The sequence below is a fragment of the Castor canadensis genome, chromosome X, assembly GCF_047511655.1.
Source record: "Castor canadensis chromosome X, mCasCan1.hap1v2, whole genome shotgun sequence".
In the NCBI taxonomy this organism is placed as follows: Eukaryota; Metazoa; Chordata; class Mammalia; order Rodentia; family Castoridae; genus Castor; species Castor canadensis.
In genome coordinates, this window is record NC_133405.1 from 104657483 (window position 1) to 105234198 (window position 576716).

General features: G+C 40.1%; 5 protein-coding genes, 2 long non-coding RNA genes, 1 other non-coding gene and 1 pseudogene across 30 annotated transcripts; 5 read left to right on the forward strand and 4 right to left on the reverse strand.

Moving 5' to 3' along the window:
- The first annotated feature begins 17358 nt into the window (after positions 1-17358).
- On the forward strand, positions 17359-380739 carry Cask (calcium/calmodulin dependent serine protein kinase). Of its 17 annotated transcripts, none has more exons than XM_074063735.1 (27): positions 17359-17629; positions 118460-118590; positions 178853-178958; positions 222757-222834; positions 227916-227988; positions 271746-271848; positions 278098-278273; positions 282408-282530; positions 287926-288009; positions 297419-297518; positions 300762-300779; positions 309232-309353; positions 326518-326595; positions 328964-329044; positions 332822-333010; positions 341007-341085; positions 344934-345019; positions 346488-346556; positions 349142-349210; positions 350618-350653; positions 352288-352484; positions 357856-357971; positions 365183-365248; positions 365360-365440; positions 368114-368316; positions 375246-375329; positions 379357-380739. In XM_074063735.1, the coding sequence occupies exons 1-27, from the start codon at positions 17571-17573 to the stop codon at positions 379531-379533; spliced, it is 2784 nt and encodes a 927-aa protein (XP_073919836.1). In that variant the 5' UTR covers positions 17359-17570; the 3' UTR covers positions 379534-380739. The 17 variants fall into 17 exon arrangements, with proteins under 17 accessions (XP_073919836.1, XP_073919835.1, XP_073919838.1 ...); XM_074063734.1 differs by having other exon boundaries at positions 17360-17629; positions 365168-365248; XM_074063737.1 differs by having other exon boundaries at positions 17360-17629; positions 118460-118572; positions 365168-365248.
- Positions 131784-131902, forward strand: LOC141420106 (5S ribosomal RNA; annotated as a pseudogene).
- On the reverse strand, positions 235121-241156 carry Gpr82 (G protein-coupled receptor 82). 3 transcript variants are annotated; one of them, XM_074063754.1, is made up of 4 exons: positions 240839-241156; positions 239753-239881; positions 237760-237830; positions 235121-237624 (listed from the first exon to the last, which is right to left on the reverse strand). In XM_074063754.1, exon 4 carries the CDS (start codon positions 237588-237590, stop codon positions 236586-236588), a length of 1005 nt encoding a protein of 334 aa, XP_073919855.1. In that variant the 5' UTR covers positions 237591-237624; positions 237760-237830; positions 239753-239881; positions 240839-241156; the 3' UTR covers positions 235121-236585. The 3 variants fall into 3 exon arrangements, with proteins under 3 accessions (XP_073919855.1, XP_020016838.1, XP_073919856.1); XM_020161249.2 differs by lacking the exon at positions 240839-241156 and having other exon boundaries at positions 239753-240101; XM_074063755.1 differs by lacking the exons at positions 239753-239881; positions 240839-241156 and having other exon boundaries at positions 237760-238848.
- On the reverse strand, positions 256745-265145 carry Gpr34 (G protein-coupled receptor 34). Of its 4 annotated transcripts, none has more exons than XM_074063753.1 (4): positions 264908-265145; positions 264230-264320; positions 262414-262515; positions 256745-258495 (listed from the first exon to the last, which is right to left on the reverse strand). In XM_074063753.1, the coding sequence occupies exon 4, from the start codon at positions 258402-258404 to the stop codon at positions 257280-257282; it is 1125 nt and encodes a 374-aa protein (XP_073919854.1). In that variant the 5' UTR covers positions 258405-258495; positions 262414-262515; positions 264230-264320; positions 264908-265145; the 3' UTR covers positions 256745-257279. The 4 variants fall into 4 exon arrangements, with proteins under 4 accessions (XP_073919854.1, XP_073919853.1, XP_020016837.1 ...); XM_074063752.1 differs by having other exon boundaries at positions 262414-262562; XM_020161248.2 differs by lacking the exon at positions 262414-262515 and having other exon boundaries at positions 264908-265144.
- Positions 340147-340255, forward strand: LOC141420101 (U6 spliceosomal RNA). Its single transcript, XR_012444795.1, has one exon. It is a non-coding gene; the product is annotated as a U6 spliceosomal RNA (small nuclear RNA).
- A 23238-nt stretch (positions 380740-403977) lies between the features above and the next one.
- On the reverse strand, positions 403978-496154 carry Nyx (nyctalopin). Its single transcript, XM_074062279.1, has 3 exons — positions 496031-496154; positions 412829-412846; positions 403978-407125 (listed from the first exon to the last, which is right to left on the reverse strand). Exons 1-3 carry the CDS (start codon positions 496152-496154, stop codon positions 405684-405686), a joined length of 1584 nt encoding a protein of 527 aa, XP_073918380.1. The 3' UTR covers positions 403978-405683.
- A 14700-nt stretch (positions 496155-510854) lies between these two features.
- Positions 510855-524498, reverse strand: Ddx3x (DEAD-box helicase 3 X-linked). 2 transcript variants are annotated; one of them, XM_074063715.1, is made up of 17 exons: positions 524365-524498; positions 521515-521572; positions 520262-520309; positions 518492-518624; positions 517500-517658; positions 517320-517419; positions 516866-517001; positions 516642-516727; positions 516280-516378; positions 516008-516168; positions 515540-515684; positions 515312-515456; positions 514931-515112; positions 514717-514834; positions 514390-514543; positions 513698-513834; positions 510855-513501 (listed from the first exon to the last, which is right to left on the reverse strand). In XM_074063715.1, the coding sequence occupies exons 1-17, from the start codon at positions 524407-524409 to the stop codon at positions 513422-513424; spliced, it is 1986 nt and encodes a 661-aa protein (XP_073919816.1). In that variant the 5' UTR covers positions 524410-524498; the 3' UTR covers positions 510855-513421. The 2 variants fall into 2 exon arrangements, with proteins under 2 accessions (XP_073919816.1, XP_020027428.1); XM_020171839.2 differs by having other exon boundaries at positions 513698-513837.
- On the forward strand, positions 524429-548417 carry LOC141419850 (uncharacterized). Its single transcript, XR_012444556.1, has 3 exons — positions 524429-524560; positions 528906-528991; positions 547992-548417. It is a non-coding gene; the product is annotated as an uncharacterized lncRNA (long non-coding RNA).
- A 22491-nt stretch (positions 548418-570908) lies between these two features.
- Positions 570909-573468, forward strand: LOC141419861 (uncharacterized). The gene is made up of 3 exons (XR_012444569.1): positions 570909-571134; positions 571922-571987; positions 573244-573468. It is a non-coding gene; the product is annotated as an uncharacterized lncRNA (long non-coding RNA).
- Positions 573469-576716: the final 3248 nt, after the last annotated feature.

Consider the following 576716-nt stretch of genomic DNA (forward strand, 5'->3'; position numbering starts at 1 on the left):
CTCTCTGGGTTGGGACTTCGAAGAATTTACTTATTTTCTTTCACAGCAGAATGAAATAAGCTACCCCAAGTCATTTAAACACAGGACCAGGAAGAAACTTCAGTAGTTTTGAGGGCTCGTACTATAACTACTAACTCAAGATCAGAACTCAAGTTGTTTGTCAGCGGAGTGCAGGCTTGGTGGGGGGGTGTGTGATTGGGAGACACTGAAGTTGAGTCTGTCATTGAAGGGTGAGCCCAGTATGAAACATCTATCTCTGGCAAAGGATCTAGGTAACTGACTAAATGTTTCACATTTAAAAATGAACTTCCCTATCAGGTAGACACAGTCAAAGTAGTAATTATTGTCAAAAGTGTACAAGGAAGAAGACACCAAAAAATGACAAAAGTGATTACAAACACATGTGAAGTTTGTTTCTCACCACTGAAATTTGCAAAAACAAGTTCTGACTCTCAGAGTTTGTCTAATGCCATGCAAAGGCCATGGTAGTCAGGTGTGGCAATAAATACAACCTGGTCTGACTCAATGGGCAGACGACCTATGCAGTCACATAAGACCCTTCAGTTAGAAAGGGGTTATACTTTATTTAATGCTTGCTCTGCTGCTGCAGTGTTGAAATGTTTAATAATTTTTGAACAAGGGATCCACGTTTTCATTTTACACTAGGACCCACAAATTATGTAGTCAATCCTGATTTCAAACAATTGCTGAAATCATGAAGCTGGTTTGTTTTCTGGGTCTAGGCAAAATTTGTTAGTTATTATCATGGAATTTTAAAACCTGGAAACAGGAAACATTTTCCTTTTTTATCTTGTGTTTGTGTTTAACTAGAAAACTACATGTTCACTGTAGAACACTTGATAACTACCTAAAGTATAATAAAATCACCCAAAAATACTCCTTTTCACACTCCTGTAATCTTGCAAAGATATTCCTAATAATGTCTTTGATTAATATCTTTGATTATGCCTTTAATATTTACAATGTTAGTAGAGAAGTGTTTCTTGTATTAGCCTCCAAAACTGAGGGGATATGGCAAGGGTACAGAGGAGTCAGTGAGATTGATAAAAATGTTATTTTATTTTAAGAGGTGAGAAATGATTAGGGTGTTAAGAACTGGAAGCTGAGATGTGTTTTCTCCACACAGCTCCAAGCAGTTAGTGAAAACTTATAGCTCAGTGTCAGAGGGAATGGACATAATAGCAGTGGCTTGTTCCCCATTACATTTCCAAATCTAGCACTATACACAGAAAATAATTGTTCAACTGCCACTGAACAATTGGAGGAAGATTTTGATATATGGAGAGGCAGTAGCAGAATAACTAGATGATGGAAAAAAATAGGGTGAATTTGAGAAAGACAAGGTATGCTTGGAGTAGACAAATAGGAATGAAGCTGTGGGAGGCCCGAGTAATCGCCCTCCAAAAGATGTTTACACCCAGGACCTAATTCCAGGAACCGTGGAATATGCTGCCACACATGGCAAAGGGGGCTTTGCAGATGGGACGAAGTGAAAGATCTTGAGATGAGAGATAATTCCAGTGACCTAGGTAGACCAAATGTAATTACAAGGGTCTTTATAAGAGGGAGAGAAGAGGGTCACAGCCATAGAAGGCAACCAGCACTGTGATGATAGCGGGACAGTGAGAATCAGAGATGGAGGGAGAGGAAGATGCTATGCTGATGGCTTTGAACATGGAAGATGGGGCCACGAGTCAAGAACGCAAGTGGCCTATAGAAGCTAGAAAGGCAAGGGAACAGGGACATACGTTGTCCCCTTACAGCCTCCAGAAAGTCCCCCTCCAGAACTTCTGACCTCCAGAACTGTGAGAGAAAAAAATGTTGTTTTAACACAGTTAACGTCTAGTAATTTGTGACAGCAGCAATAGGAAACCATTACAAAAGTTAAAGATTAACTCAAGGAAATGGGAAATAACTCTGGAAAGATCCAAGTTTTCAAGTAAATGAACATTTTTTAAATTCATAGTATAACAACAAGCTAGTCTTATAATCCCCACGGAAATGAGGCATAGACTGTAATGTCACATCATTAGGTGATTTCCTTTGTGAAGAAGATTGAGACATCTCCATCGGGAGGAACTGAAACACCAAAGTTTTCTTTGCTACTCTCGTATGGTTTAGATGCTGCCCAGCTAAAAGCCAAACACTTATAAATTACACAGATCACAATTGACCTTTCCAAAGATTGGCTTGTATTTTCCCGGGATTAGAATGAGTTTAGGAGCAAAGTCCAGAGATGCCATCAGGGAACATAGGTTAGAAAAACAGGTAGGATCATTGGAGAAAGTCTGCCTAGAGTTTGAATCTGGGGTTAATTGACTGATTTCCCTATTTAGATACTCAGCGGCAGACTTATGGATGGAGAAGGCAGGCAAACTCAGATGAGAGAGGGAAAGTTACAGTGGAATTCCCCAATATTGTTCTTCCGTCGCTGTTCTCATCCTTCTGCTGTTGGAATCTTGCTGCTTTTGAAAAATCACAAATCCTGTAAATGATAACAAACACAAATGTTATTATTCTCAGCTAATAGTCCATAGCATCTAGTCATAAAAATAAAGACTACTACTGTAATATCTTTTATCTATATGTAATACTTTTAATGATCACCCATCCTACTAATTTAACCTCCTAACTACATTTTGAATTTGTTCATTGCCCTTCATATCTTACCTGTGTCAGTGAAGGTACCAACAGGAAACTTGCAATACATTAAAATTAGAAGTACAAGAGGAAGGGTTATTTACAATGGGATGAGTGCAGAGAAATCACACTGAGTAGAAAATATAGAAACCTTTAGTAATAAGAGCAAAGCTGTCACTACCCTCAGGCCTGCAGGGACCAGGCAAGGGAGAGCAGTTACTGGAACCTGGAAAGACAGTCATGTGGGACAGGGATGTGGCTCAGTGGCATAGTCTAGCATGCTTGAGGCCCTGGGCTCCATCCATAGCACTGCAAAAAAAATAGAGTTATGTGCAGACACACTTACGTATAAGATTCTGTTGAAGGACACAGCCTGTTAGAGGCAACCCAAGAGGAAAGGGAGGGTGGGGAATGGAATAAATGATCTGGTCTCATTCTCCTTCAAATTCTAGTCTTCTACAAGGGCTTCTCCTTGGACAAACTCAACCAGAAGCCAGAGGGCATAGGATCCCATTCTATAATCCTTACAGTTTGGTTCCTCAGGGCACAGGGCAGGATGGAGCAGGATGAGGAAGGTGGAGAGGAAAGAAGGAAGGGCAAATGGAGCAATCCAACACACCACCCCCTACAATAGGTCCTCATCTTTCTACCACATGGAAGCTTAAATGATTTCTCACCATTCACTCTTGCTCCTCTCTGATATGTTTTGCAAACATCAGGTGATCTTTTCAATATGCAGATCTGATTACCATAAATCCCTACTTAAAACTCATCAATGGCTTCCCAGAAGGATCCAAATTTTTACTATGCCTCTAATCTCATTTAAAGATATCCCCACACACTCCCTTTGCTCAGACCTCCACAAGTCTTCTTTCAGTTTCTAGAACAGTCTTGTGCCTCCCAGTGCCAATCATAATCCCCCAAAACACAATCCCAAATATTGAAATCCCAGAAGTTCAAAATTCTTAATGTGTAAATCCTGAAAAATAATAACACTTAAAAGTTAAAATTCCAAATGTTGAAAATCCTAGAAGCCAAAATCCCAAAGAAAGAGGCTATGAAAGAAAAATAAAAAGAGAAACTGTGGGGGAGGGGTTGGCCATGCAATACACCAATCATGAAAATTTTAGTTCAAAAATGCATAATTTGTTTGCATTGGTATTCTTTCTAGTTGATGAAATTCCAGGAGCTTTTAATGAAATAAAGCCACATTTGCTTGAAGAAGCCAGTGAAGTTACTGACTGGTTCTGAAATAATTATGTGCATGGTAGGATAAGAAGACACTTTTGGAATGGTGTTGCTATTTGATCAATAGTATTATTTTTGCCAAGTTTGTGGCCTATGTATGAGTGCCTGCAGGATGGATTTCCATATGCCTTAAACAACGTAGAAGCATGGCATGGAGGATGAGAAAATTTAAGAGGGAATGCTCATGTGTATGCTGAATTGTAGAAGAATTTCAAAAATAGCAATGCCAGGTAGAAAATGAATGTGAAGCCAGGAGCAGTGGCTCATGCTTATAAACCCTGTACTCAGATAGAGAATGGGAGGATCACGGTTCCAGGCCAACCCCAGGACAAAAAGTTCGCAAGACTGTATCTCAATTAATAAAAGCTGGGCTTGGTGGCTCATGCCTGTCATCTCAGCTGTGCGGGCAGCATAAATAGGAGGATCCTGGTCCAGGCCAACCTGCACAAAAATGGTGAGACCCTACTCAAAAAAAACCTGAAGCAAAAATGGGTGTGTCTCAGGTGGTAGAGCACCTGCCTGCCAAGTGCAAAACCCTGAGTTCAAACCCCGGTGTCATAAAAAAGAGAAAGAATATGAATGTAATCTCCAAGGAAAGGCATTCCCTAAAAGAGGAAAACAGCTATTCATTGTGATGCAAGACTTAAGAATATAATTAATGATTTTGTATGGATTTCAGATTTTAGGGATTTTAGATTATGTGCAATTGCACATAATACAGCCCTGCAATATACATTTTTAGTATGTCAAATTTTCTTTTAGTTGTATTCTGGGAGAGGGGATCTGTTTCTCTTTTCAATTTTGTCCCTACTATTTTAAATTGACTGTCAGCATTCTTATTACTAGTGTTACTATTATAATTATTTTGAGACAGTCCAAAAACTGGCCTGTAATTCTCAATCCTCCTGCCTCAGCCTCCTGAGTGCTGAGGTCACAAGCATGTACCACCTTGCCTAACGTCATTATTTGTAATAATTTCCTTTACCATATATTTCATTTTCATATCAGTTCCAATTCTGGAGGTACAAGCTATGTAGAGACTTTTAGAGCATTTTAATTATTTTTATGTACTTGTTATAATGTAACTCCTCAAAGACCATTATCAGAGCTATGTCATTGTGTGTAGCAGTGTGCATTTATGTAAAAATGTTGAAACTTCCTCAATAAATGATGAGATGTCCTTTTTGTATATCCGTACTTGGGAAAGATAAACTTCCTCAAGCTCTTGCCTCCTTGGGTCACTGCATATGCAATGGTCACCTATTACGCGTGTGTGCTCATGTGTGCGTATATATGTGTGTGTGCGTGCGTGTGCATGTTGCTGGGGAGGAGGCCAGGGTCTTGAACATGCTAGGCAAGAGCTCTACCATTGAACTACATCCTTAGCCCCATCACAGCTTTTGAAATGATCTTGTCAAAAGACTTAGGCTGTCCATCACGGTGCTTCATATGACTGTAGTTATAAAGCTAGGTGTGTTCAATTATCAACCATAGCAATGTGTGTTTATGCATTTCACTTTTTGGCCTATTTATATATGAATATGGTTTGTCTGTTCATAGCTATTACACCTGTACAACTGTTGTTTGTATACCTAAGTGTTTATGCTTACCAAAATATGTATGGTATTATTTCCTATATTAATGTCTAAAGTAGCCTATGATGTGTTCTGTCATGTTCTATGTTTCTCAAATAGATGCCCTTTTAACAATGTAAATAAATGTCTTTTAAATAATTTTTAAAATATTTTTTTCCAGAATTATATTTTTGGGATTTTAGGTTTTAGGAATTTTGATCTTTCAGGATTTCAACATCAGGAATCATGTCGTTCTGGATTTTTTTCAGGATTACGACCCAAATCACTGTTTTCCAACCACGGGGCTTTGTTTGTGCTATTTCTCCTGACTGGACTTCCCAACCTCCAGCCCAGCCCTTGGCCTAGTCCATGGTTCCTCAGGAGAAGCCTTATCTTCCACTGTCCTAAGTGCTGAGATTACGGGGTTCATATTCCTTCTATCACAACTCCAGTCTAGGGGATCCTAGTCTAAGTTCCCATCTTACAGACAATGGTGTCACCCCTAAGAGTACTTATCTTAGTTTGTAATTCTGTGTCCATTGAGTGTGATCCTCTGTTTTGCTACCCAAGGTGCCCATTTGCTGAGCTCTGTGACAGGCACTGAAAGAATGAAAGACTAATAATATTAGCAAATTACCTTAAAATTGACTTTAATTTTTTAATTGAAGCAGGAACTAAACTGGATGTGAGGAAGAAAATTAGCTTTAAAGCCCAGTTATATAGAAATCGGCTAAAGAAAGCAGTTTTTTCTTTGCAGAATTCTGTTCAGTCTCTTCATTTCTGAGAGTCTCATTCTCCTGTAACCATGTTATCCAGCACAGCTGCAGTGCCAGGTCTCCAAGTGGAGGCAAAGCTTCCACAAGTGTCTGGTAAGAGACAATAAAATGGCCTTGATGTTTGAGACAGAAATGATGACTTCAGTGGGTGATGCGCCTCGCTTCCTCCTCAGCATTCATCCTACCTCCCGGGTCACGGCAGGATAGGAATTCATGACTCAGGACATTTCTAGACTAGCTGTAGTGCTTTTTCCTCTCAGTGAAAAGTCTGATGTTAAAAAGACCATAGTACTAGGGAGTGTAATTATTTGTGTGTATGTTGATATGGAATGACTTAATGGTGGCTTTTATGACTTCTGATATCCTCTCATAGAGGTCTCTGAATTCTAAACAGTCAAATTGATAGGTTTTGTCACAAACCAAATATTAATTTAGTTGCCTTAATTGATCTATTCATAAGGCGATGGACATCTTTTCATTTGGTTTGAGAGTCTTCATTTATAATTATCAGTCTATGTGGTATTTTATGGGCTAAATCTAGTCAAAGGCTATACCTTGTTTCCTGAAAATAGTCATTCCAGATTCTCAGGGATTCTAGCATTCTTTATAATGTCTGTTATTTTGCTTTCAGAAAAAGTCATTGTAGAGCTGGGCATGGTGACACACACCTGCAATTCCAGCACTCGGGAGGCTGAGGGCAGGAAGATCAAGGTCATTCTGGGGTCCAGAACAAGATGGAAGGAAGGAAGGATGAGGGGAGGGAGGGGAGAGAGAGAGGGAAAGAAAGAGAGAAGTATTATAGAGAATATATCTCACAGGCAAGGGGGAAAGACAGTTTGCCCTGGTTTTTCTTCTTATTAAAAAGCATCACATTAGGTAGAGAAGCACATTATTGAAATACCCAGAGTCCTTTGCCAGCCATTTTTGTATTCTCAAGTTCAGGCCCTAAAGAATTTCTGGAGACTTAGTTTCATTCTGGGAAGGAAACTGTAATGTGCTTGTGTACTCATGAGCTATGTCTCTCCCTCCACATGAACTTATAGCAGAATGGCAGAGCTGCATCCCTTCACTTGACCAAAGTTCCCTCCCTGTTTGGTCCCACTTAAGCCAGGAGCACTTCTACCCATCCCCAAGTCCATTCTTGCTACTGGGTGCCCCATCCTATGGTGGCTGCCTGGACTTCTCTTTGGCCTAAAGTCCTCACAACAGCATCAACCTTTGATCTGCTTGACCATTCCATGCAGGTGACTTTCTTTAATGTCATAGTAGCTTCTTCACTCTGAAGTACCTCAGCAGCTGTAGCATGTCATAATCCCCACACAGCTCCCATGATGTCCCCTGGAAAAACTGCTCTCCAGCTCACATCCACCAGAGATCTTATTTAGGATAAGCAGTCAGTGATTTAACTGGAACTCTGAGATACAACCAAGGGCTTTGTCTCAACGAGTTTTGTCCTCCATTATCATTCTGCCCTGCAAACAGCCTTTTCTGGGGGATGGTTCTGGGGTTGAACTCAGGGCCTCAAGCTTGCAAGGCTTAGGTGTCCTACCAACTTGAGTCACTCTGCCAGCCCATTTTGCATTGGTTATTTTTGAGATAGGGTCATTCTTTATGCCCAAGCCAGCTTGGACCATGATCCTCCTATTTATGCTTCTCCTAAAAACTAGGATGACAGGGGCACACCACCACATCCAGATTGGTTGAGATGGAGTCTCTCTAACTTTTTGCCTGGGCTGGCCTGGAACCATGATCTTCCCAATCTCTACCTCCCAAGTAGCAAAGATCACAGGTGTGAGCCATCATGTCCGACTACTGTGACTAATTTTGCTATGAGTACAGCTATCTCTTGGAGATTATTGTGCTTTCAATTCTTTTAGATATACACCCAGGTGGTATTGCCGGATCACATGGCAATTCTATTTTTAATTGTTTGACAAATCCATCACACTGCTCTTCATAGCAACTACACTGTTTTAGTCTTAAGCCACCATGCCCTTTATTTGGTTGTGTCTTTTGATGCACAGAAGTTTTCATTTTTGATGTAGTCCAGTTTATCTACTTTTACTTTTGTTGTCTGTGGTTTTGGTGTCATAGCCAAGAAATCATTGCCAACTCCAATGTCATGAAGCTTTTCTTCTGTGTTCTTCTACACATTTTAAACTTTTAGGTCATACATTTAGGTGTTTGATTCATTTTGAGTTAATTTTTTTAAATATAGGTTAAGGTAAGAATACAAGATCATTCTTTTGCTTGTGGATATCCAGTTTTCCCAACACAATTTGTTGAAATTTCTGTCCTTCCCCCATTGAATGGTCTTGGTCCTCTAGTTGAAATAATTATACATTTATTTTTGTGATTTTTTTTAGGGGGGTCATAATGGAGTTTGAACTCAGGGCTTTATGTTTGATAGGCTCCACCACTTGAACCATGCTATAGTCCTTTTTGCTTTAGGTTATTTTGTTTTTAGATAGGGTCTTGCTATTTGACCACTGCCCTCATGATCCTTACATACATAGCTGGGATGACAGACATGCCACCACATCCACTTACTGGTTGAGATGGGATCTTCCTAACTTCAAACCAAAATCCTCTTCACCTTCACCCCTCCAGAAGCTGGGATTACAGGCATGAGCCACTACACCCAGCTATTTTTGTAATTATTTGATTTATGTCTTCCTCCCTCACTCACCTATAAACTCCAAGAAGGCAAGAATCAGGTTGATTTAACTCACTCCTGTACCTTCAGTATCTACTACATAATAAAAACTCAATGAAGTTTTATTGAATAAGCAAGTAAGTGCTTGGAAAAACACAGTTCAGTGCCTGGCACTAAATAAAACTTCAATATTTAGGAACTGTTGTTGTCAACCCATTGTACCCTTGGCATAGGGAATATTTTGCTTAATCTGAAAAGACAGACCTCCTACTGCCTTAGAGAGAGCCAATGGCAGAGTATGCATTGATTCAGGCTTTGAGACAGAGAGGATTTGGTCCCATATTGGGCCTATCTCTTTTTAATTGTAAATTCCTTAAGCACACAACTCCACCACTCTCCAAGTGTCAGTTTCCTCATCTGTAAAAAGAAAGCACTAATATCTATTTCATAAGGTTCTTATGTGGATTGAATGAAGTATGTGTACTGTCTTTGCATAGTGCCTGGCATTTACAATAAGCCCTCAGTAAATGGTTCTTCTGGTATTTCTTTACAGATCATTACAATTGCTGTCGTTTCCCCTTAGTTTGTTTTTGCTATTGTCTTTTAAAATGTTACTTTCTTAGCTATTGTCTCCATTTGCAAGACAATTTAAAAGATATAACAAAGGTAAATAAGCTTGAATGGGAAATATTTGATTAGGACACTTAAAGCAAAATATCACTTGAATTCCTATCAGACTTAGGAATTACCACAGTCTGTGTATTTTTGATCTTGACCTAAATGAAAAACATCTTATTAGTGCAGATCCTGACATTATAGATCACCTTTGTGAGAATAAAGATTTTTCAGGAAAAGAGCTTCCATTTCAAATCAAAAGGCATTATTTGATGAAAAAGTATGATAAGAAGGAATACCTCCTCTGGAAGAGCTTTGCAGAAAAGACCTCCCCCACCAAAACAAATCTGCTTCAGCCCAGCCACATGGAGGGTAAATGATTAAACTTTCCAGTGACAATAGGCTTGTATTTCATATAGGTGACTTATTAATCACTTGACCTTTTCCACAGTGGGCTTAGCATAGTAAATTATACTCCTTTCTGTAGAGGCTTGGATGACTTACGTGACTCTCTGCAACTCTCTGGGCTTGATATAAGTCACACATTAAACATTGAACATGCTGCAGCTCATCCTGTGTTTTGACTATGTGGTATGACAGTCCCACTGCAGACTAGAAAGAAAGCACCAGGAAATACAGACAAAAGAAACAAGGCAGGGGATTTAATACCCCATGTTTACCCATGGAAATCTCTCCTAGTTCAGCACAAGGAAAAAATTCCAGCACTGGGTAAATTTGATTTTCCACCAAAAAAAGAAGAATTTTTAATGAGTAAAAATAAATCCAATGGCTTTTTTTTGCTTGTCCCTGCTCTCTTTGCTACCTCTTCAGCCCTGATGTTGTTTGACTGTCCTCTCCTTTGTGAAAATGTTGATCCTTTTCTCAGGCATCCCCCCCGCCCCCGCCCCAAGAATTTAGCCCTAACTGTTTCTGTAAGTTACTCATTCTCTTCCTAACTATGAATGATTCTCTAATTCAAGAAATGTATGAAGAACTGAGAGTGTAGCTCAGTGGTGCAGCACTCATTCATGAGGCCCTGGGTTCCACCACCAGAACCTTAAAATAAGTAAATAAATAACACACACACATACACACACACACATATACACACACTGCTCTTCAACTTACTTATAGAGTGATGACCCTACAAGCCCATCATAAATTGAAAATATCCTAAATCAAAATGCATTTAATATACCTCTATTCCACATCTCAACCTAGCCACTCAACACTGGAGACCATTGATTGTTTCCCCCATGATCGCAGGGCTGGGAGCTGTGGTCCCCACCACCCAGCATCACCAAAGAGGATCATATGGCAAACAGCTATCCCAGGAAAAGATACAAATTCAACTTTCCAAATACAATTTCTGCTGAATGCATATCTCTGTTGCACCTTGATAAAGTTGAAAAATTCTAAATTGAACCACAGTAAACCAGGGACTATCAGTAGTCATTTATTTATTTAACAAATACAAAGTACCTACTATGCTCCAGACACCTTCTAGGTGTTAGGGGTGAAGGGTAAAGGTTGTTAACAAAATCAGTAAAGGAGAATTCCAGGAAGTAATGAGAGCTATGACTCATTCATTCAATGTGCAGCAAAACCTTCTGAATGCTTACTACACACCCAGAGCTATTCTAGATGCTGAGAATTCTCCTTCATGGACACGAATTGGGCCTCCCCGCAGTCAGCAGGACAAGACAAGCAGTTGGGGGCAGAAGCCCAACATCTAAGTATGTGTTGATGGAACAGTGGATTGGGGTGGAGACTGAGGAAATGGGAAAGAAAGGGGAAATCCAAGTGAAATTTTGAAAGACAAATTGACAGGATGTAGTCACTCGCTGAACTATAGAACAAGGCACAGTGCTACAATACAGCCAATGGTAGTGTGTGTGTGACTTGGAGAACAGGGAGACTTCCTACCGTTTGTTTTGTCCTTCTCCTGCTAAAAATGATTTCTCTTGATTATCCTTTCTGTCTTCTTTCTATCTCTATTCTCACCTGCAGCTTAAGGGTGGGCCTTGATTGGGTTAAGTTATTCAGAGGCTCATTCCATGGCTACAGTGATTGGTTCAAGAATAGTCACATGCTCCAATGTCAGGCCAATGAGAGTGAATCTTAGAACATGGGCAGAGCCTGCTAAATAAGATTCCTTTCTCTTGTCCTGGATGTATGAGGTGAAGTCAGAAACAGTGGCAGTTGGATGCTACCTCAAGAGGAGAATCTGGAGCTATGGGGCTATGTTGTGACATCTCAGGATGAAGAAAATATAACAGAATGCATAATGATGAGAGTGGGAGGCAGTGGATCATCAGTGAATGGATCACCCTCACACCAACTTACATCTCAACTTTTCAATTATGTGAGGCAATAGAGTCTCAGTATTTTGAAAGCAAATTTGAGTTTTCCATTACTTGTAACTAAAAGGATTCTGACTAATGAAATTCTCACCAGCATGCAGCACAATGTTGAGTTTTCAGAAGGCCATTTCAGCACTTGTTATCTTAAGTGGCTCAGTGAATGGATATCTTTTGGTTAATTCTTCAACTATAACATGTTCAGTATATACTGACACTGTGCTGTTTCCAAAAGGCAATATTGTTTCCAATGCCAAAAAAAAAAAAGATTCCAGTGTCTTGCTCATTGATATTAAAGGAAGAAGGCAAAGGCAAAGTGAATCCTTAGGCAGAGGTTTACAGGACTGGAGTCAGAAGAAATTGAGGAGGAAACATATTTGTATTCACGTCCTCGACTGATCCTGGGAGTATTCTTGTATATTTTTCTTTTTTTGGCAGCACTGGGATTTGTACTTGCTATGCTTTCAGTCCTTTTTGCTTCAGTTTTTTTTTTTCAGATATAAGGTCTTACGGTTTCACCCTAGGCCAGCCTCAGACTGTGATCCTCCTACCTACACCTGCCATGTAGGTGGGATGACAGGTGCATCCAGCTTATTTGTTGAGATAGGGTCCCACTAACTTGTTGCCCAGCCTGGCCTCAACCATGATCCTCCTGATTTCTGCCTTCCAAGCAGATTACAGGCTTGAGCCACTGCACCCAGCCTGTGTATTTCTTATGGCTTCTCCACTCAAATGGTGATGTCAGCCTTCGCTTTTGGTTTTCCAGAGAGCTGCTCAGTGGCCAGTGTTAGGGCAGAGGTTCTTAATTTTTAAGTGTACAAGACTCACTTGGAGAGCTTATAAATACAGATCCCTGTGACATACTGTAGAAGATTCAGGTTCAGTAAGTCTTGGGTAAGACCCAGAAGTCCACATTTTTAAATTTTTTCATCAACTTCTGGGTGACTTGGATGCAGTTGTCTAAGGTTTAGTTCTCTCAAATCCGATCTCCACAAGGCATTCATGAGCAAGTGATTTATTAAGGAACTGTACCCAGGATAAACCTGCTAGGGGAAGAGACAGGAAGGAAGGGAAGAGGACAGAGTCAAGCAAGTGTGTGATTTTAGGCAGAGTTCTGCAAAAGGCAGCTTCGGCTTGATCCCACAAGGGAGCTCTGGAGTGTAAGGAGTTGTCCTCTCATCCCTAGTCAAGGGAACTGGACTTTCACATTCCTGCACTATCAGTCGTTGGCTAATAGGTAACAGCCAGATGGGGGAGACCTAAACTCCCAGGCATTTCCAGGTTGCAAAATGATTCCAGCAACTTCTGGAAAGTCCTCTGAAGTCATAGGCATGGACTTTGGAAGCAAAAATATGCTGAGGCTAGGGTGGGGCACACAGAAATGGTCAAAGGGATCAGAGGGGATTTGAATGGAGTACCGACAGCTCTGCTAAAATCATTCAAAGCATTTTATATTTGCAACGGGAGTATCTGCATTTTTTTAAGTAACAGGGAAAGAGGACCGTGTGCATCAAGTACAAAGGGAAGAGTCACTTAAAAATAAAATTCTATTCATCATGGGGCTTGGGAGACCCGATCTTACATATAAGACTCTAGTGCCACTGAAATTGGCAGTCTTTCAGTGGGAACACTCTAACATGTGTTTGACATCTTACTATCTGGCCCCTGCCTGTTTCTTCTAACCTCCCCTGGCCTCTTCTTCCTGCATTCCGTGATCCAGTCATGACCTAGGTCTTCCAAAAGAAGCTTAGAGAGGGCAGGGACCAAGCCTGCCTTATTTGTAACCTATAGCCCCAGAAGCTAGTATAGAAGTTCATTGAATGAATATATAACAAAGAACTTGAAACAAGGTATTGCAGCATAAGAATAATATATGTAGCTTTTTCTGGGGAGATGAATAGTTTCTTTGAGTTTAGAATGCTATTCATACCATGAAGCAATAACTTTACTCCAGTTCTTAATTTTATTCATTCATAATAATTTACATGCTTAAAAATCATACCTACATAATGAGGCTGAACTCAAAATTGTCAAAATTAGCCCCATACCCTACTGACCTCTGTGTGACCATTGTGCTAATATTTCTCTAGAGTGTGTTTCCCTCTTCTCTCTGTGTCATGCCAAAATTATGTGGGAGCCCAGCAACCTGAGAGTGTTTAATGCAAATGGAAGGAAGTTCAACACTCAAAGTTATCAAAGATTTGCATTGACATCTGAGAACCAAATCTGTGTGGCACCAACTTCATACCTGAGGGATTTTAGATGTTTCTGAATTGCGCTAAATCCTATCAGTTAAACACAGAAGTATAGCTATATTATGATCAAAATAATTGGTAATTTTTCCAGCATTAGAAATACTGCTGATTGGTTACTGAAGCCCATTCTCCACCTACTTCTCTCTTGTCCACCTCCAAAAAGCGGGCAGGAAAAGTCAAATAGCCATGCCCCCAGCTCTCTTTGCAAGCAAGAGTTGGTGTGTGATTTTGGCCTGGACAAGTGAGATGGGAAAAAGATATTTTCTTTCCCTAATAAGAGATGAGACAGGGAAACAAAAATCTTACTTGCCCTCAATGCCTTCCTGCTTTCTGTCTTTGATTTTTGAAATGGCAGCAGCCATCTTCTGATGATGAGGATACAGTGCTGAAGATGAGAGGCCAACTATCAAGAATGGCCTGATGACAGACAGGTCACTGGTGACACTGTGGAGTACCTGATCCAATGTCAGTAATTACCTATCTCCAGACTCCTTGCTACATGAGAAAGACACCATCCCCATTTGCTTAAACCATTGTTGATTGAATATTCAGTTACTAACAAAACTGAACACAGTTATAACAGATGCACCTTTGTTTTGGTTTTGTAGAAACCAAAACAGAACTAAATTATTGACAACAGCCATTTCTAATTGAGGAAGAGTATTGAATTTTTGGAAGAAACCTAGAAAAAATTAACTTCATTTAAAGGATTTGGTTATTTTAGCCCTAGAAGCAGAGAGGAGTTACTTGCCATCATCTATGGTACAAGTTCTGAGAGATGTGTATTGCAGAGTACCTGCTCTGTGGCTAAATAGAGCCACACTAGGAGCTGGGAAATCTAAGTTCAGATTGGGGTGGGAGAAGTCCTGAATTTTATGCTGATTGGAAGACTTTGAACTGTTCAAGGACTGACCAAGTTATGCCAAGAGCTGACTAAGGTGGACCAATCACGATGGCCAGGGACTGCACTGAAATCAGGGTTCACCTCTCCAACTTAGATGGGTATAATCTGTCAAACCCAGAACTGCTATACAATAGTTGGGGGGAGAGGATGGCTCTTGGGAGAGCAACTATATATCTATCCTGGGAGTTGGGCTAGCTGACTCCTAAGGCTCCTTCCAGATCTAAACCAGTTGTGATTCCATGAGCAGAAAGCATACTATCTTTGCAGTTGCCTTGTCACCTCCAAGTTCTCCTCTACTTTACTTTGTAATTGTCCTTTTCTACTTCTGAGCATAGATCCCCATGAAAGATAACCCCCCAAGTAAAGTAGACAAGCCCTGACATAGCTCAGACTTGCGCTGGAGAAAGGAAGTGAAGCTGACAAGGTGACTTGTGAGGGTTGCTGTGTACTTCTGGGCAGAGTGAAGTGATGTCTTTTTCATTAGGTGAGAGGGAGACATACCACTTTGGGGTGAGTGACTTGGAACTGTTGGACCCTCAAAGAAGGTGATGTTTCTTAGGCTCTGAAGCCCCCTTCACAAACCTTCTTGTGCAATTATATCTTCCTCCAATTTGCATAAAAAGAGGTTTTAGTACCCAAATCTTATTATGCTGCTGCTGCTGCTGGGGGTAGTGCCCAAATCTTTAAGAGGCAAATCTCTCAGCTTCTTGAGGGAGTGGTCAAGGGTTTGCACGAAACGTTTCTGGTGCAAAGAGACTGAGTTTCTACCCTGCCCCCTCCACTTTGGTTAATACTTTTTTTTTTTAATTACCGCACTGAGAATTTTATCGGATGGTTTCTGGAAGCCGACTTATGAACTAGTTAGACACTTCGGCTGTATGGAGGAACAAAGAGTTTTTTATTGGTCTTCAACTGGGGCATATACCTGTCTGATGGCGTTGGCTCATTCTGCACATGCTCAGTTGAACAGAAATATTCTATCGAATGCAACCTAGCACAGCGACAACACCCACAACCTCACTCCCTGGCCGACCCTCTGCATCCACTCCCTCTAGTCGCATTTTTACTCTGGCAAGTTGAACATTTATAGGGAGCAGAGAGAGCAAAGTAGGTGCTGGGGGCTTGGGGACAATATATAACGGGGCTGCCTTCCTCACCTGGCTCTAATCTAGTGAGGATAGAAACTGCACAGATATTTGCTGAGTTTGGGGCAGAACGCGGGAGAAGCTGCCTGTAGGTTACTGTTTGTTGTTGCATACCTTCCTAGACAGTTTTTGTTTGGTCCTTTTCTTGGACCACCTCACTCCCCGAGCCCTCATCTTCACGAAAGAATGACAGGGTGGCACTAAAAACATCCGCTGCCAAGCACGGTCTTGAGTGACAAACTCTCTCCACCTCTTCTCTCGCTTTCCCATTCATTAGCACTCGTTCCCTGCCTTTTTTTTCCCTCGCAAAAACCGGGAAGGGCTTGTTGCGATTACGAAAGAAGGGGGAGAGCGGCCAGAGTTCTGAGCATCTCGTCGAAGAATGTGTGTGCAGCCGTGGAGCTTTTGTCCCCGGCTCCTTTTACAGCTTAGTCGCGGCTGGGCGAAAAGGCGACGACCCCGGCCAGCCCTGCCTCAGCAGCCGCAGCCCGCGCGTCCCACTTGCCAACCCTCCGCGCCCTATAGATTCCCGTCGCCCGCCCGCTCACCGTGACGTGGCCGGCTCCGCGCGCATGCGCTGCTCGGCCCAATTCCCCGCCCCTTTCCGTGGGCCACCGCCTCCCTACGGGCTGGAGTGGGCGGGGCCTGTGGATCTGGCAGCCGTGCGGGCCTTAGGGGGAGGAGGGCGTGTATGCGCGAGGCGGGTGCGCGGGGCTCCTGAGCCGGTCTGCTGCTGAGGCAGAGGGGAGGAGCTGAAGGCGGTGGCCGTGGCTCCCGCCCTCACCGAACGCTTGTCCAACGAAGCCCCCTCCCACTCTCAGGCGGGCGGCGGCTGCGGGAGGAGGAGAAGGAGGAGGGAGCGTCTCTGCCGCCGCCTCCTGGTCCCCAGCGCCGATCCGCCGCCGCCGCCACCTCCCTCCGCGGCGATCCTCCCTCCATGGTCCTGCCGCGGCCCCCCCTGTAGCCCGAGCTGCCCTGAGCCGCGCCGGAGCCGGCCACGGGCAGAGGGAGCGGTCGCGGCCTCGCGGCCCGCGCGGGCTGAAGAGCTGAGAGCGCGGCCCCGCGCGGTCCCCGAGGGTCCGCACGCCTGGCAGCGCGGCCGGAGCAGCGCGAGGAGCAGCGGGCGGGCGGGCGGCGCCGGGCCCGGGCCGCCTTCTCTCCCACGCCCCGGTCCCGCCGCCCGCGCCGGGGCGGTCGCCCGCGGAGGAAGGCGCTGCAGTCTCCGGGCCTCGCGGCCCCACTCGAACGTCCTCAGCACCGAGGGCTCGCGGGTCCTGAGGGGAGGAGGCGAGCCCGGAGCTGGGCACTGAGCTCTTGGGCGCCCCCACCCCCGTTTTCGGAGCCCTCCACGCTGCGGCCGCTGTCCCCTCCGGACCATGGCCGACGACGACGTGCTGTTCGAGGATGTGTACGAGCTGTGCGAGGTGATCGGCAAGTGAGTCTCCACGCGAGGGAGCGGGAGTGTGGGAAAATGCATTTCAGTGATGCCTGGGTCCTCCCGCACCCGCTCCCGGCCTGCCCCCAGTCCTCCCTCCTTCCCCTCTGCCTCCCTTGTCCTCTTCACCCTGGAGTATTTATAGACGTGTACCTGGATCTCCTGCCAGGAGGGGTCTGGGGGTTTTCAGCAATTCATTGAGACCAACGAGCCGAGGTCTGCCACCCCATAAGGCGTAGGGCCGGCTGCCTGCATTTTATCTGACGGTTGTACAGGGACGTGGCAGAACCGATTTTATAGTTGCTTCCTGGGAACAGTTGGGGTTATTGTTACCTTGCGTATACCATAGACCTTTAACGAAAAGAGCAGCTTGCATTTCGTTTGCTTGTGTGGAGAGAAAGAGAGAGCGCGTCCAGTGGTTTTAATTGTGGGGTGTGTGTCTATTGTGCAGGATATTAGACAGATGTCTTTGTGTTCACCCCATGCCGGGATCAGAGGGGAGTCATTTAAGACGGGGTGCTTCCAGTTTCAGCAAATTCCTCACCTGGTGTAGACGAACGTGGAAAGAGTTGGGGGCACCCGAATTTTTAATGCCTCGTTATGCAATGACTGTTCAATCAGTGCTGGAGGCTCCCTGCCACTGGTGTCGGGATGGTGGTTAGCTTGGTAGAGCCGTCTGCTTTGAGTCACCGGGCTAGTCTAGAATGTAGAACTGACAGTCCAAATGCCCATCCTTTCATCTGTGTTGTATAATTACGCTAGGGAAAAGCAGGGAATCAGATTAATCACAATGCTGATTGAGAATTAAATCTGCAGTTCCTCATCTAATTGTCCGTTCCCTAAATCTGTTTTGAATAGTTTCCTTTTCATTCTTGTCAAACAATATTCCAAGTGCACAATCCTGCTAATTTGCTTGTGAGGGAAATGCTGGCAATCTGAAGTTGATTTCCCAGCTCAGCGTGTATTCTGTGGCTTTAAAAGTTGAGATAAGATTTAAGAGCAAATTTTGCTTATTTAATAGGGCTTGCCAGATAGCTACCGTTGGGATATTTTACCTCTTTTTGGAAGCGGTGCTTTATTGTCTATTTTAAGAGCCGCAGTTGGGAAATGAAACCAAGACCTTAAAGCAGTTGTGGCTCTATGTTTTTTAAGTTATTCTGCAGTACTCAATTTCAATTTGTTTGAGTGCTGATAACTCGTTTTTTTCTTCCACATTAAGGTATTACAGTGTTACCTCACAGGGTGAAATTGTGGGTAGAGCTTGCTACACACTTTACTCAGATCCAGTTGCTACAAGGACATGTTACTCCTTGCCCCTATTGTTCAATGACCAGCCTGTCTGTTAGAAGGAGGATATCCAAATGTGTCTGGTAAAGTCGTTGTGGAAGTGCCCTAGAGCAGGGCTATCCAAAAGATAGATAATGAGAGCCACATATGTAATTTAAAATGTTCTAACAGCCACATTACAAAGATTTAAAGCAAATGGGTGCGATTGATTTTAATAAGGTATTTTAGTTAACCCAGTAGATCCAAACTATTACCATTCCAGTGTGTAATCAACATAAAAATTATTGAGCTATTGTACATCCTTTCATAATAAATCTTTGAAATCCAATGTGTACTTTACACTAAACAGCACATCTCAAATCTGACGCTAAGCTAAATTTTCTCCAGAAATCTCGATCTGTATTTAGGTTTCATAAAATGTGCTGCGCAAAAGTAGATTCACATCCCCAAGTTGTTCCAAACATATCTGAAAGTTTTCTAATAATGGAATTGAGTATTTCTACATTTAAATTTTGATTAAGTAAAATTAAATAAAATCCAAACTTCAGGTGCACTGGCCACATTTTTATTTCAAGTGCTCAATAGCCACATGTGAAAGGCGCAGTTCTACAGAGAAAAATATATCACAAACCAATTTGGTTTCATCATTGTTATGAGCACCCAGCGAAAGGTAAACTAGGTGTTTCCCAAAAGCCTCGAAATGGCTGTATGTGTGAGGGAGTGATGTTTGTTGCATCTCAGTTATAGCTAATGTAAATGAGCCAGCAAAGTCATAATTGGAAAATGTGAGATTAAAATGTTAATTATATTGTGATGATGGAAAATACCCATTATTGAATCAATTTTGCTAACCAGGTCTGATTCCTTAAGGTCTGGAAGGGATCTTGAAAGTGGTCAGCATCATGTTAACACAGTGTCCTGCTGACTTAAAATTGATAGAATATTTTCAGGAAACTGCTGATAGAATTAAATTCATCTCTTCTGTTTCACAGCTGTCTGGGGGAGAGAGCAAGCTAATTTTGAGATATGTGTTCTGTGGCTACCTTCACTACTGTGAACTGTGAAATCTCATTCATATCCTACAAAATCTGACTTGGTCAGTGCCATTTGTAAAATGCCATTTTGTGAAATAATGAATACAAGATAGCTTCGAGTTAAAGAATGATAGCGTTCCTCACCCTGTGTAAAGGTTGAAGGTTTCTCCGGTAAATTGTCTCAGTGTGTATTGATCCTGAAATTGAAATTCATTTGAGATTTTCTTGCAGGGACCTTGACAGCATACATTTAACTTAGAATTTGTTCAATTATGGATTTAGACAGAAAGGCCTTGAAGATGTTCACTTGTACTGAAAACCTTTTTGTTGATTTCTATCCAGGTTCTATGGAATTTCAGTTTTCTTTTATATCATATTAGTCTCACAAATTGTTTTTCACCTCCAGATCTTAATAGATTTAAATTTTCACTAAGGTGCTTTAAAATACATTTCACTTTTCAAGACTAATTCCCCACCCACTCACTCCCCTGCCTACCTATCCACCTACTCACTCATCCACTGTGTACTAGGTATTACTTGGTGGTGGAAAGGAAAGTTTCAGTTTGATTTAAACCCTTTAGTGTGTGCTTTCGTTGGTTGAGAAGGACAATTTGAGGCAAGGGGGCTTTAAAGAAGATCATTATTTAGAATATATTTCCTTTTTAGTGGCTGTAGCCTTTACCCTTTGTTAAAGATAGCTTTGAGAGAATCGTGTATCTGATTCATTATGAAGACTGGGAGGGTGCCATTTCCTTTTTAAACTCTTTTCCCTGTGTTTTTTTTTCTTTTTTTTTTGTGACAGTCTTGCAGAAACTCTTGAATGCCTATTGTTTGCATACATTTTTTCATGTAACATCTTTCAAGTTCCTGAAACAATTCTCCAGTATGGAACCTTATTTTAATCCCCAAACTTCTTATCTTAGCAAATGCAGTAGTTACTGGAAAGAAAATGTATTGTGCAAATACAGATGAATGACCAGTTTTTATGTCATGACCATTTAGTGTAGACTTTACAAATTTATAATCTTTTAGGTAAAAGTACAGTAAGTAATATTATATGAAGGAAATTTTAAGACAATTCATCCAAATTAAAACAGAAAAATGCCAACTTTCTGGTACAGCAGTTTCGGTGAAAGAGAATAACAAAGTGCATACCATTTGTAGCTTGTGTAGGCTGAATATTTGCCCTGGGATTTAGGATATTTGGTAACCTGTAACTTGTGACTTTTCGTGAGCTGATAGAACATAGACTAAAATTGAAATGATGCAGATGACTCCTGCTCAAGGATGACGTGCAAGTTTGTGAGGTGTGCTGTATTTGCTTATACCTCAAGAGCACTTATATTTAATTACAGTTACTTACGGATCTCTTTACCCACTTAACAGGGAGCTCCTTGAGGTCAGGGAACAGATCTCACCCATCTTCCTCCATAACTTACCAACCTACCTGCAACGTAACAGTCACTCATTAGCTATGGAATGAATTGAGTAGTTTTAATAAAATCTCACCAAAAGGCAAAAAGCATATTATCAACCTTAGAGCAATTATTGTCCCAAAAGACTGCATGAGTTTAAAGTAGTAGTTCTCTACCTGGCTGCCATTAGAATGACCAGGGGAGCTTTTCAAAAAGATCAATGCTAGAGCCCTGTGTCAGAGCAATGAGACCAGAATCTCTGGGAGAGGTCATGTCACTGGTGTTTTTTTAAGCTAAATGATTCTTATGTACAGCTATGATTGAGAGTCATTGGTTTAAAATTCAGATGATGTATGTAATATTTTCTGACTGTCTTTCAGAGGATTACAGGTTTTATAAAGAAGAATAAACATTTTTTGGAAGGTATTTAACCCACCCGACCAAAACATGGATTTTTTTTTTTTACCTTCTATGCACTTGTGTTTCAGAGTCTCATTTTGTAAGAATTTAGTTTCAGTCTGTGTTTGGCTTTGATTTCTTGGGTCTTTTAAGATTCACATTGATTTATGGCACTTATTTAATGCTAACATGGTGATTGTCTGATGTTTGGAACAACACAGAACAAGGATTGCTTCAATAACAGTTGATGGCTTTCTACTCTAATGGCTTAACTTAATATTAAGAAATTTATCAGTTTAGTATGGATTGTGTTTGCACATACACTCTATTAAATCCCATACAATAATGCTATTTGCCAGAGGATCCAGTTAAATGCAACCTGTTTGTAAATGCTGGATTAATCATATGTGAAATATATAATTCACATAGGAAAAACTGCAGCTTCATTAATTTGTGCTAATAACTATGGCTTTCACATGTGTTGAGCGGCTTAGTGACTTGAGTTTCTAGTACCATAGGGTTACATGATGCTAAAGAATCTTTCCTGGAAATTTTAACTAGACATTGTAGATAAACTAGTTTTTTAGGATTTTTTTTTTGGTGGAACTGAGGTTTGAATTCAATGCTTTGCACTTGCAAAGCAGGTGCACTACCACTTGAGCAACACTTCCGACCCTAAACTAGTTTTAATGTTAGACAAATGTCAAGTGTGAGCCTGAATGAACTGAGAGTTTTCCAGAAATGAGGATTTTTCCATAAGTGTGTGATCACAGTGACAGCCATGTAGTAAGGTAAACAAAACATAATCACCAGCTAAATTGCTGGGAACTCAGAGAATCCAAGCCATGGGGGTTCAGCTGGACTTCCACAGAGGAAAAACCTGTTAAACACAGGATGTGGGTTCCTACAGATGGCAGGCCTCATTGGGAGTAGGAAAGCACTGTTGATTCCTGATGCTAGTTTGATTCCTGGGCCCTTAGTGGGAGGCTGGACTATTTGTTGCTTTTCTGCATGAGTATCTCTTTATGTTGATTTTTTACAGATGTCTTTAGACGGTGTCATGTACAAATTGTTTTCCCACATACTTCCTGTGTGCTCCCTTAACTTCCATAACTGTGACATGCTTGTATACACTTTGACATGAGATTGTTTAAAAATAAATATTTTATACCTTAGTGGCTACAATATAGAAGGAATTGACTTATCTTTCTAATTTTAGGCATTTTGCATGTATTGTCTCATTTAATTATACCCATTTTACAGAGAAAACAGATCAAGAGGAGGTGGTGAGTCATTTGCCCAAGATCTCATGTAATTAAAATTGGTTTTAAAAGTCTTCATTTCATCCTTCATTCTCCTACTAGTTCAAGTTATGAAAATACTGCATTGAATTTCTTAAATAAGACTCGTCCTCATTTTCAAAGTTTTTTTTTACTGCAAATTTTGACTGTTCAACTTTCTAGTTACATTTCTTACCTCTTCAGTAGAGGTATTTCTTTTTGCCTTTTTCTTTAATGAAATATCAGCATTTGTCACCAAACTAACTGATAAATCTATGTATTCTTTAGCAGTGGAAATGTAGGCTCTTGGTCATCTGTCCCAAATATAATTGGTTTTGGAACTTTCTTTATCTCGTTTACTCTTTTAAGTTTTTCCTTCCAATTCCTCTGCCCCAACAGACAAAACAGAATAATTACTCCTAAAGTGCCAAGCTAGAAGTAATGAGGTCTTCAGAAATAGGCCTTATTGGGGGGTAGAGTGTAATGGTTCCTATGTTCTGTGAACACTGAAATTGGGCTGGATATGGTGGCCATACCTATAATCCCAGTTACTGAGGATGTGGATATTGGGAGGATCACTGATTCAAGGCCAGTCCAAGCAAAGTTAGTGAGATCCCATAACAGTTACCAAAGAGGAATGCAGTCTAGGAGGATGGTGGTCCAGGCAGCCTGGGCATAAACGTGAGCTCCTATTCGAAAAATAGCTAAAGCAAAAAAGGGCTGGGGGCGTGACACAAGTGGTGGAGTGCCTGCCTACCAAACACAAACAACACTGAAATTGTTCTATGACTCTGAAAACCATGTGCTGAACTACAGCTGCTGAGTCAGAGGGTCTCAGCTGTCCACCAGCACTGCCTTCCTAAATAATCAAGAGACTGAGTTACTGCTGTAGAGCAGGTACCTGAGCCCAGCCACCAACGGGGTGGGGTGTGCTGCTCTCGCATTTTTTAATTTATTTTTTAGTTGCAACTGACAGTACGGATTCTGGAACCACCAAATATGGCTCTGGATTTATGCTACTGGGTTCAAGATGCTTCTTTCTTTCTCTCCTGGAGCCACTGTGTTACTATTAATTGTAGAGCTCGTCAGTATAAGGAAAGTCTCTCTGACTTCCTATACTGGGAAGATTGCATTTCTGAAGTTGTGTTGACTTGAAGTTAATGTATATTTTCAATTTTGAGATTTAATATACTTTGCCACTTTATTAGTTTTCATAAAATTATAAATTGATACACATTGTAAATTTTTAAATATAAATGGTACTATAAAGGTAAATAGTGAGTCCCTCTCCATTCTCCCATTGTGTCCCCATTCTTCAGAGGTTACCATTGTTCAATTTCTTTTACATCTTTCTGAAAGTTATTTGTTTAAAAAATAAATGGGATCATATTTGCATACTATATTGAAATATTCATTTTCCATTAAAAATAGTGTATCTGATAATTTTTCCATAGCCATTAATATATCTATCTCTATCTTTTTTTTCCAGTACTGGGGCTTGAACTCAGGGCCTACGCCTTGAGTCACTCCTCTAGCCCTTTTTTGTGATGAGTTTTTTCGAGATAGGGTCTCTTGAACTATTTGCCCGGGCTGGCTTTGAACCACAATCCTCCTGATCTCTGCCTCCTGAGTAGCTAGGATTACAGGTGTGAGCCACCAGTGCCCAGCTATCTTAATTTTTTTGTGGTGCTGGGGATCAAACTCAGGGCCTTGCACTCTACCTGTGAGCTACATCCCCAGTCCTTACACTTTTTCTTTTTTTGGTGATACTGGGGATTGAACTCAGGCTTGCACTCTTGCTAAGCAGGTGCTGTACTGCTTGTACCATGCCCCCAGCCCTCTTCGTTTTGGTTATTTTTTGAGATAGGGTCTTGCTTTGTGCCCGGACTGGCCTGGACTTGGAATCCTCCAGTTTATATTTCCTGTGTAGCTGGGATGTCAGGTGTGCACCAAGTTTCTATCTCTAACTCTTTGACTGCTACCCAGTCTTCCATGGTATGAATTGGTACTTTGTCTTTGGATTGAGTGCAAGCCATTTCTAATTGGACAGTGCTGGAAATGTCAGTGCTGTGATTTTGATGAGAGGTGTAGAATGACAGTGATGATTTGGGAGTCATCTATGTGGAAGTGAAACTATTAGGGAGTGGTTTCTTAGGGGTTGACTGAACTAAAGGATTGTGGTTTAAAGTATAAATCAGAAGAATCAGAATAGCAGGGCAGCAGGGAAGTTCCACTGCTTGAGGACCAAGAAAAGGCATGACTGTAACACAGTATCAAAATTAATATAATGTTTAATATTAAATTTGTGGTATATCTGAAAAGCTAGGTTTAGGTTTTATTTCTGTGGATTTTGGTAATTTTATGCTACCTCTCTGTAAATTTGTCTCAAAACCACCATATTTAGGGCAAAGAAAGAAATAGATATCTTTTTCACTGTAATTATGTTTTTCAGATTCTGATGGCTGGCTTTTAGGTAAAATCATTTGGTTTTCCTAAAATTAGGTCATTTTCATTCCAAGCATGTACATGACTGTCAATTAAATGGAAGCCTTTCATGAAGTGACAAGGTAAATTTTTGATACTTTAAATTTACCTGAAGTTCTTGGTACTTGTTGCATCATTGTTGTTTTTTTAAATTCTTCCATGATAGGGAACTTAATTCTTTCTTGCAGCAAGGATTTTTGTCCAGGTTAGATGAGGCTAGTCCTTTCTTCCCCTTTCTCATCCCTCTTTCCCCACCTTCTCCCTCTGAATAAATTTGTTCATTGGCTTTTTTTTTAGTTATTCACATCCATTCACAATAGAAAATGATTACTTTATTGCACTTAAGCAAATTTTTTTGTATCTAAGTATACATTCTTTCACTTCAGCTTCTTGTGTTCTATTGCTGGGCTGTTGCACATTCTTTTTTCCCCTCAATCTTTTTGATTTTTTAAAACACATTTTTGCTTTATAACAATTGTGACTATTTGAATCATTTATAGGTGAAAATGGTGATTCTCTCTCTCTCTCTCTCTCTCTCTCTCTCTCTCTCTCTCTCTCTCTTTCATTTAATGATATCCAAACTAAGCTGTGTTGAGTCTGTATTTCCAACTTTTGACCTTGATTTTAGAGTATATGGTATATTTAAATCTAGGGTGAAAGTATTACCTTTGGACCATGTGCAGATTTTAATGTTGATTAAACAAAATAGTGATGTTATTAATTCACTTACAGAGGTCTCCAGCATATTGCCATTATATCACTGCTATTTTATATACTCTAATTTGTGTTTTTAGGAAACATAGATTTTTAACCTTTCTGCTTACCCTTGGTATGCAATTTCCTCAGAACATATGGATCACCATTGCTTCATGGCTTGTAAGGCAGCCCCCAAAGATCTGATGTGGTAACCTTTCACAGTGTGGCCATTTTCTTCACATTTATAGAAGGAATGATAGTTAGATGCTTCACAAGCCATTTTCATGAATTAGTGATTGTAAAGTGCAGCATATGTGGTTTTTTATTTGTAGAATGTCTCTGAGATACTCAAATTACTTTTGGCATTATGTACATAAGTTTCAACAGTTTGCAAATGTGCACTTTCTCATTGCTAAGCACAGGCTCTATTACACAAATAATATGAAGTGAGCATTCTACCATGTGTGTAAAATTGTTAGTGATGCTAACATTTCATTTATTCATTCATTTCTGGCTGTGAGTCCCTGGGTAAATGAGTTAACTTCTCCAAGTATCTCTTTCTTTTTCTGAAAAATGAGGGTGATAATATATACCTTATAGGGTTGCTGTGAGGATTGAATAATATGATCTATGGAAAATTTGTTACTGTTTTAATTGCCATTATCATTATTCACCATCCCTTGAGTTCTCTGGTCTCAAAGAGCTCTCTGTCATTGGGAGAAGATGACAGATAGTTAAATCTAGACTGAATATAACTAGTCCTTTAGTACTGATAAAGGCAAGGATCACAACCGACAGGCACACACTTATCCTCTGTTGTAGCTCAGTCTCCTATACATAGTAAGTACTGCTGGTAGTTGCTGAATGAGTGTGTTAAGTGAGAAATCTGGAGACTGTGTGACCCCCTAGGAAGCTGGGGAGGTCTTTATAGAGGAGCTGAGGCTTGAATGATTTGTCAGTCTTCTCCTTGGGTAACTCATTTAATCTTTTTAGGCCTGTTTCCTCATTTATAAAGACTAGAGGAATGCAAGTAGGAGAAATGAAAGAAATCTTAAGGGTGTTTAAAAATGTATTTAAGAGCACTTTCTATTTTTTTACAGGAACTGTTATTGCTTCTGATGTACATAAGATAGTATTCTTGAGTTTACAGATTTTCGTAATTTATTAATCTGTTCTAGATTATAATTTTGCAGTGTGTGAGAAACTTTGAAGGTTATGTTAAAAGAAGGGATTTTGTATCCTTTTGCCTTTGCATTTGGACATTTGATAGGTTAGCTGTTCGTAATGTGGAATTTCAGGGCTGAGAAAAGGAAAATCCCAGAATATGTATTTATAATACAGCCATATACAGGATTTATGAATTTTATAGTGTTCTTTTATGCAACTTCCCCACATCTTAATGACAGCAATTTCTATATCTTAACTGTGAGCAAAATGAGGTGGAAGAACCCTAAAATCATAGTCTCTGAAAAGATTAGGCACTGACTCTAAACTACCTAAATCCACAGAACAGCATTTCATATACTACATCATATTATGTTGTCAGGTATAAGAGTGATACTATTAGAAGTGAGTGGTCTGTTTAGACCACTTCTATGGAAAACTTCATAGGTTAGCTTCAGAGCACAATAACAGACATATTTCCCTATGATAATCCTTGGCCAGTATTGTTTTGCATTACTTAGGTGCCTTGGTTTGAGTCAAAAGCAGAATTGTCAGACTTTAACTATATAAGCATCTCTACCCGTCTTCTTAGGCATAATATCTTCTTAACTGGATTTTTGTCTCAGTAGTATGATGCGACATTAAATTTGAGATTGTCTTTTTAACAAATAACTTTAATTTGGTCACTTGTAAAATAATTAGATACTTGTAAAGCAAACAGGAGGCTGTTTTTTACTGAGGACTTCCTTTAACCGTAATTCATATAAATTTGAAAAAATTATTACCGGAATATTCAGATCACAAGTTAAAATGAGAATGTAATCATCTCACATTATAATCAACATATATAATATTTTAAAAGCATGCTAAGATGAACGTAGACTATGCTATTTTTAAAAAAAAAATTGTTTCTCTTTTGTGGATGTGAAAGTGATCTGTGTAAATACCTATTCAAATGAAAACACTTTCATTATCATCATTGCAGAAAAAGCCTGGAAATCTGAGAGGGAGCATTTGAGGCTTGCCGCTCTACTTTTTGGATTATCTACATTAATATTTCTCCCCTTGCGAGTGTTTCTATTATACTACTGGATCGCACTTCCATAATTTATAACCTGTTTGCCCTAGTGGTTTAGCAGGTTTTAACTTGACATCTGATAAAAATTCAGGATTGTTGGTTAGACTTGTCTGGGTGGCTTCAAAATTAGGCTCACACATATAAATATGGACTTGAAGTTTTTATTAAAATGATATTTTTCCCATGAAGACACATTCAAAGACATAGTCCTAAAAAGATAGGTATAAGTTGAATTTAAAAAATGTAATTTAGAACTTACCAGGAGAAATAAATATTTTAGGGAAACTTTTTAACAATTCATGTAACATCACCATTTGGTTTGTTTTCCTCAGTTTCTTCATCCTGTAAAAGAAGGGTAGTAATGGCTGTATTATTAACTTCATGGGATTCTTATGAACATAAAATGACACAATTCCTAAAAAGGTCTTAAACTTCTTATATATTATTATGTCAATTTTATTAAAATGAAGTGTTTCTAATTAAAAATAGGCTCCATTGAAGTTTCTTTTATTTTGCAAGAATCATTTGCCTTTGTCTTTAAAAATGATTTTGTTTTCTTCCCTGATTTATAGATATTAATACTTCTCAACTTTTTAGAGGACTTAGAACATGTTAGGTGAAAATGTTGAATAAGAAGATGAAGGCGAATTGTGTTTATTTCATTGATGAGGCAATAATAACTTTCCACAGAAGTCAAAGCAAAGGGAAAAAATCCCAACTAATGTGTTTCTCCCTATTTCTCTTATATAATTTTCATTGGGCCTTGAAGTTTGGAACTTACTGCAAGTGACAAATGTTTGTGGCCAATCAGATGCGAACTTAGATGTAGAATGTTCAACATCTTGTTTAGCCTGGAAAGTCTAAATCAATAGTTCTCAAATGGTGTGTCACATCTTTACTAACAGCAGCATCTGGGGACTTGTTAGAAATGCAGACTCCATGGCCCCGCCTTGACCCTACAGATCAGGAGCTCTGGGGATGCGTCTCAGCTATCTCTGTTCTAACAAGCCCTCTAAGGAAATTCTGGGGCACACTTAAGTTTGAGAACCATCCACTTAGAACTCTAAATCTGGGATCAGTAAACTCCATAGGCTAAATCTGCCCACTCCCTGATTATCTGTGGATGAGTAGTTGAGTAGCTTTGACAAAGACTGTATTACCCACAAAGCCTCAACTATTTATTATTTGGCCCTTTAAACAAAAAGCTCACCAATCCCTCCTTGAGATTCAGCCTTGGTATTTTCTTGTCTATGATACTGAACTGTGAGTAGCTAAAATCATTAGGTAAACACCTGTCTGCTTTTACACTTGACCTGCATATTTCTACAAACCTGTGTCTCTCTCTCTAATATCAAATTATTAACTCAGTGACTAGAGACTTGTGAATGAAAATAATATACTACTGTGCCCTTTCCTTTCCTGCTTGGTGATAGTGGTAGCCTACTTAACAATTTTGTGACCTTTTCTCACCGATTCTGTGCTAGTATGTTCTCTTTTTTCTGTGCTCTAGTATAATCTAGCTTAACCATAGTCTTCATTTTTCCCAACTCATACTGCCTTTTTTACTTCCTCATGAGAAAGCCCACTTTGTGACTGTCAAACTTAGGAATTCATGTGAGCTGGTCGATGTACTAGAAGCCATTGAAATAGTGCCAGCCACCTGGAATGCTGTTATCCTTGTCTTGGAGTGCTGTGGTCACTTGGACTTCACCAGGATTTTCTAAGCACATGGATTAAGTATTGTGGATGGTCTTAGAATGTTTACTGGGGAAGTTATCGCCAGTCCTCCCACGTCCAACCAAGGATGACTGTTTCCATCTGTGGGAATGCCATGTTGCACTCTTGATTTTTCTTTGTATTTGCTCTCAGGTATTAATGTGATTGGTGGCCAGCTGCTAAAATCTGAGAATTGAATTTTACCATTGTTCTTATTGATGCACTTAGAATCTTTCCCTCTACCCACACCACTGAAGGAAGCATAATATCTTTTGAAAGAAAGGCCTTCTCATAGCTCCATTGGCTCTCCTAGCAAACTTTAGGAAAAAGTGTTGTTTTTGTACTTGTGACTTCATGGTTGCATTTTTTTCCCTTCTCAACTAGTGTTTTAAGTTAGGATACATGACTTGGCCAAATGATACTAAGCTTTATTGCTGGTGAGTTTATTTGGTCCATGATTTTTTTTTTCTGTAAGTCTGGGTTGAATACTTTGGAAGGAGGTGCTGGGTAAGACACAGAAAATAGTCAATGAGTTTGAGACTAGAAATGATTGAATTAGCCCTCTTCATTTAGGCTTTCCCAATCAACTTAATTCATACCTTTTACTCTGCTTACTCATCCCAGATGTGAGGTAAAATGAGATAGGGTCAGGCAAAGGCCAGCCTACAAAGTGTGGTTACTCAGGTCTATTGCCAAAAAGCAACCTATCTATCAGTAAATTTGAACTTTACTGTTTTCTGCAATGTAGTGTTGGAAATACAGTATTTTTAAAAATTAAATTGTTATTTATAGCAGTGAATAAAATGTGAACTCTTTTTAAAAACAGCAGTGTTATTGTCCCAGCCAGCACCATTGCCACCCACACGAATCATCTGAACAACCTCATCATTTCTGTTTTATCTACCTGAAATAGGGGTCAGGGGTGGGTGACGGCAAAAACTTGGGAAATTACACCACACTTTAGACAAGAGAAATGCTCAGGTGATCCTTGTTGTGTTGTCTTCCCCTCGTGTGCAGAGGAGTCTGGGCCAGTCCACAGAATTGAAGGTAAGCTTTAATAATTTTCCCTTCCTTGGCAGCTGGCTGTGCTTGGGAGCCGGGTGCTACTTCCAGAGTAACAACTGCTGTAGACTAGTTCTGCCAAATGTGTGAATTTTGAGCCATTTTAAAGGATATAATGCTCAGATTCAAAATTTCTAAATAGGCAGAGAGTCTCATTTAAGGATACTCATGCTGCAGTGTCAGATAAGATTTATTATGAAATAGACACTGCACCAAGTTCTCCATGTGATGTAACTTTATTAGTGCTTATGTACTTTTAAAACCATGTATTTCTTTAATATATATTTTGATCTTCATTAGGTTGGGATTGTTGACTGTCATAGTTATTGCTGTATGTCTACCACCAAGAATAGTATTTGGTAAATACTAGATGTTCAGTATATAGTGGTTGAACCAATTCAAAGAAGGAGAGAAAGTGACTCAAACGCATTAGAAAAGATAAAATTCTGACTGGGAATGCACAAAGTCAGGGGTGTGTTTTTCTTTTAGTGATAATAATCTACTTCAAAACCATCTAATTCTCATAATGTCCTTTTGAGATAGGTTAGTAGACATAGAATTGTACAGCAGATACTGAATATAATGATAGAATCCTAAACAATACTTAGTTTCCCTAGTTGAGATCTGTAAGATCATTGCTATAATTAAACCAAATGAAGAAAAGAAGTTTCTAAGGTTGAAGTGGAATGGAGAATACCACAGTAAGTAAAATTACTAAAAAGTGGTTTACTTGATCTTCTAGTAAAATCGAGTCAGTAGAATCTACCTCATAGGTTTGCTGTGATAATGAGTTGGTGACAATGAAACACAGTCCATGGAGCCTTGCAAGTATTCAATAAGCAGGAGTAGTTTTCATCAGCAATAGTAATTTTTGAGAACTTCCTAAGTACTAGGCTCCATGCCAGCACATCCTCCAGATGTTATACGGATTCCCCTTTCTTCTCTCCTTGCTGAATCACTGGGGCATCTGAGATGAGTCATGAGACTCAGCTTGACATTTAGTCACCTAGCCAGTCTCACCTGACATTAAGCAAAGGCAGGTAATATGGTAACATTAGCTGGATGTAGCTATTTCGGGTTATTAACATTACAAATGGCCAAGAAACACATGAAAAGGTGTATAATATCATATCATTACAGAAATGCAAATCAAAACCACAGTAATATACCACTTTACGTATAATAGGGATGGTTCAAATAAGAAAGATGAACAATGAAAAGTGTTGGCAAGATTATAAAGAAGTTGGATCTCTCATATGGTGCTGGTGAGAATACAGAATGGTATAACCACTATAGGAAATCTGCTAGCAGTCCCTCAAAAAGTTAAATGTAGTTTCCATCTGACCCAGCAATTCCAATTTTAAGTATATATCCAAGGGAAGAATTCCTCAGTAGAATTCCAGCAGCTCAGCAGCTAAGAGAAAGAATGGACAAATGGGACTACATAAAATTAAAAAGCTTCTGCACAACAAAAGACATGGTCTCTAAACTGAAGAGACCACCCACAGAGTGGGAGAAAATATTCTCTGGCTATACATCAGATAGAGGACTGATAACCAGAATATACAGGGAACTCAAAAAACTAAACTCTCCCCAAATCAATAAACCAATAAAGAAGTGGGCAACTGAACTAAACAGAACTTTTTCAAAGGAAGAAACTCAAATAGCCAAAAAACACATGAAAAAATGCTCACCATCCCTGGCCATAAAGGAAATGCAAATCTAAACCACACTAAGATTCCACCTCACTGCTCTTAGAATAGCTATCATCAAATACACCACCAAGAACAAATGTTGGTGTGGATGGGGGGGGGGGAGGAACCCTCATACCCTGCTGGTGGGAATGTAAGCTAGTACAACCACTTTGGAAAACAATATGGAGGCTTCTTAAAAAACTAAACATAGATCTGCCATGTGATCCAGCAATCCCACTTCTAAGGATATACCCAAAGGAATGCAACTCAGGTCATTCCAAAGGCACCCACACACCCATGTTTATTGCGGCACTATTCACAATAGCCAAGTTATGGAAACAGCCAAGATGCCCCACTACTGACGAATGGATTAAGAAAATGTGGTATTTATACACAATGGAATGTTACTCAGTCACAAAGAAGAATGAAATTTTGTCATTCGCAAGTAAATGGATGGAACTGGAGAACATCATCTTAAGTGAAGTTAACCGGCTCAGAAGGCCAAAAATTGTATGTTCTCCCTCATATGTGAATTACACACCTAAAACAAATGCAGAAATATTATTGGACATGGGTCACACGCTAAGGGGAGAACATGTACAGGAGGAATAGGGAAAGGGAAGGAAACCTAAAACCTGAAAGTGTTTGTAGAGGAGCTAATAAAGTAATCTTAAACTGACAGAGGCCACTATGGGAAGGTGACTAGGAAGTAGTGAAGAGGTCTGGCAGGGATGAACTAATTCGGGTTGTAATACACATGTGCATGGAAGCAATGCTAGGAATCTCTCTGTATAGCTATCTTTATCTCATACTAGCAAAAATGCTATGTCTTATTATATCTTATGTTTTCTCTTCAACAAAATTGGAGAAAAGGGCAGAGCAGGTTCTGCCTGGAAGCGAGGGGGTGGGGGAGAGGGAAGGGGTGGGAGAAAGGGGAGGGGGGATGGAGAGAAATGGCCCAAAGAATGTATACACATATGAATAAATGAATAAACAATTTTTTAAAACTATATATCCATGGGAATTATAAACTTATATTTACATAAAACTTATACATGAATATTCATAGCAGCATTATTCATAATGGCCAAAAAGTGTTAACAACCCCAACGTCCATTAACAGAGGAATAGATAAACAAAATGTTGTTGTTACATGCAATGGAATATCATTCAGCTACAAAAGGAATGAAGTATGGTGTAGTATGGATGCATTCTTCAACGTGGATTAACTTCAAAGACATTATGCTAAAGGGTGATTGCTTAAGGACCACTGAGTGGAGAGGTGGGGAAAGGAGACTGTAATGGGGTGAATATGATCCAAGTACATTATGTACATATGCTTGCATATATATATATATATATACATATATATATATGAAAATAGCATAATGAAACACTGAAAAGTGTTAAAAGAGGAATAAAGAGGATGAATTTGGTCAAAGTACATTATGTACATTTTGTAGCTATCACAGTGAAACCCTTTTGTACAATTAATTTACACTAGTAAAAAATAAAAGGGGAAAATGTTATGATAACTGAGAAAAGCCAGGCACAAAAGACTACATATTGTGTGATTCAGATTTATATGAAATGACCAAGATAAGTAAGTCTGTTGAGGCAGAAATTAGATTAAAGTTGGGGGCGGGGGGCAGAGAGGATGAAGAGTGACTGCTAATGGGTATGGGGGTTTCTTTTTCTGGTTATGAAAATCTTCTGGAGTTAGATAGTGCTTGCTGATTGATCAAGACACAATCAAGGCACAATTATGAATATACTAAAAATCACTGAATTGTGTACTTTAAAAGAGTAAACTTTGTGGTATATGAATTTATATCTCAATAAAAGAAGATTTGACCTGCTTTCAGTCCATTTAAAGTGTATTCCTTGCCTAATAAACTTAGCTGTTACTTTCACTATGAAAAAAAAGATGTTATTTTTAAAAATTCGGTTCCTTAGCCACACTACCACATATCAGCTGCTCAGTAGCTATATGTTACTACACAGTGGGCAGCACAGATCTATAACATTTTCATCATCACTCATCTATCAAAGTTCTATTAGGCAACATTAATCTAGAACTGACATTCATAATCTGGAACCAAAAAGAAAGGAAAAGCAAGGCTACAGTCTTGAAAATCACAGAGAGGAGGGAAGTCAGATTATGCTTGGAGAATTGTTACTTTGGAGTAGTTTCTGATAGTTCCATTAAAAGACCTCACACCCCCCCAACCTGGTAGGTACTATTATGCTCACATTTTATAAATGAACTAATTGAGACGTTCATAAGTTTTAAGAGATTTTTATATAGCTAGTGAGGGCAGAGCCAAGTCTCTGATCTAGGATGTGTTACTCCAGTGGCATTTAACCTCTGGGTTACATTGCTTCTCTCTGCTTTATGGTTTTTGATTTTCTTGCCATCTTTACTCTCACTTTGTTGTTAGCCATTAGAACTATTTACAGCATTCTAAATGCACAGTTCTTTTTGTGCCATAGCAGATGCTAGTCCTCCTTCCTCTTGCAAACTCTACATGTGCATGTGCACATGTTTACTGGCTTCACTTGCCTCAAAGCACAATACAAGTATCTTCCTTCATGAAGCTGTCCTATACCATTAGTAGTCCCTTTTTTTCTATTTTCCTTTACACTTAATGTCTAAATATTCTCAAGGCTGAAAGGTATTTTTCCATTAAGGAAGCAGTTATGTCAGGCAGTTTGGGGGACTACTGTCTCACCTGGTTGAGGTTGCATAGTGTCCTAAGATACAAGCAAGGGTGCTGACCAGATTCTTGTTTGTGACATAGTGACATACTGAGCCCTGTTCATAGTTACCATGTTGGTGACTCTAACAAGGAAATGATCTTTTGGTCTAGGGCCTTGGCTTTAATTGATAAGTCACCTCCTTTCCACTCACAGGCATCTTCAGCCCCTACCCTTACTGCTATAATACTTAACTAAACTTTGCTTTTTTTCCTCTTTTATTCATTTATTTTATTTATTTTTATTTTATTGTTATTGTTTTATTATTCATATGTGCATACAAGGCTTGGTTCATTTCTCCCCCCTGCCCCCACCCCCTCCCTTACCACCCACTCTACCCTCTTTTATTTTTGTGTTTAGAGTCTTTCAGCTTGGTGAAATACTTCCATGTTTTCATATTTTCTGTTCATAAAACAATTTTTGTCCATGAAACTCTTAATGAGAAAAAAGAAACCTGATTGAGTTCTGAAGCTCTTTTGGTTTTATCCCATTCTGAGGTCATGTTCTAACTTTATGCTAAAATCTGTTTACTCTGACTTTTCTAGAGCTTATACCCTAGTAGCTTCTGGAGAAGTGTTTACTGGGAAGTAAAACTTAAAACTATATAGGAGGCTGAATGATGGTCTCCCAAAGATGTCCATGTTCTAATTCCTGAAACCAGTGAATATGTTACCATACATGGTAAAAAAAAAAAAAAAAGATTGTTGCATATGTGATTAAATTAAGGATTTTGAGATGGGGAGATTACCAGAAGTATTTAGATGTGCCCAATTTAATCACAAGGATACTTATGAGAGGGAGGCAGGAGAATCAAAAGTCATTAAAATGAGACATGACAGTGGAACTAACCAGAGGTTGGAGTGATAAACTTTGAAAATGGAGGAAGGGTGCCACAAGCCAAGGAATATAGGCAGCCTCTAAAAACTAGAAAAGGCAAAGAAATGGACTTTTCCCCTGTAGCAACCAGAAGGAATGCAGCCAATACCTTGATTTTAGACTTTTGGCCTGCATAACTATAAAAGAATAAGTTTGCCTTGTTTAAACCCACTAAGTTTATGTCATTTTTTCAGTAGCAATAGAAAACTGTAGATAGGTACACATGTGTAAAAATGTCTTTATTATGCCCTTTGATTTGATGACAGTTTATGTGACATAATACAGTTATTATGTCTCTAGGCCAGCCCCTATGGCTCTATGTTCCATTGGACCCAGGACCCAGGCCCAACTTCCATGGATTCAGGCTCTAGACTTACCCTAGCCTTCATGCCCATTCTGGTGAATCCAGAAACTAGAGCTTCTCTTTTGGATACAGGCTCTGTACCCACCCCAGTGGACTTAGGCTCAAGGGCTGACACAGAAGACCCAAAAGCTCCCAACAAGCCCCATAGACCCAAGTTCCAGGCCCACCCTCATGATCTCAGGCACCAGGACCTCCCCCATGGAGGTGCCAGGCTCATCCTAGCTCCAGGCTATCCCCTTAGATTCAGGCACAAGGTCCAACCCTAACTGATTCACATGGACCCAGGATTCATTCTGGCCCCATGAATGCAGGCTCGGTGGACAGGCCTACCCCAGTAGACTTCAGTACCTGGTTGATCATGGTAGATACAGGCACTAGGCCAGTCAATCTGAAAACTCCATCAGCAAGCCCACCCATAGATCCTTCCAGATGGCCCTCCCCAAATTTCTGGACAAGCTGACTGGAATGTAACTTTCCCTGCTGAAGTCACTAAAGACTGCAAGAAGTGACTACTTTGTCAGATGTGCAGATACCAATACAGTACACAATGAATAATCAGAACACAATACCACCAAGAGAACAAAATGAAGCAGCAGTGACCAATCATAAAGAAATAGAGATCTATGAACTGCCTGATAAATAATTCAAAATAACAATTTTAAAGAATTTTGGTGGGTTCTCATTCTAGAGACAACCTGCTTTAAGTCTTTTGAAAGTGCATTCCTATCCTAATAAACTTTTCTATTACTTTCAGTAAAAATTTTTTATGAACTGTAAGAGAGTACAGATGGAAAACTAAAGAAAATCAGAGAAACAATATATGAACAAAATGAGAAGTTCAACAAAGTAACAAAACCATTTAAAAGAATCAAACAGAAATTCTGGAGCTAAAGAACACAGGGACTGAACTGAAAAATTCCATAGAAAGTTTCAACAGCTGACTTAGGTAGAAGGAAGAATTAGCGAACTTGAAGATGGGTCATTTGAAATCACCCATTCACTACTTGGACAAGAAATTAGTGAAACCTTATCTCAAAAACAAGCCAGGCATGGTAGTACACACCTATAATCTCAGATCCTTGGAGGTGGAGGTAGGAAGATCACAGTTCAAGGCCAGCCCGGGGAAAGTTAGTGCAAGACCCTATCTGTAAAACAATCTAAAAGCAAAACGACTGCGTGTATGGCTCAATTGGTAGAGCCCTTGCCTACCAAAAGTGTGAGTCCCTGAATTTGATCCCCAGTACCACAAAAACAAAAAAAGAAGGAAAGAAAAATTATCCATTCAGAGGAACAAAAAGAAAAAAGAATGAAAATGAGCAGCCAGTCAGACATATGAGGACATCATCAAGTGAACTAATATATGCAATATGAGATTTTTCAGAAGGAGCAGAGAAAGAGGAAGAAAATCTTTCAAAGAGATGACAAAACTTCCCAAATCTGAAGAAGCAAATGAACATCCAAATCCATGAAGTCCAAAGAACCCTAAAGGGATTAAAGAGGTCTTCACCAATATACATTATAATCAGTATTTCAGAGGTCAAAGAGAATTTTGAAAGCAAAAGAAAAAAGCAGCTCATTATCTATAAGGGAAACCTTATAAGATTATCAGCAGATTTCTCAGCAGAAACCTTGCAGGCCAGGAAAGAGTGGGATGATATATTCAAAGTGCTGAAAGAAAAAACTTCAACCATGAACACTGTGCTTAGAAAAACTGTCATTCAGAAATGAAGGGGAGGTAGATTTTCCTGTAGCCATTCATTACCACTAGACCTGCCTTCTATGAAATGCTACAGGGAGTTCTTCAAGTTGAAACTAATAGCATAAAAACATATGTAAGTATAAAACTCAGCTGGGCACTGGTGGCTCAAGCCTGTAATCCTAGCTACTTAGGAGGCAGAGATCAGGAGGATCATGGTTCGAAGCTGGCCCAGGCAAATAGTTCATGAGACCTATCTCAAAAATACCTAACACAAAAAGGGCTGGTGGAGTGGCTCAAGGTGTAGGCCCTGAGTTTAGGCCCCAATACAAAAAAAAAAAAACAAAAAAAAAACAACTCTCTGTAAAGGTAAGAATATAGTCAAATTCCTAATTCTCTCATACTGTAATGATAGTGCAAAAATTACTTTAATTTTAGTATAAAAGTTAAAAGACTAGTGGTAAAGTAATGATAGTTGTGATAATTTGTTAATATATGGTATATAAACAATGTAAATTGTAACATCAGTAACAAAATATGGGAGAGAAGTTAAAGTATACAGTTTTGTATGTGATTAAATTTAAGTTATCTGCTTTAAATAGACTATCATGGTTAAAAGATGGCTTATCTAAGCCTCATAGGAACCACAAAGAAAAAAACCTGTGGTAGATACTCAAAAGATAAACAAGGGGAATGAAAGCATACTGCTACAACAAATCATCAAATCACATTGGAAGACAGCAAGAGAAGACCAATAAAACAAAGGAACTACAAAACATGATGTGATGAGTGTAGTGATACCTTACCTATCAATAGTTACTTTAAGTGTAAGTGGATTAAATTTTCTAATCAAAAGACAGAAGCTGAGTGGATTAAAAAAAAAACCAAGGTGCTCTCTACATGAGACTCATTTTGAAAGCAGAGGAATGGATGGATGATGATAGTACATGCAAATGGTAACAGACAGCAGGAGTGGCTGTATTTATGTCAGACAAAACAGAGCATTGGTCAAAAACTGTCAAAAGAGAAAAAAGGTTATTATACAATGATAAAAGGGTCAACAAAAGATGGTAAAACAATTTTAAGTATATATGCAGCCCAACATCAGGATATCTAAGTATATAAGGCAAATATTAATAGACATGAAGGGAGAACTAGTACAATAGTAGCAGATTTTGGTACCCTACTTTCAATGGTGGGCAAATCATCTAGACAGAAAATCAATAAGGAAACAACAGACTTGAATAACACTATAGTCCAAACGGATCTAATAGTCATCTATAGAACATTCCACCCAGTAGCAGAATTTTCTCAAGTTCATTTCAAGTATGTATGTACAATTCTCTGGAATAGGTCATATGTTAGGTCACAAAGCACGTCTTAACAAATTTAAGATGATCGAAATCATGTCAAGTATCTTTTCTAACCTAATGAGAATAATTGGAATGTTCACAAATATGTGCAAATTAAGCAACACATTCCTGAACAATCAAGAGAGAAGTTAAGGGATCTTGAGACAAATGAAAATGTAAATACTTATGAGATGTACTAAAACTAATTTTTTTTGTACTGAGGCTTTAACTCAGGGCCTCGTTCTTGCTAGGCAGGTGCTTTACCACTTGAACCACATCCTAAGCCCCCCCCCCCAAATAGTTGTAAGAGGGACGTTTATGGTGACAAACACCTACATCAAGAAAAAAAGAAAGACCTCAAATAAATAACCTGATTTTGTACCTTGATGAAGTAGAACTAAGCCAAAAACCAGCAAAAGGAATTAGTAAAGGTCAAAGCAGAAATTAATGAAATAGAAACTAGAAACACAGTAGAAAGGGCCAACAAAACTAAGTTTTTTTAAAAGGTAAAATCTGGCAAACATTTAGCAAGATGAAGAAAGGAAGAGATGACTCAAAATTGACAATAACATTTTTAATTTGACATTACAACTGATGAATGACATTATAACTGGTAACAGATAAATACAAAGGATCATAAGAAACTATTATGAGCAACAAATATAGCAACAAGTTGGAGAACCTAGATGAAATGAATAAATTCCTAGAAAATATACCTTATCATGAAGAAATAGAAAATCTGAACAAAACAATGAGTAAAGAAATTGAATCAGTTATCAGAAACCTCCCAAAAAGAAAAGTCAAGACTGATGATTTCACTGGTGAGTCTACCAAACATTTAAAGAAGAATTAATGTCAATTCTTTCCAAACTCTTCCAAAAGAGCAGAAGAGGAGGGAACACTTCCAAATTTATGACACCAGCATTACACAGATACCAATGCTGGGCAAGAGCACAAAAAAAAATTATAAGTCAATATCCCTGATGAACATAGATGCAATAAACTTGAACAAAATATTAGCAAACCATATTCAATATGTCAAATTCATGCATCAACCTCAAATGAGTCACAGAAAAACTGGCTTTCCAAAACAAAGATGTTATTCAGGAAGGATAGGGGATTGCAGTGCAGGATAATGGGTGGGATCATGGGCATAACTGAGGAGGCAAAAAAAACAAAAAAAAAAGGTTTTTAAAGCAACATGAGGAAAGTTACATAAGTTGTTTTAAAACGTTTTCCTTGACTATAAGAATCAGTAATAAGGGGAGTTGTCAGTCTAAGGTTGAGCAGGTAATTACTGGGTTAGCATTTTTATAGAAGTATTTTTGTGCAAGGTTGGAGTTTTGGCAGTACTATTTGTGATAGTTCTTGTTATGAGGTAGATATGTTGAGGACCTCCTCTTTATGGCCTCCTGCATTTGACATAAGTGATTCCATTTTGATTCTGACAACTTTTACACTTGGTACAACAAATGTGATAGCTGAAGGGAATCTTCTCTATGGTTGGTTTTTTCTTGACCTCAGAGCACATTCAAATCTTACTGTGTGACATGGACACAGTAAATTTACCTCTCTGGTCTTCTGGTTTTTCAGTGAAAAAATAGGGAAGTTGGATCCAATGATCTCTAAAGTCCTCTTGAACTCTAAAATTAGTGATTCTGATTTTAAATGTCTAATTCAATAAATGATATTACCATCTCCCTTCAATACCTATTGAAATTCACTTTAAAACCTATTATCATACTTCATTTACTTAGTAATAAATTTTTAATACCACGAATGGGGGGAAAAGGATCATACATCATGGTCAAATAGGATTTATCCCTGGAATGCAAGGATGGTTAACCATATGCAGATAAAAGGTGTGATACATCATATTAACAAAATGAAGTACAAAAGCCATATGATCATCTCAATAGATGCAGAAAAAGCATTTGACAAAATTCAGCATACTTTCATGGTAAAAGCTCTGAACCAGTTAGGTATAAATGGAATGTACCTAAACACAATAAAGGCCATATATGACAGTCTCATGCCTGATACCATACTGAAAAACTGAAAACTTTAAAGTGAGAAAGAAGTCAGGCATAGCTACTCTTGCCATTTCTATTCAATGTAGTACTGGAAGTCCTAGCCAGAGCAATTATGAAAAAGAAATAAAAGACATCCAAAATCACAAAGGAAGAAGTAAAACTTTCTCTTTGCAGATGATATGATCTTATATGAAGAAAACCCTTAAAAGACTCCATCAAAAAAAACCTGCAAAAACTAATAAGCAAATTCAGTAAAGTGGCAAGATACAGAATCAACCTAAATAAGTGGTGATGTAGCTTAGTAGCAGAGCATAAGGCAAGTTCCAACCTCAGCATTGCAAAAATCAATCTTCAAAATTTAATAGCTTTTTAGTTTTTATTTATTTAGTTAGTTTAATTAGTATGTATGTGTATATGTGTATGTGTGTGGTGCTGTGGATCAAACCCAGGACTATTTTTTTTTGGTGGGACTGGGGTTTGAACTCAGGACTTCTCACTTGCAAAGCAGGTGCTCTCCTGCTCAAGCCACACCTCCAGTCCATTTTGCTCTGGTTATTTTGGAGGGGGAGGGGGTCTCTCAAACTATTTGCCCTGGCTGGCCTTGAACTGCAATCCTCCTGGCCTCAGCCTCCCAAGTAGCTAGGATTATAGGCACGAACCACCAGAGCCCAGCATTTGTTTATTCTCTTTGAGACAGGATCTAGCTATGTGCTCAGACAGACCTGGAACTTAGCCCAGGATGGCCTCAAACTTATGATCTTTTTGGCTCCATCTTCCTAGGATTACAGACATGTATGGTGTTTTTTCCCTGGCATTGAGGATTGAACTCAGAGCCTCCCACATGTTAAAGTACTCTACCACTTGAGCTATGCCTCCTGGCCCTAATCATTAACAATGAACTTTCCAAATCAAGAAAACAGTCCAATTTGTAATACTATCAAAAATGTATAATTCATTTCTAATATGTTTTTGTTCTCTGCTTTTATAAAGCTTTATAATTTTGTTTCTTGAGTTAAATTATATATCATGTCCTCAGAGTGAAAGAGAGGGAAAAGAATTTTTATTTTCACATTTTCCCTATATTATCTGTTCCTATGATTTTCGTTTTAGTTTTGATACCTGTCTTTCATGTTAGAGCTATTCCTTGAGCATCTTTAGCTGTTGGGCTTGTTGAGTAATGGGCCTTACTGTGGTGTGATGGGCAGGGAGGGAAGGTGTACGTGGGGGGATCCTGGGCATTTATGTATGACTTCCTATTTGTACTTTTTTCTTAGCCAGTTTTTCTAGATAGAAATTCATGAATCTTTTGTAGGAGGGAGTCTGGCAGTAATAAGCTCACATCTAGTATTCAGAGCCCAGTCTGGAAAAGGTTGGGTCTTCCATTGCTGGCTGCACATACTCATACTTACTCCTGTTTTCTGTAAAGCATCCTTTTCTGTTCTTAGTTATGGCTGATATTCTGAGTTGATTCATCTTCTCTAGAGTAACATGCCCTCTGTGTATAGAGAGGAGACAGTTGCCGGATGTTCTGATTAAGGAGAAAGAATCTCAGAGTCTTACTTCTGTTTTAAAGGATTTTTTTTTACCACCTCCCCACTTTAAAAAAAAATTCTGCTTTCCTTCAAATGTGCCCAAAAGATTCAGTTACTGAGCTTTTATCTTCTGCTTTTGCAGGGCCTCCAGGGATGAACTAGCTTTCTTGCTTCAGTTTAGATTTCCTCACTCCAGGAATTTGGCAGAAAGGATACAGCAAAGTTAATTCCTTCTTTTTCAAATGCTTTTCATTTTAAGTTTTGTGGCTCTCTCTCCTTTGGTGTCATAATCTTCCCTGCTCTCTTGATCTTGTTGGTTTATATCATTTCTAATTCTCCACTTTCATTGTTTGTAGGGGGTATTAAGTAAATACTTATGTTCAGTGGGATATATTTAAACAAAAATCCTTGACACCTTCTTTTCCTTGAACTTCTATTTCTTGAACTCTGCTTTGACCATTAAAATATGAGCTTCTCAAAGGCAGGAAGCAGGGTATCTCCAGCACTTATATAATGTCTGTAGTGTGGTAGGATTATTAAATAAATAAATATATTTTTATTTTCAATGGTAGATTTCTTTGAGTTGAAAATTATTTCAAATAAAATTTTGGGAAACTCTCCTTTTACTTGATTCCTCTTATTCTTTATCCAAATACATCTCATGCAGGGAAAGAATGGGTAGGTTTTTCTTGGTTTACTCATTAGGGAAATATTTGGCTTTCAGGTTTTCAAATTAATATTCACAATAAGAGTAACTTGGGTATGTTTCTAGCACTAAGTTGCTGAAGGTCTACAGAAGTATTTTCATACCTTCTCCATACTATGTCTGCCTTTCTCCTAATGGTCCCTAATGGTCCTGGTATATATACTGATCTGCCTACTGGTATAAGGCTTGGAGAGGTAGCATAGAGAGTGGGTAGGATATACCATTTCCTGTTGCTGCTTAGAAATAAGATCTAAAGGAAAATCAATGTACTGTACATAAGTTAGGTAACCCATATACCATTGGAAATTCCACTGAAAGAAAGTACTAATATAAGCTTTGTCATTTCCTTGCTTTTAGTGCTAGGTACTTTCTGGTTATTTCTGCTTCAGTTTATTTACCTGGGAAGTATTTAATCCCAGCACCATTATTCTCACCACCACCCCCCGCCCCAACTTTGCCTGTCTGCTGTAGGTTTCTTACTCTGTAAAGCTCTTTACTGAATTCTGAACTACTTTGAACTTAGAATTGTGCTAGGTCTGCTTTCACATCCCTTCCTTATCCCCCACCCCTGACCTTCACTAATTTCCTCTTGTTTTTCTAATATGTTTGTCCAGCTATCCATTCATTTATTCAGCAAATACTTACTGAGTAGCTCTTTGCCATGGTTTACTTATCTTCTCTCACAGTGTTAGATATTTGGATACTCTTTTATTGCATTCTCTCTCTTCTGTGAGCTCCATGAGGGTCTGGACCACATTTTTATTACTGCTCTACCCAGTGGTGGCATATGCTAGACTCTAGGTCACTGTTTATTGAAAGAATAAGTGAACAAATGGCTGATTTTTTGTAACTATGAAGAACAAAAATTAGTAATTATGGGCTGGGGGTGTAGCTGAGCATGTATGAGGCCCTGTGTTTGATCCCCAGCACTGAAGAAGGAAGAGAAGAATTGATAATTTCACCATATACTATCATTTTTTTCCTATATTATTTTATAGGCTTTCTTTGTGTTTTTTAGACTGAATACCTTCATTGACCTCACTTCAAGCTTGCTGATTTTTTTTAACAATCACCTTAAATTTGCTGTTGAGTCCTTTGAGTGAACTTTTCATTTTGTTACATTTTTCAACTCCACAATTTCTACATGGTTCTGTTTTTAAAATTCTGTCCCCTTATTGCTATTCTTTATTTGATAAAATATTGTCACCACACTTTTCTTTAATTCTTTAAATATAGTTTCTTTTAGTTGTTCGAATATATTTGTAGTAGCCAATTTAAAGTCTTTACTAAACTCCAAAAGCTGGGCCCCCTCAGGGACACTTTCTATTGGTTGCTTTTTTTCTTTAGTATGGGCCATCCTTTCTCATTTTTTACATGTTTTGTATTTTTGTTGATAACTGGACATTTTAGGTAATATATTGTAACAGTTCTGGATTCTGATCCCCCCAGAGGTGGTTATTTTTGCCTTTGGTTTTTATATTGTTTCTTTAGTGATTTGCCTGGACTGATTATGCAGTGTGCCTTCCTACAGTGTGTGGCTACTGAAGTCTCTTCTGGGGATTTTTGTTTTGTCGTAATGCTTGTTTTTATTTTTAAGCCTGGCTTCCTAGGGATTTCCCCTGGGCCAGCGTAATTTAGTGGCTAGCTGATGATTGGTCAGTTTTCCTTAACCACTTTGGCCAGTATTTTGCTATGGAGAATATGTGTGTGGATTGGGGCATACATTCAAAGTTCAGACAGTTTAAACTCTACCTTGGCTTTCACTTTTGATTTGTGCATGGCCTCACAGCCAGGAGCAGTAGGTAACTGGGACCCTCTCAGTCTTTCTTGGATGGTCACTCAGCCTTGCACATGTGCACAGTCTTCCAGAACTCCTCAAATTAATCAGAGCTTTAAGCTCCCTATGGCTGCCTCATTTTCCAGATCTCCCATTTACAAGTTTGGCTGATGTCTTGTTTGCCTCAAGGAGTAGTGCAGGCTTAAGCAGCTGTGATGTTTGATTGTTTGCTAATGATTGCTATTGTTTTCAAAATGCCCCTGACCTTGGGGCTTTCCCATGAGGTTCTAAATCAGGTCAGGTACCTTCAGGGCAGATGTCTGCAAAGCTCAAGACCACAGAATTGTGGGGTGTGTGCGCATGTGTGTGTGTGTGTGTGTGTGTGTGTGTGTGTGTGTGTGTGAGTTTAAGAAGCCCCAAGTTAAAATACCACAGCACCTGCTTGCCTTTCATTAGGTAGGGGGGCCTCACTGCCATTTTAGAAGTTTTGCTCCACCCCTTTAGGTTTTCAGTGTCTTTTTATAGCCTTTTATAACTTTTATAATTTCATAACTTTTCATTTTTCCTCATGTCCTTGATAACTCATTATTAATTTCTGATAGCTGTGGTCATCTCATTATTTGAAGGTCTCATAATTTACTTGATAATTCTACTGTTATTGTCCTTTGGGTAATTACTTTTATAATTTGTCTGACTCTAAACTCAGTGAGGTCTGTGACTGTTTTGTTTACTACTTTCTCCTCAGTGCCTGACACAATAATTTTTGCTAAATTAGGTTTATTTCCCCAATTTTTAAAATATTATAAGTAACACTTTCAGAGGTATATCTTTCTGCCATAGTTTTTACTAAATTTCAGATTATTTCCTAAGAATGAAGTTCCAGTCATTTTAAGCGAAGTTAACCAGGTTCAGAAGGCCAAAGACTGCATGTTTTCACTCATATGTGGACACAGATGCAAGCAATATTATGAAAAAAAGGTCAGGTCACACTAAGGGGAGGTCTGGGAGTGGGGGGGCCAGGTGGAGAAGAAAGTTAAGGTGAATATGGTTATGTACTTCCTATATAAGAATGAATATAGAATTTTTAAACCTCATGAAATCACTATAAGAAGGGGACTAAGGTAGAAAGAAGAAAAGTGGGATAAACCAATCTGGGCTATAATACATATATACATTGAAATGTTGCAAGGAAACTCCCTGTATAACTACCTTAAACAAACAAAAATGTCATTTTTTTCTTTTACAAAATCAGAGAACAGGAGGGCAGAACAAGTCCTGTTTGAGGAGTTGGTAGCAGTGGCAAGGAGGAGAAGGTGGGGAAAGGGTATGGGAGGGTGAATGTAGTGCAAGTACTGTGTGCAAATGTGTGGAAATGGAAAATGAGACTGTTAGGGTACAAGGCCGGCCACCTTCTGAGAGGACAAAGGACACTCGAGACAAAGGAAGTCACAAGGCGAGGTTTATTTTCTAGCTAGCTAGGGTCCGAGCATCCAAGTGATGCAGCAGGTTTCAACAAGGACCCTGAAAGCAAAGTTTAAGCAGGTCTTATACTCTTTAAAGCATTAATTGTCGTCACATAGGAATTCCTCATGCCCCTGGGGTCAGATTTTCCTGATCTTGCCCACATCCTGGTGGTGGGGTAAGATTATTTATTGGGAACTGGGGAAACACCAGAGGTTTACTTATCAGGTTACAAGGATTGCGTTCTCCCATAAATTAGGGACTACTAGTGGAATAGAAACCTAAGGTTTAGATAAGAATGGCAGGGGAGTCCTGTTATGGAAAGTTTATTTACAAGTGGAGACAAAGAAAGGCAGGAATGGGTGCTTATCTCTGCATGGTTCCTTTCATCTCAGTCCCAAACTTTTGCATGGCTCTAATGGGCAATTCCTCACAGCTCTGTCCGAGGTTACAGCTTTTAATTGACAGTTTACCATGTTTTCAACCCTGTTTCAAGGCTATCTTCCTCTTCACAAGGTTACCCAAGGGTCATGCCAGTTATAGCTGATTTTTAGGCTAGGTGGGCTGCAAGTTAATGTACCCCAACACTCCCCCCTTTAGATGTTCATAATGAGGAATCATGCTCATTTGGATGATATGCATAAACATTTTCAGGGCTAGGTAGCCCTTCATATTGCTGTCTCAGGACCATGAGTTGGACTGTACTAACTCGATCTTTTACAAAGGTCACTAAATTATTCAGAATGCATGGACTGGAACTTAGGATAAGCAGCAGTATAACCAAGGGACCCACCAGGGTGGAGACCAAGGTAGTAAACCAGGGGGACCTGTTGAACCAAGCTTCGAACCAACCTTCTTGGGCTTCTCTTTCCCACTTCCTTTTTGCCAGTCCTTCCCTCACTTTAGACATAGACTCCCTAACTACTCCCAAATGATCAGTATAGAAACAACATTCCTCCCCTAAGGCGGCACATATTCCCCCTGCTGAAGGAACAATAAGTCTAGCCCCCGTCTGTTCTGAAGTACTACCTCAGATAGGGAGGTAAGGGATTTTTCTAGGTGACTAATGGAGGCTTCTATTCTCTCTATGTCCTCGTCTATGGCCACGCGCAGCGAGGATATCCCGCTATGTTGAGTAGCCAGGGAAGCTATGCCGGTTCCTGCTCCAGCCACTCCTAGGCTAAGTAGGGTAGCAATGGTTAATGCAGAAATAGGCTGTCTCTTTTTTCTTTCACCTGTTCCTGTATTCCATTGTGAATATAGGCTCTCCTCAAATGATAGATGATGCAGGGCAGCACAGTCACTAGGACACAGAATTCCTTGTAGCCATTAAAGACATTAGTCAATAGGCAAGGGGTGAGCCCAGACCGTGAGCATATCCACCATCCATTGTCTTTTGGAATTACCCACTTAATACCATTGCCCCAGGTGGGGTTGATATCTACAACAGCACATAGGTCCTGTTTTCCCGCCAGCACCTTCCCTAAGCAGGTTCCTTGGCTGCTCACTTGTTGCATGGTCAGACCTCTCTTACGGTTTCCACAGGAACATTGAGTGGGGTTTTCACTAGTCGAAACATTGTAGGTGGCATTTAGTCCTATTGCTTCATAGAATGGGGGCCTCACATCATAGCACAGCCAGCAGGCGGTAGTCATATTAGGGCTGGTGTGGTTCAATGTTAGGAATGCGGCATTTACCAAATTCCAAAGGGGGTCCGTGGACCCGGTCGTGGGGCTGGGCCTTCCCAGGGAAGTGCCAGTTCCTAGCGGTCCTGGAGTTGTAATACTAGCATTTGTGTGAGGCCGGGAAGGGACTGGGGTTGTGTGAGGTCAGGGAGGCGGCTCCACATAGGGCAGCTTAAGTACTTTATTGGGGCCTATCGCCCGCGTAGGGGCTGGTTGCTGTGTGAACCGGATGATAAATAGGGCTCCCTGGTCTTGGGCCCCGAGCCTCATTGGGTCATAGCTGCGAATTCCCCAGATGAGGCCTGATAATCCATCGAGTGTCAGCTGTACCTTTTTCTGTAAATTTGATTTTTACAAGATCACAGCGGGGCCTCCAGCGGCTTCTTTGTTCTGTTATACAGCCCTTAGACACGGTAATTAGGTCTGTTTTTTCAGGGGGTGGCCACTAGATGTTGCCAGTGGACACACAGGACCAGGAAGCGCAAAAATAATTCGATGCCCTCCTCGCCCTGTTTACTATTACTTTTACCTTTTAGGTGTCCTGGACAGATGTAAAAGTTATCCTTCAGAATCCCCGCACGGGCCACCAGTTTTGTCAGATCAAAAGTTAAATCGGGGAACCAGACGTTGGGAGAGGTCACCTTGGAGGTCTGAGTGAGAATCTCCCCTGTGGATGTATCTATGACCACCCAGGTGAGGTGGTAGGGCTGGTGGGGATTAGGGTTCTGGGCAGGTCCCACCCAGCATAGACACAGAAGGCTTAGAATATACAGGAGGAATTTTATCATCTTGCTGGCTAATGGACCCTGGGGTCTGCCCTGGTCCGGAGGTCACTGCAGGGGGGCGTTGAGAGTCGTGTGGAGAGTTGCTCTGTACGTCTCCTGGGCCGGATGAGCTTCAGTTTTAACAGATTATTGGGGTGTCACCATGCATGTCCCAGTCGGGTCTGTTTAAGGGAAAACACTCATCAATCAGGTTTGGCAGGGTAGTGGGTCGTCTGTTGTCGCCGGGGACATTCTTTCTGGCTTCAGTGAGAATCCGCTCCCATTCCTCGGTGGTGAATGAGTCTTAAGGAGCTGCTGACAGTCATCCCATATAGGACTGTGAGTATGTAAAATGGACTCGAACAGATCGGTCAGGCCTCTAGGATCCTCAGAAAAAGGAGGATTCTGGGCTTTCCAGTTGTACAGGTCACTACTTGAAAAGGGCCAATACTGATAGACGCGTCCCCCATCGGGACCAGCACTGCCCAGAGCCCGCACCGGGAGGATAGGGGGCCCAGTGGAAGTGGAGGAGGGCTCCTCCTGAATTTCTTCTCGCTGCCTACGGAGCCTGAGTCCCCTCGCCGGTCAGGAGACCGGGGTGGGGGGTGCAGATGGGGAGGCTGATGAATGGGGAGGTTTGGGGGGGCAGCCGCCTGTGGCTGGAGCGGCGCAGCAGCGGCATATGGCGGGGGGCTTGCCTCAAAATCTAAGTCTATCAAGGATGGATGGGAAGTTGGTTCTTCCTGCAGAATAGGCTTCTTAGGGGAATTAACAGGAGTGGGGGCGTTCCCTAACACGGCCAGTATCGTGGGCTGGTCTGTAGGTGCCTCATGGATAAACCGGCCGCAGCCAGGAAGGGGGGTCCTCTACTAAAATCTGCCACATAAGGATGTAGGGATATTGATCAGGGTGGCCATGAAGACCAGGTTTATTAATGACATCGTGGACCTTCTTAGTCGTGTCCAAGGAGAAGGTACCCTGAGGAGGCCAGCCTACATTAAAAGTTGGCCATTCCACTGAGCAAAGGGCATCAAACTTACCTTTCTTAATTTCCATGCCATAATTGTGTCCCTTAGCACGGATTTCAGAAGAGTGACTCAGAAGAAGGGTCTTAGGAGTTACCTGGGCCTGTCCCATGATGATCAGAAGAGATGGACAGAGGAGACAACAAAGAACAAAAGAGACAATTCCAGCAGACAGACAAATTCGCACAGGACTCTCCAACATACACAAGTACCAGCCGGTCAACCAGACCACTCTCACAGGCGCACTTCCATTGACACCAGGTTCAGGATCCTTACCCAAAGACCGCCCAAACGGCATCCACTGAGGACGTCGGCGTGGCTCCTGACTGTCGGGGACGTTTCCCACGACTTCCAATAGTGAGGCCTCCAGGGCTGTAACCCTTTCCTTCCACTCAACAAGAATTCTCAACCAAATTCAGACAGGGACCCCAGGTCCCTCCAAACGGAGGTGGCCAATCCTCCTTCCGCAGTCTTTCCCAATTAAACCTCGGTATCGGAGGCCGTTTGTTCCTCTCAGGGAGGGGCCGATCTCGCTGGGGCCTCCAGATGTTAGGGTCCGAGGCTGGCCACCTTCTGAGAGGAAAAAGGACATTCGAGACAAAGTAAGTCACAAGGCAAGGTTTATTTCTAGCTAGCTAGGGTCCGAGTATCCGCCTGACGCAGCAGGTTTCAACAAGGACCCTGAATGCAAAGCTTAAGCAGGTCTTATACTCTTTAAAGCACCAATCGTCGCCACATAGGAATTCCTCATGCCCCTGGGGTCACATTTTCCTGACATTGCCCACATCCTGGTGGTGGGGTAAGATTATTTATTGGGAACTGGGGAAACACCAGAGGTTTACTTATCAGGTTACAAGGAATGCATTCTCCCATAAATTAGGGGCTAGTAGTGGAATATAAACCTAAGGTTTAGATAAGAACAGCGGGGGAGTCCTGCTTTGGAAAGTTTATTTACAAGTGGAGACAAAGAAAGGCAGGAATGGGTGCTTATCTCTGCATGGTGCCTTTCATCTCGGTCCCGAACTTTTGCATGGCTCTAATGGGCAATTCCTCACAGCTCTGTCCGAGGTTACAGCTTTTAGTTGACAGTTTACCATGTTTTACAACCCTGTTTCAAGGCTATCTTCCTCTTCACAAGGTTACCCAAGGGTCATGCCAGTTATAGCTTATTTTTAGGCTAGGTGGGCTGCAAGTTAAAGTACCACAACAAGACCTGTTAAAACTATTCCAGGAATGGGGTCTGGGATAAAGAAGAATGATGGAGGGGGTGAAGTCAACTATGATACATTTGATATATTGTTAAGAACTTTTGTAAGTGCCACATGCACCCCTAGCACACACACACAAAAAAAAGAATGAAGTTCCAAAAACAGAATTGCTTGGTCAGATAATTTTTTTTGGCAGTACTGGGATTTGAACTCATGGGCATGCACTTGGTAGGCAGGTGCTCTACCATTTGAGCCAGGTGCCCAGCCCTGCTTGGTCAAATGATACAGACATTTCTAAACCTTTTGGTACAGAGTGCCAAGAGTGATTTCTAGAGAAGTTCAACCAAAATATTTTAGTGGCATAAGGTATCCCTGTCCCTTGTATTGTGTATTCAGCAACATCAAATGTGCTAGTTGCTTAAATTTTGTTGACCTGATAGGCAAAAAGCCCTGTTATCTCATTCAGCTGTTTTGTGTCCTTGTTTCAAAATATTCATTTTCCTCATGTCCAGTTTTTGTATTTCTTCTATAAATTAGCCATCTCCTCCCCCCCCTCCATTTTCCTCTTAGTTGCCTAGGGTTTTTCTTTCTAATTTATGTAAACTTCATGTATCAAAGATAGTAATCTTATCATTGTCTTTCATATATTTTTAAATTTTGATCCTAATGAGTTTGGATATGCACAAACTAAAAACCGTACAACTGAAACCTCTTTTTTTTGGGGGGGGTGTGATTGACTATCATAGCTCGTTTGTTAAAGAGAGAGAGGTATTCAAAAAAAAGTCTGCATGTTTTTCACCATCATTTTAACTTAACCTTCAAAATATTCATTATGTTACCAATCCTTTGCCATTGGATTTTCTGTTTCTTTGAGTCTGACTGGTTAGAAATCTTCTATGTATGTCTCTTATTAGTTGTACTGGGGTTTGAACTCAGGGCCTTGTGCTTGCTGGCAGGTGCTCTACCACTTGAGCCAAGTCCCCAGCCCTATATGTATGTCTTTTATACATCTCATCCAGAATGTGTCATCAATGACTTCCAGTTTGAATTTCATTAAGTTAATATTAATTTCTACTTTTAGAATGACATTATTTTGTGCATATTTCCTATCTTAAATATGGTTGCAGCCTTCACAACTTCTAACTTAAAATCAATAAATCTTTTCAAAACTATGTTTAAAATTTTAAATTGACACATATTTGTGGGTTACCATATAATATTCCAATATATGTATACAGTATGTAATGATCAGATCAGAATAATTGGTATAACCATCAGTTTCAAACATTTGTCATTTCTTTGTGTTGGGAGCATTCAAGATCCTGTCTACTCGTTATTTTGAAATATATAATTAATTTTTGTTAATCACGTTAACCACTCTCATTCCACCCACTTACTCCCTTTCTGCTGCCCTTTCCAGCTTCTAGTAACCACTATTTTTTAGTTTCTACACATAAGTAAGAATCTGCACTATTTGTCTTTCTGTGTCTGACTGATTTCTCTTAATGTCTTCCTGTTCCAAGTTTTGATTTCTTTAAAATAGCATAATACTGAGCTGTAATCCAAGTGCAGAATCCTTTCAGGTGTTTTACAGCACCCCTCCCCCTGCCAATCTTTTACTGTTTTGTCACCTGCATTTAATACAGATCTCTTTTATCTGGTTTTACAGTTCCTCTCTTTTTGTGTTCACATTTGATTGGTTTAACATATATATGTATATTGTATATAATTAAGAATCATGCTAACACCTACACAACTAGCATAAAGAGAAACATCTGGGAATATGTAACTCTTGGTAAGTAGGCAATTTAATTTGTGGGGTCCGTGGACAGGTGTACTCCCCAGTAACCAGTCAGCATTGAGCAGTCAGCATGCTGTGGGCATCGTTAAGTTTCAGTCTGTAAAATTTATTAAGTGAAGGTTGATGAAAAGAACTTTCCCATAGTCAGAACCTGTCAGTCCTTTCCTTTGTTATTTCTGTGATTATTTTGATGCTTAGAAAATCCTTGTCTTCCTGGGTGTCATGTGAAAAATCATATACATTTTTCTCCTTTTGTTTTCATTTCTTATTAACTCATTCATCTGAAATTTGTTTTTTGGAGTGAAGTAAGGATGTAAAGATCTATCTAAATAGATTTTCCCATCTTCAAATAATGTGCCAGTTTTTTCCCCCAGTATATCACATGCTTTCTTCAAAGTGCAGTTTTTCTAGTTCTCAACAATTAGAACAGTGGTTGAATGGGCCTGGGTCTTGGGAGTGGAAAGTCACTCCCACTCCTTGGAGTTAGGGCAGGTAGAGCACAGAGTGGAATTTTACACACACACACATACAGAGAGTATGGAGAAAAAAGGAAACTGGGTAAGAACAGAGCTAGTAAGAAGTGGGTATTTCCTAAGGAACCCTTTATAGAACCCAGGCCCTTTCCCAAATAGATATTTGAAGGGGCAGCTGGACTCTATTTGGGTAATAGTAGATAAAGTAGTTTATTAAGCAGTTTAATAAACAATGTTGTTTATTGATAAAGGATATAACAACAAGGAAGGAAGAAAGCAAGCAAAGTTCTACAGAACTGTCAAACTTGAAAGTATGATTTGCTCCCATCAGTTTTACCAGTTTCTGCTGGGAAATTCATGATCATTTATCAAGTTCTTTGAATAATGGCAAGCTTTTCTCTGGAATAAATTGACTTCTCTCAGTGTAATTATTACTTTTTTCCTGAGCCAAAGTATTAGATCAATTAGTAAAACTTTGAAAGCCTTTGAATTGCTGTGAATGGCTTCCAAGGATGAAAATATGGGATTAGTATTAAGAAGCTACTGTGAAGCAAGTGTCGCTATCAGAAAATTTTTTTATTACACAGTGATGTTTTTGTGGGTTTTAAGTTTTTAAATGTTTTATCTTTAAATGTCTAGTGTATAAACTCTATGTTCAAAATATTGTTTGGTGTTTATAGGTTCTGCTTAGTGTTCCTATTTATACTACTATTTATAGTATAAGTAACTTTAGAGTGACTCATCCAGTTTGCATCAAAACATACAAACAACCAACATAAGAGATTTGTTTTTGCTGGAGGGTCTTAGTCTCTTCAAGTTGTTTTTTCCCTTGCTCTGGCAAGCAATAATGCCAAGCTTTTTTTCTCTTTCCCAGTTTTAGGTTATTTGAGGTTCTTTCTAGGAAGCATAGATAGAGCACATGGAGCCAGTATCCACCGAAGTTTTTCAGACCATCTGGAGCTACCTATGGCTGCTCTGTAGTCTAAAACTTAACGTGGCTTTCTGATCTATTGGCAAATGGCTATACTGGAATCCTTATGTCAGGGTTTTCATTTATTTGATTTTTTCATTCTAGAATAGATGAGAAAATGAAATGGAGACAGAAAACACTGAAGGTTGTTACATTTTCTGTGAATTCAAGAAGTATTGGCTCTTTTCAGAAAAACACATGTATAGACATTACTGAAAGCAATTGTGGGTTTTGTTATTGTTGTTTTTAAGACTCACGTTTCTTTACTTAGAATAAGCAGAGGAAAAAGGTATTTGTGATGAATTGCTGATGGTTGTAGTAGATCCGATTTTGGTTAGCGCCTTCAGAGATGTCGCTTAAAGTAATTTGAAAGGTATCACTGCTTTGTATAGGTTTTGAAAAGAATGTTGTTAAGCCTTTAATTTTTGCCAAACCTACTGTGATAATGCTGATACATTAAAATTAAAAGTCTTATGATTTACTTATGAGTAAAATGGCCCTGATCTCAACTATTCCCTTCTATTCATACACACTATATTGCTTATTGCCCCTATTTTTATTGAATCCAAGGTGATTTCACAACTTGATGTGTTAACATTTCACTGTGTCCACAATCTTTAAATGCATTTATCTTGGAAATGTTGAGATATATGATACCCAGTTTTATTTGCTTAAGTATTAGATAAAGACTTCAGAAATATTCAGTATTTGGGGGTTTGGTTAAGAATTTGACATTTATATGTATGTATAAGTGTATATGTATAAATAAATATGTATATATATGGAGAGAGACTCAGCTAGCCTAGGGGAAAGATAAATGCCTTCTGGTCAGAAGCCAGGTAGGAAACCTATGGGAACCTGGTTTGGGATGTACCTGTCATAAAGAATTTTCCCTCTGATTTCTATTCCATGCTGCTGATCTTGAAGATCATGCAGTATTTCATTTTCACATTTTGATGCAACTTTTACTTCTTGGCCATTTTACTCAGAAGTTGTTACTTCCAGTTACTGTTTATTAGGTAGCTGTGAGTGCATAAATTTGTACAGGAGAATATGAAATATATTTAAACCTTTTTTATGTTTGTTTGACTCTAAATCAGTCCAGATGGTCGCCATTGTGGATAGTAATAGCAAAGAAGAAAGCTGTTAATATCATAGCTTCTAGCATATGTCTTCTGCTTGTAAGTGTATAAGCCTGGAGTCAAAGGTACACTATAACATGTCTATTGTGCAGAGTGGCTTTTTAGAAAGTTGCTAAAGCTTTTCCATCCAAATCAGCCAAGTAGGAGGGTAGATTAGACAACAGGCTATATCTGGTGCTTTTATCTCTGGCAGGTAGCTCTGTTTTTGACAGAAGCTTTGAACTTCTTTCAAAAGAAGACTTTCACTTGAAATTTGCTAACTCTGCAGGTCTGACCTAATTTTTTTTCATTAAAAAAACCTAAGGTTCTTTAGCATCTAGGCATGTTTGTTTACAGTACCTGTAGAGTGATCAGTTGTGCTGTCTGCATATATGCCTTCTATATTCTGTTGTTGGAATCTGTTTTATATTGATATATTCAGTGGACAAGGTATTCCAGAAAAAATCATCTAAGCGTGCTTGACCTTACAGACATCTTTGTAATTTGTTCTTCATTGCTACTGAAAGGAAGATAAAAATCTTCCTTAGGTTAAATTTCTAGACTTTCCAAGTGGTTCTAGTATGTTGAAAAGGGCATTGAAGTAAGCTTTGGAAAACGTTAATGGGGGCTGGGGGTTTCAGTTGCAGAATACGCTACAGAAGATACTGGGTTCCATCTCCTAGCACTGCAAAAAAAAAAGTTAATTTCAGTTGGAAATATGCATAGTAGCACCTATTTTATTTTATTTTTATTATATGTTTATTCACATGTGCATACATTGTTTGGGTCATTTCTCCCTCCTGCCCCCACCCCCACCCTCTCCCCACCTCCCCCCTCCCTTCCAGGCAGAACCTGTTCTGCCCTTTTCTCCAGTTCCGTTGAAGAGTAGAGATAAGTAATAATAAGAAAGACATAGCATTTTTGCCAGTTCAGATAAGGACAGCTATACAGAGAGATTCCTAGCATTGCACTCATGTACAAATGTGTTGCAACCCAGGTTGAGTCATCTCTAACTGATCTTTACACTAGTTCCTGATCCCCTTCTCGTGTTGACGTCTATCACTTTAAGGTTTCTGTATTAATTCCTCTGGAGTGGGGACATCAAATGCTTTCATGTTTTGGGTTTTCTACCTATTCCTATACCTCCTGTATATGTTCTCCCCTTGTCATGTACCCCAAGTCCTACAACATTGCTGTATTTGCCCTAGATCTAAAGTCCGCATATGAGGGAGAACATACGATTTTTGGTCTTCTGAGTCTGGACAACCTCACTCAGAATGATGTTCTCCAGTTCCATCCATTTACTTGCAAATGATAAGATTTCATTTTTCTTCATGGCTGAGTAAAATTCCATTGTGTATAAATACCACATTTTCTTGATCCATTCGTCAGTAGTGTGGCATCTTGGTTGTTTCCATAACTTGGCTATTGTAAATAGTGCTGCAATAAGCATGGGTGTGCAGGTGCCTTTGGAATAACCTGTGTCACATTCCTTTGGGTGTATCCCCAGGAGTGGGATTGCAGGATCATATGGCAGATCTATGTTTAGATTTTTAAGAAGCTTCCAAATTTTTTTCCAGAGTGGTTGCACCAGCTTGCATTCCCACCAGCAAGCAGTATACTAGGGTTCCTTTTTCCCCACATCTTCGCCAACACATGTTGTTGTTGGTGTTTTTGATAATGGCTATTCTAACAGGGGTGAGGTGGAATCTTGGTGTGGTTTTGATTTGTATTTCCTTTATGGCTAGAGATGATGAGCATTTTTTCATGTGTTTTTTGGCCATCTGAATTTCTTCTTTTGAGAAAATTCTATTTAGTTCAGTTGCCCATTTCTTAAATGGTTCATTGATTTGGGGAGAGTTTAGTTTCTTAAGTTCCCTGTATATTCTGGTTATCAGTCCTTTGTCTGATGTATAATTGGCAAATGTTTTCTCCCACTCTGTGGGTGGTCTCTTTAGTTTAGAGACCATTTCTTTTGTTGTGCAGAAGCATTTTAATTTTATGAAGTCCCATTTTGTCCATTCTTTCTCTTAGTTGCTGGGCTTCTAGGGTTCTATTGAGGAAGTCCTTGCCTGTACCTATTAGTCCAAGAGTGTTTTCTGCTCCTTCCTGTACTAACTTCAGAGTTTTGGGTCTGACATTAAGGCCCTTGATCCATTTTGAGTTGATACTAGTGTAGCACCCTACACTGATCTAGTTTTACTTTCTGCAGATGGATAACCACTTTTCCCAGCAGCATTTGTTGAAGAGACTTTCTTTTCTCCATTGTATATTTTTGGCCCCTTTTTCAAAAATAAGGTGGATATAGTTGTATGGATTCAGATCCAGGTCCTGTATACTGTTCCACTGGTCTTCATGTCTGTTTTTGTGCCAGTACCATGCTGTTTTTATTGCTATTGCTTTGTAATATAGTTTGAAGCCGGGTATTGTGATACCTGCAGCATTGCTCTTTTTGCTGAGTATTGCCTTGGCTATTCGCGGTCTCTTGTGTTTCCAAATGAACTTTAGGGTAGATTTTTCAATCTCTGTGATGAAAATCATTGGGAATTGCATTAAATATGTAGATTGCTTTGGGTAGTATAGCCACTTTTACTATGTTGATTCTTCCAATCCATGAGCATGGGAGATCTTTCCATCTTCTGTGGTCTTTCTTGATCTCTTTCTTCAGGGGTTTGTAATTCTCCTTGTAGAGGTCATTCACATGTTTTGTTAAGTTTATTCCTAGGTATTTGATTTTTTTGAGACTATTGAAAATGGAATTGTTTCCATGTATTCCTTCTCAATTTGCTCATTGTTGGTGTATAGAAAAGCTAATGATATTTGTAAGTTGATTTTTTATACTACCACCTTGCTATACCTGTTTATGGTGTCTAAGAGTTTGTGAGAACAGTTTTTTGGGTCTTTAAGGTATAGGATCCTATGGTCTGCATAGGGATATTTTGACAGTTTCTTTACCTATTTGTTTTCTTTTTATTTCTTTTTCTTGCCTAATTGCTCTGGCTAGAAATTCCAGTACTAGGTTGAATAAGAGTAGGGATAGTGGGCACCTTTGTCTCGTTCCTGATTTTAGGGGGAATGGTTTCAGTTTTTCACCATTAATTATGATGTTGGCTGTAGGTTTGTCATAGATAGCCTTTACAATGTTGAGGTACATTCCTTCTATTCCTAGTTTTCTTAGAGCTTTTATCATGAAGTGGTGTTGGATCTTGTCAGAAGCTTTTTCTGCATCTATTGAGATGACCAAGTGGTTTTTTCTTTGCATCTATTAATGTGCTGTATTACATTTATAGATTTGCATATGTGGAACCACCCCTGCATCCCTGGGATGAAGTGAACTTGGTTGTGGTGTATGATCTTTCTGATGTGTTGTTGGATTCGGTTTGCCATTATTTTATTGAGGATTTTTGCATCAATATTTGTTAAGGAAATTGGCCTATAGTTCTCCTTTTTGGAGGTGTCTTTGTATGATTTTGGAATGAGAGTAATATGGGCTTCATAAAACGAGTTAGGCAGTGTTCCTTTGCTTTCTATTTCATGAAACAGTTTAAGGAGGGTTGGTACTAGTTCTTCTTTAAACATCTGATAGAATTCAGCAGTGAATCCCTCAAGTCCTGGGCTTTTCTTTTTTGGGAGACTCTTAATTGCTGCTTCAATTTCATTTTGTGTTATAGATCTATTCAGGTGATTAATGTCCTCTTGGTTCAGTTTTGGATGGTTGTAAGTATCTAGAAATCTGTCCATTTCTTCAAAATTTTCAAATTTATTAGAGTATAGGCTCTCAAAGTAGTCTCTGATGATTTCCTGGATATCCATGGTGTTTGTTGTTATCTCCCCTTTTGCATTTCTTATTTTACTGATTTGGGTTTTTTCTCTCCTCATTTTAGTCAGGTTTGCCAGGGGTCTGTCAATCTTGTTTATTTTTTCAAAGAAGCAGCTTTTTGTTTTGTTGATTCTTTGTATGTTTTTTTTTGTTTCCGTTTCATTAATTTCAGCCCTCATTTTTATTATTTCTGTCATTCTGCTTGTTTTGGGTTTTGCTTGTTCTTGTTTTTCTAGGAGTTTGAGATGTAGTATTAGGTCATTGATTTGAGATCTTTCTGTCCTTTTAATATATGCACTCATGGCTGTAAACTTTCCTCTTAGGACTGCCTTTGCTGTGTCCCACAGGTTCTGGTAGGTCATGTTTTCATTTTCACTAACTTCCAGAAATCTTTTAATTTCCTCTTTTATTTCATCAATGACCCATTGATCAATGAGCAATGTGTTGTTCAGCTTCCAATTGTTTGCATGTTTTTTATTGTTGTTTTTGTTGTTGATTTCTAGTTTTAATGCATTGTGGTCAGATAGAATGCATGGGATTATTTCTATTTTTTTATATTTGCTGAGGCTTGCTTTGTGCCTTAAGATGTGACCAATTTTGGAGAAGGTTCCATGAGCTGCCTAAGAAGAATGTATATTGTGCAGAAGTCAGATGAAATATTCTGTACACGTCAGCTATGTCCATTTGTCTATGGTGTGATTTAGTTCTAGAGTTTGTTTATTGATTTTTTGTTTGGATGATCTAGTGGTGATAGGGGAGCATTAAGGTCTCCTCCTATCACTGTGTTGGAGTTTATATATGTTTTTAGGTCCTTCAGAGTATGTTGGATGAAATTGGGTGTGTTGACGTTGGGTGCATATAGGTTGATAATTGTTATTTCCTTTTGGTGTGTTTCCCTTTTTTTAGTATGGAGTGTCCTTCTTTGTCTTGTTTGATCAATGTAAGTTTGACGTCTACTTTATCCGAGATAAGTATTGCTACCCCTGACTGTTTACAGGGGCCATTGGCTTGGTAGATCTTCTTCCAGCGTTTCACTCTCAGCCGGTGCTTGTTTCTGTCGATGAAGTGGGTCTCCTTTATACAACAGATTGTTGGATCTTCCTTTTTAATACAGTTTGGAGTCAGTGAGTTCTTGATTTGGGAATTAGGTCCATTAATGTTTAGTGTTAATTTTGATAGGTATGTGGTGATCCCTGTCATTTAGTTGTATTTGTTGTTTAAGGGTTTGATTGTGTGTAGCTGAATCATTGTTACTCTCTACTTTCTTGCCTTTTCTTCTCCTGTGGTTTGGTATTGCCTGCCCCTTCATGGTTTTGTTTGCTTTCACTTTCTGTGTGCAGAATTCCTTGGAGAATCTTTTGTAGTGGTGGCTTGGTGGTCATATATTGTTTTAATTTCTGCTTGTCATAGAAGACTTTTATTGCTCCATCTATTTTGAATGATAGTTTTGCTGGGTAGAGTATCCAAGGGTTGAAGTTATTTTCATTCAGTGCCTGGAAGATCTCACTCCATGCTCTTCTTGCTTTGAAGGTTTCCATGGCAAAATGTGCTGTGATTTTAATGGGTTTACCTTTGTACGTTATTTATTTTTTCTCTCTTACAGCCTTCAATATTCTTTCTCTAGTCTCTGTGCTTATTGTTTTAATAATAATATGTTGTGGGGTAGTTCTATTTTGGTCTGGTCTGTTAGGTGTTCTAGAAGCTTCCTGTACCTGGATGGGCATAGTTGTCTCTAGATTTGGGAAATTTTCTGTTATTATTTTGTTGAATATATTACGCATTTCTTTTATTTGCACCTCTTCTCCTTCTTCAATGCCCATGATTCTCAGGTTTGGTCTTTTAATGGAGTCAGTGAGTTCTTGCATATTCCTTTCACAGGTCTTGAGTTGTTTGACTAATAGCTCTTTGGTTTTTCCTTTAATTTCCATTTCATCTTCAAGTTCTGAGACTCTGTCTTCTGTCTGTTCTATTTTGCTGGAATGGCCTTCCATTTTGTTTTATATTTTTGTTTCATTCTTTTTTCTGAGGTTTTTCATGTTGTGAGTCACTTCCTGTTTAATGTTGTCAATTTTTGTCCTTAATTCATTTATCTCTCTATGGTATTTTCTGTTTCATTTTGGTTTTTGTTTAGGGCTCCTTTGATTTCATATATTTGTTTTTGTGTTTTCTCATATTCTTTATTTTTGTCCTCTTGGAATTTCTTGAGTGCCACTTGTACATTTTGGTTGACCATATCTAGTAACATCTCCATGAAATTCTCAGTGATTACTTGCCAGATTTCTTCTTTCAGGTTGTTCTTGTGGGCTTTCTTGGGTTCTTTGGCATAGTTTATCTTTGTTTTGTTGGAGTCTGGAACTGGGTATCTGTTTTCTTTATTTCCCTCTGAATCCTGTACTAATTTATTTTGGGGGGGTGGGTGGAGAATGGTTTCCATCCCTTTTTCGTCTTCCCATATTTCCACTTGGTACCATTTCTGGCCCTGGACTATGTGTAATTTAGTGTTAGCTGAGTTACAATAGTGAAACTACCAAAATCAAGGAAGAAGGAGAATACAGAGAAAGAAAGAGAAGTAGAAGGAAAAAAAAGAAAAAAAGAGAGTACCAAGGAAAACAGCAGGGAGAGATGGTGGACCGATCAAAGAGCAAACCAGACAGCCAAATGTTTAAAGGAAGGCAAACAAAAGGAAAAAAACCCCACCAGTTCAGGAACAGTGGAATTTCAGTCTTAGTAGTTCTCCTGTTACTCCTTTAGCATCTAGACCTGTCTGTGTCTCCTAGGCAGGTTTGGAGCCCTCCTGTGGCAGGTGGTAGGTGGGTGGGGTCCCTTGGGCTTGTGGGTGGAGCCCTGTTGTTGAGGTGATCTAGCAGGCCTTTGGAGCATGGGCTTGGCGTGCCTGAATGGTGCGGGCCAGCGGAGTGGACATCGTGCATGCCTGTGGTTTGCAGGACTGGCAGGCCTGAGGGGCGTGGCCCAGCGGAGATGAGTCCTGGCAGAAAACGTTTGTGCCTGTGGATCGCCGGCCTTGCAGGCCTGAGGGGCACGGCCCAGAGGAGATTGTGAATGTCTGTGGATCACAGGCTTGGCAGGCCTGTGCGGGCCTGGCAGAGTGGAGATTGTGCATGCCTGTGGATCACTGGCTTGGTAGGCCTTAGGGGCACAGTCTGGGGGAGATCATGCAAGTCTGAGGGGTGGGAGTTTGAGGGAGATCCGGCAAGCCTGTGGAGCGGGGCCCTGGTGGGGCTGAGGAGCGGGCCAGAGGATCGGAGATCCCACGTCCTGCAGAGCAGTGGCTCTGCAGGCCTATGGGGCAGGGCTTGGCATGCAGCACCAGCTGTTTTTTAGTAAATCGTGGTGTGGAGGAGCCTTCCACCAGCTAGGGGTTAAGAGTGCTGATGTTTCAGTTCTCCCTGGTGCTTTACCTCAATGAAGTGTATCTCCAGCATCTCAGCAAAGTCCCTGGCTCACAGAGCTCACGCAGTCTGTGGCTGTATCCCAGTTGCCATCTTGGATCTCCACACCTATTTTAAAGACCACTGAGGTGTTAGTTGAATACATTTTAAAATACTACCAAATCTTCTCCAAGCACCAAAAATTCAATTACATTTTAATCATGGATTGCTTCACTGCTCTCCTTGAGGTTGGAGGTCCTTTGTTACATACTCTATTGTAGTGGCAACAGATTGTTGTGTTTGGTAGGTAATGAAATATTTGTTAGTGTTATTTTTGCCTGGTGAAGCCAAGCAGTAGAGACAATTAGAATATACCTTTGATCTTTCTGTGTTCTCTCCACCCTAGTCCATTACTATTTGTTTTAAAATCAGAACCATGAACTCTTAGTAGAGTGCTACACAGCACAGCATAGCCATGTTGTTGAAATGAATTTAAGACCTAAGGAGATGGGGTATTCCTAGAAGATAGCAAATTGTTATTCTAGTTGTGAAGAATAAATTGCACTTTACAGATTTTTCATAATTTATGTGTTCATAGTAATTTAAGTTTCAAAGTTTTTCACATTCATTTTGTATATGATCTTCACATCAACTGAGATGAGTTGGTTTACCTTTTTTTCTATCTCATAGGTCAAGAAACAAGTTGGTTTTTTAAAAGAAAATATGATCCAAAGTTGTAGAATTAAATTATGTGATTAGTTATGAGTCACTTAATGTGTGTAAAAATCTTAACATATTTTCTCCATTGGAATGTCTAAAATTTGTCTTCAAATCCTAGAGTTCTAGAGCTGAGAGAAACCAAACTTGATACAAATGGGAAATAGTTTCTATTTTGGGTGCCAGGTCAGTATCAATTATAGCTGTCTTAACTTGGAATTGAGACCAATTGGAGAGCATATTTCCAATTTGCTGGCAGAGTGTTCTGATTGATTAACCTTGCCTGAAATGGACATGTGATGACTACCTATGAATGACAAACATGTAGCAGTCTAAGTAAGTCTGATGTACTTTTTTAAAGAACCTAATGGAACTTTTTACAGATTCTGTTTTGTCTAAGGTATATTTGGAATTAATATGGTTACTATTTCAGTAAATTACAGGATTCTGTATGTATCAGTTAGGAAACAAATTTTTCTATGTGGAACAGAAAACCCAAATAATAGTGGCCTAAATACATTTGAGTTCATTTTTCTAGCAAAAGGAGAATTCCAAAGTTCATTACAAGGCTAGTAGTATGCCTCCAAGATATCATTAAGGACCTAAGCACCATGTAGCCTTCTTCCCAACCATCCATATGATTACAAAATAGTTCTCAAGGCTCTAGTCATCCCATTTATGTTTCAGGCAGGTTGGAAGATAGGAAGAGCAAAATGGTGCCTGTCAGATGAGTAAGTCCTCTTTAGAGAGTTTTCCTATAATCCATATCCAATGAAGTCTGTTTTTATCTCATTGGCCAGCAATATCATCCTGACTACCTCTACCTATGGCAGAACTGGGGAATGTATTTTTACTTGAGCACATTGAACCCCAACATTGGGCTTCTGATAGCCAGAAAAAAGTAGAGAATGAATATTGGGTGGACAATTAACAATCTTTGCCATAGTACACCCCTTTAACTATCTAATTCTTATTCAGCCATCTTTCTATACAGAGAACATGCCTGCTCATCTCTTAATGTTGTCTAGTTATCCTGTTAAGACCTTAAGCTCTTGGTGATGGGACTTCCTCTCCATTAGGTCTAGGTATGGCTTCTTGTGGTCTGGTGTCCCACAAACTGTCCCTTCCTCCATAATTCCATAGGTAGAAAAAATGGGATAGCTGTAATAAAGGTCTCTACCCAAAAAAGGGGAGAGTGGAAAATGTAGTAGTTACCAAATCCTAACTGGGCAAGAAAATCAGACTCCCCACCCAAGCTTCTTGGATGACCTGTATGACAGCTCATGGTTCTGTTCTCTAGGGGGGGTTATTTTGCCTAGGAAGTGAATTTGTGAAGGCAGCCCCAGAATCCTTGAAGAGCTCTGTGTTCAGTGAGAAATTACAGTGAAAACTGCTGCCTCTGATTGGGAAGCTTAAACACAATGGGGCTAATTGAATCCTGTGGTGGCCGTGACAGTTGTGCTTGATTGCCAAAGGCAGGGTAGATTTGGTTACTGAAGTAGTCAGCTGCTTCAAAGCAGCAATCGGAGGGTCTGAGGAATACAGGGGCTCCCTGACTTCTGAAGAGTCTTTATTGTCCTTCCTTCTCCATGACCTCATCTGAAGCACTGGGTGTAAGACATGCTTTCTCAGGGGGACTGCACAGCTTCACAGCCAATATCCTATAGATGAGAAGAATTGAGGCCATGAATTATTTTAGAAATTTAATAGTTGCTGGCTGTTGCAGGGTACTCTTGGAGTTTCTATAGCCATATTATTCTCTCAAAAACCTATAGGACTGTATGTTTTTGTTTTAAGTAAGCTCCATGGGGGAGAACCTACATCTAGAAATTTCCAGGCTTTCTTATCCTGAAAGTTTTTCTTGCTGGCTTCTGCGCTCTGCACTTTTCTTTTAGATTTAAATTAATAGTCAGTTGCCTTGAGGTAGGCAACACCCTTAATCTGATTTTTGGTAGCTGGTTTTTATACTAGTCTTGAAGATAATTCTTAAAACAGCTTTGGGCTGTGGTCTCACTCTGAGTTACTGCTTATAATCACCTCAGTTTGAGGGTACAGAGACTGTGGATATTTGTAGCCCTTCCAAACTTGAAATTACGGCTACTCTCAGTCAATTTATATGGAAGGCTGCAGGCACAGAATAACTCACTTTAGTGTGATTTGGTCTCTTGTGGGACTGGGATTAAAAGCTGCAAGAGGAAACTATCAAAGGTCCACATCCTGAAAATTTCCTACACTTCTATAAACTAGACTCATTTGACATATGATATTGTCAAATGGTGTGCCCCTACCTGACAAGAGTAACTAACTTTAAGATTCCCTATAAATTGGGAGAAATTAGTACTCGGGGAGTGATTTTTCCCAAGGACAGAAACATTTGGAAGAGATAAGGAATAGGTAGACATAATTGCCAAGAAGGGAGTTAATCACTGAAAGATAAATAGTGAAGAAAAACTGGGCCAAGTCATGTCTGTGTGGTCCTGTTAAGGAGGAATAGATGCTATGCCTGCCATTTTCTTACTTCAGACACCAGGTGATACATTTTACTCAGTCTTAGCTCCTGTCTGCAGTGAGAGGAGGAGGTGTGGTTAAGAGCAAAGCAAACCCACCGCCAGTAATTTGTATGTTCTCCATTAGAGCCTATCATCTAATCATTTTGTCCTTTAAATGAAAAGTGAATTCTTTTGTGGCTGCTCTCTCTAGTACTTACATGTTCTTAAATTTACCTTTATGGAAATATGCTCAATGAATTTTAGTACTTAAACTTCATAAGCTCTTCCTTTTGGTAGTGTCCTAGTCCAAGTTCTGAAAGATAAGTTCTAATCAGGAGTCTTTCATGCTATTTGACTTCGGATATTATAGTGCTGTAACTTTCCTACTTTGCTATTTTTTCACTGATTAGATTTCTTCAAGGTATTCCCTTAAAAAAAAAAAGCCCTTGGCTGTGCACAGTGGCTCATGTAATCCTAACTACTTAGGAGGCAGGTATCAGGAGGATCAGGGTTATAAGGCCAGTCCAGGCAAACAGTTTGCAAGACCCCATCTCAACCAGTAAAAGTTAAGTTTAGTGGCATGTGCCTGTCATCCCAGCTATGTAGGAAGTATAAATAGGAGGATCATGATCCAGGCTGGCCTGGGCATAAGCAAGACCCTATTCTAAAAATAATTAAAGCAAAAAGAGCTGGGGGGCATTACTCAAATGGTAGAGTGCCTGTCTAGGAAGTGTAAGGCCCTGAGTTCAAACCCCATTGCCACCAGGAAAAAAGAAGCTCTAAAAAATAATGTGTTAAAGAAACGAATAAATAGTTCCAGGCCTTTATTAGAATCCCATTTTCTCAGTTTCACAACCTATGAGATATGAAGGGAAAAATCATTAAACAGTATACATTTGACCACCAGTTGTCAGCGATTATATCAGCAATTGGGGCTAAATAATAGTAAATTATAGTTGTTTATTTGAGACCTTATTAAATACCAGGCACAATGGTAAACATTTTACATATGTTCCTTTAATCCTCACAACAATCACAAAAGGTAGAGGTATTATCTAGTGTTAGTCTGCTCCATCATTATAACAAATAGTTGAGATAATGAACTTATAAAGAGAAAAGGTTTGTTTTGGCTCCATTTTGGAGATTTTACTCAATGATCAAATATCCCTATTGCTTTGAGCCTGTGGCTAGGCAGCACATCATGGCAGGAGCACAAAGAAGAGCTAAATCTCTCATCTTATGACTGGGAAGAATAGAGAGAAAAGAGAAGGGGAAAGGGTTCCACTGTTCCCTTCTAGGTCATACCCCCAATAACCTGAAGACCTTCATTGGTCCGACCTCTTAAAGGTTCCACAACCCTTCAATACTGCAGCTCTGGGAAAACAAGCCTTTAACATGTGGAACTTTGGGGAATATTTAAGATCCAGGGTAAAACATCCTTACTTTATTGATATATGTAAACTGAAGCTAAGAGAGGTGTAAGCCACTTCCCCATAGTTACTGAGATCTTGAGTGGTAAAGCTGGGAGTCTAAGGAAGTTTGATTCAAAAGTCTGAACTGCTCAACTACCTTCTATAATTGTGTATGGTCCTTGCCATTTTGGATACTTAATTTAATAGAGGAAGTAAGCATAGGAATAATTAATTGAATTATTTTACATTCTTCGTTTTACCATAGTCGTGATTATTTTGTAATGTCTATAAGTCACATATGCAGAATAGCTTTGCCATACTTAGAATAGCATTTTTCTGATAGCAAACCAAGATGGTACATTAATTAACCCAGAATGGCATGGGATTTTGGGGGAATATTCATTTAACAAAATTTATTGAGCAGTTACTATGTTCTGGGCTCTTCTGAGCCCTGGAATTAACAGCTGTGAGCAAGATAGGAGCTTCCTTTTCTGTCATGGAATTTGCAATCTAGAGAGGGAGGCAGATGCGACGTTAATTCTAAAAACAATTGTTTAAAATTCAGTGGTGGTGATGGCTGTGGAGGGAAGCCATGGGGTGCAATTGCAGGATATTAAGAGCGAACTGAACCTTAATGGAGTGATCCACTTTCTGAGTAGAATTATCTTTCAAATTCCCCAACGCAATACTTTATCAGTGAGTTTTGAGACTCTTGATTCATTGTTCTTTCTACTAATGTACTGTAGACCTGTGCTTTGTGAGTGTCAAGGGGGAAGAAAGAGCTTAACTTGGTCTGAGAGGAATGAAGAACAATTCTTAGATACTTGAGCTAAGTCTTGAAGGATTAGTAGAGAGGAATTGGATAAGAGGAAGTGTGTTAGACTGAGAAAACAGTTTGTACAAAGTTTATACAGAGGCATTGGGGAAAACAAGAACCTAATCTTTTTTTTTTTTTTATTCATATGTGCATACAAGGCTTGGTTCATTTCTCCCCCCTGCCCCCACCCCCTCCCTTACCACCCACTCTGCCCCCTCCCTCTCCCCCCCCTCAATACCCAGCAGAAACTATTTTGCCCTTATCTCTAATTTTGTTGTAGAGAGAGTATAAGCAATAATAGGAAGGAACAAGTGTTTTTGCTGGTTGAGATAAGGATAGCTATACAGGGCATTGACTCACATTGATTTCCTGTGCGTGGGTGTTAGCTTCTAGGTTAATTCTTTTTGATCTAACCTTTTCTCTAGTTCCTGGTCCCCTTTTCCTATTGGCCTTAGTTGCTTTAAGGTATCTGCTTTAGTTTCTCTGCATTAAGGGCAACAAATGCTAGCTAGTTTTTTAGGTGTCTTACCTATTCTCACCCCTCCCTTGTGTGCTCTCGCTTTTATCATGTGCTCATAGTCCAATCCCCTTGTTGTGTTTGCCCTTGATCTAATGTCCACATATGAGGGAGAACATACGATTTTTGGTCTTTTGGGCCAGGCTAACCTCACTCAGAATGATGTTCTCCAATTCCATCCATTTACCAGCGAATGATAACATTTCGTTCTTCTTCATGGCTGCATAAAATTCCATTGTGTATAGATACCACATTTTCTTAATCCATTCGTCAGTGGTGGGGCATCTTGGCTGTTTCCATAACTTGGCTATTGTGAATAGTGCCGCAATAGACACGGATGTGCAGGTGCCTCTGGAGTAACAGTCTTTTGGGTGTATCCCCAAGAGTGGTATTGCTGGATCAAATGGTAGATCGATGTCCAGCTTTTTAAGTAGCCTCCAAATTTTTTTCCAGAGTGGTTGTACTAGTCTACATTCCCACCAACAGTGTAAGAGGGTTCCTTTTTCCCCCGCATCTCGCCAACACCTGTTGTTGGTGGTGTTGCTGATGATGGCTATTCTAACAGGGGTGAGGTGGAATCTTAGTGTGGTTTTAATTTGCATTTCCTTTATTGCTAGAGATGGTGAGCATTTTTTCATGTGTTTTCTGGCCATTTGAATTTCTTCTTTTGAGAAAGTTCTGTTTAGTTCACATGCCCATTTCTTTATTGGTTCATTAGTTTTGGGAGAATTTAGTTTTTTAAGTTCCCTGTATATTCTGGTTATCAGTCCTTTGTCTGATGTATAATTGGCAAATATTTTCTCCCACTCTGTGGGTGTTCTCTTCAGTTTAGAGACCATTTCTTTTGATGAACAGAAGCTTTTTAGTTTTATGAGGTCCCATTTATCTATGCTATCTCTTAGTTGCTGTGCTGCTGGGGTTTCATTGAGAAAGTTCTTACCTATACCTACTAACTCCAGAGTATTTCCTACTCTTTCTTGTATCAACTTAAGAGTTTGGGGTCTGATATTAAGATCCTTGATCCATTTTGAGTTAATCTTGGTATACGGTGATATACATGGATCTAGTTTCAGTTTTTTGCAGACTGCTAACCAGTTTTCCCAGCAGTTTTTGTTGAAGAGGCTGCTATTTCTCCATCGTATATTTTTAGCTCCTTTATCAAAGATAAGTTGCTCATAGTTGTGTGGCTTCATATCTGGGTCCTCTATTCTGTTCCACTGGTCTTCATGTCTGTTTTTGTGCCAGTACCATGCTGTTTTTATTGTTATTGCTTTGTAATATAGTTTGAAGTCAGGTATTGTGATACCTCCTGCATTGTTCTTTTGACTGAGTATTGCCTTGGCTATTCGTGGCCTCTTGTGTTTCCATATAAATTTCACAGTAGATTTTTCAATCTCTTTAATGAATGTCATTGGAATTTTGATGGGAATTGCATTAAACATGTAGATTACTTTTGGGAGTATCGACATTTTTACTATGTTGATTCTACCAATCCATGAGCATGGGAGATCTCTCCACTTTCTATAGTCTTCCTCAATCTCTTTCTTCAGAAGTGTATAGTTTTCCTTGTAGAGGTCTTTCACATCTTTTGTTAGGTTTACACCTAGGTATTTGATTTTTTTTGAGGCTATTGTAAATGGAATTGTTTTCATACATTCTTTTTCCGTTTGCTCATTGTTAGTGTATAGAAATGCTAATGATTTTTCTATGTTGATTTTATATCCTGCTACCTTGCTATAGCTATTGATGATGTCTAGAAGCTTCTGAGTAGAGTTTTTTGGGTCTTTAAGGTATAGGATCATGTCGTCTGCAAATAGGGATATTTTCACAGTTTCTTTACCTATTTGTATTCCTTTTATTCCTTCTTCTTGCCTAATTGCTCTGGCTAGGAATTCCAGTACTATGTTGAATAGGAGTGGAGATAGTGGGCATCCTTGTCTGGTTCCTGATTTTAGAGGGAATGGTTTTAATTTTTCTCCATTAAGTATAATGCTGGCTGTAGGTTTGTCATATATAGCTTTTATAATGTTGAGGAACTTTCCTTCTATTCCTAGTTTTCTTAGAGCTTTTATCATGAAATGATGTTGGATCTTATCAAAGGCTTTTTCTGCATCTATTGAGATGATCAAGTGGTTTTTGTCTTTGCTTCTATTAATGTGGTTTATTACGTTTATTGATTTTCGTATGTTGAACCACCCCTGCATCCCTGGGATGAGGCCTACCTGGTCGTGGTGAATAATCTTTTTGATGTGTTGCTGAATTCGATTTGCCATTATTTTGTTGAGGGTTTTTGCATCAATGTTCATTAAGGAGATTGGCCTATAGTTCTCCTTTTTGGAGGTGTCTTTGCCTGGTTTTGGGATAAGTGTAATACTGGCTTCATAAAATGTGTTTGGCAGTTTTCCTTCCCTTTCTATTTCATGGAACAGTTTAAGGAGGGTTGGTATCAGTTCTTCTTTAAAGGTCTGATAGAATTCAGCAGAGAATCCATCAGGTCCTGGACTTTTCTTTTTGGGGAGACTCTTGATTGCTGCTTCAATTTCATTTTGTGTTATAGGTCTATTCAGGTAATTTCCTCTTGGTTCAGTTTTGGATGATCATATGTATCTAGAAATCTGTCCATTTCTTTTAGATTTTCAAATTTATTTGAATATAGGTTCTCAAAGTAGTCTCTGATGATTTCCTGGACTTCCATGGTGTTTGTTGTTATCTCCCCTTTTGCATTCCTAATTCTACTAATTTGGGTTTTTTCTCTCCTCATTTTAGTCAGGTTTGCCAGGGGTCTATCGATCTTGTTTATTTTTTCAAAGAACCAACTTTTTGTTTCATTAATTCTTTGTATGGTTTTTTTGGTTTCTATTTCGTTGATTTCAGCTCTTATTTTTATTATTTCTCTCCTTCTATTTGTTTTGGGATTTGCTTGTTCTTGTTTTTCTAGGAGTTTGAGATGTATAATTAGGTCATTGATTTGGGATCTTTCAATCTTTTTAATATATGCACTCATGGCTATAAACTTTCCTCTCAAGACTGCCTTAGCTGTGTTCCATAGGAAGAACCTAATCTTTTGAAGATAATTGTGATTAGTATAGCTGAATGTGGTATGGGTCTTGGTGGTATTGAAAGATGAGACTGGAAAAATAAGCAGAAGGTGTGAAATATTTCATGTAATCAAATCTGGTTTCCACAGTTATCTTTAAACCTCTCCCTATCATTTCAGAGGATCTATGAAATGTGGAATTTTCTTTTTTTCCCATATTCTGTTAATATTTTTTAAAGAAAGTTATAAAGATTGACTATAAACAGTTTGGATATGAGATATAGTTAAAATTGTATATGATAGAGTTATTACAAGGTTTGCAATCAGACTTCCAAAGTAAGACTATTAACTAGCGAAATGCATTTGGGTCTTCCAGCTAACCTGAGGGTTGGGTGTTGTGGGAATTTGCAGTTTTTCACATCTGTGGAATCAACCAACCATGCATTAAGAATATTTGAAAAAAATCAAGTCTGTACTGAAATTGTACAGAAATTTTTCTTGAGAATGGTTTTAATTGTCCCCATCATGTACACCACCTCTTTCCCCTGACTGGGGATGGAACTCAGAGTCTACCATGCTAGGTAAGCACTCTATACTGAGCAGCATCCCAATCCCAAAGAATCAGCAAATTTTTTTCCAGTGCTGAGGATTGAACCTAGGGCCTCAAGTATGCTGGGCATGCACTCTACCACTGATCTACATCACCAATCCCTGAAAGGAAACCATTTTAACCATGGTATATAATATATATTCCAGGCATATTCTGATGATAAGGCAGAATATTTTGTTAATGATCAAAGGAGAAATAAGAGATTGAGTAGGAGGAAATTTTTAACAGATAAAGCAACATAGGCAGTTTGATGTAGAGCACTGAGAACTTCCTAGGAGTCACTGTGGCCTGCATCAGGGCTCACCTCTACCACTGACCTTAGGCAAGTCATTTTGGAATCTGAATCTCTATTTTACTCTTTTGGACTTTCTGTCTTCTACCAGCACATGCAGAAGAGCATGTAAATCATATATAGCTTGATGAGCTTTTACAAACTGAACACCGTCTTGTAAAGAACACCCAAAGTGAAGAAATTAGAACATTACCAGAAGCCCTCTTTGTGCTTCCTTTACCGCCCTCTTTGTGCTTCCTTTACCGCCATCATTTTATCTTTAAAATATGAATAATGTCTTCTTCACTTTTTAGGAGTACTGAGAAGTGACAGATAAAAAAATAGTGTCTTGCTTTCTCTCAGATAGTATTGCGGAAGTGAAATAAGATGGTTTTAGCATTATGAAGAAGTAGTGACGGTTTCCAGAGTGTGTAGGGCATAGAGCTTACTTGCAAGCATTCTTAATAAACCTAGTAAATTGGAGGTTACTGAGGAAGTAACTTTGAAGTTGAGGAAGTAACTTTGAAAACCACAAAACAAAGGATGAAACAGTTGTCTACAACTAATCAAATAGATGTGTGAGCATAGTACATGATGCCATATTATGTTATAAGGTGTCATTCTTGGGATTCAGTAGAACAATGTATATATTTTTACATGTTCAACAAATGTGAAACCATTCTCATTATTTAAGGATGCCCAAAAAATGGTAGCTCCTTGAAACAAAAACAAGTTGCATATTGAATATGGCCACATATATTTCTTTTGGTATATCAAGAGGTTTGATGTTAAGTCTCTTTATATTAATCCAAATGCTAATGGATACTTTATCCCAGGAAATCCTCTTTCATGTTCTTAATTCTATTAGTTGAATTTTTTTTATTATTGTTGTGCTGGATGGGGGTACATTGGAGAATTTTTTTTTCTTTGTAAGATTCTTTTTTTTTCCTTTTATTATTCATATGTGCATACAAGGCTTGGGTCATTTCTCCCCCCTGCCCCCACCCCCTCCCTTACCACCCACTCTGCCCCCTCCCTCTCCCCCCCACCCCCTCAATACCCAGCAGGAACAAGGGTTTTTGCTGGTTGAGATAAGGATAGCTATACAGGGCATTGACTCACATTGATTTCCTGTGTGTGTGTGTTACCTTCTAGGTTAATTCTTTCTGATCTAACCTTTTCTCTAGTTCCTGGTCCCCTTTTCCTATTGGCCTCAGTTGCTTTTAAGGTATCTGCTTTAGTTTCTCTGCGTTAAGGGCAACAAATGCTAGCTAGTTTTTTAGGTGTCTTACCTATCCTCACCCCTTACTTGTGTGCTCTTGCTTTTATCATGTGCTCATAGTCCAATCCCCTTGTTGTATTTGCCCTTGATCTAATGTCCACATATGAGGGAGAACATACGATTTTTGGTCTTTTGGGCCAGGCTAACAAAAGTTCTTAACAATGTATCAAATATATCATACTTGAATTCACCCCGTCTACAGACAGCTCTCTTTTCTTGCTGAGTGGTCATAAATGAAATTACATACTTTTATAGCACTTTTAGAAAAAGAGTTTCAAATATTTTTAGTGTGATAGTAGATTCATGCTTGCCATTTCTAACACATAACCCTAGCTCTAGTCATCACAATATTAATTGTGAATTTTTCAATCCAGTCCTATTTGCTCCTCTGTTCCCCATCTTTCCTTCTATAGCATCTTATTAGATCCCTGTATGATTTCTTCTGACATTTATCTATAAATGAAAGAAAATGAGCTATGATTTTTAATATCTGTAAGGCAAGTTCATTTTATTTGGATTTTTTTCTTTAATATTTAGAATTATCTTTGCTGAGCTCAGAAGCCTATTAAATCTTTCAATTATTTATTGAGCTACTTGGGAAGTCCTTAACATAGGCAGTACAACTTTAAAGAATAAACAAGTAGGGCAGCTATATTTATAATAAACATTTATATATTATAGAATATTTCCATATTTTAAAATGGAATTTGAAAAAAATGTAATTGGATGAAAAAACAAATATTATTTGACTAATAGTTTCACAGACATGTCTTGGGCATTTGAATTATTCTCATTTGGCTCCATGTAGTCATTGATTTCAGTCTATGTTCTGTTGGGGATGTCCAGTTGGTGGGTCTCATCCATAGCCAGGAGCAGAATCGAGGAGGACTGATTTGGCCAAGCATCTATAATAATGGGTGCTTTGGACCCAGATTTACCTCATCCTTCATTTGTTAGGTGATTCTCTGTTCCTTCAGAAACTGGATTGTTTTCGACATCATCTTTTGGGTAAAATTTAGTTAGCATTGATAGATCATCTGAGAGGGAAGTGTAGGAGAGTGTGTACAAGACTAAAAGTGTTTTGTTTTGGTTTGGCTTTTTTTCCATATCAAGGAGAAGCCTCATCAGTGGTAAGAAGGTAGAATCTTAGGTTTGTGATTGCAGAGAGTATCTTAAATGAGTGCAAAATCAGATAATTTAAATAAAAGCCCATTCAGGAAAAGAGCCTATCTTAATCTCTCTGAAGTACTTGAGTTTTTATTTAGCTGTGTCGGCAGAAAGGAAAGATTACCAGGTGCTCACATGGGCCCAAGTCTTTCTCAGGCCATGGAGGCGGTATTCCTAAAACAAGTCTTTTGTTCAGTAGAAAGGAATTTTTAAAAACTTGTTCCCACCATATACTCTATAACTGATAAAAGTTTGGAAACGTTTATAACTCACATCCATGGTTTGCCATTTCAGTTAGTACAAATGGAGGGAACATTTCAAATTACGTGGGGTGTATGTAATTACATTTTATATCAAATCCTCCAAATTCAGTGCCTGTCAGAAGTTAACAAAATGCTGTTCTGATTGTTTAGCGTAGGCTCAGCCAACTCTGCTGCCTTCAGATTAGCAGGAAACCTACATAATCTCTTCAGGTTGCCACCAAATCTATATAATCACTTCAACAGAAAGACTGTTCCTAAAACCATAGGGGAGAGTGTCAATCTTGGCTTTTGGAGTAGGAGTAGCATGTGTTTAGCCTGCCTCTAATATGTCACAATCTTGTTCTTTGAGAATTCTTTGAATTCATGTAATGAACACATTCCATATCAGAACCCTGTTTTGCTTTTTATATTCAAATGACCTTAAACTCTTCCAAATCAAAATGCTTTGTCAGAAATTATACTTTTACTTTGAAGGGTCTATTAATCTTTGTATGTGTAATACATTTTCCTTCTTTAAAAATCAAATGTGTAGTTAGTTGGTAGCTATGCTTTTTGTTGACCCTTTAATTTGATACGTTCTTAGTCTTGAATGTGATAGGGATAAAAAGATTATAAATATGAGTAACCAATTTCAAAACATCATATATACCATAGATATATATAGTTTTTGCCACTAGAATAAAATTAAGTTAAAAAAACAGTAAATGCTGCAGAACTCCCAGGACACCTCATATTCCAGTCTCCAACAAAGAATAATTTTGATAATGGTTTTAGAATTGCCAAGGTACTGGGCTTTCAAAAAGCAATTTGACAGTATAAAAATTACATGAAAATTCAAACTTGAACTGTGATATTTATTCATCAGTATATCAACAAGATCAGAGAGTGCTGATTTTTTCTAAGATGATGACATTATTAAAGCATTTTAGAGATTAGAATCCATCTAGAGATTGGGATGAATTCCATTTTATCAAATAAAATCACTGTAACCAGTTCTGGCAATGATCCTAAAATAAAAAGCAGCAGGTATGGCTGTGACACATTTATAGGGACCATTGGTGCTGAGTTTTCCTAAAACCCTGAAATTTCACATGAATTTATGAAATTTTCATTCCTTTTTTCTTTTTCTTTTTTTTTTCTCATATTCATATGTATGTACATTGTTTGGGTCATTTCTCCCACTTGGCCCTCATCTCCTCCCTCTTCCCCTCCCTGTTCCCCCCACCCCCTTCGCTTCCAGGCAGAACCTGTTCTGCCCTTTTCTCCAATTTTGTTGAAGAGAAGACATAAGCAATAATAAGAAAGACAGAGCGTTTTTGCTAGTTGAGATAAGGATAGCTATACAGAGAGATTCCTAGCATTGCTTCCATGCACAGGTGTATTACAACCCGAATTGATTCATCTCTACCTGACCTTTTCACTACTTCCCAGTCACCTTTCCATATTGACCTCTGTCACTTTAAGGACATCAAACACTTTCAACTTTTGGGTTTCCTACCTATCCCCATTCCTCCCTAATGTGCTCTCCCATTAGTGTGTGACCCAAGTCCAACAACATTACTGCCTTTGCCCTAGATGTAAAGTCCAAATATGAGGGAGAACATACGGTTTTTGGTCTTCTGAGCCTGGCTAACCTTGCTCAGGATGATGTTCCATCCATTTACTTGCAAATGATAAGATTTCGTTCTTCATGGCTGCATAAAATTCCATTGTGTATAGATACCACATTTTCTTAATCCATTCGTCAGTAGTGGGGCATCTTGGTTGTTTCCATAACTTGGCTATTGTGAACAGTGCTGCAATAAACATGGGTGTGCAAGTGCCTCTGGAGTAACCTGTGTCACAGTCTTTTGGGTATATCCCCAAGAGTGGTATTGCTGGATCATATGGCAGATCTATGTTTAGTTTTTAAAGAAGCCTCCACATTTTTTTTTTCCAGAGTGGTTGCACCAGCTTGCATTCCCACCAGCAGTGTACTAGGGTTTCCTTGTCAACACATGTTGTTGGTGGTGTTTTTGATGATGGCTGTTCTAACAGGTGAGGTACAATCATAGTGTGGTTTTGATTTGTATTTCCTTTATGGCTAGAGATGGTGAGCATTTTTTCATGTGTTTTTTGGCCATTTGAATTTCTTCTTTTGAGAAAGTTCTATTTAGTTCAGTTGCCCATTTCTTAAATGGTTCATTGATTTTGGGAGAGTTTAGTTTTTTGAGCTCCCTGTATATTCTGGTTATCAGTCCTTTGTCTGATCTATAATTGGCAAATGTTTTCTCCCAATCTGTATGTGGTCTCTTCAGTTTAGAGACCATTTCTTTTGTTGTGCAGAAGCTTTTTTAATTATATGAAGTCCCATTTGTCCATCCTTTCTCTTAGTTGCTGAGCTGCTGGGGTTCTATTGAGGAAGTCCTTGCCTATACCTATTGCTTCCAGCGTATTCCCTGCTCTTTCCTGTACTAACTTAAGAGTTTCGGGTGTGATATTAAGGTCCTTGATCCATTTTGAGTTAATACTAGTACAGGGTGGTAAACATGGATCTAGTTTCAGTTTTTTGCAGGCAGATAACCACTGTTCCCAGCAACATTGGTTGAAGAGGCTGTCTTTTCTCCATCGAATGTTTTTGGCGCCTTTGTCAAAAACTAGGTGGGCATAGCTGTGAGGATTCATATCTGGGTCCTGTATTCTGTTCCACTGGTCTTCATGTCTGTTTTTGTGCCAGTACCATGCTGTTTTTATTGCTATTGCTTTGTAACATAGTTTGAAGCCGGGTATTGTGATACCTCCAGCATTGCTCTTTTTGCTGAGTGTTGGCTTGGCTGTTTGCAGTCTCTTGTGTTTCCAAATGAACTTTAGGGTAGATTTTTCAATCTCTGTGATGAATGTCATTGGGATTTTGATGAGAAGTGCATTAAACATTTAGATTGCTTTTGGTAGTATAGCCATTTTTACTATGTTGATTCTACCAATCCATGAGCATGGGAGATCTTTCCACCTTCTGTAGTCTTCCTGGATCTCTTTCTTCAGGGGTTTGTAGTTCTCCTTGTAGAGATCATTCACATCCTTGGTTAAGTGTACTCCTAGGTATTTGATATTTTTTGAGGCTATTGTAAATGAAATTGTTTCCATATATTCTTTCTCAATTTGTTCGTTGTTGGTGTATAGAAAAACTAATGATATTTGTAAGTTGATTTTGTATCCTGCCATCTTGCTATACCTGTTTATGGCGTCTAAGAGTTTTTGGGCAGAGTTTTTTGGGTCTTTAAGGTATAGGATCAGATCGTCTGCAAATAGGGATATTTTGACAGTTTCTTTACCTATTTGTATTCCTTTTATTCCTTCTTCTTGCCTAATTGCTCTGGCTAGGAATTCCAAGACTATGTTGAATAGAAGTGGGGATAGTGAGCACCCTTCTCTCGTTCCTGATTTTAGGCAAAATGGCTTCAGTTTTTCTCCATTAAGTATGATGTTGGCTGTAGGTTTGTCATAGATAGCCTTTACAATGTTGAGGTACATTCCTTCTATTCCTAGTTTTCTTAGTGCTTTTATCATGAAGTGGTGTTGAATCTTATCAGAGGCTTTTTCTGCCTCTATTGAGATGATCAAGTAGTTTTTGTCTTTGCTTCTATTGATGAGCTATATTAAATTTATAGATTTGCATATGTTGACCCACCCCTGCATCCTGGGATGAAGCAAACTTGGTTGTGGTGAATGATCTTTCTGATATGTTGTTGGTTTCGGTTTGCCATTATTTTGTTGAGTATTTTTGCATCGATGTTCATTAAAGAGATTTGCCTATAGTTTTCCTTTTTGGAGGTGTCTTTGTCTGGTTTTGGGATAAGTGTAATACTGGCTTCATAAAATGAGTTAGGCAGTGTTCCTTCCCTTTCTATTTCATGGAAAGTTTAAGGAGATTTGGTATTAGTTCTTCTTTAAAGGTCTGATAGAATTCAGTTGAGTATCCGTTAGGTCCTGTACTTTTCTTTTTTGAGAGACTCTTTATTGCTGCTTCAATTTCATTTTGTGTTATAGCTCTATTCAGGTGATTTATATCCTGTTGGTTCAATTATGGGTGGTCATAAGTATCTAGAAATTTGTCCATTTCTTCAAGATTTTCAAATTTACTGGAATATATGTTCTCAAAGTAGTCTCTGATGATTTCCTGGATTTCCATGGTGTTTGTTATTATCTCCCCTTTTGCATTTCTGATTTTACTGATTTGGGTTTTTTCTCTCCTCATTTTAGTCAGGTTTGCCAGGGGTCTGTCAATCTTGTTTATTTTTTCAAAGAACCAGCTTTTTGTTTTGTTGATTCTTTGTATGTTTTTTTGTTTCCATTTCATTAATTTCAGCCCTCATTTTTATTATTTCTCTCATTCTGCTTGTTTTGGGTTTTCTTGTTCTTGTTTTTCTAGGAATTTGAAGTGTAGTATTAGGTCATTGATTTGAGATCTTTCTGTCCTTTTAATATATGCACTCATGGCTGTAAACTTTCCTCTTAGGACTGCCTTTGCTGTGTCCCATAGGTTTCAGTAGGTTGTGTTTTCATTTTCATTATCTTCCAGGAACCTTTCAATTTCCTCTTTTATTTCATCAGTGACCCATTGATCATTGAGCAATGTGTTGTTCAGCTTCCAATTGTTTGCATGGTTTTTTACTGCTGTTTATTTCTAGTTTTAATGCATTGTGGTCAGACAGAATGCATGGAATTATTTCTGTTGTCTTCTATTTGCTGAGGCTTGCTTTGTGCCTTAAGATATGATCGATTTTGGAGAAGGTTCCTTGGGCTGCTGAGAAGAATGTATATTGTGCGGAAGTTGGATGAAATATTCTGTAGACATCAGCTAGGTCCATTTGATCTATGGTGTGATTTAGTTCTAGAATTTCTTTGTTGATTTTTTGTTTGGATGACCTATCAGTTGGTGATAGGGGTTATTAACGTCTCCCACTACCACTGTGTTGTAGTCTGTATATGCTTTTAGGTCCTTCCGAGTACGTTTGATGAAATTGGGTACATATAGGTTGATAACTGTTATTTCCTTTTGGTGTATTACCCCTTTTATTAATATGGAGTGTCCTTCTTTATCTTGTTTGATCAATATAAGTTTGAAGTCTACTTTGTCTGAGATAAGTATTGCTACTCCTGCCTGTTTTCGGTGACCATTGGCTTGGTAAATCTTCTTTCAGCCTTTCAAGCTAAGCCAGTGCTTGTTTCTGTCAATGAGATGGGTCTCCTTTATACAACAGATTGTTGGATCTTCCTCTTTAATCCAGTTTGCCAGATGGTGTCTTTTGATGGGGGAATTAATTCCATTAACATTCAGTGTTAGTGTTGATAGGTATGAGGTGATTTCTGTCATTTAGTTGTCTTTGTTTAAGGGTTTGATTGTGTGCAGCTGAATCAATGTTACTCTGTACTTTCTTGACTTTTCTTCTCCTGTGGTTTGGTATTGCCTGCTGTTTCATGGTTTTGTTTGCTTTCACTTTCTGTGTGCAGAATTCCTTGAAGAATCTTTTGTAGTGGTGGCTTGGTGGTCATATATTGTTTTAGTTTCTGCTTATCATGGAAGACTTTTATTGCTCCAGCTATTTTAAATGATAGTTTTGCTGGGTAGAGTATCCTAGGGTTGAAGTTGTTTTCATTCAGTGCCCGGAATACCTCACTCCATGCCCTTCTTGCTTTTAACATTTTGGTTGAGAAATCTGCTGTGATTTTGATGGGTTTACCTTTGTATGTTATTTGTTTTTTCTCTCTTACAGCCTTCTATATTCTTTCTCTATTCTCTGTGCTGTTGTTTTAATGATAATATGTCATGGGGTAATTGTATTTTGGTCAAGTCTGTTTGGTGTCCTGGAGGCTTCCTGTACCTGAATGGGCCTAGCTTTCTCTAGGTTTGTGAAATTTTCTGTTATTATTTTGTTGAATATATTACGAATCCCTTTTACTTGCACCTCTTCTCCTTCTTCAATGCCCATGATTCTCAGCTTTTGTCTTTTGATGGAGTCGGTGAGTTCTTGCATATTCCTTTCACAGGTCTTGAATTGTTTGACTAATAGCTCTTTAGTTTTTCCTTTAATTTCCATTTTATCTTCAAGTTCTGAGATTCTGTCTTCTGCTTGTTCTAGTTTGTTGGAGTGGCCTTCCATTGTGTTTTGTATATCTGTTTTATTTTTTTTTCTGAGATTTTTCATATCATGGGTCAATTCCTCTTTAATATTGTCAATTTTTGTCTTTAATTACTTTATTTCTCTATTTATAGTGTTCTCAGTTTCACTTTGGTGTTTGTTTAGGGCTCCTATGAGTTCATTTATTTGTTTCTGTGTCATCTCGTATTCTTTATTTTTGGTGTCTTGAAATTTCTTGAGTGCCTCTTGTACGTTTTGGTTAACCATGTCTGTTAACATCTTCATGAAATTCTTAGTGATTACTTGCAGAATTTCTTCTTTGAAGATGTTCTTGTGCACATCGTTGGGTTCCTTGGTGTCATTTATTTTTGTTTTATAGGAGTCCGGAACTGGGTATCTGTTTTCTTCATTTTCCTCCAAATCCTGTATTAAGTTATTTTTGGGGGGAGAATGGTTTCCATTCCTTTTTTGTCTTCCCATCACTCCACTTGGTACTATGCAACTATGTTCTTGATGGGCTAGTTCGTGGTTTCAGTTGCCTGTTTTCTTTCCCTTGGTGTAATTTTGTTTTGTGGCTGTACTGGGTTTGTAGCTAAGTGTGTGTGTATGTTATTTCTGTCCCTGGTCTGGTTGTAATTTAGTGTTTGCTAATTCACAATAGTAAAACTAAGAACAACAACAACAAAAAACCCAAAGAAACCAACGTGGAGAGATGAACAAACAAAAAAGAAACAGAACAAACAAACAAACAAAAAACCAAAATATTCCAGGTTCAGGAACAATAGAATTTCAGTCTTAGTTTGAGTTCTGATGTTGCTCCTCTAGCATCCAATCCTCGTGTTGGTATTTAAGCAGAAGCTCTGTCATAGTCTCGCCAGGTGGTTGGGTAGTGTTTTTTTTTTCTGCCTTTCAGAGGCAGCTTCTTGGTCAGCTCCCCTCTCAGTGAGGTGTGGCAGTTTGAGTTTGTATATTGTCCTCAGGTTCCAGAGAACAGCTCTGTAGCCCACCAGCCATCCTTCTTTGGTGTTGGGTTTTTGCTGTGTACTGGGGGTTGTTTCTTTGCCTTGCCCCCTTTCTTTGGGGCAAGGCCAGAGATCCTTCAGCCACCTTCCTGCTGTCAGTGTGTTATGATGGTTTGCTGATTGTTTTTCAATTTTTCAGTGTGGTTTGACTTTGGATGTTGTTCACTGGCTCAGGAGATGAGCTTTGTGGACCACTACCTGCCCTGTGTCAGGCAGTGGCTTATCCCCATCCGCTGTTGGCCCTTCTGCCTTTCCAGCCTTTGTTTACTGAAAGTTCCTGCAGAGATCAGTTCCTTGCTCCTCACCCCTTCTCTGGTGCATTTTAGGCAACTCCATCCCTCTGCTGCGTGTTCCTTTTCAGTTTCTTATTTGTTGTTCAGGTTTTTTTTGCAGGGTTGGGGGTCAGTCTGTCCAGGGGGCCATGCTGGTTTATCCCAGGGTTGGCTGGGGGAATACCAAGTGACACTTGGTGCTCACCTGTTGGTCTGCCAGATGTCTCCCAAGCAGGTTTGGAGCCCGTGACTGGCGGCGCAGCAGCCCTCCTGCTTTCTCAGTGTAACATGGTGTGGAGAAGCTTTGTACGGGCTGGGGGTTTAAGGTGTTGAAGTTTTGATTCTTCTTGCTGCTTTATTTCTGCCAAGTGTGGCTCCAGCATCTCAGTGAAGTTTTGGAGTCTTGGAGCTCATGCTTTCTGCTTCTGCGCCCTAGTCGCCATCCTCAGCCAATGGGAGAGATCATTCATGAGGGCACCAAGCAGGGAAAAAAGAAAGTCCTCTTTTCTTGACTTCCTGTATGGAATTGCTTGTGCAAATCTATGAAGGATTTCAGGATTCACATATCCATGGTATATGGTCCACCTGCAGGCTTCCAAAGAGCGACACCTGCTGCACAACAAGTTCATGGTGGTCCTAGGGGACTCAATCCAGCAGGCTGTGTACAAGGACTCAGTGCTCCTGCTGCAGAGTTACTGCCTGCTGTCCCCCAGGCAGCTGAAGTGCAAGGTCCAGCTGAGCTTCAAGTGCAATGTGCTGCTGGAAGGTGGCAGGTGGGGCCACATGCACAATGGCACCCACTACCGGGAGGTGCGTCAGTTCTTCTCAGGCCACCACCTGGTGCGCTTCTACTTCCTCACGTGCGCCTACTCGCAGTACACCCACAAGGTCCTGGAGGAGCTGTGGTCTTTATTTTTATTATCGTTGTACTGGGAGTACACCGTGTCATTTACCAAAGTTCTTACAATATATCATAATTGAAATCACCCCCTCTGTCATTCTCCTTTATCCCCCTCTACTCCCACTCCTGGAATAGATTCAACAAGTCTCATTTTTCCATTTTCATGCATGAGTATATAATATTCCCACCATATTCAACCTCCTACACCCTCTCCTTATATCCTTCCCTCTCCCACTGGTACCAACTCCCCAGACAGGATCTGTTTTACCTTCCTGTTCTCTGTTTCTGGAAAAAGACATTTTTGTTTGTATAAGATAGCTATACAGGGAGTTTCATTATGACTTTTCCATGTCTATATGTATTATAACCTGAATTGGTTTATCCCTCTGTTTTTCTCCTTTCTACTTTAATTAACTTCTTATGGTGATTTCATCAGGTTTAAAAATTCCATATCCATTCTTGTATAGAATATATATCTATATTCAATTCAAGATATCAATAAATATCAACCATGTTCACCTTCTTAACTTCCTTCTTTTGCCCTCCCTCTCTTGTATGCAACCTCCCCTTAGCGTGACCTGTTTTTCATAATATTGCTTGTATTTGTATTGGATCTATATTCCATATCTGAGAGAAAACATGCAATGTTTGGCCTTTGAACCTGTCTAACTTCACTTAAGATGATGTTCTCCAGTTCCATCTATTTACCTGCAAATGACAAAATTTCATTCTTCTTTATGGCTGAGTAAAATTCCATTTTGTATAAATACCACATTTTCTTAATCTATTCATCAATTGTGGGGCATCTTGGCTGTTTCCATGCATTTAGCATTCTTGAGCCATGTGGATATTTAGAAGGAAAAGAAATGGAGAATAGTATGAAATGGATGATGACTGTTGTACTGTGAGTTTCAGCATTTGGATCCCAGCTCTGTCCATAGTGTTTTGTGTGCTCATGTGTCTAAGCATGTGTGTGCAGGCATGTTTTTGAGATGTGTAGTAGATGGTGATGTTCTCTTGCCTTTTGTCTTTATCTACAAAATGAGGAACTGGGTTAAGTGATATCTTGGGATGATCCCTATAACTGACCTTGTTTTATTCTAGATGTGTCTCACTTTAACAAAGCCATGTACAGAAGCTAGAATTTTTAGATAACGTATTAGCAGTTTGCTATGAAAAAATATTTCACTGTATAAAAGTTACTTTAGGTTCCTTTTCAAGCCAAGTTTTTTCAGTTCTGCCTTCAAATTCATTCATTTGTAAATTCTATATAAAAAGTTTTGGAAAATGTAACATGATTCTTAGGAGGTTTTTTGCCATTATGTTGTGTGATTAATTTGATTAGTGCTATTAATGTGTATAATTTAGTCAATATAATTACATTTACAGTGTTGTACAGCCATCACCACTATGTCTGGATATTATGGGAAGAAGGAGGAACTCATGGTATAGAAAGGGTAAATGAATTCTTAACATAGTTGTAATATTTTAGATGTGGATTAAATAAATCCTTTGGCTGAAGTTCTAGTGAATCTGATTGGCCAGAATTCAAATCAGCAAGTACCTTACTTAATTGGTGCCTTTGTTACACACAGGTGTTCCACTTCCACAGGACCCTCCAGGTAGTATTTCAAGCAATGGAAGGTGGAGATGTGTCTTTTTGATGGTCTAAGATTCCTACTATAGGGTTCTTCCTTGCCCATAATAATCTGTTTGACATTGGGGCTGAAATATGGTAACTTTTATCAGGAGTGGAACCTTTCCTCCACTGTGGAAATGCTGTCATCTCATGAGTATTCTCCCCTTGCTCCTGATAGCTTAAATCTTTAGGTAAAAGAAGTTACTCATCCCTTCAAAAACAGATTGGAAAGCAATCTAATTCCCCTAATTAGTGAGACCCTATCTCACTTTAGATTATTTTTCAGATTAGGGTTGCACTTTTTGCCCAGGGCTGGTCTCAGATAATGCTCCTTCTACCTATGTCTTTCATATAGCTGGAATTACAGGTATGAAGCACAATACCTGACTTGTTGGTTGAGATGGGGTCTTGCTAACTTTTTGCCTGGGCTGACCTCAAATCATGATCCTCCTGATTTCCATCTCCCAAACAGCTGGGATTACAGGCATGAGTTACCACACCTGGCACTGATAATTTTGTTATTCATTTTGCTCTAGATGGAAGACTATGGTGAAAGCAACATGTGAATGGGTAATCCTTTTATGCCTCTGATAGGTTGACCCATGGAAGCTTTTGACTATTTGAATGTAAATATAAATATTTTAACCAGAATTAAAGCAATATTAAAATTTTTGTTGAAAACGTACTTCTCAGCCCAAATTATTCCACTAAGCCAACTTAATTCCTTGATCAATTTAGTATATCACACAGCTAAACAATTTATAAATTTTTGTACTTTCATATTTATTTTTTCTGAAAGAATATTGACTGAGATTAAAACAAGGTTTTATTAAAATATTAAATTTTTATTTATTATAGTTACTACTACTGCAAGTTTTCCTTTGGACTGGAATAGCAGTACATTATTTCTCTTTATCAATATACACTAATATAGCAACCAATATAGCTTTTGAAAGCATTATTACATCTGCCTGGTTATTATGCTTCATTTAAAATGCATTCTTGCTTCCCTTGCAGTCATCTTTACCAATCTTTCTCCACCTTGATATTGTTAACACACTGTGCTCAAACATCTCATTAATGTAGAGCCAGAGAACATAAGTATGGGTAGATGGTGGTGCAGGCTGGGCCAGATGTCCCTGTAGTAATGCTTCTGATGACTAGGATGGCAGCATGACTGAGTCTTAGAGCACACTCCTCTGTTCTGTATGAGGAGTTAAAGGTGGGAAAAGAAAGGCCAAAATGGTTTTGCAAATGCTCTAAAGAAACTGAGTCATGAAAAGAAGCTGCAGTAGGAAAAGAAGGCCACAATATTTAGTTGGGTGGTTAGAAGACCTAGTGAAACCTATGGGAGAACCAAAAGGGATTACCATGGCACTTTTCAAATATTCATTGTCTCTGATGAGCTCCACTCTAGACAAAGATATAAATATAGAATTTCACTTTTTAAGGAATGCATTATTGAAACTATTCTCTTGTTAAGCAATGACTTCTTGGTTTAGAGGAAGAACCTCTCCCAAGTTTTAGATAAAGCAATAAAGACAGATTTGCTCTAATAGCTTTAGCATTAGTGCTGTAGTTGATAGTTTAATTTTATTTAATGTTTTATTAACATTGAGAAACATTAAGCATTGTATATTCAAATCAAGTACTAGTCCAAATCAGTAAGCATCTGTTACTATTCATACTTGTGTCTTTTCTGTGAAAAGTAATATTGTGGCAAGGCTGAGTGTCTTGAGCAGTGATTGAAATTGTAGCCTTTGCTAATTCAGCTAATCACATCATCTTGTTTCTGGTCACTATAATACAATTTATTTACTAAAGTTAAGGTGTAAGCTGAGTGATCTCCTTCAAAAAGAATGATTAGTCTTGCTCAATAGTGTATTACCTGTAGACAGGAGTTTTAACATAATGTGATTGCCTTAGCTGGTATTGACCTCCATTTTATCTGTCCAAGAAATTAAAGCAGGGCTGGAGGCATAGCTCAAGTGATAGAGTGCCTGCCTAGTAAACACTGAGTTCAAAACCTCAGTATTACCAAAAAGAAAGACAAAATAAAGAAAGAGAGGGGAGAGGGAGGGAGGAAGGAAAGGAAGAAAGAGAGAAAGAAAAGAAAAGAAATGAAATGAAAGCTGCAGCTGTATAGTGCTTTGGTTGGTTTGTATTACAGAGCAGCTAAGTATTTGTGGGAAAGTAGGTATAAAACAAGCTCAAAAATCCAGTCTGCTGTATGGAAGTAACACACTACATTCTCATTAAGGGCATTAACTCTTGCATCTGTGCACTGTGGAAGTCTGAGAATTTTTACAAGTAGAATGGTAATGGCCTTTTTGATGTGTTTCCTTGAAAGAATTGTGGACCATCATTTTTTAAGTTGATAAACTCGGTTAGTTAGTGCTTTCAGTGTTTTTATGAATAATATTACAGCCAAAATAAAATAGGTCTGTGAGGTAGAACTCATTTCTTCTCCTGTGTTATAGCTGGCTCTGTGAAAGATGTTTGAGGAAACCCTAATTGCCTACAGCCCTGCATTGAATTGCACAACAAATGTACTGCTTTAAACTCTTGGTTCTTAGCATGTTTTTTTTCACCTTTTACTTCAGTATTAGCCTTTTGTTTGAAGCACTTAATGGTAAGTGGTATAAATGTGTCTTTCTAGGAGACATGATTGGATTCTCACTTTTTTCCCAAAGGGAAAATGCAAGGTGAGCATTAACTTTGCATTTCCTTCTCAGGTTGTTCCTTGAATGGAATTAGGGTTGGGTCAAGATCAAAAATACTCATTTTGGTGGAGGAGGTAAATTCAAGTATGATATATTTGATATATTGTAAGAACTTTTGTAAATGCCACAATGTACCCCCACCCAGCACAGCAAGAAAAAATACTCATTTCTTTTTGCTAAAATGTAGTAGTAGAATGACTAAATATTTTCGATAAAAAGCTTTTCTGAAAGTTTTTATTTCAGGCAGTATTCAAATGGCATCATTTTAGTTCTCTTGATTGTTATGACTTCTGAAAAACACTTTCTGTAAGCTTTTCATTTGTTTAATTCTTAACCATGAAGTGGTTGATCATGTATGAGGGCACAGGAAGAAATAAGGAATGAGCTCATGGCTTCAGCTAATGTATTAAACACCTTGTGTTAGTCAATTTTCTGTCACTATGATGAAATAAATACTTGAGTTTAGTTAACTTATAATGAGAAAGGGTGTGTTTTGGCCCACACTTTTGAAGGTTCCAGAACAAGGTTGAGCAGACCGGTGGCTTTCAGCCACTGGTGGGCTTGCCAGATGACAATGTCAGAGAGTGTATGGCAGAACAAACTGCAAAAGAAAATGAGGAAAAGGCCAGTCCCTCGAAGAACATGATCTAAAGACTTCCCACCAGGCCTGACCTCCTAAAGTTTCCACTAACTTCCAATAGTGCTACCCTGGTGCGCAAGCCTTTAACACATAGACTTTTGGAGGACACCTTTCCAACCATAACACATCTTAAACAGGATTAGTTATAGATGAGTTCTGTGAGGTGATTTAAGCTGTCAAGGTCATCCAAAACAAGATAAGTGTGAGAAAGTGTCACAGCCAAGAGGAGTCTAAGGAGACATGGTGATTAAATATAATGTGGTATCCTAGATGGGATCTTGAAATACAGAAAAGACGTTTCAGTAAAAACTAAGAATAAGAATAGACTAGGTTTGATACTGATTTATCAGTATTGGTGCATTAATTGTAACAAATGTACCATTTTAATGGAAGATGTTAATAATGGAGGAACCAAGTACAGGATATTTGAGAATTCTCTGTACTATCTTTATAATTTTTCTGAAAATCTAAAATTATTCTGAAAATAGTTTATTTTCCAAAAAATGAGTGATCTGACTGTGGGTGATCTCTTGGTGATAAGGTGAGAAAAGTGTTTAAGAAGATGAGGAGGAGCACAGATCAGGTGTGCTGTGAGATCTAGACTGGTAATCCTGGTAACACAATATCAAGTCTTGGACAAGTACAATTCAGTTTTCTAAGTAAAATTGATTCACTTGTAGCAGAACTGAAGAGGTAGGAAAGTCAGCCACTTAGCATTATTTGAAATCTTTACTCTGAATGTATTATGAGATTGAAATCAACACTTGTTGAGAATATCTAAGTAAGGGGTAGGTGGGCAACTGATTTCTGTAAAGGGCCAGACAGTAAATATTTTATTCTTTGTAGCCCATACAGTTTTTTTTTAACAACCACTCAACTCTGCTATTGCAGCAAAAAAGCATAGACAATGCATGAATGAATAAGTGTGACTGTATTCCAATAAAATCATATTTGCTGAAAGAGGTATTGGGCTGGATTTAACCTGTAGCCTATAGTCTGCAGACCCTGATCTAAGAACTCATACTGTCTAGCTTCATTAGGTATACCATAACTTTTTAAAGAATTCATAAAGGTATGCCATCTGAACAAGACAGAATAATACTGCCTTGCCTTTGTTTTCCAAAAGAGAAGAAATGGCAGCAATGGAGGAATAGATGTACATATTGTCATTGTGCCTTTGGAAACCCCAAGATTTATGTATCTGAATTTAGGGAAGTTCATTAACTATATTTTTTTAAGGTTTAGTCTGATTATGGTCTTTTTGTTTGTTCTTAGCTAATTTTGCAGTGATACAATATTCAAAATCCTTTAGAGAAACCCTGTATCATTCTCTTTCTGGCCAAATTTCTAACCAAGGATTAAAGTAATATTCTCCCAAGTGAGTGACAGGTATTATAGTAGGCTGTGTTTTTAGGGGGTATCCTAACTAAGCATTGATTTAAGTAGTAGTAAATTGAAAAAATTCTGTACAGTCTTCTTTTGGTCTTTGTCACTAGTTTAATACATTTGAGAAAGTCTAATCTTGTATTTATACACCTTTAGCAGTGAACATAGCCTCTGTTTTAGGTTTTGTTTTTTTAAGTGAGAAGAACTCCCAAGTTCATAACACTTGGAAGACAATAGTACCTATCTAGAATTTTGTAGTGCTGTTGTTTTGGTTCTATTTATTTTTAAGGTTACCTTCTATTTATGGGAAGTGATAGTGTTTTCTGTTAATGGAAATGGTATCATTTAAAAACATTAATTCACTTAAATAAAGAGGGTCAATTTAACAAATATTTCCTGAAGGAAGAGACTGTGGGAGTGGTTTGATTTATGAGATTCTTCATTGCTGGCTTGAACATGGAAGGGGCTGTGTGGCAGTCATTGCAGGATGGCTCTGGGGACTGAGAACAACCCCTGGCTAATAGCCAGAAGGGAAATGAGCCTTCAGTCCTACAGCTACCAACCACCTGAATGAGCTTGGAAGTGAATTCTTCACCAGAATCTCTGTCACCTTGATTCAGTCTTATAAAGTCTAAGGAAAGAACCTAGCTTACCCACCTGGACTTCTGACCTGCAGAAACTATGAAATAATAAACTCAAGTTGTTTTAAGTTGCTAAAATTTATTGAAATTTATTGCACAGCAATAAAAAAAAACTAATGCAACCTATAGGCTTCATTCTTAATGGTCTTCAAACTGTTAGAGACCATGCCCTCCTCTCCCAACACCACTATCTGCTCCCAAAACAAAGATTGTTCACTAGTAGTAGTGTAGTTGTGGATCTTCAGGGTTCTTCTGGAAAGGTGACAGGGAGATCTCATTTCTCTTCATGTAGTATGGCTGCCTTGATAGAATAAAACATTGCATAGGAATTTCCTGAAACCACCTTGCCTGGAGAAGTTATTCCGACTTTCATGTTAGCTATACTTTAGGGTTTTGTTATGTGGGGGGAATTACCCAAGATATGATATAAGTAACAGAATCATAAGCATAACATTTCAGCTTAGAGAAAGGGAATGGGACAGAAAAACACATTATTGCCTATAAATTAAGAAAAGCTAGTATTTCTTGAACATGCTTAGGATGATAAAATCAAAGGAAGAACCATTAGAAACCAAAGCAAGGGAGGATGAAGAATGAATAAGTGACAGATGGTGTAGCTGTCGAAAATGACAGCAGTGGCTTTCCACTCTAGTCTGTAAACCCAATTCTGTATGTACTTTGTTGGTAGCTAGTCCTTTACCACAAATTCTCAACTGTGAATCCTCAGCCAGCCAAATGCTTGTTGGGTGTCTTTAATGGGTCTGACAGCATCTACTGACCATTTTTGTAATCCGTATCCTCAATTCACCTTTCCTTGTTCTTGGCAATAGGGGTTGGCACCAGATGTAGCTTGGATGGTAGTAAACAAACAGACCTTACAGCCAGGCAGATTTTGTTTTTAAAAATCCTAGCTCTGTAATATATTATTACCTGTGGGACATTGTGTACCATTTTAAAGTTAACTGAGTCTTTACCATCTGTAAAATAGGAATAATAATATCTTTCTTCCAGAACTGTTGAGAAAATTGCATGAGACCTTTAGTAAAACACTTGGTAGAATGCCTGGCAAAGAGTAGATATCCAAAAATGGTAGCACTGCTGCTTTTGTCATCCTCAGGGCAAGTCCAGAATGTTTAGAAGCCTTCAATGGGGAGGAGGTGACAAATATGGGAAGGATACAATATATTGAAACTGCTGGTCACTGCAAAGGTTGCAGAGCTGTGGCTGGAGGTTGTGTGACTTGAAGTCAGCTCTAGACCACTTTATTTGTGAGGCCTCTCCTGACTGACTACCCTATTTAATACTAAAGTTTGTCTTAAACCTACCTTAGTATTTCCAAGCCCCTATAAGTAGTCTACTTTTTCCCCTACATGTTCATCCACTTTTATTACACTTTATAGTTTATTATACTTATTGTTTGTATATTTCTTCTTGATCTTAGCACATGGTAGCAATGTATTTGAGTTTAAATCTCTTTTTTTCCTGCCTATTTTGTTTCAATTTTTATTTTCTCTCCTGGTGTGATTTTTTTTTTATCACTCCATTTCCTCCCCTACTTAGTGTGGAACTTCAGACACTGTGTTTTACTGTTTTAATGATTACTCTTAAAGTAATAGCATATACTATGTACTTATCAAAGTAATATTAATCAGTCTCATTACCCTTACCTCAGCCAATGCAAGGATACTGGAACATAAAACTATTCCTTCCTGACTTACTAGTTTATCATACATTTTAATTCTTTCTGTATTTCAGTCCCCCACAAGACATTATTGTTGTTTTTACATGGTAAATTTCTATATAGAGTCACACACATATTTATATTTTGTTTCGTTCTTTAGTAAGGCAGAAAGTCAGAGATGTAACAGAGTCTCCTTTAGAAATTCATTGAGTGTGGGTCTGCTATAACAAACTCTTTATCAGTGTGTCTGTCATCTTTATTTTGCTTTCATCATTCAATATTTTCCCTGGGTACAGAATTGTTTGAATGATAATTTATTTCAGCTTATCAAGTACATCATTATTCCATTGTCTTTGAATTTCTATTGTCAGATGTCATACTGTCACTTTTTTGAAGATAGTTAATTTTTACCTCTGGTTATAAAATTTTTCTCTTTGTTTTTATTTTTCTGTGATATATCTAGGTATAGATTTCTTTTTACTAATCCTTCTGTAATTCACTGGGAATCCCAAATTCTGTGGATAATATGTCTGATGAAAATTCTGTGAAAACATTCTATGAAAAATTCTCAGCCATTTCCTCAGATATTGTCCTAACTCACTCTCTTCTCCTGTTGGAGTCCCAATTAACATATAAATATAACATAACAACATGTCTTCTCATTATTTCATTTAAGTCTTTTACCCTGTCTTCTATGATTTTTCTATATTTCTATTTTTTTCCGTGGTACATTCTAGATTATTTCTTCTGACCTATATTCCTCTTCAATAATTCTTTCTTCAGCTCTCAGTTGCTCTGAAACATATCCATTGACTTTTAAATTTTTACTGTTGTGCTTTTGTTTCAGTATTTTATACTTCAGTCTTTTTTATCTCTTATTCTGATTCTTGCTTATGCTAAGATGACAGTATCTATTCTCAAGAGAAGATTTGTCTGCCAGTTTTGGGGGGTTGAGGACTCATGGCTGAAATTGCCCAAATCCAACTTAACATTTGAGATTCTGTGGACTACCAGGTAAAAGGGAGCCAGGTTCCCGAGTCCCTGTCAGGCCAGACTTACTTTTGGTTACCTCTATCCTGGTCTTTTAGGATAAACCAGAAGAAAGTGGGGATTTTTTTTATCAGGTGTGCTGCAGGTCTTCTTTTCACTCACTATTCATCTGAAGCCCTACATGGTAGGGTAGAGAATTGCCCACTGGGCAAAAGTAGCTTTGTGTGGTTGAACTTTCCACTGTGGGTTCCATTTTTTGCCGAGTTCTTAACTGGCAAAGTTTAGGTATCTTATAAGATATTTGATATTTTCAAAAAATGTGTGGGGAGAGGAGTATCCAGGTTTTATTTTGTTCTTCAGTAGGAAGGTTGATCCAAGTTAACTATGTCACTATTTTCAAAAGCAGAACACTCCCCAGTTCTTTCTTGATTCTTAGTGTTGATAGTGAAGTGGTAGGTAGGGACCTTTGTAACATGGAGATGTGGTGTTTTTTAGGAGAGAAGTAGTGAAGATGTACTAACAGATCACCCCAAGAATTCTCCTCTTGTGCACATGTGCCAGGCACATCCCTATAAGCCTATTATCTTCTGTCTTCTTCAGAATCCTCTGAATTATCTGTCTGAATTATCTGTCATCTCCAGTTCACAGTCTAAATTAAGTGGGCCCTGCAAGACTGAATAACTGAGCTCATATCAATTAGTAGTTGGTACATTAGTAATGGGCACATCCAGGATTCAGTCCCAGGTCTTTTGAATTCTCAAGTCCTTCCTCCACAATGGCCTTGATTCAAAGAGGAAAAAGTTAAGTTTATCAAGGGTTAAAGTCTCTTCTCTCAAGGAGAGACTTTTTCATAGTCAAAGGATGTTTGCAGCTGGAGTGTTTGTAGTTCCAGGTTGCCTAAGCATGCCAAAAGGAAGTTGTAAGTGCATTGTGAAATGTTAATGTCAAGGATTTTTGGGTAGTAGAATAATTTTTTCCTTTAAAAAGTTCAATGATCACTCAAGGGAACTGCCTGAAAAAAAATCACATATTATAGCATTTTGCTCTTTTTTATGGTCTCATATTTTGTATCTCTGCTGGATATTCTTCATGCTTCATTCTCTTTTCTCTCCTACTTGTTGATATAAAATAAAGGATTTGGCTAAAGGGTAGGACATAATAATTGCATATGTGTTGATTTTTAATTAATAAATGATCATCAACTAAAATGTTTCTGATGTTTTAGCTCATCCTGTGTCCATTTACTGATTTAAGCTTATACTCAACATTAATTAGGAACCATGAAGTTTTCTTTGCTTTCTAAGTGATCATGTGGATAATATAGTTTATTTCCAGTTCGTTATATCTTTTGGCAGTAAAAATAGGATCGAGGCTCATATCTAATCTTGTCAAATCATACAAACTGAAATTTTTTTAGCAAACCTTTGAAACATAAATAAACAAAAAGATTGAATTAGCTCTGAGCTAATTATTGTCACAGCTGCTTTTATAAACCTTTAGGTTGAAAAAGTTTTCTGCATTTTAGGAGCAATGTTTGGTTCTCCACCACTACAAAGTACTATTTTGGAAAATACCTCAAGTTTACAAGGCCTGTCTTAAATCACTAATGTATGTGAGCACAGATGTTAGTATATATTAAAAGTTTAAAATGATGCTTTTTGAGTTTTGATTAATGGTCACTAGGATTTTGAATTAGCAACCAATATCTCCAGTAAATTTATTTTTGAAGAAGTATTTTAAATTGTTTAACATGCTATATGAGTTCTAACTTTTGTTTACTTTTCAGTAATTGGCCTTGGCAAATTAAAATTTTTATTTCTACTAGGTAAGAAATCTCCCCCCAAATAGCTATAATCTTAGATTAACTGAAATATAACTATACCACTTATCTTCAAGATGGCACCCATGTGTATACATCTTAAAATGGAATTATTTATCCATTTGTCCAAACAAAATTTACTGAGTCTCTACTAGCCTGGTATCAGACATAGGTCTACATGCTAGTAGTGCAAAAAAGGTAAGGGAAAATTCCTTCCCTCAAAGAACTAGTTTAGTCAACTTAGTCAACTGGTATGTCCTTTATTAAGAGCTGATCTTCAGTGCTGGATAACGTTATTTATATAGAATACTGTACTCCTTACCTTTCTCACTATGTGTGTAGTATGTATGATCCAAATAATGAGTTTGTTAATGAAAAACACCATTTCTCAACAGTGTGCCATGAGCAAAATTTGCTAAATAGACTGTATGTGCCATCTTAGATCTCCTTTGTTAACTCAGGAAGGGGGTGTGTGTGTGTGTATGTGTGTGTAAGCAGCCCCTAGTCTAGAATGCTTTGGTTAGTGTAGTGTTCCCTAAACCTCAAAACATTGATAAACATCAGTTACCTGTTTGAGACCCTAAAATTCTGAATCAGAACTCATGGAAAACTAGATTATGGACCTGATCAGTTTAATGGGTACTGTTCTTAACTGTTGGCCATTAAATAAAACTGTAGCTTGTCCCCTAATTTTGAATTCAATGGCCTCCTAATGCTAGCCAGAATGAAATAGGTTGAAAGTGCACAGACTTCTGTTTCCAGAAGAAAATAGCATAGACTCATTTTCCCCTGCCCCTCCCCTATAAATGCAACTAAAAGCCTTGAAACTTAACTAACAATAAAAGCATTCTAAAGTTTGGAATGAAGAAGGTGGAACAGTTAGAAACCTCAGCATTTGCATTTGATTGCAAGAGGGCAAACTCATCAGTTTTCTTTTTGCCTCCCATTTACTCTTGGACAGAGTACCAGAGAAGCCTACAACCCAAAATCATCAGTAGGCATAGAAAACAAAAAACTAAAATCTTGCTTTCTCTGGCAAAAGAACTGGGAAAGGGAAGCCAAACAGAGACGTAGTTGGAAATGCTGGCCCCTGTTCCTCCATACTGCCCTCCCTTGTGGGCAGCCTGATCCGCCTATAGGAGCAGAAATGCCCCTTGTCCTCCCAGCCCTTGCTCCACAGCTGGGACCCCTGCAGGTAGTTTGTTGGGCCCCAGACCCAGCAGACCTGGCTATTTCAACTTCTGTGCCCCAATCTGGGTCTCTATGGTTGGATCTGCCAATGGCAAAACCTAGGCTATATCCACCTCTGCTCTCTATTGGCCCCAGCAAGGGGTCTGTTCTGTAGATTGCAGTTATGTGTTCCCTTTTCTTCTACCCAATGGCTTAAGGAGACCCAGGCCAGAGCTTCTGAGCCCTCGCCCTTAAAGTTGCCCAGTGATAGACAGATAGCAAGTGACCATGGGGGAGATACCTTTTGTCCCTACAGATGACAAGTGGGGGCCCCAACAGCACCCAAAGATTCTAAATACCTTTGTGAGAGCTCAGAAAACTAAAGACCACAAAAGTAGTCTAGACCTCCACACTAAATCTAAACAGGGGGACTGCCTGCTCAAATAGAGGGTCCTAGGATCCAGAGTCTCTGAACAATGACCACAATATCCAGGATACAATTTAAAACACACACACACACACACACACACACACACACACACACACGTTATACCAAGCACCAGGAAAACCACAGTTTGAATAAGAAAAGACATTCAACTGACTTCAATTCCAGGTTGAATCAGATATTGAAATTATCTGATGAGGATTTTAATTCAGCTATCATAAAATTCCAACAATCAGCTGCAAGTTTTCCTAGAACAAATGAACAGATAGATCTCAGCAAAGTAGAGCCAAGAGTGTTTCCTAATGTATTTGGATTGGAATGTCAAAGAAAGGAATCAAGAATGGTGCCATAGTTTTTGGCTAGCTACTGGAAGGGAATAAGGAGTTGCCTTGAACTTCAATAAGGAAAAGGGTGATTGGAAAACTCAGGAGTTTCTTTCAGATGTTTTAAGGTGGCCCTTTCTTTCTTCTTGTTCCTTAGTGCTCTGTTGTGTGGCTTATTTATTAACAGGAAGACATAAACACTGAAAGGTTGGTCCATCCTTAGGACTGGTTACAAGTGAGCATTACTAACTTGCATATACTCTTTGCAACATGGAGGGACTTGGGTTTCTTATATAACTTAAATTCCCCAAGTACTTAGGTATTTTATTTTACTATCTTGCTTAAGCAGTCACATCTACTATACTCATTTTCAGACTTTTTTCCCAAAACAATTATTTCCAGGTCATCTACTTTACTTCTTTAGACCTAGAAACTGATTACTACAATTATGATTCAAAACCTATTTTCTGCTGCCCTGCGCTGAACTGGGTAATTGAGTGAAAATGGTTATTTCCTTGCCATGCTCTGCCATTGTGTTAAGTGTTTTTTGGTTAAAAGACCAGAGGTTGCATTATTGCTCACTGAATATGCTTATATTAACAATTGTAAAAGAAAGTAAATTACTTTTGGAAGTATTAGTGAATAGATATTTAAATTGCATAGTTAAATCTCTTCCATCCTTTACTAAGCAAACATTTGGATTCCCCCCCCATAAGTTATTTAATCAGCAATTTATATGCTATGTTTAGGTTGGAGAATGTTTGTTGCAGAAAAATTTTGTTTGAGATCTGAATGGTTTGTAGCCACTAAAACTTCATAATTCATAATTGTATTGTTATTATAAATATTAAGACTCATATCATTATGTCTAAAGCATTTTCTGGGAAACACTAATGATTAGTAGGTGCTACATGGGTGATAGGAATGGAGTAGGGCAATAGAGGGGTGCTTGTTTCTTAACCAGAAGAATGAATATGGGAGGCTTGGCGTAGGTTTTTTTCATGGCATTTCCCAAGCTTACTTGATAGAGAAAATTTTATTTTTTAAGGACTCCACAAGATGCCAGTTTGGAAAACCCCAATTTAGAGTATTAGGTAATTAAATTTTTATTTCTGGATTACAATATAAATATTGTATAACCCTGATGCAACTAAAATGAGTAATAGAGAGGAGCTCTATCTTCAAGATTTTTCACTAACTTATTTGATTTAAATTAGATACTTTTATTTAGAAGTAGATTTAACTAGATATGGAGATCCTTAAAACATGGAAGACATTAAAAGCATTCCATGGAAGCATCACTGAGAGAAAATCTGTTCATAAAGATGACTCCTGAGCCCCAGTATTAATACCCCCACCCTCAGATGCAGAGTTGAAATAGTGGCTTCCAACAACGCTATTAGAGAATAATGTAGCATTTGAAGAACAGTCTGTGTTAGTGGCATATTAACAGAACACATCCCTTTAAAGATATGATTTACAATGTAATTTCAAACTCCCAGACTTCCTTAATTACTAGTTTCAGTTTATAAAGATTGGTTTATGCACAGAGAATTTGACAATTGTAATAATGCTAGTACTAGTTATAGGTAATTTCATTCATGAGCACTAGTAGAAAAGGAGGAACAAAAAGAAGGGAAAAGGTCAAGAGTAAGTTACAAAAATGTTCTTTATCGTTAAATATTTCCATTAGGCCAGTTTCTGATATGTAGGCTCAATGGAAATAGAAAATATTAGCAAAATGAGAATGTGCCATTCTTTGTTATTTTTGTATTAATTATGCAGAGGTTTCATTATAATATTTCCACATATGCATATACTATACTTTAATCACATTCACCCCCTCTGTTATTCTTATCCCCAACCCCCCTTTTTAAACAATATTCATGGGTTTCATTATTCCCTTGCGTACATATAATGTACTTCAATCATATTCACAACACCACCACCATCTCATTTCCCCCTCCTCCTCCCATTGGTCCCACCTCCTGAAATTTTACATTCATGTCATTTTTTAAAGTCTAGAGTCCAGACATAAGAGAAACATGATATTTGCCTTTCTAAGCCTGACTAACTTCTCTTAACATGGTGATCTCTAGATCCATCCATTTTCTTACAAATGACATAATTTCATTCTTCTTTTTTACTCTTTCAATTTCATTTTTATGGTAGAATAATACTACATTGTGTATCTATACCACATTTTGTTTATATATTCATTAGTTGATGGGCACCTAGGCTGATTCCATAGCATTGCTACTGAGACTAGTTCTGCTATAAACATGGGTGTGCAGGTGTCTCCATTGTGTGCTGACTTACATTCCTTTGGATATATGCCCAGGAGTGGTATAATAAGATCATATGGTAGTTCTGTTCTTAGTTTTTGAGGAATCTCCATACTGATTTCCGTAGTGGTTATACTAATTTACATTCCACCAACAGTATAAAATGGTTCCTCTGCCCCCTCTCCTGTATCCTTGTCAACATTTATTGTTGTGTTATTGATGATAGCTATTCTGGCTGGGGGGAGATGGAATCTCAGTGTCTTTTTGATTTGCATTTCCTTTATGGCTAAGGATGTTGAACATTTCTTCATGTTTTTTTCAAGAACTGTCTGTACAATTCATTTACTTATTTATTGATTGGATTACTTGATCTGTGGGTGCTTGATTTTTGGAGCTCTATGTTTTTCTGGATATAAATCCCTTGCCTGATGAATAGCTGGCAAAGTTTTTCTCCTATTCTGTATACCATTTCTTTGCTCTGGTAGATGATTCCTTTGCTGTGTAGAAGCTTTTTAATTTGTCCATTCTTGCTCTTATTTCCTGAGCTATTGGAGACCTATTCAGAAAGTTGTTGCCTATGTCTATAATCTTCAAGTGATTTCCTTCTGTTTTCCTACAGTAGTTTCAGGTTTTAAAGTCTTTTATACATTTTGAGTTGATTTTTATACAAGGTGAGATAAAGGGATCCAGTTTTAGTCTTCTCTATGTGGATATCCAGTTTCCTAGCACCATTTGTTGAAGAGGCTGTTTTTTCTCCAATGTATTTTTCTTAGCACCTTTGTGAAAAGTCAGATGGTTGTATAACTATGTGGTCTTATTTCCAGATGTTCTATTCCATTGGTCTACATGTCTGGTTTTATATCAGTACCATTCTGGTTTTTTTACTCTGGCTCAGTAATGTAATTTGAAGTCAGGTATTGAGATACCTCCAGCATTACTCGTTTCACTCAGGATTGCTTTGGCAATTCAGGGTCTTTTATGCTTTCATATGAACTTTAGGGTTGATTTTTCTTCTGTGAAGAATAACATTGGAATTTTGATGAGAATTTCATTGAATCTGTAGACTTATTTTGGTAGTACAATCATTTTCAAAATATTAATGCTGATCCATTAACATGGGAAGTCTTTCCATCTTCTAGTGTCTTCTTCAGTTTCTTTCTTCAATATTTTATAGTTTTCATTGTACAGGTCTTTTACCTCCTTAGTTAGGTTTATTCCTAGATATTTTATTTTTAAGGCTATTTTGAATGATACTGTTTTCCTGATTTCTTCCTCAACTTGTTTATATTGGTATATACAGAAGGTACTGCTTTTTGTATGTTGATTTTGTATTCTGCTACTTTGCCACAAGTGTTTATCAAATCTAAGTGGGGTTTTATGGTAGATTCTTTAGGGTTTTTTAAGTGTAGGAGCTTGTCATCTGCAAAAGGGAATAATCTGAGAACTTCCTTTCCTGTTTATGTCTCTTTTATTTCTTTTTCTTGTCTTACTGCTCTGTCTAGGAATTCAAGCACTATGTGGAATAAGAATTGAGAGAGTGAACACTCATGTCTTGTTCCTGATTTCAGACGAAATGCTTTCAGCACTGAATCCTTCTGGTCCTGGACTCTTCTTTGTTGGGAGACTATTCATTGCTACTTTAATCCCATTGTGCATTATAGATCTGTTTAAGTAGTTTATATTCTCTTTGTTCAATTTTGGTAAGTCATGTGCATCTCGCAGTTTGTCTACTTCTTCCAAATTTTCCAGTACAGTGGAATGTGATCCTCTGAATTTCAAAAGTATTTTTTTGTGATATCTGCCTTTTCTAATTTTTATTTATTTGAGTCTTCTCTCTCTTTTGGTAAGTTTAACAAAAGTTTGTCAATCTTATTTATCTTTTCAAAGAACCAACTCTTTGTTTCATTGACTCTTTGTATCATTCTTTTTAGTTTCCATTTCATTGATTTCTGTCCTGATCTTTATTATTTTTTCTGTTTACTGATTTTGGGTTTGACTTGTTCTTGAGGTGCATTAATAGGTTGTTTATTTTAGAGCTGTCTTTTTTTTTTCAGCAGTACTGGGGTTGGAACTGAGGGCCTCATGCTTGTTGAGCATGTATGTTCTCTAGAGTATGTACTCTAACTTGATCCATACCTTCAGCCTTTTTATTTTAGTATTTTTCAGGTAGGGACATGGTTTTTCCCAGGGTTGGGCTTGGAGAACCGTCCTTCTACCTTCACCTCCTGTATAACTGGGATTATAGGCATACACCACTTGTTCTTGAGATAGGGTCTTGGTTTTTTGGGTTTTGTTGTTGTTGTGTTGGGTTTTGGCCTGGGCTGTCCTTGAACTGTGATGCTCCTATCTCTGCCTCCCAAGTGACTGGGTGTGAGCCACCATGCATTAATGTACACATTCATAGCTATAAACTTTCCTGTTAGCACTTCCTTTATTGGATCTCAAAGGTTCTGATAAGTTGTGTTTTCATTTTCATTTGATTCTAGGAATGTTCTGATTGCATCCTTCTTTCTTTCTTTGATGACCCACTGATCATTTAAAAGTGTATTATTTAACCACTCTTGGGGATATACCCAAAAGACTGTGACACAGGTTACTCCAGAGGCACCTGCACACACATGTTTATTGCAGCACTATTCACAATAGCCAAGTTATGGAAACAGCCAAGATGCCCCACTACTGACGAATGGATCAAGAAAATGTGGTATCTATACGCAATGGAATTTTATGCAGCCATGAAGAAGAACGAAATGTTATCATTCGCTGGTAAATGGATGGAATTGGAGAACATCATTCTGAGTGAGGTTAGCCTGGCCCAAAAGACCAAAAATAGTATGTTCTCCCTCATATGCAGACATTAGATCAAGGGCAAACACAACAAGGGGATTGGACTTTGAGTACATGATAAAAGCGAGAGCACACAAGGGAGGGGTGAGGATAGGTAAGACACCTAAAAAATTAGCTGGCATTTGTTGCCCTTAACGCAGAGAAACTAAAGCAGATACCTTAAAAGCAACTGAGGCCAATAGGAAAAGGGGACCAGGAATGAGAGAAAAGGTTAGATCAAAAAGAATTAACCTAGAAGGTAACACACATGCACAGGAAATTAATGTGAGTCAACTCCCTGTATAGCTATCCTTATCTCAACTAGCAAAAACCCTTGTTCCTTCCTATTATTGCTTATACTCTCTCTTCAACAAAATTAGAGATAAGGGCAAAATAGTTTCTACTGGGTATTGAAGGGGTGGGGGGGAGAGGGAGGGGGTGGAGTGGGTGGTAAGGGAGGGGGTGGGGGCAGGGGGGAGAAATGACCCAAGCATTGTATGCACATATGAATAATAAAACAATTTTAAAAAGTGTATTATTCAGCCTCTCTGTAGTTTCTTTTGCTGTTGATTCCTAGTTTTATTCCATTGTGGTCTGATATAATACAGGAATTTATTTCAATTTTTTGGTATTTGTTATACTTGCTTTACACCCTAAAATATGATCTATTTTGGAGAAAGTTCCATGGGCTGCTGAGAAGAATGTGTTTTCTATAGCTATTGGGTAGAATTTTCTGGAGGTGTCTATTAAATCCATTTGGTCTATAGGGTCATTTAATACTGAGGTTTCTTTCTTGATTTTTGGGGGGGCCTGGATGACTTACAATTGGTGAGAGATGGGTATTAAAATCACTCAGTGTTTTTGTTTTGGGGTTTATTCCATTAATGTTTGTTTTATGAAATTAGGTGTGCAAACATTTCATGCATATATGTTTACAATTGTTGCATCCTCTTGATAGATTGTTCCCTTTCTCAATATGGAGTGACCTTCTTTGTCTCTTCTGACTAATTTTGGTTTGAGTTCTGCTTTGTCAGGTATGCATATAGCTACTCCTGCTCACTCTTAGGCTTCATTAACTTGGAATGTCTTTTTTCATTCATTCATTTTAAGCCTGTGTTTGTCTATCCTACTGAGGTGTGTTTCTTGTAGGCAACAAATGGTCAGGTTTTGTATTTTTAATCCAATCTTCTAGTCTTGATTAGGAAATTGAAACCATTGACATTCACAGTTATTATTGAAGCATATGTAGTTATTTCTGTCATTTTGTTGTTTTTGTAACATTTGATTCTTTCCTAATATTCATTTGCTTATCTACTCATCTAGTGGGATTTATTCTTTACTGTATTTTTGTGGTTGTGTTTCTCTTCCTCTTTTGTGTGTAGGATTCATTTAAGTATCTTCTAGAGTATTGGGTCAACCATCATGAATTGCTTTAGTTTTTGCTTATCATGGAATTTTTCTTCTTTGGCAGTACTGGGGTTTGAACTCAGGGCCTCCTTCTGACTAAGAAGGCACTCTACCACTTGAGACACTCCGCCAGCCTTAATGGAATGTTTCCATTTCTCCTTCAATTATGAAGGTAGCTCTGCTGGGTACAGTAATCTAGGTTGGCAGTTATTTTATTTTAGGGTTTGAAAAACATCATTTCATGCTCTCCTTGCTTTTAGAGTTTTTGTTGAGAAATCTGCTGTTATTTTGAGTGGTTTGCCTTTAGATGTAACTTGGTGCTTTTCTCTTGCAAGTTTCAATGTTCTTTCCTTGTTTTATATATTCTGTGTTTTAATTATAATATGCCTTGGAGAGGTACTTTTCTGATCTTGTCTGTTTGGTGTCCTAAAAGCTTCCTGTACCTTGGTGAGCATTTCTTTCTCAAAATTTGGGAAATTCTCTTTTATTATGTTATTGAATGTTTTCTGTACCTTTAGTTTTTATCCTCCTTTTTCTGTGCCCATGATTCATAGGTTTTGTCTTTTGATGGTGTCCCAGAGGTTTTGTATGTTCCAGTTATACTTTCTTATTTTTTCCTATCATTCTCTAAGTGTTCTAATTTACCTACATTTTCTTCAAGTCCTGATTCTGTCTTCAACTTGATCCAGTCTATTGATGAAGCTTTCAACTAAGTTTTTTTATTTGACTTATTGAGCTTTTCATTTCCAAAATTTCAATTTGATTTTTTCAGGATTTCTGTATTTTTATTAAATTCCTCTTTCATATCTTGCATTGTCTTTCTTATTTCATTAATCTGTTTATTTATATTCTCTTGGAATTCATTCAAGCATTTGTTTGTGTCCTTTTAATTTTGTTGATCATTCTTGCAATTCTTCTTTTGAATTTTTGTCTGAGATTTCATCTACTTCACTATCTTTGGAGTGTGAATTATTGACTTAGAATTATTGACATTTGGAAGAGGCATGTTGCCTTGTTTACTTTTTTATATTTCCTGCATTTCTGCATTGGAATTTACACATCTGAGACCAAGTTGTTGGTTGGAGGTTTTAACCACCTGCAGTGTTTCAGTTGAAATAGTTTTCATGTTCAGGCAGGATTGTGTAGAGGCAGGGTTCTGGTGCAGTTTCTCACCACTGGAATAAGGGTATGGCTCAGTAGGCAATCATTTGCCCACATAGTTAGGGCACCAGGCCTGATCCCTTGCAACACTCAGAAGAAAACTAACTGGAGTGTCTTATAATTCCTAGTGTACAGGTTGGTGCTATACGTGGGCTGAGGGTGGGGTCAGTAAAGGCTCTACTTCTGGGCTGCTTTCACTTTAGAAGCTTCCCTTCTCTGTGTACTGAGAGCCATTGATGGGGCCAGAGCTTTGTAGCCTGTAGACCTAGAAAGTTCCCATTTGCTCCACAGGCTCTGAAATTTGTGTCCCCAGGGGCAGCAAGCATCTGAGTGCATTCAGGGTTTCCCTAGAATGCATCAGTGAGGGAGGGAGGAAACTGCATTGAATTCTGAATTAGAAGGTAGAACTGAGGACCTTAGGCACTCAGTCTGCCAATTTCTGTGTTTTCTGACCCTGCTCAGCAATTAGCCACCCTGTGGGGGAAAAACTGAGGAAATCATGTGGTCCACTGGACTTGGGCTCACAGCTCTCAGTCCTGCCTGATAACAATCCCCACATAGCTGGGAGGCAGATGTCAAGCACTCTACCATTCTCAGGTTCAGAGGTCTGTTTTCACAGTGATCCTCAGGCAATGGAGCTCTCTCCTTGCCAGAGAGGGCAAGACCACTGATCACTATGCCCATCCCTGCCTTATCTCCCCCAGCCCTGTTTATATTTTTCAGTGAATCCACATCATACCCTGCTCCTCACCATGTCTCTTTTGTGGTCATTTCCCACCCAAACACTGTGGTAGAATATCCCCAGGTTCCCTGAACAATGGTTGTTCTTGTTTTCAGGTCCTCAAAGTAGCTCACCCTCAGACAATAAGCCTCTCAAGATGGCACCTGGCTGTAGCACTCCAAGACATAGGAAGTGACAAAATGTCTTCTCCAATGTTAGCTTGCCATGCAGGAATAGTCACTGTCATACCAAGTCTCTGTACTTGCAGGAAGTGTGACCTTACCCCACCTGTAAGTCTGCCAGCCTGTTGCCAGGGCTGCCTGGCATACCTTGTGGTTGTCTTTGGCTTCCCACCCCTAGAGAACTGAAGTTGGACCTGCAAAGTGTTTCCTACTTTTCTTTGTCACCTTTTTGTTTCTCTATGCTTTACAGCTGCCCTGTCCCTCTTTCATGATTCATCATGCTCTTCTCTCTCTTTTTTCAGAATATAGTTGTTATGCTGACTCTTTTCATTCACAGAGTCAAGCAGAGGAAGCTTCTGATCCACCATCTTGCCTCTCCTCTGCCACTCTCACTTTAAAAGTAAAGATGATACTTTTCATGGTCCAACCTGTGATAGTGTCTAGGAAAGATCCGGCTAGGCGTTTGGTCTTTATGCCTGTTTTTGTGCAAGAAACATGAGCTCTAAGTGCTTATCCTTAGTCCTTGTTCATTTCTTACTGGGCTTTGTATAGTCTTTCTAAAATTCCCTTGGGGAGAAGTTTAGAGATATGTTCATGGTTTCTGAGGCTTCATCCTCTGTACTCCCAGGGGTTCTCATTTGCAACAATGGCTTCAGTTACTTTCTGTTTCCTCATGCTTCCTAGACATAATAGAAAATAAGAACTTAGATTTTAGGGTTCCATATGTCTAGGCTCCAGTCCATAACCTATCTTAGCCTCTGTTTCCTCATCTATAAAATGATAACATTATATTAACTATGATAATAAAAATTGAGAGAATCTTTGAAAAGTTCTTAGCTTGCTTGGCACATGGTATGTCATAAATAGTAGTTGTTGATGTCTTCATGATCATATACATATTGACACTAGCTCCTTCCTTAACCTTTATACTCCTTTCTTTCTGCCCTCTATAAATCTCTGCCTAGATATTTATGGAAATCAAAACTTTCCAAATACACCATGTGTATCCTTTCTTTCTCAGACTTCTACCAGTTCTTTCTCCTATAGTTACTCTCTCATTTAGTAGTATTCATTATTTATTCAGTAACTGTTGCCAGAAATCTGTCAGTACTCTGTTAACTCACCTCCAGTCACCCCCTACTAATCATTTGCTATGTTGTCTTGTTAATTTATTTACTAGACTGTCTCTCAGTTATCCTTACTATATTGGTTCAGATCTTCATCACTTCTTGGCTCAAGTCTTCATCACCTCTTGCTTAGACTAATGTAGTAACTACCTCACTGCCCCCCTTCTCCAACCCATCCTTCACTCAATCGTAGTGATCTTTGGCACCCATCTCCTTTTCCAGCCATTTCACACTCTCCAGTTTTTCATGCCAGCTGTATCAAATAGCTTAGAGTACTCAGCATGCACTGCGTTTAAACTTGGCTCTAGTCTATTGCTCATGCTATTGCCTATCTTGGAATCTTCCCCTTTCTCTCATTTGCCTGAAAAACGCCTATTCATCATTCCAAGACCTTCCAGATGTCCCTCTCTCATAAAGGCCTTCTATGACCACCTTCCTATTCACAGATAATAAGATTGTAGTATTACACTATTTCAGTTCTTAGTTCTATAACATTACCAATAGTAGTGTGCCAGATTGAGAGTTCCTTGAGGACAAGAATTGCTTTATTAATTTTTTTATTTGTATGTTCTTTTTATATTTTGTCTTATTTCCTTTGGGGAAATGGAGGAAACACATAAGATGTGTAAATATCCAATGAAGTTTTTAAATGTCTGTGCTTCAATATCTATTTGTGAAAGTTCTTTATATATTTAACTAAGAGGACCTGAACGTGCAACTAGTCAGAGTTCTTACTTTGTGATGTCCTTATCTTACGGTCCTTCATGATGTTTTCTTGCTTGTTTCTTTCTACCTTTATCTACTCTCCTTCCTATTTAAGAAGTCCCTCTATATTGGCTCTAACCCAGCTCTTCAAACACATACACACACACACACACACACACACACACACACACTCTCTCTCTCTCTCTCAAATTCACTTTTCTAGAACCTTTGCTTTGAGCCAAGATTGCTGTGTATGATCTGCAGTCCTCTCACAAAGGTAGTAAATGATGCATATGTAGACTCAGATCAGAAGATGATATATGACATGAAATCTAAAGCAAAGACTGCTAAACCTTTCACTGAACTATTATGGTTGACAGAAGTAATAATTATGCCAGTGTAAGTACTGTGTTAGTAAATGCTAGTTCTTAACTCTCTGAACTACTCAGCTTTGACAGGTGAACCTGATTTGTTCTGTTAGATTATTAGAGATCCATTGCTAACTTTTTCAAATAAGCCTCCCTCTTCTATTTTCAATGCACGATCTGAATTGTGCTGAGCTTAATCCCTTTGTCAAGACTTTAATGTTAACATGTAGGCAGCAGTTCCTATAACTTTGATTTTAATAATTTTCTACTTCATGTGTGTTTCTTTAGCTATGAATAAGCATACATTTTTCTTTTGGTTTAGTCACTGTGCCTAAAGCAACCCAGCATGATATGTGCATGTAAGTGTATGTGTTGGATGTGGGTACCAGATGCATTACAAATAAAAAAGTGTCAGGACAGCTTCTCTGTCTCCCTACCACTAGTACAAAACAAAGAAGGGATTTTATTGATGAAATGATACGCATAAGTGCTCCTTTAATGGCAGTTACCAATTAAATGGCATTGAAATAAGAGGGAAAAGATCATTGTTGTCTTTATTAGGTATCTTTTCTATAAATTCATATAGTTTTATAGTATAATTTTCAAGATTTTATTATTACTATTGATGTTATCATTTATTATTCTTATACTTCAACTTTCTATCCTTTTTACTCACCCACCAAAAATGTCCCTCTATTCTGAACATCAAAACTATACGGAAAGTAGTATGAAGGTTAAGAACTATCTAGAGATAGTAGAGAACTATCTAGAAGCACTGATTTTCCACAGTTTTATAAATGTTAAGTTGTGTGATGTGATAAGTTTATCAGTGACTTAATCATTTGCAGTTTGTCATTTTTCTTACATCATTCACCAAATATTTATTAGGAGTAAGTAGCTAGTGCATATGAGATTCTCCATAAATATTTGAAAGACTGACTGCATATTTATAATATGTAGTATTGTGTTGGTTCCACATCCACATCTGTTCCACATCCATTGGTTCCACATCCATGGATTCAAACAATCACAGATCAGAAATATTCAGAAAAAGTTCATCTGTCTTGAATATGTACAGACTTATCTACTTGTCATCATTTCCCAAACAATATACTATAACAACTATTTATACAGAATTTACATTGTATTAAGTGTTATAAACTATCTAGAGATGATTTAAAGTATACAAGAAGATGTGAGTAGGTTATATGCAAATATGTTACCATCTTAGAGAAGGGACTCAGCATCTGTGGAATTTGGTATCCATGGGGAGTCCTAGAACAATTCCTTACAGATACCAAGGAATGACTGTATATTACATAATATACACAAATGTATATATATATGTGTGTGTGTGTGTATATCTATGTATACATACTGACACACACAGTTGATTCTTCTTTTTTATGGAAGTTATGTTCTCTAAAGTTACCAAAACACTGAAAGAGCAAATACTGAACCATTCTTTCTAGGGAAATTGCAGGGTTAAGTTCTTTCCAGCCTGTGGTCACATTTTCATTAGTCAGTCAATATACAACCTTGTTTTTATGTGCGTTTCTCTTTAAAGACACTATTATATATTTGTATGCATACATATATGTATTTGATTAATATTGAACCCATGACCAACAATTCTATATCTCATGCCTGAATGAAGCTCATCTAACACACATATTTTCTCCATTAGGCACATCACAGCTTTCTTGTGCTTAGGGGCACTAGACGGAGCTTCAGCAGTGTGTTTGGGATAATCTTAAACAGAGAAATCACAAACCAAAAGCACAAAATGGGGGAAAATAGACTTCACAAAGATCATTTGTTTATAGTGTGATAGCTGGAAAAAGAAGGCAGAATATCACCTTGTCCAACCTCAGATATCAACATGAACATCAGGGTGTCTCAAATTTTTCTCACTATATGCTTATCCATAAATAACTGTAAAAGTGCCATGAGTATCAGTTTTAAGGTTATAGGCAAATTTTAGTAAGTAGGCAAATTCACAAATGTGGAATTTATGAGTAGTAATACACACAGTTTATCAGCTAGCTCTGTATGTGTTGTGTGAGTGTGTAAACTTTTTTCCTTTTTTAGGTTTTTATTATAATTTTTATTAGGATACATTTGTTATGCAGGGGGAGATTCATAATGACAAAATTTTTTTCTTGGCCTTCACTTTTCTTACCATTTTCTTTTTAAAATTATTTGTTTTTCTTGTTAATAATTTTCCTACATATCTTGGGTACACTGCACAATTCATTATAAATATAACAAAGCTTCCAGGCCTGAGATATGGAAAGTTTATCCCATTTATTAAAGATTTCCTGAGACGTGATATATTTTTGTCAGTAAACCTCTCGGGGTGAAAATTTTATATCACATGTGCAATTCCAAAGTTTATTTGTGGCAACTTAAAGTGTTCTAAATTTATTTCAATGAGATAAAAATTATAATTAAACAGTCCATATTTGCCATCGTGTTTGAGATGCAAATGTTCTTTTTCTTTATGTATATCAATAATTTATTTGTACAGGTACATAAAAAAATAAGGCCTCCCTTGATTAGCAATATTTTAGGAACTTATGCTTAACCATTAAAATATTTTGAAACTTGGAATTATATATATTGGAGGAGTTTGCAATGTATGTGTACATAAAGAATAATAATAAAACGAACAACCATGAACCTATTGTTCAGGTTACAAAATGGAATGTTACTAGTGCCTTCAAACACCCTTCCCCTCTCCCCCATGCATCTTCCCATCACAACCTCTTCCCTGCTTGAACCACTATCTTGGCTTTTATAGTAATCATTCCTTTTGGTTTTTTTCATAGTTTCATACCCCATGTATATATACCTTAACAATATATTGTTTAGTCTTTAAAAACTAAGTCACAAGCACAAACTTATCTGTATAATGAAAGGACAATATTATTGCCATTGTATGAGGACTTTCAGGAGAAGAAAAGTAGAACAGAATCCCTTGCTCATGGTCTGGCTTTGCATGCCCTGCCTGAGACTGTTCAGGAGCTAATTCTGGGAAATCAGTTGGCAAGGTCACTAGTAAATCCCAGGATTTGGGGCTCTTCCCAGACAGGAAAGACTTTGGAGCTATAGTGCAGAGTAGACCAGGTCCACAAGAATGTGGTCATGGGCACGGGCCACTCTGCATTTCCTCTCTTTAGTTCCCCGGCACCTGCCCCAGCTTTCAGGAACAGGTCAAAGCAGAACACAGCAGTGGAGTGAAACGAAGAGTCCTTTGCTGGTTCAGACATCTGCTGGTCCTATCAGCACATGGTCAGGAAAAGCTAAACAGAAGAATCTGGATCCAACTCTCACCTGGCCATTCTGTTTTCACATTAAAAAGGTGATCAGAAGTAGTTGGAATCTTTACTGGCTGTCAGTCTGGACTGATTGCACTCTGTGTTTGATACACGGCTGTCAGTCTGAGATTCCCTTCTTCTGTCTTCTGTATTGGAGCTCCTATTCACTGTCCTTTGACATCCTTTTTATTGCTCCATTCTTAGCAATATATCCAGCAGTAACTTCTTCAGAAAGTATTCATGGCAAGTATTCTGTTCACCTTTCTCATGTCTGAGAATGTCTTTATGGTTATTGACAGTCTCATTGGCTATAGAATTAAAGGTTAGAGATCATTTTCTGTCATGAGTGTGAAAGTGTTTATTGTGTTCTTGTTTTCTAAGTGTTGCCACTGAGATTTAAGCCCATTCAGCTTCCTGAGCTATTGTATATGAACTGTATCATTTTTCCTCACTGTACATTCTTGCCCTGACTTCTAAAAATCTTGTTTGCAATGGTGTGTGTATGGACATAGATTTTTGTATTTTGCTGAGTACTTGGCAGGTCTTTTTAAACTGGACTACTCATAATTTTAAGTTCTGGGAGTTTTCTTGAAATTATTCTTTTAAGTTCATTCCCTCCATTTTCATTGTTATTTTTGCTCTACTTTCTGGGAGATTTACTCAACATTATCTGCCAACCTTCCTATTGAGTTTTAGATTTCTTTGTGTGTTTTTTTTAAGAGTTCTTTTGTTTTCTGAAAGTTCTATTTGTGTTTCATAGTTGTAAAGCCTTTCTGCTAATTTGCAGTATTTTTCTTGTATAGTCTCTTTCCTCTAGGTTGTGCTTTCTGTTTGCTTTGGCCCCTGTTTTACAAATTAGAGGCTCCTCTCTAGACATCTCAGGAGCCTTGGTTGTCGATTCATGATTAAGAATAAAGCAGTGGTTCCAATTGGGGGCACTTTTGTCTCCCAGGGGACATTTGTCATCATCTGGAGATATTTTTTATTGTCAAAACTAGGGAATTTGTTACTGGTCTCCAGTGGGTACAGTGCATATTATATTCCCACACAAGAAAAAATTATCCAACTCAAAATGTTAATAGTGACAAAGTTGGAGGTCCATAGAAGACGCACTGAGAGCTGATTGGGAGAGCTTTAAAGGTACCAGTGGAATTTGTTGATTGTGGGTTTCACTGGAACAATTTGGGGAGCCTCATGTCATTATCTTTAGAGCTTTCTTGCTGTGCTGGGCACATATCCAATAGCAGCCTTTTCATCTCCTGCCTGAAGGGTAAAGATCTGACCTCTAGCATTCTGTCTATTAGGGGGAAAGGGACTGCGGCTGTCCACATCCCTTGAGTATGCAACCACATACAGCCCTTGCTTTCCATATAGTATCCGGTTCCTCAACAGCCTTGTCTCTCTAGTTTTGAGACCATGTTGCCCTTACTAAAGAATGAACCTGTTAAGTTGAAGAAGGAGCAGTTCCTAATAATGTGGAGCACAGGAGAGATCTAACTGCTTCTCTAACAAATTTCATTCAAATTTGGTTGTTTTAACCCCAGCCTCTCTTTACTTATAGTTCTAGAGTTATCTGGTACAACCAGTTCATAAGCTTTTTAAAGAATTTTTAGTGTGAATGGGTTTGGTTCCAAGTGGTTTTCCTTACTTTCTCTGTGCAGGTCAGCTTTCTCAAGACTGCTGAGACAATTACAATCACTTGGGAGATCTACTGTCTTGCCTTCCAAATTTGATTATTTCTGTTGTCTTTTCTCTTATTGTTCTAGTCTTTTTTTAAAACCCCTTTGATATTTCAGTCAGGTTTGGGGGAGGGAAATAAATTACATACACTGACTATGCTCAATTTATCTGATTATTCCAGAAACTAACATACTAGCAGAATTTCATTTAATGCTAGTCTCTTTTTTATATATATTTACCTTTAATATCAGAATGGTCTATTACCTAGACTTAACCTTTCTTGTTTTTGTGGGGTTTCAACTCAGAGCCTAGCATTTCTTTTTTTTAAATTAGGATCTATTATTTATTGTACAGGGGGGATTCATTGTGACAATTCCAAATAGGCTTATATTGTACACTGGTTAGATCATCCCCACCGTCTCTCCCCCCAACCCCTTCCTCTTCCCACTTAAAACAATTGCAAAAGGTTTCTTTGTTCTATTTCATATAAGTATATGAAGTTCATCTACCATATACCCTCGCCTTAATCTCCTTTATTCGCCCCCCAATAAGTACCCCTCCACACACACTGTACCAATTTTACAGTCCTGTCTTTCGTTAATATTTAAGGGGTTTCTCAATGTGCCCCTGCTGTGAGTCTACTTAACTTTGGTCCATTCAACCCCTTCCATTGCTCTTCCTTAGCCTTTTACCTCCCATCCCCCATTTTACAATAGTTTTCAGTAACATCCTTATATCCTCTACCTTCACAGATGTTATATTTTATAATATTGTTGATGCTCTATCACTCTCTTTTCCTTTCCCTCCTCACCCAAGTTCCATGGAGTAGTTTCTACTATTGCAAACATGTTCTACAAATGGTTTGCATATGATCATGCTTGTTTTTGTGTATATGTTTATCTTTGGGATCCATCTTCCACATATGAGAGAAAACATGTGGCCTTTGTCTTTCTGAGCCTGGCTTACTTCACTTAACATGATGTCCTCTGATTGCATCCATTTACTTTCCAACTACATGTCATTATTCCTCATGGCTGAGTAATATTCCATTGTGTATATATACCATCAGTTGTAGGGCATCTGGGTTGTTTCCATAGCTTGGCTATTGTGAATAGTGCTGTGATGAACATCAGTGTACAGGTAGGTGTCTCTATTGCATCCTGACTTAACGTTCCTTTGGGTAGATGCCCAGGAGCAGTATAACTGGATCATATGGCAGTTCTTTCTTTAGTTTTTTTGAGGAATCTCCATACTGCTTCCATAATTGTTGTACTAATTTGCATTCCCACCAACAGTGTATAAGGGTTCCCGTTAGGCTGCATCCTCACCAGCATTTTTTGTTGTTATTACTCTTGAATATGGCCATTCTAACTGCAGTGAGATGAAATCTTAGTGTTGTTTTGATTTGCATCTCTTTTATAACCAGGGATGTTGAACACTTCTTCATGTGTTTACTGGCCATTTGTACCTCTTCCTTTCAGAATTTCCTCTTTAATTCATGTGCAAGGCCTAGCATTTCTAGGCAGATTGTCAGCCACTTGAGCCATGCCTCCACCCCTAAATTATTAATATTTATTTCAACTTGTTATTGTTCTGATAAATGAAAACTAGAGATTATTCTGTGTCTACGTAGAACCACAGTTGTATTCTTTTCAAAACTTTAGGGGATGTCATGGCAATATTCACTTGTGTTCTAGTTTAATTGACCTTTTACTTGAAAATGTAGACTTCTGTAAGCATCCATCTGCCTCAAGTAGACCCTTATGTTACAATCCCAATCAATATTCAATATTTGTAGGGAGTTGAATATTTGAGTATTTATATGTATATATGTATATACCTGTATATATACAGACATATATATGTCTGTATATATATATATATATATAGACACATATACAGTCAAATCTGAAATGCCATTAATTGTCATTCTATTTTGATCAATACCCTGATCCTAATTGGTGGAAATGTGATGATGGCTTACAAATTATCTTTATCAATATTTCTCCTATATAAATACTCATGAATTGACTTTACTATACATTTAAAAAATAAGGATAACATTTTAAGCAGCAAAAAAGTACAGGATAGACTAAAACTTGGGTCTCCTGAATTTTTACTGTTTCCTAAACTGTCATCCAAATATAATTAATAAGTGTAATATAGTAGATGTGTTACCCACACTTTATCATTCCTTCCTTCTTAATTAGGAGACCAAGCAAAATGTAAATTTTATCACTTTCTTCTGAGTTTCAAGTTACACATTAACTCACACATACAAACAAACTCAAAGTATATTTAGATGTCTTTTTAGAGTATTAAAGTTGGTTCACCTTTCTCAGCCCCTGGATGTCATTAAGGGATATACCCTTAAAGTGTTTTACTTGTGACTTGTCTTCAGGCCCTGAAGTTCATATACTCATTTTCTTTGTCTCATATACAATTAGCTTAAAGAATTGGGGATTTAATTTGATTTCTGTTCACAGATTTTAAAAAGTTTCTGTGTTTTGATGTCTTACTGTTCCCTTTCTCTTCTTTTTCTCTAGTTCTCTTAATTTTCCTCTTGCAAAAAGGGTGGGAGAAGCTATGCTTTCTTCCTCACCTTTGTTAAAGCAGGAAAAAGGAAAGAATTGACTCAATTGACTGAACAAATCCTATATACAGATCTCAGAATATTTCCAAAATGATGTAGTTATTTGAAGCACACTACACAAATGTATATATAGAGTCCCAAGGGTTTATGTGTGGACAAAAACCAATTACGTTAAGCATTTCCTGAAATTGCTTGCTATTGTCAGGAGAAATAATCACAAGTAAGACATCCAGGTTGAGAATGAAAACATTTGTGGGAGTCCTGCCTCACTTTGTTGTATTGTCACAGAGGAAAATCTTTGAAAGGTTTTGAGTGATTATTGAAAAGGTCTTCTTTCTATAGCATTCCGAAAGTTACATTATTACCCTTTCTTTTTCCTTGCAGGTTAGCTTTGTTAGGTTGTTTGAAGAGAAAGATTTGAAGCTGCGGTGTAATTGATGTCCTCATGATGGCATTCATGTGGTCTTGGAGAAATGTTTAAGTCTAGTTTAGATTAAATTCATTTGCTTGCCCTCTAATTGAAAAAAGAAAGAGAAACTTTTTTTGGCAGTACTAGGGTTTGAACTTGGGGCTTTGCACTTACTTGCAAGGCTGGTGCTCTACTTTGAGCCACACCTCCAGTCTGAGAAAGAGAAATTTTTAAGGCAAACAATATCACAAGTGTCTCAGTAATGAATGAAGGATTTTTTGCCTATATGCTAATTAAACATGCACATCCAGGGGTACTGTTTGTACTGTAAAACCCAGCAAGGGTGTTATTTTGTCTATTCTCCCCCCAGCATGTGAAAAATATACACATGTATACTTCTGTATTTAATGATATAAACCATACTTCAAATAAGTTTCTATACTATTTTGCTATTGCCCACAAATCTATTTTTGGATGATCTTGAGTTCCTGTGTGTGTGTGTGTATGTGTGTGTGTGTGTGTGTGTGTGTGTGTGTGTGTGTGTGTGTGTTGCCTGGTTCCAGACATTGGCATTTTAAGTCATCTCAGCTGATTTAACAATGTACCAGGTATTAATACTCACCAATATAGATTGAGGGCATGAGTAGGGAGTTAAACAGCTAGAGTAGTGAGTATATTGGTAGAAATTCCTTCCTTTCTTCTTAGGCAGGCCTTTCTCTTTATAAACTGCCTATTCAAGTCTTTTGTCCATATTTTATTGGTGTTTGTTCTGTTCTTTATTTAGGAATTACATACTTCGATTCTTGATTAGATGTGTATATTTAAAGTACTTCCTCTGGGACTAAGCAGGGACATAATATCGTATTTTCATTTAGGATTTTAAAAATTATCTTGGGCTGGAGGTGTGGCTCAAGTAGTGGAGCACCTGCCTAGCAAGCACGAAACCCTGATTTCAAATCCCAGTATCACCAAAAAAAAAAAATTATCTTGAAGTCCAGCATGGTGGCTTATAATCCCAGCTATTCAGGAAGTAGAGATTGAGGGATCACCATTTGACATGGGGAAGATTACAACTTGAGGCCAGTCCAGGCAAAAAAAATAGTGAAACCCCATCTCAATCAATAAGCTGGGTGCGGTGGTACATGCCAGTGATCCCAGCTACGTGGAATGCCATAGGTAGGAGGATCATGGTCTGAAGCCAGCCCTGGAGAAAACTAGAAGAGCCTACCTGAAAAACAGCTAAAAGGGTAAAGAAGAGCTGGGGGCATGGCTCAAGTGGAAGGCCCTAGTATCAAAACAATTTTATCTTAAATTGCGCATTTAATTATTTGGCTTCCATTTTTATAGTTTAACAATATTTTTAAATGATGGATTACCTTATGAAATACAGAAAAATATGTTCAAAATTACATAACAAATTTTATTTTGAAAATTATTCCATCAAGAGACTAAAATAGAATGGCTTAGTGATTATTTGGTATGGCTATGGTTGATAATGAAACACAGTAAGATGTTGATGGGAAAGAGGAATTTAAGAAAATAAATGAATTAAATTTGACTTTTTGTTTTTTTAGGGGTCCCTTCAGTGTTGTACGACGATGTATCAACAGAGAAACTGGGCAACAATTTGCTGTAAAAATTGTTGATGTAGCCAAGTTCACTTCAAGTCCAGGGTTAAGTACAGAAGGTAAGAGATGGATTTCAAGTAAGTTATTTGATGTCTGGCTTTATTCCATCTCCCAAATCCATTTATCAACCTACTCTCATCTGGGGGTTGGGAAGCAGAGGGTGTGGTGTAGTGGGAAGTGGGTGGAGACAGTGTAGACTCTATTCTAGTTTCTCAGAATTCTAAAAGATAGCATTTGGAATATAGAGTAATTTATAGACTTAGAAGGTTATCTGGAATTTTTATGGGCCTATGTTTTTTGACTAGGGAGAAAGTGAAATGTGGACATAGGGTGGGCTTGGATGGAAAGGGAGGGAAAATAATTGCAAAGGTGATAATTACAGATTCAGAAAATACTAAGATAAGGCCCTCCAAGTATATCATTTACTACCTACAATTATTTGCTAGTAGAACTAGAAGACTCATATTTGATTCACATTTGGCTTAAATCACACTTAGTATAGTGTATGTGTGAAGTACTATTAGGACTTGCAGGACTTAAATTTTTCTTTTAAGACATTAATATGGACAATCCTATTTGTATGTGTAAGTGTTCATAAACAGTATGTAAGCATTTTAAAGTTTTTTAGTTTTACTTGATAACAACGATTCATTCTTCAGATGGCATAACTGATTATTATATTAACTTTTCTAATTAGCCTATCTTTGAACTTTAGATTTTTCCACAAGTCCTTTTTTAGTCTTTTCCTTTTTAATCCCAAGAACAATGCAGTCAAGAGTTTTGATTGGAAAATCTAAGGCAGAATAATCTATGTTTCATCCAGTTGGGAAGTAGAAGCTCACATACTGAGAGCTCCACGTTTATCCATTCCTATAGATCTTTTCTTTGTGGTCATTACTTCTAGATACTTTTGTAACCCTTTGAATTATCACTACCATCCATATAATGTTTATGGAAGATTCTTACTAGTTACTACTCACAAAGAATCACTATTTTTAGTGCTTTGATCTTTAAAACGTTATGGTAAAATTTGGAGATTTTATATTTTATGATATCATTATCTGGAATTGGCTACTAACTGCTTTTGACTATAAATAATTTTAGAAATTTATCAGAATTTAAAATTTACTTTTTAGCAGGCTTTACGACTAAACTGTTTCCTTAAATGTTTTTGTTTTGTTTCGTAGTGCTAGATATCGAACCCAGGGCCTCCAGCATGTTAGGCAATTGCTGTTTCCTTCAACTTTTAACTGCTTTTGAGTTTAATATACTCTATTTGATTTTTCTGTACCTCAGCTGTCTAATAAAGAAAACCTTCCAAAGTATCGAAATAATTTTTGTGTAAACCTGACTCGTTAAACAAATAGATGTTTTAAAACTTTATTTCTTTTAAATGTTCTGGTACTATTAGATAAACGTTGTAAGATTACAATTTAAAATCACAAGTGTTAAATCAATTATGCAATTACATATATTAAATTGAAGCATATAATCCTAATTCTCTTAAGCATTGTTACAAATAATTAAAATAAATATTCATAGTTTACTTCTTAAGCCTAATTTATTAATATCAGAGATTTGACTTATCTCATTATTATACCTAATGCACTTCTCTCTGGGCTACAGACAGTTTTTAGGGAGATAGTTGCTTTCTCATTTGACAGATTTCTTCAGCTGGCTCACTGAAGCTAGAGATGCAGAATGTGAGACTGAATCTCTGTTTATTATTACTTAGGGAGTCAAACTCCAAACTTAAAAAAGAGGAGAGGACTTGGTATACAATCCATGTCCCTAGGTTTAACTCCTGTCTTTACTTAATATAATACATGGGAGCCTATCACTGAAGTTGTAGCTTACTCCTTCGTTGCTTTGGCAATGTGAGTGACTTCAAGCCCTGTCCTGAAGACAGGCCAGGCCATTCCATTGATCCTTTTTGCTCTTAAGCCTCTTTGATGGAATCCTGAACTCTTTTTATAACTGTTCTATATGGTAGGATCATGTCTGCAGATTTTAAGGGATATCCAGGTGGATTCTTCATTATTACCCATAATTTTCTATGGGTTTTGTTAGAGTTAAATGGTATTGAAGTCAAAATAGGCAATTGGCCCTTTATATTTATGGGACAACACTTTAGTTTTCCAATCTTCTTCAGCACAGTGATTTGTTTATATAAGTTAACCAAGAAACAGAATCAAAATTTCATCTCCACTCAGTTTTTTGGGGTGGAATTCCCTTACTCTCTATTACTCAAGTTCACACTAGCTTACTTTACTCTGACTTGGACATACCTTATTGTAATATGTATAATGCATATAATAAATAGCAAGATATTATGTAAAACCTCATTGACTATTGTCCCCATCCTGACTCCACACTCACCTTCTTTCAACTCTTTTCTAGTCACTACAGGTGAAAAATCCCTCTGCTCTTCCAGTGCATTTAAAAATTATTAGGGTCCAAAAATGACTTTATTCATGACAAAACATAGAAGAGATACTGTATTGAGAAGAAACAAAGTTTGAAATGAAATATAATAAAAATAAAAAGGAATCCAAAAATTCATATAAGAATTCTAGAAATAAAGCCAGGCACCGGTTGCTCACACCTGTAATCCTGGCTACTTGGGAGGGTGAGATCAGGAGGATCGTGGTTCCATAATTCTCCTCCAGGCCAGCCTAGGCAAAAAATAAAAAAGGCCAGCCTAGGCAAAAAAAGTTTGTAAGATGGAAAAAACCTGGGCATGGTGGTACATGCCTGTCATCTCAGTGATGGCAAGAAGCATAAATAACCAGTACATAAAGGAGTGAAGGTGTGTCTTAAGTGGTAGAGCATCTACCTAGCAAGCATGAAGCCCTGAGTTCAAACCACAGTACCACAAAAAAAATGATTATCTAGAAATATCTGTTTTCCATTTACATTCTCTTCTAACTAAACCAGCCTCTTAAACAATTTTTAAAAATCAATTTTATTCTTTATTCTTTCCTTTTCTATCTTACATATTTTGTTTTTGACTTTGTAGTTCCTTTTATCTTTGTCATTGCCTCACTATTTTTCCTTTTTCTTACTGCATTTTTATTCAAATATATTACGAGTTAAATAGATTTCATAAAGGCTAACCTAGGGAGGGGTAAAAGAGAATGGTGGAGGGGGTGAACTCAAGTGTGATATATTTGATACATTATAAGAACCTTTGTAAATGCCACAGTGTACCCACACCCAGCACAACATTAAAGGAAAAAAATAAAAGAAGATGGATAAATTGAAAAAAAGAAAAATATGTAATAAATTGTTGGGTTTTTTTTTTTTTTTTTGCAGTGCTAAAGATTGAACTCAGGGCTCTGTGCTTGAACCATGTCCCCAGTAAATTCTATGTAAATATTTACAAATTAACTTTTGAAATAAAATATTTTTATTAGTTGGGATCACCTATACATGTTTTAATATTTCAAATTCTCACTGCCCCACTAAAGATGAGATATTATAATTATTTAAAGAAATATTATTTATTTTTGTCATAAAAATCATAATTTTTGTTCAATAGGGGTTTTTAACTTACAAGCTGCATATATCTAATAATTCCTTGAGGTCTGGCGGAGTGGCTTAAGAGTGCCTGCCTAGTAAGCATGAGGTCCTGAGTTCAAGCCACTAAAAAACCAATAATCCCTTGAGATTGTAATCAGATTTGTGTGTATATGTTCATTCTCCTAGAAAGAGAATCCATAGTTTTTATTGGATTCCTAAAGAGGCATACTTTTCTTAAGTGTTTAGAATTTCTTCTTTGAGTTGGGCACCAGTGGCTCACACCTGTAATCCTAGCTACTCAGGAGGCAGAGATCAGGAAGATCATGGTTTGAAGCCAGCCCCGGGCAAATAGTTCATGAGACCCTATCTCAAAAATACCCACCACAAAAATGGGCTAGTGAAGTGGTTCAAGGTGTAGGCCCTGAGTTCAAACCCCAGTACTGCATTTAAAATAAAGAAATTCTTCTTTGACATGATTTTCTATGAAAAAGTAAAATTGATACTCATGAGCATGAGATGAATAAGAAATTTCTATTAAATGAAAGCTGAGTGAATTTGTATTAAGATATTACTTCTGATTGAAAGGTATTTCCATAAATCTATATAGAGATATATAAAACTTCCATTAATGAAATCCCTAGATTATTATCTTGAGTTTTTAATTAATACACTTTTTATCTCTTACTCTGCTGAGCCAGTAATTAAGTTAGACTATTTTATAGGTATCAAAATTAATACAGGCAAATAAGGAAATCAAAAGAAGGTAAGAATTTGGATAGAATTTGAAACTGAGTTGTCAAAGTCCTGAGTTCTTGATAGGACTCAGTGCTTTTTGGCTTGATTATTAAAGTTCAAAAATGTCAGTTTATATTTTGGAATATTCTAAGTTGTCTTCTACAGAAAGTATGAGTTCCAGTTTAGTTAGTCTCCAAAAATATCACATTCTAAAAGATCCAGGGTAGTGGGTAATATCAATCAGATTGAAGGAGAAAGGTCTTCAGACAATTCTCACCTCCATAAGAGGAATGAATGAACCCTGCAAATGTCACAATCAACTCAGGAAGATTTTTTTTCAGTGATAGGGATGAAACTTAGGGCCGCACACATGCTAAGCAAGCTCTTTACCACTGAGCCACACCTCCAGTCTCCACACACCCTTTTCTTTTTGAGACATCTCTGCATTTTGCCCAGGCTTTTGGAACTCATAATCTTCCTGCCTCAGCCTTCTTAGTACCTGGGATTATAGGTACATGCTACTGTACCCAGCAACCCAGGCCTTATTCAAGAAAAAAATGGGCAATTCTTGAAACAGTGAGCTTCATAGCATTAAAACTTGCTCCATTCCCATCCCCCTCTCTCTAGCTTCTTGGTAACTTGAAAACAAACAGTTAACAGTCATAATGAAAACCAGCAACCTGGCAGCCACTGAAAGAGAACAGTAGTGGAACTCCTTTAAAACTTCATTCCCAAAATATTATATTTTTTACTTGTCTGGTATTTTCCTAGAAGACCCCATTTGTCTTTATTTGACCTGACTCAGAGATCACCCAGTGCCAAAAACCTTTACTCAAGTGGCAAGAAACCTTTACTTTTAGAGGCAATTAACTTAAATGCTGCCAGAGCACTGTTAAGAGTTGGGGCAAACAAAAAGCTAACCAGAAACTTAAAAGAAGCTGAACAATGACATGTCCATAGAGGCTTTGCAAAATCTGCAACATATTCTTAGTAATCAAGAAAGCCATGAATATGTGTAAGGTTGTGCACATGCTCAGAAAAGATCTGAGGCTTTAGACACACCCCTACCTGACTTTGAGGCTATGCAAGCAGAAATTGAATTAGTTAAGGCAGGGATGTCAAATCTCTGACTTTGAGTTTTGAACGTGTGCCCCCGCCACCGCAAGCACAAAACACTTAAGCACTAAACAAACCAGAGACTTCAGTGGCCACACACAATAAAGTATACAGATTTATTTTTAATTTTTTGTGCCCCCCGCCCACATCACTAAACATAAAGAATAAGAGCAACAATAAACCCTGGAGGGTGGAAAATTCTGATGTTTACAGTTGACACTTTATACTTAACATATCCAATTTTCACTAGTGGAGTGGCCCAAGTGATAAGAGTGCCTGCCTAGCAAGCGTGAAGTCCTGAGTTCAAACCCTAGTCACATCAAAAGAAAAAAGAATTCAGGTTTCTATGAAAAGTTATAAGGCATGCATACAAAGAAACTAGAAAATATGACTCATGCACAGGAGGGGAAAGCAATCAATAAAATTGTCCCTGAGGAAACCCAGATTTGAGACTTACTTTGTAAAAACAGTTTAAATTAGCTACTTTTTAATATTTTAAAGAAATAAAGGAAACCATCTATTAAAAGCTAAAGGAAAGTATGAGAAAAATATTCTGCCAAAAAATGCCAATAATGAGATAGAAACTGCAAAAATTAAAAAGAGAGGGAACAAAATTAAAATTCTGGAGTTGAAAAGTACAAAATGAAAAATTCACAAGAGCGTCTCAGCAGCAGATCTGAACAGGCAAAAGGATTAAACATTAACACCAGATTTTTTATTAGAAACCATAAATACTAGAAGGCAGTGGGATAATGTTCAAAGAACTGATAGAAAAAGATTGTCTACCAAGAAACCTTTTCCATTCTTCAAAAATGAAGGCTAAAAAGATATTCTCAGATGAACAAAATAGAGAAAAGTCTGTCACTAGCTAATCTGCCCTATAAGAAATACTAAAAGTAGTGCTTTAGGCTCAAGAGTAAATACTTGATAGTAACTTGAAACTATATGAAAAAATAAAAATTAATCTTAAAGGAAATGACATATGTAAGCATAAAAGCAGTATACATATATATATGTGTATATATATATATATTGTTTCTGAGTATAATTATGTTTTTGATTGTAACTCTTTTTCTCCTAACTGCTTTTGAAGACGACTGTATAAAACAATTACAAATCTGTGTTGGTAGGCATACTTGTATAAAGTAAGTAAGATATTAATTGTAATCCCCAAGTCAGCCAATAAGAAATAACTCAATAAATATAGTAAAAGAAATGATAGAAGAAATGACAAGGTAATTGAAATGATACTCTAGACAATGTGCCTTAACATAAAATAAGGCACTGATACAGAACATATAGAAAAATTGCAAATATAAATTCTACCTTGTCAATAATAATATTAATTATAAGTGAATTAAACACTCCAATTACAAGGCAGAACTTTGAGAAATGAATGAAAAGAATGACCCAATTATACACTATCTGTAAGATCCACAGCTTAGATTCAAAACACATTTAAGTGAATAGAAAAAGATATACTATACAAACAGTAACTGAAAGAGATCTGACAGGCCTATATTAATATCAGATAGAATAAACTTCAAAACAGAAATTTTTATTGGAGATAAAGAGACATTTTATGATAAAGAGGGTTAATCCCTTAGAAGATATAGAGTGATTATATACATAAATGGACCTAACAACAAAGTCTTAAAGTACATGAAATAAAAACACACATAATGGAAGGAAGAGACAATTCAGCAGTGATAGTTGAAGACTTCAGTACTTGACTTTCAGTAATTATTTCAACAACTAGACAGAAGATAACAAAGGGGAGGAAGACTTCAAAAACACTTTTAAATACCAGGCATGATGGTTTATGTCTCTAATCCTAGCTACTTAGGAGGCAGAGATCAAGAGGATTGTGGTGAAGGCTGGCTTGGGCAACTAGTTTGTGAGACCTCATCTCAAGCTGAACATGATTGGACACACCTGTCATCTCAGCTATGCAGGAAACATAAATAGAAGGATTGGGGTCCAGGCCTACCCAGGCATAAATGTGAGACCCTATTTGAAAAATATCTAAAGCAAAAAGGACTGAGGGCATGGCTTAAGTGGTAGAGCACCTGCCTAGCAAGTGCAAGGTCCTCAGTTCAAACCCAAGTACCACCAAAGGGGGAAAACCCTACTTTAAACCAACTAGACCTAATAGACATCTGTGTAGTCTTTCAAGCGAAAGACTACACATTCTTCTCAAGTGTGCATAGGACATTATCTAGGATAAATAGTGTGTTAGTCCATCAAATATGTCTCAGTCAATTTAAAAGGATTGAAATCATGCAGGGTGTCTTCTTTGACCACAATGAAGTGAAGCTAGACATCAGTAACAGAAGAAAAACTGGGAAATTCACTCCAAATAGTCAATGAGTCAAAAAATCACAAGGAAAATTTTAAAATACTTTCAGATGAATAAAAACAAAAGCACAACCACATACCAAAAGCACATACCCAGATTAATGAGATTTAGCAAAAATGTTGATTAGAGGGAAATTTATTATTGCAAATTTCTATATTGAAAAATAAGAAAGAGCTCGTCAATAATATAAACTTCTACTTTAAGAAACTAGACTAAATCCAGACATAAAGATGGAAATAATAAAGATTATAGAAGAAATAAATAAGAGTACAAAAAGCAATGAAGAAAATCATCAAAACCCAAGGTTGTTTTTTTCAAATGATCAAGAAAAAATTGCCAGGCATGGTGACTCATGCCTTTAATCCCAGCACTCAGGATGCTGAGGTAGGAGGATTGTGAATTCGAGGCCAGCCTGAGCTATAGTAAGATGCTGTTGTCAAAAATTTTTAAAAAAGAATAACTTTTATCTAGACTGACCAATGATAAGAGACAAAACAAATTTTAAATTTCAGGAATTAAAGTTGATATTAGTAAAATAAAAATTATTATAGTAGAATACCATGAATAATTGTATGTCAACAAATCAAATGGCCTAGGTGAAATGGACTAATTTCTAGAAAGAGGCAAACTATCAGGACTGACTCAGAAAGAAATAGAATATCTGAATAGACCTATATCAAGAAAAGAGTTGACTGTATAAGTGAAAATTTCCCATAAAGAAATTTAGAATGGGTATGAGATTTCTTTTTAAATGATTAAATGTTCAAAATTTGTTGTCTTTTGGTGGTAATGGGTGTTCAACTCAGGACCTTGTACTTGCCACACAGGCCCTGTATCACTTGAGCCACATCCACAGCCCAAATGTTCAAAGTTTGAATGTGGTAGTAGTTACATGATCATGAATATGCTAAAATCCATTAAATTGTATGCTTTGTGGGAAAATCTTATGATAATTCTATCTCAAAGAATTTTTTAAAGTATTATAAGCCATGAGTAAGTGGAATTTATATAACAAATTCAGTGGTTCAACAATTTAAAAATCAATAGGAGCTAAGGGATGTAGAGTGTAGAGCACTTACTTAGCATGTATAAGACCCTAGGTTCAATCCCCAGCACCCCTACCCCCAGAAAAGTCTATCTAAAACACCTTATTAATCTAAAAAATGAGTAACAGTTAAATGATCATTTCAGTTGACACAAAAATTCATTTAACAAAATTAAACATCCATTCATAATAAAGCACTCAATAAACTGAATAGAAGGCAACTTCTACTTTTTTAAGGAATTGAAGTAAAACTAATGGCTAACTTTATAACTAATGTTTTATGACAATGTTTTTTCTTCAAAGATCAGGAATAAGACAAGGATGTCTGTTCTTGGCACTTTGCACTGCAAATTTTAGCCAGGGCAGTTATATAACAAATAGAAATAAAAAGCATCCAAATTGGAAAGGAAGAAGTTAAACTCACTGTTTATAGAGAACATCATTATGTATGGGGAAAAATCCTAAGAAATCTACAAAATACTATTAGGTGTAATGAGTAAGCTTAGCAAGGTTGCAGCATACAAGATCAGTATACAAAAATTGGCTCTATTTCCATACACTAGCAATGAAAAAATGTGACAATGAAATTAAGGAAACCATACCATAGCATCAGAGAGAGCAAAATACTTGGGAATGTGTGTAAGCAAGGAAGTATAAGACTTTTTAAACTGGAAGCAGCAATATTTTATGTATTATTGAGAAAAATTAAGGAAGTCCTAAGTAAATAGTAAGATCTCACATGTTCATTGAACAGAAAACTTAATATTATTGACATGCTAATAATAAAATTCACATGGAAAGTGAGGGTCCCTGAATTGCCACAACAATCCTGGATAAAAGGAAGGAATAAAGCTGGAGGACTCACATTTCCCAATTTCAGAATTTGCTCCAAAGCTACATTAATGCAAATAATGTACTACTGGCATGAGGAGAGACATATAGATTAATGAAACTGAATTAAGAGTCTAGTAATAGACCCATACATTTGTTTTCTTAAGACACAGGCTCTCCAGTGGGCACTAGTGGCTCACATCTATAATACTAGCTACTTGGGAAGCTGAGATTAGGAGGGTTGCAATTCAAAGCCAGCCTGAGCAAATAGTTCGAGAGACCCCATCTTGAAAATAACCAGAGAAAAATGGACTGGAGGTGTGGCTCAAGTGGTAGAGCACCTGCTTTGCAGGCATAAAGCCCTGCGTTCAAACCCCCATCCCACCAAAAATAAAAAAGACAGGGTCTTTCTATGCTGTCCAGCTGACCAGGCTGGTCTCAAACTCCTGAGTTTCAGCAGTACTCCTATCTCTGCCTCCTGAGTGGCTCCTTCTGAGTGGAACTATGCCATGTGCCACCATGCCCAGCAAATCCATACATTTGAAATCAAATTATTTTCAGTGGTGGTGCCAGGACAATTCAAAGGATAAAGAATAGTTTCTTCAAAACAGTGGCACTGGGACAACTGAATGTTGTCGTGCAAAAACATGAAGGTACCTGACATCATGTACAAAATTACAAAATTAACAAAGCAGATCAAAGATCCAAATATATGAGTTTAAACTATGAAGCTAGGTAGAAAACATTGGCATAAATCCTCATGACCTTTGATTTGAGCACTGGTTTCATAGATATGAAACCTAAAGCACAAGCAACACAATTAAAAATTGAGCTTCATCAAAATTAAAAGAAAGCATTTTTTCTAAAAAGGACACTATCAAGAAAGTAAAAAAGGTAAGTCACAGAGTTAGGGAACTTATTTATAAGTCATATATATGGTAAGATTCTAGTACCCCAAATATACAAATAACTCTCAAAAGTCAGCAATAAATAGATAACCCAGTTAGAAATGATAATGGATTTGAATAGATGTTTCTTCAAAGAATACTTATGAATGGTCAATAAACACATAAGAGATGTTCAGCATCATTGGTCTTCAGGAAAATGGAAATCTGAACCATAGTGAGGTTCTACTCCACATCCACTATGATGTCTATACTGAAAAAAACAAACGTGTTGGCAAGGATATGGAGAATTTAGAACTTTCATTCATTGATGTTGGGAATATAAAATGGTGTAGCTGCTGTGGAAAATTTGGCAGTTCCTCAAAAGATGAACTTACAGTCCCCTGTGATCTAGCAATTCCATTCCTATGTTTATATAGAAAAGTAAAAGATCAAGTACATTTCCAAACAATTGAAAATATACATTCACACAAAAACCGATAACATGAATTTTCATAGCAGCATTATTTATAGCAAATTGTAGAAACAAAGCAAATATCCATCAACTGCTGAATGGATAAACAAAATGGACTGTTACATACAATGGAATAAGGAATAAAAAGGAATGAAAGTGTGCAAGCCTAGATCAACATTTGCAAATCAGTTAATCTAGGCAAAAGAAGAAAAATCACTTGATGATATCAATAGATACAGAAAAGGCATTTGACAAAGATCTAACATCCATTCATGATTTAAAAAAAAAAAAAGCTTTCTGCTAAGAATAGAGGGCAACTGCCTTAACTTGATAAAGAACATCTGTTTAAAAAAAAAAAGTTCTTGCAAGCTAACATTGTATTTAATAGTGAAAGACTAGATGTGTTCCCCCTAAAATTGGGACTAAAGTAAGGATGTTCTGACTTACCATCCCTATCCAATATCCTATTGGAAGTTCTAGCTAATGCAGTAAGACAGGATAACTCAAGAAAAAACTGTATATACTGACAAGGAAGAAATAAAACTATCTGTTCTTAGATGACATGATTGTGGATGCAGAAAATCCTGGAGAAATCAAGAACAACAAAATCAAACAAAGAACTCCTAGAACTTAGAAGGGACCATAGCAAAGTTGCAGGATATAAGGTTCATGCACAAAAGTCTATTGCTTTGCTATATATCAGCAATGAATAGTTGGAATTTGAAATTAAAAATACAAAACTCATTGTGTTAACACCAAAAATTGAAATATTTGTGTATAAACTTAACAAAATGTGTATAAGATATGCGCAAAAAAAAACTTTAAAACTATCATGACAGAATTTTTAAATATCTAAATAAATATATATTTCATGTTGTTAAGGGTCAGTTCTTCATAACTCAACTAGAGATCCATTGCATTCCAAATTATAATTCCAGCCAGTTACTTTTTGGTTATTGAAAAACTGATTCTTAAGTTTATATAGAAAAGTAAAAGATCCAGAATAGCTACCATATTATTCCAGGAGAAGAACAAAGTTGCAGGATGATAATATAACTTCAATACTGAACTTAAAAGCTACAGTAATCGGGGTGAGGGTGTACCAAAATGGCAGGGCACTTACCTAGCAAGTGCAGGGACCTGTGTTCCATCCCCAGCACCACAAAAATCGCTATAGTAATCATGACAGTGTGGTATTGGTAAAAGAATAAACAAATAGACGAAGGGAATATAGTAGAATGCCCAGAAACAGATCCATGCAAATATAGCCATCCGATCTCTGATCTTTGACAGAATAGCGAAGGCAGTCCAGTGGAGAGGAGTCTTTAACAAATGGTGCTGAACAACTGAACATCCATAAGAAAAACTATGAATCAAGACATAGACCTTACATCTTTCTGAAAAGTTTACTCCTAATGCTTTCTCCCTAAGAATGAGAATAAAGCAAGGTTATCCACACTCCCCATTCTTAATTTAACATATTGCTTGAAGCCATCATAGTAAGGCAGGAAAAATTAATATAAGCATACAGGAGGAAAGGAAGGTAACATGGCAGTCTAGGTACAAAATCCCAAAGAATATACATACACACCATCACCCACACACACCTTCTTAAAACTAGTGAGTTCATCAAGGATATGAGATGAACATACCAAAATTATATATCTATATCTGAGCAAGAAACTAGGAACAACGGTTAAAAACTGAAAACCATTTGTAATTGCCTAAAATAAAATGAAATGCTTAGATATATATCCCACAAAACATACAAACCTGATATGGTGAAAACTGCAACATTCTGATGAAAGAAAGCAGAGATCTAAATGGGAGATATACTTTGTTCATGTATTGACCACTCAACATAGTAATGGTAGCATTTCTCCTTAAATTTATTTGTAAGTTTGACTCGGTTTCAATTAAAATCCCAGGAAAGCTTTTTGTGAATTTAAGACTGTTTCACTTAAAATGTTTTTAAAAAGGAAAAAACCAAAAATAGCTAAAATGACTTTGAAAAACAATAATGTGAAAGGAATCATTCTATCCCCATTTTATCATAGCTATAGCTGTGGGGAGTAATACAGCATAGTACTGGTAGAGGAGTAGACACATAGATTAATAGAAATTAGATTTCTTAGAAGTAGTCCCACACAAGTACAACCAACATTAGTTGGTTTTGACAATAGTTCAAACTCAATTCAATAAAGAAATGATGCTTTTAAACAAATGGCAGTAGAGCAATTGGACATCCATAGGCCAAAAATAAACCTCAACCTGAATTGCATATCCTATATAAAAATAAACTCATCTATAGCCATACCACCCTGAACGTGCCTAATCTCACCTGATCTTGGAAGCCAGGCAGTGTCAGGCCTAATTAGTACTTGGATGGGAGACCATCTGAGACTACTGGGTGCTGTAGGCTTAATACATAAATAAATAAACTCAAAATAGATCACAGATTCAAATATAAAACATAAAACTACATAGCTTTTAAAATAAAATATACCAGAAAATCATTGAAATCTAGAGCTAAGTAAAGAATTGTTAGACATGACACCAAATGCACAATTCATTCCCTAAAAAAACAATTCAGTTAGCAAGCAAAAGACATGAACATTGGCCCATAAAGTATTACACCAAGTTCTATTCAAACACACCAAAATATATTCAATATTACTATCCATTAGAGAATTCAAAAATCACAATGAGGTAGCATTACATACTTACTAGTAGAGCTGCAATTTAAAAAGTAATGTTAATATCATCTACTGCAAGGATGCAGAGAAAATGGCTCTTTTATACATTGCTGGTGGGAATATAAGATGGAAAACAGTTTGGAAAATACATGTTTAACATACTAAATATACACTTGTCATATAACCCAGCAATTGTATTCAAGGGAAATGTACATCCTAGAGAAATGAAAACTTGGGTTCACACTAAGACCTATAATCAGGTTTTCATGACAGCTCTATTCATTGTAGGTAAGATTTGGAAAGCACTAAAATATTCTACAGTGGGTTAGTAATTAAATTTTGATGCACCCATCCCATGAAATACTACTCAGCAGTAAAAAAGAAAAATCTGTTGATGGATGCAACAGCTTGGATGAATCTCAAGGGATTATGCTATATTAATAAAACCTATCTAAATGTCACGTACTATGTGCTTTCCTTTATGTAAGTTTCAAAGTGATAAAATTATAAAACTAGAGAACAGGTTAGTGATTGTGAGGTGTGAGTTACTGCAGAGTTGGGGTAAGAATCATAAAGAATTGTGTAGGGGATATTTGTAAACAGTTCTGATTTCTATTTTGGTGGTAGCTATAAGAATTTATAAGTGTTGGACTGGTGGAATGGCTTAAGTGGGAGAGCACCTGTGTAACAAGCATGAGGCCCTGAGTTCAAACCCCAATCTCACCAAAAGAGAAAAACAGAATTCATACATGTTGAAAAAATTGAATCGCCATATATGTAACACACGTGTGTGTACACCTGAGAAATTTAAACAAGGTCTATCAGTTTTACCAATGTCAATTTCCTGGGTAAGATGCTACCATGGAGTGGAAGAACTGGGTTAAGAGTACACAAAACCTGTTTGTGTTATTTTTTGCAAATATCTATCAATATACAATTATTTTAAAATTTAAAATTCTTTGAAAGTTTTCTTGTGATTTGTATTCTCTTCCATAAAAGAGATAATTAGGCCACAAATATTTGGGAGTGTTGAAAACACATTTTAGCTGAAAGTTTTGGTTTCCAAATGATCCAAATTGTTCTGTATGGGCAAACCCTGATTGATGTAATTGATAACATCATCAAATACTGTCACTTGTTTTCTCTGGGAAACATGAATATTTAGTAGATTTAATTTGCACTAGGAATTTATATTCAGTTTGTGGAATAATTGCTGGTCTAGCTAATAAATCTGTATCTCCTCCTTTTTCATGCAGAAAGCATGCCAAAACCTTTTAATTGCAGTTGCATGTTCTTAGTGTCATCATTTCTTCCACTATGACTTCTAATTGACATAGTTATCCAGCAGATTTCAAGACATTAAGGTTTATACTTTTGTTTAACTTTGTCATAAAAATACCATGGAGTGTGATTCCTGAACAATTTGTTCATGTAGTATTAGGTCCTGATCACAGATTTAATATGTTGAATTATAATTTATAAATTCAATATTTAAATGAAAAGGCCCATTCTTTCAAACATTAATGATTCATCTTTTATGTGCTACATCATATGCATGTAAAGACAATTTCATTTTATTATTAAGTTATCAAATAATCATGTTTGAGCGTTGGTGTTATTAATCATAGATTCTTAAGGATCATGAAATCCTTAAATTATGCTTAAAATATTTTTTTGAAATCTTATTCCTTAATAGTGGTTCTATGGGGAAAACAGAAAAGATTTTGTATTAAATGGAATATTTGAGCAAAACTGCTGGAGACCAGCTTCCAGCTAGTTGTATAATTTTCAACAAAACACCTACTTTTCACAGCAGTTTCTGATCATAGTTCTCATTCAGTCACTGCATGGGTCACTGAGTTGTAGATTCCTAAAGGGGACTTTCCCATAGTTTTTTTTTTTTTTTTTTCAAAAGCAAATACTCCTTATAAGACAGTCATGTATTTCTGTATTTCATGTGTTTTAGATGTTAAATTACGAGTGCTCTTTTAACAGACTGCCTTGATGGTACATCTTTGACTGTTTTTCCTAATAGCTTGTGTGTGTATGTGTGTGTACCTATCTGTTACCTGTCTTTTAAGGCTAGAGAGTTCACTTTAAAGCAAATACATCTGTTTTTAATTATTAAATTTGTAGTTTTGTACAAGCATTTCTGGATAACTATTTAAAATAAGATACAAATTTTGCAAATAAGAATTTTTAATTGTCTAACTAATCAAATCTTGCAGTTCTGCAAGAAATCACTGAGATACCTCAAAACCTGAGGCAATTTAAGGTGACTTCTTAAGATCAACCGTGTGAGAAAAGAAAGCTGATTTCTTTCAGATATTTTTCTTTTTGCCTTTTAGAAAATGCAGAGAAGGCTTAGTCCAGATTTTCTGCTTCTGAAAGTATATGACTATTTGTTAACAAAAATGACACATACACTTGTACAATATAATTCTATGTGTAAATAAACATGACTTGATAATACATTTAATATGTTGGCCATATTTATAATGTCATTCTATAATCCCTAATAAATGTCTCTTAATCTAGTTTTCCCATCTCATATGACTTAGGTATGTGGATGAAGACATTGTCATGTCTCTCAAAGCTCTTTGGCTTATATATTCAGTTTCATCTTAATATAACATTCAGGAAATACAACCGCATGAAAAATGTAAAACCAGAGACTGTTCACTTTATTCTGAAATGAAATAGCTTCCTGCCCCCCCCCCAGTATATGTGGATTTTGCTTCTTTTTTCTTTTTTGTTTCCTTTTTCTCCTCATGCTCCACCCCTCCCCCCCTCCACCCAAGGTACTAAGGGTTGAGCTCAGGGTCTCAGCTTGCTAGGCAAGGGCTCTATTGTTTCTTTTTTCAATCTCTATCCTTCTGGTCTCTTTTCCCATATAAATAGCTACCTATTTTCTTTCAAAACTTTGTTTCTTTAGCTTTTACATTATGTGATTTACAGATTTCCTCAGAAAGCCATAGAGATAGAAAACAGATGATGAAAGAGATTTTGGTTTGTTGGGTTGATAGGTTGCATAAACCCTGATAGATAGATTACAAGAAATAGAAAACTCAATCTATACACTAGCTGCAAGAAGAATTTTGTGGTATAATTGCTAATTACAATACTTAAGTCTGAAGAAGTTGAGGGAAAGTTCTTCAATGTCTTGGATGTTTGAGCTGCCTTTATGAACAGGCTTTTGTAATAACTTAAGAAATATCTTTTGTTATTATATCAAATTTTTTAAAAAATTCCAACGTAGTAAGTTGAGAGTTCATTCAAAAGGCATATTGAATGAGGGAGATAAGGACTATTGCAGTAGGAAGTAAAGGCCTATTTTAATAGAACACTGTGACCATAAGATCTCTGAACATCTCAGCAAAAAAAAGCAGGGGAGTGTGTTGTATGGGAAGGAAAAGCAAGGCTACAAAGAACCTGGTGTGAGGAAGTGGGCAGAATTGGGGGAAGGATAGAGACTTAACCCAAGTTTGGTTAGCAGGTATTTTGTTACAGTTGATCAGTATGGACAAGCAGTTCAGCTAATCATTTATGAGGCAAAGAATGGAAATTTGGAGAGTCTATGTTTAGCTCATCATAGATAAGCAAAGGGGCATCCATGAGTCTTATCTAAGTCATAAGAAGAAGGTGTTTATAGTAAGCCTGTTTTTCAGAACACAAAGGATAAGAGGATTTCTTAACCTTTGCTGTTTTCCAGGATCAGAGGGCTTAGATAAAATTCAACAAATGTTCATCTATAAGGAATTTAAAGATCATTTATATTCACTATGTAGTTTTTATATTCCTGTTTTATACAGGAATACTACAGGGCCTGGTTTTCTTTGGCAAGGAGTAGTTTTTAATGTCAACAAAATTTTATATGTACAGGTCAGCCTTCCTTATCCATGGGTTCTATGTCAGTAGACTCAACCAACCACAGATTGAAAATATTCTGGAAAAAATACACATCTGTACTGAACAAGTAAAGACTTTTTTTCCTTGTCATTATTCCTTAAACAATATAGTTTGACAACAATTTTCATTATATTAGGCATGATAAGTAATCTACAAATGACTTAAATTGCTGCATACCTTTTAACAAGGGCACATGCTCAGTAATAGGAAGGGGAGACAAACATAAGCAATCTATTCCCTTGAAAGTTAAAACATCTTTGGGATAGTATGAGTTGTAGATTTAAAATGGTAACTTATATTACCAGTCAATAAATAGAAGTTGGAATTCAGTTGATGGTTAAACAAAAAAGATTTCAAGATTTCACCCATCCACAATCTTAGCTGTGTATGTTGTAATATGTATAAAAACCTCTAGGATGCCAAACACAGGGACAGTTTCAAAGTTGACTTCAGTGTTGAGAAAGTGAATGACTTTGTTAACATTGTGAAAGACTAGGTAACATACTTTTTCAATTCAAATTGATTCTTGATTACTTTCAATAAAATTCATGGAAAACCTTATCAACTTCCTTGCTGATGGATCATTAAACTGAATTTTTATGAAGTCATTATATAATTCATGGTGTATAACTTGAAGAGATTGCTCTAACAAAGCTCCAACCATTCTCATCCACTTGTTTAAAAAATAAGAATAGGTTTAAATCTACAGTGAAGAGACAACCTACAGAATGAGAGTAAATATTTGCCACCTATTCATCTAACAAAGGATTAACATCAAGTTATACGTAAGGTACTCAAAAAGCTTAACAACAAAAACAATTCATTTTTAAAGTGGGCAAATAAAGGGCTGGGGATGTGGTTTCGGGGTAGAGTGCTTGCCTAGCATGTACAAGGCCCTGGTTCCATCCCCAGAACTACACATTTTTTTAAAATTCTGTACAATTAGCTGGTGCTACACACCTGTAATCCCAGCACTCATGAGGGTAAGGCAGGAGGATTATGAGTTTGAAGCTAGCCTGGGCTACAGAGCAAGATGCTATCTCAAAAAACAAACAAAAAAGTGGGTAGATAATCTGAATAGATATTTTTCAAAAGAAGAACTACAAATGCCCAACAAATATGTGAAAAATGTTCAATATCATTAGCCATCAGGGAAATACAAATCAAAACTATAATGAGTTATCGTCTCACCCCAGGTAGAATGGCTATTATTTAAAATAATATTGGCAAAGATGTGGAGAAAAAAGAATTCTTGCAGACTGTTGATGGGCATGTAGATTAGTACAGCCATTATCGAAAATAGTATGGAATTCCTCAAAAAATGTATCTACTATATAATCCAGCTATCGCTATTCTATGGATATATCCAAAGGAAATGAAGTCAGCATATGAAAGAAATGCCTGCATGCCTGTGTTTATTGCAGCACTAGTCACAATAGGTAAGATATGGAACCAGCGTAGGTGCCTATCAACAGGTATATGGATAAAGAAAACGTATTGTATGTGCACAATGGAATGTTACTTACTATAAATAAGAACAAAAATCCTGTCATTTGCAGCCAGCTGAAAATGACACATGCTACAATGTGGATGAACCTTGAAAACATATTCAGTGAAAGAAACCAGACATAAAGGGTCTTATATTGTATGATTCCATTAATGTCCAAAATAGGCAAATCCATAGAAATAGAAAGTAGATTAGAAGTTGCCAGAGGCTAGGAAGGAGGAAATAGTGGATCTCTACAAAAAGGAAAAGGGTTAAATTATTATGTTATTGAAATATGTTAAGTGAAATAAGCCAAACACAGTAAGACAAGTACTACATGTTCTTTTCCATTTGTGGAAGCTAATAAAAGTCAACCTGAAAGTAGAATAGTGATTACTAAGGGTTGGGAAGGGTGAGATGGGGGGTGAAAGGGGTAAAGTGAGGCTTGATTTGATTTGTGTATACTGTATTCATGTGTTGAAATATCATACTGAACACCCTTAATATGTACAATGTATATGTGTTAATTTACAATAAAGTATTAAAAATTGGCTTATTGAGCTATAAGTCACACACCATAAAACCCACTCCTTTAAATTACATAGTTTGGTAATTTTCAGTGTACAGTATTTAGATTTGTGTAACTCTTTTACCTCTGAACATTTCATTACACCCCCCAAACAAACCCTTTTCCTTTTTGTAGAGATCCACTATTTTCCCCCTCCCTAGCCTCTGGCAACTTCTAATCTACTTTCTGTTTCTATGGCTTTACCTATTTTGGACATTAATGGACTCATACAGTATAAGACCCTTTGTGTCTGGTTTCTTTCACTTAACATGTTTTCAAGGTTCGTCCACAGCATGTGTCAGTACTTCCATCCCTTTAATGGCTGAATAATATACCATTGTGTGGATATACCACATTTATGTATCTTTTGGGTTTGATCAATTTTCAGCTGCATTACAATGCTGCCGTGAATATTCATGTAGTCAGTCCTCATTTGTACATTCTATATTTATGAATTCATCTATTCACTAATATTTGTAACTCCCAAACTAATACATGTGGTACTTTTGTAATCACAGATATGCAAAGCAGTGAAATTTTTGAATTGTTCAACACACAGTTTCCCAACTGAAGTCAAATGAGGCACCCTTCTTCCTTGTTGTTTTGGCTCTCATTCTATAAATGAGTGCCCTTTTAAGGTCCATTTAGTGCCAAATCTCTCCATTTTTTGTGCTTTTTGCTGTCAATTTTGGTGCTTAAAAGTAGCCCCCAAGTGTAGTGTCCAAATGCTGGTCTAGCATTTCTAAGTTCAAAAAAACTGGATGAGCTTTACAAAGGAAATAAATAAATATATATATATATTTATTATATATATAATAATATATATAATAAATATATATACTATTATATATTATAATATATAATAAATAATATATATTTATTATATATAATAAATATATATATAATTAGATATACTTCACTCAGACATGAGTTTTTCATATATTATTATTATTATTCATGTAACTGTTGGCAAGAGTTCAGTTAATGAATCAACAATATATGAAATGAGGTGTCTTTGTACAAACACACATAAAATAAAGTTATATATTAATCAGATGACAAATTGTGGTGACCAGAGATTCTGTTTTTCTTCTAAGGAGCAGTGTTTGAGATGACTTCATAGAACATAACTGCCACGAATAATGACAATCAATGGTACAGGATTTCACATGGACTTGCATTTTTAGTAGTAGCTCTGTTAGGCTATATGGTAATATCTGTTTGTTTTGTGAACAAGGTTTCTCAGTGTTGCATCCATGAAGATGACAAAAGGAATAAAATTCATATTGCACCATGTCTTATTCTACCAAGTACGAGCAAATGAGACCTTTTTTGGGCAGGTGTGGGAATTGCCCTGGCTTAGATGCCCATGACACATAGGAATCATTATCTTTTGTGACATCTCCATAGCAGAGCTTCCAAGAGCCCCTAGAGAAATATGCCCAATTACAAGAAATCACTGCATTTGGAGAAGTCCAAAGCTGTTTATTTACAATTTTCTGAGAATGGATTCCCTTCTTTGTTCATTGTACCAGCTTTCACCATCTATCTCACTTTCCTATTGCCCAGTTCCTTCATGGCCATTTTATGAGATTGAATCTAGAGGGTTTAAGCATTATGTGGGAAGATGTTGATCATATAAGTGGGTTAAGACAAAGTATTTTTTTTAAATGATACTTCTCTATGAACTACTGCTTTGTAATATCTCAACTGTTACCTCTCTAGTGGCATGAATAATTGACAATATAACTAAAAGATTTTAGTAATATGCATCAAAAAGAGCAGTATCTATAAACAGAAGCAGTCATGTGCTTTAATTTGCACATCTGTACCCAAATGAATAAGCATCTTTTCCTTTTTAAGAGCTGCCATATATTGATCATCCACTATTTTTAATGTCAGGCATGTTGCTGGATAATGTTTATATATGTCATCTCATTTATCTCCTGGGAAAGCCTACAAAAATGTCTTACAACATTTTGCAGTTTAGGATTAGAGAAGTTGAAGAACTTTTCAATTGATACACAGAAAGTGGTGGAGCCAGGTGAATTCAAATTGGTGTGTGTTTTGGACTCTGAAGCCCATATTTTCCTGCACATTTCAGACTACTAGTCCTCACCCTTTTCACTTTAGTGCTCAGCTACTCTTGGCTTCATGCATTCCACAGAGGAAGGGATTTTTACAGCTTTACCTGACCATTTAAAACTGCCTAGCACAAAGTAGGTATTCAGTAAATATTTACTGAATAAATGAGGAGATGGCATGTAAGTTTTGTGAATTTACTGAGGATTCTAGGGGTGATGCAATAAAGGAGCAGGGTGATAACTGATGAACAAAAGAAGGTTTTTACTTCCTGGTGAAAATTATATCTGTAAAAGGTAAACAGGTTGTATTATACTTTCATGGTCAGGACACCAAAGCTGAGCTATGAAAACTCATGGTTCTGATACTGTGTTTAATAACCCCTTCTTACCTGGGTAGCACTCTAGTTTGTTAAAGCTACTTTGTTGCACAAGCTTGTTCTGCTGCTTGCTATAGTGAGTTCATATAATTAGTTATGGTAATGAATGGTGACAGAAGAAAAGTGTAGGTATCCTCTAAGTAAATTCTGTGGAGATCTCAGAGGTTGATCAGGAATGGACAAAAGACTTGAAAGAGATTTTAGAAAACATTTATCCAAATGATCAATAAATGGTGCACAGCTTCTTTAGTCATCAGAGATACACAGGTTAAAACAACAACTTGATACCACTGATTTAAATGACAATGGCAGACAATTCCCAGTGTCGGTAAGGATGTAGAGTCACCAGAACTCTACTGCTAATGGAAGCACAAATTAGTTCAACCACTTTGGTAAACTGACATACTTTATGACGTAGCATTTCTATTCCTAGGTATATACATGACAAAAATGCCTTCATGTATGTCCACCAAAAACTGTACAAGAATGCTTTTAGCATAAGTCTTCATAATTAGAAACAACCCAGAATAACATAATAATTTATACTGTGTCCACACAGTAGAGCACTAAAAAGCAAGAGAATGGATGAACCTTTGTTATACACAGAACAGATGAATCTCACAAGCATTATCATAAGTAAAAGAAGCTAAGCATAAAAGACTACCTACCCTGTGTCTACATTTATTTGAAGTACAATAATAGTATGACTAGACGATAATTTTGTGGTCAAACTGGTGGTTACCTCTGGGGGGAGATAGTGACTGGGAGGGGGCCCAAGAGGGGATACTGAGCTGCAGTTGTATTTCTTGATCTGAGTACTGGTTACATGAGTGAGTTCACTGAAAATTCATCAAGCTGTACTCTGATTTCTATACAAGGAATAAGTATAGGTTTTCGTTGTCCTAAGGGAAAGAGTAGAACAGTTTTATTTTGTTAGCTCACAAAGTAAAGATCTATATAGACTGTTAAGATATTTACATTTTCTACAAATGGGTCTGTCTGATAGTTCACAAAAGCATCTACTCAGTCTTGTGGGAGGAAGGCTCATTAGATAACTATTCTACACAGAATGCTAAGTACTAGGGTAAGTACAAATAGAATAAAACATAGATGCCTTTAGATCTAATAATCCAGGCAAAATATCATCTCTGTCAATAGTAAGTATTAAGAAAGAAGAACCACTTGAAACACTGGTGAATCTGATTTGTTATCCTTACTGGATACTTAGAAAATAATGACAAAAAGCATTTGGTTCAAAATAAGGTAAAATGTATCTAAAATTATGACATAAGAGGTGCCATTTCTGAAATGTTTAGGAAAGAATTACCCTGGTGTATTTGAACTGGTGTTGCATTAACTGTGCTATTTGCCTTTATCTTGGCTTGCTTAAATTTCCTCCCCATCAATATGGTAAATTTTATCTACCTTGTTTACTCTTCAGAGATAACTTTCTGGAGATTTAAGACTACTATTTGAGGAATGATTGCCAAATTACTCATTTTTCAGTGTAAACTCAGGAAGCAATGTTGGCTTTCTAAGAAGCTTCACCAATTTGTCTCTATGTGTGATTATTTTTTAACACTTTTAATATGTGAAGGAAAATGTTACTAAGTGTCTCTTGTATCTTTACCTTTTGCTCATTCCATTTTTTTTACTGAGCTTTGGAAAGTAAGCTTTTATTTTTTTTTAAGAGTCATTTTCTCCCCTGATATTTGAGAATCTCTCTTCTACAAGCCTAAGTAAACGGTAGTGCTATCCTGTTGAGTTCTTATTAAATTCAAGGAAAGTTTGAGGTTGTTAACTACTCAGTGGATTATAGCTAAGGGCGTTAGTTTTTCTTACAGATTCATCAATGTGGGAAAAGCTTGGGAAGCGCTGGAGTGAGACATGCCAGACATTCCAAATTTGTCTGTATGACGTGACCTTAAGTTCTACAAACCTCAGCTTTCCATGTTATCAGATGAGAATAATTCTGTCCTCACAGAGTAGGCACAAAGTTTAAGGGTGATGATATCTGTGAAGTACCTCAGTTTAGTGTGTAACGCAACATAGGTGACCTGTGATTTCTCTGCTCTGTGTCCATGATCAGCTTCTGTTAATTCTGGAATTATCATAATTTTGGCCACCTCTATCCCATTTGTATTTGTTTATTTTAATTATTTTGTTTTCCTCTTGTTAAAAGTAAAGCTACTGGAGAGTACTTTTTCTAGGCTATGACAGGAGTCAATTGCTCCTTCTAATACTGTTAAAAAAAACAAATTTCAAAAAAATTTAAGTAAAAAGCTTAAACATGATCATGGGAATTATTGTTTTCATTCAGACTTTCTGCCACCAGGGTAAGGTGGCTGATTTAAAAAAAATTCCACTTATGCGTCTGACATGTTTATTAAAGATAGCTCATTTGGGGACTATGGGCCTTCCATGGTCAGAATACCTGTGTCCCTCCCTAAATTCCTAAGTTAAATTCTAGTCACCAAGGGGATGGTATTAGTAGGTGGGGCCCTTTGGTAGGTGATCAGGTCATGAGGGCAAAACCTCATGAATAGGATTAGTGTCCTTATTAAAGAGGCCCCAGACTCAGTTTCCTCACCTATCAAATGAAGATGATGCAAGCAGGTGATTGTGAGGAATAACTAGCATAATACTTATCATCTATAAGGTAGTGACACTAATAAAAACAAGGACATATGGCTCACTTAATGCCAACTGCTATACTAAATATAAAAGGGGCCTTTTTATATTTATCATTATCTCCTTAGTCCTCACAACTCAATGAGGCAATATTTATTTTGCCCAGGTTACAGAAGAGGAACTGACTCTCAAAAAAAGGAAGTGACTTGCCCAGCTGGTATATAATAGGGCCAGAATTGGAGCCCACTTAATGTTACTTTTAAAATCTGCTCTTAATTGTTATGGTATCAATACAAATCGAAGCTATGAAAACTATTTTTATAAAGAAATTCATTCTCTTAAAAAAAACTAAAGGCTTAAAATAAACATGCCCTTGTGTGACACAATTAGTACAAACCCACTTTTCCAGTGTACCACACTGCTAGGAGAGCTTCATTTATAAAGCTACTTTAGGTTTTGACACAGAATAAGGTACAGCATGATGCTAAGTGTACATTTGCTTCTGAAAGGGCTATGGACTAATACTCTACAAGAGTACATCTTAAGGCTCTCTCTCTCTTAGTTTAGTTATTGTTCCCCATAGTCCACTCCCTTCTCCCATGTAGTTTTCTGGCCAGAACACGCATGTGGTTTCTGTACAAAATTGTGTTGCATACTGCAAGGAAAGCCCATCATATTGTTTTCCAAAGCATTCTTTTCAAGCAACTAACCAAAAATCTGTTCTACTTAAAAAATTAAAAGCTACCAGGCATGGTGGCTCAATCCTATAATCCTAGCTAATTGGAAGGCAAAGATTGGGAGGATCACAGTTTGAGGTCAGCCCAGGCAAAAAGTTTGCAAGACTCCCATCTCAACCACTGGTGTGCACCTTTCATCCTACCCACATGGGGAAGAGCAAATAGGAATGCAGTCTAGGATGGTTAGGGCATAAATCAGGACCCTATCTCAAAAATAACCAACACAAAAAAGGCTGAGGGTGTGGCTTAAGTAATAGAGTATTTGTCTAGCAAGTGTGAGACCCTGAGTTCAAACCCCAGTATCACACACACAAAAAAAGAGTTTTCCCTGTGTGCCCAGTGTCAAAAAAAAAGAGGCCCCAGAGAGCTGCCACACCCTTTGACAATAAGAGAACACAGTGTGAAGATGCCATCTATGAACTAGAGAGCCAGCCCTCACCAGACAGATTGGTACCCTGATCTCAGACTTCCCAGCCTCCAGAACTGTGAGAAATTTTTTTGTAAGCCCCTCAATCTGCAGTATTTTGTTATAGTAGCCTGAGTGGATGAAGAAGGGGGGGCCCTTTTATATTCTGATTTTCCATGTAAATGACTGCATGTGACTGGTTTACTAACTGAAATCCCTCTTTTCTCTAGTATAAGTTTCTATGACTTTAGTTTAAGGACATTTTCATGTGAATTTTCTTAAAATTTTTCTCAGGATTATTAACTGAGATATCAAGTGAATTTCCCTCTCCCATTTACTTTTTATATGGTAGGTGCTTTCATTTTGAGTTTTCTCTTAAGTTAATCAAAGTAAATGCATCACAGACTGGAGGTATGGCTAAAGCAGTAGAGTGCCAGCTTTATAAGTGAGAAGCCCTGCTGAGTTCAAACCCCAGTCCCACCAAAAATAAAAATTAAGAAAAAAGTAAATGCCTCACATAGTATTTTTAAAACTGTTTTTTGCCTTAATATGCTGCTAACACTTCAGTGAAGAATTAATAACAGTTTTACCAATGCACATTAAAATAATGGAATTATTCAGGAGGTCTTATTAAATAATTAATAATTATTAAAATTAAGCCAAGAATAATTGAATTAAATTACATAAAAATGGAACTAATATCCTATAATGTAAAGAATTATTTTAAGTGAAATTTTGCCATTGTAAGACTAACCATACACAAATTCTGATATTTGAAAAGTAATCTCAACTGAAGGTCAAAGTATCATGGTGAGCAGCCTGCATAATCAGGCTAACAAGGAAACTGGCACAGTTTTACCTCCACTGTATTTTATTGGTCAGAAAAATCACAGCCCACCTATATTGAAGACGAAATGATGTAGATCCCACCTCTGGATAGGAGAAATGACAAAAAAATCTGGCCATTTTAATCTTCCATACCAAGTAATTTTTAAATTCAGACAGTGTTACCTTAACGTTTGAGTGAGACTGTTGTAGTTGGTACTACTCTATTGCAAAGCAGTACTAAAATTCTACCATAGGATCAAATGTCCTCATTAAGTACCAATTCAGGATACATATGACAACAGTGAATAATTTGTCACTGTGAGTAGGAGACTAAAATATTGTGTTCTACAGTTAGAAAGAGACTATTTAAAAATCCAGCCTGGCACTGTTTATTAAAGCTGTATTTTAATATTTTTGCAATCAAAAGATAGGGAAATTATTTTAGGCAGGTTGTTTTTGTAATAAGGAAATAGGTTGTGATTGCCTTTTGAACTATAAAGTACTTTTCATTTTTAATAAGAGGTTTAGGTCCACAAAACAATCTGGAAGGTCAGGTTATCTGTCAACCAGTGGGGAATGGCAACTGGAAGGCTCAGAAGGCCTGGAACATGCCGTAAGATTCTCTTGTAAGCTGAAAACAGAACTCGTTTTATTTCATCACAATAGGCAGATATAGATGGATTAACTATGATAAGTTCATGAAAGGAAGCATACTTGCTGTTGCTCCCTTATAATGTATTTTATTCTATTTTTGGGTGGGACTGAGTTTTGAACTGTCATGGCTTTGCACTTGCAAAGCAGGCACTCTTCCTCTTGAGCCACACCTCAGTTCATTTTGCTCTGGTTATTTTGGAGATGGGGGGTTTCACAAACTATTTGCTAGGGCTGGCCACGAATCTTGATCCTCCTGATCTTAGCTTCCCAGTAGCTAAGATTAAAGGCATTAGCCACCCATGCCCAGCTATAATATATTTTTAAATATTTGATTCTGAAATAAAGAAAAGCTAATGTCTCTTTCCTTTTATTCTGTTGGTGACCAGTTTAATTTCCATGATTTGGGGCAGTCAAAGAATTTGCTGGGTATTAGAGTGAACATTTTATCACTTTAGATAATCTGCTCATATCAAAGGCATTTTACAGCCTACTAACTAGGTCTCTTATTATTTTTTAGTAACTAGGTTTTTGGAGGATTTTGGGGGGAGGGTTGTTATTTTGTTTTCAGATAAGGGTACATTCAGGAAATGGAAAACAAACTAATTTAATTTGAACAAGCAAAGTTTAATATAAGAAATTCTTGCCAGGGGTCAGCTGGTGAGAATTAGAGAACTCTGAAAAATTAAAGGAATAGAAGACATAAAGAATAGTCACAACTCCAAGAGCTGGAATGGAACACTCAGGGAAAGGTTTAGCCACCTTCCAGCTTCACCGAGATCCAAACCTTATTAGAGGGAGCATGGCCATAGCTTACTGGATCACAGAGAAGTTTGCTAGACACCATGCTGGACTCATTGGAAATCTGCCTTTTGAAGTCTAGGGGAGGCCATCCTTATGGAAAGGCCCCACCTCATTGTGCACCAAGCTCACTAAGGAGGTACTGAGGTAGCTGCTCATGAGGACAGTGTCCTACCAGTGAGTGGCACTCTGTTGTAAAGCCACCTGAAGAGAGTTCCAGGAGAAGCTATCCATAGAAAGGGGCCATGTGCTGGGCATTGCAGATAAACTGTATACATTGTAGGAGTCTCATGAGGAAAACACTGGAATCAGGAGGGCAAATCTTTCATCCTCCAGTGTCCCTTCAGGCCCTTCACTGAGAATGTTTAATGTTGTGCTAGCTGGAAAAATACTTAGAACCCATCTCCAAGAGAGCAAAGCAAGCAATGAAGGATGGCTTTAGAACTGAAAAAGACTAGATTGATAAGTAGCATGGGGTGATTGTATATTTGACAGTGAAGGTAGTTTTATGACATAGTGTATCATGCAACCCCATCTGTAGTACTTGGCAGTGTTTTCATTTTATTTTGATTTTTTCTTCTTGTCCTTATTCGCAAATGATTAGTAATTAAATATAGCTTAGTTCAAAGTAGAATTTTTAGTCTTGATTCTTATCAATTTTGCAAAAATAAGTTTTTAAAAATAAAATTCTACCTAAAAAATCACCCACATACATAGAATAAACCATGATTTGATTTAGAATATTGGATTAGTCCATGTTGCATATTTGTTTTTATAATATTAGGATTTCACATATGTTACCTAAATAGTTTGTGTAAAATAATATTGAATGTCCAAATAAGTTTTAGTGAAAATACTATTAATCTGTATATTAAAGTAAAAGCCAGAATGTTTCTCAGAAAATTCAGGGAGTTTAAGGAAGAGGCTGAGGAGTGGGGTGTGATCAAATGGATCTCCTCAATAGCACGTGCTAGTGACACTAACATTGCTGTTGGGAAGACTAATTTATTAGTTTATCATTTCAGATAACATGAATCTTGTTCCTTTCTTCTTCTATCTCCGTTTCCACTTACCAATGCTTAAGTATGGTCCTAATTTTCTCATTGTCACACTACTCTAAAAATCTTACTGAGTGTTCTCTAATCTCACCCCATCTCTAATTTTTTCTGCCAACTAGTGCCATTTTTATCTTTCTTAATTACTGCTTTCCTAGTTTTTCTCAATCTTAGGAACATATAATTAATAATAGTTCTCTGTGTTACCCTTTTACTTTAGTATTGAATTGAAATTGTAACAATAGATTTTCTGATATTTGGTATTTAAACTCACATTGCCAGGACAATCTTGGCTTACCTGTGTGGGCACGATGTCATCACAAGGGTCTTTGTGAAAGGGAGGCAATGGAAGATTTGACTACAGGAGAAGGCAATGTGACAAAAGAAGCAAAGATTAGGATGATGCAGCCATGATTCAAGGAATGTTGGCAGCCTCTAGGAGCTGGAAGAGGCAAGGAACAGATTCTCCTCTGGAGCCTCCAGAAGGAACAAGCCCTGCCCACACCTGAATTTTAGCCCTAAAAGACTCATTGCAGATTCATGACCTCTAAAACTGTAAGAGAATAACTTTGTGTTGTTTTAAACTACAAGTTTGAGGTAATTTGTTGCTGCAGCAATAGGAATCTGGTACATAGTTTATTATAAAAAAATGTAAGCATTCCGTGCTGTAGTACAAAAGGGAAAGTGACAATTCTGTTGTGACAGGGTCGAGGAATTCACAAATGGATTTGGCCAGAATAGGGCACTGAAAGTAGGGGGAAGGGTGTGGAGAGAACAGAACAGTAAATTATTGACCTGGTCTGTTCAGGAAAGTGTACATCATTTGGGTTTTTTAGAGCCAAGGGCATGGAGAGAAAGAGAGATGTACCGGCTAGGATATGAATGCCTGTGTGCAATGCTAAGAAGTTGGAGCATGATTCTTCAGGTACTGGCAAGCCATTGGGAGATTTCAAACAGGAGAGACATAATCAAGTTTAAGTTTTAGTAAGACCAATCAGGCAGTATTGTGAAGGAGGCTGTATAAGGAGGCAGAACCAGCTAGGAAGTGGCAAGGTCCACATAAGATAGGAGTGCCTGAATTGGAGTTTTGGCAGTGGTCTTGGTTGGAGGAGAAGGACTAACTAAAATAAATGTTAAGGAAAATTACCCAGTAGTACTTGGTGGTATAGGGCTTAAGGAGAAAATTCTAGGAAATGCTGGTGTTTAGTTTATATGATTGGTTGGATAGTGGTGCTACTTTATTCTAATTGACACACAAAAAAAGGATGAGTAGGGGAGGATAAATGAGTTTTGAACATGTTGGACCTGAGGAAACATTTAAAATATAAGTGCTTATTAGTTAGATATTTTAATCTAAAACTTAGGACCAAGGTCTGAGCAAAAGATAAAAGATTTGAGAATCCTCATCATATAGGTAGTATATCCCTGAAAGTGCACGTGACACACATGATTGCTTAAAGAAAAAAGCTTGCGGGATGCCACACGCCTGTAATCTCAGCACTCCAGAGGCAGGAGAACTGAGTTTGAGGCCAGCCTTGGGCTACATAATGAGATTCTATCTCCGAAAAGGGGGGGGGCACAATGAAAAGGAAAATGATCAAGGTTAGGATCCTGAGAAATACCTCCTTTTAAAGACAGGGTAGGCTGAGACAGGAACCAGGAGAGGTAGAAGAAAATAGAATTATCCTCTGATAATGCTGTTATCAAAAGCTGAGAGGTGATGAATGGCATAAAGAGACCAAATGAAGGAATTTGGCAACGTGGAAATCAGAGCACTTTCCAGTATTGCCGTGGAGACAGAGCTAGATTGTAGTAGGCTGAGGAAGGAATAGGGAGGTGAAGAAGTAAATATAGGGTGCTTTTCAAGAAAAAAATTTCTCTACAATATTCTAGAGATGCTTTAAAGTAGGAAGAGGAGAGAGGACCAATTGCAGATAGAGGGACATGTAGAGTAGGGGTCAAGTTTAAGATGAAGGGTTTCAGCATCGTTTTTGCTGGGAGGAAGAGCTAGTAGGAAGGAAAAGGAAAACATACTGATGAAGTGGTCTTTGATGGATAGCAGATGGAAAGTGGGCCTCTCATCTACTGAGATAAAAGGAAAAGCAGAGCTGCAGGCAAGAGGAAGAACCAAAGCAAGTCCCTCAGCTGATGGCCTGATTTTGTTGGTTAAGTGGAAAGCAGGGACCCTGCTGAGAGTGGTGGTATAGTAGAGAGATAACAGTTGTAATAGCACCTTAGAGGAATGTAAGGGAGATAGGAGGAGAGATTGCTAGGCTGCCCAAGGGTCCAACTGAGCCTGGATGCAAGGAGTTTGTAGCAGCACTTACTGATAAGCTCCTAATTTCCCACAGCACAGCTAATTAGCCTACAGCTTAGGAGAGGAAAATTGTATGGATAGGTGCTGCCAGAGTGGAAGTGTTACACACAGCAGACATTGATGGACAAGTAATCAAAGGAGACAAAGGTAATGGCAGGACAAAAGACCATGAAGCTGGACGGCAAAGGAAGATTCCACAGTTGCAGCAAAAGTATTGTAATGGGTGGAGTCTAGTCATCAATCACAATAGCTGCCATAATACCACTGTAAGAGGAACAAGCTATAATGCCATGAGTAAAAACAAGGAAGTTAATTTCAGGAAGACTTGAGTTCATATAATGGTTCTGCCATTCATTTATTTATTTTGACCTTGTGAATATCACCTAACTTCTAAGCAAGTTTGAATTTTTATACAAAGTAAATACCCAACAAATGTTTAAAATAAAGTAGTATTTTCTGAAATGAGAATTATGTCATATGACATCATTAGAGAACATTCTGGCACAAACAGCAAAATCAAGCCCTAATTTTCATTTAGGGCTAAAACTGCCAGCTTTAATCAGAACATTTTGCTTCACTACATGGTATTCTAGATACTTTGGCTATATAACAAATAACCCCAAAACTTAGTGGTATAAAATAACTATTTAATGTGCTCACAGACTCTGGGGTTCAGCAATTTGGATAGGGCACAGCAGAGACAGATTTTCTGTTTCATGACATCTGAGAAATGAGCTGGGAGGCTCAGGAGTGAGAGACTAGAATCATTTGCAGGCTCATTAACCCATGTCTGAGCATTGGTTCTGGCTGTTGACTGAGAGACCTTAGTTGGGTCCCTTGACCATGCTTCTTGTAGAGAGGCTTCCTCACTGTATGGCAGCTGAGTTCCACAGGTGAATGATGAGAGAGATATTCTTTCGCTCAGCATAATAGTTTTGCTATTCATCCCTATGTCTATTGTCTGTATCAGAAGTTAGTTCTGTTGCTAGTAGTCCAGTTTATGCATATACCAAAGTTTTTTTTAATCCATTTTCCTTTGATAGAAATATGGATTGTTTCTAGTTTGGGGTTACAAGTAAAGCTGCTTTAAATGTTTGCATACAAATCTTTTGAGTGGGCATATATTTTATTTAAAATATATTTATATTGTATAAATACTTAGAAGTGCAATTGCTAGGCCATAAAGAAACTGCTACACTATTTTCCATAGTGTTTGTACTATTTTACATTACTACTAATAATGCATGAGAGTTTCAACTTTTCTACATCCATGTCAGTGCTTGATATTGTCATCCTTTTTAGTTTTAGCCATTCCAGTGGGTATAAAGCTGTCGTGCTTACTGGCCATTGTATGTCTTTAACTACCTCTTCAGATCTTTTACTCAGGATTGTTTTGCTTATTGGAGATCTTGTGTGTTTCCATATGAATTTCAGGATTGTTTTTTCTATTTCTGTGAAGCATGTCATTGAAATTTTGATGAGGATTACATTGAATCTATAGGTTACTTTGGGCAATATGGCCGTTTTGACAATATTAATTCTGCTGATCCATGAACATGTGATGTCTTTCCATCTTCTAGTGCCTTGTACAATTTCTTTCTCTAGTGTTTTATGTTTTCATTGTAGAGGTCATTACCATCTTTGGTTAAGTTTATGCCTAGGTTGTTTGTTTTTTTTTTTTTGAAACTATTGTGAATGGGATTGTTTTTATGACTTCTTTTTCAACAGGTTTGTTGTTGGTATGTAGACAAGCTACTGCTTTTTATATATTGACTTTGTATCCTGCTGCTTTTCTGAAAGTGTTTACTAAATGTAAACATTTTCGATTGGAGTCTTTAGGGTTTTTTAAATATGGGATCATATCATCTGCAAATACAGATAATTTGACTTCTTCCTTTCCTATTTGTATCCCTTTTATTTCTTTCTCTTGTCTTAATGTCTAGCTAAGATTTCAAGCACTATATTAAATAAGAATGATGAGAGTGAACACCCTGTCTCATTCCTGACTTGAGAGAAAATGCTTTCAGTTTTTCACTGGACCTTGGTGGTTTGTTTTTTTTTTTTATTTTTTTTTTTTGATGCTGTGGTAAATAGTAAGTTTTTATTTAATGATCACTGATAGTATGTAGAAATACAATTGGTTCTTGCATATTGATCTTATATTTTGCAAACTTACCAAATTTATTTATTACTTCTAGTAGTTTTTTAAAGATTCCTTAAGATTTTCTATTTGCGCAATCATGTCAAATGTAAATAAAGACACTTTTTCTTTCTTTCCATTCAATATCCCTTTTGTTTCTTTTTCTTGCCTTAATGCCCTGGCTAGAACAACCAGTTAAATGATGTCAAGGGGAAACATTCAGTCTCTTGCCATTTTTATATTAGCTATAGATTTTCCATATTCTTTATTAGGTTCAAGAATTCGTTTTCATGGACAAGTGTTGAATCTCTTTAATTTCTATTTTGCTTTATTAAGATTTTGATATAGTTCTTTATTCTATTAGTTATATTGATTGACTTATTGATGTTAAAATAATCTTGCATCCCTAGGATAAATCTCACTTGGTCATGGTGTATTAGAATTTATATATGTGGTAGAGTTAATATACTGATATTTTCAAATTATTTTTATATTAATGATTTTGAAAGATTATTTTCTGATTTTCTTTTTATATTTTCTACTGTCAATGGTATCAGTAGAATCAAGATTGCTGGTCTCAGGATGAGGTCTTTTATTTTCTCAAAATGTTTGTGTTGGACTGGTATTAGTTTTTCTTGATGTATGGTAGAATTCACCATTAAAGCCATTAGGTCTTAGATTTTATTTGCGGAGATAATTTAAATTAAACATTCAATTTCTGTAACAGTGTTATTTCAATTTTCTAATTTTTTTCTTCTATTAGTTTTGGTAATCTGAGTATTTCAAGACATTTGTAAATTTCATTTTATTTGTTGGATTTATTGGTATTGCTTGTTTTGGCATTTCTTGCCGACATTTCTATCGTGATATCTACTCTTTCATTCTCAATATTGATAATTCATGTCTACTTTCTTTTTCCTTGATCATTGGAATCTTTCTAATGGGATCTTTCAAAGAGCAGAAGTTTTTGATATTGATGAATTCTATGACTTTTTAAACTAGAAGTTTATTATTTTCATTGATCTTTATTAAAAAATAAGCTTTCAGTATCATTGACTTTATTATTTGTTCACTTTCTGGGTCATTATTATCGCTATTTTGATGAAGTCCAGTTTGTCAATTTGTTCTTCATGGATCATACTTTTGGTGTTCTTGCCTAGTCCAAGGTTAAAAAGCTTTTCTCCTATGTTTTTCTCTAGAGATTAATTTTCACGTGTCATAAAATATGAATACAAGTTTTTGGGGAGTTGTTTTGGTCTTATCTTTCTTTGTCTTTTTTATATATACAGATAAACAGTTATTCCAGCACTTGTGGAAAATACTATCCTTTCTCCATTGAATTCTCCTTGCAACTTTGTTAAAAGTTGGCTGTACATCTATGTGTGTGCATGTTTCAGAACTCAATTCTGTTCCCAAAATCTACCTTTAGGGTAACACCATACTGCCTTGATTACTATACCTTTATAATAAGCCTTAAACTCAAGGAGAATCAGTGCTCCAACTTTGTTCTATTTGATCAAAATTGTCTATACTTTTCTAGGTCCTTTGCATTTCCATATGAATTTTATTAAGTACTTTGTCAATTTCTGTAAAAGGTCCCCTTGGAATTTATATTAGAATTTTATTGAATATAGGTAGGCTTCACCTTTGCATGGTTCTCTTAATAGAAACATTTGCATACTTAAACTAAAGCATTACCTTACACACTTCCAATATGCACATGTTTCAGTTAATACAGTACTCTGCAAAGTAGGGGTAACCTGTACATAGAATAATTTGGGAAAAATGAGCATACTAATGATATTGACTCTTCTAACTCATCAATTCCATAGCTATCATTTACTTGTAGTTTCTTTAATATCTCTCAGCAGTATTTTATACTTTTTGGAGTAAATGTTTTTCACATATTTTATAAACTTTATTTCTGTGTATTTTATATTTCATGCTATCGTAAGTTTTTTTTAGTTTTAATGTCCAATTTTTTATGCTAAGATGTATAAATACAGTTAATTCTTAATATATCAGACTTGCTAAACTCACCTTGCAGTTCCTGCCATCTTTTATAGATTTCCACTGATTTTTTTCCCCAGGGTTAATTATATGTTAACTGACATCTCAAATAGAATCACCATTGCCTCTTTCTTTCCAATATGGATTGCTCTGGTTTTCTTGCCTTATTGCACTGGCTAGAACTCTACTTCAGTATAACATTGAATAGAAGTATTGAGAGCAAATGTTGTCTTATCCTCAACTTGGAGAGAAAACCTTTGATCTTTTACCATTAAATATTATTGTCAACTGCAGGTTTTTGTGGCCCACCTTTTTTAGGTCGAAGAAATTCTCTTCTATTTCTAGTTGCTGAGAGGTTTTATCAGAAATGGATATTGAATCTTTTTCAAATGCCGCTTCTCATTTATTGAAATGATCATGTGTATTTTTCTTTTTAGTTTATTGACATAATGATTTATATTGATTTTGTGGTGATAAACCAACCTGGATTCCTGAAAGTTGCACATTGGTCTATATTTTCTTGTAATGCGTATGTGGTTTTGGTAACAATATAATTCTGACCTCATAGAATGAGTTGAAGAGTGTTCCTTTTTAATTTGTGGGGGAATGTTTGTGTAGAATTGGTATTATTTCTACATTGTATGTTTAGTAGAATTCATCAGTGAAGCCATCTGGGTCTAGCGTTTTCATTGAGGGGTGCTTTTTAACAAAAATTGTATTTTTTATAGTATAAGGCTTTTCAATTTATAACTTCCTGAGTGAACTTTGCTCATTTGTGTCTTTCATGAAATGTGTCCATTTTATCTAAGTTGGTAAATTTATTGTCATGAAGTTGTTTATAACATTTATTATCCTTGTATATCTATAAAATCTTTAGTGATGTCACCTCTCTTTGTCCTTAATATTATTAGTTCATATCTTATTTTTTCCTGGTTAGAAGTTTATCAATTTCATTAATCTATTTCAAGGGCCAGTTTTTGTTTCATTTATTTTTTTCTATTGTTTTACTTTTCATATTTCATTTTTTCCCCACTTTGGTGTATTTGTTTTTTCCATTTATGGATTGATTTGGCTTAATTCTCTCATATTTTCCTACTTTCTTAAGTTGAAGACTAAGATCACTGAATTGAGATCTTTCTTCTTTACTGTAGTTGCTTAATGCTATAAATTTACCCAAATGCCACTTTGGTGATTTCAAAACTTTATTCATCTTAGAATACTTTCCATTTTCCATTTAGATATTTGCTCTGACTCATGAGTTATTTGAAAGTGGGTTGCTTCATTTTCAAATATTTAAACTTAAATACTGAGTTCTAAACTTCATTTTGATCAGAGAACATATTTTATATGATTTGAATCCTTTTAAATGTATTGAGGCCCTCATTAATGGTCGAGAATATGAACTATGAATAAATATTCTGTGTGCAGTTGAACAGAACATGTAATCAGCTCTCATGTGTAGTATCTTAGAAATATCAATTATTTCAAGTTACTTACTAGCCTATTTAACTCACTGATTTTGTGCCTGTTTTATCAACTATATTTGTATATTTGTCTGCTCACAAATTTCCATCATTTTTTGCTTTCTTGAATTTTGAAACTCATTTTAAGGGCATGTACATTTAAGATACCTTCTTGAGGAGTTGACAATGCTATTATCATGAACTGATCTTTTGTCTTTTTTTTTCCTTTCTACAGTGTGTCACCTTTTCAATGACTTCTTTTAAATTTTTGGTTTTATCACTAATCTTATTCAGTTTATTGATAATGTTCCTTAGTATCTTTTTAATATATTTTGTGGGACTGGGGTTTTGAACCCAGGGCTTTGCACTTGTGAAGCAGGTGTTCTACCACTTGAGTCATACCTCCAGTCCATCTTACTCTAGTTATTTTGGAGATGGAGTCTCATGAACTGTTTCCCTCGAGTGGCTTCAAACTCTGATCCTCCTGATCTGATTCCAAGTAGCTGGGATTACAGGCATGAGCCATTGGCACCTAGCCCTTTTTTATATTTTAATCAACTTGAGAGTCTATTATATAGGTGCCGTATTGTGCATCTTTCATGGGTGAAGGAACTGAAGCTTAAAAGAGGTATAGTGACTTGTTTAATGTCACAAATTAATCTAGTAAATGTCAGATCCCAGACTCAAACTGTCAAACTTTGAGACCTTGTTCATTGTCACCATGCTCCACTGCTTTTGAAGTGGATGGGCAGCTTTGACAATTAAGGGATCACCTTCAAAACTAGGAGTCTGAGATGCAATGCTTTGGAGGCCCATTTCCAGATTTTGTACAGCAGGCTTTCTTGAGTCACATTTTTACTTCTCTTTATACTTGAAAAAGGTAAATTCAGGCATCTTTGAAGTGACACTTATGGACAGATTCTTCCTTTTGTTTGCATGTGATTAGAATCTCATGTGTGCCTGTGTTCCTATGTATGTATATATAATAAAATATATTAAATAGCTGGGTTTATAATTACAAAACATTCAGTAATTTTCTAAGTCTGAAATTTAAAAATAAAAAAGTTTTACATAAAAATCTTGTTTAAAATAACTCTTCTCTTTATGTTTTAGTTACTAACTTGTATTCATTGTTAGGTTGTTTCATTTTCATTTTTTGGTACTTGAAATTTTAATTTAACTGTTTTGTAATCATAAAGCATTTACATAGTTTCAAAAGCAAACTATAAAACAAGGTGCATTCAGAGAAGTGTATTTTCCATCCCTGTTCCTTCTCCATAAGTCATTTTCATTAGCTTTCAGTTTATTTTTTCATTGTCTTTTCTTTAGAATTATAAATTTATAAATTATAATTTATAATAACAGTATTATAAATACTGTAGGCATGAACACACATATGCACATACTCATCCTGCTTTCTTGAATAAAAAATAGCATAGTCCATATACTATTTTGCATCTTTTTCACTAACTATTATTAGTCTAGAGTTCACCCCATAGCAGGATATTTAGGTTATTCTTATTCCAATTACAGCTCTAAGATATTCCACTAGAATCTCATTCTCCAAAATCTCATTGGGTAAACATGTATTGTCTACTTTGTGTACCATCTATCAAGTATAGTGTACAGCATTGTGTGGTGAATAGATGAATACAGTCTTCACCCTCATGAAACTTATGATATTTAGAAATAGTCTTCAAAATATTTACCTCTCACCAATAGATAGTAGCTGATCCAGTAATACTTATTTTCACCTTTATCCATCTCCTATGTAGAGAACACTGAATAGAAAGGTTTTGTCATCTAGTGTTGCTTCAGTGTTTAATGTCATTTCAGTAGTATTTGTAAGCCTACTAATGAATGGGTCCCAACATTTAAAATATTTAGATATCTGATTTTAGTGTTTGAGACAGAAGTATATCAATGAATGTATGCTATTTCTAAATAGTCACTATTTTCAGTCCCAATAAAGTCAAATTGTATCATGTAGACAGAATGACAGTAACTACATTGATCTTTTAGAAGCTCAGCACCCCTTTATTTCCTGCATTAAACCTACCATTTTTCCTTATACCAGGTTTCCATTCTATACTTCACTTCTCTGCACTCTTCTCCAATGTTCCCCATTTCTTTGTTTTTGTTTTTGTTTCCTCATTTCTTTAACAATACCACTTTATAAGAGGCTGGACTTTCCCTTGAAGACATACACAGTAGACCTGTGAAGGTATCAGTCCAGATGTATGAACACCTGTGACACTTTGTCATAGGAGTGGACATATCTGCTAGGCAATGTCCTTCCTATTTCTATGTTAGCTTCCAAGGACACTGTCTTTGCTCCATCTCAGGGTCTTGAGTCTGACTTCGCATCTTTGAATTTGGTGTATCTCCTTAAAGTAATGTTGGTCACCCCTTGGATTTGCCTCTTTGCCTGTCCTCCAGTCACAGGCCTGAACCATATTCATGGAATTGTTTGCCTACCCCTGGCTCTCCTGTCCTGTATGTGCTAGCCTAGTCACTCTCAAACTGTGCATCTGAGGCCCTCTGCCACCCTACTTCCCCTTCCCTCATTTGCCCTCTTGGGTTTTTAATCTCTTTTCACTCACTACATATTACTTCACTCAAGATTAACCTTTGTCCCTAAATATCTAAACATAAAGCTGGGAAATGTCTGTGTTGTCTTCCTGGGGAAGATTTAGGTCTGTATGCTTCCTCATACATTTTAAGATACAGCAAGTTTACATGGCTGAAAGCAGTGAAGGCACACTGTTGAAGATGTTCCATTGCATAAATGCAGAGTCCAGACCTATCATACTACTTAAAACATTTCCTAGAAGAAAGACTTCTGAGAAAACAAATACTATGCAAGAAGTAGCCTCACAAAGACCTTTTTAAATTCAGAAAATGGATTCCATGTGCACAAAGTCAGGATTTTCTCTCAGCAGGCATTGCAACTAATGACATTAATGAGACATATGTCAGAGAGAGAGAGAGAGAGAAAGAAGAATATGAATGGGCAAAACTGAGAATTTTAAAAGGGGAATTACTTCCAGTGGTCTTGTTTGAACATTGTAATTAACCAAGAAATAAAATAAGAAAAAATACCATGTTAATTGTGGTTTTTAGTACTCCATTAACAGTGCATCAAACTCCATATGAATTGGAACAGTATAAAATGAGTACTCACACTAAAGTGGGAGAGCCATCCATCTCCAATACAGAGACTTGGATTTATTTCAAAGTATGCCAGACAGGAGTTAGTATTACCACCATTAGACAATGCTTTTTAAATGTCTGCTATTTTACTACAAGGTTTTTTAAAATATTATAAGGAAAGCAAACACTAAATTGGCTAATAAACAAAGATTAAACAATAAATAAAACAGCTAGAAATTGCTTGCTTTTGTTGATAGCCATATGCTTTTGTAGCCCCAATGTATTGCATTGGCTTTGTTACCCTTGACAAGGAGCTTTATAGTTGTAGCATGTACAATAACTATTCTTTAAAAAGAGAGGCATACAGTGTAGAACTACTTACAAAACCAGCTTATCCAAGATCCCTGGTGTCACCATCATACATTTAGTGGGAGAGATGGACTTTCTAAGGGGCGTAGTGCACAGCTGTACTCTCCTTTTCTATCCTTCATGCCTTAAATGTTATCCACCTCTTTTATTTTAAATGTGTGTGTGTGTGTGTGTGTGTGTGTGTGTGTACATGTGTGTATGCTGGGGTTAGGTTGAAACATTTCCTTACATAGGTGCCATTTGCTAGAAATGATGGCACCTATGTAAGAAAAGGCCTAATCTCAGCAATACCGGAGCTCAACATGTCATAGGGAATTGGGAGAATGCAACCAACTGAGCATTGTACCTTCTCTTTTTTTAATCATCATAGTTGTATGGTTTTTGATGGATTAAGCAGAAAGTTGTATTCTGAGTTTTTATTTTTATTTAATATAAGCACATAGGTTTTATTTCTATTTTCTTTTGTTGTCGTTTCGTGCAATGCTAGGCATGGAATCCCGGGCCTCATGCGTGTTAGGCAAGTGAGCTTTTCAAGGTCAAATCATACTACTTCTAGCAGTAATAGAAAAGCAGTTTTTGCCTTAATTCATCCCAACCTTACCAATCTATTATTTGAGGCAATTACTTTAAGTATTTGTGGCTTTATTTTTGTAACTAACAACATATGCTTATATTAATATTCTTTGATTTTATAATATTTTTTGTGGTACTGGGGTTTGAACACAAAGCGTTGCACTTACTAGGCTCTACCACTTGAGCCATGCCCTCAGCCCTTTTTTGCTTTAGTTATTTTTCAAATAGGGTCTTGCCTTTATGCCTGGGCCAGGTTGGACCATGATCCTCCTACTTATGCTTCCCACATAGCTGGAATGACAGGAGCATACCACCACACCCAGCTTTTTATTGATTGAGATAAGGTTCACAAACTTTTTGCCCAGGCTGTCTTTGAACCATGATCCTCCCAATCTCTGCCTCCTGTGTAACTAGTATTACAAGCATGAGCCACCATTGCCCTGCCTTATTTTATAATTTTAAATATTATCAATTATCGTCTTACTGTTACAAGAGGTGCAGCACTTTTAGGTTGTCCCACCAGTCCTTCCTGTCTCTCCTTATTTCCCCTCCCCCATTTTATAATACTGTTCATATTTGAATCATTGCTATAATGTAATTGTATTTCTTGTATAATTCATTGTTGTACCTGGAGTAAATAGTTGACTTAGTTCTTCGATTGTTTATTTTTTTTATGTATTAGTGCTAATTTATCCCTAGACTATCCCACTGAACTGTATAACTTCTCTTAGTACATTCAACCCCATCAAATAATTGATCACATTCATTTTTTTCTTAGCAACAGCTCCTTTCCTGTGAGCTCTTCATTTGTTTCATTATATGTTGTTTGCTACATCTTGGCCTGCTGGGTTCTCATCAGAGGGATTCTCTTTGCTTTTTGTCTTGCTGGAGTTCCTATTTCCTAAACTTCCTATTTTTTTTCTTTATCATTTAGGTAAAGTATCCCCTCTAGTAATTTCCTGAGGAAAGGTGCTTTTTTCTGAGATACCTAGAAATGTCTTTATTATACTCTACAATTTAATTGATAGATTCACTGGGTATAGAATTGTAGGTCAGAAGTAACATCTCAGAATTTTGTACAAGTATAACATATGGATAGAAGCTTCTGTGGTGCAACTAGACTACTTGAGTTCACATCACACTTAACATCTGTGACATGGGTACATCACATAACCTCTCTGTGCCTAAAAATAAGGCATAGCATCCTATGTACCTCTAGAATTACTGAGAGGATTAAGTGAATGATGTGTAAAATACTTTAAATAGTGCCAGGCCCTTTTTTTCTTTTTTTTGAAAGTTTTAATAATACTCTCTTTACCCCAGTACCATGATATTTCTCAATGATGGGCTTTACTTTGGGCTTTTTGAAAAGTCATTATGCTAGGTGCTTGAAAATCTTTAAATCTGGGAACTCATTGTTATTCAGTTCAGAGAAAGATTTTTGTATTAAATAACTTCTATCCCTCCAGTTTCTCTGTTCTTCCCTTCTGGTTGCTGTTATTTAAATAATATTACATCTTACAGGTCTGGTCACTATCTGTAACCTTTTCTTTCATATTCCCATCTTTTTATCTTTTTGTTCTACTTCAAGATATTTCTTCAGCTTGATCTCCTAACCCTTCTGTTCAATTCTCCTGTTTTTGCTCTCGGTTTTCATTCCCAGGGGCTCTTGGAAAAAACTAACTAACACACATTCCAGGGCACATGGTAGAGTGATGTGAAAGCCAAAGGACTTAGGCATCTCTACCCCTTGCCAGTTGTAGCCCACTTGGCCTCTATCCTGGACTAACTGTGCTTGCTGCCTGCAGCTTTCCTCCACAGACATTCCATGTTCTGACTACTTCTCTTTTAAGTTATGTAGATTTATACTCTTTTCCTATATATGTTTCATATTGTTCTTATCTGGTTGTGTTAGTCAGGTTTTTTCTTTGTTTTTGGTTTTTTTGTTTTGTTTTGTATTGTTTTGTCACTGTGACAAAATCCCTGAGCAAAACAACTTAATGGAAGGAAAATTTATTTTGGCTTACACTTTCAGAGGTTTCAGTCCTTCATGGTAGAAAGGGTGTGGCAGAACAGATCGGCTCACATTATGGTGGCCAGGAAGCAGAGAGAGAAGCAGAGACAGAGACAGAGAGACAGAGAGAATGCCCACACTAAGGCTTCCTTCTTTTTCCCTTTATTCTATCCAAGCCCCCAGCATATAGGATGATACCACCCACATTCAGGGAAGGTCTTTCCCCAACAGTTACTCCTCTCTGGAAATGCCCTCACAGACACACCCAGAAGAGTGCTTTACTAATCTCCTAGGCACCTTTAAGTCCAATCAAGTTGGCAATCAAGATTAACCATCACAAGTCTACCCTTGTCAATTTGACATCTCCTTAAACCATAACATTCAAGCCTTAGCCCCCAAAAGGCTAATGTCCATCTCATAATGCAAAATGCATTTAGTCCATTTCCAAAAGTACCCACAGTCTAAACAGTTACACCATTCAAAAGTCCAAGTTCAAAATCTCTTCTGAGACTCAAGGCAAACTCTTTGTTGTGAGCCCCTGAAAAATCAAAAAGAAGTTACATACTTCTAAAATACATTGGCACAGAATACACATTCCCATTAAAAGAGGAGGAATAGAATAGTGAGGAAGGATAGGACCAACATAATACCAAAATAGATCAAACATTAAATTCTGTAGATCCGTGTCCAGTGTCTGTGACATGTGGTGTCATGATGTAAAATCCAAAGGGCTTGGGAATTCCCATCCCTGTGGCCTTTCCAGTTGTATCTCACTTGGTCTCTCTCCTGGACTGGCTGGGCTTGCCACCTGCAGGTTTTCTCAGTGGACAGTCTGTGTTCTTAGCATCTCTAACTTCTTGGGGTCTCCATTGCATCTTTGGCTTCACTCTCACAGCTTCATGTGTAACCCTACCAGGGACTGCTGCAGGGACTCTGACCCTATCACACATTGTCCAGTCTCACAGTCCTTCCTTTTGAAATCTGGGTGGAAGCCTCCATGACCTCACAACTCTTGTATTCTGCATGCCTGCAAGACCAGCATTGTGTTTATGATACCGAGGTCTGCTGCCAGCTGAGACCCCTTGACCCATGCCTACAGTGACTTGTCAGGTGCCTGATGGCTGAATATGGGGAAACACTTCCCTAGGCAGCCCTGGAACTCTCTTTTCAAAACAAAGTCTTTCAAACTAGTTAAAACCTTTGCACCCTTGAGCCTGCAGTCGGTGGGGTCTGGCTAATTCTTGAGATGTCCTCAAGGCATCTATCACAAAAAATTGGGCTGGTGGAGTGGCTCAAGGTGAAGGCCCTGAGTTCAAACCCCAGTACTGAAAAAAAAAAGAGGAAAAAGGAGAAAGCCTATTATTAGCACAGGCATTTTCATTCTCTCTCTCTCTCTCTCTCTCTCTCTCTCTCTCTCTCTCTCTCTCTCTCTCTCTCTCTCTCTCTCTCTCTCCTTCCTGGTGCCATAATGTGAGCTTCTCTGCTCTGCCATGCTATCCCCACCATGATAGATTGAAACTGTGACCAAAATAAATCTTCTTTCCCTTAAGTTGTTTTGTTTGGTATTTTGTCACAATAATGAGAAAAACAGACTAACACAGAAAACTGCAACCAGAGAAATTGGTACCACATTGTTAGATAGTCTAACACAACATGGTTCAAAAGCCTTTAGAGGAATTTTGAAAATGGAGAGTTTGGAGTGGTGGGCTAAAGAAGCCTTAGAAAGCTATGTAAGCAGGGCTTAATGGGCCAGTCTGGTGGGGGCTCAGACCAGAATGCTGACAGCAATGTGAAAAGTAAAGACTGTGTTCAGAAAAGGAGATTGGAGCCAAGGAAAATGTGGCTACTGAAGAAATTTCCAGTTAATCCTCATTTTAACCTGAGCTACAAGTCTAGTGTCCAAAGTCTCCTAAAAGTAGGGGAGGGATAAGTCATTTGGCTGAGGATATCTAGGATCAGACTGTAAAAAGTTCAGTCAGTCTTCCTATTGTCTGCTCCACCAGCACCACTCCCTTTTAAATTGCTTCCTATTCCAGAACCTTCCTTGGGAATATTTTTATAAGCCTATCAGCTGGCTTCTTACTGGCTTGCCTTGTTGCAAGCTTAGTGTGTTAGTTTAGGTTCTACAAAAAGCAGCTGTCAAGAGAGGATTAGATGTGCAAGAAATTTATTGGGAAAGCACTTGTGAGTAAAAATGAATGGCTAAGTAGCCCTAGGAGGCTGAGAGAGCTATTACAGGTTATACGGGTCTGACTCCTTTGGATAAGAAAGGGAAGAAATAAAGGAATATTGAGTATGGGGGTGGGGAATCTTAGACAAAGGTATACTTTAAAGGATGTTTTGATCTTCCAAGGCCCATTGGAAAACTTTGAGCCAAAGTTGGCCATTAGAGTCCCAGATCTCACAGGAATGAACTTGTTTTAGTATTACTGCTGCTCTTGGTCACTGGCTGATTGTAGCCTATAGTAAGCATGCTGTCAATGGCAATGTAGCAATAGATTCATGTCCTGTACTCAGATTGTCAGGAGCTACAGTGCAACCCTAGGTTGCACTCTACAGTCCCAGATGGAAAGGCACATCTTAATGGTGGCCACATTTGGATTTCAGCTTTCTCTCATTTGCTGTCCATGTATTTTCTACCTATCCAATATACTTCTGCCTCCTTTCTCATTCTCTTTATTTCTATAGGTCTATGCCTTTTAATGCCTTTACCGAAATATTAGTTGGACTCAAGAGGTAGCAAAGAAATGCATGCATTTAGACTACTGTGTTTTAAATAGAAATATTGGTTCACTTATTCATACAGTTCAACTAAGATATCCTGAATCATATGCATTATATGCTTACTATATTATATGCTCTGGTTATCCTTTTCAATGATCACATAGTGATAAAGATATAAGCAGGGGTCAGTTCACTGTTGTGAATTTTATGGGAGGCCAGTGAGGGTCGTGTTTATTAAAAGCATTGATAGAGATTTGGGTCCCTTCCTGAGTGACTCCAATCTAATAGGTATAAGTTGCAGGCCAGAAACATCTTTCTAGAATTAATTCTATAGTGATTCTGAGAAACTCCAAATAGGCCCATAAGTCATGTCTAAGGGAAATAGGATGTGAGTATAGGTAGAGGGAATTATAGTGAAATATGACTGAATTTTAATTTCACAAATAAATCCTTGTCATATTGGGAATAAAATCCAAGGTCTTTTGCAACAATCTAGACAAAATAAATGATGGCTTTAACTAAATCCCAAGTGGCAATAGGAGAAACACATTCATGAAGCCTTTAAGACTAGAACAAAATTAAATGACTTGATTAGTATTTGAATATCTTCTATGTGGAAGACTTGTCTATTTACCCCCACTTATTTATTCAATCTTTATATCAGTATTTTTAAGCTTATTTTTCTCTCTCTTCCTCTAGCAGTCCCATTATACCTATCTTGATATACTTAATGGTGTCCTACATTTCTCTAAGGCTCTATTCTTTTTTCTTCATTCTTTCTCTGTATTCTTCAGGTTGCATAATCTCCAGCAATATATCTTCAGGTTTGCTGGTTCTTCTGCAGCTCAAATCTGTTTCGTTTGGTAAGATATTGTTGTCACACCTTGCTTTAATTCCTTTTTGAGGGAGAAGGAGACTAGGGTTTGAACACAGGACTTTGTGCTTGCAAAGCAGGAACTCTATCATTTGAGCCACATCTCCAGTCCAATTTGCTCTGGTTATTTGGAGATGGGGGGGGTCTCACGAACTATCTTCCCGGGCTGACCTCGAACTGCAATCCTCCCGATCTCAGCCCGCCAAGTAGCAAGGATTATAGGCATGGGTCGTTGGTGTCTGGCTTGCTTTAATTATTTAAACACAATTTCCTTTAGTTCTATAAACATATTTGTAATAGCTGCTTTGAAGTCTTTTCTGCTAATTTCAACATCTGGGCTCTCTCAAAGGCAGTTTCTTATTTTCTGCTCTTTTTTCCTATGTAAGGGTCACAGTTTCTTGTTTTTTGCATATCTTCTAACTTTTCATTATAGCAACTATGGATACTGACACCCTTCTTCCATTCCAGGGCTTGGTGTGTTCTGGTTTATTTATTTATTTAGTGAGCTGCTGGTTGGATTCAGTGCAACCTTTGATGTTCCTCTTTGGAGCAAACATCTTTGGGCATGTGCACAACCTTTCTGACCCTCAAGAATGTGGCTTTAGCTGGGGTCTCTTTGACTAACTCTTCCCCTGATATCCTCATTAAACTATTCTTCCTCTATTGGTTTTATACTGTACTGATTGCTGGTTAGTTGTTTTATTGTTTTTGACAATGCCCTGTGGTATGAATTGCTCCATAGACTGATCCAATGAACATCAGGCCCCTTGTCAAAGACAGGATTTGCTCCCCTGAGCAGAATCTCTGTGCTACAGAGCAGGAGCACCTCATTGGCTATTGCACCTACATCCTCCACATGGAGAAGAGGCTCTGTGCTGGGGGCAGAGCAGAGGCAGTGCTCTCCTGGCTCTGTTATCAATGGCTATGGAAATCCCACAGCCTAAAGCCAGGGCGCATGGCATCTGCCCATGTTTACCAGGTGCTGAATGTGCTTGGAACAGCTCTTCTTCCTTAGGAAGTTGAAAATGGGAGCTGCCACTCGGCTGCTAAGCCCATCTCTGTAGCTTTCTTGCAACTCAGAGATGTGTGGGAAAAAGGGGACTGTAATCTACCAGCTTCCTCACCCAAATCCTCTGTTGTTAGCTGGAGTTGAAGGTGAATGGGTGCTGCCACTGGCTTCTGTCATATGCTCAGTACAGGCCTTCCACAGCATGGGAACTATGCAGAATGAAATCTGCCATTGTTCACCAGCTACCATATTCACCCTGAATAGCTCTTCTTCCTCAAGGGACTGATCTGTCACTCAGCTGCTGAGCCACTTAGAACAGTTCCCTCTGCAAGGCAGCATAGTGCAGGAATGGGAGGACTCCCTACACACTCCCTGTCTCCATTGCTTCTGCTTCCCATTGTTCTTACCAACTTCCTGTGGGTTTTATTGAATAAATGCTTCTCAATTTGTTGTAAGCCCTCTGATCAGTCATTAGTGTTTGCTAATTTTGACCTACTAAATACAGCCCTCTGTAGCTGCACGTTCCACATCCGAAGATATAACCAACCATGTGAGGTTGAAAATATTTGGGGAAAAAATGATCTGTACTGAACACATTTCCTTGTTGTTATCCCCTAAACAATATTGGGTAACAACTATTTACATGGTATTTATGTTGTATTAGGTATTATAGGTCATCTAGAGATAATTTAAAGAATAAGTTACATGTAAATGCTATGGTATTTTATATAAGGAACTTAGGCATCCACAGATTTTGGTATACATGGGAGGTTCTGGAACCAGTCCCCCTCAGATATCATGAGAAGACTTTGTCTCTCCAGGGAAGAGGTTTCCCTAAGTTCCTCACATAGCCGTTCTGGAGCCCTGCCTAGTTGTTGTGTTTTAATGATTCCATGTCTTAATAGAAAACTAGGCTTGAATTTGAAAAGACTAAGATTTTTTAAAAACTATTATGATTTCATTACTGAAATATACTCTGAGTGAGCTTTCCTTTAATCGGGAGTTTATAATTCTGTTTTTATAAATAATACTGAGAAATAGCTTGCCTATAAGGTTCATCTTCAGAGTTGAGCAGTTGTAGCTCTAAGAAGCATTGTAGCAGAGACTAAAGAGCGTAGGCGATGAAACCAGACTGCAAATCTTTGCTCTGATGTTTGTTAGTTCTATGGATGAGTTACTGAACTGCTCTCTGATTCTTCAGGTTGTCCTGAGGGTTATATTGGACAAATAGAGCCTGACTCATAGTAAAAGATTCTCAGTGTATGTTAGTTGATGGTTATTGTTGTTATTAGACATGTTAAAGGCAAATAAGCATCTGTGTATTGTATTATACATGTGAAGATAGAGAGGAGTGTGTGATGGTGGCTCTCTTACCATCAGGCCCATTTCTAACACTATAGATTTTAGTGATAGTCTAGCTAGTTCCCTAACTAGGTATAATGTGATCTTTAGTTCCCCCTAGTGGAAAAAAATCAGATGTGCTCTTTTCATAACCTGCTTCTTTTGGAATTGTGATCATTTAGCCTAATAAAATTATTCCTGAATAGTTTACCAAAGACAATATTTCCATATATAAATGGATTTAAGAAATTGTTAAAATTCTCATGCAACTTTTAATCTTAAGCATTCTTTCAGAACAAACCTTTTGGGGAGCATGTGATTTATAATATTAAATAATATAGTATCTAAAGTGTAGTGACATAAAAATGTTAAGCATACATTACTTTTGTTAAAGCCAGTGCATTCAGTAATGGTATTACCTTGAAGTTTTCCATTTGAAGTTACAGTAATAAAATATTCGGAATAACATTCATTCCCCCTTGCTGCATGTAGACGGCATTTCTTGAACATTCTCTAAAAAGTGTAATCAGTGCTAATACGCCATCGAGAGTAAATTGCCTTGGACATTTTTAGCATCCTCTTCCACATAAGGTATGGAGTAACAGAATACTGGATTGGGAATCAAAAACCTGGGTTCATCTTGCAGTTGTGCTTGAATTAGCAATATGATTCTGGGCATGACATCTGCCTACTAGGGCCTTTTGAGTAAACTGAAGATCGAGAGGAGTGTGTGATGATGGCATTCTTACTGTCAGGTGTGTTTCTAACACTCTCTGATCCAGTGAGACATAGACTTCACTGTGACAAAAATATGTAATAGACATGGGTTGAATGGGTTCTGTGTGCCAGATGTTGCCTTCCAGCAGGATAGGCAGGAAGGTAAATCACCAGCAGCAGGATAAGTTGGTAAATGCTGAGATCTCAAGGCAGGTATGGGTGCTGTTGCTAGATCACAGCAGGATGTGCCTACCTTGCCTGGGGAGCCTGTAAAGAAAAACTTTGAAGCAAAGTATGAGTGGGATTTTGATGAATGAGTGGGGTTTATCAGGCAAAGAAGGAAGCACACAGGGTGTCAGATAGAGGGAGCAGCATTTTTAGACACCTGGGGATGGGACTAGAGAGACCAAAGGGAGAAACATCTGAAAAAGAATGTAGATATGTAAGAAACAAAAAAAGAAACCTAAACTAGTTCGATTCTAGTTCCAAGTATGCTACTAAATAGGTCTGTGGACCCTAAATTGTTGGAATTGAAATCGGATTTAAAAGACTTTCAAAGCCATACTGAGGGATTATAATGGCCTGGTATGTGGAATGGAACACAGTGAAGGTTTTTGGATTAATATGATAATGTATGCTTTAGAGTTAAACTATGATAACACTTTAATGAGTAGAATGAGAAGAAACTGAAAGCAAAGGAACCCATTAGAAGATCTTTGTTGTGGTCCAAACAGGAAGTGGTAAGGGCTGAAACTAGGGTAATAGCAGCAAGGGAAAGATAGTTTTGACAGGTATTGCAGAAATAGAATGGACAGGTTTTGGCAGATGTATATACAAAGTGGAGAAGTCCAGGTTGGGATGAGGATGACTCCGAGTGTCTGAAGAATAATGCTAGTAGTTCATAGGCCACTCATGTATAACTCTGCAGATTCTGTTTCACATTATTTTAAGTCCTTATTGTTAGAAATTTCAGTGGTACCTATTTTTTCCCAAATAATACTATGGTCAATTTCAGTTCTTTATGAGTTATGATTTAAAAAAAAAACCCTAGATGCAAAATGCCGAAGTCAAAGTAGGCATTAAACTATATAGCAGTGTGGCTTAGTAAGGGATATGCACTTTACCACCTTCCTGTGATCAAACTTGGTTTAACTAACATTTGTTAAAGATAGGAAAGAATGATTTCCACCAAAAATGGTCATAGAAAAAGAACACAAATCTTATCATACGCATGCTCTTTTACATACTTTGTGAATCCTCCAGGCCTCACTACAACCCCAGATGGGAACTATTTCTTACTCTTCCCATTTTACAGATGAGGAAACTGATGTTCTAAGGTGATACAACTATCAAGTGATTTAAAGATGGGTCTTTTGACTATTAAGTCTGATGCTCTATCATATCATAACTACCTTCCTGCAGAGTGTTACTGTTTGAAAGGATAAGCGCCACATCTGTGGAAATAGGGTGGCCAGTCACCTCAATTTGCCTGTGGCTGAGGGCAGGTTCTCAGAACACAGGACTTTTAGTGCTACAGCCAGGAAAATCATGGGCAAACCAAAGAAGCTGACAGCCAGTCTTGAAAAGTCATTTATATGGAATAAACCATTATCTAAAATGTCCTAAATAATGTATCACTTATATCTGTTTCCCATTATGTCATGATTAGGCCTTTTGTTGCTACTAAGTAACAAGTGATCATTGCCATGAAGAGAAGTTGAGACCCTGCCATGTCTGCCTTCCATCTGCTTGTTTTCACTAGCTCTGGACATCCTACCTTGCTGGGTTTGCACTCAGCTGTGTGTGAATCAAATGTGAGAATTCTCTGCTTTTAACTAAGTTGGTAAGGAAACTTGTTTTACCCACTGTAAGTTTGATGAAATGACAAAAGAGCTATTCAAAAAAAGCGAAGAAAGAAGACAGATTGATTACAAATGTACATTCAAAAGAGTAAGGAAATACATATTCTGACATTCAAGCTACAACAAATAGGGAAAATCCTTAGCATTGTTATTCAACAGACACTCCAAAATATATTTATTTATGTGTGTAAACATTATACTCTAGTAAGTACACAATTTATGTGATTTTGATATTAAGACGGGAAACAGCAAATTGAGCCACATAGAATATCTCCAAAGGAACTTCATGGAATTTTTTTCAAAGAAGAAAAACACACTTTATGGTAGTTTCATGCATCTCACAAAAAGTAAAATGCCAGGTTTGGGAGCAAACAGTTAAAATGATATAAGGAATGTCCTTTTTTTACAATTTGAGAAATGGTTGTTCTCAAAATTGTGCCCATTGCTAGGGTATAAAAGGAAGCAGTAACTTCTATGGCTTCCCAGTCTAAGCGTTTATAGCAACCAGGAAGAGGTTAGATGATTGTCTGGCTTGATCCTGACCTTAGGACATCTGTATCAATCCAACACATTGACTTTTGTGCTCCCCTTAAATGCTTTTGGGACAAAGCATCTATTACTTTAACAGATTTTTAAGATGGTTTCTGACACCAAATAAGTTAAAAATTTTAGATAGCTGCCACATTTTCAGATATTTAAATATAACACTTCCAGGTTTTGTAGGAAAGATGAAATGAAAAGGGCAAGGCAGTGTGTTACTTACTTGAATTTTTTTTAAAATGAGGAGAAATGGGGCCTTTCAGAACTCTTGTTTCCCTTAGCCCAGTTTCACTGCGAACAAAAAGTATATCATTTCAGCCACTTTTCAACCATTGTTGGTCCACCTTGAATAAAAAAATTTTTAATAATAGTCCTCAAAACTTTCTGATCAGTTTTAAAAATTGAGGCTATAAGGCAAGCTATTTAACACCTGTTAGTTAGCAACTTTCTCTTGATTTAAATCTTGAATTTTGTCAACAGACCACAAAATAAAATACAGAAATAATTTGGCGGTTGAAACCATAATTCTGCAGTGTTATCCATATCCCTGATTTCAAGTTACCTATTAAAACAGTTAGCTTATTGTTTTTATTGGTCCTTTTCAAAATAAATATCACACAATGGTAGTTTCTTAGTATAAGTTTGTTTTATACTATTTTATGAAATTTTGTTAATAAAAGGATTCTACAGCTAGATGAGGAAACCCATGTTATTATTTCTTTACTCTGCCATAGAGAATCTGAATCTGGTCATTCATTTATTTGTATACTAAAACATAACACAGATTGCTTTCTGGAGAGAATTTTAGCTCCTCTGGCAATATTTCTTGCACTGGCCCCATATTGGAAAAAGGAGGATTGGGGGAGTAATGTGAGAAAATCTATCCTTGCATATGGCCTTTGGGCACTCCTCAGCTATCAGCAAATAAATAAAAATAGAAGGCATTATTTAGGCAACATAATTAGGAAAGTATAAAGCACCAGGTGTATGAATAACATTTTTGAGTTTGACATATTAGTTGAATTCTTGTTTTATTGTAATTTTTGCTTTGAATAATTTATGTATAATAAAGTAAACCCATCTAAGTTTACAGTTCAATGAACTTTAACAAATTATATGCATTTTGTCATCCCACAAAGTGCCCTCATGCTTCCAACGTGTATTATTTTTAAGACTTTAATATTGAGAAGTAATTTAGGCATAAAGTAGTGTTTCTCCAGTCTTCTTTTATAAAGTGAGGGGTACCATGTTGAAATAGGTGTCTGGTTTTTATCATAGAAAAATGCCCTGACCTCTCCCCTCTTTGGTTTTCATTTTCCAAAATGAAAAGCAGCAGAAGAATTATACCCTTCAATGAATTTAAAACATTACATTTCTGATATTATCGTGTGCAAAATAGGATTTCAATAATAGTCATTCATATATTTGAGAAAAAGTTATAATCATGGAACTTTCTTTGGTTTGGATGTTAGTCACCTCTGCCTTCTCCCTTTATCTACATGACTAACATCTTTCTATTTTATTAGTGGAGTTCCAAAACAGATTTTCACCAAATTCATAGTTGAGTAATTCCTTAAAAAGAAGACTGAGAGTTGCATCTTCTAAGAGACAAGTAATTTGGTTTCTGGTTAATCTAATGTTGGCTCTTACCCACAAACAACTTTTTTAAGCAAGTGCTTTTCTTTCAGGATATTTTAACACTTCAAAAGATAATTATTAGTAAATAACATTCAATTGATCACCTGCGATCTTTATTAATATAAAACTAGTAAGCTCAATGGTTTATAGTACTTCAGATTTGATTAGGAATGACCTGGAATTTCTATAATTTAAATCTGTAGGAAATAAATGGCACTTTAGTTTATTATTTACCAACTCATCGTAATAAAAAATGAAAGGGAAGACAGGTAGTTCTCACAGTAAATGGCTTTATTTTATGTTACAACCGATAACTGTTTTGAATTTAGTTTCAATTTGGTATTCACAAGGGCAGACTGCTTTAATATATTCATTACACTTATCAGAACTGAAAACTCTTTGGGAAATGAATTACCAAAATCCCATTAATTTGTAAATGCTCAATGCAGTTAAGATTGATTTGTAATTAATATACATTTGTCTAGCTAAGAAAAAAATTTATATCACTCAAACATTCTCAATTAATGGTATAGTGCTTCCTTTCTTTATTCACCTGACATGAGATTTTATGCCATAGGATTAAAGGGGGGACAAGAATTCAAGAAGTTGAAAGCTGCTTGGATGTGTGTGTGTGTGTGTGTGTGTGTGTGTGTGTGTGTGTGTGTGTAAAGATAACAAAATATATAGGGATATTAGCAAAATGGGCAAAAGATCAAAGAAATAACGAGTTTGCAGTTAACCTAAATGCTTGTGTGGGCCTGTCCAGGCCTCTGGTCATCAAAAGTTGAGAAGGTCAGCCTTCCTGATTTATAGGAAGATAGCCTCATTAAAGCCAACATGACCTGTACTATTGCCAAAGGCAGCTGGAATCTTTAGTCTCCAAATTGCTTATTAGATAAAGGTGGCACTTTGACTTTGCTACTGTAATCCTTCCAAGGTTCTGCTTGGATCCTTTTCTTAAAACATAATATGGTCATTAATTTCAATACAGCAAGGAAAACATGTTGAGTCAATAATGATTTTCATCTACTCATTATGTTATTAATATTTATTCAAATGAACACATTAATACTGGTCCTAATTATTTCTAGGCAGGTTCTCTACCACTCAAGCCATTCCACCAGCCCCTAATTATTTCCAGGATTACACTAAAATATTCTTTGGATTTGGAGCCTGGGGAAGCTCTTAGTGTATTTTAACTATTGACTTTCTTTCTTTCTTTCTTTTTTCAGAACTCAAGGCCTCACGCTTGCTAGGCACTCTACCACTTGAGCCACTCCACCAGCCATGTGTGTGTGTGTTATTTTTGAGATAGGGTCTCTGGAACTGTTTGCCTGGGCTGGCTTTGAACCATGATCCTCCTGTTCTCTGCCTCCTGAGTAGCTAGGATTACAGACATAAGCCACTGGCACCCAGCAACTTTTTTTTTAATGCCAGCACAGAGTTTATTGTGGAAAAGTGGTCCTGTGGAGGGGCTCCCCAGCAAGAGAGCTAGAACCTGCAGCTACTGTCTGTCAGACTGGGGATAGAGAAAGGAGGGTGGGAACTATTGACTTTCTAATACAACCTAGAAATTGTTTGGAAATGAATGAGAAATTTTCTATATTTTGTCAGGAAAAGATCAGTATTTAGATCCAGGTATGGTGGTACAGATCTATAATCCCAGACACTTGGGAGGCAGAGGTAGGAGGGTCATGAGTTTGAGGCCAACCCCAGGCAAAAATTACTGAGACCTTATCTCAGAAAATAAAATACAAAATAAAAGGACTAGGGGTATGGTTCAAGTGGTAGAGTACTTGCCTAGCATACACGAGGCCCTGAGTTCAATCCTCAGTACTGTTAAAAAAATCAGTATGTTGTTTCTGACTATCACTATTGAGAGAGCAGCTGAAATAGCTGGTTCTGTAACAGTCTTGATAGTTTGGCAGCCAAGTCAGTGTTACCAGCTTAGAACTTTTGTTTGTTGGGTCTAGGGACATACATAAACGACACAGCACCAGGAGTCATTGTGGTGTGATGTAAAGAGTGCTGGGCTTCTGTTGTTACTAGTTGTGTGATTTTTCAGTAACTTATTTATATCACTGAACACAGGGCCTCAAATTCTTTCCTGTATAAAATAGGGACAGATACATATGTGCCATAGGATGATTACAGTCATTAAATGAGCACTTACAGAGGGAGCGCTTTAAAATTGCAAATGTTGCGTAGGAAACTCTCAAATGTTATACTGCACAGTAGAGTGATAAAATCTAAAAAGCCAATCAGTGCATTTTGAGACATACAAAGGACAGCTACACATGGATGTTAACTATGCTTTGCTTGTTTGGTAAGTTAACATAAAATACTTAAAAACTGGATGGGAAGCATGGCTCAAGCAGTAGAGTACCTGCTTTGCAAGGTCTAAGCAAGAGCAAAGCCCTGAGTTCAAACCCCAGACCCACCAAAAACATAAATAAATAAAAACTACAGGACAAATGAGGGATTTAGATTAACATTAGTGAAAATACTCCACATTTAGTTATTAATTGATAGAATGTGGTTATTAAAAGAAGCGATAGAATTTCCTTCTGTGGAAGTGTTTTTGAAAATTGCATGATTGAGTTTAGAATCTCTTTTTGAATGGCTGACTGTGTAGATATCTGTGTAAGAATTGCAGAAGAGGGGCTGAGGGTGTAGCTCAGTGATTGAGCATTCACCTTTCATGCACGAGGCCCTGGGTTTAATTTTCAGCACTGCAAAAAACAAAAAAAGAATTGCAGAACTCACATATTGCCATTGAGCACTTAAAATGTGACTAGACTGAATTGAGATATGCTATAAATATATAGCAAACACTGGATCTCCGAGTATGAAAAAGAATAACATATTTCATTAATTTAAATATATGTTGAAATAATACTGTGCATAAATTGGATTGGGTAAAATGTTATTGAAATAATTCCACCTGTTTCTTTTTTACTTCTTTAAATTTTTTTGGCATTGCTGGAGTTTGAACCCAGGGCCCCATGCTTGCTAGACACTGTACTGCTTGTGCCACACCCCCAGCCCTTTTGCTTTAGTTATTTTTTTAATAGGGTCTTATGTTTTTTGCCCAGGCTGGCCTGGAATGATATCCTCCTATTCACACCTTCTGTGTATCTGGGATCTTAGGTGTGAGCCACGATGCCTGCCTCTTTTCATTTTTTTAACATGACTGCTGAAAAATTTTCAATTACATGTGTGGCTTGCATCATATTTCTTTTGGATGGTGCTGATCTAAATCCTCCCTCACTGAATGTTTCTCGGAAAAGTAACTCTTAAATGTAGGCCTTTTAAGTTCAGACATTGGGGTTGAGATTGCTACCCCAATGCTAAGAATATGCATCCTGGGCATGCGCAGTTCTTCCTCAACGGTGGTCTACTTGGAACCATAGACCTGTGGATACCAAGGTCTACTGTGTTTGTGTATCTTTAATTCATATTCATATTTTAAAACAAATCATTTTGGTATTAATATTCTTGGAATCTATAGTTAGAATACACATCTGCTTTTCTATTTGGGCTATTTACTTGATACTTGAATTTTGAAAAGGTTAGTCATCTTTTGCAGCACTGTCCCTATCATTTCAAATATATTTTTTATGGTGTTAGTTTTGTGCTATCCAGTCAGTGCTCTGATTTTAGTCCCTGAAAAGTCAGATCCAGTGACATTTAAATCACTTTAGTCTGTGAAGACAGAGCCCCTAGAGATTCTGCCTTTGAAGACTGGGTAGCTGATAAGACTAGACCAAGGGGACTGGTGGAGTGGCTCAAGTGGCAGAGCACCTGCCTAGCAAGTGTGAGACGCTGAGTTCAAACCCCAGTACTTATAGAAAAAGAGAGAGAGAGAGAGAAGACTAGACCAAGAGCTTATTCTGCTGTTTACCAAAGCAGACTCCAGTGGAGGAACCTTTAGAACATATGTTTCTACTTACAAGTTTTCAATGTAACACAGGAAATGGTTAGTATGCAGGCTGAAGCACACTGTAGTTACATGAAAGGAACAAAACAGAAAATAAACTGAAAAAAGGAAAGAAGACCAGTTTTCATTGTGGCAAACACTAAATCTGTTTACTTGTGACTCCAATGTTAGAGCATTGAGTTAGAATCGCTTTTGATCAGAACAGAGACGAACAGAAAAATAAGGTGAAAAATAGATATGAAAGGGTGACTTCTAATGAAATTAGAAGCTAGAGATAAACGTAAAAAGGAGTGATAAAACCCCAAGCTTTTCATAGTCAGGAGGTAGAACGTTCTTGAAGGGAGAGACAGAACTGTGCAGGCATCTGATTGATGTCTTCTGCCTCAGCCTGGCCCTCCAGCACACTTGTTAAAAGCCCTTCTTGTCGTTCTCACTTCCCTGTACAAACGCCAAAGCTGCTTCATCCCCTCCTCTCCTGCAGGGCCTTCGGTATGCTTTTGGACATAAAGACATTCTTTTCCTGTGCTCTGATCTCTTCCTTTGTAGTGAACACTGAGCCTCCAGCTCACATTGGGCCCCCTTAATCCCCACCCCATGTGTTGTGCTCTACGTGGTCCTCTCACATCTGGCTTCTCATTTGAATCTTACCACTGGCCTTTGAAGCAGATTAGTAGTCTCTACAGGTACCACATCACCTGTCACCATTCGTGTTTCATTGGCTGTAAGGAAGCCATTTGTAGAAGTTAGAACCTGCCTGTAGGTGGCACGAACAAAGGCAGGATCAGCACCAAGTGTTCTGACTCTAGATCCGGTGGGCTGTTCATCACTGCCACTTATAATCACAATGGGTATTTCGTTTACAATATAGCAAAATTGGACAAACAAGTAAAACCCTCTTTGACCCTGCCATTCCTTTTCTACTGCCAGATTTTTCATCTGTGATCATGTCCAAACCCTGGCATAGCACAGTGGAAGCACTGAGGACTTTGGAGTCAGGCAGGTCAGAGTTCAAAGCCTTCCCCTGCAATAGCTTGTAATCTTGAACATGTTCCCAAGCCTCAGTTTCCTCATCGGTAAGGTACCACTCACAAGGTGGTTGGGGTGTTAAAAGGCTGGTTATATTGAGTACTGAACTCAGTAAGAGAAATGATAAAGTTGAATTTATTATTAGATAATTGTTACCTGCATGCTGACTTTGACTCTGACCTCTTCACAGAACTTTGATCTAACTCAGAATGCTCATGACCTTCTCTGCCTGAATCTTATGCCTTTTCTTATCTTTCATCATTTTCCAACTATACATGCCTTTATTTCCTCTGTTCCCTTGACTTTCTTAATATGTATTATTGATTGCACCTTTTCTGGTGGTTTCTTCTTCATATAGTTTGCTGCCTTCTAAGGTTCTATCTGCAGCCATTGCTTTCATTGCCAGGACTAAGTTAAATTAGTCTGGATTTTGCTTGATGCAATCTGTCCTTAGCCTTGGCTCTTGCTTACTTGTCTGGATTCTACTTTCAAATATAAAAGCATCACACTGGATTTTATTCATCAGCAAACATGTAAAGCCCCAACACTGTTAGCACTGAAAGGCTTTAATTATCTTATTCTATGTCATGGCAAGTGATGCCCCTACTCAGACCATCTTAGAAGACAATGATGATAATGATGATGATATTAATAATTTTGTTTTCCAAATAGCATTGCAGATTTTACACAGCAGTCTTACTTACATTATCTGAATTTGTTTCAGAATAACACTGTGAAGTAGGTAGAGTTCTGAATTATCCAACACATTTCATATATGACGTAAAAAAATTTCTGGGCTAGGGGTGCAGCTCAGCCGCAGAGTGCTTGCCTAGCATATACAAAGCCCTGGCTTCCATCCTCAGCACCAAAAAAATAATAAATTCTGACTCTGACTCTAAAAAATAGCGCCTTTTCTGTTTAAATCATGCTATATTTGCTTCCTATTCCTTGTAATTTCCTGATGTGTCTGTAAATGCTAGATTTTAAGCTAAAGAATACAGAACACACTTTTATCTGACTCAAGGAAAACTAAGAAGAAGTGGCAACATTCAAAATGGTAAATTGAGTTAGTTATTAGCAGATCTAGAAAGAGTTATAAACTTGGAGGCTGAAACTTGATTATAAGAGTTTGGAGAAAGTACTTATTTGTGCATTTATTTTACTTTTGGGCAAAAAGTATTTGTACTAAGAAATATAAACATTTCTTAATAAGAAAAGCTGACTCTTGCATATAAGTTGAAGCTGATAAAAATGTGAGAAGTTATATTGTCGATTTTAAAGGGTAAAAAGTTAAGCTCAGTTTAAATGGGGAATTCCATCTCTTTAGTTAGAGAAGTCTTCATGTTCCCATAGATCACCTCCATTCATTCATCCTTCACTCTAATTGTCTTTTGTTCCTACCTAATAAAGTATGTTGTATGTTTGTTTTGCAGATCTAAAGCGGGAAGCCAGTATCTGTCATATGCTGAAACATCCACACATTGTAGAGTTATTGGAGACATATAGCTCAGATGGAATGCTTTACATGGTTTTTGAATTGTGAGTGTGTATTTTATTTCTTAAGGAGTAAAGTTTTAAGCAATGTTGGTTTTAGAGAATGCTAACACTTTTAAATTTTAGCAATAGTTAATTCATTTGTTTAGAAAAATCTAAAATCAAAAGGGGAAAATGGACTATCTTATCTTAAGGTTCCCAATGGCAAAGGAAGCAAAATCTGGGCCTATCAGGTACCCTCACACTTTCAGTACACTTCAAAGAAGAGATTCCAAAAGGAATAAAGTTCAGAGGATAGGAGGGCCCACGATATGCAGTTCTGACCAGAAGAGTGTTAGTGAAGAAGAGTAAGATGAGAGTAGAGGCCTCCATGTGGCAAGTCTCTTTGGCAGCTCAAAAGGAGTTATAACAGACTTCACTTCCTCTTTTGCTGTAATCACCATACTGGCATATGAGGAGAATTATATAATGTATCTTGATTTCAGTAAACTACTTCACATGTTCCTCACAGAATTGTTGTAAGATGGAGAAATGTGAACTATGACTGACTAGTCCATAGCTGATTGTCCAAAGAGATTGTGGGACAGTATCCTGCAAGGTTTCATCTTTAATCCTATTCTGTTCAAAATTAATCAGTAACTTTAATTAGGAAAATCAAAAGAAGGGTATACTTGCTAAATACTCAAAAGATACCAAGGTTGAAGGGTATATTCGTTATCTATTGCTTCATAACAAATTACCCCAAAATTGATTGGTTTAAACAGCATACATGTATTATCTCACTCTCTGTGCAGCAGGAATGTGGGCCAGTGTATGCCCAACTTAGCTGGGTCTCTCACAAGGTGGTAACCCAGCTGTTGGCCAGGGCCAGAGTCATCTTAAGGCTCCACTAAGGGTGGATATGCTTCTCAGCTTACTCCACATGGTTTTTGGCATAGTTCCTCTCAGGCTATTGGACTATGGGCCTCAGTTCCTTTAGAGCTGTTAATCTGAGGTCTCCCTTGGTTCCTTCTCACATGGGACCCTCCACAGAGTAATAGAGCCAGCAAGCACACAACAGAGAGGGAGAGAGAAAAAAAGAACATGCGAGAAAGAAAGAGTGCAAGAAGGAAGTCTTCAACATTGCACGCCATTACTTCTGCTATACTGTATTAATTAGAAACAAGTCAGTAGATCCAGCTCACACACCAGAACCTGAATACCCTCAGGTATCCCTAGGATGCATTTTATAAATTGTCCCCTACAGAGGGCTAGCTAACATATTTGCTATCTATATCAAAATGCAAAAATATATTACTAGTTGGCCAAATGTGGTAGCTCAAGCCTGCAATCCTAACTACTTGGGAGGCATAGATTGGGATGATTACGATTCAAAACCAGCCTGAGCAAAAAGTTCATGAGACCTCCATTTTAACCAGTAGCTGGGTATAGTGGTACATGCCTGTCATCCCAGCTATGGCAGGAAGCACAAATAGGAGGATGACAGTCCAGGCCAGCCCAGGCATAAAATGAGACCTTATCTCAAAATAACCAATGCAAGTCAGGCACTGGTGACAAACACCTGTAATTCTAGGTACTCAGGATGCAGAGATCAGGAGGATTTTGGTTTGAGGCCAGCTCAGGCAAATAGTTTGCAAAACCCTGTCTCCAAAATAACCAGAACAAAATAGACTGGAGACTGGAGACTGGCTCACGTGAGAGAGTGCCTGCTTTGTAAGCATGAAGCCCTGAGTTCAAACTCCAATCCTACTCAAAAAAAAAAAAATGAAAGAAAGAAAAGAAACTGACACAAAAAAGGACTGGCAGAGTGGATCAAATAGTAGAGCTCCTGCTTAGCAAGTGTGAGGCCCTGAGTTTCAAACCCCAGTACTACTAAAAAAATAAAAAATAAATAAATAACCAATGCAATAAGGGCTGGCAGAGTGGTTCAAGTGGTAGAGCCTAGCAAGTGCAAAGCTATGAGTTCAACCCCCAGTACTGCCCAAAAGGGGGCAGTATATTGAGTTGTAGCCAAGGAACTGAATCAAAGAAGGCAAAATTTAGGACCAGTTAAAATAAACCCCTTCATTCAAATGTATAAGTGCAAGGTCAGTGTGAATTTAGTTGCAACTACTTAGATGAAAAAGATGTAAATGTTTTATAGTTAGTTGTTTGTAACAACTTTAAAAGCCCTGAATAGAGAGTTAAGCTACATTAATTTGAAGTATATAGTACCCAGAACAAAGCCACATTCTCACTGTATTATGCACTGTTTATTCACCCTGGAGCATTCATAGTAAGCAGGATACCAGAATGTTTGCAAAAGGAGTAACCAGAATGGGAAAGAGCCTGGAAATTCTGCCAGAGAATCATGGCCTTCAAAACCTCAGTGGGCAATCCTGCCAAAAGAATTTTGAAAAATATTGGTACCCATCTCACATATTTTTAAGTTGATATATAAAAATTTTCATTGTGAGAATATTTTCAGTGTCTTGAATATTCTTTTAAACATATTTTCTTCATAACAATAGAGCTCTGCCTTTATCTCCTTTCCTTTATGGGAACTGTCTGCCGTGACCTACATGGCAAAGTGAGTCCTCATTGTCAAATCACTCAGCCAAATCAGATTCACTTTCTGTCAGAGAAAAATCTGACTTCACTTTTCAAATAAATTTGAAGTGTTAATAGACATCCCAATGACACTCATCTTACTATTGATTTTAGATTCTAAAATAGATCAGACTTTGCCATGAATTTGTTGTCTGGATGAAATAAGGTGACACCTTCTTTTCTTCCTCGAGCTCTCTTTGCTTTGCTCCCAGGGGTATCTTCCTCCTGTAGGAACTCTGTATTCCCCAACTGTCTTTGAAGCTAGACAGGCTTTTCAGGATAGGGGAGTGGTTGGTCTTTTGAGATGGCTGATTAGAGATGTGGAGATATGAAAGGAAAACCAGCAGACCACAGAACTTGTTTTCAGACAGATCAAGCAATGGCAAATGAAGAAATAGAAATTGATTTCCTTTAAATATCCTAGTTCATGTGTCCCCAGAAAGACTTTGAATGCTCCCAGACATGCCTGAATCCCAGGTTAAGACCCCTGGCATGGAAGAGCTCTCAAAAAGACTGGTAACTTATTCGACCATGAATCTCGTTTCCTTATTCTGCTAAGAGTCCTCCAAGCAGAAGGTCACATAGGTAGAACATAAATCAATGTGCTGGGCACTGGTGGCTCATGTCTGTAATCCTAGCTACTCAGGAGGCAGAGATCAGGAGGCTTGCGGTTCGAAGTCAGCCCAGGGAAATAGTTCCACAAGACCCTATCTCTAAAACACCCTTCACAAAGAAAGGGCTGATGGAGTGGCTCAAGGTATAGGACCTAATTTCAAGCCCCAGTACTGTAAAAAAAAAATCATAAAAAATTTATATTCAGTGTAGTGTTGGAGGCTGTAACTAGAATCAACAAGTGACAGATTTCACCTCTAAGTAAGAAAGGCCTCTGTTGTGATGCAATTTAGTTCATGAATGAAGCAGGCAGTCTCACAGACTATGCAATTCCTCACTAGAAATGCATGCGTGGAGCTGGATCCATCCAAGGGGGCCAAATATAAGGCCCCCTTTACTTTGGACTAGAGAGGGCCTCTGATATCCCTTCCAGTTTAAGATGTCATAATTTTTTTCCAATACTAGGCAAGCACTCTTATCACTTGAGCCACAGCCCAAGATATTATAATTCTTTTAAAATCACTTTTCTAGTTTAATTGTACTCTTTATTCAGGAAATATGTTTCTGTCCATATTTTTATTCTGAGAAAACTAAAAGTAGATTTAATCATATACTATAAAGTAGTGAGCGCAGAGAATAAGATTTTTAAATTCACCTAAATTTTACCACATTTGCTTTAGTATCAAAGGGGCCTAAGTGACAGTATAGTAGAGAGAAGGTGATGTTTGATGTCACAAAATCTGAGTTTTAGTTCCTTAGACACCAATTTTGTACGGTATAGTTCTGATTAAAATAATTCAGTGGCTGTGCCTTGAGATGAGACCTCTAAGTTAAATTGGATAGTTACCAGTGACCTAATCCTAATGTTAACACACATCACCATAACATGGCTATTCTCTCTTTTTTTCATCTTTTATTTTGGAAAATTTCATATGGAAAGAGAATAATATAATGAATGCCGGCATACCAAGCACTGAGCTTCAACAGTTATCAAAACATTTTGCCATTCCTGTTCAAACTATCCTTTCCTATTGTCTTTTTTTCCTCTGGAGATTTCTAAAATGGTATCATTTCACCTATAAATACTCCTGTTTATATTTCTAACAGATTTTTTAAAAATTATACCTAACAAAATCCACAATAATTCCTTAATATCATGTCATATTCAATTGATGTTCAATTTTCCCTGATTGAACGTGAATCTTAAATGACAGATTTCTAAATTTAGAATTGTTTTCTGAGCTCTAGGGATCTGAAAGTAGATTATAAATTCACAGTTAAAATAAATTATTTCTTAAAAGGGCCAGAAGCAGAAATATAAAACCATTCATTATTGTATCATTATTTTTTAAATTCACCTTGACAATTGCCCTTGCTCAGTTTTTTGCATCATCCTTGATCTCTTGGTTTCAAATCAGCAAACCACAAACATTGATTGCTATCAGATTTAAGGTCATGTGGATCAAAGAGCAAAGCCAATACACTTGTGTGTGCCTCCACCTACTGGCGAGGTGGGAGATTGCTTCCATAGCACAAAGTAGACTATGTTTCTCCAGTAGTTCCATGTTACTGGCAATAGATCTTATTTCCCCTGGTGTTGGAGGACTCATTGCTCAGATTATGAGTGATCTGGATCCTTTTCAAAGTTTTCTAACATTACACCAAGACAGAGTAGACAAGGAAAGGGAAAACAAGTAAAATTCGGCCAGTTAGCTTTGCTCTTTATTCACTGCTTATAAATAGCTCTTATTTACATGGAGAAAAAGCTAGACAAAAAAGCATGTTTGGATTATCAGCAAGTTTCTTTTTAATTTTTATTGTTTTATTATTCATACGTGCATACAATGCTTGGGTCATTTCTCCCCCCTGCCCCCACCCCCTCCCTTACCACCCACTCTGCCCCCTCCCTCTCCCCCTCACCCCCTCAATACCCGGTCTTAATGTGGTATCCATATCTGTCTTTGCCACAGACTATGTATAACCAAACTCCTTTTCTCTTTCTAATTTGATTTCATTAAATTATATGATCCAATCATATTGCTTATCTATTAGAAAAATCCTTAGAACTAGTTGATATCCATTTAATTACAAATGGTTTATAAATTTAAATTATACTTAAGTACAGAGAGTCACAGAACCAGAATTTTAGAGCTGAAAAAGGTTAGAGCAGAAGATTCCAAAATTTAGATTCAAAAACCCTGTGTAGAGTTTGTTAAACAAGCACATACCCAAGACCCCACCCCTAGACATTCAGTTTGAACAGATGTGGAGCGTGATGAAGCAGGTCGAGATGACTGACCTTTAAAGTTGAGCTAATACCACTTAGAGACTATGTTGTCATTTCCCCAACACCCACAGTAGTTTGTTAAGACATCTGTATGTGTTTGTACTACATCCACTGCTTTGGGATTACACTTAAATTTGAACCTGTATACAGTGATTTGCCAAAATGTATTTTAAACTACAGGTTCAGTAGACTGAGTCGTGTTACCCCCAAGAACTAAATGTTTATTTCTTAGTAACACATTCAAGCCTGTCTTTAGTGGTGTCTGATACTTGAGTTAAGCTGTAAATCCTAAATTGGCTGGCTAAGGAATTTTAATTGCCTTATTATAGTATGATTACATATACCACAGGGAGACTTTTACAGTAATTAAATATGGAGTTAAAACACATCTGACATGAAAATAATAGTTTGTATCTTTTAAAATAATATTAGCAGTTTGGGTTTTTGAAGCTCACAAAGGAGATAATAGACTAAAACCCCTTTTGTTATTTTGTATTTTCATTTAATTTTTGTCTGATGTTTATGTGTGGAGAAGGGAGTGTTTGAGGAATTCATTTATACTGATAGAGTAGAACTAATTATTACCAGCAAACTTGCCACTTAAGTGAAAATATCTTTGTCTCATATCAAGCAATAAAAGTCTGGACTGTAGCATTTTAATTTAATTGAACATCTGCACATATTTTTGTAGCTAGTCTTATCTATTTTGATTTTTTCTTTTTATATGATGATATAAATTGCTATTCATTCATTCAGCAACCTAACATTTCTCTTGACTCACTGTATCAAAACATTTAGTTGATTTTAGTTTTAAAAACTGTGTCAGAGTTCCCCAAGATCACTCTCAGGTTTTATGATCATTAAGAGGACTCAGTGTACTTGGTATATAGTCATATTCACAGCTATGATTTATTACAGCAAAAGGATATAAAGCAAAATCAGTTGAAGAAAAAGGTGCCCGGGTGAAAGTCCAGGGGAAGCCAGGCACAAGCTTCCAAGGGTCCTCTCCCAGCAATGAGTGGTGAAGTGTGAAATGTTGCCAACCTAGGAAGATAGTTAGGCTCACTGCCTTGAGTTTTTATTGGAGGCTGAACATGCCTGGCTTGTACCAAATTCCAGATTCCCAGTAAGAAAGCAGCAATTCAGTATAAACCATATTGTTTACATAGTTTGGACACAGGAAGCCACTCTGTTTCAGTTAGGTAAGTAGGAACCTCCTGAAATTCAAGTTCCCAGATGCCTGCTCATGAAGGGCCAACCTTGAAAACAGGCCTTCCAAGCCTTTCACAAGACAATAGTTTAGGCCTACTATATTAATTCTTGTGCACAAATTGAAATAAAAATAAATACAAGATGGATTTTGAGTTGATTAACTCCTGGATCTGCAAACCAAATACAGTTGCATATAACAATAACTACAAGGCTGGAGTTTTGTTTTTAACTTTTAAAGGTAACTATGGTATCATTTTGATATCTATTGAAAAAAAATTTGTTTGAAACAAATCCTTGATTACGATGTTACAGTATAGAATAGATTTTAAGCTTTGCATACTACATTAAAAAATAAATTTTATTCTGATGCTACAGTTGTAGAAATACATTAAGTTGTCACTCCAGTAATTCTTGTACAGTATATGAAATCTGATCTTCAATCCACTAAAATAATTTTAGATAAATTTGTCCATATAAAATGTGATAAAAATTCAGTTAGTTTTCTGTTAAAGGTATAGTTTAATTTAGTTAAGAATAAAATTATAAGTAGTTTTTAGTGTATACAATCTTTACAATATAACTACCTTGTACAAATTTTTGAAATTATGGAAAATTATAATCACAAAAATGATGCCATTCACAAAAAAGTAACCGGTGAACACTTTTGACATTTTCTTTTGTATAGACAATTTTGTTTTCTGGGGGGTTTTTTGTGGGTTTTTTTTTTTTTTTTTTTCTAGTGGTACTGTGTTTTGACTCAGGGTGTCACACTTGCTAGGCAGGCACTCTACCTCTTGAGCCACACCTCCGGCCCTTTTTTGTGTTGGGTACTTTTGAGACAGGGTCTTGGTTTTTGACTGAGCTGGCCTTGAAGCACTATCCTCCTGATCTCTGCCTCCCAAGTAGCTAAGATTATAGGCGTGAGTGACTGGTGCCTGGCTGTTTTCTGATGTTTTTCACTTAATTTTAAGTATTTTGTCTGGGCCTGGTGGCTCATGCCTGTAATCCTAGCTACTCAGGAGGCAGAAATTGAGAGGATCATGGTTTGAAGCCAGGCTAGGCAAAACATTTGCAAGATCCCATCTCAACAAATTAAAAAAAAAAAAAAGCTGGACATGATGGTGCTCACCTGTCATCCCAACTATGCAGGAAGCATAAGTAGGAGGGAAAGGAAATGGTCCAGACTGGCGTGGACATAAACACAAGACCTTATTCAGAAAACTACCCAAACAAAAAGGGCTGGCAGTGTGGTTCAAGTGGTAGAGTGCCCACCTAGCAAACCCAAGGCTCTGAGTTCAAACACCAGTACTTTAAAAAAAAAAGCTTTACTTAAATAGAATCATACAGTGTATATTTTTTCTGTCTGTGAGATTTACCCAGATTGCTTTGTGCATCTGTTCCTTCATTCTATTGCCGTACAGTATTGCAGTGAACAAACTTTCACTGTTTATTCATTTTAATGTTAATGGGTATTGTGGGTGGTTTCCAGATTTGACTATTTTGAACAATGCTGTTGTAAACCATCTTGTACATGTGTCCCAGTGTAACAAAGTACACATTCATGTATTCCTAGGTATAGACCTAAGAGTAGAACTTACAGGTTTTTTAATATGTTCAACTTCAGTTTTTCTAGAAAATACCGAGTTGTTTTCTGAAGTAGATCTATAAAATGACGCGTCACCAATGATATATGACTCTCTAAGGGGATCTGAGCCCTAGTCTTCCCGGTACTGTCCTCAGTTTAGCCTGAAGTTAGTCCTTATTAACAGCACACTCCTTTTATTCTTATAATTATTTGTTACCAATGCTGAATATCCTTCCTAGCACTTAGTATTGTCAGAATTTTTTAATTTTGCCAATTGATGTACATTAGAATCACATAGTGGTTTTTCCTGATTACTCTTCCCTAACTCCCACTTAGTGCCCTGTCTCTTCATTCTTTTAATGGTAATTTTTATTTTAAAAGTTGGCAAATTTAATATGCTATTATCAATATTTTCTCTTGTTGTTAGTGTTTTTGTGTCTTCTTTAAGAACTATTTACCAACCTTGAAATCATGAAGATACTGTCCTAAATTTTATCATCTGGAATTGATTTGGGATATACTGTGAGGTAGCAGTCCAATTTCACTTCTTTATTCTTCTTTTTCTTTTTTTCTTGTGGTACTAGGAATGGAACTCAGGGCCTTGTGTATTTCAAGCAGGAGCTCTACCACTGAGCTACAAACCTGCTAATTTCACTTCTTGCCATATGGAGATTCAGTAGTCCCAGCACAGTTATTGAAAAGCCTGCTCTGCAGTACTACTTTTGCAGATAGATAGATGATACACAGATAGATAGATTGATTGATTGATTGATTGACTGATATGGATGTAGACATACATATGGCATAGATACAATAGGTATATATGCGATCATTTCCAGGCTCAATTCTGGTTCATTGGCCTATTTGCCTAGCTTTGTGTCAAGAGTATGTTGTTTTATTTGTTACAGCTTTGTAAATTCCGATAATGGGTAGAGGAGGTTCTTCCACCTGTATTTTTCTTAGGCATGTTTATTTTGTTGTTGGCGTGTGTGTGTGTGTGTGTGTGTGTGTGTGTGTGTTGGGTTTCTTTGTTGTTTTGTTTTATTTTGTTTTTGCAGTGCTGGGGATTGAACCCAGGGCTTCAGGCACTTGAGCCACACCCCAACCCCTCCCCTTCTTTTTTTAGTTTGTTTTTGAGATAGAGCATTGCTAACTTTGCTCAGGCTGGCCCCAGACTGTGATCCTCCTGCCTCCACCTTTCAAATAGCCAGGATTGCAAGTTGTGTCACCATGCCCAGCTCTTTAGTATCTTTTGAGGGATATTCTTGTCTCTGAATTGTTCATATATGTTTTAGAGTGAAGCTGTCAATTTCAACCAAAAAAATTATTGGGATTTTTTTCATTTTAGATCACAAATTAAGAAATATCTTCTTAATTTATATTTTTTCTGTTGTCTTTTTTTTATTATATTATTGTTGTGCTGGGGGTACATTGTGTTATTTACAAAAGTACTTACAATATATCTTAGTTAAATACACCCCCTCCAGCATTCTCCTTATAATTAAATCTTTATAACAATTTGAGAATAATTGGCCTGCTTACAACATTGAGCCTCCCGGTTTGTGAAGATAATATGTATCTTCCTAATTATTTAACTCTTATGCCTTTCTCTATGGAGGTTGTATGCATCTATGTTAGATTGATGTTTCATTAGATTTTTTCTTAGGTATAGATCAGTCTCTCTCACTCTCTTTTCCTTGTTACTTGTACTAATTTTGTATTCATTTCTATTCATCAGGCTTCATTAATTCTATTAATTTGTAGACTCATTTGGATTTTCTGCATACATGATCATGTCATGTGCATATGATAAGGATTTGGTTTGCTCCTTCCCAATTCTTTTTTCTTACTACCATGGATAAAACATTCAAAGAAATAGTAGATAGCAATTATTTTGGCTTCTATCTGATCATAGAATTTGCTAAGCATGAATGAATGATTAATTTCATCAAATGATGTTTTCTACATATATTGAAATGATCATATAATATCTTTTAATGTTAATGGCACTGAATTTCATTGGGTCTTGTGTTGACCAAAATTGATCATGATATGCATATATAATCTTTATAATTCTTTATATTTATTGCTGGATTTGGTTAGGCTTTTTACATTTATATTTGTAGGAAAGTTATACAATAATTTTCTTGTACTATCTATACCAGGTTTTTCTACCTGGATTACCCTAACTTTATAAAATGAATTGAAGAATTCTCTGTAGTTCATTTGGGGTTTTTTTGCTCTTTATATGATTAGTAGATATCCCCTCTAAGCCCATACAAATCAGACTTTCTCATGAGAAGAGTTTTCATTTCTAGTTCCATTCCTTAAATATTTATAGTAATATTGTATATGTTTTTTATTTCAGTAATTTCCACTCATTGTTATCTCCATCTTTCTATTTTGGATTTAATTTTCTAGGAGCTTTTTTCCTTCCTTTTAATCTCAATCTTTCTGTGTCCTTGGGTCTTAGATGTTTCTCTTATAAAGGTGTATTGTTCCTTTTATTCTGTCCTCTTTGCTTTTTACTTGGAGCACCTAGTCCATTACATTTAATTATATTTTGATGTACTTTGATTTACATCTGTGGCCTTTATATGTGCTTTATATTTGTACCACCTATTGCATATTTCTTTATTTGATTTACTTGGATCAATTGAGTATCTTTTATTATTACATTTTCCTTCTATTAATTGGAAGTTTAATCACTCTTTTCTATTATCTCATTATGTAGCCAAAAAATTGCAGTCTGCTCCCTAACTCATCACATTCTAACATTGATACCATTATTGTCCTGGACAGTATAGGCACTATAAGTACATTAATTCCATAGAGTGCCTCCCTTGACTTGTAGGAATTTTTCATGTATTTAAATATTTATATATATTAAAACATAAGTTATATGTATTCACATCACCCATAGTTTCTTTTATTATTTTTATTCATTTAGATTTACACATACCCTTACCCTATCTTTATTCTTTATTCTTTCAACATCTCTAAAGTTTTATCTGGTTTTGTTTTCCTTGTGTCAGTCTGCTAGGTGTAAATTTTCCATTTTCATTTGTTTCAGAATTTCCTTATACCCTTTCAGTCTTTGTTATTTTATTAGCATATATCCATTGCACAAAGGGGTTTTATTGTGATTTTCCATATTACATAATATACTGTGATATAATGCATATCATATATTGTATCATATAATATACTTTGATCTAATTCACCTGCTCTATTACTCTTTCTTATCTCCCCTTTTTAAAGCAATTTGATGAGTTTCATTATTCTGTTTTCATAACATTTATAAGAAGTACTTTGATCATATTCAGACGACCTTCACCCTCCCCCCTCACACTGATTACCACCCTTAAACAATCCCCCTGTTTTATACTCATGTCATTCATTTCCCCCTTCAGTCTTGAATCTATTCACTGGATAGAGAATTCTAAATTGGCATTTTTTTCTATTAGATATTCTATGATCTTCTGGCTTCCATTGATAGTGGAAATTAAGCTAGAAATCTGTCATTTCTCTAAGGGTAGTATTTAGTTCCCAGATTATTATTTTTTTCATCTTTTGTTTTCTGAAGTTTCCTCTCTAATATGTTTTAAGAGTATATATGTGTGTTTTATGTAATCTTACCTTAGGTTCTTCAATTGTCTTTTTTTATTGTTTTATTATTCATATGTGCATACAAGGCTTGGGTCATTTCTCCCCCCTGCCCCCACCCCCTCCCTTACCACCCACTCCGCCCCCTCCCTCTCCCCCTCCCCCCTCAATACCCAGCAGAAACTATTCTGCCCTTATCTCTAATTTTGTTGAAGAGAGAGTATAAGCAATAATAGGAAGGAACAAGTGTTCTATACAGGGAGTTGACTCACATTAATTTCCTGTGCGTGTGTGTTACCTTCTAGGTTAATTCTTTTTGATCTAACCTTTTCTCTAGTTCCTGGTCCCCTTTTCCTATTGGCCTCAGTTGCTTTTAAGGTATCTGCTTTAGTTTCTTCAATTGTCTTGAATCATTGATATTATTCAAGATTATGGAAATTTCTCTGCCATTATCTCTGCCTCTTCTCTCATTGCTGCTATGACCTTATTAAATATGGAGGTATACCTTGTAGTATTCTGTATGTCTCCTGTATTCTTTCCTATTTTTGTATATTTTTTCTTTTCTTCATGCTTCATCCATTTTTCTTCTACCCTTTGTTCTAGTTCTCTAATTTTCTCTTCTGCACTCTCTAATCTGCTATAACTCTTTTTTTATTTCACTCATTTTATTTTTTTAGTTTTACAGTTTCTATTTCTGTTTCAAAATCTGATATATTTTTATTATTTTCACTATCTTGCAAAAAATTCAAGCTCAGCTTTTATGTTCTGAGACATAGTAAGCTTCATTATTTAATAATCTTATTTTGGAGGACTCTCTGTGGTTTTGCTTTTGCTGTCTATTATTTTTGCTGATTCTTGCTGAGGATCTCTTATCTCTTCATGTGCCTGATCCATATTGACCATTTTGACCTTCCACTGTTAATTACCCTGAAACTTATTAGCTTAAGAATGAGAGAGGATTTTATTTGTTTTTCCTAGACACCTTTAGGCACTAGCAGTTTGAAACTATCTTAATCAAGGGTCAATGCTCAGATGTTCAGGGCCACCCAGATATAAAGCCAGGTTGCCAATCTGCAAATGGGCTGATTACCTATGTTGGAGAATATAGTTTATTAGATTCCCCTGAATTCTCATATATTTTCCCTTAGAGATGTCTTCTGTATAAGCAAATGTCTCAAGGGCAAAGGAGATTGTGGTTCTGGTCTGACGTCTTTGAATTCCTATTCTCTCTTAGCTCTCAGCCAACATTCCTCACAATTTGGTTAATACTTTGTTGATTTTGTGAAGTTTTTCTCCCGCAGCATTTTTAATTATCTTTAATAGAAGACATCAGTTGGGCTACCATTATTATCAGAAGCATAAGTGTAACAATATATCTTAAACTCCTTTTTACATATTACTTTCCATAAAACTGTGCCAGTTTATATTAACGCCAATGGTAGATGAAATTCAACAGGTCAAAGTGATGTTTTGGTTTAATTTGCAGTCACATATTTTTAAAGTATGTTTACTTACTTCTTTCTCATCCATTCACTTTAATTTTGTAAGAATTCCTTATTTTCTAAGAATATTTACCTTTTGCATGTATTTGCAAAGATTTCCCCAAATTTTACTTGTTTGATTTTGTTTATGGTATTAGATTATTGTTCATTAAGTTTTTTTAAGTATACAGAAAGCTAAAATTCTGTCAGAGAAAGAAGTTACAAATAAGCAAGAGAGGGAAGGCTAGAATGAACCCTATAGTACTAGATTAGAGTTAGAGACAGCAGTATGACCTCATATTTAGTTGCTACATGTACAGAGACATGTACATATATATACATAAATAAATATAGTAACTATAGATACATGTGTATGCATGCGCTAGTACACATACATGTATTTATCTTAGAGTGCCTGAAACTAAAGAGGTATTCAAAAAGATGGATGCATGTCAAAGAGACACATAAACCAACCTGAAAGTATTTCCAATGGCTAAAATCTAGAACAATTTAAGCAACAAAATAAAGAAGTATTGGGTAATAAACCAAAGAAACCAATGTATAATGAATATATGCCAATAAAAATAGAAAAAAGCCAAAGTATAAAGTAAATATATGGCTCCATATAGACATAGACAAATAGGCAATAAATGAGAGAGAAAAACAAACCTCCCTTCCAGAGGAGTTCTAAGTACTCAATGTAGATAATCCCTCTCTTTCTTGAGTGTGGGCCAAACTTAAGCCCTAAGTTTCAAATAGCAAAGTATGGAAAGGGAAAAATAGTAACTTTACAGTGAGGAGGCTGGTAGATACTACCTTCACCAAGTGATCAAGTTAACATCACCAGGGATAAATCATCTGGATATCATGATATGATGTGATAAGAAAAGCATTTCACCACTAATACTCTTCCCCAAAAGAACATAATCCCAACCTAAGCAAAAGGAAAACATCAGAGAAACCCAAGTTGAGGGACATTCTATAAAATCCCTTGCCAGTACTCCTGAAAACTGTCAAGATCCTGAAAAGCAAGGACAGACTGTGAAACTGTCATCTAATGTTAACACTAGGGAAAGTTGGTCGAGGGTTATGTAGCACTGCTGTATATCCCTTTGCAACTTATATGTAAATCTAAAATTATTCTAAAATAAAAAGTCATCTTTAATCAAAACTAAACAAACAAAAAGGAAACCATGAGTTTATAACATTTCCAATTTAACAATTACAGATTTTTATTTATTAGATAATGCAGTTATTGGACAATAAGACACTTATTAGGTAATAAGTTGTTCGTTTTTAATGTATAATTTTGGTATTGCAGTTATTTTACCAAAAAAAGTTCTTACCTTTTGGAGATAAGTACTGAAATGTTTATGCATAACATGTTCTTGATGTCTCAGATTTGCCTCAAAATCAGGCAAGGGGTGAGCATGGGGTACTGAATTGGATCAATACTGGAGTTAGGGCAAAATCCCCAGCTCTTGGGTGTCCCACCTGTCCCCAAAAGCCAATTAAAGAGATGAGCAGTGACGAGGGCAGGAAAGGAGCTTTATTATCCTTCAGAAAGGATAGAGGTCTAATGACCTAAATTCCTATCTTCAAAGTACAGCAGGCTCACTGTTACATAGGAAAGAGAAACAAAGGGTTTCACGGTGGTAGTCCAGGTCATCTTAGTCTATCCAGTCTGGTTGATCATTAGCTGAGGCTGTTATCTCAAGATCAGACATGCAGGACTTTGTTGGTGCCAAGAAAGTCTCTGTTGCTTAGGGGGTAGTTTGGGTCTTTTGTCTTAAGTTCGTCAATCAGACCTGTTGTTCCAGGAAACCTAGGTAAATAGGCTAGAAAGACTCAGGAGAGCTCAGAAGGAAAGAAATGAAACAAGATGGAGTCAGAAACAAAATGGAGTTATGTCAGTGACTGGGCCCTCTTTGAAATCCCCACTGTCAAGCCATATTCCATATTCCACTATGAGAGTGGGGCCATTACAGGAATATAGGTAAAACAAGATTGGCCAATCAGTTGTTCATTGTTGAAGCAGGGTAATGGCTACATGAGGCTCTGAACTTTCTACATCTGAAATTTTCCATAATACAAAGGTTTTTTTTTTTTTAATGAGAGAAATTACAGAATTTTTACTTAACTTTTTAAGCTATTTCTAAATCAAATCTCTAAAAATCTTGGCTTCTTGCCACATTAACATACTCATTTTCCTCGTCCCATTAGTTTAAATAGAATAAAAGTAAGACTACTAAATGCAGACTAGTATCTCATTGCACTTCTTTTCATCCTTAGGGTATCTACCCCACAGAAATACACAATCAAAATGCTGGGTTTTAAAGTAATTCTAAATAACTTCTCTTTGGCTATGCCACATGCTTGAGATGGATAGAGTTAGATTTGTTTGTTTCAGGTTTTTTAAATTAAAGTTTATATTGACATAATTGTAGATTCACATAAGAAATAATGCAGAGATCCTTATAGACTTGCCTAGCTTCTTCCAACATTAATATTCTGCAAAACTAATATAATATTGCAGCAAGAAAATTGATATGCATACAATCCATCAATATTTTTCAGATATCAATATCAGTTTGCTTTTAATTTTCTGGGTTGCTTTTTCTTTTCTTCTTCCTTCAGTTTTGTTTTTAGATATTGAAAAACACTTACATAATTGCAAAATCAAGCCTATGAGTAGGGCTCACCCTCATATCCCTTGTGGGATATCCTCTTTGTATCCTTTGTCCCCTTTTACTTCCTTGCCCTTGTGGAAACTATTTTTTAGAAATTAGTTTTTATTTTATTTTTCCATTATTCCCATTCGATAATATCTATATGTTTTATTATTCCACTCTCCCTCTTATACATTCTCATATGCTCACTTCTAAACCTTGATTTTATTTTAAATTTAATATGAAAATCACTGGAGATCACTCCATAGTAATATGTAAACATTTTCATTCCAAATTATACCTGTTTAATATGTATTCTTATGGTAAAAACAGTTATTAAATCATTCCTCTATTGATGGACATTTGTGTTGTTTCCAGTCTTCCTCTTTCACTTGAATTACATTGCATGCACTTCATTTCAATAGTATTGCTAATGTCACATTCCTTCCATAACTGTTATACCACTTTGCATTTCCATCAGCATTGTGTGAGAAGTGTAGGCTTTAATTTTACATTGTAATTTAAAGAACTGAACTAATCATTCAGTTATGTTAACTAGTGTTGTTAAGGTCCGAGGCCGGCCACCTTCTGAGAGGAAAAAGGACATTCGAGACAAAGTAAGTCACAAGGCAAGGTTTATTTCTAGCTAGCTAGGGTCCGAGTATCCGCCTGACGCAGCAGGTTTCAACAAGGACCCTGAATGCAAAGCTTAAGCAGGTCTTATACTCTTTAAAGCATCAATCATTGTCACATAGGAATTCCTCATGCCCCTGGGGTCAGATTTTCCTGACATTGCCCACATCCTGGTGGTGGGGTAAGATATTTATTGGGAACTGGAAAAACACCAGACGTTTACTTATCAGGTTTACCTGTCAGGAACTTGAAAAACACCAGATATCTTAACATATTGACTCACATTCCGTTCAGCATGATCAATCAGAAACACTACCTGTTCCCAGAAACCGTTTCACCTCCCTTTGTTCCAGGGAGTGGGGCTCGAGGTTACCCAAGGGTCATGCCAGTTATAGCTGATTTTTAGGCTAGGTGGGCTGCAAGTTAAAGTACCACAACATTCCGCCCTTTAGATGTTTATAATGAGGAATCATGCTCATTTGGGTGATACGCATAAACATTTTCAGGGCTAGGTAGCCCTTCATATTGCTGTCTCAGGACCATGAGTTGGACTGTACTAACTCTATCTTTTACAAAGGTCACTAGCTTATTCAGAATGCATGGACCGAAAGTTAGGATAAGCAGCAGTATAACCAAGGGACCCACCAGGGTGGAGACCAAGGTAGTAAACCAGGGGGACCTATTGAACCAAGCTTCGAACCAACCTTCTTGGGCTTCTCTTTCCCGCTTCCTTTTTGCCAGTCCTTCCCTCACTTTAGACATAGACTCCCTAACTATTCCCGAATGATCAGTATAGAAACAACATTCCTCCCCTAAGGCGGCACATATTCCCCCTGCTGAAGGAACAATAAGTCTAGCCCCCGTCTGTTCTGAAGTACTACCTCAGATAGGGAGGTAAGGGATTTTTCTAGGTGACTAATGGAGGCTTCTATTCTCTCTATGTCCTCGTCTATGGCCGCATGCAGTGAGGACATCCCGCTATGTTGAGTAGCCAGGGAAGCTATGCCGGTTCCTGCTCCAGCCACTCCTAGGCTAAGTAGGGTAGCAATGGTTAATGCAGAAATAGGCTGTCTCTTTTTTCTTTCACCTGTTCCTGTATTCCAGTGTGAATATAGGCTCTCCTCAGAATGATAGATGATGCGAGGCAGCACAGTCACTAGGACACAGAATTCCTTGGAGCCATTAAAGACATTAGTCGATAGGCAAGGGGTGAGCCCAGACCGTGAGCATATCCACCATCCATTGTCTTTTGGAATTACCCACTTAATACCATTGCCCCAGGTAGGGTTGATATCTACAACAGCACATAGGTCCTGTTTTTCCTGCCGGCACCTTCCCTAAGCAGGTTCCTTGGCTGCTCACTTGTTGTATGGTCAGACCTCTCTTACGGTTTCCCCAGGAACATTGAGTGGGGTTTTCACTAGTCGAGACATTGTAGGTGGCATTTAGTCCTATTGCCTCATAGAATGGGGGCCTCACATCATAGCACAGCCAGCAGGAGGTAGTCATATTAGGGCTGGTGTGGTTCAATGTTAGGAATGCGGCATTTACCAAATTCCAAAGGGGGTCCGTGGACCCGGTCGTGGGGCTGGGCCTTCCCAGGGAAGTGCCAGTTCCTAGCGGTCCTGGAGTTGTAATACTAGCATTTGTGTGAAGCCGGGAAGGGACCGGGGTTGTGCGGGGTTGGGGAGGTGGCTCCACATAGGGCGATTTAAGTACTTTATTGGGGCCTATCGCCTGAGTAGGGGCTGGTTGCTGTGTGAGCCGGATGGTAAATAGGGCTCCCTGGTCTTGGGCCCCGAGCCTCATCGGGTCATAGCTGCGAATTCCCCAGATGAGGCCTGATATCCATCGAGTGTCAGCTTTACCTTTTTCTGTAAATTTGATTTTTACAAGGTCACAGCGGGGCCTCCAGCGGCTTCTTTGTTCTGTTATACAGCCCTTAGACATGGTAATTAGGTCTGTTTTTTCAGGGGGTGGCCACCAGATGTTGCCAGTGGACACACAGGACCAGGAAGCGCAAAAATAATTCGATGCCCCCCTCGCACTGTTTACTATTATTTTTACCTTTTAGGTGTCCAGGACAGACGTAAAAGTTATCCTTCAGAATCCCCGCACGGGCCACCAGTTTTGTCAGATCAAAAGTTAAATCGGGGAACCAGACGTTGGGAGGGGTCACCTTGGAGGTCTGAGTGAGAATCTCCCCTGTGGATGTATCTATGACCACCCAGGTGAGGTGATAGGGCTGGTGGGGATTAGGGTTCTGGGCAGGTCCCACCCAGCATAGACACAGAAGGCTTAGAATATGCAGGAGGAATTTTATCATCTTGCTGGCTAATGGCCCTGGGGTCTGCCCTGGTCCGGAGGTCACTGCAGGGGGGCGTTGAGAGTCGCGTGGAGAGTTGCTCTGTACGTCTCCTGGGCCGGATGAGCTTCAGTTTTAACGGATTATTGGGGTGTCGCCATGCAATCCACTCTCTAGTCTCTTCCTGTTCTTGCTGACTGGCTTGACGCACGTGGGAGTGATGGACCCAAGGCCCGACGCCGTCAACCTTAAGAGCAGTGGGGGTAACCAGAATGGCCATGTAAGGGCCCTTCCATCTTTATTCTAAAGTGCGGGCTCTGTGTCTCTTTACCCATACATACCCAATCCCCTGGGATGATGCCATGTTCCAGGTTTGATGCATCTTTTGTCTCATACAAGGAGCGCACTAAAGGCCAGATCTCTCGTTGGACCTCCTGTAGGGCCTTTAAGCTAGCCAAGTAATTTGGGGTCATACTGGGGTCTTGGTCCAGTAGAGCTCGGATGACAATGGGGGGGGGCAGAGCCCCATATAGAATTTCAAAAGGTGTCAATCCATGCACATATGGTGAATTTTGAACCCGGAAGATGGCATAGGGTAGGAGGGCCACCCAGTTTCCGCCAATCTCGATGGCTAATTTGGATAAGGTCTCCTTCAGAGTCTGATTCATTCTTTCTACCTGCCCTGAGCTCTGGGGGTTATATTCACAATGCAGTTTCTAATTAGTCCCCACTGCCCGGGCCAGCCCTTGTAGGACGTTACTGATGAAAGCCAGACCATTATCAGAGCCTAGAGTTTCGGGGATGCCATGTCTGGGTATGATTTCCTCCAGCAAAACCTTAGCTACAACCTGAGCAGTCTCTCATTTTGTAGGAAAAGCCTCCACCCAGCCTGAGAAGGTGTCTATCAGAACCAACAAATACCTATACCCATACCTTCCCGGCTTCACCTCAGTAAAATCCACTTCCCAGCTCTGTCCTGGCACCCTCCCCCATACCCGTGTACCTGTATATAGGAGTCCCTTTTTGCTGGGTTTCATAGCCTGGCACCTGGCACATTGGTCCACAATCCTTTGAATCTGGGCTGTTTGGTGTGGGAACCGGAGGCGGGCCAACTCGAGGAGGGCGAGTAGTTTTTTCTTGCCTAAATGGTTGGCTCGATCTAGATTGGACAGGAGAAATAGTCCTAGCTTTTCAGGAAGGATCAGCCGCCCTTCGTCATCATGATACCAGCCTTGCGGATTGGACCCCGGGCATCGGTGACCTTGGATCCACTGTCTGTGTTCCGAGGTGTACTCGGGCCGCGGTGGCAAGCGCGGTAGCTCGGGCACGGGTAAAGTCAGTGCTAGAGTCGTGGAGGCCAAAGCAGCATTTCGGGCCGCTTCGTCCGCTCGCCGGTTCCCCATAGCTTCCAGAGTCTGGGAAGACTGGTGACCAGGAACGTGTACTACCGCCACAACCTGAGGCTTCTGCACCACGATCAGTAATCTCTGGATCTCTGGGAGGTTATGTAGCTCCTTTCCTTCCGCTGTAATGAAACCCCTTTCCCAGTAGATGGCACCATGTACATGGATGGTGCCGAAAGCGTAGCAGCTGTCGGTATAAACAGTCACTCGTTTTCCCTCAGCCCGCTCGAGTGGCTCTGCCAGCGCAATCAGTTCGGCCTTCTGGGCTGAGGTCCCCGGGGGCAACGGGGCACTCCAAATTATGTTCCCACCTTGGTCCACCACTGCTGCGCCTGCCTTACGCACCCCATCTGAGACGAAGCTACTCCCATCTGTATACCATACCAGCTCACTGTTGGGTAGGGCTGAGTCCTGGAGATCGGGGCACACTTGGGTGATTTCAGCTATGATCTCCTGACAGTCATGTAGAAGGGCTTCCAGGTCTGGATTTGGCAGCAAGGTGGCGGGGTTCAGAGAGACTGGCTCGGAGAAGAGGATGCGGGGGGCATCCAGCAAGAGCCCCTGGTAATGAGTCAGTCAGGTTTGGTCATCCATCTACCTGGAGGGTGCTTTAGGACCCCCTCTACTGCATGGGGGGTTACCACCTTCTGATGTTGCCCAGAAGTGAGCTTATCTGCATCCTTCACCATTAGGGCGACTGCCGCTATGATCCGCAGGCATGGGGGCCAACCCGCTGCAACTGGGTCCAACCTTTTGGATAGATAAGCAACTGGACGCTTCCAGGGCCCTAGGTGCTGCATTAGTACCCCTTTTGCTATCCCCTTCCTTTCGTCTACAAAGAGGGTGAAGGGCTTTAGAGGATCTGGCAGCGCCAGGGCCGGGGCTCTCAGGAGGGTGGTCTTGAGCTCCTCAAAGGCCTTTTGTTGATCTGGCCCCCAGGCCCAAGGGGCCTTGTCCTTAGTTGCCTCGTATAAGGGTTTTGCCAGTTCAGCATACCCCAATATCCACAGCCGGCAGTAGCCCGCCATCCCCAGGAACTCATGAACTTCTTGAGCCGAGGTGGGGACGGGGAGTCTGAGAATAGTTTCTTTCATAGCATTCGTTAACCATCTGGTTCCCTCTTTTAGTTCATACCCCAGGTAGGTGACTGTTTGTCTACAAATTTGAGCCTTCTTTGCACTGGCCCGATAGCCCAACTTCCCCAGCTCCTGGAGGAGGTCTCCAGTGGCTTGCCGGCACTCAGCTTCAGATGCAGCTGCCAGAAGCAAGTCATCTACATACTGTAAAAGTGTGACGGAACTGTGGCTCCGGCGATATGAGTCCAGATCCTGATTAAGAGCCTCATTGAACAGAGTAGGGGAGTTTTTGAAACCCTGTGGGAGTCTAGTCCATGTTAGCTGTCCGGGGGTTCCCGTATTTTCATCATGTCATTCGAAGGCAAAAATGTGTTGACTGTTGGGTGCCAGGGCTATGCTAAAAAAAGCATCTTTCAAGTCCAAAGTGGTATACCAAACATGGGAAGGGGGCAAATGGCTCAGCAAGGTATAGGGGTTGGGGACTGTGGGGTGGATGTCCTCAACCCTCTTGTTTACTTCCCTTAAATCTTGGACTGGCCTATAGTCCTTTCCCCCGGGTTTCTTAATGGGGAGGAGTGGAGTGTTCCAAGCAGAACGGCAGGGCCATAATATTCCAGCTTCCAGGAGACGGTTAATGTGAGGGGCAATCCCCCTCCGTGCCTCGGAAGACATGGGATACTGACGGATTCAGATGAGCTGAGCTGAAGCCTTGACTTCTACTATTACCGGGGCTCGATGTTCTGCCAGCCCCACACCTGCTATTTCTGCCCAAGCCTGGGGGTAGGCTTGAATCCAATAAGCCATTTCCGGGGACCACTCAATAGGTTTCGGGGGAGGGTCCCACAAGGAGAACAAGCGATGTTCATCCTTGAAAGACATGGTCAAGACTTGGAGGGGCTGTCCTCGTCCATCCGTCACTTTGATACCATCCAGCTCAAAGTGAATGTGAGCCCTCACCTTCGTTAGCAGATCGCGTCCCAGAAAGGGGGCAGGGCACTCAGGAATGACCAAAAAGGAATGGGTCACCTGATGTCGGCCCAAATCCACCTGACACTTGCTAGTCCATTGATATGCCTTGGACCCAGTGGCTCCCTGCACGAGACTAATTTTCTGAGACAGTGGCTCAGTAGGTTTATTTAGAACTGAATATTGAGCCCCTGTGTCTACCATGCATTTCACAGGCTTCCCCTCCACATATATGGTTACCCAAGACTCAGGGAGGGGGTCTGAGTCCCATCCCCTCTAGTCATTATCCATTTCAGTTAACAAGACCTGGGTGTCATTGTTGGGCCTGCTATTTGGCCTCAGGTGACCCTGGAGCTCGGGACATTCTCTCTTCCAGTGTCCATATTCCTTACAATAGGCACACTGTCCCTGGCCTAACCGGGGTTGATCTCTTCAGGGATGGGGGGGGCCAGTCCGTCCAGAGCCCGGTCCAGCCAAACCTTGGACCCCTGCTAGCAATATCTTAGCCATTTCCTTCTGCTATTTTTTGTTTTCCTTACTCTGGTGTTCCCTGTCCTCCCTCCGAATCCTTTCTTGTAGTTCCTGGTTTTCTTTCCTGATTCTGTCCTCTCGCTCTTCCGGGGTTTCTCAGGTGTTAATAACTTTTTCGGCTACTTTCATCAGATCCCGGATAGTCATTTCCCCAAGTCCTTCCTGCTTATATAGTTTCTTCCTAATATCAGGGGCAGCCTGATTTATGAAGGACATTATCACGGCTGACTGATTCACCTCCGCTGGTGGATCTAGGGGGGTATACTGTCTGTATGCATCGTAAAGGCGCTCAAGGAATGCGGCTGGGCTTTCATTCTCCCCCTGCACTATCGTCTTTACCTTAGCCAGATTGGTAGGGCGGCGAGCTGCCACCCGGAGGCCTGCCATAAGAGTCTGGCGGTAGACCCGGAGACGCTCCCTACCTTCTGTGTTCCCATAGTCCCAATCGGGTCTGTTCAAGGGAAAACGGTCAGCAATCAGATTTGGCAGGGTAGGGGGTCGTCCGTTGTCGCCGGGGACATTCTTTCTGGCTTCAGTGAGAATCCGCTCCCGTTCCTCGGTGGTGAATGAGTCTTAAGGAGCTGCTGACAGTCATCCCATGTAGGACTGTGAGTATGTAAAATGGACTCGAACAGATCAGTCAGGCCTCTAGGATCCTCAGAAAAAGGAGAATTCTGGGCTTTCCAGTTGCACAGGTCACTACTTGAAAAGGGCCAATACTGATAGACGCGTCCCCCATCGGGACCAGCACTGCCCAGAGCCCGCAACGGGAGGATGGGGGGCCCAGTGGAAGTGGAGGAGGGCTCCTCCTCCGGAATTTCTTCTCGCTGCCTACGGGGCCTGAGTCCCCTCGCCGGTCCAGAGACCAGGGCAGGGGGTGCAGACAGGGAGGCTGATAAGTGGGGAGGTTGTGGGGGGGCCAGCTGCCTCTGGCTGGAGCAGCGTGGCAGCAGCATATGGCGGGGGACTTGCCTCAAAATCTAAGTCTATCAAGGATGGATGGGAAGTCGGTTCTTCCTGCAGAATAGGCTTCTTAGGGGAATTAACAGGAGTGGGGGTGTTCCCTGACACGGCCAGTATCATGTGCCAGTCTGTAGGTGCCTCATGGATAAACCAGCCGCAGCCAGGAAGGGGGGTCCTCTACTAAAATCTGCCACATAAGGATGTAGGGATATTGATCAGGGTGGCCATGAAGACCAGGTTTATTAATGACATCGTGGACCTTCTTAGTCGTGTCCAAGGAGAAGGTACCCTGAGGAGGCTAGCCTACATTAAAAGTTGGCCATTCCACTGAGCAAAGGGCATCAAACTTACCTTTCTTAATTTCCATGCCATAATTGTGTCCCTTAGCGCAGATTTCTGAAAAGTGACTCAGAAGAAGGGTCTTAGGAGTTACCTGGGCCTGTCCCATGATGATCAGAAGAGATGGACAGAAGAGACAACAAAGAACAAAAGAGACAATTCCAGCAGACAGACAAATTCGCACAGGACTCTCCAACATACACAAGTACCAGCCAGTCAACCAGACCACTCTCACAGGCGCACTTCCATTGACACCAGGTTCAGGATCCTTACCCAAAGACCGCCCAAACGGCATCCACTGAGGACGTCGGCGTGGCTCCTGACTGTCGGGGACGTTTCCCACGACTTCCAATAGTGAGGCCTCCAGGGCTGTAACCCTTTCCTTCCACTCAACGAGAATTCTCAACCAAATTCAGACGGGGACCCCAGGTCCCTCCAAACGGAGGTGGCCAATCCTCCTTCCGCAGTCTTTCCCAATTAAACCTCGGTATCGGAGGCCGTTTGTTCCTCTCAGGGAGGGGCCGATCTCGGTGGGGCCTCCAGATGTTAGGGTCCGAGGCCGGCCACCTTCTGAGAGGAAAAAGGACATTCGAGACAAAGTAAGTCACAAGGCAAGGTTTATTTCTAGCTAGCCAGGGTCCGAGTATCCGCCTGACGCAGCAGGTTTCAACAAGGACCCTGAATGCAAAGCTTAAGCAGGTCTTATACTCTTTAAAGCACCAATCGTCGTCACATAGGAATTCCTCATGCCCCTGGGGTCACATTTTCCTGACATTGCCCACATCCTGGTGGTGGGGTAAGATTATTTATTGGGAACTGGGGAAACACCAGAGGTTTACTTATCAGGTTTACCTGTCAGGAACTTGAAAAACACCAGATGTCTTAACATATTGACTCACATTCCGTTCAGCATGATCAATCAGAAACACTCCCTGTTCCCAGAAACCGTTTCACCTCCCTTTGTTCCAGGGAGTGGGGCTCGAGGTTACCCAAGGATCATGCCAGTTATAGTTGATTTTTAGGCTAGGTGGGCTGCAAGTTAAAGTACCCCAACAGTGTATATCTTCATTATAAAACTGTTGTTATATGTATATTCTAGACAAGAAGGGTCATGGAAAAATTATGATGTATTTATAGACCTCATCCATATCTGTGAACTTGACCAGAATTTGTTAGCTACAGTAGATTTCTTATCATTATAAAGTCACTGGATCCAAGAGAATTTCTAATACTCAAGATAAAGTCTTTGTCTGCCATTGTTGACATTAGGTTGTAGGCAGTATCACTGAATCTTAGTAGGAGATGTAAAGCATATACTTATTCTGTCTTTTTGCCAGACTTTAAAAAGTACTTCTTGTCCTTAGAATATTCTTCATAGTTCTTGTGCATACCATTGAGGGCTCAAGAGGTTTACAAGAAGAGGGGCAAGATCTTGATGGGCCTTTTAAGACATGGTGAGGACTTGGGCTTTAATCTTAATGTGATGCCATCTCAAGGCATATGATCAATTACTGTGTGTAATACATATATACGTGGGAATGTGACAAGAAAACTCCCTATATAGCTATCTTAAACAAACAAAAATGTCTATTTTTTTTATAAAACCAGAGAACAGGAGGGGGTTGGTACCAGTGGAAGGGGGGAGGATGTGGGGAAAGGGTGTAGGAGGGTAAATATGGTACAAATACTGTATATACATGTATGGAAATAAAAAAATGAGACCTGTTGAAACTATTCCAGGAATGAGGGGAAGGGAGGTAAAGGAGAATGGTGAAGGGGGTAAATTCAACTTTGATATATGTGGTATATTGTAAGGACTATTTTAAATGCCACAATGTACCCCTGGCACAACAATAAAAAAAAAATAGCCACACTTAACTTTCTATTTAGTTGTGTTTGTATGGCATTTCTTTTCCCACCATGATATTTAAACATATCTATAAATACACTTCTTTATCCTTTTGCAGTCTATCTCTAAATCATGCTTGGATAGAATGTAAAAACCATATAGTACATTGTTAATTTTCTCCCTCCCAGCCTATTGTATAAATCTTATTTTTGCATGTCAAACTCTATAATCATTTTTACTCTTATTTTAAGCAATCAAAAAATAAAGAACATTTTGGATACAGTATTGCTATAGGGCTGGAAGGAACACATTCAGATATGGAAAGCATTGGGAAGCCATCACAATAGTTCAGTGTGGACATTGATGGCTAGGATAGATCAGTGTCAGGAGAAAGCAAAGGAAGTGAATGTAGGCTGCAGATATTTAGAAGTTAGAAGGAACAGGGTTTGATGATTAGATTAAAGCAGTAAGGAAGGAAGAAAGCCAGAATTGACTCTCCACCTCTGGCTTGATCACCCAATACATGATGGGGCCATTGACTAACTTGGGAAACCCTGGAAGTGAGTGATAAAATTGGACATGTTGAGTTTGACATCTCTGTGAAACATCAGAACAAAATTGTTAAGTAGGAACTTGAGTATGTGGATTAAGAGCACAGAGAGAGACCTTAGATACAAGATTTGTGAGTGGCTGTTATTTAAATGGTTAGAAAAGTATATAGAAGGAAAAGAAAAGAGGACTTGGAGAGTAAGGTTCTCCCAAATTTTAAAGGTTTTAGAACAGGAGGAATAGCTAGCAAATGAGATAAACGAGGAGTAGCTGAAGAGATAGAAGGAAATCATGGCAGCAAGAAGTCACATAGATCATGTATGTACCAGTTAATAATAAAAAATAAGTCATTATAATAAAAAAAACCAAAGGTCACGTAGACCAGGTAAAGAGAGTTTCTCAAGAACAATTTTGTGTGTGTTCTGTCCTTCACTAACTTCCTTTATTTCTTAACCAGTGACCAGTGCCATTGTTATGCATGGCTCTCATTCTGGCTCGTTTCTGAGACGCGCTCCCTATTTGGTATCTATTGGTGTCTCTGTTCCCATTTCACATCCTTATCTGGTATTTCATTCTCTATTAAGGGACTTAGTGAGTAAAAGAATATTAGAAGACAAATGAAGAGGCCTTTACTGTTGTCCTAACTCTGTCACCAACTTTAAAAGATTAGTAATTTTGTTTATTATTACCTATTATCTGTGAGATCTAGCTAGAAACTTGGGACAGGGATAGCTAGTCCATGGAAACAATTACAATGAAAAGAAGTGAGAGATGGAGGAAAAGAAAGCATCCTAGAGGAGGTGATACTGAGACTTGAAGAATGACCAGGAGTTTGCCAGGTGGTAAGGGCAGGGATGAAACTAGACAAAAGTAGTAAAAAATATAGAAATCTCATGAAATTTAGAGAAAGAAAACAGAATAAAGCCAGGCTTCATGGGAACTGGAAAAAAAAGATCACAGGAAACCTTGCTTTGGCGTTTTGCCTAGACTTTGTTTATTCAAGGGCTTGTGCATGGCTCCCAAAACAGGCATACCCTTGAAGCCCAAGTAATTTCTTTGAGCATCTTCACATTCCAGACACATAAAAAGAAAATATTAAATGAGTGAATGAATTTATCTGATCGTCCCCATTTCCCCCTTCTTTTCTAGAATTTAGTGTCCTAAGTTATTGGCCTGACCCCCACCCCCACCACATAGATAGCCTTCTTTCGAATTCAAGTATCTGTTCTATGTCCAGCCAGGAGCAAATTAAATCCCACGGTTGTTTCCATGCTTGGGCTGGGTTCTGGATGGGTTAAGTTTAGTACAATATGAATCATATGGAAGACTGAGTGTGTGAGAAAGGAGACAGGCATTACAGACAGAACAAAGAGCATATGGAAGGGCTAGAAATGTGAGTGAGCTTGTGTGCTTGGGGCACTGCTAAGAATGGTAGGCTATTACTGTGAAGCAACGTGCAAGACGAGAAAATGATCAGAGATGAATTCTGACATGTGATAATAAAACCATTGCTCTACTTTACACATTTTTATTACTATTTTTTTGGCAGTACTAGGGTTTGAACTCAAGGGCTTGCTGCTTGCTAGGCAGAAGCTCTACAACTTGATCCATACCTCCATCCCTTTATGCTCAGGTTATTTTGGAGATAGGGTCTCACTTTTTGCCCAGTCTGGCCTGGACCAGGAGCCTCCTATTTTAAGCTTCCCTTGGTAACAGGGATGAGAGGCACACACTATCACACACAGCTTTTTTCTGTTGAGATGGGGTCTCACAAACTTTTTTGCCAGGGCTGGCCTAGAACTCCTGATCTCATACTCCCAAGTAGCTAGGATTACAGGCATGAGCCACCAATCCCCAGCTTTTATTATCTCTTAATTCTTCTTAACAACCCACTGACTTTGATTGCTATGCCCATTTTCCGATGAGAAAACTGAAGCTTATAAGGTCGTGGTTTACTCAAGGTCACAACACTGGTATGCTGCAGCCAAGATTCTAACTTAGGTAATTTGGTTCTAGGGGTCCTCACCCTTAATTTCTGATATGCCTAGGGCTTTTGATACCATGTTAAAGCTTTCAATTCATCTGTTCCACAAGTGCCAGGCACTGCTGTAGGCACTTCAGATTTAACAGTGAGTAACTCAGAGTTCATACCTATGCGATACATAATCTAGTAGAATAACAAGTAAGTATATAATAATAACAGCAAGTAGTGATATGTGCCATTAGGAACAGGGCCAGGTAAAGAATGGCAAGTGATGAAGATGCTACCTCAGATACAGTGTTTGGGGAAATTCTTTCTCAGGAGGTGACCTTTCACCAGACTTCAAACAATATTCTATATGTAATATTGTACATCAAGATAATTTTACCAAGTTAATAATATAACCAGACTTGTGCATTAGAGAGAGACCTCTAGGCTCATATAAAAAATGGAAGTAGACAGCTGAGACATGTCAATAAAGAATTCCAGGCAAGATGCGATTGAGAGTTCAACTTCTTCATTGTAATAGGGAAAGAAAGTTCTTATGAGAAAGGGAGCTAGAGTCAGGCTCCCTGAGTGAAATCAAGAGTGGTCAGTGTTCCTAAGCCTGAAATAATGGTAAAGACAATTCCTGACCATCACACATGCAGGGGTAGCTTGGGGGGACAACAGAAGAAAGACAAAAACAATCTCCATTTAAGATTACTATACAAATTAAAATTTCAAAACACACAAGGAAAAACTAGCATGCTAAAACAAACTTAATACCTAGGTAATTTAATCTAAAGAAAATGAAGATAATAGGAAACTGTAAAAGAGACTTTAAAGTCCTCAAAAAGATGAAAGGAAAAAGTAATGTCATAGAACATGAGGGTGTTCTATTTGGTAAATGATAAAAAAAAAAAACCCTTAAGAGAATATGTGGCTGTATGTGTACACATGCCTATGTGTCTCTGTCTTTGCAATCAACATGGGCAAGTTGAGAGGCAATATTAAAGAACTAATATAGAACAAAGCACAGTTAGATATAGATGGTAAGTATGACAGAGAAGCTGAGAGTCATGGAGGCCAGATGAAGAATATCCAACATTCATAAACAGGGATTCTAGAAGTAGAACATAGAGAATAATGAGGAGGAAAGACCCTGCTCAAAGAGATAATAAATAATCAAAAACATTCCCAAATTGAAACACTATCCCCTCAGATAGAAATAAGCTTTGGGAAGAATATTACTAATCACCTCTTGGATTATTTGTGTTTGTGATGATGATAGAACACCCACCTTGTATATGTCCAGTACAAGCTGTCTATGTCAGTCTGACTCCCAAGAGAAGAATCTGAGGTAGAGGTAGTTCAGGAATCACTGCCATTAGCATATGGCTCACTTCACATCTTAGCACCTCAGTTTCTACCTTACCCACTTTTGAGAATGAAAGAAATAAAAAGTAGTCTGACCACAGGGCTAAAGTAGTCTTATCATCATCTTCATTGCCATTGTTATAAATGCTATTTATTTTAGAGCCTCAAGATTAGAGATTAAGAGTCAGAATCCTGGAGCCAGATTGCCTAGGCTGCCATCCTAGCTCTGCTACTTTGTTACCATGTGACTGGGCAAGTTATATAACATTTGTCATAGCCTCAGTTTCCTCATCTGCAAAATAGTTATGTGTCTCCTGGTGATGTTGTGAGGATTAAACAAGTTATTGTTTATAAAGCACTTCAAATAGTGCTTGGTGTGTAATTAAATGCTCAGTAAATCTTTGCTATTAGCTACTAACATACCTACATTGTAACAGGAGCCTACAGTGTCTTAATCCCAGAGGAGTGACTTATGTAAAAATCACAGTATATGAGGATAATAAATTTAGGTGTCAATGTCTTCCATAATACTCAAAGGATCCATTCATTTAACTGCTGTCTTTTATTTGTCCATGTAAAACGTTTTGTTGCTGTTTGTAAATTGGCCATGGTGTTATTTGAACATTCAAATACTACTTTTTTTTTTCTTCATAACAACTGAAACTTAGAAATAATTCATGGGCCTATGAGATGTTCTCCTGAGGACATAGTAATGGCTCCACTTTTTCTTGCTAAGTTGGAACAATTCACTCTTAAACAGGTATCTATGTTTACTACCTTTTTTGCTTATATGTATGCATCTATAGTTTTTAAATTTAGCAAATATTAGTTTGTGTAATCAAACCCAGATATGACCTTACATTTTAATAGCAGTGTACAAAAGGGAAAAATTAAGTTTAACATTTCTAGACCAATATGGCTATGAATTTCTGTACAATGCCAACTCAACATGATAAACTGGGATACTTTTTTCCAAAGTTGACAGCACAGCTAAAGTTTCCAGAAATTCAGAAACACACAATTATATGTGTGTATTTATACTTAAATAAAAAAGATTGGGCTGGAGGCATGGCTCAAGTAGTGCCTGCCTAGCAAACACAAAGCCCTGAGTTCAAACCCTAGTACTACCAAAAAATAAAAGTTCAATAACAGTAGTATGTTATGCACCAATAGCAGAAACAGCTTTTCCAGGTTCTGCAGTCATCTGAACAAAATATACAGACATCTAGTTACAGGTTCCAACAATAACACTTCATTGTAGCTAGGAACTTCCCTAGAAATAAGAATTGTACCACTTACTTTGATTTCAGAATGCAAATGACAGAAAACCAGTAAGTCACTGTATTGATTATTTTGTAATCCCTGCTGTGTTTGTGCAAGGGGAGATCACTTTCCAAATTAACCCACCTCCACCTTCCTCAGGTACGTGGCCACATTGACCCAGGCATGATTATTGACAATTTTTTAGGTGCTTAGTGAAACAGGTAAACAGAAAACATGCCAGCAATAGAACTGTCGAAGAATGACAGTGTATTCCTTGAGTTCCACAAGATGCTCTAGAGGCCATCTGTTGTGGCTTTCATGTCTACATGATTGAAGGATACTCTCTCAGAGTCTGGGAGCTTTTTCTAGTGGCACGGTCTGTACGAAGGAACCTGCCTTTGAATGAAGAGAGAAGGCTTTGGTTGAGGTAAAAGTGGCAAGAAGAGCTACAGAGGCTTAAGAAAAACCCACAGCAGAGTTATAAGAATTTAGGCAGGACTGAAAGCAATCTGATGCAATGATTGTGGCTGATTTGGTTTGAGGTGGCAGAGGTTCCATCCCAGCTCTCATCTGGAAGGGTAAGCAGGATTAAATCAAAGATCTAAAAAAATGGGAAAAAATGTGTTTTGACCACCTGAACTAATACATTCAGGAGATGAAGAATTGCACACAGTTGTTTTTTAGGACTAATGAAGTTTATAAAAGATTTGCAGGGAGAGATCTGGGGAGAAAAGAGAGAAGTTCAAAGGCCCGGGCCTTTGGACACTTTGCCCTGTACAAGCATAACTGGGGCCACTTAGTGTCTTAGTTGAAATCTGCATACCTCATTTTGAGTATAGAAATTATGGTATTTTGGAAACTTTGTCCATACCTAACACCAGGAAACCCTGTCTGTCTCTTGGTCAGCTGGGACAGAATTCATGAGGATTTGCAGTAATTTACTAAAGGAAAAAGTAGAATATCCCTCACCTCTCAATAACCCCCATATGTTCACATTAGGACAAAGGCAACCTTCTTCAAAAAGGTGAGCAGGAAGCATGGAATTGTACAGTGGGCCAAGAATCAAGGGACTACAGTTCTCGTCCCATTAAAAGCATGACTTTTAATTAAACTTCCAGTTTTAAGACTAGGTCCCTCTCCCTCTTTTCAGTGGTAGAGGTTAGGGAGGTGGGTGTTTAGCTGTGAAGAGTAGTGAGAACCCTGAGGACTAACAGGTAAGCTCCTACATGATAGAACAGGGCACGAGGCTGTTGCCTTCCTTTTTTCTTGGAAGTTCATAGAGAGATATGCTAACATAAACAGAGGTCTGCTGCTCCTAGCTGAGGATCATTTGCTGTCCCTTATACACAGTTTCCTCATCCACTAGGAGGCACCATTGTCAAACAATGTTCTGGTGAGGAACTGAAGAACCCAAAAATTCTAAATAGAACCTGTCTAAGTTCATACGAAGATCTGTTTATCAAGGTGGAAGCTTAGAATTTATTTAGCAATTTGTAATTTGGAGATAGTTTGAATAGCCCTAATCCAAAAATCTAAAATACTTTCAAATCCTAAAGTTTTTGAGGGCCCAACTATGTCCACAAGTAGAAAGTTCCACACCTGACCTCATGTGATAGGTTGCACTCAAAACACAGGCACATAAAAATATCATATATACTTACCTCCAGGCAATGTATATAAAGTACATATGAAACATAAATGAATTTCACATTTAGAATTTGATCCCATCCCCAAGATAACTTGTTACGGATATGCAAATGTTCCAAACTCTGGGGTGGGGGGTATCTGAAATCTGAAACACTTTTGATTTCCCAAGCTCTTTGGATAAGGGACAGTCAACCTATATAACCTATAAATAGTTAGACATATGGTAGCATGGGCTTGCACATGTTAGGGATGGGCCTAAACTAAGGGAGACTACCAGTGGTGTGTGTGCCAAAACAACTTGGAATCTGTACTCTGATGGAGCTGGCAAAGTTGCAACATAGGAGAATTTGTTTGATGTGCTATGCCTTCTGGATGGTCTTTCCCTTCCTTTGGTGCTCTGCCTCCTTGCATCTAATCACCCTTAGATGAAGACTTTCTTGGTGCATTCATCCCCTCAATGAGCTATGCAAAACCCTCTTCAGATATTACCTCATCTCCAGCACCCACTATGAGGGGTCTTCTTTTTCGATACTGCCAAACATCAGACCCATGAAACTACCAGAGGCACACTTGGCAGCAGGTTCACTTAGAAGGATACACAACAGGAAAACACAGAGCTTTCCAGTCAGGCAGCACCAAGTATTCCTCTTCAGAAAGAGTTCCTACTGCAATGAAGTTCAGTAAATACAGTAGTGAATATAAAGATTTTTAAGTAGTGTCAAGAAAACTAGCAATTTAGAAGTCAGTTTAGATTCTCTACTGGCACCCCTACACACACACACACACACACACACACACACACACCAAGAAAACTACAGACAGAGTAGAGTTTATATAAGCTAATCAAATCATAGGGAAGCTAGCAAGAAATAAAATTATTTAACGGATCTTTGAAAAGCTTTTAAAATTTCCAAGGACTGGGATTCACAAAGGAAAACATCAATAGATTTAACAAAAATTGAAAAAACTAGAATGTTAATTTACTTCAGTGTTGACATAAAAGGGTTACATTCTACTGAGTGTAAAGAGTTCAGTCCAATGAAAGGGAAACTATTAAGTTTTGTACACAAATAGGTGATGATAGGAATAGACCATTCCCACCAAATGCAAGACATTTGGCAAATTGGCATGTGGGGATATACCCAAGTCATTTTAATGTTTTTGATAATATGTCAGAATTGTTATATTAAGAATAATGTGAATACCCCGTTTCTCCATTGGCAGGATAAGGGTTTCAATCATAGTTAACAGTCCTCTCCAAGTACTTCTTTGGTCCCTGGTTCATATCAAAAGAATGTTATTGTATCCTGTTTACAATATAGGTAGGAAGGGAAATCTTAGCTCAAATTATAGCGCCTCACACATTCTCCCATCCACCCCAAATCCACCTCACATGTTGACTCACTTCCTGGGGCTCCAGGCATTCGTGTTGCTTGTTTGGCAGAAGAAATGCTCAGAGATGCTTCCCATCTCTGTACTACCATGTTACTACCACTTCCCAGGCACTCCCTCTCTCATTCTCATGCTCTTTTCTTCTTCCTCTCCCCACTACTCTTCTTCAGGACCCATCCCAGAGGCTGCCTACTCCACGAAGTCTTTCTGAATCCTTCAGAGATGGACCCGTCTCTCTCTCTCTCACACACACACACACACACACACACACACACACACACACACACACTGAAACCATAACATGCAATAGATTCTTGAATCTATTACATTTTTTATATTTTTTCTTTATCTCCCCTTCTGCAATGTAGGGACTCAGAATATAAGATCTTCATGTAACTAGGCTTTCTATCCACTACATGTAGTAGATGCTCAATAAATGTAATCTGAATGAAACTAAATTCCTCCTCCCAACTGTGAAGTGGTTTAGATGTGGGAAGAGTGAAAAAGATTTTGTATGCACTACCCCCTCTCTCTTTCAGAAATGAATTCACCACCCACATACTCAATATGTGAGATTTTCAGCTGAAGATAAGACCTCTTTATTGTCCCTGAGTTATCTATAGTCAACTTGTACAGAGGAGGCAGTTGCCTACCCATGAAATTAATGATGATGGTAGTGGAGATCAAATGATCATAGACACAGAGTCTTAGAGCCCCAAAGTTTCAGTAGAAGTCACAGCTAGGGGCTGGAACAGGCAGACAGGCTTGTAGGAAGCTGAAGAAGGGCATTAGCATCAGTGTAGGAGTCAGAGATAAAAAAAATAGAGAGAGGACATCCAAGACAGAGACATACAGAGGGCCAGAGTATGGGGAATAGGTGGTTATGGGACATTTGTGATGACATCAAAACAGTACCACAAGCAAGGTCATGAATTAGAGGAAAATAAAACAAAATTAGAATTCTTTTTTTTTTAATCAACAGAGACCGATTTATAAATGCAAGATGACAGCATTTATCAACAATGCAGCATTCAGATCTATCCTCAGGAAGGATGGGGATGGAAGCTCTCCATTTGAAGCTCCCCCTGTGGGGTTCTGGAGCATGAGATCCCCATGGTAGGCATGGAAATGGATCTGTTATACAGAGCCCTCTCTTACATTATGGTTTTACCTACTTGGTTATAATCTCTCTTGTCTTCCTTAAGTAACTGAACGCCTTGAGTAGAAGTTAGGAAGTTTCCCTCCTTGAAACCTGAACATTTGGGGAGGGGATGATGCATGGACTCCAAAGTCAGATTGAGTTTGACTCCTGGCCCTACCACTGATGAGCCATATGATCTCTTGGGCAAGTTGCTCAACCTTTGCTGTTTCTCAGTTCTCTCTTAAGTAAAATGGGAATGCTCCTAATACCTACCTCTTAGACCTCTTATAGCCATTGAACAGATCACTGCACTTAGAGCACCTTGAAAATGCCCATCACATAGTTAAGCTCTCAATAAATGTTAGCTTTAATTCTTTCTCTTTTTTTTCCTTTTTCTTTATTTTTTGCAGTACCAGGAATTGAACACACAGGCCCTCTCGCTTGCTAGGCAAGCACTCTTATCACTTGACCCACACCCACAGTCCTAGCTTTAATATTTTATCATTGCAAAATAGGATTATTTCTGTCTTATATTTATGGATCCAAACTGCTTTGTAAGTATTGTTTTACTGCATTCTGCAGGTATGATTTCACATTTTTTAATGGTTAGAACTGCTTTTTTTAATGACAAATGTATAGTATATGTCAATTTTTTAAGGTAAAAAGAAAAAAGTTCCATACTCCTACCCACCCTTTGAAACCATTTTAATATCCATAAACTTCTATATCTACATATATATATGTCTATATGTTTATACATCTTAGAATATTCTGAACATCTTTCTACATCACTAAATACACTTCTATAACATCATTGTAATGGCAGAACAATATTCCACTCTGAACTTACCACAATTTGTTTAACTATTCTTTTCTTATTGGGACTTGAGGTTGTTTCAACTTCTCCCTGTTATAAATAACTATGATAAAACCTCATTACTGAAACTAGGAAATGTCCCTAATTATTTCTCTTGGCATGATAACATGGATCAAAGAACATGTATATTTTAAGGCATTTGTTGAGCACTATAAAATTGCCCTTTAAAGAGGTTGTGTTGATGTACCTTCTCACAAATAGTGGATTTCCGAATTCAAAACTTTCTCCAAGGCCAAGTTCTGTTGAGGGTAGGGGGTGGTAACATGGATTGCCATCTTCTCAGACTGGAAGACTAGAACTGTGCCTCAACTCCTTTCAACCTTTTCTATATTTGTAGGACAATTAATAGCAACACCCCAGTCTTGACATGTAGTGGCACAAATTTGATGTATACTGTTCTTATTACTATTGCTAGAAATATTTCCCAATTTTCATTATAATTTCTCCCTTAATTAAAGTTATTTAAAATGCATTTCTCAATTTCCACACTTTTGGGGATTGTTTATTTTGTTAATTTCTAACATAACTACATTGTGGTTAAGAAACACACCCTGAGTGCTTGTTTCTTGCTGAAGTTTTTAGGCTCTCCTTTATCTCCATTTGGGGGTTTTCTCTGCTACCAACATGTCATACCTGAATATATTCTCTATCCCAGTCTTCGAAATGCAACTCCGTGGGCCTAACAGGCAGAGTTTCATCAGGACCTTAACCTTTGGCAGGGTTTGTCTTCAGAGGCCTGCTAGAAGAATAGCTAACTGTCTCTCTTCTTAGATCACCCTAATGCAAAAGTGACTGGACTCCACCACTCTTCACAGTTCCTCAGAAGTGCCCCCTTGGCTGCCTCCTTTCCATAGCCCACTCTTTACCCCCAAGGTGGACAGCTCTTGCTCACCTCTTTTTTTTTTTTTCATTTTTCCTTTATTATTCATATGTGCATACAAGGCTTGGTTCATTTCTCCCCCCTGCCCCCACCCCCTCCCTTACCACCCACTCCGCCCCCTCCCTCTCCCCCGCCAATACCCAGCAGAAACTATTTTGTCCTAACTTCTAATTTTGTTGTAGAGAGAGTATAAGCAATAATAGGAAGGAACAAGGGTTTTTGCTGGTTGAGATAAGGATAGCTATACAGGGCATTGACTCACATTGATTTCCTGTGTGGGGGTGTTACCTTCTAGGTTAATTCTTTTTGATCTAACCTTTTCTCTAGTACCTGTTCCCCTTTTCCTATTGGCCTCAGTTGCTTTTAGGTTATCTGCTTTAGTTTCTCTGCGTTAAGGGCAACAAATGCTAGCTAGTTTTTTAGGTGTCTTACCTATCCTCACCCCTTACTTGTGTGCTCTCGCTTTTATCATGTGCTCATAGTCCAATCCCCTTGTTGTGTTTGCCCTTGATCTAATGTCCACATATGAGGGAGAACATACGATTTTTGGTCTTTTGGGCCAGGCTAACCTCACTCAGAATGATGTTCTCCAATTCCATCCATTTACCAGCGAATGATAACATTTCGTTCTTCTTCATGGCTGCATAGAATTCCATTGTGTATAGATACCACATTTTCTTAATCCATTCGTCAGTGGTGGGGCATCTTGGCTGTTTCCATAACTTGGCTATTGTGAATAGAGCCGCAATAAACATGGGTGTGCAGGTGCCTCTGGAGTAACCTGTGTCACAGTCTTTTGGGTATATCCCCAAGAGTGGTATTACTGGATCAAATGGTAGATCCATGGCTACTTAAAGTAGCCTCCAAATTTTTTTCCAGAGTGGTTGTACTAGTCTACATTCCCACCAACAGTGTAAGAGGGTTCCTTTTTCCCCGCATCCTCGCCAACACCTATTGTTGGTGGTGTTGCTGATGATGGCTATTCTAACAGGGGTGAGGTGGAATCTTAGCGTGGTTTTAATTTGCATTTCCTTTATTGCTAGAGATGGTGAGCATTTTTTCATGTGTTTTCTGGCCATTTGAATTTCTTCTTTTGAGAAAATTCTGTTTAGTTCACGTGCCCATTTCTTTATTGGTTCATTAGTTTTGGGAGAATTTAGTTTTTTAACTTCCCTATATATTCTGGTTATCAGTCCTTTGTCTGATGGGTAGCTGGAAAATATTTTCTCCCACTCTGTGGGTGTTCTCTTCAGTTTAGAGACCATTTCTTTTGATGAACAGAAGCTTTTTAGTTTTATGAGGTCCCATTTATCTATGCTATCTCTTAGTTGCTGTGCTGCTGGGGTTTCATTGAGAAAGTTCTTACCTATACCTACTAACTCCAGAGTATTTCTTACTCTTTCCTGTATCAACTTAAGAGTTTGGGGTCTGATATTAAGATCCTTGATCCATTTTGAGTTAATCTTGGTATAGGGTGATATACATGGATCTAGTTTCAGTTTTTTGCAGACTGCTAACCAGTTTTCCCAGCAGTTTTTGTTGAAGAGGCTGCTATTTCTCCATCGTATATTTTTAGCTCCTTTGTCAAAGATAAGTTGGTTATGGTTGTGTGGCTTCATATCTGGATCCTCTATTCTGTTCCACTGGTCTTCATGTCTGTTTTTGTGCCAGTACCATGCTATTTTTATTGTTATTGCCTTGTAATATAGTTTGAAGTCAGGTATTGTGATACCTCCTGCATTGTTCTTTTGACTGAGTATTGCCTTGGCTATTCGTGGCCTCTTGTGTTTCCATATAAATTTCACAGCAGATTTTTCAATCTCTTTAATGAATGTCATTGGAATTTTGATGGGAATTGCATTAAACATGTAGATTACTTTTGGGAGTATCGACATTTTTACTATGTTGATTCTACCAATCCATGAGCATGGGAGATCTCTCCACTTTCTATAGTCTTCCTCAATCTCTTTCTTCAGAAGTGTATAGTTTTCCTTGTAGAGGTCTTTCACATCTTTTGTTAGGTTTACACCTAGGTATTTGATTTTTTTTGAGGCTATTGTAAATGGAATTGTTTTCATACATTCTTTTTCAGTTTGCTCATTGTTAGTATATAGAAATGCTAATGATTTTTCTATGTTGTCTTGCTCACCTCTTTGAGCTCTAATCCTTTCCCTGTTTTCTACTCACTGTACTGTTAATTCTTTGAGGATTTAAAACATTTTTTCTGATGTCATCCTTTTTTTGTAGTTGTTTTTGTCATCTTCAGAGAAAATGCTGATCAGAGAAATCTAGGTTTGGTCTGTCCTTTATAGCACTGTTCCTCAGAGAATAGTTTACAGACAAGTACCAATCGACCGACCATCTGTTACCCGTCTGCTATGATATAGGTACAGAAATTGGGAATAAACATTTAGAAGCTGTTATTGCAATTTGACATTGCTGGAAAATCATAGCATTTGATTTTGTGCTTTCTGCTCAAAATAATCTTTATGCCAAAGTGGCATATTTGGGTGGTGTATTCTGATTCCCTTCAACATATATCAGTCATACCTTGTACTATTAGACCTATGATCTATTTTGTTTGTCTGGTATCTTGGTTTTAGGCAATTTTCTTAATTACCTAAATAATACATATTTTTTAATTCCGATGGAAGAAAGGGAGGAGCAGTTAAATTCATATATAATTGTACCACTTTCACAATTTGGAGTAAACCTCCCATGATTTCTCTATATATAGTACAGAAGCCCTCCCCATACTCTTCCGTACAAGGGTTTCTTCTCCATTTCAGTTCATTCCTTCAGAATGGAGACAACTGGGGGAATTCAGAGCATGCTTTTTGAAGATTCATGACAGCCCTATGAACACTCCAAATGGGAAGCCAAAGAGAAAAGGAATAAAAGAAGACTTACTCTTTTTAGAATTATTACATCACCAAATAATGTTTATCAAAGAATTGAATCATCAATTTTGTTCAAAAGGTTCAAGGTTATTATATTAGAATTGTGTGTTATGACCATATATATATATTCAACATCTGTGATGAATAAAATTTGCATAAATAACATTATTTTTGGTTTGTATGTTTGTATCTCATGAAATTGAAAATTCATAGGTTGCTTCTTTTACTTTAATATCAGTTATAAATAACTGATCAGATAGCTTTAATAATAAAAAAGTGCTTTCATAGGGATGACTTCTTTCAGAATAATCCTTCATAGAACAGGCCTGCATATTTCAAAAGTTACACAGGCAATTTTATTTGGTGCTGCTGGTTATGAACCATTGAATTAAAAATATATATAATGGCCAAAACATTCCATTTATAATAGCAACTAAAATAGAAAATGTCAGGGCTGGTAGCTCAGTGGTAGAATGCTTGCCTAGCATATATAAGGCCCTGAGTTTATATATATATAAAACCTAGGGGGAAAAAAACCTCATCAATATTTGGAACCAATGTAAAGAGAACCTTAAAACTCTAACTGAAATATATGAAAAGAAATGGAGAGATATATCATGTTCATGGGTGAAAGCATTAGAAAAAAATCTTCATTCCTAGGAGTTAATATAATTCTATCTGATCCAAAATATAAAAATATTGAGTCTAACAAAATAATTTTAATATTTAACTGGGAGAAAAACTCATAAGTAAAGGATTAGGAAATGAGATTTATTTTGCCAAATACTATAACATATGATTACAGTATTTAAAATGATATGATGCTATAAAAGAATGGTGGAGGGGGTGAATTCAACTATGACATATTGTAAGAACTTTTGTAAATGTCACAATGTATCCCCAGCACAACAATAATAAAAAATAAAATGATAGGATGTTAGATGCAAGAATAGACAAGTCAGTGAAAGTGAACAGAAACTTAAAATTACCCTGTATATATATGTGCACGTGAAGAGATTGTCATCTCAAGTAGTAGTATTTCAGATAGGACCAGAAAGAAATAGATTTGTCATTGCTGGCAATTGAAGTATTGGTAGTAAGTACTTTACAGTTATTTACCAGACTGGTTCTCTCCTTAGGCTTTGGCTTCTCACTGCTTTGCCACTTCCCCACCCCCAGCCCCATCTCCTTTTTTCCCTCTTCCTGTCTAAGACCCTCCAAAAAAAAATCTTCCTTTACCCTCAGGTCAGCTCCCGGATTCTTACTGCTTTCTTATGCAATCACCTTGGCTCTCTCCTTTGCCCAACTCCTTGTTCATCTAAGTTGAACAGTGTTTACCCTCACATTTCCCAATTAAAAAGAAAATACCTAAACAAAAAGAATTCCTTCACTATCAGATGTTTTTTAGTCCACATAGATGAACTAACCTGCTTAAAAACTATAGCCAGGTTTTAAAACAGCATGTTTTCTCTCCACAATAGAAAGAAATGAAAACTGTTCAGCTTCTGTAGTAATCATAGAAATGTAAGTTAAAACAAATCATGAGTGACTCCCCCCACCCCATGCACACACATCTGATTGGCAAAGATGGAAAAGAATTGTCACTCTTGGGGGGGGTAAAGTAGAGCAAAGGACACAATCATGCTCAGTTGTAACAATATGAATTGTTAAAATGTTTCTGGCAGTATGCATATCAAAAGTATTACTGTGTATGCCTTTGACCTCACACCTCCTACTTGTAGAAATTTTACAGTAATACTCATGTTCAGAGTTGTTCACAAAGATACATAATCATACTCATCCAGGATTGATTTCTGATGAGGGAACATGGGTGCTGCTGTCATAAACATTTTTGAGAAGAATCCTATGTAGCATTGGAAAAGGTCCATTAAGTGTGAAATGGAAACTAGATGCAATTTGTAAAGTCTTATATAAATGTGAACATTTTCATTTGCATAAAACTACACTAAGATCCAAATAATATAATCAACTCTTCATTAAATGTCTACTATGTGTTCAGTCTTCTGGGGTATTTGGTGGGGGCATGTTAAAAGTATAAGCTCTACTTTTTCTTTAGGACATTACACTCTTGTTGAATAGTTATAGGGCTTGAAGATGTGCATTTGCTCCTGGCCCACCATTAGGTGCAGCTGTACTCTATGGGAAAAGCACTGGACAGAGCTAGACAGAGATTTGAGTCCTGTCCCTGTCACGTCTTTGTCCAATAACTTAGACAAATTATTTGAGAATTAGAATGATGCTGGACTGGAGATGGAGCTCAGTGTTAGAGTGCTTACCTAGCATGCTTGAGGTCCTATATTCCATCCTCAACACCACAAGAAAAAAATAAGAATTAGAATGATGCTGTCCTCATGAGGTAGTTGTAGTTGTAAGTATGAACAAAGGGAGCTATAACATGGAGTGCTTCCTATGAGACCTGACGAATACTAAGTATGTTAGTTCCTTTACTTTCCCTTCTAGAAGTTTCTAATTCCTCAGTATATTACCTGTAGCAGGTATATTGAAGACTGAGCTTAAAGAATCATGAAATGTTAGCTATTAATATTTGAATGATTTCATTAATATAAGTAATGATCTTGCATATATTTTTATATACATGTGTTCATTGTGTGTTTATATTACATAAATGCTAAAAATTATGTTACAGGCTAGGTTGTTAAAATATGAAAACAAAAGATGACCTTATTGTGACTGGTAATCATTAAGGGAGCTTCCTGGGAAGATGGAAATAGAATGGAAACTTGAAGGAAGGCAGATGGTATATGAAGAGCAGTATATGCAGAAGCATGTAGCAAAAAAAAGAGAAACGAAAATGGTATGTTCAGGAAGTGGTAATAAGACCAGTCCACCTAAAGAGCGTGATTTTCTAGAAGTGTCATTAGGATAGGTAGAAGAGGCAAGACTACAAGAAATCTTACCTATCTGGTGAGAAATAGAGAGCTAATGTAAGTTTAGGTCCAAATATTAACACTGTGTGACCAATACATCAATGTATTAGAATATATTTGCAGCAATAATGGAAGATAAGCAAAAGTAACTTATAAATCAGCTTGTTATTTTTTCATTTCACAGCATATAATTTGAATTTCCCATCTAGTGGTGATAACTACAGCAAAATGCTTTAAAGTCCTTGTATTCTTTTTTTTTTTTTTGTACAGTACTGGGGTTTGAACCCAGGGTCTCATGCATGCCAGGCAAGCACTCTTGCTGCCATGCCTCCAGCCCTCCTTGTAATCTTAAAATACTACGTTATGTGACTAAATACAATTTTGGAATTTGACTCCAAAATATGCCCACAACCTCCAGCATTGTTCCTTTCCCAGATACCTTATTTCAATAACCTAAAGAAAGTTTATAGTTACTATTCTGTACCTCGTGGTGTTTGATACTCTCATTGGCCTATTCTTCCTGAGGGTTTCTTTTCTTGTAGTTTTTTGTTTATTTGTTTGGTTGGTTTTTGGTGTACTGGGGTTTGAACTCAGGGCCTCATACTTGCTAGACAGGCGCTCTATCACCTGAGCTATGCCCCCAGTTCTTCCTGTAGATTTTCAATGGTAAGATGGTTAAGATGTCCTATGTAATTTATGTCTGCTTGTCATTGAAAAGGGGTTTAAATAACTTACAACCATTAACAGTCAGTCACCTAATAACTTAGTGATGATATATTCATTTTCAATGTCATCATCTTGGAATTTCCTCTTATATTCTTTTTCACATTTCTCTGCAGTATGGATGGAGCGGATCTGTGTTTTGAAATCGTAAAGCGAGCTGATGCTGGTTTTGTATACAGTGAAGCTGTAGCCAGGTATGTAATCCCCAGAATTAGAATTGTGAATTAGAATCAAAGAACTAGAATTCTCTGAATCTAATCCCCAGAAGTAAAGTGGAAGTAAAAGAAAGAAGTGACAAGAAATCCCATGAAGTATTCTGCTCTTCTTTCTGATCCTGAGCACAGTGCTGCTGTTTACTGCAAGGAGCATAGCTATTTCAGTGTACATAGTGGAACCAGATAGTGACTAGAAATGTAAAATGCCAAGCAATGAGTGTATCTACTAACATGAACTCACATTTTCACACCAGTACTTCTATCTTTCCCATTTCTGATGTCTTATACAAAGAGGGACTTGATAGGTCAGGAAGCATGTAGAATTAAACTTGGGGTTTTTGTTTGATGTTTGGTTTTTGACAGATATACCATTAGTTCTTCATTTTGCTTTTTAGTTACATTAAATTATTATGTGACCAGTTAGTCTAAAGAAAAGCACAGAACAGTAATAGAAACAACAATAAAAGTACCATTTTTCTGCTGAATGAATTTGCTTCAGGCCAGTGTGTGGTCTCCCAACCAAAGGGTAGCCATTATTCTAAGTAGAAGTGTTGTTACAAAGACCTAATGACTCAAAAAAAAAAAAAGAAGAAGAAGTAAATATGAAAAATCTTAAGAGCCATGCACGTAGTGAGCCTCTGGCTTGTATGTTTAGAGCAATGCAGCTTTCTGCCTTGCTTCCATTCAATCATATCATAATTATACTCCAGTGGGTTTCCTTTTTAATACATGGCATACAGCATCCCTCCTCAGTCACCAGCCATAATATGTTGAAGGGTTCAAACCCACAAACCTATTAGGATTTATTAAAACTTTTTATCATCTAAGAAGCAATTACATTAAATGATTACAACTTCCTCCCTCCAATCATTCCTTTTATAGCTACAGCATCATAGAAAAACATAGCTAGAAACAACTTAGAGACTATCTCAATACTACTTTGAGCCCCACATGGCTTGACTATCTTCAGATTCTTTTTCCTGACTTCTCCTTACCAAGGAGTCTCAGGGATGGGGTTTACCATGGGTATGGCACAAAATAAAGAATATGCTCAATGTAGAGTAACTGCTTTTTTGTACTACTGGGGCTGAAGAGAAGAAGCTAGTGGAAGTTTATGTACGTTAACCGTAATTACTACTTTATATTCCTGAAATATGGCAGAACTGAAGTTAAATACCCCTTTTTCTTTTGTGTCATGCTCGCTAAAGCACATTCTAGATTTTTTAAGCCCCAATTTTCTATTGTTGAGTTTTTATCACAGCTTTTTAAATTTATGTTATTTCTTGTGCTTCAAAAGTAAAAAGGATTCTCTAATAACAAAAATAGTTAATGCTATCTTGATTTTTCTTGTGGCATCGTTCTAAACCACTGTATCCAACTTAATGCAGCTCAGACTTTTGTATATCATTGTATTTATTTTTACAGAATTCGAGACAACTTGCTTTTCATACTTGTCCATATTGCCATTTTTCAAGGGCAGCATAAAATAAGGAAAACAAAAAGTTTAGAATTTTTATTCTTTTAAAATATTTTCCTCAATGGAGGAATTTTTTTCCTTTTGGAAGCACCATAACACTGGCATATATGCTGGAAGAGCTGATGTTAAACCAGTGTTACCTTCACTCTGTTCTCCAGTCACCGTTTCTTAACTTTTCTTAGCCATCCCTTAACTTAGAGCCTGCCTCTGCCTTTGTGCTGGGTATAGAGTTAGGAGGGATGGTAGCATGTAGAGGTGATATCATCCAGTGACATGACTTCTGATCTTCCCCAATTCTGAAATGTGTAGGAAAGGTATGTGTTTATACATCAAGCCTGTTGATTTTTAAATCCACTTGTATTTGCTGTTAAAAAATGATGATTTTGTGAAAAGAACTCTCCAGAATGCAGACTTGGAACCAAAAAAGTGACATTGCCCGAGAGAGATTTGGACACAATTTATTAAAGACTCTTCCTCCTAACAATGAAAAAGGCATGGGGAGGGCTCACATAGGATTATCAGGTGTGTTCTCTGTTGCAGAAGATCAATGACTACATAACAAGAGCACATAGATTTTTCCTTTAGGATATAGTATTTGGCCAGATGACTTCTAACTTTCCTTTCTCCTTTCTGCTTCTCTGGTTCATTGTTAGGAAATTCAGCTTATATCAGTATTCTAGTGAGACCAACTGCAAGAAGACTTGGAGACACCAAGTAATCAAATTGATAATGTTGTTTTTCTCCAACTGGCTGAGTTTCAAGAGGAGCAGCAAAGCATGGCATAAAATAAAAAATGTGTTCAAAGCTTAGTATAGCCCAATTAGTGATTACCCCTCTCCTTTCAGGGGTAATGAGTTGTAGAGTGAGCTAACATACAAATGAGATTATCAAATCAAACTCTTACAAATCTGTGAGATCTCTACCTAATACCAAGCTTTACTAAATAATTTCAAGGATACAGGCAATCAAAAGGCTCAGCTGAAGCAGAGAGAGGCCTGAGCTATCAAGTGCAGCTCCCTACATTATTTCTTCCCACATCAGCAATGCACCTCTGGCCCAGAATCAGTTCTCTACCTGAGGCTTGTGGGATTACATACACACATGCGCAGACACACACACACACACACACACACACACACACACACACACACACACGAGAGCATTTCAAACATGAAACATCTCCATTTTATACTCAAGAGAATTGGATAGCTTGCAGCGTCCAGGAAACCATCAATGCCTCAAAGATACCACGTTCTATTTACCATAATCTTCAACACATTCTATTAAGGTCATTTCAGAGATAAGGTCTCTTCTACTCAGCAAATGGCATTTCAACTTTTTTACCCGGAGTTGACAAGGAGAATAGGCTGAGTCACGTCTCTTCTTTTCTTTCACGACCTCCACCCCCAAAATGCCTCCTTCCAGAGGAAATAAATAAATGCATTGCTGGCCAGCTCTTTCCTGATCCTTAAGGAAGATGGAGACAAACTTATATATGTGTTGCTGACTCTCTGAAAGCATGGGCTTTCATGCATCATGAAATAAAGCTTTTTGGTTAAAAGTTTAGTCAGCAACTCTCTAGAATGTGCAGACAGATTTTGGATCTTATTTTACTCTGCTTGCAGAATAAATGTGTGATATGCACAATTTCCAAGGTTCGTGACTAGGAGGGTGGAGAAAGATCAGATCTGTTATAATTTGTGGAGAAAAACTAACTCACCTGTCTCCTCACATACCACAGAGATTCTGCCAAGTATGTATACTTGGGTCAAATAATGGAGTGCTCTGATATTCATATTTTAAAATACTCTTCTTTGACTTTTGTTTTGTTGTCTCTTAGCCATTTTGGGGTGGGGGGGTGCTCATAGGTTCTCCAAAGCCTGGCTTAAACCGCTAAAGGGCCACGACAATAAGTTAAGTGCCCCAACTTAAACAAAACTTTATTATAGGCTGCAGTGTCCTAGACAAACCCCTTATGTGTGCATTTGCAAAGTAAAAAAAATTGAACATCATAACCTTAGTTCTTAGACTGCATGAGCTCGCTTAGAGCCCAGTTGTGAGGAGACAATGGTAAGTATGGACAAAGTCTGGGTTTGGTTTGGATTTGGGGGAATTTTTCTCTCTTGCCTTTCATCTTTTTAAATAGAACATTCTACTCCATTGTAATATACAAAATAATGCATATGCTTATTTGAGGGGCATTCATATGAGCTTGGTTAAATAATAGCATGCCAAAGAAAGACCTTGATGGATGGAAATGTCTTTTAATTATAAAGCAGTAGTACAGAGGTTTTTGTTTTTGTCTTAAGTCATAAATACAGCTACAAGGTCATTTGTGAGTACTATTATTAAGTATTTAGTTTTTGTTTTAGTGTCCAAAATATCAGATCTGAAAACAAAACAAAATTTAATAAATACTATATAATAAAAATGTTGAGAATTGCATTTCTCAATTGTGGCTGGCTGGGAAGGGAAGGGGGAAAAGTGATAAGGGCAAGAAAAGAGAAAGAAATGGAAGAAGTAAAATGAAGAGAAAGAGAAGATGATGAAGTAGACACTGGGAGGAAGATAGAAAGGATTTAGACATAGGGGGAGGAAGTTCTACAGTACTGAATGGAGTACAGGTGCTCACTGACTTGCCATTTGTCTTCATGCTGGTGTAAAAGCAATAGTATTCAGTAGAAACTGCACTTTATCTTTTTTATTTTGATCTTTTCCTGGGCTAGTATTATACATTGTGATACTGTCTCACATTCCCCATCTGTAGGCTAATAAGTGTTCTGAGCACATTTAAGGCAGGCTAGGCTAAGCTATGAGGTTCAATAGGTTAGGTGCATATTTTGACTTATAATAAGATGGATTTAGCTACATATAACCATATCATGAACTGAGGAACATTTGTACTCTTGTCACATCCTGTTGCTACTTGACCCTGTTACCACTTCTTAATGACTTTTAAAAAATGCTTGCCCCTCCTTTGTTCTTCATATGTATCCGGTGAAGGAGCCTCTGCAGCTGGCTTTGTGTTAGATGTCAGACTTCCTAGGACATAGGCCTAGAACTAACTCTGCTTTCTCTAAGGATGTCCCCAACTAAAACCAAATTAGGCTCCAAAGAGAAAATGTATACATAAGGAGGTTCTTCTATAGTTTATCCTCAGAGCTGAATGGAAACAAGCAGAGAGCCACTCTGCTGGCAGATGACAGCCTCCACCCCTTTAGTGAGAATTATTCGGTTAACTCTGAGCACTGTTTCCAGAATAGCAATCCATTTTAGCTAAATAGAATTAACTAAGATATTAGAGGATTTTTCCATATGGTAAGCTTGAATTATTAGTCTACAGAACAACTGTGCCTATGAACTATGGGAATTCTTTTGACTTAGCTGGAAAAATGTAGACTATTCTATTTCTTTAAGAAGCTCATAAATTTCTAAGTGTCAACTTTTTCATTAAGCTTCACTTTGTGTGCTCAAATGAAAGATGTCTATAGGTAGCTAATATGAAGATGGGAGTTATACATTGAGTATTAAAGTTTTAATAAATAAAATTTTTTACAGTTTTAGATTTCTTTTGTTTTTACAGCCATTATATGAGACAGATACTAGAAGCTCTGCGCTACTGTCATGATAATAACATAATTCACAGGGACGTGAAGGTAAGTGACTCTTATCACTAACTTTAATATTTATGAAAGAAACCGACATAATGATATTAATCAGAATTTTTAAACATTCTTATAGAGAGCATCTTAAACTTAATTTACATGCAAGTAACAGTTTATTAAACTGCTTTATGTTTGGGAAGTCATTATATTAATTTTTAATAAATACACTTTATAATTTCAGTTTCCTTATTTGTACTAAAGGTAACATGCAATGTAAAATTTTATTATTCCTCTTTTGCCATCGTGTGTGAGAGAGAGAAGAAAATGAAAAACAATAAGAAAAACTAAACTGTATCCTATGCTGAGTTAATTAAGGGGAAATTAAAATTTGGTTTGGATAGTAAAGATGAATCATACACTTCTCTTTTCATACTGTGGTAGTGTGGACTAGCCAGCATTGCTTTCTTTGCAGACTGTTTTAAGCATAGTATGAAATCATGATTATAGCTATATACAGTTTATACCATAGAATGTCATTCTGATCATTATTCAGAAAACTCTCAGTCCCTGGCTCTTTACCAGTGTCAAGAGCCAGGCCGGAAAGGAAAGCAGTGGGCCTTCCTCCTGATCCCCAACCCCTTCCAAGGCCTAGAACCACTAGGGAGCCCCTGAAGTCTCTCTGGCCTTTGGCAATACTTTTCACACTCAGATATTCTGTCCCTGGCCTCTCTAGCTCCCAGCATCCATAGATGTGGTGTTCCTTCCTTCAAGGCATATTATTAAAGTCCTGGCTTTGCAATGTATTTTAAATGGTAAAAAAAAAAAAAAATAGGTAGAGTTTAGTTAAAATTTCTACAACTGAGAAATTTTAACAGAAAGTCTTGGAGTTAAAATCCGATGGAAAGTATGAGCAATTCCAAAACCATCTAGTAGAGTGTTATAATGACAAATGAAAATCATTGGAGAAATGAACAAAATACACATTAGTGTAAAAATAGTTGCATAATATCTTGTTCAGTCTTTTCAAATGTGACAATAGAAAATTGATACTATCATGAAAACTCAACACTGAACAACCCAATGGATGCATAACACTTTTATAAAAAAAAATTCTTCAGCTATCCAAAGAAAATAAGAATTGTAGAAAGATAAAAGGGAAAAATTGTCAAATATAAGGAGAAAAATAGAGGGGATGAACCAATTCAGTTTATAATAGATATATACCTGGAAATGTCACAGTGAAACACCTGTATAGCTATCTTAAACAAACAAAAAAGAAAAATTGTCAAATATAATAGCATTCTGTGTGATTCCCTTGCATTTAACAAATATAAGAAAGTAAATATACACAGAGTAAAATATAAGAAAAATGATAATTTGAAATTTTTAAATGTGTTAAACACATTTTCAGTTTATATAATAGCATTGTGTTAAAAGCTGTTTTGCTTGAGGCAATTTTATTTTGCATGAATTCTGTTCTTGAAAGATAATTGTATCAATATCATATAATAAATTGTGATTGACATTGTACTCCACTGAAATACTTTCAATAAGATAGTCCACTTTTGATTAGCCCTGGTATTTGATATAATGACAACCCAAACCAAATAAAATCCAAAAATAGTTATTGTTGACTATACCTCCTAATTCACTTTCTAATTCATGTAGTCAATAAATATTTAAGTCCCTACTTCATGCAGAATACTGTGCTTGAACCTCTAAAAGTATTATGGTCTGAGCAGGGAGACTACATAGTATATCTGTTATCTACTACTTCAGATCAACACACACCAAAACTTAGTAACTTCAAACAACAACTACTATGATTTGCTCACTTCTGTTACCCAGACTGTTGGCTGAGGCAGCATGGGTAGTTTCCACCTAGACTCCACTCAGTCTTCTGGCATCTCAGTTGAGAGGACTGGAACTGTGGGGAGCTGTCTAGGCCCTCTTCATCATCTCTCACTCAGGACTTCTCGCTCTTTCCACATGGCCCCATGTCCAGCAGGACGGTGGCTCAGGACTCCAACAAAACAGCAGAAATGGAAGTTGCCAGGCCTGGGCCTCTTGAAGCCTCGGGCCAGAACTACTGCTATGTCACATCTTCTGCATTTGATTTGTCTTGTCAGTTATGAAAAGATCATAAGGCTAACCTAGGCTCAAGAGGAAGAAAAATAGATTCATCTTTTGATTGGAAGAGTGGCAAATGTACACAGGATGGAAGAACTTGTTGGTGACCATCTTTATAGCCAAGCAAACAAATAATTACTGCGCAAGGCAAAGGGTGGTAAATATTATTGAAAGACAGAGTCAGAGAGATTTCATGGAAGAGATCATGTCAGAGCCTGGTCTTGAATCATGGGTAGTTATATGAGGACAAGTTGGCATTTCACAGTGAAGGAACAGTGTGCACAAAAACCCCAAAGAAGTTTTGTATTAGATTATTAGTAGAAGTAATAGTTTATTATTTTTACAGTACATGCCATGTAATTTTGAAGAGGCACCCAGAAACTGGCTGAAGAAGGGAAGAGAGAAGTAATTCTCAAACTACAAATTAGTAAGAAGAAACCACCAGAAAAAGTAGTTGGCAGGGAGACTCAACAGAGGGCACACATTAATGTTAATATTCTTCATACTTTCAGTACCTGAAATCTATACATTTTGCATGGGTAAATGGAGTACTCACATTTAGTTAATTGGCAATGTTAAATTTGGGTGTATTTTTAAAAGATATTTATCCAAAAGATATTTATTGAGTGCCTAGTGTGGTGTGGGCACTGACCTAGGAATTGGAACTACATCACTGAACAAAACAGACAAAATCATGGCCCTTGTGAAGCTGACATTGTAGTGCAGGGAGACAGACAATAGTCAATAAGCAGAAAGAAATAAACGGTGATAGGTTGGAAGGTGAAAGGGGGATAGGAACATGACTCAGGTAGTAGAGTGCCTGCCTAGCAAGTGCAAGGCCCTGAGTTCAAACCCCAGTACCCCCAGAAAAAGAAAAAAGAAAAGGGGTCGGGGGGGGGGAAGAAGGGAAAGGAATGGCAGGAACAAGAATAGTGGTCCAAGACTAGGGAGTGCAAGAGAAGAAACTGCAGTTTTAAATAGAGTGGTCAAAACGGGCCACATTGAGGAGATGACATGACATCTGAGCAAGAACTTATAAGAGGAGTCGGCTGAGCTGGTATCTAAGGGAAGAGTGTTTCTAGGTTAAAGGATAAAACAGCCAGTGCAAAGGTGCTGAATCAGGAACACAAGTGGCCAGAACAGCAAGGAAGCTTGTATGACTGAGGCCAAATGAGCAAAAGGGACAGTTAAATAGACAGGAGATAGTTGTGCCTGGCTCTGACCAGAGTGCTAGCATTACATTTGGTTTAAAAAGAAAAATGCAGTTAGATTCCAGATATGTTTGGAAGGTTGTGTCAACAAGATTTCCTAATATAGCTTCAGTAACTCAAGTAAGCTTAGTTTGATTCAGGTATTTGTTATAGGGGTATTCCTTCATGGTGACCATTGTAAAGTCTTCAGAAAAGTGCATTTCACGTAACTAGCAGTTTAAAATTTCACTTGGTTTGTTTTGTTAATTTTTGCCATTAAAGCCACCTATCAGGTTTTTTTGCTTTTAGAAATACATTCATTCAGTGACTTGTCAGTCTGTAGATTTAATTTGTATGTAGGTTTTGGTTTCTGTAGTTGAGGTTTTTGTCTGAGCTTGCGTCCCTTAAATTTAGTAAAGAAAATAAACAAGCAGAGCAATACTTCATTTCTCTTAGAAAAATTCAAATTAATTATCTGTCTCATCTAGCCAAGAATGTGTTCATATTCCTTCCCTGCCTGCCCCTTCCCCCTCTCTTTCCTGATCCAAAAGTAGTAGACTTCCCAAAGGTCCCACTGTTATATTAAGTAATAGTATTTTTTTTCTCCACTTGATGGGCATTTCCTTTTGAAATCATCATAGTTTAGTCTAAAGAGGATTGTTGGTTATATTTGAGTATTTGATGACCTGTAGTAGAAACTGCTTGCATTGGAAAGCCAGTCTCACATGAAATTGCAGGAAAAGTAGTTCTATAATTGTTTGAAATTCAGAGATATGTGTCATCATAATAAAGGGCCTACGAACAGCCACACTAGTGGCCTTGGAGGCCAGACACTTTGGTGTGGGAGGCTGTCCTGGGTATTGTAGCATGCTTAGCAGCCTCCTAGCCTCTACCCACTGGATGCCAACAGCACCCACCTCCAGTTATGACAACCAAAAATGTCTCCAGAGATTGCCAAATGTCATTGGGGCACAAAAACTGTCATTATAGAATGTTAAATTTGTCATGTTTTGCCTCCCTACAGACATTAATTAAAGCATGCATATAATTTCTGGGGGGAGGGGCGGTTTCCTGTCATCTTCTACCCTTTAATTCTTCCTTTTCTTGCGAAAGGATGTGAAAATGTCCATTATGTCTCAGTGATTTTTCTCTTTTCTTCCTCTCTCCTCTAAATTCAAAGTAATTGAAAGAAATAGCACAGTTGTCAAAGTAAATGCAACTTCGGGCTCCTTGTCTGCCTCCACTGGCAGGATTCTCTGGGAGTTTGTGGAATTCTCTGGGCTCCCTTGACGCCTGCAGGCAGCCTCACGGGGCCTCACCTGGGTGTGCAGGGACTCACCTTTCCTCAAGCCTTTCTGCCACTCTCACCTGTTCAGGTCCACTTTCAATAACTGAAGTGCAACAGCACCTCTGGAATGCACACTGCTTGCTACTCACACAGTCACTTTCTATTCTGAACTGGGCCTGGCTTTGGAGGGTTGGGTGCTCAGTTTTTAGTTCTCAGAACCTTGCGAACCCCAGTTGCACACACACCCAGCTAAAAGCCTCCTGCCCAAGTGTATCTGAATATGCTTCCTTTAAATGGTTTTCCTCACAGCCTGTGTCAACATGCCTGGCTGCTCTTTGCTCCCCTTCTGGTCTCAGTTCTCCTTTCACCTGCTGAGAGCCTGACTTTATATAAATGCATGTTCGTCACAGAACACTGTTGCCATGACATTGTGGATTTCTTAAAGTATTCCTTCCTCTTGCTCTCGGTCATCAATGTTTCTTTTACATCTGTTACCACAACTCCCAAAAGTCCCTCATGTTGTAGAAAAAATATTAAATTCTCATGAAAATGAAAACTTATTTATTTTGTTTGAAGCTCACTGGTTAGTCCTCGGGTGTTACTTTCATAAGGTTATTGAAGGTGATGTGTGCATTTGGTTTGAATGTAGACTTTTCATAATTGTCCTTGGAAAAATTTCATGAGTTATAAGATCATCAATTTATCTTGCATTTCTAGCTGCTATGCTTCTTTTCTTTTATCCTGCCCCTGCAAAAGAAAATCAATTCCTAGATTTCTTTATTTGAAAAAGATGAATGTTTCTTTTGCTTTATTAGAAGTGGTTCCTTTCACTGCTTCTCTCCCAAGCCAGGGGTGACATGTATCCTATAGTCAATATGTTTGTCTGTCAGGTGCAAAACCTTCCTAGCATGTAGACACTTTTTGCAATGGTACCAATTCCATTGGAATTTGGGGACCATTGGAGGGAAGTCCCCAGCCTTAGGCTGCATGATTGAAATGCTCAGCGAATTACCAGCATCCCCTCTGTGTTCCCTTTGTGGTTTGCCAGCAAGCTTTCCTTTCACTTGCTTTCCCACACTTGCCCATAACAACCCCCACCCTGACACACTGCAAGGCCAGGAATAGGCCATGTCCTTACCAAATCAGAAGCAGATGGGCCATCCTCCTCTCCTACTCAGGGAGGACAGATTCACTTTCAGGTTGAGTAGTTTATCCTGAATTTTGCTTGTGGTCTTAATGGTTTGTGTTCCTGAGTAATAGTTTCAAAGCTGCCTTAATGAGAGTGTGTATGTGGAAGCAATAAAAGGGGAAATAAACATATGTTATTTCTGTTTTCTATAGTTAAAATGTTACCTTATTGACCCATAAGTCAAAATTTGAGATTTCTGAAACCTCACTTGTGATTGATTACAACTCATACAGACACATCATTAAAAATACCACTTTTCTGAAATCCAAACTGTACAATTAAATTTAGAAAGTGATATGTAAAATATTTACTGTAACACTAAATAGCCAGTTTTTCATATTACACAAAAAATTCGACATGGTTTACAATCAGCTGTTTAGGAAAGCATCTATGGTATAAAGATAAACGTGATGATGATGAGCTCAAAATATAGTTCAACACAGGGAGTGTGTAAGTGGGAGTTTTCTATCAGAATGAGTAATTCCAAGAGAAATTGTGCATCTTCTTTTCCTGCCATTTTTAAACCTAGAAAACTTTCTGGGTGTGATGTAATCCCAGCTCTCAGAAGGTCAAGGCAGGAGGATTGCAAATTCAAGGCCAGTTTATCTTAAACAAACAAAAAAAAGAAGGAAACTCTACATTGGTTAAAAACAACCAGCACACAGGGAGGTCACCTGGAGTTCCCAGGCATCCTTTGTCTCTACAGATTACTGAGCCAGAAATCTAATCATTACTGTAAAAGAATAGATATACACTATAAATACTTGAAGCCAGAATGTGTTCAAACTTTTCTCTGAACATTTGCATCTCTCAATTAAGCACTGAAATAAAAAGAATAAATATTTACTGGGGTCTTTTTTGGTATTGCTTCTGATGAAAATTACACAAATGTGTCAGAACAACCTCTAGTGATTTTGAACACATAGCTCTTAGGGACTCTGTACAGTGAATGGCTTCTACAGCTGTAATCCAGGAACAAAATGTGCTTTTGAGATTAAAGGCTTAAAAGTATCTACTTTGGGACACTGAGATCAGGAGGATCATGGCTCAAGGCCAGCCTGGGCAAAAAATTCACAAGACTCCATCTCAACCAATAGCTGGGCACCTGTCAGCTGTGATGGAAAGCCTAAAATAGGAGGATCACAGTCCAGGCTGGACTTGGCAAAAAGTGAGACTCTGTCTCAGAAATAACCAGAGTGAGCTGGTGGAGTGGCTGAGTACCTTCCTAGCAAATGTGAGGTCCTGAATTCAAACCCCTGTACCACCAAAAAATATAAATAAACGATAAGAGGGAAAAGGGCTGGAGGTGAGGCTCAAGCAGTAGAGCACCTGCCGAGAATGTGTTCAAACTCCTGGATCACCAAAAAATAAACAAATAAACTTCTTTTTGAGCACCAGAGAAATTACCATGTGGAGAAAAACATTGAGACTTGAAGCAGTTTCTAACAAAGTGGCATGTTAAAATTAATGGTTGGTTTTATTCAGCTGTTTCTGATTGGTTGTTATCTGGGAGGAAAATGCAAATATCATGGAAGTAGAAATAGATATTAGCTCTAAAGTGCTTCTGATCTTTTGGGGAAAACAACACATTTTTTTTCATTTTTATCTTTTTAATTATAATGTATATAATACAGAATATAGTCACGATCATTTGTCTTGCTGACATGATTACATGGAGGAAAGAAATGACCATTAAGAAATGCTTACTTTTAAGATATTTACTTAGATATTGGATAAAACTGGTATATCTTACTTAACTATATACTTCAATTTTTTCATCAATAAGTAAATTAGCATATTTTATTGTTGTGATCATTAAAATAATCCGTATAAAGCATATAAGCAAAGTGCCTGGCACACATAGGTACTTAAGTGATAGCTCCTAATAATTGTGACCTTATTTGCTTTAATAATAGTGCCTATGAATTAGGTAGTATTTCCTGTTCTACAAATGAAGAAATTAACATGTAAAGAGGGTAAGTAATTTGCCCAAGATTGTCCAGCTAAATAAGAGATGGAGCCAGGACTAAAGCCAAGGAGTCTAAATCCACATAACAGTCTTTTAACTACAGTGTTATTATGCTGCTTTATCATTCGTTCATTTCTTTCACAAAAATTAATTGAACATATCTACATGGCAGGTGCTGTTATTATATTGGAAATTGAGAAAAATACACAAAATGTGATGGTGATGTCATACAATGGCATTATTAGCTTTTCATTTTGACAAAGTCTGATCCAAATATGTAAGCATATTTATAAGTAATATCTGCAGTAATATCTGGAATCAATGAATATTGCCTCTCCTAGTAAAAAGATCCAGATAATATCAAATAAATAATGTGTTTATAAAACCTTGGATTTTTACACTATTATTCATGCTATGATAATTCTTAAGAACATTTCTTACCCATTTTTTTCCTTACACTCATTTTAAAGTTTTTTTTAAGTTACCAACAAAATAATCACTAACTGTAGATGGACCCTTGTATTCTGACTACTGTAGACAAGCCTAAGCCATTTGCTTCTTCATTCTATAATTGTGAAATGCTGTGTTTTGAACAGAAGATCCATGGTTGAATTTAAACAAAAAAATGGTTGGTTGACTTCATATGCTGTGGGATCCTTTCAATATACTTTACTTGCCTCTGAAAGTCTCTGCCATTCTCAACTTTCAGTACAAATAGAGCTACCTGTAAATTGAATGTTGTGGGTATCGTTATTTATTTTAAAAACCTGAAGAGGTTTTCTTGGTGCCTGTTGTCAATCAAGCTATGACATGTTGATCATTTAGTGTCCCTAATAGAGTCACATGAACACTTTTCTATTTTGTGATGTTTTCCATTCAAAGTCAACCATATGGTTGTATATGTGGTGAGTTAGATTTAGTAAGGAGATTATATAGTGTCTTCTTGAATGTTTTGTCTAATAGAAGAAATATAATGGGGTCTGTGCTACTTCTAGCTGAAGCGAGACAGGTGAGGATGTTTTTCGTTTCTATTAAATAATTCAATTGCTGACAGTTCTTTGTTTGGTGCAGAGCATAAAAAATGGGTTTAAAAATACTGTATGGAAGAAAGCAAACTATTAGTAGGATCTGGATTACCAAAAGATGTCTTTTCACGGATCTGTAAGTCAAGTCTTTCTCTGTAATGGACGTACAGGTCCTTACTTTTCTCAGATGGCTGACAAAAGAGTAGTATGATGTTAGTACTACTAAAAATGAAAATCCAATAAATGTGGTTCCAATGAGACCTGCAATCTGAGAGGGTGCAGCTCCGAGTTCCATCTTCTGATTGTAGCACAGGTTCTCTCCTGTAGCCTCTACGACTGAGTAGTATAGGATAATGGGAAAAATTATGCCCAGTACAACCGCCCATATATAAATGCACAGTTTTCTAGCAAAGTTGGGCTGTCGAAACTTTTTCAATAAATGGCCATAAAATATTTTCTCATAGCAGGAAGTGGTCTCTTGCATGGAATCCTTTTTCATTAACGTAGCATAGCGACTTATGGCAATCCAGCTTAAAATTAAGAGGCTGACAAACATACTTACATGCATGGATAGAGTTCCCAAAAAGTTGACCACTATGCACTGTGGAGATTTATACTTCCATTGGAAACCTTTCAGGAAATAGATGCCCATGAAAGGCATGGTGCTGCACACAAGTAAATTTGCAGTCACAAGATGTACCAGGTAGATGTGCGTTGATGTTTTCTTACCTATTTTTGTTAAAAATACCCACTGAGAGAATGAGTTTCCAAAGAGACCAACAATACAAAGGAAAATGTAAATGATTGGTAAAGCCATGGAAGAGATCTCTGATGGTTGAATGCATGTCAAGTTGTTATTCATTTGTGATAGATTTTCTTGAATTTTGTCAGGGGATCTAGAACACAATTGCAGATACTTAATATTAAAATTATGGATGGTATTTAAGCTAAGTATTTTAAAAAGCATTAAATGAAATAAAATTATAACAAAATATATTGGATGGAAAGAGAAAGTGTAGATAGCTTCTTACCTTTTCTAATCACAAATGTCCAGTTGAAATAAAAGCAAGAAAGTACTTATTATGATGGGTAATGCCTTTGTCTAAAAAACAAAATTTGATGTAAACAGTTAGATGCCTGGGGTTTATCATTTTTTATGTTAAAGAAATTTACGGTCCTTAGATTGTAAATGAACGTGTGACAATAGATTTTGCCTGGAAATGTAATTTTTAAAAAATTAAGGCACTTGTAAACAACATATGCTGGTCAAATAGAAAGTGTGACAAAAATATTTTGTGACCACCTTAATAGAAAGATAATACTGATTTTTAACTAAAGCATTAATTATAAGTAAATATTTTCAAACTGGTGACTTTTAACTGGTAGGTTAAAACATTTCTCTGTAATACTATTAGAAGAGTACTTTTACATAGTTCAGAAATAAACCCAATTCCACATGAACAAAAACTGAGACAAGATCCTGAACTGAACAGAACAAAAGCATAGCAAAATCCCAGGGTCATTACCAAAGGCATCAGTAATTTCTGATTTCAAATAGTTAGTGCTAAACTCTCACACTTCAATTAAAAAGTTTAAATTGAGTGTCAAAACTGTAGCTGTTAGGCTTGTTGGCTAGCATGTCCTCGTGTGTAATTTAGTACCTAGTTTTGGGGAGATCTGTGTGTTTGTTTGTTTAGGGAATGTGATGTTTTCATCACAGCATAAATGCAGGTGTTGGTTTTGCTTTTTTATGTTTTATTTTTAAGTCTTCTTTACTGCAGAAGTATACATGAAATGATGAAGAATCACATACAAACTCCTTTTTGTTCATATTTTTCTCCTTATTTCCTTACATTTTTTTCAAGGGAAAATAACAAAGTTTCTAGTCAAATAAGAATCACAGTTTCCATTCTGAATGTACCACATTTGTCTGCATTCATCCCTTTCCAAGCACCACATTCTCCACTCTTTTATGATCTACAGCAGGATTTCTCAATCTTTTTTAATTACATTCTCTCTTTTGATAAGCATGCAAATTTTACTGTACAAAGTCTTCCAATCCCAAATCAAGATTATTTTCTGCATCTTGGATCACTTTAAATTATAGTCAACTTTTATAGAAATAAGGATTTTTTTTCCAAATATATAACTTTGAAATAATTTTTAAACCAAACAATATACACTCAAAGACTTAAAAAAAACTTAGGGGCCATGCAGTGTCTCTAGGTTCAAATCCTGAGGCTCTTGATCATTTCATTTATTTATTTGTAATTTTTATTTAGAAGATGGTCCTCCTGATTTAAAAATCAGCCAAATAGTGATCTGAGCCAGCTTATTTCTTAAGAAAAATTCATCTGCTCAAAGTAGATTTTGAGTTTGCATAAGGAACGGATCTTCTCTTCGTGATGATATTAAAGAAAAGCAGTAGTCCATGCCTTATCTGAATAATGGTTAATATACTAAAAACAGCAGAGATAATGGGGCTTCTGTGTATCCATAACAAACACTACTGAACAAAAGGGTGATAAAGGACTTCTACAGAAGCCAGCTTTATGAGACAGATGATGTTGAGTGTCTGCAGAAATCTCAAGGTAACAAACCACAACTAGTTCACCATCTTCAGCTTCTCAAATTTGTGTCTGTTGTATACATCTCCTTTAATAATAAATGTAGAGTCTAAAGCTACTAGAAAATTATCTTCTAAAATTTGGAAAATGCCATTAAATTTAAGAAATCAAAAGAACATGTTACAGCTACAGAATTGCTTTCCAGAAAATATCTCGAAGTCTGCATTCCCCTCAGCAGAAGGTCTGTGTTGAGGAGTCACTCATGTACACATTGTGACTCTAGTAACTTGACAAATGGAAAATGTGCTACAGGTCTAACAGCTACTCACTATCTGCATAGCTCATATACTGACCATCTTTCTTAATGGTTAGTTTCTAACACTTAAACAGATTAGTCCTTTTAGAATTTTTACAGAGTTAACTTTTAAGCTAGAAGTGTATAAGTGATCACCCTTACCTGGATGAGCAGTTTACCACCTAAGGTTCTAATGTTCAGGGTAGGGCTGCTGCAAACTTCAGACTGACAATTCTCTGCTCTTCACTCTTCCAGTGTCCTTGGTGTGAATAGACTCTTGCGTGATACCATCTACAGTGGGGGAAAAGGAAATTAAGCAGAGTATTGGAAAAATTCAATAGTTATGGCAAGTGTAGCAACTACCTCTTCAAAAAACCCTCATTTCTCTATTTCTCTAGTGGGAGGAAGTTACTAGACAATATATATATATATGTATATATTGTACTTCCTTATGATTATTTCCTGAACTAGTTACACCTCAGTTCGCTTTATTAGCATGATTGGCTGAAGTTCAAAGGTTCAGTCCTCCATTGCTAGTTAGTTTCATAGGGCTTGGGACACAGTAATAGAGGGAACCACGCAGAATAACACAATAAAATACTGGTACAAATTTGTCTGTAAACTTATCTGTAAAATCATTTGTGGCTGGCTTATTTACAACCCATCTTCATCAAGGATACATACAGGAAAATAAAACTCAAGTTTTCTCACTTAAGCAGCTTTCTAGAATCAAACACCACAGAACTGGATTACAATTTCACAGGTCCTTTGTGAGCTGAGACTCTTTATTTTAAGGTTGAAGAAACTGAGGCCCAGAGAAGTTCACTATAAACAGAAACTGCACTTTGGTTACTAATAAACTAACTCACTCTACTTGGGATTGCCCTGGGCTGCTCTGTTCGGGACAGTGGAGTACATTGTTTGAAGCACTTCATAATGGATTCAGGAGATCCTGGGAAGTGGCAAATACGCCTCAGATCCAATTAATATTTGCATTAGAAAGAATTGTGAGACCTATTTTATGTATAAGATTGTTTAGTCGGTCTGTGAACTACTAACTAAATAAAAGCTATAGCTGGGAAGCCAGACTTGCCTCAAGCAGTACCCTTCCTTGGGTAAACCAGTGGGGGGGTCTGATGAAGAGAACAAAAATCTAATTTCGTCATGCCTGAATATTTTGGTTAGCAGTAAATCTTCATTTAAAATTAATAAAAGTACTTTGTCATTTCCCATAACCCCAGCACTTACCTTATTTCATGTCAATTGCATAAATTCTCTCTGATGTTTGCTAACATTTCTCTCCAAAACAGAAGTGAGAACTCCCTGAAGTACTTGGATCTTGTTCTGCTGCTGTGCGTCTTTGCAATGCTTGCCATAATTTAATTAAGAACGGTGACTCATCCAAGGTTACATAGCCATTGATAGCAGAGTAATTTGGCTTCTAGTATTTCTTTTATTTTTACTTTAGCTATGTCTAAAGTAAAAGGAAGGAATTACTTAGAACAGTTTGGTGCTGAGGGTGTAAGTTTCCCGAGGTCACATAGCCATCTATCCTCACAGCTCCCCTCAGAGATAGTAATTCAAGAGAACAAGTCCATGCCTGCCATGCCTGCCATGCCTTTTTTTGATCTAGCCTCTGAAGTCAACACTGTCACTTCTGCAGTATTCTGTTTGTCACTCAGAGCCAGCCCCAATTCAGTGTGGAGGGACAAATATCTGGTGACCCCTGGGAGCCAACTTGGAAATGGGCTACCACAGATGTTAAGCAATAATTAAACCAAAGAGTCAAAGCCATTGCCAATCCTTTATTGGGCAAGAGTGCCTATGGAAGTATAAGTCTTGTCAAATTGGACCCAAGTCCGTCTGCTCACCACTGGAAAGCCAAAACTCAGGAAGAAAAGTTGGTGAGAAGGAAACCAAGGTTTATTTTGAAGCCAAAGGCTTTAAGGCTCCATCTTGGGGAATTCAGGTACAAGAAAGGGATTTTATAAGCCATTTTCCCTACCCTCTCTGGCCAGAACTTCCCAATAGACCTTGACCTCTTGGGGCTACTTACAAACACTACTTATAAAAACATAAAGTTCAACATGTAAATAGCAGTTTGCATGATTTGTGTTAGTTGATGCACAGATTAAAAGAACAAAGGGGGCTGCATGCACGTTTTCATGTTATCTAAAGATGATCTGTAAGCCTAGAGAAAGATTTATTTAGCAGTTAATAGCTTCATCATTTAAGTGTAACACTTCTTTAGAATTTAGAATGTCAGACAAAGGGAGGGAAAGCAAAAGTTACTCTTCAAAAGACAACTCCCAAGAGTGGCCACTGTTTGGATTTTTAGTGGTCTATATTTTTCATCAATAATGCAATTCACTCAACAAATATTTCTCAGTGTTTCTAGTAGCATGTGGAGGGCATAGAAGTAGTGTATGAACCTCGAACTAATTTAGGGTCTTTGGAAATTCAAGAGATTCCATAAGCAAGCCAAAATTTAGATTAGGATGTGACATGTGGTACACATTGAACCAAAGTGGTTCTAAAAGGCTTTGTGAAAGCAGCTGAAAGGTGGCGATAGAAGTCGAGGCTCCAAGGTTACGGAGTGGGTAGAAGGTGACACTACTAGTAAATACACTTTCTGCCTTGCAAGTCAACAAGGATATCTGGTAAGTAAACTGGGGTCCAGTCCAGTTTAAGAAATGAGGAAATGTTTTGCCACTGGTAGAAAAGAAGTCAGACAATATGATACTAACAAAAATATTGTCAGGGAGAACTTTCAAAAATAATAAAGTATGTTGCAAGTTCTCTGTAAAAAGTGGCCCCTTTGGGCTTCTATTCAGGTCACCAGGAGTTTTCTTTCATTCTCATTCATCTTTCCCATCCTCCTCTTCAAAGTTCCACTTTCGTCCAACTCCAAATGCTGTTACCCAATAGCTCTAAGTACTAATCACTTGCCAAATACTCACCGCCTACACCTTGTGCTCTGACCCTTAGGCTCTACCTCCTTGAAGTGTTAGTTTCTTACAATTCAAGTCCTGTCTTGTGGTAGATTTCCTTGATACTTGTGTGGGTATCAGGTGCATTTTTTAATCTACGGGATCCCTGTAGAGTGCTTTAGAGAGAGTGGTCTAAAGGGCAGACGTATGGTTTTTAATTTGGCAACCCACGGTAGCCTGTATATTGCAGGAGTCCATGAGAGCTTTCCTGACTCCTAAATTCTTGGAGTTAGAATAAGGACCCTTCATTTTCCCTCAGGGCCAGAAGCCAGAAGATGCAAGACAGTTTTGTCACACCTGAACCTTTGTGTTTCAACTAAAGTTATTTTAGGCTATCCAGGCTAGTGTCTAAACTGGCTGCAACTGGTCTTTTAAATGCTCCATCTGACCAATCAGGAGCTCAGGGCATTGGAAGGCTGGTGTGCAGGAAGAGAAGACATGCCTAATTTTGTCCACATTAGAACATTAACATTCTAAAGATAATGATTTCTCTCAAAGGGGGGCAGTGGTAAGCCTTGTTCAGTTCCGTGCACCCCAAAGCTAGTGGTTACCTTTAGGAGTGAGGCTCAGCCCTGTTACTCAAAGCTGTGGTTTGTTCAAGGTTCACTGAGCCCCCTGCTCTCTTCAGGATGTGGTGTCTGGCCACAGCCTTGTTTCCAGCTGCACTGCTCTCAGGCCTCGCCTCCTACTACAAGAAGCTATAACCATGGACAACCCACCCTTCATCGGCATGTCAAAAGAACCTCAACTTGTTCATAAGAGCTAATTTCCCAGCAAGCAGTGGGAGCATTTGCCTCAAGAACTACTGTAAACGGCAGAGAATATAATCCAAAGTTTGGACATTTCTAATCACACAAAGTTCTCAGGATTGTAAGAAAAGCATAATGACAAAGCATAAATGGACCTGAGAATTCCAGTTTCACTCCTTCATCTTTGGCTTGTGTCTTTTCATATGGGCTGGAGTGTGCTGGCTAGACATCATCGTATAGGGATGCACTAAACAGAAACACTGTAACAGCCACAGTGGCAGTCACAAGAATTAGGATCGCCTCCGAGGTGGCATCTGGGAAGCAGATGAGAAAATTGGCAAATTCAGGGGAGGAGAGAAACTTTAGTGACAGATTAGACAAAGCAAAAATATGTAAGGACAGTCAAACTTTGAATTTCAGCATCTTTGAATTGACCAAATTTGGTTCAAATCATGATTCAAAACCAACCACTATTTTCTATGGGTTCTTTGAAAAGCCAAAAGTAAAGATACCTGAAAATGAAGCGTTTGATAGGATTTTAAAAATATTTTGGTTCATTGTATTGTCACAGGTACAAAACACACATACATGTATGTACACATCTTTACCCTGGGAAACAATCACTGGGATTGACCTTAATGAGATTAAGGTCATTAAAAAAGGTACCATATCTCAGTTCCCAGGATTCTCACCATTCCTCTGTCTCTTCCAGGATCAAGGTTTCCTGGCCATTTTACTACCAATCACTTCTTTTGCATTTCTAGATAAAATTGTCTTAAGATTAAGTTCTTGCTCTATGCTATTTCCTGCCTTTATTCGAGGGAGGAAAAGAAAGAGGGGGAAGAATTGGGTATCTGAAGTCTTCCTTCTTACACCTGTTAGTGTCTGTATTCAATTTCTCATTTTCAAATATTGAAGTTACAAGTTTTCTTGAGAACCACGTTTAGAAAAATGAATAATAAAAGTAAATGACAGCCACCAGGCTGCATATATAGCCACAGATATAAATTCATAGAATTTTTAAGATATCTGAGGTAGATGTTATTATTACTTTCATTTTCTAGATGAACGATACAAGCCCATAGAGGATAAATAACTTGCTTATGGTGATGCAGCTGGTATATAGTAAGGCCTCTATTTGATCCCAAGCAGTCTGACTTCAGAGCCCACAATCTTAGCTGCTATTTATACTGATTTTTTTTATGTGGTACTGGAGTTTGAACTTGGGACTTTGTGCTTGCAAAGCAGGCATTCTACCACTTGAGCCACACCTCCAGTCCATTTTGCTCTGGTTATTTTGGAGATGGAGTCTCACAAACTGTTAGCCCAGGTTGACTTTGAACCGTGATCCTCCTGATCTCAGCCTCCCAAGTAGCTAGGATTACAGGCGTGAGCCACCAGCGCCCAATTATACTGACTCTTATACTGTATGATAGCACTCAGAGTCTGGTTTATTGCTTTGAATTAGGTGACCAAGTGTCTGCAATGACCAAAAACGTATTTCACTTATATTCCTGTTTACAGATTTCAGTCTGGAAATTTACTAACTTCCACTAACTTTCCATTGATGTTGTCCTTTTCCCTTTGTAATCTAAAAGTAATCTGAGGACCATATCTTGAAACCCCATAATCCATTGTTTCTCTTTCACCCAGTGGTTCGAGCATTTTGGTGTGTAAACCAGAGGTTTCATTGGTGATTGTATCTTGGTAATGTTTTGATGGATGGAGATATGTTAAACTTGATGTAGGCATTTCAACACATCATGCAAAATGTCTTGTTAATTTATATATTTCCTAAATAACACTATACATTTCTTCATGTTGCTGTATCTTCCTCTTCCTCCAACAAGAATAGCCTAAGATGTGTTGTTTTAATAAAACTACAAAGTTTTAAAGCCTAGAAATCATAAATTCTCTAAAGTTTCATTTCTCCAGAAAAATCTAGTGGAAAAAAATCGGAAATAAACCTGCATTGAATTTTAACACAGAAGTGGGGCACTATTGGCTCACACCTGTAATCCTAGCTACTCAGGAGGCAAAGATCAGGAGGATTGCGGTTTGAAGCCAGCCCAGGCAAAAAGTTGGCGAGACCCTATCTCAAAAAACCTATCACAAGAAAGGGCTGGTGGAGTGACTCAAGGTGTAGGCCCTCAGTTCAAACTCCAGCATGGAAAAATTGAAATTAACACAGAACAAGTCTGTAGCAGCACTTCCTTGGTAAAGCTTTGGCCAGCAGAGGGCAGTATATCACTGGCCCTAGTTAAGACCTTTGCTGTTGACGCAGAAGCTGCCTCTGTTACACTAGTTTTCAGCTGTAAACTTCAAGCAATAAGAAAAGTTTGGGTTTACTCATTACAATTTTTTTTAAAAGACTCCATTGAACCAAGCATAGAAAAAGCAATAGGGAGAGAAAAAAGGGAAAGAAAAGAAAATTCTGGGGTTTTTTTGAAAGAAGAGCTAATAAAATTGTAAACTTCTTTATTTTAGTAGCTTGAAAAATCACTTAAATATGATAGAATAAAAGTAATTATGTAGACAATGGGCTTCTGGGCTTAAGAGGAAAACTCACTGCCACTCGTGTGCCTTGAGCAGAATATGTCCTTGAAGGATTGTTTTGCTTTGTTTTGTACTGGTGATTATCACAAGCATCATCTTTGTAAAATATTCACAACCATAATTATCCTGGTGGCAAAAAGAAAGTCTGACTAAATTGTATGTGAAAGTTTTCATTGCCATCTTTTAGTTTGTCTTTAACTTTTAAAAAAAAAGTAGCTGATGGGTACAGTTTTAAAAGTCACACGATACTAAAAGACTTGTAATGAAAACAATTAACAAATGTAATGTAAAGTATATTTTACCTTTTGAAGAAAATAGGAGAAACTACCTCTATCCTTTTTCCTGTCATCTCAACAGCTATGCTGATTTCTTCCTCTTAAAAGCTGCTCTACCTGTTACCTCACTGTTCAGCTCTCTCCATCGGGGGAACATATGCTTGCTTTATCTCTGAGAACATGTTTTGCTTCGGAATCTTCGGTAGTCCCACTACTTCCCACCCTGCAAGGATTTGCAAATTCTTTCTCTCTCTCTCTCTCTCTCTCTCTCTCTCTCTCTCTCTCTCTCTCTCAACAACAAAACAACAACCATACACACAGAGCTAGCAAATAAAAATTATTCCAGGCATTGTCTTTTTTTGTTAAAAAAAATTTCTAGATTCACTGTCACCTTTCTAGAAATTCATCTTATACATTCCCTTCATTTTATATGCATCATTTATCTATTGCTACATACCAGACCACTCCCAGACTTGGTTGTTTAACACATAATCACTTATTCACCCTCAATTTGTTCTGGGCTCAGCTGAGCAGTTCTTCTAAGTCATGCCTGGGGTCATTTACACAACTTAGTCAGTCATATGGCAGCTCAGTGAGGCTAGATGGTCCAAGATGTCTTCACTCACAACTAGAGTGTCACCTGGCATGGTCTTTCATCCTGGACTTACTTACAATGAGTTGGTCTCAGGGTTCCAAACAGGCAAAATTAGCAGCTGCAAGCCCTCATAAGGCCTTGCTCAGATATGTTACAATGGCCACCGCATTTTTATTGGTCAAAGAAAGCAAGTCCCAATACCTGCCCAGAGTCACAGAATGAGGAAATAGACATCACCTCTACATGAGAGGAATGGCAGAGAATTTGGAGACACTAGCACATTTCTTTTAATATGGTTACAACTTTAATGTTCTAACTAGACTTTATTTATTTATTTTGTAGTACTGGGACTTGAACTCAGGACCCCACACTTGCTAGGCAGGTGCTTTACCACTTGAGCCACTCCACCAGCCCTTTTTTGTGTTAGGTATTTTTGAGATAATGTCTCAAGTTTTGTTCAGGCTAGCCTTGAACTGCAATCCTCCTAATCTCTGCCTCCTGAGTAAATAGGATTACAGGTGTGAGCCTCTGGTGCCTAGCCTAACTAGACTTTTTTTTTTTTCCTCGAAGTGCAATGAGTCGCTCTTTCCTTGGGGATTAATAAAGTATGTGTACCGAAGAGTCCCTTGTTCCCTGAGTAACATTCTTCAAAGGAAGGGAAATTGTTCTTTGCCAAGGGGCTCCCTCTGGGTCCCACTCAGGTCTTAGAAGTAAGGTGTTGCTTTGGTTCTTCCTCCTATTGAAAGGTATATTAAATGTGCCACAAATCCATGCTGTTTTCTTTGTGGTTTTTATCCACTGTAAATAGCCTCTCTCTTTCTCTTCTGTTTCTCCAACATTAATCGAGCTTTTCAGTAAGCTAGAAGAAAAGTCTGCTTCTGCTGCTTCCAGTACTTTATTCCAAGAAGAGAGCTGGATAAAGAGATTGATATCTCCAATACTAGAGGCCGAAAGCATGAGAAAGAAGGTCATTCTAGAAGAACGGAGTGGCGTTCCCCCTGCCATGCTAGGGTGTATATTCCTTACTCAAGGTTTCCATTATTTTCAGGTTCATAAGTGTCAAGCCTTTGAACCACGAGGCTTAAACTTACTTACTTAGCTGTCCCCTCTCCATACTTCCCACAGATATTTTGAGTCCTGTAATCTGTCCCCACAAAGGCTGACCCCGTGTGTTCCTGTGTTTTTCAGCCTCACTGGCCACAAAGGGGAACTGAATATGAACATGCATGCAAACCTGTCAGTTCCTTTTGCAGCCAGCTGAACTGGTTGTTTGTTCAAATATAGAGGAAACAGCATTTCTCTTTTGAGTACAAACTGAATTTCCACATAGGTTAAAGCATTACTGCTTCTGACAGGTGGGGGGTCAGACGACAAGAGAGTGCTAAATTGTGAGAAAGGCAATTAAAAGAGAAAGTAGGATAACCGAGAGACAAAACTGAATTGGGGAAGAGAAAGAAATGCTGCTGAGTACAGAAAAGGAAAAAAAGCAGGGGGGGTCGGGGGTGCTAGAAAGTCTCAGTAATTGACAGGACACCAGAAGAGGCAGGAAGCATAGATAGGAACTATCTGTGAAGGAACTGGGCATGACAGCTTTGCCAGCAGTGTTAATGGAAGGCCTGAAGAACTGTTGATCTAGAAACTTGTTGCTTGTTGTTGACTTTGAAATTAGGACATGGTATAGTGATGACTATTCCCACCTAATTTATGCCTGAGCCAGGATTCCAGCAAATGTGCCTTGTCCCCATTTCATAATGCAGCATGGTGACCAGTTCGGCCACTCCAATCACACAGAACAGAGCAAAGCCAAGGAGCTAACCTGTCTTCTCTGGCATCTCGCAGGTGACCTCACATCCTTCTTGAGTGTGGTTCCGACTAGTGTGAGATGGAGTGGCTCTGCTACCACTCCTGTCCTGACATTATCAATGACGGCTAGGGCTCAATGATCCTTCTTGAGTTACTTCCTGTGCCTAGTGGATGCAGGTGGGCTTCCACCGTATAGTTCCCTACTTCTCCCTAGTTTCCCCTCCGCTTCTGCCCATTCCATTTCGTGTATTTCCCCTGCCTTTTCCTTGGTATTGGAGTATTTGGACAACATTGAATGTTTCCTGTTTGCAGAGTGTGTTTATTAGCTCTTTTTCCATGCTAGGCTTTGAACCCAGCACCTAGGCAAGCACTTTAGCACTGACCTGCACCCGCATTAACTCATTTAGTCCTCCTACAAACCCTCTGAGTGAGGTACTACTATTATTAGTCCTGTTTTCTCAGGAGAGAAACTAGAACTGATCCAAAGTTAGATAAGTGGTGGTGCCAAAAATTGAACTCAGGTAGTCTGACTCTTTAATCTGTCTGTTATGCTGCCTCTCGGTTTATTATGTAATAAAATATTACTGGGCTGAGAAAATTCAGCCTCACAGATTCTTGCCATGGCCTTTCCAATGGGATCTACATCCATTGGCCAAGACTGTGTTTGTTAGAGCAATGTGGACATATTTTCTAGCACTTTCCTTTATGGTACTGGGAGGTTCAAACTCAGAGCCTTCCACTTGCTAGACAGGAACTCTTATCACTTGAGCCATGCTTTTTTTTTTTTTTTTTTTGCTTTAGTTATTTTCCTGATAGGGTCTTATGATTTTGCCCAGGTTGGCCTTCGACTGCCATTCTCCTACCTATGCCTCCCTCATAACTAGGATTACAACAGCACACCACCACACCCAGCTTGTTAGTTGAGATAGGGTTTCACTAACTTTTTACCTACGCTCACCTCAAATTACAATCCTTTCCACACCTACACACATCTCTGCCTCTGGAGTAGCTGGGATTACAGGCTTACACCTATTTCTAGCACTTTTCCCCACCTGGTCTTCCTTCACCCCCTCAGTGAATGGCTAATTCTTTCCTTAGATATTTTAATACATTTAACCAGGTCATCTGGTCTGGTCTGAGACATTCTATCTCTTTAAACTTCTTTATATAGCTATACACAGGTATTTGATTTTTGCAGTTTAATGCTCAGAAAAATTTATATTTTCACATTCTCAGTGAGCACCTAACTTGGCACTTCTCTATTACTCATAACTGAAATGCTAAGGTGTCCAAATATAAGGTCACTTCATCTACAAATTCTTTAGTCCATAAGGAGTGTGTATTAAAGGACCAGTGTTTATCGAGACTTATTGATTAGAAAATTATTTTTCTTTGCTTATGGTGCCTGGCAAAAGAAACTATCAGTCAATTAAAAGACAAACACATTCTAATAGAAGTTATTTCCAAACAAGAAAGGATTAAGGTCCAGACTACAAAGAAATACTTCAACAGTTTTTAAAGATAAGGAATTCAGGAGAAAAGGGGGAAAGGGAGAGGTGTAGATCTGTGCAGGTCATTCACCTAAGAAGAAGCCTACATGAACGAACATAGATGAGGTGATGCCCCACTCCACTAGTAATCAGAGAAGTGCAAATACAGACCACAAAGAGATACCATTTCACACCTATCAGATTGACCCAAATTAGCATATGATTAAATCAAGTGTCAGTGAGGATGTGGGTGGGAGCTCATTTCTGCCTGATGATGAGATGAGTGCATAAATACTAAAATCCCTTTGGAAAGCAATTTGTCATGACTAAGACAAGCTGAAGAAGTGCATACCCTTCCAACCAAACATTCCTACTTCTAGGTGTCAACCACAGAGAACCTCCACGAATGGCCACAGGGCATCCAGAAAATGCCACTTGGTCATGGTTTCTAATAGTGGAAAAAGTGGAAACCACCTAAGTGCCCATTGGTAGGGGAAGTTAAGAAGTGGGCTGTTGTTTACTCATACAGTGAAACACTACATCGGTGAGAATGAATGAGGAAGGCCTCCATGTTATCAGCATAGGTCAACAGAATTTGAGTGGAAAAAGTTAAAAAACTATATCATAATAAGACACCATGCACAAGTCTTTAAAGCAAAGTGCATGTTGCTATGCATATGTTGTAAATGTACAAAAATACACATCAGAATACTATATGCTAACTTCAGGAAGTGAGACTTGGGAGTGCTGTGAGGTAAGCTCTGGTATTGAGTAGAAGGGTCTAAGAACATTTAAGTAAGGCCAAAATGTTAACATCTGTTCAATTTTGGAAGAAGGGCGATTGATTAACTGCCTATTATGTTGTAGGGGTTTTTTTTTAACCCTTTTTTATATATTTTGAAATTTTTTATTACTTAAAAAAAATTATTTGTGAAATTACCAAGCCATATTGTAACTAATGGTTCACTGTTGCTCCTGAAATAATTTGCTTGGTTCATTTAAGCAAAAAGAAATTTTATGCATCCATACCTATATCCAAACTGCGATTAGAAACCTTTTCCAAAGCTCATCTTATGATGGTTCTTTATACATTTCATAGACTAGAAGTAAATTAATTAGGGTAAGATGTTCTAATTAGATTTCTCTTTTTAATTCTACCCGTATGCATCTGTGCTGGATTATCATTCATGTTTTAGATAGAGCTTTCAAAATGCACAAATGTGTGATAGTTAGAAAACCAGTCTTGAGGATTTGGGGGGGTTTTTTAGCATATATTAATGGTACAAGGGGGTTTCATTGTGATTTCCATATATGCATATAATGTACTTTGATCAAATTGGTTTTTTGACATCACACAATTTTGAAGAATAAGCAGAGTTTTTTGCCCCAAATACATATTAATGGCAACTTATATTTACAAAAGACATCTTAGCAGTTATCATTGTGCTTGGGTAGAATGGAAGGAAAATGAAAAATGGCCTTTAGCAGAGACGGTGTCTGTGCAACAGAAGCTTAACACCTCGCAGCCCTCCTAAGCAAATACAGCTCCTACCTGCATCACAGTGTGGTGAGGTCAGATGGTGATAATGCTGGTGAAACAGCTAGCACGGTGAAAGGCACGAGTAAACAAACCCATTCTATTACATATGAACTTGAAGAAGGGAAAACAAAAGTTTTAGGAAGCTCCTTGCCCATTGTTAACCACTTCCCAACCAGCTCAACAAGTCTGTCCCAATGTCACACTGAGTGGAGCCACTCCAGCAGCCAGTAACTGGGCCATGAAACTGTGTGACACTGTGTCAGCCAACATGATATAATTATATCCAAGTTGATGTAATTCAGATTATATGCAGAATTTCAAATGCTTTCTTCCAATCAAAACTACAACCTTCTTTACAAGTTTGTGGTGTTTATTGGTGCCTGTCATAAAAGGTCCTCCACTGATATCATATTTTTTGTGAATATTTTTCCTTTATGTTTCGGCTTAAATTTTTGTTTATGGCTTTTGACAAGAAATCTAAATTTTTGAGTTAAGTCTGTGGACTTTCTCCTATAGGATTTGTTTGTTTTGGGTTTTTTTTTGGCTGTACTGGGGTTTGAACTCAGGGCCTCATGCTTGCTAGGCAGGCGCTCTACCACTTGAGCCACTCCACCAGCCCTTCTGTTGTTTCATTCATAGAAAATTCTTTCCCATCTACAGTCAACTTAGGTAACTATATACTTTAGGATCTTTTTAATTGTCCTCTTTATTCATATTTAACCTTTCAATCTATTTATAATTGTTTTAATGTGGTGCAAGGTGAGACTAAATTGGCTTGTTATTTTAAATAGGCACAGTACTGGTTATTAATCCAAGGATGGCCTTCCTGCCTGTTGCTTTTTGTGAAGTTTCCTTTATTTGCTGTGAGTATATCTCAGGGAGGAGAATGTATAGGAGTTCCCTGGGACTTCACCCCACCTTTAACCTGCTTCCCTTTAACTAACAACAGAACCTTAGGGCTCACTCTCGCTTATTCCTGTCCCCAGCCTTCTCAGAACCGTTTATATGTTATATACTCTTCTCATAGACCTCTTAGGATCTACTTAAAGATGTACAGTGGAACCCTTGGTACCCCCGTGGATATGACTCCAAGAAGCCCACCACTGAGGAAAAGCCACAAATGCTTAGGATATATAGAGTTCAGTGCTCCAAAATTACTCAGATTTACTTATACTGTATGTACAGTAGCTCTGAGCGCCCATAATTTGAAACCACGTGGAGCAGGCTACATTCCTGTCACAGAAATTACTAATGTGCACATTAATACTGCTCACCAAAAACTAGATCTTATTTCGTGTTCTTTATCTCAAATACTGTGGATGCTTGATTCATTTTTCCCCATCATGCCACCCAACATCTGCTAAAGACATGCTGCTTTTCTTTCAACAAATCTAAAATTTTCACTTTATTAAAATTTTAGAATTAAAATTAAGCACATTATGTTCCCTTTTTGGCTTGGGAGGATTACCATAACTTACCTGGCTTTTTGGGATGCAGATTTTCACAAAATGAAGAGCAGGAAAACACTCAGCATATCACACAATGTTTTCAACACAACTGATGATGACACAGGACTGACTGAAAGCTTCTCTGCATCAGCTGAGTGGTAGAATGTGTGTGGGAATTAAACTTTTTTGTTTTTTCTCCTGTTTTTGGTTGGTTGGTTGGTTGGTTTTTTGACCACATTTGGTCAAACCCACATGTAATAAATCCATGAGTAAGGCAGTCTTACAGTATTCTGTCACTCTGATAAGACTGTCTTTGTGTCTGCTCTCCAGTGTTTTCCTTATTGAAGGGTAAGAATGTATTTTTACTACTTGGGAAGCAGAGATTGGGAGGATCATGGCTCAAGGCCAACCCAGGTAAAAAGTTAGCAAATAAACCCAGCGTGTGTTGCCCGCCTGTCATCCCAGCTACATGTGAGGCATAGGTAGGAGAACTGAGGACTGAGGCCAGCCTCAGGTAAAAGCATGAGACCCTATCTGAAAAATAGTGAAAAGTGAAAAGGGTTGGGAACGTGACTCAATGGTAGAGAGCTTGCCTAGCAAGTGCAAGGCCCTGTGGCAAGAAAAAAAAAAGCTGTATTTTTATGTCTGGTAAAGCCCATTTCTGTTGTCAGGTTAAGTATCCCTTACCTAAAATGCTTAGGACCAGAAGTGTTTCAGATTTTAGAATTTTTTTGATTTGAGGATATTTACACAGGCCTTACTAATTTAGCATGCCTAACATAAAAATCTGAAATCTTAAACTATAAAACATTTCAGAATTTTGGAGCATGGATTTCACATTTGCAGATTAGGTATGCTCAGCTTGTACTTCAAATGACTAAAACAACATTAGGTCATGAACAAGTTTCTGCAGAGTCCAGGATGCCCTTTGAGGAAAAACTATTTCATATTGTTTTTCTCTCGTGGATAACTTTCAGTAAGACTTTGGTTCAAGTAGTTGTAATAACATTAGTTCTACTTTTATCTCAGTAAGACTAACCCAGACTAATTCATTTTTTAAAGTTGAAAATAAATCCTTTCATAGTCTTGTCTTTTTCTATTAGTAGAAACATAGAAATTCAACCAGCATGCAACCTGGCTTTGCACAGAATACTTTCCAGAACTACCAGCAGTGCTCAGCATTAAGGTCTCTGGTGGCCCTTGTTTGCTTTTGCATATGTGAAATTTTATTTAGAAACATGTTCTGAAGGGCTTTTGCAAGGTGAGGTATACACTTGTGAATTTCCTTATTCTGTATACTTCTAGAACTAAACCTGGGGTTGAGGGAAGTAGGATCAGTGTCTACTAGTTACATATACCAGTGTTCAGTAAGAAGTAAAAGGTTATTTGTAATAAATAGCTCTAAATTTGGTGAGTCAGTAGCATGTTTTTCTAAAATCTTAGAAATATTCTCAGAATTCAGTTTACTTTAAAGCATAAATGACATTTGTGCCAGATGGATTGACTTTGCCAAAATTAATCTTATTGCAAATAAAGTTATAGGAAAAATTAATTTAGCATACTTAAAATTTTTTAAGAGTGCCATTGTGCAGGGCTGTATAGGGATCATCTCATTTAGTATAAATAATGAGGTAGCTTCTAGAACTGAGCGGTTTGTATGTATTTTGATGTTTCTTAAAGCTAATAGCAATAATTGATAATATAATTTAGCCATTTAAACTGTGTGTTTAGTATAGAGACATATACAGATACAAAATGTTTACCAGTAATGTGGGGCTGGTGGAGTGGCTCAGGTGGTAAGAGTGCTTGCCAAGCAAGTGTGAGGCCCTGAGTTCAAACCCCAGTACTGCAAAAAAAATTTTTGTAATGTTTACTAATATTGTAATAAAAGTTTTCATTGTTTCAAATCATACAAACAGTAGTACTGAATTTCATTTAGTTGGTATTTGTTAGCATTGTCAGGGAAAAATAATTAAAATAATTTTAGTACTTTTCTCTGACCCTCAAATTCTTCTGTGAATTTCAATTTTTATCCCTCAAGTATTACTTTTTTTTAATATGGTTCTCCTTTGACCTATTCTTTATTCAACCAGTCATGTGCACCTACTGAAATACGGTAACTTAGTACTAACCATGTGCAAGCCAAATCTCACTAAAATAGATTCAGCTCTAACAAAATTCTTCATACCCTTTACTTCTGATTTCCCAGCTAGTGGCCTAACTTGAGTTTTAGGAAATAGTCTGTTTTTTAAAATAAATCTCATGTTCTGTGACAGAAATAAATGGTGGATCCTCAGAGCTTGTCATAATGGACTTTCACATATTCAGTCAATGGCGTTCTGGTTCTGTGTATGGCCAGAGAACTGGACAAATAGTGACCAAACTTCTAAGAAGGTTTGCCTAACGACACCTCCACAGATTGCAATTGTATAATGTTCTACACAGCTGTATCCCGAAGACTGACTAAGAAAAAGCTAAATAGACCCAGTTGGTTTTATCTTCTAAGCATCCCTTCCTTTCCTTTCTCCGCATCTTATTCATCCATCCATCCATCCATTCATTCATTCAGTCATTCAACAAATATATATTGATTTCCTATGTCCCCAAGCTCTGGGGAGTCAATGATGATTTCCTTTATCCTAGAGCTTACTGTCCAATTAATTTTGAACATATATGAACATTTCAGTTTGCTCCTTCTAGTTCTTTTTTTTTCTTTTTGGCAATACTGGGAATTGAACTCAGGGCCTCACACATGCTAGGCAAGTGCTGTACCACCTAAGCCACACCCACAGCCCTTTTGTTTTAGTTTTGTTTTAAGATAGGTTTCCCTAACTTTGTGTGTGCTGACCTGGAACTCATGATCCTCCTGCCTCCACCTCCCAAGTAGCTGGGATTACAGGGATGTACCACCATGCTCAGTTTGCTTTTTAATTCTAATCTTCAGGTTTTCTTTATGATTGTGAAATCATTCAAACACCCAGAAATTTACCAAAAACTTAATATAACAGATACCCTAGTACCTACAACCCAGATTTAATAAACGTTAACATTTTGCCACAATTGTGTCACATCTCTCCAGATGTAACCATTAACTTAAGTCGGTATGTGTGCTGCTGTGTTTTGTATAATATATTACCATGCATGGTGTATGTTTTTATTGTATGCATGTATATGGATCCATAAAGAATATGATAGCATTTACATGTTTTATATTTTACATAAATGATTTCATGTGGTGCATACCCTTTTGCAACTTTTTGTGGTTTTCACTTTTACTCAGTATTAATTTAGAGATTTCCCGTGTTGGTGAATGAGGATGTAATTCATTGTGTTGAAGTGCTGTATAAGATTCCACATTGCGAGTAAGCCATTGTTTACTTCTCCATGCTTTTCTGATGCATAGTTAGTTGTTTTCAGTTGTTTAGTATTGTGGTCAGTAGTTCACTGAGCACCATTACGTATGTGTTCTTGTGTATGTGTTTGAGTCATTCTGTAAGGTATGTCCATACCGGACTTGCTGGATCACAAAGTATGCACATCTTTAATTTCAAAAGTAAAATCTATCACAAAGTGTGGGTGAGATGACTGGATCGTTTATAAATCTATTTTAAGTAAGGTGCAGTTTTAAGTCCTTTTGCTAAGCTATCAAATTCTTACCTTCAATATTTAACTATTACTGTACAGTGTGTAAATTCTGTCAGTCACTGCTTGATAGTGAGTGATTTCATTTTATTAGAATTTTATTAGTATTTCATCTGTTAATAGATATTTAGGCATAAACAAATACAGTGGAAAATTATACAAGCTTTTTAAATGACAAATGAATATATATTTTTGACATTTCAAGACAGTCCCCCAAATCACTTTACTTTTAAACTTACTTTTTAAAATTAGTCCAAGTGCTTGATTTTAGTAACTACTTTAGTGACTTGAGAAGCAGTAATATTTTTCTTTAATTATTTCATTGTTAAAGCCTTGAATTTCACTTAACTTTATAATTTATGTTAAGAATATTAGCTTACCAATATATTTTGAGACGATTTTACATACAGATTTAAAATCCAGTGATGAGTGTAAGCTTTGCTTTGCCTTGAACTATTTTACACTTGAGCAAATGAAATACCACAAATACAAACAGAGCCTTGAGGAGGTCAGAGTTTTGTAAATGTGAAGGCTTTGTTTCATCATTTTCTAGACCTTTGAGTAATGAAGAGACTGGACTGTATGATTCTTTTTAGTCACCTCAGGTGCTCTTGGAGCTGTACTGAATTTTAGCTGTCATCGAGGTATCATGCAGGGAATAGCCTGGCTTAAATTCTGAAGTGCTTTCACTTCTGCTCGCCTCACCTTGAAATCGTCTAAAGAGGAGTTGGCACATTATTTTGCGGATATTACTGGACATCAGGAAATACATGACCGGATCCAAGCAGCTATTGAAAGATGAAAGGACCAGCATGATCTCATTGGTTTTGTGAACGATTTCCTTCCAGTAACAAGGTGATCCATTTAGTTGTGAAGAAATGTAGATTAATCGAAAGGCATGATAGGGGACAAAGCATATAGTAAAAATGATCAGTACAATAAAGGAATTCCGGGCTGTGGTGGCATATTTACCAGAATTAGGAAACTTTGACCTCTTTTTAGAAATCCTCAGTAGATTTTTGCCAATCTTAATATATGAGAGGATTATTAGTAGGAAAATTAGCCAGAACATAACCACAAGAACGATGTTAAAAATTGCCTCTCCTTTTGCGTTATGCTTATCTCTATAATGGAAACACATTGTGGTATTGTGCCCGTCTTTCTTAAGTGTTAAAATAATCATAGTTAAAAATCCAGTAAGAGCAACTGTCCATACTATACAGCAAACATAAATACTTTGCTTGGTGGTTATTGTTCTCCGTTGTTGGATAGACCGATTTATTTTTATGTAGCGATCCAAACTGATAAATCCAAGCAAAATAATGCTAATGTACATGTTCATGTAGAATAGCGTTCCCACGACCTTGCAGAGAACCACACCCAGGATCCACTTGTTTTGATTAAGGTGGTGCATGATTCGGAAGGGCAGGCAGAAGATGAGTAGAAGGTCTGCAATGGCCACGTTAAGTAGGTAAATTTGAATGGAATTTCTTTTGCGGTGGATTCCCAGAAACACATAGAGGGCGATCGTGTTTCCGACCAGTCCCACCACAAAGATAATAGAGTAGAATGTCATCAACACAGTAGATAGAAGTTTCTCATCCATGGAACAGCTAGTACCATTTGGCATTCCTGAGAAGTTCTGTGGGGCTTGGTCACTGTGATTAGTTACAGAGTACATTCCATGGGAGGAGCAGGGCCAGCTGCCAACTGAAGTGGTTGTCATTGTTCCAGCGTGACTTCTCTCTGGTGGGGATCAAAAGGGCCTGCTAAATGACATCTTCCTTGTATGTAGTCCGTATGTCTTCAGATTTTTCCTATAACACAGTGCCAAACATGGAGTCATTCGCCATGTTAGTAACACCTACTTCAGCTCAAAGCATAAACAATGAATGATTTGTTTTTAGACATTGTGAGAAACCTTACTGCTATCCTACTTTGGACCATTTGGATATCTGCATCATGTGCGTAGGAGCTTTACTGTATCACAAAATAAGAAGCGACTTAAGTAGAATCTCAGACAGTGTCTTGTTCTAACCTTTCCTATGACTGTGGCATGTGCCAGGGTTGGTCTCATTTATTATATTAAAATAAATGGCTTTCTTAGAGAGGTTATGATTGGACTAGAGATAGGGGCAAAGAGAAATGACAACTCATAGTTTTCAAAGATGAACATCAAGTTCCCTAAAGATGGTTACAGCCGTGAAGGAGCTGGGCCAACCACTGGCCCTTCCCAGCTTCCTGCCTTGCCCCTTCCCCTCATATGTGCTATTCATTCCCTGTGACATACGTTGCCACATGAAGTAAGACAGATAAACTATGGTGAGCTCTCATTCCATAGTGGGAATAGAGGAGAGATCCTAAATTTCTTCCTTCTCAACCCAAGAGCAAGGTAGTGATATTAGTCATTTGCCCACAAGAACATGCAATTGACATAACAGACCAAAGAGAGCTGGCACCTGCCTCCTTACACAGACTTTGTAACACTGCACAGGAGAACAAAGTGACCAAACAAATCCAAGTCACTTGGCAGCAGCCACTTAGCCACCCTTGACCTAGAAGCATGGGGTGATCGTACAGATGGGAGATGGGACGTGCAATCCAAGATTTTGAAAGTTACTGACTGAAACTGCAATGTGCCCTAGGCTGCATAATTTGAAATTCTTGGCAGAACTTTCTAAGACATTGTGCGTGAACTCTGCTTGTCTATAGCAGCAGACAATGTTCCCAGAGCTATTTGTTACTGAACATTTCCTGGGCTTTTGACTGCGATGAAGAACGAGTGTGAGTGCCTGTCATACTGACCAGAGGAAATAAAGAGAGGCTTCCACCAGCTCTCAGCACATTCCTTTCTCAGAGTAACTGCCCTGCTTATCTACAGCAGCCTCTTAACAAGTCTAACAGGAAGACAGAGCAAGATTCTCACAATCAGACCGAATTCTCTGATCAAGGACAAACAACTTAATCTTTTTGAAGTCTCGGTTTTCTCATTTGTAAAAATGTAAAACAGGTATGAAGAACTTAATCCTGGCACATGTTGATAAAAGTTAGCTTTGGGGCAGAGGGGTGTAGCTCAGTGGTAGAGCATTTATCTAGCATGTCCAAGGGCCATGGGTTTGATCCCCAGCACTGCCCAAAAAAAAAGTTAGCTTTAGAAATGCCTTTTGAAGGAAATGCAAATTAAAACCACGCTAAGATTCCACCTCACCCCTGTTAGAATAGCCATCATCAGCAACACCACCAACAACAGGTGTTGGCGAGGATGCGGGGGAAAAAGGAACCCTCTAACACTGTTGGTGGGAATGTAGACTAGTACAACCACTCTGGAAAAAAATTTGGAGGCTACTTAAAAAGCTGGACATCGATCTACCATTTGATCCAGCAATACAACTCTTGGGGATATACCCAAAAGACTGTTACTCCAGAGGCACCTGCACATCCATGTTTATTGCGGCACTATTCACAATAGCCAAGTTATGGAAACAGCCAAGATGCCCCAGCACTGACGAATGGATTAAGAAAATGTGGTATCTATACACAATGGAATTTTATGCAGCCATGAAGAAGAACGAAATGTTATCATTCGCTGGTAAATGGATGGAATTGGAGAACATCATTCTGAGTGAGGTTAGCCTGGCCCAAAAAACCAAAAATCGTATGTTCTCCCTCATATGTGGACATTAGATCAAGGGCAAACACAACAAGGGGATTGGACTATGAGCACATGATAAAAGCGAGAGCACACAAGGGAGGGGTGAGGATAGGTAAGACACCTAAAAAACTAGCTAGCATTTGTTGCCCTTAACGCAGAGAAACTAAAGCAGATACCTTAAAGCAACTGAGGCCAATAGGAAAAGGGGAACAGGTACTAGAGAAAAGGTTAGATCAAAACGAATTAACCTAGAAGGTAACACCCACGCACAGGAAATCAATGTGAGTCAATGCCCTGTATAGCTATCCTTATCTCAACCAGCAAAAACCCTTGTTCCTTCCTATTATTGCTTATACTCTCTCTACAACAAAATTAGAAATAAGGGCAAAATAGTTTCTGCTGGGTATTGAGGGGGGGAGAGGGAGGGGGCGGAGTGGGTGGTAAGGGAGGGGGTGGGGGCAGGGGGGAGAAAGGAACCAAGCCTTGTATGCACATATGAATAATAAAAGAAAAATGAAAAAAAAAAGAAATGCCTTTTGATTAATTTCCTTTTAGTAAATATTTCTCACTTAGTAAGTAATGCTTAGAAAACAAAGGTGAGTAAGATAGATCCTGTTCTCAGTAAACATTTCTGTAAGACTGTGCTTCAAACCCTGAATCTTAATTACAATAATGAATTTTTTTTTTTTTTTGGTGGTGGTGGTACTGGGGTTTGAACTTAGGACTTCATGCTTGCGAGGCAGGCATGCTCTATCACTTGAGCCACTCCACAAGTCATTTTCTGTGTTGGGTATTTTTGAGATAGGGTCTCAAGAACTATTCCCGAGCTGGCTTTGAACACCTGTAATCCCATCTACTCTCAGGAGGATCACAGTTTGAGGCCAGCCCAGGAAAATGTTTGTGAGACCCCATTTCAACTAATAGCTAGATGTGGTGGTTCATGCCTGTAATCTCAGCTATGCAGAGACATAAATAAGAAGATCATGGTCCAGGCCAACCCAGGCATAAAAAAGCAAGACCCTACCCTAAAAATAACTAAAGCAAAAAAGGGCTTGGGCCATGGCTCAAGTGGTAAAGTGAGAAAAGTGCCTGCCTAGTAAGCACAAGGGCCTCAGTTTAACCACCAGTACCACCATAAAAGAAAAAAAAAAATCTTGTAAAGCAGGGAGGGTGTCAGTTCTGAGGAAGAGGAAGTGGCTGGTGAAGAGGAAGTTCTGTAAGCCCTGGTGAGAGCCTATATCCAGACTTTAGGACAGTAGAGGGAGAAGGTGAGAGGGGCAAGGAGGAAGGAAGAAAGAAAGCAAGAATTGTGTCTAGTCTGTCCTCTGTCTCAACTACAGGAAGGCAGATTTCACAAGGTTTATAGAAACATACAGGAATGTTTCTTGGGATATGACATCCTGAAGGAAAGGAAAGTCCAGGAACTGCGGCAGACTGAATTCAGTGAATTATCACTGAATTGATAATGCAGTGTGCGTTGCTGGGGAGCAGGACCTGTGTTGTGTGCTCACAGAAGCCTATGAGGCTAGCTCTCCAGAGGCCCAGGAAGAAGCATCCTTTCTATCCTCATGTAAAAGGATGTTGGGACACAAAAAGTGATGGGACTTTGAGTGCCCGGATAGATGACATGACTTGAAAAACTTGTGTGTAAGTAGTTTTTTTTTCTTCTTCCATGCTAAATTTTAAACATCATTACCATTAAGAACCAAGTCTGTGGGCTGGTGGAGTGGCTCAAGTGGTAGAACGCCTGCCTAACAAGCCTGAGGCCTCAAGTTCAAACCCCCGGCATAGACAAAAAAAAAAAAGAGCCAAGCCTGTTTTGTTAGCCTCTGTGTACCAAGTACTTAGCACAATAAATATTGTTGAATGAAAGAGGAAATTTAGTAGAATTATATGTAAAGTTCTAGACGTGGATTTTAAAATAAAAAATTCAAGTACTAGAAGCAAGAGCGTCAGCTGCATTAGCAAAAACACAACCACATTTGCTGTGTCAGCAGGGTGACACGGCTGTGACAAAGAGCACTGCATCTTTAGTTGCATTCTCAGATGTGCAATATCGCCTATGAAGATTGTTACTGCTGACCTAGTTCTGTCCCAAGTTGATCGAGTCTTCGTGGAATGCTGTCTTTCCTCATCCTCAGCAGCACACATAGAAAAGGCCAAGGACCAAATGGGAGACCAGGAGCTGAAGTGACGTCACAGAAGCAAGTGGAAGGAAATGGGCACCTTATTCTGCAGAGGAAAAAGAGGGCTTCCCCTTGTCTTCAAAGAGCAGAGCAAGGACCAGTGAAAGAAATTGCAGAGCAGATGTTGCCTCCTTGTAAGGAACAATAGTCTATCTGGGAGGCAGTAAGGATCTTACCACTGGAGATTTTCAAGGCTACCACCATTGGGGCTCTCTGCAGAATGAGTTCTCCATGGCAGTCAGTTCTGGCTGCATATAACAATCCCTTTGAAGGCTTTTTTTTTTTTTTTTTTTTTGGTGGTACTGGGGTTTGAACTCAAAGTCTTGTGCTTGCTAGGCAGATACTTCACCACTTGAGCCACGCCCCTCTCCTCCTTGAAGGCTTTTTAAAGATACTATTGCCTGACTCTTTCCCCAGGTGTTCTCATGAAGTTAGTCTAGAATGGGCTTCAGTTACTGGTTGCCTTTTAAAGCTCCTGGGAGAGGCTAATGGACTGTCAGAATGGAACCCTTGAGCTAAACAGCCGAACCATTCACTAATATTTATTTAGCACTTAGCTGTGTACCTGACACTGTGTTAAGTACATTATGTCATTTCCATAATCTTTATACAATAACTGTGTGAGGTGATAAAAGGTAAACAGGTTACGATTTTTACCCACAGCCACACAGCTCTGCAATGGCAGGGCCCAAGTTGGGACTCATATCTGACTCTGAGAGCTCATGGTCCTCTTCACCAAACCTCATTCCTTCTTATCACATCTGATGGCCATTTCCTTATTAATGTTGAGTTGTCAGTAGTATTTTGGCAGGATCCCTTTAACATTATCCACCTTAGCAATTTTAAGAAGAGATTATGCTATCTAGCTATGCTTCTTCAAAAATTACTAATCTTTTCATTCATTGTGTCCATTATAGTAAGTAAATGAATCCAAAGTTTATAGAATCACAAGTCACTCAATAGAATTTTCAGCACATCTACTAGAGCAGATCTTCTCAAATTTACATCTAGACCAGATAACTGTAATCAAGATGTTTCTAGAAAGCTGCTAGCACAAACAATGTGTCCTAAAACCATTTGCCTCAGCTCTCATATGCAAGTAAAATAAATAAATAATAGTTGAACGAGACCTCTCGTAAACCTTTCTGGATTTTCTTAGTCTCAAGCTTAAAGAGAATAAAACAAAAGCATTTCATTTGTTTCAATCGTAGAGTAGCATATCAAAGTATCAGATGCTAGCATTCAATTATTTATTAACCAATGAACAAACTAGATTCTGTTTTGAACTTAAGTCTCTGACTTTCTTTTTCTCCTTTAAAGTCAGTTGGCACATTACAGTGTCACTCACTCACTGTCACTAAGGCCATTTATTGATATTTCACAAACTACTTGTTTGGTGTGTTAAGAATTTGCCAATGAACATGAGAAGCCAACCACTGTGTTCACATAGTGGGCTAATTTCCAAGGAGGCCTTACTTGTGGCCCGTGTTGCTGTATTGAAATGGTTGCAATAGTTTTCTAATAGCAAATAGTATTTGTTACTTGGCCAATCCTGTTCTAAGTTTGCAACCTTGGATCCCATCCCCCTCTCCCACCATGGCCACCACCCTTCCCCACCCAGTTTATCCCCCCTAGTGGCTCTAAATAAGCAGAAGCTTTAAAAATGCAATTTGGGTAGGTTTATATAATTTATTGCTAAGTTGAAATACATACCTATTTGATAATGGTAGCAACCTTTCACCATATTTAATTTGACTTGATAATGACTGAATCTATTCAGGCCTTGCTTTCAACAGTGCATTACCTGTTGCATCCAGAACAAAAATTGAAAGCATATTACTTTGGAAATAATACTATTAGTAGTATACTAAGTTTTTGTTATAAACAAATGGTGCCAGATTTTCTTTAATTTGAGTTATTTAAATTTATGAAGGTATATTTTTCCCTTTTCTCTCATTCCCCTTGTTTACTTCTGAAACACCAAGCTTAAAATTTAATTAGTCTAGTAATTACCACAAAATAGTAATAATATAATAAAGAAAATACTATAATTTAAAACAAAGAGACAACGTCAAGAAGTTATAGATAATTTATAGCACATTAGAATTAAAATTTACAGAATCTGAAAATAACCTTTATTTGATTCAAGTAGATCTGCATTCTACAAATGCAGTATAAATGATGTGACTAGGTGTCCTAAAAAGACAGTCTCATTTGAAATCCAGGCAGAGGTGTCATTCAAGCAAGTACTCAGAAGCTCTAAAAGCAAAGAATTGCTGGTATCAGAGTAGCTTGTCAACATGAATCGGTTTCACTTTGAATGCTCAGATAATTGAATTTTAACTAAAACAGAGGCTCATTTATATAGTTAGAAAATCAATGAATACTTACAGTTCAGGCTTTCCTGCAGTCAAAAGAGTAAAACCCAAGCTTCCCTAGACTCTGCTGTGCTGTCAGCTGGGCTGTGTCAGCTGGGCTCTTCCATCCGGTCGTGGTGCAATTGGTCAGGTTTTCTTCTTTTTTATATTCACATGTGGCAGTAAGGTTTCTTTTTCCCCTTTTCTCTCTTTTTTCAATGTGACAACCCTTGGGCTCCGTATGAGGATATTAAAAGTTCTCACCACCATGCAGTGACTTCAAGCTCTATCAACATTTAACTTCAGGAAATTACATCATCTTTATTGCAACTTGAAAACTGGAGAAAGTTTCCTTCATCCTCTAAACTTTAAAAAAAGTTATGAATTATAAGTAGAAATAAGCATTTTCTGTCTTTCCCAAGAAATTATGCATAATATGCTATCTGGATTCTATGCACAAGCATTGAATTTCTGCTTCTTTCTGGATTCATTTTAGGAATTGTTATTCTCATGAAATGGCCTTCCTATACTGATTATGTTGGTATTAGAAATGAATCTTTTACTCTTTAATTTTGTTTCAGTTTTAGTTGGTGTAGCTGGGTGTGCATGCACCAGCATGCCTATTTTCTCAACACTCAGGAGGTGGAGGCAGAAGAATTGCAAAGTGAAGGACAGCCTGGGCTACATAGTGAGTTTCAAGCCAACCTGAGTTCCATAGCAAGACCCTGTCTCAAAAACAAACAAAAAGTTATTTGATCTCTACATGATCTTAGTGTATTTTCATATGTTTCTTTAAGACCTTGAATTTATTTTCTAAAACAAGTTTATCGTTTTAGAACTAGATGAGATTTCTGATGGTATGCCCCCCTTTTTATCACAATAATAAAGTCACTTGAGCAAACTAAAACAATCTCCTATATTTTAAGGAAAATAATGATGAGATTTTGCAGTTTTCATTACTAGTCTAGTAGTTAACCACTATCTGTTCATCTACATAACAACTGCTCCAGCACTTTGGTGTCATTTCCCTTTTTTTCTTGTCATTTAGAATAAAGAGTTAGCTTTTATCTCCCCATAATTGTTATCCTGCAGCTTTGTTTAACCAAACTGTATTTAACTCACGGGGCTTTAGCTAACATTCTAATTATTTCTGGTTATACTCTTTTGAACATCATATTGTCCAGGGCTTTTAGTTGTTATGAGTATAATACATGGGACAATATCTTTATTTTGCACCTCTTACTTCCCCCTTAGAACCTCTGGGAAAGAAGGTAATTACTATATTGGTCTGGCAGTATTTTTTTCCTTACTGTGGTGAAGAACACATAGCACTGAATTTACCATCTTAACCGTTTTTAAGTGTATGGTTCTGTAACAAAAAGTGCATTCACATTGTTGCAGATCACTGAAACCTTTTCATCTTGTAAAACTGAAACTCTGTACCCACCTAAACACTAATCTTCCCTCCCCTGAACCCTTCCTTTGGCAACCATGACTTTCTATTTCTGTGATTTTTGACTACTTTAGATACTTCTTGAGAGTGGAGTCATATAGTATTTGACCTTTATGACTGGTTTGTTTCATTTAGCATAGTCTCCTTGAGGTTCATCCATGTTGTAACATGTAACAGAATTTCCTTCATTTTTAAAGCTGCATTATTTTACTATATGGGTATATTTCACTTTCTTTATCCATTCATCTCTCAGTGGATATTTGGGTTGCTTCCTCCTCTTGGCAATTGTGAATAATGCTGTGATTACCATAGGCGTACATGATCTCATCAAGATCCTGACAGGATTTATTTATGACTGAAGGGGTGTTTACCTAGTAATGGTCTAGTTCATTAAATCTAGCATAAATAATTTTGTATAGTGTGCTGTTTTCCCACCCCTAAGCCATTCCTTTCCTAAATACTAATTGTGTTTTTACATCTTTAGTTTTCTCATATCATAACCACACTTTTTCCTCAATGTTGAATCAGCAAGGCTATCACCAGATTTGAGTACTATCTTCTCATGGTTCTTTATATGAGCTTGTTCCTATTCATTCTGAACTGTACTTTGTTTCTGTGTTTTTAGCTCATTCCTATATATCCTCTTCTACTCACCCTTCCTGCCTTACTTTCTTGTGTATCATAAGCCTTTTGCTTATGTGAAGGTACAAGTAGAAAAGAAGAAATAAAAGTATATGCTTCTTTGGTGCCTTCGGTTGCTGATGTCACCATCCTCTATATAAATCCCAACCCTATGAAATTCAATTCACCACCTCCTCCAAGGCCTGAACCTTACTAGCTAAAGTGAGAACTTCTGGGTACAAACACACAATCATGCCGATTGGTCTTGCTTCAAATTCATAACCAAAGCCTAAGTCCAGTGGTTCTCAAAACATGGTTCCCAGACCAGTAGCATCAACATCACTCTGAAGCTTGTCAGAAATGAATGCTGCTGACCTTATCTCAGAACTATGAGCCAGGAATTCTGGGGATGGGGCCCAGCAATCTGTGTGCTTCTGATGCTAAAATTTGAGGGCCATTGACTTAGTCAGTTCATTCTCCTGTGCTTTAAAAATACTTTTTTACACCTTCATTCTTCTCAAACTGCCAGCATCCCCTCTCTTTCCCCACCTCCCACCTGGTGATCGCTGTTTATTTCACTAAGAAAGTAGAAGCACTTAGAGGGGAGCCTCTTCCACATCTACAGGATTAGTAAGTGAAAGTTTTGGATTTTGTATGGATTTTCTTACTTTAAAATATTTCTAATTTGTATAGCCTACCAAAAATTGATTTAAAAAAAATAGCTACCAATGAGGAGAAAATGATTGAAGGTAGGGGAGCAGGACAAAAACCAGACCTCTGTGAATGCGGTTAGTTTTACAGTTTTGACTTTGGAGCTATAGGCATGTTTTATATAATTAAAACACCAAATCTAATGAAAACAAATGGACCTCACTATATTACAAAGTGAAAGCACAAGGAGAATTATTTTCAGTGACTTTTTAAAATAGGATAGCTTTTTTGTACATAATTTTAGACTTTAAAAATGTTACAAGAGTAGTACAAAGAATTCTGGATACCCTTCACTCAGATGTCAACCCCATGCTAACATTTTTTTCTACATTTGTGTATGCTTCTTGATCTCTCATTCTTATCTGTTTATTCATCTGTGTCTATATTTCCTAAAAAACAAGGGATTCTTTTATATAGCCAAAGTACAATAACCAAAATCAGAGCATTTACATTGAAAGAATGTAATCTACAGACTGCATTCCAATTTCAATTGTCCTAATAATATCCTTTATAGAAAAAATAACAACAAGATCACATATTGCATTTATTTGTTATATTTCTTTAGTTTTTCTTAACTGTATTTGAAGACTACAGGCCACTTACTTTCTAGAAAGCCTCTTTGTTTAGCTTCATCCAGTTTTTTCCTCATGATTAGATCTGCCTGGTGCCTTGGCAGTGTCGCCAAGTTCTCTCAGCACATCTTATCAGAAAACACATGTGATCAGCTAGTCCTGTTACTAGCCATGTCAGTTTTGCTAGTCTTCCAGGCTTCTCCCCTGTAAAATTACTATTTCCCCTTCATAACTAATAAGTACCCTGTGGGGAAATACTTGGAGACTACATAAATATCCCATCTCTCTTCAAACTTACCCACTAGCTAGCATCCTTGATTATTCTTGCCTAAATCAGGATGATAAAACTACCAGCTGGTGATGTTCTAATCCCAGCGTTTCTTCTACATTTAATTGGTTTTCTACTTAAAGAAAAGCTTTTCCTTTTTCCCCATGCATTTATTTCCTTGCTTATTTATATCCACATAGACTCATAGATTCTTTCTTTACTCAGTAGTAAAACAGTATTTTGACTGGGTTTACCTAGTAGGATATATCCTAAAGACAAAAAACACAAAGAAATTGTAAACAGCAAGTAATCTTCTTATGGGTGATGTAGTATTATTATTTTAAAACCTCTACACACATATTGATGGACAGAACAAAAGTGTAATTACATTAATATCATTAAGTACCAATATTACTTGCCAAATCAAAGTAAAAACCCTATAATTGATTAGGAAGAAACATCGGTATGAATTTGTAATGTATTTTTCTCCTTCTAAAAAGTACGTATTTTTAGCTGTCTACTGAAAAGTCAGAGCAATGATAACTGAGTAGTAATAATATGGCTAGTACCCACATTGTGGATGTAAATACCTCTTCCCACTAAAAAGAAATGGGCTCCTTGAAGCAATGTCTAATGCCAGGCCTGGGGCAGGAAATGGACGGGAGATGCCTGGGACATTCCCTTGTGCCTGAAAGCAAGGTATTAACAGACTTTTCCTAAGTTTTAAGAAAGAGCCTAAGAGCTAACTTAAAGAGACTCCCACTGGTCAAAATGGAAGAGTTTAAGCATCAAAATGGAGGGGGTGGTAATTTATTAAAACACATCAAATGTATAAAGTTTACAATAACACAAAACAAAACCTTCGTTGGTCACCTTTGGAGGTTGCCTAGAAACCAACTCGGTATTCTGGAAATAGTTCATAGAACCTGTATTCATAATATCAAAAACCAAGAAACAACCCAAATGTCCACCTGCAGGAGAATGGACAAACCGGTATATTCATACAATGGAATACTTACTCAGCAATAAAAAGAAATGAATTGCTGATCGCAGAAAATGGATAAATTTCAGAAACATTATGCTGAGGGAAAGAAGCCTTACAGGAAAGAGTGCCTGTTATATGGTTTTGTGTAAGTGAGGCTCTAATACAGGCAGAACAAACCTGGTTAAAAAAAAAAAACCCTCAGAACAGTGGTTTGCCCTGGAAGGACTGCAGCAGAGCTTGAGTGGGAAGGAGATGAGGGAGGTTTCTGAGATAATGGTATTACCTTGATAGTGATTTGGGTTACACAGATGTATGTAATTCATCAAAACTCTCTAATGGTATACTTCAGATTCGTGCATTTCATGGTGTGTAAATTTACCTTAATAAACTTAACAAATATTAAATTCTAATAATATGTGTGCCAAAGTGTAGTAAAAAGTAAGGTGGATTGATGGCTGGATAGTGATGAATAGATTGATATTCAGTAAAAAGCAAATTTAGCAAAATGCTAATTGTAGAATCTAGGTGGTGAATAGATAGCTTTTTATTATATAACTATTTTAATTTTTCTCTATGTTTAATAGTTTTCATATAAGATGGTGAGAGAAACCTCCATTTTGGAACCCCAAATTATGGATCTATGCATTAATGGCTGCTAACGTCATTGAGTGAAAAGCTGATAGTGAATCTCATAATGGGGAGTCAGGCAGACAACACTAAATTGCTTAGGTTGGGGTGTGGCTCAAGTGGTATAGTGCCTGCCTACCAAGCACAAAGCCCTAAGTTCAAATCTCAGTACTGCCAAAAGAAAAAAAGATTTATATCAAAACAAATTAGAATAATTAGAAACTACTGCTAAATCCTATCACTAAAATAAGGACAACCAGACACATTCTCCTGATACAATAGTTACAAGAGCTCTACTACTGAGCCATATTCCCAATTCCCATGCACTTTCTTGCTGCTTGATCATACCATAGTTTTCTCACTATTCACTTGTGTACCTTCTTTCCCTTTCTTCTCTCTTTCTCTTGCTCTCACACACTCATCTGTCTTTGTGCTAGACTCTATGTAAAGGCCTTTAAACTACACTGAACATCAAGAGTAGCTTCCAAAGTAGAATCCTGATGCTCTCGTTGGGCAGAATAAGGACCCCTCCCACTTCTGTGTGTCATCATCAAACATCTGTCTGGGTACACCAGCTTCCTTTATTACACAGGGTTTTTGTTTTTGTTTTTGTTTTGTTTTATACCAACCATCATGTTAGCTAAACTTGACCTAAAATTGTATCAATTTATAAATGAGGAAGCATAGGAAAAAATAAAAAGTACTTTCATCTTCCATGTCTAAAGAGGCTTGCCTTTTTTAGCCTTGTCCATATTTTGAGAGCAGATCAGGTGTAGCATTAGGCATATTGGAGAATATAGTATTTGAGCAGAGACCAGAAGTCCCCACAATTAAATTCTTTCCTGACACCAGCTCCAACAAACTTCCAGAAAGAAATAAATGCAGATGAGAGGGTCCTACAAATTAACTATCACTGTGACCACAAAGCATATGGTACTTGGCAAGCCCTGGTCAAGCAGGCTACCCCTTGGAAAGGATGTCTTGCCCTGGACTAGAGGCTGGCCATGTAGTCTCCTTTCTCCCTTCTCCTTCCTCACCTCCCACTCCCACAGAGAGGAAAGACAGGTCCAGAGATAAGATGTGCCCAAGGAGAGGATTGAATTCCCTGGAAATAAAGCTCAATTAAAGTCACTAAATCTGAACATCCATTTGGTATTCCTTCTTATGCAGGGTTGGAATGAATAATGAAAAGAAAGAGGATAGGGAAGGGTGGACAAAGAAAAGACCATCAGCATCCCCTAAGAATCAAGATTTAGTGGTCTTATAGGGAAAGTCAGAAGTTTCAAGGCACCTTGTGGCAGGAAGTGAAACATATTTTTCCTTAACAGTCAAAGGAAAAAATACTGCATTAATAAAGGAAGAAAATGTATTGGTGTTCCTGAGTAATTCTTAGCACCATGACCTAATCTTGGAAGCAAATAATTCCTGAAAAATATTGACTAGAGCAGGTAAGTCTTTGGAGACATCAGCCAAAAGCGAGAAGACAAAAGTCAAGTATCCAAAATAATTCAGAAGTTTTTAGAAGTATTACTGTATTATCATGTTAAGCAGTTGTGTGTGAATTGAATTATTCTTTGCAATTAATTCTTATCTTTGGGTTTATTTTCTGTTTGTCTGGTTTGTTGCTTTTTTCAGCCCCACTGTGTTCTCCTCGCCTCAAAAGAAAACTCAGCACCTGTTAAACTTGGGGGCTTTGGAGTAGCTATTCAATTAGGAGAATCTGGACTTGTAGCTGGAGGTAAGACCACTTTTTAAATTTTTTTCTTTCAAAATCCTGGTCACTTTGAAGCTGGTATAAAACTTTCAAAATAAATACTAACCTAACCTCAATGTTTCATACCCCATTCTACTCCACCCACCCCCAAACATACCATCAGATAGTTTTGAATTTAATAACTCTGTAGTCATAACTAGAATTTTAGTCTCTTAAGAATACACTGTGTAGCTGAAGGTATAGCTCAGTGGTAGAGCATATGCCTATTGTGCACAGGCCCTGAGTTCCATTCCTAGCACCCAAAAAAAAAAAAAAAAGATCCTGTCTTTTGACTCGTATCCCCAACACTTAAAAAAGAAGAAGTGCTACATAAAGAGATTAAACAGTTTTCAAAGAAGGTGATACTTGGAACATGGAAGTTTGTTTTTTTTTTTTTTTTTTTGGCATTACTGGGGCTTGAACTCAGGGCCTTCACCTTGAGCCACTCCACCATCCCTGTTTTTGTGAAAGGTTTTTCAAGATAGGGTCTTGCAAACTATTTTTGCCTGTGCAGGCTTCAAACTGTGGTCCTCCTGATGTCTGCCTCCTGAGTAGCTAGGATTACAGGCATGAGCCACCAGTGCCAGGCTTGCATGGAAGCTTTTAAAGTCAAAGCTAGAGTGTGAGGATTAGACATTGTCAGATTTACATCTGTGGCTAATTTTTAATTTCCTACCTTTTACCATTTGTCAAAGATCCTATTCAGGTCATCAACCTTTGTATTTGTGAAGAACAAATCAGATGTGAATGCAGACTGATTTTATTATTAACCAAAGCAAAACATAATTTAAAATTCCTATGCCAAAAGGAAAAAGGAAGAAGTTAAAATAGAATCTTTCTTCACCAGCATACAAAGGTGGATCCTAGTTACAGATTCGAGTATTTGATTTTTTTTATCCATTCTGTTCAACAGACTCCAACTCAGAATGCTGCCCTGGTTTTAGTTCTATTCCTTAGTTTTGAAATTTACTTAGTTCTCCATTCTGCACACTATCAGTCTTTTAGTCCATGTGTTCTCTTTTCCATCTCTAAGTACTGACAGCTGTCACAAAGAAGAAATACATGAACAATATCAACAGAACTTTCTAAACTTATCACCCTTAAAGAATGTTTATTTTAAATTCAAATACCTGCCAAATGATAAATAGCAAAATAATGATCTGTTACACAGGATATTTGAATCAACTTAATTGATTGTAGTTAGAACATCAAGCAGTAATAACATAGACCATCTTCTGAAGTATGAACCCTAGGTTATAGTCATATTTTTAAATCACTTTCTCACCACATTGTCCTCTAAAATTAAATTATGTTTAAGTTTTCTTCTAGTTTATGTTCTTTTCCAGCTAATCATTTCCAGTAATATGAGAAATTGCAACATGTATATAGTTTCAAAGAATTATGCTGTTTCTTTCCTAATTCAAAACTTTCTGTTGGACTCACACCTGCAAGCCTAGCTACTTGGGAGGCAGAGATCAGGAGGATCACAGTTCAAAGCCAGCCTGGGCAAATATCATGAGACCCTATCTCGAAAATACCCAACATAGGAAAAGGCTAGTGAAGTGGCTCAAGTGGTAGAATGCCTTCCTAGCAAGCATGAGGCCCTGAATTCAAATCCCAGTACAACAAAAAAAAAACTTCCTGTCAGTGATTACAAGACTGTCCAAAGGATCAGGTAGTGAAGCATAGTTTAATTATAGAGTCACTGAGTCCCAGGATTCCAGAGAGCCTTCACTTCTCTGTTCTTTTAAGCAAAGGTGGAATTCTCCCCTAATATTCCCAACAAAAGTCTGAGCTCCAGTTTAATTCCTTAGATGGCAAAGAAGTCACAACATTCCAGGACAGTTCATTTCATTTCATTTCTGGAAACCTCTTTGAGTATTGAAAAGTTCAGCCTTGCATTAACAGAAATCTCTCTTTCTGCAACTTCCACCCAGTGGTCCTAAATTTGACTTTTGAAGCCACTCTGAACAATTTTCATCCTTCTACATATAGCTATTCAAATGTCTAAAGACAGGTCTCCCTGAGTATGATCCAAGTTAATTTCCCTATGTTAATGAAGCCATTCCTCATATAAACTGCTTCTTAATCTCCTCACTACCCACACAGAATTGAACACTGGAACCACAGGTCCAGTCAGTCCAGTGCTTACAGTAGTATTGGTCTAGCACTTCTTTTTGTTCCGGGTCTTCCATTTTCATCACTTTAAATTGCATCCCCTGTTTGGACAACCACATAACCCTGCTGGTGCATACTGATCTTGCAGCAACCAAAACTCCCAAGTTTTTTTTTTTTAAAAAACAAATGTTGCTGTTAAACCAACTATCTCAAATATGGTATTTGTACAGTCAACCATGTGTTAAGACTACACAATGATAACAAATGTGATTATATCCCCAAGGTTAATGAGATGAGATGAGATGAGAGGAGAGGAAATGAAATGAATTCCTTTTTTATGTTAACTACCGGCCATACAGAATGACTTTGTTTCTGTTGCCCTAGATCTGCAGAGCAGATGTTAGTATTCAGAATATCCTGGGCGCCATGTTTTATTGCACATCTTGATTGAAGGGGACAAGCAGATTTGTTCAGTTTACCTGGACATTTTCTCCATGTTAATCTGTTTTTGCTAAAGTCCATGAACCTTTTCCCTAAATTGTATTTTTACAGCTAATTTTGAACCCCCAGTGTGTTGGCTATTCAAAATTTATTATTCTCTATGCTTAGAATTCAACACTCTCTGATATTCAAAATAGTGTCATTTAATAGACTATGAGAAGATAAGGGATAAATGGTTTCTTTCAGGAAAAGCTTTCCTGTTGTACTTCTGACTTTGTTGATATTTATCAACTTTGAAACAGAAAGCTGTTTTCCTGTCTGTAAAAATCTTTGATTATGCAGCCCTCCAAATAGAAAGGAATTATCTCCTTATATACATTCCATATACTAAAAACAACTACATTCACACTTCCTTCACCTGAAACTCAGCTGTTTGGAGAACCTATTTATCCAGAATACAGCTGGGAATATAGAAAATAATTATGATGAGGGCAAAAATCCATTCATGGTCCTCTCGGTTGAGCATCTAAAGACACTCTCACCTGTAATCTAAGCTACTCCAGAGGCAGAGATCTGGAGGATCATGGTTTAAGACCATCCCTGCAAAAATTAGCAACACCCCCATCTCAACCAATAAACCACATGTGATGGTTCATATCTGTAATCCCATCTATGGGGAGGCTCAGGTAGGAAAACGGCAGTCCAAGGTCAGCTTTGGGCAAAAGCATGAGACCTTATCGGAAAAATAACTAAAATGAATAAGAGCTGGGGGTGTGGCTCAAGTGGTAGAGCACCTGCCTAGCAAGTGTGAGACCCTGAGTTCAAACCTTAGTACTAGGAGAAAAAAATACTTTCTCTGAGGCTAACCTGCTCCTATTTTTCATAAAGTTGTATAGATTCATGTTCCTTCATAACTTGCACTTGCTGATCGCCCTGGTTGGAAAGTCTTTCATCATTTTATCTGTCTGGTTAACTCCTATTCTTGAAAGCTGAGCTAACAATTATCTCCTGCTAGAAGCAGGCTAATCTTAACTATCCTCGTTTGGTTGCCTATTCCTTCTCTTCCACATTACCATCACTATGTGGACTGCACAGCTCCATGTAGTATTTGATCAAGGACTTGTAATCACAGCAAAGATGGAGATTTATAAGGTTTGTCTATCCGCTCTGTATCTACAGCACCTACCACAGTGTTTAGGACCTAACAAGCTCTTGAGAAATTTCTATTAAATGAAATGTGCTATTAAATTGCTATTAAATAGAAAGAATGTGGTTCCTAGTCAGTTTCCAATTGCAGATTAGAAGCAACAAATGAGGAGAAGCCAGAACTGGAGTAAGTATAGTGAGAAAAAAGAAATGAAAGCCTAACAGAAGAAAATAGAGTGAGCAGACACCAGAATGTGGCGAGCACAGCAGCCTTTTAATACCAAAGAGGCCAACCTTGACATCTCCTCCAAGTGCCTAAGGGACTTTCTGTTCTATAGCATAGCTCTTCAATTGAGATCTACTGCAACAACTCTTAGTCACCAAAAAAAGGTTAAATTATTTTCAGCATCCTGTGTAAAAGAAGCCAGGAAACTGTTGAAAGATAGCCATACAAAATTATTAAAGTAGAAACAGTTGTGTGCGTAGAGATTCAAGTCCTAAAGTATAGATAATGTAGCTCTTCAGAACAACTCCCTCCTTGAGGGTCTAGGTAGGAAGGTTTTATTATAGTATCTAAATGCAACAGTTAAGTGTTTAAGTACATAACTGAAGTATTTCATAAACAATGAATGACATTTAATTTGGTTTGGTAATTGGTTTCCTGTTCTTAGAATTTTGTGGTCAAAGTCATTAAAGTCAAGTGATTACAAAGAAGGAAAATGAGTAACAGAAAAAACAAGGAGTTTGGGAAGTTAGAGTATGTTAAAGGTTAACTTCAATCTTTTTCACCTTCTACCAAAGGACCTGAAATAAAAGCAGCGTTTTGCTATCTTCTTTCTGCCATGGTGTTTCCCTCTGTCATCTCTGAGCAAATTCTTGAACCCACTGCTACTCTCCTTCCCTAAGAATGCACACTAATTCTCCAGAATTGGATGGTCTTCACTCAGACAGTTGAAAAGAACCTCCTTAGGATGGCTGGACTGGCCATGGTGGCTCTGGTTATTCTCAGAGTGAGGCCCCCATTTTGAGTTGCTTGGCCCTTTCCTGACTGGGAAGTAGTAGGGGTCAAACTGAGTGCATCTGAACCATCAGCAAGTATTTGACTGGTGCCCGTAACCATAACCCAAATGGTACCGTGAGTTCTTGCCTTGCTTTTCCCTGCTCCTGATAGCTTCTGTCCATCAGAACAAGGCTCATTCTCCAGGGCCCCTCTCTATCCAGGCTGCCAATGAAGTGGGAGGCTTAGCTCCCATCATTTCTTTACACTACTTAAGGAAGCAGAATCAGACAATCCAGAAATTTAAGAAAATATTTCTCTAACCAGGTCCTTCTAGCCAGTACAGAGTTTTCGTTGTATATTTTAAATGAAGGTATTTTCACTATTGGAATCCTGAACTTAATCTCCTCTGTTATGGGGGGGACTTTAATGATATACAACAGGGGTGACCCCCATAAGCAAGCTGCTTTATCCTGCTCTGTCCCGACTGAGCTTGGTAACTGCCAACAGGCCAGAAAAATACATTCTTTCTGTAGCTGGATCAGAAGATCTCTTAAGTACTTTTTAAACTGAACCACACACAACTCTGAGCTCTAAAGTATTTTGCAATCTTCAAAGTAAAAAATTATCTTGGACTCAGTATGATAAGAGACAGACAGACAGAGGAAGGAAGAGAGGAGCTGGGCCTGCAAACATCTAGAAGAGCTGCCAAGTCTGGTGGGCAGTGCCCTGTCCCACAGTCACTTCCCTACAAGGTACAAGCCTTTTATTCCACAGTAGAAGAAAAGACTTTTTAGGATGCCAAATTAAAAGTGAAGATTAATGTGCAAACAACTAGTATCAGATTCCTTCCAGCAAGCTGTTTGTTATAGAGAGGAGGGAAAAAGACAATTCTAAAGAAAAGGATGGGCAAAGAGGATTGAATGGGAGGAGTGTCATGATTTTGCTTTAGTGTGTGTTGTTACTTGTTCTCATTCTCTTGCAATGTTAGTGTTAGGAGGAAGCTAAGAATTCCTATTGTAAAAAAATGTCACTGATCATTGTGAATTGTTACTGTCAGCTCATAACATCCACTGTACAGGATTGCAGATTCAAACTCATATTCCAAATAAAAGCTCTCAGCATTAGTTTTCATTAGAGAATTTCCACGTGGCAATCAAAAGTAATCTTGTAGCCAGGGCAGGCCTCCCAGCTCTTTCCTGGGCAAGTACAGATTCTGCCTGCTAGCTCTTCCACCTGCCTCTGCTCCAAATTAGAACATTTGAACTTCTTCATGAAGCAAGAAAAACATAAATACCTCTGTGTCGCATATAGAATTCAAGCGGGCATGCCAGGGTCCTATTCTGGGATCAGTATTTTCAAGAGGTGATTAGAGAAACCATTTTTTCCTTTTATGGGGAGAAGAAAGGTAGTGCAAGAATATTTTACACTGGCAAATCTTCTGATCAGATTGTTAGTGTTCTATTATTTTCAGTTTTCAAGTGAAACCCCCCCCCTTTAGTTTTCCTTAATGTTGTTGTTTTTAAATGCAGGACGTGTTGGAACACCTCACTTTATGGCCCCAGAAGTGGTCAAGAGAGAGCCTTATGGAAAGCCCGTTGATGTCTGGGGGTGTGGTGTAATCCTTTTCATCCTGCTCAGTGGTTGTTTGCCTTTCTACGGAACCAAGGAAAGATTGTTTGAAGGCATTATTAAAGGAAAATACAAGGTAATGTATTTTGACCATTTTATTTTTCCATTGAGATTAAATTATTCTGAAAGTGTGTTTTGAAGTCACTGTTTGTCTTTGCTCACTGACTGACTGCTACCTAGTTACTCCATCAGAGGAAAGGTCTCTGTTGACATCTGAATCCAGCAGCCTTGTGAGGCATCATAGGCCTCAGGTAAGTTTCTGAGTCCCCAGCGGCTGAAGATAACTCCTATGGCCCTTCTTTGTACAGTTGAAAAAAGGCCTTCACTTTTAAAGCTTTTTGCTTAATTTGTACAGTTAAAATGGACACACAACTGTGCTTCATAATACAATTTAGAGGCATTTGGATGTGACTTAAGCATTCATATTCTTCTTTGGTTACTGTGTGTCAGAAACCTTATGTACTATCACTGACTTGTGATTCGTGACTTACTGCTTTCATTATTAAAAAATGTAAAAGTCATTATTGACATTGTGAATGGCTATATCAAAAAGTCCTAATGACTTCTTGGAAATAAATAAGTCAAAGTCACTTGTTACATTTTTTGCTCTGTACTACCACATACGGCTGACAGAGACCAAGGGCCTAGGGCATGGGAAGCATGGGAGGGAGAAGCATGTTTCTGTGTAAAGACTTTTTTTCAATTCCTCAGTAATATTAGAATTTTACATGGGACTTGAAAAATAATAAAGAAAGAGAAAGGTGAAGGAGTTTCAAAGTTGCAGCCTTGTCCCTTCCAGCCATAATTAAAGCACATGAAGGCAAAAATGGTGTATACTTCTGTTTTGTTTGTTTGCCTTGTGTGCCACCAGCTCATGAGTATACCCAGGTTTGTCTTTTCTTTTTTTTTTTTGGTATAAGATATCTGCTAAAACTCTGTAAACAGAGAAAGATATTTTAAGTATAAGTTTTCTCTTAGAGTCAATTGGCCACTGGAGAATCAAATCAATACTTTCAAGGTATCTAAATATCTCAGGAAATTGCTTGTAAGTAGTTATCCCCCTCCAATCCCTGGAAATTGTGAGTGGCTATCATGAAAGCACAGCCTGGGCTTTCAAATTGAATGTCGCCAAATCACATGAAATCACAGACACTACTAACATACGGAAATAAACCTGATTGGTAATGCAGCAGCATAGTAAGAATACCAGCAATAATGGTAGCTAACTGAGACCTAGTACTTAGTATGTGCCTAGAGGTGCTCTAAGTACTTTACTTACACTAACTCACTTAATCCTCCCAGCAGCTTATGATGCAGGTTCCATACAGTAAGATCTCCCCACCTGCCTTTTTTGAGTTATAAGCATTTGCTAATAATAGAATTCTTCCTTTGTGTTTGTTCAGTTGCTAACTTCCTGGTTTCCAAGGCAATGTGCTTCATTCCTACAGCGTCTGGCATTTGATTTTGTCTATTTTTAAATCATTTACTAGTTATTTTTGTTTCCTGGTAAGAAACTTGGACTGTTGGCAATGTCCAAAAATTAAATTCTTTTAAAATTCCCTATTCCTAGGGAATGGTAACAATATTATAATAAGTGGTGTTGTTGCGGCTATATAATAATTTCTGTACATTTAGTTTGAAGCTTTGAAGTTAATAACTTATTTCCTGTTTTATTTGGCTAGTCTCACCTCTGGCTTATCTTCATTACTTTCCTTACAAAAAACCCAGGTTTTCGGCAGCTTAGTTTGAAGTATAGATCCGTCTCTGCCACCTGTGATGAAACTCATACGGCTTTGTTGTTGTTATGGTTGTTTTTAACATCTATGATGTGATTTATCAGTATTTATTTTTACTCTTTATTATGCAGATTTTCAAACAAACAAAAATAATGGAGAACCCCCAACTTCAATAGTTAATATAGTACCAATTTTGTTTTATTGGTATTCCACATACTACTAGATTATCTTAAAACATTTCAAAAAATCATTTCAATACTTGGTGGCTCTTAATAAAAGAACTATTCACAAAATCCTTAATCATGACTGATGTATTTAAGAAAGTTCAATGACACCTTTTAAATGTAGTATATTTAATTTATAAAGTGCTAGTGCTCATAAGAAGTTTAATTTAACTTTATTCACATTTGCCAGTGTATCTGCTTTTTAAAGGTAGATGTCAGAGACTCATATTTAGCTGGAATATATGCTAACATTTAACCTCAATTAACTTTTTATGAATAACAAAAATAATATTTCCCTGAACTATATATAAAAGATGCCATCTTAAACCATTGTAATAGGTTTAAGATGGAGCAATAGGTCAGTTGGAGCAAGATTCAAAGTTGACATGGCTTTTGTATTCAAATAAGTGGGATTGTTTTATAACCTAGTATTGTTCCCCATTATAAACTCAACCTCTCAAAATAATTTTATCTATTCTTCTTAGCCAAAAAAGCACATACCCTATATCGGACTCCCTCACAAAAAGAAGAGGGGAGTAGTCTTCCAAACTTATACTCACTTCAAAATCTTGCCACCAATTTCAGACAACTTCTCAGCCCCTTTGTCAGGAAAAAAAATCACTCAGACTTTCAAGAGCACACTAGCCCCAGGATGGGGAAGAGCAGACATGGCTATCCAAGCACTGTCTAATCATTTCCTTATTCAAATGGGTTCACTTGACCACAGTTCAAATAGGATGACAGTATTTAAACAGTCTCATTACATTCATCTCATGGGACTTGACCAAAAAAAAGTGACTACTGTTTAGAGTTCTGTTAGAAAAAGAAAATGAACACCCTCCAATTTTAAGAGCTATCCTGACATGCAATGCTTTTTCCTTTCCATCTGCAAGTCCAGAGCCTCATCTCAACCACAACTAAGTGTTTATCGGTAGCCCTTGACCAAATTGGAATGATTCATTTGTACTCTGAGCAAGTACTTGATTTCATTTGGCTTAAAACTGTTGTGGAGTTTATTCTCCATCTTCCTCCCTTAGAAGGTGACATAGGGACCTGGGATGTGGCCTAGTGGTATCATTTGCCCAGCATGCACAAAGCCCTGGGTTCAATTCCCAACACCACAGAAAACAACAACACATGTTGACATGTCTCTGCTGGTTTTAAAACCTGGGTTATTCAGTGGTAGAGTGCTTGTCTAGCATGCACAAGGCCCTGGGCTTCATCCCCAGTGATGGAACACAACACATGCATATGCACACACAAAGCCTTAACATTGCTTGAAGTGCCTAGAACCAAGCAGCTCCCATAAGCTCACCCAATCAGTCAGCTTCCAATTGCTGAATGAGATCCTACTCTATCTACCTTCTGTTCCCATTTGCCTCACAATACCAAGCCCTCAGTATTCTTCTTGAATGTTTTTCTGATTTCTGGTTTCATGCATATCATACCCTTTTCCAGGAAACTTCCAGCTTTTTCCTCACAGACCCACAGCCATTCTCAGAAGTCTTTTGAACAACTGTAGTTATTTTTGTTTGATTTTGATCAATTTACCATGTGGCATAGTTGTCTCATCTCTAAAAGAAAGACAAAATTGACTTTGCTGAGGATGGTTTAAAGTGAACTGATTATTTTGTAGGGTTATGGTAATAGTATTTTTCCTAAATACGGAAGTTGATATACTCTGACAAAAATATCCTATTAATAATTTTTCATAGCCTCACAACTACTATAGATCCCAGCTTTAAAAAATATTTCTTTAAATTTTTTAATTTTTAAATTTTATTTTAGTTCTTTCTGGATCAAGGCATTCTAGTCTCTTTAGCTAGGAATCTACAGATAGAAACTGAAATCATGAGCATTCTACCCTTCAATTATTGAAAAATATAACAATATAACAACAAAACATGTACAAAATATTTAGTGATGCAAATTTTCATATGGTCAACAATAAAGAATTCCATTTGTCCTCCTCTTCCTCAGAAAGCAAGCCTTTTAGCCAGGCATGGTGGCACACCACTGTAATCTCAGCACTCGGGAGGTTGAGGCAGGAAAATCACAAGTCTGAAGCCAGCCTGGGATACATAGCAAAACCTTGTCTCAAAAAAAAGAAAAAGAGGAAGGAAGGAATCTGATTTCTGTTCTTTGGTCTAAGAATTTTACCCACATTGAAGCAGTATAGGAATAGTAAATAACAGCAAATGTTAACTTCTCACTGAAGATAATGATGTAACTTTCTTTTCTCCTCCTCAGATGAATCCAAGGCAGTGGAGCCATATCTCTGAAAGTGCCAAAGACCTAGTACGCCGCATGCTGATGCTGGACCCCGCTGAAAGGATCACTGTTTATGAAGCTCTGAATCACCCATGGCTTAAGGTATACAAGGTCATAGGCCACCATTCACATTTTGCTTGAACACTTCCGGTGAAGATGGCCCTTCTCACCTTCTCTTGTTTCTGGGGCCCTTCCATTAGTTTTGTCTATCATGTTTCCTGTTCCCTCATTTGCAGGCCTTGACATGCTACTCAGTTCTCAGACAGAGGGCACAAAAGCAGGTTAATATAGAAGGCCAAGGCCTATTTATTCTGTGCGGGCACATGTTCCATGATGCAACATGTACCACTGAAATAATCCTGTATCATAATAAACTAATTGTCTTCGTTTTGGATGTGACTATGGGCTTTACAGCAGATAATGATACTAACTAGGTACAAATTTGCCATCTAAGGGAAAAAGCACATTTTAAAAAAATGTTTTTATCTCCCATCTTTCCAGTGAGTATTAAAGAAAATTCTAACTTGAGACATCAGAGAAGTGTACTGTTTGACTGAAACACTATGCAGTTCAATAATCCCAGGAAATTCTCATTTGTAGATGAGAAAACTAATGCTCAGAGAGGTTAAGAATCTTTCCGTGAGTCACAGACGTTATCAGTGGTGAAACCAGGATTTTAATTCAGCCTACCATGACCCTGTCATTTATACACGAGATCTATCTCCTTCACATACTCAACAACATTGCTCCAACAACTTTCCCCTTTTCTGCATCGTCAGTTTTCTGTCTTTTCTGGATCTCACAGGCCATAATTTATTTTTATTACTTACCTACATTTATACACATACACCTTCTTTTGGTCCTGCAACCCCTCCAGCTTCTGCTGTATTCTGTGATCTCTTCACAGCAAAACTCTTAGAAAAAAGTTATCAGTACTCACTTCCTGCGATTTCTCACATCCCTTTCTCTTGAACCCACACTAGTCAGGAGTCTTACCAACTCCACTGAAACAACTCTTGTTGGGCTGAGGATGCAGCTCAGTGGTAGAGCACTTGACAGCAGGTACAAGGCCCTGCGTTTGAGACCCAACATCACAGAAACTTAAAAAGTTAAAAATCACTCTTGTCAAGTTGCTACTGACCTTCACATTGCTAACTCTAGTGCTCAAATCCAGACCTTGTCCTTCTTGGCCTGATGGCAAATTTGACATATGTCCTCCTGAAACATGTCTCCCTTTGGCTTCCAGTAACCTGCTCTGCTGCTCTGCCTTCTACCACTCTGATTGCTTCTCCTCAGAACTTGCTGATTTGTCCTCATGTCCCCTCACTCATCTCTTACAATGGAGTGCCTCTGGCCCCTATCTTTATTCTTCCTCTTTTTCTCCATCTTTACCCAGGACCCGGCAGACTTCATCTAGTTTCACTGGCTTTAAATTTTGTCTGTATACTGATGACTCCTAAATCCAGGCCTCTCCCCTGAAGTATTCTTTGTTAGCCTGCTGTACAATTTGGCTTTCAGATACCTTTCTGATTTCACCCCACCCTACTCCCCCTTTTCTCCCTCAGTTCCTGTCATATTGTCCTCCTTGCTGATCCTTAGACTATAGGTACTGATCTGCTTCAGCCACTCTGTTTTAGTCACGCCCTTTCCCTAGCACACTCTTCCCCTGGATATCTTCTGGCTTGTTCCCTCACTGTCTTCACATCTTCACTTAGATACCAGCTTCTTAGTAAAACCTTCCATGACCTCTAATTTAAATTTAAAATTTGGGGAAAGGAATGCCTCCGGAATTCCATATCTCCTTTCCCTTCCTAATTTTTCTCCTCAGCCTTTGTCACCATAAGACACACTTATATTTTACGGATTTGTTGTCCATCTACCCCATAAAATATAAGCTACATAGTGGTAGGAATTTTCAGCTCTTGATTCACTTCAGTCTAGAACCTAGAAAGTTTTTGGCACATAGTAGGTACTCAGTATATTAATGATTTAGTGAAAGAATGGATGGATGTTCATTATATTCATTATATTATACTATGCTTCTTTCCCAGAGGTTATTCAAAACAATAAAATATATAAAAACCAAGATTAATAATGTATCTTAGTGGTGATGGCATGAAATAATATCACAGAACAATTCTGGGATTCCAGTGCTCTTGATTCTCCTTGAGAATATTATTTCTTTGGCTTGGGATATAGCTTAGTGGTAGAGCACTTGGCTAACGTGTACAGGCCCTCGGTGTGATCCCTAGTACTGCAGTACAAATATTACCTCTCAAGCATGCATTCAACCCTGATATTCAGTACTAGTTATTCATGGACTTTCCCCAGAAAAAAGTATGTTCTTGGATACTTTCTTAGTATTTTTTTCTCCCAAATATGAGATGAACGGTTTAGAGAGGATTCTTCCATCATTGTTTTTCTCCCTAATGGGATCTTTTGTTCTTTAGAAGCTAGTTTAAATGCCAAATAACAATGACAATGGCTGCCATTTTAGTAATTTTTAAAATCCTTTTTAGAAAATGTTTTAATATTATATAGAATATACTTACAATGGCTTTCTTTAACAAAGCTTATCTTGCCTAATAACATTTCTTTTTGGAAACTCTTGTCCTTGTCAATGATTATAGTTCTTATTCTAAGAAATCTGACCTTAATGCATAATAGATTTGTGGTACTGGAAAGACAAAAGACAAAAAATGTCAGTTACTTAAAGGAAAAAAGTCCAGAAGGCTGTTGGAGCTCAGTGTCACGTGCCATGTCTGGACCTCAGCTTAACTTTACTGCTTCTGTGTCTTCTGAAGATGGAAGTATTCAATGAGAAGGTGATCTAGTCTGTGAGAGCCAGCTTCCATTATATTTCAGTACTTGTAACTCATGACAGTGGATGTAAGTGGGTTTGATTTACAATGGCTAAAATTTAAGCTATGATTTGATTATGAAAAAGTCCTGAATAATTGTAAGCTGAAAAAATAAGATGGTGAAAATTCTCATAATGAAGAGTACCCAAAACCACTAATACCACTGTTTTGAGTCAAAAAAAGAAAGGGAAAAAAAAGACAAGAATTATTTCTTTAGTAAATGGAAGTCCATTTTACTCATTCCATGCCAAAAAAAGATTTTGAGTATTAAACCAAGTAATATGAGTGTGTTTATAATTTTTAAATTATACCTGTTTAATACCTTTACCCAAATTAATGATACTTACTATGAATATTCATTCCCACAAAAGTAGGGCAACTAAGATTAGACTTTCCTCACAAGTTATTGAGTACCTCTCAATGTTTTATAGTCTTAGTATATATAGAGTGTAAAATTTACTGACGGTAATGGGCTAGGGATGTAGCTCAGTGATAGACCACTTGCCTAGCATGTGCAAGGCTCTAGGTTGCATTCCCAGCACCCAAAAATAAAAAAAAATGATTGTAATAAAAGATGAAAAGAATATTTATATTAGGCTAATCAATTTGAATTTTGGAATAGTCAACCAACCCACCAATGAAATATGTATTCAGGATTATGAATCATGTATTTAATTAAAGTGCAAGAAACATTGCTAGAGAAACTTTTCTGAATTTATATTTATTATTAGTGTCAGGAGAGACTGTTTAATCCAGAAAAATGTTAATTTTATTCTTGCCTCACTTATAATGCCTCAGAGTTTTATTGTTGCTTGTTTTCTGGTAAGAGACAGTTTAACAGACTTTTTTAAATCTTGTGATTTCATCTACTTAGAAAATATCAGAAGTCATAATTAAAGCATAATTTTATTTAAAAATCTAACATACTTTTGGGCTTTGTCCTTATCTCTGTCCACTTCAGATTAGTGAATGGTGAGTGGAAAGGGGATTATCTAGACATAGAATTCATGGTTAGAGATGTAGTAAATGTGCCAATATGTTGGAGAGAGGAAGGCATAACCAGGCTATGAAGTACAGTTTTAGATGGTACTGATATAACCTAAAGACACGGACAGCCTCTTCTCATTGGGCTTTTCTTGGGGCTCATTTTGTCTCCACTTCTTGACCTTGGAGTTTGCAGGTTGCGGGGGGGGGTTCTCACACCCAGGCTGGGGTATGTTATAGGAGACAAAGAAAAAAATTGCAGCAGTATCATCATAAGATCCCCCTTCAAATCATGGGATACCTACTCAGTCCACCTTCTTTTCTCCAGTTTTCAGAGTCTTTAAGTAGTTACTTTCTATGCCCAATCCATTGGGCCCCCATAGTGCAAGGATTAGAGTACCGGTCTCATATACATCCTATCCAGGGATTTGGTGTAACTGGTACAGGCATCACATGAAATGTGCTTTCTTTGTCTCATCACTAGATAGTCATCTTAGCACTTGACTTTTGACTCAATTTCCTTATCAGTAATACAGTACACTTTGGGGGAAAGTGTTTACTTTGTTAAATAAGGAATGTTTTAGAAATCAGTTCCAGTTCCTGTTTGTGGCTCTAGAATCCAGACATGACACGCATCTTTCAGGCTGCTTGCCCCAGTCTTCCTAGCTCAGTTGGTGCCTTTTTGGTATTTTCTCACCTCTGACTAGAATATGAGTTACATAAGAACTGGTATCTTTGTTGATTTTACTTGTATATATAACAATGCCTGGCACAAAATGGGCTCCCAAGAAATATTTATGAAATGAATGAGTATTTATAGCATATAAATCTTCAACATGCATTGACAAATTAGAATAGAACCAAAGGGATGATAAGATGAATAACAAGGTTGAAATATACATGAGTAATAGCAGAGGCAACTGGGGACATTATCTCAGAGAAAAGCTTTAGTGGGAGCATAGTCCCCATTTCACAATTAAAGGACTATTGTATGGGAGACGTAGTACGTTTGCTCTGTGTTGCCACAGAAGACAGAGCTGGCCTAAATAAGTGATATGTAGGCCCAGGCTGAGAAAGAATATTTTTTAAGTTACTCTTTCTTAAAATTCTAATGGGCTGCTATAAAATAATGACCTCTTACTGGGCAAGGTCAAACAGAATGATCATTCATTAGGACTGAAGGCGATCCCACATGGAAGAAGTGGCTGAATCAGATATCCCTGAAAACTTTGTCCTAGTTGGAAAATTTTGTGACTTTTTTTGTAGTGCAGTTATTCCTGACAATACTGGATACTGAATCAGTTGTGGAGCTCGTTTTGCAAATGATGTTTTTTCCTAACAAAAATCATGTCAAAAGTAGCCTCACACCTCCACAATAATTATGATTATTTTAGCCACATAGCCATATATCTGAAAAATTAGATGATCTATTATTGCAGTCCTTCATTATTACGGAAAATAAAATATTATTTTACTATCAATTAACCTTCATGTCCCTCATTTCAGAATGCTTACCATTATCATGGAATAAAATCTCCAATCTCCTCAAATTAAGTCTAAGCTTTGCATTTCAGAATTTAGACTTTATCGCTTTATATTAAGCTTCTTCACTTTTTTACATAGTTATATTGCTCATTATCTTTCTTCTACAGGAGCGGGATCGTTATGCCTACAAGATTCATCTTCCAGAAACAGTAGAACAACTGAGGAAGTTCAATGCAAGGAGGAAACTAAAGGTAAACTAAAGAAGTCCACAAAAGCCAATCAGATATATTTTCATGATAATGTTTTTATTCTGTTTTGATTCCCGTAAAGATGCCCTCATGTTGGCCATTGGTTTTGTTATAGCTAAATTCTCATTTCTAAAAATTACCATCCCTTCAATAAGCTTTTGGTTTTTTTAATCATTTAAGTTAATATCTCAGTATGAATCAAAAACAGATTTTTACAACTGGAAGGTAAATTGTATTTTAGGTTTGTTTTGCCCTTAAAATTCATAGTAGAGGGAGAGTGGAATGAGGGGAGAAATGACCCAAACATTGTATGCACATCTGAATAAAAGAAAAACAATAATAAAATAAATAAATTTTAAAAATAAAAAATTATTCAATTTAATGGACAAGATTGAATAAATATATGGTGTGTTAAAAAATTCATAGTAGAAATGTAGTTACATTGTTATCTGTTATTGTTGAATATAAATCTAGATTGGTTTCTCAAACTTAAATATTTTGATCAAAAGTAGGAGTTTAGCCAGGTGTTGTGGTTTACATCTATAATCCCAGCACTTGGGAGGCTGAGGCAGAAGGATCACAAGTTCTAGGCCAGCCTGGGCTATGTAGTGAGACTCATTAAAAATAATGATAATAATAAAATTTAAATTTTTTAAAATGTGAGTTTCGTTCAATGGAAATAACACTGAATTAGCATTGGATGTAGGATTAAACAACCATCACAAAGCAGTAAATAAAATCCCCCACTACCTTGAACTACTAGAAAATATTTTCAGATCAACTCACCTGAATCTTTTCTTTTTTCTTCCTATGTATCTTTCTTTCTCTTACCACTCTCCCTGTCCTCCCCCTCATTTTTTAAAACAAAAACCTGGTAATTACCCTATAGGGTGAGTCCATCAGACTTCAAAAGGTTCTGGGAAAAAACCAACATTAAACAATGGAGGCTTTTCTGTCCTGGGAGAAAATGCTATTGGACAGTACCCCACCCAGGGAAACAGGAAAATATTATAGTGTGGTCTTAAAATTATTATGTTTGACTTACTTTTGATGCTGAAAATGTTAACTCTGTTCTTTAAGTGATTGATAGGATAATAGTCCTCCTTAGTCACATGACTCCTGCCAACTATAAAACTTTTCTTACATATATTCATTTATGTCATAAATTGCAATGATATTATTAATTTATTATTATTATTCAACTCCTGAAGTTTGTGATTGGTTTTATACAACTCTAGATTTATATGAGTTTGTGGGAAACTATCAGAGTACAATATCCTGTAAAGCTGAAATGTCCAACATGGTATCCCTTCTAGCCACTATTTAAATTTAAATTAATTCAAGTTAAATAAAATTCAAGGGTCAGTTCCCCACTCACACTAGCACATCTCAAGTTCTCAACAAATACCACGGCTAGTGGCTGTCCTATTGGACAGCACTGATATGGAACATTGTAGAAAGTTCTGTTGAACAGTGAATGCTGCTATAGAACAAGGGGAGTTTTAACATGTCATTGCTGGTGGTGAGTATTCCCACTTAAGCCTTTCTCCTAGTTGTCTTTATAGTCAGGAGTTCAAACTGGCTCCTCTCTATTTGCTTTCTTAAAATTTTTGACAAAAGTAATTATTAATGATATGCCAGTATTGAGATGGTGCCCAAAGGAGTTTCTCAAGACTTATTTCTTTGCCTTGATACCCACCTGAACCAGTATAGCCTACACAATTTTTTTTAAATCTTATCACTCAAAGTGAAATTTGATTGCTGTGAAATTTGAAAGCTGTTTTTACAGTTAGTTTCCTCTCCAAAGAAACTGTTAATTGCACTTCTTTCTTAAGTCTTCCCTAAGTCTTTTTAACTCTTAACACTGCCTTGGCCTCATGTAACTTTGTACTAAGCAAGGTCGAACCTTCCATCTCCTGAGTACAGACATTTCACCAGAGGGCTCGGGCTCACCCATCACAACAGACATGCTGTCCTTCTCCCAATGCCACAAAATCAGACTTGGTCTGAAAATAGCCGAAGGAGTGACTAAGATTCATTTGGACAGGGCCAAGCTGTCACAGCAGAGGGGTCATGTGGATTTACCACATCCCTTTGCAGGGCTATTTAAAGTTTCAAGACCTGCCAAACAGCCTAGAATTAAGAACATCAGCAGTGTCATTCTTGAGGGTTTTTTTCAGCTTCTGGTAAGGTTGCATTCCTGTGAGTAGTCAGCCACCTGGTTAACACATGTCACACCTGCCCTCCTCTGGGAACTCATTCTCTTCATTCTGCCTCTCCTGCGAGGTTCTAGAACAGAAATCGCAACGTCCTTGGCTTTCAGAGCCCACCACACAGCTTACTGTCACAAATGAACAGCCAGGTGCCCATCCTTCTACCCAAACACGGTTTTTAAGCTCCACGAATAGTGGGCAACAGCCTCATTTTTACGACTCCCTTGGCAGTGATTAAAAAGGAAGTACACTTTATGCAGCCATGAAGAAGAACGAAATGTTATCATTCGCTGGTAAATGGATGGAATTGGAGAACATCATTCTGAGTGAGGTTAGCCTGGCCCAAAAGACCAAAAATCGTATGTTCTCCCTCATATGTGGACATTAGATCAAGGGCAAACACAACAAGGGGATTGGACTTTGATCACAAGATAAAAGCGAGAGCACACAAGGGAGGGGTGAGGATAGGTAAGACACCTAAAAAACTAGCTAGCATTTGTTGCCCTTAACGCAGAGAAACTAAAGCAGATACCTTAAAGCAACTGAGGCCAATAGGAAAAGGGGAACAGGTACTAGAGAAAAGGTTAGATCAAAAAGAATTAACCTAGAAGGTAACACCCACGCACCAGGAAATCAATGTGAGTCAATGCCCTGTATAGCTATCCTTATCTCAACCAGCAAAAACCCTTGTTCCTTCCTATTATTGCTTATACTCTCTCTACAACAAAATTAGAAATAAGGGCAAAATAGCTTCTGCTGGGTATTGAGGAGGTGGGGGGAGAGGGAGGGGGCGGAGTGGGTGGTAAGGGAGGGGGTGGGGGCAGGGGGGAGAAATGACCCAAGCCTTGTATGCACATATGAATAATAAAATAAAAAAAAAGGAAGTATACTGAAATCAGTAGAAAATTACTTTTATTACTTGGTCACAAGTGTGAATTTATTATTATGGACAGCAAAAAAAAAAAAAAAAGAGCGAGAGAGAAAGAGCACAGCATTAGAAGAAAGAGTGGCCTCTGGAGCTACATTGCCTGGGGTCAGTCCTGGCTCTGACCCTTCCCAGCTGTTAATCTGGAACATGTTGTCTAAACTCTCTGTGCCTCAATTGCTTTGTCCATAAAATGAGATAATGATAACAGCTAACTCTTAGAGCTGTCAGGAGTTAATGGATCAGTGTGCTACAGCACTTACAACAATGCTAGGCAGTAAGAAGAAGATATCCGTAGATATTATATGTTACTTACTTTGTGATTGTTAATATACTATTATGATTTTAATGTTAATACTTTTGATTTGGTACTCTGTAAACAATCATAATTTCTGAATGAGTATTCCATACCAATTTATCTTTTTGCCAGTCATTCACTTTATTTCTGAGCTTTTTAGGTGCTTTTTTAAAAAAATGTATAAAACACCAGTTTCAATGAATTATCTCTATTCTTGTAGTTCTTCCAAAGTAATTATACTTAGTCTTTTCTCATAGTTTTGATCATTTTCCCTCATAGTATCCAGAAAGAGAGGCTCTTAAACTTGTAATATATTATAATGTTTGCTTCTTTTCCATTGCTATCCTCTGGTATTTTGCCCATTATATATTATCCAATCACTTCCCTTATTCATTAGGGACACATTCTAAGACCCCTAGAGGATGCCAGAAACCACAGATAGTGCCGAGCTCTGCTTTTTGCCCCTCTCTCTCTCTCTCTCTCTCTCTCTCTCTCTCTCTCTCTCTCTATATATATATATATATATATATATATATATATATATATACATACCTCTGATAGAGTCATTTATAAATTAGTCACAGTGAGACTACCAGTAACATCTAATAATGAAAAACAATAATCATAACAGTATATTATAATAAAAGTTATTTAGAACATATGAAGTATCTCTTTCTGGAATTTTCCATTTAATGTTTTCCTACTGAGGTTGACCATTGGTAACTGAATCTACAGATGTGTGGGGACTACTTCATGGTCTCTAGAGCAGCAGCAGCATCACCTGGGAACTTGTTAGAAATGTAAATTCTCAGGCTCTAGTATATTCAGGCAGGAAAAGAAAAGGCATCTATTTGGAAAGAAAGTAAAACTATCTTTGTTTGCAGGTAGCATGATTCCATATGTAGAAAATCATACGGAAGAGTATAATGCCCGCCTAGCAAGCGTGAGGCCCTGAGTTCAAACCCCAGTACCACCATAAAAGAAAATCATAGGGAATCTACCAAGTGCACCAAAGTGCAGGATACAAGATTGTATATAAAAGTGAATTAAATTTCTAATATGAGTAATGAACAGTCTTTTTTTAATTTTTATTTTATTCATATGTGCATACAATGTTTGGGTCATTTCTCCCCCCTTCCACCCGCCCCCTCCCTTACACCTCCCCACCCCCCCTACCTTCCCACCCCCCACCTCCACTCCCTTACCCCTTGCTACCAGGCAGAAACTATTCTGCCCTTATCTCTAATTTTGTTGTAGAGAGAGTATAAGCAATAATAGGAAGGAACAAGGGTTTTTGCTAGTTGAGATAAGGATAGCTATACAGGCAGTTGACTCGCATTGATTTCCTGTGCATGTGTGTTACCTTCTAAGTTAATTCTTCTCGAACTAACCTTTTCTCTAGTTCCTGGTCCCCTTCTCCTATTGGCCTCAGTTGCTTTAAAGTATCTGCTTTAGTTTCTCTGCGTGAGGGCAACAAATGCTATCTAGTTTTTTGGGTGTCTTACCTATCCTCATACCTCCCTTGTGTGCTCTCGCTTTATCATGTGCTCAAAGTCCAATCCCCTTATTGTGTTTGCCCTTGATCTAATGCCCGCATATGAGGGAAAACATACGATTTTTGGTCTTTTGGGCCAGGCTAACCTCACTCAGAATGATGTTCTCCAATTCCATCAATTTACGTGCGAATGATAACATTTCATTCTTCTTCATGGCTGCTTAAAATTCCATTGTGTATAAATACCACATTTTCTTAATCTATTCATCAGTAGTGGGGCATCTTGGCTGTTTCTATAACTTGGTTACTGTGAATAGTGCTGCAATAAACATGGGTGTGCAGGTGCCTCTGGAGTAACCTGTGTCACAGTCTTTTGGGTATATCCCCAAGAGTGGTATTGCTGGATCATATGGTAGATCAATGTTTAGATTTTTAAGTAGCCTCCAGATTTTTTCCCAGAGTGGTTGTAGTAGTTTACATTCCCACCAGCAGTGTAGGAGGGTAGAACAGTCTTAAAATGAAATTAAAAAACAACAATTCAGAATAGCATCAAAAACAATTAAATACTTAGAAATACATTTAACAAAGTGCAAGGCCTGTCAACTAATATTGAAGATCTAAATAAATGGAGAGTTAGTTATGGATCAGAAGACTCAGTACAATTAAGGGGCAGTTCTTCCCAAATTCATCTATAGATTCAACACAGTCCACTTCAAAGTTTTTGCAGAAATTTAAACCAATTGTAAGATTTTATGCCAATATATAAAGCAGTGCTTTTATTTACCTATGAGCCTTTGCTCACTACTGGTTATTAGTTATAATGGTATCAAGGCTCAAGCAAATTGTTGCTTTCCACATTCATTTGGTCCTTAACTTCTTCATCAGGATGTAAGAAACAACTTTTTTTTTTTTTTTTGCCGTGCTGGGGATGGAACCAAGGATCCCATGTGTATGTTAGGCAAGTGCTCTACCACTGAGCTACACCCTAATCCCCAAGAAATCTTTAATGAGAAAATTATTTGGATAATTAGAAAGCTTTAACATCCTTCTCATACTGTCTTTGCAATTGTAGATAAGCAAAGTTTATGGAGCCTTGAGTGTGATTCAAATTCTTATCACATACTTCTTTTTTATTCTTCATTATTTTATCTCATCTCTGTGATTGATGATGGAAGGTTTATTTTCCCCCATTGAGTTACCAAATATTTTATGTATTGGATTTCTTCCTCCTTTAATTTCAGATTTTATACTAAGCTCTAGAATGTCAATCCTTCAGTTAAAAAAACTCTAGAAACAATACTTCCTTTAATAAACTACACAGTGCTGAGCATAAGACTAGATGCATAGATCATGTTTTCTGAAATTCACTATTGGGATGCATGAAACAGACCTGTTATCTAGTCTGTCAGGAAAATCTGGGCTTGTAAGGGGGTCCACCTGCACTCTCACCTTGGTGTCAGCTACTGAAGGAATTGTCTAGCTAGGGAAGAAGGAAGGCTCAGCAGGGAATTTGTTCTAGAAGTCTCCCCTCTTGTTTCATGAATTATTTCTACCCTCAGGAAAAGCACATTTCCCTGAGGCATGTCAAAGAAATTTTATATAAATAGAAGCAATATTCTTATTTGAGGAGAGTTTATTGCTATCGTTTAGAAAATGGTGAGTTGAAACCACATGATTCAATTAAGAGGCAAAAGTCACTTATTCTCTGTACATGTAGAAAGCAAGGGAGGTTTCTGAAAACTTTCTACAATTTTCTTTTATTGATTTTGCAACTTGCAAAAGTATACCCTGCGTGCTCCGCCAATTTACTGATGAGTCTCTTGCATTCTGGAACTGTGCATAAGTAGGAAAAGGCGGGTTAGGAATGCTGTTTTCCAGAATTTTAAAAGTAGAAAATTATAGTGGGAATATTATTTATCTTAACACATTATAAATAGTTGTAACTCAAAATTACTATGTTTCATCCTTAAAACATACTAAAGTATACCTTCTAAATTAAAGCTGATAGAAAACTTCTTTGTTACAGGTTTAATAAACCAGAAAATTTGGAGAGTTGTCATGTACCCACAACAACAGCAGTAGTGCAGTATGAACTACTATCTGGGGGCCAAATCCAGCCTATTGCCTTTTTTTTGTTGTTTTTAAAGTTTTGTCAAAACACAGCACCATACATTCATTTACATTTTGTCTGTTGCTGCTTTCATGGTACAGTATGGAGCTGACTACTGACAAAAGAGACCACATGGCCCTCAAAGCCTAAACTGTTTACTCTGCCCCTTTACAGAAAAAAAAAATGATGACCCCTGGTATAATAGAAACCCAAACCTGGGGAGAGTAGTCAGTGGCCCTCAATTCTGTGTATCCTTGATTATGTCTGTACGTTGACAGTGACCTTAACAGGCTTCTCTGCCTCTCTAGATCTCAGCTTTCCCATCTGCTCCATCTTAGAAGGAGCCATCTCTAAGATTAACTCTCAAACCCTAACAGAATTCTATGATTCTGTGAACTATTTTGGAACTACTTTGCTGTTTTACATAATACCTTTGCATTGACTATTTGGACCATGTGTGGTCACTGAGTTTAGAGAACTAAATAAACAAAACTGCTAGTCATAAGACAGACAAATTAGGAACTTCCTACTATTGTTTCAAAAGTATTTACTTCTCGGGGCTCTTTTAAATCGTGCTTCCTTATTGGTTTAAGTGTTTATTTGTAGATCTTTGACTATAGTGATAGCCAGCACAGGCCCTTAAAATATAAAACATTAAGAAACTCAATTGAACTTCATTTGAAAATAAAAATAAAACTTCTTCTAAAATTTTGGTTTCAGCGTAAGGGAAACATGATTTGATATATAAAAATTCTATTCCCACCCAGCTTTTAGGGAACATGTATAATATGTAAAGGGAAACAAAATTCTTCTATAGAAAGAAGAACTCAACATTCACTGCTGTTTCTTTTTCAATGCGTTTGTGATAATTCTACATAAGAACCTTCTCACATTAACCCAGAACTTCTGGAAATCTAGAAAGTTGTATAGAATGGTAGAATCAAGATTGCTTGTGGTTTTTGTTCTTCACCTTCTTTTCTTTTCTTTCTTTCTTTTTTGAGATAAGGTATCCAGGCTTGCAATCATCCTGTCTCAGCCTCCCAAGTGCTGGTATTACAGGCATGTACCACCACCCCCAGTGTTGATTCTTCACTTTCTCGAGTCTTCTTTTCAATTTATATTTTTAGAAAGAAACCCTAACATGAGGCTCCCAAAAGTGAACTTTGTGAAAATGTATTTCTGCTGATGTTTTCATGTGTTTATTAACAAATGCCTACATACATAACAGATATATGTTTCTTTACCAAAAAAATCAATAGTTCAATATTTACAACTTAGAGCAAGACTACTGTAGACCTAGACAACTGAGGGGACTTGATACTTAAACTGCTTAAATGAGCAATCCTGTGTAGAACAGCAAAGGGTTACACTCATATTCATAGATACTAATGATTTGCACTTATAAAATGTTCTACAGTTTGCAAAGCACTTTCATGTATATTATGACTTTTGGTAATCCTAAGGTAAAGGAAAGTATGTCTATTTTAATATCCTCAATTTACAGATGATAAGTTTAATGACTTACTCAAGCAGTTCCATGTGGCTGGAATAGGGCAAGAGTTAGCAAACAGACTTGGAAGTCCTTTTACTGAAACAATAATTCCCATCCTTTTTCCACTCAACAGTCCCAAGAGATGTCAGGCACTCAGTATGGTAGCAATTCCCAGCTAGGGCTCAAAGGAGACTATGCATGTGGCTTAAAAGAATCACATGTAGTTGATTCTGATGTGTGGCCTAATTGAGAATTTACATACAAGAGTAACACATAGTCATTATTAAAAAAGAAAGGAGGACAAAAGATTTTAAAAATAAAAACAACTCATAGTCCTTCTACCCAATGATACATGATACCATTAACATTCTGGGGGCTGGGGCATGGCTCAAGCAGTAGAGCACCTGACTATGCACAAGGCCCTGAGTTCAAACTCTGGTACTACAGAAAAAAATCTGGTGTATGCTTACTCTTTTGTATCTATATTAACTTTTTTCCAAAAGTGAGACCAGACTATACATTGTTTTAAAACAGTTTTTCATGTAATTTATCACACATCTCTCTAACTCATTAACCATCCTTCTGCAGCATCTTTTTATAATGATTACAGAATATTCCATTAGGTAGTACCTGTTTAATTTCAAGATGTCATCAGTTCATACCCTTTTGTGATTCCCAATGGTGTTATTCTGGTATATGCAAGTGTAATTTATTTTCTAAAAAAATGCTAAGTCATTTTAAAAGCTACCTGTCTTCTAGCCAACAACTCTTGTATATTTGACTTTCTGAATAATCCTTAGGATAAATAACCATTTAATTAACTTTTTATATTTGTGTTACTTGTCTCTTTTAATAGTATTTTTCATCTCGTTGCTATAGGGTGCAGTACTAGCTGCTGTGTCAAGTCACAAATTCAACTCTTTCTATGGGGACCCCCCTGAAGAGTTACCAGACTTCTCTGAAGACCCTACCTCCTCAGGTAAATCGATAATTCATTCACTCACCTATGTAAACCACTTAGTATCTGCTTCCTTTCTCCTCCATTCTTAATAAACTTTTTCTGTAAATTTAGTCAAATCTTCCAACAGATTCTAAGGAAGTTTGTCAGCAACTAAATCCTACTTACATGTGTCTTGTTCCTTTTCATTTGAATACCAACGTTGCCATTCTCTACTGCTCCAAAACCACATTTCATCTTTCTCTTTTTACCTCAATACTTCTTCCCCTTTCTGTGCTCACAACCCAATCTTGTGTTTCATCCAGCCCAATGCCATAGCCAGTCTTCCTGGAACTTTATGTTTTCCTTTTCCCTTCAACAGAAACTTCGGGTGTGGCATTCCCCATGCCAGTCAGGCTAAGTCAGAACTGAATCTTCTCACATAAATTTGTCCTGCGAGTTTTATCTCCAAACAAGTATCAAGTTCTTCTTTCTGTATAAAAGTCTCTGACACATGTATACAAGTGTTCGAGGAGGAAGAACTTAGAAAAGCTTCTTGTTTTGATGAATTGTGTATAGATACTCCTGAAAAAACCTGCTAGTGTTCACAGAATCATTTCACAAAGGACTCAGATTTCTGCCTTACCATGAAGGATTCCCAAGAATCACTTGCTAAAAATCCATAGGATACATATATGTATATATGTATGTATATATACCATATACACCATATACCATACATATACCAGGGGCATATGTCATTGTTTATGCTTCTGTCCTCTATTTACACATGTATGTACATATACATACTCAGACTTTCTTCCCAATTAGTATGTACTTACACCTTGTATAAAATGACAGGATCAGGTTTCCTGTCCCAATGGGTATCTAGTTCCTCATTTTGACTTTTACCGATTGGGATATGAAACTTCCTCTTTTGGGTGGAGGTAATTTCCAAAAATATTCAGAAATGGGAATCTTAGAGAAGTGACTATGAGGAGAAAGCTTTGCTGTCTTCTGCTTGTGCTGCCCTTACCACACAGAAGGCAGGGCCATGGTTGTGTTTATACATATGGTCCCCAAAGCTCTCTACCATTTCTCGTCTCTGCCTTTTTTTAAATTTCCAGTACATTTGCTCCCTCCCTGCTATCTCTTCTTCTCATACAGTTGACTCTATTCAGATGGAGTGGATCTAGGAGTAGTTTTTATGCTGTGCTGTAACTACATGATATAGTCACAATTTGGAATGTATTTAGGATAAATTATCTCTTTGAGATTGGAGGTCAGCATCTCTACTACCACTTTCATCTTTAGAAATGGGCCTACAGACCAGTATGGTCCTTGCAGATGGCTTCATAGACCCTATCTTCAGGATTGGCCCTTAATTAATACTTACCTCTGCCTAGCAAGAATTTAATGAGCTCTTAAGTGTTCTTTTCTGGGAAAAGGTGGGTTTTGCTTTAGAGGAAAGAATTATCTGTATTTATAAACATGTATTTTCTATTAAATATTTTATTGCCTGATCTTCCCATTTTTTCAGTATAATCTTTAAATGATTTGGTTGAAATTGTTTCTGATTATAGAACTTGATTTTTAAACAAAAATGAAACTTCTTATACCATCTTGCAGGTGCAAGCCCTCATATTAATTGCTCACAATAAAATATTCCTTCTTATCTTCCCTTTCTTTTTATTCCGTTTCTTTTTATTTTCTTTCTTTTCCTCTTTTTGTAATTCCTGGATCTTAATGTTCATGTAGGCAGTCTACATTTTCATTTGACTTGCCAAATGCCTGCCCTAAGTATTTTTCAATGGCACTGAGTGCTACCAATAAAAAAATGGACAATTAAAATGCTGTGTACATGTTTAATGCTAATCACCCACCCTAAATAAAGAGAAAATTTTTATACACTCAAAAGTCAAAAGCAAAGGAAATTTTGAAGAAAATTACGTTTTCCTGAACTTCACATAGCTATCAGGAGTTATTCACACATTACTAAAATTGATTTTTAGTACTAAGCCATGTAAATGAAGGCATTCTATTATGATCAGCATCATTTATCAAATAGCCACCTGCCATCACATGTCCTTTCTGCAGCCAACAGTAGTGATCATATGGTTGGTTGCAGAAAGCCATTTCTATATTTTGTCTGGACTCAAAGCTTTACACTGTCACAAATTAAAAATTTAAATGTCTGTCTATTCATTTTTCATTATTTTTCATCTCACTTTTAAATATTTTTTGTTAATTTTCAATTCTAGATTCTTCTCTATTTATACTAATGCTTAAACTCTACCCCATTTGTTTTTAGCTGCCAAAGTTAAACTTTCCAGTGTCTTTCTGTTTAAATTTCTATGTGTTTGTTTTACAGTACAAAACATAATGCACTTTCCATTATTAACTGAGAGTTTATTCAAGCCTTTGGCAAAAAATAAAGAAATGATCACAGAACATGTACTTGTAGACTAGGGATGCAGGGGGATAGGATAGAAGGGTTAGAAAGAGAGAGAACCATCTAAGGTCACCACCTGCCCTTTCTTTACATGGATGTTTGTGTGTTCCACATTCAGATAATATCTTTTCTAGTCTTTTTTATGAAATGATGATAGGTAGGTCAAATTTTAATGACCTTACTTGACAAAATTAATAACTGGCCTTCCTAATTTTACCACCCAAAATTTCTTGAAATTCTACTGGTCTATGAAATACCAAAGTTTGAGAAGAGTAGGAAAGCTGCCTCCTCACAAATTACAGCATATAGTTTCCTTAGATTAAATCTTCTCATGGCAATGAGTAATAAACTTTGTATGCATTTAGGACAATATGAATATTTAAAATCACAATTTTGAAGCTCATCAACTTCCCAATTTGTCATCTAAAGAGAAGTTGAATGTGTTTAGATGTGTCATTTACAATGTAAAACAGTTTTATAAGAGATATATTCTATTTTGATTATCGAAATTCATCCATTATGCATTTACTAGAATTCATTGAATTTAATCTTATGATAAACAATGTCTGTTCCTTTGTTACTTAATATTCAAAGTGGAAATATTCTGTTGTCATATTTCAAATCTAAGAAGTCAGTATTAGAACCCAGTGTTCCATGTCTGAAATCCTAAATGGTCCTCCTGAGTGTGCTCAGGGAACGTGAGGGCTTTCTTTAGGGTCAGCTGGGGACTGTGCTTTTTGTGGCTCATCTAGTGGGCCCAGCTGTGGCTTGATAACCTGCTTGCTCTAAAATCATACTGTTTGTTGTTTGTCCATACGCTGCCTTCCTCCTAGGACTCCTAGCAGCAGAAAGTAGGTATCCCTTTGTTTTCCTCTAAGGTTTCTCTTTTATGCAAAAGTGTTTGGCTTTGCATGATTCATAAGCAGCTTGACTTTTTCCTTGGCTGTTTGTGTTTAGATGTTGAAAGTTGGATTTTAACACTGTCTGACCACAAAATAAAAACTTGGATACATTGATTTCCTGAGGTATTATTGCACAAATAATATTAACTTCTCACTTCTTTCATAGAGGAAAAAGAGACCGTGTTAAAATTTCAACCACATTTAATATTATTTCACATCTGAATTTTAAACACAAATACATGAATTCTGGGGAAAGGGGTAACATTTTATTTTATAGTTTGCTTTCAAGAAAACTTTCAGGGTAAGTGAATTTTCCTTTGACAATTACATAACTTGTGAGTACTTTTTATTACTTTCTGTTCCTGAGTCCATTCTCAGTTTTATTAATAGGAAGCTGTGAAATAAACTTTGAAATTATGTCTTTTAACAACTTTTGCCATCAGATAGGACATTTGTAAGGAATAATATAATGGCTAGATTTTAATTATAAGAAGATGTAATTTGAATATGTGAGAAAATTTAAATGTAAGAAATGTACACACATACACAAATGAATATAAATAAACTGAGCAATCCAAAACAAATGGGTGGATTGTATTGATGTCAGTATTCTGATTATGATAATAAACCATAGTTTTGTGACATGTTCCCAATGGGGGAACTGAGCAAAATTTTCAAGGTATTGCTCAGTGTTATTTCTTACAAATGCATGTGAATCTGCAATTATCTCAATGAAAATTTCAATTAAAAAATATGATAAACCTTTGCCTCAAAGTTGTGTTTACTAAGAAGGAAGTAGATAAGAGACAAAGACAAATTAGAAAATCTGGTGTTGGTGATTGAATTCGTTGTCACATTTTCTTGCATTAGTTATTTGCAGCTTAAATTGTAGCCTGTTTAATACTCAAATCTTGCAGTATATTCCTTACCTATGGCTGTCTAATGAATGTCTCAATGCAGCGTTTATTATCTCAGTTTCTGTGGGTCAGGAATGGGACCATGACTTAGCTGAGTACCTCTGGCTCAAGATCTCTCAAGAGGTTGCAGTCCAGAGCTGCCATTCCCTTGGATCACAGCCATAAGGGAATCTTCTTCAAAGATCACTCCCACCATGATGGACTGTCTTCAGTTCCTCCCTGGCTAGAGCCTCTCTGTAGGGCTGTTCACAACATGGCAGCTTGCTGCCTTAACACAAATGACTAAAGAAAGGGCAAGAGTAAGAGACACTGCCTAAGACAGAAGATATAATCTTATCTCAGAAGTGACATCCTATCACATCTGTCCTATTCTGTTCATTACAAGTGAGTCCATAAGCTCAGCTCTCACTTCAGGAAAGGGAATTATTGGCACAGGGTGAGGGTACCAAGAAGTGAGAATCATATGGCCTGTCTTAGAGGCTGCCTGCACAGGCAAGTTAATGACTATTAAAATGTAAGAGTTCCTGCCAGGCACTGATGGTTCATCCCTGTAATCCTAGCTACTTGGGAGGCTGAGATGAGGGGGATCTTGGTTTGAGGCCAGCTCAGGCAAATAGTTTGCAAGACCCCATCTCCAAAATAACCAGAGTGAAAAGGGGGTGGTGCTGAGGTGTGGGTTAAGCAGTAGAACACCTGCTTTGCAAGAGTGAAAACCTGAGTTCAAACCCCAGTCCCACCAAAAAAAAAAAAAAAAGTAAGACTTCCTATATAGAATCTCTCTCTTCTCTCCCCACCCCCCACATTTCTTTTTTAATCAGCAAGACCTGTCAGGTCATTTGGGAATGAGCATCTTAGAGTTATCAATAAATAGTGGTTTTCCTTAGTTATAAATATGCTTTACACAGTGGACACTTAACAGCCAGCAGAATGTTATTAAAGTACTTTGAAAAATGTGTGCTCAAGGAAGTTGCCATTTGCTATTTTAATAATCATAATGGCATTAAAGTTATAGCATCTGTATTATGACAGAATGCATGTGTAGCATAAACTTTGAGGTGTCTGTGCCATAATCTCCACATAAAGAATCTAGAACATTTATCACCATGTGTAAGTTTCCCTAACTTCAATTGGACATAGTGCAGATGCTTAAGCCCAAAATACAGTTTCCATTGTGAGATTCACTATTGCTTATATCTTAGATTAAAACTAGAGTTTACTTTGTGCACTCAAATTGGTGATTTTTCACTTAATAAAGTATACCTTTGATTGGGTAGTAACAATGTGCATGCAGAGAGACAATGTTATGTTATAGGGAAGAGGTTATTGCTTACTCTTCAGGAGAAGATGGGCCACAGATTCTGGATTTGTTAATGATACTAGGTTTCATAGCTATACGTGTAATTTAAGAAATGGATACAAATCCTCATTAAAATAACTGCCAGAAAAACGTAGGTGCTTCAAAGCTCATTGAAGGGTACAACTTGGGATTTGCGTCCTTCATTTATGTAAATTTGCCCTGAGAGGAATTAAAATCTTGGCTGAAGTATTTATTAGGGCCAAGGTGGCTGATGTTAGCCATTCTGCCATTTACTTTGAAACGAATGAAAAAATAAGATGAATTGATGGACGGATAGCTGAGTAGACATTTGATAAATACAGCAAGCTGTTAACAGTTGCAGGATCTAGGTGGTAGATACAGTTCTTTCAAACTCTACAGTTTTAGAATTTTTTCATAGTAAAATGTACAGGGTTGAGTTTCAAGAAAGATTCAACATATTTTGACACTGAGAACTTTTTAGTTTAAACATTCTACTGTTTATGTTTCTGTGGTCCTTTTGGGTTATTTTTTCATGGGACTTTTCCACTCTTGTAATGAAATTATTCTGGACCCAAAGCTTTTATTGACCTTAAGGACATACTCCTCTTTAAAGAAACAGGCTTAGTAAACATTTTTAAAACAGTTGACATATTAATGCTTTTTTACTACTATCTCAATACTGGCAGAAAACTTTTTGAAAAAAGTTTTGTTTGTGTCAGTAGGATTCTTTGAAAAAAGTAGAAGTATTCAAAATTAAAATGTATGGTTATCAATCTGGCTTTTAGATACAAACTTGATTACCAAATGAACTATGCAAAAAGTAAAGTCAAATAGTATTCTGAAGGCAGGGCATAATTACTACTAATAAATTCATCAGTGTGAAAGTTTGAACCCAAGGGCTAGGGGGAAAAAAACACCTTCTATGTAAATACAATTGAGATTAAAGAGAGAATAGAAAATGGAGGTCACCTTATTACCAAATGCAAATTATTCTGACCCACTGCGGACAGTAATACATGGTTTCAGGGAGGCAAGTCTGTAGTAGAAGAAGCACTGGAGTAGGAGGCAGAGACCTCTTTGTGGCCTTTGGACAGGTCACTTAACCCTGCTAGGACTCTAGTTTTCCAAATATAAGAACACTTGCTTGTAGGACAGGGTAATTGTGGAATACATAAATTAGTAAGTATAAAGTCACTCTGCAAATTATAAATTGTCAAATATGTATTAGTATTAAAATAACTTTCATTATGACTTTGAAGAAACAAAGTAGTATAAAATAAAATGTTTTCTGTAGCTGTTTATTTTTAATTCTGATACTTTCATTTCTTCAGAATTTGTTCAGAAAAAAATCACTTTCATCAAGTATCTTTTTATGAAATGTCCTTCTGGACAGATCTCTGTACAAAGTACAGCCCAGAATACAAAGGCAAATAAGATACCTACAGTCCTCCATTAAACAAACTGTCCTCTGAGGACAACTTATGAACTGTTTGTTGACTGATTTTTTTTCAAGTTAGTTACACGCTTATTCAATGGTTTTATAGGCCAACTATCCTTTTCAGTTTTTGAGAAAAGTGAATGGTTCTTTCCTATATACCAGTGCTGATTTACAAAGTGAATACTAATACCAGTTTAATAGTGAATATGTGTACTGTATTCATTATCACTACTGCCTGTGTTTAAAATCTGAAACAAGCAGAAATGGAAAAGCCCCAGCAAGGTCTTTGTGTTTATATTTTATAATGAATTGAAAAACTATGGGGCATTTAAATGGGCTCGGTACTGGACTGCAGTTACCAGTTGTGCACATCTATCAGACCAAGAATGTTCTGTACTTCTACTGGTCACACCCAAAGAAAGAAATGACAGAACTAGAATAGGTGTTAAAGGAAGGTGTTAAAATGGTCAAGGGTGGAGAAAGAGCTTAAGATTAGGCCAAAGATATGTTTTATTCAATTCCAAAAGATGAAGGAGAAATAAAATGAAGACTATAATTTTCCTACTTAATTACAAAAACTTAAAATTAGGGGTGGGAGACACTTTTCAGAGATGGAACTTGGCAACTTAGTGCAACTGGGGAAATACTTCTTTACATGATTGAAGAACCCATAAATTAATCACATTTGTGTACCAGATAAGACAGTAAATCAGTTCAGAAGAGGTGACAGATCAAAGAGTAATAGAACTGTGGAGACTGGCGGGTTTCAACCCCCGGGAACACAGGCTAACAAATGTCTTGGTATTTTTCTGGAAAAGTGTTCATCCAGTGGGCGCATGAGCAAGCTCACCCCTTCATGAAGGTAATGAATTCCTGTCACCTGCTTCCTCTCAGAGGCTGCCCAGCTCCTCCCTAGGCAGCCTATTTCTGTACCACTTGTTTTCACCTCTGCTGTGCCTACTTCTTCCAACCTGATAGCCCCTTCCCCAAGGCAAGGGATCACATCTCTGTTTTCTCTGAAGCCCCTGCCTAGTACCTGACAAAAAATAGGAATAAAGGATTTGGTTATAGTCTGACCCAATAGGGCATTGTTCAAGTTCTTTTCCAACCCACATATCCACGCATAAACCATTAACTGTTGTTGAAGGTTCCCCTGTTTCTCAGCACAACCCATTCATGTAGTAAATTAGGCACAGCATAGACTTTGGAGCCAGGCAAGTGCAGGATTGTCTTGGCTCCACCACTTCCAAGCTATAACTTTCCTGGGCCCCTCTGAACCTCAATCCCCTATCTAGAAAGGTGGGATGATATGTCTACCTTACTGTGTTGGCCTGAGGATGTACCTGGCACATAATAGATACTCAAGAATTGGGAGCTACTGTTATTATGGATCCTTAAAGACTTAATTAATTCAGTGGATGTTATAAAATGAATAAAATATAGACCTGTCTTAAGCATCTTACATCTCAGAAGAAAGAGCAAGTGCACACCCATGGAGTGTACTGGTGAGGCAGGAATGACACAAGAGCACTGGGAAGTTTACAGACCAGCAAATGATACATCTCTGGTTGGGTACAGCCAAAATTGCTTCCAGTCATCAGACTGGACATTTTAGTATTTGTTTAAAACATGATCATTTTATTTTAATCATGTCATTAATAAACTGCTACATGGATTGCATACATATCAACAGAAGCAATGCCGGATAGAGGCAATAAAAACTAGATAAGGCTTTACTAAGATAACTGAGTAAGAAATCATATTTAGGTTCCTTTCTATGCTATCTGTTGACTTTTTTATTTCATTGTCATTTTTAGTATTGTAATTTCATAAGCCCAGGTGTTTAGAACTGGCTTTACTGACTTGATATCCCTAGTACCATTTTGTTCTGCTGTTGATGATGTACTCAGGAGGTCAGGGATTCAGAGGGACATTTGGAGCTAATTTCTTTACATCAACTCTTGCTTTCCAAGGCTTTCAATAAGGGATGAAGAAAATTGACTTTGAACTAGTTTCCAGATTTTTCCGCCTTTGACCAAAGTAAAAGTCTTAAGAAGAGCAGGTAGAAGGAAATGGATTGCAATGATAGCTCTTCAGGACTAGCAGGAGAGATGAGAACTGATTTCTGCCTTGTGTCATTTCTTACCCCACTTAATATTCACTTAATGGTTCTAGTGAAAGAATATCAATAGTCTGACAGGCATAGTAATCCAAAATTTAAAATTATCCATAGTTACTTCAACAGATGACTGGTCAAGCTAAGTACATCCGTACTAGAGACCCAGCAATAAAAAGGAACAAACTATTAAAATATAAAGCAACCTGAATGAACTTCCAGAGAATTATGCTGGGGTGGAGTATGGGGAGAAAGCCAATCCCCAAAGGTTATACACTGTATTATTTCATTTATATAGTATTCCTAAATGACAAAATTATAGAAGTGGAGAACAGATTAGTAGTTCTCAGCCAGGGGTTAGGAGGAGGCAGTAGAGGAGAGAAATGAGTATGGCTATAAAAGGGCAACATGAGATATATTTGTGGTGATGGAATGTTCTAGATCTTAAGTGTTTCAGTGTCACTCTCCTGGTTGTGATATTGTACTACAGTTTTACAATATGCTACTGTTGAAGGAAACTGGATAAATTAGATCTTTGTGTTATTTTTTTTTACTGATACATATGTATCTATAATTGTCTCAATATAAAAAATAAGAATTTTAAAAATAGACCCAGTAGTTTCCATGCAGGTAGCCACATGACTTGTGGCTTAAGCACCAAAATGTTAGCATAATTAATCAGTTCTGCAGAAATCAGTAGCTTAGGGCTGGCGGAGTGGCTCAAGTGGTAGAGCACCTGCATGGCAAATGTGAGGCCCTGAGTTCAAACCCCAGTACTGCCAAAAAAAAAACAAGAAATCAGTAGCCTATACAGCAACCTTTTTGTTTTTGTTTTTGTTGTTATAGAAAACTTGGAACATATGAACAAGAACAGAATGAAGTGTAAACAGAAAAATAAAGATAGCTACCATTACCCTTTTAGTGTATTTATTTCTGTTTTTCTCTTGAGTTTGTGTATATATTTTGTTTTTCATCATAATTGAGAATATACAATTAAAGTGATTTTTCCAATTTCTTGACTTTTATCATGATTTCCCTACATCTTTAAAATTCTTGAAAAAATATTTTCATTGGGCTACATATTCGATCATATGGCTAGCCTATAATTTATATAATCATTATTGATTAGATTTATCTTCTATTTTATATGATAAATGTCCTTATACATAAATCTATTTTTTCCTTAAGATCAGTTTTTGTTAAAAGAAAAGAATTACTAAATCAAAGCATATGCACATTCTGTTTTGTTTTTGTTTTTGCCGAGATGGGGGTTTGAACTCAGGCCTTTGTGCTTGCAAAGCAGGCATGAACATTTTTAAGGTTCTTTGATATATGTTAGCAGGTTGCTTTCTAGAAAATGGCACTGATTTACATTCTTACCAATAAGTGCATAATAGTGGATGAGATCTAAAAAGAAGAATCAGAAACAGTTCCAGAAGAGAATTTTGTCTCTATCTAAATCAGGGTTTCTCAGTCTCAACACTGCTGACCTTTGGGCAAATTAACACTTTGTTCTGGGGATGCTGTCCTGGGTATTGTAAGGTATTTAGCAACATCCCTAGCCTCTACGCAGTAGGTGCCAATAGTCTCCCTCCCCCTGCTGTTGTGACAACCAAAAATATCTCCATTCTCTAAGAAATGTCCCCTTGGGGAGCAAAATTGCCCCTAGTTGAGAACCACTGTTCCAAAGACTTGAAGTGCAATGAAGCACTTAGTCTTAGACTTTCTCTGGTGCATACAAATGTTCTAAAGCCTAGCCTCTTGGCATTCTTTTTTATGGCATATATATGTGCATGTTGTCTGCAGAGTAAAATAGGTTGATTATTTCTTTATGACTTTGATCCTCTTCGGTATGAATCTTTCTCTACCAGTACCTGCCAGCTGTCCTGGTTATAAGAGGAAATGTAAAGAAAATAACAGCACTTCCATTTGCTTTGACTTACAAAAATGGGATTGCCTTAAATTTTAATATGATATTTGAAGATGTTAGTTAGTATACATACCCTTTGTCTTTGTCTTCTGAATAAGAAGAGCTGGACACAATGAAATGACTTTGGTTCTCTTGACTTGATATATAAAGATAAAAGGAATGGATTAGGATTTTTGCTAACTAAAGTTTGAGCCTTTAAAAAAAAACCCAAAGCTTATTTTAAGTGGCAGGAGCTCCCATTTGAAGGTCTGGCCTCCAACTGGCTGTACTTTCAGTTCTTGATGGAATGCCCCTGTGTAAAAGGCCCACCTGTGTTGTTTCTGTAACATTTCAAAACCCCTTGGGGTCTTGACACTCATACTGTCTTCCTGTTGTATATAACTTGCTGCACCCAGATCTTCTTGTAACTCAGTTTTAGGTGACAAATGCCCTTAATTTAAATAAGACAAGCTTCACTTTACTTTGAAAAATGAAGAGCATCCAAATACATTGTTGAGAACATAAGCTCACTGAAAATACTCTGCCCTTAAATAAGAACCCTATTTAAGCCTCTCCTTCAGTAAAGGTACTTGGTTTTGAAGTTCTGGTGTTAGTTCATTGTTCTGAAGTATAAGCTTAAGATGACAAAAGTTAGTTTGACTTTGACCCTCTGTACTAACCATTTCTTTCATTTGCCCCTTAGGAGCAGTTTCTCAGGTGCTGGACAGCCTGGAAGAGATTCACGCACTTACAGACTGCAGTGAAAAGGACCTAGATTTTCTACACAGTGTTTTCCAGGATCAGCATCTTCACACACTGCTAGATGTAAGTCTTACCTTTTTTTTAGCTCATTTGTTTCAGAAAGTTGAGTATTTAGCATACCCTTTTACTTCACAAGAATTCCCAAATATTCATCATAGCAATCCTTTTTAGTTGCCTTAAGTCTATGAGAAATGTGGGAAATCATCCATCAGATAACTTTTCATTCAATTTCAGAGTAGAAATAAAGTATGTGTATAGTACAAATGCAAGACAGCCTAACAAACTACAGTAGGGAAAATTATATATCCTTATGTTTGTAAATAATATATTCATACAAGTGATATGTAAGATTTTTTAAAGAGTATAGCACAACCTAATTTACTAAAATACCTTTTATTTCTATCAGAGTAATCAATCAATCTTAGCTATAATTATTTTTATTGCCTTTAAACATTGTTTTAAACATTATGCCTCAAGCATGCATATAAGCATAAGAAAAACAAATTCTATATATATATATTATATTCACACACATATTTAACATCGCCGGGTTACGTAGACTCAGTGACTTCTCCCTAAATCATAAGTGTTCATTCCAAGGGGGCTGGTGGAGTGGCGTGAGGCCCTCAGTTCAAACCCTGGTACTGCAAAACAAAAAAGTATATTCCATCATTAAATACGACAGACTCCATTGACAGCAGATTGGGGTCCAAAGGAAAAACAGAAGGTGACCGTTCACACCTACTTTTAGTTCAGTCACAGTTGAAGTTGCTCAGACAACTTGGTTCCCTTCCAGTGAAAACTTTCTTGGGTAGTACTGATGGTATTAGTACACATTAGTCATTTTACAAGAAACACTCTCCCTTAATAAGGAAATAGGACTTGCTCTGGGGTGCCTACAACTGTTTGGTACTACCTGATTAATCCACATAATGCAGACCACACTAACACAAAATTTCCCAGGAAACTATAGAACAGTGTTCTGGTAGGTAGTGCTCGGGTGTTGCCATGGTGGGGAGGGGAAATGGATCATAATTTGATTGATGAAGTAATTTATTGACTAAATAAGTTTGGGAACTGCTACATTCTTTAGTCCATTTATACCAGTTCATAATGGACATTATTATATTGCCATCTCTGAGATGGACTGAAGCAAAGAAACCTGTCAAGCTTTGTTTAACGATATTTCCCAGACTAATTTTGGTACAGGTCTTTATTCACCGTCCTGTCAAGCCCTGTTTGGATGAGGACAAGTTTGGGGAATGCTGAGGGTGTTGCATTGTGTTTCAGCTTCATTCCTTAACTTTGATCAATTCCAATTAATTACCAGATTTCCATACTTACTTTGGCTTTTTATATAGTACATGCATCAATCAGGGCTGACTAACTGCTATAACGTGCAATTCAAAAACATAAGTAGCTTATCAGAATAAAAGCTATTTCTTGCTTACCTCATAGTCCAATGTAAGTAGGTAAGGGAAGTCTCTTCCACAAAGTCCTTCAGGATCCCCAGGCCTCTTCTACTGTGTGACTCTGCCATCTCCCAGTGTCTTAGAATCTTCTGCTGCATCCTTGTACCAAGCCAGCAATTAAGAGAGGAGAGAACATGGAGAATCTTGTAGGGTTGGGGTTGAAACCAGGCAATATCACTTTTGCCCACATTTTGTTGGCAAGTAGTGATTACCTGCCCACATAGATATAAAGGAACTGAAAAATATAGCTTAGAGATGTACTCAAGAGGACTGGGGATATAGCCCAGTGGTAGAACACTTGCCTGGCAAGTACAAGGCCCTGGGTTCCATTCCTAGCACTGCCAAAGAAAAAGGTACTCAGTAAGTTAAGGAATTGTATCTTCTTTTTCTCCCCCTCCCCACCTCTGGTTTTTTTGTGTCAAGATCTTGCTGTGTAACCCAGAGTGGCCTGAAAGTCATGATCCTCAGCCTTCTGAGTTCTTTCATTACAGGTGTGCACCACCAGGCCAAGCTTTGGGGATCTTCTCTTTAGTGTAATTTATCCTAAGTAACTTGAGGATATTTCAGATTTAACTTACTTTCTTTGGGCACCAGAAAGCCCTTGAATTCATTCTGTCTTGTGACTAGCTCAGTGGCATTGCATTATCGTGATTTCTTATTGTCATTGTCATCCTTATTGTTATTGTTATGTGTTATTTGAATTAGAAATTGACTTTGAGTCATTGGCTATTTAAATGTCTCTTGTTCCCTACCTTTGCTTCATAATTGTGAATTTCTTATAGAGTCCTGCCCTCTATAAGAACTAGTCTGTGGGATATTGGGAAGAAGCTGCAGCAGTGTGTGGCACTCTTGTTTAATTCAGTGTGGCCAGTGGTTACATCATTGCTGAGCAGGTTTGCTTACCTTTTCTGATAAGGACTTTTTGTGATTTAAAGACTCAGAGAAGCCCAAATTAGTTTTCGAAGTTGTGTTTTATTACCAATGTCACAAGGTGTGTGAGCATGCCAAGCTTGTGACTGCAGGAAGATCCAAGAACGTTGGAGGTTTGGACACAGAGGGGCAGATACACAGACACAAAGTGGACTTTTCAGCTGAGCCAGGCTGCCCCTTACTCCTGGTGCAGACTATCTCAGACCTTCCTAGAGACATTAATTTTGAATAACTACTGCACTTTTCGGTAGAAATTGTTTTTCACAGTTTCAAAAAATATTCATAGATTTTACTGAGGAAAAACATCCTGAAATTCCCTTTGGGTCCTTTTGAATTTCAAACCTAAAGAAGTGTCTGTATTATCAGTAGCTGTCCTACTAATACAGCTTGATTTTGAAAGAAGATGCTGGGCTGAAAATGAAACATTAAAAAAAGACTGTGACTTGGTGGTAGAACACTTGCCTACCATGTGCCAGGCACTGAGTTCTATCCCCAGCACCACAAAGGTGGGGAGGAGAGGGAGAACATGGTATCCTCTGAATTTTGGAGACAAGTGGTGCACACAAACTCCAGAGCTCTCTAGAAATTACTGGCTGAGAGCCTTGGCCAGGGCAATGTTTGAATGCATGTGATTCTAAATATCCAAACTTAGTCATCCTTAAATGAGCACGTAATTAATCATCATGAGTGACATAAGCCATCATTAGAATATACCCATAGACTCTACATCCCCTAATGAAGGTTTATTTAGCTCTAGTTATTCACCAGCAGGCTACATTTCAAAAATACAGTCAGTAAAGTACTCAAGTGAATACAATACAGAGAAATCTTAAGAATGCCTTAAAAGACTTTTTGATACTTAAATGTTTATGGTTTGCATTAAAAAGGGAATCTGAGTATGAGCTATTCTTGGGAAAATGCTTTTAAAACCTTAGCCATCTATTTTTCTTCCTTCCAATGTCCCATATCCCATGCTTGGTTTTGGATTGTTATGTTTCACAGAACCAAAATTAATTCCTTTTTTTTTCCGGTACTGGGTTTTGAACTCAGGGCCTACACCTGGAGCAACTCCACCAGCCCTTTTTGGTGAAGGGTTTTTTCAAGATAGGGTCTTGTCAACTCTTTGCCCGGGCTGGCCTCAAACCACGATCCTCCTGATCTCTGCCTCCTGAGTAGCTAGGATTACAGGTGTGAGCAACCAGATTCCAAGTAGTGAGATTCAATGACATAGTTTTGTGGGCCATGAATTGATTGGGATTGCTGAGACCCACTGAGCCATTTTATGAAATATCTTTATTATAGTTATACTACTTCTATTAATTCAGTAACACTCTAAACAGTCAAGTATGAAGCCATAATTTTGAAGCTGAAGAAAAGAAACAGGATTAAGTTCTATAGGAATGACTAAAGATCATGTATATAGGGCTTTATTTTTTCTTGTCATGCTTTTAAAATAATTATAAGCTTAAAATTCAAACAGGTACTAATTAGAATTTGTTTGGAGGGAACAGAATTGGCTGCAATATTGAAAGTCCTTTCGGCATAGGTGAACTTAGAGGACATTTTGTTTAGTGAAATAAGCCAGACACAGAAAGACACCAGAGGATCTCACCCATATGTGGAATCTAAAAAGGTTGCTCTCATGAAAATAGAGTATAGAATAGTCATTTTGAGAGGCTGAGAAGAGTAAGGGGTTGGAGGGGGATGAGGAAAGGTTGGTCAACAGGTACAGAGTCACTATGAGATAGGAGGAATTAGTCCTGTGGTCTGTTGCACAGCATGGTGACTATGCTTAAGAATATTGCATGAGTATTTCAAGATATCTAGAAGAGAGGATTTGGGGTATTCGCACCACAAAGACATGATAAATGTATGAGATGACAGATATGCTAATTCCTTGATACTTATATATGTATCAAGACATCACACTATACTCTACAAATATATACAATTATCACATGTCACTTTAATACACTGGTTCCACAGAGGAGGAAATGTTTTCTGATTTGAATTTTAATAAAACACATCTAATTTACTCTGTAGTTAGAAATGGATCCAGAAATCTCTGATATTTATTACCTAACCGCTTCCACCTTGCTACACAACTGCTGCTGCTCATTTTGTGGGGAGAATTACAGAGGCATGAGGAAGAACTACTCAGTCCAACTTGTTCCAGTGTACATTGAAAATTTTTAAAGCACTAAAATCCTTTAAAATTTTCTTGTAATGGTCTGCATATGAAATATATAGAGTGATTTTAATAAAAGAAAAATTGGCATGGATATTAGTTTGCTAGAGCTGCCAAAACCAAGTATTACCAACTGAATGGCTTGAAACAACAGGAATTTATTCTCTCACGGCTCTGCAAGCCATAAAGTCTCACATCACGGTGACAGCAGCCTCCAAAGGCTCCAGGGAAGAATCGTGCCTTGCCTCTTTGAGCTTCAGGTGGTTGCCTGCATCCTTGATATGCCTTGGCTCATAGACATATCATTCCATCTCTGCCTCCAATCACCACACATCATTCTTCTCTGTGCTTATGTGTGTCTGTGTCTTCACATGGCCTTCTTACAAGGACACCAGTCACTGGAATTAGAGCCTACCCTAATCCAATATACCTCATATTAGTTCATTGCATTTGAAAAACTGACATTTCCAAATAAGGTCACGTCCTGAGGTTCTGAGTAGACATGAATTTTGGGGAGATAGAATGTAACCCAGTATAGTATGAAAAACCAATTTTACCCTGAATTACCTCTTCAGATATGAGAGCAAATTGTATCAACCTTAAATAAAACAATGAAAGTCACCCTGTCAGTCAGTAGGCTTTCTTGGGAATGGGTATTACATTGTATTCTAAGCCCTTATATGATTTTTTGAATTAGTTATGGATTGGGATTTGTGTGTAATACATTGGATGGTCAGTTGATAGATTAAACTTTTGATAGCTTTTATTTTCAGATAACATTTTGCAAATGTCATTTGGTGATAGTTCTCAGTCCTCTTGATTTCTTGTAGAACTTTTCCTATTGTAGACAAAATGTTTACTTTGTAAGACAATGTTACAAAACATTATTAAATGACACATTTATCTTTCTGCCAAAGTTTGACAACCAAGATGTAAACACTCACCCACTATCTGTCATACCTCTGAACAACTACTAGCATTTGTTATATATTGCTGTTTCCATAGTAAGCATGATGCCCCACCTAATTAATATATTTTGTAGGAAATATTAAAATTGTTTTCTAAAAATGTAATCAATCGTGTGAGTCAAAAAAACAATCTGGGACAAAACAAAATGGCATCTAAAATGATCAGAGTATTCCTGATTGATTTGAATTTGTCCCCCAGATTTCACATGTTGGAGCTGGGCATGTTGGTACATACCTGTAATCCCAGCTACTCTCCTCTCCCAGGAGGCAGAGATAGGAGGATCATGAATTCAAAGGCAACCCAGGCAAAGTTAGCAAGACCCTGTCTCAAAAAACAAAACACAAACAAAAGGGCTGGGGGTATGGCTCAAGAGGTTCAATCCTCAGTACCACAAAGGAAAAGAAAATATGTTCCCAGTGTAGCAGTGTCAAGAAGTGAAATCTTTGGGAGACAGAGCCCTCGTGAATGGATTGATCCTTTTATGGATTTACGGGCTCTTGCGGGAGTGACTTTGTCACAATAGTGAGCTCTCTCTGGAATGCATGCTCTGTCACATGTGATACCTTCTGCTGGGTTATGATGCAGCAAGAAGCCCTTCATCAGATGTTGAGCAATTGCCAGCACCATGTTCTTGGATTTCCTGGCCTCCAGAACCATGAGCTAAAAAATCTCTGTTGTTTATAAAATAAATAAAATGTAATTAGCAAATAAACTAATAAAGCAAAAAACTAACTGCAGTAGCAACTTAATTTAGCTATTAATGTATAAGTACATTTATTATAGATTAAGTAATATTTTTAAATATTGCATTAGAAATAAACTGGTGCTTGCCATATTTTGTATGGCTGACAACTTTATATATTGTTATACTATTTAGAGAGAGTTCATTTTTCCATCTGGCTTGGAGTTAGCCCTTGAAAACTACAACTCTTGATTTACTGTTTTGTTTTTGGAGATAACATTAAACTAGTAGTCATATTTGGAATAGCCTATTTTAGAACTCAGAAGTTTCCTAAAGGGTAGAAGTGGAACTTTTTGCAATAATCTGGCAGTGATGTTTCTGAGCAACTTGGGGTCTGAGTAGTATATTAATATAGTTTGTGTGTTTAAAGAGATTACCAGTCAAGAAATGCCAAAGTTAAATTTCTCATATATTTATAGTCCACTAAATTTTGTGCTTAAATGTCTGGAATCACAAGGTCTGTCTGAGGACCTGAGCCACTGGCAACCTCTCAGGATCCCATCCAGTTTTAAGAGTCAGTTTTAGCAAATCGAAACCAGCTGGGTAGTTGGCTTCTGCCCAGTGGTGGTGATGTTTGTGCTGCTTGCTTCCTGGGGAGACTGAAGTGTAATACTGCTCACTGTGCTCTTCATCTTTATGAAAGGAGCGTGTTAGAGACCACAGGGGTCTCTCTAGTTCCTGTATGTATCCAGATGAATTACTTCTTAAAAGGATATGAAGTTTACTCTAGAATACCAAGAATAGTGAATCAGCTTGTCCCAGTACCAGTGTTCTCCACTGAATGCCACTCTTTTTTTATGGCACCATAGTCAACTTTACCAGAAAGCAAAGGAATTTTCAAAAGGCTTTCAAAGTGCAGCAAACACTGATCCTTCTTTATGCTATTCTGAAAGAAAGGAGGAGTCTCCCCCTAGAAAGCAATGTAGTATGCCCAGTTGAAGAATGTTCCAGGGGCAGCTTGCAACACTTACAATTGTCCCTTTATGGCCTTTCACATATTATCTCATAAAGCTGCTTCTGCCAAACATTGTGGTGTTCTCCTTTTTAACTTTCCATGCTGAAATTCATTTTTGCTACAGCTACTTGTCAAATGCTTGGTATTCACCCACGTGAAATAAAAGTCATATCAAAAGCCAAAAGTAATTAAATGAAATATTGTATAACAAATCTAATGTAACATAAATGTCTTTTAAAGACAGGCTAATAGTGTGCTATTCATTTTGTGTAACTATCATATGCCTATAATCATCTGTGCTTAGGAATGGGGCTAGAAACAAGGTTTTAACACTTAAGAATTTCCTTTCTGGTTTTTTTTTTTTTTTTTTATCAACTGTGACCATTTCTCACAGTTAGGCAAACTCTTTTACCTGATATTGAAAAGTATCCTGTGTCTTAGAAGATTTTATTAAAACAAAGTAGTTTCTGCCTGTATCTTATATAGCTGGTTGGTTTCCTCCTGCTCTTTTTTTTTTTTTCTCTTGTTCAAGAATAGACAAGGTTATTTGTTTATTATAGGGTTTAATTTTAAAGCTATTTACAACCAAAGGAAAAAAAAAAGAGAGAGACCTAGAGAACAATCAAGTTGGGTCATCTGACGCCAGTGTTTGAGCTTCTCAGAAAGACCTGCTAACTGACCAGAAATCCGCCACACTGGCCTATATTGTTAAGCCACCAAAGCAACAATCTTTTTAGATTGAACTACGAGGTCAAGCAAGTCTTAATTCCTTTGATTCAAAAATAAATCCCCATAAGTGCAATGTCCTAATAAGACTAAAACAAAACGCAGCCCTGTACACAGACAAAACCTAAACAAAACAAGGGCTCCTTAGAGGTATTTTGCTCTCAGGATCCAAAATATTTTGCAACTCTTTCAGGAAATCTTGATTGGCCTAGATGTACTGATCTTTGAATTATCTTATCTTCTATCAGAAGAAAACTTTAATCATGGATATACTTAGCAAAGTGTAGCACTACTCAGCTAGGCCCTTTCTTACAACTTCAAGTAAGGAAATCTTGCACATAATGGCCTGATTTAAGCTAGCATTTCCCTGCTGTGAGATTAGGCTAAAGCTTTCCTGGAACATCTAACTGAAGTGTAACATCAAGTGTAGTATACAGACCATTTCCAACTCAACTTATCTAGTATGAACTGTGTCTTACCCAGGGAAAACCTAAATTTCAGGCTAAGACTCCTTCTGCTTTATTTCACTCTCTGAATTTGTGGATGTGACACACTTTTTTTAGATAAGAAATAAGTTTAGTTTAAGATTTGGCTGTTCACATATTTTCTGAACATTTGGAGGGAAGATTAATCATAGCCTAAACTGTAATGGTAGTGTTCAAAGAAAGTAAAGTACACCCTCCAAATGCACTATATCCATGCACACGGACAACATCTGCAGGATAATGTTTGAGAGCTTTCTTCAACTAGTTGAAAAAGTAAATTGATTTGGAGGTTCCATGGACTATAATATCTTAGGAAAAAACAGTTTTGGTGCTGATAGTATAGGCATTTTTTTACTCCATAGAGGAAAAATGGCCTGAGTGATTTTGATTTTTTTAAATCATAGTATCAGAATGATGCATAATCATTCTTAGTTTTGTAAGATAGACAGGTTATATAGGTTCTTCCTAGAGTTTAACTGTAGCTCCTTAAAATTTTGAAAATTAGCCAAAACTACTCAGGAGGCAGAGATCAGAAGGATCATGCCCAAGCAAGCAGTCAGAGAGACCCCATCTCAACCAATAAAAGCTGGACATGAAAAAAACAGATACATAAATTTAAAAAAAAAAACTGGGCAAATTGGCATATGCCTGTCATCCCAGCTGCAGAAGGAAGCATAAATAGAAGGATTAGAGTCCAGACTTGCCCAGGCATAAATGCAAGACCCTATTTGAAAAATACCTAAAAGCAAAAAAGGCTGGGGGTGTGGTTCCAGTTGTAGAGCACCTGCCTAGCAAGTGTAAGCCCCTGAGTTCAAACCCCAGTGCTGCCAAAAAAAAAAAAATTTTTTTTTTGGAAAATGCCATTGTAGGTTTTCCAACCTGTGTTTCCCACCATGCTATCTTTACACTATATCATGTTTAATGATGCCAAAGATCTTTGAACAGGCATTTTCTTTTTTGTTTGCCTTTATTTTTATTGTAAGAAATGGGGTCTCACTAGAGATGCCTAGGCTGACCCCAAACTCTTGGACTCCAGTGATCCTCCTGCCTCAGACTCCCAAATAGCTGGGACCATAGGTGCCCACCACCACACCCAGCTTCTCCTTTTCATGTTTTTAACTAAAAATAGGAAGTTTACATGTAAACTTGAGCAGGAAGAAGAGATGCTTTAGATTTCAGAAAGTATTCTCCAAGCTGCAACTTCAGAATCAGCTCCAATGCAGTGGTTAAATGTCAGTTTCCTGTGTTTTCCTATGAAATCACTTTTCCCTAACATTGTGTTGGATTTCAAATGTATATGAAAAAATACTGTCATATATGGAGACTGATCTTCTCCACTCACTAAGATGCTTCACAGCAACTGGAAAGAAAGAGTTTCCAGAGCTAGCTGTTCATTCTCCATCTCATCATTGTTGCAGTGTAATCCTACATGCCCTGTTACTATGTTTTATTAGGATCCCAGACACATTTTGTTACATATGTAGCAACTAAATACTTGACTCTTGCAAGCTTGACTTCTTTTCCAGCAGGAAGCTGCTGCTGTCTGCAAAGCAAGTGGTAGTGAATAAACCTCACTGCTCTCTACAGCTTTCTAAGCACAATTGGTTGTTTGATCCAGGCCTACAGTCTAGTTGCAAAAGTTATAATCTTGTATCAACTGATATACACTCTGGTTCTTAGTTTGTTTTTCTCTGTGCAGAAACTTAATGGGGCACACAACGCAGGGACAGTTATTTCATAGCTTCTTGCCATCCATTCTATTTTAAATGTTGATTTTAATAAATCTACACATAAACTAAGAAAAAACAAAGGCTTCCATTTAAGGACTAAGAAATCAGAAGAGAGTGAAACATAATGGAGTGTGGTTAAAAAAATGAAACTTCTTTTAGTGCTTTGAGTGTAAATAAAAAGTGACGGATTAATTGATTTCATCTTGATCTTGGAAAGTATGATCTCAGGAGATTCAAAGTTAATATTACCACCAATTTTAGTCTGCTTTGTTCAAAACATCTGGAATGAAGAATTAGTGGAGTCAGGTGAAGCGTGTCCATGTCCCTTTGTGTGGTCAGATCTGACCCAGTGCCAAAGACTGGAAAGGAGCAAGTCTGTCTGTGAGTGAGACAGTGTGAGACAGTCTGTTCCCCTCACAGCTGCTCACATTTCCTTGTTTTTGCCTTGCTGCTATGTGTGTGGTTTTTGTTTTGTTTTGTTTTTCTTAATAAAAAGTGCTGAACTTGGGTGGCTGTAATTTCTTTAAAAAAAAGAAAGCAAACAGTGATAGATTTCTACATTCTCATTTTCCCTCTAGGAATAATTTATTAACATTCTTCCCTCCCTCTTCCTCCCCCTTGGCACCTCAGTTTTATAAATATATTTGGTTATCTTCAGATTTAAGGAAAGCAAATACCAAAGGGAGATATAGTCCACCTTGAATTTCAGCTTCTAGAGCAGAGGTTGCAAATTATCACCCTCAAGCCAAATCCAGCTAACCGTTTGTTTTGAAAATAAAGTTTTATTGAAACACAGCCATGTCCGTTCATTTGTGGATTATTAACAAGTTGCTTTTGCACAACACAACAGGGTTGGGTGCTTGCGACAGAGACCATATGGCCCCCAAAATCTAAAATAGTTGCTATCTGGCCAGGATAAGATGAAGATCCTAACACGTGGCTAATAGCTTTAAAATCGTACTCAGTGTATTTTTCCCTGCAGCTTATAAATAACATTTTCTGCAGTTTTTCCCCCAAATAATTGCTGAAGGTGTCTCACTGGCCTAGGCATTGTATATTACTGAAATATATATTGAATACAAGCCAAGAAGATTCGGCGTGAGAAAAAAGATAGCATGTCAGCAGGTCAAGGTCTTATTCCCTGCTGCTCTGACTAGTATGATCTAAGTGCAGCACTTCACCTGACTTGATATAAGCTTTGTCCTCTGTGTTAGTTAGCTTTCAGTTACTGTGACAAGGTACATGAGAGAACCAGTTTATAAGGAGGAAAGGTTTATTTTGACTCATAATTTTGGAAGTCTCCATCCATGGTTGATTGGTTCTGTTACTTCTGGGCCTGTGTCAAGGCAGTATATCATGGCAGGAGTGCATGGCAGAAGTTTCTGACCTCATAACAGCCAGGAATCAGAAAGAGAAAAGGGTTGACATCCTACTATACCCTTCAAGGGTATGCCCCCAATGACCTAACTTCCTCCCACTAGGCCCCACCTCTTAAAGGTTCCACCTCTCCCCCCACCCCAGCCCCACAAGCTGGTGACCAAGCCTTTTAATACATGGGTCTTTGGGGGATGCTTATCCAAACCATAGCATTCTCTTTTAAATGGAAGAATCAAATCAGGTTGATATCTGAGGTCTCTTCTACCTTAAAATCTTTATGAAACAAGTCAGACTTGTATTAAAAAAAAGAAAATATGGTCAAAATATATTGAATTTGGGGAAAATATTTTTAGTGTGCAAGAAGGACCAAAGAGAAATGATATCTGGTTCCTAAAGGAACAATCTAGAATAACTATTTCTGCTATGTTTACTTTTATGTTTTTCTGAATTTTTTACAAATATCTATTTATAATTTCTATGTGCTAGTTCAAATACTCAGTTTTTTGAAGAAACATTTATGAAACATCAACTCTGTCCTCAGCTCCATGTGAGGTGCTGTTACCTAATGTCAGAGAACTCAAGTCATGAACTAGACAGAGAAACCCTTAAACAACATGTTCCATAACCATGAACCCCAAGGGGCCAGTTCCTCTTGGCTCCTTCTTGATGCCCTTGGTGTGGCAGGCATCCATCCCAGTGTTGGTGCTGTCCCAGGCTGCAAACTTGTGGCTGTGACACTTTCTATGTGTTCTGCAGCTGGCCTCAGCAGCACCCTCTTGGCTCCTGCCCCCAGGTGTTACCCCACAGTCCCCTATTACTGGAACCTCTTGTTCTTTGCAGACAGTCCTTTTGGGCAGGGCTCTATCAAGATGGCTCCAGCTAGGTTACCTTCTGAGGCATCTAGCTCCTTGATGCATGAAAAATGTTCTTGCCCCAGTCTATATACTACAAGTGTGGACTGTCCCAGGCAACCTCCAACCACAAAAGAGCAGACAGCCACCTTTTTCTCACTTAGGACCTAAAATTCCACGTGTCAAACCAACTCAAGGACTCTCTCATTCAGAGATCCTGCTGTGCACCAAGGTGGACCTGTAAGGTGTTGCAAGTCAGCAGGCACCCTCCAGAGAAGGAGGCAGCAAGCTCTTCCTGCTGGCACCTCCAGCTGTGGTGCAGTTTGTTCTGGATCATTCCCCATCTTCGCGTTGGGTAAAGGAGTGCACAGTTCCCTTTCCCTCCTGCACAAGGAGGAGGAAAGGGCAATATCAAATTCTTGCTCTTCTCAGTCCTGGACTCCTACAAATCTCAGGCTTCTGCCTCACCAGGCAGACAGAATGAGGTCCTGGGGTGAATGTGAAAGGACCATTTTGACTGTTGTTCAGCAAGCCCTGAAAGGATGCACGAACAGCTGCTTAGCAGACTTGGTGCCACTGACTTCTTTGGGTTAAAAAGTCCTATACAAGCTGGACACTGCTAGCCCACACCTATAATCCTAGCTACTTAGGAGGCTGAGACTGGGAGAATCGCTGCTCAAGACCAGCCCAGGCAAATAGTTCACAAGACCCCATCTCTAAAATAACCAGAGCAAAACGGACTGCAGGTTTGACTCAAGTGGTGGAATGCCTGCTTTGCAAGTGTAAAGCGCTGAGTTCAAACCCTCGTCCCACAAAAAAAAAAAAAAAGTCCCAGGACAACTAAGGTCTCAAGTTTTCTATTATACACATGTATTCTTAATACAGATGGAGTCAGGGAAAGGGGTAAAGGTTAATAAAGATAAGTTGCAACCTTCCTTCATTCTCAATGAAACGATCACCTCTCACTTGCCCCTGACCTTGGCAAAACTCTACCTAGATTTGAACTTCAAGTCCTGCATATCAGCCTGTTGGCAACAGACAGTATGAAGATGACCCCTGAGAATGAGAACTCCAAAAACACCGTGGTTTTTACTACTGTTTTCAAACATTTTGATGTTACATCCCACTTGAACTTTCCTGCTTTGCCACATTTCCCAAATGCCTCATATTGTTATAAGTATCACTAAAATATTTTGAATCTCTAAGGCAAAAAATACAGTCACAGAAATTGAGAGGGGAGTAAAAGTTGGCACATTATACATGTGATCCAGATAGTCTCAACTTAGAGCTCCCTACTGAGATTGGTTCCAGTTGATACAGTTGGGGACAAAACTTTCCCAGGTCCCCAAAAAGATCAAGCCATCCTAAGTTTCTAGCCCTTTGGTTAGATATGTCTGTGGGCTCTTTTTCATCTCTGAAACCTCAGTAAGTAGAACTCCACTGCCTTGTACACAGTAGGATGTCAGTAACTGTAGGATGGGTAGACAGATTGGTGGGTGAGTGGGTGTGTGATGAGCCAACAAGGAGTCACTTCTCTCTCGTGGTGACAAAATAAATGCCTTCCCCCAGCCCTTCCTGCTTCAGTTCTCCCTTGCCCTTTTTACTAATGGGCAGGCAGTTGTGATTCAGTGTAGTAGTCCTACTACCCAACACCATCTTCTCCATCCAGTGCCTGCCTACACAGCTCCAGTTTTTGTACTCTTCTGAGAGCTGGGAGACAGAGCCCAATGTCCCTGCCTCAGGCAGAAGGCCCCTTCTTTCAGTTCCCTCTCACTGTATCTGCCTTTCATATCAAGCATCCCACCTCCCCTCATCCTCCCACCAGTTCCACAGAACTTTAGGTAAATCTGTGATTGAAATACGTAAGGCCAGACCAAAGGAGTTGAAGACAATTTGGTCTGAACACCTTCTTTCCAGTAGGACCTTGCAAGTACTGAGACTCCGGGCACCTTCATGCCACCTATGAAATCATTGTAAGGCTAGAACAGTGCTGCTCATTTTACCACTGTTTCAGGTTCCTCATCTGTAAAGTGGGAATCATAGCAGTACCAGCCTCATGACATATGTTAAGATGTTAAGAGCTTAGACTAGTAACCAGCATCCGCTAAGTGCTCAATAGAAGTAGCAATTATTGTTAGTAACACAGGTTGAGTAGCCCTTAGCTGAAATGCTTGTGTTTCAGATTTTTTTTTCAATTTTGGGGATATTTGTATATACATAAGGAGTTACCTTGGTGATGGGACCCAAGTCTAAACACTAAATTAACTTATGTTCCATATACACGTAGCCTGAAGGAAATTTTATACAGAAGGTTTAGTGCACCTGGATTTTTAGTTTGACACCTTAAGTGAGGTCAGATGTGGAATTTTCCACTTGTAGAATCAAATCAGCACTCAAAAAGTTTGGGATTTTGTAACATTTCAGGTTTTGGATGTTCAGATTAAGGATGTTCAACCTGGAGTACTATTATTACTCTTAAAAGTTAGCACTGGGTAAAAGATTTATAACTACCAAGGAATTTATTAAAGCACAGATTTGTAGACCTCATCACAAATTGTGATGCAGTCAGTCTGGAGGGGGGGGTCAGGAATCTGCTTCATAAGTGCCCCAGCTGATTCTGACACAAGTCCTCAAGAAACTACACTGCCACATGAGGCTGGGCATGTGGCTCAGTGGTAAAGCATGTGCCTAGCATACATGAAGCCCTGGATTCCATTCCCAGCACTATATATGCATATATATATATATATATATATAAATATTTGCATGGATTATATGTTTTCTCTAAAAGAAAGAAACTATCTAGGGAACTATACTTGGCATAGTAAGACCAGGTCAAAAATCAAAAGTCTCTAATTTGGGGAGCATGTTTATTGCTTTGTGAGTAATAATAAACATATATTTCTTAAGTTGTGTAAATAGAAACTAGTTCTAATCATATCTGAAAATGTTGGAAGAAATGTCAGTAATAGTCCTTGGTCAAGGCAAAGGTAAAACATGTCATTTGTTGTGAAGTCATACATTATAAAGTGGTGATACCATCAGTTTATTGAGTCTTGAATTGAATTTGCTTTTCTTTAAAAAAGATTTAAGATTTTTTTTAAATCTTTTTATTATTCATTTAGCTTTTTTTAACACTTTTCTTGATCGCCAATATTATGTCATTAACATCTTTTTAAATGTTACATATTTTTATTGGGCTAAAAACACTTAACATGAGATCTACCCTCATAACAAATTTTCAAGTAGACAGTAGTGTTGTTAATCTTAAACACAACATCATACAGCAAATCTCTAGAACTTACTCCTTTTGCAAATGTAATGTATTTTAAATGTGTTTTTTAACTTATGTTTCCTTAGTTTTTTGGTTTTGGTGGGGGGGGAGGGGAGTTCATTTTGTTTTGTTTTGGATTTTCTTTTTACTATTTTTATTACATATGTACAGTATTTCATCTATTTTTGTATGCTAGTCTGGGAAACTAATCACTATTCATAGCATTATTTCTGTAAGAACATGTATTTCAGTTGACAATCTTTAGAGATAGAAACCATTGAGAAGATGGAGGCTGTCCCCATATATTCTAGAGAGATTTCGGACAACCACATATCACTAGTTCCCTAAAATGTTAATACAATGTTTTAAGTAAAACAACATTTTTGTGAATCTTCTTAGACTATTTAACCTCCAGTTTCATAGCACTTTCTTAATTAATGGCATCATTTAAAAATGGTCCCTACTCCCAGTGCAACTATAACATGCTAATAAATAAATAAAAGAAAAAATGGTCCCTGCTCTTTTTTTCATGCTCATTAGGCATTTGGTATGGGCCAAATATTTACAAGTCATAAAGATCTATCTTGCATCAGTATAAACAAAACTTAACTATAATCTGAGGAATGTTTACTGTCAGTATTTCACCTCTCAACTAGCATTGGTGTGCAGATAAGTGAGGGGGAACCAGCAAAAAACTCCCCACCTATTTTAGAGAAGTTAGAAAAAAGCTTTCAGACTAGCTGTGGTCCTTTTTGACTTTTCACTTTTCAAAGCAGACAACAGTCTATTAACCATTTCATTTGAGGTAGAAACTAACATTTTCATTGCATTTCTAAACAACAGAAACTTTTCTCTAAAGAATTGATGGTCCTCAGAAAGTTAAAGTTTGGGGAAACAAAGAAAGTTAAAGTCTAAATCATTTAGGTTTGTGGGGTTTTTACAAATACATTTCGTTCATTTTCAGCATCTTCTCATACTCTGAATTTCCAAAGTCAAAGCAAAAAAGGGAATGTCCTTGACTTGCTGCTGAAGGATGCCGGCACTGGTATTGTTAATAAACAGCCGTAGTAAAACAAGCATAAATCTTTTGTGAGAACATTCCTTACTAGAAGGAGTTAGGTTTGCCCTTTCCCAAGATTTAAGTTTCTGTGAAAATTCTCTCAGACGTGTCTTGGCCAGAGAGCACTCTTTCATTTTATTCTGTATTCATGTTATTGAATGTTGCTTCTGTCACAGGGGGAAAAAAAATCACTGTGATTGCTGAAATATTGACGAATTTAAAATGCCACAGAAATTGCTGCATTGGCAGACTTTTGGTCCCTCTATTTATGCGTATCTTAAAAAAGAAACACATAAATCTCATATTCTGATAGGTTTTGCAGAGTGATCAAGAGATTGTTAACAAGAGGATCCACTGTAATCATCAACCTGCCTTTTTAAGTGGGAAAATATTGTTTAGTGAAATAATAACAAGGAATTGTAGCAAAGAATTATGGATGATAATTGGATTTTCTTCCTTGCTTTTTAGCTGTATGACAAAATTAACACAAAATCTTCACCACAAATCAGGAATCCTCCAAGTGATGCAGTACAGAGAGCCAAAGAGGTAAGTGATGTATTTTTCTGAAAATAGTAGTATCATCATACTTGCTGTCTTTATTGAAGACGTTTCTTGCTCACAGAAAGAGGCACTTTTCTTGGAGTCACAGTTTGACTCATTATACTTGGATTTGGTATTTGGAAGTTGATCACTGAACATGCATACAGAAAAGAAAAAAAAATCTCAGCCGCAACAATATTCCTAGATTTCTAGTTCTGCTTCTGCTGTGAAAACTTAAATATATTAGTGTATCCATTTTACTTCTTGGTTATTTTTTTTAAGAAAAAATGTTGTTGTAATGTACTTGGTAGAAACAGGCTATGGAAATTTGAGTTGCTTTTCTAAGGTGGTATTGCTTGAAAGTTAATTAAATTTGTAGAGCAATTAAATATACTCAATTCAAAGAAGTCATTTTTATACATTGTCAATGTACATGGCTGTACCTGCCACAAACATTTTTCAAACTTACTTATTATGGAACCATGACTTGTCAGGAAGTTTGGAAAATAAAAATTGATCCCTAATCCCATCATCCTAATACAGTAGTTTTCCATTTTTGCATGTCTTTTCCAGTCATTATCATTTGCATATAATTTTATGTAGTTGCAATAAAATGTAACTTTTTATCCCAACATTATATATAAACATTTCTCCATGTTTCTTGTTAGTCTTCATAAATATAGCTTTAATGACTATAATTCTTCTTTGTTATTATTAAATTAGAATAAATTAGAAATTCCTCCATTGTCAGACACAGGACATTTTTTTCATTTTTTGATCTTGTAACAGTCTATGCAAATAAATATTTCTCTTTTAAAAATTATTTCTTATAAAGTGACATTGCTAGGTTTTAAAGAGGATGAAAGACATAATTCCTTCCCTAGCAGACTGTAAACACAAGACTTGTACTGGACAATATCATATCTTCCCTGACAAACAGACCTGCCCTCTTGGTGGGGACAAACTGGGAAAGGTTGTCTCATACTTTGCCCAAGTGCTTATTGAAAGGAATTAAGGTATCATGGACAAGAATCATAAGTCACTTCCCGTCTTCAGGATACCCAAATAGATAGAAGCAGAGAGAGTCTGGGGAGAATTCTCTGGCTTAACTAGACAGTGAAAAGCTGCTGAAGGTTTTCCCACTGCTGTGCTTAAGACACCACACCTCTGTACTTTTTCATCCTTTGTTTCCAGCAGAGAAACTCAAAGCCTGAAACATACCAAGAAGACAGTGGTAGATCATCATGAAACGATATGAATTAGCAGCATAACCAACACTCATTCACAGGCCTTTGGATAAGAAAGAAATGCTGGAGTTGGGGAGGAAGGGTGTTCTTTTCTGAGGCTAAGGTTGAGTAGCATTTGCAGGTATGATGCTGAAATCTACTCCAGGCAAAGTGACCTCAAGGCCACCCCTCCTGAGGTTTTCACAGAGTCCTACAGGGTGGAGGGCTGTGTGCCCCTGATACCAGCAATGCAGAAGCAATCCTTGATCACCTCCACAGTTGAAATTCAGTTGAGTATAGTATGTAGGCCTCTCTGTGAATCCAGCCATCTACAGTTAGAACAGCAGCAGGTGTTGATTCAGAAAAAGAGCAGAGGCCCTGCCATGGTCTCAGGGCCCCAAATCAAGTTAAACAAGCCAACTCTGTCCTGGGGGGAAGGGAGAACTTTTGAAGAACAATTTTATTTGAAAATACAGTTTCAACCAGTGCAGAGAAAATGTGAACAACTCATTAGTGAGGAAAATTCAAGTGGAAGGAATAAAGAAAGTTTTTTAAAATTATTGTTGGGGTTCGGTGACATTTAAACCTTCTGCCATTGCCAGGAGCTCAGTTTTCTCTATATGGAGAATGACGTTAATCTTGCCAGACTGCAAGGAAAATTACTTACATGTAATCTTAATCAATTAACTATTCTAATTAGTGTTCTTCTTTAAATTGTTTTTATTTGTGCCTATGTCATCGTTCTAAAGGAATTGGCAGTGCTGTTATTATAAAAGAAAGCTGTTATTAACTTTTAGTACAAATTGATTTTGGCGGTGAGTTTGGAAGATACCCATTAAGTCAATTAAGTTATTTAAATCTGTAATAAATATGTGTTGCAGGCTTGTCATTTTGGTTTGTATTTTTCAGTTACCTTTTGGGTTATACCTGAGTAATGTAGGCAGGCTATTATAGCAATGTTTTATTTTTATTACCATCAATACTATTATTTCACATATCAATAACCTTTGAATAAAATGAAGAATATTTTGAAAATAATTGTCTTGCCTGCCATAAAAACAGACTCATAATTTTTAACTTAAAAGAATCCCATAGTTTATAAGTCTTGTTTCATGTTTGCACTACTGAATATCCTGCTTATTTGTCAGGTATTGGAAGAAATTTCATGTTACCCTGAGAATAATGACGCAAAGGAGCTAAAGCGTATTTTAACACAACCTCATTTCATGGTAAGTCACAAAAATTAAATTTCCTTAAAATGAAGCCTTCCTTTCCAAAGAAGTTCTTAATAACCCTCGTAAAATATTGCCGGCATCATCAAATGTATTTTTATCCATATACAGTCATATCTCACTTAATGATGAAGATGTTTCCGAGAAGTGCATCATTAGGCGATTTCATCATTGTGAGAACATTATAGTGTCCTTACACAAAGCTAGGTGGCGTAGACTACTATACACCTAAGCAATATGATATATAGACATATGCGTAGTATACTCCTAAGTTCCTAGAGCCGTGATAACCAAAGCAACACAAAATTAAATCAAGCACAAGAGAAATGATACAATCAGGAGAGAGTAGATAGGGCAGGGAGCATGGCTCAGTGGTAGAGTGCCTGCCTAGCAAGTGTGAGGCCTTGAGTTTAAACCCCAGTACCTCCACAAAGAGAGAGACAGACTGACTGACAGTCAGAGAATATGTAAACATAAGCTATAATGAGGCAGGGACTGTGTAGACCTCAGACAAGGGATTTCCTTTCTGATAGTATAGTCCTACTGGGAGGAGTGGCTCAAGTGGTACAGTGCCTGCCTAGCAAGTCTGATAGTATAGTCCTTACATCACTACATCACTGAGACTCTTCATGTTACCAAAATCACAAAGAGCTAAAATGGACAAAATTTTGGCAGATAAAGTTCTCTGAACCTAGTTGATATATTGAAAAAAATTCATCTATTTTTTTTACAATACAAAGCTATACTTTCTTTATTCATCTCTACTATATGGAAAATGGAAATAGCACCTGTATTTATTTAGCCACTTATTATAAATATAAATGTTTAAACTACATTACTTAAACTAGAGAAGATAATTTTCTGAAGAAAAAGGTACATGGTTATCTACTTAACTGCAATTCAAAAGCACAATTACAGGGCAGGTACAGGGGTCGTGCCTATAATCCTGGCTACTTAGAGGTGGAAATCAGGAAGATCGTGATTCCAAGCCAGCCAGGACAAAAAGTTTGTGAAACACCACCTCAACCAATAGCTGGGTGCAGTGGCACACACTTGTCATCTCAGGTACGTGGGAGCCATAGGTGGTTGGATCACAGTCTGAGGCTGGCCCAGGCAAAAATATGAGATCCTATCTGATATAAATAACTAAAGCAAAAAGGACTAGAGGTGTGACTGAGATGTAGAGCGCCCACCTCGCAAGTGCAAAGCCATAAATTTAAACCCCAGTATGGAAAGAGAGAATGGAGGGGAGGGAGGGAGGGAGGGAGGAAGGAAGGATGGATACAGGAAAATAGGATCTAGAATGGAATACTTTTAAAACAAAGTTGGCATCCTGGTTCTCCCAAAAACAAGATAGCTAAACTCACTTTGGGTCACCACAAAAGTTTCATTATTAAGTAGTACATTTCATGATTTCTAATTAAAACACATCTCAAACCTAAAATTCCTATTTTTCCTATTCATTTTTTGGTAGTCAGATTTTCTGTTACTCTAGTCTACAGTTGCTGGTTGTCTTCTACATGTTCTTACTACAGGACAAAAGTGTTTCTTTCCTATCACATGATTCCTATGTATTTAAAACTAATAGCTAAAATAGCCAGGCACAGTAGGACACACATGTAATTCCAGCACTTGGCACACTGAGGCAGGAAGATTGTGAGTTAGAGGCCAGCCTGGGCTACATAGCAAGACCCTTTCTCAAAAAAAAAAAAAAAAAGACCCTGTCTCAAAAAAACCTAACAGCTATTTCAGCTTAGTAACAATTGCTCAATCATACTGTATAACACATTTGAAGAAAATATTCAAACTTCAATTTCCTTATTTTTATTTTATATGTTTTTAAGCTTAAAAAAATCAATTTACACATGCCCCATTTTCTGTTTGCATGTGAATTAGACCTTGAGATTTAGCTTTATTTTGTGGCAATAATTTTTTACAGTGGCAAATTGCAGCTGATATCAAGTATGACCTTATTTGGTGACATAATTGAAGCATTTTTAAAAATTCAGTTTGGGTATTATTTTATGATTGTGGGCTCATTCTTCCTTATCAATAATACATTAAGTGTAAGTGCCTACTTACATAATTTTTAAAAGATGACTAGAAATCACCTACAAAAAGCAGCATAAGCATTTTCTCCACCCCATGCAACTTCCAAGATTCATGTTTTTCAAACATACTAGTTAGGAAAGGCATCTCTAGATATGATGAATGTGATTGTAGCAGATAAAGCTCTCTAGTTGGTCTATTACTGATTTTTGCTCTCTGCCCTAAGTCTTAGATTCTTAAAGTATCCAGAATTAAATGAGAAAAAGACTTGCACACATGGCACAGCCTCCACACTTGGGTTTGGGATTACCAGTGCGTGGTGCCACCAGGGCTCCAGTGAGGAAGCCAACACCCCAGGGCCACTCTGGAGTATCTGCCATTTCTGCTGGAAAACTTTTTCTTTTTTTTTTTCTTTTGGTGGGACTGGGGTTTGAACTCAGGGATTCATGCTTGCAAAGCAGGCACTCTACCACTTGAGTCACTCCTCCAGTACATTTTGCTCTGGTTATTTTAGAGATAGGGTCTCTCAAACTACTTGCCCAAGCTGGCCTTGAACTGTGATTCTCCCAGTCTGGGCCTCCCAAGTAGCTAGGATTACAAATAAGAGCCGCCGGCACCCAGCTCAAAGCATATCATTTACTGACGACAAATCAGCACATCTACCACATTGTTACCTTGTTTTTGCCTTGCATGCATGCCTTTAAAATTAAAGTAGTCAAGCCAAGATTTTGAGAAGTCTTTAATTAAATAACTTCAGATGCTAAAGTTATACTTTTAAAGCAATTTTAATTGAATTTCATTATCTGCAGCTATTTCAATACCACATAGATTACAGATAAAAGTAAAACTAAATTTATAGCTAGCATACAAAAAATACAAAATGTATAAAACTAAAATGCATAAAATATATAAAGTTCCAAAAAGATGGATAGTCAACTATAAACTCTCTTTACTATAAACATCCTCATTCAAATACTCATGCTTTTTTTTCAAGGTTTTTTTATGATAGCACAAAAAGTGTAGTGAGAGTCAGGCATAGTGGCATATGCCTGTAATATCATCTACTCAGGAGGCAAAGACAGGAGGATCAAGGTTCGAGGGTACCCCTCGCAAAAAGGGCTTCTTTTTTAATTTATTTCAGTTTTAATCCCTAGAACAAGCCCTTTTTTTTTTTTTTTCAGTACTGGGGTTTGGACTCAGGGCCTATACCTTGAGTCATTCCACCAGCCCTTTTTTGTGATGGGTTTTTTTGAGAAAGGGTCTCTTGAACCATTTGCCTGAGTTAGCTTTGAACCCCTATCCTCCTGATCCCTGCCTCCTAAATAGCTAGGATTACAGGCATGAACCACCAGCGCCTGAGTACCAGCTCTTTTTATACATGATTCTTTCTACTAAATTATTTGAAATTTCAGTATATCAGACTTTATCAGAACAAGTTAGTTGGATACATTTTCATAGCATCAGATAACACTTCTTATTGAGGAAGCCAACAAACACATGTATTCATTAATTTGCTCCCTAATTTATTCTTTCTTTTTTACAAAAAAAAATCACCTATCTGATTATTTGTGACAAAATTGGGGTCTTGTTATAATGCACTTTGAGTTCTTTTTAGATGACAGTTACGTTTGAGAAGTAAAGAGTAATTTTATATGTGTTTACATAATAGATTTCTGTTGGAATACTGATACTATTAAATTTTTCCCTCTTTCATAAAAATATTAGGCCTTACTTCAGACTCATGACGTAGTGGCACATGAAGTTTACAGCGATGAAGCATTGAGGGTCACACCTCCTCCCACCTCTCCGTATTTAAATGGTGATTCTCCAGAAAGTGCTAACGGAGACATGGATATGGAGAATGTGACCAGAGTCCGGCTGGTACAGTTCCAAAAGAATACGGATGAGCCAATGGTAAGTAGGAAAAGACAGTTTTCCTGCTCTTATAAACTCCAGCTTGAGTTAAATCAACTAACTTCAGCCTATACTGCTGGTAGGAGAGAGGAGGGAAATAGGACATGAATGTTCTAGAGAAATGACCTTCTGGATCTTTGGTTCCTCACCACCACCACCACCCTTTGCAGGAATTGTTCGGTCTGATACCAGCTCCTAGATGTGCTGGTCCTTCTCACTTCTCCCTTCACAATTTCCTATCAAAATAAAAATAAAAAAAAACTCATGGTGGCATGTTTCTCCAAAATGTAAAAACCTCTGGGAAAGCAAAGAAAGGAAAAATTTGAAAAAAATGTCTAATACATTGTAAAAAAAAAAAAAAAACCCTTTACTTTCCAGATCTTTTACCTCCACCAAAATTAGGAAGAAAGACTAAATTAGAAGGAATTCAAAAATTGAGTAACATTTCTGAAATAAGATTCCTTTCCTTCACATCTACCTACTTAATATGGATTAATTTTCTCCATGCTGAGGAAGAGAGATGGAATAGAGATGTTGAACTCCCCCTCATTCTCATAGGATCCTCACAGATTGAGATTAAGGGAGGATTTCTGCATAGTCACTGAGCAGAGCACCGGCATGCAGGGAGAATATGGGGGGACACAGTTCAGGCAAGCCAAATAGCATGTGCAAAAACCTGGCAGTGGAAAGGGTCTTATAGTTTCCAAATGGAAAGAAGGCACTGTGGTAGTTAGACTGTAGACAGCAAAGCAAGTGACCAGGACAGAACCACACAAGTCAGTGCCTCACACTTGCTAGGCAGGTGCTCTACCTCTTGAGCCCCTCCGCCAGCCCAGATTTTCATTTTAGAAACATCACTCTAGAGAACGTATTAGAGGAAACAAGAGTAGATCTAGGGAGACCAGTAAAGAGGCTGTTACTGAAGCAAACAGATTTAAGAAATCACAAAAGAATAAAATCAGTACACTTTAATAATGGGAATGAAGGAGAAACAAAGGTCAACAATGACACTTAAGCTTTAGTTCTGGATAACTAAAGGAACACTTACATAGTGACTTTGAGATAGTAGACATTAGACAAATTTGTAGAAAGTATCATAACTAAAGGGGAAAAGAAACCATTGTAACATAGGCGTTCATCTTTTCCTCAGCATAGAAAAGGGCTCTTGGTAAATAGAAAAACAAAATACATACTTAAGAAAGTTGACCATTTGCCCTGCAGATCAAAGGAAGAGTTGCAGAGCAGTGACTACAATGACCACAATTTCCAGAGAACCTGCAGTTGTAGACATTTCTAGTTATAATTCTTATTAGCTGTTCTTTGTCAGTTGTCCAATATTATCTGGCAGCAGGAGGGGACATGCACATCACCTTGCCTCTTCTGCTGCTCTCTAGGCAGGTCTGGCTTACGAACATGGGCATGGTGGCGGCAGCTTTTGAGGCCTTGGGCAGATCATGTCATGTCAGTAGGCCTCAGGTTGTTCATCTCTAGAAGCACACTTGCGTAAATGATCCCCAAGATCCCTCCTAGCTCGGAAAGTGAAATATTACATTCAATCATTTTAGGTGTTTCTTCACCCAGTCAGCAAATGTTGAAGTCCCTACCATGCACAAATCACAGATCACTGTATTAGATGCCAGTGACATAGTGGCAGATAGGACACGGGCCCTTCCTGGAGCTGGAGCTCACTTACCATGGGGTGGGCTACATTAAGTGAATACATTTGCAGCTTGGCACAGTTTAACAAGCCCAGGTATGACAGAGCTAGAGAGGAGAGGAGGCTGGGCGGGATAGCAGGAAGAGGGGTAATATTCAGTCAAGCAAAACAGGAAGGCAGACAGGACCACATAAAGGAGGTCACAAAGTGGTGATCATCATGTTATGAAGCAGACGGTTGCTTGATCTTTTGGATGAAGGCTGACTACTACACAGAAACATAGACTAAGTAAAAGCATAAAATTCTATCCCTGATTTACTTTTTCAGAAAGCATAAAATGGCCTTGAATCTGTTCTAAAAGTCTCCTTTAAAAATCCCCTTTCTCTTCTGTGATCATACTGATGGTGTATATTTCTTCCTTTGACTGCTTTCTATGAAAACAGGAATTATTTTATGTTAAATATAAAATATATTAGAGTCAATAAGAGTAGAAGTCACTATTGCACTTAAGATGACTTTATTTGCTTGCTTGGCTTCTTCAAAGCATTATATTACTATGCAGATTATACCATATAACCTCTTTTGCTTTGGAGACCCTCTATAATGTATCCATTCCCCAAGGGTAATATATCCTCATTACATCCAGTGTTTTCCTGGTTCATAGCATGATGGTCATAATTTTTTCTCTATTAATTGGGACTCCTGTAGTTGCACATGACAAAGACTACCCTTGAACTAACTTACACAGTAGGGGAAAGGCTTGTATAAACAAGGAAAGGCCAGGAGTGTACACCCCCTCATAATGCCCTCAAGTGCTGATAGGCTCAGGAATGAGCACCCCAGTCACAATGAGTCAGTTCCTTCCTTAAAATTTGTGAACTTTGGAACAGAGAGACCATCAGTTAGTTCATCTCTACATAGAAATGTTTGGGCAGACAGAATAAAAAAATGCTAAGTACAATTGATTTGAGGTGAATGTCCCCTAGCTGTGAGAGAGCCTGTCTGTCTCATTCATGACTGTGCCTAGCACAGTGGCTGCCCCTAATAGGCTCTCATTTATGTTGGTTGAATGAATACATCAACCTATAAGTGTTAAAGGTAGAACCACCCTTGTGCTAACATTTCCCTTATGAAATTAGATTTGAGTTACATATTCATTCACAGCATTTTTAAGGATATTTCTCTTAGCTGTATGTTCTGATTGAATGTACAAATTGGAAATGAAGCTTGAACATTACAATTTAATGTTAAGACAAAACATTTTGATAAACTCTGTCTTTCACATTGCTCACCTTCCATTTCTGAGAATTGCAAAAAAGGAACCATGACAAGTTATATTTTGTGAAATAGTATAAATTAAGTTAGAGTATAAATTCTCAGATACTTCCATGAAACTTTCTGACAGAATGTTATTATCTGATGAAGATACAAGATTGGAGTTCCTACTTTTAACCTCAAATTCAGGGCCACTTTTCCCAGAGGGACCTTGTTATTATAACATACAGATGTTTGTGCTCCATTCTAGACCTCCTGAATCTAAATCTAGAGAATGGGTTTAAAATTCCCTATGTGGTTCTTAGGATCAACCAGATCTAGTGCAAAAATATGTTTATGAAAGCTTGCCTTTTAATAATGAATAATTGGAAAACAAAAAGTAATCCACTCCACAGAATGATACTCTGAGCTGAGTATGGTGGCTCACACCTACAAGTCCAACTATTCAGGAGGCAGGGATAGGATTACAATTCAAGACCTGCCTAGGCAAAAAGTTAGCAAGACCCTATGTCAAAAAACAAACTAGGCATGATGGTTCATCCCAGTAATTCTAACTACTCAGGAAGCAAAGGTGGGATAATTATGATCCTAGGCAAAAGCATAAGACCCTAGCTGAAAAATAAAGCAAAAAGGCATGTGGGGTGTGACTCAAGTGGCAGAACACTTGCCCAGCAAGTTCAAACCCCAGTACCAGCAAAAAAAAAAAAAAAAAGATATTCTGGTATTAAATATGACTGTGAAATTTCCACTTCTGGCCAAGATGGAGTAACTGGGACAAGACATACCCTCTCATCTGCAACAAGAAAAAATATAAAAAGTAGAATTAGGGATGTGGCTCAAGTGGTAGAGCACCTGCCTAGCAAGCACAAGGCCCTGAATCAGTACCACTGGAAAAAATATATATAACATTAATTTACATGAAAGAACAGTTTTTGAGACATTGCACATCAAGCAACAAAGGACAGTGATCCTTAAAAGACAGGAAACAAACAAGCTGACCCCTATAATTTCCAGACCACAACACAGAGAGAGGAAACTGAGGTAGAGCAAGCAGACTCCCTGAATTGAGAGGACAGAGGTGAGAGTCTGGAGAAAACAGCAAAGAAATCTTTCAAAAGCAAAGGCAAAATAAAAACATTTGCAGACACACCAAAGCTAAAAGAATTTAGCAGACCCACACTATAAGAAATATTAAAGGATATCCTCAGGCAAAAGGAAACTGATAACAGATGGAAATATGGATCTACAGAAAGGGAGGAGCAAGCACTAGCTATGTGGATAAATTTGTAAGTTCTTATCACTTAAATCTCTTTCAAAGATATTTGGCAGCTTAAACAAAAATAACTCTTTGGGTTTTACAGCATGTGTGAAAGTAAAATGTCTGACAATAATAATACAAAAATCAGGTAAAAGTGTGCTTTTACAAAGGTGTGTTTTTGTTTTATATTTTGGGGATTTTTTTGTCAGTACTGGGTTTTGAACTCAGGGCAATCACTGAAACAACAAAATGAAGAGTAAAGTTAATGACACAGCACAAACAGAATAAAAAATAAAGTAATCCCAAAAAGGCAGAAAAAATGTTTAAAGGAAACATAAATTAGGTGAAACAAGAAGTCAAATAACAAGAAAATATATTTATACCAAACATGATCAGTAATCATGCTAAATGTGAATAGTCCATCACCACTTAAAGAGCAGAGGTTGTCAGATTAGATTTCTTAAAAATATAAAAAGCAAGACCCAATTGTATGCTACCTGCAAGAAATGCACTTTATACATTAAGAAAGAATAGTTTCAAAGTAAAAGGTTAGAAAAAGATATACCATGACATTAAAAAAAAAAGGTAGAGTGACTATATTAATATCAAAGTATGTTCTTAGATACCAGTGATATTAAATTATAAATTAGTAGCAGGAAGAAGCTGGACATGGTGGTACACATCTATAATCCTAGCACTTAGGAGGCTGAGGCAGGAGGATATTGAGTTTGAGGCCAGCCTGGGCTACATAGCAAGACCCTGTTTCAAAAAAAATAAATAGCAGAAAGAAAAATCTCCAGACATCTGAAAACTAAATAACAAAATTTTAATTGACCCATTCATAAAAGAAATCAAAAGAAAAATTAAATAGTATTTTTAAGTGAATGAAAATGAACATAGTAAATAAGAACTTGTTGGATGCCACTAAAACAGTACTTAGTAAGACACATATGGTACTAAATATCTACATTAAAAAAGAAAAAAAAGTCTCAAATCAATGACCTCACCTTCCATGTTAAAAAATCAAAGGATTCTACTCCCATTGCCTGCAGTAAATGTTTCTCTTTTTTTTCCCATTTGTCCCTACTTTATCCTGTTATACTAAAATAAGTCCTTGATAAAGCTTCTCATTTTGTCAGGAGATACCTTGAAATGCTTTTCACATGTAGCTCTCAAATACCTGTGATTTTGCATAAAAACTGAAAAGCCAGGGTAACCTCCTCATCCCTCAACTGTGACAGAAGATTGGCAAACCAGCTAGGAATTGAGTCTCACAAGAAGTACAACTTCTAACGATAACAACTTACGCAATGTTTTTGAGGTACTAGGACATCACTTTATAAAACAGACAGAAGTAAACTTAAGAATAGACCCCAGTAAAAGAAAAACTTGATGTCTTCTGGTCCTAATCATGGCAGCCTGACAACTGATTTTCCTGACAACTGAATTTCCCATGTCACCCCGCCTGACTAAGATAGAGAAACAATGTTTTGGTTCCCTTTCTAGGCAGGACTAACACTTCCACTTTCAGCACAAAGTAGCCATAGAAAATGCACTGGTGACCTCTGTAACCCCTTTTAAGATTAAAGGGCCCAAAGTCATTTAGGAGGGGATGAGACAGGATAGATGAGGAGACAGGGAAATTAAAATTTATATTAAAAGGGCCAGACTCAGACATTTGAAACAGGAAGTAAAAGCTGAAAAACCAGAGCAGGTAGCGCCTCTCCTACCACCTTTTAATGTTAAGTTACAAGAATAGGGAGAGATAAAGGGTCCATCTGCCTTCTCCTTTGAGATGTTAAGAAGCGGTAAACTTCATGAATGGGTAAAGTCAAAAAATTGGAAGGCATGCCTGACAAAGGGAAGTCCTAAAACTTACCTATTGTCAACCTGTGTTTCTGGTAGGCCTAGATCACATCTCCTTGTTTTAGAATAATAAACAACACCTATTTTAGCCATCCAGACCTGTTGTCTAATGATTAGGGGCATGATCTTGTATATTCTCCCAGCTCAAAAAGTAAAATGCCACAGATAAAAATGATCATTTTTAGTCTTTACTCCCATTTCCTGCTTGGTCCACTTCTCTCTACCTTTTATCCTGTTATACACAAATAAATCTTAGCTGGTGAAGTAGCTCAAGTAAGTAGAACACCTCACCAGCAAGTGTGAGGACCTAAGTTCAAACCCCAGTACCACCAAAAAAAAAAAAAAAAAAAAGAAGGAAAGAAAATACTAAAATAAACCCTTGCTAAAACTTCAAAAAATAAAAAGAATAAATTAAACCCTAAATGAGTAGAAGAAAAGAAATAAGATTCAAGTAGAAATCAATGAAAGAGAAAACAAAATCAATAGAGCATCAATTAAACTTTTTATTTGAAAAGATCAGACTGATCAAGAAAAATGACTGAATGATTGGGAAAAACAAGAAGATACAAATTACCAATATCGAGCATGAGATAGGTAACATCACTGCAGGTGCTCCAGGAATTTTTTTTTAAATAGTAAGAAAATTTAAAAAGTATATTTATGCAAATAAATTCAACAATGTGGATTAAATGGAAAAATTCCTTGGAAGATAGAAACTACCAAATCTCACTTAAGAAGGAATAAGTTGAATTGCCCTATACTATTGAATAATTAAATTTATATTTACAAACCATCCCTCAGGGGCTAGGATGTAGCTCACTGGTAGAACACTACCTACCTAATATGTGTAAGGCCCGGGGTTCCTTCCTCAGCACTGAAAAAAAAAAGTCCCTCAAAAAAAACCCTCAATGCCAAGGTCTAAACATTGAAAAGGAAGGAATTTTTTCCAACTCATTCTTTGAAGACATTATCATAATACCAAAACCAAATAATGACATTACAAGGAAAGAAAACTGCACACTGGTATGCCTCATGAATATAGATGCAAAACTTCTAAACAAAATTTTAGCAAAGCAAATCTAACAAAATATGAAAATGTTAGTGTACTAAAATATTAGCAGTACAGAAAATATTATCATTGCCTCTGTATAAGAATGATATGGGAATGTATGACATGCCCCACATCTTTAAAAAAAAAAATGTTACAAGCACATGCAACTTTACCTATAATAGTACTTCCAAAAACTGGAAGTAGCACAGAGGGTGAGTGGATAAACCAACTGGCACATCCATACAATGGAATACTACTCAGCAAAAACAAAGAATGAACCGTCCATACAAGCAACAATGTGGTAGAATGTCAAAATAATTATGCCAAATGAAAGAAAGCAACCAAAAGACTTCACAGTGTACGATTCCATTTGTAGATAGTGCAAGCTAAACTGTAGTCAGCAAAAGCCTACCAGTGGTTGGGGATGAAGAGGAAAAGCATGAAAGGATGGGAGTAGATTACAGTGGGCATGAGGAAACGTGTGGGGGTGAGACATCAGTCACCGTGATTGTTTACACACATGTATGCACATGTCGAACTTATCAAATTGTTCACTTTAAATGTGTCAATTATAAAACAATAAAAACTTTTTTAAAATAACTGGCACATGAGAACTAAAGCAACATGGAAAATGATCATATTATAATTAGATTAAAAAGTACTACATAAAATGTATGCATGCTATTATATGCTATAGACATCAAAATACCAAGTGTTTCTGCCCTAGAACAATGTTGTGTGGTGGAGTAATAGAGGGGCTTCATTTTCCATATTTTCTTTAATGTTTTCCTAACCTTTGTTATCAAAAGTATCTACAGCAAAATCACAAATATAAAAAGAAGTGCCCTCATAGTAATTCTACTCTTACTGAACCTTTTTTTTTAAACAGGGAATCACTTTGAAAATGAACGAGCTAAATCATTGTATTGTTGCAAGAATTATGCATGGGGGCATGATTCACAGGCAAGGTAAGTTCCATCTGTATCACTTTCCTTGCCTTCCTTAACTTGTTTCCTATAGCCTAGTGAAGGAAGTGTTTTTATGAGCCACAAAAAGATCTGTTTCAGTTGTCTTTGAATTTTAGTTACTGTTAACTTCCGTTTATTATTTGTCTGTGCATGTTACAGAATGTAGCTATGAAGAGAGAATGCATTAGAGTTCTGTTGGCTTGGAGCACCTCTGGACCACAATTAGAATGTGATTTATTAGAGACCATGGGAAATAAAGTAAAGAATCATGTAAGGCCCAGGATGTAGGGGAGACATCCATTCTGGAATACAAGATGGATGGATGGATGGATGGATGGGTAGAGATAGATGATAGATAGATAGATAGATAGATAGATGCATAGATAGAATGTAAATATAAATATATTTTTATAGAGTTAAATAACAGTTTAAGAAGGACTTATTCACTCAGGAATGAGGTATGCTATTTATAAATTAGGACTTCAGAGAGTTTAGATAGCTAATAATATAAAAATTAAATGATAAGAGATGTGAAATTGATGATTAAATTCTTAATCATTGCTATAGTAAGTGCAGTCATTCAGAGGGGGTAATTCACTAAGGACTGATAGAAATGAAGAAATTATCTTTTGACTGGGCATGGTAGCTCAAGCCTATAATTCCAGCTACTTGGGAAGCAGAGATGGGGAGAATAACTTTTCAAGACCAGCCAGGGCAAAAAGTTCATGAGACCCTATCTCAACCAATAAAAAGCTGGGTGTTGTGGTGCATACCTGTCATAAATAGGAGGATCACAGTCCAGGCTGGCCCAGGCATAAACACAAGACCTTATCTCAAAAACTAACCAACATAAATAGGGCAAAGGGGCTAGCAGTGTAGCTTAAGTGGCAGAGCGCCCTGGAGTGGCCAGAGCAAGCATGAGGCCCTGAGTTCAAACCCCAGTACTACCAAAAACAAGAATGATTTTTTCTTTTTTTTGAGGAAGTGAAACTTCAGTTGATTCTCAAAGATGGGCAGGATTTGGACATGTACGTTAAGGTATCTTTGAAATGAATAATTTATACACACTGATATGCAGAGGATGTTGCAAAAATGATTCTCCTGGGGGCCAGAGGCAAGGCTTAAGCAGTAGAGTTCCTGCCTAGCAAGCATGAAGTCCTGAAACCCTGAGTTCAAACCCCAGTACAGCCAAAAAAAAATACTATCCTAAAGGCTCCCTTTCATTAAGATGGGTTATTTTTGTACTTAAAACCTCTTTCTGGCTGGGTGCCGGTGGCTTACGCCTGTAATCCTAGCTACTTAGGAGGCAGTGATCAGAAGGATCATGGTTCAAAGCTAGCCAAGACAAATAGTTCAAGAGACCCTATCTCGAAAATACCCAACACTAAAGAAGGGCTGGTAGAGTGGCTCAAATGGTAAGAGCACCTGCCTAGCAAGCATGAGGCTCTGAGTTCAAACTCCTGTGCCACAAAAAAAAAAGAAAAAAATCTTTCCCTACCCCCAGAGAGCAAGAAGTAACACCCTAAGCATTTTAGTGCCTTATTCTCCTAGTTAGAGATGACCATTGTGTGCACAACACGATGTCTGACACCATTGCTGCTTTCAGGGGAGTTCTTATAGGCATACAATGTGTACAGCAACCACACAGGAAGATATTCACATTTAGAGTCCAGTATTTATTTTTGTTTATTATCTTTAATATTTGCTATGTATTCAGTAGTCATAACATCATTATTTCTTTAAACTCTCTTTGTTACATTACTACACTGGCTAGGATCTTCAACCTGGAAGTGGTGTAGTAAAATCCTTGTCTTATTCCAATTTTTAAAAGGAATCTTTGAGGCTGGTTGAGTGGCTCAAGCAGTAGAATGCCTGCCTAGTAAGTTCGAAGCCCTGAGTTCAAACCCTAGTGCCTAAATAAATAAATGGAATCTTTGGGTAAAGAAAATGTGTTACATATACACATAGGACACTGTTCATTCATTTAAAAAAAGAATGAAATCATATCATTTGGTTCAGCATGGTTGGTACTGGAGATCATTATGCTAAGTGAAGTAAGTCAAGTACCACACGAATCTAAACAGTTGATTCATAGAAATTGAGAATAGAACAGTGGTTACTCGAAGCTAGGAAGAATAGGGGTAGGGGATGAGGGATGTCAAACAAGTTGGATAGTTACAGTTGGATAGTAGCAAGAAGTTCTATGTACCATTAGGTGACTATAGATAACAATTGTGTGCTGTATATCTCAAAAAATTAAAAGAAAATTTTGAATATTTTCACCATGAAGAAATGTTGGATGTTTGAGAAGATAAAAGTTTAGCTTGATTTAAACATTACACAACATATACATATATTTAAGCATTACATGATACCAATTTAAAAACATTAGGAATTAAGATAAACTTAAGGGCAGTATCATTTATAAAAGATAGATAACATTAAGATCTTGAATAAGGCATGGTGACATACACCCATAATCCCAGCACTCAGAGGCTGATGCAGGAGGATCTTGAGTTCCAGGCTAGCCTGGGCTACATAGCAAGAACTTATCTCAAAAAAAAAAAAAAAACAGACAGACATGGTGGTGCGCATTTTGTAATACTAGCTACTGGGGAGACAGAGTCAGAGCTAGCCAAGACAAAAATAGTGAAACCCTATCTCAAAAACAAAATACTAATAAAAGGTCTGGCAGTGTGGCTCAAGTGGTAGAGCACTTGCCTAGCATGTGTGAGGCCCAGGGTTCAATGCCCAGTACCACCAAAAAAAGGAAAAAAAAAGACTTTGAATATTAAACAATTTATATATGTGGCATTTTCCCAAAATGCATACCTTGTCATGATGGGTCCACTTTACAGCATTCTGTTGTGTGGTGGGTATGGGAGGGTGAAAATGAGAGGTGTTCTTAGAGATTTATACTCCTTTTAGAACACTAGTAACTGTTGAAGAAATATGCCGTAAGCAGGATACAATTGTTAGAAAGTCTTTGAGTGCCCAATCAGACACGTTAGAAACAAAAGTCCCCCAATTTTCATTTCATTTTTATTGTGACAGCATAGCATGGTGATTGTACACATACCCATAGCCCATCTGTAATTACCATTAACTCATGGCTTGAACTCAGGGCACATTACTTCTATATTTGTCCTACTTCCCACCCCCCACACGTTATTCTTAAGCCATCTCAGGCATCTTACCGTTTTGTTTATATGCATATTAGTACATACCTCCAAAAGATACTGTGAGCTTTTCATAATGAATCCAGATCAGCACATAAATATATGCACCATTTACAAATAAGGAAACAAAACTGCAATGACAAAAAATTGGTTCTTGGATGCTAAAATACCTCCCAAATTACTAGAAAAGGACTAAATTATGTTTAATGTAAGTTAGTGTTATGTAGATATTATCATATCACAATTTTTATAAAACTGACAACCTTTGTCTCATAATAATAGCAACAATAGCAGAACGCGTTCACTGAGGCATGGAGAGTTTTAGTAATGTAGCCAAGATCTTAAAACTAGTAAAAAGGCTGGGATTTGAACCCAGGCAGTCTGAATCTAGAAGCCATACTTTCAAAGCACTGTACACATGACCTCTCTCAGAAAAATAAACAGATTCTATGGCTACCCAGCTAGACGGTGTCTTGTGCAAATATATGTATCTGTTTTGAGGAATTTACTACATGAGTTAAATAATTCTGCTGTAGCCAAACTTGTACCTTTTTGTGAAATATTGGCTTTCAATATATAAGTTAACTTTTAAATTTCATGCCTACCTTTGTCTTTTATTATTATAAAAGGACATGTCATTTCGTGTTTGTGTCCTGCGTTGTTTCTTAGGCACACTTCATGTCGGTGATGAGATCCGGGAAATCAATGGCATCAGTGTGGCTAACCAAACGGTGGAGCAGCTTCAGAAAATGCTGGTGAGTAATGAAATTTTCCTTTTCCCAGCATTCACTTTCAATTTATTAGCCCTCTTTTTTTTGGATGGTATTGGGGTTTGAACTCAGGGCTTCACACTTGCAAAGCAGGCACTCTACACTTGAGCCACACCTCTAGTCCATTTTGCTCTGGTTATTTTGGAGATGAGGTCTCAAGAACTATTTTCCCAGGTTGGCTTCAAACCTCAGTCTTCCTGATTTCAGCCTCCCAAGTAGCTAAGATTACAGGAGGGAGCCACCTGCACCCAGCTAGTTTATTTTTTGAAACACAAATAGTAAGTATTCATTTTTTGTTTGTTTGTTTATTGTTGTTTTTCATTGTTGTGAATAACATTTTTTCTTTTCTTTTTTTTTTTTTTTTTTTTGGTGGTACTCGAGTTTGAACTCAGGGCTTCATGCTTACAAAGCAGTTGCTGTACAGCTTGAGCCACACCTCCAGTATATGAATAGTCATTTGTAATCAGAGTATTTCTATCATTTATGTAAACATGAACTTCACACGTTCATAAAAACTGACAAGTAGGGAAATGCTTACATGCAGTACAGTTTGGAAACATCTTGCCCACCGTTAGCAGAGTGTACTCCAACACTCTCCTTCCATCCTTTATGCTTCTTACATGCAGATATTTAAAGAAAACCTTTCCAGTGTGTGTTCTTAAGAACTAGTTTCTCACTGACCTCAAGTCTCCTGACATCAACAATGTCAGAAACCTCTTTCCTGTTTAGCTGAGTCATAGCCAGCTGTAGTGGAACTCTCTGCAGCCCAAAGGGAAGGACAGTCACTGCAGACCAGGCAATTTTTGACTATACATATCAAAATGTGTGTTCAAATTAGGCTTCGGTTTAAACAAAAAGAAGAAGAAGAAGCAACAGAATGGCAGAACCTTGCCTGTGTTCATTGTTACAGCAAGCAAAGGGAGATGTTTTGGACCTCCTCTGCTTCCTCCCACTGCAGTGTAGCAGCTGCCCATGTAATGACTACCTATTGAATGTGAAATAAGCACCACACACTTGTTACAATAAAAAATGCCAAAATTACAAAGGAAAAAGCCAGTTTTTATGGAGTACACCATCATAGAATGCATACTAAATGAGATTTTCATGTAATTACTTAATCTATTATCTAGTTCAATTTACAGACACTTTTGCAAGGCATGTCATTTAGAGTGTTTTGTATTCATGTCTGTAAAAAGGTAATCATCAGAGAGATCTGTGAGACCATTCATTTCTAGATACTGTGGCAATCAGCCTTGACTTTCCTGGGCCTTTCCCAGAAACTTCTGATAACCTGAGCAGCCCCAGGCTTATAATTAGGTTTCATTTTAGGGCTGTGTGCTGTCAGGTGGCTTATGCTAATTGCACCCACATGTTTTGAGTGGTTTCTTCTGTGTAAAAGTGTGCAACATCTGTTTGTGAGAGAACTCTCCTGTTGTTTTTTGTTCCCCTCCAGAGGGAAATGCGGGGGAGTATTACCTTCAAAATCGTGCCAAGCTACCGTACTCAGTCTTCGTCCTGTGAGGTAATGACTCTAACCAACCACCCCCATCTCTTCTGAGTTCTTAACTAACTGTCTGCTGATGGCTGAATGTTTTTGCTTTCTGGGAAATTGTTTCTGCCTGTGCTGTTAGATCACTGCACACCAATTTTACAACAAAGATAACGGAACAGAGGAGGTCCCGTCCACCTACTCAACCCTGCTTCCATGCGTCTCAGCTCAGCACTTGAATGTTTTGCAGGCTGAAATCTAAGCCAAATATAGAGAAGCCTCAAAGAATGACATAAGACTTGATAAAGAAAAAACGGAGTCTCTGAGGGGAAACAAAAGGTCGTAATTGCAGTAACATTTCCAGGAAGTGCATTCACTTCCCTTGTTAAGAAATCACATAGATAGTTCTTCTTTCCAAGAATCTGAGAAGTGATCTATTTTTGTTGAGATAGAGTTGTTCAAATAATTGTGATGGGTCTCAAGATGAATGTTAAGTCCCTCATGAATTGACAATTGACTTCACTACAGGGATGTAGGATCTAGTAATCTTCTGTAAAATTGTATACATTTAGAGTGTTAAGTAATTCGTAAACAAGTCTTCCAGAATATCACAACCCCAAAGTTTCTTTCTTAAAAATAGGTTTAGCCTATGGAAATTGGAGCCCTTCCAATTTTATGTTGGTTATTAAATTCAGGTCAAAAATCTGTTCTTTCTACATCTAGAAATATAAACTGGCATAAACGGTATAATTCTTTGGTCATAGCACATTCGGCTTGAGTATTATTTTTGAAACTTGGTTTTTTTCATGTGCATCTTCCAAGTACGTGTACATCAATGTGACATGCACACCTTCTAAAGTTAATTTTGAAGATTGACGGGTAACTTATTGGATTTGTACTTCAGAGAATTTGAGGGAGATATTATAATATCTCTTCCAGTCTCCAGTGATGCTATAAATTTCACAGGAAAAAAAATCTGAGGCTTCATATTTTTTTCTAAACCTATTCAAGACGTGTATAAGAATTTACAGTTTTTTCAAGTATATTTTTAGTGAGCCATGACAATTGGGGTGTCTATTATGTCGGGTCTTGAGCTCCTCTCACTGGCTTCTTAGGGAACTTCAATTAATAGTATATTTCAAAATAAAATGCAGAACTGCTTCTGCTCCAGGATTCAGTGTATTGAAATCTCCCTTACAGCAAAAGAGGCAATGTCATGCAGACATTTTATATAAATAGTTTTAATATTCTAAAACCACAAGTGTTCCTCACACCTTTCTCATCTGTTGAAGAAACTTAGTAAATACATTTGATTCTTTTTTGGCTAACTGGAAGATACTGTCAGTTACTAATATGTTTCTCTTTCATTTTCTTTAAGTGGTTAAACTGATTTGGGGATGGGACTAGTACTATACATGTAAATTCTATGCTGTTGAGCAAGGAGAAGTACCCTCTTACCTTCTACACCTTTGCATAGTCCAAAAAGTAATGATAGCCCTCTTTCTAGCCCTTCTCCTACCTTTTTGACTCCCCCGTACTGAGGCAGCATTCAAGCCTATGGTTGGATTCTTCCCAGTTAGGGCAAGACTTCCCAAAGAAAGGCTCTCATCTGCCTCTCCCAGGCCCTTGGTAAAAGGGTGAACCCCTACCCCTCACCGTGGCCCTACTAACTTGAGTCCCTAAGTGAGGGCACCTGGAGATCAATATGCTCACTAACACTTGATAATGCTCCTCTAAAGAATACCATTCCCTTCAAGGCTAGTAAGTTCCAGAAGTTTTCTTTCAGTCCTCTAGGGGGACAAAATGTCTTTTTAGCAGAAATGCACATTTCAAAGGCTTAAGAGTTCTACTAAATCAAAAACCATAAAGCACTTACTTTATTCCTCTCCTTGTTCTTACCATTAAAGTTGATTTGGATACTGAGCGAATGGAGCCTGGAAAGGAGTGTTGAGTGTACTGAATAGGGTTCTAGGGAGAGCAGCTGTGGTCCCTGGGAGCTTGTACAGTAGTGTGACATTGTTATAGGCTTGGGATTATCGTTTATATAAAATGGTATAAAGCAAAGAGTTCTTCTCTGGTGTGTATCTGTCTTTTACCCCAGTGGTATTACTTATTCCGGGAAGATTCTAAAGTGATTACAAAATATGAAGTCTTACTTTTAGGTTCATTTCTTTTCAAATTGAGTTGCTCAGTAATTCTTAACACTGAAATACCTAAAACTCGTTAACTACTTTTCAAACCTAGTCTTTAAGAAAAACTAGGCATGGTATCTTCAGCACAATAATTTTATAGTAATATTTGTCATCTGAAGATACTTGATAGGGTTTTAATATGACATCACTCTTCTGGGTCTCATAAAAAGAAAGCAAAGGTTATAGAATGTGGGAGACAGGAAATAAATGATTAATGAATGATTACACGGTCATCACTTACAATATGTGAATCTTCAAGCTGCAAAATTTTCCTACTTCTGCGAAATCATGCAAGTAAGTCAGTATGGCACCTTTATAGCGCTAACCTCAAAGGAAATGGCTGTGAGACTGTGGTTGTAACTGTTGATGTAAATATCTGTTTCTGTGCTGGTGTTCTGTGTTAATGACCCTTGTGTCTTATTTCAGAGAGATTCCCCCTCCACTTCCAGACAGTCCCCTGCTAATGGTCATAGCAGCACTAACAATTCTGTTTCGGTAAGAACTCTAGCTCCACACAGCCAAGTGTGACGATTTCGTTGGTGCCCACCTGCCATGAGTGTTCTAGTTACATGTGTTCAGTGGAAATACTGTCTTCTGCGGATAGACAAGGCTACTACAGCAACAGTGCAGTTTAACTCCTGGAAAACCTTTTTCAACATTCCCTTCTCCTTAAAAATCCCTTTCATTAGATACATCTGGAGAAACATAGTTCAAGACTGCTGTGGTCATTCTAAAAATATCTCTATGCCACCTCACCAATATGTATGACTTCGCTCAAACTCACGTAGAGGATGGAAATGGAAATTTGTTTAAATTCTTATTTTTTTAATTTGAGAAACTATAAAGAGATGGAATAATCTCACAGAATAGGCATTTAGGTGTTCTTGGGCTTTGGAGTATTCCATCCTGAGGGATATCAGCAACATGTTTTAGTTTCCGCTATCTAAGTTTACGAATTGGTGTGCCCTCTGTTATTGTGGTACGTGCACATATTTTTGTGAATTATAAGCCTTGCCTGGATATGAAAAGCAAAAGGAACTGGCTTCCACCTGCACTTAAGCCACGCTGGTATCACATCTTTAACACAAAGTACTTTATATTTAACTGGAACTTGGAAATTTTCCATGTTTCCAGAATTATCCACTTTTTGGACTATAGAAAGAATTATTTAAACAAATAGAAGCACTTACAGGTGCAGGCTTGTAATCTTTTGGGACAACCAAATCTTCTCAGAGTTGCTGAGGCTGCTGTCACCCAGTTGCAGTGATCAAGAGTTCTAAGAATGCAGCAGTATTGCTTTTTTCCTGCCTTTTCATTGGCGCTGTAAATATATATCAGCTTTTTTATCAAAGGAAATTATAAATAATTTAGAGATATCTCAACTGGAATAATATTCTAAGTATATCAGTAAGAGAAATTCTGTAAGAAAATTGTCCACAACTTTATTTCCAACTTTAAAATAGGTTACCAAAGGAATTCATTTATGCTAGTTAACATGTAATGCTTTTAAGATGATGAAAATCCATAGAGCCATTGAATTTTTCAAAATCTAAGGGGTTGCAGTGACTTCATTGAAAAAGGCAGCAGCTCCTTTTCATTCTGGGGGTTTTTGTAATAGGCTATTTCACCCGCAGTGGCTTTTGTGTTGAAGATGCTGAGTTGTTTCTTAAGAACACATTTTCTCTCTGCTTCAACTTACCTGCTTTCTTCAGCTTGCTGCTAAATGGCCTGGGTTTGATTTTTTGATAACTCAACACTTCTGAGAAATGGAATAATGTATATGATCTCTTTACAACTTAAATCTAGCTCATTTTTAACCATATTGTAACAGAACACACAAATTTCCTTGTACTCTTGACAAGTAAATGAAAATTTTTCTCCTGGGTTGGCTTTATTCTACAGGACTTGCCATCAACTACCCAACCAAAAGGACGACAGGTGAATAGACATCCTCTATAGAAACTTCTCTAAATTGAGCTGCTAATAGCCAATCCTTTATTAACCCTTTCCATCCCATAATGTCTGCATTTTGGACCATAACATTTGAGCATTGAGAGCTTGTACCATTTCATTTTAACACGTTATACATGACTAATTCTCTATAAAGATTTTCCCTCACATCTTTGTAGCCGTCATGGTTATTGTAATTTCAACCTGATAATTTTATGCTGATGGCTAAAAATTCAGCCTTTGAGGGTCTTATGGGACTGCCTGAGGAGGGTGGATTTTAAAGGCTACAGAATTCATAGAATTCTAAAAAAAAATAGCATAAAGTGATGAACATTTTGAAGCAATTTCTGAAGTCGAAGGCTTTTTCTTAAATTTGTATTTGCATGTGTATGTCTAAAAGCCATTTATGCTGAAAAATAAGAAAAAGAACATAAGTACCCTGGCTTTTATATCCTGATTTGCCCATTGTTAGTTCAAATATGAAAAGTTAAGTGCTGTCTAACACTAGCAAGTAGCTTTCAAACTGCCAGCACTTTTAAAGCATGAATTATAGGTGCCAATACAGGGTTTAATTTTATGGCTAAAAATAAACAGAAAAATCACACAATGGTTCCAAAGCCTTCAGGTTGTTTTTACAGTGACTTAAACATTAATACTCAAATTTAATTTCAAGAAATAGGATTTTTTCTTGAAATGTAGTGTTAAAAAAATCTGATTTTGAGTTAAGAATTGCCTAAAGTAGTTTATGATAGAACTTACCCCCAGTTTAGTCTTAAGACTGCATAATTAAAGCAACATTGGATATATAGTACTTTATTTTAAAGCATTTTAAAATTCAGTCATTCATAAAATGATACCATATTGTAACCCCTTGTGTGCTCATCTGTTTCTTAAGTAAATTCACTTATCATAAACTTAGAGCCTTGAGGCCATGTCTTGAAGCTCTGTACTGATTTCAAATGTCACATTGGCAAAACAAGTGTTCAAAATCATTTTTAGTCTCTCAGCAGAGTAAAGCACAAATACAAAGCCTAAATCTTTTTTTAAAATAAAGCTATTTTGTGCTTTTTTAATTGTTTGAGTTACATATAAGTTTATCAGCAGTGTGTAGATACACTGCCAGTTGTCATGTAAGCATTTTATGGTAAGATATCAGCCCAGAGTTCTTGCTAGTTTTATATTATATGCTTTTTTTCAAGTTAAAACTTACCCTGACTGCCAGTCTTCATGACTTAAAGGCTGCCACATGATCATGACAACTTATCCATAATGTCACTACAACAAATGCAAGTTTTAAAAATGGCAGGCGTACTTCTCTGTAATTACAGACCTATGCTATCATACTAAAAGCAGAAATGAAATCTTCATTTTTATTAAACAAGTATTTTAAGTGTTCCTTCCAAACAAAGACAGCCAAGTTTTGAACCTGTATACATCAAAGGTAGTAGTACATTGTTTCTAGTGGTAGAAGTTTTTGTGCTGTATTTCCATGCACCATTTTGGCTTCCACCATCCGATGTCCTGTTTGTATTGTGAGTGTTGGTGTTTAGTTATTACATTAGCACTCACTGTTTTTCTTCACATTACTATGGCCTCCTTTCTTACAAACTCCTGTTTTATAGATCTATGTAAGAGCACAATTTGAATATGATCCTGCCAAGGATGACCTCATCCCCTGCAAAGAAGCTGGAATTCGATTCAGAGTTGGTGACATCATCCAGATTATTAGTAAGGATGATCACAATTGGTGGCAAGGTAAACTGGAAAACTCCAAAAATGGAACTGCAGGTCTCATTCCTTCTCCTGAACTTCAGGAATGGTATGTTTTTATTGTTTTATACTAAAAATGAAGGCCTGCTCACCCAGTTTTCAATATCCTATTGTTTCCTATTGCAAAACCTGTTTGATACATTTTTTGCTTTGCTAGCTAAACAAAATCCAAATCAGTCATCCAAGAATTCTCAATCCTCAGCATCTAGTGGAACACTAGTTACAGTTAGATCTGCATTTTCTGTGTAAGGGAAGGAAGGTCTGGAGAGAGGTTGAGTGACTAGGCTCAGATCAAATGGGCAGAGCCCTCCTCTCACAAGCTGTTACAATCCTCTTAGAACCATGGTTTCTTAGGATTATACCTTTCTCCTTGCCACTCTGTATGTTTTTATGCCTATCCTACCCCACCACCAGCCAAAAACCCTCAAATGCTCTGATTCAGTATCACTCAAGGGATTTAAAGAGAAAAACACATTTCACCCATAGAGAGAAAAGAGAGAAGTCATAAGCTTCATTCTTTGTGTTGCCACAAAGAATGCCCTTTAAAAGTGCCCTTTCTGGGCTTTGGGGTAGCTCAGAGTAGATGCTTACCTGGCATGGGTGAGGCCCTGAATTCCACTGGAGGTGGGGAAGGGAGAGAGAGAGAGAGAAAGAGAGATTGCCTGTTCTGGTAGTAAGTTTAAGCTCTAAAAGCAGGCTAAAGTCAGATAGCAGAACTGGGGTCATGGCTCAAGTGAGATAAGAGTACTTGCCCTGAGTTCTACTCCATGGTAACCCCAAAAGAAAATTGGGCTGGAAGTGTGGCTCAAGTGCCCAAGTTCAAAACCCCAGTATAACCAAAAAAATTAAAAATACAGTCGGGGTTTTTTAACTTTGCTTTTAACTGAGAGAAAAGGAGACAAGAATTAGTACATATTTTGGTAAAATCTATCTCTGCTGTTTTTGTTATAATTTGTGTACTTGAAATATTGTTTATGTGTGCATGGTCTTACCTTTGTCAATATCTATCAGAAATATAGCAAAAGGATATCTTAATAGCTGAGTTTTGTTTCATGTACCAAAAAATAACAACCTGCCAATTGGCATTCTTCCAGTGCCCCCCTTCCAAAAAAAATACTTGACCCTAGTTAAAAGGAACCAAAGACAGTGAATTCATAGACACTTCTAACTGCTTTTTCACCCATTATTCTCATTAATTAAGGGCTTTTTTTCAGTTAATCTCTTTTGCTTGATTGCCTTTTTCAGCTATCCTATGTTTCCCAAAAATATTCTTAAATTTAGAATGTTGGAGCGGATGAGGACTTCAGATGCCATCATTTTACACAGTAGGAAGCATGGGCCCAAATAGAGAGGCAGCAGACTGCCATCTGGTATCATCTTTCATTCTGATCTTCAAGAAACATTTAGCATAAGCAGGAGGAAAGCAATTTCTAAGTGATTTGATGGTTATGCTGTGGCTGATAGTTACATTTTACAAAATATCTTCTTGAATGTTGCCATGGGGCATTTATTAAAAATAATTATGTAGATTCCAGACCTCTTATCCTTAGTGAGATCATCTGTGTAAATCATGGCCCACCAACATCTAGAACTCTTGAGTCCTCCGGAGGGGTCCTGAAAAGTGGAATGGAAAAAACAGATTCACTTCCTCTTTGCTGTAATGATGGACTGCGTTATTTGGATCCATCTTCCTGCAGAAAGATAAATAAATAAATAAAAAGAACTGCAGAAAATATGTTTTTTTAAATGACCCTGAAAGCACTGAATAGCTGAAAAGATACTAGTGAACTCAATGACCAATTTTTCTATGAGAGCCTTTAATCAGAATGATTAGCAGACTATCGGAGTACCAAGTTAGTCCATTTTGCCAGGAGGGCATTTGCTCTTTACAGAATGCTTCTATGCCAGAGAACCAATGTTAAGACCTAAGGCCTAAACAAGATGGAGAATCAGTTAGGGCACCACTCCATATTGTCAGGACTACAAAAGGCAATGCCCCCAAATTAACAAACAGATAACCAGACCCTTATTCTCCTTTAGCCAGGAGACTGTAGAGAATGCTGCCTTATCACTGAGCAAAGGAAAAGGTGAAAGTAAATGGGGAATAATCTGAAAAATAGTGGCTACCAGTCCACCTTGAATAGATTAGCACTCAGGTGCACCTAGCCTGGGACAGTCGGGAAACTCAAGTCGTGTACTTGATTTGAAGTTTACTCTTCCCTTACCAATAGTTCCAGATATCTGGTATAAACTAAAAGAAGGTCTCTGGAGAACACTTATAACCTCAGCTTAATCAAACTTTTTCCAGGTTAGTGAGCAGCAATTTCAAGTTACCAGGCACACAAGGAAATAAGCAAGACCCGACAGAAATGACAGATAGCAAAGACAAACCCAATCCCACTTTATATACTGGAACTAGAAGACAAAGATTTTAAAACAAGGCTTACTGAGTTGTTTTTCTTTTTCTTTTTTTCTTTTTTTTGCTTTCTTATTATATTATTGTTGTACTGGGGTACATTGTGACATTTACAAAAGTGTTTACAATATGTCTTAGTTAAATTCACCCCCAATCATTCTCCTTTATCCCCTCTCCCCCAACTCATTTTTCCATTTTCATACATGAGTACATAATATTTCCACCATGTGCTTACTGAGTTTTTAAAAATCAATAATAAGGCGGGGGGCTCAGTGGTAGAGAGCATGCCTAGCATGCACTAGGTCCTGGGTGCCATCCCAGCTTGAAAAATATCTTTAGGGAGAAGGAAAAAAATTAATGACATAACAGATTTGAAAAAGAACCATGAGAACTTCCAAGAGAAAAAAATCAGTAAGCAAATTAAAATGGCAGTGGTCACACACCTGTTAGAATACCTTTAAAAGGTTTCATCAGTAGGTGAATGGAAAAGCCAGTTATGGGATATCCATACGATAGAATACCACCCAACAATAAAAAGAAAGGAACTACTGATAAATGCATACATGCAGATGAAACTCAAAAGCATCTGCTGAGTAGAAAAGCCAGCCAAAAAAAGAGGACATGGCATAGAGTTTCATTTATATAAACTTTTAGAAAATGCAAACTAATCTATAGCAACAGTGGCTGCCTAGGGACAGGGGTGGAGGGAAGGAGGGATTGCAGAGCGGCATGTGGCATTTCCACGAGTAATGAAAATGTTTACCTTGATAGCATGGTGATGGTTTCATGGGATACATGCACATGTCACAACTGATGAAATTGTATACTTTGAATATGTTCAGTTTTACAAAAACTCAATAAAGTTCTAAAAAATAGAGAGAGGGGGAGGAATGGGTTCTGACTGTTATAATGAGGAAGAGGCCCCCTGGGCAGTGAGTGCATTAAGATTTAAGTGGGACTTTGGGGTTACAGATAGGAAGCCATTCCTGGCTAAGGAGAAAGAAGAGTTTCCCTCTGTTGGGACATGGAATTGGTCTCTAAAATGTAAGTGGGCATGCAATATTCATTCACATGAAAGATTTGAAATAGTATTATCAGCCAGACCCAGAAACTTTGTAAAAAACAACAACAACAACAAAAAATATATATTGCTACCAGGTCACATTTTCACATCCTCTAGCTGAGAAATCAATGTCTTTAGACCCAATGCCTTACTGTAGGCACATCAGTCTTTGATATGTATTGGGTCCCTCAATCTGTCATCCCTATCATTCCCTACAAGATCTTCATCCAAGTCACCAATAAAATGTTAAACATGTGTCTGAAACTTCCATTCAGGTCAACCTTAACCCTAACACAGTTTCCGTGCACTGACTGAGCTAAAAGCAATAGTATTTATTTCCTGAGTGGCTGATAAAAGTCAGTTTCATTCCTCTGTCATCACACCACATGTGACTGCACAAATTTTTACAGAGAACTTGTTATTTTTGTTTTTGGCTTAAAAACACTTTATAAGATACTCTGTACATTATAAGGTAAGCTTTACAAGACCAGGATTTTGTCTCTTTTAACCTGTCAAAAATTCCCTAGTTCTGTCTATGTTTCCAAAGATCCTATGCCGTAATTATGGCTCACAGCACACACTGATTCATACACAAAGAATCTCCAGAGCAAAACCTTCATCAGCATTCTCTGTATGCCATGTAGACAATGGGTGGAGATTGACTTTGATGCTATTGCTGAAAGTTAGTGGTATTTCCCAACAAATGTCTTCTGCCCAACCAAAAATAAATAAAAACCTTAATAAAAAAGAGAAGGTAAGAAACACGGAGGACAACCTCTTTAAGAAACATAGAAAAGAATACCTACCAACTCATTTATGATACCAAAATTAAGTAGAGGCAATTTAAGAAAACTACACATCAGTACCCATCATGAGCACAGATGTAAAAGTCCTCAGTAAAATACTGGCAAATTAAATCCAGCAATATTTAAAAAGGATAAAACATTGAGAATTAGTGGGGTTGTACTGGGAAGACATGGCTGTTTCAACATTTGAAAATAAATCAACCTGAGCCTCCGTATTGACAAAGGAAAGAAGAAAATCCACATAGTCATCAATAAGAACAGAGAAAACAGTTGATAAAATTCAACATCCAATCATGACTAAAACTCTCAAAATATGAACTGAAGGGAACCTCCTTAACCTGACAGATGACATCTACAGTAAGCTCACAATTAACATTATTGAAAAGGGGAAAATTGCAAATGATGTGACTCATAGGAAATTCAAAGGAATCTAGTAAACAATTAGAATTGCTGTGAAAGGTTAGCAAGGTTACTGATGCGAAGTTAATATACAAAAATTAACTCTATTCTTATTGACCAGTCACAAACAAAACAAAACTTGTTTGATATCATATATAATACCACCTGCATCACCATAATACTATTCTTAAAAAAAAAAAATAGAACTTAGCTGGGCGCCCCACTCTCCTGCTCACTAGCAGTGTCATTTCAGGTAAATTGCTTAACCTCTCAATCCTTCAGTCCCTTCATTTGTAAAAAATAGTGATACAATTCTGTATGTCATTAGAAAGATTAAATGAGTTGATACATGGAAAATTCCCAGTAAAGTGCCTACCTTATGTGCTCAATACCAATGAGTGAATGAGTGACAAAGCTAGGATGCACACCTGGCCTATTGTGACTCAAAATTCTGTGATCCCTCTACTAAATCTCACAATCACATGTTTAGACTTCTGGCTGTGTTATCAGCTAGCATGTGCTCAAGGAACTCAATGCTGTTCCTTCCTAAGCCTATGTTTTGAAACCATTTCCAGGAAATTATCATAAAAACCAAAGAACAGCCTTTATGTGAGTGATTTGAAAGGCTGTGATGAGTATGTTCATGTAAAGTCTTCAAATGAATAACTTTTCTCCTTTGTCAACATAGAACCATACGTTAACCTTTGGGGGTTTTTTTCCCTTCTTTGTATACTAGGCGAGTAGCCTGCATTGCCATGGAGAAGACCAAACAAGAGCAGCAGGCCAGCTGTACTTGGTTTGGCAAGAAAAAGAAGCAGTACAAAGATAAATATTTGGCAAAGCACAATGCAGGTAGGGAAAAGCACGTCTGTCTCTGAGACTGGGTTAAACATCTCCAAGACCTAAGTAAACATATAACATTCCCATTTGGCCTTCAGATTTCTCTATCCAAAACATTCTACCAGATGAGATGTCCATCAGTTTGAAAAATCTTTAAGAAGCCCTTAGCTCCAATTCATATACTGGTTATTTATCAGATGTTTTACACAGCTGTAGTTTGCAGGACAAAAATGCTATTTGCAAATAGTGTCTTCTGGAACAAAAGGAACTCAACATGTTAAGTCCTCCCCTGAATAAACAAGAGCTTGGGAATGTGCTGAGTCCCCAGAATTCTTGCCTCCCTGGCTCGGTTTGGCCTTGGGCAGATAACCCCTCCCTCCTGGCTCCTCCCTGGCCCTTGGATGTGGCCCCATGACAGATATCAAAGGGCCAAGGTGCACAGAAGAACATGCTATAAATGGTTCAGTGGTTGGTTTGAAAAGGCACACATGACATGGATACCGGCTTGATTTAGTCAGTCTCTGTGACTAGTGTGTTTGTATATATGTGTATATGTGTGTGTGTGTGTATATATATATACACACACACACACACACACATATATATATGCTTGTATTCAACTTCAGTCTCAATGTTCACTTGTTTAGTTAAAAACTGAAATGAACATAAAGCATGATCGATCGCTGCAATAGAGTTCCCAGAACACTCACAGGATGTGGTTTAAACTAAAAGAAAAAAACATGGTGACATACTGAAATTCAATAACTCTTTAATATGACTCCTTTCATAAGGAACTTTTTCTGAGGAATTAAAAGCCCTAACATTGGCGAGAGAGCCCAAGGTTTCAGAAATAACTCCAAAAATCAAACATGTGACCAAAAAAGTCAAGTGAGTCCAGTCATACATACCTAATTCAACAGTATTAACTTTTCCAAGAACTAGGAAATGCTTCTTTCTCTGTAGAATACCCTAACATGCATTAGCGTTCATAAGGAAAAGTTATTTGGGAACTCTGAATTCTATTTTCCCAGTCAGAAATTAAATGTAAGCATTTTTGAAATGCTGTATAATGTGGAATGAATGTGGGTGTCCACATGTGCTAAGTTGAAATGGTTCAGTTAAATGAGGAGTCTTTCCCTCACATGAATTACATTGGACCACATTTTAATGTCCAATAAAATGTGTCATTTGTTTCTGATTATATTCTACCCTAGTTTCATAATGGCCTTTTTCTTTTTTTTTTATAAGGGGAAGAAATATTTAAAGCAGACTAGCTGAACACAATCTAGCAACTGTTAAGTGTAGGTGCTCAAGTAGTGCTGTTTAAAAGTTGCACTGCAGTATCAGCAGAGCAGTGCTTACCCCAAGAGGTTGGCAAGTCATTGCCAAGTCTCCTTAGTTGCCTTTATTTCTATCTGCTTCTAATAGTCTAACACAATCTAGAAGGCTCATGAGATGTGTTAACATTACCTAAATATAAAAAATGTATCTGTTAGGGATGTAGCTCAATGGTAGAGCACTTGCCTAGCATGTGTGAGGCCTTGGGTTCATGTGAGAGGCACCACCAAAAAAAAAAAAGTCCACCTCAACTTGTAACTTTTGCAGTGTTAAATGACGGATAAATATAGAGGACACTAAAATTAATTTAAGCTTAGAAAAGCAAAGAAATGACTGGATAAGTCTGTCAGTACGTCATCAGTTTTATACTTCACTAATAGAAGGCATGGAGAAATGAGAATTCAATTTGCCTATACTCTTTAATTCATCACTGAGGAAAATTAAGCGAGTTGATTGGAAAACTAGATCTCTCTCTAAGTGCTGACAAATACTAAGTGAAATCAGTCATTTAAGAGTCTTGCCAGCACTGGGCATGGTGGTAAACACTGTGACTCCAGCACTTGGGAAGCTGAGGCAGAAGGATTATGAGTTAGAGGCCAGTCTGGGCTACACAGCAAGACCTTATCTCAAAACAACAACAACAAAAAAGAAATTTTGCCCAAAAATCAGCATCCAATCTGGCAGCCAGTGTTCTCCACAGTTCACTTTTTCTGTTCTTTGAGCACCAAGGCATCACAGATCTTCAGCCGTCCCTGTTTTCTGGTTCCCAATGGGTGGTGCACACCTGAGTAAGCGTGAACTTGGGCACATCACTTAGGCTCCTGTGACCTTCCAAACCATGGAATTAGGTGAATCACTCAAGGAAGGTTTTTCTTAGCCTAATATTCAGTGGATCTAGTGTTCTTTCATCACTGAACTTTACAAATGGGTGTCATTTGATGAAGCTCAGTACTCAGACTGTTCCATGTCTCAGGCTCTAGCTCTCTGGTAAACATTGCCTGTCAAGGTTAAAAGGTATTGCCCTTGATGTAGAAGTTACACTAGAATTGCTTCTTTCTCTGTGGTTTGACATTACACCTCCCATCCCAAATCACTGACCTATCTAAGTTCTTGTAAACTTCGAAGAGAAGAAAGGGCGAGGAGGGTGAAAGGGTCAATTCTTTGGTTATCTTCAGTATTTTCCTAATCAGTGGCCTCCTCTGGGGATTAGAGCCTTCCTCATCATACCTGCGAACTTGTTTACCTGTCTATATTTGTCTCTGTTTGTGAGCCTGCGTTTGAAAGAAGTCTGAGCTCCTTCAAGATCCTTCCAGAGCTGCTGAAGTTTCTTTGTAGAACTGGAGGCTTATCTGTGATTCTCTAGTCAGAAGAGAATTGTTAGGGTTCCCTCACTCACAAAATAAATGGTTGTAAGCTCTCCTTTCAGTTTCTCTGGTCAGAAGAAAATGGCCAGCTTTATCCAGGACTTTCTGAAATGCACTTACCTGACCAAGCCTCGCATTCCTTTCTGTCACCATCTCTTCAGGTTTCTACCACTTCATTGGCCAACTTTTCCATCTTGTCTATTACAAAGTCTAGAAGGACCATTGCTTACCATTACCCTACAAGAGATCAAATTGTCAGGAAGGGAAGTTGGGTATTTTATCAGCCGTTCTGCTTTTAGCTAGGACAAAATTGCATCCTAATATACAAAATCGCCCATATAAAGAATTGCTCTAAAAGTATGAGAAGCAAATGCTATTGACCTCCTTTGGTAAGGCAAATGCTATGAAAACTTGGAAATATCATAGTCATTCATACCAAAAATGAGCCAAATGGACTCTAGGGCCACAGATCCAACTCTATTTCTGAAGGATATTTCTGGCTTTTTTAGAAGTTGATTTTAAAATATAATGATACTCTCTTTGTTCTTGCTGATTACAAAATACAATACATTTTGTTCTTCATGGTACTAGGTAAATTAGAAAAAGGCCATATGTTTTGTTTCCTGCTGTAAATCTTGGAGAATTCATCATCTATTGATGGCAAGATCTAAACCTTCTCATCAAATTTTGAGGTTGTTCCTATTTGTGGCTGCCTATTTGCTAAATCGATCCATAAATAAATTTTGCTCACACACAGTGTTTAAAATAATTTTATTATAAGTTATATTTGAAAATCAGGTTATTTAACATAAAACTCTGTATTTCAGACATCTCTTGGAAGAACAGGGAATGCAGTGCCACTCAGCCAGTTCCTTTCTTAGGGACTCTGGGTTGTTGATGTCGCTTTTGGATGGACATTCATTCTCAGTACCCACCATCCCCACCCACCCCTTTTTGTGCCTGGCCTACTTCATTCCACCATATTAGCTGCCTGGCCACTGTAGGCATTAAGTTTATGTCTGGCCCTGTGCTATCAGTGTGCAATGCCATTTTTAATTGGAGATTTTTTTTTACAGTATTTGAAGATATTTACAGCTTTTCAAACAAAGACAAATGTTCAGTATTAACAGATGTTTTGTGGAAAAGATTCAACTAGAAAGTAGTTACCTAAGTCTTAAAAGAAGCATCTCGAGCTGGGCACCAGTGGCACATGCCTATAATCCTAGCTACTTGGAAGACTGAGATCGGGAGGACTGAGGTTGGAGACCAGCCCAGGCAAATAGTTTGCAAGACCCCCATCTACAAAATAATCAGAGAAAAACAGACTGAAGGTGTGGCTCAAGCTGTAGAGTTCCTGCTTTGCAAGTGCAAAGTCCTGAGTTCAAACCCCAGTCCCACAAAAAAAAAAAAGAAAGAAAGAAAGAAATGTCTAGAATGCTGGAATATTGAGTAGCTTACCAGAAAATCGGAGAAATAGAAACAAACTATGCCAGACAATATTTCTGAATCCTTGGGAATAGATTTGATTGTGGTGTGTGTAGTATTTATAGCAAATACATTTTCTGCAATGCATAAAATATTTTTAGCCACATGCATTTGGTACAAAAAGCATTGTCACACTGCTAGAAGAACTGTAACTTGAGGCATTGAGATTCCTCAGCCCAGGACTTCCAAAAGTCAGTTTTAGTTCAAGATATGAGTTTAAACTTTTTTAAAAATTAGAAAATCTTCATTAATTCACTGTTTTAACTGTTAGAACCCTGAGTAGTGATACTTAAATTTCCTTAAATACTCTATTTATATACACACATATGAACTCAGAGGATCTCTATAATACATTTGTGGTATGTTTAAATTATGTTTAATATTGAAAATTAGTAGTTGATATTTTTAAAAGCTATCCTTTTCTTTCCTTCTTGAGCACAAAGAATGCTGAAGGCAAAAAGTGGTCCATAACCTCACTGTCCTGTTAGCATTTTTTTTTTAATAATACAAGCAAGGCTGAGTAGCTTAGAGGTAGAGCACTTGCCTAGCATGCTCAAGGCTCTGGGTTCCATTTGCTGCACTGCTAAATATAATAATAATAATAACAAAAGTAATAGACACACATGATTAGAAATTGTAAGCAGTACAGGAAGGCACAAAGTGAATAGTAAGAGGCTCCCACATCTATACTCTCTGAAGAGGGTTTCTTATAAGTTCCCACAGAAAATTTCTACACATATGCTGGTATATAAAATCCACTGGCTTTTATATAAGGATATGATTGAATTTTTATTAAAATGAGTTTGTTTCTTAATGTGATTTATTTGCCTTGTGTTTAGAATATTGCATGATAAAGTTTATTTTGTGCATATTATACTTTTATTTTACTAATATATGAAAAGCCATATTTCAATGACCCCTGTACATTTTTCATGCTGTCTCACTCCCAATGGCCTCTGTGCATGTAAGTAACCTGTTGAATGACTTTGCCTCTGTGTTTTTGATGGTTTCATTTTATTAAGTCCTTTTTTTAATCAGCAAGCAACTTAAAACCTTTAAAAGTTCAGTCTTTAAGTGCTCTCCTAATATTCCGTGTATCTCTTTATTTTAAAAAATCCTTGTGACCACGTGGTAATTTTATTTAGACTAGAGTAACCTCTTCATGCTACTCATTCATGGTTAAGATACTGATGTTTAACATATCTGTTCATTTGTTTGTGGTGTTGATTGTTGATATCTAACTCACTCGTACGTGTTTTTTTTTTAATGACAAATCTTAATTGAGCAGGACTGGAAATTAGGGCTCTGTAAGGGGAGAGGGCAGCGTGTACCATTCAGAAAGCTCATGTCATCATCATCTTGCTCTTTCATGAGATGCTCGATTATTTTTACAGATCAGCTTGCTAATACAGTTCTTTCATAAGCATACTTTTTCTTGATAGAGCTATCACTCAGCAGGCAATAGTGATGCCATAAGCACTCCTTTAATTTTGCAACTCTCATCATTCCATTACCACTACAGCAGAACTAGCCAGCTCTACTGCAGAGTGTCATGTCATTTTAATTTGGGAGCATGCCATTCTGAACACAGAAAACATTTCTCCAGTTTTAGCTGTTGCTAGAGAACATGCTCTTAAGACTTTTAGTCAATCTTTGTAGAATCACATTACCAAAGAAAACAAATGCACAAATACCCATTAATATGCACTAACCCTTAGCATATCGTTTTTCTTTTATATATATTTTGAGAATGCTGCTTTTGGTTCATTTGTTTGTCTTTGATCTATTGCATTTCAGAGTATCTTATTTTGCCTTGTAAGGTTCTTTGCTACTGGGTAGATCATAAACATTAAGGACTGAGCCAGTACAATCATTTGACCGTATTGTTTCTGGAGCAGAAGCTCTCCTAATGATTGATCAAAGTGCCCCAGATTCCTTTATTGCACCAGGAAATTAATTTTATTGAATTTATTCTAATCCCTCTAAAATCCAGGCCTAACTCAACATTCTTTTAAGAGGAAACCAGTGTATATCTAGTAACATTTGGGCATGACCATGCAAAAAATGTTACAGGAAACATAGATGCATAATTTTAACCTTCTTGTGAGAATTTTCAAATGTGTATGAGAATCCAGCCATATTGCACTTCAACACAAATGGTCATTCGCTCAGAAAACATTCCCACATTGCTTAGATTGGTTTTGTAATAGTGTTGTTAAGAGGCAGGTTTCAGAAAAATATTTTTAAAGTATTTCTTCTCGGTTTCCAAGCTCAGAATCTCATTCATGATTCTTTCCATCCTGACCATCTGATTTATTGCACAGCCCGTTTAACAGCTGGCCTGGTTTGGGGGCCAGGAAAGCATGTTCCCCTACTTACAAACCCAAGGCGTCCCATTGAATGGATATCTTGGTTACAGTAAAACTTGTAAGATGTTCATTTAAAAGCTTGTGAAATACCTACAGAATTTGACTTTGAAAGACTCTAGCATGCCTCCTTCATCAACTCTAAAAAAGCAATAAAAGAACCACGAAGTTAAAGACCAGTCAGCTGTGCGTTTCTCACCCATCTTTGGAAATGATCTAGCTGGTCCCTTCTTGGTTGATGTTAATTACATTCATGCTCTATTCATGTTGGTCACTGTCTATGGACTTTTTCTTTTTAGTATTACTGATTTCTTAGAACTATAAAAATATGAACAGCATGTGGTTTTGAATGAATTCATGTGATTTGTTGGATACTGCATGAAAAAAATGTAGTATCCTTTAGAATCGGACTTCTATGCATGTACTCAACATGTCTTTGGATGCCCCTGGTTCTAAAGTGCATTTTCATGGACTTAAAAGTGAAAAAATTTTCCCCTAAAGGCTATATGACTTAAATGACATATATCAGAAGTTGGATTCATACTTTAAAAACATTAAAGCCTAATGTAACTTAGTTTTGCCAGTAAATTCAAATCTACACACAAGAAATAGTCATTCCATAAATTTACCTTTCTTCTAAATCTTTGCATTTTAGTGTTTGACCAATTAGATCTTGTCACATATGAGGAAGTAGTGAAACTGTCAACATTCAAAAGGAAAACACTAGTCTTATTAGGTAAGTTTGACTATATAAGAGGCTTACTTTTTCTCAACTTCAAAGCATTTGCAAACATTAACAGTTGTTGATTTTTCTGTTCTTTTCAAAAAAAAAAAAAAAACAACATAGGTGCACATGGTGTTGGGAGAAGACACATAAAAAACACCCTCATCACAAAGCACCCGGACCGGTTTGCATACCCTATTCCACGTAAGCAGTGCCTCAATCTCTTTGAATTCTGTTTTTAGCATGGTGATTTACATATTTTTCTGATTAGAAAAGCAGTAACTGTTCACTGTAGGAAATTTGTAAAATCCAAAAAAGGAACAATGAAGAAAGTAGGTAGCAACAATCCCTCTCCCCAATAATAAGTCCCATAAATATTTGTTGTATACCCTTCTAGACTTCTCTCCATACATTTGTTGGAGTTTTAGGGTCACCCATTCTGCATGTTATCTGATTTTTCCAAAGTATGTCATAAAATTACCTTGATGAATTATTCTTCAGAAAATAAGTTTTAATAGTTGCATCATTTTCTCTGATACAACCATATTTCCCTTATTCAGTTTCCCAATTGTTGACATCACTTTAAAAGCCAAGGAGTATGCTATCAGTTGTTTACTATGAGGAAGTAAATCTGTAGGATATTTAATTGCCCTTACCTTTCTATATCATATTCTTAACTTCTTGTCCTCTTCATTTCCTCAACTATAATATAAAGTAATCCCAAGTTGTAAAGAGGGTTCAAGAGCATGTGGATGAAGCATTTAGCAGATGGTGAATAAGTAGTAGCCATCTTACCACTATCATTCTGTTACTGTCATCATTATTCTAAAGTTTAATTTCCAATTCCAAAAGCTGCCTAGAAGTTAGAGCTTTGTTTCAGGGTGGGCAGAACTAAAACAAAATGATTCTTTATTTTTATAGATTCTATTTGTTATTTCTTCTTTTTAGCATACATTAACAGTACAAGGGGATTCACTGAGATAATTCACTCCCTCTATTATATTGTCTTAACCCCCTCTCAGCTCTCCTACCCCACTTTTTAAACAGTATTTCACACATTTCATTATGCTACCTACATGCATACATATGTAATATACTTCAATCCTCCTCGCCTCCCATACCCTCTCCCTTCACCCTCCACGCTCCCACTGACCTTCCCTCGGAGAGTCCCCCTTTACACTCAGTAAAGGAGAATGATTCTTAAGAGCAACAGGAGAAAAATGTCAAGATTGGCTCCTTCCTGCAGCAAGGTCAATGCCATTTTCTGTTATTTGTGTACCCCAGAGAGTGCACAAATAACAGAAACTCTGATTTATACAACAAAAGTTTACCAAGTATTATTGCATTGGTGCTACTGGGGTTTTCTAGTAAAACACTTTGAAACATTCTTTTAATTCTCCTTTTATCTAGATCATGAATACAGCAAGCTTGACTAACATTCAGTTTCTTTATCAGTTAACTATTGAACTGCTATGTTATCAAATAGTCAGCTAACTAGCTTCGTTTCAAAACTTGGATGATGTCAAGCATGTCTAATCTCTGAAATAGTTCACCATAGATATGCGTATAACATAAGTTACCTACTGCAATGACTGAAGATAGTTCACCATCAATATACTATGCTATTTCTTCAGGTTTTGATGTGCCTGGAGAAAGGGTTCCTCTTTAAATTGTCCACATTTTGATGTGGCAATTGTAATGGTCGTCTAGCAGGAAAGGAGGCGCTCCCCATTGGCTTGGGCCCACATATACAGCAAAGAGTAGGATATGTTTATCAAGGAAGGAAGGGAGGAAGGGAAGGAGGGAGGGAGGGAGGAAGGGAGGGAAAGAAATGAAGGAAAAAGAGCAGAGAGAAAGAGAGGAAAAAAGAAGAAAGGGAGGCAGGAAAGAAAGAAAAAAGTAAAACCAGTGTTCCTGGCTTGTCTGGAAAAACATTTGCTAAAGCATGTTTTTTGCATATTGTTGTCATATACTTTAGTATATATTCAGGTCCAGGGTTGGAAAACCCTTTCTGTAAAGGACCAAGTGGTAAACATTTAAAGCTTTAAAGACTACACAGTCTCTGTCACAATTACTCAGCTGTACATTGTAGCATGAAAGCAGCCATAGACAAAATGTAAACAAATAAGCATGACTATGTTCAAATAAAACCTGAAGACAACAGACCATATTTTGGCCCATGAGCCAGTTTGCCACCTCCTGGCTTAGGTCTTCTATAATAATCATGTCTACACCCTGCTAAGGTCATTGTGTTTGCAATAGGGTGTGCCTTTTTCTGTATTCTAGCATTGTTCTCCTGTGAGGGGGTATTATCACCTCACAAGAGCATTACCCAATAGAACCTTCTGTAATAATGATAGCATTCAGTGTCTGTACTGTCCAGTTATAGTACCCATTAGGCATGAGTGACTGTTCAACACTTGAAATAGTGAGACTAAGGAACTGAACTTCTCATTTTATTTCATTGCAGTCCATTTAAATTTAAATAACCATATGTAGTTTTCTATTTGTCTTTATTCTTCTTACTGTCTACTGCTTAAGACCCAACTACATTAAGATATATAGTCATTTATGTTAATCTTGGGTCTTTTCATGTTTTTCTCCTGTGGTGACCCATAAAAGGATGAAATAATTTCCCTGAACTCTGCACTATTCTCCACACCAAACAATTAATTGACTGCTGTGGGCTGCTGTACACAGATAAATATGGTTTCTAGAATTTGGTTCTACAGAGCTACTGGGGATGGGTACAGGGGGTGTGAGACACAAGTTAAAGAATCCACAGCTTTTAAAAAGCAATTGAGTTTGGGTATGTCGACTGGGAGCATAACTCATTAGTTCAGCCTTTTAAATCTCTCGTGACATGCGACTTTGCAGATACAACCAGACCTCCAAAGAAAGATGAAGAAAATGGAAAGAATTATTACTTTGTATCTCATGATCAAATGATGCAAGACATCTCAAATAATGAGTACTTGGAGTACGGCAGCCACGAGGACGCAATGTACGGGACAAAACTGGAGACTATTCGGAAGATCCACGAGCAGGGGCTGATTGCAATACTGGACGTGGAGCCTCAGGTAATGCTCAGCCACCCTGATTCCCCGCCATCCTGTCTGCATGCCAATAAATTCAGATTCTGACATCCAAAACGCCATCAGAAAGTCATGGGTCATAGTAATTTCATAAGCTACAGGAAATATCAAGAGTAAGACTGCATAGGTTCCCAGTCTAGAATGCAAACTGACCAGTTGCCAGACTCACTCAGTCCGCGCAGCATGCATTTGAGAAGCACATTATTCTCTTATGTGACTTATTATCCTCAGAAGCTCAATAAAGTACCTAGTTGTATCTGTGCCTGCCAGAAATGCTACAGTCATCTGACCTCAGAATGAGACTGGCACTTCACTGTTACAGTAGCTCCCTTTTGGTGGTTCTTTTGGTGTGGCTCACCTTGGACCATCAGAGCATCGGGCAGCATCTTAAGTTAATACCAGCAAGAAACTGATCCTGGGGCCTGCATGTGAAACACAGCACTGGCTTTATGAAAGCAAGCATAAGTGAGACCCAGGTGTTAGATGGAGCAAGCATGGAGAACCATGGTGGCCCTCAGTCTCTGGCACCTCCTTATCTGAGGACATTGCCTAACCCCGAGCTAACACTAGTAGACACATGGAGAACTTGGGAAGGACTCAAAGGGGAGATGGATGCAGAGATGACTAAATTATTAGTAACTAAGGCTTATCCAAGAAGCAATGGGATTTGTAAAACTTGAGAAAGAGAGCTGAAGGTTGACATAATAGGGGCTGAGGATATAGTTCAGTGGTAGGGTGTGGACTTGGCATGCATGAAGCCCTGGGTTCTAGCTCCAGCACCAAAAAAAATTAAAAATGCCAACCAGCTATTTTTTTCATGTCTGAGCAGAAACCAGGTAGATAGACGTGGGACCTAAAGCGCAGAGAAAGACTTTGAGAAATATAGACATCATCAAGAGAGGTTACAGGTGCCTTTGTGACTCCTGGATCTGACATTTCTAAAATGGATCTGTACCCCAAATCCCTTATCACTCAGAATAGGATCAGTGCGCCACCAGCTGAGATGGCAGACCAGCATCCCTAAAGCAGGCTCTGCTTTATCAAGAGGTTCAGGTGGCTATCCCAGGCAGGGCAAGTCCCTGTTGAAGGGCCACCACATGAGACTTGGTCCCCTAGCCACCTCCAGAGCAAGAACAGAGCTGGCATAACCAGAGTCTATGTGACCTGGGATCTAACAGCTCAGTTTCTGGGCATCAAGACCCTAACTCATGGCCAGTGGGTTCATCCCTTTCCATTTTACAGCACCAGATGGGATTCTTGAACTTGGAGCTTTGGAAACCACAACAGGATCTGGTTATGGGCTAGAGAGGAGAGCAACAATATAGTAAACACTTAGCAATTAACTTGGACCTATATAGAACTAAATATGATGATGTGTGACGTAGATTGATCTTTGTTTAACTACTAATCCCTCCTTACTAGGGATTGGAAAAATCTTCTGGCCAGGGGTGGCTAGAGGCAAAGTCTCAATCCTGGTCCTGGTCTTCGACATCCTCTCCTTGGGTTCCACACTGGTCTTCACCTGAACGTCGTTTTCTGCTGGTAGTAATGTCTCTAGCAGTATGCTGGCTGCAGGGCTCCTCAGACCCCTCTGCATTACCTAAGGCCACTTCCAAGGGCTTTCTGCCTTACCTGCTGCTGTTGCTGCTTCCACCGCCACCACCGCCGCTGCTGCTGCTGCTCCACTCGTAGCCCAGCTCTCCCTGTCCCCTTGCCCTTGCACAGCCATGCACTGCTCTGCATTGCTGAGTGGGAGAGCCTTCTCTCAGCCTCATCAGGACATCCTCAGCAGTTCCTTTTGCCACTGCACTTAGTCCCAAGCACTTCCTCGCCCCAGCCGGGCACACTGGTCCCTGCTGCCCTGACTGCTGGATGAGCTTACCTGCACTCTTCTTTCCTGCTTCCTGTGTCCCTGCCTCTCAGAACTGTGATGCTTAGGTCCACTGACCCTTGAGGGTAGGTCCTAGGCATCCTGGTCTTGGCCTGAGCTTCTTTGGGCCAGCAATACCTGGGGACAGGGACAGCCCAGGGCCTGCTCCTCTTGTTGGGCTGGTTGACCACTCTGGTCCCAAGCTCTCCTGCCCAGTCTAGACTCCTGTCCAGCCCTGGTCTCACACTGAATGCTGGGTTTGGCAGTATAGCCGGGGATGCCCACAGCATCTTCCCCAATTGAGCTCCCCCTCAGGCCTCTCTGCCCTCTGCCCACTCTCTTCAGGGCTCCCCATCCTGCTTTCAGAATGCCCGTGGCCATGCACAACATACTTTCTGGCAGAGCCTTGATGCTCCAGAGAGGTTCTCTCCTTAGGATGTTTCTCTCCATAGGCCTTTCCCATCGCAAGTTAGATTAACAGTATTTCATGGACAGTTTGAAAATAAAGTGAAGAAGACAAGCTGGTACATCCGAACTGTCCACAACAGGGAAAGGGCCTGCAGTGTTAGTTTCTAATCCTCTCCCATCGACCACAGCTGAGGTCATTTCCCCCACACGTGGCCCACTGAAAGACCACCTACCACTGCCACTCAGCTCATTTAGTGCAGGTCTAACACTTTGTGCCGTCTTAATTTATTTCAGACAGTTAATGCGAAATTAAGCCCTTGTCTAGTACTACTATCTGATAAGACGTTGCTGTCCAACTTTAAACCTAGAAAACCAGGATAAAGACATTGAACTAGAAAAAAAACTGGTATCCTAGCTTCTTTTAAAAATAATAATAGGTTGTATTCTTATTATGCTCTATAGTTTGCCAAGCATTATTATTCTTTACCCAATCCTTGTAACCCTATGAGACAGAAATCAGTATCTGCTTCCATAGATGAAGAAACCAGGGTTTAATGCAATTCTCACTCCACCAAAATTTTACAGCCAACTGAAAGTGAGGTTCAAACTTGAACTGTGTTGGATTTTGTTTTGTTGTTGTTGTTTTTTCAATCATAAACCCCAATGTCCTTTTACTGTGCCATACTAGAAGAGGTGACCCTGGACAACCCATGGTCCACCTTGTATGTAGTAGTACAATTTAAATCCAATTTTTTAAACATCTAGAAAAATCTATAAAGCAGTGAAACCTAAGGAAAACTGTAGCGCTCATTTCTCGTAGAAATAAGACTACAGCTCAGGAAGTAATGTATCTCAAAACTTACCATAAGGGGTTTAGTTTTAACTTTACTCTGATTTATCAGGTCAAAGTGTGGAAAAGTTAACAGTATCAGAGTATTTGTAGGTTTTCTTTTACCCACAGAGGGAGAGGTTGTCATCCAGAGGTAGCTTCCAGCCTTGTTAGGAATCTGTACTTCAAAACGAGATGAAAATGGAAAAATGAGACCTGTTGAAACTATTCCAGGAATGGGGGGAGGGGAGATAAAGGAGAATCATGGAGAGGGTGAATTCAAGTAAGAACTTTTGTAAATGTCACAATGTGCCCCCAGTACAACAATAATAAAAATAAATAAATAAAACAGGAGCTGGGGCCAGGGGTGTAGCTCAGTGATAGAGTACCTGCTTAGCATGCAGGAGAGGACCTGTATTCCATCCTCAGTACCAAAGAAAAGCAAAACAAGAGCCAGGGGCCATTGTGTTAACTGTGATTGCCTCTGTGGGGTCATTGTGTTCTTCCTTAAATCCTTAGGTTTTTGTACAGAATGACTCAGCTGCTTGCCCTTCTGTACTTTTTAACTTTGCAACCCAAATTAGTTTTATAGATATCTACATCTTAGATACTTGGGTCAAATAATTTTTTTATTCCTTAAAGATGGTAACCTGAGATTAATTCTTTGCTGTACATAGATAAGCCATAAAAATCAATGTATAAAGGAGAACTAAAAAATTAACTGTTAAATTAATGATACTCTATTTGAATCCAGTGTGTTTTCAGTGATCTTTCTAGAATGTACCTGCATACTCTCTCTCTCTCTCTCTCTCTCTCTCTTTCTCTCTCTCTCTCTCTCTCTCTCTGATTTAGAAAGAGAGATTTGACTGTGAATATTATAACAAATTTGTGTCTCACCTTGAGTCAGAGGAAGAAGATTTAGAGTTCATCTTTAATTCAACTATTAATGGCCTGAGGAAGGAGAATCCTTGTGAGCAGTTCCATTTCCTGTGTCAAGTGACTCTGAACCTCAGCCTAGCTGAAACTGTACCCAAAATGGCACCTACTTGAGACCCATAGTACAGCAGAAACAAGTGAGGAGACTCTCATGATGGTGATTCTACAGAAGATGAGACCTACTAGACAAGAAAATCGCAGTCAGAATTTGAGACATCTTAGGATTTTGGAAGATACAATAATACAGGATAGAAATAGAAAATTAAAGCCATGGAAGGGAGGCAGAAAAAAGTATGCTAACCACAGGAGCTACTGCACTTACTGTGATAAAGTTAAATTTGGCTCTGAACTTCCAGGCAACCAGGGCAGAAAAAAGTTGGGGAGAGTAAAGGGATAGAACAAATTCTTAGACACAAGAGGCATTTGGCGATGTGATGAACAAACAGGCTTCGTTGATGGTTACACACTGTAAGTGTGGGATGGCCCTCGTGTGTTTGTGCATATAGCCTGGGGGCACCAGCGCAGTACAGACATGGAGAGTGTGCAGAGCTAAGCTTGTGTTTTCTGGTGGTGTAATGTGATAGTAGGCTAGGACTGAAAGCATGTGAAGGATTGGGTAGCTGGCAGAATGGGCCACTGAGCCAAGGAAACCATTTCCCTCCTGGGGTGTCACTCTTTGGGCTCCATTCAGGATGCAGGCTGTGTATGCCTCCATCTGACTTTGAAGCTTCGAAGACAAAAGCAAGTTGGATGTTGTCCCCCATCTCAGTTGCCCCAAAGCTGGCTGTGGGCATGGGTGTGGGAGTGATGAGAAAGCCTTATGTCTGAGCTGACCTCTGTATTCACCTGATACCTGAGCACAGGAAGGCCCAAGGTAATATTGACAAAGCAGACATTTCTATGTGAAGATTCCTGTTCGGCTCAGTTGAGTTATTTTTGGGCTTTTTCATGATGTCTGTTCCTTGCTGAAGTCTTCAGTCACAAAAAAGTGTCAAAGAAATTGGCAGTTACAAGGAGACTCTGAGCCTGTGACTTTAACAATTAAAGAACTTTGATGGACAGATGGCAATGGTCCAGATTCCCCCAACCCACCAGAAGATACTGTGTGACCCAAAATTCAGAAATAGAATCCTAGTGCAAATTAGTCTTTTATACTCAAAAAGAAAATCAGAACCTTTCATATCAAACTTGTCTCTTACAATGCTTGTATACTCAAAGAGGCCAAGGATTTCCTTTGGCCAAGACAACAGCAGGCTTTCTAATTGAACCTTCCTCAGAAGACAAGATAAATTCTGTACATTTTAGATTCACTGTTTTTACATTATTAGATCATAAAGGCAGTTTATGCAGGTGCTATGTTGGATGTGAGAGAGACAACTGAACAAGAAGAAATTCCCAGAAACTTGGGTTTCCAGTGTGATGGCTCAGGACTCACAAAGAACTTTCCAGAATAAAGAACATCAGGACTGAATTCTGAAGGGTTACTCAGTCAAGTGGAAAAGACAGTGAGGAAGAGGGTAACAGAGGGAGGTTCAGGAAGGGTGGAGGAGTTCAGGCGGAGGAAGCAGTAAGTAAAAAGGCCAGGAAGTCAGAAACAGTCTGGCCCTTTCCGGAAATGAAAGTCCTTCCATAGGGCCAGTCCAGAAGAGGTAGCAGAGGGAGACTGACAAGATTAAGCATGGGCCAGTTTGTGAGGCTGACCTTCATGGTAAGCAGTATATTTTTATCCTAAGGGGAAGAGGGAGCTGTCGGAGGGTTTTTATCTGGGAAACCAAGGGATTTGCATTTCAAAAAGATCATTCTGATAGACTGGTGGAGTGTGGGTTGCAAAACTGGAGGCAGGGAAGTAAACTAACTGTTATTCTGATAAACCAGGCAAAGATGGAGTCATAGGGGTAGGGGAGAGCAAACTACTTTCAAAAGCAAAATGTATAGGTAACAAAATAGATGTGTTAAACTCTTGTGTAAAAAGCAGCAAGATGACTTACATGTCAGTCACTTGTGAATTGGGTACCTAGATGTGTTTGTCGTTGGAGGGGCTTTTCTAACCTCCAAGACAGTAATGTCCTCCCAGGCGAGGAGCTGGAGCAATGGTCCTTCAGCAGAATCAGCTACTGTCCATCAGACTGCAACTTTGCAGTCCATCTATGCAAAGTAGCAACTTGCACAGGAAAAGTTTTGCCAAGCCTTGGAAGGGAAGTGAAAAGGGCCCCAGAACATCTTCACCCTTGAATGCTTCATTTTCTTGCCAATGCATTGCCTACAACCACACAGTGTCTTTAGTAGCAGGACTAAAACAAAAGCCTAGGACCTTATGACTCTAGCCCTGGGCAAGGGCCCCCTTTCCCATGACTAACAGGAACCTATTATCAGGCAACTCCCAAGGCTTTGATTAATACCCCACACAGTTACAGTGGCCAGAATTTGCTATCCTTGGTTAGCAAATTACAGTTCAAAATGTGACAAAGCAGGCTTCCAATCAGTGCGGAAGCCAGCATGCAGGTCCAAATCTCTCCCAAAATGCATCTCCCATCTATTAAAATTCAAGCTCCAACTAATAGTCAGGTTTAAATGAACACTAACCAACATAGTCAGTGTTAATTTTTATGAAGAAAAATAAATCTTATTGATTTGTGAGACTCACAAAGAAAAATGCCCAATTTGTCAACTTTTATCTTCTGAAGACTCGTCCATCCTCTAGAAGAAAAGTAATGTATTTTACTTATAAAGTTGGTACATTTAATAATATCTTTACAAAAATTTGAATGAAGGGCTTGACTTTTTCAGTCATGTCAAATTTTTATAGAATCATTTGGAAGTTATATCAGTTATTTCTTCTTTTAAGTCTTTTTTTTTTCCTTTCCCACACAGGCCCTGAAGGTCCTGAGAACTGCAGAGTTTGCTCCTTTTGTTGTTTTCATTGCCGCACCAACTATCACTCCAGGTTTAAATGAGGTAAGAACAAATCCATTTTTCCCCAAATAAGCAAGAGCTGTGGTTACAATACATGTATGTTGTACACTCAAAACCAAAGGCCCAAGGCAAAGTATGGTGGTATGGTGGTGCAGTCCTGTAATCTTAGCTACTTGGGAAGTGGAGATAAGAGGATCAAAGACCAAGGGTGGAGGGGGGGATGCCAGACCCTATCTGAAAAATAACTAAAGCAAAAAGGGTTGAGGGGATGTGGCTCAAGTGGTAGAGTGCCTGCCTAGCAAGCTCAAGGCCCTGGGTTCAAACCCCAGTACCCACCAAAAAAAAAAAAAGAGAGAGAGGCCGGCCCCCATCTCTCTAAGACAACTAAGCAAAGCTCTGTTTTGTCCTTGATGCTGGGAAGTCTGATTTCCAGAGCACCAGGTCCTCTTTCAGTATTCAGAATTAGGCAACAGAAGCAGTGTGGCTCTTTTAAGATCAGAATCATTAGGCAAACTCCAGCCTTCCTCCCAAACACAGCCTGAAGCATGTCAGCCCACATTTGCTACAGAAGGCTGCTCTGGGGATACAGGATGTGGAATAGAATGCTTTGTGGGTCAGCCTGAGGCCTTATCAATAAGTCTACTTGTAAAGTCCAAGGGTAAGGCTTCTCAGCCCTGCGGGTCACAGGCATCCCAGGTATTCCCCCACCCTCCAGGGCTATCGGCCCACTCCATCTCTAGAGAGGATTGTGCTAAGACAGTAGCAGCGCCCAGGCCCAGCTCTGGGCCAAGAACTGCCTTCCCTGAAGAGAGCTCTAAGGAATCCATGATGGTGGCTGGGCTTCCCATGTTCTCCCTTCTGTATGGGCCCCTGGAGAGTACTGAACCTAGAAATGATCTCCACTGGGCTGAGGGCAGAACTCATTGGTGGAGCTTGCCTAGCATGCATAAGACCCTAGGTTCCATCTCTAGCACCGGAAAAGAAAGAAAAGGAAGGAAGGAAGGGAGGGAGGAGGGAAAGAGAGAGAGATAGGCTTTGTTTGTTCTTAAACCAACTTAAGTCAGAAGCTGGCAGAGAGCTGGTGCCTGCAAGAGTTGGCTGCCCTGTGTCTTCCCAAGCCCTCAGAGACTCTATTGCTGGTCAGATAAGGGCAGCATCATATGTCTGGCCAGTGTGATGACACCTCCCTGCTGTCGGGTCCTTAGTTAGAAGGTGACTCATATGCAAAGGTATCCTGAAGACCGTTACTTTCTCAGGTCTGGAAACCCTCAGAGAACTCTTGACTGTGTTAGGTAAACACTGACCTAAACTCGTAGTATAGTTAAATCAAGACTCGGGAATTCTCACTCTGTACCTCTAAGGACGGTTGAATGTTTAATATTACTCATATTTTTATCATTGCTTTTCATCATTTCATTTGCAAAAGGCACATTCCTTTGTAAAATTCTACTTTTCCGTCTTAATATATAGCATGTTTGAAACTCCATATTGTGGTTAGCTTTTATCCTTTGGTTACCATGTATTTTTCTTGAATTATCATCTTTGCTTTGTTTTTGTTTTGCCTGTTTTCCTGCCCTTTTGCTAATTTTCCATAGCTGCCAAAATGGTGCAGAAAATTGCCTGTAAGTACCAGCTAGGAGGTGATGAAATACAGCCTTGTTCTTTTAATGGATGTAGAATGTAGACACTTTGTTCCCACAAACCCTTGCTTTTGCTGTTAGAATAAAGGCATTTTGTTTTCACTGAGTTAAACCCTGCTTACATGTGAGTGGAGCACACAAACAAGCCGTTGCGGAGGAGTAAACTGATAAATCCAACTTCATCTTCTAAGAGCCCTAAGCGGGAGATTTGTTTTTCTGTAAAGAGAACTACATCACAAATTTGACAGTCTCAGATCTAAATTTCCCTGAATGGTTTCATCAGCCCAGCTTTCTGAGCAAATCATACACTCTGCTAGTGGTTTTTGAAGCCCAAGACTGTACCGAATAGAACCTCATAGCTCAGAGAGTGACCTCACAGGAAGTGTGCCTTCTTGCGCTGATAGGAAGCCCTCCCATCCTTGGGTGGATGCTCCCTTTCTCAAAGGGGATTTTACCCTGTGATTATTGTGAAGTCCAGCCACAGTGAAAATACTATGCTTTTCTGTAGTGAAAGTGATAGCAAAGTTTATTAGAAACGGAACTCACCTTCAGTAGACTGAAAGTGGGTCCTGCATAGAGTGAGAATGAGAACGACAAATACTGTGCATTTTAAGTGCAAGCAGAATGTGTGTACACAGGACCTCAGAAGGTAAGTAGTACCTGAGGTCTTGCTGACACTGCGGTAGTTCACACTGACATTCAAAGCATGCCATGTCCTTTGAAATTCCTATAAAAGATGACAAGACAGGTAGGATGTTCACAGGTCAGAGTGTCCTAATAGGAAGGATTATTTCCTGACCACTCGTGTCTGCCTGTCCCCACTGCAAGGCTGGGATAGATTCAAGTGAGTCTCTTCATTTCCCTTCCAAGATGCTCCAGTAACCGAGGGCATCAGAGGAGGAAGGGTCCTCAGTGTGCGCAGGTGCCTGAAAGCATTGTGGCTTTTATTTTCTCTGAAGATCTGTCCATCACCTTGGGTCCCTATTTCCTAGTAGAATTGCCCAGTCTCTTGATTATAGATTTAATACCTATAAAACCTTTAGTAACCAGTATCAGCCAGCCAAGTGCTTGTGTTTTCAACAGCATTTGTTAAGCACTTCCTGTGTGCAAGGCACCTTGCCTCTGGCTGGGGCACAGCAGTGTCAGGGCACACAAGACAAGTTTACACCCTCGCTGGAGAGAAGGCTACTAATTGAATAAACAGCTAATTAAGACTCATCTCTAGGCCAGCCTAGGCTATGTAATGAGACCCCTGTCCAGACACACACACACACACACTTCAGACTCAGGCCACTAGTTCACCTACCTAGTGTTTGGTAGGTACAAAGGGAAAGGAGGTGGTTGATTTAACTACTGAAGTTTTCCAGTTTCCCATTTGAATTTGGCCTTTGAGAGTTCAATGTAATGAACTTGACACATGACGATGTAGGGGCGGGCTTCTTTCCAGGGCGCTTAAGAGCCTCCCACCTTGAAAGAACTGCTGGTGAAAAGCAACATTCACAGGACGAATTTGGGACGCCAAATTCCCTCGTACTGTCAGCTCTCCCTAGGAAGCATTGTCCCAGTTTAGTGAGCTATGGTTTAGGGAACAGCCTCTTCCAGAGCGAAACTCCCTAGAGTTCAGCAGCTTCTCTTCCTTCCCAGTTGTTGTCACAGGAAATAGGAAAGGTGCGGACAGGGCCATTTGGCAGTTTCCAAGGCAGACGGATTTGGGGGAATTCCTGGCTGCCAGTTGCTGTTTGTGTTTGGGAAGTGGCCTTATTCCAGCTATTATTTCTAACACTCAAAAAGCTTTTGCCTCTGGCATGCCCTGCTATTGAGCGAGAGCCATTCTTTGTCATTGAATTCCTGGAACATGTTGAGCCTTTAAGTAGAAAAGGGAAAAATACAATTTAATTTGTTGTCCAAAGGCAGGGGCGTATTGATGGAAATGCATCTTGGCCCCAGGGAGGGGACCAACAGCTCGGGCCTTGCCATTGTAGCCCTCCTGCCAAGTGGGAGGGAGGGTGGCTCCTTTCTGGCCTGGCTTAGAGGAATGAGTCAAAAACTGCAGTCACTGGAAACCCACACCTCGCGTGGCCTCACCCTGACTGGCTCTGGGGACAGGCACAGCTAGGCCTGCGTGGGAGCCGTGTGTTTGCTGGTGTGTCTGTTCTGTTCGTTTGTCATGGAGCTCCCTATTGCATGTCAAGTGGTCACAGTTACCAGCAGGAGTTCTGCAACCCTGCCATCACCAGGTCATCTGTCTCCTTTGTCACAGAGCCGCCTTGGCCTAATGTCCACATGTGGCATGTCAAGGTGTGACCTTGACCACTTCTGACACTGGGACAAACAGAAATGGGGAAAGACAAAGAATCCAGCTGACTTCTCTCTTCTGTTTGTTTTTCCCTTCCCCTGTGCCCACCCCACTCCATGCCACCCCCATGTAGGATGAATCTCTCCAGCGCCTGCAGAAGGAATCGGATATCTTACAGAGAACATATGCACACTACTTCGATCTCACAATTATCAACAATGAAATTGATGAGACAATCAGACATCTGGAGGAAGCTGTTGAGCTCGTGTGCACAGCCCCGCAGTGGGTCCCGGTCTCCTGGGTCTATTAGGCCTCTTCCCAGATATCTGAGCATAACTGGGAGCCACCTCATACATGAAAAAGCCTCTTTGTTATCGACCTTGGGTCAGCAGGTCGTGGTCCCTAGAGACTACCTAGTTTGTAGTGTGACCTACATTTATAATTATTGTCATGTCCAAATAGATAGGAGGAGAAAAACAATTACACACTAATTTAAAGAGACAGTATCTTTTTTAATCAGTTCTCCTAAACTTTAATAAAATGTATCTTTAAATGTATGTATTATTCAATCCTTTGGAATGTTATATTTTTGGAAATCATAGCTTTTTATTTCCAAGGCCCCTAAAAACTGCACAAAATAGATGCTGCTTTCTATAATCTATTTTAATAATAATAAACAATGATTCTGTTACCTTGACTGGGGGTGGAACACTACATTCTTTTTAGAGTCTGATTTTATGGATTGGAGTATCTTTCTTTCCTTTATTTATTTGAAATAATTAGTCTAGTGATTACAAAACAGTCATAAATTTTTAAAGGCCTTTTTTCTCTCTCTCTCTCTTTTTTTTTTAGAATAGTATTTTTTTTAAGTCCTTTATGTAACATCCAGATAACGTGATACTGTCTCTTTGAAGCACCCTGTAAACCTTTTAGAGATTTGAAGTTGGGTCTTGACTCTTAATGCATGTGGACAGTCGCGAGCGTTTATGCTGTCGGTGTGTCTGTGTTGGACAAATCAATCTGTAATCTACAGCAAAGTACATTCCGTTCACGGGGCACACCCAGGGGAATAAGAATAAAATGCTATTATGACTAAGTTGTAAACCTATGCACATCCCTTGCATTTCGGGCAACTTTATAAAAAAAAAAAAAAGAAACTGATTTTTATTAATAATCATGTAGTGAAATGTGTTTGTAATTTTGTCTCAATTTAATTTGTTGTAAGGTGGGAGGGGGAATTGCTGGTTTCACCATTTCAGATCTGTGTTGTCTAAGAGTATTAACGTTTTAATTAAGCAAAGAAATGAGGATTTTTAATCTGTGTGTAATTGTTTTAAAACACCCATTTTAAGAGAAAATACTGTGCAATGAAGAAACCAGTTTAGGCGTTTGCTATAAACTGAATTATTCCAAAAGAATAATCTAAAACAGCCCTGTAAATTCCTTAAAAAATGATAACTAACAGGACAGTCTGACCAATTTTTTTTAAATATACTTCCTTTTATGTGTTCAATAATTCAATGCCTTTTGGTCCTTCATTTCGCTATAGATTGGTTTAGGTTTCCAAGCCAATAATCTTTTCGATTTTATAATTCATTGGATGCTCATGGACCCATCCAAGGCCCAGGAGTGAGTATCAGTTGGCAGGGTGACAAAGCAGCCTGCTAGGGCACAGCTTGGACCACGTCCAACTCACAGGGCCACTGTGGTCTCTCCTTCCTCTTGCTATATCCCTTGGCACAGGGGAATCATCTGTCCTTGTTGCTGTAGAGACAGTCACCATCTCATCCCCCTGCCATGAGGTCACATTCTTCCAATACAAGAGGCTCCGGCAGGCTTCCAGAGTCTTTGTCAGAGGTCAGTAAAATGTTTTCCTTAGCATGTGAGAGTGTGAGGGGCTTACATTGACCTGGAATCCTTGAGAACACACTGTCGCTTTTGCTTCTTGTGGCACTTTGTGCCATGGCAGGATGTGCAGAGTGTGCTCTGAACTCAAGGGGCGGAACAAGGGCATTCTTATACCCTCCTCTTACCTGCTCCACACCCACCCCTCCCCTCCTAAACGACGCTGATTGGTTCTTTCTCATACCTGCCTGGTCAGTGACCACATGGTTCTGTAACTTACTAGCAAGGTATTGAGTGAACTATTTGAATTTAGGCCCCACAGTGGAGTAACCAGACAGCCACACCAGAGACAAGCTCTATCATGGCCTCGCCCTGATGGACAGAGAAGCACCCTGAGTTGCTCAGGGCTATTAGGACTAATCTCGGTCAGTCATCCCTGCACTGCCTACTGGCCAAGGCTGGCTCCTCTCTATCACAGTCCCCGCTCTACCTCTTTTCCAGTGAAGCACAAAGAATACAACTAACACGTGGGGAACAGAAAGGTCCCTCCCTCTGGTAGAAGTCCTCACACCCCTCACTTGCCTTGGAGGTGTTTCTTCTAGAGCTATCCACCATGTTCACAAAGGTGGACTGCGCAGAGGAGGAGAAAAGCAAAGCCATCTCCGATGCCTGTGGCCCCAGGATGGAGAGGCACTGTGGCACCTGGCGCTTGTCCTCTCTTCTCACAAGCACACATGTTCCATTCCACTGGTACGTGTCTTCTCTTGAGCACTGACTTTATGACCGAGTAGATCATACTTAAGTTTCTGAAGTCAGAGTAGTTTTAGTACATTGCTGCTACCTTAAAATTGTCGAAGCAATCAGAGGAAATTTCTAAAAGATTCTTTCCTGCTTCCATTCCCTCAGCAGAACCATTTTTTTTCCTTTGAAAGACCAGAGCAAATGATTAGATTACTAAATCTTATAAGTGATCAACTGTAACACTGGAGAGCCATGTTGAAGGTCTCCTCCACTCCGACCCCCCTCCGCTGGCAGGAAAGCCAGTGTTTTGGTTGCTTGAGTTCTTTGTTAAGAAGACAAAGTGTCCTGATTTTTCTAATCATAAGGCAGTAATTGCTTTGCACAGAGAGGATATTCCATGTTAACGCAAAAGGAAAATGTCACTCAATTTAATTCATCTGGAAGTTTTCCAGTGTTAAGATAACTGTAGCTTTTTTAAATGCAATTAAATGTATCTCCTGTCAGGTGAGATGGTTTAAAATATCTGCTCAGAAAGGCAAAGAAATGGTTGGCCTACTTCTTTCTATTTGCATTCAGAAGGCATAGTCTCAGCCCATCCTCTTGATGGCAGAATATCTGAAGATGTGCAGAGTTCCCCACCACAGGGAGAAATGCAGGAAGCATTCCCTTCCCTATGTCCAGTTCCTTCTCCTGCTGCTGGAGCTGGCCAGGCAGGCCAAGCCTTCCTTTGAAGCTGTATTATATTATCTTTTTCAAGCCTTTGATCTCAGAGCTCTTGTTTTTACATCACTTGTAGGTAGGTGTCTCTTCAGTAAGTTTTCCAGTTCATTCCTTGCAAAAGTTTAGTCACTTGAGCTACCCTCCAAGAAACTGGATGGTGGAGACGCCCAGAGTAGAAATTGCCCTTTAAGGGCAAGGCGGCCCAAAGCACGCTCTGGTCTCCCACTGATGGGATGTCATCATTTCAGCTCAGTTTCTAACGCTACAGAGAAAACTGCTTGCTTAGTAAATTCTTAATAAAAATGACTCCTTGAAAAGAGGAGAGAGCACACTGCAGTGAACATTCCCATAAGCCCTTCGCAGCCCTCATCCCTCCTAGTTTCCTATCAGCAAACTGGTGGGTGTGCCGTAGTTTTCGTTTTTCAAAACTGAACACAGCCTCCTAAGTCCATCTTCTTGCCAAGGGCTTGCAATCCTGAGGCTCAGGGGGGCCAGTGGGCTGAAGGCCCCTGGGCGCACTCTCTGGTTTTGCGCCTCTGATTAATTCCTTTCTTAAGAGACCCTGCTTCTCACTGCTATCATCGCTCTTTCCATTTGAAAAGACTTTGCCTTTTTCTGGGCCCTTCAGAAATAGGGTTGGCCTCTCTGCTTGGTATCTCTGGCTACAAGACCATACTCGTGAGGCTTGATGCATGGCACGTCTGTTTGCCTTAAACTTGGAGATGTGGGAAGTCTCACATGGCCCAACTTAGCAAGTGAAGTTCAGCTGTCACATCCATCCAGGAAGTGGGAGAAAGGAGACGAGATGGTTCTGCCATTTTCTCAACTGGTCTTTTCCCTGTTGCTTTTGTGCAGGTGGGCACGCGTGGCCCCCAGCAACAGCAGTGGGAAGAAGGGAGCACCATCTCTAGGGCAGACACCCCCAAGTATTAGTTCTTGGGGAACAGGGAGGATCCTGAGTTCCCACCACCTTCACCTTACCCTCCATCAACTCCCTTGAACCTGTGCAAATGGACGGAGCAAAAGAAAATGGAAAGAGACCTCGTTTCTGGCCCCAAGCACAACCCCATCGATACACGTGCAGAAACTCAGCTTTGCTACCGCTTAAAGCGAGTTCCATTCTCTCTGGTGTGTGACCAAGGGAGCATGCCACTGTTCTCACCTATGGAAGCCTGGGGGAGACCAGCCCTGGACCCAGGACAGTCTCTGAAAAGGGACTTGTGCTTGGAAGTAGAAATAGGCCCTCCACAGTGAGCAAGAATTGAGGGGACTGCCCTCTGTGTAGACCGGTGGCGCGGAGACCAGAGCACCTTGTTTCCTTGCGGCGTAGGTGCGCCGCCATTCAGACTCAGTTCTGGGGTGGTTTTGCATAAAGTTTTGCCAACGTGTTCTTTTTTCTGTATGTATTATTGCCTTTTTATAAAAGGTTTTGAAGTATTGTCTCAGTGATAAAAAGAGAGAGATGTTAATGGTTGTTGTATATTTCCCCGTATCCGATTGTAAGTATTCGCAGGAGACACAAAGCCTTAGCTTGCAAGAGGAGCTGAAGGGGTTGGAAAGGTTCGGATTCTCTGTAAATGTCCTGCTTTTCTTTCTCTCTGTGTGTATCTATTGACATGCCTTAGCACACGCCCTCCCGTCCCGACCCCTTTGCCCTGTCACAGCCACATGCTGGTGCGGTCCGCGGCCGGCACGGTTCAAGTGAAACCCTAACCAGTTATCGCGTGTGACAGGGGAGGAGGAAAACCCCATAGTACTCTTTGTAGAATATGCATACCTGTAGGATGCTGTGTAATGGGAAACCACAGAATTGGGCTTTTGTCATTTCAAAGTTGGAGAAATGTATGAATAAAAATGTATAAAACATGAAAAGGCAGTTGTCTCAGATTGCAGGCCAAGTAACTTGGGGACAAAACACCCAAGGGTTAGAGGACAAGAGGGATAGCCCCATCTTGAAAGCGCCTGTAGAGTTCTCTACCCAGCTAGGCCTGGCAGACCTCTTGGCAAAGGGCCAGGGCAAAAGGACAGCTCCCACCCAACGTCCTAGTCTCCCGGTGGCCATCCTGGAAATGTCCTTCTTCCCAAGCGGCTGTGACCAGCAGCATTCTGAGGGCAGTTGCCTGCATTTGGATGCATACTTAAAATGGCTTCAGATTTTTATTAAAAAGGGGTGGGGGGGAGCCCCAGTTGTGACATCTGCTAGACATAGAAGCCTAACTTGGTTTTAGTGATGTAAGCACCGCAGCTCGGATATTGTGGCCTTGTTTGACGCTTGTACTGAAAGCCGTAGGAGGAAACCAGCTCTGGGATGGTGGCTCTGCCTGGTGCCTTTGCTGTTTCCTGCTTTGATTTGCTCTCTGGCTGGAGTCTGGGACGTGGCCTCTCATGTGCCCCCACTCACCTACTTCACAGGCTGCCTTCTGCCCCGTGCTTACCCAGGGTGGTGGCCTCAGAGACCCACACTCATGCGTCACGCACACCCCAGAAAGGGCCCAGGCCCCATTGTGCCTGATCTGGCTCACTTTAACAAAACCCAGATTAAGCAAACACTGACATGAGTCACAGTTTGCTTTACTCAAACTATACACTATCAAAAATATATAGAAGAGTCTAGACCCCATTCACACACAACAAATTGAGCCCTTCAAATCAGGGAGTGACAAGTCATCTTTCTACAGACTCCTTACCCTCTATCTACAGAGGACAGAAAGCATCATGCTATCATTAAGCATTTTCTGAATTTCATGGTGTATTATTATTATTATTATTATTATTACATTGCTGGGGGTGAAACCCAGGACCTCACCCTACCACCAACCCACTCCCCCAGCCAACATCATGGTCTTTAAAACACATCCAACATGTCCATATTAGACTGGAAGAAATAAATGTTTTTCCCTGGATTTTTTCCCCCGTTGACTACAAGTTGAATAAATAACACTGGGTATCATTTCACGAACTCTGCAGTTGAGACGTGATCTGCCAAATGAATGCGACAAGACTGGTACAGGGTAGTAGCAAGCGCCCTGAAAGAATAATCTAGCAACCCAGCCAAAGGGAAGGGGTGTGCCAGGAGAGAACGTTCCAGAAGGTGGTATCTGACTGTATCAACAAGTGAGTACACAAGACATGGGACCTGCAGGCAAATTCCACGGTTGTGGCAGTGTTGGAGGTGTGGCACCCACCGCTCCCTCCCTCCTCCTCATGGAAACCTTCCGGGGAATGATACCCAGAAGCCACTTTTTGCCATGGACATATTCTTAGGCAAATACACCCAAACTGCCTGTATTTGCTAACTAATGACATCACTGTATCCCTGAAACTCTGACAAGGACAACTGGACGGCCATTTCTGAGCCCATAAAGAGCAGGTACAAAACCCACGGAAATCGGTAGTGCTCTTATCCATTAGCAACCCCAAGCATAGAGCTGATACCCCTTACTCCTCGAGGGCAGTTTCATGTCCCCCTCCCCTTGGCCACTGCCCTGCCCGCTGGTGAACCGGAGGGACCTGCCAAGTGCCTCAGGCCTGCAAGATGTTACTCTGAGGCTGGAGATGGGGAAAAGGAGACTGCCCAGGAAAGCCCACCATCAATCGACAGCTTCCCACAGAACTTTCTAGAGTGGTAGAAATGTTCCCTTTCTCATTTGGGGTGGCGATTACAGGGTGTATGAAGAGTCACAGCGTCAAACCGAACACCTTGGATGTGTGTGTTCTCTTTTATGTAAAATAGGTCTCCATTACAAAAAAGAAAAACCACGATCATTTTCACAGCTGCTCGAAATGCTCATTAACAAAATTCAATACCTAGTTCTAATTTAAAGAGAAGCAAACCAAAAGATAAGCTAGGCAATGTCCTTTGCAGATAAAGAATAGCTGTTTCAACCCACAGCCAACATAACCCACCCAAAAGCCACACAGTACAGGCATTAAAACTGCCAGTATTTTAAAAAGTGCCTAAATAACACATGGCCTTCATGGAGTGACTAGAGAATATGGATAAACAAAAAAGGTAGCGTCAACTAAATTCTGCCACACAGAGACAAATGTTAACACTGACATCCATCAGACTAGTAAGTTTACACACGTGTATTTTTAATGTATCATGGGTCATACCACATGTGTAGTTCTGTAACCTAAAATGTAGCCCCCTCCATGATTATTTATTGTTGCTTTTAAAGTTCTGCCCAGGACTGGCGGAGTGGCTCAAGTGGTAGAGCATCTGCCTAGCAAGCGTGAGGCCCTGAGTTCAAACCCTGGTACTGTCAAAAGAATAACAATAATAATTTTAAACATACATAAAGCTCCGCCCAAAAACAGAGCAAAGTATAAACATTGGGGGGAAATACCTGAGGCCAAATTGCCCATATTTGCATACCCTGAAATTCTGAAGACAACTAGACAGCCATTTTTGAGTCCAAGAACAAAATGCACAGGAATCAATAGCATTCTTACCTATAGGCAATCAGGTCAGAAAATATAATGGAGAAGGGACACCATTACAAATTACGACAAGTTTTTTAACAACTGACAAAATCCATGGGTTCTATAGGGAAACAACAGACAAAGGCTCAAATAAACAAAGAAATGTTCTTGAAAAGAAGACTATCTCTTTTTGGTTTTTTTAGCAGTACTGGGGTTCAAACTCAGGGCCTTGCTCCTGCTGGGCAGGTGCTCTACCATTTGAGCCGCACCTCCAGTCCTTTTTTGCTTTAGTTATTTTTCAGGTAGGATTTCACATTTTTGCTCAAGGCCAGGGCCAGCCATGTAGCTGGGATCACAGCCATATGCCACCACACCTGCCACCCCACCTTAGTCCTCCAAACCACCACCTCCCAAGTGACTGGGATTACAGATGTACATCACTACACCCAGTCCCAATTTCTTAATGCCATTGGTTCTTTCCAAATTAATGTGTAGATTTAACATCAAATCAACATCCCAGCTACAATGGTTTTGGACTTTTACAAAATGCCTGTTAATCTGGAAGAATAAGCAGTAAAAAAAATGAAATTCCTGGGAAAAACAGTAAATGAGGGTAAGTAGCCTTTCCGATGTTCATCTATTCTCAAGCTAAAACATGATAAATGAAAGTTAGTTTAGGCCAAATTAAAGTGGTAAGTATAAAATTAAATAGTAGTATATGTCAGTAAAACTCTAAAAGAAAGTAACTTTTTAAGTTTATACAGGAGGAAATGGCACAAAGCAGTTGAAAAAGTCGATGCCATAAAAACTTTTTTTTTTTTTTTTGCAGTACTGGGGTTTGAACTCAGGGCCTCATGCTTGCTAGGCAGGTGCTCTACCACTTGAGCCCCTCCACCAGCCATTTTTATGTTGGTTATTTTCTCCTATTTGTGCTTCCAGTGTGGCTGGGATGACAAGCACATGCTACCACACGCAGCCATTGGTTGAGATGGGGGGGCCTCACAAACTTTTTAGGCATGTTGGCCTTGAACGACAATCCTTCCTATCTCCACTTCTCAAGTAGCTAGGATTACAGGAGTGAGCCACTGCACCTGGCTTATTTACAATTTTTAATCAACCCAAGAAAAACCTGAGCATTTTGTGTATGACACTACGGGGACCATAGCAGAAGGCAGGGTATGAGAACAGCTGAAGGCTGGGAAGTGCCACCCACCCTTTCTGTCCACCTCCACCCTGTTATAGGGCCTGGCTACTACCAGTAGGCCCTGATTTCTCTAGAGCCTGATAGCATTTTGCTTCTCTGTGAAGAGTTGGGGACAGGGGGGATGGTCACATAGTGTCAAAGAGGAAAAAGGAGGAGCAGAGAGTTAAAAGTCACCTCACAACAAACCTCAAGACTAAAGTGGTAGAACCCTTGCCTAGTAAGCATGAGGCCCTGAGTTCAAGCCCCAGTATCACCAAAAAAAAAGATTCAGTCAGAAGAATAACTTGTTTCTACCTGAGAACTAAAGCTGTCAGCTAACTGAACTAGCCAAGCCATTCTCCTAATCAAACTAGAGTGGCACAGTTATGCCAGACTGGAAAGGAGAAACCCCTAAGGGGGAGAACTTCCCAACCTGGAAACAGAATATTCTAGAAAATTGAAAGGAAACAATAAAGGCAGCATGCAGGGACAGGGAGAATGGCTTAAGGAACACAATGGAGAGAGATCCCAGAAATGTATCCACAAGTCTATGAAAAGTCGAATATGACAAAGATGCCACTTTAATGCATTGGTGAAATCATGGACTATTTAAGAATTGTCTGTATGGATTAAATGAAAATTAGTCCACTACTTCTTCACACATTAAAAATAAAAGCTTAGGGCCAGACACAGTGGCCCATACCTGTAATCCCAGCTACTTGGGAGGCAGAAGTAAGAGGACAGCAGTCTGAGGCCAGTCCCAGACAAAAACTTGAGACCCTATCTGAAAAGTAACTAAAGCAAAAAGGGTGAGGGTGTGACTCAAGTAATAGAGCACTTGCATAGCAAGTACAAGGCCCTGAGGTCAAACCCCAGTATCACCAAAAAATAAAAGGTTAGATGGCTAAAAGACCTTTGAAAAGTTAAAAATTTTTTTAAAGGAGGAAGGATTTGTTTTGGCTCATGGTTTCAGAGTTTCAGTCCATGGTCAGCTGGCGCCATGGCTTTTAGGCCTGTGGCAAAGCAGACACATCTTGCAGAAGGGCTTGACATAGGAAAATTGCTCGCCTCCTGGTGGCCAGGAAGCAAGAAGAGCAAGGAAAGGACTGGGACAAGATACACCCTTCAAAGGCACGCCCCCAGTGACCTCCCTCCTCCATGCAGGCCCTACCTCCCAATTACCCATTCAGCTACGAACTCATCCCTGGATCAATATTGACCAGTCACCTGGAAACAGCACCACCAGCTGGTGAGCCTTTTGGGGGAAACAGTTCCTATCAAACCCTAACGTAAGTTTATGCCAGGGACGCTCACAGTGTGAAAACGCAGATCGCTCACCATGCCCCAAGATGCCATATTTTGAGGGGAGCTGTTCTTGAAACTCCAATAAAGGAAATTTCTCTCCATTCTATTTGCTCATGATTCCTCAAAAACACATCTTTAAAACTTAAAATATTACATACGTACATGCACATATACACTGGGTTACAGATATATGATATGTTAAAATTATAAAATATTTTATGACTGCAGAGTAAGCAAGTTATTTCTTAAACAAAATTCAAGATGTATAAACCATAAAAGAAAATAATTGATAAAGTTGAATTTATTTATATTTAAAACTAAAAAGAGCAGGACGCCAGTGGCTCATACCTGTAACCCTAACTACCTGGCTGGCTGAGATTGGGAGGATCATGGTTCAAATAGTTCATGAGAGCTCCATCTCCAAACTAGGAGGTGTGGCTCAAGTGGTAGAATGCCTGCTTTATGAGTGTCTGCTTTGCAAGTTTTGGAGTTCAAACTCCAATCCTACCAAAAAAAAAAAAAAAAACTACCTAAAAAATTCTGTTTAGAAAAGTCCCAGTAAACAAACTGAAAAAGATGAGTCACAAATCTGGGGCAGGTGCTAGTAGACCTGTAACAGGCCAGGAATTTGCATCCAGGATTTATAAAGAACTTCTAAAACTCACTTCCAGAAGGAAGAAATGAGCGAAAGTATCATCAGACCGTTCAGAGAGGATCAAATCTAAATGGTCTTTCTTAAGACTCACAAATAAACAAATTAGAAACTAAAGTCTGAATAAGGGATTTCACGTTCCATTAATAACAGACTATGTAGTTTGGACCAACTATGTAGTTAAGACAACTAAAACAGCTGACTGAAATATTAAACACCTGTCGGCAAACTTGCACATGAACAAGACAGTGAAGAATTATCAGAAAAGCCAGGGCCTGGATGACAGCCAGTGCTCAAAGGAGGGAGGGAACATTCCAGAGGAGGTAGCCACGCAGCACTTATGACAGCCTGTCAGGGGTGGGGGAAGGGACCCGGGTCAGGGAGTGTCTGCCGGGGTGGAGGGGTCCTGAGAGTTTCCCTCCTAGGAAAAGGGAGAAGCTTAATTTCAAATCTGCTCAAGCCCTGACATCTGACGTGCTCCCAGACTGCGTGTGGCCTAGGTGCCCCGAGGAAGAAAATGTCACTAGTCTCTGAAGGAAGTTGACACCATCCTAGGCCTCAAGTAGTTTCTACAAGTGATACAGAAGATAAAATGTCTGACACAACAGACAGCAATCAGGCACACGAGGAGAAAACAGGTAAAGAGACGGACACGCTCATCTACACAGCAGCAATAATGTCGTGTCGGATTTTTATGATTTTGTGTGTGTGATGCTGGGGTTGGAACCCGGGCAAGTGCTCCGCTGGGGAAGAAAACTCCCAGCCCTCTAGTTGGGTTTTAAATATACGCAGAATTAAAATACATAATAACCTCGTGTAGAAGTTTGGAGGGAAATAGTTAACACGTCTTCAGGTCTTTACATTGACAAGACAGAGGGGATTCTCATTAATTAAGATTTTTAGATTTTGTTAGCCAGGTGCAGTGGCTCACACCTGTAATCCTAGCAACTTGGGAGGCTGAGATTGCAAGGATCACTGTTTGAAGCCACCCCAGGCAGAAAATTAGTGAGACTCCACCTCAATGTGTGGGGGCACACGCCTGCCATCACAGCAACATGACATCGGGAAGTATAAAACAGGACGGTCATGGTCCCGGCCGGCCTGAGCAAAAAGGAAGGCTTTATCTCAAAAATAACCAAAGTAGAAAGGGCTGGAGATGGGGCTTAAACAGTAGAGCTCCTGCCTAGCAAATACAAAGCCCTGAGTTCAAACCCCACTCCCACCAACTTGTTAAGTCAAGGCTATAAGTTTACAGTAACCACTAAAATGAAAAATGAGTGTATAACTTCCAAGCTAAATTAAACAGGACCCCAAAGCACAAACCATAAAGAAACAGGTTAATAAGTTGGAATATGAAATTTAGGATCTTAAGAATTAATACTTATTTGTCAAAAGACAATGATTAAGAAGCCGATGCTTGAGGCACCAGTATCCAAAGAGGAGGAGGAGAAGAAAAGACAAGGCAGGGCTGGAGATGTAGTTCAGTGATAGAGCGCTTGCCTGGCAAGTGCAAGGCCCTGAGTTTGATGCCAGGCACCCCCCCCCGAAAAAAAAGGGAAAAAAAAGATAAGGCACATAATTGGACCCGAGAATTTTTGAACACCCTCCAAAATGTGGGGCTTCCTTTGTTCTATATAAATCCCCCAAGTGGGAGCTCTGAAACAGCTTGACTTTTCTTTCTTTCTTTCACTATAAAAGATCTGGTCTACCCCTTTGAGCTACCCTAATACATTTGTCAATTTTGAAAAATAAACTTGAACCAGGCACCAGTGGCTCACTCCTGTAATCCTAGCTACTTGGGAGGCTGAGATCAGGAGGATGGAGATTCGATGTCAGACATGGCAAATGGTTCAAGACCTCATCTCCAAAATAACCAGAGCAAAATGGGCTGGAAGTATCAAGCAGTAGAGCACCTGCTGTGTGTCTGCTTTGCAAGCACAAAGCCCTGAGTTCAAATCCCAGTCCCACCAAAATTAAACAAATAAACTTGAAATAACTTCAAACTTACAAAAAAGGTGCAGATACACTTGTGAGGTCCCCTCACTCTATATTGCCTGGCATCCACTTTGAATACTATTTGGACCTCCTTATACCTCCGTGACACAGTTTCTAGTGCTCCTCCCAGTTCCTCAAAGTGGTCCGTGGGGTGGAGGATACTCACTGTGAAAAGGAAGGCAGAAGGAGAAACAAGTGGGGGTGGAAGCAAGAAGGAGATAATGACTTTGGTCCAACCAGAAAAAAGAATTACTTCCCCAATTCTTTGAACTTTGGGGGTCAAGCATCTAGGTGCCCTTGCTTTTGGGGGAGATATTTCAAGACAGGTAGGAAGATGGAGCCCTACTTCCCACTTTAAATGCCATGAAGAGGCAAATATTCGTTCTCCTCCCTCTCTATGATCAAAGCCTCATTCACTGGACACTCCTGTTGGGTTTGTTTGTTTTGGCAACACTGGGGTTTGAACTCAGGGCCTTGTGCTTGCTAGGCAGGTACTCTACCACTTGAGTCACTCTGCCAGTCCTTTTACTTATTTCTTCAGGTAGAGTCTCGCTAACCTTGCCCAGCACTGGCCTGGGACTGTGATCCTCCTACCTGCCTCCCCAGGATCTGGGATTACAGTCCTGTACCACCATGCCCGATTTAGGAGTCTTTCAAGCTTGAGAGAGGGGCAGAAAGATGGAGACATTCAGATATTATTCAAAGCAGTGAATAATCTCCCAAGAATTTGTTCCAAGATAAGGTAAAGAAAAAAAGTATTATTTAGGAACACAGAAAAGAAACAAAATTACAGTAACAGGCATCCTGACTTTCCATGTAGATGTTGTCAGGGTTCCTTTACTTATGTTTTCTTTGAGAAAGCAAAACTCATCCTAAGCTATAGGCATTTTCTAATAAACTGATCATTTATAAAACTGGTTTCCTATAGCCAGACGCTGGTGGCTCACACCTGTAATCTTAACTAGTTGGGAGGCTGAGATCGGGAGGATCACAGTTCAAGGCCAGCCCTGGCAAATAGTTCTGAAGACCCCATGTCCAAAAGAACCGGAGCAAAATGGGCTGGAGGTGTGGCTCAAGAGGCAGAGCACCTGCTTTGCAAACACGAGACCCTGAGTTCAAACCCCAGTCCCTCCAAACAATAAAATTGGCTCCCTAGTTAAACATTCCTGAGAAGACTTCCCTGCCTCAATGTCTGTATGGAGTCTCTTCACAACGGTCTGGCGTTGGAACACCTGATGGAACAGCGCCAAGCAGACACACGCATGCTGATTATGAAGAGAAACTGTAAATATTCCAAAAAGCTGCGGCTTTATAGTGTCAGGGACAGTGATGCTGAGAGCTGGAGTGTAGTTTAAGTGGTAGAGCACTTGCCTAGCAAGCACAAGATCCTGAGTTCAAATCCCAGTACTGCCAAAATAATAATACTGCTGAAAACATTACAAAACTCTTGACAAATGAGGATGTAGGAGCAAGACCAAGTAATGACTGAAGAATGAAAGTGGCAGTGCAATGAGAGAAGCACAGAAAGAGCCTGATTACCAAACACTGAGAGACCCGTGGGAAAAAACCCATGAACCCAGACCCTTTTTTCTGAAATGACTCTCTTTCTATTGCAATGGTCAAACATCAAAGAAAAGGTGTAATAGCAAGCCATATATGATTTTGTGCAAAAATACATAAAAACATGTCATGACTTTTTCTATTGTAGTGTGCTTGCAATTCTGCCATGTTTAATTTGTTTGTTTCGTTTTGCTTTTTCGTTTCTTTATTTGAAAAAGGGTCTCAGTACATGCCCAGTCTGGCATGGATGTCCTCTGTCCTCCCAAGCACTGGGATTACAGGTATGTGACACTGTGCCCAGCACTTGATTTGATAACAGACATTGAACTGCCAAGTTCTAGAGAGAACTCCCATCCCCTGGGTGTTGTCAGAACCTGTTTGGTGTCCCCCTAGGGTGTTGGAGGTGGTCATGGGATTGAGGGAAGTGATCCTTCTGGCTGGGACCGGGAGGGAAGCTGCAGCCCCACAGGAGGTAGCCTGGCAACAGGAAGAACCACCTGAAAGCAGGAAGCAGAGACCTGGAGGGTGGGCGAGCCCTTGCCTTTACCCACACTCATGCCAAGACCACGGAAGCCGGGGGCTGGGGGCACGGCCACGTTGACCAGCACAGCCCAGAGCCCAGCCAGAGTTTGCTAAAGTTCCCTTTGGAGCAAGGGGCCAACTTTTAGGTCAGATGTGACCCCAGTGAAGAGTGGCTTGACATGGAAACCCGCTGGTGTGTAATGCTGACGCCTTGACCAAAGGCGGTCAGCAGACAGTACAGCCTTCCCATAGGTGACTGGTGGAAGTGACAGGACTGGCCTCTGCTTTCCTGGGGTGCTGACCAAGGGGACTCTCCCTTTCCCCTCCAATTTCTCTCTTTCTATAGTGTTAGAACCCCATTTTCTGACTGGGCACATACTCTCACCTCATATTAATCTTTGCCCTTTTGCTCCATGCATGACCAAATGACAGAATTACATTTCCCAGCCTCCCCTGTGTTTTGGTTTGGTCATGTGACTAAGGTTTGGCCAATGAGGTGAGAACACAGGGGTATGTGCAACTTATAGAACATATTTCTGATAGGAAAAAAAATGTAGTTTTCTTTGCTCCTTTCCTCCCTCCTTCTGGCCAGAACATGGATGTGTTGGTTGGTGCTCTGGCAGCCATCTTGGATCATGAGATGGCTGTGAGAATAGAAACTACACACCATGAAGTAATAACACATGAGGAATCTGAGTCCTTTAGAGCTTTGTGGCTTAAAGCTGCCATGCAGACTCCAGGCTTCCTCCCCCTTCACTTGTTTTTGTGTTTGGTTTTGTTTGTAGCACTGGGAACAGAACCCCAGGCTTTGCAATACACGGCAAGTAACTCCACCCCTGAGCTACATCCACAGACCTTAGCTATTTATTTTTGACAAACAAAAATTACACATATTTGTGGCAAATAATGATGCTCCCATACATGCATATGCAGTGAAATGGCTAAATCAGGCTAATTAACACATTCATTGCCATTTTTGTTTTGGAGCGAGAACAGTTAAAAATCTGTCTTAGCAAATTTCAAGTATATGGGGTCGTTAACTCTGGTCACTGAACTGCACACTGAGGCTTGTTCACCCCATGTGTCTAAAACATTGCACCTGGACCACCACCTCCCCAAGTCCCTGTCCCTCCGCTTCTATGGGCTCCTCTGCTTGCCATTCTGCATGTGAACGAGGTTCCACGGTGTCTCTGTACCTGGCAGCACGGCCTCCATGTTGTCGCAGCTCTGGGCTTTATCATGACAATGTAATCAGCTTCTGCCTCAGTGAAACAGATGAGGAGTTTGTGTCATTCACAGCTGAGTCCCATCTGCCATCAGCTCACATGGTGACACATTTGCTTGGCTCTGGCAAAGAGCTCTACAGCTCCTTCCCCCTCCCTCACAAGGGCTCTTTGAGGTGACAGGAACTTTCCTAATGAGGAAAGTTCATGCCCAGAGGGGGTGAGACACTTGACACTGGCTTGGTCTTTCCAGAAGGCTGCTCCTGCAACTGCTGGCCTAGTCACAGAGTCATGTCAGCCATGTGCCAGCAGGATTGGGGTCTAAAATGTGCCAGGGAACCATGCAATGCCACTTCTCAGCTTGGAAGAGAAAGGTTCCCAGCCCCCAGGAGAAGCATCTGCCAGCGCTATTCCCGCTGGGCAGCGTCCTGTCTTACTGATGAACTCATGTCTTTTAAAACCAGAGAAAGCAAAAGATCTAGAAAAAAAATGTTTCAAGCCAGGCATGATGGGGCACACCTGTAATCCCAGCACTGAGGAGGCAGAAGCAGGAGGATCACAAGTTCGAGGCCAGTCTGGGTTACAGAGCAAGACCCTGTCTGGAAACGAATTTTTTTTAAAGAGCAAAACTGGGCTGAGGGATGTAGCTCAGTGATAGAACACATGTTTAGTGGCACAGGGCCCTGGGTTCCATCTCTAGTCCAGCAAATAAGTAAATAAGTAAGGAAGGGAGAGAAAAAGAGAGGGAGGGAGGGAGGGAGAGAGAGAGAGAGAGAGAGAGAAGAAAGAAAAAGAAAAGAAAGAAAGAGAGAGAGAAAAAAAAGAAAGAAAGAAAGATCAGCAATCAAAATTACTAGAGTAAGGCCAAAAAAAATAAAAAATAAAGATAGAGCTGTTTGTTTATCTCATTGTCACCTATTGAAGGACATCTAGCTGGTTATGAATCAGGTTGCTATGAACAGTCCCGTGCAGGTCTTCGTGGGGACCACAGTTGTCACTTCTCTAGAATGAATGACCAGCAGTGCAAAGTGGCACCCTAAGGAGTCCTGTGTTTCATTTTGTAAGAAACTTCCAGACCCCATCTGGATGGCTATACCTTTGTACACTCCCACCAAGCAACTGTGAGCGACCCAGCTCTCCACATCTCTCCAGCACTTAGTGTTGTCACTACTTTTTGTTGTTGTTACTGGGTTTTTTTAATGGTACTGGGATTTGAACTCGGGGCTTCATGCTTGCTCATCAGGTGCTCTTCCACTTTTTTATGTTAGCTCATTGTGGTGTTAATTTGCATTTCTCTGGTGGCTGGTTTCGAACATGTTTCCACAAGCTTGTTTTCCACCCCTGTAACCTCTCCAGTGAAATGTCTGTCCGTGGCTTTTGTCCATTTTCTAACTACATTATTGGGATTTTTACTGTTGAGTTTCAACATTCCTTCTTGGAATATGTGATTTGCACAGCTCCCAGGCTATAGCATACCCTTTCATCCTATTCACATGGCCTGTTGCAGAACAGAACTTCTGGGGGGCAGTACTGGGACTTGAACTCAGGGCCTCACGCTTGCCAGGCAGGTGCTCTACTGCTTAAGTCACTCTGCCAGTCCCCCAGAACAAAACTGTTTAATTTCAGAAAGATAGAGTTTGTCAATTTTTCCTTTTATGGACTGTCCTTTTGGGGTTAAGTCGAAGAATCTTTACCTAGCTCGAGTCAAAACTCGTTCTCTAAATGCTTACAGTTTTCTATTTTAGATTTAATGTCGTGACTCATTTTGAGCTAGTTTTTGGATGAGGTATGAAGTTTAGGTTAAGGTTGATTTTTTTTTTTTTTTGCCTATGAACACTCATTTGCTGTGGCATCATTGGTTGAAAAGGCTAGCCTTCCTCCACTGAATCACTTTTTTGCTTTTATCAAAAATTGCATGAAGCCAGGGGGCTGGTGGAGTGGCTCAAGTGGTAGAGCACCTGCTTAGCAAGCTTGAGGCCCTGAGTTCAAACCCCAGTACCACCAAAAAAAAAAAAAAAGGCTGATCTTAAGGGGAAAACATTCACTCTTTCACCAGTAAGTATGATACTAGCTGTAGGTTTGTTATAAGTGTTCTTTATGAAGTTGAGATCATTCCTCTCCCTTCTAACTTCCTGAGCATTTTTTAGCATGAATGGGTATTGGATTTTGCCAACTGCTTTTTCTGCACCAATTGGCATGTTCATATGATTTTTCTTCATTAGTTTGTTGATATGGTAGATTTACTGATTTTTCAATTTTTGGCTTGAGTTTTTTTGTTCTGCTTTATTTTGATGGGTTTTATTTATTTATTTATTTGGGTTTTGTATTTTTTGTTTTGTTTTATTTTCTTCTTTGAGACAGGGTCAGGCTATGTTGCCCAGGCTTGCCCCAAACTCCTGGGTTCCATCAATCCTCCTACCTCAGCCTTCCAATAGCAGGGACTACAGGTGCATGCTACGGTATCCAGCTTTCAAATTTTGAATCAGCCTTGCTTACCTGGCATAAATGCAATTTAATCATGGTGTGTAATTCTTTCAGAATTATTTTAAAGTCATTTCTTCTAAACTTCAACTCTTAGCTCCAAAGAGGAATGTTGCTTTACTGTCTGGACACAGGGAAGTTCACTCGAGGTCTACAGCTTGGAGACACATTCAAATCCTACTTTTGTCACTTACTAGCTCTGGACCTTCAGCAAATTGCTTAATTCCCTGTACCTCAGTTTCCACATCTGTAAAATGGGGATAACAATGCCTATGTTACAGGATTGTGAAAAGCACTAAATAAGAGAATTAGGTGATTAGGCAGTAACTACTTACCTAAGACATAAAATGCCATGGATAACGGCAACCACTTCACTTCCAGAGGAAGCAGAATTTTGAAGTAGAATTGGGAAACTTTTGAGCCAGGCATGGTGGCGCAGGCTTGTAATTCCAAGGTTTGAGAGGCTGAAGCAGGAGGATGGAGAATTTGAGGCCAGCCTGAGCTACACAGCAAGATCCTGTTTTAAAAATCAAAAGAAAAGCAAGAATTACAACAATTTTGGAAAGGCAGCTATATATATAATATTAGGAACAGGGCGCAGAAATGACATTCTGGGCTTCATCCTAATGCGCACAATCTCTGTAATCATATATCCCTCGATAATTGGGGTTCTTTTTTCCGTGATTATTGAGTGACTTAATAATAAGCATCGCTGCAAGACACCAAGAGGGTCAGTCAAGGATATTTTGCTTAATATTTATTAACTTGGCAAATGAAACGGAGCCTCGCTGCAGGGGCCCAGTGCTCATTAGTGGCTTGCACATAACCGCACCCCGCCTTTTCAGGTCAAAGAGTGCCTCAATTAGAACTCCTGATCACCCAGGTGATCTTTCAAACTCCTGCCCTTACCTTTTTGGATCTATGTTTTTAAATAAAGGACAAATAAGGCAAGTCTACTTTCACTGGTGGTGCAAGAAAAATAATTGGTTGAGAAGGAAGTAAGCAAAAACCCAAATGGAGTTCTGCATTTCACTTTCAACCACACGTTCATTGAAAACAAAAAAGGAATCAAATTGATTATAATAATACCGACTTAATATTGGCAACTGTAACCCACAGGAAGAGATAGATTGGTTTTGGATTGTGATCCAGTGTGCACACACACATACACACACACACACACACACACACACACACAGACACCAGTGAAGCAAAAGTCTAAGGAAATAATAATTTGGGGGGGGGCTGGGACTTGAACTCACAGCCTCCCAAATGCTAAGCATGTGTTCTGCCACTAGCTACACTGAGCTGTTACTTTTTAATGCCATGAACCACTAATGGATGCCACTGAGCCGTGAGCAACCCCTGGCATGAAGTATGGTAGGGAACTCCTGCAAGGCCACTAGAGCCACAAAGGAAAGACCTCCCTGGCCTCCCTGTAGCTTGATCTTGGTGAGACTCAGTCTGGCCATGAACAAAACCCTTTTTCTCCTCCCAAGGTCACAGTCAGCAAAATTTCAAGCGAACTCCCTTGGAAACTGCATGTTTGTGCAAGAGCCTCTAAATTTCCTCTACACGGAACACAAATAGAAAGAATAAAAGGACCATTCACTCAGGAGCTCAAGCCACCAGCCTGTATCCCTGGCCACAGGAAGGCAGAACCCACAGTACTGTGTGAGATCATTGGGTGCCTGTGTGTCTGTCCTATGGTGGGGGGAGAAGAATTAAATGGAAAACTCCTCCAGGCAGCTCTGCCCTGTGTGTGCATGTGTAGAGGGCGGAAGTAATGATCCAGCTGTTACTGCTGCATAAAACACAAAGGTAGGGCTGGGGACTGGTGAAGTGGCTCAAGCGGTAGGCAGGCGTGAGGCCCTGAGTTCAAACCCCAGTACCACCAAAAGAAAAAAAAAAGTAGGGCTGAGGTGTGATTTTCTGGTAGAGCGCTTGCCTAGCATACATGAGGCCTTGGGTTTCATTCCCAGCGCAAAAAACAAAACAAAACAAAAACTACCCCCCCACACACACACATTGCCCACTATCCATGACTCCTGTTCCTCTACCTTCCCTGAGCTCTCTGAGCACACAAGGCAAGGGACAGTCACTTTCCAGAGAATGGAATTTCCCATGTAGGGCTTCAGAGGTAGGCCTTACACTGGGTGACAAGGAAAAAGTCCTTACTGGGAATTTGGTCTCAGAAACAGCAAGGCCTTGGCATTCCCAGTGCATGTGGGTGGGGCCTCAAAGGGGGCTGGGCCTGCGGGTGCTGCCAACAACTACATCCAGCAGCATTTAGATGACCTACTTACTTCTCTTCCACAGCAACCAATGCTTTGGAAAAGTCTCGTTCACTTCCCAGCCTGTTCCCTAGGCTGTCAGGGATTCAGGAGAAGGGCCTAAACCATCTTCAGCTCGAGAATCAGAGACTAGTTTCCCCTTCCTTGAGGGTGAGAGTGGCAGAGGGGACCCTCTGTCACCAAGAGGAACTGCGCCCAGTAAACAGCCTCCTTTGGAGGACAGAATTGTGGTGATCTGACAAAGAGGTGAGTAAGTGTGAGGTCTGTGGACCATCCTTATGAAACTACCACAGGGGAACCTGTCAGAAACAGCAGAAAGCCAAGTGTGGTGGCACATGCCTGCAATTCCAGCACTGGGGAGGCTGAGGCAGAAGGATTGCATGTTCGAGGCCAGCCTGGGCCACATTGTAAGACTGTCAAAAAAAAAAAAAGAGAGGAGAGGAGAACAACAAAAATGGCTAGTGGAGGTGTGGCTCAGTGGCAGAGCCCTTGCCTACCAATGTACAAAGCCCTAGGTTCAATCCCCAGTATCAGAAAGAAAGGAAGGAAGAAAAGAAAACTTAGGCCTTCTAAGAAAGAATATTTCCCAAAGATCAGGTTTGGGGGAGTTAAATATTTCAACTATTTGATGGAAAGCTTTTTATTTTTTGAGACAGGGTCTCACTATGCATCCCAGTATGGCCTCAAACCCTCGATCTTCCTGTCTCAAGACTCCAGGGTACTGGGGTTACAGGTATGTGCCACCATGCCCCGCTGGAAAAAAAAATGTTTTTTTGGTGGTACTGGAGTTTGAACTCAGGACTCCGTGCTTTCGAGGCAGGGGCTGTACTGACTGAGCCACACCTTAAGCCCTGAAAAACTTTTTTTTAAAGGAAAAATATGAATCCTTTGTCCCTACATTCTCTCTGTCTTCTCTCCCCACCCCCCGCCCCCGCCGCGGTGTTGGGGATGGAACCCAGGCCTTGCACATGCTAGGTAAGTGCTGTACCACCAAGCCACATGCCCAGCCCTTTCTTCCCTTTCTTGGAAGACCCAGCACAAGGAAGCCGCAGCATTCCTGCTAGCAGAGCAAACACAATGTTCAGAAGCTCTAGGCCTCCCTCACCATCATCCCTGAGTCTCTCTTCCGGGGCTTCTGACACATGCAGGTTCAGTCCTACCACGTGAAGCACTAATTTAGACCCACTGGTGTTTTGACACACTACTAGCTTTCCCGAAGAGTCCCAGTCCTCCTCTTCTTTTGGGCACATGAGGGACCATACTTCCCCGTCTCAGTGAAGTGAAGCGTGGCCATGTCACTTTTTGGCCCAATGACACGTAGGTAGCAGCAGGCGTCCCATCAGCATGGAAGCATTTTGGAGTGGTGCATGGTTCGCCCACCTTCCCCTTTTGTGTTGCCTCGTGTTAGGATACCAATGTGCTAAGGTGGTAGATCCTTCACCACCTGGGTCCTTGGGCAGAGCCCCCCCAATGAGCTTCCATTGACCATATAACATGAGCAAGAAAGAAACTTCAGGAAAGTAGCGACCTTTGGGGGTTGTCACCATAGCAGAATGCGGCCTGCCCTGAATGGTACACACAGTTTTGCTTAGCAGAATCTGCGGTACCTAACATTTCCCAAGGTATTAATTAGCCCATGATGGGAGAGAGTTAATGAACTGAAAACAGGAACTCTTCACTCCCTAATCTCTCCTGAGAGCTCATAATCGCTACCGATTCACTGAGAACTCATTCCAGGCATCTCTGGATCTGTTTGGTACTAAGTAACTCCCACGTTCCCAGAATTCTACTGGACTGGGCAGCTCTATTAAAAACCTGTCTCCCAGGAGGATATTTTAGTGGTGATATTTGCTCAGAAACATTCAGCCAAGCAAATCTTCATTAAAAAGCTGGCAACGCAACCACCCAGGCAGAACTGGAACAGCACTTTTCGGCTGACTCTCCTGAACCCACTCCAAATGAAAGACAGGACATTCCTTTCAAGGCGACATCTTGTTCCTCAGTAACCCAGGCTGTGTGTCTACTGTGCACTTCCATGGTTACCCAAACGCAGAGACCTGCTTTCCTGGATTTTCATGGTCCTCACCCAGTTTCCATGGCCACCACACACAGTTTGAGCAAACAACATGACTGACTTCATCGGATTCTCACATTTGAAAGCAAGACATTTGGACAAGCAGTTCACTTGAAACTTTAAAGTTTTGACTACTGTGACCAAATGAAAACAAGCCACAATTTAGGAACCACATTGCCTGCCGATAGGAAAAGGACTACTTAGAAAAAAATCATTTCACAACCGTTGACATTTCAATATGGAGTATGTTTTATTTCTTTGTGTGAGTGTGTGTGGTGCTGGGGATGGAAACCAGGGCCTGCGCAAACACTACTGCTCCAGCTCCAACATTATATTCTTAATGTTTTTATCAGTATATAATAGTCGTACAGGGGGTTCATTGTGACATTTCCATATATGCATACAATGTCCCAAGGGTATATTTTAAATAATAGTATTCTATCAGTGATAAATATCCTGATTTTGATAGTGGTATTATGAATGAGAGAATATCCTTGTTCTTAAGAAATCCACGCTGAGGTATTTAGGGGTAAAGGTAAAGGGTCATATTTATAACTAACTCAACCTATTACTAAGAAATAATACTATGGAGAGACAGAAAGAAAATACAGTAAAAAAGTTAACAATTGGGAAACTTAGGTAAACAGTCAAAGTGTTCATTCTACTATCGCAACTTTTCTGTATGAAAAATTTCAAAACAAAATGTTTTTCTAAAATTCATACTTGCTCCAGATCCATAGCTTTCAGTTTTTCTTAAGCACAGCTTAAAGCGCAGCTCCACAATAAAATATAAATTGTACATAGCAACCCAGTACACGCACATACACAGTTTGAACAAATGCATAATTAAATAAGAAGTGTCACAAAACAATGCTTGCTCTTACAGTATTACACGTGATGCTCTGTGCTTTTTCTATTCTATCATGTTTTTGTTGTTGTTAGGGGGTATTTTGCGGTGCTGAGCTGGGGATGGAACCCAGTGCCTCACACGTGCTAAGCACACAGCCTACCACTGAGCTACATCCCCCAACCCCTCATGGGTTTTCTTGTTTTGTTTTGGTTTTGGTTTTTAAATGCTGGTCATAACCCACAAGGGGATTGGACTATGAGCACATGATAAAAGCGAGAGCACACAAGGGAGGGGTGAGGATAGGTAAGACACCTAAAAAACTAGCTAGCATTTGTTGCCCTTAATGCAGAGAAACTAAAGCAGATACCTTAAAGCAACTGAGGCCAATAGGAAAAGGGGACCAGGAACTAGAGAAAAGGTTAGATCAAAAAGAATTAACCTAGAAGGTAACACACACGCACAGGAAATTAATGTGAGTCAATGCCCTGTATAGCTATCCTTATCTCAACCAGCAAAAACACTTGTTCCTTCCTGTTATTGCTTATACTCTCTCTACAACAAAATTAGAAATAAGGGCAAAATAGTTTCTGCTGGGTATTGGGGGGGGAGAGGGAGGGGGCGGAGTGGGTGGTAAGGGAGGGGGTGGGGGCAGGGGGGAGAAATGAACCAAGCCTTGTATGCACCTATGAATAATAAAAGAAAAATGAAAATAAATAAATAAATAAATAAATGCTGGTCATAACCCACTGAATTGAGCTGATGGCCACTAATGGTCAAAATCCATTTCAACACTTCTGCAACAGTTCTAATACTTACTATTGTTATAAAGTACTGTCGCCGGGTATTGACTGTAGTTCATACCTGTAATTCCGGCTAGGGAAGGCTGAGGAAGGAGGATCATGAGTTTGAGACCAGCCTAAGCTACATAGCGAGACCCTGTTTAAAAAAAAAAGAAGAAAAGGTACCATTGGACTGTACCTGGCTCAAGTGGTAGAGCTCTTGCATAGGAAGTGCAAAGCCCTGAGTTCAACCCCCAGTATAGCCAAAATAAATAAAAATGTTGTTGCCATGAAAAACAGATAGCTTGGCGAGCATCTGCATTCGTGTGTTTTGGAAACACACCTAAGTACAAAGAGAGGCGCTCAGGACATTGAAATCGCAGATTTCGGGGTCATTGGCAAATGCAGTCACCATTGCACATGGTATAGAGAACAGCTTGAGTATTAGCAGACATGTGGCACTTTTGTTGACCTGGCCACCTCATGCTGTTAGGAACCTTGGTCTGTTGTGATTCTGCTGCCAATTATAGAGGTGGGCATGGGAGGCTGGCAGAGCCAAAATTTGAGCCTTTTTTTGGACTCTGGGGATGGAACCCAGAGTGTTGTGCATGTCAAACAAGCACACTACCACTGAGCTACACCCCCAGCCCAGCGCAAAGTCCACCTTCTCAGCCAGGGCCAAAAGAAGTGCTGATCCTAAGACTAACAGTCAATGTGTGCTCAACTCTATGTGGGTTTTGGCAGTCCTGCCCTCGACACTCCGCAGTCAGAGGCCCTGAATGCTTCCCACGGGTGCTGGTTGTCCTTTGTTCTAGCCCTAAGGCCTGGGGCATGCAGTTGGTCAACTCCCACCTGAAACATCTCTAAGTCCCCCTTCCCAGCTACGGGCTGCTTCCTTCTGTCTTGGCTATTAGCCCCAAAGCATGCAGCTCGTAATTTCCCCATCTAAGGGAATCATCCCAACTGGAGACTCCCTGCCCTGCCAACATACCTGTGTCTTCTGCACGCTCTTCCCACAAATCCTTAAGAGAATTCTGTGGCCTTCTCAGACATTCACAATGCATGCTAGCGTATGAAAACCTGGAAAGTCCTACAGGAGACTTTAACCAGGAGAAACTGGTTTAACTTTTTCTTTTGTCTTTTTTTTCCAATTTTAGGATTTTACATATTTATTTGTCCACAAATACACCTGCTGCCCTAAATTTCCCTTGTGGCTAAGGTCACCCTTGGGATTAATTGTGGAGTAAATGAAATGAAATGAATATTAATTTTAAATGCCTCCTAACACGTCTCAGACCCCAGAAAACACCCCCACCTTTAATCTAAGTCTCTTTCTCCTCTCCCTTTTCTAATGTCCTGACCTCCTTCCTGAACCCTAGGATTACCAGACTCCTGGGAGAGGGGAGCAGGACTGTGGTAGAAAACAATGGGATTGGATTCTAATGGGTTGCCGGGCCAGGAGAATTGACACAGTTCTCAGTAGTTGCCCAATGGACTGCCTCTCTAAATCAGGCCTTGCAGGCCCTGTTGCCTGGAAGATAGTGGGGAAGAGGTGGGGGTGGAGTCCTAAGAGCTTCCAGTTCCTAACCTTCCCACTGGAGGGCGGGTGTTGATTGTTCCTCTTTTCCAATGGAAGCCCACATGAGAAGAGCAAATCCATACTCACGCCCCATGGCACTTCCCAGGGTTCTCCTCTGCCTAGGGCTATCTTTGGAAGTAACCTATTCTTTCCACTCTCAAGTACAATTTTCACTACAGGCACCCATTCTGATCCCTCCACCCTTGCCACAATGGCTCCTAAACCCAGCTAACTAAGCTTCCTTCTTTTGGCCAAAGCGGTTTGGGCCACCAGAGTCAGTCCCTCTGTGCACGAACTGGACCACACTGAGCAGGAGACAAGAGGTGAAGAAAAAAGTGGTCTTGTGGCCTGAGGCCCTCATTCCACAGGAGGGAAGGCTGTCAGACAGGGAGGCATTGGCCGGCCCCCAGGTAGTGTTGGTCACCTCCGCCACTGGGACCCTCGGGGCCAGCAGCTTGGACAGGAGGCTGCTGAACCTGCTCACGGTGGTGGCCACGGGCTCTGGGGATGGGCCTGGACTAGACACAGTGAGGTTCAGCTCCTCGGGGTCCACGCACAGGCCATCGGAGGAGCGCTCAAAGGCCACCTGGCTGAGATCCAAGCCAGCCACAGAGCCCGGAGAGGCGCATGGCACATCCGTAGCAAGCCCAGAGCCCTCTATCCAGTCCTGCAGCCATTCCAGGTGGCAGTCACAGCGCCACGGGTTGCGGAAAAGGAACAGGCGGCCCAGGAAGAAGCCCGGCTGGAAGGCGGCCCAGGACAGCACAGTGAGGCGGTTACCGTTGAGATGCAGAGCCAGGAGGCCCGAGAGGTTCTGGAAGGCGCCCTCCTCCACAAAGGCGATGCTGTTGCGGTCCAGGTAGAGCAGCTCGAGCTCCGCCAGGTCGGAGAACCAGGCCCGTGCCACGCGGCCCAGCGCGTTGCCGCCCAGGTTGAGCGTGCGCAGGCGGCGCAGGCCTCGGAAGGCGTCGGCCGGCAGCGAGGCCAGCAGGTTATCGTTGAGCAGCAGGTGCTCCAGGGCGCCACAGTCGCCGAAGGCTCCGGCGTGCACGGCGCGGACGCGGTTGGCCTGCAGGCTGAGCGAGTGCAGGCGCCGCAGGCCCTGTAGCGAGCTGGAGGCCACGGCCTCGATGCGGCCACGCTCCAGGTGAGCGTGCGTCAGGTTGGCCAGGCCGCGCAGCGCGCCGGGCACGCGGCGGAACAGGTTGTCAAAGGCGGCGAGCTCGCGCAGGGACGGCAGCTCGGCCAGCAGGCGCTCGGGCACGCTGAACAGGCGACAGGCGGCCAGGTCCAGGCGGCGCAGGCGGCCCAGGGTGGCGAAGGTGCGCGCGTGCAGGTAGCGCAGGTCACCGTTGTGCGCCAGGCGCAGCTCGGCCAAACGCGGCAGGCCCTTGAAGGCCCCAGGGGTGATGAAGGACAGGTTGTTGTGGCGCAGGGACAGACGGCGCAGCGACGGCAGCGTGCCAAAGGCTCGCTCGCCCAGGATGCGCAGGCCGTTCCGGTCCAGGTCGATGGAGGCCACCTCGCACGGGAACTCGGCCGGCACCCGCAGGAGGCCCGCGCGGTCGCAGCGCACCGAGCAGCCCTGCTCCACGCTGCTGCAGGCGCAGGCCACAGGGCAGGCGCGCACGCAGGCCTCGGTGGCCCGGATGCTGGGCAGGCCAAGCACCACCGCTGGGGGTGAGGGTGGGGGGAAGAAGGAAGGAAGCAGAAGGAAGAAGAAAAGACAAAAAAGGAGCAACAGTCACACAAAGTCACCCCAGTAGAGGCATGCAGGCCCTCTACCGTGTTCTGCATCCTCACATGGCCTCTACCCATCTTCCTGGCCTCACACAGGTTTTCCCACCTACAACGCCCTCGCCTTTGCTTTCCAGTTAGCTGAATCAACAAAACTCGGGCTGTTACTTCTGCCTTGGGTCCCTTCTAAACTCCTTCCCACAGATGCCACAGCTCTGTGCTCTTACAGTGTGGCCTAGAGGGTTTGTTGTCTACATGCCTAAGAGGATCAAACGACTGTGGCCTACACCTAGACCTGTGCTGTGCAGAACAGTAGCACCTAGCCATATGTGCTCCCAAGCATTTGAAATGTGGCCAGCCCATTGAGATGTGTTGTGTTGTAAGTGCAGTAGAGGCACCAGCTCTCAAAGGCTCAGTGCTAAAAAGAGTAAAATAGCACATCAGTAATTCTTGTATTAATTACATGTTGAAATGATATTTTAGATACATTGGGTTAAATAAAATATTACAATTAATGTCAACTGTTTCTACCTTTTTAATATGGCTACTTAAAAAATGTGACTTGTGTTGTATTTCTGCTGGTGCTATTGGCATGTCTCCCCACAAGAATTCAATTCCTGAAAACCCCCCTGAGTCAATTAAGCTTCATGAAGAAGAAAGAATTAGGGAGCAAAGCGAATTGGGGGTTAAGAAAAACCTTTGTTTTTTCTTCTTTTTAACAGTCACTAAAATTAAACCTTAAGGACAGCATAGCAAATAAACTGTCAATGACCTTCTCACACATCTCAAAATAATTAATTATGGATAGCGTGCAATTAAGTATCATTCTCCAGTCATTGCTTTCTAGAAACTTTTTGACAAAATCCTGGAAAAGAAAGGTGCTTATAAATTTTGTTCTGAGCATTTGAGTGGAGAATCAGATAAAGACTTCAAAACTCGCCCCACCCCCACCCCCACCCCCAGTAGGGTCAGCCACTACAGCTACACTGGCCCTGTGCAGGCCAGTGGTCCCAAGCCCAATCTTGAGGACCAGTGGAAAAAGCAATGACAGAGGTCCACTTTTCATTTTCTGACCAGGAGCAGCTCTCAAGTGGAGTGTGCTCAATCCACAATTCCTGCAGAGGAAAGAGGGAACCCAGATGTAAATGTGTCTGTCCACTGATTCATAATTTCTACCCCTCCTTGGCAGTACTCCCAAATTCCTGGCTCAAGAGGTAAAGTGCCTGCCTAGCAAGCATGAGGCCCTGAATTCAAACCCCAGTATCACCAAAAAAGAAAAGGAAGGAAGGAACGAATGAACGAACCACCTCTGGCCTGTCATTCAGTCCATCCCACTGTGTACCCAGTACCCCTGCCTTGCCTACCTAAGCCCAGCAGGAACCTGAAGGTATGGCCAACACAGGAGTGTGTAGAATTATCTTGCTGCTGCCTCTATTGGTTCGTTCAGTTTCTGGGGTCTTTTCATTCCATCTGTTATGGACACTCCATGTTTTCATAGCTACTAGGAAGAGAATTCAGCCCTCTCAGACTTGGCTTTGAGTGTTCACTTGAAAACTGAAACTACTTGACATTCTGATGTTGAAGAGGCTTGACATAGCTTTAGACACCAAGCTTCCAACATGGTTCTTGGGCCCTATGCCACCAGCTTGGCTGTGAACAGGACCTTTGCCACACTGGGACACACCCTGCTAGGGAGACAGAGCCAAGACTACAACCTTAACTCCAGGCCTCAGCTGGAGAGAGACGAAACCCATCCCTAGCAACTCTTCCAACTGGGTCAAGTCGACGCATCCAATGTCCTTACAATAGTCCTTCATTCTATTTTTTTCTCCTTTCTAGTTAAGAAGAGTACACCTTCAATCCTATGACTCATGTTTCTACCCCCACAATAGCTAAAATTGTTCAGATCATACAGTATAGCTCAATAAATGTTTGCAGAATTAAATGGAATTGATACCTTCCTCTGTGAGCTTCCTGCTAGAGGATGTCCTTTGTTTTAAAACCTCTTTCTCAAGAACTCATAGGATTATAAGAGTCAGGAAACAACCAATTTGTATAATGCGAGGATTCCAAGATGGTGGCTAGAGGTAGGAAGCAGAAAGCGACCATCCTATAGTGAAATCTTGGAGAGACGCTGGAGACACACTTTGCAGGCATAATCACTGAGAAAAGGCATAACTTTGACCCCTCCACATCTCCAGCCGGTGCAGAGAATCTCCACTTCACATTAAATGGAGAAAAGAGGAGGGCCCCCGGGGCCGCCAGTGGCCGGCGCCTATACGGCTTGGGAAGACGCGGACCAGGTGAGCTTCGCAGTACCGCGATACCCCCACAGACAAGCCTGGGCCAGAGCAGCTTAGCCCCCTGGACAGACTGACCTCCACCCGGGAAATAAAAAAAAAAGAGAAACTGAGTAATAAGCAATAAGAACAGTTAAGACACGCTGGAAAGAGGGTGGGGCGCCCTGAGCGCTGAAGATTAGGGGAAGGGAAGCCTTCCTGGAACTGTAAATAAACAAGCCAAAGCCGGAGAGGCTCTGGCGGGAGCGGGGTGCGCACCCAGCAACCAGGAGCGGGAAAGCTTGTGAGAGTGGAGGAGGGAGGAAAACTCCACAGGAGAGGAGGGAAGACCCACTTCCCACATGAACTGTAAACAAACATGGCGGCCGGCAGGAGCAGCAGCACCGCCCAGTAAGCAGGAGCAGGAAAGCTTCTGAAAGTGGCAGTGGGAGGAAAACTTCAGAGGAGAGGGGGGAAGACCCACCTCCCACATGAACTGTAAATAAACACGCAGGCCTGACAACGCGGGAGCAGTGTCACCTTTCCCAGTGCTTGGAAAGGGGAAAGCCTGTAGCAGAGGCTCCCGCACAGGAGAACTCTGAGCAAACAAAGCCTGTGGGGCCAGGTGAGTGCTAGCTCACCACAGAGATCTGCATAAATAACGCCGCCAGCTACAGGCTGAGAGCAGCAGGCAGGCAAGCCACAGTTGCAGATACCACCCTCAGAACTGTCTCCAGACACTTTTTTTTCTTTTTCTCCCTACCTTTGATGAGAGAACAACCGAATTACACCTGCAAGCCGAAAAACTTACTGAAACTGCATTACATTTGAACTTGGGACACTTGGTGGGGCTTTGTGTGTGTGTGTGTGTGTGTGTGTGTGTGTGTGTGTGTGTGTGTAGTTTTTCTACTTTATGCATCCCCTTTGATGAGACAACTACAGAACAACATCTGAGGCACCAACTCCAGGACTGGAGATTGAGACGGACACCCCAATTATTAAGACTGAAACTGCATTGCATATAAACTTGGAAGTTTTTTGGTTTTTTTTTTTTCATTTTTTTTTTAAATTTTCTATTTTCCATTTTATTTTAATTCATTTTTATATATAGATATTTCTTTCATTTACTTATTTTTTATTTTTTTATCTTTGATTTTCAATCCTCTGTCTCTCTAATGTCTGTTCAGCTTACTGTCGATTAGTACACTAACACTCCCTGTTTATACCTTTGAAACTCTCTTGTCTGATACCTTGTTCTGCTTTCTCCCTCTTGTCTGTATATTTGTTTTCTCCTTTTCTTTAACTTCTTGCTTTCCATCTCAGCTCACCCTTCCATTCTAAATATTACCATTGTTATTATTACAAGCTAGAAAATACTTAATTGCACACAGTACAGGGACAGTAACAACACCAACGACAATGACGGGAAGACAGAAAAAACAGGGAAACCAGTTTCCCCACAGCAAAAAATTAGTACAGGAAACAGAGGGGAATGAAGAGAACAGAAACTCAGATCCAGACTCCAACAAAATGAAGATAAACTATGCCAAAGGACCCAATGAAGCCCACAAGAATAATTTAAAAGAAGACATACTACAAGTACTCAATGAGAATTTTATAGAGATGATACTGGATAGGGTCAACCAAAATGTACAGGAGACACTCAAGAAATTCCAAGACAATAAAAATAGAGAATTTGAAAAAGCAAAAGAAGAAATAAAGGAAACCATAGAAGCACTGTATAAACACCAAAGTGAAAGAGAGAACACAATGAATAAACGGATAAATGAACTCAAGACAAAAATAGACAACATTAAAGAAGAAAACTGCCAGGATATGGAAAACCTCAGAAAAAAGAACGAAACAGAACTGCAAAACAAAACAGAAGGCCAATCCAGCAGAATAGAACAAACAGAAGACAGAATCTCAGAACTTGAAGATGAAATGGTAATTAAAGGAAAAACCGAAGAACTATTAATTAAACAACTCAAGACCTGTGAAAAGAAAATGCAAGAACTCACTGACTCCATCAAAAGACCAAACTTGAGAATCATGGGCATCGAAGAAGGAGAAGAGGTGCAAGCGAAGGGAATGTGTAATATATTCAACAAAATAATAACGGAAAATTTCCCAAATCTAGAGAAAGATATTCCCATACAAATGCAAGAGGCCTCCAGGACACCAAACAGACCAGATCAAAATAGAACTACTCCACGACATATCATCATTAAAACAACAAGTTCAGAAACTAAGGAAAGAATATTGAAGGCTGTAAGAGAGAAAAAACAAGAACATACAAAGGTAAACCCATCAAAATCACAGCAGACTTCTCAACAGAAACATTAAAAGCAAGAAGAGCGTGGGGTGAGATCTTTCGGGCACTGAATGAAAATAACTTCAACCCCAGGATACTCTACCCAGCAAAACTATCATTCAAAATAGATGGAGCAATAAAAGTCTTCCACGATAAGCAGAAACTAAAACAATATGTGACCACAAAGCCACCACTACAAAAGATTCTTCAAGGGATTCTGCGCACAGAAAGTGACACCCAACTTAACCATGAAAAGGCAGGCAGCACCAAACCACAGGATAAGAAAAAGCAAGACAGTAGAGAGTAACATCAAGTTAGGTACACACAATCAAACCTTCAAACAACTAAGATAACTAAATGGCAGGAATCACCACATACCTATCAGTACTAACGCTTAATGTTAATGGACTTAATTCACCCATCAAAAGACACTGTTTGACAAAATGGATTAAAAAAGAAGATCCAACAATTTGTTGCTTACAGGAGACCCATCTCACCGACAGAAATAAGCATATGCTTAGGATGAAAGGCTGGAAGAAGATTTACCAAGCCAATGGCCCCTGAAAACAGGCAGGAGTAGCAATACTTATCTCTGACAAAGTAGACTTCAAACCTACATTGATCAAACGAGATAAAGAAGGACATTCCATACTAATAAAAGGGGAAATAGACCAAAAGGAAATAATAATCATCAATCTGTATGCACCCAATGTCAACGCACCCAATTTCATCAAACATACCCTGAAAGACCTAAAAGCATATATAAACGCCAACACAGTGGTTGTGGGAGACTTTAACACTCCATTATCATCAATAGATAGGTCATCCAAACAAAAACTCAATAAAGAAATCCAAGATCTAAAATATGCAATAGATCAAGTGGACCTAGTAGATATCTACAGAACATTCCATCCAACCTCTACACAATATACATTCTTCTCAGCAGCCCATGGAACCTTCTCCAAAATAGATCGTATCCTAGGGCACAAAGCAAGCCTCAGCAAATATAAGAAAATAGAAATAAGACCATGCATACTATCTGACCACAATGCAGTAAAAGTAGAACTCAACAACAAAAGTAAAGACAAAAAACATGCAAACAGCTGGAAACTAAATAACTCATTACTTAATGAAGAGTGGATCATCGATGCAATAAAAGAGGAAATTAAAAAGTTCCTGGAAGTCAATGAAAATGAAAACACAACCTACCAGAACCTATGGGACACAGCTAAGGCAGTCTTGAGAGGAAAGTTTATAGCCATGAGTGCATATATTAAAAAGATTGAAAGATCCCAAATCAATGACCTAATGATACATCTCAAACTCCTAGAAAAACAAGAACAAGCAAATCCCAAAACAAATAGGAGAGAAATAATAAAAATAAGAGCTGAAATCAACGAAATAGAAACCAAAAATCCATACAAAGAATTAATGAAACAAAAATTTGGTTCTTTGAAAAAATAAACAAGATCGATAGACCCCTGGCAAACCTGACTAAAATGAGGAGAGAAAAAACTCAAATTAGTAGAATTAGGAATGCAAAAGGGGAGATAACAACAAACACCATGGAAGTCCAGGAAATCATCAGAGACTACTTTGAGAACCTATATTCAAATAAATTTGAAAATCTAAAAGAAATGGACAGATTTCTAGATACATATGATCATCCAAAACTGAACCAAGAGGAAATTAATCACCTGAATAGACCTATAACACAAAATGAAATTGAAGCAGCAATCAAGAGTCTCCCCAAAAAGAAAAGTCCAGGACCTGATGGATTCTCTGCTGAATTCTATCAGACCTTTAAAGAAGAACTGATACCAACCCTCCTTAAACTGTTCCATGAAATAGAAAGGGAAGGAAAACTGCCAAACACATTTTATGAAGCCAGTATTACACTTATCCCAAAACCAGGCAAAGACACCTCCAAAAAGGAGAACTATAGGCCAATCTCCTTAATGAACATTGATGCAAAAATCCTCAATAAAATAATGGCAAACCGAATTCAGCAACACATCAAAAAGATTATTCACCACGACCAAGTAGGCTTCATCCCAGGGATGCAGGGGTGGTTCAACATATGAAAATCAATAAACGTAATAAAACACATTAACAGAAGCAAAGACAAAAACCACTTGATCATCTCAATAGATGCAGAAAAAGCCTTTGATAAGATCCAACATCATTTCATGATAAAAGCTCTAAGAAAACTAGGAATAGAAGGAAAGTTCCTCAACATTATAAAAACTATATATGACAAACCTACAGCCAGCATTATACTTAATGGAGAAAAACTGAAACCATTCCCTCTAAAATCAGGAATGAGAGAAGGATGCCCACTATCTCCACTCCTATTCAACATAGTACTGGAATTCCTAGCCAGAGCAATTAGGCAAGAAGAAGGAATAAAAGGAATACAAATAGGTAAAGAAATTGTCAAAACATCCCTATTTGCAGACGACATGATCCTATACCTTCAAGACCCAAAAAACTCTACTCAGAAGCTTCTAGACATCATCAATAGCTATAGCAAGGTAGCAGGATATAAAATCAACATAGAAAAATCATTAGCATTTCTATACACTAACAATGAGCAAACGGAAAAAGAATGTATGGAAACAATTCCATTTACAATAGCCTCAAAAAAAATCAAATACCTAGGTGTAAACCTAACAAAAGATGTGAAAGACCTCTACAAGGAAAACTATACACTTCTGAAGAAAGAGATTGAGGAAGACTATAGAAAGTGGAGAGATCTCCCATGCTCATGGATTGGTAGAATCAACATAGTAAAAATGTCGATACTCCCAAAAGTAATCTACATGTTTAATGCAATTCCCATCAAAATTCCAATGACATTCATTAAAGAGATTGAAAAATCTACTGTTAAATTTATATGGAAACACAAGAGGCCACGAATAGCCAAGGCAATACTCAGTCAAAAGAACAATGCAGGAGGTATCACAATACCTGACTTCAAACTGTATTACAAAGCAATAATAATAAAAACAGCATGGTACTGGCACAAAAACAGACATGAAGACCAGTGGGACAGAATAGAGGATCCAGATATGAAGCCACACAACTATAAGCAACTTATCTTTGACAAAGGAGCTAAAAATATACGATGGAGAAATAGCAGCCTCTTCAACAAAAACTGCTGGGAAAACTGGTTAGCAGTCTGCAAAAAACTGAAACTAGATCCATGTATATCACCCTATACCAAGATTAACTCAAAATGGATCAAGGATCTTAATATCAGACCCCAAACTCTTAAGTTGATACAAGAAAGAGTAGGAAATACTCTGGAGTTAGTAGGTATAGGTAAGAACTTTCTCAATGAAACCCCAGCAGCACAGCAACTAAGAGATAGCATAGATAAATGGGACCTCATAAAACTAAAAAGCTTCTGTTCATCAAAAGAAATGGTCTCTAAACTGAAGAGAACACCCACAGAGTGGGAGAAAATATTTGCCAACTATACATCAAAGGATTGATAACCAGAATATACAGGGAACTTAAAAAACTAAATTCTCCCAAAACTAATGAACCAATAAAGAAATGGGCATGTGAACTAAACAGAACTTTCTCAAAAGAAGAAATTCAAATGGCCAGAAAACACATGAAAAAATGCTCACCATCTCTAGCAATAAAGGAAATGCAAATTAAAACCACGTAAGATTCCACCTCACCCCTGTTAGAATAGCCATCATCAGCAACACCACCAACAACAGGTGTTGGCGAGGATGCCGGGAAAAAGGAACCCTCTTACACTGTTGGTGGGAATGTAGACTAGTACAACCACTCTGGAAAAAAATTTGGAGGCTACTTAAAAAGCTGGACATCGATCTACCATTTGATCCAGCAATACCACTCTTGGGGATATACCCAAAAGACTGTTACTCCAGAGGCACCTGCACATCCATGTTTATTGCGGCACTATTCACAATAGCCAAGTTATGGAAACAGCCAAGATGCCCCAGCACTGACGAATGGATTAAGAAAATGTGGTATCTATACACAATGGAATTTTATGCAGCCATGAAGAAGAACGAAATGTTATCATTTGTTGATAAATGGATGGAATTGGAGAACATCATTCTGAGTGAGGTTAGCCTGGCCCAAAAGACCAAAAATCGTATGTTCTCCCTCATATGTGGACATTAGATCAAGGGCAAACACAACAAGGGGATTGAACTATGAGCACATGATAAAAGCGAGAGCACACAAGGGAGGGGTGAGGATAGGTAAGACACCTAAAAAACTAGCTAGCATTTGTTGCCCTTAACGCAGAGAAACTAAAGCAGATACCTTAAAGCAACTGAGGCCAATAGGAAAAGGGGAACAGGTACTAGAGAAAAAGTTAGATCAAAAAGAATTAACCTAGAAGGTAACACCCACGCACAGGAAATCAATGTGAGTCAATGCCCTGTATAACTATCCTTATCTCAACCAACAAAACCCTTGTTCCTTCCTATTATTGCTTACACTCTCTCTACAACAAAATTAGAAATAAGGGCAAAATAGTTTCTGCTGGGTATTGGGGGGGGAGAGGGAGGGGGCGGAGTGGGTGGTAAGGGAGGGGGTGGGGGCAGGGGGGAGAAATGAACCAAGCCTTGTATACACATATGAATAATAAAAGAAAAAAAAATTTGTATAATGCAAGAGATCAAAAAAGTAGCTGCCAATGTTTTTTAAATGCTTGTAAGAGAAGTGAGAGTGAAGTTTTCCATCCTATATCCTTTTTACTTTAATTTTTGAACTATGTGGTCCAGTTCGAATCTAAGCACGTCCCCCAAAGGCTCAGTTGCCAGCTGATGGGCTTTTGAGAGGTGATTGGATCGTGAAGGCCTTGACCTCATCAATGGGTTAATCCACTGATGAATTCGCAGCTGAATGGACTATTAAGAGCTGGGACCTGGTTGGAGGAAGTAAGGTATTGTGGGTGTGTCTTTAAAGGCTGTGTCTTGTTCCCAGACCTTTCCAGTTTGTCTCTGCTTCCAGTTGCCTGGATGCTTTCTTCTACCGCACTCTTCCAGCAGGATATCAGTTCTGCATCACCACAGGCCAGAAACACAGAGCCGAGTAACCATGAACTGAAGCTTCTGAAGCCATGAACCAAAATAAACCTTTCCTACAAGTTGGTTTGCTCAGGGATTTTGTCACAGTGATAAAAAGTGACTAATCCACCATGTGAATATATTAACCTATTTCAGAAAACAGATTAAAGTTTATTTGAAACTTGTATTAAACATTCGAAACATCATCACTACATCGGACCTATTATCAGTCCCTGAAATTTTGATACCCTTATAGAACGATAACTTATTTACCTGATTATTTAGCAAAATTTAAATTAGGTCAAGTGAACTCTCAGAACAGACAGCAGAACTCCAGTATTGGTTTACCCAGTATGAAAACTAAGTATATGTTTAGTAAACCAGAAAAGCAGGGCACCAAGAAAAAAACTTTTTTTTGCTAAATAATAACATATTTGAGTGAGTTCTGTTTGCAATAATGGCAGAGTAGCTTCTGTCAGTCTACGTTCCTACCGATGGCTACAGTAGGCCCATAATTATTACTGCATAAAGACTGCACAGAATGGTCTAGGATGGTGCACTATGGGGGTGCACATTACAGTCTCAGGGGAACTTTTAAAACTCACAACCCCCAGGCCAATTATGTCAGGATCTTCAGGGGTGAGACCAAGCATTGGTATTTTTTTTTTTTTTTTAGTACTGGAGTTTGAAGTCAGGGCCTCACATTTGCTAGGCAGGGGCTCTACCACTTGAGCCTTTCAGTCAGCCACATTTTTGAGATAGGGTCTCGCTTTTTGTCTGGACTGGTCTCAAATCTGGATCCTCCTGATCTCTGCCTCCTGAGTAGCTAGAATTTCAGGCATTAGCCACCAGCACCTGGCCAAGTATTGGTAGTTTTAAAAGCTAAAAAACGAAGGGTCTAAGTGAACCAACTTTATAAAATGGAATTCATTTGTGTTGTATAAAATGTTACAAGGTATAACATAGGGTGACTATGCTCTATGAATTGACCTAGCAATTCCATTTCTCCATACACACCCAAAAGAATTGGAAGCAGGTGTTCTCTCCTTTTTTTTTTTTAAGTAACATAAATAGATATTTATGTTAATGTGCATAACAAATGACATGATAAAAATATAATTAGCACAAGCCCATGACATTTTAGAATGGAGCTAAATAAAAATGCAAGTTGATGTATAGAAAAGTGTTAAATAAAAAATAGAGTAAATGGCATCTAAATTTGGCAGAATTTGTAACAGTGATATGCGACATTACACACACCTAACCATACTCTGGAAAACATTCAGCAGTCAGCAGTTCTAGCTGTTCACGCAACTTGAGAGCACAGCAAGGGAACCCTCAGCTGATTCACAACTGTTGGTGAGTTTCTCGTGCCCAACTCCCACGTCTGTCAGTGAGGGAGAACTTGATCCTGGCCCTTCACAGATAGTGTGACCCAGCAGTTTTCATAGGTGCACTCAAGATTCTCTTCTCAGAGCCAGCCTGGCACCAGCTGTGGCCCGAATGCTGCAGGCCTCCTCCTGTGAAGTTCCCTGGAAGCAGGTGTTCTAACAAATACTTGAACACAAATGTTCATGGAAGCACTGTTCACAATAATCAAAAGGCAGAAATCACAAATGGCCATCAATCAATGAATGGAGAAACAAATGTAGCATATCCATACATACTATTGTTTTAAAATACTAGAAGGCATCCAAAACAGACAACCAGAGAGGATGCAACCCTTAAAGAAGAGAAGCAAACTAGATGAGGTCCACATTTAACTGATTGGTCCTCTCAAGTTATTTTCAAATCCATGTAGCACACAGGGCATAGAGTTTGAGCACAAAGAAAGCTGACAAGTTAGAGATCAGCATTTATAGCCGCTACAGTGGCTGGAAATTGAGGAAGGAAACATGGAAAAAAAGAACGCCACAAAAAAAGTCACAAAATTTGCATACAAACTTTTATCTGTGGTTGAGTCCTGAAGTGCATGTGTGGATTGACTCTAAGAGGAGAGTAAAAACTATAGGCTAAAAGACCTACGTAGAGATTGCAGCAGTTGCCTAGTGACAGGTGAAAGAGAAAGATTGCAAGGTCCATCAAGTTAGAGGGACTTGTAAAATACATCCACCTTTCCACTGAAACCCCAAACGGTCACACCTTATGAGTGAAGTTCATTTCCTAGGACTAAGGGCAAAACTGAAATAGGCCTACCCACACAAGCCTAAAACCAAGCCCTTCAAATATCAAGATAATCTGCTGTGTCAGTTGGATGCCAGAACAAAATTCTCTACACTTCAAAGGATGACAAAAGAATCCAAAGTTTCTACGACCCACAGTAATCAGTGTACAATCAAGGTGCCTTCTGATAGGAATAGGTCCTCAGCAGACATCAAATCTGCTGGTGTCTTGAACTTGTACTCCCAGCCTCCACTGCCATCAGAAATAAATTGTTGTTATAAGACACCCAGTCTAAGGCCCTTTTGTTATAGCAACCAGAATGGACTAAGACAATGACTAATTTCTTGTCAGAAACAATGAAGGCCATAAGACGATAGAATGATGTCTTTAACCCCAACACCACCACCAACAACAAAAAGAATGATGTCTTTACATGCTAAAAGAAAAGCAAATTCTGGCAACCTAGAATCCTATATCAAGTCAAAATATCTTCAGAAATGAAGCATAATAGATACTTTCTGAGAAAATTCATGCCCAGCAGACCTTTGCACAATAAGAAATGAAGACATTCTTCAGCCTGAAGGAAATGATACTAGACAAAAATCAGATCTAGCAGAAGGAATGAAAAGCAATGGAAATGGTAAATATGTCACTATAATATAAAAAACCACCTATTCTCACTTGTTTAACGAGTGACTGTTTAAAGCAGAAAAAAGAATGTATTATGGAGTTGATAACATATGTAGATGAAAATATGACAATAGCATAAGAGATGAAAAGGAAGGTAAATTGAGTTGACTTTTATAAGGATCTTACATTATACATGAAGCAATATAAGATTAATTCAGAGTAGATCATGACAAATTAAAGCTGCATAATTGTAATCCCTAGAAAATAAAAAAGAATCTCACACAATACACAATGAACTCAGTCCTAAATGATAGCAAATACCTTCAGGAAATAGTTTAGGAACTCTGGTTACCTGGGTGATATAAGCATGTATAATGCTACTCATATTGACTCAATTTTATGGGTTTCTTTGGCTTTCCTAACCAACTTTTAATGTGTTTTCTCAGGACTCTGACTGCTACATATTTTATTTCCTTGAGTATGACAGCCCTGCTAGGACTATTTTCCCCTTCTCACAAAAGAGGAAACTGAGGTTTGCAGTGGTTAAATGACACTAACCTTTGTCTTTCCACTCTACTGTACTATCGCCCATGCCACACACCGAACCTTTTGAGCTTGCATTTCTTTAACTGCGAACTGAAGGACCTGCACTTCTGACCTCTGAGGGCCCTTCTGGCTCTCATTTTCCATAGTTCCCCAGCAGCTGTTACCAACCACAGCTTCTAAGAAAAAATAACTTGCTCAAGAGTCCCATGTGTCTCTGCCACTCCCTCCCAACACCAGCTGTTTGCACTGCAGGGGAACACTTTGATCTAAGCAGCGCTAATCACCTTCATTCCTTTCTCCATAAAAATGAAATAGGCACCGAGCCACTGGTCAGTGAGCTCATGTGAGCACAAGCCTGTCCAACACTGGGGCTGGGTTTATATCAAAGCCACATGCAGCTCAAAGTTAATGAAGAAGCAGGAGCCAAGGGCAAGGTGAGGAAGCTGTCCACACTGCCATAACAAAAGATCAGAAGCTGCGAGTTTGTAAACAACTGAAACTTATTTCTCATCCTGAAGGCTGGAAAAGTCCAAGATCAAAGCAGATTCCGTGTCTGACAAGGACTTGCTTCCTGGTTCATAGCTGGTCATCTTCTGACTGTGTCCCCACATGGCAGAAGGGGTGAGGGACCTCTTCCAGTTTCTTTAGTAATAATAATTCCAATCATGAGGACTCCATCCTCAGGACCCGTCACATCCCAAAGGCCCCAACTCCTAATACCATCACCTTGGGAATTTGGTTTCAGCATATGACTTGGTGGGGGGAGGGCACAAGCATTCAGTCCACGTGCACAGAGAGCAGTAGCTCCAACATGAGAACCACAGAGATGGAGCTTACGAAGCCCAGAGAGCAGAAAGTTGCTAGAGTTGTTTCTGTGACGCTCCCCTGTCCCCATTTCCGAAACCCACTCAAACTATTTGCATGGATCAGTAGATTTCTGTTCCTTGCAACCAAACCATCGCTGATCATGATAGACATGGAACACCAGAATAGATAACACCCTTTAAGCACACTTCCTACATTTAGGGAATTTCCAACATTACAAAACCTGCCTCCTCAACAAAAAAGCCAGAGACTGTTTCCTGTGTTCCCTGGCAGTTAGGGCCCAGGCATGCGACCCACCATTGCCAAGCAGACACCCAGTGAGACTTGGATTCAGATGTAGGCACTGGGCAGAAACCACCTTCTGGCCGGAATGGCCGCAGAGGCATCTGGCTTTCAGACTTGCACAGTGGAATTTCTGGCACACAGCCTGTCACATGAGTCCCATGAGCTGCCAGGTGTATCCACAAAATAGCGGTGGCTGAGGGGTCTTTGCTGGAGCTACCCACTTCCTGATATAGGTGTTCCTCCTTGGCAGTATGGCTTCCGATCGGGAAACCTGGGAACACTCTATATCCCCAAATAAACTGCCCACCACCAGCGACCTAGAGCAGGCTCGGTGGCTTGAGGTAAGATTCCTGAGCAACAGCCCAAGACACGTGCGATGGCATGGATCTAAAACGGCCCCCAAAGACCCCTGTGCTAAGGTTTGCTCCCCAGCCTGTGGATCTATTGGGAGGTCGTGGAACCTTTAAAGAGTGAGTCCGGGGACTGATGGAGTGGCTCAAGCGGTAAGAGTGCCTGCCTTGTAAACGTGAGGCCCTGAGTTCAAACTCCAGTGCCGCCTCCCCCTGCCAAAAAATGTGGGACTGGACTAATGGCGTGACTCAAGTGGTAGAGTGCCTGCCTAGCAAGTTTGAGGCCCTGAGTTCAAACCCCAGTGCCACCAAAAAAAAAAGAAGAAAGAAGAACAAGAACAAGAAGAAAGAAGAAGAACAAGAAGAGGAAAAGGGACCAAATTAGAAGGGATGTCTTTCAAAGAGATATGGGACCCCCACCCCTTTCTGTCTTTCTTTGGTTACTGGCTCCCTCCTCTGCTACACATTCCTGCCATGGTAAACTGTGGCACCGTGGGCCCAAAGTGACCCAAATATCCCTGAAACCGTGGACCCAAATAAGTCTTCCCTCCTTATTAGTTGTCTATCTCGGGTATTTGGTCCTGCAGTGGAAAGCTAACAGAACAGGTTCTTTTCATTTCTCTAGTGCCAACTCCCTCCTGTGGCCCCTCCTCCTTTCCCTGAAGAACCATGTGAACTCTTTTTTTTTTTTGAGGGAATGGATTTGAACTCAAGACTTTGCGCTTGCAAAGCAGGCATTCTACCACTTGAGTCATTCATCCAGTCCATTTTGCTCTGGTTATTTTGGAGATGGGGTCTTGTGAATTATATGCCCAGGCTGGCCTCAAACCATGATCCTCAGCCTCCCAAGTAGCTAGGATTACAGATGTGAGCCACCAGTGCCCAGTCCACGTGAACTCTTCACCTTGACCAACTCAAGTTGAGGACCAGGCAGCACCCATCAACCAAAAGGGAAACTCCTTACCATTCATTGACAGGAAATATAGAACAGTGAACCAAAAGTGTTCAGGACAAGCCTGATTTTTCCACATTCAGATGAAAAATGGTGTCTCTCAGAATCACTAATCATCATTGCAAAACCAAATCTCCTTGACTGTCCAGAGCTGAGTTCCATGGGAATATCTTGGCCAGGAACACATTTACCAAATTAAAATAAAGATTACAGTTTGTGAGAACAGAAAGTCAAGTCATTTGGCAGTTGCTTAGCAATTCCTCTTCTCACACCAGTATTTTGGGGAAGGATCCATCTGGAAATCAGAAAAGGTTTCAGTGCTTTTATTCTCAGTCTAAGGAATAGGCAGAGAAGACAAGAAATGCTCCAGGTGGGCCTGGTCTCCAGAGTAGCCCCTGCTCAGCCAACCTCCGTCAGGACTCCAGGATTCACATGAGGGACTTTCCATTGTATAGTCAATCTCGAAACAATCACTCTAAGCCAGTCCCTCTTGCTTTTCCCAAAAACTCTCAACCCTGCTCTCTCATAGTGCTAAAAAAAAAGAAAAAAAGAAAAAAAAAACTCAGACACTCAGACAACCCCTGTCTTTTAGTTTCCTCATCTGTGATGTGTGGACAGCTGTGAGCAACAGGTGCACAGTACACAGCTGTGAAAGCACTGAGCCAAGCTAAAAGTGGAATCCATGAACCACTTGTCAGAGGATTAAACTTCATCAAGGGACAAATCCTTCAAGAACCAGGTGGAAATCTACCTGGGAGAAGAAAACAAGACACTGAGTGTCATTGTTTAGATCTTAGCAGTCACCCAAAGGCCATGTGTTGAAGGCTAGGTCGTCAGTCTGTGGCAATATCGGGAGGTAGTGGAACTTTTAGGAGCTGGGGATTGGTGAAAAAAAGACAGGTCATTGGGGGATGTGCCCTTCAAGAAATGTTGGGATCTCAGCCCTTTCCTCTCTTTCTTTTTGCTTCCCAATTGCCATGAAGTAAGCTGCTTTGCTCTACTGTGTACTCCTGCCATGATGTTCTGCCTCACCACAGGCCCAAAAGCAATAGGCCTCTGAAACCATGAGCCAAAATAAATCTTTTCTTCCTTATTAGTTGATTAGCTCAGGTATTTTGTCACAGCAATGGAAAGCTGACTAACACACCAGGTGCCAGAACAAATACTGAACTACGAGGAAACTACAAAGGGGCTGAGATGATTCAGCATCAGGGTTGTATATTAGAATCACATGGAGAATTCTTTAAAGTCACAACAGGCAAGCCAGGTACATCAGGATCTTCAGGGATGGAACCAGGCATTGGCATTTCGCTTTGTTTATTTTCAATTTAATTTTTTTTTTCAGTGCTAGGGATGGAACCCAGGGCCTTGCCCACATTAGACAATCACTCTATCACTGAACTACATGCCCTGCCCTTGGTTTTTTGAGACAGGGTCTCCCTATGTAGCCCAGGCTGATCTCAAACTCTCAAACCTCCTGCCTCAGCCTCCCAGTTTCTAGGATTACAGGCAGGTGCCACCATGCACCAACCAGACATTGGTGATTTTTATTTGGTTGGGGGATTTTTGGTGGTACTGGGGATTGAACTCAGGGCCTTGTCCTCACAAGCACTCCACCACTTGGGCCACACCCTCAGTCCTTTTGCTTTTAGTTTGTTTTTCAGATAAGTTCTCATGCTTTTGCCCTGACCAGCCTTGGACTGTGATCCTCCTACCTCCAGCTGGGATTACAGGCTTGTACCACTATACCCAGCCCAGCATTGGTGTTTTTTGAAGTTCCAATACACAGCCAAAGTCAAAAACCAAGCATCTTGAAGGACCAACTTTACAAAAATAAGATTCATCTGCGTGGCCTAAAATGTCACAAGGTAGGGCTGGAGGTGTGGCTCAAGCGGTAGAGCTCCTGCCTTGCAAGTACAAAGCCTTGAGTTCAAACCCCAGTATGGTCAACAAAAAAGAAAATGTTACAAGGTAAACCAGGTGTGGTGGTACATGCCTGTAATCCCAACACTCAGGAGTCTGAGGCCAGCCTGGGTAACATAGCAAGACCCTATCTCAAAAAAGTGGTGGACGGGCTCAGGATATAGCTCAGTGGTAGAGCCTTTGCCTTACATGTGCAAGGACCTGGGTTCAATCCCCAGCACCACAAAAAAAAAAAAAAGGTCCAAGGTATACCATGAGTAACCACGTGACTTAGCAATTTGTCTTCTAAGTATGCACAAAGGAACTGGAAGCAGTGCACTACTCACAATAGCCAAAGTTCATCAACCAATGAGCGGGTAAGTCACTGTGGCACACCATACAACAGAATGTTATTCAGCCTTCCAGAGGAGCAAGACTGTCACATTCTGCAACGTAGAGGAAGAATGGACCTCAAAAACGTCATGCTGAGGGAAATAAGCCAGTCACACAAGGCCACATAAATGTGATTCCATTTATAGGCAATGTCCAGACCAGGCAATCCATAAAGCCAGAAAGCAGATGCGTGGTTGCCAAGGGCGGAGAAGAGGGAAGAATGGGGAGTGACTGCCTAGCAGTAGACCCAAGATTTCTTTTTGGGGAGCTGAAAAGTATCTTGGTGGCACAACATTGTGACTATGCGAAATGCCACTGGATGGAGTGGCTCAAGCAGTAGAGCTCCTGCCTCACAAGTGTGAAGCCCTGAGTTCAAATTCCAGTACCACTCCCCCCCAAAAAAAATCAGTAATATAGTTTCTGACCATCATTAGTGACAGAACAGCTGTGGTAAGTCAGTTCTGTAACAGTCTTGACAGTTACAAGGTGCTCCTGAATCTGGACAAACATCCGAAATACGTCCCTACTTTTGTGTCCTGGGGAGGTGTGCGGGCCAGCCCTTGACTACAGTGCTGACTGGGCCCGGGCCCAGTCACAGAATGGCATCCTAATGCAGACCAGCTGGGGAGTTTCGCTCTGGAGGCCCGCAATTGTACAGATATGTGCTTTTCCCCCTCGAGGTTTGCTAGGAGAAAGGCTACTCGTGGAGTTTCCAACCACAGACTGGGTTTGAAATGTTTCTTTATTCTCATTGTGCTAAAAGGACTTGTGCCTCGTGAAACCAAAAGAGCATGGGAAAACATGGTCAATTTTCTGGTTTCAGCAAAATCTCTTCAGCCACTTTGGCTCTAGAAATCATTCCCTTCCCACTCCTGGCAGATTGTCCTCAGGCCAGAACCCAGTGCTTGGGTTTCAAAACAAAACTGGCTGGGAACCCTGAAACGCAGGGGAGATCATGCCATGCCCTCTGGCCTCATGTGACCCCCGAAAGTCCTCCCCACACCTACAGGTGCCTTTTGTGATAGGGAAAAAAGGACAATGGATTCCAGCTACAGCTTTGCTGACTCAGGTGAGTCATGAGAGGGGGAGAATCTGTCTGTGATAAGGCTTGGGTACTTCTGTGTACTCCCAAAGGGTCGTGTGCGGAAGGCTTGGGCCTCAGTGTAGTGGGGTTGAGAGGTGCTAGAACCTTTAAGAATGGGGCCTAGTGGGAGGTAATGAGGTTACTGGGGGTGTGCCCTTAGAAAGGATTAATGTGGTTCTCTGTCTCTAAGGAAGTCCCACAATTGTGGTTTGATACAAGCCAGCCTGGCCCCTCCCCTGCAGCCCATTGCTTCCTGCTGCCCATGAACTCTCTTCCTCTCACATGAAGCCCTGACCAGTGGTGAGCTGATGTTGGCACCACACTTGAACCTTTTCTTGTTTTGTTTTGTTTTGTTGGTGGAACTCGGGTTTGAACTCAAGGCTTCAAGCTTGCAAAGCAGGTACTCTACCACTTGAGTCATACTTCCATCCATTTTGCTCTGGTTATTTTTGGAGATGGGGTCTAAGAACTATTTGCTCAGGCTGGCCTCAAATCTCAATCCTCCAAAGTAACTAGGATTACCGGCATGAACCACTGGCACCCGGCCCTATAGACTTCTTTTGAAATGCAGTCCTTACCCTCTTAGGAGGAGACCTAATATGTAGTATGAATGAGTGAATCAGCCTGAGTGAAGGGTCTAATCTAGATACCTTCCCTCATTCAACCAACAAACCCTTATTACGCACTTACTATGCCTTAGAGTCTAAGACAGCAAGGTGGACAAAACATAAACCCTGACCTCTTTAAAGACTCAGTGTAGAGCAAGCCAGTGTGAAGGACCCTATAAAGCAAGTTATGGAATCCAGCTATGATGCTATGAACAAGAGGGGTAGGTGGGGAATATGCATTTATCCATCTGCGAGAAACGCTTCCAGGAGACCTGCGTGTCCCGAGGAATAGAGTTTCTGTTCCAGTCTTGCCCCGAATTTCCCGTGCTGGGAGCCACTTCTGATTCCCCCAAGCTCTTGTTTTGTGAGGCTCATTCAGTCATCTTGTCTAGCCAAGGAGACAGAGCCTGCTTCTCGGGAACATGTCATCCCTACTGCTTGTAACTCACCGTCAGAGAAATATTCTCTGTGCTGCTAGAGTAGTTTTTAAATGAAAGCAGCAGGGGATGTGGTGAGGGTCATTAATTTTAAGTGCGTCTATTGTTAGCTAATGATGTCACCGTTGAGTTCGCCAACTTGTCACAAGAAGTCTGGATATATTTCAGGTTTCAGTAGTGGGGACAGTTCCATTTTGCCGCATGGAGGCTCTGAATAACGTGTGCATTCTGTGAGGAACAGCAGAGCTTTGGGGGCTCCTGAAGCAAACATTCTGTCCTGATGACTCAAACTTTATCTCCTTTCTAGGTAGGAGTAATGGCAAGAAGTGGGCTGTTGAAATGTCAACCTCTGTCCTTTAGAAGATCCTCGAGGTAGGAAGTTGTGTCCTATCTATCATAATGTGCCTTGTGCCTTATTCCAGTTTTTTTCTCACTTATTTGTTAGATCTCTCATAAAGGAATGTGAGTTTTTCAAGGACAAATATCATGTGTTATATCCCTTATAATATCCTTTGCACATATTGAAGATACGTTGTCTAGTGTGTGGTTGAATACGGCAAGTTCTACTTCTTGAAGAGGTGGAATACACAGTAAGAAAATTCCATTTCTTCTTCAGAATGATCTGGTAAAATTTCTCTACCAACATACAGAGGTCTGTTACATGATCATCATAATCTCAAATAATAAAAATCACCCCAAGGGTCACAAAAATCGATTCCTTATGTGGAATCATTTACTGAAGAACTTAACAAGACTTTTTTTCCCTTGGGCTAGCTCAGATTTGAGCAGCTGGAGCTGGGAAAATACTTTGTGATGAGTCTTGTGATGGGTTTTTTGTTTGTTTGTTTGTTTGTTTTGTCGTGCTGGGGATAAAACCCAGGGCCTCATGCACAATACACATGAGCTCTACCACTGTGCTGTACCCCCAGCCCCTTCTTGGTGCATTGAAATGCACATAACAACAGGACAAAAAACTTTGAAAACAATTTCAACAGCTAGAGGAATAGTGGCAGACATGCCTGTAATCCCAACTACTCAGAAATCACAGGAAGAAGGATCAAATCCAAGGCCAGCCCAGGCAAAAATTCGAGACCCTATCTGAAAAATAAACTAAAGCAAAAGTGCTGGGGTGGGGTGGGGGGGAGGTGTTGACTCAAGTAGTAAGAGTACTTGCCTAGCAAGGATAAGGCCTTGAGTTCAAATCCTAGTACTTCCTAAAAAGATAACCATTTATAATCCCACAATTCCAACATCTTTCATGATTTCTTTTTCCTTTAGGAAGATGGTTTCTTTAAGGGATTTTTTTGTTTTTAAAGAAGCCTAAAATAATGTCATTAGAAAACCACTGTAGGTTGCTCCCTCTCCTGCTTCCATCCCACCTGGCCCAGCTGGCCAGATGGGACCGCTCCATTGCTTCTTGTGCTGCTTTTCCTAACCTTTAATAAACTTATTACCTCCCTTTAAAAAAAAAAAAGAAAACCACTGTAAGGACTGGGGGATTGGCTCAGGTGGTAGAGCGCCTGCCTAGCAAGCATGAGGCCCTGAGTTCAAACCCCAGTACCACAGAAAAGAAAAAGAAAAGAGAACCACTGTAATTGGGGATTATAACACTAATAAATTCATATCTGAAATTGGAATAAGAAAATCACAAAAAAGCTCGGCACCAGTGGCTAACACCTATAATCCTAGCTACTCAGGAGCCAGAGATCAGGAGGATCAAGGTTCAAAGCCAGCCCAGGCAAATAGTTCATGAGACTCTATCTCAAAAAAACTCATCACAAAAAAAGGGCTGGTGAAGTGGCTCAAGGTGAAGGCTGTGAATTCAAGCCCCAGTACCAAAAAAAAAAAAAAAAAAAAAGAAGCAGAGATCAGGAGGATCGCAGTTCAAAGCCAGCCCAGGCAAGTAGTTCAGGAGACGCCCCCATGTCCAAAATAATCAGAGCAAAATAGACTGGAGGTGTGGCCCAAGCAGTAGAATGCCTGCTTTGCAAGAATGAAGCCCTAAGTTCATACCCCAGACTCACAAAAAAGAAAATCACACACACACACACACACACACACACACACACACACACACACACACACACACAATTTCAAATATTTGGCTCAGGAGTTTTGTTTTTAAACACGTTTTTAAAAACCCACCAACTGCTGTTTTCTCTCATTTTCCATTCCCCTCCCCCACAGTGACACCTGCAGTGAAATCTGATCAAGAGTATCCGGGATACAGCTGTTACTGAAGCCACTTGGAGACTGAGGGCATCTTCCCAACCCTGCACTCACTAGCAGCAAGACTCACCATGCAGAAGCAGGACCAGCATCCCTCTGCCTTTCACGCCCCTGCTGGCTTAAAGCCACCCAGCTGTGGGGTCCCTGCCTGAGGGGAGAGAGAGCGCAGGTCACTGAGTGCCCAGGATGAGTCCCTTGAGAACCCTCCCTCCACACTTCCCCCAGTGGCCTGCCCTTTTTCTCTTCTTCACATCAGTTCCTCCTCCAAACAACCCTGGTGTTAGGTTAAGACAAACCAGGACAACAGCCAATCAGAAGCTACCCCATATTGACAGCTTCAATATATTTGGAAACTCTTCATCAGATCAAGACCCTGACAGTGGCTCAGACTGTGTCAACGGCAACCAGGCAAGACAATGGACAGAGGGTCCTCCACAGCAAGTCCCAAAATGCTGCTTACCGTTCTGGGGACCTGCCTGGTCCCGCTCCTCTGAGGCAACCCGAGGCACCCCTAGCCCCTCCATCTCCCAAGTCAGGCAGCCACAGATGCTAAAAATGGTCCAAGAGAGAAGACAAGACTAGGGGTGGGGAGAGCAAGGGGAAGAGGAATAGCAGCGGGTGCAGGGATGAGCGCTTAGTTTTCTTTCTCCAGATTTAATGGCAGGAAAATCCTCTATCAATTGAGGATTAACAGAGATGAAAGAACATGTCTGCCTTCCGAATCACCAAGGCCAGGGACAGATTTTGCTGACACACCAATCGGCTTTATCCACAGGCCTTGGTCACCCCAGCCCTCCTGTCCTCTCCATCTGCCTGGTCCCTTTCTCTCCTTAAAACCTCCACATGCCCTGCCCCCTTCCCTGACTCCAGCCCCAGCCACCAGCAATATGCAGCCAAAAATTGGTTTCCTGCCACCCGAATAGCATTCTCAGCATTTTCAACAAGGGCACGTTATATAACTTGGAGGGCTGGAGAAGGGACAGGGCAGTTTAACAGAATGATGTTTTCCCGAAATGCAAGATGCTGATTTGTTTCTTTGGAGTGGTGGATGGTGAATGATCCCAAAGCAGACCAGGGTGGAGGCCCTTCAACGCCAGGAAGGCTGGAGGCCCAGCTTGGCTCTTGAGACTCATAGCCGTGACCTAAGGCAGCAAGTCCACTGCTGGGTTCAGAATCTGGCTGGTTCTAAAAACCCACCAGGCCCGGATTTAGGCCCTTGCTCCTCTGTGTGGCCTGGGGACCAGCAGCAGTAGCAGGCCCTGAGAGCTGGTTAGGAATGCAGAGCATGGGCACCTGGTCCCCACCCCAGACCTCTTGACTCAGAGGCTGCATTTAAACAGGATGGAGGGGAGGGGAGAGATTCCTGGTTTAGGGGCTGGTGGAGGGGGCTGATCCAGGGGGAGGCTGCAGAGAGACCTGTTTTTCTGACCCCACTGGTCAGCAGTTCAGCGGCCCCACATTCTCCAGGTCCCAACAGATCCACTGGGCCTGAGTGCAGGGCAGGCCCTCTGCCCCTGTTGAGAGCACCCCAGTATCCATGGCAACCTGCCAAGTTCTGGCGCTGATTGGAGGAAACCTGGAGGTCCCTTCTCACAACAAGAGCTCTGTGTGTGAATGGGACCATCTGAGGCTACTGAGCTCAGTGAATTTTCATTTTCTTCCATTAGGGCCTTGAAAGCCAAAACGTGAGGGAACTGGCCTAATCTGGGAAGGAAGCAATAATGGCAATGGGTAGGGATGTATGCGGAGGAAATGAAACCAGAGTTTGGACACCAGACCCCAACTCTTGGGCTTCTGCATGTCAGGTCTGCCCACTCTCCCCTCTATGCCATATAAGACCAGTAATGGTGAAAGGCAGAGAAAGGAGGTTACATGGCCTGGGACATGCCTGCTAAGAGGCAGAGTAAGCACTCAGCCCATCTACAGCCACTTTCAGGGTACAGACATGAGCTTTAGCTCTAAATAGACAAAGAATTAGGAAAGGGGACAAAAGGCACTCATAGTTAAGCAGTTCCAGTCACAGGTGTGTCCAGTGGTCCACTGTGGCCTGGTTGACCATTATCCCAGTACGAGTCAATGCTTTTCAGCAACAGCAGTTTAAGCACCTTTTACACAACCTCCACAAACAAAGGCCTTATCCCCAGGGTGGGCTTGTCTGACTCCTCTTCGAGCAATGGGCAGCACTCTTTGTGACTGCCAGTGTCGGAGGGGTCCTTGTCTCTTCACTCCAAACTTTGGCCTTATGAAGTCTCTACTCTCCACTCCCCACAGCAGGCCAGAGGATGAAATGTGGCTGTACCTGCCACCTGGTTGCACCTATGCCCCTTGTCCATGGCTTATGGGGTCCCCCTTGCCTTCAGCCTTCTCCAGAGCCATGGGCCTTGTGCTCTGGCACAAGGATCTCACTGAAAGGGCTTCTCCACCTGTGGAACCAACCATTTTGCCCAGTTTGAAAGTAAGGAGTAGCAAGAGAGTCTCCAGAAGAAAGTGTAACAGAAGTTCTAGGCCAGAGGCCCAACTCCAGGGGTTCCAACATATCAGGTCCAGACACTTACCCCAATATGTCATTTGAAGAGACGAGTAGTGGTGAAGGTCAAAGAAAGGAGATTTATTAACCCATGAACAAGCACCAGCCTGCACAGAAAGAGGGAGATTAAGCATTTCAACCCATCTTCCCTGCACTGCCATAAGGTTTAGGAGAGGAGTGCACAATTAAGCAGTCCTGGTGGAAGTGTGACCTGCTTGATCATTATCTCAGTTCTTGGCCCTGCAAGAAGGTCTAAAGAAGTCCTTATTGTTCGAGGGGACATTTGGTCCCCATGAGATGATTGCTCCTGCCTGAGGTTGAGGAGTGATGTCATCATGAGGTGATCGGTCTGTGGAACTCTGCTGTTCCTGGAATTCAAGGTGACTGCAGGTTTAGAACAATGACTGGAGACCTTCAGATCCCTTTTCAGGATCTGAAACAGAACATTGTAAAAAGCTAACCATAATGCCTTAGTTACTCTTATGCCTTCAACCTGGAAGGAGGATGAAGTGTCACCAGTTTTTAGACAGACACTCCTTGCGTGATTAACATGCAACATGCAGAGCTCAGGAGGAGCCTGGCCCCACGTTTTAAGACAAAGGAAACAGATGCTCCGGATTTTACCCTGCGTTTAGTTAACTTGAGGGCCTGAGTGAGGAGTCAGTGCCTTTTAGCAAAAGCAGTTTCTAGGTCTGTGGTATAAAAGGATACCAAGGAATTAATAGCCCTTATAATCAAAACCTTATTCCAAGAAGAAAAGTAAGGGGGCGAAGGTTGTTCCTTTCTTGTTATGGAAGTACAATTGGCTGACACGTCCCCAAGGAGAAACTTTAGACATGATCCTGTGAACCAAAAATTAAGATAGGAGAAGGGCCCTTCCATGCCAAGCTGCATTTGGTACCAGACAAAAGGGATAGGAGGATGGGGGAGGGGTATTCTAAGTGAGCATGTGAAAGAGAAGTAGCCCAGGACACATCTCTTTGCCTTTACAGGTCACCCTTCCAGAAAAGTTTCCTTAGAAGGGGGAGAGGAGGATGTTCCAGTGTTTCTTTGTCACTTCTGCCACACTGGTTTGGGGCAGCCATCAGGGACCCAACACAGGGCTTCTGATGAAAGGAAAAGACAAAATTCTTCCTTTGGTTTCATGGGTTCAGATGTTCAGGGGTCTCCTATGGACCCTCTTCAAAGACGCTCAGATACGAGACCAGGTGCGATTTCTCTAGCCCAGACCCACTTCACACACACGCACACGCACACGCACACACGCACACCAAATGGAGACTCGACTATTGCGCAGGGGTAGAGAGACCTGACACCAAGGGAAAAAAAGCAAGGCACCCAATTTCATTTGATGAGAGGCAGAGACCTGAAAGAGAAGGAAGTCTGTGATCACCTGCTTCCACATCTTTAGCTACAGATGGGGAAACTCAGGTCTCCAGTCTGCAACATGTCCTTAGTCTGGGTACCCCAGACACAGATCCAGAGACAAAGATACTATACTGGAGGGAAGTGCTTTATTTGAGAAGCCATGGAGAAGTCTCCCCCAGGGGAGCCGGGGAAGGGTACGAATAGAGTATTGAAAGCAACTGCAGCTTTTTCCTGCCCAGCAGAAACTGAACTCTCTCAGCTGCTGGGCTGGCAGTTTGAATATTTATCCACCAACCCCACCCTTGGCTGAGGGCTCTTTATTCCTAAGCACTCTCTGGCTACCAGACAAAATGATGCAGATGCTCTGAGTCCTAAAGGAAGCTTCTTTCCAGAGTCACCTCTGAACTCAAACAAGGGCTATGCAGAATTCCTTACAGAAGCTTTGAGTAACTAAATTTCCCCACTTTGGAACTGGTAAAGAAGTGCCAGTTACCAAGGGTGACATGGTGCTAGAGTGGTGTCTGCCCACTGCAGAGCTGCCCTGGGATGGGCTGCAGGGTCTCCCCCTGTTCTGATGGGTAAGGCCAGCCCTCAGGGGGTCCACAGCCTGAAGGACACACATTCACCCTCTGGCCTTTCTGCACTGTGGTAACAATTCACAGAGATCCTGACCCTAGAATGGCCAGTCTCTGGGCCTTGGCTCCTTTCTTTCCTCACTTTTCCACCTACTGAAATCTCAACCTTCCATCCAGGCTTAGCACAAGTACCACTACCTCTAAGAATAATGGGTCCTGCCAGGTGTGGTAGTACACCTCTGTAATCCTAGCTACTTGGGATGTGAAGGCAGGAGGATTATAAATTCAAGGCCAGACCCTAGTTCAAAAACAAAATAAAAACAAAAGGGCTGGAGTAGTGGCTCAAATGGTAAATCTATTGCCTAGCATGAGGAAGGGAGGGAGGGAGGGAGGGAGGGAGGGAGGGAGGGAAAGGTCCGGCCCCTACACCCTTCCTCCTCCTCTCCCACAGGCATCTGTGGGCTGTATTTGACCCAAGTCTGCACTCCCACAGCACCTGGCCAGTACCACTCTCAGACTGAGTAAGAAGTGGGGAGATAATTCCCTGTCCAAAAAGTTCTGAACCCATTTTTCTTGGACTAGTCTCCTGAAGGTAGATCGTGTCACCAATGTGCACTTAGATAGCAGCCCTTTGCAGAGATGTAGACAGAGCTCAAAGTGTGGGAAGGAGCCCTTGTGATGTGGGGTGGATCGGGTCTGGAAAGACAGGGACCTTGAGCTGGGGCCACTCTGTACGGATACCCAAAATGCTGAGGAATGCAAGAAATTCTTGAACTTGGCCTTCCATACTATTAGAAGGTTTATCTGTCAAGATAGGAGAATGGAACATATTTAACGGTTTGTTAGCTTGATTTATAACTTTCAAACATCAAGACATATGGCACATGGTCCTCCATGTGTACTCCTGCCCCAGAGCTCACAAATCTTAGGAGTGAGACTGTGGTAGGCATACAGGATGCGGTGCACAACTGTTTGCTGAGGGGAACAGAAGCCCTGGTGAGAATTTGTGAGGGAGGGGTTTCTCTTAGTAAGAAAATGGTGAGTGACAGCTTGGTCCTTGGCCCTGACTTTTTCTCTCCCTTGCTGGGTGATCTCAGGACAGGCACCCTCAGTTCTTGTGCCTTACATAGTACTAGAAGCATATCCCATAACCTAGACCAGATCTCTCATTCTTCAAGTGAGGAAACTGAGGCCCAGAATGGTTCAGAGACCTGCTCTCCAGAGTGTCAGGTGTCAATGTAAAATAACAACTTTGCTTTAAAGGGAAATAAGAAAGTAGTTTAAGCATGGTACTGGCACAAAAACAGACATGAAGACCAGTGGAACAGAATAGAGGACCCAGATATGAAGCCACACAACTATAAGCAACTTATCTTTGACAAAGGAGCTAAAAATATACGATGGAGAAATAGCAGCCTCTTCAACAAAAACTGCTGGGAAAACTGGTTAGCAGTCTGCAAAAAACTGAAACTAGATCCATGTATATCACCCTATACCAAGATTAACTCAAAATGGATCAAGGATCTTCATATCAGACCCCAAACTCTTAAGTTGATACAAGAAAGAGTAGGAAATACTCTGGAGTTAGTAGGTATAGGTAAGAACTTTCTCAATGAAACCCCAGCAGCACAGCAACTAAGAGATAGCATAGATAAATGGGACCTCATAAAACTAAAAAGCTTCTGTTCATCAAAAGAAATGGTCTCTAAACTGAAGAGAACACCCACAGAGTGGGAGAAAATATTTGCCAATTATACATCAGACAAAGGACTGATAACCAGAATATACAGGGAACTTAAAAAACTAAATTCTCCCAAAACTAATGAACCAATAAAGAAATGGGCACGTGAGCTAAACAGAATTTTCTCAAAAGAAGAAATTCAAATGGCCAGAAAACACATGAAAAAATGCTCACCATCTCTAGCAATAAAGGAAATGCAAATTAAAACCACGCTAAGATTCCACCTCACCCCTGTTAGAATAGCCATCATCAGCAACACCACCAACAACAGGTGTTGGCGAGGATGCCGGGAAAAAGGAACCCTCTTACACTGTTGGTGGGAATGTAGACTAGTACAACCACTCTGGAAAAAAATTTGGAGACTACTTAAAAAGCTGGACATCGATCTACCATTTGATCCAGCAATACCACTCTTGGGGATATACCCAAAAGACTGTTACTCCAGAGGCACCTGCACACCCATGTTTATTGCGGCACTATTCACAATAGCCAAGTTATGGAAACAGCCAAGGTGCCCCAGCACTGACGAATGGATTAAGAAAATGTGGTATCTATACACAATGGAATTTTATGCAGCCATGAAGAAGAACGAAATGTTATCATTCGCTGGTAAATGGATGGAATTGGAGAACATCATTCTGAGTGAGGTTAGCCTGGCTCAAAAGACCAAAAATCGTATGTTCTCCCTCATATGTGGACATTAGATCAAGGGCAAACACAACAAGGGGATTGGACTATGAGCACATGATAAAAGCGAGAGCACACAAGGGAGGGGTGAGGATAGGTAAGACACCTAAAAAACTAGCTAGCATTTGTTGCCCTTAACGCAGAGAAACTAAAGCAGATACCTTAAAGCAACTGAGGCCAATAGGAAAAGGGGAACAGGTACTAGAGAAAAAGTTAGATCAAAAAGAATTAACCTAGAAGGTAACACACATGCACAGGAAATCAATGTGAGTCAATGCCCTGTATAGCTATCCTTATCTCAACCAGCAAAAACCCTTGTTCCTTCCTATTATTGCTTACACTCTCTCTACAACAAAATTAGAAACAAGGGCGAAATAGTTTCTGCTGGGTATTGAGGGGAGGGAGAGGGAGGGGGCGGAGTGGGTGGTAAGGGAGGGGGTGGGGGCAGGGGGGAGAAATGAACCAAGCCTTGTATGCACATACGAATAATAAAAGAAAAATGGAAAAAAAAAAAAAGAAAGTAGTTTATTCTGAGTCACGTATGAATGATCAAGGTCTGGGATTCAAGTTACCCTGAATGACATATTCCACCGTGGAATTTATAGTACCAGAACAAAATTAAGGACCATCAGGTAGGTCGGCCAAAACAAAGTGAGGAAACCTTCGTGTTTTTTTTTTTTTTTTTTTTGGCGGTACTGGGGTTTGAACTCAGGGCCTCACGGTTACTAGGCAGGTGCTTTACCACTTGAACCAAGTCCCCAGCCCTTAGTGATTCATTATTATGAGAAGTTTACCTAATAGGCACAGAATGTTAGAGCAGATGTAAAAGTTAAGGTAACCGCTGTTAAAGGGTGTAGAATAGCCAAGATAATTTTGGCTCTCGGCTTACAGCCTCCATGTCTCCATAATTGCAGTGCTCTATACTCAGCCAAATCAGGCAATCTGTAGGATCATCATACACTCAGCTTCCTCAGAGAACTTCAATTCACATAGGTGAAGGTGCAGCTAGGACCTGGTGCCTCTGCCTCTCAGTCCTGGTTTTTCCGGGGCTCTAGCGAGACAGCGAGGCACACCAACAGCCCCGGCGGTCACTCCCACTCACATCCTGTGAGAACAGGATGGAGCAGGCTAGCTACTCATTTCTTGCCAGGAACCACTGTTCTGCGGCTAAAGCACGTGGCTCCCTTGTTCTTTATTAGTAAACCATCCTACGTCCCCCGTGGAAACCCCAGCTCGTGGGGAGGGGACTCGGTTCTGGGATCGGAGGGGGAGGGGAAGGAGACAGTGCCCTCATTCCGCTGGCTCCCAGTGGAGTGACGTCACCCCAACTGCAGACCGAGACGCCGTCTGGGTGCCTGCTCTCTCTCGCACCCTCTTTCGTGCCCTGAGGCGTAGGTGGCGCCACCGCGGTAATAGAGGGGCAGGAGGCAGCTAGTCACTGAGCGGGACCTTCGGGGTCCAGCCATACCTTCCTTCCTCCCCCGGCTTCGGAGAACTAGTTCAGCTCGTCAGCCCCGGCTGACAGCCATGCGTGACATAGTAGGATTTTTTTTTCCCTTAAGGTCACGTCCTTACGAAACCTCTGCAGCCAGCAGTACCGGTAACCTCCACCCCAACCCCACCCCAACCCCACCCCATCCCACTCCCGAGCCGAAGAGGCGGGGCTGCCGGACCTAAGCCCCTCCCCCGAAAGCCCCGCCCCTGAAAGCCCCGCCCCTCCTGGCGCGGCCGCCAGAGGGCGCCGGGGCTCTGGAGCCCAGGTGGGGCGGCCGCCGACTTCTCGCCCCCGCGGCTACTGCAGCCCCACCTTCGCCGGGCGGGGCGGGAGCCGAGCCCCGGAAAGTCCCGGGGAGGGGGGGCGGGGCGCGGTGCCGGAAACCTTAGTCACGCACCTGGAGCCGCACATCAGGCCGCAAGGGGGGCCAGGGCGGGGACCTGACTTGTCAAAGGTCACACTCTGGGGAGAGTCTCAGCGCCCTGCTCTCCTGACCCGGCCGTGTCACTCAGCTGCTGGATGATGACCCTGTGGGTCACGTGCAAATGAAGGGTTGGCTCAGGGTCCCTTCCGGCCATCCTTCTACGCCTGCCTGAAACTTTTCCTAAAGTCATTACCCTGCCTCACATCCAAAGTAGGTCTCTTCCTTTCCCAGCGAAAGGAACCAGAGCTCCTTGAAGAGATGGCTGCTTCCAGATGTTATATCAAGTTCTGAGACTCGGGGCGCGCACACAGACCGTAAAAGGTGAAAGGACGGGTCCTGCGATAGATTCCCTAAGCCATCAGCAGCATGGCCAGAGAGCAGTTGGGAAAATGTCCAGTCACCTAAAGAGGCAGGGTGTTTTATAAGGAAATTTTGGGGAGAAGAAACAAATTACATTGAGCCTATAGATAGGAGAGGCAGGCCACCCCAGAGAGCAGAACAAGGTCCTGGAGCCGGAAGTGAGTCCCCAAACGCAAGTTTTTGCTGTTTCTTGGTTGGTTGGGCCGAAAGACAGAATGGATGGCACCCTGATGGGTAATCTTCAGCACACAGGAAAGGAATGCAGAGTGCTTTTTTTTGTTGATTGAGCTGAAGCTGTCAATTAAACTTCTCTTGTCTCTTACCTCCCTTCATTTTCTGGCCTGGAACTTAATTTAGGACATTTAAGAATTCTCTTACCAACAGGTGTGGGGCAGACAAAGTACAGCTCATCCTAGAACATCTTATTATTTCAGTATACAAGCCACCAAAGGTACTTGGGTTGTTGAAACGTTGAGTGGTAACACTGGCCAAAAAGAGTGGCTGTTGGGCCGGCCATGGTGGCTCACCCCTGTAATTCTAACTAATAGGGAGGCAGGGATTGGGAGGTTCTCAGTTTGAGGCCAGCCCATGCAGAAAATTCTAGAAACCTGATTTCAACCAAAAAAGCTGGGTGTGGTGGCACTCTCACCTATCATCCCAGCTACACTGAAAGTAGTTTTAGGCCCCCAGGTATAAACTTGAGATCCTATCCAAACAATAACTAAAGCAATATGGGTTGGGTGTGTGGTTTGACTGGTAGAGCACCTGCCTAGCAAGAGCTGGGCTCTGAGTTCAACACCCTCATACTGCCAAAAAAAAGAACCTGAAACTAATCAAACTTTCAGATCTAACCACCATTTAAAGAAATGGGAGTGATGGAGAAACAATGTTGAAAGACACCAAAGATGCAATTAGCTAAATACAGATTGCAAAGTTCTACAGGGCAGATGATCCATTTTTTCCCAACAAAATGGGATGAAGGAGAGAAGGAGGAAGGGAGACTCTTAAGAAAAAAGACATCAATTAATGCCATCTTTGGATAATTTTAAACAATCAGTAGACACAAAATGCAGACATATTAGTAGATAATATTAAAGAATTGGTTTTCCGTTGGGTGTGATAATGGCATTATGGACCTGGGGAGGGTTGTTTGTTTTGGGTTTGGGAGTGATTGGGTGGGGGGTTGGTTTTGGTTTTTTTTTTTTCTTTTTTTTTTTTTTTGAGACAGGATATCACTATATATCCCAGGCTGACCTAGAACTTCAGATCCTCCTGCCTCAACTTTTCGAGTGCTGGGATTACAGGAGTGTACCACCACACCCAGCACTCTGGTTCTGTTTTTTTAAGCTTCTTATGCACTAGGAAAAATCACAGAAGTATTTAAGGTAAGATGAGGTGATGTCTGAGATTTGACTTAAAATATTCCAATAAAACAAGTGGTAGGAGAGAATCGTGAAAGTTGCCAACTATGGAAACTGTGAGGAACACATGGGGTCTCTCTACTTTTATGTATGTTTAAAAGTTTTCCATAATAGCTTTGAAAATGTTGCCATTTATGTGGTCCTTTTCAGCTATATTTGGTATGAAGAAAATTTTCTATTTTTGTCTGCATTTCCTTCCATGCATCCCTATCAGCTTCCTTCATCTCAACATAGAAATGACCTCTGCTAGAGGCCAGAATCCCAACAACTCAGGAAGCAGAGGCAGGAGAGTCATGAATTCCAGGCCACCACGCAGAGCCAAAGTAGTGGGAGACTCTGTCTCAAAACAAAACAATAACAACACCAAAAGGGGGGGGCAGCCTGGGGGTGTAACTCAGTGGTAGAGCCTTGTTCAGCGTGCCCTGGGTTCAATCCCTAGCACTAGAAGAGCATCTTACGTTATCCACAATTGAAACAGCCTCAGAACTTGAGTTTCAGTTTTATGGCCTATTTGATTTCTTCGGCTTTATTGTTTTGCTTTTCTTGTTTTTCGTTTGTTTAGATAACCTCAGGAGTAGCTTATAATAAGCAGTTTTTTTCCAGTGCTGGGAATGGAACTGAGGACCTGGTGCACACGAGGCAGGTGCCCACCCCTGAGCCACATCCCAGATCAAATTAATCAATAATTTCATCTGAACACCACAATGTGCAATTTTCACCTCAGATGTCTAAAATGTCAAGGTGTGAACAACTTTGTGTTCACCATTCAAAGCCTGTAAGTGTCGATTCCTCCTGAAAGTTCAGAAGGAGAAAGACTATCGCTTAGTCATGGGGAGGCAGCTTTACTCTACCAACATCTCCATGCCCCCCCAGCCTTCTCCTAGACTTTCCTTTTCTTGTAAAATGGAGCTGTTTCACTTCTCCCTAATAAACCCGTGAAAGAACTTTTAAAGAAGAGCCTAAGATGTACAATGCTTGAGAAGCGAAAACTATCATTAATATATTTTAATTATCAAGTTAAATACCCACAAAGACACACCCATCTCTTCTGCATTCGGGCAGATTTTTACAAAGGGGTAATTAACAGCGATGATGCTAGAACCAGAGATCCTCGCTTTCATCCAAACACTGCAGTTTCCAGCTACTTACCCACTCCCAATTCGACTTTAAAAACATACCGAGTAAGTACAAATTCCCCGTGTGTGAGTAACAGCATGCTGGAGTGAGAAAAACCTTTCTTTGGCAACACAAGAAGGGAGCATTACAAGTGGCCATCTTGTAGTCAAAGCTTGCCAAGAACCAGAGGGCGCAGGACTAAAAGAAAATGCTGAGATTGCATGCTGGGAAAATCAACCCCAGAGACCTGTACCTGCCTTTTAACCTCCTGTCTCCTGGCACTGGACAGCCAGGACAGCAACTCTGCAGCCATTAAATGCCAGGCCCTCTAGGAAATGGCTGTTAGTGCACTGACAACCCGGACTGCACCTACAGTCATGCGGGCTCTTTGAAATTCGAATACCTGGGGTTCAAACTCCTGTGTGATGGGAAACCCTGTATCCTTTTCCAGAATCTATAGGAACTATGATCCCTGCAGGAAATTCTGTGCTGGGAAAAGCCGGAAGAAAGTCTCTTCTCCCAGGAAAACCCATTTCCTGACTTGTATAAATTGTGACACTGCTACAGGGTAGGCAAAAACAGACTGAGGCTCTCCCCCCACACACACCAAAACTGGAAATAAATTCATTTCTCTTTTGTTTTTGTTTGTTGGGCTCTCCTTGAACTTGATTTGTAGCTCAGGCTGGCCTGGAACTCAAGATCCCCTTGCCTCCGCCTCCCAAATGCTGGGATTACAGACAGGCTGGAACCACCATGTGAGCTCTGTAATTCTCTCTTAATGCAGACTAGCAAGCTTTCAGACCCAAAGCAGACAACTCCAGTAATCATCTCCTCACAGAAGAGCCCTGAGGAGAATTTAAAACAGAACAGTAGTAAGCCACAGCCCTCCTTCTCCCCCATGTCTCTGCTAGAGAGCCTCCTTTAGGTTAGCTGTTTCTTCCACCCAGCTCCCTCTCCTCCTCCTTTGTCCTCTCCCTCACTTCCTCACCTCAAATAGCTCAGAAGTTCATTCTTGTCTCCTCTGAGCAGTCTCACTCTACCTTTGACTCATCCCCAGGCCCCCCCCCCCCCCCCCCCCCGCCTTGCTTCCCTTCTCCAATCACAATGGCTCATCAGTTCGCTTTCCAGGTACTGGTGGCTCAAGTCTGAAATACTGGCCAGCCCAGGAAAATAGTTCGAGAGACCCCATCTCCAAAATAACCAGTGCAAAATGGGCTGGAGGTGTGACTCAAGCAGTAGAGTGCCTGCTTTGCAAGTATGAAGCCCTGAGTTCAAACTCCAGTCCCACTCCTCCAAAAAAGACACCTCCCACATGCACCAAGAATTCTGTTGTCATTCAAAAACGCTTCCAGTAGCAGTTAACAAAAAAATCCACTAAGGATACCTTAAATCTGTACTTCTCAAACTTGTTTGGTCCCAGGACTCTGGCACACTCTTAAAAATGACTGAGTGCCCCAGGAGCTTCTGTTCATGCTGTTAGATCTGTCTGTATTTACAAATGCTAACTGAGAATGTGTTTAAATGTGTATTCACTCATTTATTTTAAAACGTCATTCAAGCCAGGAACTGGTGGCTCACACCTGTAATCCTAGCTACTTGGGAGGCAGAGATCAGGAGAATCAGTTGGGGTTCAAAGCCAGCCCCAGACAAATAGTTTACAAGACCCCTTCTTGAAAAATCCACCACAAAACAGGGCTGGCAGAGTGGCTGCCTAACAAGTGTGAGGTCCTGAGTTCAAATCCCAGTACCACCACAAAATAAATAACATAAAATACCATTCAAGGCTAGGGGTGTAGCTCAGTGCTACAGCTTGCCTAACATGCACCAGGCCCTGAGATTCATCCCCAGCACCTAAACAAACAAGTAAATAAATAACTTGTATACCTGTTACATATTAATATAAATAACATGTTCTTATGAAAATTTTTTCAAAACAGGAAAAAAAGTGAGAAGAATGACACCGTTTTCCATTTTTGCCAATCCTTGCGTGTCTGACAAGAGAAGATACTAGATTCCTTACCTACTCCTCTCATCCATTCAGGAGCTATCAAAGACCTGGGGATTTGGATCAAGTAGGAGAGTGTCTGCCTAGCAAGCATGAGGACCTGAGTTCAAATCCCAGTACTGCCAAAAAAAAAAATGAGCTATTGGGCTGGGGGATTGGCTCAAGTAGTAGAGCGCCTGCCTAGTTAGCATGAAGCCCTAAGTCCTGAGTTCAAATCCCAGTACTGCAAAAAAAGAAAAATAAAAAACCTCTACCTAACACTTGTGGGAAACTGAGGCTGAAAGGGCAGATGTTGCCAGTAATGTTGAAGCAAACATCCTACATATCACACTGCAAATGCCATCCCTGGCGCAGCACAGGAACCTAGCCAGCTCTTCAAGAGCTGTCTTAACCCCGAGGTAAAATTTCCAAAAAACATGTTTGTCAGCAGCAAGATGCAAATAAGAGAGCAGTGCACTGTATCATCAACAAAGGGCAAGTTTGACCAGAAAAATAAAACAAATCAGTAAATATTTTGAGAAACAATTGGTACAGAGTAGATGTCACTATCTAACAACCGTAGGTGATGGGGAGGGGCAGAAAACAAAGAACAAAGTTTTGTGGGTTTTTTCTTTTTTTTCTTTTTGGCAGTTCTGAGGTCTGGGGTTTGAACCCAGCACCTTGAGCTGCCTACCTCGGCAGGTTCTCTGCTATTTAAGCCATGCCTCCAGCCTAAGAATAAAGTTTTTTAAAAACAGACTTTATTTTTTGTGATTTGGGAATCACACATGCTGGGCAAGCACTCTACTCTGCCCCTTAAAAGCTAGACTTTTAGTGCTCCCCAAGGAAGGGCCGGGGCTGCAGCTCGGTGGCACAGCATGCACACTTACCTAATATGCATGTGGCCCTGAGTCTAATCCACAACACTGAAAATAAAACAAATAAATAAGAGAACTAAAAGTATCCTAGGTTAGCCAGGTGCCAATGGCTCACGCCTGTAATCCTAGCTACTCAGGAGGCAGAGATCAAGAGGATCATGGTTCGAAGCCAGCCCAGGCAGATAGTTCATGAAACCCTATCTCGAAAAAACCCATCACAAAAAAAGGGCTGGTGGAGTGGCTCAAAGTGTAGGCCCTGAGTTCAAATCCAAACTCCAGTACCACAAATAAAAAATTATTATATATATAATTATTATAATATATAAATATGATATATATATATATATATATCTCCTAGGTTAATTCCTAATAGAACTAAATAGAAGAACTAACTAGTTTGTAAAAGCCTAATCAACTGAAAATGTTAGGAAAACAGATTAGCTGAGGGATCATCCTCTGATGTAATTCAAAAGGAATCAAAAAGTTTAAAGTACCTTACATAAACTTCACAAATTGAAAAGGAGGGAAGTGGGAGAAGGCCCGAACAATGTATATACATGTGAGTAAATGTGAAAACGATAAAATAATTTAAAAAAAGAGAATATATAAATAAATAGGAAGGTTAAAAAAAGGAAAGAAATTAAAACTGTAATAACAAGAAATAGAGTATGGTAAAATTTCATTAATTAAAGCATTAAATGCCAACAAGCTAAACTCTTCTATCAAAAAGGTGCTTACTGACTGATAAAAAAACAAAATCTAACAATTTGTTCCATCAAGGGACACAAAGACCAAAAACATGATTCCCAGAGTAGCAATGTAAGAGGATATTCTTATGTGAACAGAAGAGAAGCTGGGATTACAATTTTGGTAGCAGATAAAGCAGATGCCAGAGCAAAAAGCAGTACGATAAATAAATGAGGTCATTACCATAATGAGCAAATGGATATTAAATTGTGAAAATTACAAAAACACTTAACTGTGTGTATTACAAAAACCATTACAACCAAGTCCATAAAAGAAAATAGACAAAAGAGCAAGAAGTAAAGACAATTTTATTTATTTGTTTGTTTATTCATTTATTTATTTGGGGTTTTTTTTTTTTGAGACAGGATCTCACTACGTAGCCCAGGTTGGCCTCAAACTTTCCATCCTCCTACCTCTGCCTCCCAAGCATTGGGATTACAGGCATGCACCACCTCGCCCAGAGACAAATATTATTTTACTTGGCCCCTTCAACATCCCATTTCTGGAAAGAGTATCCAACAATAAATTGAGGGGCTGGCAGAGTGACTTAAGTGGTAGAGCACCTGCCTAGCAAGCGCAAGGCCCTGAATTCAAACCCCAGTACTGCAAGTAAATAAATAAAAATAAACTGAAAAATACTGTATGATTGAATAATTCATTCAGCAAAAGGTCGTGGGGGCTCACTAAGTTCCAGGGTCTTGCTTCATGCTAGAAAATAATTCCATGAACAATGCAAGTCTAGCAGACATGCAGAGAGGTTAAAGAGGGAGAAATGAATGTAGTCTCTTCTCGAGTGTACCATCTACAAACAAACATAAAAAACTAAAACCCTATGTTGGACAACAAAGACTCATTCTTTCATTAGTTTAGTACACAGTAATGAGTTTATTCAGCATATTAAATTGTTTAGTATTCACAAGAAGACAGAAATACCATCCACCAAATGGTCAAATCACAAGGCAATAACATTTTTAAGTATTAAAACAAAAGCTGGATGCTGGTAGCTCACTCCTGTAATCCTAGATACTTGGGAAGCTGAGATCAGAAGGATGGAGGTTTGAGCCCAGCCCAGGCAAATAAATTCTAAGACCCTGTCTCCAAAATACCTAAAGCAAAATGGACTGGATCTGTGGCTCAAGTGGTAGAGAACCCCAGTCACATCAAAACACAAAAGATACTAGTCACATAGGAACACTTTGAAACTTTGAAACGCTGTCTTTGGTATTAGTTGGGTTACACAGGAAATCTAGACATAAATAGTGGACATCTGTTGTTTGTGTTGCCCTCCTCGCCCTCCCCCTCCACCCCCAGGGGAATTTTCCCCCTTTTTCTGGTAACAGAAGCCATCTCATTCCTTGGGGAATTTCCCCTCCCCCATTCTGCATGACTCTGATGGTACTGTCACTCCTATGGTTCTGTGATGAGGTGACCTAGGTGGCCAGGGTAACTAACCAGTTCTAGAATGTGCCAGTCATTGGTTCCTGGATTTTGAGTAGTACACTCCTATGCATTCTGCAAGATGCTAGCCTTAGGGGGTGCTCAGTGGGGGGCACCCAGGAACTCTGAACTCTCTTTACAACTTCCCTGTAAATCTAAAGTTATTCTAAAAATTAACTTATTTATTTTATTTTGGTGGTATGTGGGTTTGAGCTCAGAGCCTCACATTTGTCAGGCAGGTGCTGTACCACTTGAGCCACACCTCCAACTCTTTTTGCTTTAGTTAGTTTTTGGATACAGTCCCACATTTTTGCCCAGAGCTGGCCTTCAACTGTGATCCACCCACCCTATGTCTCCCTATGGCTGAGATCACAGGACTGTACCATCATGCCTGGCTTACTGATTGAGACAGGGTCTTGCTAACTTTTTGTCTGGTGCTGGCCTCAAACCACAATCCTCTTGAGTAGCTGGGGTTATAGATGTGTACCACCATGCCTGGCCTCTCCAGTTATTCCAAAATTAAAAAAATGTTTAAACTGTATAGCTAGCAGTAGTTCACAAATGTTTTAACCTTAGAGGGCCCCTTTACACTCCCAAAAGTTATCAAGGACCCCAAAGAGCTTCAACAATGATGAAGGACCCACAAAGGGGTCCTGAGACAAAAACATTTGTGAACCATTGGTAGTTACAATTATGTGGGCTATATCTATCAATACACACTGGGAGGCTGGAAAGGTCAAGATCAATGCCCTGGTACATTTGGTGTCTGGTGAAGGCTCATTTCTCATAGATGGCATCTTCGTCTTTTTTTTTTTTTTTTTTTTGGTGGCAGTACTGGGGTTTGAACTCAGGGCCTTCACCTTGAGCCACTCTGCTAGCCCTGTTTTGTGTTGGGTATTTTTGAGATTGGGTCTTGAGAACTATTTGCCCAGGCTGGCTCCGAACAGCAATCCTCCTGATCTCTCCCTCTTAAGTAGCGAGGATTACAGGCATGAGACACCAGCTCCGGCTGCACTATAAATTATTTAATCCTGTTTACACAATTCTTATCATTAGATAAATAAAGCAAGGATATGATGAACATTTTTTTTTATAAAATTTATCTTTGTCCTTTGTAGGATAAATTTATCTGAAGGACAAATTTTCTCAAAGTAGAGCTGCTGGATCAGAGTTTGTACTGAGGATGAAACCAGGGTCTTGTGCATGCTAGGCGAGCTCTACCACATTTCAAACTCTGCTTTGTGTTGCCGAGCTGCTGGCCATTGTTCAGTTATCTCCTGAAGGACTTGCCAATCTGTGTGCACGATGAGAGAGCGGTGACAGCCTCTATTCCCACCTTGTCCCAGTTCTGTCTAATAGTTGTTTTGATTTGCATGCCTTTAATTAGGCCTTAGGTGTAGCAACTTGCCATATATGTATTAGTTACGCATGCTTTTTTTTTTTTTTTTTTTTGGCAGTATTGGGATTTAAACTCAGGGTCTCACACTTGAAAGGCAGGTGCTCTACCACTTGAGCCACTCTGCCAGCCCAAGTTTTATAATGAGTATTTTCAAGATAGGGTCTCGCTTTTTGTGCTGTGCTGACCTCGAACCTCCAGACTCCTGATCTCCGCCTCCCAAGTAGGTAGGAAGGTAGGATTACAGGCATGAGGTACCAGTGGCCGGCTTCACACTCACTTCTTTTCTTTTCTGTAAACTAACTGTCCCTGACCTTTCCTATTTTCCATTGGACTTCGAGTCCTTCTACTCACTGGTTAGTAAGAGTTCTTTGTATCTTGAGGCAATTTGTCTATAGTCCACTATGTGTATTTCAAAGATTGGGGGGAGTGTCTGCACTTTTTGCCTTTAATTATGGTACTTTTGTTCACACAAAATTTTTCTTCTTCTTTTTTTCTTTAAGGCTGCACTGGGGTTTGAACTCATGGCTTTGAGCTTGAGGAATCATTTGAATGATCCAAATCTTTAAGTACTTTTTGAGAATGTAGGACTGGAGACCCATACACTGTTGGGAAAAGTCTGTCTGTGTGTGCAGAACACTCTGGTCGTAGTGCCTATGGGCAAGGGGCCAGTAAGAACAAGGAAAGAAAGTAAAACAAAAGCCAAGCACAGGGAGAATAAAGGTGAATGATGGAGAGGGTGAATTCAAGTCCGATATATTTGATATATTGCAAGAACTTTTGTAAATGCCACAATGAACTTCTACCTAGCACAACGAAAAAGAAGAGAGAGAGAGAGGAAAAAAGAAAAAAAAAAAAGCCGAGCCCAGTGGCCTACACTTGTAATCCTAGCTACTTGGTAGGCTGAGATCAGGAGGATCACACACAGTTCAGGCCAGCCCCAGCAAATAGTTTTCAAGACCTCCCATCTTCAAACTAATCAGAGAAAAATGGACTGTAGGTATGGCTCAAGTGGTACAGCACCTTTGCAAGTAAGGCCCTGAGTTCAAATTCCAGTCACACACACACACACAGCAGCTCCCCCAAAAGTTACATGCACTATGATTTATTTCTCTCAAGTGCAAACACAGCCAAATAAATAAATAAAACAGCATTGTTTTATTTATTTATTTATTTTTGATTGAGTGAGTGAATTATTTTATTTTTTAAATTCATTTATTCATATGTGCACACATTGTTTGGGCCATCTCTTCCCCCGCTCCCTCCCTCTCCTTCCCACCCTTTCTTCTCCCCCCCCACCTCCCTTCCAGGCAGAACCTGTTCTGCCCTCTTCTCCAATTTTGTTGAAGAGAAGACATAAGCAATAATAAGAAAGACAAAGCGTTTTTGCTAGTTGAGATAAGGATAGTTATACAGAGAGATTCCTAGCATTGCTTCCATGCACAAGTGTATTACAACCAGAATTGATTCATCTCTACCTGACCTCTTCACTACTTCCTGGTCACCTTCCCATAGTGGCCTCTGTCATTTTAAGGTTATTGTATTAGTTCCTCTACAATAGGGACATCAAACACTTTCAAGTTTTGGGTTTCCTTCCCATTCCCTATTTCTCCTGTACGTGTTCTCCCCTTAGCGTGTGACCCATGTCCAATAATGTTACTGCATTTGTTTTAGGTCTAAAGTCTGCATATGAGGGAGAACATACGGTTTTTGGCTTTTTGGGCCTGGCTGACTTCGCTTAAGATGATGTTCTCCACTTCCATCCATTTACTTGAGAATGATAACATTTCAATTTTTCTTCATGGCTGAGTAGAATTCCAGTGTGTATAAATACCACATTTTCTTAATCCATTCGTCAGTAGTGGGGCATCTTGGCTGTCTCCATAACTTGGCTATTGTGAATAGTGCTGCAATAAACATGGGCGTGCAGGTGCCTCTGGATTACCCCGTGTCGCATTCCTTTGGGCATATCCCCAGGAGTGGGATTGCTGGATCACATGGCAGATCTATGTTTAGATTTTTAAGAAGCCTTCATATTTTTTCTGAGTGGTTTCACTAGCTTGCATTCCCACCAGCAGTGTACGAGGGTTCCTTTTTCCCCACATCCTCGCCAACATTTGTTGGTGGTGTTGCTGATGATGGCTATTCTAACAGGGGTGAGGTGGAATCTTAGTGTGGTTTTGATTTGCATTTCCTTTATGGCCAGAGATGGTGAGCATTTTTTCATGTGTTTTTTGGCCATTTGCATTTCTTCTTTTGAGAAAGTTCTATTAAGTTCAGCTGCCCATTTTTTAATTGGTTCATTGATTTTAGGAGCATTTAGTCTCTTAAGTTCCCTATATATTCTGGTTATCATTCCTTTGTCTGATGTATAGCTAGCAAATATTTTCTCCCACTCTGTGGGTGTTCTCTTCAGTTTAGAGACCATTTCTTTTGATGAACAGAAGATTTTTAGTTTTATGAGGTCCCATTTGTCCATCCTTTCTCTTAGTTGCTGAGCTGCTGGGGTTCTATTGAGGAAGTCCTTGCCTATACCTATTGCTTCCAGAGTATTCCTTGCTCTTTCGTGTGCTAACTTCAGAGTTTCAGGTCTGATATTAAGAACAGCATTGTTTTAGAATACACAGACGAGTAATTAGAGTATAAAGAAAAGCAAGGAAATTATTACTGTGTCAAGAGAGGAGTGGGGTTTGTGCCTTAGTGGTAGGGCACTTGCCTAGGATGCAAATTCCATCCCCAGCACTGAAAAGGAAGAAAGGGATGGGAACAAGTCAGGAGAAAGATTATTTCTAGAGGAAAGACAGGGGACTATGAGGAGCAAGGATACCTGGGGGACTTCTAGCTGTAGGCCGTATTCTCTTTCTTGATCTGGATGTTGTTGACATGAGTGTTCACTTTAGAAACATTTGTTTGGGGCAGGGGATGCAGCTCAGTGGTTAAGTATTTGCCTAGCTGCACAAGGCCCTGGGTGTGATCCCAAGTACAGAAGAGAGAGGGGGAGAGAGAGAAGGAAAACCAAGAAAGAAAGAAAGATTTATTAAACCACATGTGTAACTTTTAGGCCCTTTTCTGTTTTTTACTTTGCAATGAAAAAGGCTTAAAAGCAAGCAAACAAACAAACCTGTTTGTTACAGGTAAGAATTCTCAGAATGCTACAGTAAGAATTCTCAGCGGACAAGGTAGACTGTGGGCAAGTCTGCTCCTCATGTTTGAAGAATCTGAGGAATCTGGCTAGGGTGGCCAGCTAAAGTCTAGGATGCCCAATTAATTTGAATTTCAGAGGCACAATGAATAATTTTTTAAAGCATATTTCAAATGTTGCATGGAACATATTCATTTATGTGAAATTCAAGTTACACTGGACATTTGTATTTTTTAGTTATTGAATTTGGCATCCATAAACTGTTGAGGACAAGAAAACGAAAGGAAGTCCCTGTGTCATCCGCTAAAGACTAAGTCATACACCAAGTAACAAACTGTTCAATAAAACACTCTAGAGGCTATAGTTTGGATCTCCAAAGATTCAAGTTTAAAGGCTTGGTCCCTAGCCTTTGGTCCTCACTTTGGGCAGTGAGGAGCCTTTGAGATGTAGAGCCTAGTGGGAGGTCTTTAGGTCATTGGGGGTGGTGCCCTTGAAAGGGATTGTGGGTCTCCTCCTTCCTTTTCTTTCTTTTTGGTAGGACTGGGATTTGAACTCAGGACTCTACCACCTGAGCAGCACCTCCAGTCCATTTTGCTCTGGTTATTTTAAAGATGGGATCTCATAAACTACTTGCCCAGACTGACCTCAAACCACAATCCTCCTGATCTCAGCCTCCCAACTAGAAGTGATTAGAAGCATGAGCCACCAGCATCCGCCATCTTCCTTCATTTTCTTTTGCTACTTGGCCTTGACATGAGCACACCTTGCCATGTCATCTGACTCCCTCACTGGAGGCTTAAAAGCAAGGAGTCCCCTGGATCATGGACTGGAACTACAAGCCAAAAGAAACCTATACTCTTTATAAATTGATTTTCTTGGGTACTTATTATAGTAATAGAAAACTGACTAACACATAATCTACTCTCCCAGCTTGACAAGTAGCCACCACAGTGACTGAATTGTGAGTATATGTATAAAACGATTATGTTTTATATGGCTGAAAGTCAGTAAAATATCAAAGACTATTGGAATCAGTACACTTGTGTGTGTCTGCATTCTGGGATTTTGGATGACTAATAAAGTCATACTTTTTTTTTTTTTTTTTTTTGGCAGTACTGGGGTTTGAACTCAGGGCCTCACACTTGCTAAGCAGGTGCTCCACCACTTGAGCTATGCCCCAGCCCTTTTTGCTTTTGTTATTTTTTCAAATAGGGTCTATATTTTATACATGGGCCAGCCTGGACCTTGATCCTCCTGTTTAAGTGTCCTGTGTAGCTGGGATGACAGGTACATGCAACCTTGTATTGGCAGAGATTGGGTCTTGTGCACTTTTTGCTAGGGCTAGATACAAACCTTGAGCCTCTGGATATCTACCTCCCAAGTAGTTTAGGATTATAGGCTTGAGCCACAGCGTCCAGCCAAGACATACATTATTTCTTTTTTTTTTTAACCTTAAAATCCCACAATGTTTATTACAAAGGTGACCCCTGATCTTTGTGAAGGGATTATCAGTAGGATGTAGCAGGCATGGTCGGTCACCAGGTCCTCCACATACTTCTGGTAATAGGCCACCAGGGCTTTGAAGATGGACTGACAGCGTAAATCTGAGTGACATGACCACCGCCCTTCTCACGCACCTGGATGTCCACACCAGCAAACTGCTCCTTGCTCAGAAGTAGGACAGGGTCTACGGGGCTTGTTCATCTCCAGGGCACGCCTGATGAGGCCATTGCCACGTTTGCAGTGCGCCACAGCCGTGGCGGTCTTCCTGCATCCGAAGACCTGCAGACTGCAGCGGACCCTTGGACGGCATGGCAGTGACGAAAACTTGAACTCCACATTGCACAGCGCCACAACCAGAAAAGGCCATACATTATTTCTATATTAACATATAGACCCCACAAAATTTATTGAATTGTCGTTATTTTATAAAATCACAAGTTATGCTACTGAAATAAAGGGATTTGAAGCCAGGTGTGGCAGTGAACATCTGTAATCCCAGCACTCAGGAGGCTGAGGCAAGAGGATCGGGAGTTCAAGACCAACCTGGGCTAACTTCTGTCTACACACACACACACACACACACGCACACACACAAAGAATTTCTGCTGTTCAGATAAATAGTTCATGAGATCCCCATCTCCAAAATAACCAGAGCATAAAATGGACTAGAGGTGTGGTTCAAATAGTAGAGAGTCTGCTTTGCAAGCAGGAAACCCTGAGTTCAAACTCCAGCCCCAGCAAAAAGAAAAAAAAAAGAATTTCGTATCATTTGTGTTCTAGTCATAGTAATTATCTAAAGGATTCTAAAATAAGATGTAATTGCATTAAGATTATATGCATTTTAACATATTTACATCAAAAATTAGGTCAGAGCTGGGCGCCAATGACTCATGCCTATAATCCTAGCTACTCAGGAGGCAGAGATCGGGAGGATCAAGATTTGAAACCAATCTGGGCAAATAGTTCTCAAGACCCTATCTTGAAAAACCCCTTCACAAGAAAGGGCTGGTGGAGTGGCTCAAGTGGTAGAGTGCCTGTCTAGCAAGCATAAGGCCCTGAGTTAACCCCAGTGCCTTCAAAAAATAAAATAAAATCAATAAAGCTAGGGCAGATATTTAATTTTTCATCTTTCAAAAAATATTTTTCTTTTGGTCTGGTGGAGTGGCTCAAATGGTAGAGTACCTGCATATCAAGCATAAGGCCCTGCGTTCAAACCCCAGTCCTGCCAAAAATAATAATAATAATAATAATAATAGTAAAGCCAGTTGTCTGTGGTTCATGCCTGTAATCTTAGTTTGGGCAAATACTTCAAGTGACCCTATCTCGAAAAAACCTTTCACACACATACACACAAAAAAAGGCTGGTGGAATGGCTCGGGGCTTCACACTTGCAAAGCAGGCGCTCTACCACTTGAGCCATGCCTCCAGTCCATTTTGCTCTGGTTATTTTGGAGATAGGGTCTCCTGAACAATTTGATCTCGATCTTCAATCTTCCTGATCTCAGCCTCCCAAGTCTTCCAAGTAGCTAGGATTACAGGTGTGAGCCACCAGTGCCCATCTGGTTACCAAATATTTTGTAATAGTAAACCAACATAAAAAAACTGTTAATATATTTCACATTAAGAGTACTATAAGTTGTTTAACATTACCAATTATTTCTGAGTGACCATGTTATAATTGCTCTAATTCATGAGTACCTCCAGGATTATCAATTGACATTCTTTGAGATTTTTTTTTTGCAGTACTGGGGTTTGAACTCAGGGCCTTCACCTTGAGCCACTCCACCAGCCCTTTTTTTGTGTTGGGGTTTTTCAAGATAGGGTCTCACGAACTATTTGCCCGGGCTGGCTTCGAACTGTGATCCTCCTGATCTCTGCCTCCTGAATAGCTAGGATGACAGGCATGAGCCATTGGTGCTTGGCTTTTATGTGCATTTGTGACAAATGGGACCTTCTGAAACTCAGCACGTGATTTCAAGGCGGTACTGGCTGTGGAAATCTGGTCATATCAAGAATTCAAGAAGCAAGTACTCATCCAGAACTCTGGAGAATGAGTTTGACAGGCTTTGTCCCAGTTGTGCAAATGAGCCAGAACAACAGTGCTTTTGTAGGAAGTGACATCATAGCTAAAGTTGATGTCAGCCAGGAGACAGCTAGTGCTTGCCCAAAGCTTGGCGGAGGCAGCATGGAACCCACCCTTGAGGTCTTCATTGTCTTCCTCCTGCCACCAGTAGGGACACAGAGGGCTTGTCACCTCTGCAATCCGTACCTCACTCAGCCCCACTGGGTGACAGCATTTTCCACCCTCCAACAGAAGAGACCTTTCCTTTTCAATGTAGGACCATTCTACTGTTTTTTAAGAGATGGGGGTCTATGTTGCTCAAGCTGGTCTCAAGTTCCCGAGCTCAAGAGATCTTCCTGCCTCAGCCTCCCAATACCTGGGACCACAGACATGGGTCACCACACTCGGCTTTAAATAGTAAAGCTTAGAATGCTGAGGTAGGGACTGTCAGCAGGCCAAGAAGGGACATGTGGCCTGAACTAAACTTTGTTCTTCTAGCTGACTGTGTCTCTACCTTGCCTGACCTTTTCAGCTCTGACCTCTTCTATTTCAGCAGCTGTCAAGTTCTCTGTTCCAGTAGGAAATGCCTCATCACACTCCTGGCCCAGCCTCCATGTTTGCAGGGATTCTAGAACCCTGAGCAAGAAGCTGAGATCACCTACCAAAGCGGACTGCAGAGTACTTCTCATGCGGGGAACAATGCCGACTTCCATCATTCTTCATTCTTGGGGATCTTCAGTACGTGTTCATGTGTCACAAAAATCCATCATCTCAAAAATTCTGTCTCTGGGCTGGGGAGCTCTTGCTTAGCACACAAGAGGCCAAAGCTTCCATCCCCAGCACTGAAAAAAAATGTTTTTCGTGATTATAATTACTAATTATCCATTTAAAATGACTTGTTGCATAAGCTGTGTGAAATCATTTCATAGATACCAAGACTAATAAACTAATCTCAAATAAATTCAAAGTTAAGTCTGTCTCCTGTTCTTGCCTCTCATTCTTGCTTCATCCTCTGTGCATTTTATTTTACCCTTTTTCAGTGCTGCGTATGAAAGCCAGGGCCTTGGGATGCTGGGCGAGCACTCTCTACCACTGAGCAGCACCCCTAGCCTCTCTGGATTTCTTAGGAGAGAAATTTAAGTGCTCTGTATGGGAGACTGAAAGCTTTGCTATCCTAACCCCAGCTCCTAGAACTGTTGCTGGTGGTAAGGAGGGGCTAGAGAGGTCATAGAGACAGAGAGAGCAGAGAAAGACCTCAATTCAGTGTTTCCACAGAAAGAATTCAAAGAGCCAGGCATCAGTGACTCACACATGTAATCCTAGCTCACATCTGGAGGACTGAAGTTTGAGGCAGCCTAGGCAGTAGTTTATGAGACCCCATCTCCAAAAATAACCAGAGCAAAATGGACTGGAGGTGTGGCTCAAGCAATAGGCTTGCTTTGTAAATGTGAAACCCTGAGTTCAAACCCTAGTTCCACCAAAAATAAAAAAAGAAGAATTCAGACAGGAGATAGTTTCACTACAGGGTGAAAGTACACACTCAAAAAAAAAAAAAAAAAATCCCACTGTGTGGGATTTTGGATAGCATTTTATGGAAGGGAGAATCATTGGTGAGTTAAAGTGAGGAATAGGTGAGGAATTCCAGAATGGGTCAGGACTTTTCTGGAATAAGGTTTATTCTCCTTTTTTTCTGTCTTTACATGGAATTTTCTGGATGTATTGTGGAGTCAGATGAATGATGAGAAGGACCAATTGTGCAAGGTTAATGGTATGGAGATGCCATTTTAAAGAAGCAAAAGACAGTAAGTGGTACTCTTGGTTGGCCATATTAGTCCTAGCCGGTTTGGGGTGGTCTTGTTTCTTTGCTGTTTGAGCAGTCACATGGGATGCCCTGCTGTAACACAGCTCTTGCGGGTGCATCATCCTCTAGTCACCAAGCAGCTTGCCTTTTTTTCCCCCCCTGCCTCTGAACCATGCCAGACACCTGGTAGGTACTCAGAAAATAGCCCCTGAATAACTGAATCAATTCTCTTAAAATTCATTGGGGTTTATATGAACCAGACTCTTGACCTAGAAAAATTGCATTCTGCTCAATGGCAGAAGTTTGCCCTTTTTTTGTTATAATTCATTTTCAGATTATGAAAGTAACTTGGAAAACTAGAATATGTAGCAAAGTAGAGAATCTGGAAATAACAGAAAAATAATAAGAAAAAAATTCCTGCTATCTCAGCACTTCAGGCTACCACAAATGAGAGGAGGTTTTTACGACTGGAATGAATCTGTGCTCAAACTAGAAATATGAAAAATAGGGGCAAAAATGAAAAAGAGAGGAAACAGTGGCATTCTCACTTCAAGGCTGGAACTTTAAAGAAAGCAGTTTGGAATTAGTGAGGACTACTGGGCTATTGCTCTGAGCTGCCTTAGGGCTTGGAGTACAAGGTCAAGGTTGGGCCCAACCCCTATCTTTGCAGGGTCCCATACCACACGTCTATTTAAAAAGCATACATCAGAAATTTTTATTTTATTTTATTATTTTATTTTTATTTCTTTACTTCTTTACTTATTTTTGCTGTACCAGAGATTGAACCCAGGGCCTCATACACGCCACGGAAGCACTCTACAGCTTGAGACTCACCTGCAGCCCTACACATCAGAAATCAGAATTTAAAGTCAAAATGACTTAAATTGAGCTGAAATATTACTTGTCGTTATTTGAAAAGTCAATTAAATCATCTTAAATGTTTTCATAAGTGTATAACTTTTGGCATCTTCAGTATTTAATGTCCTTGTAAGTTCCACTGTGAAGACTTTTTTTTTTTTTTTGGTGGGACTGGGGTTTGAACTCAGGGTCTCACACTTGCAAAGCAGGTGCTCTACCACCTGAGCCACACCTCCAGTCCATTTTGCTCTGGTTATTTTGGAGATGGGCTCTTCAGCACTATTTGCCCAGGCTGGCCTTGAACAGTGATCCTCCAGATCTCAGCCTTCCAAGTAGCTGGGATTACAGGCATGAGCCACCAGCACCTGGCTAAGAACTGATATTTTGCTTCTTGTATATTGGGAGTATGTGTAGATTACATGCATATTTGTACTAGTAGTGTGAACACATCCAAGAGGAATATGAATTGTTTAATATATCGTAGTGTTTCTTAGCCACCATGTGGTACCTCTGGAACCACAAATTGGCACACACAGAGGAGAAAGAATATGGCCTGGCAGTATCACTGGGCAATGTGGTTTCTTGTAAACATCCTACATTCATGCTTTCTGGAAGGGTTTGACAAGCTAATTTGTCTTTTCTTTCACCTAACCCCTCTGCAGCTAATCCTCCTAGTACTCCAAAGTCCTGCTCATCTGTAAGATCTGCAGAGGCACAGCCTACAAACCTTCCCAGCACCCATAAATAGCTGCCTTTTGTTTTGAGAACCCAAGGCAAGCACTGTGCAGTAGTATTTCCCTGAGGTCTGAACAGCATTAGTCTCAAGAGCGGCTGTCCTAAGAAGGGAATAGCTCACCAGGCACTGGTGGCTCACACCTATAATCCTAGCTACTCAGGAGGCAGAGATCAGGAGGGTTACGGTTCGAAGCCAGTCTGGGCAAATAGTTCACAAGCCCCTATCCTGAAAAAAAACCATCACAAAAAAAGGTGTAGGCCCTGAGTTCAAATCCCAGTACAAAAAAAAAGAAAGAGAGAGAGAGACAGAAAGAGAGAAAGGAAGGAAGGAAGGAAGGAAGGAAGGAAGGAAGGAAGGAAGGAAGGAAGGAAGGAAGGAAGGAAGGAAGGAAGGATTCAAGCAGGTCTTTTGTTTTTTGGTTTTGTTGAGATAGGGTCTTGCTATGTAGCCTAGGCTGGCCTTGAACTCCTAGGCTCAGGGGATCCTCCTACCTCAGCCTACCAAGCAGCTGGATCTATTTGTCATTGTGCCCGGCTCCGGCTTACTTTTTTTTTAATTTTTTTGGTGAGACTGGGGTTTTGAACTCAGGGTTTCAAGCTTGCAAAGCAGGCACTCTACCACTTGAGCCACTCTACCAGCCCTGTTTTTCTTTTTTTTCTGAGATACAGTCTTGCAAACTATTTGCCCAGGCTGGCTTTGAACTGCAATCCTCCCAATCTCAGTCTCCCAAGCAGCTAGGATTACAGGCATGAGCCTCGGGCACCTGGCTCAGGCTTACTTTTGAAGCAAACTGCCAGAGGCAGCACTATCACTGGTAGAAACAGCTCTTTTGGGAATGACAGGTCCCATCCCCAGGCAGGCTCTACAGGCTCTTTCATGGTGAGGGTAGCCTGTTGCTACTACCTCAGTGAAACCAGCTAGAGCTGAGAATGAAGCCAGTGGTTCTTACTTTGCATGCCAGGTGTAGCGGGAGCACTGGGAGTGTCAGCAGATGAGCCTTGAGGGGGTTCCCTTAGATTCCCAGTTTTCACACAAAACCACAGACATTTGAGATCCACACATAAAGAGAAGTTCAAGGTGTCTCCACAGAAAGGAGAGTCCCACAAGTGGCAGTTTAGCAAGGATTTATTTTAGTACAACAGGGTAAAAGTAAGGAGAAACCAAAAGAGAGAGAGAGAAGCACCTCCTTTTGGGAGTGCAAGGGTGGGAGCTAAAAAATGGTGGCGTTTTTGTGGGTTCTATTTGCTCTGAGCTGGGAACATCCACATCAAGTCAAGGTTTAGCAACCCCTAATCATTAGACGATGGTGCTAGGTGGCTAAGATGGCTGCTGTTTAAGACAGACATATGAACCACGGGTGCCCAGCTTAATGTAGGGTGGTTTTCGTTTTGCAAAATGTGTCCTTTGCCCTGACCCATTCTCTCCTGCAGCTACCTGGGATCAAGGAAGGATAGGAATGATCAATAATATCTTTATGGCAAGGGACCAAAACTACCCCTAAGGAACAGGACAGCCTTGCAGGACAGACAGACCACCCCCATACGAGGACAATTACCTACAGTGATGAGGCTGCACCTGGAGCAGGAGGAATCGTCTCATGGGAACCAGATTGTTCCCCTCAAGTGGTGACAGTGATAACAACGTTTCTGGAACCCCTTGCAGAACCAGAACTGAGATAATGGTCAACCAGAACCCAACTCAATCCATCCCGAGACAACGAGCTGCAAGGCCACCTTTCCACCTATGGCCACCTGATCACACCTGTGACTGGGACTGTTTAACTATGCATACTTTTTGCCCCCTGCCCTAATTCTTTTTCTCTTTAAAGCTAAAGCTCCTGCCTGCACCCTGAAGATGGCTGAAGATGGGCTGAGGTGTTGGCTTCCTGGTACCAGAAAGTCACCATAGCTATCTTTCTTACTACTTGCACTCAGTAAAGGAAAAATTCAGGAAAGACCTGAAAACATAGTAAAAATGGTAACAAAGTTCATTAGGAAAGGAATAGACTCTATTTGGTGTATGGGGCTGGACCTGACATGTAGAAGCCCAGGAGTTTGGGCCTGGGGTCCAAAACTGCAGCTTCAGTTCAAACCCCAGGCCCACCAAAACAGTTTCAGCTTTTTTTTTTTTTGGTGGTACTGGGGTTTGCTAGGCAAGCACTCTGCCACTTGAGTCACTCCCTCTTTTGTGATGGGTTTTTCTCTATCACCATGCTCCCCTGTTACCCACAGCTTACAGTGCATTACGTTATATTATCTTCATATATACATGGGCTGTTCCAATATTTTTACTCTAACTTTTCTTTCCCTCTCCTGCCTCCTGCAGTCCCCTCAGACAGACCCACTAATGCAATCTTGTTCTATAGTGTCTATAAATATAAGTATATAAAATTATATATGTATTTATGTGTACATTCATCTTATAGGTCTAGCTTCCACACATGAGGGAGAACATGTGACTTTGACCTTTTGAGCCTGGCTTACTTCGAATAACATGTTCTCTAGTTCTATCCCTTTACCTGCAAACAAGATAACTTCATGCTGTTACGTGCTGGTGTCAAGGGTCCTTGCCTTCACAGGCCCGAGAACTGGCTCATGAGGCAGCTGAATGACGGGCCAAAGCCGGTATATAAAGTAGGATTTATTAGAGAGAAAGGAAAGGCGACAGCTAAGGCACTGCAGCAGAGCCGGAAGCCGGTGGCTTCCTGCTCAGGTGAAGCCTGGGGTTTTTATGGACGTTCTAACTCTGGGTTAGGAGGGTCTTTCTCACTGGCCATGAATTCACGGGCTTTCTCAGGTGAACTGGTTTGGTTTGCACCTTTATTGGGGGAAGGGAACAATCTTGAGAGCATTTTGCTCATCAGCCCTGTGGCAGATCTGTATCTCTCCTTTAGGATGCAGGAATGCAGGCCTCCATCACCTCAGGATGTAGGAATGATATTGTCCTCCGTGGGGGATGGGAAACTCACTCATCTGCCTTAGGTCTCCAGACCCAACAATCCTTTTTGTAAGGCTGCATAAAACTCCATTGTGTATATATACCACATTTTCTTAATCCACTCCTCAGTTGTGAGGCATCCTTATTATAACCCCCAGGCTGGCCTCAACTCACAGACCTCCGGCTAGTGCTGGGATTACAGGTGTACCTCAACATGCCTGGCTAAAATGTAGTTTTTGTGATTACTAAAGTCAGGATCATGGTAACTGAAGGGGGCGGAAGGGGCTGTGATATGATTTGAATGTAAAAGGCTAAGAGCTTTTTTTTTTTAATTGGGGTGGCAAAGGTTGATATCTTCACCTGGGTGAGAGTAACAAGGATATTCAGCTTAGCATAATTCATTAAGTCATACATTTGTTTTTACTGTGTCTGTGCTTTATTTTAGAATAAGAAGAGGTTTTTTTTTTTAATTCCCCAAGGAATAGCATTTTGCTATATAATTCACAAAGACTTTGTTTTGATGTTCTTAGGATAGATAGATGAGGTGACCAGGAAATTTAAAATAATAAATATTAAAAGGGCCAGAATCAGATATTAAATCAAAACCAGGAAGTAAAACGGAGAAAAACAAGACTGGCAAGCTTTCCTCCCATCCCTTCTCCTTTCAGATGTTAAGTAACTTAACAGAATGGGAGTCACAGAGCAAAGGGCAAGTCCGCCTTCTTTTAGACGTTGGAGCTGCAAACTATTTGAATGGGTAGAGAGAAAATTAAAGGGCACATCTGGTAAATGAAAGTTCTGAAACTCACACCTATTGTCCCTGTGTTTTGAGTAAGCCTAGGTCACATCTCCATGTTTTAGAATAATAACAAGACCCATCTCCGCCATGTTTTGGGTAATAGATCCAACTGGGGACCCATTGTCTCTGAAGATTAGGGTTGCTAGGTGATGTGAGCAGGTGTCTAAATAGGAATTCACTGTGGAATCCCCCAGAGAAATACCCTAGACCAGAACCACCTCTAGAGTCTTCTTCACCCCCATTTCCTGCCTAGGATATGTAGGGGATGTTTCTCTCCTTTTCCTATTTCTCCCTACTTTATTCTGCTTTACCAAAATAAATTCTTGCTAAGCTTCTACCTTGTGAAACTTTCCTTTTTGTGAGACCCCCCCTCAAAATGCTTTTTATGGTAGATCTCAAATTCCTGTGATTTCCATGGAAACTGGGAGGCTGAGGAACCCCCCTCATCCTCCTGCAGTGACATCAGGATAAATTTTAAGCCTCCTTAAAATTTCCATTTCTCTGGTATCTGTTGTGGCCACACCATTCATGCAGATGTTTTCCAGGTGTCCATGATATGTGTGGCTCTTCTGGGGCAGCCCTGATTTTAAAGAATCCATCTGCTTTTTACTGTAAATTGTACTTTTCCCATAAATTCCAGGATCTTTGGGGGGGATGGTACTGGGGTTTGAATTTAGGGCCTCACACTTACTAGGCAGGCGCTCTACCACTTGTCGAATATATTCAAGATAGGGTCTCTCAAACATTTTCCCTGGGCTGGCTTCGAACCATGATTCTTCAGATCTCTGCCTCCTGAGTGGCTAGGATTACAGGTGTGAGCCATTGGCACTCAGCAAATTCCAGGATCTTGAATCTTTTTTTGGGGGGTGGGGGGAGAACTGGAGTTTGAACTCAGGGCTTCCCACTTGCAAAGCAGGCCCCCTACGGCTTTAACCATGCCTCCAGTCCATTTTGCTCTAGTTATTTTGGAGATGGGGGGGATCTCTCGAACTTTTTGCCTGAGTTGGACTTGAACCACTATCCTCCTGATCTCAGTTTCCCAAGTAACTAGGATTACAGGTGTGAGCCAATGGTACCCAACTTGAATCATAAAGTACTTTTTGAGATTGTAGGACTGGAGGAAAAAAGAAAATGAAACAAAAAACCCACCTCAATTATTCATAACATTGAACTCACAGCGACCCATACTCTGTTGGGAAAAGTCTGTGTGTGCAGCACACTCTGGTCAGAGTGCCTGTGGGCAAGGGGCCAGCGAGAACAAGGAAAGAACAGTGGTGAGTATTTTTAGATCCTTTTCTCTGAGCAATATCCACCTTCTTGACATGCAGTGGTTAGCATACAGACAAGCAAAGATGTTAGGTGCATAGATTTCTACCAAAGTAGGAAAAACCAGGAAGTGGGCCTGTTTCAATGACCATGGAGTCAAGTGTGTGAAACTCAGGCGAGAGGCGAGTCTCCAGGTTAGAAGCAGAGTTTGGACAAGGCCAATGGACCTGAGTGTGGAGGCGGTGGCTTCTCTTGTTGGTCAGCCATCTTACGGAGATGAGTTAGGTGACCTAGTTTAAGAACAGGTCACCGCCCTCTGTTCATTCCCCCACCCCCACCCCAAAAGCAGCTGGCCAGCACAAGGCAGAATCAGGGCTGCTCCAAATTTGTGGAAAGATCTTTGCCTTTTCCTGAGAAGGAGGGCAGGTTTCCTGAAGGTTCTTCTGGTCCATTTCACTGTTCCCCGGTACATACTGGCCAGAGCTGGGCAGTGTCTTTGCCATGTGGAGTACCTCCTCCCCCATGTTTTGCTCCTCCCCAGCCCAGTGGCTGGGCTGTGGTGGTGGCAGGGATATACAGCCATCCCCAGAACCTGTGTATACATTACCATATGTGACAAAGGGTTCTTTTTTTTTTTTTTTTTTTTGGTGGGACTGGGGTTTGAACTCAGGGCTTTTGTGCTTGCAAAGCAGGTACTCTACCACTTGAGCCACACCGCCAGTCCATATGTGACAAAGGGAACCTGGCAGATGTGATTAAGTTAAGAATGTGATGATGAGGAGATGATCTTGGATTATCCGTCTGGCCTGAGAGTGATCACGGGGCTGTTCCAAGAGGGAAGCAAAAGTCAGAGAAAGCGATGTGACAATGAAGCGTGTAGTCTCTAGCAGTCTCTGATCAGAAGACTGCGTGGAAGACTCCAGGCCCGACATGCAGATGCAGTTAGGGAGATAGTGAAGTCTATTATAGGTGAGGGAGGGCACCGCAAGAACGTCGTGGTCTCTGCCAGGTGAGGTGGAGAAACTGAGGAAAAAGCAAGGGCTGAGCTCTTTGTTTCAAGGTGTTTTTAAATTGCCGAGAACCTCCAGGTGGGAAAGAGTTGGGCGGTCCCAGGGCTAAGGTGATAGCTCACTCTGTGCCTACGTTAATTCTCAGGCAGCCTAGCTTCAGGAGGGTCGAAATGTTCCATAGTTTTTCCTATGAAAAGAGGCTTAGAGAGAGTGAGAGTGTCTAATGTGAAATGCCCTAAGCTAAGTTTTTTGGCACCTAAGAGTCCCGATCACTTCCTTTCCCTGCCTTCTAACCTGCCTCAGAAAAAGAGGCCAGGGAGAGGGAACTAGAAGACATTTGAAGATGCTATGCTTCTGGATTTGAACGTGGGGAAGGAGGGGCATGAGCCAAAGGACAGAGGCAGTCTCAGCTAGAAAAGGCAAAGGAAATAGATTCTGCCCTAGAACCTCTAGAAGTAATGCAGCCAACACCCTGAGGCTAGGACTTCGAACCCCCCACCTGTAACACACTAAATGGGGGTTGCTTTCCAGCCACTTGGTTTGTGGTAATTTGTTACAGAAGCAACAGGAAACATGCTGGGGGAGTGGCTTAAGTGGTAGGGAGTCTGCCTAGCAAGCATGAGGCTCTGAGTTCAAACCCCAGCATTACCAAAAAAAAAACCAAACAAACAAAAAAACCCAGGAAACAAGAGGAAATGGGGCAGGGTATAGGTTGGGCAGTCAAGGAAAGGGTGGTAGATATTGTTGGCTTCCTAAACAGAGTCAGTGCTGGAGGAGTGGCTGAAGTGGTAGAGCCTTAGCAAGTGTGAGGCCCTGAGTTCAAACTTCCGTGCCGCCAAAAATAAAATAAATATAACCTGAACAGGATCAGTGACAGTAAAATTCCATGTGGCTGATTAAACCTATGACCTGGCATGGGCCCCCCCAAAATGGACTTACGCTTTTCAACAGGGAAAACTGAAGCAGTTGACATGGGGACAGGAGGGAGAGCCTTGAATTTTTCCTCTCATTGTCCTCCTTAAAGCCCAGTGTCTGTTGGGCCATTTTGTAGGGTGTCTGGTAGGCCTTCCTTAAACCTGACAGGGACTGTGTCCTACTGAGACAAGGATAAGTCTTGCTAGATATTAACAGGCAGCTGACATTATAGGCTCAGAGGCAGTAGGGACAGGAACTCTAGTGACAAAGGAATGGAATGTTTTAGGCAGAATGAAGCAAATTTATGGGTGACCAGTTACCTGGATGATGAATTAATGTGGGGCCAGGTGACTCATTGATTCTGGCTGTGAGGCACAAACTGGAAAGCTGTGGCAACTGTTATCCGGTGACAGAAACTCTGAAAGTTTCTATCCCCTCATCTGTGAAATGGGTTGAACATAGTACCTACCTTGCAGGGTTGTAATTAGGCTTAAGGAGATAATCCGTGCAAGATGCTTAGTACACTGCCTGGCATACAGAAAGTGCTGGATAAGGGCTATAATTATATAAAAACTTCAGCTCAGTTGGAAATCCTGTAGGGGGTGGCCTGCAGAGGTGGAAAGGCTCTGGTAAACAAGGCGGGTGGAAGTCTGTTGAATATAAGTAGTGAGGTGTGTCACACGGCACTGTGGCACCTGAAGGGACCAGTCCCTCAGGAAGTCAGCAGATGGCTCCTGACATGCTCTATGATCAGGACCAGATGTCCAGGCCTGTCCTCAGCTAGTTTACATACATGCAGGGTGGCGACTGGACTCACTCCCAGTGAGGACAAGCTTTACAGCCCTGTGCCTGATGACAAGTGGTTAGGCAGTCCAGTGCTGGGGGTTCCATCCTAGGGCTAGGCCAGAGCAGAGGAAGCCAGGGGCAAGGCCCAGTCAGGTAAGCTCAGGCCTGAGATGGCTGGGATCATTCGAGAAGTCCGAAGGGGAAAAGCAGGACTGGGCATGAGAAAGTTATGGCTGAGGGACCTTAGATGTAGGGCACTTGCCTAGCATTTGGGAGGCCTTGGGTTCCATCCCCAGAGACAACAAACAAAACAACAAAAAACACACAGCATCAGGGGCAGGATGCAGAGGAGCCAAGTCCAGCAGAGACAGGAAGTGCGGGGTAACTTCACCAACCAAGGGTTTGGTGGCCCATGAAAGCTTCCACTGTCCATGACGGGGGAACGCATGGGTCAGGATGAGTGCCTTTGTTAACTGTCAGAGTTTGAGGAAGCTTTTTTTTTTTTTTTTTTTTTTTTAGGCAGTACTGGAGTTTGAACTCAGAGTCTCTTGCTTGCTAGGCAAGTGCTCTACCTCTTGAGCCACTCCATCAGCCCTGTTTTATGTTGAGTTTTTTTAGTGATAGGTTTTTCATGAGTTCTTTGCTCAGGGCTGGCTTTGAACCACAATCCTCAATCACTGCCTCCTGGGTAGCTAGGATTACAGGCGTGAGCAAACGGGTGCTTAGAGAAGCATTTCAATGCAGTTTTAATCTTAAAGTCAAAATGAGTGCCAAAAGTATGAGAAAAATATGGAGTTTTACAAAGTCAATCTTAGACCACTTTGTACTCAGTGGCAAAATGGGAGAATTTTTTTTTTTTACGTTGGGAAATCAGACTTCAGGAACACTACCAATGAGCCATCCCTCCCTACCAATTCTGTAGCTTCTATTATGTTTGTGAAGAAATTTGTCACTAAATTCTTCAGTTGTAATCAGAAAAACAGATTTTTGTTTTTGCCTTTGCAGAGCTGGGGATGAAAACTGAGGGCTCCCAAATGCTAGGCAAGCACCCTACCACTGAGCTACACCCCACAACGGTTCTTTGAATGGATCAGCCCATTACCTAACATGGCCAAGGTTTAGATTGTACTAAATATCAGTTTTCATGTAGTTAAAACCCACAGTTTCATCAGCACCAAGAAATATAGAGCAATTGTGACAAAGTCTTGTTTCAAAACCCCAAACAAATTAACCAATGGCATTGGGTGAAGCTTTCTGTATTTTTTTTTTGGGAGGGGCTGGGTTTTGAACTCAGGACTTCACACCTGCAAAGCAGGCACTCCACTGTTTGAGCCACAACTCTAGCCCGAAGCTTTTAATCTTAGATAGATCTATCTAAGTTCAAACATAAAGAACTTTCCTATCATTACTAAAATACTTTATGAAAACACTGCAGTTACTACAAAAACTCTCAAACTATACATTCTCTTGTGGAATTTAACTGATTAAATGTTTTCATTGTGACACACCATAAAGACATCAGGAGGACTGCAATTCAGAGCCAGCCCAAGCAAATAGTTGACGAGACCCTATCTTGAAAAAACCCAACACAAAACAGGGTTGGCAGAGTGGCTCAAGTGGTAGAGCGCCTGCCTAGCAAGTGTGAGGCCCTAAGTTCAAACCCCAGTGCCACCAAACAGAAGAAAAAAAGAATTAGAATATGACGATACTGGTCTTCTCACATCTAGGGAATCAAGATTGTTTTGTTGACTATCCAATTTGAGGGATCGGGAAAGTAACTGAAGTCAACACAGTAGCTCACTCGTGTAATCCTAGCTACTAGGGAAGCTAGTGTTGGTAGGGGTGTTCAGGAGACCCCATCTCAACCAATGGCATGTGCCTCTCAACCCCAGCTACATGAGGAAGCACAAATAGGAGGACCATGGTCCAGGCTGGCCCGGGGAATAAAGTGAGACCCTAGCTCAAAAATAACCAACACAGAAAGGGCCCGAGGCATGGCTCAAGTGGTAGAGCGCCTGTCTGGCAAGCATGAGTCCTGAGTTCAACTCCCAATACCACCAAAAAAAGAAAAAGTAACCGACCATTGAAATCAGAAAACCTCTCCTAAAAATTCAAATTAATTGCTTAGAGATAGGCCAAGAAAATGTTGAAATTGTAAAGAATAATTAATTCTTGACCAAGTTGAGCTCTTCAGACTAGTACATGAGTCTTCCTTCAACCCATAATGGCAAATGGAGTAATGACAACATAAATAAAGTCCTGTTGAGCAGAGGTTGATTTTTTTTGTTTTAGACAGGCTGATCTCAAACTCAAGATCCTCCTTTCGCAGCTTCCTGATGGCTGGGATTACAGGTGTTCAACACCACCCAGCTGAACATAGGTTTTGTTGCTGAATTTTATGTTGATTGAAATTAATGTTTTCATTTCAATGTAGGTCATACATTAAGCATACAACTAAATTTGATTTCTTATGCCTAAGACTTTAAAACACAGGACCAAGGAGGCTAGCAAATGTGGAATGCCAGTAATGAATTAACTGTGTCCTTGCACTCAATCGTGACAGCCCTGGGAGATGAGCATTAGTGTCTGGTTGATTTTACAGATGAAGAAAGTCAAGACTGGGACCTGGAGGTAATTTGCTTCCACAGTTGGTATGAGGGATAGATGTATATTTAAAACCAAGTATGGGGTTGGAGTATGGCTGAAGTGGTAGAACGCCTGCCTAGCAAACTCGAGGCCCTGAGTTCAAACCCCAGTACCACCGAAGGAGAGAGAGAGAGAGAGAACCAAGTATGTTCCACTTCCGATGCCAGAGTGAAGTTTGGAACATCATGCCAGCTTGCTAAAAGTCACAAATCCAATACAAAAATAGTTGTCATATTTTGTGACCAGATTTCCAATTTGGGAAGTAGAGCCTCTGTAATTATAAGTGATACAAATTCATATGGGGCACAGATCTTGTGGAAGTGTGGAGGCTTTCCATGGAGAGGCTTTAGATGGGCAGATTTGAGGTAAACCAGTAGCTTGGACAAACAGTCTTCTTTGAGGTTGGGTTACGGGTGGGAGGGGATTGGGATTGAGGAGTTCGGTTTCAAGTGACAACCACATATATTCTTCTCCTCTTCTTACCCAAACCCCACAAAAATGTTTGCAAAGGTTTTTTTGTTTTTGTTTTTTTTGGGTTTTTTTTGGCAGTACTGGGGCCTTGGACTTGCTAGGCAGGCCCTCTACCACTTGAGTCACACCTCCAGGCAGCAAAGACTTTTAAGAAAAATTCGGTGCCTAGGGTACAGCTCAGTGGTTAAGCATGTACAAGGCGCTAGGTTCCATCCTCAGAAAAAAAAAAAAGAACACAAACAAAATAAGCAAGTGGGCCAGGCTATAGCAATGGAGAGGTGTTGACAATATGGGGGGAGGGAGAAGAAAAGCAGATGATGATAGAAGAATTGACTTGACAGTAGAGAATTCTAGAATTTAGGAGTCTGCAAAAGGGGTTGCCAATGTGAACTGGGCCCAGGACTGACATCTCTAAGGTCACTATTCAAAAGCAAGGGCATCTGTTTTTCGAAAGTCTCTGCACAGAACACTTTGGTGAGCACCTTCAGAGAAATCCACCCATAGTGAAGATCCGCCCAACACTCTGTATGTCTAGTCCAAGCAGTTTTTGATGTTTCACTCTTTTGTGTGTGTGTGTGTGTGTGTGTGTGTGTGGTACTGGGCTTTGAACTCAAGGCCTACACTTTGAGCCACCACTCCACAAGTTCTTTTTTGTGATGGATTTTTTCAAGATAGGGTCTCACAAACTATTTGCCCAGGCTGTCTTCGAACCATGATCCTCTTGCCTCCTGAGTAGGTAGGATTACAGGTATGAGCCACAGGCACCCAGCTAAATGTAAGCCCTTAATTCTTTTTTTTTTTTTCAGTGCTGGGGTTTGACCTGAGGGCCTCATACTAGGCACGTGGTGTCTCACTCTTAAGGCAAACCGCCAAGATCACTAGACAGTTCCCAAAAAAAGACCTCCAACATGAAAAAGAGATTAAATGGATAAACAGAAAAAGAAATGAGAGAAAATATGATAAATGCAAGCAGCAGAATTTTAAAAAAACAAACTGGTATTTGATATTCTGGGAGAAAGAAACCTTGTATCAACAGAGCACCAGTGGCTCACACCTGTAATCTCAACTACTTGGGAGGCTGAGATTGGGAGGACTGTGGTTTGAGGCCAGCTTGGGCAAAGATAAATAAATAAATAAAAACCCAAGCCCAGTGCCGGTGGCTCACACCTATAATCCTAGCTACTCAGGAGGCAGAGATCTGAAGGATTGAGGTTCAAAGCCAGCCGGGGCAAATAGTTCACAAGACCCTATCTCGAGAAAACCCTTCACAAAAAAAAAAAAAAAAGCTGGTGGAGTGGCTCAAGGTGTAGGCCCTGAGTTCAAGCCCCAGTACTGCAAAAAAAAAAAAAAAAAAAAAAAGAAGAAGAAGAAGAAGGAAGAAAGAAAGAAATTTTGAAGAAATCAGCTAACAAAGAGAATGGGAAAGGCTTCAGTGGTGCCTGGAGAACAGGATGCCTTGGGAAAGGAGCAATCCGAAACAAGAAATGCTCTTGGAAAGTTAACACTGGTTACCAGAACAACAGAAATTAATACAAATTTAACAAGACTTGAGGAAACTCCCAGTAGAATAAAAATACAAAGATGGGATATAAGATGAGAAAATTAGTGTCCAGAAGTTTCAGCTCCTCATTTCATAAAGACAGAAAGACAGGAAAAGAAATGATCAAAGGACTATTACAAGCTATCCATCCTCAGCCCCCAAACAATTCTACTATACAGCAGTTCCCGGAATTGAAGTCACTAAGTTGAAAGAACATCTCAAGTATCAACCCAGTTGATGGAGGAAAAAGACCTACAGGGTGTCGTATCACCAATAAACTTTAAAATATCAAGGACAAGACCTTAAAAGTCTAATATAAGATCCTAAGGATATCATACAAAGGAACAAGAATTGAAATAGCGTTGGATGTCTCAAGAGAAACACTGAATGCTGGTAGGCAGTAGAACACTGCTTTCAAGATTCTATATGAAAATTATTTTCAACCTAGGAGTCCTAGAATGAAGACATTTTCAGATAGGAAAGCTCTCCATGGTACACTTCCTATGCATTCTTTTAAAGGAAGACCCTGCAGGATCAGCTCCAACAGAGTGAAGGAGTAAAACAATAAAGAGAAAGAAAGGGGTCACAGAAACAAAGAGCCAGCATGGGATAGGAGACACAAGAAGTTCTGCTCTAAGGGCTAAGTCACAGAATGAGTTGGAAAGGAAGAAAGAAAGTGGGAGACAGCTTCAGGGAAAAGTTAGGACTGAAGTGTTTGCATGTGTGGAAAGCATGGCAGATGGGCTTGCAATAGGGATTGTGGAGCATCTGAGAAAACCAAGCAAATGCCCGTGGAGGATAGTGTTGGCGCCACTGCTGGTTCTTTTAGCTGGACAGAGTCTCTGAACTATTTGGTTGCTGTTTCAGGCATATCAGGATGGATACCACCATTGCCAATATTCCCAATCTGTATGACCTCGTCATAATGTCTATGAAAGCAAGGACTTAGTTTTCATGTTTAAAGTGAATGCCTACTACCTAGAATAATATCTGAAATTTAGTAGAAAGTTAAAAAAAGTTATTAAAAAATATTTAAAAACAAGTACATTTAAAATTTGAGGCAATTAGCCGGGTGCCATTGGCTCACGCCTGTAATCCTAGCTACTCAGGAGGCAGAGCTCAGGAGGATCGCAGTTCAAAGCCAGCCCAGGCAAATAGTTTTCAAGACCGTATTTCAAAAATATCCAACACAAAAAAAGGACTGGCAGAGTGGGTCAAGTGGTGGAGCACCTTCCTAGCAAGTGTGAGGCCCTGAGTTCAAACCCCAGTACCACAAAAAAGAAAAAAAAAAAATCAAGGAAGTTAAAAATAAAATAAAATTTTAAAAAATCAAGGCAATTATAAACTCCAAGAAAAAAGCCCACATATGGCAGGCAGGCATTATTTGCCACTTCCCAACGGCCTCCCTCTTTCTCCTTTGCTAATAGAACCCTGGTTTCATTTAGGTATGGGTCAACTTCATCTATTTTTCAGGGGCATGAAGGCTCCTGTCTGTTCCCCAGAGGGAGAAGCCTGATTAGTCAAAGCCAGCCAACACAATTTATCCCCTTTAATGGCGAACAGTTGCAAATAAGCAGGGGACACAATTCTGACCAATGAGACCTGAGAAGTCTGCTGTGAATTTTCTAGGGATAGAATGACAGAACATTCTCTCTTTCAGCCAATGGATGCTCTATGATCCTTACAGCTACCTCAGCCCTCTTATCACCAGAAGGAGATAAGAAAGAGGAGCAAAGCCAACAGCTGAGGATGCCACAGCAGAAAGGAAGGACTTGGGTGTTTGCTGACATCACTGAGTCACTGAATTAACCAACCCTGGAACTTCTTGTTCTATGAGATGACAAATTTCATTATTAATTAAGTCGATTTGAATTGAACCTTCTGTTGCTTGTAGCAAAAACACACAGACAGCCATTGACTGGCCACCCATTCCCAGCCCCCTTGTCCATGAGAGACTGAAAATGCCAGGACTTGCTTTCCCAGCTTGCCTTGCAGCTAGGCGTTCCCGTGACCTAGTTCTAGCCCCGGGAATGTAAGGGGAAGTCCAGTTGGAGTTTTGGGAAAGTTCCTCCCACCGCAAAATAAAAGAGAGAAAGTCACGGGAGGAGAAATTTGCTTTTCCTTTCTGCTTTGATTAATGTGGTATGAAATGTGACTCTTATAACCATGTCAATCATCTTGTAATTATCAAAAGTAAAACTGAATATGAAAAGCAGGCCACTGGGGATGGCAGAGTAGAAGACAGGAAAGAATTTGGGGTTCTGGTGATACTGCCAATCTTTGGCCCACCTTCATACTTTTTTTTTTTTAATGGGACTGGGGCTTGAACCCAGGGTTTTGCACTTGCAAAGCAGGTACTCTACCACTTGAGTCATCCTCCAGTCCATTTTGTTCTCGTTATTTTGAAAATGAGGGCTCTCATAAATTATTTGCCCAAGCTGGCCTCAAACCTTGATCCTCCCAATCTTGGCCTCCCAAGTAGCTAGGATTATAGGCGTGAGCCATTGGCACCAATTTCATACTTCTTAAGTAAGCACAAAATCGCCTTCTGTTTAAAACCATTGCTGGTGAGATGAGTTTCCTGTTACCAGCAGGTTGCAGTGAGCATCACTAGTGATATACCCACATTTACAGAACTATTGAATAAGAAAGGAGACATGGCTGTTGAGCACAATCTAGCTCAGCAGTGAATATTTGCATGGCCATAATAGTACAAACAGTGACTACTATTTGAACCAAAAATTATAAACTAGCACTTTTGGAAGAATAAAAGGAGACAAACAGGATCAAGTTGTGTGAAAAGGCTAAGTCCCTGTCACTGTGACAGGAAATCACAGATAAGGTCCACATTTAAAAACAGAAAGCAGTAGCAGGGCGCCAGTGGCTCATGCCTGTAATCCTAGCTACTCAAGAGGCAGAGGTCAGGAGGACCATGGTTCAAAGCCAACTCAAGCAAATAGTTCTTGAGACCCCATCTGGAAAATACCCAACACAAAACAGGGCTGGCAGAGTGGGTCAAGTGGTAGAATGCCTGCCTAGCAAGGGTAAGGCTCTGAGTTCAAATTCCAGTCCTGCCCAAAAAAAAAAAAATAGGACGTAGTCGCTTAAGTGCGTAAAGTAAGGCAATACTGTACATATGACGAGAAATCGAGGAGAGGGCAGAAAGTATCTGTTTTGAAGAGAAGTAAAGGAGGTGGGACAGGCCAGGGTGGGGCAACTGCTTTGACTCATTGCGACCCTTTAAATTCTACTTGACTCTTAAAACATGAACTTGCAGGCTGGTGGACTGGCTCAGGTGGTAAAGGTGCCCGTCTAGCAAGCGTAAGGCCCGCAGCTCAAACCCCAGCAAAACCAAAAAGAAAAACAAAAAACCATGCAATCCTCCTGCCTCTGCCTCCCAAAAACTAGGATTACAGATGTGTGCCACCACACCCAGATAATAGTTTTGTGCATATCACATGCTCAGTCTGACCATGCAATCTCTTTGGATTCCTACAATAAAGAAACTCAACAGGCCAGGCACTGGTGGCTCACGCCTATAATCCTAGCTACTCAGGAGGCAGAGATCAGGAAGATTGCAGTTCAAAGCCAGCCCAGGCCAAAAAAAAAAAAAAACCTATCACAAAAAAGGGCTGGTGGAGTATCTTAAGGTGTAGGCCCTGAGTTCAAACTCCAGTACCACAAAAAAAAAAAAAGAGACAGGAAAGAGGATGGGGTTTCAGGTAAGTTAGTAAGGTAAAAAGGAACCTTTCCATACGAAGAGCTCTTTTGCCCCCAAATCAGAATATGATTTGATTCTTCTAATAAAGAAAAAGACCACTGGGCAGCCCATGGCTCACACCTATAATCCTAGCTACTTGGCAGGCTGAGATTGGAAGGATCACAGTTTGAGGCCAGCCCTGGGCAAATAGTTGGAGAGACTCCATCTCTAAATAACCAGAGCAAAATGGGGACTGGAGGTGTGGCTCACACGGTAGAACTTTTGCTTTGCAAGTTCAAAGCCCTGAGTTCAAACCCCAGTCCCAGCAAAAAAGAGAAAAAAAGGCCAAGAACCCAATGGAAAAAGAGAAGAATATATGTACATATTATTAACCAAAAGAACAAAAAAGCGAATTCATCTTAATATATGAAGATTCACAAACATAATTAGACAAATACCCAGGCTGGAGTATGACTCAGTAGTAGAACGTTTACCTAGTAGGCTTGAGGTCCTGGGTTCGATTCCCCAGCACTACAAAAAGGGGGTGGGGGCAGGAAGGAATACCCAATAAATTCCATTTTCATCTCTCCCATCAGCAAAGATCAAAGTGTGGTGGTCTGGGTATACACACCTTCCCAGGTGCCATGAAAGGATTTTGCAAATGTGATTAAGTTCCCAAGTCAGGTGACCTTAAAGTTATCCAGGTCGGCTAGATCTAATCACCTAGGCCTAGAAGCCAGAGACAGAGAAATCAGCAATCCAAAACACAAGAAGGATTTGAAGCACTCGTGTTCCCTTGAAGATGGAGGCCACATGGCAAGGAACGCAGAGAGAACAGGCAGGCCCCTGTCTGGCCACCAGCAAGGAGACCCAGCCTCAGTCCTACAGTCATAAGGAACTAGAATCTGCCAACTGTCAGAAATGTCCTTAAAATGATTATCTCCATGGGGCTTGAGACAAGACCTCAGTCCATTCAACACCTAGCTCTTAACCTTGTGATCCCTAAGCAGGGCACCCAACTATGACCTGCCACACTTCCAACCTAGAGATCTGCATGCTAATAATGGGTGTATGCTAGGCCGCCAAGTTTGTGACACTTTGTTATGCAGTAATGCAAATTTAGAATGCTATGATTACAAGGGTGTGGGAAAACTGGCACATTCATTTCTTGTTGGCATGTGGATTGGTATAATCTCTAGGGAGGGCAAATGGCAATATCTGAAATCCCCTTGACTCCACAACTCCATCTTTAGGGATTCACCCTACAGATCTACTTACACATATGCAACGTGATTCATAAACCAAGATGCATAGCGACTTTGTTTGTAAAAACAAAACGCTATGTGACCTAAATACATAGCAGTATAGAGGCTAGCCAAATACACGACAGTATTAACCTCCACAATACTCCCACTTCCACTCCAGATACACTGACACAGAATGGGCTCCAGGAAATATGTGTAGGTGAAACTGTAAGGTCTAGGATCACCTAGACAATGCTGCTATTTGGTGGGACCAAAAAAAAAAAAAAAAAGAAAAATGTAGGGCTGGCAGAGTGGCTCAAGCAGTAGAGCACCTGCCTTGCAAGCCTGAGAGGCTCTGAGTTCAAATCCCACTACTGCCAAAAAAAAATTGAAAAGCAAAAAGACTGGGGGTCATGGCTCAAGTGGTAGAGTGCCTTGCCTAACAAGTGTCCGAGTTCAATCCCCAGTACCACTTAAAAAAAAAAAAGTCATCAGTTCCGTTGGTAAATGTATGGGATATTGCTTCTGTAGGGTAAGGAAGAAATTGTTTCCAAGGGACCTTTGTACTCTTGTAAGAACAAAGGCATATGTATTACCTGATAATTAAAATGAATACAAACAAATGAACCAGATTAGCTCTGCCTGTGTGGGTACTTGAAGAGAATAAAGCTATATTTCTTTTTCTTTTTTTTTTTTTTGTACTGGGGTTTGAACTCAGGGCCTTCAGACACTCCACCAGCCCCTTTTTGTGTTGGGTTTCACCTAATATGGAAATACCAGTATTTTAGCAAAAGTTTAGCCATCTTCTGACAAATACAAAACATTTCTACCCCAGTGTGGGAAGGGGAAGAACACAGATTAAGCATTATTTTTTCTATCACTTAGTCACACAGTAAATATTGTGGGGCACCTACTGTGTGCCAGGTAGGTGCACAGTCAGCACCAGGAAGTCCTTCTCTCAGGGGACATCTGTGTGTCTGTTTGCAAGTGGAGCCAGAGCTCTGGTGCCAAGTAGAAGAGGACAGACTCGTGCTGCCTAATGTTTTGGTCTACAGTGAACTGCATATAAGACTGTGGTCCCAGAAGGTTCTATTGCCCAGTGTCACTATGAATGACAATCATGGAATTGCCACCTTTAAGTACACGCTGATGTTTGCACAATGACAAAGTTGCCTAATGGTACATTTCTCAGTCAGTGACTGTATCCAATTGACCAGAGGGGAAGTGGCAGTAAGTCTTCCTCTATGTTTTCCCCACCCCCACTTTTCCTCTCCTTCTTTGCTTTGAAGGAACATAGCTTACTCAGGAGACAGAGATCAGTAGCATCTGAGTTCAAAGCCAGCCCGAGCAAATAGTTCATGAGACCCAACACAACAAATTACACCACGACACACTCAGCACTATTAAGGAGTTTGTTTGTTTGTTTGTTTTTGGTGGTACTAGGGTTTGAACTCAGGGCTTCATACGTGCTAGACAGGTGCTCTACCACTTCAGCCACTCTACCAGCCCTCTCAGCACTATTATAAAATAAAGTGCTCAACTGCAGGCTAGTGTGTGTTCTGAGCACATTGAAGGCAGGCTAGGTCAAGCGAGGATGGGCTGTAGGTTAGATGTGGTAGATATGGTATTGTCAGCTTGCCACAGGGTTCTTGGGGCATAAAACCATCAGAAATCAAGGAGCACCTGAATTTGTAGTTTTCCACAATTTCTCACACCATAGACCTTTCCCCTTGTTAGACCTTCCACCTGGAACCCATCCTTTCTCCTTCTTTAAAGTTTCCAATTCAACTTGGTTCAAGGCTTTTGTTTGGTGAGACTGTCATGTCCACCTGGTCTGGGTAGGAACCTCTCCTCTGTGCTCCCAGAACCCTCACACACCTCTCTTAGTTTGCATTCTCCCCAAAGCAAATGCTGAGCTGACTCGAGGACTTTGGGTGCAGATGGTTTATTGAGGACATAACCCCAGGAATCATAAACAAGACAATAGGGAAAGGAAGATAGGGCAGGGAGGAGAGATAATGAAGACTGTGTTTCTGAGGGTGGTTACCATTGTGGGCACATGGGGCGTGATCTTGATGGGGAGCGTCACAGAGACTGCATGGAGTGAGCCTCAGAATTGTCCCACTGGAGCTACTGTACTGTACACTTAAAAATAACTAAACTTGCCAGGCACAGTAGCTCAAGTCTGTAATCCTAGCTACTTGGGAGGCAGAGATTGGGAGGATCTTGGTTTGAGGCCAGCCCAGACAAAAATTTACAAGACCCCATCTCAACCAATGGGTGAAAAAGGTGTGGCACCTCCATGGGGAAGCACAAATAGGAGGATCACTGTCCAGGCCAGCCCATGCATAAAGCAACACCCTTTTCCAAAGATAACCAATGAAAAAAGGGCTGGCAGAATGGCTTAAGTAGTAGAGTGCCTGCCTAGCAAGTGGGAGGCCCCGAGTTCAAAACCCAGCAAGACCAAAAAAAAAAAAAAAAAAAAAGGCTAAGGCTGAGAGTGTAGCTCGGTGGTAGAGGAGTGTGTGCTTAGCATACATGAAACCCTGGGTTCCATCCTCAGCAAAAAAGGTTAGGATGGTCAATTTTATGTTAGGTGGTTTTTACTACTACCACAAAGAAAATCATGATAATACTTTCCTACCAGGGGACAGAGTGGCTGAGGCCCCCACCAATTCCCTCCCATCTCTGACTGTTAACTCCCCCACACACACACACTCGAGGTAAGAGGTAGTTAACTGTCTGCTACAGCAGCAGGTGAACTCTGGTGGGCCCAGGGATTCTAGGTGTTCCAACAGCTTCATACCAAATTGTGATTTTGTTTTTATTTCCTTTTCCATTCACTTCTATAAGAAGTACACTAGCTCACCTTGGTGCTCAAAAACTGTACTAGATGAGTACTTGCTTCTTGAATTCTTGATATGACCAGATTTCCACAGCCAGTACTGCCCTGAAATCACGTGCTGAATTTCAGAAGGTCCCATTTGTCACAAATGCACATAAAAGCCAGGCACCAATGTCTCATGCCTGTCATCCTAGCTACTCAGGAGGCAGAGATCAGGAGGATCACAGTTCAAAGCCAGCAGGGGCAAATATTCTCAAGATCCCATCTCGAAAAAACCCTTCACAAAAAAGGGCTGGTGGAGTGGTTCAAAGTGAAGACCCAGAGTTCATACTCCAGTACCAAAAAAAAAAAAAAAACTGTGAACAGAATGAGTGGATGAATTAATTATTTAATTCATAAGCTTGGAGTTTATGTTACTACATTAAGGAAGAAGACAGATTTTGGGAGTAGCAACATCAAATTACAGTGATTTTAAATGTCATCCTGAGTTGTCTACTTTAATAATTTTTTTCCCTGCCAAATAATTTGAGGGAACAACTTTCACAGGCAAAAATTATCAGCAAACACAGAAGCTTCAAATCATAAAAGTCTCAAAACAATTTTGAAAACAAGACTATTCTATGTCCATGTTGCATCACAAGGATGAATATATCACATGAAAACCATTTGTCATTTCTGTGATGCATGTAGCCACCAAGAGCCTCAGGAAGGGCCTGCCTCAGTATCCCCTTCTCGACCAGGGTCTAGTTTCAACCCATCTCCAAACTTCCCTCTAACTCTAAGTAGAGGAGCTATTCCTCTTCGGTTTCTTTTTTAAGCCTAAGTGCTATTGAAAGTAACAACCAGGGCAAAACTAAAATTACCACAGGCAGGAAGAGCAAGTCATAGCACATTGTGTGAAATGGGGTGTTGTGTGCATAGCCACTACTGTCCGAACTTAATTGCACGACACTCCCTCCTGGCCCAGTTTATGGACCTGGAACAGGCAGGCCTGGCCACGAAAGTGACCTGCCCACTGCCCTGGGGCCAATAGGTGTGCCTGTCTGGGCACTCCCACAGCCTCTGCAACGCTGGCATCTGGGTTAGGCCATTCCGCCCTGGGGTTGCCAAGGAAGTAGAAGGGAATTGAGTTGCCCCCATGCCCTCTGGCCTGGGGCCAGGACCTGGGCTTCCTGATGACAGGGAGAACTCCCCTGGGCTGTCGAAGGCCCTGACTCACCTGTTGTTCTACCTATACCACAGGTGTGGTTTCAGCAAGGGCTGGGTGGCCCCCACAGTGGGGACCTGCTTTTCTATCAGCCTGGGATCCAATAAGAGCAGTGTGACCTGCAGAAAAGCATGTGTTTAAATCCTGGGGGATTCGGCTCGGACCTCCTCCTCTGCCCCGCAGTGTAGGGAGAACACAGTGCTGGAGGCAACAATGAACCTTTGACATGGGTCGGCTTAACGCACATGAAATTGAATGTCCCTGAAATTCTTGCCTCCCTGGCTTTCACATGGCACTTTTCCAGTTTGTTTCCAACACACCAGTCTCTGCAGCATCTTGTCTTGTGTCCTCAACTTGACTAGGGTTGTTCCCAAGGCTTCTGTCCTAGTCTGCCCTAATGATGGGTCTTTCCACTCTGCTCATCTGTGAGCTCACCAAACTTGGCTTCAGGCTTCAGGATTCTTTCCTGAGAACTGGAACTATAGTTCAAAGTTCATCTTTGCATGTGTGTCTCTCTCTCTCTCTCTCTCTCTCTCTCTCTCTGTTTCTGTTTCCCAGGGCAGAACTTTCTAGGGGCTCAACATGTGCTGACTCCTCAAATCTACCCAATGCCTGATTTCCTCATCTTTGCCTAAATCCAGCCAGAACAGAATGCTCTGTCCAGGCCACCCAGAACCAGAGAGCAACTCTGGATGGTGACACCCCTGCCCTCCCATAGCTTATCATGCTGCGCCTCCAAGACATTCTATGTGGCCCCCAGGGACATGGGGGAAGAGGATACTACATGGAACGAAGTCTTTTCTTAGAGTACCAGATGTGAATTTGGCCATAGACTTCCTGCTTCTGGTTTCCTTTCCAATGTAACCAACTTTCCACCCTTTTCTCTGGCCATAAGCCCAGGAAAGTGACCTTGGGACCCGACACCATGCCTCCCCTAGCCCTGCCCCCAGGATTCAGCTCACGGTCCCTGGGAACCAGAAGGGATGACCTTTGGACTTTCACTTCCTCCTGGTCATATCCTCCTACCCTAAGGCAACAAGCCTGTGGCTTTACTGAGCTAGGTTGAGGAATATCTTCTCTCCCTCATAGGATTCATTTTTAATTTGCCCAAGAAATTTAGAAAACCTTCCCTGCTCCCAAGGAGATGACTTCAGGCTGCCCAGAGAGAAGGCCATTTAGATATAGTACAAGATAGGGCTGAGGTGTAGCTCAGTGGTAGCACACGTGCTTTGCATCCTCAGCACCAAACAAACAAACCCAACAACAAAAACTCTGTGTAACGCAAGACAGGAGAGCACACGTCTATTCTCCAAAGTGATCCTTCTGCTCCAAGTGGATTTTCTCAGTTACTCAATAGGTCAATCTAGGAGGTCGAGACTGTCGTTACTTGAATTTTGCAGTTGGCAAAATGAAAGCACCAAGGGGTCAGATGACTCGCTCACATTCCATGGCCAGTAGTGGTGGAACTGGGATTTAAACCAGGTCCTGGCCTCACCCTGGAAGCAGGCATATTTTTTCTTTTGTACCCACGACCATGTGGTTTCTCTGTGGTTCTTCCCTTTTCTTAATTCCAGGATTAGCCAGTCTGGTGCCAATCTTCCTTTATGCTATAAGGAGACGCTTTCCAGCCCTCCCATAAATCCCTCGGTATTATTTATTTACTTATTTATTTTTGTGGTACTGGGGATTGAACTCAGGGCCTGAACCTTGAGCCACTCCACCAGTCTTTTTTTGTGATGGGCTTTCTCAAGATAGGGTATCACGAAACTATTTGCCCAGGCTGGCTTCAAACCACGATCCTCCTGATCTCTGCCTCCTGAGTAGCTAAGATTATAGGTTTGTGCCACTGGCGCCTGACCATTTTTAATTTTTATTTTATTTATGTTTTTTGGCCGTACTGGGGTTTGAAGTCAGGGCTTTGTACTTGTGAGGCAGGAGCCCTACCGTTTGAGCCACACACCCAGCCCCCATTTTTTATTTTTTGGTGGCACTGAGGTTTGAACTCAGGGCCTTGCCCTTGCTAGGCAGGTACTCTACCACTTGAGTCACGCCCCAATCCTTTTCCATATCTACTCCAGCTTCTCATCAGCTTTTCATTGCCAATCGTTGTTTATCATACTTTATGATGTAAATGCCAAACTAATCCTCCTCAGACTGCCTTGGCCTTTGGCCTCAAAAGCCTGCCACCACTCCACCCACTAGAATGTGTCCCAGCTTTTAGAGCAGACTCTAGCTTACCTCTCCAAACTCCAGCTCTCCCAATTTCATCTTCCTGGTCAGTACAAGCAGCTTCCAAACCACACAGAACACACGCCATACACTCTCACCAAATCTTTGCCAAATCCATTCTCCTGCCTGGAATACATCCTTCCTGTCTGTACAAATCTAGTCCATCCATCCTCCCAGGTTTAGTTCAGTTCCCTGATCCCACCCACCCAGGGCACCTTGACCTACACCGTCCTTTTTTTTTTTTTTTTTTTTTGGTGCTGGGGGCCAAAACCCAGGGCCCCACACTCATGTCCTCTGTTGAACTTCTGTGCTGTCTCCTGAACCTGAATTGGCCCTGAATTCTTCCCTCACAGACTCCCCAGGGTGACTATGAGGTCCTCAGGGACCTTACGTGATGTCATGTTTCCTTGTAAACCACCCCCTATTGCTTCGGAACTTTAGTAAAAAGACAGATGCCCAAGTCCCATCTGACTTGCTAAACCAGAACCTCTGAGGGTGGACCCAGACATATAGAATTTTTTAGTAATGGTTTAACTGAGATAGAATTCACATGCTATAAAATTTATCCTTCTAAAATACACAATTCAGGACTGGGAGTACACCTCAATGATAGAGCACTCGTCTGATATGCAAGAGCCCCTGGATTCCATTCCTAGCACTGCAAAATAAATAGATAAGTACATTAATAAATAAATAAATGAATAAGGCCATGTCCCGGGCTGTGTAATAAACCTCCTTTCCCTGCCCTTGGCCATGTCTCTATTTGGCGTAGAGAGCAAGTAGCCAGACCTGACATATGGAAGCCCAGGAGTTTGAACCTGGTTTCATAACTGCTACTCAATTTTAGAACACTGTCATCACCCCCAAAAGAAATACTGTACCCAGTAGCAGTCGCTTCCCATGTCCTCTCCCAGCCCCTGACAGCCACTAATCTGCTACCTATATCCATGCACCTCTTCTGGGCATTTCATATAAATGGAATCAAAGTATAAAATGTGGCCTCTTGTGTCTGAAAGCTTAGCATAATGTGTTCAAGGTTCATCCTGTTGTAGCATGTATCAGTACTTCATTCCTTTTAATGGCCAAATAATATTCTATCGCATAATAAGCCACATTTTTTTAATCCATTTGTCAATTGACGGGCATTTGGATTATTTCCACTTTGGGGCTCTTATGAACAGTGCTGTTATAAAACTTGTGCTCATACAAGTTTTTGTGGGGACCTATGTTCTCATTTCTCTTGGGTAGAATGGGTTTGCGGGGGGGGGGGGGGGGGGCGATATAAGTAACTGCGGTTAGCCTTTGGAGGAACCACGGAGTTGCTTTCCAAAGCTGCTTCAGCCCTTAATCTCTCCGGTGATGGATGAAGGGTCACCTTTGGCATACGTGTTTGTGTTTTAACCATGTGCCACAAGTGTAACCGTTTAGGCACCCCTGGGCTGAGTTCAGAAACTACCTATCATCCTGAGAGTTACTTGAGAAGGCTCTGAGGTGCTGGGTGGGCCTGGATTGGATCATTTTTCCCAGGGTGGGGGGTGGGGGTGGAAATGACACGTTTATGTGCTTATGGGCACTACCAAAGCATTCAAAGGGGCAGTGCAGGTGCTGAAATCAAAGGGCCACGATGGGAGATACAGGGGGGAGGCGGGGAGCCCCAATCCGGTCCTGACTCAGCCTTTGAGTTGCTAATTGACTGACTGCGTCATTTAGCCTCTGTTTGAGGAGGTGTCTGGCTCGCCGTTCCCGCCCCCGGAAGGATGCAGCGAGGTTAAAAAGAGCTAGTTGTCAGCTTCCGCTGCAAGTGCCGGGCACCTCCCATGTATCATTATGGTATTAGCGCTGTCGGGTCCCCAGCGGGGGAGAGGCAGCGGGAGGGCGTGGCCGGCGGGACGCAATGCTACAATTTGCCGGGCTGATCCGGCAGTTTTCATTCCTTTCCCAGAGCCACAGCCAATCACTTCTGCCTCCGCTCCCTCCCCGCCCCTCTCCTCCTCCCACCTCCCCCCCTACTCCCCCCGCTCCCACTTCCATCCTCCCATCCCCCATCCCTCCCCCTTCCAGGTGAGGCGTGGCTCTGTGTGTGCTCGCTGCCAGGCTGCAGCTTTCTTTTCTTTGCTGATAACTTCCTGTTTAGGAGTGCTTCGTTTCCCCCACAGCCCGATTGTACATCTCAAGGACACGTGCTGAAATCAGAGGGTTAGAACGTGTGTCCAAGCCCAGCATCCGGGTCTTGTAGATTGACACAACGCGGTCTGTGTGCATCAAGGCTGACAGTTGTTACCTAGAAGCTCAATTCTGGGGAACAGGAGGAGGAGTTTGGGGAAATCTTTTTGTTTTGTGGGGTTGTGTGTGCGTGTGTATGGGTGTGATGCTGGAGATGCGACCCAGGAACTCACACATGCTGGGCCAGGCAGTATCACTGAGCCACACCCCAGCCCTGTTTTTTGTTTTTGTTTCTGACACAAGGTTTCGTTACAAGACTAACATTGAACTTGAACTTGGCTATCCACTAGGCTCCTGCTTCTGCTTTTCAAGTGCAGGGATTAACAGGTATGACCACCACACCCAGTGTTTTTTCTCAACCGGTCAGGGAAAAAAAAAAGCCCGTTTCTTTGGCCTGCCCAGGGGCATCTCTTTGGGGTAGGCCAGAATACACACCAGGCTTTTCCTTGTCCCTGGGCCTGTCACAGAGTCCCAGGATTGATCTAGGGCTGCTGTGTGCCTGCCCTGATGTCAGCCAAAAGCAGGAGAAAGGGTGAGGGAATGACTCCTTAAAACAGGAATGTGGGTTTGTTTCCTTTCCGCCACGGAGAGAACAGCCAGTCCCCCCGAGAGGGGTCTCTGGAGGCAGCCATTGAGAATTGACAGTGCTCACGTAGGACAACCATCGCATAACTTTCTCGGCTACCAGGCCGCCCCTCTCCAGCGTCTGCTTCCTGCAATTGTCCTAGACCAGGAGCTGGGCAGATGGCGCGTGTTCATTTGTGGCTTTGGAATTAAGGCTTTTTTTTTTTTTCTAAGTAGAAAAACAAATGGCTTCCTCACGGACTGCTGCCCAAATCCTTGCTAAATTTTGTTCAGCCTTAAGAACAAAGAGGCTGAGAGCCTCTTCAGCCGGCTCTCAGTCATAAATAAATAAGCCGATGTGAACCCATGCCCTTTCCTTTCCAGAACCAGAAGGAGGACCGGCTCCTCAGCCTCCCCCTCGCAGAAGCCAGTGAGAGTGTGGCTGAGGGGGTTCTGCCTCAGGGCAAATCAGGCTGGTCCTCCGACTTTCCAGAACAAAGACATCCCCGTCCCAGTGAGGGAGGAGGAGGGGCTTTGTTCCTAGCGGCAAGAGACCGGAGAACTAGGCCAAAGAGGGCCTAGAAAATTCCCACAGTTCTAAGGAACGGAGAGCAAGGGCCTCCTCACCCCACACGAGCCGTAGGGTCACCCCTGAAGGAAAAAGGCCACACCGGCGCTCTGGCCGCACCCTCAGGCCAGTTTGAGAAAGGAATCTGAACTGGAGGGGACTCCACTGGAGGGCTGAAGGGGCACCATTATTTGCTGGGGACCTCCTTAGGGTCAGCCCTCAAACCTTACTCAGGCCACCATTGAGGGCCACAAGTGACCCCGAGCGGAGCCCTGGTGGCTCACGCCTGTACTCCTAGCTATTCAGGAGGCAGAGACCTAGAGGATCGCGGTTCAAAGCCAGACCGGGCAAATAGACCCTATCTCGAAAAACCTTTCACAAAAATAGGGCTGGTGGAGTGGCTCAAGGTGAAGACCCTGAGTTCAAACCCCAGTACCACAAAAAAAAAAAAAGACTCTGAATGCACCTGCCCTAATCTCCCTGAAACTTCGGCCTGTTGGACACACAATGCCTCAATCCCTCCTCACAGCACCCTGTCCCTCCCAGGAGCCCCACCCGCCCAGTTGGACTGGTTGGTGCCACTCCTTCCCAGAAGGCGGTCTCTAGTGACACTAGTATCCCTCACTTGGTTCCTGATGACCCTTGGTCTCCAGGACATTGTCCAGAATTGATGATGGCTGGAACGTGGCTCTGAAAAATAACTAGAGTTAAAAAACTACTGGCAGGTGCCTCCTACACCCCTCACCAGCTGGTTGGAAAGGGGGCCAAACACGTTTGCCAGGAAGTCAGCACAGGCTGCTGATGCCCTCTCCTGTCATCCCTCTGCCAGGAGGGGAGCACTGTCCAGACCCCCAGGGGCATGGGTACCACAACAGGTCTCAGCTTCTCAGGCTGATTTTCCTCAGAGGTCACAGGGCAGATAATGAATAGCTCTGCTGTCCTGAAGTTGTGGCGAAGATAAAGTCAGGAAATGTTCTGTAGCTTGGTCCAGGTGTGGGTTACCTGGTATATACATGTGTTCAAATTAATCGAGCTGGTCACTTAAGGTTTATGCACTGTTATAGGTAGATAACATCTGCATAAAATACTGTTGGCATACAAAAAGAACAAAAAAATGAAATACTGTTATCTCTGTGCAAAGGTACTTTGTACTTTGTAAAACTTTCGTTGTTAGGACTTTTTAGTAAACTAAGGTCATGGGTTTGTTTTGCCTGGTTTTGCACGTCATAAATTGAATCATACAATATGGACTCTTACATTTGTTTGCTTTCTTAATCAACATCATGTGTATGAGATTCTACCATGTTGTATCCACAGCTTATCACTCTTGATGTGTAATATTCCATTGTGTCAATCCACCTTTTATTTCTCCATTCCCTATTGGCAACAGACATTTGAGTACTTTCTGAGTTGAGACTATTACAAAGAGTGCTGCTATGAACATTTTTGTCTTTGGGTAAACATACAGACAATTCCTGACTTAGGATGGTTTAACTTAGGACCTTTTTTTTTTTGAGATGTATCTTGCTATGTTCCCCAGGTTGATCTCAAACTCATGGGCTCAAGTGATCCTCCCACCTCAGCTTCCTAAGTAGCTGGGACTACAGGCACACCATCATGCCCAGTTGACTTACCATTTTTCAATTTGACCATGGTATAACAGCCATACACTTTCAGTAGAAACTAAATGTGGAATGTTGAATTTGGATCTTGCACACTAGTGCTTCTACAGTCAGATCTTCCCTCTCACAACCATAGCTCCCAGTGAGCTCTATGATCAGTAGAGGAAATAACTGACTCCTACTGGGATGTGCAGTAGGGTAGGCCGATTAAAAGAACTTTTCACTTACGAGATTTTTATTTTATTTGCAGTACTGGAGTTTGAACTCAGGGCCTTCACCTTGAGCCACTCTGCCACTCTGCCAGCCCTTTTTTGTGACGGGTTTTATCGAGATAGGGTCTCTTGAACTATTTGCCCCAGCTGGCTTCCAACCGTGATGCACCTGATCTCTGCCTCCTGAGTAGCTAGGATTACAGGATCAACTACTGGTGCCAGGCTTTTTGTTTTCTTTAAAAAAATTTTTTTGTTTTGTTGTTTAAAATTTTTCCTTTTTTGTATTTTTTCTTTTCCAATTTCAGTTTTTCTTGTTTATATTGATTTCTAATCCTACACCATTCTCACTGTCAAAACAATTACGTTTCACTGGGGATGCAGCTCAGTGGCAGAACACTTGCCTAACACATGAGTCCCTGGGTTCCATCCCAAGCACTGAAAGAAAAAAAAAAAAAGAAAAGAAAGAAAATGGCACCTACCACAGCACCATTCTGGAGTTCAGTATTCTTGCCAGTGGCATAGGCTTCCTTGTCTGGACTTCATCTTTACCTCCACAGTGGAAGGACACCCAGTACAACTTGTTAACAAGAAAAAGAACTTTATCCATCCGCCCCAGTTCCGTGGGCTTGGATACTTCGCAGCCAAGAATCCTGTACCTAGAGCCTCCAGCATAGCTCCCAGAACCCCCCAGCCCCACCAGTAGCTTTTGGTGAGCCATACTGTTCCCAGTGAGCTGGCTGAGGTCCTTTTGCTCCACTCATAGGGAAATCACAGACACAGGAGAAGTAGTTGTAGTGTAACAGGGAGGAGGGCCAGAAGAGAAACAGACAGGCTGTGTTCTGATAATGAGGCAGGGGGAAGGGATGGCAAAGCAGAGAGATAAAACTTAAAGAATTGAAACATGAAGAAGGTCACATAGCACTGGGGGAATGAAATAGCCAATGAAGTCACATGCAGCCACAAGTGGACTGAGCTTTGCTTCTTGCTTCTGTAACCTGCTTGCAAGGGTATATAAGGTGAGACCCCTTTGTTCTCAGGGCTCAGCCTTTGGACACGAGTCTGCTGGGTCTGTGTCGGCACAATAAAACATTGCTTCCTGCTAAACTGTCTCAGTGTCCCGTATCTCAGCTTGAGATTTGGCAACATTTTTGGGGGTTTCATCCGGGATTGTGGAGATGGTGATTTGTCACCTCCCTTGTTGCAGGGGTATGTTCCCTGGACCGCTGGGAGAAGATCCCACCAGGTGCCAATGGACAGCTTGATCTGGAGGGGGTCTCATCCTTCTGGCAAGTGGGGATGAAGGCCTCAAATGCACAATGGAACCTGGTGGGGTGCAGGAACCAGCGAGGGGAGGGGTTGATCTTTTCCTGGGAAATAGCCACAACTGAGGTTAAGGGATGGGTAACAAAAATTCGGTTACAAAGAGGGAGACTCATGAGAGAATAGATGCATCATCCACCACTCCACCAGATAGCCCTCTGGCTATAATTTAAAAGCCTTTTTGGTGTTTTTTTTTGAGTGTGCACTCTAATTGTGTGTGTGTGTGTGTGTGTGTGTGTGTGTGTGTTAATTTGTTTAAAACACTGGGCAAAATTTAATTTGCTCCTGGAATTCCAGCTTATCTTATGCGTGCTTAAGTTGACATTTTTTTCTGGCATACTTAATTTATAAAACTTTTGTGTGTGTGTGTATACATATGTATGTGTAAGATTCTTCAAAATGGTTTTTAAACTGCTGTTGTAAGGTTAATGTGATATTCAAGGTAACAAAAAAACCAGGGTTTTTGTTTTAAAGATCTCTGTTATAAACTGCTTAAGCTTTTTACATATGAATATGTAAATATCTTGAGAACAGTTCTTATTATAAAGTAAATGTAAAAAATTATTACTTTGTTCTACTGCTACTTTAAAAAAAACAGGTTTTCAAATTTATTTCAATCAGGTCTCACTAGGATGCAGGCATTCAGGGATTAACACTCAGGCTCAGACCAGAGGAGAAAAAAAAAGAAAGAAAAAAAAGGGGGGCCTCAGCCTGCAGCAGGAATCTTAAAATTTGGGTAGTTAAAAATGACTTTAGCCTGTTTCATTCTGTGATAAATAAAATCTGAGATTTAATTCTTTCTTATAATACATGGGTTTATTGACAATGGGCTTTCTATAAATTGTTTTTATACAAAAAATAATTTTAAGGTTGCTTTCCTTCTGGTTTTTTTCATACAAATATAAGACTCTTAAGTTAAAAGGTTTTGTAAGTTATTTTCAACAAGTAACATATATATATGTAAAGTATTAAATATATGTAAGGTATTAAAGATACGGTTTTTAAAAATAAAAGGTTTTATACCAGTATTAACTCAAAATGGATCAAGGACCTTAATATCAGACTCCAAACTCTAAAGTTGGTACAGGAAAGAGTAGGAAATACTTTGGAACTAATAGGTATAGGCAAGGACTTTCTCAATGGAACCCCAGCAGCTCAGCAACTAAGAGATAGCATAGACAAATGGGACTTCATAAAACTAAAAAGCTTCTGCTCAACAAAAGAAATGGTCTCCAAACTGAAGAGACCACCCACAAAATGGGAGAAAATATTTGCCAGCTACACATCAGGCAAAGGACTGATAACCAGAATATATGGGGAACTCAAAAAACTAAATTATCCCAAAATTAACCAATAAAGAAATGGGCAAGTGAGCTAAAATTTTTTTTAAGAACTTTCTCAAAAAAAGGAATTCAAGTGGCCAAAAAACACATGAAAAAATGCTCACCATCTCTAGCAATAAAGGAAATGCAAATTAAAACCACACTAAGATTCCACCTCACCCCTGTTAGAATAGCCATCATTAGCAACACCACTAAGAATAGGTGTTGGTGAGGATGGTGGGGGGGTGGGGGGAAGGAACCCTCTGACACTGTTGGTGGGAATGCAAACTAGTACAACCACTCTGGAAAAAAATTTGGAGGCTTCTTAAAAATCTAAACATAGATCTACCATATGATCCAGCAATACCACTCTTGGGGATATACCCAAAAGAATGTGACACAGGTTACTCCAGAGGCACCTGCACACCCATGTTTATTACAGCACTATTCACAATAGCCAAGTTATGGAAACAGCCAAGATGCCCCACCACTGACAAATGGATTAAGAAAATGTGATATTTATACACAATGGAATACTACTCAGCCATGAAGAACGAAATCTTATCATTTGCAGGTAAATGGATGGAACTGGAGAACATCATCCTGAGCGAGGTTAGCCAGGCCCAGAAGACCAAAGATCGTATGTTCTCCCTCATATGCGGACATTAGATCAAGGGCAAACACAACAAGGGGATTGGACTTTGATCACATGATGAGGTGAGAGCACACAAGGAAGGTATGAAGATAGACAAGAAACCCAAAAAAAACAAGATAGCATTTGATGTCCTTAATGCAAAGGAACTAATGCAGAAACTTTAAAGTGACAGAGACTAATAGGAGAAGGGGACCAGGAACTAGAGAAAAGATTAGTTCAAGAAGAATTAACCTAGAAGGTAACACACAGGTACAGGAAAGGAATGCGAGTCAACTCCCTGTATAGCTATCCTTATCCCAACTAGCAAAAACCCTTGGTCCTTCCTATTATTGCTTATACTCTCTCTTCAACAAAATTAGAGATAAGGGCAAAATAGTTTCTGCCTGGTAGTGAGGGGGTAGGGAGGGGGCGGGGGAAGGGGGGAGAAATTACCCAAACATTGTATGCACATATGAATAAAAGAAATAAAAATAAATAAATAAATAAAAGGTTAAAAAATACTTTTAAATTAAAACAAAGGATAAAGACAAACTTCCCCAGGGATATAAAATAAGTTGTCATAAAGGTAGAGTAAGTTGTTATAAAAGGATGGAGCTTATGTAAGTGATTGACTTAACTTAAATCCAGTTACATTAAATGTTTTGTAAGGTCAAAATTTAATGTACTGATGTTAAACTAAAAACTTAATTCTCTAAGCTTATAACAGCAAGGCTATGTTTAAAATATTGTATCGTTCTTGATAACATTTACTAAAAAAATTGTCTTAAAATGGTTTTTGTTTTGTCAAGATAACTGTCAGGGAATTTTGGTGCAACAGGTTAATCCACAAATTTGGCAAGACAACAAGAGTTTATTAAAACTCAGAGAAACGAGAGGCAGCTGAGCACAGGGAGTGCTACTGCACTGATATAAGGGTTATAACAAATTTATTTATGTAAAGCCAAAGTGCACCCTCCAGATAGGATAAAAAAAAACTCAAAAAGGAACACTACACAGGAAGTCAAGACCTCCAGTTTTTATTGGACTCAGCAGTGTGGAGGTGTTAGTCCTACTCCTTCTACATGTTGGATGGAGGGAATTTTTGGTCTGGGATGCCCAGATTGGGCCTGTTATTTTAGGGGGGCTCCATTGACTGCAAGTTGGTGGGATCCTGCTGTATGTCATGAGCCATATGTAAATGTCAACAATCTGGGATGTGATCCCTTATCAACATCTGAGCCATGATTCTTGGCCACTATGTTTCCTAACTCCACACTTAGTCCCCATAAACATTAACCTGTGTTCTCTGGTGATCTTTGTTGGGGTTTTAACTACTAAGGTAACTGAGTCATGTTCATTTAAGAGTTGGTTTCTCTCGGCCCTAGCGCCATCTTCTTAGACACCTCTGCACAATGAGAGCCAAGTGGAGAAAGAAGTGAATGTGCAGACTGAAGCGCAAAAGAAGAAAGATGAGGCAGAGGTCCAAGTAAACAACTTGTGCACCCACGGAGGCCAGAAGAGCAGGAATAAGGAATGCTGGAGGCATTCCTGGACGCTGGTACAAGTTGTTGGACTGCATGCTTCTGTCTAGAATTTGTCTCAGTGGATCTGAAGTTTCCATTGCCATCTGATCGCCAAGACCAGCTCTGAAAGTGTACTACCCACCTTGATCATGACCATATTGTCCCTGTTGGTCCTTTGCCCTGGACCTGTGGCATTCTGGACTAGTTCTATTCTCAGTTGTGGCTGAATGTGATGTGTGTACAATAAACCATCTCTTCTGTGTCAGCTAAAGAAAAAAAAAAAAAGAGTTGGTTTATCTGTACTAGTATCAACTCAAAATGGATGAAGGACCTTAATATCAGACCCGAAACTCTGAAGCTAGTACAGAAAAGAGCAGAGAATACTCTGGAAGCAATAGGTATAGGCAAAGACTTCCTCAATAGAACCTTAGCAGCTCAGCAACTAAGAGAAAGGATGAACAAATGGGACAATATAAAATTAAAAAGCTTCTGCACAACAAAAAAATGGTCTCTAAACTGAAGAGACCACCTACAGAGTGAAAGAAAATATTAGCCAGCTATACATCAGACAAAGGACTGATAACCAGAATATACAGGGAGCTCAAAAAACTAAACTCCCCCAAATTAATGAATCAATAAAGAAATGGTCAACTGAACTAAACAGAACTTTTTCAAAGGAAGAAATCCAAATGGCCAGAAAACACATGAAAAAATGCTCACCATCTCTGGCCATAAAGGAAATGCAAATCAAAACCACACTAAGATTCCACCTCACCCCTGTTAGAATGGCTATCATCAAAAACACCACCAACAACAAATGTTGGCAAAGATGTGGGGAAAAAAGAATTCTCATACACTGCTGGTGGGAATGCAAGCTAGTACAACCACTCTGGAAAACAATATGGAGGCTTCTTAAAAAACTAAACATAGATCTGCCATATGATCCAGCAATCCCACTCCTGGGGATATGCCTAAAGGAATGCGACTCAGGTTACTCCAGAGGCACCTGCACACCCATGTTTATTGCACACTATTCACAATAACCAAGCTATGGAAACAGCCAAAGTGCCCTACTGATGAATGGATTAAGAAATGTGGTGTTTGTACACAATGGAATTTTACTCAGGCATGAGGAAGCTTGAAATCTTGTCATTCACAAGTAAATGGATGAAACTGGAGAACATCATCTTAAGTGAAGTTAGCCAGGCTCGGAAGGCCAAAAATCTCATGTTCTCCCTCATATGCAGACTTTAGACCTAAAACAAATGCAGTGATATTATTGGGCATGGGTCACACACTAAGGGGAGAACGCATACAGGAGGAATAGGGAAAGGTAGGAAACCCAAAACTTGAAAGTGTTTGATGTGTCCACTGTAGAGTAGTTAATGTAGAAACCTTAAAGCGACAGAGGCCACTATGGGAAGGTGACCAGGAAGTAGTGAACAGTCAGGTAGAGATGAATCAATTCGGGTTGTAATACACTTGTGCATGGAAGCAATGCTAGGAATCTCTCTGTATAGCTATCCTTATCTCAAACTAGCAAAAATGCTTTGTCTTTCTTATTATTGCTTATGTCTTCTCTTCAACAAAATTGGAGAAGAGGGCAGATCAGGTTCTGCCTGGAAGCGATGAGGGTGCGGGAGAGAGGGAGGAAGCAGAGGGAGAGATGGCCCAGACAATGTATGCACATATGAATAAATGAATAAATAAACGAAAAAAAAAAAAAAGTTGGTTTATGTTGAGGTTGACAGTGAGGACAGCCATATTAGGACCAGACCACCCCTCCCCTTGCAGATGGCTTACTAGAAACTCCATCCAACTCCAAAGACTGACAAAGGGACAATTGTTAACCTTTATCTCCCCAGGTGGATGCCAAGGACAGTTGAGCAGACAGTGACCTAACTATAACTTAACCTTTCTTAGTTGCCCAGCAACAGTATCCCTTAGTGACCTTCCTGGTACTTTTCCACTAGACCCCTATATCTAGCCCAAGCCTGTGTGTGGCAGTGGGCTCTAGCTCTCTTGCTGGGGTCCCCTCCACAAGGCTCCTGCCTAAACAATAAACCCTGTACTGGTGTTTGAACCGTCTCTCTGCCTCTTCCATGCCTCTTATTTTCTAACAGTTTATGTAAAATTTTCTAGATGACCTCATGGTTAAACAACTGTTGTCTTGGGTGATTCTAATATAGTCGGTACCCTATATGTGTCTGTGACTGGGCTATTTGGGTTTACTAAAACTGTTCTTCCTCCTATAACTGATAAAAATCTAAGGTTTTACTTCAAAAACAACTAAACTAATATGCATATATAACCTCTATAGAGCTGTGATGTTGTTGCTGGTTCCTATATTTTAAATATATTTATGTTTTTCAAGTATATCAAGCCTTCTAAAATTTAGATAAACATGGTAACAAAAAGTTAGCGGTACTGATACACTGTTCTGTCAGTTACTAAATTGTCCATCAAATTTTTAACCATGGCTCTTTTAAGTTTTTGTCATTACAGTTCTGATCCTTCTGGGACATTTACAATCAAGTCCATAAAAAAAATGACTCTAATAAGTGCTGTGTGTCAACCAGTTTAGCTTTTTAGACATCTGCTTTTGTTGGATTTTGTTATGGATTGTCCTTGTCTAGGAGCCCACTGCCTAAGAGCCACTCCTTCTAAACCTCTTTGTTGCTTAAATTTGGCCAAAAAACATCTAGTTAGTACTGACTCCCACCTAATCTGCTTGTCATCCCCCCTCCCCCAATGTGGGACCAAAACCAACCAACGAAACAAAATCCAGGAAAGATCAAATCCTCACAATGAGGAAAGAAAATGACCAATCAAGAAAGATCTTCGGTCTACAGCCATACCACCCTGAACGTGCCAGTCTCGTCTGGTCTCGGAAGCTAAGCAGGGTCGGGCCTGGTTAGTACCTGGATGGGAGACAGATCTTCAGAGAAGACTGTCAGAGACAAACAGTCTGGAGACAAGGGGGGAATGCCACCCCCCTTGAGAGGTCTGGTGCCAGACCTCTCAAAAATAACCAAGGCCGAGAGGATTGAGGAAGTGGTTCCTATGCATGTGTGGCCATCTGGCATTAAAGCCCTTCCAGATATAAAGTCATATTTTTAGACAGATTCTTCTACTTAGAGACAAAATGACTATTTTTACTGGCTCTAAACATGTCCTTTGATACTTAAAGATGGTAGTTTTAACTTTTTTAAACAACGAATTTTCTTGGACATATATACCAATAGTATATTGTTGCCATGGTAATCTACTCAGTTTAAAAAAAAAGATACTGTCTGGGAAAATAAAAAAAGAAATGTCCAACCATTAAAACCCCATTAGAGGAGCCCTTTTGCTGTTATCTTGTCTTCCCCACTGCAGTTAACGTAACAAAATTGCTCCCTGGGTCCGCCACAGCCGAGTAAAACAGCCTCTCCCAAGTGGGAGTGCATCCCTGACTCAGCCTCACCATCCAAGATCACCCTCCGGAACACCTGCGCCCTTCCTCGGCAGGACCCTGCTCCCCAGGAGACAATAGGGGCCCACAAACAATGGGATGACAGCCCGGCTCTGGTCACTCTGAAAGCTGACTAGTCTACACACAGCAGAAGCTCAGACATGGGATGCACCCCTGCTCTCCTCTACACACTTGGATTTTTCCCATGTACTAAGTGTTATAAGAGAGTCACTGTTGGGACCTCCGCACAGCCATACTTTGTATCATGCACCCACCAACAGGTCAGGTGTTACATCAGCTCATATACTCCCAGGTTAGCGAGGTTGCTGGTAAGTGATACTAAAAGTCCCAGAGTAAAGAAAGCAATACAGACTACATTTGTCATAAAGGCGGGGTGATGGGTCTTCTAGGAGCGTGCTTAATACTGCCCTGCCTGGTCCCCCTGGTGCTGCGGTCTATCAGGACCATTATGGAGGCCACTATAAAAAGAAAAACAGCCGCCCATGTAATGATGCTATAGAAATACAAACGCCTAGATCAGGGTGATGCTCTTTGACCCTAGATGGGACCAAGCATCAAAGTGGGGAATGATGTAGCAGGGAGGAGGACCAGAAGAGAAACAGACAGGCTGTGTTCTGATAAAGCAGCAGGGGGAAGGGATGGCATAGCAGGGAGATAAAACTTAAAAAATTGAAACATGAAGAAGGTCACATAGCACTGGGGAAACGAAACAGCCAACGAAGTCACATGCAGCCACAAGTGGACTGAGCTTTGCCTCTTGCTTCTGTAACCTGCTTGCAAGAGTATATAAAGTGAGACCCCTTTGTTCTCAGGGCTCAGCCTTTGGACACGAGTCCGCTCATCCTGTGTTGGCATGATAAAACATTGCTTCCTGCTCATCTGCCTCAGTCCCACATCTCAGCTTGAGATTCCCGCAACACTAGTGCTGGCAGTCCTGGGCCCTTGAGTGCCAAAGGCTTATGGGCTGAACTGACAGACTCAGAGGCTTACAGATCCTAGCCCTGAGAGCTCAACTCGGGACTGATGGCTCCAGCTCCCAGACTAGAGGCTAGAGACTTACTGTGCTGGGCTCTGATTGCCAGCAGCTTAGCACTCTGCAGCTAGTGAAATCCTTGAATCCTAAGCAGCAGGTGACAGGAGCAGCAGTCAGTGCCATGGCGCTAGTGTAATGACTCCTCAACCTTGGGGGCTGGGACCCTCAGCCTTCAAGGCTTAGCGGTTCTGAGGAACTCCCCCAGCAACTGGGGCCCACAGTCTCTCACTCTTGCTCCTCACAGCCTTTTGCCTTCTGCAGTCTTTTTTTTTTTTTGGTGTGGGGGCTATATTGGGGTTTGAACTCAGCATCTCACACATGCTAGGCAGGTGCTCTACCACTTGAGCCACACTGCCAGCCCCTTCTTGCATTCTTGGCTGTCTACCTTCTACTTCCACATCCTTCCATCCTTCCTTGCCTCTGCTGCCTTTGCTACCTGCTGCTTCTGTCCCCAGATACTCCTGGAACTCTTCAGCCACCCCCTTGCCTCTACTACTGCTGCTGCTGCTGCTGCTGCTGCTGCTGCTGCTGCTACCACCCCTGCTGGGGCTCCTCTTCATGGTACCAGCCCAAACCACTCTACTTACGATAAAAATCACAAGCAAGCCCGATCCTGGTGGCTCATGCCTGGAATCCTAGCTACTTGGGAGACTGAGATCTGGAGGATCACAGCTTGAGGTCAGTCTGGGCAAATAGTTCAAGAGACCCCATCTCCAAAATAACCAGTGCAAAATGGACGGGAGGTGTGGTGCAAGCAGTAGAGTGCCTGCTTTGCAAGAGAAAGGCCCTGAGTTCAAAGTCCAGTCCTACCAAAAAAAAAAAAAATCATAAGCAGGTGAAGAAAAGACCACACTGGAGAAACCCTTTATTGGGCTTAATGTTTCAACACCAGCACAGGAGGGTGTCTCCCAGCTGACTCAAAAGCGAGCTGATAGCCAGGCATAATGGTACTAATGGTACACACCTATAATCCCAGAATCCAGAGGTGGATCATGAGTTAGAGGCTGGCCTAGGATATACAGTAAGACCCTGCCTCAAAATGCAAAGGAAGGGGCTGTGCAAGCATGAGGCCCTGAGTTCAAATCCCAGTACTGCCAAAAAAAAAAAACGAAAGAAAAATTTCCTAAAAGTGCAGGGTGCTGATGGCTCATGCCTGTAATCCTAGCTACTCAGGAGGCAGAGACCAGAAGGATCGTGATTCAAAGCCAGCCTGGGCAAACAGTTCCTGAGACCCTACCTGGAAAAAACCTATCACAAAAAAGGGCTGGTGGAGTGGCTGAAGGTGTAGGCCCTGAGTTCAAGCCCCAGTACCAAAAAAAAAAAAAAGAAAAATTTCATAAAAGTGAACTGAACAGCCTGCTGCTTTATAGTATATATAGCTAGGAGGCTGGGCATCTCATGCAAATGAAGGATGTATTTGCACCAGTCACAACAGTTTCCAGTTCCACAATCACAGGTTCCACATTGGGACCAATCACAAGCATTGTATGAAGACCAATCACAAGTTCCACATTTCATCAATCACTTGCTTCTTGCTGAGTTACTGGGTGGGTCCTTCCCCTTCCCTCTTGAGATGGAAAAATAGAAACTGGGTCCTCTAAAATTCAAGGCTTATCTTGCCTGGGATGCTGCCTTCTGAGGCCTGCGCAGATTGTCTGGAGCACTCATGACTGGAGCAAGGCCTCCTGAAACAGGAGTCCTGGCTTCAGTTACAGTGGTCCTCTGCAGCTAGAGGGTTCTCAGAGTGATTGTAAAATGTCCAAAACAGCTGGGCTGCCATCAGCACAGTCTGGTCAGTTGCCAGAAAGGGGCTGCCTAGTTGACAGTTCCTAGCTCCAGGCTTCCAGGCATAAGGGAAGGGTCTATCCACTGCCAGTCAAAGACCTGAATAGCCTGCTCCCAGCAGTTTTACTCATTCATTCACAGAAAAAAAGGCATTATAGGCTGGACATGGTGGCAACACACCTGCAATCAAGGACTTGGGAGGCTTAGGCAGGAGGGTTGCAAGTTTGAGACCAGTCTGGGCAACAAAGCAAGACTCTGTCTCAAAAAACAAAGAAATCAGGGGCCTGGCACCAGCAGCTCATACTTGCAATCCTAACTTTTTGGGAGGCTGAGATCCCAAGGGTCATGGTTTGAGGCCAGCCCAGGCAAATAGTTGGCGAGACCCCATCTCCAAAATAAACAGAGCAAAATGACTGGAGGTGTGGCTCAAGCAGTAGAGCACTTGCTTTGTCAGCATGAAGGCCTGAGTTCAAACCCAGTCCCAACAAAACAAACAAAACAAAATAACAAAACATTTAAGTTGCTTACAATGAGGACTTCATGAAAACCCAACACAAAACTACCATTCTCAACAGCATTTAACAATGGGTAATGGTGCTTAAACCTTGCTCCGGTGCCCTGGGGAGAACTGGGTCCCTCTTGTCTCAATACTCCTAGGATTAGGACAGGGCATGGGTAATTGTTACCTCAAGGGATATCACAGACTACACTAGGGCTGCTACAAGGTATCATAGAGTGGATGGTTTAACCAACAGACATTTTCTCACGGTTCTGGAGGCTGGAAGTGTGAGATTGGGATGCCAGCAGTGTCAGGCATTGGAGGGGTCTTTCTTACCAACTTGCAGACGGCCATCTCCTTGCTGGGTGGTCACATGACCTTTGCCCAGTGCCTGCTCATGGAGAGAGCAAGTGGTCTGGTGTTTCTCCTCCTCCTCCTCCTCCTCCTCCTCCTTATTCTTTGGGGGTGGAACTGGGGTTCAATCGGAATATATATATTCTCACTCCTAAAATTCTGCATAAGGGAAATAAAGAAGCCAGGTGCTGGTGGCTCATGCCTGTAGTCCTAACTACTCGGGAAGCAGTGATCAAGAGGATTGTAGTTTGAGGCCAGCCCAGGTAAATAGTTCACGAGACCCTATCTCAAAAATACCCAACACAAAACAGGACTGGCAAAGTGGCTCAAGGTGTAGGCTCTGAGTTCAAACTGTAGTACCATCAAAAAAAGAAAAAGTATAATAAACCCAAAGCAGGCAGAAGGAAGGAATAAAAGGTCAGAAATCAATGAATGACACTGAAAACAAAAAGTCAATAGAGAAAATCAGTGAAACCAAAATCTAGTTCTCTGAAAAGATCAATGAAGTTGATAAACCTCCAACCAGATTGACAATGAAACAAAGACACAAATTATTTATATCAGGATAAAAGACTGGCTATCACAATTGACCATATCACCATAGACATTAGAAAGTAAAGTATATACTACAAACAACTCTGTGTGAAAACTGCAAGCTACCCCAAAGAAAACATATAAGTGCAGTAGTCTTATATCTATAATTTTAAAAACCGAACTTGTACTAAAAACCTTCCCATTAAAAAAAAAAAAAGAAAAATCACCACAGGCCTAAATGTAAAATGTATACCTATACATATGAAACTTTTTGAAGAAAATCTTCATGCTCCAGGTAGGGTTAGGAGAAAAGTTCCTACACAAGACCCAAAGATAAAACCAGTAAATTGGACTTGATGAAAATTGAAAAAATTTTGGTCTTCAAAAGATATCATTGCCAGGCACTGGGCACTAGTGGCCCACACTTGTAATGCTAGCTACTTGGGAGGCAGAGATCAGGAGGATCTACGTTCAAGGCCAGCCTGGGGAAACAGTTCTTGAGACCCCATTTCCAAAATAACCAGAGCAAAATGGACTGGAGGCCTGGCTCAAGCAAAGTAGAGCACCTGCTTTGCAAGCACGAAGCCCTGAGTTCAAACCCCAGTTTCACTCCACCCACCAAAAAAAGATACTGCTAAAAGAATGAAAAGATACGCTATAGACTGGGAGAAGATATTTGCAAATCATATGTCTGGCAAAGAACTTATATTCAGAATTTATGAAGAACTCTCGATACTCCACAATAAGAAAAAGAAAAAAAAAAAAAAAAACCAAAAGGCCATTGGGAGTTGTTTTTTTGAGACAGGGTCTCGTTTTGTAGCCCAGGCTGGACTTCAACTTGAAATCCTCCTGCCTCCCTGAGATTATAGGAATGGGCCATTATGACTGGTTTATAAATATATTTTTAAAATTTTCTTTTTCTTTTTTCCCCCTGTACTGGGTATTGAACTAACAGCCCCATGCTTCCTAGGCAGGTGCTCTACCACTTGAACCACTCCACCAGCCCTGTTTTGTGCTGGGTATTTTCAAGATAGGATCTTTAGGACTATTTGCCTGGGCTGGCTTTGAACTGAGATCCTCCTGATCTCTGCTTCCTGAGTAGCTAGGACTACAGACTTGAGCCACGGGCTCAACACCAATTTTTTTAAAATGAGCAAAAGATTTGAAAAGAAGGACTGGAGGTGTGGCTCAAGTGGTAGAGCGTCTGCCTAGCAAGTGTGAGGCCCTGAGTTCAAACCCCAAAAAGTTCAAACTGCAAAAAGAAAAAAAAATGCAAAAACCTCAGTGAGATTCCAACATAAACATTGGAATGGCTAAAATGAAAGCCATGGTGACATTACCAAGTGCTATGAAGATGCAGATGAAGGAACTGTCATGGTGAGAGTTCAAAATGGTACAGCCACTCTGGAAAAGTTTGGCAGTTTCTTTTGGGTTTTTTTGAGATGGGGTCTTACTACGTAGCCCAGACTGGCCTTGATCTCATAATTCTCCTGCCGCAGCCTCCAGAATGCTGGGATTACAGGCATCCACCACCACATGGTTATATACTCCTAAAAAAATAAAAACTAGGCAGGCACTGGTGGCTCAAGCCTATAGTCTTTGCTACTCAGGAGGCAGAGATCAGGAGGACTGAGGTTGGAAGCAGCCTGGGCAAATAGTTTGTGAGACCCTATCTGGAAAAAAACCATCACAAAAAGGGCTGGCGGAGTGACTCAAGGTGAAGGCCCTGAGTTCAAACCCCAGTACCACAAAAATAAATAAATAAATAAATAAAAACTATCTTCAGCTGGGTGCTGGTGACTCGTTCTGGTAATCTTAGCTACTTGGGAGGCTGAGATTAGGAGGATCAAGGTTTTGAGGCCAGCCTGGACAAAACTTTCTTGAGGCCCCATCTCAACCAATAGCTGGGTGTGGTGGTTCCTGCCTATCATCCGTGCTGTGTGGGAGACTGAGATAGAGGGTTGAGATTGTGGTTCCAGGCCAGCCAGGGCAAAAGAGTTTGCAAGACCCCCATCTCAACAGAAAAAGCTGGGTGTGGTGTCACTCCAGCTACGCAGGCCAGATTAAATAGAATGGAGGTCCAGGCTGACCCAGGCATACATGAAATCCTGTGTGAAAAATAACTAAAGTAAAAGGACTGGAAGCTTCTCAAGTGGTAGAACACTTGCCTAGCAAACACAAGTCCCTGAGTTCAAATCCCAATACTGGAAAATAAAACAACCCCTCCTCCCAAAATTTCCCTTGGAATCCAGGAGTGGTGGTAGATACCTGTAATCCCAGCACTGGGGAGGTAGAAGGAGGAGAATCTTGAGTTTGAGGCCAGGGCTACATGGCAAGACCCTGTCTCAAAATAAAAGGACTAGAGGTGTAGCTCAAGGGCTCACCTAGCATGTGCAAGGCCTTGGGTTCCATCCCCAGTAAAGGGGTGGGGTGGGGGAGTCAACCAAACAAATTCCACTTGCATTGTGACATTGGTTATTGTTGAAGCTGTGTGCAGCTCCATGGGAGTTTATTCCTTCTCTCCTTGGTGTATGTTTGAAAATTCTATAGCTGGGATTCTTCTTTGCAAGAGTTCTCGAGAGCAAAATAATGTCAACTCAAATGTCCGGCAAGAACAGAAGGGATTAAATACATTGTGGTATTCACGAAGTAGAAACTTACACAGCAAAACTCATATTTAGGTCACATCTGGGGAAGTGAACTATAAAAGGGATGGTGGCTGCCTGTAGTAAGAGGGGTTTGAATTAGTCCGAAATACATGATGGACATCCAGAATGCTACAAAGCCTGGGAGAAGGCTAAGTGGGTATTGATGTCACAACTATTAATAAAATTAGATGATCATGTGATAAGCACTTCTGTGTATTTTTTAGACCCGGCGCTGCAGGGTTTACTTAAGCCAAAGAATGTGACCAATTTGCCCTTGAGAAAGATCACTCTGACATTTGGGCAGAGAATGGACTTGAGGGTGAGGACCTCACCCAAGGAGGCAGATCAGTGTTGAGGCAGCTGCAGTGTCTCAGGTGAGGGCATTGATGGGGACTTTGGCTAGGACACCTGCAATGTGGCAGGGGCAGGAGAAAGGGGCGGGTCTGAGGCGAGCGAGTTACGGGGTCCTAATTTTACTAATGTCATTCTCCTTTAATGCCCTGTAGCCACGCAGAGGGCAAGACCAGCATGCCCTTTGCCTTTTGCCTCTTTTTCAAGTCGTTTCCACAAATGTGCACCAGGAACCACAAACCATGGAGTTTGTGTGCACCAGCAGCAGTGTGGAGAGGAATCAATCCATAACACAGTGCAAAAGTCACCAAAGTTCCCATCCTGCGACCTGCAACTGCAGTACTGGGAACTGAACCTAAGGGAATAATTTCTTTGAAGATTCACCCATTACCTAACGTCAGAAAGTGTCCACTGAGCCGGGTGCCAGTGGCTCACACCTGTAATCATAGCTACTCAGGAGGCAAAGATCAGGAGGATCGAGGTTCGAAGCCAGCTCAGGCAAATAGTTCACAAGACCCTATCTCGAAAAAACCCATCACAAAAAAGGACTGGTGGAGTGGCTCAAGGTGTAAGCCCTGAGTTCAAGCCCCAGTACCACAAAAGAAAAAAATAAATAAAAAGAATTTCTTAATATAAGATGCTTGCAAAAATTAGCAAGTGTAATCAGATCTGGGTCATAGAGAAAATTTAAAAGAATAGTGGTAGAGTTAGGGGAGTGGCTCAAGTGGCACAATGCCTGCCTAGCCCTTGAATTCACAAGGCCCTGAATTCAAACTCCAGTATCACCAGCAGGAAAAAAAAAAAAAAGAAAAGAAAACAAAGCATGGTGGTAGAGCCAAGTATGATGGTAATCCTAGCACTTGGAGGCTGAGGCAGGAATATCATGGGCTACCATAACAAGACCCTGTCTTAAAAAAAAATTGAAAAAAAAAGAATGGTGATAGTAAGATTGGGGTTGTGGCTTAGTGGTAGAGCACTTGCCTAGCAGTCATGAGACCCTACATTGGATCCCAACACCCTAAGAAAATAATAGTGATAGTTATCATTTAATCAGGTTTTTTTTTTTTTTTGCTTGCAGTACTGGGATTTTGAACTCAGGACCTCACACTTGCTAGGAAGGTGTTCTACCACTTGAGCCACTCTGCCAGCCCTAAATTGCTGAGTCTTGATTGGATGTTATTGGCCTTTCCTTGCAATGGGTTCCACTCCACCAGAACAGTTTACCATGGCTAGATGTTCTCCATGTCCCTGGGAGGACTCCATGGGCCACATGTATATATGTGCCGTCTTCTTTAACAGGAAAAATTAAGATAACAGAGTTGTAAAATAAGAATTATCCTAATATCTGCAAAAGGGTAATGAAAATAATCCCTCATCTGAGGAGAAATAAATGTAAAACTATGTGTCAGGACAGACGATTGGATCTGCCTTCTCCTAGCTTATGCATTCTTTCACTTCTCAGTTTTCTAGAATTAAAAAAAAAAATCTGCTCAACAGTTCTAAGAATGCACGGACCCAGGGATGAGGCCAAGATGCATAGGGGTTTATTTTTCCCTTGTATCAATGGTCCAGGGGAAAACAGCTCAAGGACCGGCTTCACCATGTTGAGGATGGGCTCCCTCACACTTCCATTCCACCTATCTCAGAGTATAGTTTGTGTCCTTGTGGTCGCAGTCCGGTTCTCCAACTTCTTCGGGCATCACACTTCGTGTCCTAGGAGAGAAAAAACCAGTCAAGCCCACAGCCTCTCATGAGGCTTTGTTTGCAAAGGGACACCTGCCTTGGGACTTCTTACTGACCAGAACTGGGAAGCAAGCCTCCCATGGGGTGCCAGGGAGGCTGAGCAGCCAAGCCTCCTGTGGGAGGCACGTTGCCTTAAGTAAATCAGGGTTCTGTTAGGAAGGCAGAAATCGAAATGAATGGGGAGAGAATGGAGGCTGAGGGGCAGCTGTTTCCATGGTCTAGGCTGAAGGTATCAGGGAAGGGAGGGGACAGCACACATGAGCGATGTTCAGCCTTGGGGAACTGGCCAGTGGAGAGAGGTGGTCCAATGAGAAGCTGTCAGGGTGGCTCTGAGCTTCTGACCCTGAGAAAGAGTCAGAGACGGGGGCAAGGACCTAGTTTTTGTGACAATTGTGACAGTCTATTCTTGCATGTCCATAGGAACTATGGACAAGATGGTGGTAAAACAGGTCATCCCCTGAATGTGTGGGCAAATATTATTAGTCTTACTTCCTAGGAAAGAAAGCAATGGCCCAGGTGCAGAAGGTCACAGTCAGTAAGGTGGTGGTGTTTTGCTCATGAACACAGCTTTTAACTTACAGAAGGTAAAACTAGCTTCACGGTATAGTATCTTTCATGGCAGGAAAACAGTAGGGGAGGATAACACTCTGCATACAGGTGTGTTGCAGGAACCAGGAATCTCATGTTTACCTGCAGTGCGCTCATCTAATGCAGGAAAGTGGAAATCCTCTGTGACCTGCCCCTCAGAACTGGGAGGAAGGTGGCAGAAGAATAATTACGAACCTCAGCAGCTTGTGCCCTCCTCCCATAGGCAAGACTGGCCCATAGCCCTGTCAGAGGATGAATGTCTTTCCTTTAGGGCTTCCTTGATCATTTTTTTTTTTTCATTTTTCTTTTATTATTCATATGTGCATACAAGGCTTGGTTTATTTCTCCCCCCTGCCCCCACCCCCTCCCTTACCACCCACTCCACCCCCTCCCTTACCACCCACTCCACCCCCTCCCTTACCACCCACTCCACCCCCTCCCGCTCCCCCCCTCAATACCCAGCAGAAACTATTTTGCCCTTATCTCTAATTTTGTTGTAGAGAGGGTATAAGCAATAATAGGAAGGAACAAGGGGTTTTGCTGGTTGAGATAAGGATAGCTATACAGGGCATTGACTCACATTGATTTCCTGTGCGTGGGTGTTACCTTCTAGGTTAATTCTTTTTGATCTAACCTTTTCTCTAGTTCCTGGTCCCCTTTTCCTATTGGCCTCAGTTGCTTTAAGGTATCTGCTTTAGTTTCTCTGCATTAAGGGCAACAAATGCTAGCTAGTTTTTTAGGTGTCTTACCTATCCTCACCCCTCCCTTGTGTGCTCTCGCTTTTATCATGTGCTCATAGTCCAATCCCCTTGTTGTGTTTGCCCTTGATCTAATGTCCACATATGAGGGAGAACATACGATTTTTGGTCTTTTGAGCCAGGCTAACCTCACTCAGAATGATGTTCTCCAATTCCATCCATTTACCAGCGAACGATAACATTTCGTTCTTCTTCATGGCTGCATAAAATTCCATTGTGTATAGATACCACATTTTCTTAATCCATTCGTCAGTGCTGGGGCATCTTGGCTGTTTCCATAACTTGGCTATTGTGAATAGTGCCACAATAAACATGGATGTGCAGGTGCCTCTGGAGTAACAGTCTTTTGGGTATATCCCCAAGAGTGGTATTGCTGGATCAAATGGTAGATCGATGTCCAGCTTTTTAAGTAGCCTCCAAATTTTTTTCCAGAGTGGTTGTACTAGTCTACATTCCCACCAACAGTGTAAGAGGGTTCCTTTTTCCCCGCATCCTCGCCAACACCTGTTGTTGGTGGTGCTGCTGATGATGGCTATTCTAACAGGGGTGAGGTGGAATCTTAGTGTGGTTTTAATTTGCATTTCCTTTATTGCTAGAGATGGTGAGCATTTTTTCATGTGTTTTCTGGCCATTTGAATTTCTTCTTTTGAGAAAGTTCTGTTTAGTTCACCTGCCCATTTCTTTATTGGTTCATTAGTTTTGGGAGAATTTAGTTTTTTAAGTTCCCTGTATATTCTGGTTATCAGTCCTTTGTCTGATGTATAGTTGGCAAATATTTTCTCCCACTCTGTGGGTGTTCTCTTCAGTTTAGAGACCATTTCTTTTGATGAACAGAAGCTTTTTAGTTTTATGAGGTCCCATTTATCTATGCTATCTCTTAGTTGCTGTGCTGCTGGGGTTTCATTGAGAAAGTTCTTACCTATACCTACTAACTCCAGAGTATTTCCTACTCTTTCTTGTATCAACTTAAGAGTTTGGGGTCTGATATTAAGATCCTTGATCCATTTTGAGTTAATCTTGGTATAGGGTGATATACATGGATCTAGTTTCAGTTTTTTGCAGACTGCTAACCAGTTTTCCCAGCAGTTTTTGTTGAAGAGGCTGCTATTTCTCCATCGTATATTTTTAGCTCCTTTGTCAAAGATAAGTTGCTTATAGTTGTGTGGCTTCATATCTGGATCCTCTATTCTGTTCCACTGGTCTTCATGTCTGTTTTTGTGCCAGTACCATGCTGTTTTTATTATTATTGCTTTGTAATATAGTTTGAAGTCAGGTATTGTGATACCTCCTGCATTGTTCTTTTGACTGAGTATTGCCTTGGCTATTCGTGGCCTCTTGTGTTTCCATATAAATTTAACAGTAGATTTTTCAATCTCTTTGATGAATGTCATTGGAATTTTGATGGGAATTGCATTAAACATGTAGATTACTTTTGGGAGTATAGACATTTTTACTATGTTGATTCTACCAATCCATGAGCATGGAAGATCTCTCCACTTTCTATAGTCTTCCTCAATCTCTTTCTTCAGAAGTGTATAGTTTTCCTTGTAGAGGTCTTTCACATCTTTTGTTAGGTTTACACCTAGGTATTTGATTTTTTTTGAGGCTATTGTAAATGGAATTGTTTTCATACATTCTTTTTCCGTTTGCTCATTGTTAGTGTATAGAAATGCTAATGATTTTTCTATGTTGATTTTATATCCTGCTACCTTGCTATAGCTATTGATGATGTCTAGAAGCTTCTGAGTAGAGTTTTTTGGGTCTTTAAGGTATAGGATCATGTCGTCTGCAAATAGGGATATTTTGACAGTTTCTTTACCTATTTGTATTCCTTTTATTCCTTCTTCTTGCCTAATTGCTCTGGCTAGGAATTCCAGTACTATGTTGAATAGGAGTGGAGATAGTGGGCATCCTTGTCTGGTTCCTGATTTTAGAGGGAATGGTTTTAATTTTTCTCCGTTAAGTATAATGCTGGCTGTAGGTTTGTCATATATAGCTTTTATAATGTTGAGGAACTTTCCTTCTATTCCTAGTTTTCTTAGAGCTTTTATCATGAAATGATGTTGGATCTTATCAAAGGCTTTTTCTGCATCTATTTGGATGATTCCTTGATCATTTTTAATTACAGCAGTTCACCTGTCTGGAGAGGTGGGCACTAGTGTTGTCCTGAATGAGGAGGTGACAGCTATGTGAAGAAAGGTTGTAGGAGAAAAGATGGACTCAGCTCCATTAAGGGGTATGGTAGGTGCACAGTGGATAAGGGAAGGAATTTTGGAAGCCATGGTGGAGGCAAGGAGGCCAGTTAAGGAGGCTGTAACCGTGGTTCACATAAGAAGAGAAGTGAACTTGGCTCACAACTTCAGGAGTGTTGACAAGACAGTAGGCAGGTTTGGGAGAACTTAGATCTGCTGATGAGTGGTATGCATAAAAACAAAAAACTGAATGACTTCTGAGCTTTCACATGACTGACTAAGGTATATATGATGGTGCCATTAAACATGATAGAGGAGGACCCTGGAGAGGATAGGGAAAGGGAAGGAAGGAGGGAGGGAGGGAGGAGTTCTTTAGTTCACAAGGAGAGCACTACATCATCTGGATATTAAAATACTTCAGTATATTAAATCTAGTGTTGCAAACAACCAGTCATCTCCATAAAGGCACATGACAAATTGAACACCCATTCTTAATAAAAATTCAAAGAATAACTAGATTGATGTGTTTAACATTATTCTTGTATCATGATTAATGGGGAAACACCAAAAATTCACTACTGTTATTTAACGTTGTAGTGATACTAACCAAACCAATTAGACAAGAGAAAATAAATTAGAGGTCTAACAGTTGCAAAGGAGGAAGTGAAACTATCATTATTTGTACATGATATAGATGTGAACCTGAAAAATCAAAGAGAAGTAACCAAGAAACTATTATAAATAATTCAGTGAGATAAGGTACCTAAAATAAAATATACAGAAATCAATAGCTTTCATACAATTTGTTGCTGTTATAAAAAAAAAAAACCTTTTTATAACAGCAACAAATAAAATATCTATGAATAAACTTTACACAAAATATATAATAAATATTTTAAAACATTACTGAAGGTCCAAAAAAAATAACTGGAATGACTCAAGTTGTCCATTATCCCTAAGTTAATTTATAAATTATCATCTCAAAACAACCTAGCAAATTTAGTTGATGAACTATAATTTAATTATAAAAAAAACGTTGTCTTTTTTTGAGACAGGGTGTGACTATATAGCCCAGGTTGGCCTCAAACTCATGATTCTCCTGCCTCAGCCTCCTGAGTACTGGGATTACAGGAGTCCACCAGCAGGCTCACCTACTATAATTTTTTTAATAACCAAGAAGAGCAGAAAAAACTCTAAAGGAGCACTAAAGGCAAGACTAAATATTAAGTTAAAACATATTACAAAGCCTTATAACTACAAAGCCTTAATAACTTAAAATAATGTTATTCTAGCACATCTCCACAAGGCTAGTATCAACAGAAACTGCAGAATTCAACCTGTTTGTGTAACGGAAGTTTTGTAGCTGATAGAGGTGGTGACTTACTTGTTGGCTGTGTTGGAGACTGTTAGCTAGTATTAGAATGGGCCCGACTGGATTACACTCTCCAGCTTCCCTTGCAGTTACAGGTGACCACATGACCAAGTTTTTGCCAAAATGGCACGAGTGCCATGTGTCACTTCTGCACTGACATGTGGAAACAACTGGTGTGTCTGCTCTAAGCTTTCTCTTTTTTCTCGTCTATAGCTCAGGCAGTTTGAGCCACACAGACGAGAACAATCAGTGGTTTTCAAACACATGTCAAAATCCCATGGAGAGATTTTGAAGACACAGCTTGGGCCTCACCCTCATTTTCCCATTCAGAGGTCTGGGGTGGGGCCCAAAATTTGCATTTGTTATTAGTGCCCAGTGCTGCTGGAGGCTGGTATAGGGAGTACTTTTTAGAACTATGACCCCAAAGGCAGAGAAAAAAGATACTGAATGCTGAGGGCAACAGAGTACCCTCTGATCAAGAGCACTATTCTGAACCTGCCAGTAAGAGAAATAATGTCTCATTTAAGCTATCATATTCCAGAACCTTTTTATTACAATTTAACCATATAACTAAGAAAAGATAGATGTTTCATAGTGTTGGATCAAATGGAAAAAAATGTTGGACCCACACCATCATCATACACCAAGGTAAATTCCGAATTGGAAAATAAGAAAAAATTGTGAGCCCAGTGTGGTGGTACACACCTATAATCTCAGCACTGCAGTGTGTGCCGAGGCAAGGAGGATCAGGAGTTCAGGGCCAACCTGGACTACATAGCAAAACTCTCTCAAAAAGTAAAATTTCACATGGCAGCTGCCTCTACCCGTGTCAATTCAAAAACTTCTACATTCACAGCACCATCCAAGGACATGATTCTCTGATTAAAATTGACATGAAAAATGTTATGAAAATTCTGGAACATTATGGTAATTAAATTGAATGCATGCTTAGCATAAATATTCAAGATAGACCCCCAAAGGACTCAAAATGACTTCTAAGGTGTAACTGAAAAGGTGTAATGTTTCTGCCAGCCAAGTATGGGATTAGCTAAACACATTTTCTGCTCAGTTGCAACTCACTTGACTATTGGGAAGTCTGTCTCTATCCCAGATAGGACTGATTTCTAAAGGTGCTTATGGACTCAGAATAGGGATGCCTACGTGAGTCGTCATGCTTGTCCAGGATGGTTGGTATGAAATATACCTAAGGCTCCCATGACTAGAAGGTGGACTTCTGAATTTCTGCATGAACTTTCCATCAGTGTGGCATTTCACGTAGACACTTGCTCCATGGCTATGTATCTAAGAGGAGCACGATTCCATTTGAGATAGGAGTGTTCCACACTAGAAAACATCAGGTAATCTTTTCTATTGCTTGGATATATCCAACCAAGTTTTAAGGGCTGGAGGAGTGTGGCTCAAGTGGTAGAGCATCTGCCTAGCAAGCCAAACCAACAGCCTGAAGTTACTATTTTAGCAGTATAGTGGGGGTTTGAACTCAAGAGTTTCACACTTGCCAAGCAGATACTCTACAGCTTGAGCCACACCAACAGTCCTCTGGTCTATAGGTTTTTGAAGTAGTTAAAATCATTCTGCACACTCAAATGTAATGTACTCTGCTCCACAGATTACAGCAGGTTATTTCCTACACATTACTATTACAATTGCTAAATGGCAGCAAATGCAAAATTATTTTAAAACAATCTCACTCTAATTCTAGTTAAGGAACGGAGAAGCAAAACCCTAAGGCACAGGACACAATACACAGGATTTCTGGATAAGTGTCACACTGAGCTGCAGTACAAGGTACAAATAAGTTAAAGCTGTAATGGTAGACCCCAGGGGCTACGTAGTAAAATGCCATTAATCTGGTTGCAGTACCGCTTATAATTTGGAGTATGAAAGATGCTTCTCCCAGGCACCAGTGGCTCATGCCTATTAATTCTATCTCGAAAACACCCACCACACACACACAAAAAGTAGGGTGCCTTACTGCCTAGCAAGCATGAAGTCCTGAATTCAAACCCCAGTATTGCTAAAGGAAAAAAAAAATTGTTTGGGGAAACTTTTGCAACAAAGGCAAAACCCAAAAAAAAAACCCAGTGATTCCCATGTGAACATCCAAGGGGGATTGTTAGGATACTTGCTCCAGAATTACATCACACATACTTTCCTTACAACAAGTTGAGAACTACAGAAGAAAACTTGCACTGTTCCAACTTTCCTACCAAATTTCAAAAAAGAGAGATTCGCACCCCTATTAATACTTAAAGTACAATCTAACTTGTACATCTCTTATTGATAGGTGCCTTTCAGATTCCCACCTGTAACAAAAACCCAGTCACAAATACTTAGGGTACCAGAGTAATTCTATCTCCAAGACGCATCTCAAAAAACAATGGACAGCAATTAAAAAAAAAAAAAAAACCCAACACATTTTACAGTTCAGGCAAGAGCACAACTTTATTTTCACCTCTAAAATAAACCACAATTGACAACAACAAAGGAAGACTGTGCAGTTCAATTTTTTATTTTAATAAAATCAGAATATGCACAGCACATGCAGTGCTAGCATCTAAACTAATACAGTAAGCAATTACTAAAGCTACAGTGACTTGAGGTTCAATCTTTACATTCAGCAAGTTTAAATCCATTCTTACATGAGTTTTGAAACTTTATAAACTGAAAATATTGCTTGCTGATAAAACTTGCTCAAATGCTATCACTGAATGTACAAGTCACTGATTATGCCAATACAACAAAGATAACCACATGTTTGAGGATTGCAATGTGCCAGACATTCACTGAAAAAAAAAATACACACAACTAAACAAAACTCACACAACAAACATCTGAGAATCTGGACACTTCATATCAGTGTTGTGAAGTGTTTCATTAATATCTTAAGACAAGTGTATCAAAACCTTGGCATGATTTAATTTCAAGTCGCCAATTTTGTTTTTACTAACATCAGAAAGTTATGGCTACACTGCCAATGCCGGGTCTGCTTAATTTGACTTAAGAGTTTAATATGACTTAACATTAAAAGCTCACACTACCCCGAAATATATAATTTCACGCATACGGTGACATTCAACATTCAAGTGCCAGTGTTTTTGTACTGTCTTTTGGTCAAGTTTCTTTAAACTTTCAAAGAATCACTTTTAGGCTTACAAAAATAAATATTTGTCAAAATGTTCAATAAATATTACATAAAACTAGCAGCAAAAAGTATCTAGAAATCTGTCGTGTGCAAATAGTTTTCTTCCCAACTATCGTTCCCATGGTCCCAAATAAATTTTAGAATCTAGTCCCATCCCCTTCCTAGACAAGCTGCGTTCAACAATCTCCAAGAGACAAAATAAGATTGGAAGTTTAAGGACACGCACACAAGACATATATATAAAATTCTCTGAATGTGCAATAAAAGAAGTACTTTGTAAAAAGTTATGGGCAAAATGTACAAGGGCCTAAACCTAGACTAATTGAAATAGCACCATAACAAATGACCTCAATACTGTCAAGTGCACCTACTTAATAAAAGTTTTAGAACAAGGCACAATACACTTGAAAATCTATTGCACTTTAGGAAATTTTTGCCATCTTCCCATGCCACTGTAAAAAGATTGAGCGTTTTGATCACCGCATCCTGGCCACAAAATTAGCCCAGAATTCCAAGTGGCAGAGGCATTTTAGTGGTGGACAATGCTCATCTTTGGCCAGATTTAGCATAAACAGACTATAAATACAATGGAAACCTATGCAACTAAAACTGACTAAACTGCACTATAGAGCAGAATTGACACCTTGTGCAGTTATGTACATATTTCCAACCTGTGTGATCTCAAAATATTTCAGTTTGTTACTCTTCTGGAGCCATTTTTACAAAGTCTATAGTAAGCCAGTTTAACATCTCAACGCAGCTTGAACAGAGTAATGTGAATCGGCATTTAAAATAAAGCCTGCTGCATAATTCTTCCTGTTCATCCCCTCTTGACCAAAAAACATCAACACTAGCATGCGTTATTAGACCAAAAATCATCCAGGGCCCTCACAAGGGCTCCTCATTGCTGTGGTCAGCCATTCTACCATTTCAGTTTCATTTATGGCAGGCATTTAAAAAGTCTAAGTAGATGAATTCTCCTAAAAACCTATTTCAAGTTATCAGACCTTTAAACTTTCCCTGTAATAATATGCCCACATTTGGCCAGCTCATAATTAATGATCTGCCTAAACATTGAAAGAGGAATTGCTGTATTTACTTGCATTAACTTTGAAAACAGTGCTTTGAATGTATGCATGTACTCATACATCACCTCATCATGACTGGAATGGCTTGTTTAAAGACTATCAGGTTCTAAATACCTATCCAGGATAGAGTGAGCAAATCAGAACTTTAACTTAATACAGTTTGCCACATTAGAAACTAATTCCATTAATATGCTTCAAGACGTTTGTTGTTTGTTTTCCCCCGATCTGCAAGTATCAAAAAGCCCTAATGCAGGCTACCGCATAAGTTTTTTCCTTATAATATTTATGGATGAATCGATGATTCCTGTTAAGTTGTATCACACCTGTGTGCCAAGGTTTGATTTTAGCCCAAGTTCAGTAAATTTATTTTGTCAAAACAATTGATATCTTGAGCATTACTGAGCCAACAGGACATCAAAATAAAAAGTTGTCTAAAGTTAAAGGCACAGTACATTAACAAACAAATGATCCTCAGTCACAAAATTATAAATGCAGTTTGGGATAGGGGTAGGCGGGAGGGGAGTTAATCCAAACTACAGCAATGAAGTCTTCAAACCACTTCTGAACAGGGCTGCTGATTGTTCCTTTCATCTCTTCGTGACCTTGAGCTCCCTTAAAAAAAAAATTTCAGTGGAGAATCACAGCTGGTAATGTACTGCGAGTTCTTGAAGCTACACAAGGTATAGTCTGGCTAAGTTACATGTGGTTTCCATATTAGCTTGTTTGGCAGGGTGACCTACTACAAAGCAGGCTCAGTTACCCCACCAGTCAACCCCCTGGGAGTTATAGTTTCCTCCATATCCATCACTGTTGTAAAAGCCTCCATAGCCACCTGAAAGATTTAAAAGAGAAGAGAGAAATTAAGTCATCCATTGCTACATACAATCCTAAACCTTTAAGTATTTTGATGTAAAGTTCCAAGAAGCAATCTACAGTGTTGAACTTCCCCGATGTTCTTAATTAAGCTTTGAAGGACTAAAAGGAAAAAATGCCCTTCCCAAAGAAGTGAGGTTAAAAAAGAATACTACCTCCACCAAATCCTCGGCTGCTGCCGTGACCACCTCCACCACTGCGGCTGCTGCTTGTACGGCTGCTGCTGAAACTGGAACTGCTGGCACCACTGCTTTGTCGATAATCTCTGGCACCAAACCCTCCACTAAATCTACTACTACAAGGGGGAAAAAAAATGTTGGTTCACATAAGACCAAATTCCAAATATCCAAATAACCCAACTCCTGTTAAAACTTCCCAAAGGCCAATTTTTTTAATTTTTATTTTTGCAGTACTTGGGTTTTGAATTCAGGGCCTCATCCTCGCTAGACACGGTGCTCTACCACTTGAGCCACTGCCAGCCCTTTTCTTGTGTTAGGTATGATCGGGTTTCTTGAACTATTTACTTGGAACTGAAATCCTCCTGATCTCTGCCTTCCAAATAGCTAGGATTACAGGTGTGAGCCACACTAGTGGCCGGCCTTAATTTCTGTCTTTTCCATTCAAACAATCCCCCATCCAATCAAACTTTGCTCAACACCGGTGGTTTCAAAGCTGTAGCAGTGAAGGGCTGAGAGTAATCCCTTACCAAAAGAATTGAAATAGCCTAAGAAAATTAGACTTTTAAATACTGAAAAGTTAACTCTACACATTACTTGTCCAGAGCAAACACTGCAAAGTGTGAAAGAACCTCAAACCCCTCCTTTATCATGTAACACCTATGTCTCACCTCTTGGAACGTCCACGACTGCTACCCTTGTAGTGGTGTTCAAAAGCCATGTTTTCTAACCAAGATGGCACTTCTTGTTTTGCTTCAACAAGAAGATCCAATAAATCCTTAGTAATATTTATGTTCCTCTCATTAAAAAACGAGGTGGCAAGACCTAAAACAGTTCAAAAAAGTATACAGCTTTTAAAGTCCATAAGCTATAAAGGCTCTTCCATCCACAAAGGTTAGCTTAGCATTCTTACTTTCCTATTAATATTAGGTAGCAATTTTTTAATAAAGATTATGCAAAGTTCTTTGCTGCATGCATGATAGTAACCAAACACTTACCAAGGTTTCCTACACGTCCTGTACGGCCGATACGATGTACATACTCTTCAATATCACTAGGCAAGTCAAAATTGATAACATGCTTCACATTTGAAATATCTAGTCCCCTTGCTGCTACCTGGAAAACAACTTTTGTTATATGGTCTGCTCAAAAGAAAGCAAACATTTGAACATGCTGAATTTGAATGAAAATATGAATTAGCGCTTTACGTACTGCTGTAGCAACTAAAATTGGGCTTTTTCCCGAGCGGAACTGGTGAAGGGCTTCTTCACGATCTCTCTGAGAACGGTCTCCATGGATACTGGTACAAGCATATCCTTCATGGTATAAGAAATCCTCCAGAGAATCTGCACCCTTTTTGGTCTCCACAAATACTAAGGTCAGTGAATCTTTGCCTAAATTTGAAAAATTGTTAAGATTTTTGTCACTAACAGTACCATAGTTCTCTCTATACTTAGTATAAACATGCAAACAGAAGCAATAAAAAGGACTGTTTTAACAGAATGTTCTGAATGGAGTGGAAGGTTAATAGTGATCTATCGAATGGATTCTCAATACCTAAGCTACCAGAGCAATGCTTATATTCAACTTTACCTGTTGCATTTAGGAGGTCAAGCAGAAATGACCGTTTGTCTAGTTCTTCCACCCAAACAACTTTCTGTGTGATATTCTCAGAAGTAGACCCAACTCTTCCTACGGCCAGAAAGATATATTCATCTAAAAAATCACGGGCCAGCATCTGAAGGGAAAAAAATAAATTTATTTTAGTAACCTACTAAGATTAACTTCCAAATAAATAACAATGGCAACATCACATAGTACCTGTATTTCCTTAGGAAAAGTAGCACTAAACATCATAGTGTGGCGGACACCTTTTGGAGGCATAGTATCTTGTTCAACTATTCTACGGATCTGAGGTTCAAAACCCATATCCAACATCCGATCAGCTTCATCCAAAACCAAGTATCTGTTATTAAGAAAATTTAGTTTACATGAGGAGAAATCAAAATGGGTTTCTGGCTGTATCTGTAAGTAATTACTACTATATAGTCATTAAGATAGTTAAATTACTCATACTGCATAATTTGACACAGACACAGCACAGATTTTTGCCACTAGGTAAAAGTCATTCTGAGATCACATAGCCAAATTAGTGTTTTGGTGGTACTGGGGTGACAGAGTGGCTCAAGTGGTAAGAGCCTGACTAGCAATCACAAGGTGGCCCCGAGTTCACACCCTCAGCATACCTCATTCCCAAGTTACATCCCATACACTTAAAAATTAACCTACTTGCAGAAGTCTAATCCAATCTTTCCTCGTTCCATCATATCCACTAGACGTCCTGGAGTGGCTACTAACAAGTGGCATCCACGTTCTAAGTCCCGAATCTGCTGACCAATATCAGCACCACCATAAACCACACAAGGACGAACTCTAGATCGGTATGAAAACTACAAGCAAAGAAATTCCATCAACTTTAAGGTCAAGATTTTTACATGGTCATAAAATGTTTCGTTATAATTAATGAGAAAGAGCTAATCATCACTGAGATGAGTACTTACTTTTCTGGCTTCCTCATAGATCTGTACTGCCAATTCCCTTGTTGGTGCCAGCACCAAGGAGATTGGGTATTGTTTGCGGCGCCCATACCTTCCATTTTCCTAAGAAATTAATTTGTAAGTTAAACTTGTAATTACCATTTTTTTAAAAAAGCTCATTGCAGTAATTTCCTTTTGCCATTCATATACGGTACCAGAAAACTTCATTAGACTAGTATTAGCATTATTTAGAAGGCCCTCTCAATAGCCTCCTACCATGTTCTACAGTTAATTCCTTATTCTACAAAGAAATATTTGGCTCAGCAGGAGAGCACTTACATAGCATATGCAAGACCCTGGGTTCCATGGGTACTGGAAAAAATTACCTTCATGGCTCTCAAAGCCTCTCCTGGACCATCTGAATAGATCTGACTCAAGATGGGCAAGAGAAATGCTGCAGTTTTTCCAGACCCTATCAAGACAAAGCACAAAAGAAAAAACCTGCTTATTATTTTTGAATCAACACTAGAAAGATGAAAGTTTAACTGCCCTATTACTAGCAGTTTTACAATTGTAGTTTTACAGTGTTATTCTCACCAAGCCAGCTTACCTGTTTGGGCACAAGCCATCAAGTCTCTTTTCTCCTTGATAATAGGAATAGCATGCTTTTGCACTGGAGTTGGACGAGTGTAACGAGTAAGCTCAATGTTTCCCATAATAATTTCTCCCATCTCAACATCACTGAACTGTGAAAAAATTTGGGTAAATAGAAATGTTACATGGAGCCATTCTGTGTTTTAAGTAAAATGATGTTGCATTTTGGGGAGAAAAAAAAAAATCAATCCCCAGGCTTATTCTTCTTTGAAGGCTTTGGGCTCTTATGTTTGATCCAGTCCCTATTTCAGGTACTAATTTACTTATGATGGTGACGATGAACTCAATCAACCTTTCCACAAGCTAATGAGGTATATAGTTTATATATGCCTTTAAGAGGCTCTTATCATTCCGATATGCCATGAAAACACACTTCCCTGTCTCTTAAAAGGTCAAGCAAAAATACATACGCTTTCAATATGTGGAGGGCAGTTGTTGCCTGTTGCCTCAACTGGAATGTCGTCGTATTTCTCAAAGTTAATCCCAGTGTTGCCTCCGGAAAAGAGTTCCCTGAAATCAAAAGATTAGTAAGTTTATGTGCTCTACCTAGTAAGGGTTCATCACTATTAGCACACATTTCAAAAACTTACTGTTCCAAGCGTTCACTGGGTGGGAGTGGTTTTGACCAGTCATCTTCGTCTGATTTGTCACACCAGCGACTGTTTCCACCACGTTCAAATTTGCCAAACCCACTTCTATCTCCACGGCTGCCAATACCATCATAGTCACTCCGTCCACGATCATCAAACCTAAATAGTACAAGCAATTTATCAGAATCGTATCACCAGACCCCCGCCATTACTACTAGGTAAGTGGAATTATTCATTATTTTGGCGTTATTTTTATTTGATAAAGCTATTACCAGATTATTTACTTAACTTCACTTTCTAAAATCAGTATCCTATTTCTATAAAATTATCAGTCCAATTATGCCACACATTCTAACACTAAGAATCAAATTTTACTTATTTAAAATTGGCACATAGCTCACGTTTAAGGTGCTCACCCAAATGTTTAGTGGTAGGAAAAAGAAAATAGCACATCAAATATCAATTGTCCAGGTTGTACTAGGACGTCACCTAAAGGAAAATTCACCTGTGTGACAGATTTTGGATAAAAAGAGAAAAATATCCTTACCTGAATTAAGATGTTTTTAGAGTTTTAAGCCTGTTTGTGAGAAATCAGGACACAGGACTAACCACAGCTATTAGGCGCGTGGGGTCAGTTCACCACACTTGTGTAATCAAAAATACAAGGTGTTTAAAAACTGTCATTTATAGTCCACAAAAATTAAGCAAATTAGCCTATTCACTAGATGAAATTACTTTAAAATAGACTAGAACTAGAGAAACAGAAAAATAACGGATTTCATTCATTCGTTCATTCATATTTTCATCTAATTTTGACATTAACAGGTTCAATTTACTAAGACCTCTTATAGCTAAGGAAATACAATGATTACACAGACATAATACTTTAGCGTATAAATAGGTGGTCAGGATGAGGACTTATCAAATTAAAGACCAGTTCCTACATTACTATTACAAGCTTGTATAAGGTGAGAAGACAAGAAATCACTTACCTTCCTCTTGATCCACTTCCGCGATCACTGAAGAAACTAGATTTCCCTCTTGAATCACTACGAGATCCAAAACTGCTGTATGCATCCTTATCTTTACTAGAACTCCAACCTGAACTTTCTTTGTCGTAGAATCCTAAAAAAACAAAACCAAAAAGCACTATCAATCTTTCTGAATTTGAAGTCTCCAGTGACTATTTTATCTCTGTGGGCTCAAGGGTCAATGGAAATATTCCTGTCACGACACTGTAAGAGAATCAAAATCTGGAACTGAGTTTTTAACAGCACACAAAACCCTTGTCTCAAAAAATCCTCTACCAGAAAATAATGAGCATTAAGTCAAATATCACCTCTAAGAGAACACAAGATAGTAATATTATCACATAGCCATCCCATTTTAATTTCCATAGTTTACAGGTGTGAATGATTTTATAAGAAAACAGATGTGATTGTTTCGATGTTTCTTAGAGATGGTATAAATTCAGATCATTCTTCTAATATAGCCAGATTATATTTTCAGTTCAAATAATATACAACAGTGCTTTGTACACATGAAACACCATGCTGTCAAACAATACCATTTTAATGGTTCATCTAAGCTTGATGAGAATCAGGAATACCAGGAAAACGGACTCTCATACCCTATGCATTCTCAGCGTGAACAAGTCCCTGGATATAGTTACAAATATTCAACTAAGAGGGGATAACAAGGTGTAAATTAGCCCAATGGCAGGAAGACAGTTTAAAGGCAAGCAGAGTTTAACTAGCTTCAATGACCCTTATTAGATAGTTAGAGATAATTTACAAGTTACTTTCCTTTTGCCTCCACCTCTTTGCCATTGGCCAGACAGGTGCCTTTGCTAGTAATCAAGAATTCAATTAGATTTCCAGATCTCTTCCAGTTGGGAAATCTCTGTGACCCTGCCTCTGATTCCTATCACTGCAACAAAGGGCTAAAAAGGCAGTAAATGTAGGACAGGTTGTCCATTCCAGCAACCTGCCCTTTTTTATCCAGTATCTTCCTTCCTCATACCTTTAAATAGTTTTCGTGATCTTCCCTTTTAATTTTAGATGGTGTGTATTCACTGAGATCACTCAAACTGTTGTCCCATAATATGAAACATCTTCTAGTTATCTATTACTACATCACACGCTAATGAGAAAGGACATTAGGTACATTTCAAATGGAACAGTTAAAGCAAGGACATGAAACCAGAAACCAGAAACTCACTCCCTACTCACTGGAGTTTGCTCAATTAGCTACTTTGCAGTAAGCCCACCTTCACTTTGGCATGAACACGAAACAAATATAAATGGATTGCTGTCACCACTTTGGTTTACACAGCATGCTACCCACCTACCTTTTCTTTTTTTTTTTTATCCTTTTACCACCTACCTTTTCAAATTAAAACTATGCTGTAAACAATTACAGACAGATTAAAATATCAGCGTAGTAAACTGTATAAAACACCCCCTTGGCTTCAGAATTCGACATAGCAAATGTGGAATTTTCCACTGTATATTAGAGGAGCCTTTTCTTTTCACGGTGCTGGGGATCAAACCCGAGGCCTTAGCCATACTAGACAGACTACCACTGAGTCACACTCCTAGCCCTAGATGAGGTGTTTGAAAGTTAGTAATCAATTTGAATGGATCCTGATAGAAACAGAAGAGTACTGTATTTAGAGAACACCCCAAATTATTTTCCCTAAGTTTTGACTAATTTCTAAATGCAGCAAGAATTACATCTACAAAATTGGGGTAAGGACTTACCTTTAGTAGCTTCTCTATTCCTTAAATGAGGAGGGATATAGCGCCCTTCTAAAAGAAATAATGTAAAATTAAATGCCAACAATCTTCTATTAAGAAAAATTTTAATCTATAGCCTTCCAGTTTGACTAACTACCTGGAAATTGAGAGGAAAAAAAAAAAAAAAAGAATCTACTTTTATTTTAAATGAGTTATTCCTTCATAGTAATTCTAAAATAATTGAAATCCACAGACCAACTGCATTTAACTAGTGACTAGTAGTTAACTTGATTTAAAAGGAAAAAAAAAGGACTATGATTTAAGACAATTGTCATACAAACTAATATAGCAGTGTCACTAGAACCTAAAAGATCACTGCGGTAATAAATCACAATTAGCCACTAAGAGGCTTTTGTTTCAATGCCATTAAGTTCCAAGACACAATAAATACACAAGTTTCAAAAGTGGAGATTTTAAGGAATTGGGGAGTTTTAATTTAGGGCTTGCTGAGTTTAAAGAAAGCTCAATTGGCCAGGTGAGCACAGGTGACTCACACCTGTAATCTTAGCTACTCAGGAGGCAGAGATCAGGAGGATCGAGGTTCAAAGCCAGCCTGGGTAAATATACCCTATCTCAAAAAAAAAAAAAAAAAACCCTATGGCAAAAAATTTGGTGGCAGAGGTGGCTCCAGGTAAAGGCCCTGAGTTCAATCCCCAACACCAAAAAAAAAAAAAAAAAGGGAAGTACAACTTCCAAAGGGAAGTTCAGAATGCAGCACGAATACTCCAGGTTATAGATGAAAAGGAAAAACAAGTAACGAATATCCAACATGAAGTAAAGTGCTTTTGTTCTACAACAGTTTTCACTTCTGGATTAAATTAAACATTAAGAAGGTATCAAATCCTAAAAGTCTGTCAGCATGGCAAATTAAAGTAAATGCCAAGTAACCTTGTGCCCAGTGAGGCCCTTCTTGCTTAAAAATGAAGGCAGTTCATGGTGCATACTTATTTTGTAGGTGGAAAGAGACCTGAGCTGATGCAGGTCTACTGCCAAATGTAAGCCACCAAAATCCTCTACCTTACTAAGAACCTAACTTAAAACAAAAAACAAGGTTTTTGGCATGGTACTGGATATTGAACTCAGGGCTATTGCTAGACAAGCATTCACCACTGAGACACAACCCCCAGCCCTAAACTTGTAACTTTTAAGAATGTCCAAGGAAATATTAAGATATTTAGCTCTTAATATTCAACAAATCCACAAAATATTTTACTTACTGCTGGCTGTACTTCCTCCAGTCTGATTATCTGAAGAGTTCAGGTCTAGGCCAGCAAACTAGGAGGAGAGAGGTAGATGTTAGCAGCCCCAATGCTGACATATACTAAGAAAATTAGTAGCCCTCGAGGCACTAGCACCACACTCAAGTAGTTGTGGCACCTACCTCACAGGCCCAGAGTTGATGAGAACTCTTAGAATGTGAATTGCTTTGAAGCCTGGAAAGCTTTAAGTAAACACAAAATAGTACTACTACCCAAATTTAAGTCGTTCATCCAAAATTAATTTGTCCTTTAACATTTTCCACAGTAAAAAAGCTCCCTAGTCACTAACCTACATCTTAGTTATGCTGAATCCCTAAATTATTTCAGTCAGGCAGGTTCAGGGATGTTCCCAGCATTCAGGAGGTTGGGGCAAGAGTAACCTGTCTAAACAACAAAATTACTTAAAAATGTTAAAGGATTAATTTGGGCACCAATCGTTTTTGACAAATGTTTCTAAATGCCACCAACTTCCTGCTTGGTATTTTAAAGGCACACTTGAAAAAATGTTAAGAGTAATTTTGGGTCAACCATTCATTCCTTAGTTCCTTTATCCTCAAACACAGTACAACTATCTTTAATTAGGGTAGTACTTTATAAGAATGAAAACTTGCTCACCGCTAAAGTGAACAAGTTAAGCCCAGTTTCTGTGAAGTAGATCCTACTCATCCTGCCATTTAAAGTTCAAAGACCACTAGTCATAAATGGCATTCAAGGCTCTTAAAGAGCCTTTAATCTCCATTTCTACCCATCCCTTTCACTGGCAAACTCAAAGTTTCAACATTCTTAGAAAAAGGTTACCTGCTATCTTCCTGTTTTATGATGACTAGCCAAGAACTACTTACAAGAAGCAGTGGGTAGGTGGGGAGGGGAACCTATACATGTAGAAAATATTTCCAGCTTTTTCAAAAAAAGCCACAGAAGACCAAGTTACACAGTACTGCTGCCACGTGTTTGCATGCAGTTATTATGCCACAACATGCTTATAAATCCCTGTTTAAAGCTCAATGATACTGCCCAACTGCAAATATCCATGGAATCATTAAAAATTGGAAGCAGATGCTATGCCAAATAAAGACGAGGGTAAGATTTTGGGGACTTCAGTTCCAGAATTTCAACTAGGGGAAAAAAAATGCGTTGCCATGCTTTCTCCCTAGTTAGCACTCATACTTGAAAGCACAACAGGAACAAAAACTTTCTTTTCCCACTTGTAGTACACGTTTTGTCTACAATTTTACGCTACGACACGAGAAATAAAAAGCATCTGTAAATTGATATGATTGTGCCGATTTAGGTTCTCCCTCCTCCCGCTATTGAAATTAATCAGCAGTGAATTTGCTCGCTGAAAATTCCCACGTAAACCTTAACAACCTCTTGATTAATAGTTTTCGAGGTAAATATACAAACTTAAAAAGAAAAGGTTCCTTCCTGCCTAGAATCTTAAAAATGGCACTATCTATAGGGAAAGTGCTAAAAACTGGAGCTAGCTTGTGCCCGTGATACCGTTTTTTGATCTATACTCTATTAAACATACGAAGTGTATGGAGGATTTAATATAACTGGTTCATTAACGGGGGAAAAAAAATGCTCCTGAAAGAACAGATCGTGAAATCCCCCTCCTCTCCTCTGCCCAAACCCTCGGAAGGATTCTGGTTTAAAGAACAGACCCAGGCGATGCCGCTCAACTATTCCAAAATTTTACTGCACAGGCAGCAACAAGTCAAAACAAAACTGTTTATTTTTCCCTAAGCCATATTCCGAGTATTTTTTCCCCCAGTGGATCCTTGTATCAACAGGACATTCATACAAAACCACGGATTCCACCCCTCCCACAAAGAAAACCCACGCGCAGCTCTCGGCGATATCGCCAGTGATTATTGAGAGCCAAGAGGAAAGCGCCGCACTGGGTTCCTAACCTTCCGGATGTGTCTGCGCTGCGCACAACCTCTAAGTCCTGAGCCCAGCGCCATGGCGCACGCAGCGGCCCATTACTCAACCCCCTCCCCCCAGACTCCTCCTGAATTTTCTGCGTCACAAAACTTTCCACTCCGGAAACGCGGCCTCCTCGGCCGCGGCGCCGGGCCTGCGACAACCCTGCGGAAACTGGGCTGAAGCGAAAAAGCCCGAGGAAGGAAGCCCGGGAGGAACGAGACACCCGATCCATCCCATTCAAGCCCTCGGCCCGCTGGCCAAGCTTCTCCCAGCAATGAGCCAGAGAGCCGCCCAGCCACTCAGCGCCACACAAAGGAGGCCGCCGCCATTACCCCGAGCGAAGGCCACCCCCCCCACACACACCCCGTGTCGCCCCCTCCCACATTCCAAGACCGCGTTTCTCCCCGTGCTCAGGCGCAAACTCCTGACGCCGCCGGGTCTCCCCGGCGAGAATGCGGGCCTGGAGAGCATTAGGTGCCGAGGCGCCAGAAGCCTAAAGAATTCCCATTTTGCAGGCTGCTGTGCTACGCACTCTCCCCACCCCCCCACGGGTCACTAATCAGTCGGGGTTCGCGCGTGCGCGTCCTCACGAGCGAGCGCACCCCTCCCCCTCCGCCCGCCTGCGCACGCACACACAAAAGCCGCCATTGTGCTAACCCGGGGACAATACCGCGGGCCAAACCGCGCTCAAGCGACAACCACAACTAGCTCTCCTGCCACCTCCTTCTCCCTCCATAGCCCTAGGGCACTGACGCTCTCCAGCCAAAGACACCCAGGAAGTGGAAACTAAGAGTGCGACTTAACGCTGCGCCATGAGCCAGATTAGGTCAAGGGAAAAATTCATGCAAAGGCTATCTCGGTCCGCTCCTTACAGCTCACCTGCTGGTCCAGCCCGAGCGCATTTTCCACTGCCACATGACTCATCCCTGAAGAGTACCGAGAACTCGGAGTCTTCCGCTGCTGAGCTACTGCTGGCTTCACCGCAAAGACCCTCTCACGGGAGAACTGCGGCTCTGGAGCGCACCGCGCGGCCACGGATCTAATATACCCACTCGAAAGACTGCTACGTCAGCACGTAAGACGTGTGCCCTCCCTCTCCCACCCGCTGTATCCGCCTCCCTACTTCTGCTCGGCTACTGCGCACTTTTAGTCCTAACCTCGCGGGATTTCCTCTTCGGTCCCGTCGTCCCCTACTCGTTCTGCGTTTGAAGCCCGTAGCATCAAATGCAGCCCTATTTCGCTTGCGCTTCCTTTCCCCTGTTCTCTGAGAATCCTCCCAGTCTCAAGCTTGGAGTTCTCAAGATCTCGCGAGAACTCCTCCCCCTGTTCTCACAGCTATGAGGCCTTAAAATTTCTAATGAAGGTCTCGTTCCCTTTTCCTTCTCTATGCACCCAGTTTCGATCTTCCTTTCTACCGCCCTTCCTTCCCTCTCAGTCTCCGGACTTGGAGATGTAGGATTTCTCTGGTCTAATTAGCCCTTGCTCTTGTGAGTGCAGTCTTTCCGAAACCCAGAGGGCGGCAGGTCACGTGACCGCAGGTGTCGCGAGCGGTGGCCATTTTGTGGAGCTGAAAACGGGGGCTTGACTAGTCTTGGAATTGGAGGGGAGAGGAAGGGGTAGGGGGAAAGGAAAAGGGGCAGGGGGGGAAGGGGAACAGGGAAGAAGAGGAGGGCGGGATGGTGACCGGGGTGGGGTTGTGGGGGAAGTGAGGGGGAACTGACGGCGCGCGCCGGTGGCCGGATGCTGCCCAGCACGGTTGCCTAGGTAGCGGGGACGCCGCCTAGAAACTCAAAGGCCCCACCCCCGCCCCCCACTATGAGGGAACAAGGAGACAATCACGCGCTTGAGTTGGCTCTCGGGCTCCCTGTTCAGGACTTCGGCCCACTTAGGCCCCTGGTGTCCTTCCGCCGAGCGTCCAGCGGCTCGCTGTAGGGACCCTGTGTGTTGGGAACAGTTCTAAAGGCCGAAGGAGTTGGTGTTTGTGGCCAGGCGCAACCTGGGTGCTGGAGGGGCTGGGACACGGTTACCGGGTGAGGTCAGGGTGACCCCCAGGCCACTGCGGAATAGGAGGAAAATTGGTTTCTGCCAACCGAAGGCCCTCTTGGTGGCCCCCTCCTAGGCAGACTAACGCCCCCCACCCCCGTCCCAGCTTCATCACCACAGAACCTTTATTTAAGGGGGAAAAATGGATTACTAGAGGCTGCCCGGATTTAAGCAAGCAGCCGCCCATACGTAGTTCTTGTAAACTCTTTCTCCCCCTCTTCTAACCCTCAGCCTGACAAATAACACGCGGCTTTTCCACCATCCCCCAAAGTGGCTTCTGCTGCCAGAATTCAAATAGCTGGCTCCCATCACATTATTTACCACATACATAACTTCTCTCCTTTTCCAGTTTTAAAATTGAAACTGAAATTCTAACGAGATAGGGGGATAATACAACACTGTGTCCTCCGGCAAGTTGTTTAATGTCTTTGAGTCTCAATTTTCTCATCTATAAAAGGAGTCGTTAGACTACACAACCCTGTAAAAGATCCAGCTCCTTTGTGTAACAAGTATTTTTTAACACTCCCTTTAAACCATACTAAATAACAAATCCTGAGTAATATAACCTAAGCTTCTCTACACACAGTTTCAAAAAACATAGCCTTACTGTTAAGGTAAAAAACCAAATGGTTGTAATAAAACAATGTAAGTTTTAGTATGTTGTGCTCCTACACAGCTACACTAGATGGGCCCAGTGCAGCCACAAATGCAAACTGGAAAGGTGTGTTGTTTTCACAACTAAAGTACCATGAGCATCTTACCATTGTGACCTCATTTTCCAAAGTGGTGAACTTGAATTCTTAGTAACATTTGAAACAAAGGGCTGGCAGAGTGGCTCAAGCAGTAGAGTGTCTGCCTAGAAAGCGTGAGGCCCTGAGTTCAAACCCTAGTACTGCCAAAAAAAGAAACAAATGGTACCATGTTCCTTCAATTAATAACAGTAGTTGCATTTGTGGACAATTTTGTGTATATGAAAACTGGGCAAAAATGCTTTGTGTTTGTATGTAAAACAGTGCTAGGCTTAGCTGAACTAATTTTTCACCTACACAAGTGTTTAGTAGATCCGTTCTTTGCTGTATGAGGCTGATTAGCATCGCGAAACGTAGCATTCCTGACTCCTGCTCACTAAATGCCACTAACCCTCGCCTGTGACTGTGACAATCAAAGATACACAGATTTCCACAGTGCCTCTTTGAGAATCACTAGGCTTAATAATCATTAGCATCTCTTCCTGCCACAGATTTGTGGATTCTTATAGAGCATTGATGAGATGTGTTCTTGGTTCAGCTTCAAATTCCTTTTCCTATAGACCAGCTAAATGTGAGTCTAAGATTCAAAAGCTGCGAGTTCTAATAGCTCTTCAAATTGCCTGTAGCAACAATGGGACATACTGACTACCCTGGTTCTGGGTTTTGTTTTGGTTTTATGTAGAGACTGTATACAGGGCACTGCCGTGGGAGTACTGTAGAAATTTCAAACTACAGCAGTTTCCTATTTTCAATTAACCCCTGCTCATAAGCACACAGTTCAAACCACCAAGCTGTTTTGTTAATCAATATGTTATAATTGGAGTAACGAATGTATAGGAAGTGAGGAAACAAAGCTTTGTCTTCAAATACACTGAAAAAGAATGATGTGCACAGTTAAGTGAACCCAGGGCCTTGTCCATGCTAGGTAGGCTCTCTACCTAGCATGGACAAGGCCCTGGGTTCAATCCTCAGTACCCCCAAAAGAGAGAGAGAGAAAGACTGAGATCCCTGAGAAAGGGAATTCTGCCTCCAAGCTTCCTTTAGAATTAAGATTGCAAAATAAACTCTTCCCTGAATCTGCCAGCCCCACTATCACATGAGCCAGTTCCTTAAACACATACATACATTGATATCTCCATATATACACACACCCTATTTGTTCTGCTTCTCTGGAGAACCCTGACTAACACAGTCTCCCCCTGCCTGAGCACCTGTATCCTCTTCCCATTTCCGTCCTTGTCTGTCTTGTATATGTGATATGACACACGTCAGTTTGCTCCACTGCCTCAAGGCCACTGAGGGCAGAGACTGCTTCTCCTCTGTGCATCGCCATGGAGCCTAGTGCCTTATAAAGCCTCTGTTCCCACGCCTGTAATCTAGCTACTCAGGAGGCAGAGATCAGGAGGATCACGATTTGAAGCCAGCCCAGGCAAATAGTTCATGAGACTCTGTCTTGAAAAAACCCATCACAAAAAGGGCTGGTGGAGTGGCTCCAGATGTATGCCCTGAGTTCAAACTCTAGTACTAAAAAAAAAAAGAGATACCCCAGAAGCAAGAGAACATGAGAAATGGACAGCTTAGTCAGTGTCATGAGTGAGCAAGGAAGGAAACATGTTTGCTGGGGGAGCACAACTCAGATGCCTCCAGGACTGGACAGATCATGTGGTTGGAGCTGGGGTGGGATGTGACGGTTGGAGGGGTACCCAGTCAGGCCTAACATAGTCTTTCCCTATGGGAATACAGTCCAGTGATGCCAGGTTTTTCAAGACAGGCTGGAAATCCAGATTTTTCGTGTGAAATGTCTTTTTTGTTTGTTTCTTGGTGCTGGGGATGGAACCCAGGGCTTCTCTCTCAGGTGCTAGGCAAGTATTCTACCACTGAACTATACTCCTAGATCAAGTGTTCCAATTTTTAACTGTTGGCAGCTAATCCTAATTATTTCAGTGCACTGTATGTAGAAGGCTTCAGGGCTACTGGTGCTATTCTGCTTTTCAAGCTGAGTTGACAGGTACATGAGTGTTTGTTGTTCCTGTATTTTTCTTGCCTTATCAAAGTGTTATAAATATCCTTTCATACAGGTTAAAAATTAGACTGAAAAATCTTTAAATCGTTTATGAGTTCAGATGTGCCAGCAGACCACCCATTTACATCCTCACCTGTATGTGAGTTTGTTTTGCAATACTTGGAGGATAAATGGAAGCTTGTGGCTATTTACCTTCACTTGAATAATAATTAGATTAGTTAAATGTTACTTTGTGCTGAAAATAGAAAGTCAGAAATGCTATTTCTTCCACAAGAATTGTTCTATGAAAGGAAAATACTGCAGCTCACCAACTGCCACCCACTCTTTCTTCTCTGGAATGTTTTTTAATCTATTATATGCTATCTTTTACACAACTTGATCTTGAATATAAGAAGAAATAGTATTATAATTATTCTGAATATAAAAGTTCATGTGTTGGAAAGTGAATCCCCAAAGTCCTTTGTGAATGGTATTTGGACGTAGGGCCTTTGGCTGGTAATGAGGATTAGGTGAGGTCATGAGGGTGGGGACCCCAGGATGGCATTAGTGGCTTTATAAGAAGAGTGAGAGAGACATGAGTTAGCAGGCTTGCTCTGTCTCAGCAGGTGAAGCCTCCACCATGTCATGCTGCAGCAAGAAGACCCTCACCAGATGCCAGCACCTGCTCTTGGGCTTTCCTGCTTCCACAGCCGTGAGCCAATTATATTTCTATTCTTTTTTATTGTTATTGTTGGTATAGGGTTTGAACTCAGGACTTCATGCTGGCTAGGCAGTCATTCTACCACTAGAGCATGCCTTTTTTTTTTTTTTGGCAGAACTGGAGTTTGAACTCTGGGCCTTGTGCTTGCTAGGCAGATGCCCTACCACTCAAGTCATGCTGCAGCCACTTCTGTTCTTTATAAATTACCCACTCTCAGGTATTTTGTTGTAGTAAAAGAAAAACAAAGACAGTGATATTCTAGGGCACTATGTATACCTCAGCATCTGAGAGAGAGATCAAAATACTGGCACCATGGACATATGGTTGTCTTTGGTTCCAAAGGTGTTCTACTTATATTTTGGATGAAGCCACCATGATTCACTTGGAGTCTATTCTTTTGTTTTGTTTATTTATCTATTTATTTACAGTACTGGGGCTTGTACTCAGGTCCTTCACCTTGAGCCACAACACCAGCCCTTTTTTGTGAAGGGTTTTTTCAAGATAGGGTTTCTCAAACTATTTTCCTGGGGCTTGCTTCGAACTGCAATCCTCCTGATCTCTGCCTCCAAGTAACTAGGATTACAGCCATGAGGCCTGACTTCTTTTTTTTTTTTTTTTTTTTTTTAGTGGCACTAGGGATTGTACTCAGGGCTTCATGCTTGCTAGGCAGTCACTCTTAACTCTTGAGCCACTCCGCCAGCCCAGAATTGCTTGTTTTTTTTTTAATCTTTTTGTTTTTTGTATTTTTCACTTGCAGTCTGGAACAAATTACTTCACATTCTGTGTGTCATTTTTCTGACTTATAAAATAAAAATAATGAAATCTACCACCTAAATTTCACATACAGGTGATAGGAAGTTATTCTAGGTGGGAGAAGAAAACAATGGAGGGGGTAAGTATTGGATCAAATCAGTATTATTTTGGTCATTCAAGCAATTTTTGTTGCTGAGTGCTGGTGGCTCATGCCTGTAATCCTAGTTACTCGGAAGGTAGAGATCAGGAGAATTGAGGTTCAAAACCAGCTCAGGAAAATAGTTCAAGAGACTCTATCTCGAAAAAACCCTTCCCCAGAAAAGGGCTGGTAGAGTGGCTCAAGGTGTAGGCCCTGAGTTCAAGCTCCAGCACCGCCAAAAAAAAAAAAGAAAAATATTTTTGTTGTACACTACACTAAGTTAGGGCTGAGAGGAAGACAAGTTTAAAACATGACCTCTTCTGTTATAGAATTAGTGAGACAAGACACACACACACACACACACACACACACACACACAGAGGTCCTAACGTGACATGAGGCAGTATGTGATATATCCCACGTAGATCATGAGCTCCTCTAGAGCAGGACCTGGATCCTTTTCACCCATATAAATGTGGACTGAATGAATGGTACCAAAAGTACAATAGCTGTTCTAAGGAGGAATATGCCATGTGGGCTTGAAAATTCAAGAAGCTTTCAAAGTTGGAGTTTGAGTCAAACCTGGAAACATGGACAGGATTTTAGTAGAGGGGAGGGGAAAGACTGGCCTCTATTATTACTGTTTTTGAGATTGGATCTCACTTTGTTGTCCATGCTGGTCTTGAACTCCTGCCTCAGCCTCCCCAGTAACTGGGACTACAGGCATGCTCCACCAAAGCCCAGCTGGCAATAATGTTTAAAAAAGTGTGAGAGAGAAAGAGGTAAGTTGGGAAGGTAGGCTGAGGCTGGTGTCGGTGGTGAACCGTTCGGACTCTATTTTGGAAGTAGCAGGGAGTGACTGAGGGGAGTGACAGGAGGAAATGCTCCCTTTGGTATATTAGTCCATCAGGGTTGCACATAGGAACCATGTCAAGTATTCTGGGCTCAAACCTAGGTAGGAGTAGGAAGGAAGAGAAAATATAAGGGGACTTTACCCAGGAACAGCTGACAGGACAAGGTCCTGATTAGATACGGGAACTAAAAGCATTCTCAGATTTTAGGCTCAAGTATTTATGAAAATAATATAATCAGCCTTTTTCTTTACTTTCTTTCTTTTTTATTATTCTTGCTGTGCTGGGGTGGAGGAGCCCAGGGCCTCGCACATGCTAAGCAAGTGCTCTTATCACTGAGCTACAGTCCTTAATTAGTCTTGTATAAACATGATCAGGCCTTATACTTTTTAAAAATTCTCCGAAGAGAATTGTGGCCTAAGCCAAAGATTAAATCCCATCTTCTCACTGTGGATATCTAGGTTCCTCCCAAATGTGTCACTGAATGTACTTTTCTGGTTGCCTGTGTAGGGAGCGTCATACTCTACTGAGAATATAGGCCACTGCATAATAAATCTTGCCTTGCCTTCCTCAAATAGTCTGTGCAAAAATGAGGCAATTTGTCATGTGAGGCCAGTCCTTTCAGCGTCTCAAATGAACATTTCTATATTAGGACCAAGGACTGTTATACAACAAGACCTATCTACACCTTTCCTTGATGCCAGCACTTCACAGCAAAGACCACCTATGGAACTAACAAGTGATCATATCTAAGGGCAAATTCTCCATAAGTCTCATATGATCTCAGTTTTGGTATTAGCTATTTTGGGATGTGGACAAAGAGTCTTCTAGGAAATGAACCACTCTTAACTATGATGAAAAGAATGGCTGGAAATTTTTTATAGAATACACACTCACACTCGCACATACGGACACACAGGCTGGGTGTGATGGTACATGCCTCTAATCCCAGTACTCAGGAAGTTGTGGTAGGAAGATTATAAATTCAAGTCCAGCTTGGAGAAAACTGAAAAAAAAAAAGAAAAAATGAAAAAAATAAAATTTTAAAAAAGGCCAGCCTGGGTACAAAGTGAGAACCTGTCTCAAAAAATAAACAGGAGCCAGGCACAGATGACTCATGCCTGTAATCCTAGCTCCTTGGGAGACTGAGATCAAGAGGATTAAGGTTCAAGGCCAGCCTGGGCAAATAGTTCACGAGACCCCTTCTTGAAAATACCCAACACAAAAAATGGACTGGTGGAGTGGCTCAAGTGGCAGAGTGCCTGCCTAGCAAGCATGAAGCCCTGAGTTCAAACCACAGTACCATCAAAAAATAATAGTAATAAATAATTTTTTTAAATGAACAGAAAAGAATACACACAAACTGTCTCCTAAAATACCTTATGACCTGCATTTTTGCACCAACTCTTTGAGGAAAGCAAGACAGAATTTATTATACAGTGGCCTATATTCCTAGTAGAGTATTATTCTTGGAATAATACTAGGATTTCAGCTGGTTCATAACTGACAAGCTGTCATAACTGATAGCCTTTCCCACTTCCCTCAGCCAGAGCAGGTGCTCTGTCCTGGGCTGGTTGTAGCCTGCTTTGCATCCCTTCCCAAACTCCCATGGAAAGTATTTGCTCACATGTCCCTGTCCTTACCAGACTACGAATACTGGAAGGCCACTCTGTTTTATTCATTTTTAGGTCACTAGCATCTGACAACGAACTTGGAACACAGTAGGTGTCAATAAACGTTGACTGAATAAACGCATGGATAGATGGTAGAATGTGCCCATGCCCTGCTCTGCATGGTTAGCATGGCAGGCCAGGAGATCACTATTATTTTCCTTTTTTTGTTTTTTTTGCAGTACTGGGGTTTGAACCTAGGGCCTACACCTTGAGCCACTCCACCAGCACTTTTTTTGTGATGGGTTTTTTCAAGATAGGGTCTCACAAACCATTTGCCCAAGGTTAGCTTCCAACTGCGATCCTCCTGATCTCTGCTTCCTGAGTAGCTAGGATTACAAGTGTGACAACCAGTGCCCGGCTACTATTATTTTTCTTAAAGTTTAAGATGAAACCGCATTATGTTACTTAGCTTTCCATTGCTGTGATGTAACACCTGAGAAAAACATTTTTCTTTTTCGTTATTTTTTTGTGGTACCGAGTATTGAACCCAGGGCCTCAAACATGCTAGGCAAGTGCTCTACCACTTGAGTCATGTCCCCTGCCCTTTTGTTTTTGGTGGGACTGGGGTTTGGACTCAGGGCTTCATGCTTGCAAAGCAGGTGCTCTACCATGTATTTTGTTTTTGAGATTGGGTCTTGATAACTTTGCCTGGGCTGTCTTCAGGCTCACACTCCTCCTGCCTCCACCTTCCAAGTAGCTGGGATTATGGGCATGCACCACCATACCTAGCTGAGATAAACAACTTAAAAAAGATACTTCCTTTTGGTTCATGATTTCAGAGGTTTTGGTCCATGGTCACTTGTTACTTCTGAACCATGGTGAGGTAGGACATCAGGGTGAGGAGCACATGGTGGAGCAAAACTGCTCACCTCATGGCAGCTGGGAGGGATCTAGGGGAAGGAGCCTGGGTAGAAATACACCCTACAAAGACACATCCCCAGTGACCCACTTCCTCTAATGAGGCCCCACCTCCTAATAACCTATTCAACTGTGAACTAATCCACTGATGAGGTTAGTGCTTTTATGATCCAATCACTTCCCCAGAGCCTCACTGTAGAACATTGCTGCATAGGGACCAAGCCTTTAATACACGAGACTTTGGGAGATATTTCATATCCAAACCATAACACACATCTTTTTACCCTGTTAGAAGGGTAAAAAGATAAAGACTGGGAGAAAATATTTGTCAAACACCTATCTGACAAAGCACTAGTGTCTAGAAGATATAAAGAACTGTCGAGGTAGGGAGGAGGAATAAAGGAGAAAGATCGAGGGGGTGAACCTAAGATATATTGTAAGCACTTTTGTAAATGTCACAATATGCCCCTGGTACAACTATGGTATGCAAATAAGTTTTGTTTTTTTTTTAAAGAATTGTCAAACAAGGGTAAGGCTCAGCAGTAGAGCACTTGCCTCCCATGTGCAAGATCCTGGATTTGGTCCCAAGCACCAGAAGAAAAAAAACCCAAAAAAGTTCAGCAGTAATAAACACTCTAATTAGAAAGTGGACATAAGACAAATATTTCACTAAAGAGGATGTATGTATGGAAGATAAGCACATGTAAAGATGTTCAACATCAGGCTGGGTACAGTGGCCCATGTCTTTAATTCCAGCTACTAATCCCAGCTACTCAGTAGGTAGAGATGTGGAGGATTCTTGTTCGAGGCCAGCTTGGGCAAAAAGTTCATGAGACCCCCCCCCCCTCCCCCGCCCCCATCTCAACAAAGAAGCCAGAAGTGGTGGTGTTTGCCTGTATTCCTAGATACTTGGGAAGGAAGTGTAGGTAGGAAGATTGCAGTCTGAAGTCAGCCCTGAGCAAAAATCAGGGGACCCTATATGAAAAATAACTAAAACAAAAAAGGGCTGAGGGTGTGGCTCAAGTGGTAGACCACCCACCTAGCAAGTACAAGGCTCTGAGTTCAAACCCCAGTACAGACAAAAAAAAAAAAGTGATGTTCAACATCACTAGTCATTAGAGAAATGCAAATTAAAACCACAGTGAGATATCCCATTCACCTATCAGGATGGCAAAAATAAGAAATAGAAGCTGGGCACAAATGCTAGCTACTTGGGAGGCTGAGCTCCAGAGGATTGAGGCTCAAGTCCAGCCTGGAAGAAATAGTTGGCAAGATCCCATTTCCAAAATAAGCAGAGCAAAATGAACTAGAGGAGTGGCTCAAGCAGTAGAGTGCCTGCTTTGCAAGTACAAAGTCCTGAGTTCAAACCCCAGTTCCACCAAAAAAAAAAAAAAAAAAGTGACACCACCAAATGCTGGAGAGGACGCAGAGAAACTAGATTACGCACACATTGCATGTGAGAATGTACAATGGTGCGGCCACTCTGGAAAAACAGTTTGACAGTAACTTCACCTTTTCTTTTTCTTTTGGTGATACTGGGGTTTGAATGCAGGGCTTTGTGATTGCTAGATAGTTCAAACCCTAGTACCACAAAAAAAAAAAAAAAAAAAAACCCAAAGAAACAGAAAACAATGAACTATTGATCCATGCAATGACATGGACAGAATCCAGGGAATTATGCAGAGTGGGGAAAAAGCCAGTCTCAAAAGGATACATATCACAGGATTCCATTTATGTATTCAGTGTTCCTTGAATGCTGTAGTTCTAGAACTAGAGAACAGTTTAGTGTGTCCAGGGATTATGAAGGGGGGAGTGGCTGTAGCTACAGAAGGAAGGCCTAGGGGAGCCTTGTGATGGTAGAGTATGTTGATGAGGTGCAAGCTACCTGTTATCTAGTTGCATGTACACACCTGTGCACACGCAATGGCATGTTAAAACCGGTGAAAGCTGAGCAAGCTCTGCAGGCTGCACCATTTTTGGATTTTTGTTCATTTGCTCATATGTTGTGCTGGGGATGAAACCCAGGGCCCTGTGCACACTAGGCAAGTGCTGTACCCTGAGCTGCACTCCCATTTCTTTCTGATGTTGTTTGTCTACTACAGTCATGCAAATTCCTGTGGATCTATAATTATTTCAAAATTAAAAGTTTAAAAAATGAAATTAGTCAGCATTTCTAGCTTGCAACTATGTTTTTTCTATTTGCAGTTTACCTTTTAAAAACTTCTTAGGTCATTATTTGTGGGAGTTTTTTTTTTTTTATCGTTTTTACATTTACTCACATGTGTATACATTGTTTGGATCACCTTCTCCCCCACCCCCCCCCCCCCGTTCTGCCCTCTTGTTCCCTGATTTTATTGAAGAGAAAAGATAAGAGTTAAGAAAGACATGGTGTTTTTGCTAGTTTCAGATAAAGATAGCTATACAGAGAGATTCCTAGTATTGCTTCCATGCACCTGTGTATTGCAACCCACTTGGTTCATTTCTACCAGACCTCTTCACTACTTCCTGGTCCCCTTCCCATAGTGGCCTCTGCCAGTTTAAGATTACTATAGTAGCTCCTCTACAGTGAGCACATCAACCACATTCAAGTTTTAGGTTTCCTTCCCTTTCCCTATTCCTCCCATTCGCGTTCTCCCCTTAGTGTGTGACCCATATCCAATAATATTACTGCATTTTATTTGTAGGAAATTTAATGCAATTCAAATCTGTCCAAAGCCTTCCAATGTGCCTTTAAAGTTTGAATCTTTTTGTGATTGTTTTGTGGGGTAACAGTGGGAGATTTCCTTCCCCCTTCCTTCCTTCTTGTACATTGGAAAGTTTCATTGCCTTCCTCCTTGGTAAAACCTTCTGACTCGTACCAAACTCTGGGTTCAATCCCTACTACTAAACAAAAAACGAGCAAACAAACAAACACTGCTAACAAATTTTGGGGTGAAATGTTCTCTGATGATCCTGGAGGATTAAACAGAGCGTCTAGAAATGTAGGTAGCGAACTTTCCTTTGTTTGTCCCCTAAAGATGCAGGAAAGGCTCCTTGCTTGGTAGTTAACTAACCATCGCAACCTCCTTGTGTTATTATTTGACCTCATCACAAGGGCAAGTAGCAAACACTCCTCCTAGGTCCTCCAGTTTGAGGTGACCCAGCATCAGGATGCTGGGAAGCACCTTAGTCCCTCCTGAGTTCCTCATCGTGTGAGGCCCCTTGGCATCACTGACAACACAGTTTATACCATACTGGGTTTTGCATAAAGTCTTATAAAACAAAAAGATTTATTTTATTCATGTTTGGTTTTCATTTTGTATTTGTATAAAAATGACTTATTTTATGGCACTGGAGATTAAACTCGGGGCATCCTGATTTGTTGGGGTTGTGCTCTGTCATTTGAGCCATGCCCTTAGGCCTTTTGTTTTCAGATAGGGTGTCTAGGCTAACTTTGCCCCAAGGCCAGCCTTGAATGTCCATCCTCCTTTCTCTACCTCCTAATGTCTGCCATCGCAGACATGCGCCACCATGCCTGGCTTGTTTTCTTTTGTTTTGTTTCAGACAGGGTCTTGCTATGTAGCTCAGGTTGGTCTAGAACTCATGATCCTCCTGCCCCAGGCTCCTGACTGCTAGGATTAAAAGTATGCACCACCACCCCTGTAAAAGATTTGTTTTATCCTCTGAGACCAAACTGATAAAAGATCCTAGCTACTTGAGAGGCAGATAAGGAGGATCAAGATTGTAAGCCAGCCTGGGCAAATAGTTCTTGAGACCCTATCTCAAAAATACCAATACAGGGACACCTTCTCTTGGAACCCTCCTTCCCCCAACTCTGGGAGCTCTACTCTCCCACTTTACACTTTTCTATCTCAATAAACTCTCCTGCTTTACTCGAAAAAAAAACAAAAAACAAAAAAACAAAAAAAAAAGGGTTGGCAGAGTGGCTCAAGTGGTAGAGCGCCTGCCTAGCAAGTATGAGGCCCTGAGTTCAAACCCTAGTACTACCAAAAAAAAAAAAAATCAGGAATATTTGATGTTAATATTCTATCCAGGGTGTCCATAACATCTGAAAATGCATGAACTATCATTGTTTGTTTTTCTGAAGATGTCCTCAATGGCATCCTATATTTTTGCCTGTTTCTAGGCTAGACAGACACCCTATCTAGTTAGCTAGGGTGTAACTCAATTACAGCATGAATGGAGCTCTTTTCAGTCTTACTATTTATAGACTCCCTGTGGGTTACCTGACTCCAAGCTACTCAGTTTCAGGACTTCCAAGTCATAGATTCATTCATCAGGCAAACATTTTAAAATACTGGCTGTGTACTGACAGCACTCCAGGTAGGTGGAGGATAAAAACTGTTAACAACCTCGCAGGGAGTGCTGGCCCCTGAACAAATTCTTGTGTCATATTAACTTCTCTAACATAATCACATGCATCATTCTCTGAGAGACAACAATTAGTGAAACTTGGGCTGGCAGAGTGGCTGAAGTGGTAGAGGCCCTGAGTTCAAACCCCAGTACCACCAAAAAAAAAAAAAAAATGTTCCAGTCAGCCGGGCACCAGTGACTCACGCCTAATCCTAGTTACCCAGGAGACAGAGGTCAGGAAGATTTTGGTTTGAAGCCAGCCCAGGCAAATAGTTCATGAGACCCTATCTCGAAAAACCTATCACAAAAAAGGGCTGGTGGAGTGGCTCAAGGTGTAGGTCCTGAGTTCAAACTTGAGTACTGCCAAAAAAAAAAAAAGTCTCAAATGTCTCAGTCAGTTCTGTGACTGTGTTATCCTGACTGACTCCGTATGATTTGTTCAGCTATGAGTCTATCAGTCATGTCATAAGAAACGAAACCAATCCACTGAAAACTCACCAAGAAAAGGACCGCTCTGTTACAATCATTTCCATAGCTCAGGGAATCAGGCAAGGTACCTGAATGCCTGCTTGCCTTCTTTCTTTCTTTCCTTCCTTCCTGCCTTCCTTCCTTCCTTCCTTTCCTCCTTTCCCTCCCCTTTGTTCTCTTTTCCTCCTCTCTACTCTTTTTGTGTGGTTTTTTTTTTTTGAGACAAGGTCTTACTATTTAGTCCAGGCTGGCCTCCAACTTACTGTGCAGCCTAGACTGGCTTTGAACTCATGATCCTCCTTCCTCATGCTCCTGAGTGTTGGCATTATGGATGTGAACCACCACATTCAGCTTTGGAAGGTTTTTCTTTATCCATTTCCTTAAGCTAGTCTCTGAGAAAACACTTGCACTGCTCTAGGCATCCAGAATTACCCTGTTCTTGGAGAGAGATTATAGAAAAACAAGTTAAGAAATTTTAACCAATAACAGTAATGCTGTAGGGACAAGAAACATTTTTCCAGTCAACTAGGGAACTTTGGCCTAGAGTTACTTCTGGGATTCCACCAAGACTGCCCCACTAGAATGCTACAAGTAGCTAGTGTTACCTTGGTTACTGTACAGGATGAACCTCATCTAAGAGTTCATGGTTGTTATGGTTGTTATCACCTATTTCTTTTCCTTAGTCATATTCTCTAGCAAAGGACCTGGGAGTGAAATTTAAGGAGAAACTAATTGAGTTCTAAAAGCTGAGCTTGCTTGGAGATGCTCAGTGGTCCCTCATCCTAAGCAGGTTGAGATGGGTCAACACATCCACATGAGAGTAGATGGTTGTTTGGAACCAAAATGTTGATTTGTTATGTAGGAAAGCAAGTCTGTGGCTTAATTTGGGTTCTAGTTTTCTATTGCTTTGTAAAAAACACCCCAAAACTTAGTGGCTTAAAATAACAGTTTATTTACTATTCTTCACAGTTTGTGGGGATGATAACAGACTCTGCTGGGCTTCTGAATTGGATTGCAGTCATCTGATGAGTAAGGCTGGGCTTAATATGAGTCTTCCCTCAGTGCCTGTTACCATGGTTGCATTGGCTGGAAAACAGCTGTAGGCTTCTTTATGATATGGCAGCCTCAGAAAATTGAATTACCCTCAGCCAGCATAGTGGCTGGTTTCCCCTAGAACTCATGTCTCAGGAGATCCAAGTAGTAGCCACAAGACTTCTTAGGACCTAGCCCTGGAAGTCATGCAGTATCATTCTGAGGAATTCTATGAGCCAAAAAGCAAGTCCCAGGGTCAGCCAGCATCCAAGGGCATGAATACCAGTCCATTGCAGGATAGCCATCTTTGGAGATAAGCTCCTACAGTCTGGTATAGTAGGCATGCCCTGAGTTTCAAACACTGGGTATATAAAACAGGCCTCTAATGCAAATGGCTGGATGTACACAGTACCTTCCTTCCTTTTCCCAGCACTCTAGGTATAGTGCCCAAGTTTGCAGGCCCTGACAGAACCAGGGTGCTGGCCTTCAAGCCTTCTTTGCCTTCATCACTCTCTCTCCTCATCTCCATCTTTCACCACATGGGCACAGTAAATTGTACCTAAATTTTCTTTCACTTTAACTGCATCCGCTAGAGCTTCTTTCCAACCAACACTTAGGTATTTTCAGTAAAATCTTTCAATTCCATCTATGAGCCAAATCCCTCCCCCTAGTCATGGCTGGCATTAAACCAGAGTGACTTTAGTGCAATGGTTGTCCTTAAAAAGCAAGACCATAAATTGTGAAGTAAAATGAGACAAAAAAAAAATCAGCAACTTCAAGCTCTAACTTTGAGAGTTTCCAGAAGTACCCATCAAAATCTTCCCAAGCTTGTGTGGTGGTTCAGGTCTGTAATTCCAGCATTTTGAGGGGAGGCTGAGGCAGAAGGATAACTAATTTGAGGCCAGTCTGGCCTACATAGCAAGACCCTGTCTCTTAAAAAAAAAGCAAAACACAAAATCTTCCCCAAAGTGGAGTTCCCTTCCATTAAGTCTGGTTTCTTTAAGCACTACTGGTTAACATAAATAAAACCTGACTTATTTCCTGTCCTGAAATTGTTTTTTGGTTTTTAAAATTATTGCAAAGTAACATTTTGTTCCCTTCTAATTTTCCATGATAAGAGAGATAGGTATTTAGCCATGTTACAAATTACATAGAATTTTGAGGTCTGGCTTAGCAACCCAACACCCATTTAAACATTGTTCTGTTTTTTCCAAGAAAAAGCAGTCCAAGCTCCAAACCACAAACTTCAAAATGACATTTTATGGACATGCCCCATTTGTTTTTGACTCCTGCCTGCTCATTTGCTTCTTTCCATTCAGTTATATCATGAACTTGGATTTTGTTAAGTGACATAAAAATATTGAAAAGCAAAGTTGATGTGGGAATTCAAAGACTGTTCTGTGTGGGTTCAGGAGTGAGTGGTTTATCCTTCAGCCATGTGTCCTCATCAGTTGAAAACTTTAGCCTAACTGTAAACCAGACAGGAGCAGGAATTTCCCTGCAGGACCAATTTTCCACTTAGACAGATATGGTTGGTTAACATTGCTGGCCAGTTTAGGGGCACTGCTGTCTGACCTGGTGACCTCTGGGGTCATTGTCCACCTATATCTGCTTTCCCTCAGCTGTGCCCTTTCAGCAGTTTGTACCCAAAGGCAGAATGGACAGTGGAGACAGTTGTGATGGCAGCTGTGCCCCCAACAGGAAAGGAGAGTAGTAGGCCTAACTTGTGATGCCCATTAACCTGTCCACAACCCCAGCATCACAGGGGCATGACTGCCAGGGACTCTGCCACACTCCTTAATAAAGCCCAGAGGACCTGAGACGACAGACAAAAAGCAAAATCCCTCCCACTGCTCTGCTCCTAGCATAATGTTAGGCACCTTATCTGAGGTAGCAATGTTAGGTGAGTTAATTAACTGAATAAGTGACCTCCAGCACTCCAGCTGGCAAAACTGTGGATTTGCAACACAAGTTATTATTAACTTTCCAAAAGGAATCACCTCAGGGTTATTTTCTCCTTCCTCTTCCTCTTCTACCTCTTCTCCTCTTCATTCTCCTCCTCCTTGTCCTCCTCTTCCTCATTTTTTTTTTTTTTTTTTTTTTTTTTTTTTTTGCTGAGGATGGAACCCAGGGCCTCATACATGCCAGGTAAGTTCTCTACCACTGAGCCATACCCCATCCCTTTTTTGTTCCTCTTACAGATGGTAAGTTCTTTTATCATATTTAGAGTCAAAATATCCCATTAAAAAATTTAGCAAAGCACAAAATCATGTACAAACTTAAGTATGCAAGTTTCCAGAGAGCCAAAAATGAAAGGGAAAATAATGGCCTACTATGAAGCTGTAGTATGCCAGCTGTAGTATGGTAATAGGTGCCTTCAATTCAAGCTGCAAATGTGCTCCTTGGGCTTCGATTCAGTTAAGACTGCTCAACTAAATGGTTACTATAATCTGATTATGGAGTCACTTGGCTTTTTGTTGCTTTGCTACAATTTCTTTTAAAACAGTGCAATTTAAATAGTGCACACATAACTCTCCAATAAGTAATTATATAAAGGATATTCACTAGAGACAGTGAATAAATTCCATAGTTAACTGTATTTATCAGTTAAATAATAAAACAGGTGGTAGTCCACGCCTGTAATCCCAGGTACTCAGAGGCAAAGATCAGGAGGACAGCCTGGGAAAAAAGTGAGACCCCTTAACAAATGAGCCAGGCATGGTGGATGGTGGTGTAAGCTTGTAATCCTAGCTCCTCTGGAGGCTAATAGGTAAGAGGTTCATATTTTGAGGCATGCCTGGGCAAAAAAAGCAACACCCTATCCAAAAAAATAAAGTAAAAAGGGCTGAAGGTGTTGCTCAGAGTACAAGTACAAGGCCCTGACTTCACACCCCAGGACTGCCAGCCCCCCCAAAAAACTTTATAAGCCTTTATTGCATATTAATAAAAACAAATCTTTGAATATACAGCAATGTAAAATTTTTTCTTGGTGGAACTGGGGTTTTCTCCCAGTATGGCAAAAATAAATAAATATAACAAGTGTATTTAAGAGGATGTTTGTTCCCAAACATAATAGAGGATGTCTATTATTTATAATAGACAAAAAAGCCACAAGTGGCAGCACATGCCTGTAATCCCAGCACTTTAGAGGCTGAAGTTTTGAATTCAAGGCCAACCTCGGCTACATAGCAAGTTTGTGGCTAGCCTGGGCTGTATAATGAGATTCCGACTTCAAACAAGCAAACCAACAAACCAGAAAGCAATGGAAAATTAATACAGCACTCAAATGATCTAATATTGTGAAGTCATTAAGGTCGAAGAAGGATATTGAATGACCTGGGAGAATGTCTGTGGTGTCTTAAGTAGAAGGAGGCATCACAAAGGATCTTTGCTCCAGGTTTAGAGGGATAGAGAATGTTGGTGGTTGCACAGGAAAAGGACTGACATGGCTATCTCTGGATGGTGGAATCAGGGCTGATTTTTGTCATCAGTACAGTAAACATGATTTGCTTTTATACTCAGGAAGAAACATACTCTAACAAAATAATGGTTCTGTAGGGTTCCTTTGTTCTTTTCTGAACCTCATTTGTGTCATAGACTGCTTTGAGAATGTGATGAGAATTGTGAATTTTTTTCCCCAGAAGTAGAAATACACATCACCCAGTTTACCCACTTTCTGGGGATTCAACACCTCTGGCTTCATAGGTCCTGAGGTAGGCAGTCTTTATCCACAGTCTGGGTGGCTTCTCCTGCATGGATTCGATCAGCTCTTAGTATGTGCTCCAGTGGCCACGAGGTCCCCAACCTTACACTCTAGCTCTTGGGCCACTCCAAGAACAGGTGAGGGCTGTTCCCAGGAGGCCTATGGACCCAAGCAGGTACTTTGAACATGCCCCAGTTTAGTCTCTCAGAACAACACTACCAACAGAGAGGCATGGGTGGAAGAAGATCACAGTGTTCTGGAATGGTGTCGTCAAAGCCAGGGTACTAAGAGCAGAGCATGCAGGCCACTTCTGTAACTTCCTGATGAGCCCTGGCCACCTGACGTCCCCAGGGAACTGGGGTGTGTATACTCAGATGGCTATTATTTGGATGCAGCCAGCATGACCCTTGAGACTTTGAAAATTAATAGCAGGCAGTCACCACTGAGAAACCTGACTCGATGTAGAAGTGAAGTGATTCAATGACAGCAGCAAGTAATGACTGGGGACAGCAAAAGCACAGTTACCAGGTCTTGTCGGAGTGTTCAGGAACTTGGTGGTAGAAATGAAGGACATAGAGCTTTAAACCATAATCCTGCAAGGGCTGAGCCTGGAGGAGGCTGCTAGGGCCCACTGGTGAAGACTTGTGGGTCTTGCTCATGAATTGAAAGCTAGCTGATCATATAGCCAAAGGAATGGCTACCAAAATTTCTAAACTGAAAAGTGAAGAGGTTTGGGCTGGGGAAGTGGCTCAGTGGCAGAGCTTGCCTAGCATGGGCAAGGCTCTGGGTTCCATCCCTAGCACTGGGGAACAACAGAAAAAAAGTGATGAGATCCAAGATGACTTGGAGAAGGGTGGAAGGTCTCAGGGGTGCCAGATAGGAGGTTGTTGGTATGATGGGCCAAGAATGGGGGCAGTGGGCGTGGAGAGATATTTGAGCTGTAGGACACAGGGGCTCTGGAGAGAGTAGTGGAACCAAAGTCCTTAATAAAGTATCTGAGGGTGCTGGGCACTGGTGGCTCACACCTGTAATCCCAGCTACTCAGGAGGTAGAGATCAGAAGGATTGCGGTTTGAAGCTAGCCCAAGCAAATAGTTCTCAAGACCCTATCTGGAAAATACCCATCACAAAAAGGGCTGGAGGCCCTGAGCTCAAGCCTCAGTACTGCAAAACAAACGAACAAACAAACAAACAAAAAAAATGTGTCTGAGGGGCTCACACCTGTAATCCTAGGTAGTTGGGAGGCAGAGATCAGGAGGATCAAAGTTCAAGGCCAGACCTGGGAAATAGTTCTCCAGACCCTATATGGAAAATACCCAACACAAAACAGGACTGGCAGAGTGGCTCAAGTGGTAGAGTGCCTGCCTAGCAAGTGTGAAACCTGAAGTTCAAACCCCAGTGCTGCCAAAAAAAGAAAAAGAAAGAAAAGAAAGTGTCTGGGGTGGCTAGCCCAGGACACTGTTTAGATGACTGCACTCGCCGAAACCACAAATACATGAGGTAGCACTCCATGAGAGTACAGAATGAGCCATCCTGGGCTTGCCAGTGGAAATGGCTAGCCGGCATTAGATGGCACTGGGGAGCTGCTAAGTGGCCCGATGGCGCTGCTGCTGAAAGGAGCACGGCATTACAGCTGCATAGTATTTCAGCAGAGGTAATCAGCTACTGTTTGCACCTCGTTCGTATCACTAGCAGCAGGCAGGGAGTGGGCATATTTTAAAACTGAATTTAGCAACCCAGGTCAGAACAGGCCCAAGAGGAGGAGACCAGGATGGCAGGAGAACCGAAAATCATGTTACAGACACTAAAAACCTTGGGAGAGGACCCCAGTGGTGGGAATCTCTGAAGAGCCTATGATAGGGGTAGAAATTGAGCTTCAGAAACCTGCCAGAGCCAGAGAGAGAGCCATGTAAAGAGAGGCCTTTCCCTGACCATACTTCCTTCAGCCACCGTCTCCCTCAGAAGCTTGGGGAGCAGGGAGTAAGTACAAGGAGGAGAAACAGACATGCCCACTACCTGCTAGAGGATTCCAAACAGAAGGAGGGCTGGTAGAGGGGCTCAAGTGGTAGAGTGCCTGCCTAGCACGTGTGAGGCCCTGAGATCATACCCAGTACTGCAAAAAACCAAAAACCAAAAACCAAAAAAACCAAGCAGGCCTGAGCCAAGAAGGGGAACGTTTATCTAATTATAGCAGAGGTTGTGTTTGTGACTTTGGGGGCCTATATGACTGTCTTCTTAGGTCAGGGCCTGTATGTGTGATGCCCTAGGTTCCATCCCCAGTGCCACAAAAAAAAAAAAAAATCTCTTATCTAAAGCTGAGCAGAAAAGTCATGGTGCCTACTGGCATGTGTATCTATGAATGGGATTTATTTATCCAGTGTATTAGTCAGGGTTTTCCAGAGAAACGGAACTAGTAGGATGTGAGTGTGTGCATGAATTGGCTCACGTGAGTATGGAGGCTGGGTCTTTAAGCTAAGGACCAGGAGAGTCAGTGACATAGTTCCAGTCCAGGTACAAAGGCCTGAGCCCCAGAAGAGCAAACGGTGCATGTGCAGTCCAAATGACAGCAGGCTAGAGACCCAGGAAGAGCCAACGTTTGAGTTTGAAAACGGGGGGGGGGGGGGGGGCGGGGAACCTCCAAAACACCTGCCCCCAGCTCAGCTCAGACAGGTAGAAGGAATTACCTCTTAATTGGAGAATATCAGCCTTTTTCTATTCAAATCTTCAATTGATTAGATGAAGTCTACCCATATTAAGAAGAACAATGTTAATCTCATCCGAGCTAGATATGTGACTCAAACCATAGAGCACCTGCTTTGCAAGCACTAAGCTTGCAAACCCTAGTCTCACACGCACACACACGCACATAAAAATGCTAATCTCATCCAAAAAAACCTTCACAGAAACACCCAGAATAAATTTGGCCAAATACCTGAGCACTCTGTGGCACAGTAGCCAAGTTGACACATAAAATCTCCACTGAATGGATTTTAAAGCAGACAAAAAATTAGTGTCTTCATTATGTCCAGTTCCCAGTTGCATTCTTAGTGCTAGCTCAGGACCTTCTGTGTGGCCTGCTAAACCTCACCCTGACCCTTGGCTACCCTTGTCCCTAACCTTCACTCTTTTTGTTGTTGTCATTTTGGTGGCACTGGGGTTTGAACTCAGCCTCACACTTGCTAGGCAGGTGCTCTACCACTTGAGCCATTCTGCTAGTCCTTCTTTGGGGTATGTCTGTTGGATATTTTCTTCTTTTTTTTTGTTGTTTTTGGCAGCACTGGAGTCCTTGGCTACCATTGTCCCTAATCTTCACTCTTTTTTTTGTTTTGTTTGGTTTGGTTTGGTAGTACTGGGGCTTGAACTCAGGTCTTTGCACTTGCTAGGCAAGTAGTCTACCGCTTGAGCCATGTCCCCAGCCCTTCTCGCTTTATTATTTTATTTTTTTGGTGGTGCTTGGATTTGAACTCAGGGCCTCAGACTTGCTAGGCAGGTGCTCTATCACTTGGGCCACTCTGCCAGGCCTGTTTTGTGTTGGGTATTTTCAAGACAGGGTCTCATGAACTATACTCCTAGGGCTGGCTTTGAACCACGATCCTCCTGATCTCTGCCTCCTGAGTAGCTAGGATTAGAGGCGCCCAGCTCACTTTGATTACTTTTAACATAGGGTTTTGTGTTTATGCATCAGCCAACCTGGACCTCAGTCCTCCTATTTACTCTTCCCTTGTAGCTAGGATGACAGGCATATACCACCATGCTCACCTATTAATTGAGATGGGGTCTCATGACCTTTTAACCCCGACTGGCCTCAAACCACAATCCTCCCAAGTAGCTAGGATTACAGGTGCGAGCCACTGTACCTGGCTCAATATTCCATTTTTTTCCAGGAACTAGAGAAAAGGTTAGATTAAAAAGAATTAACCTAGAAGGTAACACCCACGCACAGGAAATCAATGTGAGTCAATGCCCTGTATAGCTATCCTTATCTCAACCAGCAAAACCCCTTGTTCCTTCCTATTATTGCTTATACTCTCTCTACAACAAAATTAGAGATAAGGGCAAAATAGTTTCTGCTGGGTATTGAGGGGGGGAGCGGGAGGGGGTGGAGTGGGTGGTAAGGGAGGGGGTGGGGGCAGGGGGGAGAAATAAACCAAGCCTTGTATGCACATATGAATAATAAAAGAAAAATGAAAAAAAAAAATTCCATTTTTTTACTGATGTTGTTTTACATGAAGAAGGATTTCTCTTTCATCTGATTTTCCACACTTCTGGCATAAAGTTACAGTGATCATACGTGATTTTCCAGCACGCTGTTTCTCCATGGGAACTCCTCTCCAGTCCTGTACCAAGTCCTGCAGGATGACTTCCTAGTCACGACGGGGAGTGCCAGTCCCAAATATGCATATTATCCATTTATTGATAAATAAATGGCCCTGAGTTCAGTCCACAGCAATTGATTGATTGATTGATTGATTGTAGTGCTGGAGATCAACTCCAGGACTTAACACATACTAATCACATACTCTACTACTCTGAGTACACCCCCAGCCCCCAAATCTATTCTTATATATAAAAATAGATTACTCAGCAGTACAGCATGCTTACCTGGCATGCACAAGGCCCTGAGTTTGATCCCCAGCACTTCAAAAAAGAAGCAGAAAAACCAGTTCTCATGGGGATAACCCATGTGCCCAGTGATGGCTGGATGGCTACACAAAATGAGCTGTGCACTGGAACATCACTCAGTCTTAAAAAGGAAGGAAGCTCCAGAATGTGCTATGGCATGGATAAACCCTAAAGACATTCCATTAAGTGAAAAGTCAGATGCAAAAGGACAACTACTACGTGATTCCATTTCAATGAGGTAGCAGAGGAATCAGATTTACAGAGACACAGGAGAATGGTGGTAGCCAGGGAGAGAAAGGAATGGAGAGTGAGAAAGTTCTAGAGAAAGATGGTGGTGATGGTGGCACAACAATGTGAATGTCCTTAATACTGCTGAACTGAACAGTTAAAAATAGCTAAAATTGACACATTTTATGTGAAAACCAAATGTATAATATTTTATAAAATAATATTTCATGAAATTTAAAAATGTTAATGTATATTTTACCACAATAAGAAAATAAGAAATTCAAAGCAACCTTTTTTTTTTTTTTTGGCAGGACTGGGTGTCACGCTTGCAAAGAAGACACTGCAGCACTTGAACTACTCCTCCAGTCCATTTTGCTTTGGTTATTTTGGAGATGGCGTCTTGTGAACTGTTCCCCGGGTTGGCCTCAAACTGCAATTCTCCTCGTTTCATCCTCCCAAGTAGCTAGGATTACCTGTATGAGCCACTGGCTTCCAACTATGGCATTCTTTTTGGTGGTACTGGGATTTGAACTCATAACCTCACACTTGCTAGGCAGGTGCTCAACCACTTGAGCCACTCTGCCAGCCTCTCCCCCCACCACACCTTTTTTTTTCAAAACAATAGCAAAGCTTTACTGAAAGAAAAGGGAAGAGTAGGTACCACAAAAGAGAGAGTGGTGGGCTCTAGCCAGGTGGCACAGAAGCTGACATTCTTATATATAATAAAAAATGTATAAATCCTGATGAATAAACAGAGTGGTCATTTCTAAATGGTGGAAGCACAGAGAATATTCTATAATGTACATTTCCACATTATTTGAAAGTCTGATAATAAGCATGTAATCTTGTAATCACAAGATAATTAGAGATGGAAAAACCCAAGCAGAGGAGGATGTCTTGTGATGGATTAGCGTGAAAAGTGCTTGGGCTCTGGCTGTCACCTCCTGGGAGGGTTTTCCTTCCTTGAAGGGGGGGTATCTGCTTTCCTTGAAATCCCTAGGGGTGACGGGAGGGGGAACGGTGGGAAGGTTAGGGCTCTGGAGAAGCTGACTCCCAGGAACCTCTGGTGCTTGTCCCCCAGGTGAGCAAAGGAAACTTGGGACTGGCAGTCACCTGGCCCCCACCCCACTTCCAACCACCACACGCACACGCAGTTGCAGCCTGAACCAGCAGTCTGAGGTGGCGAAGGGGACATCAGCTAAGACACACACAGGCAAGGGCCCTGAGACATGGGCACCTGGCTGGAGGGCACAGTGGCCTCGCCCATCCCACTGGACATAGGCCCATCTAGACAATCAGCCTGGTGGAGAAGCCAGAGAGGTATAAGGAGCTTGGAGGGACCTGGTATCTGAAATGTTTGTTCCTCTGCCTTGCTCCCAGGTTGCTAGGGTAAGATCCATAAACACACCAACTGGCTTCATTACTGATTAATGAGCTCAGCTTTAGGCCTGACAATCCTTGGCCGGGACCCAGACAGCTCCCTGCTCCTCCTAACAGCCGTTCAAAGCTTTATGGTTCTCCCTCGCCAGGCTCCTACAGAGCCGTTAATTGGGGCCTCCTCCTCTGCCCAGGCCTGGTGAGCTGGCCTGACTTTTGCCTCTCAGGTCTCTCAGCTGGTGTATGTCTCCAAACTAAACATAGGTCCTTCCGGAACCAGATGGGCTGACTGGTCATGTGCCTTCCAAGTCTGACCCAACACCTGTGCCTTTGAACCCATCACACTGGTCCCCCCATCTCTGAGACCTTTTTGGATTCCCTAATCTTTCTTACGCTTTCTGTCCATCAGACTTTGTCCTCATAGGCTGTAAATGTGATCCATATCTCCTGTCCTTGGAAAACGTGAAGCAAAACCATGTCCTTAGCACAGCCCCTCTCCTCCCCTTGCCCCAAACCATGGGTAAGTTCCCAATGGCTCGGCTCCTGGGCGTTTGTATTTATTTATTTATTTTTTTTTTGGTGGGACTGGGATTTGAACTCAGGACTTCACACTTGCAAAACATTTTACCGCTTGAGGCACATCTCCAGGTCATCTTGCTCTGGTTATTTTGGAGGTGGGGGGTCTCATGAACTATTTGCCCAGGCTGGCCTTGACCCTCAATACTCCTGATCTCAGCCTCCCAAGTAGCTAGGATTACCGGTGTGAGCCACTGGCACCTGGTTTGTTTGCTTTTTTTGAAGTGGAGTCTTACTATGTTACCCAGCTGGTCTGGAGCTCCTGGGCTCAAGTGATCCTCCTGCTTCAGCCTCCCAAGTAGCTGGGATTACAGGTGGCACCAGCACACCAGACTGAGGATCGGAGTTTTTTTTTTTTTTTTTTTTTGTGATAACTGGAATTTGAACCCAGGGCCTCACACATATTAGGCAAGAACTCTGCCTTGAGTTGTGCCCCCATTTTGTTTGTATTTCTTTGAAACAGGGTCTCCCTAACTTTGCCCAGGCTGACCTCAAACTTTTGATCCTCCTGCCTCTACCTCCTCAGTAGCTGGATTGCAGGCAAGCAGCACCTCAACTGAAAGGAACAGTTTTGACAAATGTATACATAAATGTAACCACTACCACAATCAAGGCATAGAATATTTTTATGGCCCTAGAAAGTTCCATCCTGCCCCTTCCCAGACCATCCCTTTTCCTTACCCCATCCTCAGGCAACCACAGAGATCTGCTTTCTGCCCTCGAAATTAGATTTGTTTTTTTTCTACAGTTTCATGTAAATCAAATCATACAGTACACTGTATCTTTGGGTTCCAAATTGGTAGATTCAACCACCATCAGATACAACATATATTTAAAAAAAGAGCTGTGTCTAGACCAAACATGCATAGGCATTGTTATTATTCCCTAGACAATCCAGTATAATGAGGGCTGAGAAGTAGCTCAGTAGTAGAGCACTTTCTTTGCATGCATAGGCCCTGAGTTCCATCCCCAGCAACAGGGAAAAAAAACAAAGCAGTATAACAGCTATTTGCATACTATTTACATCGCATTAGGTATTCCAAGTAATCTGGAGATGATTTAAAATATAGGGAGGATGTGCACAGATTCTGTGCAAACACTATATGCCATTTATATAAGGGACTTAAGGGAGTTTAGTGTCCTTGGAGTTTGTGGGCCAATTTCCCATGAATACCAAAAAATTACTATATACTTTTTAAACTTCTGGGTGGGGGAGAGGTGACTGGGGATTAACCAAGGGCCATTTGCATGCTAAGCAAAGTGCTCTACCACTGAGCTACATCCCCAGCCTTTTCTTTTTTCTTCTTCTTTTTAAATTTTCAGACAGGGTCTCACTAAGTTGTCCAGGTTGGCCTTGAACTTGGAATCCTCCTGCCTCAAACTTCCAAGTAGCTGGTATTATAGGTGTGTACCACCATGCCTGGATGACTACATACTTTTGTGTCTTGCCTTTTTTTTTTTACTCCATGTGTTTTTTTAGATTTATTCATGTCATTACATGTGGCAATAATTCATGCTTTTTTTTGAGGGGGGGGCTACAAATTGTGGATGTACCACAATTTGTTTATCCATCCATCCGTTGATGGGTGTTTGTTCTAGTTCCTTTTTTTTTTTTTTTTAAGTTTTTGTATATAAGTCTTTATGTGGTCATTTGGTTTTATTTCTCTTGGGTAGATATCTCAGTTAAAATGGTCAATTCATGTAATAATTCTCTGTTTGAATTTATAAGGAAATGCCAAACCATTTTCCAGTGTGGCTATGAGAGTTCCACTTACTCCATATCCTTGTCAGCATTTGGTATTTTCAGTGTTTTTAATTTTAACCTTTTTTGTTTTGTTTTGTTTTTGTTCTTGTAGTACTAGGGATAGAACCCAAGGTCTCCTGCATGCTAGGCAAGCGCTCTAACACTGAATTATATTCCCAGTCTTGCTTTTTTAGAAAAGCTGCTTTATTAAGATATAATTTCCATACTATCCAATCCATCCACTTGAAGTATACCATTCAGGCTAGGATGTGTCTGAGTGGTGCAGTGCTTGCCTAGCATGTGCAATGCCCTGAGTGTCATCCCCAGCACCACAAAAAAAAGTAAGTAAACAAGTAAGAATAAAGCATACCATTCAGTGGCTTTTATATTTACAGATATTTGCAAATGTTATCATTTTGGTTTCCTTACACATCTCATAAATTTGTTGAAAGTTGGACACTTTAAATAATTTAATGTGGCTACTCTCTCCCCTTCCAGGATTCATTGTTGTTGCTGCTGTTAATTCTTGCTTGTTTCTGAACAAATTCTGTAAAGTGGGTTCTTTGTCATGTATGACCACTGAAGTCTCTGCTGGGGTTGCTAAGTGGTCAGCTAATGAATGGAGTGAGATTTCCTTAAATGTCTGGGAACAAAAGTCTCCCAGTCTTTCCTGGTCTTTCCTGTGGTGTGTTTGAGAGCACTCTTTCAAACCCAGCCAAGCAGTTGATAACTCTGCTTTAGCCATCACTTCCTGCTAGTACAGAGCCTCAATGTCCGCCAGAGGAAGAGATCAGGGCCTTCTCAGATCTTTCCGGGGCACATGCACAGCCTTACATAGGCAGGCAGCCTCCTAGATTTCCAGGAATGTGACACAGCTTTTCCAAGCCCCCTATAGAAAGCCCCCTTTCTCTAGCTTCACATTCTTCCTGTCGTCGCTATCTCTGTTGACATCTCTAGTTTAATTTGGACTGGCAGTTATAGGAAGAGCTTTTCCTCAATGAGGTCAGCTGCAGGTCAATCATGGTGACAGGCCTCAGGGCCTAGTCAGGTGGGAAGGGGCTGAGAGGAGCTCAGGCAGTTCAAGCTGAGACTCCCCCAACCCTAGTTCTCCCTCTCATGTTATCATGCTCCTGGGCAACCTGCTCCCTTCTCTCCCTAATAATTATGTCCCCTACTTACCCTGATTCATCTTTTCTGTTCTTTGATAACCACTGCTTAGTCACCGCCTGCTCACATCATGGCCTTTTAGCTTCTTCTCCATGGTTAACTGATAAGTACCCAGTGTGTCCTAGTTTCAATTACCAAGTGAGAGGAAACCTTGTCCTGGCTTATCTTCTCTTGCAGGCCACCTCACACAATGCCATTCAGCCTGTGGATGTACCTGACACAGGTCAAATGGTCACCCTGGTCCAGTTGGCTTTTGCAGGGGGGGTAAGGTGGACTCAGGTGCTCCATAAAAAAACACCTTCCAGACGCTGTGGATGGGGAGACAGCTTTGCTCAGGAGGTTCTGAGGATTAGGTGTTCAAGTGGATTAAGTTTGGCCTAAGGCTGCCTCCATACATATTTTAAGTGTGGACTGTTTCTTGGTTCACTTTGAACTGCAGCCTAACTTGATGTGTGAACAGACTGTAACCTATTCTTTTTCTTCTCTTTCCTTCCTTCCTTTCTCTTCTTTCCTTTTTTTTCAGTTTTAGAAATGGAACCCAGGGCCTTACGCATGCTGTACCATTGAACAAAACCCAATCCCTGTAACCTTCTACTTGTAACAAGTAGCTGAGTCTCAGCCAATCACAAGCAGCCAACTTTTCACACCACGTTCAAATAAGACAGACTCCAGCTGTAACCAATAATCAGGCTGTCTCTGTACTTTGCTTCTGTTTTCTGTATGTCACTTCCTTTTCTCTGGATATAAATATAACCTGCCCATCTGGTGGGGTGGAGCACTCTTTGCTTTTGCTGTTGTGTTTTTGGTGCTGAGGATTGAACCCAGGACCTCAGGTCTGCTAAGGCAAACACTGAGATACATCCCTAACCCAGGAAAAGCATTCTGAACTAATTTTTGGTCCACATGGCTGCCTGGTTGGAGACTTGCAAATAAAGTCAATTAAAATCTGCAAAACTAGATTTATTATAGTTTTCTCTTTTAACAGCAGGCATCATGAATGACATGTCTAGGACTGTCACATGTCTTAGGATGCCTAAGAACACAGTTGCTGGGTGTGGTGGCACATGCCTGTGATCCCAGCAGTTGGGAGGCGGAGGAAGAAGAATCACATCTCAAGGCCAGCCTGGGTTACATAGTGAAACCCTGCCTCAAAATTAATTAATTCATTAACTAAAACAGCACAGTGTCTGAAGCCAAGCTGCCCCAATTTGTATCCCTTCATTTACCATCTGTGTGTCCTGGGGCAAGCCAGCTTCTTGGGACTTCAGCTATGAGAAGAGTGACAATACTTCTACCTCCTGCAGGAGGAGTAACAATGAAAATGTAAAATCCTTAGAGCAGTGTCAGGCATGTGAGAAGTGCTCAATAGATGTTAGCAAGCATTCTCCAGCCACTGAAAGAAGAAAAGACAGGCCAACCTTCCCCTCTCTTCTCTTTATAGTTCTCACTTCCAGTGTCACTATGTCATATCAGCCTATAACCCAAATCCTTTTAAAGATATCCTCAGACTGCTTCATGGTTTCTGTTGCAGAGCACACAGGTACCTCCAGCTACTGCGTTTGCCTTCCCAGCTCCCCAGTCCAGTCCTAGCTCCCTGTTGCCTGCAGAATCGTTTTTCTAAAATGCACATCTGGTCATGTCACTTTCTTTCTCAGAGAACTCCAGTGGTTTCCCAAATGCCTGCAGAATCAACCTTAAGCTCCTAGCATTCGTTCTCAGGGGTTGGTCCTATCACATCACCTGAGACAGGATAATCTATGGAAGGTTTCTTTTATGACCCCTCCCTGCGTCGTTATTATTATTATTAATTTGGCAGTACTGGGGTTTGAACTCAGGACCTTACGCTTGCTAGGCAGGCATTCTTACCACGAGCCACTCCACCAGCCTCCTCCCTGCATTTTCTGTTTGACAGCAGGCCCAGCCTGGTGGCTCAGGGGCTTTGGAGAAGGCAGGGGCAAAAGCTGAGATGCTCCATTGTTTGTTTGAGACAGAGTCTGGCTATATAGCCCAGGCTGGCCTGGAACTCCCCATCCTCCTGCCTCAGTCTCCTGAGTGCTGAGATTATAGATGTGTAGTGTTCAGCCCAGCCTCTTTCTAGTCTTTAGGGAAAGCCTGGGCTGACTGAAGAAGTGCTGGTGGGTGATAAGGCGCAGGCAAGCAGGGAGAGGACAGAGAGAATCTCAAGCACAGAGGCAGGCATAGAGGTTGACAGCCCCATGAGCATGGGAGAATCTGCTCAGTGGCAGCACCCTGGGAAGACGGCCAGATCCAAGAGAGGGGCTGAACTCCAGTTCCAGCCAGAAAAAGATTCCAAGCTCCCTGCTCCCCGACACCATTGATTAGAGCTCTGTCTTGGAATAGCCAAAGACCTCCATACTGATAAGTAGCCTGATATGCCTGATATGGCAGGTATGTCAGCTGAAAGGAGGGCATGTTTCTTTGCACTGAACCTAAGTTCCCATGGGCCAGGGGTGCCCATGTTCCCCATGAAGAGCCCTCCTGCTTCTGAGTAGAGGAACCTGGGAAACCAAATGGTTTTGTGAGAAGTTTGCCTAGCGAAAGTGATAGACATCGCTACCTGATCCCTTTCTCCCCTCCTCTGTTACTACCAGTACTCCCTTGTAGTACTCCCTCTAGTACTGGGGCAGCTCTGTGTCCAAAGAAGATGATGTTTCTCAGCCTCCCTTTGATGGATAGGGTTTCTAGGAAAGGCCTTTTGCCTCTAGCCCTTCCCCTCCTTCCTGCCTAGAATGTGAGTGTGATGCTAGACTTACAGCAGCCATTTTGTGATGAGACTTTAGCAAAGAGAACAGCCCAGAGAGATTACTCATTGGGCCAAGGAACAAGCGCAGAGGCCTTGCTGTCCACCTCAGAGCCCTTGTGGGGCTCCAGTGATTACCCCAAATGAACCTTGCTTGCTGGGATTGGCTCCCATGTATACTCTTCCTTCAGGAGAAGGGCTGGTCTGTATAATCAGTAGGATACTGCAGAAGTAAGTGACAATGTGTGACTTCTGAGGTTAGTCCACTAAAAACCTTGCCACTTGCTCCCTACCTCACTCCCTGTCATCAGAGCACTCAGTCTGGAGAGTCCCATCTGCTGTGCTCTGAAGACACTTAAGCAGCCCTATGGAAAGGCCCAGGGGTGAGAAACTGAGGTCTCCAACCCACAGCCAGCACCACTTGTTGGCCATGTGAGTCAGCCATCTTGTCGTGGACTCTCCAGCTCCCTGGTATCTTCAGAGACTGTGGTCCCAGACTTCACGCAACCCAGAGAGACTCGGAACAGAATTGCCCTGACAGCATTCCCACATTTCTCACCACAGACACTGTGCGATAATAAGTGTTGGTTTCTGTTTTACATTAAATTTCATTGCCCAGCCAGATCTAACCAGGTGGGGACCCCCTCACTGGGCTTGTTTCTTGCTCCTCACAGGTAGAATGCTGCCAGATTCCAGGTCTTTGGACCAGTGGGGTCTGGACCCAACTTCCCAACCAGAGGACCTGGCTCCATAGGGGCTGGGACCAGCTGCAGGCCTGCCCCGAGGCTGGTGTATAAATAGCTTAGTCATTTTATTTGAATGTCATATAGGTTCAGTATTTTATATCACCACCGATACTTTTTTGTTACCATAACTACATACTATAAAGCAAATGTAATAGTTTTTTTCCTGTTTTTACCAAGCTCCTTCTAGATACTACCAAATAAGCCCTACAAATATTATCTTGTGCTGTGTGTGTATGAAGATGTTAGGGAACCCTGATCTAGACCGCTGCCGGCCACTCCCTTCCATAGGCATCTCTTCTAGCACAGTCATGATGTAAGTACGAGGGAGGCCCCTTTGTGGTCACGCACCCTCATTTCCCTTGACCGTTATCTTAGTGAACTTGGCTTTGACCCCAGTTTCTCAGCTGAAAGCTCAGACTATCATCTCTTGCCCTGAATGGAGGGCAGGGCTGATGGGGGCTGATGAGGATGGCTCCAAGTTTTACAATCCAACACCTGCATATCTCTGCTTCAGAAACCTTCCTGTGCGGCCTTCCTGGGGAATTAGCTCCCCTTTTCAGCCCACACCACCTAGTTAAGGGGAGCCAGGGCTGAGGTTTGTCCCAGAATCTGGAATGAGCCCCTGGGTAAAGAGCTTGCTGATCAGAAGTGGCCCGCAGCTAACTAGACTTGTGGTTCCCAAAATAAGCTGCAGGGAGGGGCGGTGACAGCTGGTTAGAAATGCAGTTCTTAGCCAGGCACCAGTGGCTCGCGCCTGTAATCCTAGCTACTCAGGAGGCAGAGATAAGAAGGATCGAAGCCAGCCTGCGGAAGTAGTTCCTGAGACCCTGTCTCGAAAAAAATATCACAAATAAAGGGCTGATGGAGTGACTCAAGGTGTAGGCCCTGAATTCAAACTCCAGTACCACAAAAGAAAAAAAAAGAAGTGCCAGTTCTTGGCTGGATGCTGATGGCTTATGCCTGTAATCCTAGCTACTTGGGAGGCTGAGATCAGACCAGTCCTCCAAAATGGAGTGGAGGCATGATTCAAGCAGTAGAGCACCTGCTTTGCAAGCAGGAAGCCCTGAGTTCAAACCCCAATCCCACCAAAAAAAAAAAAAAAACGCCAATTCTTAGGGGGAGAGGGATGAGGAAGAGTGGTGATGAGAGGGACCTAACCAGGGTACATTGTAACATCTATGGAAATGTCACAATGAAACCCCCACCCCCAGGTACAACTAATACATGCTCATGAAAAAACATTTTTTTTGATGGGTTTTTCGAGATAGGGTCTCACAAACTATTTGCCCAGGCTGTCTTTGAATCACAATTCTCCTGGTCTCTGCCTCCTGAGTAGCTAGGATTGCAGGCGTGAGCCCTAGGCACCAGGCTATGAAAATATTTTTTTAAATGCCAGTTCTAGCAGGGGGTGTAGCTCAGTGGGAGAACCACTTGCCTAGTAGCTGAGGCCCTGGGTTCCCAATCGATAAATGAGAAATGCAAATTTTCCCTCCCCACCCCAGCATACTCAATCAGAAACTCTGGCGGTCAGGCCCAGTAATCTGTGCTTTATCAAGCACAGATTCTGATGTACACTCAGGCTATGAGAATTCATAAAGCTCTTTAAAATCTTCCCCCTGATTGCTTAGAATGCATCTTTCCTCCTAAATTGCTCAGCCAGGAATGGTCATGGACCCGTGCAGCCTCTGCTGCAGGGAAGTAGAGTCAGGCAGCACTATGGAGCTCAGCACTTCTAGGTAACCTGCCTGAGGCGTCCCAATCCCTTAGGAAACTGGAGAGATGAAGTCAACTCTTAAACAGCACAAAGAAACCAGTCTCCAGTGGGTCCCTCTGAATGGAGGCATCACAAATAGAACTTTTCTGAATCCTTCCTTTTTGTTTTAACCTCAGGCTCAGAGCTCAAATTAACAATACTCCTCTGTTTGTGGCATACTAGCAACATTGATCCACTTAAGGCCTATGTTGTTTTGTGTGTCTTTCATTTTTTTACCATTGCCCTCTTCCACTCCCCCTCTCCACAGGGGATGGAACCTAGGGCCTCCCGCGTGCTAGGCAAGCATTGTGCTACGGAACTACACCCTCAGCCCAAATTATTTTTGTGGTGCCAGGGATTGAACCCAGGGCCTTGCCCATAACAGATGAATGCTCTACCCCTGAGCTACACCCTCAACCTCACAGGCCATCGATTTAATGTGCATTTGCACCTCTGTATCCATGGGGGATTGGTTCCAGGACACCCTCCTCCCAAGGACACCAAAATCCGAAGATGCTTATAACCTACAAACATCTCCCCATGTATTTTGTCATCTCTAGATGACCTGGAATACCTAATACAATGTAAATTCCACCTTAATAGTTGTTATATTGTATTTTTTGAAGAATAATGGCAAAATAAGTGCATATGTTCAGTAACAGATGAATCTTTTTTTTTTCAGAGTATTTTCAATCTGCAATGGGTTCACTCCGTGGATGTAGAACTCATGAATACCAAGGGCTGATGATATATCTGTCCCTTCCCATATGCTCTTGCAAAAGGGCCGTCACCGTTCACAGTGCTGGAGAGTGAGGCCAGAGCCGTGTGCATACTAAAGAAGTACACCTACCATCGAGCTGCGTCCCCAGCACCCTTTGTTTTTATTTTTAACGTAATGCGACAGTAGTCATGTAACATATGTGTGGAAAAGGCAGGCAGCACAATGTGCACCGCTGGATACATTTTCCCAAAGTGAGCACACCTGTGTGGCCAGGGCCCAGCTCAACGCAGAGAGCAGGAGCAGCGACGCACTTCCCGCGCCCTTTGACACACCACCTCCCTGCTGGTGATTGGTAGCTAGATCCCTCACAATACAGGTTATTCTTTCTGGTTTTTAAAATATTTTTATTTATTGCAGTGCTGGGACTGGAACCCAGGGCCTTGCACATACTAGACAAGCACTTTACCATGAGCCACACCTCCAGCCCCTCTTTCTGTTTTTGAAATTTATATAAAAGACATTACTGTATGCATAATTTTAAATTTACATGAATGGTGTTGGATTGGGTAGTCCATCCTGTCTCTTTCTTGTTTTCATGTAAGACTGAGCTTTTCTGGTCTATTCTATTAGTATTGATATTGCAGGATGGGCAGCCACCATACTGAACCTATCCACAGTCCCCGAGACAGACACCCAGATGGCCTATGGATCCCTGTCACCACGACAGCACAGCAGCAAACACTTAACACACATTCCACACGAACCGTGGGATGCAGGTTGTGGTCTAAGCGTGGACACGGTAGGTCCGGCTGCCAAGCCTGGCCAAGCCCTGTGCACCAGGCTGGCCCTCGGCTGGCATTTGGAAACTTGCATTTGGAGAAGGTTCCCACCATTTCTAGAGCTGAGAGAGTGGCTCTATTTGTGCAAGCAGTGTGGTTTATGCAGAACACCTACTTTCCTTCTGGGAGTCTGGGACGTGCCCAGCTGGAGGTGCCTATGTCACCAGTCCCCAGGAAGAGCCCTGCACACGGAGTCTCTTATGAGCTGTGGTAGACACTGGCACGCGCATCATCGCTTGTTACTGGGAGAATTAAGCCCATCCCCCTTTGAGACAGAATAAGAAAGCCCCCGTTTCCCTTGTTTTCTGTGTTTAAGGAGAAGCAGGTTTTTTCCAGGCTATGCATTCTGTTCTGCCACCTGCTTCCTTCCAAGCTTGCAAAGGGACTTTCCCACAGCCTCCGCAGACACAGGATGCTGGCTCTGACTGCCATATAATTGTCCTGGGGTGGCAGTAAAGAGCTCCTCTGCCATCTTTCTGCGAGCGGCGTGCCCATGGATCTGACACATGCATGTGTGAGCAGATCACCACTCCAAGCACAGACCCTGGGTACCATGTCTAAAGACCAGATGAGCCATGCATAAGCCTCTAGGAGCTGCCTGTCAGACAGTGTAAGCTTTGCTGTTTGCTTCCTTGAGGCCAGTCTGGGAACCCTTAGCCATACTCAGTCCCCCCCACCCCATGTGCTCCAGCTTAAGCCTCAGCCCCAGTAAAGCCTCTTTCAGCGGCTACTGCTTGCCTCCTCGTGATTTCTTTTTTTTTTGCGGTACTGGGGTTTGAACCCAGGGCCTACCCCTGGAGCCACTCCACCAGCCCTTTTTTTGTGATGGGTTTTTTCCAGATAGGGTCTCAGGAACTGTTTGCCTGGGCTGGCTTCAAACTGCAATCCTCCTGATCTCTGCCTCCTGAGTAGCTAGGATTACAAGCGTGACCACCCGAGCCCCGCAACAAAAATCTCTTGAATGACTAAAATGATACTGATTTGATCGGATACTCACCCCCTCTTTGTGATTTCCATCTGGAATTGAGTGAGAGAACCCTGGGTTGGGCTGGTAGCAGCTTGAGTCCACTACAGTAGGGCCCTTGGAAGCTCGGGCCTGGTCCCCTGACTTCACCCCTGCACCTCTTCCTTTGCTCACCTGTTTTGGGACCCTTGTGCTGTGATAAATCATAGCTGTAAGTGCAGCTGTCTGCCGAGGCCTGGGGGCCTGCTGAGAGCTCATCAAATCTGAGGGCGGTCTTGGGGAACCCAACACATGTGCCCAGGAGGGGAAATGCAAGCCCCCGACCCCACCATACCCCAGCCTCTTCCCACGTCCCTTTGCTCTCTCCTGGGCTAATGATATGTCATCTGCTGGGTGGTGTCACGATGCCTGTGCCCCTGCTCTGCCTGGAGTGCTGCTTTCTCCCTTCACTCTCCTTTCAGATGACTTCTTCGCAGTGGAATTCACTACTCACTTACAGAGATCCTCTCCACCACAAGGAAGGTTCAAGCGCTCCAGTGAGCTGTCACTTCCAAAGAGAACGAAAAGCTATAATATCTTGTACCACCTCTCATTATGAAAGAAGCACGGGGGCTGGGATGTAGCTCAGGGGCAGAGCACCTGCCTAGCTTGCATGAGGCTCTGGGTTTCATCACCAGCACACCACAAAAAATAAAAACAACAGCAAAACAAAACAAACGAACAAACAAAAGAGACACAATGTTTGGTGTTTGATTGGGTTTTAGAGGCAACATATACCCGAATCTAGCGGGCTTGCCCAATAACCCAGAAATGGCTGCTTCTAAGCAAAAGAGCTTTGCAGCGGTCAAGGCTTCAGAACGAGCTGCTCTACCACTTGGGCTGATAGGACCTGGAAAGTCTCTGGCAGATAGGGATGCTGCTTGGACACCCTCCCCTCGAGCCCAGATCAGAGAATCACACAAAGACTTCCACAGTCCAGGCCATTTATGGCCTCTGTTGCAGCCACTTGTTCTCCTGGCTTCCCACGGGAAGGTTATCTGTAGATAAACCACATTCTCCACTCTGTGGCCTCAAGATTCCTGGACTGAATTTATGCTTTCTTAAACAGGACTTGCAGTGACTCATCTGTAATGACTTTGTCTCCCAGCTGGTTGTGTGATATTGAGCAAGATAGCTAATATCTCAAAAAATTAGAATAGCACCTTGCAATGTCGGTTTGAGATAAAGTATGAAAAAGGCCTATTATTAAAATTAGGTTGTTAGGAAATCAGTATGGCAGTTCCTCAAAAACTAGCTGAGCAAGTTGATACAATGCCTGTAATATCAGCTACTCAGCAGGCAGAGATCAGGAGGATCAGGGTTTGAGGCCAGCCCGGGCAGAAAGCTAGCAAGACCCCATCTCAACAAGCCAGCCCTGAGCAAAACCAGGAAGCTGTGTCCAAAAAATGGCTCAAGTAATAAAGCACCTGCTTAGCAAGCACCAGTTCCTGAAATCAAACCCCAGTGCCACCAAAAAAAAAAAAAAAACAAAAACAAAACCCAAAACAGTACTGCCAAAAAAAAGAAAAGTTGTCTAGAAATAATATGATATATAAATAATAAGTGTATACTATATGTTTCTCGCTGGGCGCTGGTGGCTCACGCCTGCAATCCTGGCTACTCAGGAGGCAGAGATCAGGAGGATAGCGGTTCGAAGCAAGCCCGGGCAAATAGGTCCGCGAGACCCTATCTCAAAAAAACCCTTCACAAAAAAGGCTAGTGGAGCGGCTCGACGTGTAGGCCCTGAGTTCAAGCCCCAGTACCGCAAAAAGAAAAAAAAAAAAAAAGACAAAACTGGGGGAAGTACTGGGGATCAAACCCATGGCCTCAGGAAGACTAGGCAAGCACTGTGCCACTGAGCCATACTTCTAGCCTTAGGCTCAGCTTAATGCCACTAAATGGTACACTTAAAAAATGGTGAAAATGATAAATTTTATGTTATATGTGTCTTACCACAAAAAGTATGGGAATAAAATCAGATTTTTTTTTTTTGTGGTACTCGAGTTTGAACTCAGAGCCTACACCTTGAGCCACTCCACCAGCCCTTTTTTTGTGAAGGGTTTTTCAATACAAGGTCTCCTGGAACTGTTTGCCCCTGGCTGGCTTCCAACTGTGATCCTCCTGATCTCTGCCTCCTGAGTAGCCAGGATTGCAGGCGTGAGCCACCGGCGCCCAGCATTAAAATGAGATCTTTTAAAAAACTAAGTTGTTAACTTCCTTAGGCCAATGAGTGTACCTTCTAATTTTCTGGTGTCTGTCAATTAAAAATATTCTTGGGAGCCTGACAACCCTACGGTAGCTAAGAAATATTTCCACAGAGCTCATGTTCTAGATAAGCCTATATTTTTCCATAGTGCCTGGTAAAATGTGTCAGATACAGGTGAGCAACATTTCCTTTGGCCACGTAACATTTTGCTGTCACCTCTAGGGCAGATCTTATAAGTTTTCTGAAGAGCCAGATCTTTTTCTGTTTCACTTCTCTTCAGATCTAGGAGGCCTCTAGTTATCTCTGCTTCCCAGGAATTCCCACCTTGTGTCATCCCCTTCTGCTGAGTGTGGGTGGGCTGGACTTCGTGAACAGAACAAGCCAGAGGTGATGGTGCTGGGAGGCTAGGCTAGAAAAGGCAGAGTGGCTCACACTCCTCTGTCTCCTAATACTCCCTCCTCCTCCTCCTCCTCAGCCTCCCTCTCCCTCTCCCTGCTCCCCTCTCCCATCTCTCACTGGGGGGGAGGTCCTTGTCCTGAGCAGCCCTATAAAGAAGTCCACGTGGCAAGGAACTGAGGCCTCGCGCTCGCAGCCATATGTGTGACCTTGGCCGTGGATCCTGCAGCCTCAGTCAAGTCTTCAGAGAGCCAAAGCCCTGGCCAGCAGCTTGACTGCAGCCTGCCCCGTGACGCCCCCTGAGCCTGAACTTCCAGATCCTGACCTCCAAAACTGCATGCCATAAAAAGTGCCTGTTATTTTAAGCTGCTAAATTTGGGAGCCATTTGTTACACAGCCCGTCGCTGATAGTTTTCCCATCAGTTGGATTCTGGGGCTGGGGAGTGGCTCAGTGGTAGAGCGCTTGCCTAGCAAGCTGGGTTCCCAACTCCACAAAAACAGCACAAATCAACCAGCAACAACATGGCTGAACTTGGAAGTAGATTGCCGGTGTTCACATCCTGCTTGGCCCACTTCTAAACTGTGTCCTTGAGCATGTAACTCAATATTTTTCTGTGCTTCAGCTTCCTCAATTCTATTTATTTATATATCTATTTAGTGTTTCTTTTTTTTTTTTTTTAAGATGGGGTCTTGGAGCTGGGCACTAGTGGCTCATGGCTGTAATCCTAGCTGCTCAGGAAGCAGAGATCAGGAAGATCACAGTTTGAAGCCAGCTCTGGCAAACAGTTTGCAAAACCCTATCTCTGAAAAATCCAACAAAACAGGGCTGGCAGAGTGGCTCAAGGTGTAGGCCCTGAGTTCAAACCCCAGTATACCGCAAAAAAAAAAAAAAAGATGGGATTTGGTATGTAGCCCAGGCTGGCCTTGAATTTGCCGTCCTCCTGCCTCAACTTCCTGAGTACTGGGATTACAGGCGTACACTTCTATGCCTGCCTCCCTTGATTAAGAAATGGAGGCTAATATTATTACTTACCTCATAAAGTTGTGAAGGTTAGCTAAATACACACAAAGAGCTTTGAAGGAGGCCTGGCATAGCAGCAGCCATCCATACAGTCAGCCCTATATATTCCTGGGGTTCTGCCTGTATGCATTCAACCAACCTTAGATAGAAAATACTTGGACAACTGGGCACCGGTGGCTCATGCCTGTTACTCCAGCTACTTGGGAGGCTGAGATTGAGAGGTCCAAGGCCAGCCCAGGGCAAATAGTTCAATACCCCATCTCCGAAATAATCAGAGCAAAATGGACTTGGAGGTGTGGCTCAAGCGGTAGAGCACCTGCCTAGCGTGCATGAGGCCCTGAGTGCAAACCCCGTACTGACAAAATAAAAGAGTATACAGAGGATGTGCTAGGCTTTAATGCAAATACTATGCCATTTCACATCTGGCGATTTGGATATCTATAGGGTCCCACGACCACCCACGGCCTCCAGCGCCACCCCCTACAGAGGGACCATTGTTCTTACTCTTCCGGCTGATGGGGGAGTAATGCAAAGACAGTGCCGGGATTAAGTGAGGGAAAAACCTGCCAACAGACAATGATGACCTCCAGAGAAAAGAAGGCTCCAATGCGTGCTGGCAGGCGCTCCTGAAACAGGGCCCAGGCACTGCTGGCCCCCGCACTGCAGATGGGAACAGCAGTCAGGGTGAGAAGAGGCAAGGACTCTGGGGAAGCCGGTACAGGGCCACTCTTCCGAGCATGCGTCCTGAGGTTTCTAAAAACCCCTGCTGAAGTCAGAAAATGTTCTGGACTGTGGGGCTACAATTCCAGCCTTCCTTAGATATAATTTTCCCTTTTCTCCAAGGAAAAACATTGGAAGGGCAGAAATAAGCGTTTCCTTTAATGGAAGATGGTACATGTCGTGTGCACTAAAGGAGAGAAGGCTGAGGAGATTATAAACAAGACATTTTTACCATAAAAGTAAAAGGAGTTGCTAAGTGAAAGAAACCCATCTGAAAAGGCTACAATGGTGTAAGAATGAGCCCAGCTCATTCATGACATTCTAGATCCAAGGAGACAAAAGAAAAACAGAATGGCTGATTGCCGGGGGGTGGAGGGAGATAAGCAGAGCGCTTTGGCGGACGTTGGGGGCAGTGCAGCTCCTCTGCACGTACCATGGTGGGCACACGACATAAATTTCTCCAAACCCACAGACCGCACAGCGCCAACAACAAACCCTAACGTAAGCTGTGGATTTGGGGTGCTACTGACGTGTTGGCGTAAGATCCATCAATCGCGACAAATGTGTGTGTTTGGGGGGCGGTGACAGAGAGATGGCTGTGCATGAGGTGCGGCCTGGAGCGGACAGAAAATCGTGTGCCTTGCTGCTCCATTTGACCATGAACCCAAAACCGCTCTAGCAAAACAGAATGAAAAGGAGCAAGCCAGCCTGGCTTTGAGGCAGAAGATTTAGAAGTCAGCCGAGTGCCGGCGACAGAAACTCCCAGTGCGCTGAACGCTGAACCGCAGGAAAAGCCTGGAACAGAGACCCAACCCCTTTTCATTCTCATATTCTCTCCCTCTTACCACCCCCCTCGGGCCTCCAGCCTCCCATCTCACTCATGCAGAGAGCATCTTTGATTGTCCGTGGGCACTGTTTTTCTCTATCTCAGTCCTAGCTTTCCAGGCAGGGACACCCCAGTGGCCATGCACCTTGGGGCAGGGGCCTGTCCTAGCTCCAGCCACTGGCCATGGGAGATGAGGTGGGGCTGGGGCCTGGTACCCAACAAGCTGCCCGGCTCCCAGGTCACAGGGAACTGAGCAGGTGCCAGATGGGAGGCTGGTGGCTTTCAGGTGGGCCCTCTCCCGGGCAGGGGTGGCATGTGCACAGAACTCTGCCCGGCTTTTGGCACTGGCTGCGGCTGCGCCTCTGGAGGAGCCTCCCGACACCTGTCCTCCACTCGGCCTCTTATGTAACGGAGCGCAGCCCAGAGGATGTGTGCGTTCTGTTCTTTTTCCTTTTTTCTGTTGCAGTCGTTTATCTATTAATTAATGTGCAGAAGATAAAACAGGGCTGGTGGAGTGGCTCAAGCACCAGAGTGCCTGCCCAAGCAAGCATGAGCGTCACTACCGCTAAAGAAAAAAGAAATACAGAAGAAAGAAGAAAAAGGACGTAATAAAATGACCGTGTTTGTGTTCTAACCCGCGAGTTCTCTGTGCTCATTTTCCTGCAGACTGGCTCTGAACCGGAAGTGTGTGGTCCCCAGGGAGGGGGCCGGGACCAAGGGTATCAGCATTGTTAAATGGCTGAGGCGACAGGCCAGTGCAATTCATTTCGCTGCCTCGCTCCCCCCTCCCCCTGCCCCTTTCCTGCCTCCCTCCTCCGCCCTCCCCTCCCCCTCCCCCCCTCCCCCTCCAGCGGGTTCTGGGAAGAAAGGACTTCCCGAGAGTGGCTTTGAGGCCCGAGAATCCGCATCGGTCATCGCAAACGTCGCCAGGCCGGTGACACTCAGGTTCTACATGGCCTCGGGTGCTACTCGGGGAGAGGGTGCCTGGGACGCGCCTTCGCCGCGGGGTGCACACGCGGCTCCCCCAGTGTGGAGTCCATGGGGGACTCGAGGGCAGAGGCGCCCCTTCCCCGGGCCCGACATCCACTTCGAGCCCCAGGCGGGCACTGGGCAGGAAGGACGTGAGGATCGGGGGCGGGGGGGAGGGGGTGACCAGATCTGCCCACCAGAAGCCTCTGGCCCCTCCCGCGGAGGGGTGGAGCGGGTCTGTAATTCAAAGGATCCAGCCTTTCCCTTGGTGACAGGGGCGGCGAGAGGACCTAGGCGCCCCTCGCAGCAACCCCACCGCCAAGTCCTGCAGCCAGGCGTGGCAGTCACTTTGCACAGCCACCAACCTGAGCAGCGGCGCGGCGCGGCCCTCCCGGTGGGATGAGGGCCGAGCTGGCCAGCCGAGCCTGGCAGGACTTTCTCCTTCCCGCCCTGTCCCCCCACTGCCCCATCCGGGACTAGCTGGCTGGAGGCGCCGCCCTGGTGGCTGCACGAACTGCCTTCTGATTGAAGGATCAGGCCTGAGTGACACACAGAAAATGTATACATTTCTAGGACACTCTGGGATGAACTGAAGAGTAGGGACACAAAATGAGACCAATTTTGTTTTGTCTCTACTGCCACCAATCCTACACTATCTATCTTCTCTTTTTGTAACAATAAGCCAAGCGTGTTTTACTCAGCCTTGCTGTGTAACAAAGCAACTCCAGAACAACAGTTTACCTGTCACCATTGTGGTGGGTGGCTGGGTGCTTCCTCTGCCCCAGTGTGTGTTTGCTGTTTGTAGAGCTGGAGGTGGGGCCTGGGCCCTGTGCATGCCAGGCAAGCCTCTGCCACCCAGTTCCACCCCCAGCCCACTCTGCCGGTTCCCAGTGGAGTAGAGTTCCTCTTGGGAAGTCCAGCACAGCCAGGCTACTCTAGGACCCACAGGGGTCCTCTCCTCCCCTCCTCTGACAGCCTTCCACCCTGTAGTCAGCCTCTTTATACAGCACCAGCCTTCACTGAGAGCAGTCAGGCAGGAACCTCAAGCTTCCTGACAGAAGTTCCCCCTCACTTCTGCCCCCGTCTCTTGGCCAAAGAAAGTTAGGAAAGTCAGGGGAGCCAAAAGCAGGGGCGCGCTGAAGGCTGGTGTGCAAGCAAGGATGGGAAGAATTTTCAGCCTTGAACCAACCTAGTGCAGTGTGCTTCCCATCAATGTCATTTTTTTAAAAAAATGGATCCTAGGGCTGGGCATGGTAGTGGGTGTCTGTAATCCCAACTACTTGGGAGGTGGAGGCAGGAAGACCACATTTCCATATCAGCCTGGACAAAAGTTAGGAGACCCTATCTGAAAAACAAACTACAAACAAAAAGGAAGGCTGGAGGAGTGGCTCAAGTGGTAGAGCGCTTGCCTAGCAAGTGTGAGGCCCTGAGTTTAATCCACAGGGCAGCAAAAATAAATAAACTAATAATAAAAACAACAAAGGACTGGGGACTCAAGTAGTAGAGTGCTTGCTAAGTGAGTGGCTCTGAGTTTAAACCCCAGTACATGGCAAAAAAAAAACCACACAAAAAAAGACAAAGGACTTTGATTTTAGAGCAGTTTTGAATTCCCAGCAGAAGGTACTGGAAGTTCCCACACCCATATCTCCACTGCCTTCACGCATCCATGGCCTCCCCCATATCAGCACCCCACCAGAGGGGGACATTTTTTACCCAAGATCCCCATTCGCTATTGATGTACACTCTGTGGATTTTGTATGAATGTACACTATCATCCAGAGTAGTGTCACAGTCCCCTAAATCCTCTGTGCTCTGCCTGGTCCTCCTCCCTCCCCCAACCCCTGGCAACCACGGCTCTTTGTGCTGTCGCCACGGTTTTGTCTTTTTCAGAATGTCATCTACTGGGAGTCATGCCATGTGAAGCCTTTCCAGATTGCCTTCTTTCATTTAGCAATAGGCATTTGAGTTTCCCCCATGCCTTGTCCTTTTTATTTTTAGGCGGTACTGGAGTTTGAACTCAGGGCTTCACATTTGCTAGGCAGGCACTCTACCACGTGAGCACTTGAGCGATACCTGTCTGCTTTAGTTTATTTTCAGATAGGGTCTCTCAACTCTGGCCGGGGCCTACCTGGGACCACCATCCTTCTATGTTTGTCTCCCAAGTAGCTGGAATTACAGATGTGAGCCACCACACCTGGCCTCTTTGTCTCTCTCTTTCTTCTCTCTCTCTCCTTCTCTCTCTCTCTCTCTGTTTCCTTCTTTTCTTTCTTCTTCTTTCAACTGTCTCGCTTACGTTGCCCAGGCTGGCCTCAAAAGTCCTGGGTTCAAGCGATACTAGCAATCCTCCCACCACAGCCTCTTGAGAGCTGAGATTACCAACATGTGCTAGTAATCTCAAGGTACAAGGTAACTTTTTATGTGAGGCTTTATGCCTGGGAGCGCCATACACCATTCTTGATCTGGACTTTTTCCTGAAGAACACTTGAATGTTTGATAGTCACCGTCAAAGAGAAACTTTCTTACTCCGGGTAAATGTTTCATAGTTTTTATCATCCGTCTAAAATTTGGCAACAGTTGAAATTATTTTTGAAGAATCTGGTAGCTTTTCCTTTTGTGGACAAATGGAATGATGGAATATTGATTTTTTTTTTTTTTTGAGACAGGGCCTGGTTATGTAGCTCAGCCTAACTTTGAACTCACAATGCTGGGATTACAGTCATGCCCAACCATACCTAGCTTGGAATTTTGAAATTTTCTGTGGTCATATGAATGGATTTTGATCTGAACCTATCTTTTCCTACCAGGAATTTCAAAATAAAGGTGAAGGTCTAATTTTCAGAACACGTGAAAACTGCCACCAGGCAGCTGCTGGCTTAGCCACCATGAAATTGCACACCAGCCACAGAGGGTGGAGGTACCTGATACCAAAGCGGTTGGTGTCTCTGTACACCATGTGGAGACCTTACCTTCCAGGACACCTCACCCTCTCACTCTCCAGCTACCCCTGGGTCTGCCCTGAGCCTTTGGACACCAGGAAGACCCTTCTATCCCCCGCAATTCTGCAGACCCTTGTCCACCATGGGAAGGGGCTGTTGAATTAGTGTGCAGTGGCAGAATCATCAGTTGTCACTTACTGTTCTAATCACAGCCAGACTCTACCACACTGGGATGCTCTCTGAAGTGTCTGGGGGTGACTACTCCATGTACCCCATTCCGGCAAGCTGAGGACTGAGGGCATCGCCATTGCAGCTATATCAGTGATCTGGTGATGCGCAGTCAAGAGTGTGTGCTTCTATGGGAGGTGTGGCTCAGAGGCAGAGCACCTGCCTAGGAAGAGTGAGGCCCTAAGTTCAAACCCCAGTACCACCAAAAAAAAAAAGAGTGTGCTTCCTTTCCTTTCTTAGATAGTTGAAACACTTTATTCTAAACAAAAAGGAATGGAAATATAACAACAAACCAGATTTCACTATTCTTCACTCAATAATGTGATGTGACTGTCTTATATTTAAAATTAAAAGGGGCTGGTGGAGTGACTCAAGTGGTAGAGCACCTGCCTAGCAAGCATGAGGCCCTGAGTTTGAACCTCAGTACTGTCAAAATAAATTAAGTAACTTAATAAGCTACACCTCTCCCACCAGACCTTTTTGGGTTTTTTTTTTTTTTTTTTTTTTTTTGGTGGTTGTTGTTGTTGTTTGCAGTACTGGGGTTTGAACTCAGGCCTTGCACTTGTTAGGCAGGTGCTCTACCACGTGAGCCACTCTGCCAAGCCCTTCTTATTGTACTTTATTATTTTTTTTAATTTTGGGAGGGTTAGATGTTTAGCCATGCCCCTGGTCCATTTTGTTCTGGTTACTTTGGAGATGAAATCTCACGAACTATTTGCCTGGGCTGGCCTCGAACCTGAATCCTCCCAATCTCAGCCTCCCAAGTAACTAGAATGACAAGCATGAGCCACCGGCACCCAGCTTTTATTTTGCTTTTGAGATAGGATCTCAGTAATTTGTCTGGGCTGGCCTGATACTCATGATCCTCTTGCCTTCACATCCCGAATAGCTGGGATTACAGGTGTGTCCCCACCACATCTGGTCTTCAGATCTTCAGGAGCAACATTTCTTGAGGCAAGGAATTACCCTGCATTGGTGGAGTGGCTTAAGTGGTAGAGCGCCTGTCTAGCAAGTGTGAGGCCCTGAGTTCAAACGTCAGTACTGCCAAAAAAAAAAAAAGAAAAAGAAAGGAAGGAAAGTATGCAGTCCCATCCCCAGCACCAAAACCAACCCCCCCCCAAAACAAAACAAAACAAAACAAAACAAAACAAACAAAACCCCAACCAATCAAACAAACCCAGGAAGAATATCAGGCACTTATGCTTGCTTTCCTGAACAAACCCTGGCTGACTTGTTAGGGACCCGGATGCAACCAGACAGATGAAAGATGACGTGACCAGCTAAGGCATTCCAGACCAACCTGCGTCCAGCCAGCCTGGCAGTGCGTGGCAGGTGCAGGCCCGGGCCAAGTGCAGCGGATGAGCCCCACCTGCACTACGGCAAGGGCCAGCCCGGGGGTGTGTGGCGACAGCCAGCTGCGGGGTGGCTGGTTTTGCGGTGGAAGCCTAGCATCTCTACGTGATGTGTGAGTGTGGGCGGGGCACAGCCTACGCTGTTTGAGCTCTGGATTCCAAGGCCAAGGTCCTGGGAAACATTCAAAGAGCGCTGTTGCCAACAATGGTTCTGAAGTAGCCTAGGAGTCCCTGGCGGTCAAGGTTCCAGCCTTTACTTGATCTTGGATGTTAGAATCCCCTGAGAAGTAGATGCCGCTGAGTTAGAGAGTGCTGGGCTGAGGACTTCCAGTGTGCTGGGGGACAGAGATGGGGCCAAACTGGCCCTCCAAAATGCAGTCCCTTGCGGCGCAGGCATCCTGCGTTGGCCGCCCTGCCCTGCAGGAGTCAGTCTGCAGCGACACCTCCCGGCAGGCTGGCCACTCACTCACTGTGCCCTGCCGAGTGGGAGGGTCAGACGTGCCAAGATTAAGGCTAAATGTGGACATTCTTGTTCAGAGCTGGGTTTCGCACCTTCTGGCATTCAATACTAGCTGAGTTTTTAATAAACACAACACTATTTTGGTGCTGGAAACCTATTTTTCACCATCTGGCATACCCTTATGCCTCTTAGGTTTGTTTCTTCTAGGACAATGACAGGAAAAAAAAAAATCATAGGACTAGAGCCTCCCTGTCAACAGGGATATTACACCTTCAAAGTGACAAAAGACCTCTCTTCAGGTTGTATCACTTCACTTTGAGCAACAGATTTTTTTTTAAAGTCCCTCTTTCTATAAGTGTCTGAAGTACAAAATAAAAGAAGTTTAGCTTATGAAACACTTAGCATAAAAGTGAAGGTTTAAATTTATTTTTGCATAACAGGTGATGACAATGTTAAAATACCCGAAGACTACAGAGGGAGCAGCCACCCTTCTGTCTGAGAAAATGGTGAGATGATGGCCCAAAGCTGACGCCTGCAATTTCTTTAAGGGACATACTAGAGACATGAGGGAACGAACAGGAAAATTAGCTTCATTAGGAAAATTAGCTTCATTAGGAAAATTAGCTTCATTAGGAAAAACAATTCTTCTTGGATGAAGCCTTTAATAACTATGTGTTGTGATTCTGTGATTTCTGGGTGTGTGGGAGGGCACATGAATGTGGGGGTGGCCCCTGAAGAGGTTGGGGGGGCTTTAAAAAAGAGAAGGGGGATGCTGGTGGAGTGGCTCAAGTGGTAGAGCGCCTGCCCAGCAAGTGTGAGGCCTTGAGTTCAAACCCCAATATCACAAAAAAAACAGGGTCAGGGATGCAGCTCAGCTGCAGACTGCTTGCCTCCATCCTCAGCACGGTGGGAAAAAAATAGGAAATGAATGTTTATTTAGAATTAGAAAGAAACTCTAGTTCTTATTGTTGGAAAAGCTGAGAAATGCCCCAAATTTAACGTAGTCCCCAAAACTAACAAACCTTGGTTAGCTGCCTGCCAAACCTCCACGGCACTTTTTTCCTCTACAACTTTTGGCTGCATATTCTTTGGTTGCATTTTTAGGATTGTTTTCAGATTTGTGCAAACTTCTATCAATTTTCTTTTAAATAAAAGCTATAAATGTTCAGGGCATATCAAGGTTCCCGTGTTCAAGAATTGCCTTTTTTTTTTTGGCCATTCAAGGCATGCTAGGCAGTCACTCTATGACTGAGTGACTGTCCCTGATCAGGGGCCAATCTTAAATACTCTGAATTTACAATTTAATAAACTTTGATGCATTGCTGTTGAGGTCCACTGTAAGATTTACGTTATCTTTGTCAATGTCGATATTTTAAACAAGTTAGCATGAAATTTAAATTTTTTCCACTGTGTTCTCTTAGGTAAATTATTATTATTATTTTCTCACGCAGCCAAAATTGTCTTTTATCCCAAAGAAGCTATTCTAACATCAAGAAATAAACTGTAGGCCAGGCGCCAGCGGCTCACGCCTGTAATCCTAGCTACTCCGGAGGCAGAGATCAGGAGGATCATGGTTTGAAGCCAGCTCAGGCAAATAGTTCGTGAGACCCTATCTCAAAAAAACTCATCACAAAAAAAGGGCTGGTAGAGTGGCTCAAGGTGAAGGCCCTGAGTTCAAATCCCAGTACTGAAAAAAAAAACCCACAATTGTATAGTGAGTGTGTAATTATATCTACTGCATAACTGACTGTATTTTTGACAGGAAAAACCTCCCTGTGTCATAAATTTTCACATCTGATCGTTGGAAGAATTTCCCGGACTGGCTTCTGGTTCTGTACATTTCAAACTTTGTTTCTCTTCCACCACCCACATCCCAGCTGCTGCAGCTCTGTGTCATGGTGCTGGGTGGGCAGTTGGATTATTCCTGGAAGTCATTCCTACCCCAGGATGGCCAGTAATCGCTGTATGGGGAAACAGCCCATTAAAGTCATACCACATGTGTCTCTGACTCAACTTCAAAGTCCCTCAGCCTCTCCAATGCTCAGGGAGCCCTGGGGGAGTGTGACACAGGGAGAGTCACAGGGAAAGAGACAGCAATGCTAACCGATTGCAATTCAAATCATTTCCTTTTGCAAAATTATACTCATGGGCGTTCATTTCTGGGGTCCCTCCAAGGGGTGTCCTTGTCCAAAGAAGGGCCTGATTGATGTTCTGTTGGGTGTTGTGGACTGGACCAGTATGTGAGGATTGTTTTCTTTCTTTTTTTTTTTTTTTTTAAAGGAGGGGGTACAGAATACCGAGGGCTGGGCACAGAGCGCTTGGGTTTACCGCTGCCTGAGCCCCGCGCCGGACGCCCCGTGACCTTGAACAAACCACGCACCCCCTTGCCCTGGCAGACCTCTCGCGGACCATGTCACCCTGAGGCCGCTAGAGGGCACCATAGTCTAATCTCAGGCCACTGGCGGCATCCCAGGCGCGGGGGCTTGGTTGCCAAGGGGACTTCCGGTGCTTAGCGCAGTCGTACGGCGTGCGACGCGCGACGTCGATGGCAACAGGAAATCCGCCAATCAGGGCTGGCCTCGCGCGGCAGCTGCGCGGTTCGGGCTGAGGGCGGGTGCCCGCCGCGCCGGTGAAGGTCATGTTCACGGGCTAAGGTCCACGGGGCTGGCGGTCCAGGTCCCTGAAGGAATTAGGAAACAGTTGATAGGCTTCCCGGCTATGAGCTGGGTGATGTGCCCACGGTGCTTGTTGCGCCCTTGACTTGGCACAGAATCACACGATGGGGACCTTGGCTCCTGCGGAGGTCTGTAAGGGGTCTCCCTCCACCACACTTTGCCACCCCTCAGGATCCAGGAGCGATTTGGGGTGTCTGGGACAGGAGAGGCCGCACACCCGGGGGGAGGGGGGCACCACCTGGGCGACAGTGCAAAGCCTCAGCTGCCCGCGGCTCTCCGGGAGCCTCTCCCCTAGGGCCTGTGCTGGGGACCAAGGGTCTGAAGAGCCCACATTTGGGCTCGGGGAGGGGACCCCTCGGAGGGTGGCTGCCTTTGGTCAGGGAGCATGGGCCATAGCGGTGGCCGAGGCTTGTAGAAACCATCCTAGCTTTCCTGGGCTGCCCAGGGGGCGGGGGGGGGGCGGTGCAAAGGGTTTAGATGAGAAAAATCACCTGATGAAATGAAGTGGCAATTGTCAGGAAGATGCGGGTCTTGTAAAGTTGTACCAAAATACATATAACAATTAGCGGTTTTAACCACAAAAGTTGTGGTAAAATATATATAGTAGCCACTTTTTAATTTTTTTAAGATACTGGGAATTGAAAACAGGAACACTTGCCAGCCCTTTTGGTTTGGTTTTTGAGATAGGGTCTGATGCTTATTTTGCCCGGCTGGCCTCAAACTCGGGATTTCCCTTGCCTTCATCTCCTGAGTAGCTGGGATTACAGGTGTGCACCGCCACTCTATTATAAAGTGTACAGTTCTGGAACTGGGCTATAGCCTAGTGCTCAAGACCCTGGGATCCATCCCCAGCACCAGAAAAAAACGTATACAGTTCAGTAGCAGTTCAGCATATTTGCAATGTTGTGCCGTCTTCACCTCCACCTAGTTCCAGAACATTATAATTTCCCCAGAAGGAAACCCCTGCTCATCAGCAGGCACTCCCCATTTTTCTCCTTCCCAGCGCTGGGCAAGCACCCATCTGCTACTGTCTCTGTTCAGTTGCAGGTCTGGACCTGTAGTATAAATGGAATGATGCACTGTCTCGTCTCTTGTGCCTGGCTCCTTTCACACTGCATATTTCCAGGGTTCATTCCTGTTGTAGCACTGCTAGAGCTTTATTCCTTCTTAGAGCCAAGTGTACCTACGCACCCCATTTTCCTGATCTGTTCACCCATGGCACTTGGACTGTTTCCACCTTTTGGCAATTGTGAATAGAGGCACATGTACCTCTGTGTCTGTGTCTTGGCCTCAGCTGCAATCCCCTTTGGGTCCAGCATCCTCTGCGAATGCTGGGCTGGGAGCCCAGCCGGTCACCTTCTCCCCCATCCCCTGTTCAGGGAGCCTTTGGTCCGGGTGAGGGACACATCAGGTGCTGGGTGCTGCCACACTTATGAGTTTCCTCAGGAGCGAGGCCTTTAAAACTCAATGCTACAGCAGGTCCTTCACCTCTGCTTCTGTGGATACATCCCTGAGGCAAGGAAGAGGATGGGTTGCAGCCAAGATAAATGGATAGCTAAGGACAACAGGAAAAGCTGGATGGTGGAGGGAGGGGCTTGGGGCAACAAAGGTAACAGTTTGATTTTTTTTTTTTTTTTTTTTTGTGATGCTGGAGATGTACCCAGGCCTCCTGCTCTGCCACTGAGCCCAATCCTGGATTCTGTGTATTTTTATTCTCACACTTTTATGTGATAATTTGTACAACTGATGGGAGCAGGGGAACAGTGTGGAACATGGAGGCCACAGGCGATCAGAAAGGACCACCTTCCCCTCAGCACGGCCAGTTTACCCAGGCCCTAGTGGAAAGCAAGAAGAGGGGACACTTGGGGGGGTGAATGGCTGTGGAGGCCCTGCCTGGACAGGCTGACCAAGATGGATGGTCCTTTGCCATGGAAGATGGGCAGATTGTGATGGCCGGTTCTGGAAAAGGTGGTCAAGGAGGGCACAGGCAGGGGAGGCACTTGGGGGTGGTGAACAAGCAGGCCTGGGTCCTTCCTTTCGAAAGTCCTTACAGAAAATAAACCTCTGTCCTCTGCTGCCTCTTGCTAGACCCTGCAACCGCCCCAAGCCAGCTCGCTTAATTTCCAGTTCCTCATGCCTGACACGAGCTCCTCTATGCTTTCAGACTTCACAGACAAAGTACATTTCTTGGCACGATGTGGGTTTTTTGTTTTTGTTTTTTTTAAAGATGTATGAGTGTTATTTATTTACTTATTTATTGGCCATACCGGAGTTTGAACTCAGGGCTTTGCACTTGCTAGGCAGGTGCTCTACCACTTGAGCCACGCCCCAGCCCCTTTTTGTTTGTTTTTAAAGAAGGGAACCAACATTGGTTTTCTAAAGTCTTACAGTGTCAAATTAGGGGATAAAACAAACAAACAAGCCAAAAAAACTATCAAAAGACTACAATCACCATCATTTCATATAAGGGCAGACATTTTGAATTTCCTTTCTTCCTCCTTCCCTCCCTCCCTTCCTCCCCTTCTTGAGCCATTCTGCCAGTCCTTCCTGATGTTCTTTT

Coding starts and splice junctions, on each gene's coding strand:
- Nyx (XM_074062279.1), bottom strand. CDS start 496,154: ATGAAGAGGAGCCCCAGCAGGGGTGGTAGCAGCAGCAGCAGCAGCAGC.
- Gpr82 (XM_074063754.1), bottom strand. CDS start 237,590: ATGAATAACAACTTGACATGCATTCAACCATCAGAGATCTCTTCCATG.
- Ddx3x (XM_020171839.2), bottom strand. CDS start 524,409: ATGAGTCATGTGGCAGTGGAAAATGCGCTCGGGCTGGACCAGCAG. Junction 520,310..521,514: donor TGGAGGAAGTACAGCCAGCA/GTAAGTAAAATA, acceptor TATTTCTTTTAG/AAGGGCGCTATATCCCTCCT. Junction 513,502..513,697: donor CAGCCGAGGATTTGGTGGAG/GTAGTATTCTTT, acceptor TAAATCTTTCAG/GTGGCTATGGAGGCTTTTAC.
- Gpr34 (XM_074063753.1), bottom strand. CDS start 258,404: ATGACAACCACTTCAGTTGGCAGCTGGCCCTGCTCCTCCCATGGAATG.
- Cask (XM_074063734.1), top strand. CDS start 17,571: ATGGCCGACGACGACGTGCTGTTCGAGGATGTGTACGAGCTGTGCGAG. Junction 17,630..118,459: donor CTGTGCGAGGTGATCGGCAA/GTGAGTCTCCAC, acceptor TTGTTTTTTTAG/GGGTCCCTTCAGTGTTGTAC. Junction 341,086..344,933: donor GGGCATGATTCACAGGCAAG/GTAAGTTCCATC, acceptor GTTGTTTCTTAG/GCACACTTCATGTCGGTGAT.